The sequence below is a fragment of the Arvicola amphibius genome, chromosome 7, assembly GCF_903992535.2.
Source record: "Arvicola amphibius chromosome 7, mArvAmp1.2, whole genome shotgun sequence".
Lineage (NCBI taxonomy): Eukaryota > Metazoa > Chordata > Mammalia > Rodentia > Cricetidae > Arvicola > Arvicola amphibius.
The window spans coordinates 28,245,420-28,748,189 of record NC_052053.1 but is presented as its reverse complement, the minus strand read 5'-3'; the positions used below and the strand labels follow the sequence as shown (position 1 = coordinate 28,748,189).

The following is a 502,770-nucleotide window of genomic DNA, read 5'->3' as shown; positions in this document are numbered from 1 at the left end:
TTCGAGCTCTTAGTTAATTTATCCATGAAACAAAGACTATGTTCATGATTTTTCATACTCTGGTCTGGGATGATCATAGACACATCATGCATTTTTACATAGTGAATTTATACATCTGTTGTCTTCATATCCTTTAGAGATTGTAAAAGTTGGCCAGCATAGCACAACACATGAATGGCAGAGTTGAATATGAGCTGACATTTCTTCAGCTCACTACCACCCCAATTTTACCAACATTGCAAAGAGGCATAGGGAGGGAATGAGGTAGTGTAATGGCTGTGACAACAATGTTCTCTAGGGACAGAATTGTGCCAGAGCAACACAAAGTACTGCTTTCTCTCCAGCTTCCTCCTCTGCTGTCTTCCCTGTTGACTTTCCCTACTCCAGCTCCTCTGTTCTCTCTATAACTGGAATAGTTTAACCACTCCCCACTTCTAGACTTTTGTACAAACCCCTCCCTTGATTAAGCATCTTCTCTGGCCCCTCAGTCTCCTCCCCAGGGTCTTTGGGTTTCCATGTGCCTGTCTCTATGTCCTAATTGAGATAAGACCCATGTCTGATTTAGCAAGAGTTTCCCCCACCCTGAGGAGAGCCTGACACAAAGGTTTTTGTGTGAGTCTGTGGCAGAAATGAGAGTAAGGGAATGGAAGAGGGAAGGAAGATGAGCCAACCCAAGGATGCACTGCAGAGCTGATCTCTGCTGGTGGCTCTTTGTTTTATCACCCCGGACAGTATGGTAATCTTACAGATGCATCTTGGAGCTCTTTGACCACTTTTAGCCATGTACTCCTGTAAGATTGTCAGAGGTTTGGTTGTCAGTTCAACAAAGCATACAATATAATGCTTTGTAAATATACTCGTGTTTTTATATTATTATACATTATATATAGTATATATAATATATACATATATAGTGCAACCTTGAAAAGAATTGTGTCTGCTGGCTGCTGTGCTCCCTCACCTTTGTACCCCTTCAGTACATCTAAGGTCTATGAAATGAAACTCCACTTTGCATACAATGACCTCGTACTATTCGTTCCTCCCACATTACCTAGTGTAGCAGCTTCTGTTTGAAGTTTCATTCAGTCACCAGAGATGAGAATCTCAGTAACTGATGTCACCGCATGGCAAGGTTTATCAATACCCTGTCTGCTGCCCTCTTACTGATAGCATGTATTAGCAGCTCCAAATTCTTTCTGAGGCTCTGCTTCTTTGAGTCGTATTTGATTATAATGGTCTTAACCTTGGGTAACTTCAGAGCAGAGTCTGAAATAAAGACTTCCATGAAGGCAGGTATGGTGGCAAACGCCTCTAAACCAATCACTGTCAAGGTGGAAGAAGATGAAGATGTCAGTGACTAAGAAGCAGTGGATTAGCAACCAGTTCTCTAGGAAGAATTATACGTGTACAAATGTTTGCCATAAGTTTCACTGAAAACATTATGTGTGGTATGTGATTTCTAAATTATGTGTTATGATTTAGAAATCATAACAAAACAGATTTCCTTACAGCAAATTTCATAGAACTGTCTTAATTTATTGGATATATGTTTCTTTGTGGTATTTTCATTCATGTGTGCCATTGAACTTTGCTCATATTCACACACACACACACACACACACACACACATATGCACACAGTTGTTAAACTTTGATTTTATATGCTTTCATTTGTTTTTGCTTATGTCTTGCACTTGCATTCTCTCTCTCTCTCTCTCTCTCTCTCTCTCTCTCTCTCTCTCTCTCTCTCTCTTTCTCTTTTCAAGACAGGTCTCACTGTGTAGCCCTGGCTGACTTGGAACACTCTATGTAATCAAGATAGTCTTGATTTCCTAGAGATTTGCCTATCTCTGCTTCCCAAGTGCTGAGGTTAAAAGTGAGTACCACTCTGCCAAGTATTAAAATTAATAACCAACTTCTAGTTATGATTCACAATTAAGTAATTGCAATATAAATAAACGCTCGTTCATTTAAAATTGCAGCTAATATGAAAGTAAAGCAAGATGAGGGACAGTGAGACGGGTCAGCAGATAAAAGCCCTTGCTGGGCAAGCCTCCAGAACAGAGTTTGATCCCTGAGTTCAATCCCCAGAACCCACATTAGAAAAGCAGTGGCAGGAGGCTGGAGAGGTGACTCACTAGTTAAGAGCACTTACTGTTCTTCTAGGGGACCCAGGTTCAATTCCCAGTACCCACATGGCAGATCCCAACTGTCGGCAATTCCAGTTCCAAGGGATCCAACACTCCCATACAGACATGCATGCAGGCAAAACACCAATGCACATACAAATAAAATAAATTGTAAAAAGCAGTGACATGCATATGTAATCTCAACACTTCTATGGTGAAATATGTCAGGGGCCATGAGAGATTCAGCAGGCAATAACCAGTGTTCAATAGGGTGACCCACCAGATAAGTGATTCTCTGATAGGGAGTCCCACCTGGAAAGGTCATGGAATTACTGGCTATGGAAACCAGTTGCTCCTGTTGATAATTTCTCTCATGAGTCACTTCATTTCTTCCCTAAGAATAGCATTGGGTGTTTTCCCACTGCGTGTGTATTTATCTCATAAAAATGTTCCATCTGCTGGGCTCATATATCTGTGGGTGGTCAGGGAGATGACTTTTCATTTGTCTGTATAGTTTTGATATGTAGAATATATACTGGGACATGTTTCATAATTGGATTTGTCCCCACAAGGACTGTGGACCCTTTAAAGCCTGCTTTGTCATTTTGCTCAGACTAACTGCACACAATTAGCTCACTTTTACCTCAGGACAAGTTCAAACTGAGCTAAAGGCTTTTTGTAAATAGATCACAAGTTTAAAACTTTACAGTTTGCCCAAGGTCAGAGCTTCAGATGTCTGGCCAGGTCGCCACATAGAGCACCCTAGGAAGGGCCTGCCTGTCCTTCACTTGCCAGTCTATTAACAAAGGATCTATGTCTCTAAGTCACATTGGGTACTGTGCTCCTCCCTCATCTGGCCTTGGTTTTTTTCCCTTGGAACCTTAAGTTGCCTATGGCATGACCAACTCCCTAATCACTTACCCTAGGAATGTGCTTTTGACCAATGAGAGGGTAACTCTTGTAATTTCTTTATCATTTCAAGGCTCCTGCAGGGAAAGTTTTTAGAATAGAAGAAGTTATAGGAAGAAGTTAGGAGGAATCAGAGGTAGGACAAGAGAATTAGAACAATGGAAGAACAATAAAGAAACTGATATGGAAAAGTATGAGGAGAATTCATTTGCTCTCAGATTTTTCCAAGTTTCCCCCTCTTGCCATAGTGTTCTCTCTGAACCCTGATGGGGCATTGAGGCTAGCACTCAATATCCCTTATTAGAAATAGGAGATAAGGACACAAAAAAAATCACCCAGTAACTCACTCCACAGCAGAAGGAACAAAAAGACCCTGTTTCAATGAGGTGGAAGATAGAAGTGACTATTGAAAGTTGTTCCTTGACCTCCATATGTATAGCATATGAATGCCCATGCTCAGACCTCCCGCACTAATGATAACAATAAAATTAAGTTATGAAAAAGGCAGGATAATGTGTGCTGACTTCATTCATTAATTAGTCATGTAGTCTTTTTCATTGAATAATAGTTTGGAATTTAATTTTTATGCTATTCACAATGAACACACAACACTTTTAATTTTAATATACATTATTACAATTTCTCTCCATCATTTTCTTTAAAAAATGATTTATGGTGGTAGTTGTGGCAGTGATGAGGGCTTGTGTGGCATGACATGTGCAGCAATCTTCCTCCACCATGTGGGTTCTGGCCACCAGCCATAAGGGAGAGTGCTGTTATCCACTGAGCCATCTGCCAGCTCTCCATCATTTTCTTATGTCTAGACAATTAATAAAATAATGAAGTTCTAATTTGTGGGTTTTGGTTGTTTCCACCATGAGCAAATCAAGCTTACTCTGCTTGTAGCATAATTCAGAAAGAGCAAACCATTGTGCACTGGTCCCCATATGCCATTTAGTTCCAACATTTCACCACAAGTTGGAGAGGCTCTGAGCGGGCACCTGAACACCCACCTGTGGCACAGACCTGGCAGAGCTGCAGTCAGACTATACCTGCTTAGAATGGGAAAACCCTTCACTAGATTAGTTGCCATAGCAGTCATGGGATCCAATGAACAAGCACACACGCATGTGCACACACACACCAAGACAGGCTAGTCCCTCACATCCTGTCTCACAGCACCTAGACTTTCCCCTATGCTATTTATCATGGTGCTAATTTGTAATTTATATGTCTATTCTCCCACTGACTCTTAGTTGTGATGCTAGAACTCCATTCTTCGTGCCTGGCATTTGTACTCTGCACATAATAGGAGACAGCAATCAAAAATTTTTTTAAATAAATATATGAATAAGAAGTGAGAGTCATTCTTCAATAATCCCCAAACCCCTCTCTCTTTTACTTGTTCTCTGGTCTAATAAGCAAAAGCAGAAATAAAGTGCTTGTGTGTGGTGAGTATGACTGAGGGCAGAGGTGACAGCAAGATCCAGCAACATCCCAGAGGGGATGGGGGTACTGGGAGGAGAGGATGGAGGGGAAACTTTGGTCGAGATGTAATATATAAAAGAAGAGTAAATAAATAAATATTTCCAAGCTATGACATGTAGCATGATTAATTAAAAACTTAGAGACAGATATCAGTGTTCAATCTGAAGACCAGAAAAGCAAAGCAGCCAACCACTGGCTCTTACCTCAACCTCAGTCCAAAGGGTGATCCTGCCTCCAGGAAACCTCAGAATGAGACTGAGAGCTGTCTCCTCCCACTTTACAATCCTCTCTAGTTCTTAGAATAAGGGTATGCACCATTACTGCCTGGTTTCTATGGCAAGCTAGTGTGACTACTGAGATATAAGGTGTGTGTCACTACTGTCTGGTCTGTAAAGCTGGCCAGTGTGGCTGATTTACTTTTCTGATCTTCAGGCAAGCTTTATTTATTAAAATACAAATGAAATGCCACTACAATGGTAGGCATGCATCTATGGATTGATCTGAGACAGTAGAAGTATGCAAACTTGTTCTGTTTGAAGAGGGTCTCACTGCATAACCTTACATGTAGGCAGAGTATTTCCCTCCTGCAGCTGCTCTCAAATATTCACTAAGAGGTTTATATTAGTTACAAATGCTCAGTCAATAGCTCAGGCTTATTACTAAATAGCTCTTACAACTTAACCCATTTCTATTAATCCATGTATTGCCCCGAAGCTCATGGCCTTTACCTCTATCCCATTTTGTATGTCCAACTTGTTCTCTGGCTGACTGTCAACTCCTCTAACTCTGCCCTTCTTCATCCCATCATTATCAGTTTGACTTTCCTGCCTAACTTTATCCCGTTCAGCTATTGACCAGTCAGCTCGTTTATTAAACCAATCACAGCGACAAATCTTCCCAGTGTAAAAAAGGATTTTCTACAGCGTTTCCCCCTTTTGTCTAATTAAAAAGAAGGTTTTAACTTTAACATAGCAAGATTATACATAAGACCAGCTATCAAGTAAGAATTACAGTTATAATATTTATTTGTATTTGGCAATATTAGAGAAAATACTCTATTATCAGTCTTATCTTGGTGAGTCTAAAGTTTTACATTTAATTAAAACTTTTTATCATAACTAAAAAAATCTATAACTATCTAGTCTTCAATTTCATAAAGATGTCATAAGGGCAAAATATTACCTAATGACAGGGCATCAGACCACCTGAACAGTCACCCTAGGTTCCTCTGCAATGCTGGGGCTTCGAACTCTGGCCTAAAGACCTAGAATATCTGACAGACTTTCCTATGAAGCAGGGAATTTTGAATGATTGTCCTACCTTGTCTTGGCAATGTTTGACAGTTGCCTTTTTTAGCATCCCGCTGGTCCAGTTTGAAATAAGGACAGTTTATTTGCCCAAATGGCTAGCCTTTGCACTAAAGACAACAACTCCATATGGAGTTCCTTTGATGCCCATCATCTTCTTTGAAGTAATTGGTGCTGCCAAGAGCACCAATGTCTCCTCTTGAGAAAAGTCTAAATTCTTAAAATATTTCAAATACCATATCCTGTAGGTTTTTGAAGTGTTTAAAGATTGCCTATCTATCTAAATATTTCTCTATATACCTTGAAAACATATCTAACATGACTGTAAGTTTGCTATTATAGATGACTACTAATCTATATTTCTTAATTATATATTACATTTTTAAATGAGCCACATAAACACAATACCCTAAACAAGAGTAGAAACATACATACAGTACAATAAAATTAACTTTAAATGTAAATCAATAAACCAAAATTCATTCTATTGTGAAATATTTTTAAATTAATAATTGTGTTTTGGACTAAAGTAGACTCAATAATCTCTCTTTTTAAACCATCATTTTTATATCATAACACCCCTTTTTATTTAGAAAGATATCTTTGAATTTAACTCCTTTGTTTCATTTTTTTTCCTGACTATGACCAATGGCAATTTGTAACTCCCCTTAAACAAACATTTGTAATCAATATTTTGGAAATGTGGACATAGTTTTCTAGAATACTTCCTGCTGATTGGGGTCACTGGTAATTTTTGAGGAGCCCTGAGAAAATTAGGATAATTGTTAAGTCTTGGCTAGAGTATTCTGTGAAACTGGATCATCCCAATCAGTAACCTGTTTTGAATACTAGATCATTTGGCCATTTTTACTGATGTCTGCTTCCCATGTTCTGAAAATAAACACTTCTAAAGATAACATACATAACCATACTTATACAACTTGTACTTGCATTGTACACAAGTCAATCAAAGATGTTTTTTATGTGTTTGGGCAGGTAAAATACATGTTACATGTTTGTAGTTTTCATAGGTTTATTTTTTTTAATATCTGTAGTCAGGATTTCAGGGGTCTTCCTTGATCAAACCTGATTTTCCTTAACCCAGAATGAATTTATAGGTCTCATTTCCTCAAAAGCACAACCTCTCTCCCAAAGTAACACATCTTTTGACTTAAATTTTGAAATCAAGATAATTTGAAAGTATATAGGTTAGTTTAATCTATAATTTTCCATAATCCAAGTTCTCTTAGCATCCAACAGTTTTAAAGACAACACAATAATATGCATAATCCAAACTCTCTGTGTATTTTCTGTCTTTACATGGGTTATTTCATTTATATTACATACTCCCCTTTTAAGGACTTTATTTTTTATTTTAAATATATGTTTTTAATCTCTGTCCTCTTTCTCTTCTCTTTCCCAAGCCTATATTTTTTTTTAAATACACTGCAACCCATTTAGAGGATTATTTTTGGTCTGAATCTGTCTTTTTTGTGTATCTGTAACCTTGTCTGTATAAGCAAAAATCCTGTTGTGTAACTTAAACCTTGAATTGCTGGTGCTGGCTTCTTCCCCCTTGGTTCCCTGTGAGTGTAGTCCCATGATGGAGACAAGTTTATTGCCAGCTCTAGCAGCCATGTTTACTGTCCTAACTCTGGGAAGTTTCTGGTTTTATGACACTACCCAAGTAGCATGTCACCTACTGCTCATAAACTCCCATTTTTTGCTGCTAGCACCATGCCAGGAAACTGTCTCTTAAAGGAGCCACGTCTCTGCTCACCACCAGCCAACAGAGCCTACCTAAGAAAAACAGGTTATGAAGAAGCTGCGCTTGGCTTACTCTTTGTGTGTTTATGATCCTTTCTTAAGCTTTTTTAGGTCTTATGTGTAAATTCCTACCCCATGTTGGGCTGCCATACATAGATGAGCTTTCCTATCCCAATTGCCTTCTCTCAAATAACTAACACAGAGGCTTAATGCTATTTATAAATACTCAATCAATAACTCAGGCTTGTTACTACCTAACTCTTACATTTAAATTGACCCCTATTTCTTATCTATTCTTTACCCTGTAGCTCAGTACCTTTTCTCAGTACAGCATGCCCATCTTGCTTCTCTCTCGTCTGCTTGCCACTCCAGACTCCATCCTTCATCCCATCATTCTCAGTTTGATTTTCCCACCTAACTTCATCCTCTTCAGCTATTGTCCAGTCAGCTCATTTAATAAACCAATCACAGCAACAAACCTTCACAGTGAACCAAAGGACTTTCCACAGCACTTGTGTGGCATGGAATTCACTATTTAAAGCAGCCTGGCCTTGAACAAGTGGCAATCCTTCTGCCTCAGCCTCCTCAAGGCTGCCATTATAGACATCTTTCACTATGCCTGGCCCCAGTGTGATTTTCTTTAACTTAGAATTGAACTCAGGGTCTTGGACATACAGGGTAAACACTCTACCCAAGAAGTATATCCCCATCCCTTTTCCAAACCTATTTTTAATGGCAATGATTCTAAATCTGTTTTTTAAATCGCCTTCATACCTATAGGACAGGAAAAAACTTCTTTTTAAAATAGATACATCAAAGTAAAAACAGTGAGTTAACTCAAAGAAAACACTAGGAAATAAAGTATGTACAGCTCGCGGCTATCGCGGGCTCCTGAAGTGGATCCCCCACTAAGTGAAACTTGGAAACTTCATCTTGATCTTTCACATTCCTTTGTTGTAAAGCATAAAGTCTAAAGGCACATGTAGTTCTGAAAAACACTGTGAAAAACCCCAGTGAAACAGTGGTCATATGCGATGCAGGCAGGGAGTATTTGTGAACTATCTGTACTTTCTGATCATTTTTGCTGTGACCTAGAACTGTCATAAAGCAGTATTCTGAAAAACAGAAGTAAACAGACAACCACACGAAGCAAGCACAGACAGCAAAGCATTTCTTGTTATTATACATGCACAGAAAACTTGCTAACAAGTCTTTCCTACTGCAAAGAGTTGCCTGGGTGGGAAGACGTGACCTCTGACCACTCTGAGCTTTGACATCTAGTAACACAATCTTCCCCACTTCCTTTGTACTGGGGATTGAAACCCGACTTCTGCACATGCTGAGTCAAGCATTCCGTTACTGACTTCCATTCCCATTCCCTAACTACTCAATCTTAGCTTATTCTCTACAATAGGAAAACTAATTTCACCTTTCAGAGATCAAACTGGTTTAGTTGGCTAATTTATTGATGAGCGGTTGTGTTTACTATAACAATTTTTTTTTCTTTTTTGGTTTTTTTGAGACTGTGTAACAACACTGACTGCCCCAGAACTCACTTTGCATCAAGGCTGGCCTTGAACTCACGTAGATCCACCTACCTCTGCCTCTTGAGTGCTGGGATTAAAGGCATATACCCTCATACCCAGCGTTCTATTGCTGTCTTAGTAAGAGTTTCTGTTGCTGTGATGAAATACCATGACCAAAGCAACTTGGGGATGGAAAGGGTTTACTTTGATTACACTTCCACATCACACTCTTTTATTGAAGGAAGCCAAGGCAAGAAGCTGGAAGCAGGAACTGAAGCAGAGGCCTTATAGGAATGCTGCTGACTGGCTTGCTCCTCAGACTTGCTCAGCTTGCTTCCTTAGAGCACCCAGGACCACCAGCCTAGAAGCAGCACCAACTCATGGACTGGGCCCTCCACATCCATCATTAATCAAGACAATGTCCCACTAGGGCATATTCATGTATTTAATACTAGCACTTGGAGGCAGAGGAGGGCAGGTCTCTGCTGGGAGACCCTGCTGATCAGAGGTTGCAGTCTACCATGGTGTGGCAGCTTTCTCCGAGCTTGGCAACATAGACAACTCCTTCCTCCTGACAGAAGGCATCCTTTTCTCTATCTGACCTTATTTGGGGACTGTCTCTAGGCCCACCGGCCTGATTTCTCTCCTGTATGGATGACTCTGGACACAGTTCCCTGCAGAAACATTCTCCCTGCTGCTCATATGGTAATTGGACATTGTTCTAGGAATATTAGAACAGGACGATGCTTCCACAGATAACTAACACGTGTACTAGGTTTTATGGCAAGAGCACGCTGTTTAATGCAAAGTAGGTAATTATCCTGGCTATCATTTCTAATCCTTTCTTTATATTCCCCATACTCTGGAATAAAGTTGAACAGATTCACCAAAGCTGTCTCTGGGAGAGCTATCTCCATTGTGTTCCCAGGCCGAACAAAGCTCTCTGTCATGCTTCCAACCCTTGTCCTTGTGGACTGGTGGCCAACTGGCCATTAGAAAAAGTAGACCCCCACAGATCCCTGTCAATTAGAATCCTAACTAGGAAGCACTATTAGGGAGAGGTCTGAAAAGTCATCGGCTCCTTTTGGATCCTTTACACCACAAGGAAATGAAGAAATTACAGATGTGAGAAACAGTCTTGGGGCATGCAGAGAATGGAGGCCCAGGCTGACAGCTCATGACAGCCTCTTGCCAGCTGAGGAGATGAGGATGACAACATCAGTTTGCATGTGACCTTAAAGACAAGAGAGTGCCCTAAAGCCTGGACAATTACCAGCAGCAAATAGAGCAGGTTTGCTGTTTATTAGAGTTCTGTTGAGTTTCCTGGTTGAAAGATAAATTCTGTGCTTTTGTAAAAAAAAACCTGCCCTTTTGAGTATGGAGAGGTGACTTAGTGGTTAAGAGCACTGGCTGCTCTTCCAGAGGACCCTCGTTTGATTCTCAGCACTTACATAGTGGTTTACAATTGTCCCAGGAGATCAGACTCCCTCTTCTGGCCTCTTCAGGAGCCAGGCACACATGCATACAAACATGTATACACATGCACACACAGACACACATGCATACAAACATGTATACACATAAAAACAAATTAAACTGTTGTTGTGGAATAATTTTTTTGTATCCTGTGAAGATGTGTCCCTTGGATTGGTTTAATAAAAGGCTGAATAGCCAATAGCTAGGCAGAGAGGACACTGGGAAGAAGAAGGGCAGACACCAGGGTTACAGAGCAAGCAGCATGGACATTATGAAGTAAAAGTGACCGAGCCATGTAAAAGAAAATAGATTAAAAGACATGGGTTAATTTAAGTTATAAGAGCTAAGTAGAAACAAGCCTAAGCTATCAGCCAACCTTTCATAATTAATAATAAGTCTCCATGTCATTATTGGGGAGTTGATGGCCCTGATGCAAAAGTCTGAGTATAAACTCATTTAAACAGGATATGTTAGCATGTTCCTTTATTCCCAGCAACTGTGTGTTGGAGGCAAGAGGATCAGAAGTTCAGGGCTGGCCTTGGCACCAGAGCAATTCTGAGGCCACCCTGGAATTCCAGAGATCTTGATCCACCACCGCCCCCCCCAACAAAAAAGAAAGAGAAAGAAAAGAATAAAAGCCCACCTGTCATTCTATCAAAAGCACCATACAAGAGATAACGAGAGAGGGCGACCAAGCAAGGCTGAGGCTCACATCACTAACAGAGAAACCTGAACTTCCAGCACGTGCTTCTGATTGCTGTTGCACACTTAAAAGGCTTCCGAGTAGACAAGCAGCCAGGCTGAGTCACTGTGAGTGTGTCCGTGTGAACTCTAATTAGTCCATGTGGCACATTTCCCTTCTTTTACAGGAGATGGGTCTGAGTTCTGACCTCGGTCAAGTATAATCCCGCATAGGAACATCTCAGGTGATGGCCACATCTAAACCGGTCCCCAACAGCTTCGCTGCGCTGGTTTAATCCCCCGAGATACGTCCATTTCCACTCTCCACCAAGGAAATAGCAGCCACGATGTCAGCTCTTGTAAGCCTTCAGTTCCAGCCACAGAGCTTTAATTATGCTCGAAGAGGTTAGGGAAACAGTTCCTCCCTTATCTTAGATTCAGGAAAGCAGCCCTGATGTTATCTGACGTATTTATTTATATTTCCTTGTAAAGATTTCATTCCAACAGAGAAAAAACAGGTTGCTCAGCCCTGTGTTATTAAGGGCAAAGCTTTCTATTTAATTCCTTCTATAGGCCATTCTCCTCTGTGTCTACTGGATTAGAGATGGTGGCAGGGAGGACAGGCTAGGGCCCCCTTGGTGGTTCCTGAATGCTGAGAACTGGAAACCATGACACCTGCAGGCAGACACACTGTGTGTAGCTATCATATATGTATTAAATCCAACAAGGGTCATAGTAGCGTTGTCGGGAAGCCTGCTTGCTGAGTCCAGCAATGGCTTCAGGGACCCACCTGACTCGGGCCTGCGAGAGAAAGAATGAATGACAGACAGACAGATGCACAGAGGAAAGCCAGGCTTGGTGACCTAGGACTCTCAGATGCAGCCCCCGCAGCCCCAGGGAAGCTCCTGTGTTTATATAGAGTTAGATAGGGAGGCAGAGTTACTGCCTACAGCTGAACAAGGGAGTGAGATTATTACCTGCAAATTAACAAGGAAAGTAGGGTTTCTGGTGTAGAGCTGGATCAAGGAGACAGGTTTAGCTAAAGTCAGTAAGAACAGGCTACGTAGGGAAGAAATTCAGGCTAGAAATATCCAGGAAGAAAGCTATGGTGGACCCTTTCTGCAGATACTATCCACTCCCACACATGGACCAGAGGAAAGCTGTGCCTTTGGTATCCTTGATATGACTGTGACCATGTCAACAACACACGTTCACTCGGGACCTCACACACCCAGGGCTTCCTCAGTTCCCCACATTTGCTTATGTCTAATTAATTTTTAAAAATGGATTATTAAATAGCAGCGTGAAGGCATTTCTCTTCTTGCTAATGAAATCCCAAGGCTAGTTCTGGGCACCCATGTTCCCAATTCTACCACCACAAATAATGGTTACTTTAAGTCTTGGCCCTGCTACTTCTTAGGTGTATGAGTGCTGATTGAAGCTTGTACCGAGTATCTGAGGGCCACTCAGCCTTAAGTGAGTCAAGAATAGCAAGCAAAAAGGACCTCCAGATATAACTGAATGAGGAAGTAAAAATATTTGGGCTGGAAATGTCACTCAGGGTTAGGAAGAGTTTGTATAAGACCCTGGGTTTCATTCCCGACACTGAAAAAATCAAAATATTAATATTCCTGTCATCTGAATGTGCAAGGGCTATAAATGTTTGTCAAGTTGTCTGTAGCTTAGGATATTAAAAGTTTTAATAGCCCCATAACAGCATTTACTGGGCTTATAATATCATTTTTAGCATTATTTTGATTATAACCAGAAGTTTCCAGCTTACATTAGGAGGTTTAAATTGAAATAAAGAAGTTTTTTTTTAAATTTCATTACAAGCAAGGTGAATTAAAATTACGTTATATCAGGAAAAAGTGCAGTGCAAAAGAGACACAAGGACTGCCGGGCAGTGGTGACGCACGCTTTTATTCCCAGCACTCAGGAGGCAGAGGCAGGCAGATCTCTGTGAGTTCGAGGCCAGCCTGGCCTACAGGAGCTAGTTCCAGGAGAGGCTCCAAAGCTACAGAGAAACCCTGTCTCAACAAAAAGAGACGTAAGGACTTTGACTCCCGGAGGGAGTGTGCACTGTAGTAACTGAAGTTGGTGACAACACGCATTTAGCAAAAACTGCAAACACTTCCATAAAGTAGAACAGATTTCCCCTGACTGGCTTTCTGCTTAAAGTTATGTTTGTTTCTTAATCCAAGAAGCAACTCGTGATAATCTTCTCTGGGCCAGTCCCAGAACCGCAGAGCCAGAGGTAAGTGTGGTATTAAAAAATATTACCATTCCACTCCTATGCATCGTGTCCCCAAGTCTGTATGTGTAAGGACCCTGAGTGACCCCGTAATGTGCAATGTGGGCTCACCATTGAAATTCTGATTCATGCGAGTGAGGGAATCATAATGGAGTCGTCCAGATGATTCAAGGGCAGATGGAATATGAATCACACTGTGAAATGAGTGGTGTCTATAGCGGGCGTCTATAAGCTCCTTGGAGAGATGAAACAGGAGCATGAGCGCGCGCGCGCGCACACACACACGCGCACACACACACACACACACACACACGCACACGCACTCGCGTGCGCAGCACCCCAACGACAGTGCGCTCAAGGATAATGCGATGTAACCTGTTGCTTTACATTCAGAAAGGTAAGAGGAGAAAAGAAGGCCTTACAAAAGCAGCCATCCGTGAAGGGCGTGGGGAGTAGAAGCCTGCAGACTTGCTAAGCGCACTGTCACACCGTGGTGAGGAGACCGCAGTTAATGCGAGGCCTTCCCAGGAATGGAGGGAAGCAGTGGGTGTGATTGCAAGGTGAACTGATGCGATGTTCTAGAGCTTCCATCTGGAATGTTCCCGAAAAGAGAGTCAGAATATGAAGCTATAGCCACAGTTTAGATCAAGGCAGGGTGGCCTCCCGCACACGAGAAGGTAAGAAAGGGATGTTAATGGAGCAGAACTGCAGGGTGAGAACTTCGGTAAATGGGAGGTCAGACATGCTTTTCCAGACTGGAAAAAGTCATAGGTTGGTGATGATACCAGGACCTTATGCGGCAACAGGTAGAAGGTGTAGAATGGCAGATAGGATAAAGGATGCTGTGGCAGAGTGTGCTTCTTTGGATTGCAAATGAACCTGGCTTTTTCTAAGACGCTGCCATCATAGGTAAGTAGGGCCCCAGCCAGGGCCAAGCGATGATTGGAGATGAACTTGAAGCCCAATCAGAACCAACAGCTGAAACAGGACTAGAAAAGAAATCCTGATTTAATGTGGAGTCTCCTGTGCCAAGCTCTTCCCGCGCTTCCTGCGGGAGGGAGAGGCCCTTCGGAGGGTGACTTGCAAGAAGCAACAGGAAGCAATGCAGAGAAGTCGTGGAACATTGAGTGCCAGCTACGGCGGCGAAGCCACATTCAGACAGAGCCGGGAGAAAAGCAGCCTAGCAAAGGGAACTGAGCTTCTTTGCGTGAAGGGGGAAAGGTCTTTAGTGCGCTAATGGCCGTTTCTCTTGCTTGGTAAACGCCTTACAGCAGGGGGAATGAGAAGGATAACGATGCAACTTCTGGGCATCACTGACCAGTTCTTTCAGTGGTACTGACAGCATGGGCTCCCAGAGAACGACCTTCTGGGTGGCAGAGGTCAACATCGTCCATCATTTCCGCATCTGCCAATGAGGATTAAAATAACTCGCAGATATCATGACCAAATCACGCAGCTTCCTGCCTGGCCCACTTGGTGCTCAGGGCCTAGGGTTTTCTTGAGCAAAGCAGTCACTCCTTCCCATGCTTGGGTTTTTCTGACCCTTTGCCAGGGTTCCAGTTACTGTCCATTTAACTTGGAAATATTCTCCCACAGAATATCATGTCCCACTCTTGCTGTGCACAGTGTGCTTGCTCCGGGCCTGAGATAGCAACTGACTGGTCTGTCTCTTTCCACATGCTGAGTCTAGGATTTGTAGCAGTTATGATCATTCCTCAAAAACGCCTTCAGAAGTGAGCACTACGATTGCTTTCATTTTACATACAAGGAGACTGAGACTCAGAAAACTTAAAAACCAGAGCCCACCTTACTAACTGCCTTGTTCTTCCATCAAAAGGCTTTCCAGTGGCAGATTGTGCAAGCCCAGCATGAAGGAGACAGAAACAGGGAGTGGAGGCAAGGCTGAGATCAACCTGGGCTACTCAGCCAGTAACAGGCCATCTGGGGCTACATGGTACACAGGATGATTCCCTGCTCCACCCATCCCCAGTCTTTTCAGGTAGGTCTTCCCCATTTCCTGTTTCTGTGCCTCGTTCTATGCCTTCTACTTTGCTCTTGACTTAGAACCCCACACCCACCCATCACACTTGAATTTTATGGCAAACAGTTTCAGGCACATGAGAGAAGGTAAAAGGATACCTTCAAAGTCCCAAAATGGATACAGGGTGTGCATATGTGGGCAGGTGGGGTCATGCTCTGTGCCATAGGAGGGGTGTGGAGGGCAGAGGACAGCTCTGTGGGGTCTGTCCTCTCCTTTCCCCTTTGCAAGGGTTCCAGGGATTGAACTTCAGTTACTAGGCTTATAAGACAAACACCATTACCCAGTGAACCACATTGCTCACACTTTAAATGGCTCCTTCTCTCTCTCTCTCTCTCTCTCTCTCTCTCTCTCTCTCTCTCTCTCTCTCTCTCTCTCCCCCTTCCTTCCTTCCTTTCTTACTTCCTTCCTGTCTCCTCCTCCTCCTCCTCCTCCTCCTCCTCTTTCTCCTCCTCCTCCTTCTCTTCCTCCTCCTCTTCTTCTTCTTCTTCTTCTTCTTCTTCTTCTTCTTCTTCTTCTTCTTCTTCTTCTTCTTCTTCTTCTTCTTCATTCTTAAAAGAGTTTTAACCAATATCTTCTATTCCCTTAAATTAGCAGAGCAAATGGGCAGAGAGAGACAGAGCTAAGACAGGCTGGCTGGCCCCTTGGTCCGCACTTCTCTCACAAGGATGGCTGAAGTGCATGGAGTGCAGACCCCTGGAAGAAGTCGTGCTCCACAGGTGTTTGTGAGTAGCGACTAGACATGGCAAAGGACTTGTTTCTTTGAAGGAGGGCATTCACTCATGCAAATTAGCTGCCTAACCCTTTCCCCCTTCCTTCACCAGTGAACTTCCCTTTGATCGTAACTGTACAGGAAATGATTACAATGAGAATGTGATAATGCAATGAGCATTTGTTAGTAAAATTAATTTCGCAAAGCCAAAATCGTCTAAGTAACATTCCATAGCTGTGGGTAATTTAATTTCTTCTGTACAGAATATAACTTTTGGCATCTATTCAGGTTTTTTTTTTTTTTTTTTGAAACAGGGTTTCTTGTAGCCCTCCCTGGTCTTGAACTTGCAATATAGCTGAGGATGACCTTTAATTGACGCCTTTGAAGAGATGTCCTCATCTACGGTTTATAGTCATGTGCCATGATGACTGGCTCTAACACTATCTTTTTTAGTAGATATATGAGTTGAGGAGGGAGCTGGAAGAGCCCTGAATAACTAAATTCCCTCTGGTTAAGTTTCCCTGTAGCTGAGGCACATATAACTGGATAATATACCAAATTAAACCCATTATACCAAAAACCAAAATACAAGTGGCTTCATTTTTCTTCAAAAGCTAAAAAAGCAAAGCAAATACAAATGCTAATTAATATCACATGATTACTAAAATTAATATAGAATCAATACAGATGAAAATTTTAAGACTTTACTTTTTTATATATAATTCTATCTTAAGAGGAACAAGTCTCTTGATTGAAATAACAGCTAATTTAGCTTTTAAAGCAGCGTAGATACTATAATTGTTCAATAGCTTTTAAATAACTTGGCGTTGTTCCTTAAGCCAAAGCATTATTACTTAATTGCAGATGAGTCATTTCCCCAATCTCATGCGATTAATCACCGTTTCCTAAACTTGCCTGAAATAGGAACCACTTAAGATGTTGTTATACACACAGCTTTCTGGGGCTCACCCTGGATCTAGGAAGTCAAAATTCCCGAGGGAAGCACATGAGAATGTGTGTTCGGCAGCATCCCAGGTAGATAGCATCATCAGTCAGATTGGACAGTGGTACTTTGGTGCCAGTGAGGTGGCCCAGTGGATAAAGATACCTGTTACCAAGGAGCTCACATGGATTCACAAGGACCGACTCTGGCAAGTCGTTCTCTAGCCTCTAGTGTGTGTGTGTGTGTGTGTGTGTGTGTGTGTGTGCACGCGCACGCGCGTGTGTGTGCCTGACAGAGAGAAAAAAGACAGATACATTAACGAATGAATAAATGAATGAATAAATAGATGGATAGATACTTAAATAATGTGGCCTGCATGGATTACTTTGGCAGTGGTATTGACTCTGACTACTGCCATACAATTGGCAGTGCATAGCATCATCACTGGAATGAGCAGCTAGAGGAAGCACCCAGGAGCTGTACACTGCTGCATGCTCTACTTCATACCAGGTCCCACAGTTGGGCTTCACCTGGTCACACAGGCACTGTAGCACATTTACCGTATTTGGTACCCCACCCGGGATTCAGCTCACTGCCAGTGTGCTGAAGCATCGCTTCCCGAACAGCCACAGGCACATGAGACATGAGCCGAATGCAGGTGCGAATGAACTTCTTTACACCTAGGAATTATCTCATCAGGCAAGTATCTGCTTCAATTGTCTAGGCGCAGAAACTGTAGCTTAAAGAGGTCAATAGGATTTTCCAGGATCCGCTCGGCAGGAGAGTACTCAGTGCTCAGACCCACAAGGTGTGTGTCCTTCCCTTTGAATGCAGAGTAGAAATTATAAGTCAAGGAATTCTTATTCTCTAGTCAGAAGAACTGTAGGCTTGTTTATTTTTTCACTTGTTTGCCGATGCACTCCCAAACACACGAAAAAGCCTATTTCTTATATGCTGTACACAGAGAAGGTTTAGAATGGACTCTGTTAGAATAACAAGCCCCCTTTTCTTGTGTTCAGAAAGAGCCCAATGGTTCCACTGTAAAAACTGACTCTCTCAAAAGATGAATGAGAGAGGAAGATAGATGTAAGTTCAGGAAAGTAGCAGGTATCATAACCGTCCGTGAAACTTTACCATGAAACTTCACTGGACTGAAATGGGTCCTCTGTCTTGTTAGTCCTGTGTGGTTTCTTTTAGCTGAAGTGCTCACGGTCAGAAACAGAAATGACCCCTTGAGTGCCCTTGTTCTAAGAACTCTCTCTCTTTTAAGAATTTGTTTTTGTTAGACTTGGAAACTGTTGCCGGTTGCCAGATGGATAGCCTTGAGAAGGCATTGGTTATCTGCACCGGAGGCCAGGTGCAGATGGGAATCCAGGCTTCCCACGGCCTGATAAGTGACCTCTGAAGTGAAGGCAGACACTACAGTCTGCGGCACGCTCCTTCGTGGTAGGCATTGCTGCTAAGACAGCAGGATGCATGACCCTCCCATGCCGTCATTAGTCAGTTGGAGGTTTTGGGTAGAGGGACTGTTGTCGTGCTGAGATTGAACCCAAGACTTTTCACACCAGACAGATGATCTAAACAGAATTACATGCCAGGCTCCCATCCAGCCATTTGGAAGTAGCTCATTAATGAGCTGGCAAGCCAGATCAGCTGGTCAAGACACCTGCCACCAAGTCTGATAACCCCAGTTGGATTCCTGGGATCCACATGGGGAAGGGGGAAAAAAAGGGATTCCACAACTTTTCCTCTGACATGCACTCTGGGATAGATGTGCGTACCCCAAAATAGAATAAATTGAAGAAAAGAAATAACAGGGCTGGCCAGATGGCTTAGACGGGAAAGGGCTTGCTGAGCGAGTGTGGCGATATGAGCTGAATTGCCTAGCCCACGCTGGGAGGGGAGAACTGACTTCCACACGTGTACTGTGACACACGTGCTGTGATAAGAGTTTATTAAGGAGGATTTCGGGTGTCACGTGTGGTAGCCCAGACCTATAATCCCAGTATTCAGGAGACAGAGGCATGAGGATCTCTCAAGGTTTGAGGCCACCTTGATCTACATAGAGAGGTTAAGGCTGGGGCTACATAGGGAGACCCTGTGTGGAAAAAAAATGGAGAATTTTAGGGAAGGAGTTCACCCCAGGAACGTAGCATGAAGGTGAGAATTGGCATCAATGTTCTCTGGGTTTTGTGACATCTTTGGCTCCTGGTTTTTGCATAAAAGTAGCATCTAGAGCCTGCCAGATTACCTCTAGAGGATATAACGGCATTAGCAAGGAACATATCTAACAGAATAAGTAGACATTTAAGTGGGGGGGTTATTAAATTGGCTTACAATACAACCTGAATATCAACTGTGGCTGTCTTCACACTGTGGCTGCCAATCTGTGGGTGCCTCAGTTGTCACACTGGCACCCAAGGCCTCGAGTCTCGGCTCTAGAGAGGATTCCTGGAGAGCCACTGGGCTCCAGCTCATGTGGGCAGCCTGAAAGAAGCTGGGTTTCCGAGGTCAGTGAAGAATGGCGCCATCAGCGGCAGAAAAGCAACAGGATGCCAAGCCAGTATAAAGCAAAGGTTTTTTTTTTCTTCATACGTCCTTTCGTCTGGCTGCCTCTGGAAGGTATGCTATCTATATTTAAGGATGGGTCTTCCCACTTCAAATAACAGGCTCCAGGAAATCCATACAGGTGTACCCAGGGGCTTATCACTTAGTTGATTCTGGATCCAGTCAAGTTGGCAACCAAGGTTGACCCTTACAGTTGCCAGTGGCTGTCGTCACCAAACTCGGTCACCTTTAAACTGATTGTCTGGCCGGGCGATGGTGGCGCACGCCTTTAATCCCAGCACTCGGGAGGCAGAGGCAGGAGGATCTCTGAGTTCGAGGCCAGCCTGGTCTACAAGAGCTAGTTCCAGGACAGGCTCTAGAAACTACAGGGAAACCCTGTCTCGAAAAAAAAAAAACAAAAACAAAAACAAAAAAAAAAACTGATTGTCTGGAGGGAGAAGGTAAGCCTATCCAGAGGCCCACTTTTCGTCTCTTTCTTCCTTTGCCTTTGATTTATAATTATTAACGTGTTTGGATTCCCGCAGAAACATGCCTATTTGACATCTTAGCTAAGATTTTAAATGACCTTCATGTTTTCCTTCACAATATATTTTAATTTACAAATCTATATTAAACTTATCTAAATAAAACTAAAACTGGACATGGTAGCCCTCCCCTGTGATACCAGCACTTGACTAGGCAGAGGAAGGAGGCTTGTCACAAATTCAGGGTTACCTGGTCCCTATAGCAAGTCGGAGCTACTTAAGTATATGTAGTGAACCATGTCTCATGAAACAATAGTAACAAAACATAAATAAATTAAATTAAGCTGTAGTGTGATTATTGTTAAACGAAAACAAAATGGAAGGGCATGGTTGAATACTTCTTCAGTCTCAGCAGCACTCAGAGTCCAAAGGCAGCTGGACCTCTGTGAGTTCAAAGTCAGCCTGGTTTACATAGTGGGTTCCAGGCCAACCAGGGCTACCTAATGAGACCCTGTATCAAATTATTTTTTCTAAATAATCCGGGAGATGCATTTGTGTAATATGGTATGTTCTGTAGGGCTCAGGCAAACTGATATTTCAGAAGTACAGTTTTTGCTGGAGCTCGAACTTAGGGCCTTGTGTATGCTAAGCAAGCATTCCACCGCTGAGCTACACCTTCAGACTGGACTAAGATGTTTAGATTTTTCAATAGTTAATAACTCTTCAGAACAATGTTAGAGGCCAGAGTCTACACACAGTTTTTACAATAAGAGTAGTACTGCTTAGTTTAAAATATATAATTATAATTCATAATAAGCATGAAAACAAACTAAAGAGCAGCAAATAAATATTCACATGTTTCTCTTCCAAAATCTGTGATTATAGGGAAAATAATCATAAGAAGAACTGTAACCCATAAAAATAGAATGAAGCAGGTAAGAAGAGAGAACGGTGGCTAGGTGGGAGAGGGGTGCTTATAACCTCAGCCCTTGGGAGAAAAAGGCAGAAGAGCTGTGAGTTTGAGGCCCTTCTAGGCTATATGACAAGATGCTGTCTAAAGAAAACATGAGGGAGGAGGAAAAGAAGAGAGAGAGAGAGAGACAGAGAGAGAGAGAGAGAGAGAGAGAGAGAGAGAGAGACAGTGGCTAAGGATGTCTCTGAATTAAAAATCAAAAACAGTAAAAATGTTTGAGTTGAGGAAGCAAGACCAGTGTGGTAGTTTGAATGCAATTGGCCCCATAATCTCACAGGGAGTGGTACCATTAGGAGTGTGACTTTGTTGGAGTAGGGATGGCCTTGTAGGAGAAAGTGTGTCACTGCGCGGGGTGGGGGGTATTGAGGTTTTCTATGCTCAGAAAACCTCCCAGTGTCTCCATTGGTTTCCTCTTGTCTGCAAGATGTAGGACTCTCTACTCCAGCACCATGTCTACCTGCTCACTGCCATGCTCCCTGTCACGACGAGTGATAAAAGACTGAACCTCTGAAACTGTAAAGCCGCCACCTCAATCAAATATTTTCCTTTATAAGAGTTGCTGTGGTCACCGTATCTCTTCACAGAAAAAAGAAACTCAAACTAAGACATCTAGTCCTGAGCAGGGAAAATGATTTATAAGACAAATAGGCACACCAAAGCAAAATTGTGGAAAAATCAAAGACAAAAAAAAAAAAAAAAAAAAAAAAAAAAAAACCGAGTCAGGGTTTCTCCTTGTAGCCCTAGGTGTCCTGGAACTGGCTCTGTAGACCAGGCTGGTCTCAAACTCACAAATATCTACTTTCCTCTGCCTCCCAAGTGCTGGGATTAAAGGCGTGTAACACCACTACTGGGCATAAAGAACAGAGACCTTTAAAGAGAAAGGAGAGAGAAGATTAAACATCTGTACATTCAAAAAGTGACAATTGGCCAGGTGTGGTGGTGCATGCCTTTAATTCCAGTACTTGAAAGACAGAGGCAGGCAGATCTCAATGAGTTTGAGGCCAGCCTGGTTTGCACAGTGGGTTCCAAGCCAGCCAGAGATACAACAGTGAGATCCTATCTCAAAATACAAAATCAGTAACTCAAGAGATGGCCACTGATTAAGAGCACTTGTTGCTCTTGCAGAGGGCCCAGATTCAGTTCCCAGAACCCACAAAGTGGCTTACAACTGTCTGTAACTCCAGTTCTATATAGTGATATTTTATTTGTGTTAAAAGAAAAAACAAAGTTTACCTGAAGATCAGAGTGCAGAGCTAAGCCACTAGAGGCCAGGGAATGGTGGCACACACCTTTAATCTCAGAACTCGGGAGAGAGAGGCAGAGGAATTTCTGTTAGTTCAAGGCCACCATAGGTTACACAAAGACTGAATCTGTCTAAAAGAGAAACAGAGCTCACACAAAGGTGATCCCAGCACTTGGGATCCTACGCCTTTAATCCCAGCTCTAGGGAGGTGGAGACAGGAGTGATATGGCTGGGCAGAGAGAGGAATACAAGGATATAAGGTGGGAGGACAGAAGCTCAGCTGTAGTTTGAGGTTTGGTGGAGACAGAAGCAGTCTGCAGATGCGGTCTGAGGACAGGATTGCCTCATCAGTCTGAGCATTGGTAGAGGTGAAAGGTCTCTCTAGTGGCTGGCTGCACTGCTTCTTTGATCTCCAGCATTAATCCTATATCTGACTCTGGGTTTTTATTATTAACACCAATTAGAATTCATGCTACAGTTCCAAGGCATCCAATGCCCTCTTTTGGCCCCTGTAGGCAGAACATGTGTGCATGTGGTGCACACACGTGCTTGCAGACAAAACACCCGTGTACATAAAATAAAAAATAAACCTTAAAAAATAACAGAAGAACAAAAGTGACTACTGGATCGACGGTAGTTTCCACAGCTTCAAATCACAATTAGTAGAAGACAAAATGACACCTCCAGAATGTAAAGAAAAGCGATTTTTCAACCTAGATTTCTGTAACCAAATAAACTATTTTCAAGGCTGAGGGCCAAAAAAAAAAAATCATAGTTTTGTCATTTATAACTGCTGAAAGAAATACTATTCCAGTTGTGCTGTGTGCATCTGCGTACACACACACAAGGACACAGAGAGACCTGCACACAGAGAGACTCTAGCTTTTCCAATTTAATATCTGATATAATATCTAGTGAAGTTGTCTGGGTCTGTAGTTCCCTCTGTGGGAAAATAATTACATTTTCTATATTCCGAATTAATAATAGAGCTGTTTACATTGCCTGTTGCGTTTTTCCTGTTGTTTCTTTTTAAGAAGTTATTATTACTGTTGGTGTCTGTGGGGTTTGAACTTTATGGTTCCTACTTTTTACCTGCTAAGTCATCTCCTGGGCCAGCCTGCTGCTTCTTGGATCACTGCTGATAGTTGGTATTTTATTTCGTTGCCTAAGCTGGTTTCCAATTCTGCACAACTGAGGATGACCTTGAACTCCTGATCCTTCTGCCTTTACCTCCCCAGTGCTGGGATCATAGGTGTGTGCCATATATCCATCCAATTCACACTTAGGTCGCATTTAGAGAAAGCTGTTTAAAGCGTCCTCCGAGTATCCTCTTCAGTATGTGCAGAATATGGAGCGGCATCCACTTTGCTGTTGGTAATACTAGAGACTTGAGCTTTTTTTTTTTTTTTTTAAGTAGGCAAGCCATAGGGAGGGGTCTAGCAAGAGGGGCTGTTGGCCCCTCCTACCATTCCCTCTCCAGTCTCGCTGGTAGAATTTCAAATGCTCTCCAGATGAGGAATGTTTCTGGCCTGAGTTTCATCTTTCTCCACCAGCGTCTTCTGCGTCTAGGCCTGTCACGTGATCCAGCGTGGGGAATGAGGACTCACAGACACTTTGCTACCTGGTATTTCTGAGTGAACCTCTGCTTTACAGAAGAAAGGAATAACTTAAGTGGTATGGGTAGCTTCTTTCTGGCCTCAGTCTGGGTGGACTGAGTCCACTGCGGTACTCTGATAGTCGTCTTGTAAGCACACTGGAGTTTAGTTCCCAGAAACCTCAGCGGGTGGCTCAAAAACACCTGTAGCTCCAGCTCCAGGGGTTCTGACATCCTCTTTTGGCCTCTGAGGGCACCTGTATACACACACACACACACACACACACACACACACACACAGTCCTTTCTCTTTATGCAATTCTTTTCTGTATCCAATTTTAGTATATATGTGCTACTGAAGCAATCATTCTTTATGCAATTCTTAAACAAAAATTCCTGAGCAGCTGATGGGCATTTCCACACCAACTGTACAAACCCACGGGGTGTTTGGAATTGCTCTTAATACACGTTATAAATAATAAGCCAATGCTAGAGATGGCAAACCTTGAAGCAGCAGAAAGTCCTTTTGGCTCCCGGATGTGCACACTTTGTCCTTGGCTCCTCTCAGAGTTAGAGCTTGTGAGAGAGACTAGATGTGATAAGAACCGAGGAGGAGGGAAAGGTCTTGGGCCCAGGCAGAAATACGGCCAGAGGAAGTCATAAATGAAATAAAAAGGATGTCTTGACTGCAGAAACAAATTCCAGCCTTTCCATCCAGACGGGCAGCTCTCTGGGTGGGCTGAATCTGCATGTCAGTCAGACCGAGGATATATGTCGAGAAATCTCAAATAAAATAAATACGTTTGTGGATGAGAAATGCCTCACCTGGTCTGAACTAACTGCTTCCTTGCTCATTTTATTTAGTGTGGGGTCTGTAGCTATACCTTTGTTTTCTTCTCTTACAGCATGCTTGCCCTTGACTTTGAGACAATATTTCAGAAATACAGATCACATTTGTTGAGACTGTAAAGGCTGATTTATTTATGATCTCTTTTAAAAAGTTAGAAGTTGGGCTGCAGAGTTGGTTTGTTGGTTAAGATCATTTGTCATTCTTGCAGAGGATCTTGGGTTTGCTTCCCAACCTCCACACGATGGATCACCATTTGTAATTCCAGATTCCAGGGGATCTGATACCCTCTGTTACCACCCAGCTCTCCAGGGCTGTGTGGGTGCATATACACATGTGCAGACAAAACACTCATACATATAAAGTAATAATAGTAGGATACAAACAAAAGCAGTGTGTGTGTGTGTTTGGGAAGAGAGGCCATGAGATGAGCTGGAGACAAAGGCGCTTGCCTCTAAGCGTGATGGCTTGACGTCTGTTTCTGGAACCCACTCCTGAAAAGTTGCCCTCTGACCTCTATGTGAATTTGAACACACAGACAGACAAAATAATAAATAAACACATTTTAAAAGATTATTAGAAGTGGTTCATTTAGCTTATTGAATACATTTGTGAGGATTTCTTCCATATGTTTGTGGCAAAAGTTACAGAGGTTACTTTCCAGGTGTTTTTCTCTCTCTTTCTGTGTCTCTCTGTCTCTCTGCCTCTCTCTCTCTCTCTCTCTCTCTCTCTCTCTCTATATATATATATATATATATATGTGTGTGTGTGTGTGTGTGTGTGTATTATATAAACACATATATGGAGATTTGTTGTGAAAGATAGCCTCATGTGACTTTGAAGGCTGAGAAGTCACATGGTCTGCCTCCACAGCTAGAGGTCAGGGAAGCTGGTGATGGGGTTCCAGTTTGAATTAGAAGCCTTGAGACCTCGAAGTATCAATGATCTAAGTCTTGGTTCAGGTCCAAAGGCCCAGAAGGAGGAGCATTAATGCCTGAGAGAGGTGATAGGTGATGCCCCAGACAGCAGAGAACAAACTTCCTGTTCTATGCGTGACCTCAGAAGAAAGGGTGCTGCCCTTCTGCTGTAGCGAAGATGAACTTCTTTACTGAGACGATTGAATGACGTGCACACACCTGGGAATAATGGTTCTTTCCCCCAGCTTCCTGGGCAGCCCTTAGTCCAGTCTATTTAACTAAAATCAACATAATGTTAACCATCCACAAGTATGAAGGCGGAAATAGGAAGCGCTGAGATTAATAGGTGATGAGAATGATGATAATGACAGTAATATATAGCCATACTTACTATTCTGAGTTCTTTATCTGAACAGCACAGCTCTAGTGAGACTACACCTAACCTTGTAAGAGCGGCACAGACCAAAGATGAGACCAAGGCAAAGATAAGCAATTACGCTAAAAGTCACCCCTTTAGCAGGCACAGCACTGTCAAAGCTACTAAGGAAAAGCCGTGACTCTTGACATTTCCTTCAGAATGCTAATAGCCCAAGCTGCATACCAAAGTCACCTGGGAACTAGTACCCACACCTACCCAGGCTCCATCTCTCAGTTTAGGGAGATACTTGGCAGAACTCAAGGTATGGGCAGTTTTAACCCATTTCCCCAAGTGAGACTGATGTAGAGCAGAGATTAAGAAATACTCCTGACTACATATAGCATAAATCACACATTTGTTTAGGAAACATTCAATCACATCAAAGAACATACAACATAGATACCAAAGAACCTGCACCAGGCCTCCACCCTCAGCTCATGAAGTTGGGCATTGCCAGTACCGTGTGTGCGTGTGTGTGTGTCCCCTATTTAGTGATATCTTTTGACAGTGTTATACTCTTCTGAAACTTAAATCATGCATTTCTGATTGACTGGATTCATTCAATCATCTCTCAAAAGTGCTGAAGACTCAGATTTAACGCAGACCAGGCAGATCTTTAAACTGAGGTGAGGTTTAAAGTCAAAATTGAGGGAGGTCAAGTCAAAAGGGACAAAAGCCACTTCACGGCGTCCAGCTGGTCCTTGCTGCAAACAGCCCAACCACAGAGGGGCCCTCCAGGAGCGCGCGCAGTTTCTGCGCGTGGCCGGTTTGGGCCGAAACTACGTGTCCCGGCAGTCCGCGGGGCGTGTGGGAGGAGCCGGGCCGGGGGCGGGGGCCGAGAGGGGGCATTGTGTCGGCTCGCGGTGCGCGATCATCCGCTCGCGGTGGGGCCAGGGCTGAGGTGTTAGAGCGGTTGCGGTCCGGGGAGTGAGGCCGGGGAGCAGGAGCGCGCGAGCGTCCGCGGGCGCCGGCGAGGCCGGCGGAAGCACCATGCGGATCGGCGCCCGGCGCCCTGCAGACCCCTCGCGAGGCACAGAGGCCGGGGCGGCGCCGGGGCGGCGGGGAGCATGAGGGCAGCCGGGGACCGGCTGGGCTCGGACCTCTGCTAGGGAGCGGTGTGAGCGGAACGCTCTCCGGGACGCGGCAGAGGGCGGGAGCCGAGCGCCCGGGGCTGTGGGCATTTCGGACACGGACGCGAGGGGCCGGGAGCCAGCCGGGGCTCCAGCACGCAGCCGACATGGGCAACGCGGGGAGCATGGACTCGCAGCAGACCGATTTCAGGGCGCACAACTTGCCATTGAAGCTGCCGATGCCGGAGCCAGGTGAACTGGAGGAGCGCTTTGCCATCGTGCTGGTGAGTACGCGGCGGGGCCCCAGTGAGGCAGGCGGCGCAGCTGGACCCGCTCCTCCCGTCCCGAGGGCGAGGCTCGCTCTCACCTTCCCCATTGTGGACTCCCTGACTCGCTTCTCTCGGTCCCTCGCCTTGCGCTCTCTTCGGGTCCTGGGATGGGGAGAGGGCCTTGGGCCGGACTACCCCGCCGGCCACGAACCCATTGTCTGGCGGGAGCGGCACCTCGCAGCGCGTGTGCCGGGAGGTGCAGTGTGGGTGTGAAGGGAAGGTGCCTGGCCGGGGACGAATGAGCGATTAGCAGCTAAGGGCTTTTTGTTTAAAGAATGAAAACCAGCCAACAGACCCCGACTCCCTGCGCAGCATCCCCTGGACGCCCAGCTCTGGGCCTGCGGGGTCTGCAGCAGACGCGCGCAGGTGGCTGGCCGCAGGCGCCGCGCCCGCACTTGGTCCGGCGAACTTGAAGGGTGGACATCTCGGCTGGGCAGATGGACAGCTCCCCCGAAAGAGAAAGAGGAGGCCGGCAGCAGAGTGGCGCCGGGTTCCCTCCGCTAGGAGGAGGCATCTGAAACCCAGACGGGGGAGAAGCGGCGCGAGCGGGGGAGAACCTCAAGTGTGTTCCCTTTGGTCTTAAATCTTAAACCACAAAAATGTGCAGTTTGGCTGAGACGTGTTAAGAGCTGTCCTGACTTCTCGGGCGACCCCAGTTCTTCCAGCTGAGTCCACGGCTCCCTCCCGCATTCCCCATCTCTCAGCCTTCCCGTTCCAGCTTCCCAACCAAAGACTGGAATCCTCTCTCTCCATTTCCTTTCGCGACTAAGTTTCTGGGCCCTTCCTAACCGGAGTCTGCCTTCCTGGGAGCTCAAAAGGGTGTGACGCTTCTTCCCTTGCCCCAGCAAGGGTCCCAAGTGCAGTTGGTTCCTGCACTTAAGGTCCCAGCTTCTCTTAAGGGATGTTGGGAAGGAAATGGGGGGTGGGGGTGGGGTGGGCGAACGCCTGGCTCCTATACTTCACATTCTGTTTCCCTTTTTCTAAACCCCTGCAAGACAAGGCAGCCAAAGCCAGAGGAACTTGTGATGGAGGCGGCCAAGCCCCGTGTCTACCTGAGAGAATTTTGGCATGTAACTTAAGAACTTTGGGAAAGGTCTCAAGCCTTGGATCAAAAGTTGGTTTTCTGAGATTTGACCGTTGACTGGGACATTGAAACTGTCTGTCTTCATCCCCTTGAAAAGGGGCTGCTTTGGTACCGAGAACGCGTTCTGGATGGCAGGCTGACTTTGTGCGCTCAGGGAGCACAGAGGCTGCAGCCTTTTTAGGCCCCCCTGGAAATTGCTGCTAACACGGGGGAGAAAGATGTGGTTGCCTGTTTTGCTTTGCATCGTCTGTGATCTCCCACAGCTGCTCCCACGTTATGCAAGATGGGACGCTGTGAAATGAAACAGCCCAAGCTTAATTACTTCTCAAGGCAGTCTGGTGCATACTTGACCTGTCTTTCCAGAGACAAACAGTGTTTCTTGAAAAAACTGTTGGTGACAGACATGGCCTCTCAGGCCTTTCTTTGGGTTTGCTGCTTTTCTCTTCATAGTGTGGTGTTGTCTGTCTTGTCTTTCTGTATGCCAGAGAGAGAGAGAGAGAGAGAGAGAGAGAGAGAGAGAGAGAGAGAGAGAGAGACAGAAGGACAGGCAAACTGAGTACTTGGAGCGGGGGAGTTTGTGACACAGGGAAGGCTGTGCAGCAGTCATGCTAATAACAATAATGCAATTACGGTCTACTCAACTGGGAGAGCATTTTTTGCATGAGCTTTCAGTTACTCTGCTGATTAATAACACATGGTAGGAATTAATCTTTAGGAAAATAATGCCCTTCATTAACATGGTGGATTTGTGCGCCTATTGAGTCCAGCAGGTCACAAAGTGAAGTCTGAAGACTTTTATGATTGTAAATCCCAGGCTCCTTGGGGTGTCAGTGTCTGCAGTTTGTTGTGGCTACTTTTCCTCCACCGTGTGTCACACAGTTAGCTGGATGCAATTCTTTTGTAAGCTGTTTAGAGTAGTCTAGTTTCTCAAACAAAAAAAAACAAAACCAGAAAATATGCTGCCTTTTTTTTTTCTTGAAAGTTAAACGACTTTGGGAATCCTTGTGTTAGGGAAATACTTGGACCGCTGATGTTTACACACTCATCTAAGTTCCCCTTGCTGTTGAGAGACTCGTGGAACAGGCTGAAGGCAGCCCGCCCAGATCGTCCCAGACCGTCCCATCCGCTGTTGATTTCTCGCTGTTCGTCCCTTCTCCCTGAGGTTATTGACTCAGTGTACTCTGCTTTGTTTTTCTTTCAGTTTCCTGAGTTGCTGGAGGCATCAGAAATACTTAATCCTGGACATTAAGCTTGAAGGACACGTTTTAGGAGGGAGATTTTATTAGATAGTACTTTTATGTATGCATGTATTTATGATTTTCCATCCTGGAGTAAGGAGAAACAAATTGGCATTATTGATGTTAGTTCCCTTCCCACCTCTACCTCGCTGTGTACCCAGGCTGGCCACAGGCTTCTGTCTACCTACCTTAGCCCCCTGCGTGCAGGGCTTATGTGTGTGCCATCACACCAGATTGATTTCACTTTCTTATATAATAAAGATCACAAGGGATTTTGGAAGGAAAACTAGATTTAGGAAAGTCTACAAGTGCTTCATTGTAAGCATGGCTTACATCAATAATTAACGAGCTGTTTCAGGTTAGAAAAGCACTTCCTCTCAACCTCCAGCTCTAGAATATTTAAAACCTAAAAATAAAAATTAAAGTGACACAAGTCCATCTTATTTCGGAGATTAGACATCTACTCAGTGATGTTGGCCTTTACCCCAGCAGCTTGTGTGAGTTGAATTGTACATACCTAAAAAAATACCGGCTATGAATAGGAAGAAGAGAGGAGAAAGCACGAATCAACTGCCAGACTAAGATCAGCAGGGGTAATTTAAAAAATGTCCTGTAAACTATTGCTATTAAAATCTGGATCCGCATTTTCAGAATTTTAATTATTCCAAGAAAAGTCTCTCCCTCTCCGAGGTTTTATTCAGGATAACTATAACGGTGGTAACAAACTTACATTTAGGGAAAAAGTTCACTGACTCAATGTTCATTTGACCTTCTGTATCTACCTTTCGGGTAGAGCTATATGTGTCTTCATTGTGCCGCTACATATGATCCCACACGTGTGGTGTTTCCGTTCTACTGGTCAGCGAAAGCGTCTTCAGTTATGAGTTTAGTTATCTCCTTCTGTCTTTGATCGATACATATATATTTACAGGTAACATCAGGCTGCATTATTTGGTCCCTCACATTTATGATCCCGTGTCCATGTGGCTTTCTGTTGCATTGATTAAGCACTGTCTAGTCCTTGGGCTCACACACAAGCAAATCCTTTTTTATTCTTCCTATTCAAGAGGGATGCTGCGAAGGCAGTTTCTCAGTGGGCGTGGCATGCAGTGGTCCATCCAAGAATACCACTTTTCCTGTAGGTGCTCCGTAATACTGTTTATTTTCAGCTGCTAGTCACTGTTTACAAATGTAGAATACAAGTCGCTGCCTTTGTTGAGGAGCTGTTTTAAGGATTCTTTCTTTGAATCTCAGGGAAAAAGGATGACTTGAGTCTAAGCCTTCTGACATAGTCTCCCGAGTCTCTATATATGTGTCACACGGCTCTGTGAGCAGATATAGAAAGAAAGATGCTGAAGTAATGGTTTAGGGCGATCTTGTCCTTGAAATTGGGAACTTCTTTGTTTCAGACTCATCTGAGTCAGTTTCCTTGTCTCCCACCCCACCCCAGAGTGGATTTAGTCACTTAGCCTTAGGGAGGAGTTGGGAACACTCAGGAGCCCTTCGGCGTGCCTACTGTAAATGACGATACCTCGTGCTGACACGCTTTCTGTGTGTGCCTGCTGCCAGGTTGCCTATCCGCAGTGCTAGAGATGTGTAAGTGCTGATTACCCGAATCGCCTGACGTTGTGGTTGTTACTAAACCACCAGCCTGGGATTTTAACCAGATTCGGATGTCTTCTTCCCATCCTCCTGGCTTCCCCCTTATGTCATGATTTCTCAAATCTGAAACTGGGGAGAAAAAGAGCTTGGGAAGAGCAGTAAGACATTCTAGAACCTGGTAAGTGCCAGGTTCAAACTGTATACAGTTGGCAGAAAATCTTCAGAAGTGGCTGTCGTGAGGTGCATTTGAGGCTGCCCTCTAAATGCCGGACTTTGTGGCATCTGCTCGGCTCTCGGGTGTTCAGGCATGGAGATAAAACTTAATGTGGCCCCAAAATGTAGTCTTTAGCTTTTCTTTCCTGGCAGGTTTGAAACATTTTGCATTGGAAAGCTAAAGTGTGTGTGTGTGTGTGTGTGTGAGAGAGAGAGAGAGAGAGAGAGAGAGAGAGAGTGTTTAAGACAGGGTTTCTCTGTGTAAGCCCTAGTTGTCATAGAACTTGCTCTGTAGACCAGGCTGGCCTCGAATTGACAGAGATCCGCCTGCCTCTGCCTCCTGAGTGCTGGGATTAAAGGCCTGTGCCACCATCACCCGGCCAAAGCTTAGGGTTTTGCAAGCCAGAGGGAAGGGCCAATTGTCACTTGAATGCATGCACCTCTGTGAAGGGGACAGAGACAGTCGGGTTGCAACAGTTAGGTTTGTTTCCCATCTTGCCCTACTTTAAGAACAGTGCTTGGGTGAGGTCTGTGGAGAAGATGGTGGTGGCAGTGGAGTGAGGCCACCACACAGTGCTTATTTGTTTTCTCACTTCCCCTGGTGTGAGAGTATGGAAGGGCCAGAGTGTCGTCATTTCGAAACATCAGTTTCACCCTGGGCAGCCGCTCCCTGCAGCTGTGCCCTTCCCCTTGCAGCGGAGATTCTATTCTTACCATCATTGTGAACATGTATGCATTTCCCTAGTGGATATGTGAGGTACCGGTTGACCAAAGGTGTTCTGAGTGTAAATGTTTGGAGCCTAGGATAGATTCTAGGCAATGCAATTTGTGTGGGTGCCTACAAATAAATCCTCAAGGGAGAAGAATTTGTTTTGCCCCTGCCCCAGCCTCTAGGAAAAGCATTGAGCTAGGAAGAGGAGAACTACTTCCCGGAGTTTTTTTTGTTTTGTTTTGTTTTGTTTTGTTTTTTGTTTTTTTTTTTTGGCATAGCCCCTGCTTTTCCTCCTTTGTAAGCAGGGATTAAGTTCGGCCCAGATTTTAGAATAGTTGAGGGGAATTACAGCACTTTGAAGGAGTAGAACATAACACATTGTGATTCTTTCCCGCTTGGTGTTAGTGCTACCCTCTTGTCATAGACAGTTGTTTAGTCTGCCAGGTGTGGTGCCCGAGACCTCTCATCCCTCAATGGGAGAGCTAAGGATGCCAACCAGCCTGAACTGTAGAGATCCCGTGGCAAAAACAAACAACCAAGCCAACAACAACAACAAACCTTTGTAATGGATTCCGTATGGATAGTAAAACTCCGTGAGGTCAGTGACCAACATTCAAGTGAAAATAACGGGGAATGTTTGAATGTTTAGAGTTGTCCAAAAAGTTGAGAGTGATATCTTTACTGACATTGCCCACCCAGCATATGTGGAAGAGGGTGTGGCAGGAAGATCCTTCCCCCCGCCCCACTCACAGCAGGTGGTTTGACATTCCAGCACTTGGCCCTGAGATGCCCTGCTTGAGGCAGATCATCACCTGCAGGCTGTAGGCACACAATCTGGCATCCGAGAGTTGGGCAGGAGCTCCTTGAAGATCCCTCTTGGACTCAAAGAAGGGAAAATGTTTAGACCCATGTTTCCTGTGGAGATTCTTTGGCTTTATAAGAAGGGTTGCCTGAAGGACTAAGAGAGCACAGGTGTCAGGAAGTGACTAAGAAACACAGGGAATTTAGCTCAGTCAGTAGAGTGCTTGCTTAGCACACATGAAACCCTGGGTTTGCTGCCCAAAACTGTCTAAGAACATGATTTTTATGCCTGTAATATCAGCACTGGGGATGGAGACACAGGAGGACCGGAAGTTCAAGATCGTTCTTGGCTGTATATTAAGTTAGAGAGCAGCCTGCGTCACATGAGACCCTGTCTCAAAAAAAAAAAACAAAAAAAACAAAAACAAAAACAAAAACCAGCTTCCTCCCCGAGAAAACCAAACCAAACCAAAGCAAAACGAAGCACAGATTATATAGGTGTTTGTTTCCTTTGTAAGAGGCCACTGGTGACTGGAATTCTTTTAGGAACAGAGTAGCAAGTTGTCAAAGAACATACTGGAAGACCTTAAGAGGGAAGAGGTGGTTGAACTATGCAGTTGCTTGACAGAGGCAGTCTTTTATGTGGAATCCCCCCCCCCCCCAGTCAGCAAGTGTCCCCAGCTTTTGGGCTCATGATCTCTCGAGAGACTTTGTTCATCATTTTGGTCTCCACCTACTTGCACAGTTGAGGTGGAGAGAGCTCATGCCTTTGAGAATCCTTCTTATATTTTAGGGAGATCTTCTGTCCCTACCCACACCCCATGCTCCCGGTCCAGGAACAGAACACCAGGCACCGGTCTGCTTTCTAGGGGTGAGCTGCCAGCTGGAGTGCTTCAAATGGATCCATTCACTTAAGGAATGTAGCTTTTGGTCAGGAAGCCTGGGAATCCTTAAGTATGCAAAGACCAAGTCTGTACGTGGGACTAGCATGGTATGTGATGCTTATAGATTGTATTTTCTCCTTAGATTCACAGGAAAAATTAAAACAATACATAGCCCTCACTGTTCCCAGGTGGACCCCTTAAGTGGCCTGAATTTTATTTTTCTAGGACAAACTGAAGTTTCTATTAATCACATCACAGGTCTTCCTGTGTAGTCTGTCATTGAGTTCATGATTCTAAGTTCCTGTACCCGTTGTTAGAGAAGCAGACAGCCTGCGTGTGTAGCCCCTGCTTTCTCTGGGGCGATGTAGTCAGCTCAAGACTTTCCTGTGCTACCTGAGATCTTGTCTGGGCAATGGAGGAGTGTGGGAGATTGATGGGGCCCATGTCCTGGCTATTCTAAAGCTTATTAGCTTTGAGGAAGATGTTCTACAGCTCACATTTTGGCCATGTGCCTGTTTTGAGAACCCTAAGATATGAATAATATCTGAAAACGGTGACTCTCAGTGGCTTCAGGGCTGTCTACATCTGAAAATGGTGGCTCTCAGATCTATCCACATTGCATGTTTGCTTGGGAACTCACTTCTTTTCCTTGTTTTCTTTAGAAGTTTCATGGAAATATTTAAAGAGGAATCAGTTAGTTGAAGTACTAGCTTACAAACCTGATTGTGTGTTGATACCATGCAGGGATTCACAGGTGCTTCTGTTGGGGCTGGAGAGATGGTTCAGCAGTTAAGAACGTATACTACTCTCACAGAGAATCCAAGTTTGGGTTATAGCTGTTGGTAACTCAAACTCCAGGGGACCAACATCTTCTGGGCTCTGGGCACCTGCACTCACATACAGGCAAACATATATACAAATAATTCAAAGTAAAAAAAAAACACTACTTATTTCTATCATGTATAATTAATGTGCTAATAGAGAGAATTAAAAAGTACTGATGTGACTCTCACTAGTAATCATTTTGGTGAACTTGTGTGTGAGTGGACACTGGGATTTCTAAGAGTCATGTGGGATCTGATAGTACCTAGCTTGAAAGTTACTATGCTCAAGGAGTGTTTCATTTTACTCTTTCGACTCCAGGTCCAAACTTTAAGAATTAAAATCATTGGGGGAAAATGAGTATTTTAGGAAAGCATCAGGCAATGTTAAGAATTAAACAAAACCAACAAATACATATATACGTACACACAAAACAAACAACAATCAAAACTAACCCTGAAGATAGATATTTGATTCAACCCAAAACAGGAAGTTTGGGAAAACAGAAGATCAGAATAAAAACCTGCTGAAAGGTACAGTTATTAACTTCAGAAATGGCTGTGGGGTGACCCAAATGGCCATTTGCAGAGAAGGCTCTCCACGCCATGGTTAGGACTGAGCAGTGGCTCTGAGGGACTTCTGGAGGGGAGGAGGCCGAGATGTGCTCCAGCCTTCCTTGAGCCTCTATTCTCAAGCCTAATTGTTTGTTGGTTCAACGCAGCCCATTTGCTTTGATCTCTGTCTTTCCCACTCACAAAGACTGATGAGCTTGGCTTCCTGGAGTGAAATTCAAATACACTTGTGAAATGTAAACAGCGTTCATTTATTAAGAATCCTATAATCAAGGCAAATTGGCATGCTTATATAAGCAATTAGCTTTGAGAATAGAAAGATAAATAGGATGCTAGGTCAAGAATGAGCTGATTGTTCTCAGTGTTGGAGTCTAGTTATCCCTTTATGAGTTATAGCATAAGCAAATAGACATTCCTCTTACTCGTAATTGGTCACATTTGTGGTTTTAGTTTTGAGGGCAGCATATGTGCTGTTCCTGGAACTGGGAGGACAGAAGTAATTAGTGTCTCATTTTCTTCTAAAAACGTAATTCTTCCAAGGAAATGTATGTAGGTGACTCTTTGATCAGATAAGAGTTTCTAGTAATTGGGAGCAGAGTAAAAGAAGGTCTGGATTTGGACAGGACTATAAAAATAGGATTTTGTTGTTGTTGGGGAAGGTAGAGAAAATGATTTTGACAATGGCAGAAAAACCCAAAAAACAATTTCCATCCCCCTTTCCCTTCTTTCTCAACCCTTCCTTCTTTCAAGATAAGACATTCTGTTGTTCAGGCTAGCCTCAACCTAACCATATATAAACAGCCAATGGTAGCCTTCTCCCACCTCCAGAGTGTGGGGATTTACATCCCTCCATCAGCCAAGCCGCACACCTAGCCCCAACACTTGCATTGAGCTCTGTTGCTTCTTTTCATATAGAAGGAAGTGTTGTGATAACAGGCAGCAGAGGTTGGATGTTAGATGCTCCCATTCACACTGTAGCAGCAGCACTCGGTTTGTCCATTGAGGTCAATCCTGCCAAATCTCGTTATGAAACCTAGGGGACCAGCATCGAAGAGCAGTGAGCAGGGGATCAGCTATATCGGTGAGCTGCAGTTGAGGCTCTTTCGGCTTCTGAGACGGTCCGCACGGGTGATCTCTTGATGGGACTTTGTCCTTTTGGTCACAGGCTCTGGACTAGTTGGTACTTAACTATTCCCATGGACTTCTTTTCTTCCTGGTTGACCCAGGAAGCCAGTGCAGCACTAGTATGTTGGGTCCAAGATGCCAGGAACCTGTCTGCTGCCCACTAGTCAGACCATCCAGGCGTAAACTTAGGCCATTTGTCACCGCATAGCCCCCTGGGTTTGTGAAACATTGAGCTTGCCTTCTAGCACTGTTTCTTCATAGAATGCTTCAGTCTCAGGGGTTGTTTGCTTGGAAAACATTTGTTTGGCTTAGAGATCTCCCATCATCTGCGAATCAGTCTCCAAGCCTCATTTAAAGATGTAGTCCTTTAATAATAGCCACCTGATTTTTAAATTAATGCTAACTACCAGATATCCAGAGGTTGATTTCCTATTTTTTAATGATAATATTAAAAATGATTTTGTGTTGTTCTTTGGATTGACAATGCCTAATCATCTACTGAAAACTGAAAAATCCTTTCTAGATTGAACACACCATTGTATCACAACTCCCAGATCAGGAATTGGATTCTCACCTCCGTCCCCAGTTATTCCTCAAGCCAAGCTAGACTCCTTGCTTCCCAGACAGCCTATCACCTGAGCCAGCTTTCCTGATGGTCACCCTTGAGTGGAGAAAAGCTGACCACAGAGTTGTGCCTTGTGGTGCTTCTAAATGCCTGTAACTATCCCACTTCTGTTGAGAGATCTCTTCAGTCCAGGATGATGTATTAAGCATTAAGCACTGTGGACAGGGGTGCCTTCCTCTTGTTGGGTATTCCATTGTCAGTCACTTTAAAGGTGTGTGCAAGATTTTTGCTTTTTGTGATGCTGAGAAGAGGCCATTTTGATTTGTGCTTTTTGAATAAAGCGTACGAGGGGAGGGATTTACAGAGTGACCGCCAGCAAGTGCAAGCTGGGGCCTTCGGCGCCTAGAGTTGCTACAGCCTTCCATTTCCCAAACTATGTGATAGCCTTTCATTTTTCTTAACCGTCTTTCTTGATAATTCTTGAAACATGAAAAGATGTGACTTTATCGTGTGGGGCTTTTCTCATCAAGGCCCCGGGTACTCCAGGCATCAGGTCCACTCCCAGTGCTCCATGGCTGTTTGGTGGTGGTGGTCAGGCTTCCTTACTGGGCTTTCCAGAACTTGTGTTCTTTCAGGCTTCTCATCCCAGTGACCACAGTTAGGCCCGACCTGTTTTCTCTTGCAGCTTGCTTTCTCTCCATTCGCTTCTCTCTTCCTTATAACTTTCCTCAGCGATTGGTTCTCCAGCGTGGAAGACATTCCCCCAGCTTCTCTGCGTCCTGACACGCATCTAGCCTTCTAGGTGCCCCCGAAATTCTATTCTCTCTGTGTGCCCTTCCAGGCTCATATCAGCTTAGAAAAGGTGGGAACACAGTTCCCTGTGCTTTGATCTCTTTATTGGATGAATCAGCCCTTACGCACAAGGCACTTGGTAAACAGCACCCTTGCGAGGTGTGGCTGCACAATCGGGCTGCCTGTATATGTGGCTTTGTAGTTGCCTTTCATAGTCTCAGCTACCTATTTACATCTTTCTTTTATCAGCTACTTTATACTTGGGGCTCCTGGAAGGCAAGGTCCTGGCAGCTGCTTCCGCAAAGGCCTGATCTGGGAGGGTGGGACCCTCTCATTAGGCAACTCAGTGGGCCGGAAGAAGACAGTGAATTGGAGTAGCTGCCGAGAACCCATTGAACAGACCACATTGAGCTGATGGTTAATTGCACGCACTTGACTTTGTGCTGAAATGTTGTCATGGGCTCTTACTCATCTTGGGATTCCCCATGTTATTGGATGGCAGTTAAGTGCCCAACATGACCTCATCGTCTGCGATAAGAAGCTGGCACCAAGCTCCACTTGACTTAAGAATTAGGAGTAGAAAAGAGGACAGCAGTTGTGGTAGGAGACAACCAGGCGTTTGTCACAGTCTTTAAGCCAGGCTTGGTTTTTGTGTCATAGGGTTGTCAAGTGAGTAGTGAACGGCTTTCTAAGAGTAACAGGTCCTCTGTGTGTGTGTGTGTGTGTGTGTGTATGTGTTTGATTTGAAGTAAAGTATGTTCAATTGAGCAGCATCTGTTTGTAGGACGCTTTCTGATTGCCGCTTGTAGTAGTAAGGGTTTTAAAGAAACAAGGGAAATGGGGCATGAGAGTTTGAGGCTTGAAGTTATATATGGAAGTACTGAAGTTTGCGATCCAATTCTGTTGTGTTAAAACTACAGAGAACACTCTGCTGTAAAGAAAGACGAGGCTTAGGGGACTGCTCACTCATTCTACCTCATTGCAGGTGCCTCTGACGTCCTTCCAGAGAAGCACTATCCTTTCGCTAATGGGACAGGGGGGTTCAGAGCCATAGTGGCCACTACAAAACACTGGAGGCAGGATTTGAACCCAGGCTTGTCTAATAACCGGCTTCTTCCTGTTGTATGGTGCAGATTTTTTTCCCCTGAATTAACCGTAAGGTGTCATTAAATGTATGCTTGCTCATTCTTTGTTCTGTGCAATAACTGTTTTATGTATTTACAGGGTTCATCTTGTATGTCATCTAACCTAGAGATCTTTATAATCAGTATAGTAACTAATTAGACTAAGCTCTGAGAGAAAGCCACACTGGGTTCCCAGTATTTGATCTTGGAAGGAAGCCAGGAGATGCTCCTGAGAGCCCAGCTCCATCTCAGTCACCCTGCACTAAAGCTTTAATTCTATACTGTGCATTTTTGCTTCTTTAGCACTGTGTAAGATAAGTGCATACTTTTAATGGGGCAGTCCAAAGAATTTATTGAGCTCTTACTGGGTGCTAGGCAGTACTGTTGGCACTGGAGGATGCTGAGTGAGGCAGACTCCTGGGGTGCCATCAAGGAGTTTACAGTTAAGTGGGAAGGGGCAGAGGTCAGCTAGGCATGGGAGGGCACACAGACGTGGAAATGAGATAGCCGGGGTGCCGGAAGACAGTAAAATAGCAATGCAAGGCGGTGTCACCTCTGTTAGATAGCTGTGTGGGATATGAAGCAGGTAGCCTCGGTGGGGTGAGGCAAGAGCCCTCAGGCTGAAAGAGATCTGTTTCTTCCCCTGATGGCTCAGAAGGGCCTTGCACAGGCCTTGAAAGTAGCGTAGGAACGAGCCTTGGGATGTACTCAACCTCCCCTGCTCCCTATGGTGGAAGCTCATGATGGAGGCTGAGGAGCTCATGGCTTTGACTGTCCCGGCAGCTGTGGCTTCTAGTCACTGTTCTGCTTGTTAAATCTGTGTGATGTGTAAATGCATGATGATTTCAAGTTTGTGAGTGTTCTAGACCCATGAAATGTCAGGCTTGGAAGTGGAGGACTGGTTAGTGTGTGAAGGCCGATGCTTAGAATGGCATGGTTTAACTTTTTGAAGCCACACGTGGGCCTGGGCATTCCAGGTGGAGATTGCATCTATGATTTCTAGTCTCTGGCCCAGATTCGTAACCTGTTGCATTTTCTTTTCTTTTCTTTCTTTCTTTTTTTTTTTTTTTGGTTTTTCGAGACAGGGTTTCTCTGCGGCTTTAGAGCCTGACCTGGAGCTAGCTCTTGTAGACCAGGCTGGTCTCGAACTCACAGAGATCCACCTGCCTCTGCCTCTGCCTCCCGAGTGCTGGGATTAAAGGCGTGCGCCATCTGTTGCATTTTTAAAAGTTTATTTCAAAAACTAATGTATTGTAAGGGACATATACAAAGTTTATACAGACTTTTGATCCTGAAGTTAAAAATAAAAGTTGTATATAGTTAAAATTATCCCTAAAATCCTCTAAGTTGACCATAAAAGTACAGCATGTGTAATTCTGCATTGAAATAATTCCAGAAAGTAATTCTGTGCATAAAGTTGAGCCCTTGCGATTGGCTAAAGGAGAAGCTTCAAGAGAAATATGTGTATGTATGCCGGGGTAGCACTGACATTCAGCCGTAGAACCTGGAACTCATTCTGTGGCTGAGAAATATGGGTGGAAAATTTGGACACAATCTTACTTGTCATTTTGTAGAAGCTATTTATTATCACAATGCCTTTAAATGTTACTCAGTGGTATAATGTCTTTAAATAGTATTAGTTTTTTTTTCTTGTGAGAATTTTAAGTAACGTTCAAATAAATAATACAGTATAGGTCACTTACTATACATGACTTTTCGCTTTCAGTATTACATTACTTATTTTTGTGTGTGTATGTGTATCTATGTGTGGGGATGTGTGTGATTTGTTTTTGTGTGTATGTGTATCATCTTTGTGTAGGGATGTGTGGCCAGAGCATACCTGGCAGGAGTTGTATGTGTATCTATGTGTGGGGATGTGTGTGATTTATGTTTGTGTGTATGTGTATCATCTTTGTGTAGGGATGTGTGGCCAGAGCATACCTGGCAGGAGTTGTATGTGTATCTATGTGTGGGGATGTGTGTGATTTGTTTTTGTGTGTATGTGTATCATCTTTGTGTAGGGATGTGTGGCCAGAGCATACCTGGCAGGAGTTGTATGTGTATCTATGTGTGGGGATGTGTGTGATTTGTTTTTGTGTGTATGTGTATCATCTTTGTGTAGGGATGTGTGGCCAGAGCATACCTGGCAGGAGTTGATTCTCTCATCCCATCCCATCCCATGGAGTCCCAGGGATTGAACTCAGGGTGTCAGACTTGGTGGCAAGTGCCTTTCTTTACCCACTGACCCATGTCACTGCCCTTTCTTGTCATCCTTTTGAGACAGGGTCTTGCAGTGTAGCCCAGGTTGGCCTGGGATTTAGGACTGGGACTCTGCTGCCTCAGCCTTCTCAAGTGTTCCACATATACATGGTTTGTGGTTTTCTGGGTGCCATTTGGAGTTGAACAAGGATTTCTCCAGTGATAATCACAGACATTGTTAATGAGCTTTCTGACCTGTTTCTCACCCCCATCCGCACCCCCACCCCACCCCCAGATTGTGATAAACTCTTACATATCCCAGGCTGGCCTCACTCTCTGTGTAGCCCAGGATAACCTTGAACTTCTGACCTTTCTGTCTTCCCTCCTGGCTGTAGAGATGACAGGTGGGTATGTCAGTACATGCAGTTTGTGTGGTGCTGGGGACCAAACTTGGGGCTTGATGCTTGCCAGATGGGCACTTTACCAACCGGGCTACATCCGCAGCCCAGCCTATGGCCTTTCTTTGGATATTTTAGCAAATGTGAAAGGTAGCTTGGGAAATTGGGAAGCTTTCAAATGTGAGAAACCCGGGACTAAAGAAGGGGCTGCCTGAGGATGTTATAGCTGAGTGATGATGGAAGTTACAAAATAACCCCACACTAGTTCATAATTACATACAATAAAGGGTTATTTATTTAGGCGAGATTCACAGATCATTGTCCTAGATCACAGTCCTCTGCATGAATGGGGAACAGGAACAGAGTCTAACATCAGGAAGCAAGAGCCAGAAGCAAGAGAGAGAGAGAGAGAGGGAGGGAGGGAGGGAAGGAGGGAGAGAGAGAGAGAGAGAGAGAGAGAGAGAGAGAGAGAGAGAGAGAGAGAGAGAGAGAGAAGCCTGCAGGCTTTACAGCTGCATTTATAGTATGAGACCACACCCACTTGGGCAGGTATCTTAAAGGGTATTAGCTGGAGCCCTCCCTCAGCACCTGAGAATCTAAATTTGTTAAGTAGAAAGCTGTGCTCTTAAGGTGCCACACTGACCTCCAGTTCCAATAAAGACTATATAAAATAAAGTACAGCTCTAACAGATGCTTAGCCGGAGCTAAGTCCCTGTTATTTCAGCATCTTTTCAGCCTATATTCATCTTGTATGTCCTGAAGCTATGGTATGTCCTCTATAAATAGAGATCAAGTAAGGAGCGGATGAATAAGGCGCAGCCCACTGTTGAAATAGGAAAGGCCGGAAAGCTTGTGCTCAAATTGGCTTTCTCTCCAGCAACAGTTGTCCTCTGGCCGTTTCAAAGCTCTCTTTCAGATGACCGTCTCGGAACCTTGTTTTTGTCGCTAGTAAAATGGCTGTGTTGTTACCCTCGTGGGCTGTGTAGCAAGCCTTTTGTTCAGCCCCCAGCGATAACTCATAGACTTGAACTTCCTTGTGGGAAAACAACTCTTATTGTTTAGTATTAGTCACTCTTATGCTGGGCAGTGTGTGTGTATGTGTGGTGTGTGTGTGTGTGTGTGTGTGTGTGTGCCCACGCGCACACACATGTACGTTTCAAAACAGGATTTCTCTGTGTATCCCTAACTGTCCTGGAACTCAACTCTGTGTGTAGACCAGGCTGTCTTGGAACTCAGAGATCCACCTGCTTCTGTCTCCCGTGTGCTGGGACTAACGGCAAGGAGATTGTATATCTTTAACAGCAAATTCTACCAAATAAGCAATCACAAAGAAGCATGGAGGATCTGGAAGGATGGCTTTGTGGTTAAGAACACTGGCTGTTCTTCCAGAGGACCTGGGTTTGATTCCCAGCACCCATGGAATGCCCTCTTCTGGCTTCACAGGCACTAGCGATGCATGTGGTGCACAGACTACATACAGGTAAAACACTCATACACAGAAAATAAAACTAAGTAAAGAAGTTGCAGGGGTATTCAGGTGATTTAAATACCCTCTCCTTAAGGTGTTAGCCACTAGTGGAAGAGAGGCATGGAAGTGGAGATGGTGTGCTCATGGATGTGCTGCGCACCACGCTCAGGTTAAAGGTTCAGAACCACGCCATGCGCGGTCCACAAGTACACGCCCAGGTTAAAGATTCAGAACATTTTTGGTTTATGCTGATGAACGTTCATAACTGATTGAGTTGAGTTCTGCAATACATAATCTTTAGAGAAAGTGAGTTTTGCACTGTACCCGAGCAGTTGAAGCACTAGGGGTGTGTCTCTGTCTGTACCAGTGTCTTGGAAAATGTGGTGGAAAGTATTCACGTCAGGGACAGATTTCATGGGGGCGGAGCTTGGACCCCAGATGGTGATGGACGGGGGTCTTGCTCTTGTGGGTGTCAAGTGTCAGAAGTGGGCAAACAGTCACACCTGCTTTGCTGGAAAGCTTGTAGTCTTAACAGAGCATGTTTGTAAGAATTCGGCATTGGCATTAACCTTCCAAGACAGTTTCTCCCCTACCCGCCTCCGGTAGGGTTTCTTTCTTTCTTTTTTTTTTTTTTTTTTTTTTTTTGGTCTTGTTTCTATGCAGCTTTGGAACTTGTCCTAGAACTAGCTCTTGTAGTCCAGGCTGGCCTTGAACTCAAGAGATCCGCCTGCCTCCACCTCCCGAGTGCTGGAATTAAAGGCGTGCGCCATCACCTCCCAGCCTAGACGGGCTTTTAACTAAACTTGTAAGGCAGGGTTTGTTAGAATGTGGTGTTTGCCTAGCGTGTACACAGAATTTGGTTTGATCCTTAACCCCCTGTAAACCTGGTGTATGCCTGTAACTCCAGCCCTTAGGAAGTGGAGCTGTAGCAGTGATTGGTTGCTAGAGTGAGGTTAGCCTAAAATTCATGAGACCCTGGCATCAAAAAACAAATCCAAACCAGAGCAACTCTCAAACAACCAAACAGCAACAATGTGGCTGGAGGAGAGAGGAGGGAGGCCCCAGAATGCCCAGAAGTGAATGGACGGTAGCTTGTAGCTTGAGCTTGCTGTTCTTGCCTTAAGATTGCATTTACTCATCCATTCTGATATGCAAATAATGTCTTAAGCTGTGGTCTACATAGGTAGCCTGTAATTGGCTGCTTTATCTTGACCCTTTGTGTTTTGTGCTATTAGAAAGAGTGCCAGGAATTTCACTGTCTGTTCACTCAGGGCTTAATGGAAGCGTCAGCGTGTCTCTGTAACTGGAGCGGCGAAGCTCCCGACCCTGTGCAGCTCCCATGCGAAATGTACGCGGCCACAGGCGTCGAGACTGAAGAGACTCTGCGGCTGAGCTTTTGTTTGGTTCCAGCTCTGTATTGAGATGAATGAAGTCATTTGGATTTTTGTGTGACTTGTGTCCACATGGTCTTCTGATTGAGATAAGAGCACCGTTGGCGTGTCTGCCAACCAAGAATATCGAGCCACTGGGCTTGTTCTCCGAAGCAAAGAAGGGCAATGTCCTGGTCACTTCTTGTCTTGTGTCCCCCAGAATGCTCTGCAGTAATCTGTTTGGAAGAACACTTTACCAATCTTGCTGAATCAGGAAGAACTAAGCTTACAAAACAAAGGCTGCTGTCCCAAATCAAATGAAAGCTCCACCAACATCTAGAACTTAGTCTAGACATTTCTGAGAGAGACACACTCCTCATTCTCTCAGGGGAGGCTGCCCTGAGTTTTCTTAATTGAGTTAGTGGGATAAAAGATTATTTGACAACACCGTTAGAATACTGTGAGATAACAATTTGTCCATGTTTTTAGACCCTTGAGGGTTCTTAAAATTGCATGGACGGAATCTTTGTGTAGTGTGTAGTATGTGTGTGTGTGTGTGTAATTTTAAGATTTAGATTCTTGTAATGAAGGTATGAACCCACTCTGTCATGCCCCTTGCACATTACTGAAGCACTTAGTTTAGAATTACATAAAAGGACATAATAGTGCCCCCTCCCCCAGGAGAGTCCAGATGAAAAGGATTATAATATGCTACAAAAATATTAGCCTGCCTGGCCCAGCCCGTGACTCATTCCTCTTGGAGTGTTCATTTTGACAGCTTTTTTGAATCACACATCAGTCGCAATGCTGGTATTTTTGGCGGGGTGCTAGACTTTACCCTAATGCTCAGGGGGGCGGCTGCCAGGACTGAACAAAGAGGACGATTATAAATGAACCGGCGGCGTCACAACCACTTGGGGTTTTGGTTTTGTTTTTTTCCCTTGAGCAGAAACAGCTTTGAGAGCTAAAGGGTGATCTTTCCTCCACCTATCTCTGGATTCCAGCTCCGGTCCAGTGGAAAGCTCCCTCTGGCCATCCCGAGTCCTCTGCTGCAGCGAGGGTCCCAGTGTTGGCTTCCAGAGCTTTTCTCCTACTCTCTTCCTCTATCTCAGGAGCCTCTGGTTCAGCTTCACATTGTTCTCTGTCTCAGGACTGAGCTTCTTTGTGGGTCAGTCCGCTCTCTGCTGTCGCTGCTCTACAAAGAAATTCCCATCCATCTCAAAGGAGACGCGAATGTGTAGGGTGAGCGTGGACAGGAAAATGTGGCCCTTTTTCTCGCCTTTTTGTCTCTTTTTTGCAGGCTTTCTTTCCTTCTATTTATACAGATCTTCATAAGAGTCATAGTTTCTCACAGTGTAGACTGTTATTTTATAAGGAAATCTCCCTTTGTGCTGTTTAATGATTTAAGAACTGTTCTGTGTGTGCTCTGCTGCATATGCCTTCTCTTCCAAGAAGCAATCCTAGTGGACAGATTTTAGTTTCAGGGGTCTCCCCCTGCCCCCGTAGCATAGGCTGGCCTCAAACTTCGCTGAGGATGTCCTTGAACTTCTGATCCTTTTGCCTTGACCTCACATGTGCTAGATCACAAGCACTAGCCTCTGTATCCTAATAGGATATTCTGGATGGTGTATCCCAGTAGGACAGAACAGCAGGGTAAAGTACCACGCAGTATGAGAGATGAAATGATACAGAGACCCTCAAGCTCCCCAGTCTCATTTCTTCCCCTTCCCTTTGGAAGTAAGCAGTTCAGTTGTCACATGCCATTTCTGTGCACACATGTCAGAAATAACTTAGTTTCTGAATTTATAGCTGGGCTCTGGTAATCTATCTGAGAAATGTTTATGGGGTGCGTGTGGCTAGCCCCAGCTCTGTGACTTTTGAATCATGCTCATGGAATGAATGGGCTATATATACATCATTTAGAGTCCATTTTCATTATTTGAGGATTATGGATTTGTCCATTTGCCTATTGAAGGTTTATTTTTATTTTTACTTGTGTGTATATCTTTGTGTCTCTTTGTGGATCTGTGCATGTCTGAGTGTAGGTGCCCACAGAGTCCCAGAAATGGTTGTTGGCTCTTCTGGACCCGAAATTATAGGCAGTTGTGAGCTGTCCAATGTAAGTGTTGGGAACTAAACGTGGCTCCTTTGCAAAAACAGTACTGCTCTTAACTGTTGAGCCAACTCTCCAGTCTGAGTTTGCCCATTTGCAACACCAAATCAATAGTTGTGTATTCATGGACTCTACAGTGAGCAGGTTGAGTCACTAACATGGATTAAAACTGTGACTGACTCTCAGCTGCCTTGTTACAGTTTGCACTTTGTGTACAGTAGGTTTTTCGCTTTTAGTGTTGTTTTTAAAATCATATGTGTGTTTTTTGGTCAGACTATGCTTTTTTTTTTAATGTCTGTTTTTCTTTGGCGTGGGAATATGAGGAAGAGGTTGGAAGACAGCTTGCCGAAGTTGGCTCTCTACTTCCTTATAGGTTCTGGGGATAGAACTCAGATCATTAATCTTGACTGCAAGTGCCCTTGATTTACAGTACTATTGGTCCTGAGTTCATGAACCTACCGTGTGTTGTCTAATAAACAAATACACAAAACAGTCTTATGTAGTGATTCCTATATTGGTCAGTCAATAGAGATGCTATATGGCTGGGGTTTCCTAGTAGATAGTACCCAATACTATATTTTGCTTAGGGGCATTGATCTACTGTTAGATAAGACTGTGTACATGATAACTCTATAGAAAATAACCACTGCAAATGAGCCAAGTAGAGGGAACAATCAAAAACTCTTTAAAGTTATTTATGTGTAACATTACAGTGACGATACTTGTCTAGTTCTCCTGATGCGCATAGGTCAGTTTCCAAGTTATATACTTAGAAATTACATTCTCATCTTCACCTGAAGTAATGGTCACTGAAATGCTTTCGCCCAATGTTGTCAAAGTAAGTGTAGTGTATCTCAGTTCTGCACAGATCGGGGTCACATGTTAATGAATTAACAAATATTTCTTAATGCTTCCTTGGTATTAAAATTGTTTTGACAGTGAGCTATTATGCAGGAACTTATAGTGTATTTTCTATGGTAAAATTTTGAATGTTAAAAAAATTGGTTGCTTTTCTAACATTTAATTATGAACAAGATGAACTTAGGTTGGAAGTGTTAGGGGAAAACACTGTAATTATGGCAGACAATATTCCCTGAGTTTTACCTTTGAGCTGCGGTTGATTGGTGCATCTGTGCTCTTTCTTAGAAACGTCCTAAGCAGGTGGATATTCTGCCTCTAGTTTACTGAAGTGGGAATTGAAGTACAAAGAGGCTAGGCTGCTCTCCCACAGCCATCCAGTTATTAAAGTGATGCACTCAGGAATTGGAACTTAGGCTCCCAGCTCTTGAGCTCTTCTTGGTCTTAATCATTGCGTTATACATAGCTCAGTTTACCACTGAATTTTACGTTGCCAAAGGCTTAAGAGGTAGTTTTCTTTTCTCTTTTCTTTTTTGGAGAAGTATATAGGGGCCTGGAGAGATGGTGTCTTATCGGTTAAGAGCACTTGCTGCTCCTGCAGAGGGCCTAGGTTCAGTTCCCAGCACCCGCACTGTACCTCAGATCCATCTGGAACTCCGGCTCCAGGGCATCTGATGCTCTTTTCTGACCTCCTGGGCATCAAGTATGCACATGGTGCATAGGCATACACGTAGGCAAAATACTCACACGTAAAATAAAATGAATAAATCTAATGAAAAATTAAAAATGTTTATATAATGAAGTAACCTAGGGAACTTGGGAGATCACGCCACAGGAAGTAAGTGTGGAGGTGATTTTATTTACTACCCCTCCCTTCTTTTGGTAAAGCCAAGAATAGTGGTGAGAAAAGACATATAAAAGCCTGTCTTCACCTGGGTCTTAGTTGCCCAGCCAGTCTTTGGTTTGGTTCGGTTGATGCTTGATATCTTGCAGTTTTCTGCAGAGTAGAATCTGGAAGAAACTTCTTTTCTTTGTATTCTGCCTGTCCTTATTTGCTCAAGGAGGAGTTGACTTCTACAGGAGTCGAGTTCATAACCTCTGTCATCTTTTAAGGGCTTTCCCAGTGGGAAGGTTTCATATGTATTTCTCAGGACAGTATGAAGGTATGTATTTTCCCAGTGGGAAGGCTTCATATGTATTTCTCAGGACAGTATGAAGGTATTTTCACAGTGTCCCTTACAGTGCGGTAGAGCGGGGTGTGGGCTCATCCCTGTGACTCTCTAGCACAGTTAATGGCTTTACTACTTACTCTCTCTGTGTTGATACAGGGTGACAGTGAGGGTGGATGCCCGTGGCTGCAGCTTGCGTGAGAGTGAGGGTGGATGTCCATGTCCCTGACTGCAGCTTAGAAGATGACATCTCACTAACACACTTGTAGGTTGTTAACCCCAAAGATCAGACACCGAAATGGAACGCTACTGTTCTATTACCCTTTTCCTGCCAGAGAAGGCAGATGCACCGGAAGCATAACAGGGGCTTCTGAAAGCCACAGGCGGCATCTCTGCTACTCAGATGGATCTTACCCATTCGTAGCAAGATTAATGAGGTGTTCATAGCAGAACAAATGCGAACCATTACTGCCTCATTTCTGAGACTCAGTCATTTTGGTATTACTAACTAATGATCATATGTTATCTTCTGTAGTAAATACTGATGCCCATTCTGAAAGAACTGGGATTACATTTTGAGAGTAACTGATTACAGCCTGCACTAAAATATATTTCCCATTCATGGCCTGATGTATACATACTATATAAGCATACTATATATAAATATATATGTATACATAATATATAAATGTATATTTAATAAATAATAAATAAATAAATGTATACATGATATATAAATCCAAAGGCGGAATTAAAAACAGCAATTCTTGTGTTTGCTAAATGGATGGCATTGCATTTCCTATATCATTCTAGTCTTTTAAAAGCGTGCTGTTCATTTATTTATTTTTTATTTATTTTATTTTATTTATTTTATTTATTTTTTTCTGTGTATGTCGTGGTTATGCATGTGTTTTGGGGCACATGTTGCAGTTAGAGAACAATTTTCAGGAGTTGCTTCTCTCCTGCTGTGAGGGTCCTGGGGTTGGATCTCCCATCATCAGGATTTGGCAGCAGCAAGTGCTCCACCTGCTGTGCCCTCTAGCCAGCCCTGGTCTGTCTTTAGATGGAGAAGACAGAGCACATGATTAACTCCCACAGTTAGTAGCGTGTTGGTTGAAGTGACCTGTGCAGACACCACATCTTTGCTGTGAGCGTTTTCCCCTGTAGATTTGTTCTGAGGAGTACCCTCGTCTCACATTGACATCCCAGTACCTGTGCTTTGTGGTCGTGCAGAGATCGAAAACATTTGCCTTTTACAGTGTTTGACCTCAGAAGAAACAGCGAGGATTTAAGAGGTAAGAGGATGTACAGAAGATGCTAAATTAGAGCAGGCATGTTTCTATAATGAACTTTATTTCATTTCTCAACCTAGAAAAGCTTTTCTCTGAAGGACATTACACTATTAAAGGAAGATTTTTGGGAAAACAAAACAAAACAAACCTCTCTAGTCTAAGTGTTGAGAATCTGCATAATAGTAGTGACAGATTGTTACAAGTTTTGTTTGAAATTTAGCTTGATATCTTCATTTTCATTTTCACTCATTGGAGTGCTTCCACTAAACTAAGAATGAACACTTGAAAGTAAAAGACCACCTTTTTCAGTGTTTAGGTGGTTTGTGGGTAATTTCTGGGCTTTTTGCCTTGTTTGCTATATGTTAACATATGAATATATGTATATGTGTACGTATGAATGAATATATATGTATACATATTTAACATTGATGAGCGCTTATAGATCATTAGCCTGGTGTATTGGATCTGTTTCTAATTACATCTGACCCTCTTGATATGAAATAGTAAAATAGTATCATATGCAAAAGTAGTTTGGTGTTTTAGTCTCAGTGGTGGCACCCTGGCCCTCTGGAGACATCACTGTTCTCCTAGACACATTCATTTCCTGGCCTGATGTTTGTCGTTCCGTGAAGCCGTGAGAGCTGGGGTGATTGACACCCTGGGACTTTAGCTGACACCGCTCTAGCACTGCTCCCCTGTCATCCCACCATCTGCAAAGCAGCGTCTCGTTTACCCCATTGTGAAGCATTGGCCATGGGGTGCATCCTGCAAAGGGCTTTGGTGGGGAAATCGTTCTAGTGATGATATGTGGAAGGAGGTATGCACACATTCACTCTCCTAGTGTAAAGGTACCAGACAGAACCTGCAACAGAGACGAGAAACAGACAGAAACATGACTGGCTCTACTCGTGGAGATAAGCACTGTTAGCATTGTGATATGGTCTTCCAGTATGGTTTTGTTTTGTTTTATGCATGTGCATGAACATGCTTTTTAGATTTTTTTAATTAGTGTTTTTTTTTTCAATGTTTGTGCAGTGTTATACTGGCGGACATTTCAAAATTTAACTAGTTCCATATTTCTGGACTCGCAAGGTTCACAGCAGTCTTGGCAAGCATCGGATCTTTTTCTAAGGTGATGTTAAGTACAGCTCAAAGGCACAGAGCTGAGTGTTGAAACAGGAAAGTAGGTGCTAGGAGAATTAGACTTGACTCAGACTTGTGTCACTACTCATTATTGTAACTTTGTGTCTTTGAGACAGAGTCTCTGAAGCTTAGGCTGGCCTGGAACTTACTGTGTAGAAGACTGACCTCTAAGTCATGGTAATTCTCCTGCCTCAGTTCACGAAGTGCTGGGATTACAGACTTGAGTCACCTTGTGTGGCTCCCGCTTTTACTGTTGTTCATATTGGGATGGGCGGACCGGAGTATTTGTGTTTGCCTGGGTACACTGATGAAGTGCTCGGACACCACTTCCTCATTTGCACACCTCCTCCCCTTTCATGCGCTAATTATGGAGCGGTGAGTTTGCCGGGACCGTAGTAGTGGATAAGAATTGGGTCCCTTGGAAATTCAGGGCATATTTTATGATTTTTGGTGAAAATTGTACTTATTTTAGGAATTTTTACAAAATTAGTAGGCATTAAGCTTAAAAATGAGTAATTTTTGTGTGTACAGAGCTGTCTTAGGTTTCTAATCCTGAGATAAACACCATGACGAAAATCAATGTTGTTTTGGGATATTTGTAAACTGTGTGAAGATGCATTGCTGTGATTGGTATAATAAAAAGCCAAACAGCCAGTTGCTAGGCAGGAAGTACAGGTGGAATTTCCAGGCAGAGAGAGAGAGAGAAAGAGAGAGGAGAGGTGGAGGAGGAATGTAGGCATGTGAGCGAAGCTAGGAGACACGGAAGAAGCCGGATAGGTGGTACATGACAGAATGTAGATTAATAGAAATGGGTTAATTTAAGTTATAAGAACTAGTTAGGAATAAAAACATAAGCTAAAGGCCAAGCTTTCATAATTAAGAAGAAGTCTCCGTGTTGTTATTTGGGAGGGGGCTGGTGGGACAGAGAAAGACTTGTTACATCTGGTACCCCACATGGGGCTCCAAATGTTGTTGTTGGTTTTTTTTTTTTTTTTGGTTTTTCGAGACAGGGTTTCCCTGTAGTTTCTAGAGCCTGTCCTGGAACTAGCTCTTGTAGACCAGGCTGGCCTCGAACTCAGAGATCCGCCTGCTTCTGCCTCCCGAGTGCTGGGATTAAAGGTGTGCGCCACCACCGCCCGGCCCAAATGTTTTATCATGGTGCAGCTGCACTATATTCTACTGCTATTTCAGCCAGCAGTTGCGACTCTGCGTTACTGGCCTGCTTCTCTAGCCACGCAGGCTGCAGTCTGGCAGGAATTCTGTTCCCTCAGTCATCTGTTCTGCTGCCTCCACTAAAGGTAGCTTTAGCTAAATCTCTATGATTCTATTTATAAATCAAACTCGAGATTCAAAGGTTGGGGTGAAAACCTGCTAGCTCAGAGGGGTTGAGTAGCAACTAGCTCCCCTTCTTTCCTTGGTGGAATCTCTTAAGGAGCCTATCTTTCTACTGCTCTGAGGGGAAACAAAACAAAACAAAACAAAACAAAACAGAAAATGCACCACGCAGAATCTCTCCCTACTACTCCTGGTACGTCTCTTTATCTCTGTTAATGCTGTATGGTTACTTTCTGTCAACTAGTTGTTAACTCAGCCACCTTACTTAAGGTTAATTTTATTTAATTCATGAAATTGCTAACTTGGGGTTCCCAGTGTGATCGAATATCCCCCGACACAACTTGGGAAGGAAAAGGGTTTGTTTTAGCTTACAGTTCCACATCATTGTACATCACCTAAGGAAGTTGGCAGGGACTCAGGAAGGAACTGGAGCAGAAGCCATGAACTTCCTTACTGTCTTGTTCCTCAGGGCTTGCTCAATCTGCTTTCTTATACTATCCAGGACAATGGGCCTAGGGTGGCATCATCCCCAGTGCGCTGGGCCCTCTCACAGCATCATTAACCAAGAGAAAGCCCTACAGACTTGTCTACAGGCAATCAGATGGAGACATTGTCTCAGTTGAGGTTCAGTTTTCAGATAACTGTGACTTGTATCAAGTTGACAAAAAGCTAGTTAGGACAAGAACCCAGCATCAAACGCAGGATCTACCATATGCTACAGAGTTGCTCTTCTACTAGGTTCTGTTCTAAGTGATGTACATGCATTCATCTTTAGTTATTTTAAAGAGAGGCCCAAATGCATGGATGTATTAAACAGATGGCTGCAGGGGTAAATCAACGGGGAGTGTTGGCAATCTTGTCCTCTGACTTGCTTGTCTCTCCCTTGCTCATTGTCCTGATGTTAGCCAGAGAGCCAGGGTTTTAAACTAAAACATTCACAAGCCATAAAATATATCTTAAACCAATCTAGTGCAGCAAGAGCAAATTTGGCAGAATCTCTGAGGCCATTCTACAACTAGTATTTCCAATAAATTAATCTATTTAGATACACTGTGGGTTCTTTTCCTGGCCAAATGGTAAATTGTGCAACCAGAGACTAACCCAGATCTTGGGATTAGCCTATGTCTTTGATCTTAAGTAAATGAGTTTCCTCAGTGATGTTTCTGCTTAGTATCCGAAGTCAAGTTAGCTTTGTTAAAGACAGTTTTTAAGAAGTGATCTTTAAAATTTTTCATTTCTATGTATATATGTGTGTATACCACATGTGTATGAGTGCTGCCTGTGGAGGCCAAAAGAGGGTGTTGGATCGATCCCCTGGGGGTGGAATTGCAGGTGATTGTGAGCCACTTGATATGGATGCTACGAACTGAACTCTGGTCTTCTAGAAGAGAAGCAAGTGCGTCTAACCACCGAGCAGTCTCTCTAGCCCCTCAAGAAAGCTTTTATTGAGTTGTTTGCTGTTTCAGTGCTGAGAGTTCAGTATTTTTGCCTATAATGAGGAAAATTTATTAACAAAACCTATTCTTGTCTGCGTCTTTTCTTCCCATTTTCAAATTCCCATTTGAAACCCAAAAACCTGAAGTAATATCTTTTATTATGTCGAGGATTCGTGAAATTGAGATATAAGGTGGAGAAAATGTGTTTTTGAGGACTTTTAAATCTATTTTTGGTATTGTTGACCTAGTCTGTGCCAGATAATCGATATGTGATTTATTCATTCAGTGAGGTTTTAGTGGAGATCATGCAGAACTGGGTCTAGTATTGGAATACACAGAGATGAAGAAACAAGACTCTTGTGTAGTAAGTTGGCAGCAGCAATAGTTACCAAATGTGGAGCCAGAGATGGTGTATGTGCTCTGGGCTCAGAGTATGACAAGGAATTAGAAAAGAAACAAACAAAACACCATCTCTTGGATTGGGGGAAACAAATGTGGTGAGTTGGCACTGGAGAGAGGCGAGAACGGCTTGGGGAAGGAATCTCCAGAGGGGCACAGCATTGTGTCATGGGGCTGACAGTGGATGTGACTAGCAGAATGAGCTGACTAGAAGTGACAAGAGAAAACACGGTCACACTTAGTTTTAGGAATGCTATCTGGAAACAATTGTGGGGTCACTTGCGGTGGATAAAGACAGCGTTGGAAAGCCACATGGTAGGCTGGAGATGTAGACCAGCTGGCGGTGTGCTTGCCTTGTACGTGTGAAGCCCTGGGTTCCATCCTTAGCAGCACGTAGCCTGGTCATGGTAGTGTAAGCCTGCACTCTTAGCACTCTGGAGGTGGTGATGGGAGGTCATCTTTCACTGCATATTCAGTTTGAGGCCAGTATTGACACTCACAGACGTGAAAATTAACACACAGCTTCTGAAATCACTCATAGATTATCAAAGGTTCGGAACCCCTCTCCTGTGTAGTGGTGCAGAAGGAAGGGTAACTCTGGCACCAACCCCGTGTTTCCCGGACCCTAGGAACACGGGGATGAATGATTTAGCCAGTACACTGCTCAGTTAGGCCATGGAGGTTAAGATCAGCCCCATTTTTGGAGGCAGAGGGATTTCTCCATCAGAATAGAGGCAGTGTGTGTCCCTGTTGTGTTTGCTAAACATATACTCTGCTGATGTTGCATTAAACATGGTGATATATTCTTGGGTAGATATACACAAAGATAAATGTTAACCCTGGCAGTTTCACAGGAATGTGTTCTGGTTTAACGTACTTCTAGCATCGTGTTTTTTTGTTTGTTTTTGTTTTTATGTTTATATAGCTCAGATTGTTTTTCTACTCACTATATAGCTGAGGATGGCCTTGAACTTCTGATCCTCCTGTCTTTACCTCCTGAGTCCTGGGATTATAGGAGTGTCACACCAAGTCTAGTTTGTATGGTGCTTGGGGAATGAACCCAGGGCCTGGTGCATTGTAGGCAAGCACTATACTGACCGAGCTACACTTACCCCAGCCCTCTAGCAGTGATTTCATTTTGCTTGTTTAGTGTATGAGGCTACCATCTCTCTTGTGTTTTCAGTCCTGACTTTAGGTCTTTTTATGTTCCTGTTCTTTAAGTGGAAGTGTGATTAACTGCTGCAGATAACTCAGAATGAGGGTGGGAAAAATGTGGATTAAAAGAGGTGTGCTGGCCAGTTTTGCCAGCTCAGCACAAGCTAAGAGATACTCTCAGTTGAGAGAATGCCTTCATAAGGTTGGCATGTTGACAAGCTTGTGTGCATTTTCTTAATGAGGGATGTGGGGGTTCTGGGTGGTGCCAGCCCTGGGCCGGTGGTCCTCGGTGCTAAAAGAAAGCAGATTGAGCAAGCCAGGAAGCGGCCCTTCTCTCTCCTTGGCTTCAGTTCCTGCCTCCAGATCCCTTCCCTGTTTGAGTTCCTGCCCTGACTTCCCTCAGTGAGGGTCTGTGATACGGAACTGTGAGCTGAAAGGACCACTTTCCCCCACGAGTTGTTTATTCCAGGAACAGAAACCCTAAGACAGAAATTGGAACCAGGTTGGGGGAGGTATTGCTGTGATGGACCTGATCCTATTTTGGGGAAGGTTGTGGAAGGACTTGGAACTTTGGTCTGGAAAAGCTATTGTGTGCTCAGAACTCAGCGGGAGGTCCTATGGGAATTTGTTGATAATGTTGAGCACAGAGAAGATCATGAATACCTGGCTTGTGAAGTTTCAGAGGGAAGTTCGAGAGCCCCTCAAAGACTCTATTGGGGGCATTTGATACTTTGATATCAAACATGGTATCTTATTGGCAGAGCAAGCCAATAAGCAGCACTCCTCTGTAGCCTGTGTGTCTGTTCCTGCCTCTGTCCCTGTGCCGAGTTCCTTCTTGACTCTTTGATGATGGGCTGTGGCCTGGGTTTTAAGCTGGAACAAATCCTTTCTTTCCCAAGTTGCATTTGGCCGTGGTATAGTATTACACTAATAGGAATCCTCACTAAGACGAGAGGAGCCAGTTTCTGTGCTCCGAATGCCTCGGTCTGGAAAGGTTCCTTATTCCAGTCGATGCGGTTTTTAGTAGTAACTTGCATCAGAGGACTCACCCGGAGAATTCCATGAATCCCCACTAGCGAAGGAGCGCTGGTAATTTGTAAAACAGGTTGGAAGGGCTTGTGAAATCAGGCTGCCTTCCTGTATGAGGTCATCTCATCTTGCCTCTTCTCACCTGTGTGAAAACCACACCTCAGGGCTCCAGGAAGCTGACTGTTACCTGGTTCAAAGAGATTTTGTTTGAATCTGGTATGAATCAATCATTTCTCAGTTCTTTGTGATTGCATCTCAAGCTCATCAGTGAGGGAACTTGTTAGCATCTGCTTGCTTTGGATAGTTTCCTAATCAATGCAGGTGAGGGCAAGGGGCCTTTGCTGGACTGGTTCACTGGAGCTGGCCCCCTCAATGCACCATCACTTGACTCTGACGGGGGTCTACTTCCTTTTGCAAATGTGGTCTCAGGACAAGGAACCTCGGCACCCCCTTGCTACATGTTAGAACTGCAGATTGTCTTTCTTGCCCTTGGCCTACAGAATCAACCTACATATTAACAAGAACTACTCATAAGTGTTGCATATGTGTGTTGGCGTCTGAGGCTCACTAGTTTCTCGGTTATTGTCAGGTGAGCTCACAAAACCACTTTGCTGAGATCCAGGGGTTTTCACATTTGCTTCCCAATCAGAGGCGTTGGGGAAAAGCTGTCTGCTCAGCACCTGTCATGTGTAGATTCGCACAGAATTGAAGATAATTGTGATGCCCCTTAGCTTCTTTTTTTTTTAAGCTTCAAAACTAAAATTTATAGAATCTCTTTTGTCATAAGAGGTTATCTTTATAGAGATTTAAAGATTTTTTTATTATTTTTGTTTATGTGTTTGTGTGTGCCTGCATGAATGTATGTGCACCATGTACATTTAGGTGCCCATGGAGACCAGATGGTGTTGGCTTTCCTGGAACTGGAATTACAGGCAGCTGTGAGCCTCCTAATGTCAGTGCAGAGAACCTGGGGCCTCTATAAAAGCAGTAAGCACTCTTAACTCCTCAGTCCTCTTTCTAGCCCGTGTGTGTGTGTGTGTGTGTGTGTGTGCGCACGCGCGCGCACGTGTGCTACTGAGAATGGGTAGAGGTCAGAAGACTCAACCATACTGGTTCTGGGGATTGAACGTGTGATATCAGACTTGGCAGCAAGTGTCTGTACCTACTGTGCCGTCTCGTTTACCTGAGATTACATTTTTTAGCCTTTTATTTCATTATGCTCCTTTTCTAGTTGACTTCAAAAATTATAAAATCATTGCTGGGCAAATGCCTGTGTTCTAGTATAGTTCAGAGACTAAGGGAAAATCAAGTTTTGCAAGTTTTTGGACAGAGTGATCTACACAGACCTGATTAAAAACAAAAACAAAAAACAGCAACAACAACAGCAAAAAAACCCATGTCAACGATGTTGTGAGACTCCAGCTCAAAATTTAAAAAAAGAGAAGAAAGGAAGAGAGAAAGAAAGTAGACCTGGGATTATATCTCAGTGATAGAGTGTTCGCCTAGCATGCACAGAGCCCTGGGTTCAGTGCTGAAAAAGACAAAAATCGGAAATGGGCAAAATACACATTTAATTTCTGCTCTTTAAACAAACATCTTACTATGTGTTTTCTATTTCTCTTGAGATATAATTCTGTTTCTCTTTATATATAATTATTTTTGTTTCATTTTGAAAGGCTATATTTTAGGCAGTGAACATAGAAGCTGAATTTTCTCTAGAACTGCACGCACGCAAAGGATCTACTCTTTCTGGCTGTTTCTGAAGGGTCCACACCACAGTGACTGGAGTGGGAAAGGAAGGGATGAGACTGATGGCCCAAGCAAAGGGACCAGAACAGCTGATCGTTTGACCAGAAATCTTTGACTTGGGGGTTTGTAGAAGAGAAGCCGCTGAAGAATTAACATTTTTTTCCTCCTAAATTCCAAGTGTCAGAATTTTTAGCTACCTCTTGTTTATGCAGGAAGTTCATTTTGGTAAGGATGTAGTAACAGCCCCAACATTGCATTTCCTGTGCACGATTTATTCTGGCTATTTGGCAGTTTGGTCTAAGTATTAGTGCTGAATGAGCTGGCCTTAGTTTTTTACATATATATATATATATATATATATATATATATATATATATATGTATATAATTTATATATCCATCCACTTGGAAAAGGGGATGTCTTGGAAAAGGTGGTGTCACTGAAAGGAATTTAAAAGATTTACTACCCCCTCCCCCAAAGAAAGTGTTTCATTTGTGTAGTTTGGAACATTAAGAGTTGGAGAAGCCTTGGGAAGGTCAGCATTTCCTGTGTTCAGTTGCCACAAATAGAGAGGACAATAGGTATTTAATTTCGTAACTCTTACATTAACACGGAATTGAAGGGTCAGCATTACCTGGCCGGGTTGCAATTTAATGAATATGAAGGGTATCTTTATCTTAAATCAAATTATTACTTTTGTAAGCAGTGTGGTTGATTGGCACGAATATCAGGTATGAAATAAATTCCAGTCTACTTACCTGCAACACAGTTTCCATTGTTTCGAAATGAGTGTTTGTTGTCCATTTTTTAAAAAAATATTTCACGTTATTGATTTTCTTTGTATTCCTGTTAGTATTCAAAATGTGTGAGCCGGGTGAGATGTTAGGTGAAGAAGGTGGAGGCTGGTTGTGCAAACATTGCACGCTGATTGTCTGGGCCACCGACACATGCAATCCAGCCCTCCAAGACTGGACATGTAGGCAATTAAAATGAAAGCGTTTCTTTCTTTCCCCAGGCAGGCACTTGGGGCCTGACTTGGTGTGAAAGAATGCACGGATGTGGAAATGAGGGCCTCAGGATTGTTCTGCAAGCTTCTCTTGTCCTCTCTAAGCAGCCATTGCCCCGATTCTTTCTCCTTTTTCCCCCAACTTCAAGCTCATCATTTGAGGAAACAAAAATTATTAATAAATACGTGGCGATGATAAGAGGTTTGTAATGAGTGAATTGCTTGCTTGCTGGCTAAGTACCGCACCTTGGGATTTGATAGTTGTGTTTAGCTTCTTCCTTGAGTATTATGTGCGGTGAACAGAGTGTGGAGGCCAGGGGAGGGAGAAGATGTTAGAAACACAGGAATTTACTGACATTAACAAGGAAAAATTCTGACGAGGAAGGATTGCTTGTGAACACAAGATTAGAGACTCACAGTCCCCGTGGTCCTGGAAACCGAAGTCCACTGTCAGTGCCACCCAGTACACTCTGGCTCTGGGGAGGACCTTCCAAGTTTCTGACCGATTACTTCTTCCGTTACCACATTGGGAAAAAAAAAATCGAAAGGTGGGGTCCTTTTAGCTGGGTGCAGACTCCACTCACAGAGGCTACAGTTTCAAGACTTCGTTTCCCTCCCAAGGCCTCATCTCCCAAATGCATCACATTGGAGACTAGAATTTCCTTCCTTCTTGACACAGGGTTTCCATTATGCCACTCAGATTGGCTTCAAGACTGAAGATCCTCCTGCCTCAGCCTCCCAGTCAGCAGCAGCCTTAGTGGAAGTAGAAAAAGACACCATAGCCCCACACTACTGCCTGTGGCCGCCTGAGTGAGGTAGAGACACCATAGCCCCCCACTACGGCCTGTGGCTGTCTGAGTGAGGTAGGGACACCATAGCCCCACGGTACTGCTCATGACAGCCTGAGTTCTTTTCAGGGCCCTCCAGTCAGGTAGGTGAGGCTTAAAATTTTGGCTACACGGCAGAAAATTTTGGGATGAGTCAGTCTGAAGCAGAGTTAGTGTTTATTAAGAAAAGATTTTAAGGCTGGGTGTGGTGACGTCTGTCTGTAATCGCAGCATTTGGGAGGTAGAAGCCTTGGGGGAGATCAGGTCCAGGTCGTACTTAGTTATATCGGGAGTTCAAGGCCAGTTTAGGCTACTGCAGGCCTTATTTCCAAAATAAGAGCAAAATGAAAAAGAACATCGATGTGAACAGAGATGCAGGGCAGAATACACCTAAAGGGGGCATGGGATTTGCAAGAGAGCTGCAGTTAAGCATTACAGTAGCTGCATATGGGAACTGCAGAGATGGCTCAGCTGTTAAGAGCAGTGGCTGCTCTTCTGGAGAAGATGGTAGCTCACAACTGTTTGTAACTCCAGGGCCATGGGATCCAACTCCCTTTTCTGACCTCCAAGGGCTCCAGGCATGTACACGGTACAGAGACATATGCAGGCAGAACACTCCCATATTTAAAATAAATAAATCTAAAAAATTAATAAAAGAATCGGTCAAGAACTTTTTAAATGGGTATATAAAGTCATAGGGTGATTTTTGAGGTGCACAGACAGGACTAAGGTGGATAAGACAAACTCATAAGTCAGAAGGGTCAAAAGACTAACAGTAGCCACATGTGATAGCAGATGTGGTTGTGACATTGACATCCATGGGAAGGGCGAACCTTATTGAGGAATTGCTTCCATCAGTGGCTTATGAACATGCCTGAGGAGCATTTTCCTGATGGACAATTAGTGGAGGAGGGCCTAGCCTACGCTACTGGGTGGTACAAGAAGCAAGGTGACCAGAAACAAGAGCAAGATAGTAAGCAGCGTTCTTCTTTCAAGCTTCTTGTTTTGAGTTCCTTCCTGCCTTGTTGTCTATTTATGGTGGGACTGCAACCTGTAAGCCATTTCTTTCCTGATTGGTTTTGGCCAGTGTTTTATCACAGTGAAAGCTTTTCTAGTGACGGTTACTATTGCTATGATGAAACACCGTGACCGAGAGTATCCTAGTTAGGGTTCGTGTTGCTGCGAAGAGCCGGCAATTCTTATATAGAGGAAAACATTTCAGCGATTCAGTCCATTATCATCATGGCGGAACACGGCAGCATGCAGGCTGGAGAAGTAGCCGAAAGTTCTACTTCTTGATCTCTAGGCAGCAGAAGGAGACTGTGTGTCACACTTACATGCTTAAATGCTTCTAGGCTATGTACACAGCATATAAGACCTCAAAACTCATCCCCACAGTGACACACTTCCTCCAACAAGGCCACACTTCCTAATAGTGCCACTCCGTGTGGACCAAACATTCACTTGAGTCTGTGGGGGGCCATACCTATTTCAGCCACCACAGGAAGCAAACTGGGAAGGGAAGGGTTTATGTGGCTTACACTTCTACATTGCAGCTCATCACTGAGGGTAATCAGGACAGGAACTATGTCAGGACAGGACAGAGCTCATGCAGAGGCCATGGAGGAATGCTGCTTGCTGGCTTGCTTCCCCTGGCTTGCTCAGCTTGCTGTCTTATAGAACCATGACCACCAGCCCGGGGGATGGAACCACCCACAAATGGGCTGGGAGACGGAACCACCCACAATGGGCAGGGCCCTCCCCTCCCCCACAAATCGCTAATTAAGAAAATGCGCTACAGGCTTGCCTACGGTTCCACGTTACGGAGGCATTTTCTTAATTGAGGTGCCGTCCTCTCAGATGACTTTAGCTGACATAAAACTTTAGCTTGTGTCAAGCTGACATAAAACTAGCCAGCACAAAAGCAATTAGGATACCATGTCATTCTTCTGAAGTAATGTTATTGAGAGGACTTTTTACGTGGGTGTGTGATGGTATTGAGGAATGAATGACTTGACACAGGGTAGACAGGTCTTTAGCACTGAGTTGCATCTTTAGCTCATCATCACCTATTTAAATTGTAATATAGGCTTATCCACAGGCGCTAGGAGAAAGAGAGGTGCTCAGAGGAAAGTCTAATATACCCAAGACTGTGGTATAGGTTTCTCTAAGACAGAGTTGCATCTAAGATTTGCCCAAGTGTGGTTACCTCTTTTTCCTTTTGAGACAGCCGTTTACTGAGTTCCTCAGGCTGCTCTTAGACTCTAGCAGCACAGGCAGACCTTGAACTCGGGAGTCCTCCTTCCGCAGCTCTCCAAATAACCGCGATTTCAAGCTTGCAACACAAGATCTGGCTTTTTTAAAAAAGTCCGCCAGGATAGGGGCTGGAGAGATGGCTCGGTTCAGAGCACTGATCGCTCTGGTAGAGGACTTGGGTTTAATTTCCATCACCCACAGGGTGTTTCAGAACCACCTATAATGGCTGTTCCAGAGGATCCAGTGTCCTCTTCTGACCTCCAAGGGTGCCTGGGGTGCACGTAGTACGCAGACATACATGGAAGCAAAACACTCATGCCTATTAAATAAATTTAAAACTTACAAAGAGCCTATTAAATAGAATTTTGGAAAATAGGTATATGAACTCAGGGTGGTTCCTGAGGCGTGGACATGACTACAGTCGATAAGACAAAAACTGGTAAGTCAGAAGTGTGAAAGGGTTCAAATGCAGGGCATAAGGGGAAGAAGATGTGTGTTTTGACTGTAAACAAGGTTCTTGCTCTTTGTTGTGAGACCGTTGGAAAATTATAGGGTTCCAGTGAGGAGGGAGTTTGGTTAAAATTAAGTCACATACGCTTTGGCCTTAGGCTTCTTCACTAACACAGCCACCTTGTTTGCTACCCCTATAAAAACGAGGGTTGTCTGCGGACAGCAGTTTTCAAAGAATGTTTTGTGAGTTATGGCAACATTCTTAACTCTTAAGTCAGACTCCTGGGTAAGGGGCCCTTTCCCTTGCTCTGTCCCCTTAATTTTCTCTTCCTATCCTGCTTAACCCATGTTGCCGGGGTTATTAGCCGTAGCCAGTGCCGCCATACCAACCAAGACTAGGCCTTTTCAACACAGGAAAGGACAGGTACAGAAATTCAGTCCCTTGCATCCCTTCAAATGATACAAGTTTTTTTCGTATCAGGTTGTACCATATTGACTGAACCATTGGAGTCGGGTTTTCTGAGATAACTTCCAGCCTCTCTTGGCCGAGGTAGCTGATTTAAATGCTAGGGGCTTTGAGGGAAGAGTTGAAGAAGTGATCATCCGCGTCACTTAACCACAGAAAGAACAAAGTTAAAATCATTGGAATAGGAAATGCTGCCCTCATTCTCTGAGGCTTGCACAGGCCAGGCCATGTATACGAGTTATCCACTCATGTGTGACCCAGTGGTCGACACCAGTCACCGTTTCTGTGGGTCAGGAAGTGGGTGGTTTCAGCCGCAGGTCCTGTCATGAGGTTGCAGTTAGTCATGAAGCCTCGACTGCACGGCTTGATTTCTTTCATATGTGTTTTCTGGTCACGATTGGTACGTGGCCACTGCCTGTTGACTGAGGGCCTCACACATGTGTTTCCACAGACTACTTTCATGTTAATATAGCATGGCAGCTGAGTTTCCCTAGAGTGAGCACTCAGAAGCAGCAAGATGGATACTGTCTCCGGTTCCCAGTCTTCCTAATGCTGCGACCCTTTAATACAGTTCCTCATGCTGTGGTGACCTCTAACCATAAGATTATTTTGCTGCTACTTCATAACTGTAATTTTGCTATTGTTGTGAATCATAATGTAAATATCTGATATGTGGATGGTCTTAAGCGACCCTGCGCTCTTGATGTGACGATGCCTTTGGGAAAGTTGATCGCTTGTAGCCACTGTGAGCTGATAGTCATTCTCTTCGTGGTTAATTGGAAATTGTGGGTCATTTGTTTATTCTAGTTTGACTTGGGGCTCTCTGGGAGAGTGCTCATCACTGCGTTTGACACAAGGCTCATGTTGGTAATCTCATCCCACCCAGCTGCTTTTGGATACGTTTTGCACATAAGTAGAGAGCCTTTGATGTGCTTGGCCCACTGTTTTGATGAAGGCCCTGAACTTTCCTTTTGTACTTTAACCTTGGCAAAACTTCCCTGGCCTGAACTTGGACTCCTAACTACTCTGTTTCTCTGGTTGGAGGAAGATGGCCAGTTTAATACCAATTACAGGCAAGTGCCTCTCCCCTCGGTGGATTGCTAATCATTAAGGCCCGCATTCCTGTAATCTGACAACAGTGGCTTCCTCTCATTTCATTGAGACTATTTTAGTGCTTTTCCTCTTTCCGTGGGCTGATAAAATTCGGAGGAAGAAGCCAGTGCTTCTTTGGAAGCAGGGAGGGGCTTAGAACTTCACAGAGATGAACCCTGGAAGACATGGTTCTGTCCTCAAATACTGAGTGTCTTTGGGATAGCTCTAACATAAAAGCTCAAACAGGCCTGGACCCAAGTCGCAGATGAGTGTGCTAGTGCCAGCCTTAAAACAAACAAGTTGTGTGACTGGGAATGTGTGTTGACTTTCTGTATCAATGTGTCCTGACCCATAAAAGATTTAAAGTTTTCTCAGTTGTCCATTGTGTCTCTAAAATTCTTCTAAAGATTTCCATTGCCCTCGTAAATGGTGAGAAATGTCTTGAGATTAGTCAAGGGTGATTCGCTGCCCCCCCTTTCTTCAGGAGAGGGTTTCTCTGAGTAGTCCTGGAACTCACTTTGTAGACCAGGGTGGCCTGGAATGAGATCTGCCTGCTTCTCTTTTGCCTCCCTAGTGCTGGGATTAGAGGAGTATGCTGCCACCGCCCTACATTTAGTGTTTTGAAGGTTCTACCTTAGACGAAGTTGTTTTGGTTGTTTTGTGGCAGTGGAGAAGTGTGGTGATCCCTTATGGATTGTATGGTTACAAAAAAGTTTCTCAGTAAATACTTGGGGAGGGTTTAGTTGGTGTTGGAGTGTGGATAGAAGACTAGAACCGGAAAGAACTGGGTGGGATTGTTCACGTTGGCATTTAGGCAAGACTGATAACTGGCTGCTAGTTTATTTTTGAAGAGGTCCCGATCCCTGTGTGCAGAGTAATCCCTTTGTCCCCAGAACCACACTGCATTTCACTTATAACTGCACCTCTTATATTTGGTAACAAGGAACGAGTGTTACGCTTAATTCAGACAAGGAAGAATTCATGAGGCTTTTGACTGTCCCTCTCCCTCCCCACCGCATTTTAATTTTATGCTCTACTCTGTGGGAATCATCTAGACTCTCATGTATGCCTAAGACTTGACTTCCTTTTCTATGACTTTGAGATGATCTTGACTTTTCTTTTAGTTTTCAATAACAGTCTGTCTGTGAAGCCTTAAGCTGAATTTAGGGAGGGTTCTTGGAAAACCCACCGTTTGGCTTTCTTAGCAGTTGAAATGCACCTCGAATAGGCCGCATCCATTCTGGGCTCCTGCCATTTAATTTGAAATCACAAACGGCATTTGCAGCAAGTACTTCTACCCACTGCGCCATCTCAGACCTGGAATAGAGTTAAATAGTCTAGATTTCGTGACTGTTGGGATTGTGTAATAATTTGGTTGTAAAAACAAGATACGACTATCACTTATTCTGATCTCCAGCACTTGTACTGTTTTGATCAGACAGTAACTTGACAGCGGTAGATAAGTGAATGCTGGTCTTCTGTCGTTTGCAGATAGAGAGTCTGGGAAACACTGTCAGGTGACTTTCCGTGGCGGAAAACACTGCCAGGTGATTTTCCGTGGTGGTCTGTGTAACGAGCAGATAACTGGAATCAAAACTGGAATTTATTTTTTTAAAGTAGATTCTGAGGTGTGTGCTAGGTTTTACGTTTCTTTTATCGTTTGATGGGCATTCTTGAACTCAGCTGAGCGGGGCTGCTGTGAGTAGCCTCCTCATTTTTTTTCTAACAGGGTTTCTCTGTGTAGCCCTGGATGTCCTAGAACTCGCTCTGTAGACCAGGGTTGCCTTGAACTCCAAGATCCACCCACCTGTGCTGCTCCACACCTGGTTTTCTAAGCATTCTTGCAGAGAGGTTTTGCTGAAGTGTGTTTTCTTAGCATCTCACTAGGTGTTTAGCCAAGGCTCCCAGTGCAGAGAACCTTCCAGGAGGACTCGGCCCTCCCTTAGGAGTGAGGAGTGACCCTCTGGAGTCACGAAGCTTCTTTCCTCTCCACTGGATCAGCTGACTCGAGGAACGGAAAAAGGAGGTTGAGTCAGGGTTCTGAGGAAGGAGAAAGTTCAAGGGTGCCCTGAATTGTATGTACTCCCTTGCACTGTGACCTCCAGACGCTAGGGATGACTCAGTGACTGTTGGCTATGCTGAGCTCTGCTTTTGGCTACTGTCGGCATAGAGGCCGCTCTGGTGTTGTAAAGGTAGTGACATCTGTAAGGATGCCGAGGAAGGCAGCTGTCATCACTGTCTTGGAAAGGAGAGGCTGCCTGTGCCTGGTCAGGCTCCAGTGAACTTCCAGTATCCTCGGCTGAGATCACTGGAAGCCGCAAACTTTGAGGCAGGTGGCCGAGCACTTCAGCCAGAGATTGAGGGTGACAGCTCTTAAGAGGGGCTCCACTCAGAGGAGGTGATGTGGCTGCATTGAAGTAGCAGAGCTGTAGAGTTCTGGGCTAGAACTCTGATGTTCTCCTCTCTGCAGAGTTTCTTAGAGCTGAGGTTGGCCTCTGAGTGTCTGTGTAGCTGAGGGTGATCTTGACCTGACACTCTTGCCTCTATTTTGCAAGTGCTGGCCTACCAGGTGCATCGTTCCTCACCTGACCTCAAAGTCACTCAGTAGGGCTCATAGAGATTAATTGTGAGGGTAAACGATGACAGCGGTTATAAAGAACCCTTCACAGAGCCTGACATATTGTAGACTATATTAATTTCCTTTCTCATGTGGCTCACTGCTGATTTTCTTGGCAAATTACCATTTCTGAATGAGATTTGGATACAGAGCCACCTAACTGATAACTAACTTGGTGTTTATTTGATCTTGGTCAGGGAGACTTCATTAGCTCCTGAAGGTCCTTGTTAGTATTAAAATTCTTAGATAAGCATTAAAGAGAGAGAGAGAAGATTTGGCTGTGTAGTCCAGTCTGTCTTTGAAGTTACTTCTGGAAGGACTGTATATCCACACCCTAATGCAGACGCAGAAATCCATTTAGTGTGTAAGTGTAAATGAGGCCAGCCCACACGGTTCGAGTCTCTCCTACCACGAGAGTCCCAGGTATCTAACTCAGCTGTTAAGCTTGGCAGCAAAGCACCTTTCTCCTGCTGAACCATTTTACTTTTTGGCTGGTTCCATTTGGATATAAATAATTGCGTATTTGTGATATGTCTTTTGTTTCGTGTTTAACTTTTGTTCCCTGCATTTTGTACCCAGGGCCCTGTATTAGCGGCCAGGGTATGGGTGGCTTTAACCCATCCCGTATCCACTTCTTGCTTCCTTATTTGTTATGCAGTGTCTGTGTGAGCTGCTGAGCGTGGAGAAGCAATCACAGTGGCTTCTGCCCAGGGGCTCTTGTGTAGTAAACAGGGACAGTAATCTATGGCTTGCTGCCTGGTTGCTTTGTTGGTGGATTTAGTAGACGCTTAGTATGAAATGCTGTGTAGACATGCTTGCTGCCTGAGCACACATTACTGGTGTCCTTTTAACAAGCTAGCAGGAAGTGTGGGCCATGAGCAAGAGCCTTCACGGAATGAGTTTTCCAGAGGGATTCTTCAAGAGTGGTAAAAGGTGTGTCTTAAAGCATGTGATTTAGGAGAAGCCTTCCAGGTGCTGGAAGGGATGGCCATAGAGGGACCGGAATGGCCTTAAAATAACAAGACAACACAAACGGCGGTAGAGAAAAAGGAGAGCCTGTCTCTTTGTCTTTTCAGATGCTCTCATGTAGGACTGATGCCGAGGAGGGGCTGGCATTAGAGACTCATAGTATTTTATAGGTAGATTCAGGGTGTCTAATGTATAAGGTGGGGCCCAAGAGATCAGAAACCAGGGTCCACATTAGGGCAGTATTGGTATGTGGGAACCAGTGAGGCACAGTGACAGCATGGTGTTGGCTTGTTGGTCACTTGGTCACTGAATTGTGCATAATCCATTTGCAGTCCCTTTCAAAACCGGCGGTTGGTGGTGAAGCAAATTTCTTATTTAAATATTTTTGATTGGTTTATGATGAAGCAAATTTTTGATTTAACTTCTTTTGAGTGGGTGTGTGTGTGTGTGCGCGCGTGCGCGTGCGCACAGGCTGGAGAATATCTTGTGGGAATTGGTTCTGTCCTTCCACCATGTGGGGCCCAGGGATGAAATTCCGTTTGTCATCCTTTATGGTAAGAACCCTCACTTGCTGAGCCTTCTTGGGAGCTCCCCAAAGTTCTTTTCATACTGTGTTGTTTCATTTAACAGCTCCCAGAAATCGGGGTTGTCCACATAGTTTAGTTAAGTGAAGTGGCATATCAGAGTGTTGAAATTATTCTGTGTTATTTGCTTATTTAGGCCTTGGTCCTTTAAGTTGTTTTTAAGTTTGGCGGTACTGTATGTTTTTATGAGTGTTTCTGTTATTCCTTCTTAGCCTTTAAGCTGAAGTACATTTTGCGGTAGTGTCTGTAGGATGTTGTGCGTCAGGTGTGCGAATGCTCTTGCGGGCGAGGCAGGGCTGGGTCAGTGCCCTACCACAGGCAGGAGAAAAGCCGCCGGGAACTTAGACACTTGGGAGAATTGCAGGGCTTTCTGACTGGGTAGTTTTCAACTGACTTTCATAAAGAGATAATGAGTCAGAACATGGATGTGGCGAGGCTGTGGAGGTGGGGTGAAGCATCGCTTCAAGGACCCGCTCTTACCTGACCCTGTGACCCTGTTTGTCTTACACGCTGTCGTTCTGCATAATAGCATTAAGATTGAGAGTTAAAAAGGTCGTGGCTGGAAATTTAGTGACTTTATAGAGGTAAATTATAACCGTAGATCCACCAAGATGAAAGATGGGTCTGCACTGGGTATGTAATCCGGTCACTTGAGATGTGGAGGCAGGGGGACCATGAGTCTAAATCCTTTCTGGGCCAAATACTGAGACACTGTCTCCAAAGTAAATAGGTCTAGATAGGCAGATTTGTGAGTGTCCTCCTCGCATGCTTCTATCTGATTAGTAGCATTTACTATCTGCTTTGTTTTGGTTTCACCTTTTTTGAAGCATGGTTTTGTTATGTATCCAAGGCTGGCCTCAAACTCAGGAATCCTGGAGTAGAGGCCTGCACCACCACACCCCGGTCTGTTTCTAATTTTACCATTACTCTACCTGGTTGTAATTGAGGTGGCTATCTATTTCCCGCTGTACTTCAGCATCCAGGAACTCGGTTCATCTTTGTCTCTCTGCCCTGCACAGGATCCAGTACCTAGAAAGCATTCAGTAAATAGTGGCTGCATGGGCAAAGCATTTGTTGTGCAAAGTGGTACAAATGTGTTTGAGTGAAAGCCTGTGGTTTCCTTAGGCAACAGTTGGGAAGCTTTGCCCAGGGAGTGACCTAGCAACAGAAATCCTGAGTAAAAAGTGAGACAACTGTCTCTGATCTTTGTTCAGGACAGTGATAGTGTAACCATACGGGACCAGCCAGATGAAGTGACTTTGTAACTGTAACAAATGCCACAGTCCTGGGGAAGTTATCTTGGGATTGAAGGAGCCACTTGTCCCACACACCTGTGTGCTCAGCCTTGCTGCTCTGCTCATGTTCTCCTCTCTGCAGAGAACATCCTCTGCCTCCTTGCCAGTGACTGTCCTGTCTGTCCTGTCCTGTCCAGTCCTGCCTGTCCTCTGCTGTCCTGTCCTGTCTTTCCCTTTCCCCTTTCCCTTTTCCTTTTTCCCCTTTCCCCTTTCCTTTCCTTTCCTTTTTCTTTTCCTTTCCTTTTCTTTCCCTACTTCCTTTTTTACCTTTCTTTTTTTTCTGTGACCCTCCCTCCTTCCCTCCGTCTCTTCCTGTCTCTTTTTCTTTTGGTCTTTTGAGGCAGGGTTTCTCCGTGTAACAGTCCTAGTTGTTCTGGAACTTGCTTTGTAGACAGGCTGGCCTCAAACTCAAAGATCCTCCTGCCTCTGCCTCCCAATGTTGGGATTAAAGGCATGCACTTTTCCTCACACACCTGTGACTTTCGTAATTGGAGATTTGAGATTATATAACCACTTCTAGCAGATCTCAGGGTATAATTAACACCTGAAGCAGTGGCAGAGCGTTTTTGTTTCTGTTATATACTCCATGCTGTTGATAGGCAGGGACAAGCCCCTTCCCTTGCTGAGCCCTGCCTCAGGCCTGTGACTATGTTTTTGTGTTGTGTGTGTGTTGTGTGTGTATGGGAGGGGCAGTTTCTATGGCAAGCACCTATGCTTTCTGCTTCTGTGGACGTGCAGAACCCAGGGTGGAAGGGGCTGCTTTCCTCCTCTGCATATCCTGAGTAGCCTGGACTTTCTCCTTAGAAGTCTCCAGGGTGGGGAGGACCTTTCTGATCCTCTTCAGTGCTTTGAGGTACACACAGCATGTACAAAGCCCTGGGCTTGATCCCCAGCACTGCGTACAACCGGGAAGCTGTTGCAGAAGAACCGGAAGTAACAGGGTCATCCTCAGAGAGTGTTTGATGCCAGCAAGGCTCACTTCAGACATCAAATCTGACTTTGGTCCTTTGAGTCTGTGTGTCTACTGTTTTTTCAATAGTTCTAGTCCTGAAGATAGCCAGAGTCTTCACATTTTATCAGTCTTAGAAAGTGGATCAATCACTTTCTTCTTGGCTTCTTTCTTGTAGCCTTTTGTCAGGCACTTGCTCTGGGGGACCAGGATGCTCTTGGGTGCCACCAGAGACCTCTTGGGTTCAGCCAAAACAGTGTGCCCGAGAAAAGTCCTGGCAGTTATGAGCACTGGCTGCTTTTCCAGATTCCTGGGGTTCGATTCCCAGCACCCCCACTGAGGCTGACAGTCTCTAACTCAGTTTCCAGAGGGTCCAGTACCCTCTTATGGCCCCCTTGGGAACTGTTTGCATATCTAGCACAGACTTTCAAGCAAGCCAAACACCAGTACACACAAAAATAAATCTTAAATTTAGAAAGCTGAGACAGTTTTAAAAAAATCTTAATCTTGCAATTAATTATTCTACACTTTACATGTATGTGTGTATGCCTGAATTAGCTCCTGTGTATCCCAGGCCATACAGAGGACAGAAGAGGCTGTTAATCTCCTCACACTGGAGTAACAGATTTTTGTGAATTGCTATGTGGGTGCTGGGAAGGAACCTAGGTCCTCTGCAAGAGCTGCGTTTCATAGCTAAGCAATCTCTCTAGGCCTTGGTTTTTATTTTTTTATTTTTTTAAAGCAGGGAACATGGAAGGCTGTGGTCTCTGCATATCTGGGCAACCGGTTCAATGAACACTGTAGTCCAGAGCGAGGGGTGGGATTACTTCTGCTGTGCTCTTTCTGTTCATGTCTCTCTCTTGAAAGAATTGACAGTGACCCTTGGACAAGGAAGCAAGCGTTTGGTGCTAAGAACATGCAGGGCACAAGACACAGTGTCTAAACGGGACTGAGTGATACGCTCTTGACATTAGCTGGCAGGTCTCCTCTCTTCCAGAGCGTGAGCTCATCCACACAGGCCGGGAGGGAGGGAGGGAGGGGTGTATGGGGTGGGGTGAGCTCAGGCCAGAGACCTCTTTTTTCTTCTTCCAGAGATTTCACAAATACGCTTCCAATAAAAGCACTCTGAAAATCAAAAACTACAGAATTCTTTCATTTGGGAGCACCTTGCTGAGATCTGTGGCGGTGGCTGACACTGCCGTAATTAGAACCATGCCTGTGAATGTGAAATACATTGTTAGATCAGATGGTCACAGAATGTTTGCTGTCCTCGTGTGTGTTTCCTTGGGGGGGGGGAATCCTTGGTGGCGGGGGTGGGGATGGGGGAGGGGTAGGGGTGGGGAGAGGGGGAGGCAAAGGCAGATCTTGGTGCAGGAAGAGTTGTGCTCAACTGATTGGCCTCTGCAAAAACCTACCATAGACACTTGAATTTATTGGTTATTACTATTACTTGAGGTTTTAGTTCGTGTGCTTTGTGGTTTTCTTCATGAAGTTTTTATTTAAGCGGCTTACAGGAACTATCTAAATGCTTGTTCTGAATGACTTAAATTGTATTCGTAGGCTGTAGATTGCCTTCAGGTGATTGCTTTCGCCACATGACGGTGCCTTTCTGGGCCGGCTGCCCAACTACAAAGATTGTGGGCAGTGTCTTGACCCCTCTCCCGTCCTCCTGGATGTGGGACCTCGGTCTTGGTGGCATCACCGCCTTGCAGACAGCATCTGTGCTTCCACAGCTCAAAAGCACAGAAGTCCAGGTGTCCAGCTTCCTTTGGGAGATAAATAAGAGTTAAGAAATGTTCTGTTGTTGTGGAAGGCGTGGCCATTGGGAGGGAAGGACCATCACGTCGAGATTATTCCCAGCACTACAGGTACAGATGGCCAGCAGGGTGCCATGGCATTTCCTCATGCCCCAGTGAATGGGAAGGAGGAAGGAGCAGAGACCTGCCCTGTATTCTGATTTTGTGTGTGGGCTTGACTCTGGATGGGTTAGGTTAGAGTGTGGTTTTGACTTTGTTTCCCACAGAGCCTCTCTGAGGACCCTGATGGTTTCCTTGGGTCTCTTAGATGAGCGCCATATATCTGAAGGGAGTATCTGCATTTGCACACCGTAGTTGATGGGTGCATTGCCCTCTTCCCGGGTCAGGCCCTCGTATGTACTGGAGCTCAGTCACTCATTCTCTAATATAGCTGGCGCTTTGGGCTTTGCTTTTCCATCAGATCCTGGTGCTAGTTATTTGATTTGATTTTTATTATTTTATTTTTCTTAGGTTTGTTGGCCATTCCCAGTTCCTCTGTAGGACTTTTAGCACCCTTCCTTTCACCGCCCATTTTATTCAATATCATTCTGCTCAGAGCCAAGGAATTTACTGCTTGTTTTTTTTTTTTTTTTTTTTTTTTAACTGATTCTTTGTGAGTTTCTCATCATGCATCCTGATCCCATTCATCTCCTTGTCCTTTCATATCTGTCCTCGGCCCTTACAACCTCGTTCCCAAAATACGATAAAATTTCAAAGAAAAGCAAAAAAACCTAAAACCAGAAACAACCAAGCTAGCATACAAAAACCAAACAAGCAAACAAAAAACTGGGCCTGGGAGCTGCAGTGTGACACAGTGAGTCACATGGTGTACCTTTTAGTCCATCCATCTTTCCTTGTGATGTTCATTGCCATCAGTTGTCCATTGGTTTGGTTTGAGGCCTCTGGCTTCTGCTACTCCCTCGATGCTAGGGCCTGAATGGAACTCCTCTCGGATATCCTGTTTGTTGCGTTGTGTCATGAGATCCTGCTGCTTTGAATCTGCAGGTCTGGCCACTTCACATGCTCCAGCAGTTCCTAGATGAGGAGGATGCCAACTCATAGCCCTGGTTCTGGGCCTGGGTGGTAGCTGGGTTGGTCAGCCTGCCACCTTTCCCGCATTGACACCACCAGGGCAAGCTCTCCAGCACTGCCCCCGTCAGCTTTACCTACAGCAACAGGAAGCAGGGCGGTTATCCTGCTCTAACACCGTTTGTAGAGCTCACCCACACTCACTCCACTGGGGCCAGCTGTTTGCCCAGGTGAAGTGCAAAGCCTGTGGGACATTTTCTGTTCACCTGGATAACCTCAGAAACAAGTTAACCTAAGTCACCAGTTTTCCTCATTCTCTTCCCCAGTGGAAGCAATTATTCATCATAGTCCGATTAAATAGTCTAAGTCAGGTGAAGTAGATCCTTGGCTGCTTTTGAAGTTTAAGGCGCTCACTCAGTTTCTTATCTTCCCTTCTGCATTCTCCACTGCGCGGTCCCCCGAGCTTGAGAAATGATGGGGGTAGAAGGAGACAGCAAAGAAGACTGATTTAAGAGATGCCCCATGAGAATGGCCTGTCTAGGAGATTCATCGCTTGTCGATGGTAGATGAGTGTTTGCTATAGATGAGAAGGTCTGGGTTAACACAGGTAAGTGTAGTCTTCACTCCCCACCAAGGACACTTCCCTAACAGAGGGAGGCCACTACGGAAAACCATAACCAACCCAAATGCAGAGTCGCAATATGCCAGTCCCAATAGATACATCTGTAAAACAGCTCTTATGCCCACGGCTCAGGGAACACTGTGGAAGAGGGGCCGGAACGATCCTAAGAGCCAGGGAGTCAGGAAGTTTGCTTGAGAACATCCACAAAGTCTCACCCGCGTGACCTCCCGAATGTGAACTGAGCAAGGGTGACCGCAGTGAACATGCTGCCACAGGAACATATATGTATATGCAGATGCATATATACGTGCAATAACAGTTATTGAAAAAAGAGGCGATGAATTCAAAGGAGAGTGGGAAGGGGGTTGGTAGATGAGAAGGTTTTGAGGGAGGGAAGAGAAGGGAGAAATGTAACTAAATTATATTCTCAAATGAATTAAAAAAGAAAGGGTGTGGGTTAAATCCTGAAGTCGGAATGGTACACGTAGTCTGTGCTGTTTGAAAGTGCAGGTGTTCTACTTTGGAGCCCTCACTGGGGCCCAGAGTGGTTTATCTTGTTCTTGCTGGGCGACCGCCCCTCCTAGACTCCTTTGTAATGACAGGTAATAGCCCGTGGTCTTGCTTTGTAGTAGGGTTGTGATAGATGTTTAAGTTTAATTGGTCGGTGACTTAGGAAGTAGTGACGTAGGATTACATTAAGCCTTCTTTGTTGTCATTGAGACCTATTATTCACTGACAGAAGACAAAATTTTTGTGTTTTCTAAAAACCCATGAAGTATAAAAGAGATCGATGGAGCAAGCCTCCGGGAGGATGACCGTGCCTGACGAAAGGCAGCCTGAGTATTCTCTTCCCACCACATGTAGTAGCTGAAGCTTTGACTTTCAACTCCTGTGGTTGCTTTAAAACTTTTTAATGGACGCTATCAAGTGGAGGCTTGGTTAACAGAGCAGGAGGGAACACACTAAAAAGGCTCCTTTGCTCTGGAAGGGGGTGTGGTAGAGCTCCTGCCTAGCCTGAACAAGGAAGGCCTGGGTTTCATTCTCAGCCGCCCCACCCCCCTCCACACACACAAGAAGAGAGGAAAAGTTTCCTGACCCAGTGGCAGCTCACATATTTCTAGGAATACCTTGGTGCAGGTTCCCTCCCAACCTCCCAGCTTTTCATCTTGACAGCATGCGGTTGCCCTCTGTGGCTCGGCTGGCTTTGAACTTACGGTCTTCCTGCGGCAATTCCCTGAAATTGAGATGACATGAATGTTGCCACCATGCCTGGTTCAAAAAGAGATTCTCCGGTATTTGATTTTTATCCGGTGCTTACCTGACTAATAAACTTGGTGTTGTTAACCGTCATAGTAAATTCAGGTGTTATAATTTTTGCTAGCCTTCCCTGTCAGTACCATCCCTTTAAGAGATAATCTCCACTCCCTCCCAGTCTCCCCCTTCCCACCAAGGCCAGCTGGTCTCTGCTCTGTCCCCCTATTCTCTTCTTTTGAAGAGGCAGCTTTCCATCTCTCTCCCGCTTCTCTTTTTCTCTCTCTTCTTTCCTCTCTGTCCATTTTTCTCAAACTCCTCCCCCATACACCTCTTAATCTCCCGTTCCCTCCCAATACCCACCAATACTCTCCATACGCAAGCTCACTCTGCATGGAGTATTTGTCTGTCCCTTACCCGCCACGGCCCCCCACTTGCCCTGGGACCTTCCAGGGTCATTGGTGCCGTAGATCGTAATTACCAGGGGCCTTTAATTTTCTCAATACCTACAGGTGCAGGGACTGTTCGAGGATTCCAGAACCCACCTGGACATTTCATTAAAGACACTCAAGGGTGTGATTTCCTTGTTGTTCTTCAGTTTGAATAGTTGGGACCTTCCCTTCAAAGTCATCTTTGCAATTTGCCCTCAAGCCGCGTTCCTTTTGCAACACTGAGTTTGCACAATTTGTGCTAATGTTTTAGGGCTTTTGGATGAGTGTTGCTTGTCCTGGTGGGAACTAGGCACACGTAAGAATCAGTCAGTACCTGCTTTACCAGCTCTTCCCATGAAGTCCTTAAAGATTATTGTGGGCTTTATCCTCTGCGTCCTGGTTTAGAGATGGAAAAAGTAACGGAGCTGAGAGCTGCAAGGAGAGAAATGCGGTGCTCTTGAGTTTAAGGAAGCCACAGTGGGCAAGATAAGGATCAAAGGAGGCTGAACTAGAAGGCTCTCAAGAATCACAGCTCATTGAGCGCTTTGTCTTTGGAGTGCTGATTTTTTTTTTTTTTTTTTCCGAGACAGGGTTTCTCTGTGGCTTTGGAGCCTGTCCTGGAACTAGCTCTTGTAGACCAGGCTGGTCTCGAACTCACAGAGATCCGCCTGCCTCTGCCTCCCGAGTGCTGGGATTAAAGGCGTGCGCCACCGCCGCCCGGCTTTGGAGTGCTGATTTTTAAAGCCATTCCAAGATCTTCCTATCTGTCTAGAGGTTGGCCCTTCTGTAAAGTAAGGTTTAACTGAAGCTTCCTTAGAACCTGTTTCAAGTGTTGAACAATCCTGGGATGGTCAGATTTGCCCTTCTCTGCTCTAGGCTTCTCATTTCCAGAGCCCATAACTTTTTAAATAAAAAGAAAAGAAAAAAAAAGTTACCCCAGTTCTCACTAAAATCAAAGACTGTTTAAAAAAAGAAGCCAAACTCAAGATGCAGGCATTAGGAGACAGCCAGGGGAGTGACTAAAGATGCTGCTGTCCTTGGCTTGGGATGACTCTCTACCTGTTCACACCCAAGTGGGAACCAGGGGAGTGACTAAAGATGCTGCTGTCCTTGGCTTTGGATGGCTCTCTACCTGTTCACACCCAAGTGGGAACTAGGGGAGTGACTAAAGATGCTGCTGTCCTTGGCTTTGGATGGTTCACCTGTTCACACTGAAGTGGGAATCAGGGGAGTGACTAAAGATTCTGCTGTCCTTGGCTTTGGATGACTCTTCTCCTGTTCACACCTAAGTGGGAACCAGGGGAGTGACTAAAGATGCTGCTGTCCTTGGCTTTGGATGTCTCTTCACCTGTTCACACCGAAGTGGGAATCAGGGGAGTGACTAAAGATTCTGCTGTCCTTGGCTTTGGATGATTCTTCTCCTGTTCACACCGAAGTGGGAACCAGGGGAGTGACTAAAGATGCTACTGTCCTTGGCGTTGGATGACTCTTCACCTGTTTACCACTGAACTGGGACGGTAAAGCGATTGAAGGGGTTTTCTTTCCTATGAAGCCTTTCAGTATGAATGAGGACATCAATCTGGGCTGCTATAAGAGAATGCTATAAGGGAATGCCTGGCCCCCTGTGAACAGCACAAGTTTTAATTCCCACAGATCAAGGCATTGGCAGGTTCATGGTCTGGCTGGGACGTGCTTCCTGGTTTAGGACATATGGGCAGTTTCTCTCCTTGTGCCCTTGAATTGGTACCCCCCCGCCCCCTCCTGCAGGGTCTCTCTGTGTTTCCATTACTGTGTCACCATGACTCAGGGGGTGAGCTTTTAGTGTAAGTCTTTGGGAAACCACTCAATCAGTAGATTGAGATCTTTTGTCTTATAGTGCTTTCATATTTACTGTCCCCCACTCCACCCCCAGGAGAGGGATCTCACTGTGTAACTCTGACTGACCTAGAGTAGACCAGGCTGGCCTTGAACTCAGAGACACCTGACTCTGCTTCACTTGGTAAAATATACACATATTCTTAACTTTGCTATTTCCTGGGTTCATTTGCTAGGCTACTGTCTGGGTCCAGTGCTAGCCCCCATAAATTATTTCTTTTGACCAGACCCCAGCATAAACTGTCTCTCTCTGGACGGGTGTGGACGTGCGGGAATAAAGGCACAACTCACAGGGCTTTATCTGGAGGGAAATTCTCTGTGATCCCTCATGAAGTCCTGAGTTCACATCCTGAAGAATTCCTCGCTTTATTCTCCAAACAGCCTTATATATCAAAACATAAACTGAGGGGGAAATCATTAGCATTCTGTTTTCTAGGTAACCAGGTGAATGGCTTTTAGTCACGTCCTCATCTACCTGTGTCTCCTCTGTCATGTCTTCCTTGTCAGTATGCTAGCTCAGTCACGTAGGCTTGAATTAGCATCTCTATTCAGGTAGCCTCCAAATTACAGAGAAGAAGCAAAACAACATCCTGACCATTTGTTAGGTAGGGACAGCCTGTCTGGAAGGTTACGTGACCACTTCAGGTGTGGCCCATGGCTTTAGAGCCCGGCTACCATACCATATAGAAATATGGGCCTACAGTCTGCCAATTTTCCTACTATCTAAAAGAATGAATTTGTGTGTGTGTGTGTGTATTTTAATTTTATATGTAAGAGTGTTTGCCTGAATGTATGTATTTGTACTGTGTGTATGTAACACCCACTGAGGCCAGAAGAGGAAGTGGGTCACTCAGAAGTGGAGTTGAGACAATTGTGAGCTGCTTTGTGGGTCCTTGGAATGAACTTGGATCCTGAGCAAGAGCACCCAGTTCTCTTAACTGCTGGGCCAGCCCCTGAGAGTTAGTTTTCTACTTTGAACTTACTATATTACCTCCATATGTCTTAAAGGAAGGTCCCTACCTAATCAAAACGGTAGCTTCCCCTAACATCATAATTGTATCCAAACACTATGGAAAATAGTCTCTCTTACTAGAAGTTTGACTTCAGACTCCTGGTCTCTCATCTCCTTTTGTTGGAGTTCTGTTTGCAGCTAACAGAGCCACGCAGGCCCTGACTTATTGGATGATTTGGAGTGGAATTACTTCAGGCTCTGGGTCTCTTTCCCCCTCCGACCACTCTGCACAGTGGGGGAGGTGTTGGGTGATTAGTTTCCCACTCCTGTCTTGGTTTGGCTTGTGCTGCTATAACAGAAACTTGAGCCCAGGTACTATCAAGAGCCAATTATTTCTCTTTTCCTACATATAGAGCTGCGAGAATCCATGATCAAGTCACCGCCCATTTGATCTAGTGAGGTCCTTTGTTGTCTTCGTTGTTGGATTTGTACATGGCAGAAGCAAAGCCCCCCCCCCCCCAACTTTTTGAGACAAAGTTGACCTGTCTGTGTCCTAGACTGATTCTAAATTCTTTGTGTAACCAAGGATGGCCGGAGACCTTGGATCTTCCTGCTTCCACATCCTAAGTTGTTGAGAGGACAGTGAGATCTACCAAATCTGTCTTCTGTGGCCCTGGGAATTGAACCCAGGGCCCGTTGCTTGCTAGGCAAGCACTTTAGCAACTGAGCCACAGCCTCATCTACCAAAAAGGGTTTAATTTGTTTACAGGGCCACCAGAATTTTCTTCCCTGCTGTTTGACAACACCCAGGACAGCACCGAGGGTTGACTACTCCAAATGCTTTTCTCATTTGATAGGCAGAGGAGATTCATTTGGTCTGGAAGTGAATGTTTTCTGCCTTATTAACAGCTGCAGTTCCGTTCTACTTGTTTAAGTCTCTCTCAAACTTTAGTTATTGGGCCTTTCTGCTTTATTTATTTTTCAGACATAGTCTTGCTCTGCCTTAGCCTCCCTCGTGCCAGGAATACCGGAGTTCACTCCAGCACTAGCCTGGCAAAACTGGTATTTGTATGATGCTCAGGATGGAAGAACCCAGGACCTTCTATGTTCTGGTCAAGCACACTGGCTACAGGCCTGTACCCAAGTCCTTCTGTTGCTTTTCATATGTATTACCCATAGGCATTATTGAGTGGGAGTTGGCCAACTTTGTCTGTAGAAAGGCCAAATAGTAAATATTTTAGGCCTTGTATACCATACATACATTTGCAGCCACTTGGCTCCGTTAATTAGGATGAAGTAAGAAAAGGAAGGAGAATGAATTTTATTAAGTTTTTGTATGTCCTGGGATATTATGCTTCTATTTTTTTTGTCAGTCATTTAAGGAATTAGTCTTGGCTGGCTATGGTGGTACATGCTTATGATGCAGATTTCAGTATCCCAAGTTCAGGGTCGGCCAGGCCACATCCTGAGACTCTCTCAGAGTGAGCTAACATGAAGATAGGCCCAGTGTCAGAGACCTGTCGACCTAGCAACTGGGGAGGGTGAGGTAGGAACATCATAAGTTCAACTCAATGAGTTCAAGGCCTGCTTGTGTGACTTAGAGGTTCTGTATGAAGTTGAAAAGTAAAAAGAATTCCAGGGATAGAGTTCAGTGGTAGAGTACCTGCCTACACGTGTAAGTGTAAAAACTCCTGGACTCAATTCCTCTCTCTCTCTCTCTCTCTCTCTCTCTCTCTCTCTCTCTCTCTCTCTCTCTCTGAAGGCAACAGGAAGTGGACTGAGGGTCACATTGAGCAAAACTTGAGCAAGAGAGACCTCAAAGCCTGCCCCCACAGTGACACACTTCCAACAAGGCCACACCTTCTAATAAATAGTACCACTCCATTTGGCGACCAATTTCTTTCAGACCACCAGTGTGAGTGTGTGTGTGTGTGTGTGTGTGTGTGTGTGAGAGAGAGAGAGAGAGAGAGAGAGAGAGAGAGAGAGAGAGGGAGGGAGGGAGGAAGGAGAGGGAGGAGAGGGAGGGAAGGAGGGAGCTTATATGGAGGTCAGAGAACAACATTGTGGAGTCTGTCTCTTTTCATCTTTGCCTGTTTTCTAGGGATTGAACTCAGGTCATCAGGTTTGATGACAAGTACCTTTATCTGCTTAGCTATCTTGCCAGCCCTTACATTTAAAAACTACATTTTGTTTTCAATTTTTAAGTAAAGAATGACAACCAGATTCTGTAGGTAAAGAAACTGTGTGTAGTTAATAATACATTTTACAACATCAGTCAGGCATGGTGGCAGGAAGATCATTGTAAGTTCAAAACTAGCCTGGGCTACAGAGTGAAACTCTAGCTCAGAAATAAACCAATAAGGCCATCAAGACAGTTTATTGCTCGTGCAGAGGACTCCACATCCGTTCACGGCACCTGTGGTACCTTTCACCACACCTGTGATCCCAGTGCCACGAATCTGTCACTGTCTTTGGACGCTGAGATCTCCTGTACGCACATGGTGCATAGTAAGTTCCACAGGCAAACACATATGCAAGTCAATTACAGTCATTTAAAATAGGAACTCTGGAAACAAACAAAAAAAAATTGATCTCCCCCGTTTTTGGAATACCTCAAGTTTATATGCACAATAACTTTTCTATGATAGGTAACTCTGTAACCCTTTGCAAGAATTAATTATTTGTACCAGAGACATGCCAAAGTGATTTAAACTATGATTTGAGGATAAACCTGTTGAACCTTAATCTCCAAAGCTAGGTTTCGAGGGGTGGCCGTCCCATCCGACTTCAGTCACGTCTGCTCTCAGTTCAGCTGATGATAAAGAACACCGGCAGCGCTTTTGTTCTCTGCTATCACCAAAAATTACTCTCGCTGAATTACCATGCAAATATTTTGATTTAAAATCTGCAACCTGTGTCTGTGTAGCTAGACTACAGTGGTATGCTTATTTTGTTTAACATCTCTTCCCAGTATGGAAATTGGAGAAAAGTAGTAATGAGTTAAAAAAAAAAAAAAATCAACCGGCTCACAGGAGATGAGAGGACAATGTGGAATTCTTGAATTCTTCTTTGGAGGCCAAATTTATTTTTATAAGCCTTTACCAGAAAACTGTTTGTTCTTGGGATAATTGGCTTGGGCTTTGTCTTTGTCTTTCAAATAAGCTTCAGCCAAAGACCAGTTAGAGATGAATATGAGAAATGAAATAGGGAAATTAAGAAAATGGATATTTTTTCTTTTAAAATGAGAATAAAAGTCATGTGGGGTCTTTTGTTTTTCAAATAATTTTTTAGTGCCCCTGCCTATTAGCAGAAAGGTTCTGCTTAAGCATTGTCAGTATGGAGAGTGGGTAGGATTCTGAAGTCCTTAATGTGGTTCTACAAATGTCAGTCTTGCCATTTAATCATGGCATTTCTGCAGAAATGAACCTCTGCGCCCACATTTCTCCGCTTTCTCTGATTTCTTTTCATGTCTTAGATGTAGACTAAGCATTTGAACAGCCCTGCTAAGTGTTTCCACATTGGAAAACTGTTAGAACTTGGTTGGATAGAATTATGATTTTTATAGGAGGGAATTACTTTTCCTTAGCTGCATCAGAAGTCATCCACTATATTTGCTATTTGAACCTACATGGCTTGGAAAAACAAAACAAAGAAAAAGAACCCTAACAGGAATGAGAGTAGTTGCTAAGGGAACAGATTTCTTGATCTAATGCATTGAGCAACATTGTCTTTGGTCAGTCATTGTTGCAGGCCCTGCAGACTGAGGAATCCCAGGCTCCTGGCAGGCTCTCTCATTTTGGAAGATAACATGTATCTAGAGGATCACAGGCCCTGGCCATAGGCGGGGCCTGAATAGGGATACATTTCAGTACCCTTGAAACTGTTTTGGAATCTAAACATTTTCTTTTCTTTTCCAGTTAACAAGAATGGCTTCATTTTAGTCTGATGTTAACTCTTTATGTTTTATTGAAAAATTCTAGGCTTCTCTTCAAGGAAGATTAAAAAAAAAAAACCTGGGAAATTACTTTTTGTGTAGACATTCTTGTCTTACATTCCTGCTTGTGACATTTCTACTTGGCATTGGGAATAACAGTTATTCCAAGACTGTTACTTAAATGCATCAGCTAAATACAAAAACCAAATCCCCACAAAAGCCAAAACCTAGAGCAAAACATACCTGTAGTTCATGGGGTGAGCGTGCCCCTTCTCTGTTCTTTAGAAGTTCTTTGAGTGACTATCTTGCTTAATGAATCACAGGACCGCGGAGTGTGACACTTTTGGTACATTCACTATTCTGTGAATTTGTGGCCTAAGCAATAAATATATTGCTCCTTTGGTTCATACAGAACATGTTGCACTCCTTTTAAAATCACAGTTAACGTTATTGTAAAATTGACTAATGGGAAATGACGTAGCAGGGTTATCTGTGTCTTAGAATTACTGTTGCTCCGTTTGAGGATGTTAGAGTTGATCCATACAGGAAGGGAAACCTGAAAGAAACCTTTTTTGTTTCCTCCTCTAATAAATGGAGTAACTTTGATTCGAAGGACTGAAAATCACAAACGCAGATGGTTGGTTTGCGAGGAAACCAGATGGGCAAGATGTTGGAAAATTTAGGGTAAATATCTGGACAAGTCAGATCTTTGTTCCTTTATGTTTTGGATCTTTAGAAAGGAATTGGTTTTGGAATATCACAATTATCTGCTGGAATTGTTTATGAACCTTCCAAAAAATTAAAAGGGAAAACTTTAATTGTCTGCTATGATATAGGAAAATAAAATGAGACGTAGTGAAAGTGGTACTATTGTAGTTGCTGAATGTCGGGGGACTTCTGGTGAAAGCATTGCATGTGTGCTTGCACTGTGGATGAGTATGATGCACGTATGTATTTTAACTTTTGTTCCATTGCTCCGCCTTATTTTGATGCTTCTCTCTGTTAGATCCAGCTCTTCTAAGAAAAGTGGACACAGGCCAATCATAGTGGTGCATGGCTGTAGTTCTAACACTTGGGAACTGTGGCGGAAGGATCTCAAATTCAAGGCCTGTATAGTTGAGCTAATGAGATCCTGTCTCAGTCCAAAAAAAAAAAAAAAAAAAAAAAAAAAACCGGGAAAAAGGCTGAGGATATAGCTGAGAGGTAGAGCACTTGCCTAGAACACACGATCCATGGTTTCATAAAAAGAAAAAAGGAAATGTACACAAGTCTGAGTTCTTGGAGGCTCTTCCCTATGTGCCAACATTGGAATTGGTTTAAAAAATTACAAAAGAGGCATGCTCCTTTATTAACCCACTGTGGTAGGAATCCTCTTGGTTATCTTAATGTCTCATGAACATAAACCCCTCAATTGCAGACGTAGAAAGAAGAGTGTTCTTGGATTTACTCAAGTTATATAGCTTGAGGCAAAATTCTTAGTTACTCTGATCCTCATTTATGAAATAGGAATAAGACCTAGTTCAAGGCAATGGGAGAGTTAAAATGTCCCTGTGTTGAGTGCTGTCTATATTGCTAAACATGGTTGGTAGATCGTCAAGGAATGCAGTTCCAATAATTGTAATTTTTTGTAACGAAACCAATATTTGACCGATACTTTTGGAGCAATTAATGTGTAAGATCTTTCCACATTCTGAGATGTGTAAAAGATGACTGACAGATAGCATTTGAAAGAGGATCAGGAAGTAAAGAATGGCTGTGTAGAACTTCAAGTGGGAAAGGCCTTGTGAATCAGTGTAACATGGGTCAGGGCAGGGGGAGCAGAAGCTTTGAAGGTACTGTGGGGAGAATGGGGTCAACATGACTTGATTCTTACCTGTTTTCTCATGCAGTTTCCAGGTTTCCTTGACAGCTTTAGAATGGCTTTCTCAGGTCAAGTAGCTGATGACCCAAGGGGTGTCCTGTGCGTTGCAGGATGTTTAGGTGGCATCCTTGGGCACTGTGTAATGAATGGGTTCTGGTGAGTAACTTAGGATAGCACTGTTTCCTTGGTGTTGCGACAATCCAAACTGTCTACACATTGCTGAATGCAGTTGTTGCTTTATAGGGACTCCTGGCCTGCAAGGGGCGGGAGTCCCTATAGTTGAAAACCACTGCTCTAGGGATTGTAATTCTCCATGCGTATTTTACCTAGAGAGGAATTAAGGGGCAGATAGTATCAACAAAAGGGTTGATAGTTTATAAGCATTCTGTGACTAGTTTTCAAAGTGACATATAGCAAGATGTTAGAAATTGTACTAGAGGCAGTATGGACTTGGAGGACTTTCAACTCCGTCCCAACATGCTTGGTTGTGTGGTATGACCACACTCATGGGTAGTGGTGTGAAGTGACGTGTGTGTGGAGGGAGGGGAGCAGACTTCAGCTTTGGAAATGAGAGACATTTGCCAGTTTTATAAACGTTATCTTACAGAAGTACCTAAACAATTCTTCAAGGGTTTTTGAAGAGCCATTGATTGAAAAGTATGTGTATTTAACTGAGTGTGTGTGTGTGTGTGTGTGTGTGTGTGTGTGCATACACACATACGCATACATGCTGAAGAGACACTCAGGAGTTGAGTGGGTACTGCTTTTGCAGAGGATCTGAATTTGGTTTTCTGCACCTGTGCTGGGTAGCTCAGCACTGCCTGTACCATCAACTCTAGAGGATAGAGCACCCTTTCTGGGCTCGGTGACACTTGTACTCATGTGCTCATACCAATGCCCACATTCGAACACATAAACACAATTAAAAATGATAAAAATCTCAAAAAATTGATGCATGTTCTGTCTACATTCAGCATCTCAGTCTTACAAATGGACTCCCTCTAGAAACACAGTTCTGGTGATTTCGTACCCTGGCACACTGTAATTCACAGTTGCTCTTTCAAGTTGCTCTTGAATTATTTGAATGGAATTGACATCCTGGCTGTCATTCCTGCTTGAGGAATTTCTCTCCTTTGATCTTGAGAGGGGAAGGAGGAGCAGTGCTCGAAGGCAAGAAGAACCCTTAGCTTACATCTGTGCAAGGTAACAAAGAACAAGGTCACCGCCGTGCCTGCAGCATTCATGTTTCTATTAGAAAGTTCCATTCTGAGGTTGGCAATGGATTTGGTGTGCTCGCTAGGAGAGCAGGGGGAGGATCTTGATGCAGGTCGAGGCTTTGCTGTCTGAGGGACCGTTCTCCAGGTGCCCCCCTCGGCTTTGAACCTCAGGCTGCTTTCTGACAGGTGCTTGGTGAATAATCGGCTATTATCATCTTTACTCAATGCTGTGTTTATAGGTCTTAAGAAACTGGCTGGAAAGAGATGCAAAGAAAAAAGTAGGACTATTTGGAAGTAATTCAGGCATTGTGTTTAAGACTTTGAAAGTCAACGTGTACTTAGAGTTGCTCTCATTTAAAAATAGTAGCAAAACAAGAGCAGTAGTGAATGGAGGGGCCCTCAAGTCAGAGGGTGCCGTGTGTGTGTGTGTGTGTGTGTGTGTGTGTGTGTGTGTGTGTAGAGTTTAGCCTGCTGGAGATGCCTTTTCCCTCAGCAAGCCAGGCAGTTTTTTTTCTTTCCTCTAATCGTATTAATTGGGCAGATGCAGACTGTAAGTATTGTTTCTATCTTCATAAAGAGAACTCTCCAAAAATCTGTCTACTGAATCTGTAGTCTCTATGAGCAGTCCAGCTTTTTTTTTTTCCTTCTGGTTTTTGAGACAGGGTTTCTCTGTGAAACACTCCTGGCTGTCCTGGAGTGCTCCAGCTTTTAACAGGAGCAAACAGTAAGGACCCCAGCTGAGTTACCTTCACGACCTCCTAGTTGCCAAGGATAGTAAGAGGTGGAAGGGTGCTCAGGCAGATGCCAACATGAATTTGGCAGTGTTATCCACTGCAGCCTGGTGTATAGCTCTTACTCCCTTTTGACTTTTCTATTTTTCTTTTCTGTAGTGAACTCTACTGTGGACTAGTAAGATAGGACAGGACCATACAGTCAGTTTATCTGACCAGCATTTTTTGTTAGTGCCATTTGTCACCGTCAGTGATATGTCATTATTAGTGAATGCGTACTTTGTTCGTGCTTCTTCAGGTTTACTTGATGCCCTTTTTTTGTTCCTGCCTCCCATAAGGGATGCTGGTTATTTTTACTTGTTATGTGTTCTGCGTTGGTTTGGGCTGCTTTACTCTTTGACGGCTTTGTCAGGAGTTCTGTTGGGGATTTGCAGTTTGTCTCTCAGTGGGGATATGTCAGGTCTTTCTTCTTAGAGTAAGGTCGTAGGTTTTGAGGACAGTCTCAGAGGTCAAGTCTGCTTTCCCCTCAAGTGCAAGCGCTGAACTCAGGGGGTCACCCCAGTCACTTGCCTGAAGTCATGGTTGACAGGTTTTTCCCACTTAAAAAAGCCATCAAGAGTTGTCCTTCCCTTGTATGCTGTACTCCTTGAGACCGTCTTTGTGCAGCGCGTCCTTAGTGACTGGGGTCTTTGCCCCCTCCTTAGGAGTGAATTTTTCTTCCTGGGACATTTATCTCTTTTCTCCATTCATTTCTTTATTAAATTGGTGTGGTAGCACACACCTGTAGTCTTAGCACCAGGAGATGGACAGGGGAAGGTCAGAAGTTAAGGGTTAGCCTCAGCTAGGTTGTGAGCCCAAGGTTAGCCTGGGCTACACGGATCCTGTCTCCCTTCTCTTCCACTGAGAATTTCTGTTTCTGTGGGCTCATGGATGTTAGTTTTGTACTTTTGCCTATATTATTTCACTCTGGTCAGATTGTTGTTGCTTTGGCCACTAGAAACTGTTTACATGGCTCCATGTCCCATTGGTAACATGTCTGTTTCTGAGATTTTGTTTTCTAAAGCACCATATTATTTTAGGATCCTTCTGTGTCCTTTAACATTCTTTCTGAATGGGAGTAGTGACCCAAAGGCTAATGTTTGGGTTTTAACTTTGTGATCAATAGTTTCCCTGCTGTGGGAATAAATTGTCTCTTACATAATGTGCTGAATAGCTTCATGTCAACTTGACACAAGCTAAAGACACCTCAAAGGAGGGAACCTCAATTAAGAAACTGCCTCTGTAAGATTGGCCATTGTCTTAATTAGTGATGGATGAGGATAGGTCCAGCCTATTGTGGATGGTACCATATCTGGGCTGGTGGTCCTGGGTTTCTGTAAGACAGGCTGAGCAAACCATGCAGAACAAGCCAGTAAGTAGCTCCCCTCCATGGCCTTTCCTCAGCTCCTGCCCCCAGGTTCCTGTCCTGTCCTGACTTCCTTCAGTGATGGGCTACAATGTGGAATTATAAGCCAAATAAACCCTTTCCTCCTCAGCTTGTTTTGGTCATAGTGCTTCATCACAGTAATGATAATCCTAAGACATATGGATATAGCAGAAGTGTTTAGCTAACAGAGTTGTACATAGCTTTATACATGCTGATTCCTAATCCATGCTCGGTATCTGGACATTGAAGCACATTTTCTGACTCCTCTCTTGTGGTCCTTCCATGGCCCTTGTGCACACAGGTTAAACGAATAAGCCAGTTCGGAGGACTCCGGTGGCCACTGTGTACTGTTAGGGAGCTTTATTAGGATGTGCTTCTGTTTTCGTTAACCTGAAGCATTTCAATTAGTGATTCCTCCTAATAACCACAAAGAACTACAAAGTGATATAGTTGAATAAGCACTGAGTTCCTCAATAAAATCTGTCTGCCTAATTAAATGTATCTCAATAGATGAGAATTTCTTTTTCCTAGACATTTTGTTTTCTAATTACCTTACATTATGTCAGCTGAGAACCAAGTATGCGAAGGGAACACCGGGCCAATTACGAGAAAACAGCTAGGTAGTAGAAAAGGTTTGGCTGGGCTGGAGAGATGGCTCAGCGGCTAACAGCACTGGCTGCTCTTCCAGAGGCACCTACGTGGCAGCTCACAACTGTCTTCAACTCCAGTTCTAGGGGATCTGGTGTCTCCACGCATACATGCAGGCAAAACATCAATGTACATAAAAAAAAAGTTTAAAGAAAAAAAAAAGGTTGGCAATCATGTTATTTCTTCTTAAACTATCTCTATTACTTACAGAGGAGTTTTTAATGTTAGATTGCCAGTGGGGATAAATGAATAAGTGGATACATGCTTGTGACTTTATAGAATTATGATTCAGATAATAGATTTAGAAGAATTATCTTTGGCTGCTGGTGGTGGTGGAGGCGGCAGCGGCGCCTTTAATCACAGCACTCCAGAAGCAGAGGCAGGTGGGTCTTTGTGAGTTCCAGGCAAGCCTGGTCTACAGAGTGAGTTTCAGGCCAGCCAGGACTGTTTCACAGAGAAACCCTGTCTCGAACCGCCCCCTCCCCCACTAAAAGAATCATCTTTCACGTAATTTGTCTGCATAGACCTCTGTAGCAAGCTCTCATAGGGAAATGAGACGGTGGCATTAAAAGCCGAGGCAGCGTGGAACCTCACACTTGACCCGATGGGTCAGGGTGCTGGGATATATATTTTTATGCCTATGTTTTTACTTCCTTGTGGAGAAAGTGTCTATGCCTGGGAGTGGAGACAGAGGCTGTAAATGATTGATGTTCTTGTTGTATTGGGAAGCTGTTTTAACCGTAGCATGTGGTTATTTTTATGGATTCTGGGGTTATAGGACTAAGTTTTCTTCATCATTTTTCCAAAGTGAGGCTGGGCATCATCACTAAACAAAGGCCTAGATTAGGATGGGTTTGGGCCGCAGAACTGTTTCTGACACTCAGTATGTTCCCAGCTCTGATCTTTTCTGGAGTGACATTTTCATCTGTCCTCTCTAGGAAGCTGATCTGGTTCCTGTCCTCCAGCTGACCAGTACCTAGGATGTCAACAAAATGACTCATCCCCAGCATCCTGTCCTTTTTCTGGAGAGAGAACTGTTTGTTTTTGGAAAGTTTAGTGCTCACCTCTGTAGGAAAAAACCCAAAGCCAACGTTATTTTAATGTAGGCTTCCTTAGGTGAAACCTTCTGTGTTCTTCTCCTGACTTCTCTTTTCTCTCCCCCCTTTCTTTCTCTTCCCCTTTCTTCTTTTTATTTGGTGGGCGTGTAGGATGGGTTGGCTTAGAGCCTTGGGAAGTCTAAGTAAATGTTCTGTGCAAACGCTTTCCCAGCCCCCTGGCGACTTGTGTTGGTTTTTCCTTTGTCCATTGTGATGCAAAGAGATTGAGGCTGTAGGTGTGGGAGATGCTTGGAGACTCACTGTGCTGCTTTTAGAAACAGCCCTGGGTGCCGAGGAGCGGGATCTGTCAGCTGAGCAGTGGTGGCTAGTGCCGCCTGTTGTGATTCTGAGTTTGCTGGCCTTGACTTCACACTGTAGGAGGGTTTAGAACACTTCATCCAACTCCCGAGCTGTTCCTTCTGCTCTAGACTCCCTCGGAGTGTTGATATGCCTATGATATGCATTGAGTTGCTAATCAGAAGCTCAGGCAATGGAGGAGAGTAGGGATTCTCCTGAGGTGTGGGAGCTCCTGTTGCAATTTAGTATCAAGAAAGGTTTTTTTTTTTGGAGCCAGGTTTGATGACTCGAATCTCCTCAGTGCTTGGGAGGCAGAAGGACGTAGATTTCTGTGAGTTCCAGGCCAGGCTAGGTGACTGGTGTAGTTACTGTTCTATTGCCGTGAAGAGATACAATGACTAGAGTGGCTTATAAAAGAAAACATTTAATTGGGGACTTGCTTACAGTTTCAGAGAGTTAGTCGGTGATCCTCAGAATGGGAAGCCTGGTAGCACATAGGCAGGCGTGGTGCTGGGACAGTAGCTAAGAACCCGCATCTGATCCTCACGTAAGATTGTGCTTGGTGTGGGCTGTTGGAACCCTGGAAGTCCACTCCCCAATGATAGGCCTCCTCCTAGAAAATCACACCTCCTAGTTCTTCCCAAACAGTGTACCAAATGGGAACTAAATATTCATATATATATATATATATATATATATATATATATATATATATATATATACATACATACAGTCTAGGGAAGCCATTCTCATTTAAACCGCCATAGACAGCTACATAGGGAGTCCTAGGCCTAGTGCTGTATAGTGAGGCCATGTCACCAAATGAAAGTGGAAATGAAAAGATTCTGGTGGGCAGCTCAAGATCAGTGACAATGGCCTGCATTGTTTTTGGGAATCTCCGGAGCACCCTTGACTTACAACAGAAGGGGGTGATATGAATGTGATCAAAATATTTTGTATAAAATTCTCAAAGAATAAAATTACTTACACAAAGATTTTTGGCAAGTCTTATTTTGGAACTTTACTCAGAAGGATGGAATACCCTATCCTCCCCTCCCCCATCCCCACACTTCAAATTAATGTGTATGGGTGTTTTGCTGGCATCTTTGCCTTTCCTGTGTGGGTCTGATACCCTTGGAGGCCAGAAGAGATTATTGGATCCCCTGAGACTAGAGTTATGTACTGTTACGAGCCATCATGTGGGCGTTGGGAGTTAAACCCAGGTTGTCTATAAGAGCAGATAGTACTCTTAACTGCTGAGCCATCTCTCCAGCTGTTTTTCCTTGAGTACTTCTCTTCTTCCCCTCCCCTTCCTCTTCCCCTTCCCCCTCCACCACTACCCTACCCTACCCTACCCTACCCAACCCTACCCTACCCTACCCTACCCTACAGGGCCTTCTATAGCTCAGATTGGCCTTGAACTCTGTAGGCGAGGATGGATGGCCTTGAACTCTTTCTGCTTCAAGCTCCGAAGTACAGAATAACAAGTATATAAAGTGTCCTCTACTGGGCTCTGGACTTTTATGATTTCTTTTTTTTTAAATTTTTGGCTTTTTTGAGACAGGGTTTCTCTGCAGCTTTAGAGCCTGTCCTGGAGCTAGCTCTTGTAGACCAGGCTGGTCTCGAACTCACAGAGATCCACCTGCCTCTGCCTCCCGAGTGCTGGGATTAAAGGCGTGCGCCACCACCGCCCGGCACTTATGATTTCTTATTTCAATGAATGTATATTGCATGCTTTCTCCACTGTGACATAGAATGTCTGCAATGAATAGAAATCCTTATCCATTGATTTTAATACTACAGAATTTAGATTTCTTCCTTTCTGCACGGATGTCACTTTGATTTTCAAAGGGGAAAATCCTCTCAATTCTCAAAGCAAGGGACTGTGTCCTAGGAAGGAGAAGCCTAGGGTAAGCTTTCCTTGTGAAGTCATGAGGACTCTTTAAGGTTTGAGTAAGTATTAATGGTAGGGAGGAATGGGGTGGCGGCGGGGGCATAGCATTCAGGGGAGGGGAAGAAAGAAGAGACGCCATGAGTTTTCTTTGTATAGGTGTCTTGGGTGCTGTGGTTGAAAACGTTTATCAGTTTCTGTACATGCTGTAGTCTCGGTTCCTTCCATGGGCCGTGTTCACCTCATTCATTCTGATTTCCATGCTTTGTTGCTGAGCTGTCCTCGGGCTCTGGAGCTCTGCTGCCACATTGCTCTTCCCAGAGCAAGAAATGCTCCATTTATAGAAGTGTGACTTGGGGTTTGCAGTGAAACAGTGCTCTCTTCCAAACATGCTGCTGGTATTGGTGAGCAAGTTTGCTTTCTCTTCCCAGGTACCAAACCTTGATTTCCCTTCCTGGGAGAAATAGATTTTCTCATCAGAGGAATTAGACACAATTGAAAATCAAAATAATCCTGGATGTATTTCTGTTTATAAAGTAACCAATAGATTCTGAATAGTCATGGCAGGTATGTGGCTCTTGGGTCATTTTGTCTCTCAAAACAACCACCGTGTGTGTGTGTGTGTGTGTGTGTGTGTACACATACATGTGCACATGTTTGTGCAGGTTCATACTCCTGTGTGTAAGCATGCAGAGACCAGAGGTCAACATTAGATTTGCTCCTGAGTTGAGGTTCTTCACTGAAGCCAGAGCTCACAGATTTATTAGTCTGGCTGGGGAGAGAATTCCTGGGATCTGCCCCCCTTCACTGCCCCATCTCCGGGACTGGGGTCTCAGATGCCTGCTGCTTTGCATTTACATTGGTGGTGGGGATCCATACTCAGGTTCCTAAAGCTGGTGCAGAAGCACTTTCTTCTATGAGCCATCTCCTGAGCCCTGGATAACTGTTGCTCTTTTTTTTTTTTTTTTTTTAAAAGTCATGTGATTCTGCCTTGTGTTCTTCATTGTAGCCTAAGGTTGCCTTTGTGACTTTGCTGTCATCCACTTAGCAAATGTTAGCAACTGGTTTATGAATCATTTATGGGCTTCAAGCCTCAGGAGTATGAGAACTGAGATGAGAATATCTGGATTTTGCTGTTGTCAGACTGTCGCTTACCATTCCATCTTTTCTTTCTTTTTAAAAAAGGAGGTGTTGACTCTAACAGTCAAATTAAGTGAAATTCGGTAATTATCTTTTGAGTTGTCGCTGCATGTTTTTCTTCCTGAAATGGTCTGACTGAGGATCTGGTTGAAGTGGGCACTCCCTGTGTGTTGATTTCCAAAGCTAAGCCTTAGCAGATGCTTAAACCAACAACAGACAGTGGTTAAGGGGGATGAGGAATGGGAGCTGACTTCTTAGCTTTCTTCCCAAGCCTTTAATGAAGTGCTGGCCTGAGCTTTCTTCTTGTGCCCTGCCCTGCCTCATCTGTACAACAAGGTACTCTGTTGCTGTGAGGACATTGAGCTAGCTGGCTTCTGCCCAGCTCTGGCTGTGTTGTATAATGCTTTAAAATTTTTTCAGGGCTAGGGAAATGGTAGCCGCCAGAACTGCCTTTAGTTTAAAAATGTTTAGGAAATGTTGCTTGTTCATTAATTCTTGATAACATTGCTTTTTGGTTGAGGACATGAAGGAAGATATTAAAATCATAGCCCCTGGTCTATGCTAAAGCCAGAGCTGTTTTAGAACTTTGAAAAAGAGATTGGGGGGGGGAGAGAGTTTTCTGACAGCCAGGGCAAAGTATAATAGGTCCTTAACAGTCTGCTTTTGCTGAGAAACAGCGGCTCCCCACTCGGACACACAGGGAAACTAAAAGAGCATAAAAGCCTGGCACGTTGGCCTTCATTTTTTCTTCTATCTCCTTTACTTTGGGTCAGATTCGTCTTTGACCCTACGTAGGCCTGTGACTCACTCAAGGACTGTCTATGTGCATAATCTCTCTCATCTCCGTTCAAGGCTGAAGGCACACAGAGGAGCCCAGTCTCCTGGGATATTAAGAGCAAAGCAGGGCAGGACAGCGCAGCCCAGATGAAGGCGACAGCATGCTGCTGGAGGCCTCACCTTGGAGCAGGAGCAGGCATCTTCTAGAACCCTTGTCTTTTCAGGATAAACCATTCACTGAACCACCACGTAGGGCCAGGTCGACACCTTGACCAGAATTGAATAATTATGGGTATGTGTTGCCCATGGCCCCAATTCTGCCTCTGTCTAAACCCAAATCTCCTTTCATTACCTTGGAAGAAAAGCTTGGGAGTGCAGATCTCCTCGCTCTGCCTTTCATCCCTTGTATCTTTAATTGACAAAACAGCCTGGCCAGGGCTGGGACTTTTACCCTAAGACCCTGGTTACATAGGGGATGTGATTGAAATTTTGGGAAAAGCCACTGGTGGAGTGGAATGTACCTACTTACAATTTGATGTGCAATACACTTGAATGTCAACATGGCTGCTGTATTGACTCTGGGTACCTGAGGACCGGCGTAGCCGTGAACTGTGCAACGATGGGGGGCTGACTGATGCGGAGGAACAGGTGGTGTTGATGTGCAGCGGGAGCTTCATATATGAGTTTTCACATCCACCTTCCGGAATAACTGTTTTTAAATAGCAGCTTAAAGGAGCAATGGACTTGTCCAGGGTCCTGCTGCTTACGAGTGGAGATGGGGTTTCAAACTATGACATAATATCATACCTGTTAGTTGAAGTCAAAGTTACCGAGATAAGGAAAAATTGAACCAGAAGGAAAGTTTCAGAGGTACAGAAGTCATATCAGCATGATCACAGCAACTAGAGGTGTGAGCTTCAGATGAAATGAATAGGAAAAGGTTGATTTTGAAGGCACAGCCGTGGGAAAGTAGCAGTGGGGGTAACAAGAATACACAGTGGACTCTGCTCATGTGTGCCTTGGGTTCAGCCAGTAGTCCCTGGTCGGTGTCCATTCCATGTTTTGGTCTCTGCAAACAGCTGTTTTCTAGTTGTGAGCACAAGGGTTTGGAGCCAAACCTCTACAACATGAGTGTTGAGCAGTAGCAGCGTAAACCCACACATCTCGAGTCACATTGCCCTCGTGTGCAGTGCAGGTAATGACTGGTTGGCGTTTCATAGCAACGGAATGACAATGGTCACTGATGGGCAGGTCCTCTTTGGGCAATACTACTACTACTACTACTATTATTGTTATTATTATTATTATTATTTTATCAAATTCAGAACATCAGGAAGTGCTAGGACCCCAGCTTCTCTGACTTGGCCATGCAGCAAGGGTGACCAAACTTTGGAGGGAATTAAGATAATTCTTGAATTTCCTTACTTCAGTGGTAGATCAGACGAGGGACCCAACTTCATCTCCTTATTCCTTCTCTGAATTCCTCAATGTCTGACTGTGCCTTTTCGATTTTTAGGCACAGAAAAAGGTGATCCTTTCTCTGGTCACCACATAGGATAACAGCTGACACCCCATAACAAAGGACAGGTTCCAAGAGACAAGCATTAGGATTGTATTCAGAGTGTTTCTTGATGGGAGAATCTTCAGAATGAGGACCTCCAAATGCAGTATCTTTTTAATTTTCTTTTTAAAAATTCACAAAACTCTCTCTCTCTCTCTCTCTAATCATCTACCTACCTACTTACCTACCATGTATTTATCTGTTGTGTGCATTTATGTGTATGTGTGTGGCATGCATGTGCCATGGTGTATGTGTGGAAGTCAGAGGACATCTTTCAGGATTCAATTTTCACTTCCCACTATGTAGGTTCTAGGTATCAGGTTTGGCAGCAACTATATTTACTCAATGAACCATCTTGCCAGCCATATATATACCAACCTAATATGTATTATATATAATACATATTATATATAATACATATTAGGTTGGTATATTATATATAATGATATATTAGGTTTATATATGTTAGTTTAATATATATTAAGTTAACATTAATATTAATATATCAGGTTAATATATTGGGTTAATATATATATTAATATATTGTATATTTCATAATAATATATATTAGCCTATGTTCAGTGAAGCATGGATAGGCGTGTGGAAGTGTGAACGAGTCAAAAGGGTGTAGGATGTGTTCTGGAGGGGTAAAGTCAGCAAGGGTAGTCAGTCTTTTTGGCTTCTCAGTTTTATTGTTTCTTGTCAGGCACAGACGTGATCTTTGGAATGAATGAGGGTCTTAATTTCTTTATGGGAAATTTTTACTCAGAAAAGGTAAAGGTAAGTTAGCATTTTAAGATTTCCTGGTTAGCTGTGGTGAAAGGGGGTTTGGGTTTCTGTGACCCTACCTTGGGAAAGAAGAATTCTAATTTTTCAGGACCTGTCTTTGGGATGGAGGGGTGCGCTAAACAGTACAGTGGTGGTCATAGCAAAACATGGCTTCTGTGACGTCACTTGAGGACAGACCCAGCAGTTTCAGGATGGGTAACCGTTGTTCAGTTCATGGAAGCTTATACTTCTAGTGAAAAGGTGAGCCCTTCTCTCATAGAGGACTTTCTAGGTTAAAACTCTCTCTGTATTTAATGCTGTACAACTTGGGGTGTGTGTGTGTGTGTGTGTGTGTGTGTGTGTGTGTGTAGCTGGGTGGGGGGATGATTCTGTTGACTGTCCTAGCTGTGGGAACCTTTCTAAGTCTCATTGGGTAGAATTATGCCTCCAGTTTCTTGCCTATGGCCACTAATGCAGTGGTAGTGACTGTTCATTACCTTTAGTTAAAGAGCGAACCTCCTGCTCTCTGATTTACTTCGCACACTACTGTGAAAGAAGCATTTAGTTTCCCTCCCTCCCTTGCCCCAGTAAATATTTACTCCTAGAAGAGTCAGCTGCAAGTTTGCCCTCAGGGAACTTACTTGAAGCTGGGGCTTTAGTTAAGTTGGAGGTTGCTAGCCCTAACCTGCATGAAGCCCTGGGTTTAGTCCTGAGCACTGTTCAAAAGCAGATGTGGTACATGTCTGTAATCCCAGCACTCTGGGAAAGTGGAGACAGGAGCATCAGAAGTTCAGGGCATCCTTGCCAGGGCTACGTAGTGAGGTCAGCTAGCCTGTACTATATGAGACCTTGTTTTAAACAAACAAACAAACAAACAAACAAACTAGACAAGAGTTAAGCAAAAGAGACTTTTTAATAGGGAGAGGTGAAGTTATAATTCCTAACAAAAGCCTGAAGAAATAGGAGTGGATGTTGTATTTGGGGAAATATGTGTTAGTGGTGTATATACCACCAGACATGCCGTAGAAAGAGAAGTAGGTGTTCTCTGAAGAAGCATATCACTTTTCTTAAAAATCTGTCCATAGGGGCCGGGTCCACACCTTTAATTCCAGCTCTTGGGAGGCAGAGGCAGGTGGTTCTATGTGAGTTTGAAGCAAGCGTGGTCTACAAGGACAGCCAGCCAGGACTGTTACACAGAGAAACCCTCTCATTCATTATACACGTTTCCTTGACTCTTAGGGAAGGAGAAGTGGTGTGTGAAGTGGATCCTAAAACTCTCTTCCATTCTCTACGAGGATTTTAACCCACGTTGGTCTAGATAAAGAGCCCACCAGTTCTTCTCTCTCATTACTGCAAACAGGGTCCTAGCACTGCTTAGCTCAGTCAATCAAGTTCAACAGAACAACAGAGCACAATAATGACAAATAACCATGAGTTGTAACAACAGTCTGTCTCCCAGGACTACAGGCACCTCATGTCTTCACACTGATGCTGATGTCAAACGCAGCCTGTTTGGTAAAAGTGTAGTACAGACAGCCGTGTGTCCTGAGTACATAATGTTGATCATGAGCGTGGCGGATTGTGTTAGTCTGTGCTGCCGTTACACTATTGTATTAAAATGTGCGTCTTCCAAGACAGGCAAACAATGGCAGCACCAAAACCCTCGCAAAATCAAAAACCCTTTCCATGGCAACCAGCGTGTTGTGTTGGCTGGTGGTAGCTTCATGTATCTTGTTTTTACCAATCTCTTGACTGCTAAGAGGCCATGTCCAGTGTTTGACCCGTATTGTTGAGGTTTGTTTAAGTATCCTCTGTGATGTTGACACAAAAATTGTGTAAGGTATCAGAACATGGTCCCGACTGTATTGGGCATAAGGCCTGGTCATTGGCTCACGGTCTTAGCTTAGGCATGGCGTCATCTGTCTTTTCTGTCTTCTTCTTTCAGCAAATGTCCCTCAGTTTCCACCTCCAACTTCCTCTTCCAGCCACCTTCCACACTCTGACCAAGGCATTTAACTTCGATGACTCTCTGGTGGCCAAATTCCTGGGATGCTGAACACATGGCACCTTAAATTTTTTTTTAATTATTGTTATCATTATTTTATTTTATGTGTCTGGGTATTTTGCCTGAATGTAAGTCTGTGTCTTTGGGGAGTACTGGATCCCCTAGGACTGGAGTTTCAGACCATCGCGTGGTGCTGGGAATTGAACCTGGTCCTCTGCAAGAGCGGCCCGTGAGCTTAACCAGTGAGCCAGCTGTCTAGCCCCACATGGCACCTCTTTATTCGGGTGTCAGATGCCCTTTGTTGTACTTTGTGGTCTTTCAGTGGACGTGTGATGACTAATTTTCCAATGAATATTTTAAGTTAGCAGGCCTCTGTGTTAGCCTGAGGGTGTTGCTTTTGTCATACAGGGGAGGTGATCTCTATTATGATGGTCACATAGCTAGGATAATAAAAGCACCCCAGTGTCACCTGGAAGACAAATGCTAGGTCACATAATTATTTTGGTTCAGTTTCCTCTTCGAAAGATTATGTATTCAAGAGTCCTTAGCTGAGTGCTGAGTGAACGTTTCCTTTATCATGTAACCACTCATTGAAGTCTGTTGCTCTCTAGACCTGGGGGTGTGACTCGCTCCTTCTCAGGGCTACATAAATAAAACTTGTTTTCCTCTCCAGTATTGAACTTTTGGGCAGGTAGCATTTGGAGCCTGCTGAAGGCTGTATTTCTGTATTGTTCCTTATAAGCTTAGTAATGCACAACAGGAATACCGAAAGTTAGACTTTTCCCCAGGGTACAGGTTAGTGGAGTCCTAGGGCGGACAGGGGAACGTGCAGCTCTCGCGGGAATCTCCCTTCACTGACCTTTAGGGTAGAATACTTTCTGATTCTCTTTTTCCTTATTTTTTTTCTCCTACATAAATATAACATGTTATTTTTAAAAGTGTGGAACAAAATTGTGGCCAGTGTTCTGCTGAATTGGTTGATTGTAATTTCAAATTCTCTTGAATTTTTTTTTTCCTTTTAGAGCCCCTGATACTGAGGCATGATTGCTAATGCAGTAAAAGCCAGAAGAGAAAAGAGCAGCCAGTATAAGTCTGCTACAAATTTCTTCTTTGGGTGGATTACTATTTGTTTGAAGAAATTCGATTTCCCCTCAGTCGGGGGAAGTTTGACAGTAGCCATTCCAGTATTGACAAATATGGAAAGAAAGGCTGATGCCTAGCCAGCGTTAGCCTGTGAGTTCCTCCACCAGCTTTCCTTTCTCTTCTCATGCCTGCTGCTTTTCTGTACCAGAAACAAATAATGTTTCTGTTTCCTTTCGCCTTAGTCCCTTTTGTGTGGAAGGCAGAGACAGCTCTTGGTCAGGCTTGGTGCTGAGCCTGAAGGCAGCACCATCAGGGAGGGCATGGGGAATGTTTGGTATTTCTTCATCTATAGGTTAGTGGAACCTTATATTATTAAAAAAAAAAAAACAACACCAAACAACAAAAACAGATACCCCAAACCCTCTACCACCAAGAGATAGTTAGGAAGACCTTGTGGTAGATACAATTGGAGACCCTTGGCTAGGAATGTGGCTCAGTGTCTAGACTAATCGTCTAGCATGCATTTAGCTGTATGTTCAATGAAAACAAATACCGGCTAGTGAAAAAATGTGATACACTTGTATTAACTAAAGATTGAAGGTACCAGAATGTTTCTCTAGCTGGTAACTATATTAGAGATATAATTTGTTACGCTGGGTATGGTAGGTAGTAAATGCCTGTAGTCTGGAGGCAGGATCAGGAGCAGTTCAGTCATTTTTAGCTCCACAGAAAATTGAGTATCCTTTCTCAGCCAAGTGACCAAGTGTTTTGATTTGATTGCAGTGAATTTGGACCACATGAACTTGCTATTATAATCCATCCCAAACCATCAAGTTCACATTTCAACCCACAGTACCTGCTGAGGAAACAGACCCAGGAAGGGTAGCAGCAGCTAGCTCACCTACTTTCTACCCTTGAAACTTGCAGACGGAGAACTATTTTCTCTAACTATGTTTCCCCGCCTCTTTCTTTTCTTTTCTTTTCTTTTTTTTTTTTTTTTGAAACATTAAGAAATTTAAGGATATATAAAGGAGATTGGCAAGTTTGGGTGACTTTTGGGAAGTGGGCAGAGAAGACAACTGAAATGCCTCTCTCAAAACTGGATTTTCACATGAGGGTACAGTGGAGACAATGTTTGTTCACTGGTCGCTTGTTTTGGTTGTCCAGGCTATACTGTGCTGTCCTTGAGGAGCTTGGTTTGTGCTGTTTTTCATTGCAGTCCTGACAAAGCTGCTGTATCTACGGTCCTTGATTGATGCTGCACCCAACAATAGTCCTTCTTCGTGAAACCCACCACTGATACTTCCAGAACTCATTACTGCTAACCAAACAGTAGTGGTTTTATTACTGTACTAATGGAGCCTGGTACTCGGAGGCTGGAGCGTGGGGGAAGGGAGCAGGAGGGGCTGGGAATGTGGGCAGGATAAGTGAGTCCCTTGCCTCAATTACTGATGCTGCCCAGAAGACTACTTAGGCCGATTCCAGTAAGACAGTGCGTTCTAGATACACTTCCGGACCCGATGCGTACATGCAGGGGTGCACTAAATGAATTATTTCTAGCCGGGAGGAACAAGGGCTTTCTCAATAAAGAACCGGCAAGACGGCAGAATTTTCTATGGTCTTTTCCAATGAAGTCATTTGCTCTCCTAACAGTGTGTGGAGTCTAACAAATGAGTTGTGAAAGTCGTGGACTCTGGTGGGCTCAGAATTAGCGTTAGGTTGGCAGACACCCATCACGGGCAGCAAGACAGACTCCAGTGGCCGCTTCTGCCCCCTCTCGTGGTTTTGAAGTGTAACTGGGCTCTTTTCTGCTTTTGTTCTCCATGGCCCCTTTGTACTTTCCCATTTTCTTTAGTGTTTCAGCCAGTGGTCACCTTTAACGTGATGACGGATGTTTCCTGCCACCTCGCAGTGTCTCTCTGGGAGCCTGTCGGTGGAGAGCATGACCACTAGGCTTTCCTAACCCAGATGGAGGACCCATTCAGGTTGGAGTGAGAGCTGGGGAGTTTTTAATTTTGGGTGAATTTGAGTCACCTTCCTATTCTGCAGCGCTTGCCATCTCTTAGGGTTGTCGCTGTTGAATGAGGATTGTTCTTCTCCTGACTTAGGTGTTGCGGATTCACACTTACTGTAGAGACCATCATGGTTACTTGGACACTTACTTGCTCATTGTCACCTCCAATCCTATGTGCAAACCGTTAGCTTTTACTTAGGTAGTAGCTGCCTTTGCTCTTAGGGACCTCCGAGAAACAAGCATGGAAATATCGTGTCCAAGGACCTTGAGGTCCTCTCAGATTTGAACTTCGTGTGTGTGTTAGGCATAGAAAATGTCATAAAATTGAAGTACAAAATAGTGGATTCCTCTGTGGCGAGGATCTTCTGGTCCATTCCTGAAGAAGCCTGTAGTAGGGGTGTGAGCTGCTTTCCCATGTGGCTGTGTGGTCAGTTCTGTTGCCGTGAGTGTGTGTGCAATCCCAGAGATCCTTCATGTAATTCGGACATCCACTTATCCATTATGAAGGATCACTAGTTGTGTAGGTTCTTTTCTTAGAGCTGCAGCTTGGATTTGCATTCAGATCTGGCATACTCTGAGTAGGTTTGGGTGAACAATATCATTTGAAACTGATTTTTGCTGTGGGCACGGTAACACTGGATTTACTTCATAAACTTGTGGGGGCAAAAATCCTAAGCATGTATTTAAAAGTGATTCACTCTACAAATGTGATTTGCATGCTTTTTTTGCTCTTCATGGACGTTCTCATTTGGGTCACGGAGACGGCAAATTTGCTTGCTTATTTTTGAGGTGGATGATACCAACATCAAGTTTAAGAGAGCTCACCTTCTCACCCCAACTTGTTATGATGTTAAGGGTATCCAGTCTGTTTCAAGTGAGCCAGTTTTGAGCTCCATTTTATACAATAGAAGCCAGATGGAGTAATAATGCCACTGCAGAACTTTGGAGACTTCCAGAGAAAAGTTTTCTCAAGATAAATACTAAGATGTTACTTACTTAAACAAAGATGCCCGGTTGTTATGAGTAGATTCTCCAGAGAAATATTTGCCATAGCATTTTATGCTGAAGCGAGTGTGGTCCTCAGGGATGACAGGAACAGCAGGATCCAGGAAATTGCAAGAGCTGAGTGCAGATGCCCTCTTTTTGCTGCCAGCTCCTGTGAAGTCTCGAACGTGGTCAGTATTAGTCTGGCCAGCAATTGGAGAAATCCCCATTCATTGGAACATCTCCTGGCATGGGTGGAATAAGGATTTTTAGGATTGCAACACTACTTAGAGATGGTGAGTGGAAGGGAAGTTTTATATAGACATCCTGCTCACTCCCCAGAGACACTTAGAAATAGTTTCCCCAGTAGCATGAAAGAAGGAAGAACCCTTATCTTTCTGGGGCTCCTCAGAAAGCAGGAGGTGGATGCTGGAGGATGGAAAGAGACCTTCTAGGCTAGAGCAGGGAAGTGTGGAGTGTTTATCACAATCCTAGAATCAGCTTGAGAGGGATGGTCACTTATTTATCAAAGCAAGACTATTTCCTGGTGACAGTAACTAGTGACTAGGTTTGGTCTCCAGCTTTCATGGGGGAATGATTCTATTTGGTAATGTCTGTAAGAAACCATGCTAGACCTCAGCTCTCCCTAGAGAGGGCTGGCTAAATGCTGAGAAGAGCATGTTTGAAGTCTTGGCTTGTGTAACAGTTGAAGGACCAAAGCTAGAGTGAGATCCAACGGGTGTGGATTCGTTGATGTTCCTCTGCTGCAGCCTCTACAAAGGCATCGCAGTTGGGAGTTCCTGAAGCCAGAGTTGTTCTGCTGATTTTTAGTCAAGCTCACGTTGTGATAGCTCTGGGACGTAGAAGCCAGCAATGAGGTTAAATCTGAGCAGGTGTATTTAACATCTAATTATACCTTATTGGGATAAGTTTTAGTTTCCCAAGTGATACAGCCAATGTACAACATGTGGATCGAGTAAGCAAAAAGGATGAAAACTAAACAAGGTAGTAACTCTTTGAATTTACTGATGTGTCTCAGGTAATACACCGGAGCAGGCTGTGCTTTCTCATCTGTGTGAACTCTCGCTGGTCCAGATAGACAGTGTGCCTCTAAGAGGGGCAGGAACAAGATTGCACTTGGATCGAAGATCTTGCAGTTAGGCTTCAATGACTCAGACGTAGATTATCCCCTCCGCATGGCAGTGAACGCTGCTCTTCTGTCACTTGCCGTCCTACACTCACGAGGGAATGCAAAGTTGATGGGGCGAATCTGGCCTGTGTTAAGTATAAAATATGTGAGTTTCATCTGCACTTCTCTTCTGGTCCCTAGAAGGCTCTGTGTCAGTGATGGAGAAGTGACCGTCAAAGGGTTACAGTGAACTTAATGTGTTCAGATACAAACTGCAAGGGTTACAGTGAACTTAATGTGTTCAGATACAAACTGCAAGGGTTACAGTGAACTTAATGTGTTCAGATACAAACTGCAAGGGTTACAGTGAACTTAAGGTGTCCGAATACAAAACTGCAAGGGTGACAGTGAACTCAACGTGTCCAGATACAAACTACAAGGTTCTGGCTCTGTCACAGTAGCTTGAGAGTTTGTGTGGTGACATGCAGAGTGCCCTTGGCTTTCTGCCAGCTGCCTGTTGGGTAAGGAATCAGCCCCACTGTTGGTCAGCATGGCAGGCTGACTCAGGGAGGAGAAGGTGGTAGGGAGTGAAGGTGGCAGGGGTGGTCAAGACTGTTGGAGCTGTGGGTGCTTGTATACGGAGATAGATTTTACTCCCACTCAGGTCTTTGGAGCCTAGGGCTAGGAGCTCAGTAAGCCTGGAAGGCAGAAGATTGGCAGGCACGGCAGCACCTAATGTGCCATCCCTTCAGTTTGTCCGATGCCCGCTATTCTAGCATATAACTTCATTTTCCATGGGCCTCATTTCGTCAGTGCTAAGAAGTTTGTTGACGCTGAACTGTTACTTTGCCCTGCAATGCGTGTTTCATTGAGCATCAGTAAGTGTCATTAGTAAGTGTATCAGTTTTTAAAATTATAGGTGCTCTTCAGGAAGTGTTAATGCAGGGGAAGTCATTCTCAGTTTTCCATTGCTTAATTTGCGGGATTCTGTTTTCCTCCCTTTTTTTCTTTTCTCCTTTCCTTTTATTATTATTATTTTTTTTTGTGGGCCATGTGTAGCGTTTTCTCTTTCTGTGGTGAAAAGTAAGTAAGATAAAGTTCATAGCTCTTCCTAAGTGTGGTTCAGCGGCGTTAAGCCTGTTCATGTTGTTACAGTCACTACCACTATCTATCTGCCTGTGGAATGTTTCCATCTTTCCAAACAGAGGCTCCTCCCCATTGAGCAGCAGCTCCTTACTGTCCCTCTCTTCAAATCCCCCCTCTCTATCACTCTGCTTTTTCTAGAGTGAGCAGAGTAGAGCATTTGTATCTTTTGCATATGAATTTTTACAAGAGTCATCTATGTTGTAGTATGTAAGGGAACTTGGTTCTTTTCCAGTGCTGAAGGCTGTTTCATTTCATGGATAGACCACACTTTGTTCAGACATTCATCTGTTGATGGGTACTTTGGTTGGCTATTCTACACAACACAACTGTGAACGCTAGCATACAAGAATTAGTTTAAATTTCTGTTTTTATTATTTCAAGTATATTCTACAACTGGAATTGCTGGACCACAAAGTAGTTCAATGTCTAGATTTTGGTGCTGGGGTGGGGATGTAGGCCACACTGACTTGAAACTCAAGACCCCTCTTCCCTGGTTCTGGGGTTACAGGTGTGTGTCACTCAGTGGCTTCTGCAGAACTTCTGTTTCCCACAGCAGTGATGACATCTTAACCTCTGAGCCATTTCTTTGCCGCATCCCCTCTTTTTTTTTTTTTTAAAGATTTATTTATTTATTATGCAGACAGCATTCCTTTCATGTATGCCCGAATACCAGAAGAGGGCACCAGATCTCATTATAGATAGCTGTGAGCCACCATGTGGTTGCTGGGAATTGAACTCAGGACCTCTGGAAGAGCAGTCAGTGCTCTCAACCACTGAGCCATTAGGAACCTTGTCAGCACATGGCTAGCTACCATAAATGTCTGGCTAGGAAGTCGGGTGAATGAACTACTTCGGAATTTTAATAACACATCTTTGGTTTATTATGGACCCTGCCCTGATTTGCCTCACTTTCAAGCTGGTCATTTCAAGTACTTGACCAACCACCAATTGTCTTACTGCATCTGTGACCAGTGCTGGCGATGGAGATGTAGCATGAGCTCCACAGCATCGTGATTATGTTTCTGTACAATTACTAACTTGCAGACTCGTGAGGTCATGAAATCAGTGCGCACGTGCCACAAGAAACTAAGCCATAATTCAGAGATGCCAGGAACTGTCCACAGGCCCTGCAAAAGGGTGGGGCTCTCACATTCAGATTTCCCAAATTCTTCAAGTGGCTCGCTTCAAACACCTCTCAGAGAACACCAGACTCCTCTTGGAATGGGAACAAGTATGGGGTGGTTGAATTCTGTCGACTCGTCTTCCTGTTGTTGAGCCGTGGCTACTGCGGTGGAGCTAATTTCCCTTTGCACTGAGTAAACACGGGGAGTGGAGAAGTGGTACCAGGGATTGCTGTCCCAGGAGAGCTGAGAACAGAAATGAATGAAAAGTGTCGGTGGCCTTCCCATTTCGCATGCTGGTCTCTTAGTGTGGCTTTTTAATGTTTGTATTTAATTACAGCATAGAGTAATTGTTGTCACTGCACCTGAACTGGGATGCCTACCATGTACTTAGCAACACTTAGAAAACAGGTAGTTTAATTGAGGAGGAAATAGGTGGCGGAGAGGTGAAAGGAAAAGCTGTTGTTGGCTGTATGGGGCAGATTTGAAACCACTACCACCAACCTCACATGATTTGGGCTCCTCTTGATGGGGGTTACACTCCACTGCTCCCCTCTTCTGAGGAAAGACACTTAGGAAATTCAGGGAAAGTACACTCTTGTTGAGGCATGTCTTCTTAGCTACCACGTTCTTGCATTGTTTTATGGCTGGGTGAAACATCCTTCCCAGGAGCTGCGAGCTTCCTTGGTGCGCTTTTGTCCCCACCCGTTGCTGCTTGCCGAGTCTGGGTGCCCTGTGTGGAAAATCCTCCTGTGTCCCACACCCATGGCCACCACGACCGTGCTGTTACCTGAAGGCACGGCAAGAGCCGCCTTGTGGCTCAGTGGATTCTAACTCCAGCTAAAACTGGAATGTTGATTCCTGTTATTAGGACTAAAAAGCCTGTTTATTTTAGAAACTGCTTTGTTGAAGTATACTTTGTCATAAACTCACTTGTTTTAAAGTATAATTGACTTATAGACTTGCGTCACTACCACCACAATCTTATTTTAGAATGGTTTCATTGCCCCATAGAAACTTTGTGACTATTGTTTTAACCTTCCTTCCTTCCTTCCTTCCTTCCTTCCTTCCTTCCTTCCTTCCTTCCTTCCTTCCTTTTAAGATGGGCTATCGTCTACCCAAGCTGGCCTTAAATTCTCAATATGTAGCCATGGTTGGCCTCAGACTCCTCCTCGTCCTCCCACTTCTACCTACCAAAGGTTGGGATTAAAAGTGTGCATCACCACACCCGGCTTGGCTCTCATTTGTAAACTTGACTTTTATGGTGCCCTATGATTTATTGTCAGAGGAAGAAATCATTTCAAAACTTATCTTTTATTCTAATTAACTATCAAATTACTGACCTAATATCAGGCACTTTTAAAAAATATTTTATGAATATTAACTCATTTAATACATGAACTCAGGTACTCTCTGAAATAGGTATGTTCCATATTCTCACTTACCTAGCTCCCATTTTACTAGATAGAACCCAGGACCTGAGGTATAGGGGTTAAGTCCCCAGACCCCAGCCCTGTTTCACTGAGTAGCCCCCATTTGAGTACACTTATTATTTATTTTGGATATTTTACAGATGAGGAAATACAAAGGCAGGCGAATTAGCTGACTTGGCTACTGCCATAGGCTAGTAATGATGAGTCAGGAAGCAGAACACAGGATTCTGAGTATGCCAGAGCCTCCAAATGAGACCAGAATGAGCGGGGAGAAAGCACAGTGAACCCGGCAGATGGCAGACATCTGGGGAGGAGAGCTGAGCTAGTCTGACAAGGAGGCCTTCTGAGAGCTTGATCAATGATCCAATTAATTCATCCTATCTCATAAAGGTGGTACATAATTGCAGATCGAACTAAATCTCACTGGAAATGGGAATTTGGAAGATGGGAATCATGCTGATAGTTCCTTGCCGCCCTCAGAGGGAAAACTTGCCACACAAGCTTTTGCTTAGTATTCTCGGTCCTTGGGCCATCAGAAGGTTGTAGGAAAACTGCAGTAGCATTTACTGAATATTTGTTCGTATATTCTGGGAAAATTTGACTCTTTGCACTTGATCTATAGGTCTTTGCAATGTATTAATTAATTGCTTCTCACGCCACTTCCTTTTTATTCTGATGGGTTTACTCTTCGTCAGAAAGGAAATCTTAGCTTTAGGCAGATTTCCATCCATTTTAGAGCCTCCTTCATGACAGCCATCTTGCTCAAGTGAGAGCGAGCCTCGTGGGGCCAGGGTCAGACCCGCAGGACTGTATGAGAGATTAGAAAACTGCTAAGTTTGAAATCCCACCGCTGGTTTACTTGTGCAACTTTGTGACTTGGTTTAGGATCACATACTTTTCAAAGTGAAAACCAGACATAAGGTTCTGCAGCATCTGTTTTTATAAAGTCAACAACAACAACAACTGTTTTGGACATCCGTGTCTTGGACTAGGCTGAGCATACCTCATGAGTCAGAGAAGCCTTTCTTTCTTATGGTGTTGCCGGTCAAGCTTTTGTCTCTGCTTGGCTTTTTTCTGTTGGCCCCTGTGGTGTGTGTGCACGTGCCTGTTCATCCAGCTTAGGTGTGTTTCAGTGGCGGACCTTGGCGAGCATCACCACTATTCTCCAACATTGCTGATGGAGAGGTACTTCTTGTTTCTGCAGCAAGCGTGCCCGAGGGACTGTGCTCTGTGGAATAACCCATTGGCAGTGTGACTTTCGAGTCAGGATTTTCCAGTCTCTGAGCTTCTTTATCTGAGGATAAGCATTGGTGTGATTTTCTTGCAGCTTGTATGGTTCACTTCTGTGGAGCTGTACTGGCTCATACGTAACAGCTATGTCCAAGAAATGCTGGGACAGGGCCCTGGAAGCTCTTGAGTCTTAGGGCCGAGATGCCTAGTTGGAGAGATTGTCTTGATATTTGCCCTTTGTAAATAGACAGTTTTAGTAGTACAAAAAGCCACTGTTTAGATAAGTTCTCCACTGTTTCTTCAGGGTGGACATTCCTTATCAGCGCTTTGGACAGCATCGGTCATGTGGCAGTGATGATAGCCTCCTACACTGTGACATTTTAGCCATGAGCTACTAAAGCAGCGGTGGTGTTTCCGGTACTTGACGGGCCTGTAAATAATTCTTCCTGCTGAATTTTGCACACTGACCTTTCTGATCCTAGGTTCTCACCCATCTTCCTTTTCACTTGTGAAATCCATATGGTCCCTAGTCCCTTAACTGGCTTCTTTTGACTTAACCAGTTTATGCACGTGCGTGCGTATTTACAAGTTATCGTTAGCAGTTTGTAGAGATTAAGAATCCAATTGTACCACAAGCACATGTGCTCAGCTATGTTCACAGCAGCATTGTTTGTCATAGCCAGAAACTGGAAACAACCTAAATGCCCCTCCACCGAAGAATGGATAAGGAAAACGTGGTACATTTACACAGTGGAGTATATTGTTTGAAACAATCAATATATAAATATGACAGCACCATCGTCTGGGATAAAAGAAGGCTATTACATATGTCCAGTTTTCTCTTTCTCTTCCCCTCCCCCTCTGGATCATGTCACCAAGGATGGTCTTGAACTCCTGATCCTTTCCTCTTTGCCTCTGGAGTTGTCGCGATGGACATACCGGGGATGCCAGTCCCAGCTGGGATTTGTGTATGTTGACGTATTGTATGACCCTGATAGTGGTCTAGACTGATAGGCAGTAGAAAGAGACATAAAGCCTCGTCCCCCTGGACTAGAGTTGCCGCAGCCCTCAGTGTCTTGCATTGTTTACTTTATTTTGTCCTCCATTAGAGTTTAGCTTCAAGGGAGAAACGTTGCCACTAACTTTTGATGTTCAAAGATTGTGATTCTGCACACGAGTTTGAATTCATCTTTGTCAAGTCGCAGAAAGACGTAAGCACTCAACTTTAATCTGAATCGCTTTCTTTTGAGCCTAGGTGAACAGCACAGTGTTTGTGGTTTAAGTAGTAAGAACCAGATTGGGATGGGCAGCCGAAATTGGAGTGTATTTCTCTTAAACACAAAGAGATCTAAAGAGCAGCATTGTATTTTACTTATTGCACTGTTGGATTGGTTCAGGAAAGTTTTTCATTCCTGTTGTTGAGTTGAGCTACCATAAGGAAGTCTGCCTTACAGTCAAATCCATCCCTGTTCTTTTAGATAATGGTCTCTAAGAAGCCTAGAAGCTGTTTGCGAGAACAGGGCATTTTAAGCACAGCTGATCCATCTGAGGGAAGGAAACATCAGTCACACAGCACACGGGCATGCTTCTTGCCTTGCCTTCCGAACTCTGCCCCTCTAGGTCCCTCATAATAATAGCAAGCCTGTTGCTTTCTATTCCCCCCCTCCCCCCCCCACACACCTGCCTTACTAGGAGAGGAGTGCATCCTCCTGCTTTGGCACTGAGGTGGTGGGGAGCTAGAATTTCTTTCCCCAGTGTTATTGAAGTTATTGAAATACCTCTTGAAGGACTTTCTTTCTTTCTTTCTTTCTTTCTTTTTTTCTTTCTTTCTTTCTTTCTTCCTTCCTTCCTTCCTTCCTTCCTTCCTTCCTTCCTTCCTTCCTTCCTTCCTTCTTTTTCAGTTGTTCGAGAATTTTCTGTGCAGGGTTCATGGCATCATATACGTGGATGATACTTGGGTTACAGTTTGTACAGTATATCCCATTCACTTCCTTGTTGTATATACTTGTCCTGTTTACAGAGTTAACACTGCTTTTGAACAAAACGAGACCACACCCAATGTATGGCTACATCTTCTCCTTTTGTCTTAGACATATATAAGGGAAACGGTTTCTTTTTCTTATGAGGATTATGGATGTTGTTAAATCCCTCCTTTAAGAGTCAATATTAACGCTGGGGGATTGTGGCACACGCCTTTAATCCCAGCACTCGGGAGGCAGAGGCAGGTGGATCTCTGTGAGTTTGAGGCCAGCCTGGTTTACAAGAGCTAGTTCCAGGACAGGCTCCAAAGCTACAGAGAAACGCTATCTCAAAAAACTAAAGGAAAAAAAAGGAGAAGAAATACTGACTTATAACACAGTCTTTGAGAATATTCACATCTCTCCTCTTTGAAGCCAACTTTGCATTTGATCAAATGAGAAGGATGTTTGCTGACTGTAATGACTAACCTTGGCTGTCAAGCTGACACACCTGGGAAGAAGAGACCTCAGCTGAGGGATTGGCCTGTGAGGGCTTTGTCTTGTTGGCTGATTTGCCATGAGAGGCACCATCAGCACCCTCTGTGTAGTGCCCTCCCTCGGCAGGTGGGTCAGGCTGAGAAAGAAGTGACCTGTGCGTGAGCTTGGGAACAAAGTCATCCTTCCATTGGTTTCTACTTCTGTTTCCTGCTTTGAGCTCCTGTCCTGGCATTTCTTGATAATGGACTGTAATCTGTAAGCTTAAGGAACAAAACAGAAAGCAAAAACAAAGCTGAAAACAACAACAGACACTCAACAACCCTACCCTCCCCAAGTTGCTTTAGGTCACAGTGTTTATCACAGCACAGAAAGCAAACTAGACCACTAATAGGTAAAACAGTCACTCCTGGGGCGTTCTAAGCCATGGCTGTGTGTTGGATTCTGTGCTCTGTTTTGGACGGCAATGGTGAATTAGTCATGGCAGTGAAGGACAGACCAGTCAATAGGTCACGATTTATGATTAGTTATGTCCAGGTTTATTGTGGAAACAAAGGGAGCAGCTGTTGTAACGTGTGGGATTTAACTTGAAGGAGAGGACCACAGAGCCGTGTCGAACTGCTTCAGTTCCTGCAAGTTGTCTTCTCTCGAAACATTTTCTGTTTAGTTTCCTCTGTGCCTTGTCTGTAATTTTGTCCCTGTGATTCAGAAACTTTGTTTTGGGAAGGGAGGTGGCTCGCTGGGTAAAGCTGAGCTTGAATCTCCAACATCGACACCAAGAAAGTCAGTTCAGCCTTTTGCAAGAATAGGGAAAATAGCGGTCATTTTAAAGTCCATTTCTATTTCCTGTGTTACATGAAGGAAAAAGAAGTTGCCTTTTGGAACTGCTGTCTTAAAATCTTTTTCCTTGAATGTTAGTCTTTTGTGATTTCCTCCAGAAATGAAGAAAATAACCCTTACTTCACAGGGTTGTCCTTGTGGGGTTCCTTATAAACTGAAAGCATCTTCCATGGGTATCCGATCTTGGTGGCTTCCTGAGTAGATGGTGCTCCTGCCCTGTGGGATGGAGTGCGACCTGTGGAGTTGCTCTAGGATCACCTCTCGACATGCAACCCAAAGTTGAAAATGTGTTTTTGCTGTTGTTGTTATTGTTGTTGTTTTTCTCTTTTTGAGACAGGGTTTGTCTATGTAACAGCCATGTCTGTCCTGGAACTCACTCTGCGGATCAGGCTGGCCTTGTGCTCACAGAGATCCACCTGCCTCTGCTGGGATTAAAGGTGTGTGCCACTACCCTATCGCCTGGTGAAAATGTGTTTTGTCTACCAAGCTGTTGCATGTACACAGGTGACTGGCTGGTGGAGAAAAATGGGTATGTTTTGGATCATCTTATTAGATGCATGTGTCTTCTCCTGCCTTCTACAGCAGATGAACAACAAGTTTTTGGATCCCTTTAATTTTTGAACTTCAGTTATTTAAATATCAAATATACCATTTTCTAATCTGTATTATTATTTTAGGAAACTAAGGGTTAAACATGACAGTGTCCTGAATACTTTGGAGAAAGGATTCACTCTCCTTCTTTGTTACCTATGTGTTTATATGCACGTAACATTTTATGAACTGTGATTTTTTTACCTTGTTACTGGGGTTGGCTAACGTCTGTGCCAAAGGAAATGGCCTCTCTTACAGAATGTATTCTCTTCTCATGAATTGAGACCAAGTGGCTGGGACTTTTTGAAATCTCAGATGACTCAGTTTTCTTTCCAGTTTGCTCTCATTCTGCTCGTCTTCACTGAGCATGTTCAAGCCTGACACCATGATGCAATCATTCTGATTTTGCAATATTTTAAAGTGGAAGGGAAGCATTGCGAGAATTATGGCAGTTTTCTTGAGACCGGACACTCCCATCGTATTTTACAGTATTGTTTGAAAGATCTACCAGAACAGACACACACACACACACACACACACACACTCACAGAAAGAGAGAGAAAGGAGAGAGAGAGGGAGAACGAGCGAGCTGTGCCATTTGGCTGCCTCTTGTTCCTTTCCTGTCTCCTCCCTTTGTCTCCAGATGCTTCAGCAGATGGCTGGGTCCAAAGCTCTAAATTTGTACCTTGTGTGACCTTTAGCCCAGAGAAAGGCAACTCTTTTCTGCGGATAAACTTCCTGGCCATTGCTTGTAGACCTTTTGTCATTTGTTATGAATAAATTTAACTCTGTGGCTGTTCCTCCTGAGGCTTTAATAGCACAGTGGGCTTCCAGCTAGGCGCAGCTTTTCTTGGGACTATAGCAAGTTTTAAGGATGTTGTGCTCCTCAAGAGTGCCAGGGTCCTGCAGCACATGCTAATACAGGAGAATCTGGGGACCCCTCTGCTTAGATTTGGCCTTTAAAGGAGTTTTCAGGCTGCAGAGCAGATGAGGGCACGGGCCTCAGAGGCAGGCAGGTTTGCGGTCTGCCTCTGCTGGGTTGTGCATGGGCAGATCTTCTAGCTGCCGAGCTGCTAGCACTGTATGAGGCCTGATGAAGAGCTCGGTTCAGTCTGTTGTAGTCTGTGATGTAATTTAAATATTACTGTTATTTCCTGTTCTTGGACATTATTAATAGTTGTTCAACAAATGGCTCATTCTTAAATGTCTGTATCCAAGGACAGGGCACAGGGACTCACGAAACAGAGCAAGTATGCCAGCAGACAGTATCAGAAAAAGAACCCCAGGAATAATATGGGGCCATCTTTACAATCCACTGTCTAATTCAGCACTTTCTGTGCTTTTCAGCTATTGCTGGCCAACGGTACCGAGGTTGCCAAGTATATCCTTATTTGTGGCAACTCATTTCACAGAAGATGTCCTAGATTTTCATATATGCATGGTCTGAAATGCTCAAAGGTGGACGAGAGAGATGGGTGCAGCTTTTCTGGGAGGTAGAAAATAAACTCACCGTTCCTTCTCTTTCTACCACGAGGCTGAGTTTGGGACAGGAGGAACCTTGGAGAAAGTAAATGAGAGGAGACAGTAACAGCCTGGGGGTGGGAGGGGTGGTCTCTGAAGACAGCTTGGGTTGCTTCTAGCTGTGCTCTCGAGGCAGAGGTAAACTAGAGTCAGTGTCTAACCCTCTCCCTACTGTCTGCTAGTCCTTCCCCAACAGCTGCCTCCCGCACATCTTAGGAAGAATCACTGTAGACAGCAACGAAGGAGAATTAGTCTGATGTAGTCTGGAGAAAATTTGTGTTCCACCCTATTTTCCATTGGCTTTTGAAAATCTCCAAGGCAAGATCAACAATGCATTCTTCCTAACGTGATCAAGGAAATGGGTACCGTTAATGTCCTGTAAGGGAAAACCCCATTTTGATTAAAAGACAGAAGGGCATTTGTGAGGGGGCACTGGCCGACTACGGACGAGCCGAGGAGTAGGAAACTTATCTGTGATTATGCTATTGAGCTTCTGAGAGGCACTCTTCAAGCTGTTGGAAGTTGGCTGATTAGCACAGACTCCATATAAACACCCTGCTCTAGGGCGACAGAGGAAGGATGCTGGCGCTTCCTATGGTCTGCGTTCTGTAGCAGGGAGGCATGAAAAGGGCAGTGAGCTTCCACAGGAGACCAGGCCAGTCTCAGATGCGCAAATGTCGGTGGGCGTGGGTGGGAGGAGGCACGAGGAGTCTTGCATGATCTGGTGGCCCTTTGAAGAGTGCCAGCTTTGGGGCTCATGTTTCCGCTCGCAGCCAAATCAGAATTTGAGATTTTAATCCCTTTGAACCAAACTAGGTATATTATGAGAATTAGACATTTGATCTCCTGGATTTTATCAGGTAATAGAAACTCTAGTCTTTCCTCAGCTTTGGCATAATCTGGACCCTGGCTGGCCTTAGATTGCATTTTTTTCCCCTGAAACAATTAGGTGTTACCATGCTGACTAGGAGTTGCTTCAGCTTCAGGGTCTTCACAAAGCCCGAAGAGCCCCTGCTGAACGCAACAGTGTGCCCATTAACCAGGCTCCCTCCTACCTGTCCAGAGGGCCCGGCGTTGCCTTTGGAAGATGACTTTTGTTGTTGGCCATCCAGGCAGGCAGGCTGAGCCACTTGAATTATTTATGCTGTTTTGGGTAAGCATAAGCTCCTTATTCAGAATGCTAGGGCCTGGACTTGGGTGGGAATTCTTTGGTCAGCCCAGCTGCAGGCTTAGCATTAATTTGATTCTAATCCCTAGGACGGCCCCTCTGAACACCTGATTGCTTGTTTTCCACATCCACAAACACATGCTCAGTAATGCCCACCAGGCTCTAGCATTCAGCTTCTGGATTGTGCGCCTCAGGACCAGGAGCTTTGGATTAGTTGTCCACACCCAAGGTTCAGAAGATAGACAGCTCAATTCTGGAAGGTGTCCTTATATGTCACACCTCTCTGGAGCGTTGGGGTCACACGGATTACATTTCCTTACCCAACTGTCTGTACATGCATATATTCCCTTAAACTTTCCTCATACACCCTTATAAAGACAAATGGGATAGACTGTTTAAAAAACTTTGGGGATTGAAGTTCTGTATGCACCTGTAATAATAAAAATATTGAAGTTTTTTTTCCTCACTGCTGTAGTTCGGTACCATTGAAGTATTTCTCACTCACTCTTCTGGTTTGGTACCACTTCTGTTCTGCCACTTGTGTTAGGACATGTACCACATAGGACAAATCCCTGAGTGTTATGATTTAAGAGCTGATTTTCTGCATGCTCAGTGGGATGCACACTGTATATAAGCAGAACCAAAGTGAGGCCAAATAAAACCAGCTAAAAATCCCTACTAAGTGATGGTACGTTGTGTGTCAGTAGAAGAGGGACAAGGAAGTGAAGGGTCTTCTCGAGTGTCATGTTGAAGTATGCAGATTCTAACTTGCTTGTTGTTGTTTTGTGAGTAAGGTAGGAATGAGAGACGGTGAGTTTGGTTGTTAGGGGGTGAGCAGTAAAACTATATTAACACACTGCATTGGTAATAAATACCAAGGTGCCCTGACATTTTCTTACCTGAGACTTTATAGGAACTGGAAGAACCCTGTTTTTGGCTTCTAGAAGTACAACAGGATGCAGAGACGTAGGAAGGGGACCATAGAGCTTTTTCTCATGCAAAGATAGGCAGTGTAAGATGTGTATATATCAGTGGCACCCCATTTACCAGAAGATCTGCTTCCCGCCCCCTCCCTTTCCTGGAAGGCACCTCACTCAGGATTTCTGCCCAGTGTTTGATCAGTTTCAACCTTTTCCCACTTCCTCACCTCATTACAAATATTTATGTAAAAACTGAGAATTAAATGCTTTCTACAGTAGCAAATCTCAGAATTTCAGTAGCTTGCTGAGTGTCTCGCTCACATGACCGCTCAGAAGAGTTATTCGTTATGATTTACTTATTTTTAATTTTGTGTCTATTACTGTTTTGTCTGCATCTATGCCTGTATACTACATACATGCCTGGCATCTGCAGAGGCACAGTGGGTAGGTATCAGATCACCTGGAACTGGAGTTATAGACGGTTTGTGAGCCACCACGTGGGTACTGGGAATCAAACTTGGGTCCTCTGCAAGAACAATAGGTGCTCTTAACCACTGAGCCATCTCTAAAGCTCCATCCATAGTGTCTTTTGGTTGGTGGGTAAGAACGATTTCTCTGTCTTATGGGTACATTGGGGTTCTCCGAAGCTACCCTTGTATATATACAGGAGACCACGTATACATTCTTTGTGGTCTGTGGAGGGTGGTGGGGTTATGTACATCAATTCTCCTGGTTTTCGTGGTAGTGATAGTCTTGCTATTGAACCTAGGTCACAAAAGACCTGAATTATGGAGCTGGGCACAGACATGGGTTTATCAGACAGCATTGTGTGCTTGGGGGGGTCAGGCACTGTATATCTGATATGGAGCACATCTCTTGGGGGGCTAGGCATTGTGTAGCCATTGTGTGTCTGATGTGGAGCACACCTCTTGGGGGAGGGGTTAGGCATTGTGTAGCCATTGTGTGTCTGATATGGATCACACCTCTTGGAGTGTGTTTTCCCCCAACCATGCTTGGTTTCATCAGATGCCCTAAATATCAAATAGAGATGACTTAGTCGTTTAAGAAGGAAATTAGCCACTAAGCACTGGTAAAACAAGGGTAACATATGCTTTTGAAGTGAAAAGGATGTTCAAGTTCAGAAATTACACTATTGAGTCTATGAGCTTGATCCTCATCTACACTACCAGGCTATGGATTTAGAGGTGCTGGTTTGGGAAACAGGATTATGCTTGCCCAACCCTGAGAGTCTGTCTGCTTGAAACTAACAGAACTAACAGTGTGCATGACTGCAGTGATTGCCATAGCGAAGATCCAGAGGCCCTTGGAAAGAATGCTAGATTTAAACAACACCGTCAAAAGGAGTTTCTCTGGGGTAATTTTTGAGACAGGGTCTCAGTGTGCTCAGTCAGTATTGCCAGGAACTTGCTGTGTCACACAGGCTGCTGGCCAACTGGTGTGTACCTGTGTTAGCTGCCTGAGAGCTATGATCACAAGCATACTCTGCCATGGCCAGTTCTTGGGAGTTTAGTTTTCCTTTCTGTGACAGGGTCTTGTTCTATATACCAGGCGCCTCCTCAACTGTTACTCTTTTTAGTGGGTAGGAGGTTGTTTTCTTGAATGTGGGTAACCCAAGATGATCCTGAATCTGCCAGGTAGCTCAGTTTGGCTTTGAACTTCACCACTCCATCCAATTTGGAGATTTTAAAAAAAAGATTTCTATGTGTTTGTGTCTGGATATGTGCATCTGAGTGTGGGTACCCCTAGAGGCCAGAAGACGGTGTTGGATCCTGCGGAGTTAGAGTTACAAGCAGTTGTGAGCCTCCTGATGTGGGTGCTGGGGATCCAGCTCAGGTCCTCTGAAAGAGCATGCAATCTCTGAACTGCTGGACCAGCTTGTAGCCTCCAGTTTGTCTATTCTTAAAACACCTCTTACATGATTTGCGTGGCTGATTTTTGGCACATCGCTGACTTTTGGCTGTTTCTTAGAGTTATATTCTCAAAGGCCAGTGTTCAGCTGTTTATTCTGGCCTGCGTCACTCACATTTGTTGTGAAAGAAATTAGAATGTGTGTGGGAATAGAAAACAGCCCCCTTGTGAAATACGCTTGAAGCAAGAGGTGTTTTGTCCTCAATTTGGCCACGATAAATGAAGAGGCACGGAAACTTTGGAAAGTGTTTTTAAGAGAAATGTGCCCTTTAAGGGCTATCTTCTCCTAATGTCAAAATGAGAAAGAAGGCAAATGCCAGCATGTGACATGTAAAGAGAAAGAAATTTGGGATGAAAAGTGGGGAGGGGGGTGCCTTGAAATGAGACCTAAGCAGGCCTATTAGCCCTGGATTTAATAGACCGTATGTAGGAAATGGTGTCCTAGGGATGGTCATTCTGCAATTGAAAGCAGTTGGTCACCTTGCCTTTGTAGACCCCGAAGACTGTGTAGATGGCCATGTGTCTCTGGAGTTTCTGAGCTAGAGGGGCAGATGGACTAATGTGTCCTTGGAGGAAGGGGTGAAACTGATACTTACTCTCTAGACAGACTTGCTGAGCGAGTATTCTTTGGCCTTCAAAAGTGATTTTAGGGCAGTTTTCTTTTGGGATGTGTGCGATTTTTAAGGTTAGCTTCATGTTCGTCTGTGGTATTGCATGGACTAGATTGCCTGCTTGCTTTCCTTCTCCTGGGGACCCCTGGATGTGGTCTATATTTGAATGGCAATAGCAGGCGTATTTGCTTCTAGGAATGGGGTTGACAAAAAGGGCCCTCTGTCTTGGCCGCATGTGCTCTGTCTGACGACTGGATAGACTTTTTGTAGTCTAGAGTCAGGGACCAGTGCCGTTTTCTGTCTCTTACAGTGAAGAGTTATAATGGCCAGATGGAGAGCCTGTGAGTTTTAATACTCTTTCTTAAACTAGAATTTTATTTACTTATAAACATGCTTGAATTTTAAGTTGTCTACACCTGTGTAGTTGATATGTATTTCCAGTTGTTAATATTATAAAACAACAAAAGCAATTCATTTGGGATTGGAAGTATAACCAAATGAGAAATCTCTCATCTACTGAGAAGAAGACTGAAATTCTGAATTTTGACTGTCCTACAGATTGAATGGATCTCTCTCTCTCTCTCCTCCCCCCACCCCCGTGTGTGTGTGTGGCCACGGCACATGAGTGTAGTTTTAATGCCCCTATTTTCCTCAGAAGTTTGGCTTCATGGGTAAAAAGTAGATTAAAGATAACAAGTAACACATGGACCTTGGCAAAGCGGAAATGTAATCAGAGGGAAGGGCTGTTTAAAAGCAATTTATATTTCCAAAAGGCTAGGAGGATTTTGAATGTTGTCACCAGAAAGAAATGATAAATGTTTAAGGAGATAATACGTTCGTCCTGATTTGAACCTGTACAATATATATACATCTATTGAAATCTTCTACGGCTCCCCATAAATACGACACCTTTTCATATCAGTGTAAAATAAGCTGCTGATTGAAAAGCCCGCCTTGTAAGTCAGGGTCTAAGTGCTTTGGTACATTTAACATTGATTTCTGCATGAGAAGAAGCCTGTATTTACTTATTTTTTAAATCAAATTAAACCAAGCTTCTTTTCCTTTTACATAATAAACAGTGGTAATTAAGTAAGACTAGAGCTTTAATGTAATAAAAAACTTTTCTTTAATGTTAAGAAGTCTTTGGAGCCCTAAAATGACCCTTTCATCTGCCTTCCCAGTCCTGAAGGTTGTCCCTTCGCTTAATTGACAATACTGTCTGTGTCTTTGCTGCAGTACCTGCTGGGTGATGGGCACCCATCCTTTCTCCAGCGCCTTGACCTGAGAAGTGTCACGGCACACCCTCCTAAAGAGGCTGCCGTAGTGATCCTAGCTGGTGAGTTCTCACTGGCATCCTGGGGGACAAACTGGCTCTACTGGCCTGTGATGGTGGTGCTTATCAGCATTTGTGTCTTCTGAGCCCCCTGTAAGATGCAGAGAAGTGGCAGGAGGTGACAGTGGGTACACCATCCATCCATTTTGGTCATGGGTTTGTTTGTTGTTTTGAGCTAAGGTCTCCCTGTAGAGTCTAGGTTGTCTTCAGAGCTGTGATCGTCCTTTCCGGGGGACTACAGGTGTGCACCCTCACAGCTGGGGAAGCGTCAGTGATGCCCTTGTGTAATGTGCAAGTATGAGCCTGGGGCTCTTTTTTGTTTTATCTATCTATCTATCTATTGATTGATTGATTGATCGATTGAGGCAGGGTCTCATATAGCCCAGTCTGTCCTCAGACTGGGTCTGAGGCTGGTGTTTTAATCAGGCAGGTGGCCCTTTCTATGGGGCCACATCTACGAAAAGCTACAGAGTGTATGGACTTGAGAGACCTGAGTCAGCCTGCCTTGATCTAAAGTTAAGAGTCGGGACTTTTTTGCTCTTGCGAGCTGCGTGCATGTGGGAAGACACAAGAGAGAACTTTGTTAAAGGAACATGCTGTGACTTCATGCTTGCAACAGATCTTCATTTTCAGTCTGGGCTTTAACTGTGAACTCATCCTGCTTCTTGACAAACAGCTGCTGATAAGGGCAGGGAACAGAGGGCTTTGCTAGATCATAGGCATCAGGAATCCTTCTCTGGGCCTTGGAGGAAAAGTTGTGTTTTCTTGGAATGTGGAATTGAGGTGTCTCGTCAGGGCTCATTCTTGAGGGATGAGTTGGTTTCAGAAGTCGTTCTAGATGTATATCTTGTGGCTTATAAAGCTGACCATGATTACAAAATAAAGCAGGATGAATCCTTAGACATCGTGTTTCTGTACATGCTGTGTGTCTGTACCTAAGAGTCGGTGTCGGAAAACAGGTGAAATCGACAATATTTTCTTCTGAGAGTGTTCATTAACTTGTTGACACTGTAACAACTAGGAGAATGTTAAGAAGAACTTTACTATCAAAAGATTTTAAATTCCTATTTATGCCTGAAATATGACTAAATCTTGTTAGTGTGCACAATGTGGTTAAAGTTCAAACCTGCATGAACTGTAGGAATCTAAGGAAAACTTCCTTCACTCTGACAGTTTTAAGGAGGGAGGTGTAAAGAAGGCAAGATTCTCTTGTATGATTTGGAAATATGAGCTTGGAGCTCTCTTGATTTATCTATCATCTTTTTCTATCTCAGCTATCTATCCATCTCTCTCACTATCTCCCCCCCCCCTCTCTCTGTCTGTCTGTCTGTCTGTCTGTCTGTCTGTCTATTTATCTATGTCTGTCTGTCTATGGTCTTGTATAGTCCAGTCTGGCCTTAGCCTTGAACTGGCTCACAGGCTGGTGTTATAATGAGGAACGTCTATAGATTGCCTAATATATGCAAACCACAAAATGAGATGATAAGCCATAGGGATATTAGAGCTGGAATTGAACTGGTTGTCAGTTTATTTGACCCACTTATTCTGAAAGTAAAGCATCTTAGTCTTAATACTTTTTGAGTCTTATGATGTAGCTGGAGGTTTATGTTTACACATAGCATGCTTAAATATGGGGGCTCTTTTTTTTTTTTTTTTAACAGGATTTTTCTGTGTAACAGCCCTGGCTATCCTGGAACTGACTCTAAACCTGAATGACCTCGAACTCACAGAAATCCACCTGCCTCTGCCTCCCAAGTTTTAGGATTAAAGGCATGCCCCTCCCCCCAACCTGGTGGTAGTGACAGATTTTGAAGCGGAGGTGTGGTTGTAACTGAGTTCGGTAGATGACGAGGGGCTTGTGGCAGTGCAGTTAGACGAGTTCTGCCTCAGCCAGCGGCTCATCATGGAACCTTGCAGGCCAGTTTGAAGCCCGTGTAATCCGTAGGACTAGATACTGAAAGTGAGCCCCTGGGTTTCCTGTGGTGCTTTTATTGTATTACTCCGTAGCTAGGGGTTTTCTGTGTTAAATGTCTGTTGTGGAGGATTTCTGCAAAGGGGTGTATGTGGGATTGTAGGGTAAGCAATGGATGCAGTTTTGGAACCTGAAAGAGGGAAGGAAGAAAGGCTCCTTTGCTTGTATGGTTCCCTCCCTCCCTTCCTCCCTCCCTCCCTCCCTCCCTCCCTCCCTCCCTCCCTCCCTCCCTCCCTCCCTTCCTTCCTTCCTTCCTTCCTTCCTTCCTTCCTTCCTTCCTTTTTTGAGACAGGTTTTGGAGCCTGTCCTGGAACTAGCTCTTGTAGACCAGGCTGACCTCGAACTCACAGAGATCCGCCTGCCTCTGCCTCCCGAGTGCTGGGATTAAAGGCGTGCGCCACCACCGCCCGGCACTTGCTTTATCTCCCCAGTATCATCAGTGTCCCCAGTGAGCCATGGTTCACCTCAGACTGCGATACCTTTTCCATAGCCCACCCAGAGACTGACTGCTCAGCTGTTTGTCTGTACCCTATGGACTCTCTCTAGCATCCTTGCTGGAATCACTGGGTGGCATCTAAGAACTTGACCTTTGTTGTAGGGACAGTGACACATCCGTGAAGCTGGCAGAGATGTGAGCATTTTTAAAAAACCATTGGTTCTCAAACTTCTTTGTGTATCACTGTCTGGAGGGCTTGTTAAGATAAGAACTGAGAGGCAGGGGCTAGATGCCTCCTGCTGTCCCAAAACTAAGGAGGCTAATGGCAGGCAGGAGGATCTTGAGTTTGAAGCCTCTTTGTGCTATATAGCCAGAACTTGTCTCAAACACAAACAGTGGTAATCCCCTTCCTCCCCCAAATAAAAACATCTGACAACGAAAACCCTCAAGTTGCATGGTCTACCCGCAGGGGTTGTGATCCAGTGGGTCTGGCGGGGAGCCTCACAACTTGCCACCGCTACTCTCAGGGGTCATCCGTAGAGAACTTGGTCCTTGGTAGTAATCTCCTAGGCTGCATTTGAAGCGGGCAGAGGGTGAGCACGCAGGAGAAAGAGCTAGGAAGCAGTCAGTGTTTAGGTTGAGAGTGAATTCTTTGAATGGATGGAGACATGCTTAGTGGCAGTCTAAAGTCAGGAGTCTGAAGTTTACAAGTTTAAAGGTCAGTGCTACGTAGTGTGGCCCTGTTTTCAACAAAGCAGCCACAAAAATGATATGGAAGGTAAGGAAAGTGGGTCTCGTCGAGAGCTCCTTAAAGATGGTGTTTGATGGGCTGCGAGAAATGCAGCAGAAGCGACCCTCAGGTGTCTCGCACTGGCAAGCAGGAGGATGTTGGTTCCGGCCACTGGAGTAGGAAGCACCCAAACAATGGTCGGGTTCTCTGTGATGGCCCATGGACCAGGATGCTCATAATATTGTATTGTATGCTTTTGATACGTCTAGCACAGTGGTTGGTATATTGGTTGTATCAGTCAGTTTCCTATTTCCATGCCAAAATATCAGAGAAAATCAACTTAATAGGAAAAGGAAAGTTAATTTAAGCTACTTGTTTCAGAGGTCTCAATTCAGTCTGTGGTAGCTTGACCTCTGTTTTGAGCCCTGTTATAAGGCAGAATGTCATGACTAGATAGAGGAAAACTACCCACCTCAAGGTGTCCAGAAAACAAAATGAGTCAACAAGGGGCCCAGGTCTTAATATTATCTTCAACTGGCCATCCAACTTTCTCCTGAAGGTTCCATCATCTTCCATTAGTACCAGTTTAGCCAAATAAACCTGGGGCTTGGGGGGGGGGCATTCAAGATCCCAGTTATAACACTGGCCTTCAGCAAAGCGGCAAGTGAATCTGTTGATTTTACTTTGCCAGCTATCATCATAGGTTGGGAGGGGCAGCATGGGAAAAGCAGCAGAGTATGCAGTGCCGTCGCAGGGCCCGAATGACTGTCTTTTTACGCTGAGGAAGTTCATCTGTGCTCAGGGTGCGGTCCTGTGTGCTTTTACTCAGTGCTGACTCAGCCTGGTTAGGGCCAGGCTCTGGGCTAGACACTGAGCTCACCCATGGGGGGAGAGTTTTCAGTGGCTTGGAAGAATCAGAAGCCAGACAGGCAGTGGGTTTCGGAGTGACAGGCTAGAAACTATGTGCTGGGGTTGCCAGGGTGTGAGCCACCATCTCCAGCCTTTTACAGTTGCGGGAGTGGGGAGTCCTCATGCTTGTGTGGGAGTGATTTTATCTTTGCCAACCTTATCTTAGGGATCATATGGCTAGGCACTGCATGGCTAGGCAGTGGCTACATTCACTCAAGTGGAGAGTCTCCAAAACTACATTCTAACTACCGTCACATTTTAAGCAAATCATGAAGCTATTTTTAATATTCAGAAAGGCCACCTAATAAGTGTTTCTAGAGTAAGTAGTACTATTTCATTGGCAATTAGTTATAGAAAGCTCTTTCTCAAGTGAAGGTATCAAAATGTCTCCAGGTGAAATGACATGCTGACTGAGATTTTTTTTTTTTTTTTTGACTACTGAGTGATGGAGGGAAGAAGAGGCAAAAGCACAAAGTTCTGGTGATGATTGAAAATGTTTGCAGGTACAGAATACTTGAAAATGCATACAGGTATAGAATACTATTCACTCTGCTTTTGTGCTTGCTAGAAATCTTATGTATTAAAAAAAGCATGCTCTTAGAAAAATTAAATATAGCATTTTGTGAAGTGCCAGGTAGACAGTTGAAGCTGAAAGTGAAAGTCGTTGATTTTTACTCTAGGGAAATCACCAGGAGAGTGATTTTAATTTAACTGTCAATGTAAAATACACGGAGGAATAGCAAATGCTGAGCTGTTGTGGATTATCCACTCAGGAGGAGGAACCTACAGACAGACCAGGAACTTCTGTGTGTGTCGCATTAATGCCAGGGAAATGCCCTGCCAATTTACCTCTCATAGTGATAGCATCTGTCTTCTTCATACAAGCCTTCCCAATATAACCTGTGTCCATCCTGATGTGCCTAAGCACATTTGAATATAAGGATGTCATAAACATTTTGTTAAAAAAACTACAGTAAGAGGTGAAGACGTGGCAAGGCAATGGTGTTCGTGGGCAACTTTGACTCTCCTGGGTACTGAATTTAGTTTTTTGTTTTAAGTGTAGAAATGATAGTCAGCGTGAATGAGATGAAAAGCACATTTTTTCAGTCTTGTGTAGCTACACAAGTAAATGAGATTTTATGTTTTCCCTTTGAGACAGAGTAGTCCAGACTGACCTCAACTTCTCAGCCCTTTCACCACACACTGCTTTGTTTGGCGGCATGATAGAATGTGAGCATTCCTTTAAAATTATTTATGTATGGATCTGTATTTATGAATGCCTGCCATGTGTATGGGCGCCTGTGGAGGCAGAGGAAGGTGGCAGATCTTCTGAGGCTGGAGTTACAGGCAATCGTGAGCGGCCTGACACAAACTCACATCCCCTAGAAGAGCAGTAAGTGCCGCAGTACTTTACTTAGAAGTTGGGTGTTTTAGCCAGATGCGGTGGCTCCCTAGCAAAAGCATAGCACTTGGAGGTAGAAGGAGGAGGACCAGGAAATTCAAGGCCATCCTTGACTACATGGTGAGGGCAGTCTGGGTTACACCAGACCCTGGTTCAACAGTGATAACAAAGCCAACCCCAAACACCTCAAAACAACACACACACACACACACACACACACACACACACACACACACACCCCAGCACCCCATGAAACCAACAAAAGGGTGGCTATTTTAAATTTCTACAGCGTTTAAGGCTATAAGGACTTTCAAATATCTGACTCTTAATGGACTTCATACCAATAGGTAGTTAGACTCACCGTCTCCATGTTTATTTGTTTTTTTAAAAACATTTATTTATTTATTTATTTATTTATTCATTCATTCATTCATTTATTATTTATTTTGTGTACAGTTAGCCAGAAGAGGGCACCAGACCCCATTGCAGATGATTGTGAGCCACCATGTGGTTGCTGGGAATTGAACTCAGGACCTTTGGAAGAGCAGGCAATGCTCTTAACCGCTGAGCCATCTCTCCAGCCCTACTTGTTGTTTTTGAGACACAGTCTGGTTGTGTAGCCCAAGCTGGTGGATTGCTCTGGGTGGCTAGGACTTCAGGTTGGGACCACCATGCTCAGCAACTTCTCTTTGCTCTGGGTCCCTCTCATTTCATCCCCCTCCCCATTACCTCCACTGTCTAAGCTGGATCTGTTTAAACCGGCAGTAAGCAGATTCTGTTACTGGATAAGCACCCTTAAACAGCCCTTCCCCATCTTTTTTATTTCCCCTTTGAGGATTTTGCTTATCACTGAGTGCGTTCTGTACTTGGACCATATGGGTTAATATTAATTTTTTTCCAGCATGTGTTGCCTTTCCTTGGCAACTACATGGAAAATGTGCCAGTGTATTTCTTGGAAGGACTGTTCAGTGTCCAGTTGAAAATATTAGTGAAATATAAGGCCTTTGGTCTCTAGTTTCTGTCACTTATCTTAATTCAATAGGGAATGCAATTTTCAAAGATGGCCTTTTTATCAGAATATTACCCCCATCCTGAAGTCGTATGTTCAAAAACGTGTTACCTTGGCCTTTTGGATGGAGTTTGGGTAACATTCATGCAAAAGTTTTAAAAGAAAGAGAAGAGTCTTGCAGTAGCATGAAGTACCGATTGCCAGGGTAGATGTAAATCATCCCTTCGGGTCAAGCCCCTAAGACTAAGACCTCAGAAGGACAGGTTAGATGTGGGTTTTCTTAATTTTTGGATCGCCAGCATAAGAAGAGACCCCTTGCCTAGCATGCTCATCACAGTGAGCACTGGTGCTTAGCTGGGCTCTGTTGGTCTCTTGAAGCCTTACACCATTCTAGCAATGAATTTTAAAGTAGGCCTGTGACCACACTGAAGCAAGAAAAAAAATACAAGAAGAAAATCACTGGAGAGTATACTTAGATAGGATTTGTAGGGTTTCCTAGGTCACCGACTAACTGGACTCCTGCATCTCCTGCTCTTGGCCCTTGGAGAGCCCCTGCAGCATGGGATTGTTAAATGTTTTTTAGCTACACACACACACACACACACACACACACACACACACACACACACACACACACCAGAATGAGAGACCAAGACAGAGAGACATACTTAAACTGGTAAAAGGCCTGTGGAAGCCTCAGATGTCTTTGGGTAGGATGGTATTCTGTACTCAAAACTAGCACAGTGGAACTCATGAGATCAGAGGAGTCACATGTTTCTCTTGTAAATACTTCTGTGCCTCGTAGCTGCTCGATCTGAAAGGTGAGATTTTTATAGTGTGATAGCCCCTTAGATTAGTGAAATCTAAATTTGGCTTCTGTGTCTTTACATGCAGGACTAGACTCTGAAAGCCTGAGGCTGTAAGATTTTGTTTCGTTCCTTGGGGACTTTCCTCCCATTGAATGAATTTGTGCAGGTATCATTAATAGTGTAAAACCACATTTTTCTCTTGCAAGCCTGTTGCTTCTCTTACAGGGCTGTGGGCCTCCTACCCTAGTGTAGAAGTCAAGGTTTTCACAGTAAATGCCCCTCTAAAAACCCATGCTGCTGACTAGCTCTGAAGTCCATGCTATTGACGCTGAACCCTGGAGTTGAAGAAATGGTTTCCTACTTGGAAGCCTGTTGCCCCTGATTGGTACAAGCAAGTTTATATGGGAGCTGTGACTTTTTAAAAAGAAAGATAGTTACTAAATTATTTAGAAGCTTTTCTTTTAACTTAGAAAAAAAATAAAATGTTTATCTGTTCTGATGCTAGACCTATTTGCTGAAGTACCAGCGTGGTCACTTGTTTGGTGGGTCACATCTTCTTCCCTTGAGTTCCTACAGTGGTGGGGAGAGTTATCGCCGTGTTAGCACATCGTTGCCATGGTGAACTTTTTATTCTAACTGACTGCCAGGGTAGCAGCCACATCCTTCTGCACTCAGTATCCACTGTCCTTCTCTGCTCTCTCCTCTTGTCTGGACCCCATAGTTGTGACTCCCTCTCTGGTAACTACGTAAAAATACTCACATTAAAAAAAAATGCTTCCCAGGAGTTTCTGTTAATAAGTCCTTAAATAATAAAGTGGATTTTTATATTTATATTAGTAAAATCAGTTAAGTAAATACATTCTGGAAAAAAGTACATACACCTCAAAACCAAATGCCTGAAACCTCTATTCATCAGAACTTGTAACTAAGTAACGGTGTTTCGTTTCTTAATGTGACAAGGCAAACACAAAATAGCTGGAATAAAAATCTCAACCAATCAGCACGGCTTGCGTTTTGGATAACACAATGAGGCAAAGGTCCAGGCAGCTAATTACTGCCTTCTGCGGTGCTCCACAGTGGAGTGAGCTGGCAGTACCTGAAAGAGCTATGAACTTTTCATCTGATTTTCATTTATTATAATTACAATAGTTTAAACCTGTTAAACATTTGGGGGTATGTTCAGGAATAAAATTTGAAAGCATTTCTGTATTCAACTAGGTTAATTATTCTAAAAAGTATTCTTACAATTCTTCTATTTAAAAAAGGCATGGGTAGTACCCAGAGTGCCTGACAGCAGACACAGAGGTGAGGTCACCTCTGGCTCACTCTCCTGGTCTCCGGTTGCCTGTCTCTCATTTCATTCTCCCCATTCATTCTTCGCTCTCCCCACTCCCCCAGAAAACTCATCACCACCCTCTGGCTCAACCACTCTGTCTTTCAGATTCACTTGGCTTTGTCTTCTTTAGAGCATGTGTGTGCACTGTGTGCCCGTGGTCCACAGTGCTTGTCTCGGCACTGCTTCCAGAGTGTGGCTGGCCACTCGGCCACCATCTCCTGTCCACGTTTTCACCAGCCCGGATGCTTTCATTCCCTCCTGTAAGCTGTGTCGAACAAAATGTTCCAGGGGCTTGAAAACTAAAACCAAGGACTCCAGCATCTAGACTGCTAAGATGCTGGGCCTCCCGCTGTGTTCTGTTGGAGGTGCTAACTTTGAACTTGTGGCCCTTTGTTTTGCTTAAGGAATTTTAAAAAGTATTGTTCCAACATAGACTGGGTGTGTGGCTGAGCTGGAATCTCTCACAGTCGGGCAGTTTGTTGGCCCATGCTTATTGTATGCTTGCTGTGAGCTAAATCTTTAATGCATGGAAATGTGTTTAATTAGTACCTGATTAAAGCAGGTACTGACCTGAGTAGGCTGGGGCATAGGATTCTGTAGTTTTGAAATGGCGGAGCCAGTGAAGTTCATGGCCTGCCCCAGAGTCCCACACAGCCAGCTGTTGGAACAGGCCAAGTGCAGGAGCAGTTAGGTGGCAAGGCAGACTTACACAGGAGCTCAGCCACCTATCACTTACGTTCACCGGTTCAACTTTTTGATTTTGGGAGGAATGTGACCTTACCATATGGATAACCTAGGACCTTATGGGGAAATTGGGAGTGGGTAAAATGAAGGTTGGAACAGGAGAGAAAGGACCACTAGTGGAGAAAAGAGAGGAGACAGGCCCCCAAGCCCCCAAGCCCCGAAGGACTCTGGCCTGCAGGCTCCCTGGCCTTGACCATCAGTGATTGGATTGATTCATTTGTATGCCTGTGTGGTGTTCCACAATACCCACAGTCACCCTGACCTAATTGTCTGGCTCCGCTCATTCTTCTTTCCAAAGTGACTGCGTTTGTGGCTTTGGTCACTGGAGACCCTCTATCAGACTCCTTCCCGTTCCCTGTTCCAGAACCTCCCCTTGAGGGGCCACAGGACAGATTCTGAGGGACTTCTGGATTGATTGCTTTAGAGTTTCTGGAATATGGCCTACTGAGAGGCTGTGCCAACAGCAAGGCCTATGTGCTGTCCTGTCTTCATTAGCATTTCATAGCAAAGCCTTCCCGCTTCCTGTCACACACAGTTTCCCTCCAGGAATCCCCACTGGAGGGCTAATCAGGGGCTGCCACTTTTTCCTGGCAGAAACCACAGTGGGCTGAAGGAGCAAAATCTTACTAAATTTTATTTATAAATAAATAAATGTGGTTAGCTAGAAATCTGGTGCCCAGCCTCCCATCTTAAAACAAAACAAGAAACCCTCTTGCAATGGGACAAAGGTGGCACTCAGATGATTCCCATAAAGACCTACTGGGATATATTCTTTTCCCCTCCAAGAAGGGCTGGATGGGAAAGACAGCATGTCCCTCCACACAGTGGAGGAGGCTCCCTGGCCTCTCTTTTTCCAAGGCCACAGGAGGAGGTGGCATCCTGCCAGGGGAGCTGCAGAGACCGATTAATCTCATGCAATGATTGGTTCTTCAACATCACAGCCTAAGAGTAAACCAAGTTTAGCCTCAGCATGGTGCTGTGTTAGATAGAAACCTTGGCTGAAAGGTCAGGAGTGGATTGGGGGTGACTGCTGACCCTGCGTGATGATTGGCAGATTCCTTAATCCGGAGCCATGGACTAAGAAATAACTTTTGCCCATATGTTTAAAAGAGCTGGCTGTGGGCGATGGGTGGCGAGGGGGGGGGGGGGGAGCAGAATGCTCAGCCCTGGTGCTGGGGACTGTGGGGGTGGGATGTCCAACCAGTGTGTGGATGGGGGGGTTGTCTTTCTCCTCCCCTGCCCTCCCTTCCATCTCCCCCACTTCTGCTTCTTTTGTTTCTCCCCAGAAGAAACAAAGGGAGTTAAACTTTAACTCCTGGTTTGGCATCTGGGTTAGCAGCTCTCTGGGAAGATTGAGCAGGTGAGTTAGGAGTGGGGAAGCAGAGAGTCGAACTGTTGACTGTGTTAAAGCCTCCATGGAAGCTGTGTTCCAGACTGTCCACCATGCTGGAGGCCTTTCGCGCAGAGTGCTTGAAGGGGACTCAGCTTACCAGAAAGACAGGCCTCGCGGGAAACATGCCCCAAATGTGCCTCTGTGTAGCCGAGAACGTGGTTTCCAAAACAAGAAAAAGCTGAAAGGGTAAATGCTTTATAAAGCCTCAATAGTTTGGATGCCGAAATGCGGAGTAAATAAATGGTATTATGTATGTGTGTATGTATGCATATGTACATTTCTACACGCATGTGCACAGTTGGGAGATGCAGTAATGTGATAATGATGGCCAATTTCCATTCTTTTGTTCATTGCTTTGTCTGCTGTACCATAGCTCAGCCTGTAGACTTAGCAGTAGCTCCCGGAGTGAAAATCTCACACATCAAGCTGGAAATAGCTCTTGTGTGGTGTGATGCTGCAGTTGAGAAAGCTGTTAAACTCCCCAGCTGAATCACTGGTGTCAGATTGGGTATAAAAAGCACAGGATTGGTTCAGCTCCCACTAAGACTCAGGAATGGTGTTGACAGTCTTCCCTTAACCCTCAGCCTCCCTAGAATGGGGCCGTCTGGGGGTAGCAGTGGGAGTGGGGGTTGGTTTCCAGGAGCTCTTTGTTAAGTTCCAGCTTCATTTCTAAGGACCCTGGAGTCACAGGAACCTGGAGGGTCCAGAAGCTGTTCCTGGCATTGAGTGCATTAGAGAGAGGGCCAAGGGCAGTGGGCACAAAGGGAAGGGCACCACATTGGCTGTGTGCAGAAGGAGTCTACAGGGGATGCTGCTTCAGATGTGACAAGAAGCGTGCCCAGGACTTTCTGGACCCACTCCACAGGGAAGTCCCCCAAGGTTTAAAGCCTGTCTCAGAGCTTTTACTGTTCATGGAACCCTGGACTTAGGAGGGTGCTCTCCTGTGTGGAAGGGAGAGAAGGGAGGGCGAGGGGAAGCCCAGCACCAGAGAACAGAGAACGGGAAGCAGAAGAGAAAGTGCTCTCAGGAGCGTGGGGGTGGGAGCTAGCTACCTAAAAGGCCAAGGGAACAGGGCAGGAGGGAGACAGTGAACATGCAAGGAAGTAGACGCAAATCCCATGAAGGCTTTTTAAGAAAGAGAGGGTGCTAACCAAACAAATAAGGAGAGAACCAGGAGAAGGTGTCTGTAGAGGAGCTGGCCTGAGGTGTCCACTTCTGCAGCCTGTGTCTCATACCAGTTTGCGTTCCTGAATGATGGCCGCAGAGCATGCAGAGTGGCGCCTCTGAACGCAAAGGCGAAAGGGAAGCCTGGGGGCAAGAGTGACTTCAAGTTTTTCCTTCCGATCTCCTGAAACTTGTTTTCTGGGCAATTGATCATTGTGATCACATTTTCTTATAACCAATCCTGGGAGTAGTCAGAGAGAAGTTTTGCTAACCTCAGTGCTTACAGTCATGGTTCCTTCCTGGGTGCTGAAGGCTATATTGTTCTGGGGCTGCGCATCTCTGGTTCTCTGGCCATAGTCTGAAAAGATTCCCTACCTAGGAGGCTGCAATACAGTTAGGTTGGGACCAATTGAGTGATTCAAAATAATGTTCCCGGATCAGTGTCTTCTCTTTAACCTGTCTTCCAAGCTGTCTTGTCTTGAAAAGCATCAATCACAGGTTCTGGGAAGAAGGAAGTTGATATGGTTGGGGGTAGACATTTAGAAACCCACCACCACCACCACCACCACTGACAACAAGTAATGAAAAAAGAGGCCATGAATTTGAAATAGCGCAAGGAGGAGTTTATGGGAGAACTTGTATGGAGGAAAGGGAAGGGGGAAATTATATTACTATCTCAACAAACCCCATAATTTAAAAAAGAATAAGTGTCACAGTTTTCTACTGTGTTTATTATCATGTATTCATTATAAAACAATGAATATCAATATGATTTGTCATTCACGTATATCCCATCATATTCTTTATCCATAGTGTTTACTACTCCGATAAGATTGTCTTTCATCTATTGATAGGGAAACATCCTTTTTGAAAGAAGGACTACTCTAAGACAGCCTATACTTGGCCTTTAGTATTAGCTTTGGATTCATTTTAAGCCAGTTCTCAAAGGTCCTGTTAAACATAAGCATCCAGTTAGGTGAACTGCACATCTGTAAAACCAACACACCTGTAGAACCAGCACACCTGCAGAGCCAGCACACCTGTAGAACCAGCACACCTGCAGAAACAGCACACCTGTAGAGCCAGCACACCTGCAGGAACAGCACACCTGCAGGAACAGCACAACTGCAGAGCCAGCACACCTTTAGAGCCAGCACACCTGCAGAGCCAGCACACTTGCTGAGCCAGTACACCTGGTAAAGTTGGGAGGCTCTGGCATTGAAGTCATCCTTAACTACTATGACTCAGAACTAAGTCTCTTTCGTCCCTATCCCTGCCCTAGCCAGTAAGCCTCTGAAAGTTCTGTTCAGTCAGTAAGTTTCTTGTGTTCTTGTGGTATTGTCCCTAAACGTGGTAAGTGCCTGTCTTAACAGATAGAAAAAACCAGAAAAGAGCCAATGGGGGTAGGGTGGGACGGGACATTCTGTATTATGCAGAGCTAAACTGGATTAGAGATAATTAATGTAATTATTTAATTTTGAATGTTTGACTGCTTTTAGCAGTTATTTTGTGATATAATGTCCTGCTGGGGCCACAGTAAAATGAAAAATTGAGGAATGTTTGACTGCCTACCTTGTTCATAGAAACCTTCAATTTGCCACAAAACTCAGTTAACATTTACTACAGTGTAACAAATTTGAGAGCGATCAAGGTATTTTGTGCTATTATATTAAATCTAATCACTGCCCTCAAAAAAAATCAATCATTTAGAACAGTTTCACAATAGAAATATAAGAATGAGTAACTTAAAAATTTCTAGTACCAAGATAAAATATTTTAAAAATATTTTCATAGTATATTTTACTCAGCCCAAGAGAACTAAATATGATCATTTCTATATGTAATCAATATGAAAATGCTAGTGTGGGGAAAAGTCTGAAAAAAAAAAAGAGACTGGGCTTGGTAGCTTATGCCTTTAACACTTGCTGGAAGAAGGAGGCAAAGAGAGGTGAATTTCTGAGAGTTTGAAGCCAGCCTGATTTACATAGAAAGTTCCAAGACAACCAGGGCTGCTTAGTGAGACACTGCCACCAAGCAAGATAAGAACCAGTGAAGTTACTGATGGACAAACATTCTACCATAAGCTGTATCCTAGGCTGCTCTACTAAATGGCTGTTGTCGAAGCTTGCTAGGTGTTTTACCCTAGGCGTGGCTCGAGGAATGTGCTGAAATGTTGTTGGAAGTACGTGGTTTCTATTTAGACCATAAAATGTGAATTTGAAAGAGCTGGTTCAAATACTAGATTTATTCCTAACATATCTGCAAATTTTTTCAGTAAAAATTTTTTAGTAAACCAAGCAGTTTTAAATTTGAATTAAAAATGTAGGCCAGGCCATGGTAGTGCCTGCCTTTATTTTGAGCGCTCAGGAGGCAGAGACAGGTGGATCTCTGTGAATCTGAGGCCAGCCTGGTCTACAGAGCGAGTTCTAGGACAGTTAAGGCTGTTACACAGAGAAACCCTGTCTCGAAACATCCCCCTCCCCCGCCAAAGTAATTAGTTCTGTTAAACAATCCAGTTTCTTTGCCACTCTGGATTTTCCCGTGGCTGCTTGCTAAACAATGAACAGTGTAAGGTTGGATGTTGAAGCAAAACTTTCTATACCTTTGCTATTTAAAGAAGTCAAGGTGGTATACAGTGGTGAAATTCCGCATGCAAGCAGCCCTGTCCATCCAGTTCAACTTCCGGCGATGGAAACGACGCTTGTGAGCACAGTTCCATCAAGCAGGAGATTGCCCCGGGTGACCCTTGAACCTTTAGTTCCGTGCCTAGAAACTAAATTCAGTTTTGTTTGGTTCAAATTAAAGGTGGCCCTTGGCTGAGAAAAGGTAAAGCATTATCACTCAGTGGTGGGCAGCATAGTCCAGGGGTTCTGGATATCAAGTGCCCACTGGAGTTAAAAGTGGGGGTTAAAATAAAAAAGACCTCAGCCTGGTGGCAGCTCGCAGGCTTCATTGGCAGTATTGATGTCATCGGTAGACTTTTACAGAGCAGAGGTGATCATAACAAATTTGGGAACAAATCTGTGATTACATCCATGTATTTGTCAGAGACCCATTCACCTGCTGTTTGTTTCACATACTGGCTAGGAATACATATACTTAAAGAAGGAATAAATGGCACCTTGTTTTCTAGGTTCCTACGACTTACATATACATTATTATTTGACCACACTCCATGAGTTATTAGAGGGAGCAAGAACAACCCATTTGGCTAATAAAAAGAAACTCAAAAGCTAATTGAGTTACTAAAGGTTACGCTACTGGGGGTGTTGGAGGCTTGTCTTGAACCAGAATCTCTTGTTTCTGCCACCACATAAACAGAGAAATAGAGTATCCAGCTTCCTCCAATCTGTGGCTTGTTTTCTCGCTCTTCATAATAGAGCCCTTGTGCTTGGATTTATAAAGAATGTTTCTTTTGATATTTGGGGGGGAAATCTCGTTAACAATCGGACGTTTGTAGTCCAGCAGATTCACGGGCCTCTAAAGAGTGCTGCCCTGGGTAGTGGGGGATCTTTGCTCTTTTCCTGATATAACACATGATCTTGGTGACCGTGCGTTACCACTTTTTGCACATCAGATTCCGACTCAAAGGTTGGCAAACTTGCCTGCCCTGTAAACTCAAGGATTGATGTGTGTGTGTGGGTGGGGGGTGTTGTCATTGTCCAGGGAAACAGAGCAGCATTGATCCCTCTGCAAATTTTCCTTGCCCCTGAGATACTAATGAAAGTATAGCCTTTTTTCCCCCTTGGCCCTCCTTAAATAACAGTTTTCAATATTGAGTACTTCCCATATGTCAGACATGAATTAACCTAACCCTTTCGGCAGTCCTGAGAGATAGGCCTTTCTCACTAAAGAACCAAGGTCAGTGAGTTACTGAAGGCCACACATCCTATTAGATAGAGAATTGTGGTTAGACCCAAGGCCTTTTCCTCCAAGGTCTTGGTAATGCCTGCTTCTGAAACCAAACTGCACAGCAAAGGATTGAGTGTAGTGTGCCTTAATAGGGTGCTTCTTGTAGTTTCTGCTGCTCGTCTCCCACTGAAGTCAGAGGGGCTTTTGCAAGCAGGGGAGTGGGAGTAGTTTAACAACTTTTCCAGCCAGGTGGTGGTGGTGCATGCCTTTAATTCCAGCACTTAGGAAGCAGGGGCAGGCAGATCTCTGTGAGTTTGAGGCCAGCCTGGTCTACCAGGAGAGTCAGAACTGTTATACAGAGAAACCCTGTCTTACAAAAAAACCAAAACCAACCAACCAAACAAACAGAACTTTTCCAATATGGATGGGATGATTTTGAAGACAATACCACCCCGTACAAAGGCATGGAGGTATGAAATGGTATAATGTGGTATAATGTGTTGGGGAATCCATAAAAACAGTGTGTGTGTGTGTGTGTGTGTGTGTGTTGTGGACAACAGATATAGAAGAGCTAAGAGCAGGAAGGTAAAACTAGCCAGAGTTGAGAATACTTTCCTGAGATGTTTTTAGGTCAGTGGGACTTATTGGGCAAAGAAGAAAGATGGCATGGGTATAGGAAGGATCCTATAGAGGTGGGAAAGCTATGGCCCTTTTAGTGTGTGTGTGTGTGTGTGTGTGTGTGTGTGTATGTGTGTGTGTGTGTGTTTTAAATTTTGTATATGTATGCACATGGTATGTGTGGACGCGCTATAGTGTACACATAGTCAGGACAACTTAGTAGAATTGGTTCTCTCCTCCCATCTTTACAAGGGTTCCAAGTATCCAGCTCAGGTCACCAGGTTTGCATGGCAATACCTTTACCCCCTGGGTCATCTTGCCAATCCCTATTTTGGACTCTTATTTTTGAGACCAGGTCTCATACATCCCAGGCTGACCTCCTATCCTCTTGCCTCTACTTTTCAAGTGCTGAAATCAGAGACAACGATGCTCAGCTCCCCTTCAACAGATGTAGCTTTCAGATGTGAGTCCAAGTATGGCGCTGTATTTCAGTTGGCCTTGCTCCTGTTTCTTTAAGAATTTGTTGCTCTTCAACTCCAGGAATGATTCCAGATTGTGCCAGTGGGCCCATTCTCGCCCTGCCCAAGCTAAGCTGTTGGCATGAATGGAGAACAGAAGGCTGAGAATCGCACACAGAAAGCCTTGCTTTTCTCCATGGGAGAATGATATTAACGTACTTGGTTCCCTGGCTGCAGGACACTAGTGGCCCTGTACCCCAGAGCAAGGAGAAGTGTTCCTTCGAGTTTCCTTTCTGTTCGGTGAACACGCCCGTATCACAGTGATATTAGCCCTGATGGAAGCATCAGTTTGTGGTGGAGATAGCAAGCCTGCTGAGTGGAGAGCAGTTTGTTATTTTCGAGAAGTGATTGCATGTTGAGGGGAAAAAAAAGCATTGGACAAGACTTGGGAAATGTGAGGTCTGATTTCTGTTGTACCCTAACTAATGACATGACCACAGCCTTTTCGAAACTCATTTCCTAAACAGGCTGGCAAGGCAAGCGGTGTTGGGACACTCCGAAGAATGTACATGTGGGCTGGTGGACACAGAACATTTCGTGGGGGCTCAGAACCCCATGACCAGGGACTGCTCAGTAGACATGTGAAATCCTTTTATTGGGAGGGCCCAGGCGTCCCTGAAGGAGCTTCCTTTGCCGCTCAGTGAGCCACTGTAATGCAGATCACCGTCTTACCTAGAGGAAAGCATTTCTGCTAGAACCAGACATTCCTCTTTGGTTTATTTCTTCTCTTTAAGGTTCTTCTTAGCTGATTTCTTGCAAGTGTATGGCATTCTCTTCTTGGTCCCTTTACTCCTTCTAGGCACCATTTCAGTGCCCCGATTGATGAATGGGTATACTCTGGGCCACTCTGGGCTTGAGTCATCAGTCAGACGGCCTGACTTGGTGCTTGGCCTGAAGAGGACTTGAGCTGAAGCCATGCCACGCAAATGTGTGACCTCCTTTTCTCGTTCCTAAAATGACTTAGGTTTTCCTCGATGTCGCGGGGAGGGGGAAGGCAGCATTATACATAGCCCCTTAAATGTGGCATTCCGCTTGCTGTCTCCAAAACATTATGGCTCTCCAGGAGTAGATGTCTCTCTAGACTTTGCAGAGTAAGTTTTCTTTGCTCTCTCTGCTCCATTCCAAGAGAAATGGTAGCCTCCTTAATCTCCAAGAAGAACCGTTAAGTCTGAGGCCAGTGATAGTATTCACAAGTGGGGTTTTGGTTGATTCTCCAAGATGCTGCGCCTTTACCAGGATGTCAGGCTTGACAGATATTTCCTTGCTGTTTTGGTGTTATGGGTGTGGGCACACATGCGTGCATGATTGTATGTGGGAGACATCAGAGGACAACCTCAGACATTCTTCTGATATCGTCTGACTTTTTTTAAAAAAAAATTTTTTGACAGCGGGTCTCTCATTGGCTTGGAACATCTTCAAGCAGGGTAGGCTATGGCTGGCCACAGAGCCTTCTGTCTCTGCCTTCTTGGCTTCTCGATTACAGATGCGTGTGTCACCACACCTGGCTTTTTATGTGAGTTCTGGGGAATTCAGACTTCTCTCCTCACTTTACCCATAAGCCATCTCTTCAACGCTGTGTGCTGAAGTTTTGACACGGTGGTGGATGTTCTTCTCGCCTCTCTTTTCCATTGCAGAAGCCTCATTTCAGGCCAGAGGGGCTGGAGGGGCGGGCATTCTACAATAAGGCAAGCCCTGGTGTTCTTGGCTTCATCCTTTTGGACCGATGTAGCTGTTCTTAACCCTCGAGTGAGCCCAGAGCCCAAGCACAGTTCCAGCAAGAATCTCTTTCTTGCTGATCTAAAGGCAAAAAAAAAAAAAAAAAGCCAAACAAAAACCTAATAGAGTCAGAATCACCAATCCTGCTTTGTTCCCCAGAAACTCCTTCTTTTTTTGGAAGTCCAAGCATGTTCCTCTACGTGCTGAACCTGTTTATTAGTAATTCTTGATGAGTTGCCATTCTTTTGGCAAACTGAAATGAAGTAGAGATCTCAAAATAGATGTAACCAGACCCCTAGACTTAATAAATACCATCTGGATGTATACTAGGAATTTGGTTCATCCTGTTTGGTAAGTCGCTGTCTTGCCTCTTCTGAGGTCCCTGCTTTTTAGAGATGAAGGGGAACAGCTTGTCTTCTGGATGCTGCTGCCTCCTCCAGCAACTCAAGGCCCTGGATTCTTTTTTCTTTTTTTTTCTACAGCTGTGTATCCTGCTTGGATAGGAGGTGCTGTTCTTTAGAACCTCACGTGTATGTGTGTGTGTTCTTTTGTGAGGATGTCCATGTGCAGGTGAATTTGCCTGATTTTTACAACGTGTGCAGGGCATGGGCGTGTGGGTGTTTTTTTGGTGAGCAGCACTTCTTCTTGCTTTTCGGAACAGCCTGGTCAGCTGCAGGTACAAGCTAGCTGCTTTGTTTATTCAATGCTTACTGAGTGCCAGCCACCGCATAGTTATACCTGGGTTTACTCACTTCATTAGTGGTTATAATAATCTGGTGTTGTGGGTACCATTATGCAGTTTGTTTGCTTTGAGACTGGTTCTTGCTCCATAGCCCATCTGGCCACATATTTGTGGTGATCCTTCTGCCTCAACTTCTCAAGTGCTGGCATTTGTAGGCGTGAGCTACCATGGCTGGCTGGGTGTTGTAAGGATCACTGTTGGATCTGTGAGGAATCTAGAGCAGAGCAAGGCAGAGTTACTTGGTAATGAGGAGAGAGAGGCTCCAGATTCCTCCCAGGCCCTTGGTCTCCTGATCCTTCAGTTGCCAGGCTAAGTCCCCGTCCTCGGAGTTGAGAAGAACTCTTTCCTCTTACCTCCTGGAAGGTCTGGTTAAGAAGTAGATTCCCTGATACAGGACGAGATTCCCGCCTCTTTTGTTTGTTTGTTTTGTTTTTAAAGACAGGGTTTCTCTATGTAACCAGCCCTAGCTGTCCTGGAAACTAGACTAGCCTTGGATTCACAGAGATCACCTGCTTCTGCGCAACCCTCCCCCTGCCCCCCAGTGCTGGGATTAAAGGTGTGCGCCACATCTGCCTGGTTGAGATCCCCACTCCTTTTTTTTTTTTTTTTTTTTTTTTTTTTTTTTTTTTTAATTGTTGTTTTTTGAGACAGGGTTTCTCTGTGGCTTTGGAGCCTGTCCTGGAACTAGCTCTTGTAGACTAGGCTGGCCTCGAACTCACAGAGATCCACCTGCCTCTGCCTCCTGAGTGCTGGGATTAAAGACATGCACTGCCACGCCTGGCCCTCACTCCTTCTTTAGTAGCAAGAAAGAATGGGTCTAGAGCCACACTGTTGGTTCCAGGAACCACAGCCTTGTGACTGGCAACACTTGGGATATGGCAACTGGAAGGAAATTTTAGTTTTATTTTGTGGCCCTAGTTTAAATAAACAAATCAAAACAGATACTGAGTTCAGTTATTATAGGCCTTTTTTTGTATCCTTGGGATAAGCTGAGAGTATAAACTCATATTTTAGTTATGTATTTTCTGAGATCTAAATATAAATCAAATTCCATTTGACAGAATTTAGCATGTGTTGTGAGTGTAAAATACATTTTTTAAAACTGCATTTTTCCTGTTATTTAATTGATAATTTTAAGTTTGTTACATGTTAAATTATATGCTGTAGTATTGGTTTTGGGGGGGTGTGATGAGACCTGAACCTTGGGTTATGTGCATGCGAGGCAAGCACTCTACCACTGACTTACATCCCAGATAATACCTCATTTAAACAAATGTATCTAACTAGTGGAAATCAGATTTTTCTTAGAACCCCCTCCCCCAACAGGCTTTCTTTGTGTTGCGTTGGCTGGAACTCTCTCTGTAAACTGTTCAGGCTGTTCCCGAACTCACAGAGATCTGCCTGCCTCTGTCTCCTGAGTTCCGGGATGAAAGGCTTGTGTCACTATACTGCCTGGCAGAAAATCTAACTCTTTGTGTGATCCACATTATAATTGTTTTTGGCCGCTCTGGGCTGGAGTGTGGATGTACCCCTCCCCTACAGAACAGCGCGGTGCTAAGGTGCTAATGCCAGGTGGGCCGGCGGTGTCTTGAGAAGCGATTCAGTGGGAAGGCTAATGGGACCTGGTTCATTTTTCTCAATCGGTATTTATTTTACAATCCTGGTGAACTCAGAATCACGATACTATTAAGGCTGGGTATTGCGTACGCAATGTTTCTAAACTCTTTCAACAAATGACCACTTTGGGAATCGTGTGCTAAAGTGAAGGCGGGGGAAATTAACGTCTTGCTTAAGATGAGTTTCCTGTTTCCACCCTGAGTTGGACTCCAGTGAAGCATCTGGCTCATTTTGTCTTCGTTTCGGTGGGACTTGCATGTAGGTGCCTGAAGCGCCTGCGAGGCTGCCTTCTCACCTGGCGCTCACCGTTCTCGTGTTGAGAGAACATGTACATGTTGTCTGGTGGTGCTTGTCATGACGTGTGCTATCTGGATGTATCTGTGTTGCCTCAGAGCACCACGAGCCCAAGGCGTGACACCGACTCTCATTAACCCTTCCCCTCACCCGTCCGTCCTAACCAGTCTTCTCGCTTCATTCGTCTGACTGCTTCAGCCATGTGATGACCCAGCAGACGCTACCAAGGACACTGTCATAGTGTATACGTACTGTACTCTTCTCCTTACGCGCACACAGACGGACCTATCATAAAGTTTGACATGCGTTAGGTCTAGTAAGAGATCAACAACAGCAGCGCTAATAATCTACTGTAATGCAATGCAGCCGTGTTGCTTTGGAACTCTCATTAAGTCAACTCAGTGTGGTCTGAACCTTGGCTCTGCACTGATGCACTGAGCGGACCTAACAGCCTGGAAAGGACCAGGTGACTAATGTAGGGGTCAGGTAGCATACTAAAGAGTGAGAATACTCTGGGCAAACAGATGGCTCCCGTCCTGGGAAGGACAAAGAGGGGACCATATGAGATTTCAGTATTCCGCTCAGAATTTAAACATATGGATTGTTTGTGGGATTTTCACGTCATAATTGACAGTGGGTAGCTGAAACTGTGGGAAGCAAAAGCTTAGAAAAAGTCCCCAGAAGAGTGGGGAGACGTCTTCCTAAACGCAGGTCCCCAGGGCAGCCTTCCCCCTCCTGTCATCCTTGTTGTTGGTGTGCTTCCTGAATTTCATATGGGTTCTCATGGCTTCAGTGCCCTGTTGCCTGAGGTTTGGTGAGACTGGGTGGAAAGGCTGAGACCCGTGTGTCCTGCTCCTCTTGAGAGGCCAGCAGCCCAAACTTTTATGTCTAATCGATCGTGCAAATAAGAACCTGGAAATAAGTGTAGTTTCTCCACTTTGTCTTCCCTCCTGCTCTCGTTTCTTCCCTGTCTCCGTTTGTGAAAGGGCAGTTTTGTTTGGGTCCTGAGAGTATCAATAAGTGTTACTCCATCAGAAACAGACCTCTAGTGTACCATAATTGGTTTTATATCTCACTTTTCTGGTCTTTTACCTGCCATTGCATTTGAAATAATACCATGTACTTGAAACGTTAAGATGAAAATGAACATGTTATTGATGTGCCCTGTTTCCTTCCCCCACCCTTTCTCTCCTGAGTTTTGTGTGCACCATGGGTTGGAATAATGGTTTCATGGTTAAGATATAGATTGCTCTTGCAGAGGACCTGGGTTTGGCTTTCAGCACCTCTGCGGTGGTTCACAACCACCCACCACTCCAATTTTGGGGGGTCCGAGGCCGTCTTCTTGACCTCTGAGGTCACCAGGCACACATGTAGTGTACATATATACATGTAGGCAAAACACACATTCACAAAGAATAAAAATAGCTTAAGAAGTAGCTCTGATTGTCAAGAACAGTCTTCCCCTTCCGCTCGCAGAGGACGGTGTTGTTTGATTTAGAGAAAGATGGTGTCTGAGGCAGAGTATTTAGGGTGTAAAAGATCTGGTTATAGTTCTGTTGATTTCTATTCCGTTCCTGTGTGAATGAGTTAGTTCCTTCCTCTCAGATTACATCTGTGTATTCAGTTTTGGAAGGCAAAGACTTGGCCTCTTACTAGCCACTGACTGTCTTGCTCTGGGTTTCTCTTGGTTGTGACCAAGCCCTGTTCTGTGGAAGTGTTAGGGAATGTTTGGCTTCACATTAGAGGCCTTCTCTTTGTGTCTAAAGAGTCAAGGAATGCAATCTCAAGTTGCTGGGAAGACTTAATTCTCAGAGTTGTGCCACCGAGAAGAGCAGGGAAGTAGTACTACACACAGACTGTTTCTTCGTTTTCTCTGACAAGGGCCTTACATGCGACCTTTGTACTACGTGAACAGCCAAGAGTGTTAACAGAACTCACTTGGCCATTTGGGACCAAGAAGTTACCGTGTGTGTGTGTGTGTGTGTGTGTGTGTGTGTGTGTGTGTGTGTGCGCGTGTTTTCTTTTCCCTCCCCCTTTAAATAAAACACAGGGAGGCTGTTAAGCCCCTGGTTTTTATTCCCTGAGGAGAAACCATTTAGATTGAGCAAGTAAGATATATTTATTCTTCTTGACAAAGAAAGCCAAATTATTTACCAGAAAGCTCTTTCGTTTCCTGTACCTAGCACTTGAATACAGGGTGCCTTAAAAGCAAGGACCAAAAATAAGCCAAAAGAATGAACTCTCAGTCAAACCCAGGCCAAGCTGGGAAGTGCCTGAGTGTTTAGATGGAGCCAACTTCGTTTCCTTGTGGTTACACTGAGAAGTTTTTAGCCAGGCCTGGAGCTTTATGAATAGGAGCCATTTCTCATTAGAGGGCTCCGGGGAGGCTGTCATTGGGTCGGTTCGGGGTTTGGGATTAGGACGGTACTTGGGACAATGGTGTTCTTTGCTTACAGCCTTGTCTTCCTGTGAGCCCGGGGGTCCACCTTACCGTGCCTTTCAGGCCAACTCTCCAAACTTGGCTGCTTTGCAGAGACTTTCTGGGTGCTTTTAAAAGTTCCAAAAGCCAGGCCGCCCCCCACCTCCATGCTGGCAAAATTGGAGCCTGGGGGGTGTTTCCAAGTCCCTCAGAAGAGTCCAGTTTTAGGAGGAACTGAGAAGAGTAACAAGATCTACACTCCTAAACCTGGTGTATGCACCCACCCCCACTTACCCCCAAAGGCGCGGTAGGTAAGAGGCTTTTGTTCACATCCTAAAGTGGTGTGACTGAGTGATGGAGAACTGTTTGCTCTGGCTGGCTGGGACCCCGTGTCCAAGCAGGGCAGTGTTGCTCTGATTAATCTACTCTGTATATTCTAGTAGTCAAGGCTTGGTAAGCCAGGCATTGTCGTGAATTGCCTTGATAGAAATAGCAATCTCTCAGTGGTGGCCTGATGTATCTTCTCTTCACCATTAATAAGTTACCCCAGAGATTTATGGTCTCTAGGTATCCAGTATGCTCTTGTGAAGCCCCTTCCAATATGTTATGTCTCAGTTTGAGTCTTTTGTTTTCACGTCTCAACCCTGCATTCATATTTCTTACGTAAAAAGCTTCTTACTCTCTTTCTCCCCACTCTCCTCTACCCTTCCCTCTCCTCCCCACCTCTTATCAAAAGTACTTGATTTGGTTCCAGAGCCTGGCCACATCTGAACTCCATGGCCTTGGTGAACAGAAAATACTAATTTTGTCTCACTGAACGAGACCAATTTGCTTTACTGCAGAAATCCCCGGGTTTTGAGTTTTGCCTCTGAGATACCTGCTGTAGATGGCACTGTTCAAAAGAACATACCGTAGCGCCATGTCTGTTCCTGGCTCAGATTTGAGAGGAATTGCAAATGTGGAAGGCATCTGGCACAGAGCAGTTCTGATAAGGGATTATGGGCCTTTGCCTTGATTATGCTGGCTTTTCTGTCTCATTTACAGTCATTGCTCCACTTCAGCCACATGGGGCTGGGGGGTCATTACTTTTTTTATCCGTACTTTCCCGTCTATAAAGTCTTGCAAACTGAAAGGTCTAAAAAAAATATAATGTATGCAGCATGCTTACGAAGCTGTGCACAAGACGAAGTTCTTCCTGTGGACCTATAGTGACCCAAGTGTAAATCTGAGAAGAACTGGTGGCTAGGGTAGGCCTTAAGTTTCAGAGGAAGTCTTGGCAATGTTGTGGGCCGAGAGCACTGTTGTCACAAACTTTGTGTGTGTGTGTGTGTGTGTGTGCGCGCGCACATGCGCACACGCACGCAAGTAAGTGTGTTTTCTATATTTCAGTGATACAAGTTTTTATGTTTCTTCTTCAAGGTCAAGTTAATGACCTCTTTACCATGTAAATTATATAATAGGAAAACACTGGTTTACTGTTTCAAGTAAAGGCATCTTAGTTACTTTTCCTATAGCAGGGAAACCCCCCCCCCCCCCACACACACACATGACACAGGCAACTCAGGGAAGCAAGGAAGGGTTTATTCAGCCACAGTTCCAGGGTATGGTTCATCATGGTGGAGTAGTAATGGAGGCAGGAACTTGAGACAGCTAGTCACCTTGCATCCACAGTCTGAGGAAGAAAGCTGTGGGTGTCTGTGCTCAGCCCACTTTCTCATTTTTATACAGGTCAGGATCCAAACCTAGGGAATGGTGCCGCCCACAGTGGCCTGACATTCCCACCTCAATTAACCTCATCAAGATAATCACCTCCAGCCGTGCCTAGAGGTGAAGTTAGTTCCAAGCTGAAGTTCGAACTCCTCCAGGCGAGGGTTGTGACTTCTCCTGAAAAGTTTCTGTATAATTGTACATTTGTTTATGTGTCCCCTGATCATGATCCCTGCTTTGTGGGACGGACTGGCAAACAGAAAGGGATGATGCGTAGGATTTTAGTTGTGAGAAAATGTTTCTGTTCACTCTCTGCAGCAAGCACAGTTGCCACATGTGTGCACCAGTAAATCCGAGAACTGAGAAAGCTCCTCTTCACTACACAATCTGAAAACACACATGTTGTGGAGCAATCTTTTTGTACACTATGAAGATGTGTCTCTCTGATTGGTTTAATAAAAGACTGAATGGCCAATAGTGAGGCAGGATTTCTGGGTAGACACTGGGAAGAAGAAGGTGGAGACATCAGGAGACACAGAGCAAGCCGGATGGGCAGTAGGGAAATGAGGTAAAATAAAGCCATGAGGCAGAAAGTAAATTAATAGACATGGGTCAGTGTTAAGTTGTAAGAGCTAGTTAGAAACAAGCCTAAGCTAAGGCCAAGCTTTCATAATTAATATGTCTCGGTGCCATTTTTTTTTTTTGTGAGCCAGCGCCCCAAAGAAAAAGCCTGACTACAAACAGACTTCTTTTGTCTCTGATGATGAGCCCAGGTGCTTCTGTGACTTTTCTTTTTCTTTTTTTTTTTTTTTTTTTAAGACAGGGTCTCACTACATAGCCCTGGCTGTCTGGAACTTAATATATAGACCATGTTGGACTCTAACTCACAGATCCACCTGCCAATGCCTTTCAAGTTCCTGGATTCAATGCCGGCCGCACCACACCTGGCTGCCGTAACTCTTTCACTTCGCACAAATAGAGGCAGTGCTGAGAGACCCCTGTAGAAAACAGGGCCAACATTTTTTCTGCTAGGAAGCTCTGTACTAAAGGCTTATGCTAAGCTTCTTGAACTCTAGGATATTTGTGTAGCTTATCACATTTTGGATTTCTGTTCCTTGGGCAGTTGGTTTAATCATGGCTCAGGTGGCCTGGCAACCTGACTGAGGAAGTGATAAGGTGAGCTCCATGGACTTGAGCCCTTTTAGTTAACCCTGAGCCCCGTGAGGTCAGTAAAGACCCTTAGCTCTGGGAGTCTCGATTGTGTTGTGACTGTTGGCTGAAGCAGTTTCACCTATAAATGTAGAGCATTTTTATTAAGTGGAAGTGAGGTAAGGTTATGGCATTAAGAGTAGTCAGCAACTTCTCACATACAAATTTAGATTGGGCTTTGTTGTTGGTGATGTAGGTGCCATTTAATTGAGTCTAAATGGCCCCATGGAGCATCATAAGGTGTTGGTGTTCTTTAAATGACCTCTGCTGGTAAACACAGATCCATCAGTAAATTCTGGTGTTTGGAGAGATGAAGGAATAACCCGCAAATTAGAAATGCTTTTTTAAATGGATTGCCATTTTTCTTTACTGATAGTGAGGGATTTGGGTTTAGAGCAGGGCTTCTGTTCTTTGTTTGCTTGATTTTTTTTTTTTTTTTTTGAGACAAGGTTTCTCTGTGTAGGCTTGGCTATCCTGGATCTGTCTCTGTCTCTCTCTGTCTCTCTCTGTCTCTGTCTCTGTCTGTCTCTGTCTCTGTCTCTCTCTGTCTCTCTCTCTGTCTCTCTCTCTGTCTGTCTCTCTCTCTCTCTCTCTCTCTCTCTGGCTGGCCTCAAACTCACAGAGATCTGCCTGTATCTGCTTTCTGAGTGCTGGGATTAGAGGCATGCACCACCACTGCCTGGTTTATTGTGTTAATTTAAAAAATTGCTGCTGGAAGCCCACAGTGGTGGCTCATACTTGTAATCCCAACACTCCTTTAGGGGTGAGAGATCACAAGAACAAGCTCATTCGTGTCTACACAGTTAGTTCAAGGTCAACATGGACTAAATGAGCAAAACTGCATCTCAAATCAGCAACAAAACTGAGTGGTGCTGGCGTATACCTTTAATCCCGGCACTTGGGAAGCAGATGCAGGCAGATCTCTGTGAGTTTGAGGCCAGCCTGGTCTATACAGAGAAAGTTCCAGGACAACCAAAGCTGCATGGAGAAATCCTGTCTCAATAAACAAAAACAACAACAGAATTAACCCAATAAATTAACCCAATAAATATATTTATCAATTTGATACATGCTGATGAGTGTGGCATGACTCAAAGACATTTTTTTCATAATTAAGCCATTGTGCTTTATAAGAGCAGAGAACATTGTATGTACAGTCAAAACACTACAGTTTATAACGTAGCGGTGTCAAATTTGAGCGGGTGTGTTGTAGACAGAGATGTTGTTGACATTGCATGGTGTGTTTTGTAGCATGAAGTGAGTAAGCTGTGCCTTCAGAACCAAGACCATGGTGTGGCCGTGTGCTGCAACACAGTCAAACGCTGCTGGGAACAGCTTGTTCATGCTCTTTTGATTTTGGATAGAGTTTCACGCAGTGTATGTTCAGACATCTCTCCATGTTGGCACATCTTTTGACTCTCTGGGGTTGTAGCCTGCTGTTTAAGAAACTGGGGTTTTTCCAGAATCCATGCACATGCCAGTGCTTGGGAAGTGGAGGCAGGATCCAGGGAGCAAGCTGGCTAGCTAGCTGAGCAGAGTCTGCGAACTCTGTGTTCAAGAGGAGAGCACTCAAAGAAGGTGCCCATTAATTATTCATTGAATGTCATGCTCATGTGCATGTGTGCTACATACACACAAACACACACACATGCATGCACGCACGCACACACATGCATGCACACGACTGTGTATCTGGATTCTGGTCTGGCTTCTTCCTGAACTTATTCCTTCCTTCTCCATTCCTGTAGTCTGCTTGGTGGAGTTCATAGATCATGAAAATGGGTGTCTGAGGATTGGCAGCCATCTAGACAGGAGTCTAAGCAAATGGCTGATGATGATTGTTTAGGTTTTTGTCCATTTGGAGTCTCTTGGGTCCTGGCCAGTCTAAATTGCCGAGGTTCATATATAACTCCACACTAGCAAATTAAAACAACAGAGGAAGTAGAAGATAGACATTGAGTGTAGGTTGGGCAATAGAGGTATAAAAATGTGTTAGAGTCTTTATAATTATGGTCTGACACAGATCTAGTTAAGGTGTCTCTGGTCAAGTGAGGTAAGACATGATGTATATATATATATACACACAAGCACTATACACATGAGCCCAGCAGCTACTAAATATAATCCTGCCCCACACAACACACGCCTCTTTTAATGAGTCAGCGCAGCCTACTGAAGCAAGCATCCAGACACTCGAGTCTTTGCTTAAATTCATCTAAACACCACTGATAATTCACAAATAGTGGTGAACTTTTTTTTAAAATAGAGAATTCTTGTATCCCAAACTAAAACTTGCAGAGAACCACAGTGTATATAACAAAAGCCAAACAGTGCTATTTTCCTGGGCTCCCTTGGGGCCTTCAGGGGACCTGGGGACATGAGTTACATTGCTCAAAAATTTGATAGAAACATAACAAAACATTCAAGTGTTAGGGTCGAAATCTGGTTTTGTTTGTGGTGCAGTGGGACCCAGTTGCGTACTTGAGAATCATCTGTTGTGAACGCTGGTTGACTGCCAACATCTGTTAAATCAAGATTGAGCTGAAAAGCTGAATTATAGGAAAATTGCCACCTGCCTTGTGTTCTGGAAAAGAACATTATAATGTCAAAGGTGTGCTTTACTAAAAATGTTTGTCAGGACCAGTGCTGATAAGAAGCAAAGCTTGTGACTCCCGTGACTTTCATGGCAGCTGCCCGTGTGCCTGAATGGAGATGTATTGGTTACCTGTCTGTTGCCTCCAGAAAACAACGTGGCTAAGGGCAAGCCTAAGAGAGGTTATTTTGATTCACAGTTCCAGAGGGTTAAGAGTACCTGGTAGCTGAACAGAGGCCTGGTCTCCAATTGCAGGCCTACCACAGGAACCGGAAGCTGAGACCAGAAGCAGAAGTAGTTGAGGCTTTTTATTTATTTGTTTGTTTACTATGTAGATAGAGTTTGGCCTTGAACTCACAGAAATCTGCTTGCCTTTGCCTCCCAAGCACTGGGATTAAAGGTGTTCACGACCAGGCTAAGCGTTACTTGTCTTTTTTCTCCTTCCTTCCTTCCTTCCTTCCTTCCTTCCTTCCTTCCTTCCTTCCTTCCTTCCTTCCTTCCTTCCTTCCTTCCTTCCTTCCTTTTCATTTTGACTTTTCAAGACAAAGTTTTTTTTTTGTTGTTGTTGTTACCCTTGTCCTGGAAATTGCTCTGTAAACCAGGCTGACCTTGAATGCAGAGATCCACCTGCCACCTTTGCCTCCCAGAGTTGGGATTTTAATTGCAAAGCCCTCCCCCAAGTAACAGAAAAGCTGCACCACCTTATCCTTACCAAACACCGACAACTAGATCCAAGTGTTCAGGTGTCCAAGACCATGGGGAACATTTCTCCTTCAAGCCACCATATAAAACAATCCCCAAAAGACAGGATTCCAGATTCTGAAGGAGAATATCCAAAAATAAAGTATGCAAGCTTAACCCTCTGAGAACATCGATGAACTGAAAGAATATTGCCATTACATAGAGATAACATCATATTAGAAAGGCCTGATTCCTGCCCTGTTTTCACAATGCATTTTTGTTTAAAACAGTTGTCTTTACCATCGCTTGCTTCCCTGTCACCAGCACTGTCCCCTGGCTTTTCTCCAGTTCTCAGAATGCATGATTAATGAGCATGCTTCCCCTTCTTCTGATGTTTTCATTTTTTGAAGCAGGTTCTTACTATATAGCCTAAGCTGGCTTGAACTTGTGATTCTTCTCCTTCAGCACCCCAGGTGCTGGCATTTCAAGATGGTGGTAAAATGCCCAGTTAAAATTTTTGAAGTTTTTCACCTGGTGTCAAACAGAATCATTTGGAGAGAAAAGTCCATTGGCTTTTTAAGGATGTAAGTAGCAGGTCGTGGATTGATGTGGACGATTTGACCCTTCATATCTTCATTTTTCCTCCTGCAAATTCAGTTGCATGGAGTAAATTTTCTGCTCTACTGATACGGGGCTAAGCATGTAACCTGCATGGCCATATGAGTATCGAATGGAAGAATACAAATGCATATGGTACAAACATAAAGCACTAAACACAGTAAGACTTCAGTGCATCTCTGACTGTCGTGAGAAAAGTAGACCCAAGGTAGCCCGCTGCCTCATCTGCCTGATCTCAGGATGAGTTGGTGCCTAGAGGACTTTAGCCAGCTACAAATCCTTAAGATGCATCGAACAGCAACTCCCGTGGCCTAACAGCTCTAACTTGAGAGATGTCTAGTCGTATTGCTGTTATTTTTCTTTTGTCTGGATTAGCAGAACAAGGGGTTGTATTCAAGACAGGTCAGGTGATTTTTTTAAATGAAAACTGACATTAGAGATAATGACCATGTGTCCCGGGCCATGCCATAACCTGGGATTCTTGACAGTAGGCGTTTTCAGGAATACAGCATACATGAAAACCAGATGCACGCAGTAAAAAATGTATTACCAGCCTTGCGTGCAGTGTTCATTTTTCCATTGAGACCTCCAAAGGCCTATGAATAGAAGCCTGGTGTTCTTTGCCTATGACTCATTTTGAGTGTAACAGAAAAAAAAAGTTCAGGCTTTGTGTTGGGCATAGTTTCAAAGTCTCTCTGTGCACATTCGCTGTATTTTGCAAGCTACATATATGCCACACACTCAATTGCCTCCCCATGCTACTTTGCAAATTTTGCACGCATGTGTGCCCATGTATGTAGTCACTCTGCCGTGGTGTTTTAACTTACTGCATGGACATTTACTGGTCTCTAAAGAAAGTGAACCAGCCTTGAAAATAGTTCAGATTTATATGAAGAATGAGGTAAATATCTCTAGCTGTGTCCGCATCTGTTCTTTGCTTGCCCAGTTTACAAATGAAGTTTAGATCCTAAAGTAGATTATTCCTTTGAAGCTGTCCAGCCTGGTGGCTTCTTAAAATACTTTTGACTGCTCAAGTTCCATCCCACTATCCTTTCGTGACCATTCTTTTCCTTTTACATAATGATGTTGCTCGTGCCTTCCACGAAGGAAGTTTTCAACAGGAAAAAAACAAGTTTCAGGCTTTCTTGAAACTTCTTTCTCCTGGTTTCATGTGGCGCTTCAGAAACCAGTGACTCCTGAGCATCTTCCTAGAGAGTCTGGCATCATCAATGTGGGTATTTAGCTTTTAAAGCTTCTCAGGAGACACTAACTTTCCAGACTCAACAACGATCCATAGTCCTGCAGACTTCCCATGGACCGCACTACCGAGGCTTAGCAATTTAGGTGTCTTCTGTTTCATTTTGTTTTTAAATCTAGTTTGTTTTACTTGTACGGTTGTCCTGGTTGTGGCATTCTCTCAGTGCTGGCTGGTGGTGCCACCATGGTTCTGACCTTCTCACCCACCTCTGCTCCTCCTGATGCTTTGTTTTCCTCCCGGCTCTGGTGCCCAAATTTTCCTCTTGGGTTTTTCACCGGGCCTTCCCCCCCTAGCACTTTCTTTAGAAATTTTCAGGAGGTTTTTATGCCTGATTTCTATTCTTAGCCTTTGCTGTCTGCTTTTTTTCTTGAAATTTGAGAATTGATAGTTTAGAACAAAACACCAGATCAACTGCTCTCCATATACAACCTAGACAGACTAATGAGCTCTCTAGTTTATATTTCCCTTGTTTTCATACATGTAGTTTTCATTATATGTAAGGAGCTTTTGCTTGCAGGCATCTCAAAGTAGCATAGCCTGCAGGGCCAAAAGGTGCCTGAAAACATTGAGTGCCCTGGATATAGAGTTACACATTCCTCTCCTCCATGCTGGGGTGTTTGGGAATTGGACCATGGTCCTCTGGTACACGAACCTCATACATACTAAGACATTGCTGCATGTTCTATACTGCATATTTCCAGAATGGTTCAGTATGTACATTGATGCTCTTTACAGTTTCTGTCTTAGGGTTCAACTGGAAGCAATCCTTTCTGTTTTCTTTTTTATTTAATCTTTTTGAGTCATGGCTTTTGATGAATATCTTGCTATCCTGGATCTTGTTCTAGAAACCGGGCAGTTTTCAAACTTTTGAGATGCATCAGCTCTTCCTCATCAGTCCTGGGATTATTGGAATGTAGGAACTCTAGTGTCAAAACACCAGCGAGACCAAGGTCATTGGTGAATCATTAAGATTAAGGCTCAGCTTTCCTAGCCCCTTTTTAGTCTACTTTGGGGTTTCTATTTTATGATTTTTAAAGGATATCTTGATGGTTACTGGGTCCCTGAAGGCAGGAAGCAATCTCTTTTTATTCACGGAAAGTTCCCTCCATCTTGATGCAAAGTTTTTGGTGTGTTTGCCACCTGTACTGTCTGGAGACATGAGGCTGTTATGTCTGTCAGCTGTACTTTTTTTTTCTTAAATTTTAAACATTTTTTCTCTGTGTGTATGTGTGTGCATCCATGCTTGCCATGATAGGTGTGCGGTGGTCATAGGGTTAGCCTGTGGAGTCAGGTTCTTGTCTTCCACTCCCTATGTTCCTAGGCCTGAAGACATGCTGTCAGGATTGGTGGTGTCTTGACTGCTGAGCCACCTTACTGGCCCTTACTATGAATTTTAATAGAACAATCCTATCACCATAGGAATTCTTGAAGACCAGACATCTTTTTTTTTTTCACAGTACAGTAATTTAAAAAGAAAAAACAAAACAAAACCTAAATTTACTCAAAGATGCTCGCAGTAGCTGAAACTAGAAGCTGAGGTGTCCAAGTTCATGTCTGTGTCACGGACGTCTCTGGCTGGAAAGTCATCATTTCCTTAACCAGAGGAATGTGCCGAAATAGTGGTAGGTGCCGGTTATAATTAGAATCAGAGCGACAGACATTCAAAAAGTGACAGAACTGTACTGGATTGTTCTTGTGGGCTGACAAGGGCTTTCATTTGGTTCCGTGTAATGGGAGATTGCGCTTTCGTTCCCGGCCACCCACACTGAATAATCACAAAGAAACTATATTAATTATAACACTGTCTGGCCGATTGCTTAGGCGTGATCCCACTAGTTACCTCTTACATCTCAAATTAACTCATCTCTATTAATCTTTGTATCACCACAAGGCCATGGCCTACCGGTAAGAGTTCCGGTGTCTTTCTCCTTCAGCTACATGGTGTCTCCCTAACTCTGCCTACTCACTCTCTATATCTCTGTTCCTATTTCCCGCCTGGCTTTATTCTGCCCTGCCACTGGTCCAAACAGCTTTATTCATTAGCCAATAAAATTAACACATCTGCAGGAGGACATCTCACATCGTCTGTGTTTGCAGGTGGCACAGATTGCAGCCTTTCCGGTTCTAGCAATAGAAGCTCAGCCCTCTCCTAGTGGGCAGTTGACCAGCGAGGGGCAACCCGGTACCACTGTCTTCTCATTTTGTCTCTACACTCCCTCCATCGCTCCATCCCTCCATCTCTCCATCCCTCCACTGTCCCAAGAAAAGGCTCCACATTGCCACCCCTTGCCTGTTACTCGACTGTGTGTTACTCATGTTCAACAGCTCCTCTCTGTGTCCATGCTCTCCAACCGTCTTTCCTTGCAGTGAGCTTGCCAAGGCTCCTGTCCCGGAACTGTACACACCTTTGCCGACACTGCTGCAAGAATCTCCTGACTCTTTTTAGCTGCAGCATCTGATGCCTCTTGAGAACCAGAGAAATGTGCGTAGTTTCCACAGAGAGAAGAACGAGACAGCAACAACTGGGATCCCGCGCCTGTAAGGAAGCCGCAGTTTGTGTGGGTAGGATGTGTTTGCCCAGGGTGCAGGTGTTAGGTGGCTGTATTTACAGAGATGGGCCGGATGGGCCTGTTACACTGGTCAGTTGTGTTGATTCAAACTCTTACGAGAAACTTCTGAGAAAGTGTGTTTGGTGCCAATGGCCTTGATCTCTTTGTGGCTTGTTTTGACCTATGCGTCTCCTACAAGGCGGGCTACAGCAGTGCCCCCAGTGTGGGAGTGTGGAGGCCTCTCAGTTTTCCCATCAGATCCCTAACATTTACAAAATGAATTTAAATGTTTGTCCCTAGGTAAGGTCTTAGCACCTGGTGCCTCTTGACTTGCTTGCCTGACTTAAAAAAGTCCACGTTGGCATTTTCTCAGCGAAAGAGCTGAGCTAAAAAAAGACAGATGCCATCTGCGTGGTGGCACAGGCCTATAATCTTAGCTTTCAGGTTGCTGAGGCAGGAGACCGGTCTGAGCGATGTGAAGTAGCACCCGGGGGTGGGGTAAGGCTCCTACCATACAGTAAACACAGAAGAACAGTTCTTTCCTCCAGACAAATAGATGCTGGGGGTGGGGGGATGGCTGTGTCTGCTACATGATATTTCCTGTCTTGACAAAAGCTGGACACACCAGCATGCTGAGGTTTACATAGTAACTCTTATAAATAGCAAAGGGCCATTTCCAAGGTTACTTACTACTGCTTGGAGACTTGGTATTTGATGCTTACTTCACACTTTATTTATTCATATATTTTGAAACTAGCTCTTGATAAATGGCTTCGTCTGAAGCAATCCTCCAGCCTTAGCTTCCTAAGCAGCTGGGATTACAGGTACATGCTGCTGTACCTAGCTTATATTTTAAAAACAATTCTGTGCTTTATAATTTAATATTTAAATACTAATTAAAATATTTGAAAACATGTATGTAGTGTAGGTCGGCAGTCTCAGCACATGAGAATGAAGGCAGGAGGATCAGAAGTTCAAAGTCATCCTTAGCTACATGAAGAGTTTGAGATCGGTCTGAAATGTGTGAGTCCTCATCTAAAATGGGGGGGGGGGTTGTTTGAGTGTTGAAGAGATAATTCGGTGTTATGCAAGCATAAAGTTTGGAGTTTGGATTTTAGCTCCCGTGTAACTAGCAAGACATGGTCCCACACAGTTGCAACCCCAGCAATGAGTGGGGTAGAAATGGGAATTGTTGGGGTTTGCTGGCTTCTGGACTTCTGGGGAAGAAACATGCATGTGTGCACACGCTCACACACACACAGATACACACACACCACACACACCACACATCACACACACACACACACACCTACCTCCTGGTGAGCTCCAGGCTCTGTGAGAGACTATGCCTCAAAGGAGTAGTGTGGAGCAAGAGAGAGGAGGGCATCTGGTGTGTAGCATAGTTCAGTCACGTCATGAAGAGGAAGCTAGTGTCCCTCTTGATGATCCAGATTTATTGTTCTCCTGGAGTTCTTTCACCTAGTGGCTGCGGCGGAAGAGAGACAAGATCCTTGCCTGTTGTGCAGGCAGAGAGAGTAGTTTGAGAGAAAGCTTAGTGGAGTCACTTCCTGCAAGAAGGCTCCCAAGCAAGTATTTATTAAACCACACTCTGATGTGTGGGTACAATGAAGAGGCATGTAATTTTTGAAAATAAAATTGGAAAGAGGGGTTTTATTATCAGAATAAACAAACCGCTCGTCTTTAGAAGAAATTGTTTGATTTTTATGGCAATAACCACAACGCAGATGTCATGCAGTCTAAGATAAATAGATACCAAGGAATCCTTCTGGTCTCTATGGTTACCAGGAGTTGTGCTCAAGTGGATAGTGACCTTCTAACAAGCCTGTGCCAGGGTATTCTTGTCACCCTCCCACTCTGGTTTCTGCTCTTTTTCTTGGGTCATCTAAAGGAAGGACTGTAAAATCAGTGTAAGCTTCAGGATGTTCCCCTACCACACTGCGGGCTGTGTACACAGCCACACGACTCCAGCTTCCTGCCACCCTCTGTTCAAGAACTTTTTATGCTCCCAACAATATTGAATTCTTTCAGAAGCTATTTACATAGCTGGGGCCAGTGAACAGAGCTCAACAGAGCTCAACAGAGCTGAGTGGTTGGCATTTAGACTTCAAAAATAGAATTTTAAGGTTGTTATGAGCTGTCCTATATTACAAAACCTAAATTAACTGGATTAATTGGACAGAGGGATTAATTGGACAAAGGACAGTTTCTGGCTAATTGAATTTTCTCTTGAAGGTTAAACATTTTATCCTTTCCCCAGTTTTCTTGTTACCAGTGTTTCTTTGGGTTTTGGAATTCTGACCAGGACTTTTTTTTTTATTAATAAAAATTAGTTACTGTTTTGTTCTCTCTATGAGACTTTGCTTGCTTGGTATTGTCTAAAAGCAGCAGGAACTTGGCCTTGAGAGGCTTCTGGTGTCTGTGTTAGAAATGGGTATTGTATGTGTTGTAAGGTTTCCAGGCTTTTTATTTTGTCCTGAGTACTTCAAAAATACAGAAATGTCATTTCTAAAGTTAAAATCATGGTTTTTTTCCCCACTAATAACAAACTAAAGCAGTTGCAAATACAGAAAAATTTCTTGATTATCTCTAGGGACCTTTCATGCGTTAATTTCATAAGTTAATTTTAAATATTGACTACCAAATATGACATTAAGAATTTGTTGTCTCTAAGAGTTTATATTATCAGCTTGATGTTAATGAGACCTAAAGTTACTTGGAAGTAAAGAAGACTACCAGTTTCTAGTTCATATTTTGTCTTAAATAATAAGGGTGGGGCCAATTGTTTTTAGTACTTTTTTTCCTTTTGATTTTTTTTCTTGGCCTAGCCAAACTGTAATGGCAAGAAACAAATCTTGAAAAGCACATGAAAAACCTGAAGAAAACGTGGCAAGGGATTTAACAGAAAAAGTAGATCCAGATTATGGAAACTGCCTTAAAGTCTCGATTCGTAGGAGCTTGAAATAGACAACTTTTACATGAATGATTTCTCTTAGAAGTCTATTGTCTGTGTATCTGCAGAAGTGTTTTATTTTAGTTCTGTGAAAGCAATGGCCTCTCCACAACGTTGGGGTTGGTGATTTGGGGATGTGAAAGGAATTTCCCACTTTGGAGATGAAGCCGTCTGCCACGCTCAGGGCTTTATGAAGAGCCTGCTGTGGGATAGCAGCATGCCTTATCTTATTGGCTGACCCGTTATGGGCTGGAGAGAGATCAGGTTGTTGAAGAACCCTGAGAGCTGGCAAGCCAGAAAACATTCTTTTCACTGCTAAAGCCCCGCGTTTTGCTGCCTTTGAAACTCTAGTCACACAGGCGATATTTGCTGTTTTTCCAAGGCATATTAGTTATGCAGGAGATACTAATTATATTAATTATACTGATTATAATCAGATAATCTCATTGATTAGCTCCACTGGGGCCAGGTTGTATATCTGTATCTGAATGCACAAACAGGGATATGTATGCAGTTTTTGCAGCATGTATTTGGCCTCTTACAGTTTGCCTCCTATACTAATAATTGCCTTAAACATGAGGGTTCCATTTGCTTGGCTTGCAATAGTGTGCGATAGCGGCCAATAGGATGGTGGGACTGAGAAGAGGGATCTTGTACACCCGCATCTTTGTGTAGGGTGGGTGTATTTACACAGTGTATTCATTTCCCTCCCTTCCAGTTCAGATACCAAACAGAGAGTAGACTCCTAGCTAATAGGACAGCAGAGGCGATTGCTGGACAGTAATGGCACCTGGGGCAGATTGCTCTTCTCAGGAGAGTCCTTCCCATAGGAGGGGAGGTCACCAGAGAAGAGGCAGGGCCTCTCAGTGGAGCCCAGTGTTTAGTACATCAGCATGTGTGGAGCCTGGCACTAGGATGGAGAAGGCAGAGACACCTGTGGAATTTGGGTGTGGCTTACTTCACCCTTACAGTGTGAAGAACTGCTAGGTGCTTTATGTTCATGGGCTAAAGCCCGGGGAAGAATTTTTCTTAAACTCTTGGAGAAATAGCGGAGTCTTCCCTGTAGTGGAAAGAATTGGGGTTAGAAAGGCACATGAGCAGCCATTATAAAATAACTTCTGGCTGTGGAGACAGAGGGGGGAAGGGTAGTGTATTAAATAGGAAATCCCTTCCTGGCATAGGCATTAGCCTTTGTCACTTACAGCGTGGGGCAATTCTGTCTTTATGTCATTTGAATGCCACTGAGTCTGTATTTCAGGGAGGAGCCCATACTGACAACTGTACCCAGGTTAGCTCAGCTGGTCTTATCTCATCTCTGGGGAGAGGAAGACCAAGGCAAGCAGACAGGTGCTCTGCAGCCTCCGGGATGACGGGTGAGGAAGACACTTGGAAAAAAGGAGGGAATTAGGCGAGCACGGGTGCAGGTAGGGGCCGCAATGGAGAAGGAATTGAAAAGGAGAGAGAGGACTTGTGTGTGGCAGGACAAAGACAATGCCTTTTCAGGTCTGTCCTGGTTACTTTTATGTCAACTTGGCACAAGCTAGAGTCATCTGAGAGATGGGAACCTCAACTGAGAAGTTACTCCCATAAGATCAGGCTGCGGGCAAGCCTGGAGTGCATTTTCTTAATTAGTGATTAGTGTGGGTGGACCCAGCCCATTGTGGGTAGTGTCTCTCCTGGGCTAATTCCATTCAAATACCACCCAATTAATGCGTAGAATGCTAATTTTATCTGAAATATGGGTGACTTAGGAGAAAGAGAAGGCAATGATCATATCAACAGTTTGACTGGCCATCTAGCCAGGCGTCCACATACCACTAGACAGGTTCTGCGGCCGCTGGAGGGGAGAGCCAACCTTCGGAGAACAAAGAGCCCCCTGGAAGCCTCTGCAGACCTCAGCCTTTCTCTCTTCTACTCCCTGGCTCCCTTCATCTCCAATACTTTCAAAGGTCAGAAGGACTGGGTTCATTAAGGTAATTGGTGGGGGGAATATATGCATATAAATAAATGTGCAAAGTGATAACCGAAGCTGAATTTCTGGTGGAAGAGTTGAAAGTCAAGACATTCAGCATAAAGAGGCAAAAACGGATGGAGAAAGAGATGAACCATGAGCTGCATCAATGAATAGAGGGTCCCTGGTGAGGATCTGCCCAGTCAGAAGGCAGTGAGACTTGTTGGCAGTGGCCCGAGGAAAGCAGAACACACACCTGCAAAAAGTAAAGGTTTATTCTGAGTCCACAGACGGGTGAGCATGGTCGAGATTATTCCCACTGCAGCTGACTACCACAAGGGACGGAGAAGACGGTGGAAGGGCCACTGATCTCGACATCTTGCTCAAGATGTCATCGAATCCTCGTCTGTTCTCTGCCAGCTGAGCATCGAAGTCCAAGCATCAGAAGCAATGGCACTCTCTGCATACAGTGACACCTAAAGCCAGCCGAGCATGGTACTCAATGTGCATGGGGCAGGGCTAGAATGCTGCTCCCTCTGTCCTCACTGGCTTGGGACCTTCATCATTTTCAACAGGACAGAAGAAAAGAGAAACTAACGATATACATTGTTATAAGGATTAAGATAAAAACTCATAAAAAGCTCTCCAAACAATGTTAAGTAACAGCCACTGGGAGGCTTTTTTTAAACATCATTGTTCTACTTTGCCTTGTGCAAATATCCTCATACCCAAGAACTGATTCTAACAGCTTTCTCTGGTTTACAAGATGAACACTGTCTAAGTGGATGGTAGAAGCAGATTTTGCCCAACTGTGTAGTCCCTGAATGTAATTTAGAAGCATCGTTGACCTTCTGCTACAGCAAGACCAATAGCACTGTCCAAATACAGGGTGATGAGATCCTGGTAGACTGCTGGAAGTGGGTAAGTCAGTGTCTAGAAAAATGAAGATGCTAAGGGACTATTGTGTTTATGAAAAAGAAAGAAAAGAAAGCAGGTTGAGCAAGCCATGAGGAACAAGCAGCACCCCTCCATGGCCTCTGCATCGTCTGCCTCCAGGCTCCTGCCATTCTTTAGTTCCTGCCCTGACTAACTGTGATGTGGAAGGTTTCCTCTGCAAACCTCTTTTCAGCATGGTATTTCATCACATAGTAATCCTAGCTAAGGCAAGGTGTGTGTGTGTGTGTGTGTGTGTGTGTAGTTTTACTTTTTGTTTTTTTTTTTTAAATTCAAATCTTAGTACACTATGTTCAGGCAGCGTGTGTGAAGATTGGAGTTTCCTGCCACAGTTTATGATATGCCTGGATATAAACTTTCTAGGATGTCTTTGGCCTCAGAACTGACTTTTTGACTGTCGTGTGTGAGCCAAGAATTTTAACAGCTCTGCTACATGTATAACCTGTGTGCCTTTTATTCAGGGTGCATGCGTGTGTGTGTGTGTGTGTGTGTGTGTGTGTGTGTGTCTCTCTCTCTGTGTATATATGTATGTGATAAACTTACCAAGCCTGTTGATGCCGTATCATGGTGATGAGCCGTGGATTGCAGTTGGGATCCGTGTCTACTTTTGTCTTCCATATTGGCTAACAGACAGTCCGTTTTCAGGAAACAGCTCATAGGGCAATAAAAAAAATGTTAACCAACATGAAAATAGTTAGACTCCAAAGAAGTTGTTTATGGACCATTGTGTGAACAGGATGTCTGATTGAAAAAAGGAAAAATATAGATGGGTGGGGACGGAAAAGCAAATCTACTGGGCAGCTGGCCAAGAAACATCTGCTGTATCCAAGTGGAAAGCAGTCGGCCTCAGTGCTCTGTGTTCCTCTCATCTGGACGGCGTTCTCCATCAGCCTCTCAGCACGGCTGCTCTGAATGGAGCCAGCAGAACTGCTCCCTTGCCAGCTCCCCCCACCCCAGCCAGCCTCACCCTCTCGCCTAGTGAGGTTTGCTGTTAGATGTACCTTCCCTTGATGCTCTTGGCGTGGCTGTTTGAGAAATCGTGGGTTTACTTATTGTACCCTGCCCCACTCCACTGTTATGTGGAAAGAAGCCAGTGAAAATGAACATCTGGCTGAGAAAGTTGGTTGGAGGAGGAAGTTTGCTGGGTTTATAGTTGTCCTTTTCATCCTAATATGAACTGGAGAGGAACTGGGCTGTGAAGTCTTACTGCACGGTTAGTTATTCCGGGGCCAGGGGTCCGTGGTGATTGGGGCCATTCGGGTTCCAGCCTGGGTCAGATAAACAGTGTCAGCTGAGCCTGTGGCTTCTTGATGCTGTTATTTCCTGACTCCGTTTTGTGAAGGGACGCGAGTGTGAGTTAGCGAGGAGCGCCTGTTCTCTGTTTACCAGTCAGAGTTAGCCTTCCTGGCCGTGAGAGATTCCAGTCTCCTAAGTCCTGCGTGCTCCTGCCCTCAGTTTTACCTCAGTAACTTGCTTTGCTTGAAGCTAAGTCAGTAGTGTGAGATAAACTTCTGTTTCCCCGTTAAGATGGTTTTAGATTGAATATGGCTAGATACTCATGAGGCTGAGCAACAGGAAGCTTCCTGGGAGTTCGAGGTCAGCCTGGGCTACATAGTGGAGACCAAACCCACTTGACTTCTCCAGGCAGTAACGACGACACCCTGCAAAAGGCAGAACTAAAGAAACCAGAGGGTTGGAAATGTAACTCTGTTGGTAAAACGCTTGCACAAAGCTCTGGTTTGATCCCTAGTGCTGCTTAAACTAGAGGTGTTGGCACACACTTCCTGGTGCTCAGGAGGGAGAGGTGTGTTGTGGTTGTTTTACTCTTTACTCTTTTGGAGGGGTCTGCCACCCAGCTCCCAAATAAATCACACATGGAGGCTTATTCTTAATTATAAACGCCCAGCCTTGGCTTGTTGTTAGCCAGATTTTCTTAACATAAATTATCCTGACTATCTTTTGCCTCTAGGCTTCTTCCTTTTCTTACTTTATGTCTTTTCTTCTTACCCGCGGCTGGCTAGGTGGCTGGCTGGGTGGCCTCTGATGTCCTCCTCTCCTTGTTCTCTTGCTTCTCATTGTCCTCTCTGCCTGCCAGCCCCGCCTGTCCTTGCTTGCTCCTGCCTCACTATTGGCCTGTTCAGCTCTTTATTAGACTATCAGGTGTTTTAGACAGGCAAAGAAACACTGTTTCATAGAGTTAAACAAATGGAACATAAACAAAAGTAACACCTTTTAAAATAATATTCCCCAACAGAGGTGGAAGATCAGTTTTAGGTCATCCTTGGCTACATAGGGAGTTTGAGGCCAGCCTGGGCAACATGAAACTCTGGCTCAAAAGCAAAACAAAATTCTCCAAGCGAACAGTAACAACAAAACAAACTCTGCAGTACGACAAAAGGATGCTAAGCTAAAGTACATCTCTAAACGTTTTTATGAAAAATTTATGTGTGTGTGAGTGTTTTGTGTTCATATGTGGATGTGTACCATGTGCATACCTAGTGCCCATGGAGGTCAGAAAGGACATGAGTTCCCCAGAACTGGAGTTAATAGATGCTTGTGAACTACCATGTTGGTAATGGGAACTGAACCCCAGTCTCCTGCAGGAGCAACAAGTGTTCTCAATTGCCGAACTGCCGCTCCAGCTTCTCAAATACCCCATTGCTTATGGAAAGCAAAAGTTGACCTGTGCAAGCATGGCTGACTTGGTTTTAACATTGTTCTTGTTGAAGGAGTTCATGGGTCACAGAAGTTTGGATACTGAGACCACTTCATTCTGTCCTTTGCCCTTTGCCCCTAGAACGTTTTCCTTATTTTACGTAATTTTATGTTAGAGAAATCCCTATCTCCAAAACTCATTGGGATAGATAAATTGAACCCTGTTTTAAAATAACAACAACAACAGAAATCAGGCACTTCCCTTCATAAGATCATTTTCCCGTTATTCTTGGTGGCACATACCTTTAATTTTAGCACTTGGGAGGCAGAGACAGGCAGAGAGCTCTGTGAGTTCAAGGCCAGTCTGGTCTACAGAGCAAATTCCAGGACAGCTAGGACAGGGCTGTCACACAGAGAAACACTGTCTCAAAACAAAACAAAACAAAACAAAAAAACCCAAAAAACCCCAAAACAAAAACCAAAGAACAACAACAAAAGATCCCTTTCCCAAGCAACATGTACCAGAGCTATTTCACTGATGCTTCCTGGTGAAGGAATGTGCTCAGCATCGGCTTTGTGCCCTCTTCTCAGCAGGAAATGTGCTCTGTTGCCCGCACAACTCTGTCAGCTTCGGCATCTCTTAGGTTAAGTTTGTTGAAGTTAGTTTATTCTTCGTTTTCATCAGCAGCCATGTGTGTCGGATGCTGCAAGGACAGTGGGGACCAGGAGAAGTGTCTATTCGAGTCTTCATCATTTTCTGTATTCTTGTAGAATTAGTTAGCCTAATTCAAAGTAACTTCTTGTTTGTTTGTTTGTATGAAACAGGGTTTCTCTTTGTAACACCCCTAACTGTTCTGGAACTCACTTTGTAGACCAGGCTGACCTCGAACTCAGATCTGCCTGCTCTGTCTCCTGAGTGCTGGGATTAAAGACGTGTGACACCACCCCTGGTTAAGAAGTAATGTTTTAAAAAGGTGTGTGTGTGTGTGTGTGTGTCTATGTGTATGTATGTATGTGTATGTGTGTGTATGTGTGTGTATGGTGTGTGTATGTGTATGTGTGTGTATGTGTGTGTATGAGTATGTATGTGTTGTGTGTGTATGTGTGTGTATGTATGTGTATGGTGTGTGTGTATGTGTGTGTAGAGGGAAGCGGCGGGGCTGCATCCCGGCCGCCGGCTAGCTTTACACCCGAAATAATTACACGGAAACTGTATTCATTTAAAATACTGCCTGGCCCATAGTTTCAGCCTCTTATTGGCTAATTCTCACATCTTCCTTTAACCCATATTTAGTAATCTGTGTAGCACCACGAGGTGTGGCTTACCAGGAGAGATCTTAACCTGCGTCCATCTCGGAGAGGAGAAGCATGGAGACTCACTAGGGCGACTGTCTGAAGCGTCTCCCCAACCCTGCTACCCAACATTCTGTTCTGTCTACTCCGCCTACCTAATTTTCTGTTCTCTTAAAGGGCCAAGGCAGTTTTCTTTATTAACCAATGAAAGTAATATAGACAGATAACTCTCCTCCATCATGTGTGTGTATGTATGTGTATGGTGTGTGTATGTATGTGTTGTGTGTGTATATGTATGTGTATGTGTGTGTGTATATGTATGTGTGTGTGTGTGTGTGTGTGTGTTTGTTCTTTCTGACACTTTTTCACGGGACCAGAGCTGATCGTTGAAGTTCTCTTGAACTTTCGTACTGGAACTTGACGGTTTCATGGATTATGATCACAAGAAAACAGTTGATATGTTTGTAGCTGTTCCTCCCTTTGCTGTATCCCACTGCCTCATTGTTGCAGCAGTTTTTAGGAATACAGTCATAAAAATTTTATACCTACTGCTGTCCAGTTTGGTGCCACCTGCAACCACGGAAAATGCCTATTTGTTTGTGTTAAACACCGTTTAACCTAACCGTGTCCTGACGGGTTTATCTTGAGACACTGGTTGATCAGATCAGTACTGTGAGGAGCACTTCCGGATAGTGTGCTGCAGTCGGTAAGAGCTGTGGCAATTTCAAGAAGCAAGAGTTTCTGCAGTTGCATGAAGTGTCTCTGAGCGGGGAGGTTGAACTGTTTTCATACCAGACTTGTCCCTGTTTAGATTCAGCATTTGATAGGGTTACAATGTAATCTTTGACTCCTTTACAAAATGAACTTCAGAATTCTGAGAATGATAGAAAAGGGAAGATGTGAGAACTTTCAAGAAATAAAAAAACAAAACAAAACATTCACCCCAGCTGGGCATGAAACCCTACCTGTAATCTCAACATCTGAGAGGTTAGAGGAGGGGGCTTGCCACAGGCTCAAGACCAGCCTGGGCTACAGAGTGAGACCTTGTCTCAAAACAAAGCAACAACAATAAAAACCACATAAAAATTCCACCAAAACAAACAAAAGTAAACCAGCCACCCTAACTTTATAGAAAGTGTGAATAAAGAAAGGAACAAACCAAGATGTTGATTAGATACATGGTCTCTGCCATTTTTTTATTTTATAGGTAGGATAGCCAGCCTTTAGGACAGTGTAGAAAACTTTAAACTCAGTCATACATTACCAGTCATTTGCCTTGCATGTCTTAATTAATAACAAAGACATATGCACACGCAGAGTTTGCAAGCAGCATTTCCTGGTGGATTCCTGTCCCTCCCTAGCAGCATGTGTGCATATGTGTGCACGGCAGGATAAAGCCAACCCAGGCGGGAATTCTAGAAGTGAAAGGATACTCGGGGGTCACCCTTCTATTAGGGCAGCCAAAGAAGACCTGTCATCTCCAGGAAGCTGTGAACTCTGCCTTTGTGTGGCCAATGTTTTATGAAAGCCCCTTGACCTTTCGTGTCAGTGTGCTTCATATTTCCATACTCGGGATCTGACACAAAACAGCAAAGATTTAGGAACTGAGGACAAAGCTGCTAGAAAACAATTAAATTTAGAAGGAGCCTGATTGTAAGAGAAAGATGATAAAGTATGAAAAGTTAGACGGGAGCAGAATGTGTAGGGAGGCAGCCTTGAAGGATGCTGCAGTGTTCGCAGAACTCCTGTGCAGTTCTTGGTACTTCATGTGCTTCCAGTGTTTATACACAGCTGCTGCTGTGGCCTAAGAGCAATTCTCACATTTGAATTATTATTATTATTATTATTTTATTTTGAGACAGGGTTTCTCTAAAGCCTTGGCTGTCCTGGAATTCACTATGTAGTCCAGGTTAGCTTTGAACCCATATAATCTGCCTACCTCTGCCGTTTTAGTGCTGGGATTAAAGGCATGAGCCAACATGCCTGACACAAGAGAGGCTTCCATGATGGGGCATCAAAGCCAGGATGTGGCAATGAGAACACCGAATCCCAGCCCCTAGACCAACAGAGAGACTTGTAAAGTTCTATTTAAAGATTTATTTTTATTTTTTAAGTGTGTGTGTGTGTGTGTGTGTGTGTGTGTGTGTGTGTGTGTGTGTGTGTATGCTCCAGAAGAGAGCATTGGATCCCCTGGAACTGGAGTTAAGGTGATTGTGAGCAGCCTGAGGCAGGCGCTGGGAGCTGAATTTGGGGACCGTCTGGAAGAGCCGTATGTACTCTTACCACCCACACATCTCTCTAGTCCCCAGATGGTTTCTTTTTCTTACCACACACAGAACAGATAAATTTGATCAGAGTATTACTTTTATTTAGTTAATGAATGTTTGATCGATATAAAAAAATCATAGTGGGGAATTGCTTTTGCCCAAATAATTGCAAGTTATTCTTTTTTTGTTTTGTTTTTCGAGACAGGGTTTCTTTGGCAAATTATTCTTTAACTTTGATTCCAAGTAGAAAGTCTATGTAGTGGCTCTATGAATGTATACTTTGGCTGTTGGTTGAGAAGATATGACGTCATCAGACTGGTAGGGAAGGGACTACTAGTCTATCTGTGGACTCCTGGCTCTGAAAGTAACAGCATCTAGTTCTGGTTTTGTTCGGCTTACACGCACTTGTTGAAGGGTCTGTGTTGATGTGGTAGTGAGATGTTTTGGGCAGGTAGAGTCAGTCCATAGGCAAGGAAATGGAATTGCCGACAGAAGTGCAACACAGTAAGCCACCCCACAAAAGTCAACTCTTTTGTTTGGGTTCAGTTTTATAAACAGAAGGTGAAAGAAGCAACACCTGGCAGTCCTGCAGGGAAACACCCTGCTTGCTTACCCTGCTTGTCCCCTGCTCCTGTTACTCTGTGTATTACGGAGCCTGGATGCTGGAATTTGAAGACTGGGCCTCCTAGAAAGAACTTTAACTAAAAGTAATACTAACAGGAAGCCGGAGAGTCACTCAGGATGTTTGAGTTCATTCATTCTTATTAGTTCTTTTGAAGTATTAGACACCGCAGGTGTAGTGGCCCATGTCTTTAATCCCAGCACTGGGGAGGTCAAAAACAAACAAACAACAGCAATGAAAAGGGTAACAGGCATATTCTTTCTTAGCTTTACTGTGTTTCAGTTTTCTGTAGGTCACATGACGAGCCAGAGGAAAAGCAGTTAAGATTCACGTACATCCTAAATGAGATAACAGGACACACATATTATGCTATGTATGCTTGTCTCTAAAATGTACATAAGGCTATTACTTGGTATCTGTCAAGAATTGGTACTAAGACACCCTCTTGTAACCCTAGAGGATACCAACATTTGTGACTATCCATGAATCATAAATCCAATGGTGGTTGCAATAGATTATTCCATATACTTTAAAGCATCCCCAGATTACTTATGCCTAATTTAAGTGTTATATGAATACTGTATTGCTTAGGGAAAAACTATGGGTTTTATACAGATGCCAACTGCAAATGCTTCATTCCATGCAGACAGGAGACGCTAGGTAAACGTTCTCAAACGCTGAGTGCTGGAGAGTGGTAAGCTCCTGATATCGTGGGAGGTTCCATGGTGCTCTAGTCAGAGGGATCAGCGGTGATTGGTGCAGGACAATGTCGCTCGCACTTTGGAATGCTTGGCTTCTCTCCGTATTGCTGTATTAATTTAGCTTCAGTTACTGCCAGATCTTGATAGAGGATGTGGTCTCTTCTTTTCCAGACCGTGTGTTGGCATGGTTTTGTTCTTGGTGACTGTAGGATTGAAGCCCCATAGCAGGTGCCTTCCCTTCCTGCCATATGCCCCTTGGAGCTTTTTTTCAAGATCAGCAGAAGTACCTCTGCCACTTAAGTGTTTTCTGAGTATAAACTTTAAAAAAGTTATTTTATTTGTTCTGTTTGCTTGAGAATAAGGGCCCAGTTTTTCTGTAGAGCCTCAACTGGCCTCACATTTGCCATCTCCTTGTGTTACCCTCTCTCTTGCTGAGATTACAGGTCTGTGCCCCCCTGACTGTTGGTAGACTTTCTACAGGGCTTACTTGATAAGGGCACCCCAACCCATAACCTCCAGTCCAGCTAATAACTTCAGCTTTGGGCAAGGTAACTAATGATGGAATGAAGGCCTGCCACACTCACAAGTCCTGGCCACACTTAGGAAGATACCGCGTGGATGCACATCCTGGAGGCTGTGTTAGCTCGCTTGTGCTTTGCTCGTCTTGCAGAGTATCGTGAACACGGTTTCGTGTCTGCTCAGTCTGCTATGAGAAGCTTCTCATCATGGCTCTTTGATTTAGTAAACTTCTATTTATGGTCATTGGAAACGTCTGGATTTCTGTCCTAGCAGTTACTCTTCTTCTTTGTTTTAGAAGATGTCTAAAATGCTTATAACTTTAATTACATCAGTCTTCAGTGAGGAACGGTCCTCACTAAGCCGTTACCATTGCCTGTTCCGGGGTCAGTAAGACAGTAGGCTGTCTGCTTCTACTCAGACACTCCATTAGCCTACATTTTTAGTTGTATTAGTTTTAGTTGTATTAGGTGTATAGTGCCACAGTGAATACCATGCAACATCATTCTTTGAATTTTTTATGTCCCTGACTTCAGCTGTTAGTGAAGGTGTGGCCTTGTGTAAGTTTGAAAGCACATTCTTGCTTTCTTACAGCCGGGGTGTGCCTCCTTCCCCTTTAAAACCTTGGAAATACTGAGTTTTAGAACTCATTAAATATGCCAGGTGCTATGGGCATGGCTTAGTCCTGCCTCCACTTGGGAGGCAGAGATAGGCGGATCTCTGTGAATTTGAGGCCAGCCTGGTCTACACAGTGAGTTCCAGGACAGCCAGGGCTACACAGAGAAACCCTGTCTGGAAACAAACAATGAAAAAGGAAGGGGAGGTAGGGAGGAAGGAAGGAAGAAAAGGAGAGAGAGAGAGAGAGAGAGAGAGAGAGAGAGAGAGAGAGAGAGAGAGAGAGAGAGAGAGAGAGAGAGAGAAAGAGAGAGAGAAGAGAAACCATCAAAGACAAGAGAGTCAAACAAACCAGCTATGGTGGCACACACCTTTAAGCCCAGCACTGGGTGAATCTCTAAGAGTTCTACATAGCTACTTCAGGCTAGTTGAACAGACAGGTAGAGTCAGCTGCATGATCTAAGAGTTAGCATCCATGAAAACAGGACAAGTACCCCTGTTTCAGAAGGAAGGAGTGCATCCTGCACACCCGTGGAGGGATTTGGCATCTTTGTAAACACAAGTGGCCTGTGTGATCAATCAGCTACGTGAAGGGCAAGGGAGGATGTTTGTTTTCAGTAACCGAAGTAGGTTGGGATGAGTGAACGGCATTTTAAAATACAAGTGAGAGATAAGAAGGAACTTTTATTCTCTAGAAACTTGGGAACTGTTTCCTGTGCAGCCTGGTTAGAGAATGCCTGCCAATTGGCAAAGCACTGGTGAGAATGTAAATTCTGGAAGATGGATGTGCAGTCTCTCCTTCTGAACTTATTGGGCTTTGCAGCTGAAGAGCTTTGAGGGTTCAGAAAAACGAGCCTTGTGCGTGAATGAGTAAAGCAGTAGAAATTCGTGTTGATGGTGTCGTAAGGATGGTCAAGCATCGTTAGGTTTGGTGTCTTCCCGTTCCCTAGAGCCTGTGCTCCATCTCTTCGTAGGCCTTTGACTTGTGGTTAGCCGGAGAGCTGAGAATTCGGGCTTCTCATACCAAACGATACCTGGACTTCTCACATTTAGGAGTGGTAGTTACTAACCGTGACGTCACAAACTTTGAATCAAAGGAAGGACCAGCATGACAAAGGGCCTGCCTTTAGAAAGGCTTCCCTGGCTCTGTTACAGGACACCTAGGATCTAGGACAGGTGTCGTGATCAATACGTGCGTGCATGTGTGCCTATGTGTAAGATAGAATCTCATGTAACCCAGGCTGGCCTAGACATTGCCATATATCTAAGAGGACTTTGGACTCCTGATTTTCCTGCCTGTACCTCCCATGTACTTGCAGGCATACTTGCCAACATAGGACAGATTTTTTTTTTTTTTTAAGCATATGCATCTTTTAAAACTGTTTTATTTGGACAAGGTCTCATGTAGCCAAGGTTAGCCTTGAATTTGCTGTGTAGGCTAAGCTGGTCTTAAATGCCAGTCCTCCTCTTACTCTGCCTGTCAAGTGCTGGGGTTACAAATATGAGCCACCATAGCGCCTTCCAGTTGGTTCTTATCCATATGAGACAGCTCGTAAGTCAGTGAGTCTCTCCTGGCAAATTCCTATTACACTTGTAACTCTAAGAGGAGTCTCTTTGGGAGCAGAAGCCTGGAAGCAGTCTGACCCACAGAGGCATGTTGTATATTTCTCGACTGTTAGAATGTGGAGCCTTTTCTTAGTTATGATGGTACTTTGTTGTTTTGGCTTTCTCGATACCGGTTCTGGAGACTAGAGTTGTACAGTGTTACTTACGTAAGACTCACTTCCTGGTGTACTACAGGATCATCCACGCTTTACTGTCATGAGTCCCAGCCTGGTGGACGTCAGCCTAGCCATCTTCCCTTTTGCACAGTGGGGAGACAGCGTGTTGACCTCTGAAGCAATGCTGACTTGATGTTCTCAGAGCTCACCCAATGTCAAGAAAACAGAACAGTGAAGGAGACCGTCCTGACATCAGAGCAGGACAGCTTGGGTGGGGGAATCCCAAAAGAGAACTTGTTGTTATAGGCAACACCCAGAGAAAATCGAGAAAGCATGATAAGATGGGGTGGGGATTTCTGGGCCACCGAGAAAGCACTTAGCTGTCGTTTGCAAACTTTTTCATACGCCTTCCTACTCTGTAGCATACAGCAGAATCCTAACCGTGCCTTAAAATGGAGATCAGAACTCAAGGATTACAAGGGTAACACGAATCTCTTAAACTAGCAAAATGTGCTTGGATTTGAGACAGACGAGATTAGTGGGGTCTTGGCGAGCCAGAGAAAGACTTGTGCGTCAGGCGCCACTCAGCTCTGGGCCATGCTGGCAACGCAGGCCTGCGTGGTGAGGCTTCCAGGATTTCACGATCAGATGAAAATTTGGATTTTTATATGAAACCTTCCCATTTCTCATGCTATTTGACAGTTTTAAATGCTTATGGGCAATTAAAAACAGCCTGCGTTGATGTGTAATTAAACCACATGAGGTCCAGAGTTTGGGCACTTTCTGTAGAGCTATATTTCTTTTCTTTTTTGGGGGGAGGAGGGGGTTTGAGACAGGGTTTCTCTGTGGCTTTGGAGCCTGTCCTCGAACTAGCTCTGTAGACCAGGTTGGTCTCGAACTCACAGAGATCTGCTTGCCTCTGCCTCCCGAGTGCTGGGATTAAAGGCGTGCGCCACCATCACCTGGCTTTAGAGCTATATTTCTTGAAGGACTGTCTTTTTCTGAGAGTTTTGTCCTTTCTGTGTTGTTGGCATATGGATGTATTCAGTTTTACCAAATGACTCCATAGTGGGGTCAGCTTCACACACCACCACCACCCCGCACCCCCAATGAAGAATGATTCTCCTGAAAGATGACTTGGAGACGGATTTCTGACTTTTCTAAAAGACATGTCTTAGAAGCTAAAAATTTGATTCTTTATGAACTGCTGTGGCCAGTGGGGTAGGCCGAGGAAAGGGGAACTGGGGTTTCTTCCACTTGCCATGTTTGTTTGCATTAGGTGGTAGAGCAGAGGCTTCACGTTGAACTGGGCAGCTGGACCTGATGCCTGAGAATCAAAATCCCCCCACATTGAGTTAGGAGTACTGTTCCCAGCATTAGCCAGTAAGAGATTCTGTTTCACTTTGTTTCTTCAAAATTTGAGGGGCTTACTTGCCCCTCCTTCCCATAGGAGGAGGTCAGTGAGCCTGTCTTGGGAATGCATGTGTATACTGTAGTGTCTCTCTGATGGGCTCAGGGTACCCCAGGGTTTAGACACTGACAACAAGACACCATGTATTCTTTGGATGTGATCCAAATGTTCTACTCGTTTAAGTTTTATAAACTACAGTTTTCTGGATGGAAGCTAGTAACAGATTGTATTGTAGCAAGCATGGGAAGGAAAGCAGTTTTTGTTGTTTGACCTACAATGTACAAGTAGGCCTGAAAACAGACTTTAGACCTGCAAAGGCAAGAGAGTCCTGGTGCACAAACCCTCCCATGTGTGTCAGCTGTGGTGTTTTTAAAAGGTTGCATTGTCTGTGTGTAGGGGAAGGTGGCAGCAGCGGGGGTTTTATCTGAAGAGGCTGCTTATCTGACCCTCTTCCCATTCAGGTACAGGAGTGAAGCCTTGTCCTCAGAGTGCTCAGTGGAAACTGCCCATGGGAAATCTTAACAGCGTAGAGAGTGGCTGATAATTGGATCCGTTCTAATGTGCCAGACACCAGGCTTTGCCATACATAGAGCGTAGCTGCTTCCTCAGTGGCTCTGGGATTAGAATACTATAGGGAAGAAGCAAGATTAATGGTCTTAAAATACCATCACATTTGAAGCGTGATTCTCCAGAAACTGAAACATGACACGATACTTTCCTCTGTTACTGAGTTTTGTTGTATTTCTGTCCTGTATATGTTAGAGAAAATCAAAACACAGTTATGCTTCCTCCCTCTTCACCCCCTCCCATGAGAAAGGCTTGCATACCCCTGGTGTATATAGTCTAAAATGAGTCTGGATTGGAGTTCAATATACCAAGGCAAATTGCTTGCTATGTGCTATTTACATAGAACCTCTGTGTGTGTGGTGGTGGTGGGGGATGATCTCATATTTGGGATAAAATTTTATTTATCTAGTTGAAAATGTGTGCGATCACTTATTTTTCTTAAATCAGCCTCATCCAAGTCTTTAAAATAATTTATTTTAGATAACTTGGGATGAAAGTTTTAGTTTTCTAAAGGGCTTTATTTTAGACTGCTTCTAGGAGCCAGTAATACAGAGCATAATTGAACAAAAGGATGGTGGTTTTCATGTAGGTTAGCATCTGAAACCGCTTCAGGTCACAGGACTGTTAATATGTAAATACTTTTATGTAGTTCCTTCTATGCAAACACAACAACCTGTTTCACTTGTTCTAAACACATATGTCCAAACAGTGAGCATTTATTTAAGTAAGCCTGTTTGTTTTGTTTTGGCATGTCTTAATACCTCGGTGATCATTTGAGAAAAATGCATATAGATTATGAGAAAAACACCTTCCTTTTTTCTTTAAAGCAGCTGTTCTCAACCTGTGGGTCTCAACTCCTTTGGGGGTTCAACAATCCTTACACAGGGGTCACATATCCGAGATCCTGCCTGTATATTAGAAGTTTACATTAAGATTCAGAACAGTAGCAAAATTACAGTTATGAAGTAGCCAAGAAAATAATTTTATGGCTGTGGGTGTCAGCACAACTTGAGGAACCGTAATAAAGGGGCGCAGCGATAGGAAGGTTGGGAACCACTGGTCTGAAAGAATTGGTGATTGCCTATGAGAGGTCTGCCTGCTGGTACTGCACAGCTGCAGCCTTCGGTTCCCACTGTACCGATGCCCTCGGTGCGTCTTAGCGTCTGACTTTCAACTGTTACCTGCCTTTTATTTGCTGCAGCTGCTGAGCCCTGCAAAGGCAGTGGTCCAGCTTTGATTCGACTCGCCACCGCCCACTCCTGCATCCTCATAGTCCTGCTTTCTAGAGCTCCTCCTGTAGACTAGGAGTTTTCATGGAGTCAGACAGATTTCCTCACCATTTCCTTCAAAACCCCGGGTTTGACGTCACCCCGGGTTTGACGTCACCCCGGGTTTGACGTCACGGCAGTGCAGTAGGGCCTTTCAGCACTCTGTTTTGGAATCATATTGCAGACATTTGTATTGCATGGCAGGGGTTCTCCAGGGCACAAAGACCAAGGCTCCGTTCTCTCCCCCTCCCTCCCAAATTCTTTGTGTTACAGTCTGTATTCTAGTACTTGTGAACTCCATGAAACACCGTTCAGGTATTCAATCATTTAATTTCTTAACTTTATTTACTTATTTATGTTTAATGTATGAGTGTTCTGCATATATGCTTGCAGGCCAGAAGAGGGCATCAGATCCTATTATAGATGGTTGTGAGCCACCGTGTGGTTTCTGGGAATTGAACTCGGGACCTCCTCAAGAGTAACCAGTGCTCTTAACTGCTGAGCCATCTCTCCAGCCCACTCATTTAATTTTTAATTGTCAAAGTATGTCTGGATTCTTGGGAATTCCTTTGTAGTAACTAGCATTCTTACTATGCAGATGGGGAACCAAGGTTAAAAGGTTATTGGCCAGTCAACATATGACTGGTAGTTATCCTAGGATGTATTAAAAATATGGTGTGTGTGTGTGTGTGCGCGTGTCTGTGCGTGTGTGTCATTTGACTTTATAGTCTGCCTAGAACCTTCATCTTCTGCCATGGCCTCTCCTGCTGGCACCACACCCACATCCGTGTATGTCTGCCATGAGAGATGTTTTCAGTGTTTCACAGGGATCCCGACAGTTTTTCTTTTGCTGGTCTCCATTTGTGGTGGTTGTTATTGTTTGTAGATAACAATATTGCAGACTAGAAATCTGTTACATTCCATAATGAATCACAAGTGATTAGAATCTGAGCTCTGTAGAAAGGATTCTAACTACCACACTGCTGATTAAACTTTTTTGCTCTCATGATAACCAGAAGCCATTCTAAGATCTTACGGTTCTTTCATCATTAAGACAAGATGGAGAGATTAGGACAACGTGCCTTGCGTGGATAAACTTTAATAAATCCTATTTGCTTAGAAACCATGCATGGTATGTATGGCACCTCGCTATCAAATAATGTCCCTATTGCCCACCATGAGAAATAACAGAGGCTATATTGTGCCTACCATTTATAAATATATGCATAGAGGAGAGGGAGAGGATGAATGGGCTGCTTGTCAGTGGCTGGCTGGCCCAGGAAGGACCGTGTGGCAGCACCAGGCTAGCAGACCCTGAGATCAGGGCATGGCAAGATGGCTTGTTTTTAAAGGCTTGTTCGGAAGAGGAGAGGTACTTTGTCAAGTCTCGTGATTCTATTGCTGCTTGTTGAGCCGAATGGCAAACGGGTTCATTTACACTTGGGGATGAATTTCTCCTTTGAAGGGGACAAACCTGGGTCAGGGTACACTTGACTAACTCTTGGGATTCATCATTCAGTTGCTGAATGTTGAGGGGTCGCTGGAATGAGGATAGATTGGTGTGTACGACTTGGGTATGGCTTGTCTTTTGAGTGAGAAGGGCCAGGTTGTTACGTAACGTAAAGATTTCATGGCCTCTGTAGTATCTCGGCATATCTCCAAATACTTACAGTTCTCTTGGAGAAGAATAACACTGCTTTGTAGGAAGCAGAGGAATGTCTGCCTCTGGAGCGCATTGAGTGGGTGGCCTGAGTTCAGCTACTGGAGCTGCCCCTACCACCATGTTGTGGTTTACCCAGCTGAGAATACAGGAGATCAATAGAGGAGGACTGTCCCCCCCCACACACACACTGTATGCACACGATTCCTTTTTCATGTGCAGTTTTTTTTTGTTCCCACATACCTACCCTGGGACCTACTGTTGTGAGATTCCTCTGGGATCTCTTTTATTAGTCTCCCTGAGCACTGCCACTGCTGTTCCGTTTCTTTTTTCACAGTTATTGTAGTTCCTCGTTTACCTTAGACAAACTGCTAGGTTTTCCAGCAGCTCCTTCAAATCCTTCTAAAAAAGGGCCTGGCAAAAATAAAGAGGTTCCTTATCATAGTCAATGTCGGGGTCCCAGTTAGGCTGCATTGACCTACAGTGATCCTCCCGCTGGCAAGCCTGGAACTCACTTTGTAGACCAGGTTGGCCTTGAGCTCGTAGAGATCTCCCTACCTCTGTTTCTGGAGTATGGGTACATTCTTCTGTTATTCCCTGTGCCTGAGAGTGGCAGGAATCTGTACTTTAGCGGAGAGTATGGCCAGAGGGGGCTGTGTGGTTTTGGCACCTGTCGGGTGTTGAATCACTTGAGGTGGTGAAATGAGGAGCAAGGAGAGAGATGGTGTGCAGGAAGGCCGCCCTCGGTACCGCAGGTACAGCAGTGGTCTTCGGTTGGGACCGGCTCTCCCACTCAGTCCATCCAGGATCCCCAGTGTGCGGTGCACCTTTATCATTGTAGCTGGTTGTGTGCACCAGATCCCAAGCTTATCCTGCATCAGAGCTCGTTACTCCCTCAGCTGACCATGACCATTTCCATGGACCTGATGAGTCCCTCTGGCCACTTGTGAAGGGCAGGCGGGACTAGGACCACCAGCTTGTCTTTTCAGCTCTGTACCTCTTTGTTTTATGTTGAGTTGGGGGGGGGGGTCTCACTCTGTAGCTCAGGCTGGTCTAGAACTCATTATCTCCTGCCTTCTCCTCCCCAATGGATAGATTATGGATATACAGACTGAAGCCCAGTTTACCTATGGATTTACTGATCATGTTCATATGATAAGGGATTAGTATATATTTTATTCAACATTGCAGGAAGAAAGCTCTCTCTCTCTCTCTCTCTCTCTCTCTCTCTCTCTCTCTCTCTCTCTCTCTCTCTGTTTTTGTTTTGTTTTCGAGACAGGCTTTCTCTGTAGCTTTGGGGCCTGTCCTGGAACTCACTCTGTAGGCCAGACTGACTGCAAACTCACAGAGGTTACTCTGCCTCTGCCTCCCGAGTACTGGGATTAAAGGCGTGCGCCACCACTGCCTGGCAGAAAGCAAGTGTTCTAAAACAACAGATTACATCTAAGATGGAAATGGGAGGTCAGAGGTATGCCTCATTCCCTACAAAGGACAGTTTTCTGGTCAAGTTTTATTTTATAGATGTAATCAGATTAGGGAGAGACTCATTTCTACCCCTGTGGGCTTCCCTGGCTACCCGGAATGACATCAGTATCCTCAAGGATTAGATAAAGTCACAGTGACAATGAAAGATGACTGGCCGCGGTGATCCGCCTGGCTGCCTGCCTGCGTCGTGTGCCAAGAGAGAAGCTGACTGTTACCAGCCTCCACTGGGTTAGGGAGATTTCACCATTACAGATGCCAGGTAGTCATGAATAGAGGTCACGGAGGCAGACTGCTTTCCAGCTGAACAGAAGCACAGGCCATGTGCTGAGTTGACAGCCACACCCCTGCTGCCCGCATCCACTGCAGTCCTTATATGAGCACTGGAGAGTTTGTTGTGCCTTACTGCCTGGTTTTCCAACAATGGTATAGGGGAAAATGCCAACGTGGAGAGCATAAGAGGAGATTTAGCTGCCTGTTCTGTTCGGAGTACATTGATGGGAGCTTCCTTTTCCTGCATATTCATTTCCTTAGTTGACACTTCTCTCTGCTCTCCCGTAACTTATGAGCTTTGTAGTTTGGAGTCCGTGCTAAGTAATCGTACACTATGTCTCTATTCCCTACTGGTTCATTCTGTGTGTAGTGCAACGCTTGCCTCCTCCTGTAGTCTTGCCTCTGTTCACACTTTGCGTTTGGCTAAAATAGCAATAGTATAAATAATCTCTGGCATAGTTCCCATGTGCTTGACCGCTATTTTGAATGTATTATCACCTGACTGCCTTTTTTTTTTGTGTGTGTGTGTGTGGCGTTATTGCCACCCCAGTTACCTGTAGTGAGGAGCAGGCGGGCTGCATTCCTTCCTGGCTCCCGTCTACCTGGCTAGCTTATGCCCCGAAATAACAACACACAAATTGTATTCTTTTAAATACTGCCTGGCCCATTATTTTCAGCCTCTTACTCACATCTTGATTAACCCATATCTAATAATCTGTGTAGCACCACGAAGTGGTGCCTTACCGTTTAGTTTCTAGCAAACGTCCATCTTGGGCTGGAGCTTCATCGTATCTGGCATCTCTCTCTGAGGAGAGGCACAGCAGTCTGCCTAACTTAGGAGAGGCGTGGCATCTTACTGATCCTTCTACCTCACTTCCTCTTCCTGTTCTGTCTACTCCACCCACCTAAGGGGCAGTCTATCAAATGGGCCAGGCAGTTTCTTTATTAGCCAATGAAATCAACTCAAACAGAAGACTCTCCCACATCAGTTACCACCATCACCGTCATGGTCACACTGTGAACATCTCCATTTCACAAGAGGGGAAACTGAGAGTTAGCTGAAGTAATTTACCCCAGGTCACACAGGCAAAGAGTAGTGGAGTCATGGTTACTTCTGCAGAGTCCGGAGAGCAGCAACTATTTCGTAGCATTCAATGCCCCTCTTTGCCTCTCTCCCTGCATACCAGGCCCCGTCCATAGGAAGAAATGATCTCTTTTCTGAAGGTGTGTTGTTTCAGGGTGCTCTGCCTTATTAGTGTCTTTATCCCCTGCACCCCGTCCCTTGAGATTCCCTCACATTTCCTTCCGCACTTCCATTTTTGGTTATTAAGTATTGGCTGATTTGCCTCGGTTCTTTATTTTCTGTGTCCGTCTCAGTCCCCCTTTTTGTTCTTCTTAGGAGCGTCAGGATTTGGATCCAGCTAGTTATGTTCTACGTACTTACTACACTTTCCCCATCTGCCTCCTCAAGTTCACGCTTGATGCCTAAGCTCCAGGTTGCAGCATCATATTTTCTTTTTTTCTTTTTTTTAGTTTATATCAAAGCATATGACTTTGAGGGTAAGGAAATGGGGAAATGGGGAGTAGTTCAGTGGGTACAGAGTTTTGAAAGATGAAACCTCTAAAGAATTTTCTTTTGCACAGCAAGATGAATATAGTTGCATGGAACTTGAAATTGGCTAGGAGGGTAAATATTATCTTTTCTACTACAACTAAGTTAATCAGTTTTGTTTGTGGTTAGTTGTATGATGTGATATATGCTCTCTCTCTTGGTGTGTGTGTGTGTGTGTGTGTGTGAGAGAGAGAGAGAGAGAGAGAGAGAGAGAGAGAGAGAGAGAGAGAGAGAGACCCGAGAGAGACCTGAGAGAGACAGATTGACCGACCTGAGAGAGACTGACTGACTGACTGACTGACTGACCTGTACACCCACATGTGGAGGTCCCAGGAGAACCTTTTTGTATCCTCCTTTATTGCCCTCTGCCTTATTTATTGCTTTGAGAAGGGTCTCTCACTGAACCGGAAGCTTGCCTTTTTGACTGCGCTGTGTGACTGTTGAGCTCCTGGGATCTGTTTGTCTCTGTCCTCCGACGCTAGGGTCACAGGCATACACAGCCACGCCTGGTTTTTCGTGTGAATGCCGGGGAGTTGACTTCACCCTCATGCTTGCACAGAAAGTGTTTTTAATCTGACTCATCTTTCAGGCCCCACAACTGATTTTTTAAACATTTTGATTTCTTCCGCTGGGTTCCTAGAAAGCCTGCATCCCTGTTAACTGAGGAGCTCCAGGAGGTTGCACGAACCATATGTCTCGTTCACACCTTCCCTTCTCCAGAAGCAAGTGAAGTGTCTGATTCTACATTAGATATCGTCTAATCCCATAGGAATTACTCAGCTGTACTCTGTGCCTGAGCGTTTCAGAGGCCTGACCAAGGGGGGTGGGCAGGTGGTTCAGATGCTTCGTGAACGATTAGCAAGTGTAGTTTTAAGTTTGTCTATTACTTCCTTTGTCTTTTGAGATTATAATTACTTCATTTTCTGTAGTTTTAACTTTGATTTGAAGATGATACCCCTGACAATAACTAGTCCTTGAGGCTGAAAGCAGTCGAGAGGCTCTTTTCGTTCAGGGCAAGGTAGACCTTTTCTCCAACCTCCCAAAACCATGGGTCTCTGTCTGTCTGCTTTGACTATTCTCTTGGCTTTGCTGTAAGTTCTCAGATCTACACAGGGATGTTTAGAAATCTCGTTTTGTTTTTATTATTTTCTCTACACAGACGTTGCCTTCTCTGTGTGCTCCTCCCCTTCTGTGGACTAGCATATACCTTGAGCAAAAGTTAAGGCGCTGCCTCTTGATATCTAAGTCTATCCAGTCAGGTTCCACGGGACTCTTCTCTCAGAACCGCATTTCCCCTCTTTCTGGCTTGTGTGTGTGGTGTGTATATGTTCATCCGTTTTCGAGTGGTTGTGAGATGCTGTGCACATCACACAGTGTGCGTGGTTGTCTGAGGTTGACACCAGTGTCTTCTTTTGATTGCTTTCCTTCTTATAGACTAAGACAGAATCTCTTTAAACTCAGAACTTGGTCTTTGGCTAATTTGACTGGCCAGCTTGCTCTCCGACTCTCCATCCTGTGTGCTGGGATTAAAGGATGCTGACCTACCCGGATGACTTTGACCTGCGTTCTGGAGATCTGAACTGTGGTCCTCACGCTTGTGTACAGAGAGTATTACTTTACCTGCTGTGCTCAGCTGCACAGCTCCCTCGTCAGCCCACTCTTGTTCTCCGGTGATGACCATCACTCCTATGTGCTGCTGCCCTGTCTCTCTGCCTGCATGTTTGCTACTCCTAATCATTTCTTCATGTAGCATTTGCAGCAACTTTGCAAAGCACTTTGCTTGTTTAATCTCTTGTTTAACAGCATTTGAGCAGCTGTAGAGATGGCTCAGCCCTTAAGAACACTACCTGCTCTCCCAGAGGTCCCAGGTTCCATTCCCAGCACCCACAAGGAGACTCACAAACAACTGTAACTTTAGTCCCAGGGGGATCTGATGCCCTCTTCTGACCTCCACGGGAGCTGCATGTATGCAGTTCAAAGACATACATGTAGGCAGTTGTAGGCCTCATATTGTACTTTGCATAGAAGTACAGTTACTGGCTTTGAGTTGCATTTCCGAGAATGGTGTGGCTTTGACCCCCCATCTTTCCTTTCTCCCTTCCCTCTTAGGCTCTCTCTTGCCACGCTGGATACTTCTGAGCATTTTTTGACTATGCCACACATCCTTCTCACAGCCTTCTTTCTGTGTGCTTTGCTCTGCAGGATTCTGCCCACTCTTCACTTGTCTGACCTCTGCTATGTTTAAACTTCCATAAGTTCCCCCTTTCCCAGAGCTGTTTCCCCACTCTTAATCCCAGCCGCCCTCTGATAACCTTTCTTTCTGGAGTGGGAGAAGCTTTTGTCTTCCCAGCAGAACACAAGACTCTCTAGCCTCCATGTGAATTTGGTTTCCCCAGTGCCACCCACCATGTTGTATTGAACTTGTAAAGGGAGCGTACTGCATAAACATTCATCAAACCGAAGACTGTGAATTAAAATAAAAGTTTGCTCAGAGGCAGTGCCTTACCTGTCGTTTTTTTACCGGCAAGGCCTTCCAGGTCTGATCGCTGACCGCTTGCACCAGGGCTGGGCAGAGAGAGCACCGGCACAATGTTTTAAGTAACTTGACATTTTATTTTTCTGCACAATGAACTTAGTTAGAACTGGTAGAACGTATCCTGGAAACTTCACAGGGTTTGTGCCTATGAATCTGTGCAGCCTTAAGCAAATTAGCCAAGTTTGCCCAGGCCATGTAACTGGGGGAATCATATCAAGCTCACATGCTTGTGCCTAGAAGATTGAGATTAGACATACATCATGCCTAATACGCTGCTTTGGACACTGTGGTTCAGGCATTTAAAGAATTCTTTCATCCCTCTGGAGATTAATGAGGGCCTGAGGGGAAAACTCATTTAACTTATCCTGCCATCTTGTGCTGCACATAATCATACCCAGGGGTACCAATCTGAGGGTCAGGAACTGGTTTAAGAGGGAAGTATTTATCTCTAGGGTACAAATAAGCAATGAACGGTTGTTTATTTAACAGTAAATGATCTTGCTCCCCTCCCCCAAAGAGAGATATACTTGGAATTCCTTGCTGTATCCCAGGGTTGGTTGTTTAACTTTGTTTATCTGTTTATGTTTATCAGAGTCATAAGTGCAATTAAATACTTTTTCATTTTATTCTAAGTAGCTTCTCCAAGGAGCTGGGTCACATGAAACTATCACCCCTCCCCCATTTTAGGCATTTCAATATTTAAGAAGCTTTAGTAGTAGCTCCCAAAACTCAGAAATCCTCTATTCTTTGGAATACACTGTCAGCATAAAAGTAGTGAAAGCATTTAAAGAGATGATTTAAAAAATTCTGAAGGCAGGTAACTAGATTTCAAATCTGATGGCTTAGGTTCAAATAGGTAGATGGTAGATATCTATTTAAGGAATATTCTCATGAATGCCAGGCTGAGTTTAAAGGGTTAGACCCATCAAGTCATCACAGGTGATTCTCTGCCATTAAGTCAGTATAGTTCTCCCTCTTTCACTTCTACTAAATTCTGTTTACCCTGCGGCATGAAATACCAGTCCAGACTGCAGTCTATCTGGTCTAGCTATAAACTGAGTCCTGCAGAGAGTTGGGGGTCTGTGCACTGACAGGTCAAGCCTTTTGTATCTGTCTTCCTAAGTGTTGGACTAGACAAGGAGCTGCATGGTTTGAACAGGATACCTCTAATGTGTCAAGCTTGAGACCGGGTAGTCAATAGATATAATACCTTATCGGGTACTTAGCCCAATTGTCTAGATCATGGGAACTTTCGGGAGGACACAGACTGATCTTGATTTCTTCTGGGCTCAGATTTTGCCTCCAAGTCCCATTGCTAAGGATCTTTATCATATGTATGATTGTTTATATGAGACATCAGGGTCATTGCACATGCCTGTATCCAGGCAAGTTCATGTTCTGCTCTGCAGCATGTGTGTTGTGGTGGCCATCGGGACTTGTGTGATGCTGATGCTTAAATGTCTTGTTGACCTTAGTGCCGATTACTCACTGCAAACTCAACTTTGTTTGCAAGCGCAGTTAAAGGTTGAATTAATTGGCAAGTCCGGAAGGAATAGCATCTTTTTACAGAAAGCACAGAAGACAATTATTGTTATTTATTTATCTGCCTTTTATTTTTTTCCTCACCTCACTTTTTTGTGGGTTCTGGGGGGTGAGCTCAGGTTGCCAGGCTTATGTAGAAAGCATCTCTACTGTCACCTGGTGCAAACGACATTTTCTTTTAGTGATTCTGGCCATCAAGTTTTCTTTTGGTGTCTTTGTGTCTGAACTGGAGCCATACTTTCTGAAAAGCCAGTTCTGACCTTTTAATTGATTACAAAGGGAGGCCGCTGTAAAATGAATGGACAGAGTCACTTTTGCTGAAATGCATATCTGGTTGTTTAAAAGCAGGCCACCCCTTCCTTTCACCAACCGAATATGGAAATATATAAATATGTATTATATATTATATTATATATATGCTATTATATATTTACATATATAAATGAAATGCAGAGGGGTGTATGTCTTCTGCAGCTGTCCTGGTTGAATCGTATGCTGGGCACTGCAGTGATTTCGTGGAAGGGCTGTAGTGATTCTTTTCTACCTGGGAGGTACTGTGGTTTGTAACAAGACTTTTTACTTTTTATTTCCACAGAATGCTATGAACCTACCTCCCGACAAAGCCAGATTGCTGCGGCAGTATGACAATGAGAAAAAGTGGGAGCTGATCTGCGATCAGGTAAGAAGCAGCCGTATTCTATGGAGAAAGCAAGTTGCCGCCTGTGTGTTGAGCTTGACTCGGGGATTCCTCTGCTCTGACTCGTTGACCTCTGGCTTTCTTATCTGCAAAGGAAAAGGGACAAAATTTCTACTTTCGTGTTTTCATTCCTTGAAACATTTGACAATTTGGTCTTCTGGGAAAGCTGGTTGAATGGATAACTCAGAACGAGACATCTCTTCCGATTGCCTCCCATAGCAGCTCCTGCTGTGTGCTCTCTTATGTGACACAGGTCCCATGCTTTAATAGGACTGTAGACTGGCGTATGTTCATGTAGGAGGTAAACTGTTTATAAGGAAGTGGGGGTAGCCCGGAACAGTGCTTCTTCCTTTAACTAGTTCCCGGTTGTTACTATTTTGTATTTAACTCATTACAACAAATTCATATCCTACTGAGGGGTATGAAATTAAATGTAAGAGCCTTTGTGGTATTTCATTTAATCTTCAAATTTTACTCTGTGTCTAAAGTATCCATCTGGGCCCTTTCCTTAATAAAGCCAGCTTCTGAGCTATGCACTTCAAATGAGAAAGGGCTTTTTTCCTCTATTTTGCATAAGCCTAGAAATATCTAGCTATTTCCCCTGTTCTGCTTTTAATAATTAAAGTATATTTGTGTGCTCTCCCCCTCTCCACCCTCCCCTCTGCCCCCATTTCTCTCTCTCTCTCTCTCTCTCTCTCTCTCTCTCTCTCTCTCTCTCTCTCTCTCTCTCTCTCTCTCTCACACACACACACACACACACACACACCACTTCTGTGTGTTGATACATTTGCCAGTGACCATTGCTGTACTTTCTTTGTTTAGGGTGGTGGTTTTTTAGCAAGGGGAGATGTTACCTTATAAATAGGGAATAGGTCTTTTTCTGTGAGGATAAAATGTATCAGTGACCTGAATTAGTTTCTGTTCAACACAGGTAAAGGTTTCTGTTTTCCTAAGATGTTTGTTGGAAGCATTTTAAACACCTGATGTAGGTTGCTTTACTCAGGTTCCTAGGAACAAATAAAGTAGACTAGGGGGCACATAGTAAACTCACCTGCTTACTCCATATTATGTATGAACAGGAGAATGGACAGAAACTGAAAAAGAAAAGTTTTTTTTATCAAGAGTTGTGTGTGTGTGTGTTTGTGTGTATGCCAGTGTGTCTGTATCTCTCTCTCTCTCTCTCTCTCTCTCTCTCTCTCTCTCTCTCTCTCTCTCTCTCTCTCTCTCTCTCTCTCTCTCTCTCTCTCTCTGTGTGTGTGTGTGTGTGTGTGTGTGTGTGTGTATGTGTATGCTCCATGTGCATGTCTGGTCCCTGTGGAGGTCAGAATAAAATCATTTGATCCTTTGACTGGAGTCACTCTGTGATGACAGTACTTACAGAATGGACCTCTTTCTATATATATTTATTAGAATGGCTTCCAGGCTTCAGTCCAGCTAATCCAACAATGGCTACCTCTGAATGGAAGGTCCAAGAATCCAGGTGTTGTTCCCTTCACGAGGCTGGATGCCTCAGCTGGTCTTCAGTGTATGCTGGAACCCCTGAAGAAGCAGTCTCCAAGACCAGTGAAGGAATGGATGTGGCTTGCTAGGCCGGTGAAGCAAGCAGGCAAAGAACAAAATGTTTCTTTTCCCATGTAGACTTTCAGTGAAAGATGTGGCCCAGCGTAGGGGTGGTTTCCCCCACTTCAAAAGATCTGGATTGAAGGTGTGTCTTCCTACCTTCAAGTTTCAGATTCGAAGTGGATAAGCAAACATCCCACACCAGAGTGCCCCATTTTTGTGTTTTAGTTAATTTTCAGTTGTAGCCAAGTTGACAACCAAGAATAGCGATCTAAGATAGGAAAATGGGGAAGATCTGGGAGGAGTTGAGAGGGAGAAGAATGTGACCAAAATAGATATATAAAGGCACATGCCTTTAACCCCAGCACGCGGGAGGCAGAAGCAGAAGCAGGCAGGCCTCTGTGAGTTCAAAGTCAGCCTGGCCAACAAAGTAAGTTCCAGGACAGCCGGAGCTGTTACACAGAAAAGCCAACAACAACAGAAAATAAATAAATAAATAAAAATAAAAAGATAATTGAGATGAATAACATAATTAAATTAAGGGCCCATGTAGATGGAGCGGCGGGCTGTGTCCCGCCACTTGGCTAGCTTTACCCAAAATAATTACACAAAAACTGTATTCTTTTAAACACTGCCTGGCCCATTTGTTTCAGCCTCTTATTATCTAATTCTCACATCTTGCTTTAACCCATATTTAGTAATCTATGTAGCATCATGAGGTGGTCGCTTACCAGGAGAGATCTTAACCTGCATCCATCTCGGAGAGGAGAGGCATGGCGACTGCATATGGCGACTGCCTGAAGCGTCTGCCCTCTCTTTCCCAGAATTCTGTTCTGTTTACTCTGCCTACCTAATTTTCTGTTCTATTAAAGGGCCAAGGCAGTTTTTTTTATTAATCAATGAAAGTAACACATAGACACTCCTCCATCAGGCCCAGAGAGGCAGCTCAGCAAGAGCATAAAGAGCATATGCTGCTTTTCTAGAAGCCCCGGGTTCCCGTTCCAGCACCAGCCTGGTGTTTTCACAACTGTCTGTACTGACTTCAGTACTGGGGGATCATCACCCTCTTCTGGCTTCTGCTGGCACTGCTTGCACATGGGGCCTTGGCATATATTCAAGCAGGACACTCACACACATAAAAATAAATAAATCTCTAAATTGACTAAAGGGAGGTAGGGAGTGCCATGTTCTCCAGTGTGCTGCATTATGAGATAAGACATTGGTGAAGACTGTGATTCACATCTGCAATCCCAGCCACTCCAGATGATAAAATAGGAGGATCTCAAGTTCCTGCTCTGTCTGGGGACCGTTTTACAAAATTGACCTAATAAAATGGACGGGGAATATAATTTGGTGGCAGAGTGCTTGCTTAGACTGCCAAGGCCTAGGGTTTAATTACAATGACCCAAGGTGGGGAGGACAGAGAACAGAGACGCAAAGGTAGACTAAATTACTAACATTACAGGGAGCTAGGCCTTTCTTCCTTTGTAAAAATTAGGTTTTTTTTGTTTTTTTTTTTTTTTGTTTGTTTTTAGAGAAACAATAGGTTCTCTAATTTTTTGGCGTTATAATGTAATTTCATCATTTCCCCTTCCCTCGCTCTAGTTCTCCAGTCTGGCTCCTTGTCTTTCTCCTCAAACCCGTGACCTCTTTTCTCACAAATTGTTGGTGCATGCCTGTATGTAGCTGTTTTAGTCGCTGATCTGTGGCTGTGCAGAGACACCATGACCAAGGCAGATCTTCTAAAGGAAAGCATTGCACTGAAGGATGGCTTACGGTTTCAGAGGTTTAGTTCATTATCGGCATGGCAGGGAGCATGGTGGCAGGCTCTTTTATAGCTTTATTTCATGATTGCTTTTAATGCCTCAGATATGTTAGAAAGGGCATGGCCGAAGATTTGTGACAGCCATGGTTTTCTCTCAGACTAAAAGTCTCTTCATAGGGCAGATGTTGGGGAGGTGGGGATCTTGAGACAGGGAGGAGCGTATCAGGTATTAGGTCGCAGTTCTTGTTTTCCTGTCCTCACAGTAAGGTGGCTGCTATTCACTGTGGTGTCTGGGATGCTGAATGCTTAGCACTTCCCCAGTCACTTCACACATGCCCCGTTCCTACAGCAGCTTCCATGGGTGCTGAGGTGCCATGGCTGTCTTGCTGATGCCAGGTTGAGTAATGGTTATTATTGCCGCAAGCCAGCAGAAGCAGTTGCTCTTAATAGTGCCTCTCTGTAATGTAAGGGGAAAGCCCTGTCCCAGAGATGCAGCCCCTGCCACAGGTCCCGTAAGTAGTGGTGAAAAGGTTGGTGTAGGCAGCCTGGCTTTGGGGAAGGTGCAGACTGTCCTTTGTGTCTTAACCAGTGTTCTCTGCTGCTCTCCCCATAGAGTCTATGGATGAGTCAGTGCTCTTAACCACTGAGCCATCTCTCCAGCTTGTTGCTAGTGTTTGGAACTGGGTAACCTATCAGGGTGCTCACCCCCAGAGAAGACCAATTCTTCCTCTCTCAGTCGTCCTTAATTGCCCGTGTATCTCTTCTTCTAGTGGTAGGGTCCTGTGAGGTCTTCCCCATCCATTTGGCATGTCAGCTGGCGGTGGTGTCATGCAGGTCTTGCTTGGGCAACCATATTGTTAAGATCCCATGAGTAGCGCTTCCCTGTCATACACAGACGTCACTATCTCTAACCCTGCAAATCACAGTTTTGTTCTGTCATTTCTCAGGTGACAGCGAGGAACTTGGTTCATAACTGTTCCTCTGCAGATGATGAAATGGCAGTCATTAGAAAATTCAGGCCATTTGAGGTGACTCATGCTGATGATGTCAAGTCTATCCATGTCCGTTGTGGTCCAGAGGTGCCGTGCCTAAGCTGAGCTAGAACGCTTTCCTCTCGGTTTCTGGGCTATTTGTAGTATGGTTGGTTATTTTCTGTGATTTTTTTTTTTTCCTGGCTTGGACTCAAATTTGCCTTTTTAAAGCTGGGTATTGCTTTGCATTGTACCTGGAGGAAGGAGTGGCCACGGGGGGTGGTCAGCAGAGATGGGAGTACCTCTTCCTTGGTACAGAACTGTATGGGAGAAGATTATCAAGAAAGATGAAGGAAAAGGTTACAGGAAATCATACCTACTTAAACTCAGCTTCCTGTGTCAAGCACTTCAGGGAGATCAGATAACAATCCTCAAGGCTTGGCATGAATCCCAACCCAGGGAAGGGGAAGGCTCTGCTGCCGCTCAGTGAAAGATGAACCAGGCCTATGCCACCAGATAGGGCTATTTAACATACTCTACTGCAGTTATCTGGGGGAGCTGAGAATCTGGGTCATTAGTCGCGTGTACCTAGTCCTGGGACTGATTCCTAACACTACCAAAACAAAAACAAACAAAACCCGCAATTATTATAAGCAAACAAGCTTATAGTACGTCTTAAAAATAAAAGCAAGGTGCTCTTGAAAAGCATGTTAACCAGCTTGGGCTGCAGAGGTGGCTCAGTCAGTTAAGCACAGCATGAGGATCTGAGTCTAGAACCTTGGGGAGAGGAGGGTCCCAGCGGTGGATGCTGGGAAAGGGGAGACAGATGGCCAGCCAGTCTCACTGATGTTTTCACCCCCAGGCCAGTGAGAGAGACTATCTCAGTAAACACTGTAGATAGCTCCTGAAAAATGACACTCAAGGTTGTCCCCAGGCCTCCATGTTCACACATATGGATGTGCAGCACCCCCAGCCTCTCACAAACATGCCAGTTAAGCCAATTTGTCACAGGAATACAATCTGAAGAATTTACACGTCTAACTTAAAATATGTTTTAAACTTTTCTGGTCCGTCCCTTACTCTCTCCATCTTGTCCTTCATCTCCCATCCCCTTGCTTCCGTTTCCCCCTCCCCTTCCTTCTTTTTTTGTTTTACTCTGCAAGATCTTACATTGCACCCCAGGCTGACCGAGAACTCACACTGTAGAGTTCAGCCTCTCTGTTGCTTGTGGCAGTCTCCTGCTTTAGCCCTCCCCCCACCCCAAAGAGCTGAGATTACAGGCACGAACCACCCCCTGGCTCATTTTATTTTCTCTCTTTAAAAAAAAAAAATCGTTCATTATTATTGTGAATGTATGTGAGAGCTTGAATGCTATGACACATGTGGAGGTCTGAGGACACTTTAATGGAACCAGTTTTCTTCCTACCCCGTTGCATGGGCTCTGGGGCTTGAACTCAGGTCTCCACACATGTGCAGCTAGTGCCTGGGCCTAGTGAGCCACTCACTGAGCCCTGGTTTTAGTGTTCCGGTGTTCATGTTTAATGGACGACTTGGAGCCTTTGGCAAGTAAGCAAATGCTGGGTGTTGAGCTTTTTTTTCCCCTCTCCTATGGAGTGTCAGATTTTAGGTACCAGGGACTCCCCAGAACACCTGTGGTGATAAGTGAGCAGTGAGTCGGGGCAGGGATAGTGCTTTCTGACCTGGCTCATGGTCAGGGTCTGTTCTAGAAGTCAGTGAAGCCGGAAGTGCAGCGGAGACCGAGGGGGAGGAGGCTGAGACCACTGACAAGAGTGGGTCCATCTCCAGCTGCTCCCAGACTTCAGCTTTAAGCAGTATTTACACGATCCCCAAGTAACCGGCTTTGATTCTACATTTAGCCCCACTTCCCCAGCTGCTGGGAGAGCAACTGTCTGCCTCCAGCCTTCTGTACTTTGCCCCCCCCCCCGACATCTTTACCGTGATATTGTTTGATGCTAAGTTTTTACTATTATTTTTTGTAATGTTGTAGTGTGTCGAAATGCTATTTATTTTTCACTCATTGTTTCTTGGGGGTTTGTTTCTTTTTAATTTGTCTACTAACTTTCATTTTGTCTTTTATTTTGGTCTTCCCTCTATTTAATCAGTCCTTTTTTTAACTGCTGAATTAGTCAGCGTTATTTTCCTTTGATATTTTGTTTTCTAGTTTATTTTTGAAAGGTATATATATATATATATATATATATATATTAAAAATAAGAGTTTTCTCTCATATTCAGATAAAACTATCATGATTTAAAGAAATAACTCCTTAATACTTCCTACCCCTCCCATTTTCCAGGGACCATGTTCAGGAAACGGCAACTACCACATCTGCCGTGATGGCCAGATTTGGTTGGCCCATTTGTTTTAGGCTTAATTCATATCAAAATTCATTTTTTTTTCATGTAGAAGCACTGAATTCCATAGAATTCTGTGGTTATTCATCAGTGATGCGTTTTCCTGAGAAGTTAAAATAAAGCTTGTGGTTGGGTAAGTAAATAAATGTTTCAAAGTTGAGACAACGAAATGACCTTTTGGCATCTGATATTTGACCAAGATGCTAAAAATAAACACTGGAGAGGAGACAGCATCTTCAACAAATGATGCCTGGAAAACTGCATGTTCACATGTAGAAGCAGGAAAGTAGACCCATCTCTCACCTGCACAAAAATCAGTTTCAGATGGCTCAAAGACATTGGCGTGAAACCCAAAACACTGGAACTGCTAGGAAGCACAGGTAGTATGTTGTAAGATATAGGTGCAAGAGAGGACTTTCTGGATCAGACTCCATTTACTAGGGAACTAAGTCCAGCGTTGGCAAAGAGAAATGAAAACCTTCTGTACAACCAAGGGAACAATCAAGTGAAGAGGAAACCCATAGGATGGAGGAGAACCTCTGCCAACTACACATCTGTCAGAGGATTAATGTCTAGGATATACGAAGAACTAAAAAAAATAAAGAAAAATAAAACAAGAGTCAAGTAAACAAATGACGAAATTTGAAAATTAGACCCGAGCAAGAATTTTCAGAAGAAAGACTAAAAGAAGAAGAAGAAAAAAGAAGAAGAAAGAATAAAAATAGCTTGGACAAACAAACAGTGTTGAGCATCTTTAGCAATTAGGGAAATGCCAATTAAAACTACACTGAGATTTTATCTTGCCCTAATCTGAATAGCCAAGATCCAGAAAAGAGCTGGCACTAATTGCTAGTGAGGCTGTGCGGAATGGGAAACACCCATTCACTCAGGGATCGCAACCGCCGTGGAGAATTCTCAAAGGAACCGAAAGTAGGTCCATGATGTGACTCAGCTCTGCCACTCCTTGGCAGATGCCCAATACGACATATGCCTTGACATTCTACTCCACAGAGGCTTGCCCATCCGTGTTGACTGATGCTCTACTCACAATATCTCGGGTTGGAAACCTCTAAATGTCCTGCAGCAGATGAGTGGATAATACAGATGTGGTACATATATACAACTAAATCCTATCCAGCTGTAAAGTGAAATAGTCGTGGAATTTGCAGCTAAATGGATAGAACTGTAAAATAGTCGACTGAGTGAAGTAACCCAACCCAGAACATTGCATTTTTGTTGTTGTTGGTGGTGGTTTTTTTTAAAAAAATTGTGGATTCTAGCTCTGGATCTCTAGATATGAGTATATGACAGGAGCAACCACAGATACGAGCATAATAAAAAGGAATGGGGAAAGGAACTCTGGAGAGGGGGGTCAGGACACAGGTGCTATGAAGGAGAGATGGCAGAATGGGGGGGTGCTCTAATACTGGAGGGGGAAGCGAGAGCAAAAGAGGATAGAGAGATAAATAATGCTAAAGATAATTGAAAATGTCATAGAGAAACATTTATGATTATTTATACAACAAAATCCCCAGTATCAGGTATGGGAAATCTCCCTTTGAATTGCCAGGGGAGTCCAAGAGACTCCCCAAACTCCCCCAAAGTATAGGCTATTATCATGGCTCTTGGTTGCCTTCTGTAGCTTGCAGGTAAGGCCATGTTGTTGAAGGCCCTACATACTGCGAATACAGTGCTTGCAGGAGTCAAGCTGGAACTCACCTGGACACCTTCCACGAGGTCTAGCTGACTCCTATACTATCTGAAGGTGTTATATAAGCTGCAATGGGAGAAAAGCAATCTGACCGTAGGCCTACCAGCCACAGCAGCAAACAGCAGGGCAAGCTATGTCCCCTGTGGTGCGTCTGTGGGGGCAGCAACAGCTGTTGAATTGGATGTATGGCCCACTTCATAAGAGGGAGTTCATGCCTGGGACTGTAAGCCTAGGTAATTAGCCATTGTGTTGGGGTCATGGACCCTGGTGGAGACTCTACTACTGTTGCTTTCCGGAATATCTAATCTCTAGTTGTATTATAAAAATTTATTCTCATCCTACAATGCAGCGCACAACGCCTGCCTGCGCTCTATGCGCTACTATGCAGTTCGTGAGCTTCGGGCAAGGGGCTGGAGGTTGAAACACACACACAGAGGGGGGGGGGGAGAGGAGGAGAGGCAGAGAGGGAGGGAGAGAGAGAGGGGGGGGACCCCTAGTCACTGGTAAGAAGCCCTCTATTCAAAAGCACCATGGAGGCTTATATACCCATCAGTCAAGTGGGCCAACAGGTGAAAACCTTATCCTCTGATCCTCAAGGCCAAGGCAACACGTGCTCGTGAAGCAGAGCTGGTAAACAACTTTGACACAGCTTTCAGTAACTCAGATCAGTAGGAAAGTGAAGATCTCTAGCAGGGAAGAGCAGCTGGAGGCCAGGGCTCCAAATGGTCCCAACACCACAAATAAATGCAACCATTACCCTTTGTCAAAGAAGCTTCTTTTGGAAAAGACAGAGAATATTACAGAAATTCTCAACTGGTCAAAAGAGAGAACTATGATGACTGGTGTGCCCATCCCAACAATGCACCAACAGTACGAGCCCCAGACCTAAGACTTGGGTGATGTCATGGAAGACGGGGTGGAAAGGTTATAAGAGCCAGAGGACTAGGACTTCCGCTGTGAAATAATGTCTTCATAGTACAGGGAATTTACAGTCATGAAATCCCAAAAATACGGTGTACAAAACCAGCACAGTGGGACTCCAGCTGACATACCTGCGTGTTTGGGGGAAATCGCCCAAGGCCCCACCACCAGATGCAGAACTCTAGGCAATTAATGGCTGCTGAGAAAGGGAGCATCCGTCTACCACAGGGATGAGCTCCCCTGTTAGGTTATCCTGTCCCAAGTGGTCAGCCCTGAACACAGGTACATATGAGCAACACAAATGAACTTAGCAGGTTGTATTTATGCATGTGCGCATGTGTGTTTGAGTGCTTTTGTGTGTGTGTGCGTGTGTGGTTTGTGTGAGCGAGAGAGAGGAAGATTAACACAAGAGCTCATGAGTTTGAGGAGTTGGAAGTCAGAGAGGGAGGGGTGGAGATGACGAAGATATTGTGCTCAGATGTGAAATTGTCAAACCCGCCAAAATTTAGACAAACAAATTTAGAAGCTATTAATTCAGCAGGAGGTGAGTTATCAGAGAGCGCAGAGTGAGGTGCACAAGTGTGGATGTGTGCTCTTTGTTGTGATTCACTGGATTGGGAAAATACTTAAAATGGTTGCTGTTATCAGTTTGCCTACACTCTGTTCCTGCAGTGTGCCAGGCAAGAACTGATTATGGAGCATAGTTACTTTTGTGCCAACTCTTTCTGTTTTCTGAGAGATATTTTTATCTTGGGTTATCTTTTGTTTGAGACTTTGAAGGGCCCATCTTTTTTCTTACGGTCTCCCAATCTCAACAAAGTTGAGCAACTGAATCTCATTTAGTTGCGGATGCCAAGAAGACAGGTTTCTTACAGCTTCTTTCCAGAGTCAAGTCCCTGTCCATTGTCTACAGCTGCTTCCTTCTGAAACCCTGGAGAAGTTATCAAAGGAGCAGGTGCCAGCGCCCTGGGGCTTGAGCTCTTTGAGTTTCAGTATTGCTGGAGTCCTGGGAAATGTTATGCTCTCAGAATTGAGTTTGTGTCTTTCCTTTTCTAAAGTGTTCCTTTGTCACAGACTTTTGTAGAGGGGGTGGGGACGGTGCTGCCTTCCACATAGGGCTAGAGTGAGGAGCAAGGAGAGGGAGGAGAAATGGCCTGAAGAGAAAGGAATATATCAATCTCCATCCCTCCATCCCTTCTTCCCTCCCTCCCTCCCTCCCTCCCTCCTTCCCTCCCCCCTCCCTCTTTCCTTCCTTTTCCTGAGAGAGAATCCATTTCAAGCTGGCTTTGCCTAAGCCTCCCCAGTGCTGGGATAACAGGTGAGCGGCCATCTTATTAACACTTTCTGAACTTGTCTTTTGACTCAAATGCTTTGTTAGAAGTACTGTTTGGCATCCATGACTTCCAGTGACTGACTCAAAGCCTTAGGCTTCCTTTTGCCCCAAAGCACATCATATTGATTGCCTTCCTGCCTGGTAACTGGTTATATGAATGGATGGAAGTCTACATTTCTTTTCTCTTTAAAATGAACACGTAGAATCCCAGCGCTTAGGAGGACATTGGCTACTTGGTGAATTTGAGGCCAGGGTCCACTCAGGCTTTTAGGAAAAGAGAGAGCGAGAGAGGGAGGGAGGGGGGGAGGGAGGAACCACAACATTAATTTATTGCCTTAGTCATGTGGCATGAAATAAACTACTTGTTTATGTGGTTTGAAATAAGCTTTATTATAAAAACATATTTTGTAATCCTGGAGACACTGTTATAGGATATGGAAAACATGACAATTGAAGTATTGTATGTTTGAGTGGAAGTGACTTTTCAGCCTAAATTTTATTTTATTGTACTATTTATTTATGTTTGTGGTGGTAGGTACCAAACTCAGCGCCTCATAACATATGCTTGGCAGTCACTATACCACTGAGTTGAGAGCCAAATACACAGTACGTTTTGGGGAATTTAAGTATGTTAGCTAAGAATTTTAGAGGCGTACAAATACTACTTTATATTGGTCTTAACACTTGGATGTGTAATTCATAGTCTTGGTAGTGGAAACCTGTCTTTCTCATCTTTCACAACAACAACAAAAAAAAAAGGAAAAGGGAAACTCAAATAACTTCTGAATGTCTTGCAAATAGTTAAGGTGTTTTGGGTTTTTCCTTCTTCAATGTTTGGATAAAATTGCCAGCAGGTGACCTCAGACCACCTTGTAATTATGGCTTCTGGGCCACCAGTTGATTCGGTTTGTTGTGCTGGCCCCGCGAGAGTGACAGAATAGATGTTGTGCACACGGACTTTCAGAGAAACTCAACTTCACGGAGTCTGCACATAAAACAGCGTTCGCAGTTCTGCGCTCTCTGTCACCTGACATTCAGGAAAACCTGTCAAGGAGAGGGTTGGAGTCCTCGCTGCAACAGTGAAGCAAACTTACTTTGCTTCCATAGAGAAGAGCAGCTTTACTTGAATTAGTTTCTAATGATTCCGCAGATACTGGAGATGCAGTGGGGCAGTAGGAAACACGATAGAAACACGGCTTGGTGTTTTCTAAGACGACACTGATATGAAGGGTAGAGACTTTAAATTCTCCGTCACCATGGCGAATGCTTGCAGTGGACAAGACCAAGGGGTGCAGCAACCATCAGTTACTGGAACACCGTGGGGATGCCCCAGAATACCATGGGGATGCCCCAGAATACCGTGGGGATCCAGGAGTTTCTGTCATGTAAGTAAAATCCAGGTCGGCATCTGCTTAACATCTGCTTAACTTTGGAGACTAAGTGAAGTCAGTTCAGTTCAGGTTACTAAGGTGTCATCTTCAGGTGTTTGCCTGGAAGCCTCTGCTTGTTCCTTCACGGTGACATCACTACCCAGCTCTTGATGGTGCTCTCCTCAGAGGACAACTTTCAAAGTCTGTTACAGTCTCGTAGGATGGACATTGTTCACAGTGGAGGTGCACTTAGCTGGCAAATGTCCTCTGCAGCGAGCCATTTAGTAGGAGCTACTTTCAACCCCTGTTTTACCCGGCCTTCTTAAGTGTTCCCCGAGTACTTGGTTTAATGACTGGTGTTAACTATGTAAGCAAAGAGTGAGGCTGTTAGTTGCCTGATCTTGTGATCTGAAGATAGAAACCCAGACTTGAGGCTGCTTGGGGATGGGGTGGGGAGAATTTTGCATTGCTCTGTCATGTTTTCAGAGGTGTTTGTCCCAGTGATAGGGATGGGGAGGGGTATAGCTTAGAGCAATCCACATGATGGTGGTCAGAAGCGGAGGAAGAGAGGGAATGCGGTTGAGGTGTAGGCACCAAGTGTGCTCCTACAGTGACCTGCTCCCTTTCATCATCTCTGACAGTAACACCGTATTGTGCATCCTTGAAGGATTAATCCACTCATTAGATCTCATCCTCTCTGGAAAGGATATCACAGACATGCCCAGAGGCTCACTTCACTGGCCTAGATGCTTCTTTCCCTTTCCCTCCCTCTCTTCCTCTTCCCCTCCTCCTTCCCTCCACCTTCATGAGAGCTCTGTTCCTGATACCTAGTGTTTTATTGTTATGATACATGATCGCCTCTGGAAGACTCTTAATGATCCCAATGATCCCCAGTCTTTATTCTCACTCTGAATGTATCCTCCAGTAAAGTTCTTGGACTGTGTAATAAACGGGATGGAAGGTTTCATAGCCACACTTTTCAAATGAAGAAACAAGGCCGTAAAACAGACAGTACTGCCTGTCTGTCTGCTCCAGAGCCTCTCATATGCTAGACAAGCACCCTGCTGTTGGCTCCCCATGCCCATAGTATTCCCCAGCCATTTCATAAAGTGTTCACGAATGTCTAGACCATAGTGATAGATCAGCTACATTTCAATATCTTCCTGTATCTTCCTTGGCAAGCACTTGCCCGTTTACTTTGCAGAGCAAATAAAGAGAGGAATTCAGTAATTGGGAATAGAAGTAAGGTGTACAGCTGTGTGGAATAAGCTTTGCTGTCTAGGAGATGTACGTGGAGAACTTAAGTCAATGCAGATTCCTAGGTATTTGATGGATTAGGTGAAGAGAATTTGCCGTTTAATAAAGCACCCCGCTTGTATTAGGTAAAGGGCTTTGGTTGTTTATGTTTTAAGACATATCAATCTAAAAGGAAATCTTTGGCTGTTGAAATAGGAGAGCGAAGAATTTGGAGGTTAATTGAAAGCTTGTTCCAGTGCCAATTTCACTGTTGTTTCTAGTTCCTGGATCCACAGTCACGATAATAAGCATTTAGGATACACACTGCTGTGTTCCAGGCATCGTGGTGGTCGGTGGACCACCTGAAGTCATCACCCCACCTTGTCAGGGTGGCCTTTTTTATCACCACATCAAAAAATTCAGTGGGAACCCTTCAATTGAGAAGAAATGATGAGCAATGAATGGATTAAGCAAGCCTAATTAACCCAACATATTAGGAAATGAGTTATGGAATGTTTGGATCAAGAAAGCCCTGTTGAACTAGATCACCCTAGAAGAAACTTTTGCTAGTCTAAATAACAGATCATTTGGAAAAGCCTCATCAAAGTTGTTTTCCGTCTGAGAGCTGTAATGGAACACTTGAAGGCCCCACCCCCCTTACCCTGACCAGGAAAGTGATTTCATATTGAGCTGAAGAATGCTTCAAAGCTCTCCAAGAAACCATGGCTGTGGAAGGAATCTGGCATGCTGACTTTTCAGTTCTAGTTTTCTGCACAAAAGAACAACTTTTAATGTTGGGAGAAGAGAGAGGAGAGTTACACAGTTTCAGCCAGATGTTTTTGTTTTTCTATTCATTAAGGTTCTGCCTTTGACTCTGTTGACTATTCTCTCTTCGTGAGCTTACTGTCTGGCACCCTCTCTTGTCTGCTCCAATGCTGACCTGAGATCTTTGTGCCATGACTTTTCCCGCACCAAGGTCCTGAGACCCAGCTTTTTAATAGCCCCTGAAGTTACATTCCATGTCCCTCTGCCTTTGTTCCCAGGCCCCCTCATCTGGAGCACTTTCTGTCTCCTGCCTTGCACACACAGACTCAGGATAGCTCTGTGTTGCCTCTCCTTCAATATTCAGTCCAAACCCCTCTTTCTCTAGGGAGATCCCTTTGATCAGCACAGTTGGAAAATGCCTCACCTCTCTTTGAACTGAGGAGGATCGCATATGGCTCTTATCATTGTCGACTTTGTATTATAACTGTGGGCTCTATCACAGAGACAACATTTAACACCCTGGAACTGAAGAATTGAATTGGTTTCTCTCTGGGTCTTAAAATCATAGTGTCTTCTAGTATGTATTCGGAATGAGTGAAGGAATAATATGACCAACAGAAATTGATATTCATGTGAATAAATTCAAATGGGGAGTCTAAATAGGATGGTGAGATTTAAAATATTCTGGGAAGGGGCTTCCTTTACAGAATGCTTTTAAAGTCTAATAGGCCTTAGAGGCTCTTCTGAACAGTTGTAAGACTGGACTGGCTTCTCCTGGAGCATTGCTTCTCAGCCTTCCTAATGCTGTGTCCCTTTAATACAGCTCCTCACGTGGTGGTTATGCTTCCTCATAACTGTAGTTTTGCTACTGTTATGAATTATAAACATAGGAGACCCTCTAAAGTGGTCATGACCCAGTGGTTGAGAACCACTGTCCTCCAGCCCTGACTTCTTCATCAACTGTTAGACCAAGTAGGTGATGGTTTAAGATGTTTGCTACTCAACTTTCCCCATTGTCCTCTCCTGTGTCACCATGCCCTCCATGGTCATATGGCGCTAGGTGGTGCCATATACCAACTTCTCTGACATTTATAACTGTTTTAGGAAATAAAACAAAAATGTTCTCTTGGGGACTTTGGTACTTGTTCATTCCTCGGGAGTTTAGGTCCACTTGTGTGATTTAGCTTGCATTTGCATAAGTTGTCAGCTTTGTGATGGTTCGTGTGTTTCAGTTTACCACAGTTCCTCGGAACTCTGTGCCCGAAGCCAGCCACCCCTGGCCAGTGCACGCTTATACAGTAAATCACATCTGTCTACAATACACTGTTGCAATATTTTCTTCTCATCTTTTGCGTGTTTGCTAATGTCAGAATTTCCCCTTTGAGAGAGTGATGTGATGCTTTATAAGACGTGGAGTATCCCTCTCGCTGTTATCTCTTAGCATCAAGCAGATTAGATTAGAACATCAGCTGCTTCCTTTAGTTTGACCAGTACAATGTAGTTTTATCACTGGCTAGATCAGTGATAAGATGTCATTTTCAATCTGGCAAAGTAACTGTTTAACTTTGAGGAGGGGTGGGGTTTCAAGGCAGGGTTTCCCTGTGTAGTGTTGGAGCTTGTCCTGGCACTCGCGCTGTAGACCAGGTGGCCTCGAACTCAAAGAGATTCACCTGCCTCTGCCTCCCGAGTGCTGGGATAAAAGGCGTGTGTCCACCACAGCCTGGTTTGTTTAACATTTTAAAGCCTGTAACGAAGTAGGATTTGAGTGGATTATGAAGAATTTGGTGGTTCTGTGCTAGAGAAATACAAATTTTCCTCCCTCCCTTCATCCTCCCTCTCATCCTCCCTCCCATTTTCCCTCTTTCACTAAGTATCCCTGGCTGGCCTCTTAACCCAGAAATTTACCTCTCTCTGTTGCTGGAGTACTGGGATTAAAGGCACGTGTCACAGAGTTGAACTCACAGAGATTCGCCTGCCTCTGCCTCCTGAGTGCTGGATTAAAGGCGTGCGCCCCCGCCATCCATCTTAGATATATAAAACACAACATATGTTCAGCTGCTCGGGTCCACACAGTCCCCTTCAGAATTTCTCTTCCTGAGTTTGAACCTTTCCTCTTTCAGTCCTTGACATTAGCTTTGATCATCTTGAGGCACGTGTGCATGCTAGTCTGTGTATGCACATGTATGTGTGTGCATATGTGTTCCTGTGTTTATGTGTGTGTGCATGTGTGTAGTTTGGGATCTTCAATTTGGAGGTCATTTTAGGAACCTAGTAATGATAACATGCATGCATGTTTACATGCTCTCATAATTGTTCCCATATTCCATCCACCCTTTCAGCAATTAACTCGTTACTCATTTTCGACAGAAATTGGTTTTATCCAGTCTTGGCTTAAATATGGCCATTTCTAAGGTGAAGGGTTTGCTAACACTAAAGAGATCTCAAAGAATTCACTAGAAATACACAGAACATCTGAAAAGCAATGGGCAAAGCATGGTCCTTTGGATGACAGCTGCATAGCCTGCAGGGGAAGCAGCCCACCCTCTAGATTTTGGGGGACATGGATTCAGGTTCACTGTGTCACTCCCGAGCTGTGTTATCAAAGAAAATACTTCTTTTATTATTTTCAGCTGTGGGTTCCGCCTGTGCAAAGAGATCACGTGATCTATGAAGACAGGATATTATCAGCCCATGCTAGTCAATTATCAGCAAAGCCACATTCTCACTGAGGTGTTTGGTCACGAGTAATGGCTTGACTGTGGTTCACGAGGCTGACTGAAGTGGTGCTTCATACTGTTTCTTCTGTGTTTCCTGCAGGAGCGATTCCAGGTGAAGAACCCTCCCCATACGTACATCCAGAAGCTCAAAGGCTACCTGGATCCAGCTGTAACCAGGAAGGTAAGGTGGATGTGTTTCCGCTCTCGGCTGTTGCTTTTTCTTGAGTGGGCAGAGTCCTGCATCAGACTTTGTTTTTGCCAGCGCTCTAGGCAAACAAGTGCTGAAGACCATCAACAGGAGAGGACAAAGGGGAAAGAAAGTCTTAAACACGTCCCTCTGGTGGCTACTGATGTTGTCAGTTCCCACTGCTCAGAGTAGTGAGTCCAGGCCTGAGGTGCTTAGGCCTCTAGCAAAGCAGGCCTTGCAAATGCAATGCTTGTCCTTCATGACTTCACTTCTAGAACCCTGAAAAATCACTGTGGCTGACCTCCCCAGCTGCATACTGACATCCTGTGCTGGTGATTCAAACTGCTTTCTCTGCCCCAGACTCAGCCCCAGCTCCAGCCCCAGCTCCAGGCTCCAACTCAGCCTCCCAGCCCCAGCTCCAGCCCCACCCCCATCCCCAGGCTCAGCACCAGCTTCAGGCTCAACCCCAGCCCAGCTCCTGGCCTCAAGAAGGTAAAGAGGGAATAGCTGATTTCATTCTTAACCATCCCTCCTTTTACAAACAAGCCCTGCTTTGTGCAGATGCACAATTGGCCTAAGCTGATGCCTTGTGGTTAAGCATGTCGCCTGGCACAGCCCTGCAGGCTGGGTCAGCTCTGAGCTGGCTCAGGGCAGAGCTGTCCTTGATGACTATGGGTAAAGATACTTTGTAACAGATAGTGCTTGTCTTCCCTTTGACCCGCAACAACTCTGGCTTTCAAGGCTTCTCAAGCTGAATTGCCTGTGTTGTATCAGTGCTGATTCCTGAGAAAAGAAAAGCAGGCTTCTCTTGGTCAGGTGTTTCCAGTGATCTTGGCTCACTTTCTCTTTCCTTTTCTGTTTTGACTGACTCTCTACCCACTCTGCCCTCCTCCTTCTAGCTTTTTTCTCTTTTCTTTGTTTTTCTGTTCTAATTCGTTATTACTCATATTGCCTCTTCCAACCCCCCCCCCCCACACCAAAAAAGAGAAATGTCCCGCAAAAAAGCATAGCTTCTATTTTTTTCTGGAGGTTTCTTGAGTCTGAGTCTTTGTCCTCTGGTTTACTTACAGAAAAGAGGGACTTAAACAATAGAAATTATGCTTGAACTTTGCTATGCTGGCACTAGAGAGATGGCTCAGTAGTTCAGACTTGTTGCTCCTTTTTAGAGGACCTGAGTTCAGTCCCAGCACACACTTGTGACTCATACCTGTCTCTAACTCTAGTTCTAAGACATCCAACACCTCTTCTTACCTCTGGAAGACACTAGGAATGTACGTGGTACACATGCCTTCAAGCAGGCAAAACATTCATATGCATAAGATAAATATTTTTTTTAAAGAAAATAGAACCGCACTTTGGTTCCATGCCATACAATTCTTGAATGTCCTGTGGTTTCCCACATCTTCTGTGAATGTGCCTGCTTGTAATTTGATGGCCATTTGTAAAAAGGTCTGCAACCACCCCCCCCTTCAAAAAGTAATAACTGTCTAATTCTTGTTAGTTTCTCTGATTTATCTCTTGACCTGAGCATAGAGCAGCCTTAATTTTATACGTTGGGGAATGCCTCACACACAAAATATAAATCCCATTTTTTAAAAAGCAGTTTTGGCTATGCTATTTGTTTCTGCGAGGGTTCTACTGGTTCTTTCCAAACCCCCAGACCTGAGATGATGGGTGAGAGCCCTGCTTGTTCTGAGCTGAGGGGGTCTGAAAGGGCAGCGATTATCTCCAGACTGAGGGAGCTCTTCTTTCATGCAGTGTACAGTTCATTCTAGAAATAATCCCTCGTTCTAGAAAGAAAGCATGCGATACACATCTGGAAATGACTGCCTGGGATCCCAGCCCCACACCCTCAGGAGGAGACAAAGCAAACCAAGGAGAAGAAACCAGAGATCCTCTTGTTAAACAGTTCCTCCTTCCTGGATCACTTAATAAAGAGGAATGGGCCTGGTGGTGGTCGTGTGTCCACCTGAATGTCCTTGTTTTGTCTGCATCCTGTTCAGTCTACACAACTGTCACCTGCATGCAGAGGGCCTATTTCAGTCCCTTAGCTATCAGTCCAGAGATGTCTCTGTAGGTTAATCTTCATGATCTTGAGCCCCCTTTGCTCATGTAATTCCTCATCCTTCTCTTCATCTGGACTCTCGGATGTCTGCCCAGTGCTTGGCTGTGCTTCCATCAATTTTGGATGAAGGTTCTATGATGGCATTACGGAAGTCACCAATCTGATTAGAGGTGAAGGCCAGTTCAGGCACCCTCTCCAGTATTGTTAGTAGTCTTAGTTGAGGTCATCGATGTGGGTTCATGGGAATTTCCTTAGCACCAGGTTTCTCCTTTACTGCATAATGGCTCCTTCTGTCAAGATATCTCTTTGGTTTATGTAAACATAAAGCAAAGAAAACCAGCCCACAAATCACAATCCCAGAGAACCTAGACAACAATGAGGACCCTAAGAGAGAAATACATAGATCTAATCTACATGGGAAGTATAAAAAGACAAGATCTCCTGAGTAAATTGGGAGCATGGGGACCTTGGGAGAAGGTTGAAGGGGAGGGGAGAGGCAGGGAGGGGAGCAGAGAAAAATGTAGAGCTCAATAAAAATCAATAAAAAAAAATAACTTTGGGCTAGACGGTGGTGGCGCATGCCTTTAATCCTAGCACTTGGGAGGCAGAGGTAGACAGATCTCTGTGTCTGTGCCCTGTCTTTCAAGGTCTGTTGTTCAGTTCAGGAGAAATGAACTGGGTAGGATTAGCACCCCAACCCCCTGCTGTAGTAAGATTTCTGTCAGGAGCTGGGAGCAGGAAAAGATCTGTTCCACACAACATAATTGCAATGCTTAAGCCCCAGAAAAAAAAGGAGATTTGTTTGGAATAAGGCATGACTTTCAGTTAAAATGAGCTTAAAATTCTCAGCTGTGGTCTGGGGTTGGGGAGTGTTCCAATCAGGCCTTTAAATTTTAGCCAGACTGTCTAGGCTGAGTGGGCTTCCTTTAACTGTGGTCAGGGTCCTCAAATAGTTTATTCATTAATCTTTTGTTCAAATTAAATAGAAGATACTTAATTTGCCCTTAAAAATTAAAAAAAATTTCCAAGCACATTCTGTTTAGAAGTAGCTTTAAATGACACCCCCTAGGGCAGGGAGGGAAGAGTCTCAATTAGATATCTCTGAGCCCAGAGCTCCTTAAACCAGCCTCCTAATTTTATACCAGCTGTTATTAGCCTGTGCCTCGGGGGAGGCTGTGTTCATGTCTGCGTGGAAAAAGGTTACAGATCCTGAAGAAAGGCGTCTGATCCTTTGCTGACTCTACATTCACGAGGAGAAACCTATCGCATGGCTCACCCAGTCTGAGCTGCCTCCCTGGGCTATAACTGGCTGTCCTGTACCTGCAAGGAAAGAAAGAGGATGCAGACCACTTGGTGGTGGATGCTTTGTGGCTCTTGCATTCCTGCTGGGCCCTATAGGTTCAAAGCTTCTCTTGGAAAGTCTTGTAGGATGCATTTCAGACTTGCAGATTATTAACACGCACTGTTTATGTCTCAGCAAAGAGGATGCTAAGGCTTCTCTGCCTTCTAAAATCCAAACAAAAATTGAGCCGCTCCTTGGAGAATGCAACGCGGGTGAAGTCAGCTTCGTTTGTCACAGTGTCAGACATTATTACAGTGCCCAGCATAGCCGATGTCTGAATGCTAGCTGCTGCTGCTCTAGCTCAGCGTTTGACTTACTTGCCTTGTTAGGCTGTGTGTCTGTCTGTATATAGCATCCATAACAGTCCCCTTCTCTCTCTCCCCCTCTCCCTCCCTTTCTCTCTTCCTCTCTCTACCTCTCTCCCTTCCTCCTTTTCTCCTTTCTCATGTCCTTTAGTCAGACATCTTTACTACTGTGCTGTTTTCAGTAGTATGCTTGTGTTCTTTGTAGAAGATCATGGGGAGGTGAGGAAGACTTCAGGGCCAGCAGGGGCCACTGAGAACTGACATGTCTTAACAAGCAGCGTGGACCGTTGGTACCTTTAGTCAGTCCCTCTGTCCCACTCCCTCTTTCCTGCCCAATCCCATGCTTAGTACACTCATTGCAGGGTGATGGTCTAGGATATCCCTCCAAAACATCAGTGACCTTGCTGTTGGTTAGGGCTTTCTTGGCAGCAGAAGCGGAACACCTTTATTTTCTTCTTTATATTTGAAATATTTTTATTTCCTATATCCCATTGTATATTGGTCACAAAACGCCAAGAAGATCTTTTTTTTTTTTTTTATAGTGTTTGGGACAACAGTTATAGCAACTACAAAAAGCCAGGGACTTTAAGAAGAGGAGAAGGGGCAGCAGGAGGCTGCCTGTGCCAAACAGGGTTGCAGATCTCCTTGGGCTACTGATTCTCACACCCGTGGCATAGCTCTCACAACCAACCCCCAGTTGGGAATCATGCTACCAACCTTTCCTTCTGGCCTCTGGGTGTTGTTCCTCTGAAGAATGGCAGCCGTGCTTAGTGGCCTGGAAATGGAGGCCTCTGTTCTTGTTGCACTTGGTGGCAGCAGAGGACAAGGGTCCTTCATATCCTGAGCTGGAATTTACAAAGCTTTTCCCAGGCAGCAAAGAACCTTGGGTGGAGCAGACCACAGCACAGAGAGCCTGGACCTCGTGAAAGAAGGCATTGCACCTCAAATTTCCGTCTTTCACAGATAACTAATGGGCATAGAAGCCCCATCTGAATGTGGAAGACTCCTTAGGTTTAAGAGCATGTATACATTCACCATCATGACAGGAGTCATTAAAGAAAAGACTAGAAATCTAGAAAGACAGGTAGGATCTCGATCGGCAAGAGCGCAGAAGGGTCTCCCGAATGTGTGCGTGTGCACATGAACCTTCATTACTGACCTTCCAAGCGAAGACTAGCTGGAAGGGCTAACTCTGAAGGTTTGTTTTTAAACATGAAATCAGGCTGAGAAGAATCAACTTGAGACTGTTAGGCCCAGGACTGCTGTCTTTAGAAGGGCCAACTTAACAAATTGGCCATCAGAGTCCATTTGTATTCTCTGTAAAAGCTAACTGTGCCTCCATCGTTTATGAAAACAGCATGGTTTATGCTGTGTTTTATTGCTGGAATCTGGAATTGCTGCCTGAGTGAGGCAGAGTGTGTTAATGAGGTCAGCTCCTAATGAAAACCCCGGCCCCCAAGTCTGTGTTGAGTTTCATGTCTGCTTGGGCAAGAGCACTCAGACGCCATGTCTGGTTTCCTGTACACTCACATCATCGTACGTACCTCTTCCTTTTATTGGTTTTACCATTTAATGTTTCATCTCAATATATCATGGTTGTGAGTGTGTCTCACTCAAGTCTCTGTTCACCCTTGTGAATCATTGAAACTGGAGATAGTTTGGGGTTCTTGAACAAGAACAAGAGTTTCTTGAATAATATGGTGAATATTGTTGTACGTATGGGGTAGGGAATACTCTAGGAGATTGCATGAAATAAATAATTCTCCTTGTCCTTGTAAGTTAATTTTTTTCTGATCAAGATTTGTGTGCTTTTGAATAAAACGTGAGAAATACACTTTAGAAGAAAAGGTATTTTCATATCGCATTAAATTTATCATAAACTACAGGAGCACCAGATACTAAAGGTCATATTTTGTTGAATTATAGAAATTCAGAAGGCGTGTTCAAGAATCTACACAAGTGCTAAGAGAACTGGAAATCTCGTTAAGAACCAACCACATTGGGTAAGTGTGCCCCTGCATCACGTTAGCACTCACGTTTTATGTTAGAAAGTGACTGAATCATAGCCAAGAATTGTGCTTCTCTATTTACTGAAAGACCAAGGTTTAGATGAGGGGGTTTAGTCCCCTGATCGCTGATTATAAGGATCAAGAGGGGCAGACAGATAAAGTATTGACTTGGGTATTCGTAGCAACTCTGTATTTACTTGCTTGGATGAAGTAAATATGGACAGTTCTTGGCAAGCGCTTGGCTTTCTGTATGTGTGACCGTGAACATACTTTCTGTCTGTTCTGACAGCTGAGGAACATTTAAGAATGGTGGAAACTGAGATGCTTGAACTCAGTCTTCAGGCTGCTTAGTTGAAACTTCTCTGCCTTTCCTTGATTTCTTTTCATTTACAACAGAATGAAAACCAGAGTGGTGTTGTGCTGTCTTTGCCTTTGAGACAGGTTTTGAGTCTCTCTTTTACTTGTTAAACACTTGAGACCATGCAGTATTCCACCAGGGAAAATGAAGTTCATAGCATCACTGCGATAGACATTTCTGACAGTTCCTTTTCTGCATCAGTGTGGTTGCTTTGCCTCAGGCAAATTCAGTCTGTTTATATTTCCCCTAATTCTTTGGATGGCATAATAAATAGGACCTGAGAGTAATGTAGTTTATCTTCAAGTCTGGATGATACTGGATACCTTATTTTGTAATCTTCGTTCTTCAGAAAGTATCAGTCTTTTTTCATAGGCAAGTCTTTCTCTGGTTGGCCTTGAACTCACTATGTAGCTAGGCTTTGGGCTCAGAGCAATCCTCCTGTATTAGCCTGTCAAGTTCTAGGAATATAGACATGAGCAAAGTATAATCAAACATTGGTAAGTTGTTTATATTTTCTGGATTTTGACTTTGTGGATTTACCATGAGAGAGAGAAGACTGAAGACTATAGGCTTCAATACTTTTCAAATGTTTCCCTATAACGTTTCTTGCAGATCTGTTGAAGTGAAATTATATATCAACAGCATACTCTATTGAGTGTACTGCTCTCCTGAGTAGTCTGTAAAATAGACTTGTGACATACAAAGCAATTTACTTCTGTTTTATACTGAGTGATATAAGCTATTTCGATGTTTAATTAGCATAGTTTCTTCAGATTTTTATTTAAGTAGAAAATGGTAGTGCAGGGTCCTGTTGGGAGACTTGAGGTAGAATGCCCATTTCTTAAAGGCTCCATTGTCATGCTTGTCTCCTTGAGAACGGAGTCTTCACAAAATTAACGGATTCTTGGTTTTGTCTCCCAAAAACGAACTATAGAAAAACACATCATAAAATCATGATTTTGAAACTTGGAAAAAATTGTCGATGCTCATTTTCATGACTCAAAGAATTAAGGCTCGGAGATGGTCGCGTGACTGCAGCGTCTACAGCTATCTGGCCAGTCCGTTGGCTCAACAATACTTCGTTCTTTTTTTTCTGCATTGCTTTTTCTAGCAGCCCTTTCCGAAAGAATCAAGGCAGTCAGGGCTCTGGGGTTAAAGCAGTGAGGCTTGTCTGTCTCAAGATGAAGGCTGTGGTAGTTTAATACAATGGGGCACCTGAACCTAGGAAATTAAATAGCCTCTGCTATTTATGAACCAGGAACCATAGGCTATTTGATAACGGCCCAGTTCTATGCCTTGGCAATTCTAAACTGAAAATGGTGGAATAATTTACAGGCAGGATTTCTACAAACTGGTGAAAAGCATATCTTCAGGCATTGCTGGGATAATGTGAAAGGCCCCCAGGTCCTAAAGCAGGCGTTCATTTCTAATATAAAGTTAGGAGGAATAGATGAGCCTGCGCAGGCTGCGAGCAGCTGGAGGGATTTGTGGACGGTGTTACAATAGGCATGTACTTCTGGACCTTTCGTCCTCACCAGCTGAGATTCCCCACTTGCCCGGTACTTATGTGAGACCCTTGGGAAAATGGCTATAGCTGCAGAAGAATCCAGGGCTGCATTGTCTGTATGCAAACAGCTTAGCGCACATGCTCACATGGAAGGAAACCACTCACAAGGATTTTGACTTTCTCTTGCCTGCCTTGAAGACTCAAATCTGAACCAGTCTTTTCGTTCTTCCAGCTTACTGGCTTGACCTCATTTGATAGGAACAAATTCTGAAGAATTACTAGCTAATGAATTATCATCAATTACTATCATGAGGAATTTTTGTATGCTGTGATGTACAGGTCATTTTTGTACTCTGGGTAAAATAATAGAAAGATAATTGGGCACATGTTTGTACGAGGAAGAGAACTTAGTGCACGCCTTTGCCATGACCCTTTTTTATTAATTTCATCTTTGATAAGTTTAAATTACACAGGCTCTCTGCACATACTATATGACCTTAATTAATCTTTCTTGTTAAATGAGAGTAGCAGTGCTTAATTTGTAGGAATGAAGTGCTTACTATAGCTCTGATGCATGATACTCTCTATACAACAAATACTTCATTTTTTATATTTATTTTCTTAGGCTCGCTGAGGAAAATATCTACAAACTAACAACAGTATATAACATATTCCTAAGGAATTGCAGGTGTAGAATGTGATTTTTGTCTACCTGAAGTGACCTGAGCACTTAGGAGGTTTTGATTTCCAGAAATTAAAAGCTGAAATTACACTTGAAATCCATTTGTTCTGAAAAAAATTATTCTTGGCACCTGCATGGGCTTCAAGGTTAGGGTGGTGAGTGGGCTTTGCTGAGGTAGCGTTCTCAGCTGCAGCTGTCATGAAGGGTTTCTTCTGAGCTCCGAGATAACCTAAAACTCCATAAATGGAGCAATCTTTTGAGAAAGAAAATTAATTTTTGAGCTATGTCGAATAAGACTTTGACTGGGAATAATCCCATTCACTTACTGTTAGGAGCTAGAGCATTGGAGAAGAATTGGATTATGACTTATCCAAACCACTGAAATTACTTGAAATGCCCTTGAAAAAGAACCGAGTATCATTACAGCGCACTGGCAAGCGATCTGAGTGGGCAGAAGCCAAGTTGCGTCAGATGTCTGGGCAGCGGCTGTGGTGGTGAGGGGTCCGCTGGAGAGATTTGCTAGTTTTACTCCACGGAACTGCGGTGTAGGTGATTTATTTTAATACCATCGCCTATAATGATGGAAAATTGCTTTTCAGTCTGAATGCAAGGTCACAGATGTTCTAAAAGATGTTCCCTTCACTTGTGGTTGGTTGAGACGACAGGCATGAAGATTGTAGCAATCTGGCCAGGGGTTGGGGAAGTATGCAGAAAAGAGAAGGCCCCGAGAAACTGCCTTATACTGTCAGGATTTCTGTGGGCCAGTGATGGCTGGAGCTGGACCTGCTCAAAGAGGAAAGAGAAGAGAGTGGCCAGCATTTTTCTAAGATGTTTACAAATTATGTGCACTTGCATGTACGTGTGTGTGTGTGTATGTATGTCTGTATGTGTCTGTGTCTACTTTGTGATCAGTCCATTCTTACATGGTGCTGCTTTGGAATCATCAAAGTCATAGTAATTTTGGCATTTGTTAGCCACTTTGATGGCGTTACTTCACATAAAAATGTTTGTGTTATTGCTCCGTACCCTGAGCCACTGTTATGTATACGGGAAAGTTAAAGGTCAGCTGCCAGTTGTTTTATTCCACTCCATGCCAGTTAGAAACACAGACTTGAACTATGATTTGTCTATATCTAAAGGTTATTGTCCCCACTAAGAATTCCCATGCTTTTTGACATTCTGCACGCCTTCTTTCTAGCTAATTGTTTTTTAAAAATATTTATTTATTATGTATACAATATTCTGTCTGTGTGTATGCCTGCAGGCCAGAAGAGGGCACCAGACCTCATTACAGATGGTTGTGAGCCACCATGTGGTTGCTGGGAATTGAACTCAGGACCTTTGGAAGAACAGGCAATGCTTCTAACTGCTGAGCCATCTCTCCAGCCCTAGCTAATTGTTTTGAACTCCAACAAATTGTTGCTTATATGAATTGAACCAAGTAGCATTTACCATGTTAAAAATTAAAATTGACAAATTTTAAGTTTATTTAATATGTAATATTTAGCAGCAAACTTTAATATTTAAACATATACACTACTGTGAATATTAGCACATGTAACTTTTTATGAACTGTAACTAACAAAACAGCAAAAGCTCCCTGTAATTAATAGCATTATTCCTCATAAAAATTCTTGAGAATCTTCTTTTCTATCTTTGTAATAGAAGGCAGCTGAGTTTTTCTGATCCTGGGTTCAGTTTTTTTATTTTTGTTTGGTGTCCATGAGAACATTTGGAAAACAGGAGTTTCTAAGTGGCCTTTTCAGGTAATTGTTGAGATTCTTCTGGCAGTACACTAAGATTCTCTGAGCGACAATGTCCAGAGGCGCTAACGCCTGCTGTCTTCCGTTCAAATCCATTGTGCTATCTCATGCGCTGAGGGGATGTTTTCACCTGTGACTCCTGGAGCATGAGTCCTGACCTTGATCATTTGTGAAGCCAGCCTACTGAGGTACTCTGCTCTTCCAATGTGTCATTCTATAGTGTTTTTTAAAAATCATTTTTGTTAATAACCATTGCTGTCATCGGGATCCAGTTTTAGTTATCATAAAGCTATCAAATTAATAGAAGCACACTTTTCCTAAATTCTTAATTTTTATTGAAGCTGAAAATTGATCATTAGCGACAAATACTGTCTATTTTCCCCAAGTCAGCAGGCCAGCTTCATGTATTTTTGAGGAAATGTCTTTCAATGCCCAAAATGTTATCATAATTTGTAAGTCATTTATACAAGTGAATTGGCCCGTCCATGGAAAAATGGCACGATCCTTGACCCTCTCGAGACTGTCCAGGTGCATGAGTGGGCAGCAGGTGTTTTTTATGTGGCTGCTGATTTCTCACGAAGAAAACGAGAAAGAGTTGTGTTTGAGCATCAAGCGGTAACAGATCTCCTGACTGTTCTTCCGTGGGAATGCCCTTTGCCCGTCATGGCAGAGCGTGAAGAATGTGGTAAACAGATCTGTGTTTTTTGTTCTAAGCAGTTTTCCCAGGTCTCTTCCACAGGTCAGGTTCTGCAAAGGTTTGGTTTTGTTTAGGTGTTGACAGTTTAAACCCAAGGCTTTCATGCATCAAGTCTAGAAACTTTTAGGAAATTAGATCAACCCTAGAGGTATGCTGAGAGACCTTCAAGGACTCCCGGTAGTGATGGGGTACACTTTGAGAACTGGATGGATCGCTGCGCTGTTCAGTAATGGCTTTGGCTCTGGGTGATGCTGGCTTTTCTCCCCGCACCCCCAAGTTTTCAGCATCTTTTATTCCAGCTCTCCACCCAATGGTCAGACTTTCTCTATAGGAGCCTGGCAAAGGCGTAACACCTGTCCCTTCTTCCTTTCGTGTGTCTTGCCATCTTGCTTGTCCTTGGGACACCAGGAGGGTTTTTAAGACTTAATTTTCTGTGTGAAGAAATTCGGCTCTAAGATTTTGGGAGGCAGGGAGAACAAAACTCTGAAACCACATTGTGAGCAGCCTGCATTTCAGTACTGACTTGTTTGCATTTGCCCGCAAAGCCCTTTCTTTGGATACAACTTTTGTTTTTTTCCAAAACTTTTTCTTATTATCCCTGTCTCTCCAAGCTTCCAAGAATCTGATTTGGAATTTGTCTAAATTCAAATTTATAACATATGGTAATCACATTTGAATTTGCAAGGCACTCAGGAAGTAATCCATGCTGTCAGAGTCAGAAATAATTCTGTTTTCCAAAACTTATAATCACCCGATTTGAAACTGTTTGCCTATTGGCAGCGCATGAAACAGTCCAGAGTACGCACCCAGAGAGGAGGGAGCTCTGCAGCTGTGACATCCTCACTGTGTGATCAGACATGTGTGTTTACAGCATGGAGTGCCCCTCCCCCCCGTTATTTCTATCCTTTGTGTGTGGGGGCAGGGTTGTGTGGGAGACAAGTGTTTTTTAAAGATTTATTAATTTATTATGTATACAGTATTCTCAGTATTCTGTCTGCCTGCAGGCCAGAAGAGGGCATCAGATCTCTTTACAGATGGTTGTGAGTCACCATGGGGTTGCTGGGAATTGAACTCAGGACCTTTGGAAGATCAGGCAATGCTCTTAACCACTGAGCCATCTCTCCAGCCCCGAGACAAGTGTTTCTTTGTTTTATTGTGTGTGTCCCATGCATTGAATTCAGGTTGTCAGGCTTGGGGGCAGTACCTGTTGAGCCAAGTCTCTGGCCCCCATGTTCCTTTCAGTCCCTGAGCTTTGAGACGCTCCCTTAACGTCTGCCTTCTGACATCCTTACCCGTTTTCTTTCCTTAGTCTCGCAGTTCATGGATCATGGATCACTCTGGACTGTTCTCAGCCATGCAGAATTTCCCCGTCAGGGAAGGGTAGTGACTAAGAGGATGGGGAAGAGAGGGCTGACTCTCGACAGGCCATACCCTTTCTATGGGGTGACTTAGCTTAGTGTTGTTGATAGAGGAGGCAAGGCAATCAGTGGTGAATGCCTTATGTCGTTGGAGTGACACCAAACAACCAAGGAGGATCCTGCAACTCTAGGACCAGTATCTGCTTTGTGACATTACATCAGAGGCAAGTCATGCTATTTTAGGATATAAGCAGTGGGTTCCTGACTCACTTTGAAAGTTATCTTTCTGATGCTTTTGATTATAGTTACCAAGTGAGACATCAGTTAGGATGTTGAAGTAAGAAGCAAATTAAACTGTGTTCCTGCATCAGAATCTACTACACACATTACCCACTGAATCAAAAGATGCATAGACCTGCTGTCTTTGGCTATTTCCTGCTTGGCCGAGTTCAAGTTCCTCATGTCTGGGTCAGTTTTCTGCTTGTGCGAGTGGCTGACCTTTTTATCTAAATGAGATGGAGGTGTCGGTGTTTGAGTGGCAGCAGGTACCTCATGACGTCCTGGGGCATCTATGCTCCTTGTGGAGATGTCTGCAGAACTTCAGTAGCTGTGGTTCCGAACTTCCACAGTAGTGAGCACTGAATAGAATGTGAAACTGAGCCTGTCCTGAATAACCTGGAATTTAGTGATTCCTTTTCATGTGAAAAAGACACCAACCGGAGAGGTGGCTCAGCCTCTAAGAGCACTGGTTGCTCTTCCAGAGTACATGGATTCAATTCCCAGCATCCACCTAGCAGCTCACAACTGTGTATATAACTCCAGTTCCAGGGGATCCTACACTCTCCACGGACACACATGGAGGCAAAATCACCAATGTACATAAAACAAAAATAGATCATTAAAAAAAAAAAAAAGACAGCAATCTCTGCAGGACAGTTTGCATTGTGTAGCGGAGGAACGAAGAGGAAGACGCTCAGGTCCTCAGTAAGTAGCAGCTTTGCCAGCATTCACAGGGAGGGCTAGGCATTCCCTTGTTCCCCACCATTTACATTTAAAAACGTTCAGTTGCAAGGCCATGGCAGTGCATGCCTTTAATCCCAGCACTTGGGAGGCAGACCAATCTCTGTGAGTTCGAGGCCAGCCTGGTCTACAGAGTGAGTTGTAGAGTGGCTAGGGCTGTTACACGGAGAAACCCTGTATGTGGATGGGAAGGAGTTCACTGTCTGTGGAGACTTTGTTGCACAGGGAGGAAACAAAGTATCTGGAAGTGGATGTGGTGAGATCACATGTATGACTGTTCTGGAATTTTCTGCCTCCACCAGTCCTGTGAGCTGTGTTTAGGTCTACTAACAAAGCCACTCTGTGAGACCCAACCGATGTATTTTCTATGCCAATGTTGCCACTCCAGGCTCCTCTTAAAAGTTATATTTACACGCAGCTATGGTTAAGTGCATATCTTTGGTGGTAACTGAAGTACTTGGAAGAAGAATATAAGTCAGGGTGTCCGAGTTCCCCAGCTTCTGACTCCTCACACTTCCTGTGACCTGTAATATCAAGATGAAAGGGCCAGAAATGAGGAGACAGGAGAAAAGGCACAAACCAGAAAACAAAACATCAAACAAACAGAAAAGGCATCTGGAGTCTACTAGATTCTTCTTGTTGCACAAACCTCTCAAGGTACATCCTTTGACACACGGGCCATTTTCCCGCTGCTGTTTTCATAGCAACCATGGCTTCCACAGTAGCTGTGGTGCATCCACAGCCAGGCAGCCTTTGACACCATGTTCCCAGAGGGACACAACCGCTTTGGACTGCAGTGTGTGGCTGTGGATCTTGTGTTACCGCAGTGATTTTTGTACCCATCAACAGTTGGGATTTTACACCCAGTGAAGGTTCCTTCTGACGTCCGCAGTCTCTGATGAGGAATGCGTAGGAGGAAGGGTGTGAAGTCAGGTGACAGGATTTTACCCTCAGGCCTTAAAGTACGGATTTATCACCTTGTCTGTTGCAGTCATTATGGAAGGCAAATACAATGTGTGCCTATTCTTGGTGAACCAGTACATATAGCACTCCAAAGTGAGCTAAAGAGAATGGTTTAAGAATGGATCTTTAAAACTACTTGTCACGTGTTAGTCCTGCTGATGGTCTGTGGTACCTGCAGTCTTTTAAAGGTTTTCATACTCGTGGAAAAAAATTAAGCAAGTCATTATCCTTACTGAATTTCCAGAGGCCCATAAACATTGGCCTCCCATTGGTGGTTTAGTGGTTTCTTTGGCTGGGTGTGCCAAGAGGAATTGAGCGTGGATTTGGAGTCATGCCTGATTCGCAATGGCTATGGCACCATGTTCCCAGTTTGCCTGATTCTTTGTCTAGTCTTGGCTCTTCCAGCAGCCAGGCCAGGGGTGATGTGCGGTTGAAAGGATATTAGGACAAATTCCTTTTCTTAGAAACCTTTTTGAAATTCACCGTCTCAAGTCTTCAGACAGTCAAATGCAAGGATGACATGCAAGTACTTTCTGCTCCGTATCCTTACACAGCGACCTGTGATTTTCATGCCCACCCAGAAGTGTCTAGTCCCTACAAAAATAGTCGGTGCCATCTTCTGTATTTCCGTTTAGACTTCGAATGTTTCAGGGAAAAACCAAAGCTACCCACCATGTCCTGTACATAAGCCATATGATCGCTGTCGCCAACCATTCTTCCTTCCTTCCCCAGATGGGTCAGAGAGTTTTTGAATGAAGACAACAAGGGCCTCGATGTTCTCGTGGAGTACCTGTCCTTTGCACAGTACGCAGTCACGTAAGTAAAACTTGGCCTGCTTGTCTGGCAGCTTCACGTGGTCCCAGCAGATGCAGCCCAGGGGTAGAATCACATACCTCACTGAAAGCACATACCCACAAGCAGATGAGGGGGGACATTTTAGAGATTGTTTAGCTAAAAACATATCCCGTAAATGGTATTAGAAACAAAACAGGTGAGTTAAAAATCACCTTGAAGACCTTCTAGCTGTGCTAGGAATCAAACCCAGGACCTGGCCTTGCTACTGAGCAATATCCACAATGCAAAAGAATGGCTTTTCTGGGGGGCTTAAGTTCTATTAGTCTATGTCGTAGAAAACTAGAGTGATATATGGTACATTGCTGAATAAATAAAAGAAGTAGCAAAAAAAAAATCCTTTAACATTTTATTAAATTTTGGTACGCTGGGGATTGAAGCAGGGCCTTGTGCAAGCTAAGCCTGTATTCTACCACCAACCCACACCCCAACCCTGTGTGACAGCTGGGGTGGAGGTCGGTAGGAAAGTGTTTGTTTACCTATCGTGTGTGAGGTCATGGATTCAATCCCAGCACTGATTGGGGAAATGCTGTAGATGTGTTTTTATATGCTTTGGCAAGTGAACAGATAAGGATGCAGTTCTAGACAACAACATAGTGGCCCAGGAGGAAGGAACATTATCCCCCCCCCCTCCCTCCCTCCCTCCCTCTCTCTCTCTCTCTCTTAAATTGTCTATACATTTGCAGTCTTTGGTTTTCTGCCACATGCAGGAAAAGAACCTGGCGCAGGGCAGGAGAAAATTAAGTTGCTTAGCTATGTTACTCCTCGCGGTTCTCCGTTTTCAGGGCTTCTGGAATGGTTTATAACAGGGCTGCAAAGTGTACATTTGAATGAGACGTTCTCTTTTCAGCGTTTCTCCTTTAATCAGGAAATAGTCCAGCCTCCACAGGTCGCCTCACATATGCCGAGTGAGGCAGAGTGATGCTGTTTCTAATTAGACAGGGAAGATGCTTCAACTTCAGTGGTATTTGATTTTCTCTTTGCTGTGGTTGTGTGTGTGAGTGTGCAGGTGAGTGTGTGAGTGTGCGTGAATGTATGTATATGTGTGAGTGGGGGGGTGTGAGTGTAGGTGAGTGGTGAGTATGGGTGAGTGGGTGAGTGTATGTGAGTGGGTGTGTGTGAATGTGTGTGTGTGAGTGTGTGTGTGTGTGTGTGTGTGTGTGTTAAGACAGGCTCTCAGGCCATACACAATGCTAGTTTTAAACTTGTGATAATCTTCCTGCGTCCACTTTTTGAATGCATCCCACTCTGTGTTTTCCAAGGCAGGCATATTTAGTTTGATCTTACATATATAGGCATTTGCCTGCATGAATATATGTGTACTACCTGTTCACTTAGTGCCCATGCTATGGTAGCCAGAAAAGGGCATCGGATCCTTTGGAACTGGTGCTACAGACAGTTGTGAGCTGCGTTGTGGATACTAGGAACCAAAGTAAGGTCCTCTCTAAGAGCATCAGGCTCTCTTAAACCCTGAGCCCTCTCTCCAGCTCCGCAAGTCTTCTTTTTAACAGTAACTACTTTTTTATTTTCTCACTCCGAAGAGTCTGAATGTGCAGCTGGATAGTTTTCTCTAGTCTCTATCCCTTCACCCAATACTTATGTAGAGGAAACTACAATTATTCTTGCCTTACAGATTCATGTATATTAACCAAGTCTGGTATGATGGTTCAATTTTGATACCTCTCATATAGTATAAGAAATTGTTTTCTGAAATATAATTCATAGTGATTATACCATGTTCCATCACAATGATATTTCTTACCTGTTTCTGTTACTTCAGGTCAGCCAATCCCGTGATGCATCATATATTAAGACAAAAAGAATATTTCCTCTTGCAAATTTTAAAATCTATAGATATATTTATAGTATTTGAGGAAGACTAAGAAAAATCAGGAACAATGAAAAAGAAAAATAATATAATTGTTTACTGTGTGTAAGAATTCTTTACTTACTTGACAGTAGGACTTGGAAGCCAGATTTCTCAAATATGGCCTTCTGTCAGCTCATTGGAGGCAAGCCGTCAGTACTTTGCAGGAATTCTGCAGGCTACAGTGTAAGGGAAGAACCAACTAAACACCTCGTCTCTGAGTTGGTGTTCCCCGTTCTTGAGCGTTTGGGTTTGTTTGGAGTCATTAGCTTTAAACACTTTATTTGTTAGTTTTCTTTTTGTTTTGCTGTATCTGGATGATAAGTTATATAATTTGTCTTTTATTTTTTTACTATACCCCGGCATTAGTAATTCTCCAGCGCATGGAATGGAATACAACAAGTTCTGAATCTGTCTGAACTAGAGGCATCCACCAGTTTGCTAAAGTTTGTGTTTCTTGTGTTTTGGTCCTGTGCACGCGGGAAGGAGTAAGACGGACGAACGTGTGTGTGACGTGAGCTTTCGCTGAGTGACTTGTGACATGTCCATACCACGAATGCTCTTCCTGTGTCCCTGGAAGTCCCTTTCATGTTGACGAGAGCCTTTGGTTTTAGTGCTTCAGGCTTTCTTAGACTGCTCCATTCTGCCTCTCTCCTCCTCAGCATGGCTCCTGCATCCAAGGGCGTGACAGAAAAGTCTGTCATCAACCCCCGTGCAGACTCTGTGCGCCTGTCCCTGCTAGGCAGCTAACCGGAAAAGTAAGAGAATATGCCCCAGTTTAGGTGGCCATTCTGATGTTTTTGTCCCCCCCGCCCCCCCCCCCCCCCCCCCGGCAGCCATGCTTTCTAAGCATCTGGAGATGATTTCCAACATGCATTATTTTTTTTTTTTCTTCAAGATCTTTTATAGTCTTTCAGAGAATATTAACCGTAGCTGCCGTCTCATTTGTCCTGCTGTCTGATCAGGCAGAACCAGGGGTGGGAACACTGCAGTGTTCTGATGAGAAAGCGGAGTAACACACTGCGTGAGTAAGGAAGTGAGTGGGATACAAAGGCCTGCTTGTTTAGAGACTCGGTTCCTAAGGCTACCCGGGAATGAGCAGCTCAACTTGCCACTTATTCCAACATGGTTAACATGAGTAATAGCCTCAAAAAATGTCAGAGGAACAACAGCCTTACTTTAAAGAGCACCACACTGGGGAGAGAGTCCAAAATCAAAGCAAATCCATAGCCTCGCTAGTAATGCATCACACATGGTTGGAAAAGTACTTGCTAACACACTTGGAGAAAACGCTCAGTGAAAAATTGATGGATAGGAATGAATTGGTATAAGCCTAACATTCCGGCTTGTTAAAGCAAATGAAGACAGCTATACGGTCTCCTTCCTCCTTCCGGCATAGCAGTGGTAGTGATTGGTCAGCCACCAAGTAAGATGCAGCAATGTACAGCGACCCGGTTTTAACTGTTTGTTGTTAATGATTCTTTGGCCAGACCCTGTGTTTGTAATCCTCATGTTTTTCAAACTAACACCAGGACCCCGACCCCAGAGATTCTTTTGCATTTCCTTCGGCTGCAAAGACTTCTCGCGTTGTGGTGATGAGAAGAGGTTAAGGAATAGCAGGTCACAAATGTCCACATGTGTGGTCTGAAAGTTAGTTTCTAAGTTTTAAGTAGCATTCCTTTTTTGTTTTAGTTTTGACTTTGAAAGTGTGGAAAGTCCCGTGGAGAGTACTGTGGACAAATCAAAGCCCTGGAGCAGGTCCATCGAGGACCTGCACAGAGGGAACAACCTGCCCTCCCCTGTGGGCAACAGTGTGTCCCGTTCAGGAAGACATTCTGCACTTCGGTAAGTGCCTTAACGAGAGAGATGCTCTGGCACCGCAGGCTCCTCCCTGCCTCTTCTCGTCCTGGGTGGACATCGTTGTGTCTTTCTGCATGCACCTTTCTTCTCCAGTGAATCTAACTAACATTTCATAGGTGTTCATGGTCTGTTTCCTTGGCTAGTACTCTAGAGCTTTACATAACACGTCTTAGAAACACTACGTTGCGATTCAGCAGAGAAGGTGAGACGCTTGGACCAAGTAACAGTGAAATAGTCTCTAGCAGGTAAGTTCTTAACCTGGATGCATGTTGGTGCAGTGACCTCAATCAATACCGTTTTCAGGGTAGAGGCTACACTTTACCATATAAGCATCGAAGGAGCCCTGTAACTCCATGTCTATCAATCTGTGCTGCCTGGTTCCTCCATGGGTAGCTCAGGTGTGTGACTGTGTAGAGTGTGTCCTTACTCATAGGTCACAGGGTTAGAGAGATACATTTTTATAATGAAGTGCCACTAGGCATGTTCCTTTGGCTAGGTATGCTTCTTGTCAGCTTGACATTTTCTACTAATGACTCCATCTTTCAGTGCCTGCTGATGTGCCAGGATGCTACCGCCTGCATCCCCGGTGGGTGGAATCTCAGGTCGTTCATTCAGGCCGACCTGCAATCACTCACTGAATGGAGAACTAGCTTTGATCATTTTCAAAGCACTGTACTTAGAGCTGACTGATAAGGAAGTTACCCCTTCCACTAATAAAGATAGAAGCCTTGTCTAAATCAAGTTGTTGAAGTTTTCGCAGACTCATGATCCGAGTAGACTTCTGTGGTTAAAATTTTCATTCCCGAGTGTTGCTTGCTTTCTGTAGCTTACTAAAACCTTCTCATCTGTTTCTGACATGACCTGCGGGGCAGTATCATCTAAGTGTTTCGGGTCACCATGGGTTTTAGATCACAGAGTGCGCCTGTCAGGTTGGAACCCGTGGGGATGTGGTTTCCAGGCAGTGCACATTTGGTCGCCTATTTATTACCTTTTATTCCTTCAACTTGGGTTTTAGTTGTCGAATGTTTAAGAGAATCTCCTTCTCTGCAATGAAGATCATCAGTTCTGCTGAAGGATTTGATGTTTGACTATTATGTTGCCAATAAGCCATTCATATTTTCCTTGTTAGCAAACAACAAAAAAAATGTTTGCTGACTTCGGATGAATTGATTCAGAAATAATAAGGAACAGTGTTGCAGTTCACTTCACTCACGGTATTTGCAGTAGGCTAGTGGCTAAATAACATGCTAGTGTGTGTCAGCTTCACACGTGGGCAGAGGAATACGTGTACTTACTTAGTAGCTAAAATTCTGTAAGCATTGATACTTCAAAATGCTTTCTACTATTTGACTATAATTACATATGAGAGTTTTAATTTATACAGTACAGTTTAATTTGGTTTTTAATCTTTGTTTTTGTAAAAGGTATACACTGGTCAGCTGTCACTTTAACACAGATTCATTTTTTTTTTTTTTGAGTAATTCATTGCATGCTCTGAACCTTAGTAGGCAGGGTCCAAGGACATCAGAACGACACTAAACTGCTTCATAAGTGGCTCAAGGTAGATCTTGCCTGGCTACATTCTTAGTTAGAAAGCCACACTAAAAGTATCATGGTAGGCATAATAGGAGTGTTATTTGGAGAGACATGGGAGCCCTTTGACCTCTCTGGCGGGTGTGCTCAAAGATGACTAGGAAACTAATGTCATGTTTTTCCATTTTGTGTGTCAACAGTTTGAAAGCCCAAGGAAGGGGACACTTGAATGTCATTAGAGAGTCAGCACGGTGGTGACTTGCATGCTGCTTACTGAGTTGAATCTTATTGTTTATTCATTCATTCATAATTATTGGTTCTAGACAATTTATATCAATAGTAGTTTAGCTTTTGTGATTCAGCAGTAGCCGGGGCACAGCTGTCTGGTTCTGTTACTTTTCATATACCCAAGGGTTGTTTACATTTTTTTTTCTCTCTTCCTCTCCCCTTTCTTCCTCTGGTGTCAACAGCCCTTTGATTTCTGGCTTTTATTTTCTCATGCTGCCACCTCTCTTCTGATCGTCTTCTCTGCTTTGTCCTTTCTTGTCCCGCTGTCCCTTGTTCCGGTTTTGTCCATTTCTTACATCACCACCAGACTGGCCTCCCTGGCCAGGTCTCTTCAGTTCCATTGCCACCCGAGCTGCTTCTCCTTCTGCTGCTCTGGAGCAGCTTCAGTTTACACACTGACGATGAGGCTTCCTTCGGGAACATCTTGTAAGTCACTGGAGAAAGCACCCAAGAGATCTGGCAGCGCATGGTGACCTGGTCTCATGACCATTCTCCATGTTATGACATGGTGGCCTCTGTGTCATCTGCTGCCTTGTATACTCTGATGTGTTGCCGTATTATAGCTCCTCATCTTAAGAACCAGATTCTCTACAGTAGGGTGCATTATTAATAATATTAAAACTTTTCTGAAAGTATTATTGGTTTTCCGATTGTTTTGCTTAGTGAATAAGTATCTTTTTAACAAACACAGACTTGTTTCCTCTGCCTCAGCTACACATAATACCGTAGGTACGTACTCTTACAAGTCCCCTTGCCAAAAAGTATAGGTGAAACTTGGAGAAAATGAGATTTCAGGGAATTCTAACACATTTTATAAATACAGTTTGATGAAAGAAACTTGTGTTATTAAATGCAAGGTCTTTGAGCAAAGCCCCGACGCTAGCACAGTTTCTTTCTTGAATCCCAACCTGATATTTTTAAACTACTTCATGCTGATTGGCAAGCACGCGTGGCACAGCACCCGCCCTGCATCAGACCTTTGGCTACGTTCTAAACCATCACACATCTGCAGCTTGGCCACGGGAGACGTGTTGAAGTCAGTGCAGCAGAAACCTGGCTTGTGCCTTCTTAAGAACGTGTGGTCTCTCTCCAGTGGAGAGGGATTCCACCAAGGTGCCTGCAGATCCGGCTTCATTAACTGATGGAGTCCTGCACATCTGTGCACCTCATGGCTTGAGGACCATGTGGTGTTTAAGAAGCATGAAAAAAGGAAAGACAGTCAAAATTAAGCTATTAAGACTTGAATAAGATACAGGAGTGACAAAATATTGAGGGTTTTAAGGAAATGAATGGAGAACTACCTTGGACCTAGAAGAAGGGCCAGGTTTATACTGGGTTTGTTGGTGATGGGTAGGGTTGGTTCTCAGGTTAAGAAAAGGCTACTGTGCCGGATGATGGCAGTACACGCCTTTAATCCCAGGCAGAGGCAGGTGGATTTCTGTGAGTTCGAGGCCAGCCTGGTCTACAAGAACTAGTTCCAGGACAGGCTCCAAAGCTACAGCGAAACCCCACTTGAAAAACAAAAACAAAAACAAACAAAAAAAGCTACTGCACACAGAGGGGAGGTAAAAAGGCATGAGATGAATAGACCCTTGTGTTGAGAATCAGGCATGTTTGAGAAGGGAGGAGGAGAAGTCTGTCCTTTCAGGGACAAGCCATGTGGTGTGGCAGAGGTAGTTTTGGCGTAGAGAGAGGTCAGAGTTCAAAGGTGGAAATGCTGTGGACATCAACCCAGCTGACTTCTCACTTGGGTGAAGGTATAGTGATCCATATTGCTTTTAGGGTAGAAACCACTAACCAACATTCCTTCTGAAATGAATATTCTGCCTCAGTGAGATCTCGTTGTTACCCCTCCGGCTGCCGTTTTCGTGGAACAGCAGTTCACAGAAGTTATGAGCTGACAGAGTCTACCTGCTACCTATGCACTCAGAAGTGAGCTGAGTTTAGGCCCAGCTCATGGTTTACCCTTCTGACCCAGTCATCCCATTCCTCACATTGTTCAAGAAGAAGTGTAAAGCACAGACATAATAGATGGCATCATCATGGCTTTTACTACGGAGAAAGTGTTTTCTAAATGAGCACTGTGTGCTGGCCCTGTGCTGAGACCATCCTGTGTTCTGTAGGGAATGTTGGGAGTGTCACCAGTGTGATCTCTAAGGGCTAAGCATCTCTGCCTATGATCAGAGAAGGAGGAAGGGCTGGCCGTGAGGTGGTCTGACCCTAACCCTCCCGCTGTGCTGTCCTGCCTCTTTATTTACATGGAATGTAATTTCTTCTGCCCAGTAAATGTCCTGTCTGCTTATCGGTGTCCACAGAAGCTTTTTGTCATCCTTCTCAGACAGTTGGTCACTCTAAAGCCGCATGACCTAGAGGGACCCTCAGCTTACACTGGGTGTTTCATGCTACTTGGAAATTAGTGCGTGGGAACACCAGCTCAGCGCCATCCCACTTACAAGACAGGGCTGTTTGAGAGTTAAGTTCTTCCCCTTTGTTAAAATTTTAGCAAGTAATGTTTTAATTAGAATTAGAATTCGTTGTGGGGGAAATTGCCACATTTTTAGCTTCAACTAGTAGAGTCTCAGTTTCTCTCTGAATCCCTCTGTGTCTGTCTCTCTCTCTCTCTCTCTCTCTCTCTCTCTCTCTCTCTCTCTCTCTCTCTCTCTCTCACACACACACACACACACACACACACACACGAGGTTGAACTCAGCTGCTTGTCTCCATCTTACTGAGGAGAGAATGTCCCCTGAAGTGCTCATCTTCCCCTCGTCCTCTCCTTCCCTTTGTCCCCCACCCACATTTTAGGCCATCGTTCTGATTTTTTTCTTTACTGTCACCTGAATTTTATTCTGTTTCTGTTTCTTCTCCTTATTACCCACCATTTGTTTAAGTTTTCCATCTGAAAGGCTACTTAGTGAAGAACTTGACTCACTGTTGGCCTAGAAGATCACTTAAAAGAGGAACATTACCAAGAAAAATACTTTCAAAATCTGCTCCTCTAACCTTGGATTTTATCTGCCCCCAAATGAGGTGGCAGATGGTGATTAAGAATTTTTGTCACCTGCTTTAGAAAGGGAAAAAAAAAACACTGTAAATGAGTTGAGAAAGTGCCCGCCTTGTCACCGCAGTACTTATGGTCCATTCGGGGAACGGTAAGTTTAGAGGACGGGCAGATGTACTCTCGAACACACATCATATTTTGAAGGCCAGGCTGTGCTTGTCAGTGGTGATTTATTGGAAGCGTGTGAGAATGGGGTAGTTTAGGATGAGTGGACACACTTTGACTTTCCTGTCACAAGTGAGACTGTTTCCTTGGACCCTCTCCTCTCGACCGTGTGCCGCTTAGCTAGCTGTCCCACAACAAATGCCTTCAAAGGAAACACGGTGGGAAGTCAGACATTGCAGGTTAACCAAGACTTGTCATTCTGACCCTGAGCTGACGCCTTCCTTGCTATCCCATTGGAAAGCAGTTCTAGCTGTTGTCTGGGTCTCCAGTGGAAATATAGAATACACTGAACATTCCAATCCTTATTAAGAACAAACGACATTTCCACTTCTCCCTCCTTCCCTCCCTCATTGTCTCTGACTCCGTTTCTCTCTTCCTACCTCTTTTTTCTATACTTTGAACTGCCTGCATGGAGCTATATCAGCTTTGTTTCTTTTGGCTTTGGAGCCAGCTAGCAATGTACTTGGCTCATTTTTAAGCATCATATATTTTATGTTTAATTTAAAAAATGCCCAAGTGACGTCATGTCTAAGGGGTAAGAGTGGAAACCTTAAACCCCAAATTTTGGTTAAAGTGCTGTTGGCCCAGACCTTGGAATGGCTGTTGCTCTAGTCCTGTCACATGAGTGACATCCTGGTGGAGGCTGTGCTCCTGCTGGGTTGAACCTTTAGTGTCCAAGGCAGTTCTAGTTCCTGCACTTCAGATAGGTGCTAGTTTGATGTCTAAGGCTGAAAGTGCCTTTATAACAGAAAAAAAAATATGCATATCTTCCCCCTACCCTTCCCCCCCCCCCCCCCCCCCCCCCCCGGTCAATAGGAGCTGGATTTAAGAATCCCAGAGTTGTTGACAATGAAGTTGCCTAGAATGTTTTTGAAAAAATCTTTCTCTAGACCTTAGGACTTCCTGATTCAAGAGTCAGCTAGTGTTCTAATTTGTATTTAGTCCTGAGACAATGGAAGTACAGAAGAAAGGAAGAGTTTACACATCATACAAACTAGTTTTTTAATTTTATTTTCTTTGCGTTGGTGTTTGGCCTGCATGTGCGTCTGTGTGAGGGTGTCAGGTCTTGGACTTAAAGACAGTTGTTAGCAATTGTGTGGGTGCTGGGATTTGAACCTATGTCCTCTAGAAAAGCAATCAGTGCTCTTAAGCGCGGAGCCATCTCTTCAACCCCATACAAACTGACTTTTACATATGTGTGCTAGAGACCAAACCCAGGGCCCTGGGCGTGTTGAGCAACCCCCTGGAGTAACTTCACGTGTATACAAATACATGTATGCATTGTGACAATCCATGGGCCATGACTTACCTGAAGACACCACTGGGTGAACAGTGGCTAGACTCCTGATGTTCACTAAGTGTCGGGGGCTTTGTAAATACACCTGTCTGAACTAATGCAATGTCATCAAGCTTTGGCTCAGGAGTGGAGGCTGTCTCTTGTACTCAGGATTCCCATAGACATGCTGCTTGTCACTTATTCTCAAGTTTATTACCTACCATTCTTTTCTAAATGTGTGTATTCCTGCCACAAGAACCAACTGTGCAGGTTGAGGTACTTGCTGTGTGCCCTTTAAGAGATTCTTTTTCATGGGTGAGGTAGGTGGCACAGGTGGCGAGTATCACCGTGGTCCTAAACAAGACACGTTCTGCATCGGTCTTGCAAAGCACATTTGCAGATGCTACTTAGATTTTGGTCCCTTGCCCTAAATTGTTAGCATTGTTGTAGGACTTCTCACACATGTATAGCTACAGATGCTTGGTGAGGTGTGCATGCAGAGATGCCAGTGTCAGGAATAGAGCTGAAAAGTCCTTTGTGTGTGTGTGTGCGTGTGCGTGTGTGTGTGTGTGTGTGTGTGTGTAGGTAGAGAACAACTTGTGATATCCTTCCCTTTTATCTTTACTTGAGTTCTGGGGAATTGAGCTCAAGTTGTCAGACTTGTGTAGCAGGCATTTTTTACCCCATGAACTTTAAACCGAGCCTGCCCAGGTTGCCGTGTGAGTGTGTGTGTTGTTTTGTTGAGACAGGATTTCATGTAGCCTTGGATGACAGGCTAATTCCTAATCCTTCAGCATCCACTCTCTTTCTGCTGTGATTATGACTCCAAGCCCCGATCTACCTTTTGTTTGGTTCTGAATTAAGTCAGTTTTAATCTGTTTCTATGTTCATGAGTTTGTCCGTGACTTCTCATTGGCAGCCCTCTGAAAACAGAATCTCCTCCTTATCGCTAGGGTAGCATCCACAGTTGCAGTTCACTGCTTGGGAAGATGGCAAAGCGGTCCTCAGAAGTGATGCGTGAGAAACATGATGCTTCTTATCGCTATAGAATTATCTCTAACCTCTCTAGTGTTTCCCCGCAAATGGCAGGAACTCCAAAGAAAACAGCCAGGCTGTTCTTCTGGGCTACTCTTGTTTTTACATATGGGCATCTTGAGACTGTCAGGGTGGCAGTTAGATGCCAACCTTGTGGTCCAGGTACATTGTCCAGGGTACATTCCTGTTCTTCCCTTTGCTGTTCCAGTAATTTCTCTCCAGTTTGTACATCTCAGGACTACATCCTACTTCTGTTTTCCACAGACAGACAGACAGGCAGGCAGGCAGACAGACAGACAGGCAGGCGAGCAGGCAGGCGAGCAGGTAGGCAGACATACAGTGATCTCTAAATGCCTGTTGACATTGCCCATGAAGATGCTCCCACCAGAGAAAGGCAAAAATGGACAGAATGAAGCTGTTCAGTAAAATTTCGAGGCAATCTGGGAAACCCCTGTGCAGAAATGACAATGGAATCTCTAAGCAGGACGTTTGTGCCATTTCTTTTTCCTGCCAGACACCAGTGTCTCCCTCTCTTCATCCACCACAGCTTTTCAGAGTGAAACCTGCAGCCTGGTAGTCCCTAGAGGGTGCAAAATAGGCCAGGAAATCCTTCCCTTTCTCCCCTCCCCTTCTTCCCTCTGTTGTCTCCTTTAAACTCAGTTTGTGTGCTGATGAGAAGGGACATGTCAGCCTGTCCTAACTGCTGTGAAGAGCTGTAGGGGCAGAATGTCACCTGATGACACCGCTGTTGAGAAGCATCTGGTAGAGAAGAGCACGGTGTCCCTGAATCTGGGAAGAGCCCCGGGTCTGGTCTCCTGTCTGCTACTTGCCATGTGATTAACTTCCTTGAGTTTCAGTCCTCGTATGAAGGAAGTTTTAGTGTTAATGATACAATTTGCTCTGAGTCATCATTAATATGATTAGTTATCATTGGCTATTCTGTTGGGTTTTACAATTTTGTAATGTTAGGATTTTAAACACACAAATTCTATTGTTCTCTCTCATTCCTACTTCAGCTTTGCATAAATATTAGGGAAAGGAATGTTTAAACCAGGTACTATGCATTTTGAAAAAAATAGATTTGTTGCTCTAGAGCATATAGAATCATTAATAAATACAATATTTAACATACTGAAATCTTATATAATCTTACTATACTTTTGAGTTTTTTGGTTGTTTAGGTTTTTTTTTTTTTTTTTTTTTTTTTTGATACTGGAAATTGATTCCAAGGCTTGGTTATGCTAAGCAAGTACTCTGTCATCGAGTAGAATTTCCATATCTCTTTAAACATTAGTGAGATGCATATGATATGCCATAATAAGTGTATTTTAAAAGTTAATTCATCAAAATATATTCAGAGTTCGTCCTTGCTTCTACATATACAGTTCTTTGTGTTAATCCTTGCTGTACAGCAGGGAAGAACTTCAGTGTAGACTGAGGCGATCGTGTGTGCTTAGGTCAGCCTGGCTGTGCGACAGTTCTCTGGACTGACCCCCAGGAAGTGTGTCAACAGCCATACACTAGCTGGAGTTACGGCAAAGTTACATGGTTGTAAGTTGCACTGGACACACTGAAATCGGGCTTGCAGATTCTAAGTAGAAAGGGTGTTCTCAAGGAGCTGATAAAGGGCAGTAACTTATTTCCATCGTTAAAGCAGGTACAGTTGCAGCTGGATAGAGGTTGGGGTCCTAGGCTGCTACGTGTATCATTCCCCGACCTGGGGTCAATGCGCAGCCTAATCATGTAGGGTTCTGGGTTGCTAGGTTAATCCCTATTCTTCTTGCCTCACACGTATGGACCTTTCGTCAGACATCCTTAGTTTGGGTTGACCTCGACTCTCGATTGTATTTTTCCTTTCTCAGTATCCCCACGTCTACCTTCATCCTCCTTCCTAGCTCCACGTAGTTACAGATGTGAAGTGTGTTTTATATAGGCTTGAGGTTACAGAGGTTGCCTGTCCTGAGTTCCTGCCGAGGCAAAACTTAAACTGACTCTTTTAGCATTATGTGTTCTATATGCCTGGTATTCCGTTGTCTGCCCTGTACTGTTTGTAAGCTAACATGAAACTCCAACAATGGAGCACTGAGAAAATTAATCATAACACAGAAGCAGTCAAATGCTGGTATTTAGCATATTTCCCCCTGAGTTTTAGCTGCTGTATCAGACTTAGGGAGAGGGATCAGTCACATTTTGGGGACATTTGTAAAGAACTGAGGCTTCAGGATCTAGTATGCCAAGGTGAAGCCACAGTTACTAATGTGTGACTTTGGCTAGGTTTAAACTCCTAAAGCAGAGACTTGAGGACAGCAGCGGGAAGAAATGGTTCAAATCTGGTCATGTGACTGGAGGGCAAGGTCTGAGCTAAAGTCCAGTCCCTCACGTGCTGTTCTATTTGCCAGTACAGTCTGCATTCAGGTGTTTCAGCACACCTGGCCTCCTGACAACTTCTCATGCCCCCTCTCTTTTATTATGTGTTGTAAGTAGGGTTGAATTTCATTGAGTGGGGATATAGCCTGAAGGGTTGGTGATGGGATCACAGAACCACTGGGTCTTGCGCTCCTCAGTGGCTGGTGTTGGTAGTGCTAGCCTGCAGCTCTTTCCTCTGTGTCTATGAGAGCAGAAAACAATGTGCACCTGTTTAACCCAGTATGCTTTGTGCTCGCTGGAGCTTGTCATTTCATGAAAGTGCTCCTTTTTCCCTCCCTGTTTTTAGATATAATACTTTGCCAAGCAGAAGAACCCTGAAAAATTCAAGATTAGTGAGTAAGAAAGATGACGTTCATGTCTGTATCATGTGTTTACGAGCCATCATGAATTATCAGGTATGTGTTGAATTGTCAAGTATGTGTTGTGTCAATGCCTTAAAAGAGTCTGGTGATATTGGGTTTAGATTTCTCTCTCTCTGGTGCATGTGTATGTGTTTTGGTCTTTGTATAATTCTTTGAAGAACATGATTTAGTGAGATTCCAATCAGAAAATTCTGATTCATTTTAATGCTCAATATTTAGGTGTTTGGCTTCATATTTTAGTATTTACAATTTATCATGTATTGATACATTATCCTACATCAGTGAAAGCACCACGAGAAGCAAGCCTCTGCTTGTCAATAATAATGGACAGCTTTGGCCAGGCAGTGGTGGCACACACCTTTAATCCCAACACTCAGGAGGCAGAGGCAGGTGGATTTCTGTGAGTTCGAGGCCAGCCTGGTCTACAAGAGCTAGTTCTAGGACAGGCTCTAAAACTACAGCGAAACCCTGTCTGGGGAAGGGGGGATAATGGACAGCTTTAGAACATCAGTAGTGAGAGACCTGGGACACTCGCTTCTGTGGTAATTGATCAAGAAGTTATAGTTATGTGTTAGCACCTGTGGTTCCTAATCTTATAAGGAGCATGTGGAACAATGTCAAAAGTGCACATTCCTGCTTTGGCTGGTTATGCTGTGGGTTGACATAGTCTGGCAAATAGTGTAGCATTATGCATTCTGTTAATCCCGCAGCCTCGTGGAAAATGAGTGCCCGAAGGGTCTAGGGAAAACGAACAGGGCCATAAGCCTGGTAGGGTAAGAATTCTAAAAAGTGGATTTGGTTTAAAACTCACATTCCCAGGTTGGAGATCTAGACACTTGAGGGTCGATGTTAGCATTCAAACCCCAAATTGGAATGTGAGTGGGATGTATGGAGGGGAGCATGCTTTGGTCTTCCCCACCAACTGAAGCGTTTTAGTGCTTCATCAGACAGAGGCCGTCTTCCGGGTTCGGAGAATGCTGCAGTCCGTGAAAATGCGTCAAGAGCTTGCCTTCCAGAGAGGCTCAAACAGGGCAGGACTGCACTGCAAGAGTGTATAGCATTTCAGATCCCAGTGAGGACGAATAGAACCAAAGCCAGCTACCTACACGCTACACTCAGGTGTTTCGTGCCTGCAGCCACACATCCCCAGGAGGGTGGTAGTGCCCCCTCCCATTTGTACTCAGTTTGAGAACACTGAGAATGTAAGCCATATCCTCCACAGTACATGGCTAATAAGTTGTACCAAGTTCAAATCCAGGTAGGCTTTGAACTCCGGGAATTATTATTGGTAAATACCAAAGAAAAAAAGTTATCAGGAATAAGGATAGACGTGCCAAAAATGTATACGCAGTTTTGGATTGGCTACTAGCAAAGTGTCACTGGGGAGGCAGCAATTATGAAAAATAAGTAAACCCAGTGAATAAAGAAAGGGCTGTTGGAGAAAGAAGGGTCTAGGCAGAAGGAAGAGCAAGTGCCAGCACCCTGGAGCAGGAAAGGAAGTCTGGTTGGCTGGCGCAGAGGTGTAAGAAAAGAAAAGATGAAAGCAGGGATAACAGGGATTATGTAGACTCTTCTAGGCCAGTGAAAAACACGGCTGTGTTGCAGTCAGAAACTCTCAAGGCATTCTGAGAGCATAGCGTGACGTTTGCTTTAAAGGGATCATCATGACTTCTGTGTTTAGCACTGGCCTGTAGGTGCAGGGGCAAGAGGAGGTAAACTATACAGAGGTTACTGGAGGTAAATGGGTGAGTGGTGGTGGTGATATGGCTTAGAATTATAGGAGGAGAGATGACAGCAGTGGCCATGTTCTGGAACCCTTTGGTAAGGGCCACAACATCTGGTGTGTATTTCGGAAAAGGTGAGTAAACGAGGTGCTACCAAAAGGCCATCCTGGGGCTTGTACGATGAAGTTGCCATCTGCTGGACTGCAGGACGGGCAGGTTTGAGAGAGATCATTAGGAAGTCCATTTGGTAGACTTTAATTGAGACGTCTATAGTGACTCAAGTGGGCACTTGGATAAGCCAGTCTGAATACTGAGGTGGAGGTGTGGGCAGGATATAGGTATTTGAACATAATTAACATAAAGTGGTACTGGAAACCATGATAGTGGGCTAGTAGGTAGAGAGGAGGTCCTTAATATGAGCCCTACGGCACTCCATTTAACTTTTGGAGAGAGAAAAGCCAAGAAGAAAGTCCAGCAGGTCGCTAAGAAGGCAGAGGCCAGAGGAAGTGCTGCAAGCTGTGTCTAATGCTACTGATAAGTCCTGCGAGATGAATGAGCCCCGGACAGTGCTTTCTTTAGCTAAGTGCATAGCCACGGTGCTCTTGGCAGGAGCCGTTTCAGGGTGGGACGTGAAAGGCCTAATAGGAGTGGCTTTCAGAGCACACAGTAAGATAAAAACTCTGGAGTCCGTGGTTCTCGATCTTCCCAAGTACGCCCCTTTAATACAGCTCCTCATGTTGTGGTGAGCCCCTTGACCATAAAATTTATTTTCATTGCTACTTCATAACTGCCATTTTGCTACTGTTATGAATCATAAAGTTATCTGATAGGTGGCCCCGAAAGGGGCCGAAACTCACAGGTGGAAAACCACTGCTGGACTTTGATTCTTTGAAGGATAGCTAGAAGGGAAATGGGAAGGTGTAGCTGAAGACAGGCTGTGGGGGTCAAGCGAGGGTTCTGTTATATATATTTGAATGGTAATGAATTAGTAGAGAAAGACAAGCAGGCAGATCTTTTAGAACATCTTATGGTTTTTGTCTTTTTGAGATATGATTTCAGGTTGTTCAGGCTGGCTTTGAATTCCTGATCCTCTTGCCTGCACCACCTTCAGTGCTAGGGTTACAGCCGTGTGCCTCCATGCTGGCTCATAGAATGTTCTTGAGTAGGTGAGAGGGAGTGAGGTCAGGGATTCCAGCTGAGGGGCTGGCCTCAGACTGGAGCATAGACCTGTTTATCTCTGAGAGGAGGTGGATTAGCTTTTGCTTTTTGGAGCTATGCCCTGCCGTGTGGTCCATGCTGACCTCTAGCATGTCATTTTCCAGCCTCAGTCTCAAAAGTCTTTTTTTTTTCTCTTATTTTTCTCTTGTCTGTTGATTGCAGATATTTTCTCAGCATGAGATAAGAGGATGATCAAAGCTGTGTGGGTGGTTAAAATACCCAGTAGTTGCTCACTTAGTGGTGTCCGGATTCTTGATGTGGACTGGCTTGTTTGTATGAGTGACGGGGGAAGTGTGCATCAGAATAGCCATTGTGGGGGGGTGGGGTAGGGGGTGTGTTAGGGAGATGGACTACAAGCTGGAAGAGTCAACCCTTGGTGCGTGGTAGAGTCATCCTGAATGCTTGAAAAATTCACATTTTAGGGCTTTGACTTTGACATGCAGAGTAAACGGATCTAGGGTGCTCTTGGGAATTCAACCAGGACTCGGTTTTGTTTGGTCTTCATAGTGATTTAATGAGTATATGATTTTCCAATCACTAGAGCCTTTCACTGGTTTAAAAAAAAGAAAAACACATTGTTCATTCATAAATAGCAGAAGGATGCCCATGAGCAAAGTACCCTTTAAAGTGGATGGCATCATTTGAGAATTTGAGAGAAGTCTGTTCTCACACTGATGTGCTAAGAGCTCAGCTGCCTTCTGAGGGGATAAGTGTTACATGAAACAGAAATGTCCCTGAGTTTTGGCAGTATTGGGGACTGGATCTCGGGGCTCACTCATAGGAGGCAGACTCTTCTACTGAGCTATACCACCAGCCCAAGTGTCTGTTTTTTAATCAACATTGAAACTTAGCTTGTAATGATTTCTTTCCCCCCCCCCTCTCCATTTCAGTATGGTTTCAACATGGTCATGTCTCACCCCCACGCCGTCAATGAGATCGCACTAAGTTTGAACAACAAGAATCCCAGGTAAACATCGTTTGTGATGTTCAAGTCTAAATCTTACCAGGAAAGCAGAGGATTGAAAATCATCCAAGAGTGGCTCCCCCAAGCACGACTGGCTGTAAACTCCTTGCCTTTGTAGAATGTCCCTTTGACCTGGTTAAACTCCTGTAGGGAGCAGAGTTCAGCACTGTGACAGCGCTTGCTCTTTTCTCTACTTGACCTTGCATTCCCCGGGTAGCCTGGTTCTTTGTGTGTCTACTGAAAACATTGATGGGCAGTTCACCCAGGCATGGAGTCCAGAGAGTATTGCTAAGGGTTGGGCTGCACCAGCTAACAGGAAACCTAAGCAGCCCACTGTACCCTTATGTCTCTTGTTACTTTCACACATGTAGCTTAGTTAAAAACTGAAAAAGAAACATGCATGAATAAGGGTGTGTGCATCGTTTCCTTTGTTACGTGTGCTGTCAAGGCCAGCGCCGCCTGTTGTAGACATTTTACTTGCCGTTTGCTTTCTGGTTGTTGTATTTTGTCTTACGGTGATTTCTGCATTTCAGTTGTGAACACTCTCTCTTCAGATGCCCTTTTAGGGACTGAAGAATTATCTAGAAACTGTTAATTGCTCTCAAAAAAAAAAAAAAAAAAACCACCCATAAACAAACTCTGCTTCTAAATTGTCTCTTTAATTTCAAAGGGAATACAAATTGTTAAGTCCCATATGCATATTGGATATTTTAGTTTTGTGACTGCTTTTGTAGTTTACTAAAATACAAAATAGTCTTGCTTCCTTGTTCCTGACTTCGGCCACAGGGACGTTGTCATTCATTTTTCTTAAGACAATCAACATTGTGGAGTCTCAGAGCAGTCTTTGTCAAGAGGCTGGCAGTAGCTTTTATTCTGGAACAAAGATGAAATGCGAAAGTAGTCTTATGATGAGAAACAATGCTGTTTCTTTCTTCTTGTTTTATTTGCAGACTTTGAATTCATCTCTCACTTCTGCCAAATGATTGCAAATGCAACTTTATTTTCTTGAGTCAGAGAAAATTTTTTTTTCTATTAATGCAGCTGTAATTGGGCACTTTCCTGGTTCCGGACTTAAGAAGAAATACTAGAGGGGCTGGAGAGATGGCTCAGAGGTTAAGAGCACTGACTGCTCTTCCAGAGGTCCTGAGTTCAATTCCCAGCAACCACATGGTGGCTCACAACCATCTATAATGAGATCTGGTGCCCTCTTCTGGCATGCAAGCATACAGGAAAGGAATGTTCTATACATAATAAATAAATAAATCTTTAAAAAAAAAAAAAGAAAGAAATACTAGAAACTTGTGTGGGATTTTCAATGGCTCCAGTTCCAAAAGTGAAAGGCAGAACATTAATTCCCTCTGATTTTGAATTTTGTCATGTTATGCTATTGACTGTTAAAGCTGACCACCCATACACAGTCCACATTTACTGCAGAGTGCATACTTAGGAAGGTCTCAGAATGCGCTTGGTGCCCTGTAGTTTCTGAAGGTTTAATGAGTGTGCGGGCCAGTGCTCAGTTCCCTAGGTGTTCATTCTGGAAGGAGCAGCTGACTCATTATGTCTCCTTCAGTGATTTATGTTTTTCTCTCCTCTTGTTTTGACAGAACAAAGGCTCTTGTCTTGGAGCTGTTGGCAGCCGTTTGTCTCGTCAGAGGCGGGCATGAAATAATTTTATCAGCTTTTGATAACTTCAAGGAGGTAGGACGCATAGTTTTGATAAGAGTACACAAATGTCTCCCATCTTTGAATAGAGCGATTTACCTTTTTATTGACTCTAGGACTAAGGAAGCATAGATAGCTAGTTTTCTTGAGGCATGCCTGAGTTTCAGTTGAAGTGTCTTATGTGGCTGAATGAAGATTCCTTTGGATATCTCATTTTCATCACGTTACCACTGTGTGCCATATTCATTTTCCTTTGGAGCATGGGGAACATCATTTAGCAAGCAGGCTTTGATACACATCATTGAATTAAGGTTTATAGTCTAAATTCCAGTAAATTTTATGAATTCTTTCATCATAATTATTTCTCCCACGTCCTGTTTATTTTCATTGTTTTGCTGGATGCTAAGTATGTAAAACTCACCAACCCTGTCAAATAGGAACACCCGGGGGGCTGGAGAGATGGCTCAGTGGTTAAGAGCATTGCCTGCTCTTCCAAAGGTCCTGAGTTCAATTCCCAGCAACCACATGGTGGCTCATAACCATCTCTAATGAGTTCTGGTACCCTCTTCTGGCATGCAAGCATACACACAGACGGAATATTGTATACATAATAAATAAGTAAATACATAAATACATAAATAAATATTTTTTAAAAAATGGGGGCTGGAGAAATGGCTCAGAGGTTAAGAGCACTGGCTGCTCTTCCAAAGATCCTGAGTTCAATTCACAGCAACCATATAGAGTCTCATAACCATCTGTAATGAGATCTGGTGCCCTCTTCTGGCTTGCAGTCATACATGCAGGCAGAACACTGTATATATAATAAATAAATAAATCTTAAAAAAAAAAGAAAAAAATAGGAACACCCGTTGTAAGATTTTATAATTCTAACTGAGAGATGGTATTATACACACACATGAATGCATGCTCTAACACTCTCCCCACAGAACTACTCCCCCACTCTCCACACCCCCCAACACACACACACAAAAGTTAAAAGTGGTTGTGGAGGTGCATAGTCCTGCAATTCCGAGCATTGGGGCAGAGCAGAAAAGATGTAAAAGGATGATTTGGCTACATAGTGAGTTCCAGGTCAGCCTGGGCTGCAGGAGACTCTGTTGCCACCCCACCCGCCCAAAAAGAAAAATCCCCAACAACAACAAAAGATGGATATATTTGGTTGAAACAGAGACTGATCACTGGAGATACGGTTCAGTGCATCCATTGTAGGTGGTATGGCATTTGTCTCTCGGATACAAAAGCCTTGGTTCAGGTTCTTGCACTAGTGGGAGGGAAGACTGATCTTAAAAACAGAGGCCACTAAACATAGGTGCTAGTGAGTCTGCTATGAAAATATCAAGACATCTCTACTGAGGAAGTAGCGAGTTTTCCTTTGGTGTAGTTGGCAGTGCTGTGGCCAAGCAGACTGACTAACTGCTTCTATATATTCCTCCTGTCTATGCCACACCTCAGGCCACTTTGGAGAAAATTCCAAACTGCCCTGGGAGAATGTTGAAGGCACTCAGAGCCCTAGGGGTGGTAGGGTTCTTAGCCAAGGTATTCCTTGGCCTGGCAATACTATTTAATTCCAAATATTTCTGCATCAAGACTCAGGCTTACCAGGCATAGTGGTACATGCCTTTATTCCCAGCACTCAGGAGACAGAAACAGGTGGATCTCTGTGAGTTCCAGGGCAGTCTAGTCTATACAGTGAGTTCCAGGACAGCCAGGGTAGTGTAGAGAGATCAGGTCCCAATCAATGAATCAATAAATGTTCACACCAAGCTGGTTTAAATATGGTTCCTTGAGGGAATTCCAGAGGACTGTCACCTTTGCTGGATGTCTCTAGAAAAGGTTGTGAACATGTTTCTTGAGCACCAATCATACACCAGTGCATTTATCAACTCCAGTGCAAACCATCTTCAGTGGTTTAATTTTCGTAGAAGAATTTCGGGTAGCTGGTACAACCACAGCAACATGGGCAGGTTAGTCAGTGGCCATGCTAGGTTCAACACTCATTCTGATTCTGAACTTCTAAGATGCCTGTGACTCTTCTGAGGGGAATAAAGGAAATACTGAATTTGACAGGACTTCAGAGCTGTCTTCTGACTGCCTTGAGAGGGGAGATGGTGCTGTTAATGCCAATCAGGGGGACCCATCAAATAATGACATTAAAAATAAATATATACAGCCTCAGTGGTAGAGAAATCATACCTGAGTTCTAAGAGGAGAATGAAAAATAGGGAATCTTTATGTTCACATCTAGCTTCTAAAACAAATGAACTTCAGGGGTAAGAATGTATAAATGTTTGTCTATGAGTCTATATATGATGTATAAAAATATATACATTTCACATCTACAAATAAGTGCATTTGGGAGATGAATTTAAAATACAAGCTAAATAGCATATATTGCTGATATAATCCCAAAATCCTTACCATGAGGCCACACTTGAAAAATATCAATGCTATATTTCATTGCCATATGCCAAATCTTGTTTACACTGGAAACATTTACTGCACATTTATTCATGACCATATTTATAATAGATCTCATACCCTGTAATATAAGTTTAATAACCATTTGATTATACTGTAAGCAAAATTGTATATTAAAATTGTAAAAATTTTAATTAAAGCTCTCCATTTAGGAGATACTTTTGTTTTCTCATACTTATTTGTAGAAGAAACACAGATACATGCAATCAAGTCATATCTTCCTATGTCAAGGATTTCTCTGTCAAAATTGTGCATGTTCTAGCTATTTAGGGGATGGCACATGCTTAGTTGAAGAAAAAGGAATTCCTATACCCAGTCGCTGGCAGGCAATATGAAGGTGAAATTATGACTTGTATCAAAAGCAATAGTTTCTGGAATCCTTTATTTTTTGGTGGATTAGATTCTGTTTCTCTTGGCTTCCACCTTTGCATCTGAGAGGCCATGCCATTTGGCTGAACACCCCACACATTTGTGTGTTCTTTGCCTGCATTTACCTGGAGTTGAGGGACAAAATACAATGCCATTCAGCTCGATGCTCATCAAATTCCTTTCTCTCTTTTTTTCCTCTGTCTTTAGGTAAGTGGACTGTTTTCTTATGTATCACAACAAAGGGTATTTTCTTTACTCTTTTTATCCAGAAATGTCTTTTGAGCCTTCTGGCTTCAGGGAAGCTTGAAGGTAATGCTTTCTGAAACATCATCGCCTGGCACAGGATGCCGGGACAGGGTTTTGGTCAGTGGATGGCAGGCATGGAGCCATCTGTGGCAGAAAGTACCATATCACACCAGAGACTGCTCACCTTTAATATGTAGCAGGAATGATTCCCTCTCTTTCTTGAGCTGACATATTTATTTTATCTAATTTGAACAGCTGTAGAAGTTAACACAAGTGTAAAATGAAGCAGAAATGTTTTTGGTTCTTGATACTTATAATCACTTATTTCTTATGGTCCAGTGAATGTTAAAGATACCAACAATATCATTCTTTTAAAAAAATTTTTTAATTATTGTGAGTGTGTCTATGTGAGAGCCAGATCAGGAGAATGGGAGGGTGGGTATGGTAGATGTTAAAGCAGTGCTTGCATAATGGTGGACACATAATGTCAGAGATTCTTTCCTTCCGGCTATTGACCTCCCTTACCAGACTAGCAGTGCAGGTACTGTTACCCACCATCTTGCTGGTCCTCATTTTGTTTGCAAAGAAGTCTTGCCCCGAGTGTCCTCACCTCTCTCTCTCTCTCTCTCTCTCTCTCTCTCTCTCTCTCTCTCTCTCTCTCTCTCTCTCTCTCTCTCTCTCTCTCTCGACAGGAGTTCTCCCTGTATCCTTGGCTATCCTGGAACCTAACCTGTAGACCAGGCTGGCCTCAAGGTCATAGAGATCTGCTGCCTCTGCCTCCCGGGTACTGGGATTAAAGGTGTGCATCACTGCCCGGCTGTGCTCTTACATTTGAAGTGTGTGTTTAGGAATAATAGTGCACACACAGCTTAATGGAAACTGAAGGATATTAACCCAATTATAGGATATTGCTTATTGTGGTGAGGTTGGGTCTACGGCCGACATTGCTAAACAGGGACATGCGTTCCCTCAATGTGTATGATGGTGAGTGTGTTTTAGTGATATAACCTTAGCTAGTAGCTTGTACTTTAACCAGAGTGTGAATGGTGGAAGGCCAGAGCGTTAATAGGCAACCACTGTTCTCCTCCATTTTTTTCTCTAGGAACAATTAAATAAAAAGAATTAACTCATCTGGTTTTGGTGTTGAAGTGTCTCCTCATGAAAATTTATGCCCCCGAAATGAGGACCAGGGTGAGAACAAGAGGCCATCTGGTTTTCCTTATTGGTTCATTTAGCCATAAGAAAAGACAGCCATCTTCTCGAAGTTCATTCTTAGTTGCATGACTGGATGCATTTTTGACATTGAGTCTGTGAGACAGAAAGAGACACTTTTGGAATTCCAGGAGCATTTTTGCTGTTTTAGTTGAGGGTCTTATTTGTAAAAAGCAGAATCTCAGTCTAACATGCCGAAGAGTGGGGAGATGAAGGAGGTCAAGAAACAAGAGACACGAGAAAGAGCCTTAGAGAGCGACAGACATTGCTGATGTGACTAGCCTGTGGACAGCCTGCGGATGCTTCCTTGAGTGAGCCTCCCTCAGCACTGTTTGGAGTTCTGGTCAGGCTCCTTCTTTTTCCCAAGCAGCATGTACCTTGCCTAGAAATCCATGGGCTCATAAACCCCTGCCTACTGTGTAGGGTCTTGACCAATCCTACTGTAGATTCAGAAAGTCTCTAGTTCACTTCCCCGCAAGTTTTCACCCTGGACCGTGTTCCCATCCTTTCCCTTTAACCATCCTCCTTTCGTTATGTTCTTAGGGATAGTTGAGAAAATGTTCTAATTAATAGGCACTTTGAAAACACGGCGAAGAAAGCGTTCACTGGGTTACAGGAAAAGAACTGAGTCCCAGAAGACTCCATAGAAGAGCTTGTTGTTAACACTGTTGATAAGACCTGAGGGTTTTGAGCCGCCAGTTCTCCCAGGCTGCTGGCACGTATCTCTGGACGTTTTCAGGATTCAGATCAGTTGTAACTATTTTCAGCTGCTTCTGTAATGACAACATCTGGCTTGAGCATAAAAGCCCCCTTGGTTAGCAAAGGTCCTACCCCCACCCCCTCCGCTTCTGAACTTCCAGTGTAGACACACAGAGCCCTCTAAAATAAGTCAGTCAAGGCCACCAGCTCTCTTGTATGCAAGACTTTTGTCGGTACCCATTAGCCTCCTCTAGTTGCTAGAAGACTTCCCAAGAAGACTTAGGCCTAGCTTACTGGGCGTCTGAAAGCACTCGTACTATGCATTATTAAGTTGATTTTTTTTTTTAAAGAAAGCCTGTCATCTTGGGATTTCTATTGCTGTGAAGAGACACCATGACCACAGCAACTCTTATAAAGGGGAACATTTAATCGGGGCTGGTTTACAGATTTAGAGAATTAGTCCCTTATCATCATGGCAGGAAACATGGCAGTGTGCAGGCAGACATGGTGCTGGAGCGGTTGCTGAGAGTTCTGCATCTTTATCCACAGGCAGCAAAAGGATACCTTATGCCACACTGGATGTAGCTTTAGCAAATGAGACCTCAAAGCCTGCCCCCATAGTGATAGACTTCCTCCAACAAGGCCACACCTACTCCAAAAAGGCCACGCCTCCTAACAGTGCCACTTCCTATGGGGCAAGCATTCAAACCCAGGAGTCTCTGGGGGGCCATCCGTGTTAAAAACAACCATACCTGTCAATTGGTCCAAACTGGAAAGGAAGAAAAACAGATGGTTTGGGTGTTTCCAGATTTCCTCTGAGTTTAATTTCATTGACTTCCTCAGTGTTTGTGGGCATGGGGTTACAAATCCAGCATGGACCATGCAGCTATTAAACATTTTAAACACAGGAGGAAGAATTCAACGCTCAAGCTTGAGATCCATAGTTGTAGAGTGTGTATAACCTGCATTATACCCACCTTGAACTAGATTATTGAGTTTACCAGGACACCTCTAGCTACTATGTTTTCTTGAATGTGGGAAGCAAAGTCGTGTGCCCTGTTAACATGCTACTTGTTTTTGCTCATTGATGTTATGTATCGTTACTGTAGCACCCCAGCAGTAGGTTCGCCAAGTAACGGGCTATCTGCTGAAGACAGAGAATCTGATAGTTGTCAGTCTGTGAAACCAGATGGCCCAGGAATTGCAAACTGCTGCTGGAGTCTGGCGCTTCCTAGAGCTCTGCTTGTGTTGCGTCCACACTGAAAAACTGGAGACGCTGGAGTTTAATGTCTGTGGATGGTGGCAGCAGCTGTATTCATACTTACTCAGAAAGAACGGTGCCTGCACGCACACGTTTCCTCTTCTAACTCCTTTGCTTCCAGCCTATTGGATGGTGCCCCCACATTAAGGGTGGGTCTTTCCCCCTCAGTGGCCCCCACGTGTTAGCCTCCCCCCGCCCCTGGAAACACTTCCACGATAACACATCCAATGTCAGAGCTTCTTTGCCTAGACATCTTTCTGTGCAGGCAAGTTGACACTCAGTACCAAGCATCGCATTGGCCTTAGTAGCTGGAGGAGAATTCTCTATAGATTTATAGTTGTTTCTCATCCTCCTTTCTCCTCTTTGTTCAAGGCAATGATTGATTCCACCTCATAATAAAAAGTTTGATAAACTTTTTTGTTGTTTTTGTTTTCAAGACAAGGTTTCTCTATGTAGCCTTGTCTGTTCCAGAATTCACTCTGTAGACCAGGCTGGCCTCAAGCTCGTAGAGATCCGCCTGTCTCTGCCTCTCAAGTGCTGGAAATAAATGCATGCACCACCACTGCCCGTTTTAATAAACTTTTTGATTGACAGTAGGAAGGTTGGTGACTGCTTCTTTCAAGTGAGTGGTTTTGAGAGTCTTTCTAGTGGGGAAAGGAAACATTGCCCAGGGTTTCCCAGTGTATTTCCTGGTGATGGCCATGTTGTGATCATTGGTGCCTTAATCCTCCCATAAGGAAGTGGACACCGCTGTCCTGCTGTCTGAAGGACTGAAGAACTCGCACTACGTGAACTCTGTCAGGAACCCATGTAAGCTACATTGTCACAGTAGCAGGTGTGAGGACATGATTACCCTGGTGCAACACAGCAGATAAAGAGAATTTAGGCAGTCATTTTTCATCAAGGTAGTCTTTTAATGAAGTTTTAGAACGTGTATTTTTCCCCGTCTCCACTTGTAAGGTACCCCATGCGTGAGAATAAAGTGGGGAGTGTTCACAAAGTGGGCCGTGGCTAATAACACAGTCTTCATGTTTCCAAAGCCTCAAGGCAAGGGGCAGTGGAGGAACTGTGGTTTCCAGTCTCTGGCTGTTTAAACAGCTTCTATTCATAAAGACTTTCTTCTTGGGTTTTAGACTGAAAGCCCCTTGTCACGGAGCCAGTATGATATCGCTCTGATGGGGCAAGGTGTGGGCTGGCCTATGTGGCCTGTGTCAGAATTTGCCATTGATGTTTTAGACTCCTTGGACTTCTTCCTATACTGACAGCCAGCTGCTGTTTGAATTTACTTCTAAAGTCAGCGGGACCTTCTTTCTCTATGAGCCTGGGGGAGTGAAAATAAAAATAGAGAAGAGAAAGCAAGATAGAATTAAGGTGCTCAGAGGCACCCAGTTATCCAGTGTCCCGGCTAGCAGTGATGGGGGCACACCCGGTTATCTGGTGATCCAGGTAGCAGTGATGGAGGCACACCCGGTTATCTGGTGACCTGGCTAGCAGTGATGGAGGCACACCTGGATATCCAGTGACCCAGCTAGCAGTGATGGAGGCACCTGGTTATCCAGTGACCCAGCTAGCAGTGATGGAGGCACCCGGTTATCCGGTGACCTGGCTAGCAATAATGGAAGCACTTTGCTCATGCTGACTTTAATGCAGAACCCTTCTCAGCAGTACAATACTACACAAAGAGGAGCTTCATTTTCTTAATGGAGCAGCCTCTTAAAAACCAGGGCGTTGCTTCCTTTGTATTTTTGTTCACATACAATACCTTCTAAGCCATGCTCTCTGGCAGCTGTAAAGCAGTTGGCACGTGTGTCCTCATCTCGTGTTCTTGGATGAAAAGAATGCCCTGAGAGCAGCAGCAAGAGCTGCATGCTGCTGGAGACATGCAGTGTGCCCAGGCTTGGGTGCTAGTCTCCAAGCCTACAACCTTCCTTCAGAACTAGTTCTCTGATGTGTGTGTTCTGTGGTTGTACAGGACATGAGAACAGGGTGAAGCGCAGTGCGTGGATTATGACATAAATCCAAGCTGTGGACAGCTTTGGTAGTATCAACTCCAGGAAACATTAGCACGGAGGTTTCAGCTCCTCGTCAGAATTTGGCAGTCAAGTCCAGTATTGATTTCTGCAGAGCCATGTTCAATTTCTGTTTTAGGGCCACCTTGCTTTCTTCTGAATCTATCCTACCCTCCCTTTCTCCTTCCCTCCTTCTCCCTTCTCCCTCCCGCCCTCTCCTTCATTTTATACAGATGTGTGTGGTAAAGATGCATTAAAAATACCCTTGTCTTGTTGCTGGGTGTGGCAGTGCATGCCTACAGTTCTAGCACTGGGAACCAGAAGCTTCAGAGTGACCTTGAAGCTAGTCTAGACCTATTACCTCAAAAGAAACAGTCTCTCTTGGGCTGGAGAGATGGCTCAGCGGTTAAGAGCACTGACTGCTCTTCCAGAGGACCCGGGTTCAATTCCCAGCACCCACATGGCAGCTCACAACTGTCTGAAAATGCAGTCCACAGGATCTGACACCTTCACACCAATGTACATAGTTAAATAAATCATTAAAAAATTTTTAAAAAATTTTTTAAAAAAGAAACAGTCTCGAGATTTTGCGTTTCAGATTTGGTCTAGCTACTTTTAAAGGTAATTTCTATCATATGAAAATAGAAAAAAATTAAGTGTCATTAAACTGTAAGTTGCCAGTTGTTTTCATGGTTTGAGAGTCTAATGCCAAGTGCTCCATTGGCTGGTGAGGTTCAGTCGTAGCTCTGAGAGGCTAGACATGCTCTCTGGGAAGAAGGGTAAGATAAGTCATATTTGTGTATACTTATGTATGTGTTAATATACACATAATTTCATCAAGATGCTGTACAAACAACAGTTAGACCCTAAAAAAAGCAAGTGACAAGATTGGCCACGCTGTCCTGCTACCACTGGGGTGTGTTGGTTTCTGTTTTAGGACTAGTCAGTCCCCTACTTAATTTTTATACATCTAGTTTTCTTTCCTAGAGACGTTTGCTTCTTCTTTGTTTAACATCTGTGCTCACCACCCTTTCCTTGAGAACTACTAAGCAAACTCGGAGGTCAGGAAATGTCTAGGGAGTTGTTGAGCCAGTATATGTATTTCTTAGCATGGAGAAGTTTTTTGTAGGAACAGTAAGAGGCCTGGTAGGTATCCCACACAGTATCTTTGCCTTGGTAAAGGCAAGACTGACTGTAATAGAGATTTAGGTAAAGAGGAGATGTCCCCCAAGATCAACTGGAAGATAGACACTTTCCAAACTTAAAAAATTTTGCTTATTTTCAGTTTAACCCAGAATGCCAGTAAGTATGTAATGACCTTGACCTCCTGTGAGTTGAGCTGCAATTTTGTTTAGAATTGAAACATTTATGAAACACAAGCATGTTTTTATGTAACTATCGAAGGGTTTTGTTTCCTGGTTTCTTTCATAATCATGAGTAGTAATTTGGAACAAAGACTTGAACACAGTTGTTGATTCTGTTTCATCCTCACATAGTTCAAAATAGAGAAATTACTAGAAAGTTTTCTATCATTAGAATTTGAGTATATATTGTTTACCTAATCACCAGAGTAATGCATATTGTTAATTCCTGGGTATATCCTGGGAGTAAGGAATAAAGAGGGAGGGGTTCGGTGTAAGTGGACCTGCCCTCATTCTACTAAGCTTTCCCTCTAGGATGGTCACCAATCAACTCTTGGTTTGGATACAGCCTTACAATGACATGCTACCATAATCTAAGCACTTTCTAAACATGTTTGTACATTTTTTCTTTAATTTTTTCGTAAAAAACAAACTTGATAGAGATGGTTACAGATAAGGTAGATTCTTGGTGTGGTTTTAAATTACTAGTACAATTTTTAAAAGGGGGAACAGGATTTAGCTGGGTGGTGGCTGCACACCCCTTTAATCCCAGCATTCATCTTCTATTGTTCAACCAATTCCATAACTTAGGATTCTATATGAAATTTCTTTGTGCCTGCTATATGATAATTCCAAAGAGTTAAGTGCTGCTTTGACTTCAGACATAATAATTAGCCAAGATAATGGAAATAATAGGTGCCTTTATTTACAGACAACAGGAGTCACATGGCCCAGGCTAGGTGTGAGCCTTTTGACAGTTTAAAGTAGATCACGTGTCTTTACACTGATTTTACTCAGCTTCATGTTCTGACAATGGGAGATGAGACACAATCATAAAGAGAAACAGATTGCTTTTTATTCATGCCTCTGGAAATTTTAGTCCAAGATCAGGTGACTATTGCTTTGTGTTCATGTTGAGTCCCGTGCATCATGGTGGGAGCACATAGGATAGCAAACTGTTTGTGCTGTGAACTCAGTGAGGACTGGGATGGGCCAGCTTCCTGCATTCATCTTTGGGGCTACCCACAATGAGCTGAGAGCAACCCTTTGGAAGTCCACAGTACCTCCTAATCCTACCATCTGGGCACCAGGCCTTTAGCACACATGCCTTTGGGGGCCCACCACATCCCTCCTCCAGCAGAGTATACCAATGAACTTTCCTGGTTCCCTTTTCTATCCACCCTGGTGTGGGTACAGTGAGGAACAACGAGTCACATTTACAATCTTTGCTCTCTGTCCCAGCAACCATGAGCTGGGCCTGCTGGCTGTGCCTCTCTGTGATGGAAGTATTGCGGGCTTGTGTCACTGTTGAATGACTGAGCCTTGCGGACACTGCTGCCCTGCCCCCAGCTATACTCCAGACTCTGCGCTGCCCATGGTAGTTCAGCATCCATTTATCTTTCCCCAACAATGGGACCTGAGTCCTCCCTCTCTCATTTGGTACATCGCTCTGCCAAGGGTCTAGTCACATTTAGTTTTCATTCATAATTGAGACATTCAGCAGAAGAAAATGGCCCAGCAGCTCCTGACTGAGCTCCAACAGTCGCTGGTCTTGATTGAGGTGGAAGTCTTTTACAGATCTTACCCCGGACTCTACGTCACTGAGGGTGGGAATAGCCAATCGTGGTAACAGGAGCTGCAGGCTCTGTTTTGTTTGGCTGTGGAATACGAGCGCTCCTTCCTCGCCAGTCCTTTACCAGCTGCTCCTGTGGTTTCCCAGGTTTGCTGGTCCATCTCCAAGAGCAGCGCTGCCCTTCCATTCCGAGGTTGTTTCCAGGAATAGGTGGAAGGCGAGTAAGTGGTGCTTCCTTCGTGCAGGTGGCGGGGATGCAGTTAGCGCGTCGGGCAAGATGAGTTCCTTTGCATATTTGGTTTTGACTCTTAACATATAACATGTCAAGCCTCTCAGGACAAAGCAAACTGCTTGTCAGTTGACCGAGTCCGATTCTCCAAACTGGGAATGCGAGTCCTGCGTCTCCCATTGGGGGAGAGCTGTTTCTACATGGACTCATTTTCCTGTTTGGAAATCCAAACTTTTGCTAGAGACTATACACTCTTGCAATGAGCCTCCATGTGATATGGGTGGACACCTCTCAAACAACCAGGGATTGTGGGGTTGTACTTGGTCTTGGTAAACATTCGAGCTGTGCACAGGAGGGTTCCTTTCTGCAGAAGGAAGCTCTAGCAACCTCTGAGTGATGTGGCTTCATCTTCATGGGGGTATAACAGGACCCCAAAGGACTTTATCTTTCAAATAATTTTTAAGATTTATTTATTATATATATAGTATTCTATCTGCATATATGCCTGCAGGCCAGAAGAGGGCACCAGGTGTCATTACAGATGGTTGTGAGCCACTGTGTGTTTACTGGGAATAGAACTCAGGACCTCTAGGAGAAGAGCCTATGCTCTTAAGCTCTGAGCCATCTCTCCAGCTCCCCAAAGGACTTTTTTTGTTTTGTTTTGTTTTTGAGACAGGGTCTCTCTGAGTAGCTTTGAAGCCTCTTGTAGGCCAGGCTGGCCTCAAACTCATGGCGATCCTCCTGCCTCTGCCTCCCGAGTGCTGAGATTAAAGGGGTGTGCCACCACCACCTGGCTCAAAGGACTTTTTAAATGAAGACAGTTCATGTATTGGTATTTACCATACTACAAATTACAAAAAAAGTTTTGATACATTTATCTCATGAAAAATAGCAAAATAGGGGCTGGAGATGTGGCTTAGTGGTTAAGGACACTGGCTACCCTTCCAGAGGATCTAGGTTTGAGTTCTTACATAGATGCTCACAATGGTCTGTAGCCCACAGTTCCAGGGGATCCAACACTCTCTTCTGACACCCTCCAGCACCACGCACATACATGGTACATAGACTTGCATACAGGCAAAGTACTCATATACATAGAAAAGAAAAATAGCAAAATAAGAATTATATGGTAATGTTAGACTGCATAGAATTGTTTAATACCTGTGAAAATGGGCTATTTTAGCTATCTCCAGCTGCTTTACAAATGCTGTAGCCTGGGTGTCTAAGAAAACAAAAATAATTTCCCCATTACTCCGTAGACTGGAGACCTGAGACCAGGGTGCCTGCATATAGTTGCTTGGGTTTTGAGCTTATTCACTTTCTGGCCATCTCACCTTCCCTTGTGACCTCATGAAGAAGATTCCCCTGGGATTAAAACACTGCACCGAAGGCTTCGTTCAGCTGCACCCACAACGTGCCTGCTCCGAAGTAGCCTTGTGAACTCTTTATCCACAGTCACACTGAGCGTCAGCCTGCACACTTGGGCAAGGGGCAGTTCAGCTCCTAACAGTCACACTGTTCGGTATGCTTCTGTATCTTTTAAAGTCTAGTTTAGTAAACCAGGTGTTGATGGCACTCACCTTTAATCCCAGCTTTTAGGAGGCCGAGTTAGGTGGTTCTCTGTGAGTTTGAGGCCACATGATCTACAAAGCGAGTTTACAGAGATACTCTGTCTTAAGAAACAAAACAAAAAACAAAAAGTGTAGCTTAATAAAAGGTGCAGTTTTTTTTTGGTTTTTGAGACAGGGTTTCTTTGTGTATTCCTGACTGCACTGGAACTCACTCTTTAGACCATGCTGGCTGTGAACTCACAGAGATCCGTCTACTTCTGCTGAGATTAAAGGCGTGTACGAATACTGCCTTGCCAAAAGGTGCAGTTCTTAAATCTACTTTTGCACATAGTCCCTTGGGTTTCTGTTGAAGTAGGGGAAGGAAATCTAGTTTTGCACCCGTGCAGAGGTAGAGCATGAAGTATTTCAGCAGCATCATGTGGTCGTAGTCAGTATTTTTTAGTAACAGGACCAGGAATGCCTTCTAAATGCTGGTAACAAATGGATCTGAAGCCATGTTAATGACCTTGCACAGTGTGTCTGAACCCCTTTGCCTGTTTTGTACCTGAATTTATAATTTTGCTAGTTGATTTTCAAGAATATGTCTATCAAGAATATAAGTCTGAGTAATTACAGTTTGTTACGTTTTGGGGTGGTAGGGTAGGGGCCAGGATCTCGCTGTGTACCCTGGCTATCCTGGAACTCACTGTGTAGATCAGGCTGGCCTTAAAGTCACAGGTTCATCCTCCTCTGTCTCTCCGTTGCTGGGATCAAAGGCATGCGCCAGCATGGCCAGCCCTCCCCTTTTCTCTCTCTCGTCCTCACTTGGAAACATGAGTAGCTGGCCTTGCGACAGGAAGGGGCCAGGATGTTTTCCTTACTGGACCTGTGTATACAGTGGGACTATTTTAAGCAGACCTCATTTTATCATATAAAATTCTCATTTTTGTCTATATAAAATGTGTAATAAAATTAAGACTATTACTGCATACACACACACACACACACACACACACACATACACAGGTTTTTGAGGCAGGGTTTCTCCGTTTCTCTGTGTAACTTTGGAGTCCGTCCAGGAATTCTCTCTGTAGATCAGGTTGGCCTCGAACTTACAGAGATCTGCCTGCCTCTGCCAACTCTATTCTTAAGTGAAGCTGGCTTTTGAAACAGCAAGGCAGAGACTGTGTGACTGCTGTGAGCTCAGGGATGAACAGTGAAATTTTGCACCGCCCCTTTGATTCCTGCCCGGCTAGCACAGTTTATTCCTTCACCATTTCATCTCTGGATTTTCTTTCCAGGGCACACGCCAGCTAGAAAAGACAAGGAGCATCTGTGGAGTCTTATTGTTATCAAAACACTCACAGACGCTCTGAAAGGGCCACAGGAGTCCTTGATGCTCTCAACCCATTTTGAAGAACTTTTGCCCAGATCCGCTCTCGATTGGTAGAAGGGGCTTCATTTGGCTAAGAGCAAGATTCCCTGATTTCAGTCGGATGGATGTGGGGAAGGGTGTGGGAGAAAGAGGAGGTGGGAGCCGGTGTTGACTCACCTTCAGGCATTGCCCTCTTGTTGGTCTGAGATGTTTGGCCAATCCAACATCAGGTCTTGGTGGATGGGCTCTGAATCCATGGTGGACATCTGTTGGGTGTAATTTGTAGGGAATCGAGTGTGGGAGAGCATGCTGTCACCGTAGCAGTCCCCAGGGTCAGTGGTCAGGGTGCGGCTCCAGACTTGTGACGTTCTGTTGCTGTGGCTGAGAAGGCACTCAGCAACCATTAAAGGATTGTCGTGTGTTCCCTGCTGACCCTGGCTGACCTAACTGGAGTGCGCTCAGAGGGTGTCCCTGATGAGAGCATAACTAATAAAGAGAGGACACCATTTAGGCCTCATTGAAACCAGACAGATCCAAGCTGGACACTGGGAGTGTTTCTAAAGTAAACCACAGAGGATGTGTTACTTGTCTGTGCACCCTTGTGCACTCTCTGTAGGGGAGTGGAGACATCCCTTTCTCATGTAAGTTGGGGCGTCTTCAGAAATGTCATTAGCCCTTCTTCTGTCAAGATATTTTAATGCAGCCCAGTAAAATACACACGTAGACATTAAGTCTGGGTGCTTTAGGTGTCTGCCTCTGAACATCTGGATGTTTGGCAACATCTGGAAATGACTGAAGTTTTCACAGGAGTGTTTAGTATTGGTGAAACATCAGCTGCTCAGTCCAGCACCTCTGCAGCCAAGACGGACCTACGCTTCATTATGAAGGCTGACAACACTGTAGACTTCATTTTTGTTTTGTTGGAGTAAAGCAGTTCCATTTTAAAGTGTTCCAGTATGAACTTCTCTTTCTTAAATGCTAAGGAGCCTCCAGCAGGTCCAGCAAGGGGTCTGCTTCTATCATGACAGCTACTTGGAGTCTGTGTCTGAAGTAAAAGGTCCAGGCAGCTGCAGAAACCCTAGAACAACGGTTCTGTTGGGCACTGAGGTCCAGTAACCATCAGACTGTGGATGTTTGCAGGAGAAAATGCTTTTCAACTAAAAATAACTATAAGATAATTATTTGCTTCATGAGACCTTGAGAAAGAAAATGGAACTTTCGTTCTCTGGCAGACCCTAAACGGGATCCAATCAGAGGCAACAGAGGTAGCCTCTCAATGGTGCTTTCCTGCAGGGAGTCTGTGGGTCCCGGGGTCTTCCTGTGGCAAGAGAAAAAGTAAGTATTGAGGCAACAGAGCAAGAAGGAATCCCTAAAGCAGGGGCCCTTCATTTATGTAACTATCTCAGAAGTATTTACAGTCAGGCCTCTGGCAGGCTGGAGGGTGTGTCTGTCTTGGGGGTGGGGCAGAACACACGGGGAGTGGCTAAAGGGGAAGCACAGACAGTTGGTGACCTTGGTGGGGTTGAAGGCTAGAAGTCCTCTACCGCTAGGGAAGAAAATACTGTTTATTACAAGCTGAGGTGATGGATGCCGCCTTATCTCCATTATGAGCTTCTAGGGAAATCATCCCAGACCCCTCCCCACCTCTAGAGATACTTTAAACCCTGGTCCTGGGCATCCAGGTCCCTGGGTTTATCCAGATGTTTCTGAGTCTTTCAGAACAGGCCTTTAATAGATGATAAAGAACAGAGTGTAGATTTGGTCAAGGATTATGCTTTTGCTTGCCACTCAGGAGTAAGGACTTCTGACTTCCTGTGAGAGAGACTGCCTATCTGGGCAAGGCAGGATTTATCTGCTTCCCCAGTGGGAGTGAACCAGCTGGGCTGAGCCAGAGCTGGGCCTTAATGCTTAAGTGCGAGTCAGAAGATGTTTTTACCCCGTTCCAAGGTCCTACCGCGCTGCCCAGGATAACCCAGTAGGCCCCTGTGAGAGAAAGCCTCAAAGCCTTGCTCATGGGTGCTTAATTTCCACCCCTCCCCTTAGTTTCGGAATCCTCTGTAGCCTGTAATTGTTATGGCTTCATTACTATTAATTCTATGCTCTAGAATTCTTATTTCCTTTATTTTTGTATTTTATAAACACCCCCCATTTTGTGTGTGTGTGTGTGTGTGTGTGTGTGCGCGCGCGCACGCGCACCCCTGTGCCTGCACATGTGTATGTGCATGTGTAGGTTGGAGGACAACTTGTAAGAGTTGGTTTTCTCCACAATGTAGGTTCTGGGAATTGAGCTCAGGTAGTGAGCCTTGGCAGCATGCACCTTACACACTGAATCATCTTGCTGCCCTTCCCCATATGTCTTCGTGAAGTGTGGCCTGACAGCCAGCAGTACAATCTACAGCTTCAAAGAAGTGAAAATGAGTTGCCTGAACCAGCGGCTTGGTTCTGGCAGAGCTACAGCCGTATAGCCTAGGCTTAGCCATCTCATGTGACAAAGAGGCACCATTTCTGTCCTTGGAGCACCTCGTTTCCAGCAGTATTAGAGTTTAAAGGTACAAAGAGGAGCAGCTCTCTTGGGCAAGGGCGGAAGCAGGGTTTATAAGCACAAAAATCACAAACGTTTGTTGCCAAGTTATAGTTACAATTTTCACCAATTAGAAGTCAAAGATTAGGGACTTTCCTTGTGTGTTCCATCAGTGTTAACCGACATACAATGCAAGCCTTTTTCTCCAATCAATCAGGTTCATTTATTCTTTTTGTTGTTGGGAACAGCCATAATGTTTTTAGAGAACTAAAGATGCATAGCAACTGTTTCTATGGTTTAGGGAGAAGGTGGGTCAGCCATTGGAAAGTTCTCAGCTCCCTAGAGCTTGGGAGCCTGAACTTTATTTCACCCTACAGGTAAAATGAAGTCTGAAGTCAATATGGCAGTACTTAGGCCGAAGTGCTTTTGCCTGCTCCCTTCAGTGTGTGTGAAGAGACACTGACCATGGCAACTCTTAGAAAGGAAAGCGTATGATTGAGGTGGCTACTTATAGTTCAGAGGTTCAGTCCATTATCATCATGGTGGAACATGGTGGCATGCAGGCAGGCATGGTACTGGAGAGGTAGCTCTCTACCATGGTACACGGTAGCTGAGAATTCTGCTGGCAACATGAAATGGTCTCAGACACTGGATGGTATCTTGGGCACATATGAGACCTCAAAGCCCATCTCCACAGTGACACACTTAGCCCAACAAGACCACACCTACTCCAACAAAGCCACACCTCCTAATAGTGCTGCTCCCTTTGGGGCGTTTTCTTTCAAACCACCAACAGGCAGTTACAGGTGATGTTGAGTAGTGATCAGGATCCTGTAAACTCTGGTCTGAAGCTTTGTGAACATTAGTCTTGTTAGGATGTGAAGGTCTTTGAAGGTGACGGCTGTTTCCCTGCACCTCCCAGCATCCCTGCAGGCCCAGCAGCCGCCACTAGAGATTCCCTTCAGACTCTTGTTGGCTGTCATGTGATGGTTCTTTCCTTGTAAAATGCGACGGCAAGTAGAAGTCCTTATCACCATCCTTTGGGAAGGACGTTTTGATAAAATTAGTTGTATTACCTTCTATTCAGTGCAACTCAACAAATATTGAGACTTTATAATATGCTAAATATCATTCTAGATGCTGAAGATGTAAGAGAGATAAAACAGGGGATTCCTATCTTCGTGGGACTTTCTCGTTCTCAATTGTCTATATGTCCATTTGACATGACTGGATTAAATGGCTACATTATTGCATTATGAAATGCCATTTTAGGAGAATTCTTGAGGATTGGCCTAGGTATTCCTGAGACCACAAATGAAATCTGAGTATGTGGTCATTAACATGTGTAGCCTAATTTAACATATAGTTTGTAGTACAAGTACATACTTTCTATAGGCAGAATGAACTAACTAGTGGGTATAGGGTTTGGTTTCAGTAAAACCACCCAGGGACAATGTGAGAATTAAGATTTATCCTTGACTTTGTGAGCCTTCAGAAGTATTATTTTGATATAAATGTTTGACTGTTTTTTTACTCCCTGTCTTTAACTTTCATGTAGATGAACCACACCCTTGGACCCTGGAGTTTTAAGCATTCTGCCAATTTCTTTCACATGTTCAATGGAAACATTAATTTGAGCTAAAATGTGTATAATTCAGGTCGCTGGGGAGCAACTTCATTGATCACTGAAAATTTCTATCTACCTTTAATGGGTGAAGAAGAATCGTTCCCCGAGTTTGTAACATAATCACTGTGTTGTAATGATGCAAGAGTGTCACGTGCTCAGATTATTTATGACAGACATGAGAGTGTGGTCAGTCTTCTTTATACGGAGTTTAAAGACTTTGGTGACATAGGAGCTCTGTAGCCAGCCTTTGGCTGTGAACTGAGTTGTGGAAGCACACATCTGAGATCATCAAAACCACAGGGAAAAGAAGCCAAGGGCCTGCATCTAGTCTGCGTCAGACCTCCCTTTGGTAGCTAACCAGCTTTGAAGAGAAGGAAGGAGTGTGTAAGGGAGATAGAAAAACGTATTCTGCAAATAATTGTTAGTGCTAAAATTTCTGTCACTAATTTTGGTATGCTTATGTTTGTGACGTCATAAACACAATAACAATGTGTGTTTCAGGTCTGCGGAGAAAAGCAGCGCTTTGAGAAGTTGATGGAGCATTTCAGAAATGAAGATAATAACATAGATTTTATGGTGAGTTCAGTTGATACTACATTCAACAATGCAAACTCAATTTCAGCTCTTCCCCCTCCCCCAATCTCGGCTGCAAAACAAATTCCACACTCAAATTGACCACTACAGAGAGCAGGAAAATGAGTTCAGTGCTCTTCTAGTGGATGTTTTTCTTTATCTGTGTGCTCCCTTTGTGGTGCTCTTTCAAGTTTTACTCATTTGAGTAAAGGACAGAATGCTAATAATTCATAGCAAATGAAAGGAAAAGTCAAGTAGTTGAATAAAAGAAGTTAGGACCTGGTGTGAATGGCCATAGCCACCAAGCTGAGTTGCCAGCAGTGCTACATAGAATCCTAAGGTAGATGGAACCTTGACCTTTGCTCTTGACCTCTGTCAGTGCCCACTCTAGACCACATGCTCAGAAACTATAGAGTGCTTGGCTCTGCTGACCATTGGCTTGCCCTAGAAGGACAGCGCTGATGGCCCTGCCTCTGCAGGAGCCCTGTAGTCTTAGGAAGGCACTCAGGGTGTTTCGGCACTTCTGAATTCCACCTCCTTCTTCGATCAGGGCTCAAGCAGAATTTCTCATGAGGTATCCTGAGCCATTGCTTTCCAGTGCCCCCTTGTCTACAGGTTTGACCTAGTCAGTCTTCCTAGGAAACTTCTGAACCCAGGGGTTCCTTCTCCAGATCACTTTGTCTCTAGAAGAGGCGTCTTAACAGTTCTCACATGCAATGCCTGTGGTTTGGATGCTAAGTCATGTTTTCATTGAACCACTGCAGTGGCTGTAGTCTAGTGTGTGGAGACATGTTAGGTCTGTTGTGTGAAAAGTCCCTCTGATTTGTGCTCATCTGAGCCTCAGCCCCTTCTAAAATCAGGAAGGTAAAATCCTTTCTAGAGCTTTTCTCTTCCGGTAGATGTGATACTTGCTTTTCCAACGTGAATACTTCATTTTTAAGATGTGAAGTGGTAAAACACATGTCCCCTTTACCTTGACTTTCATTCTTGTTATTAGAATTTGGGGATGTGTTAGAGCAATCAGATGTTGATGGGTGTGTCACGAGCCCTGGACACTGGCTCATTGCCAGCTTTTCTCCCATGACTTCTCAAGAGGAGCTTTCTTGTTCAGGTAGAGCTGAGGAACAGGCCAGCCTACAGCAAGGGTGTGCACCTATTCATACACTCATTTCTACTGTGAACATCTTTAGGTATGGTACATGAAAATAGATGTCTCCTCTTTTTTTTTTTCTTTTTTCTTTTTTTGGTTTTTCGAGACAGGGTTTCTCTGCAGCTTTTTTTTAGAGCCTGTCCTGGAGCTAGCTCTTGTAGACCAGGCTGGCCTCGAACTCAGAGATCCGCCTGCCTCTGCCTCCCGAGTGCTGGGATTAAAGGCGTGCGCCACCACCGCCCGGCTGTCTCCTCTTTTTTTTAAAATTAAAAGTACCCAACTATATAATATTTACTATATGTAGTACCTCTCTATTGGCTATTAGCTGCCTCCTCTCTGCTGGAGTGTTAGCTACTACAGCCACGGAGCCCGTGCCCCTTCGTTTATTTAAAAAGATAAGTTCTCTCTCTGCAATTTGTTGTGCCGTGGATTGCCCACCTCACTCGTTTATGATGCCTACTGACCTGGTCATTTGACTTTCTGCTGGAATTAGCGTAAGTCCCTTAAAACACTTGTGCCATTTGCATACAGACTGGAAGGCATTTCCTGTCGTTTCATTTCCTCCGGTGTCCAGGTTCTAAGGGCCTTGTTCACAGCCCACAGTAGCGTCCTTGTGCCCTCCTTGGCTCGTCGGCTCTCATGGAGCTCAGGAGAGCATGTAGACTTCTGCACAGAAGCAACATGGGAAGATGTAACCGTCTAACTCCATTTCGCTCCAGAAAATGAGGCTTTTGATAAACTTCCTTGGGAATGCCATTGAATTTTTCAACTTCCCAAACAATATATTCCCCCATATTAAATGGTATAAATCCCTTTAATGTAGCATGAAATTTTTTTTCTGTGGGTGTTTTTTTTAATTAATTTATAATTTATTTATTATGTGTACTGTGTTCTGCCTGAAGACCAGAAGAGGGCACCAGGTCTACTACAGGTGGTTCTGAGCTACCATGTGGTTGCTGGGAGTTAAACTCAGGACCTCTGGGAGAGCAGCCAGTGCTCTTAACCACTGAGCCATCTCTCCAGCCCCAGGTGGTTTTTTGTTTGTTTGTTTGTGTTTGTTTTTTTACATAGGTGAAAAGAACTGAAAAAAAAACTGGCAAGATTTTTTTTTTTTATAGTTTACTTAACTAGAGAACCTAAACTGCTTTTTCAGATGATTTTAGAAGTGTCCCCTTTCCACTAAGAGGACTCATGCATCTTCCAAAGCTATCCAGCACGTAACTTTTCTAGATCCCTGTGTTGCTGTGATGGAATTGATCTGACGAAAAGCAACCAGGTCTGTGAGTTCAAGGCCACCCTGGCCTACAGCGTGAGTTCCAGGACAGAAAGTGGTTTTGGTGATTTGCAATTCTAGTCATAAGCTGTCAGTGTAGAAAAGTCTCCACAGCAGGATCCTTAGCCGGTTGGCCGTCACATCATCACATAGCAATAGCTGGTCAGCAATGGACGGTGGCCTTCTCATTTGCTTGCTTGTTTTCTTACTGATTTCTCCACTCATCCACAGGGTGTGTGTGTATATATATGAATGAAGATTTAATGACGCTAAAGAAAAAGGAATTGGTGTAACCTGAGACTTGTGAAATCAAATGTTCTGGATATGCTTAAACTGGGATAAAGCACTGATTTAACTGATTTAACCCCTTGGACATTTCATTTCAGGTGGCTTCTATGCAGTTTATTAACATTGTAGTTCATTCGGTAGAAGACATGAACTTCAGAGTTCACCTCCAATATGAATTTACCAAATTAGGCCTGGATGAATACCTGGACGTGAGTATAACTGTCTCTTTTGGTGTCTTTTAAAGAATGGATTTGTTGCCCGTTCTCAGAGGTTCTCTTCCGTAGTAACTGCAAAATACCTAAAGCATTGTGTGGTTAACAATTGCCGTGCTAGGGCTGGAGAGATGGCTCAGTGGTTAAGAGCATTGCCTGCTCTTCCAAAGGTCCTGAGTTCAATTCCCGGCAACCACATGGTGGCTGACAACCATCTGTAATGAGGTCTGGTGCCCTCTTCTGGCCTGCAGACATATACACAGACAGGATATTGTATACATAATAAATAAAGAAATAAATATTTTTTTTTTAAAAAAATTGCCGTGCTAGTTAAAGGGAGCCAATTTGAATGGCGTGGTTTGCCAGCAGAGCTGGATTATTACAGAATTCCCAGGACATCTGTGGGTCCGTTGCCTGCAGCCTTTCGTTCTGGAGTCAGACAGCCTCTGGGAGCATTGCTGCAACTTTACTTTGCTTTTGAGCTCTGTCTGGGTCAAGTCTCATTGCATCCTTCATCAAAACTAGAAAAAAAATTCTTTTGGGGTACTCTTGGGATCCCATTCAAGCAGGCAAGATCAAGCCAAGAGTGCAGTAGAATGAGTTAGTGCTTAGAGCATAAAAATGTACTGGGGAAACGGACACTGGAGCCTTTCTCTTGGAGCTTTCCCTGGGAGGAAGGAGTTGTTTCTTTCTCTTGCTGCCTCACAGACATGCCGGCCACTTCCCTGAAGTTCCTCAATAAGAAGCAGAAAGCATATGTGGTATTCATAGATGACCTCCAGGACCTTGGCGTCCACTAGGTGTACCCCTCTTTGTTAGATAGCTTTGGTTTTCCTTTTCCCATGAGAACGGTTCAGTTGGATTCAGAAGTGCACTGGTGGCAGGGCAGGGCCTGCTGACCTAAATCTCCAGGCTGTCTCCTGATATGGAGATGATGGGGATGCCTTCCCTTGGCTGTGTCCAGTGTTTAGCTGCTCATCCTTGTTAGGTGTGAAGCCAGGGAACTACCTACTTCCACCCACTTTATTGGGGGGCAGAATGTGTTGACCCCTCCACACCCCTGGCATGCTTCAAGATTAGTTTATCCTCTCTCCTCACAGACTCCACAAGTTGCAGGATTTGAACAAAAATCAGGACTCTGAATTGCTATCAGTTTTGCAGGTTCAGTTTTGTGAGATTTTTGCCTTGGGCTCTAGGTTGTCATGGCAGTGAATGACATTGGTGCACATCCATTATTTACCGTGAATCTTGGGAAAGTCACATGTAGCTGCTTCTCTGTTGCTCACTGTTTGCTCTAGATTTGTATTTCTTTTTTCATGTCTGACTTTTAAACTAAGATGGAATGTATTCTCATTAAAACAAGTTAAACTGTAGTATTTCAATTTAAATTTCTCCTAAAAGCACCAACCCCTCCAACCCTGTACTTCTTTAACTGTGTTCTGTTGGTGCTGGACCCTGATGGGTAGAGATCATTAGAAAAACAGTATTATATGCCTCTGATATATAAAATTTTGTTTACTAAAGCAGCCTTCTTTGCCAGTGGTCATTGATATGTTTATTAACGTACTGGCATCATCTATATGCCAGGTTTTATTCTGGCTCCATGGTTTCCCAGAGAACATCATAATGCATGGTTCTCATGGGGCGAATGCTCTGATTTCTTCAGCCTCTAGTGTCACTTGAGAAATAGCTAGCAGAGTTGCTTCAGGATCCCTCATCTGGGATACAGTGAACTGGAAGATACTTTCTGATTCATGCTTTGGGGAGCCCTGAGCTATTCATGCAAGGTGCTGTCTTAGGAAAGGAATCCTGCAGGGTGAGCTCTAGTAATGTGTGCTAAAATAACCCAAAGGCAAGCGTGACTACAGCTGGTAGCTCCTAGCTTACTGTCCTCTGCCCTAGGTCAGTAGTCTCCATCCTGGTACATGTCCCCCACAGCGGTCTTCTCTGTGGACACCCCTTGATTTTCACAGGACTTGTAACTATTCCATTTCAGATCCTCCTCCAATGTCTCTGTGGCCTTGACTTTACCTGTATGAGAGTGTTTTAGGCTAGAGTAGGAAGGATCTGAGGTAAGTCTAGTCTATATCTACATGTATCATGTAGCTTGTATGTGTATGTGTGTGTGTGCATCTGGGAAATAGTCTGGTCACACCTTCTTCATTAGGAACATGCTGTAATTCTCTTCTGGATGATGTGTTAAACTCTGGTGCGGAAGGGTAGGCTCCTTGCAGTGGAGTGAGAAGGTCAGGTAATTGCATTCTGTGTCCACAGATAAATTAATACTATCTGTTCTGGCATTTTGTTTTTCAGAAGCTGAAACACACCGAGAGTGACAAGCTGCAAGTACAAATTCAGGCTTACCTAGACAACGTGTTTGACGTGGGAGCTCTGCTGGAAGATGCAGAAACCAAGAACGCAGCCTTGGAACGGGTGGAAGAACTGGAAGAAAACATCTCTCATGTAAGGACAGCTGAGAGAGGAAAGTGCCCTGGGGTCCAGGGTGAGCCAGTGCTCACTTCTGTGGTAGGAAGTTAAGGGATTTGGAGTGTAAGAACGAGCAGCTTCTGGGCCAGAGCGCCCTCAGATTCCCTCTGGGTTCTTTAAAGAAGGAAGGTATGCTGCTTACAGGAGAAACCCTTCCTTGTTCCCACTTACCTTCCTGCTCCATCTCTCCCATGTCACACGCGCCGGCATTCCTAGTTGCCAACACAGGAGTAGGGTGGCTGACGGTGTAAGGGTGTGGTAGCTATGAAAAAAGGAATCTGGCCTGAATGGAGTCTTGAGATGACACGCTTTCTCGAAGTGCCGTCAAAGCCCGAGGGACAGCACTGTCTCATGTCTCTGATACAGAACTCCTCTTTCCTTCTTTAGGAATGCCTCAGGTTCTAGTCAGGTTCATTTTAACTGCAGACATTTTACAGGAGAGCGCTCACCTTTGTCAACTGGGCTCGTCTTTGAAGAAGCAAGTTCTCCTGGTGTAATGTCAACTGCACAGCGGAACAGGGTCCCGATTTTCTTTCACAGAAATTTATTAACCACAAGTTAATATGAAACAAAAAGCTCTGAGATGTTAACGTATTTAATATTCAAGAACAAATAGAAAGCAGTATTCCTCAAAAACCCAGACATTGTGAGGGCTAAATTCTTGTTCCCTCACCCAGTACTGCACCTTGGGCCTCATCCACATGAGGAAGTATTGTACCGCTCTGAGCTCTTGAAAACAAAATTCTTGTCATGAGTTTATTGGAATTGTTCTTTATTATTAGGTGCATTGTTTCTATTAGTAAGGATATTATTTTTTACTGGGCCGTGGTGGCACATGCATTTAATCCCAGCATTTGGGAAGCAGAGGCAGGTGGATCTCCATGAGTCCACAGAGAAATCTGTGATACTCAGACATGGAGGGGGGCTGTTGCATGGGTTTTATGGAGGCTACGTACACATTATTCATTTTGATAGAAACAAATGGCTTCAGAACCATGCTATAAAAATTAGTGTTTTCCAATAAAAAAAAATGCTGCTGAGAAAAACACCGTTGCTTGCTCTCAGTCCTTGCCTGATCCAGAGGCAGCCCCCTAATTCCATGATTGCCCCTCTGGGTCAATAAATCTCTTTTTGTGCTGTAAAAAATAAAATACAAGGATCAGACACGACAATTGAAATAGATAATTCTTTGGCCTGTTCCTACTTCAAAAATATTGATGTTAGTGATATTTTTCACTCAGATTTCAATTAATGAGTCATGTTAAACTTACTTTCATTACATCTCGGTATTTGGACTATGATCAGTTATGAGTTACTTTAGGATTTTCTGTCTGAAGGCATAGCAGTTAGGTGTGCTGGTAAACTCCTGTAATCCCACACGTGGGATACCGGGAAAAGGAGAATCATGAGTTGGGGGCCAGCCTGGGTTATCCAACAAGATCCTGTGTCAAACGACAAGATTTTCTTCTGAGGACTTAAAAATGAACATGAATCTAAGCATCAGGATAAAATATGCAGCTGCTTTTCTTTCTTTTCTCCTCTTTAAGGGGACTCTAGATACTAAGTCTTCTTCATCCCAGTTCCTTTACCCTGGGAGAAGCTGCACTCTGCAGCACAGGCAGAGGACTGCATTCTCTAGGGTTTCCTCTATGCAAATAGTTGTAAATGTGATCGTATCAAAGCATTCATATTGGTTTTTAAAAATTTGCTGGGCGGTGGTGGCGCATACCATTAATCCCAGCATTCGGGAGGCAGAGGCAGGTGGAACCCTGTGAGTTCGACGCCAGCCTGATCTATGAGAGCTACTTCTAGGATAGGCTCCAAAGCTACAGAGAAACCCTGTCTCAAAATACCAAAATAAATAAATAAGTAAATAAAAATAGAATAACAAATTAATGTTCTCAGAAAATAATCCGTAGAATATATGCAAGACTGTGGTGGCCCCCATTGGCCAGGATGTGTGCTTCCGAAGGCCGAAGGACTGGCTTAGAATGTTTCTGCTTCTTTGTCACAACTTCACAGCTGTCTGAAAAGCTGCAGGACACGGAGAATGAAGCCATGTCCAAGATTGTTGAACTGGAAAAGCAACTCATGCAAAGGAATAAGGAACTGGATGTTGTCCGGGTAAGTGTGCTTGGCAGCAGCTACTCAGATGGGGCATGGCGCTCCAGCTGTAGGCTGGCCCAATGTGGACTATGTTCATTCCAGAGGAATGCGTTGATGCAGTATATTTATTGCAACCTTTTCAGAGGCGACACTCAAAAGTACACATCTGGTATGTGTACACGTGTGTGTGAAATCAAAAGCTCCAGCTTCAGTACTTCCTGATTACAAATTTGGGAGCAACAGTGGTTTCCCGTCTTGGGGAGGATGAGTTGATTCTCTAGGTCCTCCATGCAGTTGTAAATAAAAACAAAAGCATGGATTCATTCATTCCACTTACTTATTTTTATTAGGACTGTAGACTTCATTGTATTTATTTACTTTGCTTTTACTCAAAACCAGATTTGTTGGTTACTATGGAAACAATTCACCACACAGGGTAGACCTAAAGGTACCAAAAGCCAAAATCCAGTGCAGTTTATTATCAGATAATCCTAGCTATTTGATTTTGCATTGCTGTCATTTTAAGTGTCTGGCATTTATGGAGTACCATCCATGTGTTTGAAACTGTGTGGAACATACAACCGACATGCCTGGAGGCCTTTCAGGCACATGGCTTGCCGTCACACCATGGTTAAAGTGATGGGACATCCTATGTGATGGTTATCATGGCTGTGTGTGCTGTTGGTATTCCGACACATCCTACAGTTAGCTTTGCATATTTATTTTCTGGCATACTATCAAGACCAAGTTTTGATATGGCATATGGGCTCCACTCACGTTCAGACGCTTAGATTATTAATGATAGACAGGCGTGGAGAATGTTTCCAGGTCTGTTGGAGGTCGGTGGTAAGAGATAACACGTGCGAGGCCCAGCAAGAAAGTTCAGATCCACAGAGCCACTCACTCCAGAATATGCGTGGATGCTTAATAGAAACAGCCGGGGCAGCCTTTGAATTGAATTGAACTTTGTTTTATTCTCTAAACTTTGAGAAAGATAAGTAATTAGTTGTGGGAAGCTTTGGGTTGTTTGTTAAAGGTATCACCAAAGCAAAAATATTCTAGCCATCGCTGTCGTGAACTTAGTCAAAGAGCTTTTATCAGGGTGAGAGAAATCCAGCCATGCCTCTAGGTCCTGATCACTCATGACTGGATCACGGCAGGCTTTGCAGAGTTTGTCTGCTTGCTTATTTATTATTTGTCTTCTTGGGACAGGGTCTCATTATGTAGCACTGGTTGATCTGAAAAGCCACTGCATAGACCAGGCTGGGCCTCAAACTCAACAGAGATCGCCTGCCTCTGCTTCCACAGTGCTTGGGTTGAAGGCGTGCACCATCACAGCCAGCCTTTATAGAGGTTTTTTTTTTTTTTTTTTTTTTTTAATGTATACAATATTCTGTCTGTGTGTATGTCTGCAGGCCAGAAGAGGGCACCAGACCCCACTACAGATGGTTGTGAGCCACCATGTGGTTGCTGGGAATTGAACTCAGGACCTTTGGAAGAGCAGGCAATGTTCTTAACCTCTGAGCCGTCTCTCCAGCCCCTTTGCAGAGGTTTTAATCCGAGTCTTATTTCTGCCAAAGTCTGATTTAGGGCCCTTTGTCTCTTGTTAGTTAATGTGTATCCAGGAGTTATAAATAGATTTTATAATAGTGAAATAGCATGCCGAACTGCCAGGATACCCGTGGGATGTTCCAAATCCAATTTGGGGGGATAAAGTCATCTCTGCTCTGTCCTTTTCTGCCTATGAAGTTAGCTCCACTTAGGAAATGGAAAGGACTTCATTAATAATAGCAATGCTAGGATATATTGCATGCATTATTAGTTGAGTTGGTAATTACTGGGACTCCACGTGTTCTGGCTAAATTCTAGAGATTTCCCCAAATGTCAGAGTGTAGCCGCTCTCCCTACCTCTTTTCCTCAGTTGGTGTACCTGGGAATGTCCTATGAAGTCAGAATCCTGACCATGGTCAGCCTGGTCTACAAGCGCTAGTTCCAGGACAGGCTCCAAAGTTACAGAGAAACCCTGTCTCGGGGAAAAAAAAAACCAAAGGGGGAAAATCCTGACCGTGATCTCTTTTGCAGGAAATCTACAAAGATGCAAATACCCAAGTTCACACATTAAGGAAAATGGTCAAAGAAAAGGAAGAAGCCATTCAGAGACAGTCTACCCTGGAAAAAAAGATTCATGAACTGGAGAAACAAGGGACCATTAAAATTCAGAAGAAAGGGGATGGGGACATTGCCATACTGCCAGTTGTGGCCTCTGGCACATTGCCCGTGGGGTCAGAACTAGCAGCGGGTAACTATGGAGGACCCGTTACAGGGACCACCTCCTCAGGAGCCTCACTCCCCCCTCCCCCACCACTACCTCCATCAGCAGACACGCCCGAAGCAGGTGAGCCGTCCTGGGGGCGGGGTAGAGATTTACCTCCCTGTGTGCTTTTACTTATCTTAAGAAATACTAAATTTTGAGGGGCTGGAAAAATGGTTAGTGGTTAAGATGGCACCGCTCTTCTCAACAACCCAAGTTTGCCTCAGCCCCAACTCCAGAGGATCTGCTGTTGCCTCTGGCCTATGCAGGCACTGCCCTCGCGTGCCCATTCATAAGGAAGATGCAATAAGTTAGAACAAAGGTTTACGATTGGAGATTAAGGTTGTGAATCTTCATGTCACTCGTGTGATAATGTTTTCCCATTTGTCAGTAAGGAAATGTTTACCATTTTAAGTGTTTTTTTTTTCCTTCCATATGCTTTATTTTATTTAAAAATTTTTTTTTTTTAAGATTTTTATTTATTTATATATACAGTATCCTGCCTGCAGGCCCGAAGAAGGCACCAGATCTCATTACAGATGGTTGTGAGCCACCATGTGGTTGCTGGGAATTGAACTCAGGACCTCTGAAAGAGCAGTCAGGGCTCTTAATTGCTGAGCCATCTCTCCAGCCCTTTATTTTAAAATTTTAATCGCTTATTAGCGTTATGTATGAGTGATGTCTATGTGTGCGTGTATAGCACACTATGCTTGCAGAAATCAGAAGCCACCTGGGTAGAGTCAGTAGTCACCCCACTTCTATGTGGGCTCCCAGGATCTAACTGGCATTCCCGTCTGAAGAATTTGGAGCCCCATTTTCTCATGCTTTATATGAACACGACATTTTGTTCTTTTCTCCAGCACAAAACGGACCAGCGTCGCCACCTATGTCACCGCCTCCTCCCCCACCCCCTCCACCCCCTCCTCCTCCACCACCACCCCCTCCACTCCCGGGTCCTGCGACGGAGACTGTGCCAGCTCCACCTCTGCCACCACCACCCCCACCTCCCTCTGCACCCCCGCTGCCTGGGACTTCTTCACCCACCGTAGTTTTCAACTCAGGATTAGCAGGTGAGAACACAGGGTGAAAGCAGGGACTTGTTTGAGAAGTCCTGATTTCTCCCTCTGGAGAACTAAAGCCGTTCTTTCAGCCATTAGATCCTTTTCTATCTGTGCACATCCCTTAGGAAGACATCCCTGCTAACATAGCCAGTGAAGGGGAGATTGTCATACACGAGCTAGCGACGCTGTCCTCTGCATAGCCTTTGCCACACTTCCTCGTAGGCGCTCTGACTGCGTCACCCAGCCTTCCACTGTCTTTCCCTACAGTGGCGAAAGCTCAGTCAGGCGCGTGTATTGAGTGTTGTTCCTTTGTAAGGTATTTGGAGTGCCGTCTGTAAAGGAAAACAGGCCAGCCGTTATGAGTAAATGCCCGACAGAGGCTTGTAGGCATGCCTTCTGAACATTTGTAGGTGTCAGAAATTGCTAGAAGTCTTCCAGTGGAAGTGGCACTAACAGCCGTTTCTTTAGGATTTGAAAAGCTTCCAAGTAATTCATCTCTTCCTGCTCACGAGGACATAAAGATGTGCCTGCTTTACCAGAAATAAAAGGGAGACAGGTCTGAGAGGGGAAGAGGATTGCTCCAATGCCTTGAAATAAGTTACTACTTTTGACCCTTGGAACTGAAATTTTACTCTTTACTACTGAGCCATTTCAGTTAGAGTGTCGCCGAGAGTTTTGAGTTGTTCTGAGGTGGCTGTCCCTATGAGAGTGGGCAGCGCCGTGCTGACGTAGCTGCCCTGTGCTGTGAGGATCTCTGCTCTGAGCTGGCTGGCCTGTGGTGCTGAGAACTGCTTTGAGTTTGTCATCTTTTGATCCTGGGTAGCTTTCTCTGTAATAATGAGTAACCCTGGTTGGAAGTGGCTATCTCCGTGATGCTAAGTAATTCCCCTCGGAAGTGGCTGTCCTTGTGATACTAATTCCCCTCTGAGGTAGCTGTCCCCCTGATACTAAATAATTCCCTTCTGAGGTGACTGTCCCTGTTGAGGACCTGCTCTGAGGTCATCACCTGGTGCCACCAGGCAGCTCTTCTCTTGGGCGGACTATGTAACTGTCTTGGTTTGCATTTGTTTATTGCTGTGATAAACACCATCACCAATTAAACTTGGGGAGGAAATGGTTCATTTTAGCTTACAGTTTATTGTGGAGGCAAATCCAGGCAGGGATACAAAGCAGGAAGCTAGAGGCAGGAACTGATGCAGAGGCCATGAGGAATTACTGGCTTGCTCAGCCTGCTTTCTTATATGATGATCTAGGGGTGGCACAGCTCGCAGTAGGCTGGGTCCTCTTACATCAGTCATTACTCAGTAAAACGCCCCACATCTTGCCTATGGGTCAATGTAATGAAGACATTTTCTCAACCGATGCTCATTCTTCCAAGATGACTCTTAATTTGTGTTAAGTTGATAAAAATGATCCAACACACTAATACTGCTCTGAAGTTGCCACCTTGGGCTACTAGGTATTTTAAGGTGGCTGGCTCTGTGACATTGTGTACTACTGCTACAGGATAGCTGTCCCTGTGGTACTGGTCCCTCTGCTCTAGGTGGCTGTCCCTGTGGTACTGGTCCCTCTGCTCTAGGTGGCTGTCCCTATGTTACTGGTCCCTCTGCTCTGAGGTGGCTGTCTCTGTGGTACTGGTCCCTCTGCTCTAGGTGACTGTCCCTGTGGTACTGGTACCTCTGCTCTAGGTGGCTGTCCCTGTGGTACTGGTACCTCTGCTCTGAGGTGGCTGTCCCTGTGGTACTGGTACCTCTGCTCTGAGGTGGCTGTCCCTGTGGTACTGGTCCCTCTGCTCTGAGGTGGCTGTCCCTGTGGTACTGGCACCTCTGCTCTGAGGTGGATGGCTGTCCCTGTGGTACGCAGTCAACTTCCACCCTTTTTTGAACTCTCTCAGTTACTGTGAGTCCCTCCCCTCCTAGCCTTAAGTTCCAAGGCTGTGATGGTTTCTGAAGTATCGAAATGCAGCATTTAGTATAAAAATTTCTTCTTCTCAATCAAAGAAGGTTTTGTCAGTAGCTTTATCTGTACCCCTGCCTCCCCCAAGAATTCTTCAAGTGTCCGCAGCCCTTTCAGATTTGCCCACGTCAGATCTGTGATTCTGCCAGCACCCTGACATCTAGAAAATATCAAGGACACCAATCTGATGCCTGTTCTATTTCATGGTAAATTTGTGGCTGATTCTTCTCCTTCAAGGTCTTCCCTGTTACTACTTTCTTCTAGAGCTTTTAGTGCCTCTGAAGAGGAGAGGTGGAGGAGAGTCACCGCGGAGCTGGTAGACTGTGGAAGTAAATGACAAACCTCACACTATCTCTGGGTGTCTGTCCTGTTACCAGGCTGTTCTGGGTGACTGACTGTGGATGCCACTGCTGTCCTGTGCACCTGGGCTGCTGGTTAAGCTTTCCCTGTAGCTCTGGATGAGCGTTATCTGTGAGATGTGTCTACTGTACCTCACCTGGAGCTGCTGCTTCCTCCATTGCAAAAGCTAACATGTGGCTCAGCGTCCGCTTGCATTGCCATGAGCTAAAACAGAATTCAGATGTTGTTGGCAGGGGAATGAGCTGCAGGCAGAGGCAGCTTCCTTCTAAAGGGCCATGCCCCCTCTTATTGTTTTGTTTTGTCTTAAGCCTTTGCCATTCCTTCATTTCTAAAATTGATTGACTCTGAAGTGTCTTAAATTTATGGTACAGAGCTCTATGCTCGGTTTATGACTGCAGCTCTCAGGACATTTCTAGGTAGAAGTCTCTACTGTTCTTGAGCAAAGTAGAGTTCTATAGATGGGATTGAAGAAGTCCTCTTTATCTCGTTAAATGGCTACAAGATATATTTTCTTTCATAAGATTATAAAGTCCTCCTAGGTGTTTACTAATTTGGGATTTGGCATTTTCTGCAGGCTCCCTGATCTCCCTAATATTTATCCTTAATTTGGCTTTCAATGCATAGTAACTGAAGCTTATTTTGTAAGTTATTCTTGTCATACGTTCAGTGATTTCTCTCTCTCTGAAATGCATAGTCTCAGGAAAACTAAGAACTGAGCTGATATGACCATTACTTCTCAAAAAGTCCTTGAGCCAGCAGGTCAACAGTGGCAGAATACCCTACTCTGTACTGTGCAGGAGTGGTCCCGCGGGGGGATCGCAGTGGGGTCACACTGGAGGAAGTCCCAGTAGAGCAGCTCTAGTTGAGAGAATTCTTTGGATTTTAGTCACTTGAAATATTCACTTGAAGTGTAAGACATCTCCAAGTCTAATGGGACAGTCTAATTCCGTTTCCTGAGCTGGTCACCTGGGACAGGCCAGCTGTGCACTGGGTGACCTTTGCTCTCCGGTAGGCTCGAATCAGTCCCTGTCCACTGTGACTGGTCCTGTGTTATTAGGAACTTGTTTATAGCCTCTAGACTAGCCAGTACAGTTCATTATGGCTGCTTTGGACCATTACGATGAAATGTTTTGTTTTGTTTTTCTTTCTCCCAGAGAGGGGGAAATACAGAAATATAAACAAACCCACAGAGTGAGTCTTCAAAGGCAGGAGAATGAGTCTTTGCTTTGTGCTGCTGAAGTGTGTCCACGAAGCATGACCTTCTGTGCGATGAGTGTGTGAGCTGCTGGGCCCCTTGACTCTAACCGGATCTAATACATATATATCTATTTTCTATTTTCTGTTCTTTCCGCTTCCACAAAAGATGGGCCAATCAAGCTTTTCTGTAGGTCGCTCCTCACCAAGTGTGTTGAGTATTTGCTGTGTGTTCTGTTGGTCACCCTGTGCCTTGACATCTCTCCACTCCATCCTCCTCTGAGCCATTGCCTTTGACATTGTGTCTCTAGCAGTCTGGCTGGCTGTGACTCCAGGTTTGCCCCCGTGTTTCAGCTGAATCTGTAGCTCCTCCTCTAGGCAGGGCCTAGATTCACAGGCCGAGGCCGTGATCCATTCCTTCCCTTTGAGAGAAGGAATGTTTCTCTCTTAGTGTTCAGATTCTTAGTCAGTTCTAGCCCTCCCACTCGAAGAGAATTGTGCTCTAAGGAAATAAGGAGAATAAGGGAAAACCATTGACTGTGCCTTTCCAGGAGCCCCCTTCCCCCCCACTGTCTGTGGCTCACTGCATGGAACACCTTCCCATTTAAAGCCACTTTCTTTAGTTTGCGTCCTGGGGTCACAGTGTATGTCATGGTCACCTGTAGGCCCCTGCTGTCTACTATACCCTATGCCTAGCTGAAAATGTCCTTACCTGGGTTGAAGAGATAACCTCTCCCGTCATCTGTCTCCCTTACTGCCACCCTCCACCCATTGTGGATGAAGGGCCAATTAGAGAAAGCCTTTGTCTGTTGACGACATTGGTTCCCCTGGGCAGTGGAGACAAAAAGTAAGTATGACCAGGAATCTGACCCTGTTGATAATAGGGGTGAGGGTGCCACGTTTGGTGACAGAAAGCCTCTTTTGGCAAAAGCTATGTCTCTGTGTTTCTGCATGCTTCTGTGTGGATTTATCTGATGACATTCCTTCTCTTTAATGGCCATGTAACTCTGGAGGAATGAGAGGCACCGTCTGTCTCCCCTTTCGGTAATATCAATGGGGGCAGGTAGCTGCCAAATGACAGCTTACGTGCTTTCACCTTTGTTTTCTGCTATTCTCCCCTTTCCTGATCAAAATGGTGAATAGTGAGGCTCACACTGGGCAGGCGAGGGACCCAGAACAGCCTGATGTAGGGACATATACATACACACATATATGTTTGAAAGCCTTGTTTATGATGTATAATTAATACATAGAATTTGTAAACCATTATCTTTTAAAACTTGTTTTCCAAAAAATGAGAGGTGTTGGCATTCTTTTTAGCCTGTAATTATTAGATCCCATAAATCTCTCTGTTTCAGTACATTTAACCATTTCCCTGACAAGGTCTAGATAAAGATGGCTGACTTCTTTAAAAAGGGGAGAAGGGGGAGACTGGAGAGATGGTTCAGTGGTTAAGAGCACTCATTGATTTTCCAAAGGTCCTGAGTTCAGTTCCCAGAACCCATATGGCAGCTCAAAATGTCTGATACCCTCTTCTGGTATGTAGATGTACACACAGACAAAGTATGTATTTACACATTTTATGTGTATGGGTACTTTGTCTGTGTGTACATCTTCTTTTATAATAGTCCAGTGTCACACAACCAAATGGGGGGCCCTTGAATGGCTGTGGCCAAGACCGGGTGCTCTCCATAGTTAGCATCACCTGGGTCCCGCTTGCCGTCTTCCTCCAGTGTTAAAGGGTCATTTGCAGGACTGTTGTCTGATTGTACCTGAAGCTTATGAGGTTCTAAATGGGACTCATTTCATTATCTCTGACATCTTCAGCTGTGAAAATTAAGAAGCCGATCAAGACGAAGTTCCGAATGCCAGTGTTTAACTGGGTTGCTCTGAAGCCCAATCAGATCAATGGCACAGTCTTCAACGAAATCGATGACGAGCGGATCCTGGAGGTACCTTTCTCCTTGCTTATAAACCAGAGGTGCACATCTGCTGCAGAGCAAAGGAGGCTGTCCTGTTCGCCTGTTTGCCACAAAATAAATGCCTGACACAGACCCGCCCGCCCTTGTATTTATAGACAGCCTTTACTGAGCTATGCTGGTTAAGGACTCAGTATTGACCATCAGCTTTCATGGCTTTAGCCTATGGCAGATGTCTGTGTAAACCAGCTATCGAGAGTAGCAGCTGAGCTGGATTGTTAGGATCAGTATTCTCTGGACATTCACCTCTGGCTATGTGATAGGATGTGATGGGGTATCCCCAACAGAAACAGGAGAAGTACAGCCAGCCCCACAGGAATAAGCTCCCAACAGAAGGAAAGCCTTTGCTTAAGAGAATGCTAACTGGGAAATGACTTAATTTTACCACATGATCCAATTTGCCAATGCCATCCTTCTCCACCTTAGGATTTAAATGTGGATGAATTTGAGGAAATATTCAAAACAAAAGCCCAAGGTCCGGCCATTGATCTGTCTTCAAGCAAGCAGAAAATAACACAGAAGGGATCAAGTAAAGTGACATTATTAGAAGCAAACAGAGCCAAAAATCTTGCCATCACCTTAAGGAAAGCTGGGAAGACAGCTGATGAGATATGCAGAGCTATTCACGTGTAAGTTCCTGTGAGGGGCGTAGATCCCGGAGAGCTCGGTCTACGGAGTAAAATAAGGTGCAAATCAGCAGATAATGGGAATGGTGGGGCAAGAGCTAAGTGCAAAAATGAAGGAATTCTGGGTACCCACACTTCGGAGCGCCCCTTGTTCCTCAGAGCAGAGAGGACAACAGAAAGCATTGCAGCAGCTGGTACCCAGGGAAGTGCCATAACCACATACCATTGCCAGTTTAGAAGAGCAGTTGTAACCTGTGGGCTGTCACCTCTTTGGGGATCGGACCACCCTTTCAGAGGTCACATGTCAGATATCCAGATATATCAGATGTTCACATTTCTATTCCTAACAGTACCAAAATTACAGTTATGAAGTAGCAATGAAAATAATTTTATGGTTGGGGTCACCATAACATTAGTAAGGTTGAGAACCACTGGTCTAGAAGAACATCTAGCGTGGGACAGCATTTATCATTTCGGCTCTGCTCTTATCTGTAGGTCTATATATATGGAGCTCATAAAGGGGAGCAGATCCCGAGGAAAGGGAGAGGTAGCAATTTTCTCTGGAGGATCTGGATGGTCTCCAATGACACAGTCCAGAGCTGGCTGCAGATACAATACAGATGCGTGTTTTAATTCACTACAACAGGAATGCAAATTCCTTTGCTCTTAGTTCTTCCTGGTCATTTTAAACAAGGCTTTTTCTTCCTCTCTCTCTTTTTAAATTTTTTTTTAAAATATTTGTTTATTTATTATGTATACAATATTCTGTCTGTGTGTATGCCTGAAGGCCAGAAGAGGGCACCAGACCTCATTACAGATGGTTGTGAGCCACCATGTGGTTGCTGGGAATTGAACTCAGGACCTTTGGAAGAGCAGGCAATGCTCTTAACCGCTGAGCCATCTCTCCAGCCCCCTCTCTTTTTAAAATTTATAAATTGCACAGAAGGTAATGATTTTATCTACCAGAAAAATATCTTCCCACTCTACTTATAGCCAGTGATACTATATTCTCAGAAACCACTTTCTATAATTTTATACTTTATAATTTTTTTACCTAACCCTAAGAGATTATTTGTTCTAATTTTGTGTCTTTGGCCAGGGTCATAATATAATACAGTCTTTTGCAATCTTTCCTATTTTCCAACATTGAAACATGGCGTGCAATCTGGGTTTTAATCTCCTATAGCTTGTTTGCCATACTAATGTATGGCTGATTCCATTGTTTTGTTGACTAAGGATTGTCTGGAGTATAAAATAAGTATAAAGAATTAAGCAAATCCTTGTTCAAACTAAGCAAATGTCTACCAAGAACTGATATTCCTTCAAGGAATGTATGAACCTGCCTGCCTCAAAATATCTGAATAGAATGGGAATTCAACTGAGTTTTGTCTCCAGAAATAGCAAATGACAGAACTATCTTACAAAACTCATCAGATGTTCCCCAAGTCTAAATCCCTGTCTATGGACTGCATTACCGGCCTGTGCTCCAGTCTAAGGCTGCATGCTGCTTTTTACTCTTGATTTCTAACGCCCATAGCCACCTGGAGCCCTAAGATAATCTCACTCCTACTTGAGCATGGTCTAGGTTATCAGTTAGGATAACTGGTGCTCAGTGTGGTCCAGCTCTAAGGTGGGGCTTAGCGGTCCAGCTGTCTGAATCCAAGGCCAGTGACGTGGTGGTAGATGAGCTGTGTTGGATGGGGGTGGAACACTGACCTGTTGGCGCTGGTTTCAGGTTTGACTTGAAGACACTCCCGGTTGACTTTGTTGAGTGTTTGATGAGGTTCTTGCCCACTGAGAATGAGGTGAAGGTGCTCCGGCTCTATGAGAGAGAGAGAAAGCCCGTGGAGAACTTGTCAGATGAAGACCGCTTCATGATGCAGTTCAGTAAGATTGAGCGGCTCATGCAGAAGATGACCATCATGGCCTTCATTGGGAACTTTGCAGAAAGCATCCAGATGCTGACTCCTGTGAGTTGTCAGGACAGGGTACAAGAAGATAGTCATTCATTTGTGTACATCTCTCTGTATTATGCTCGATCTAGTATGGATTCTAACGAGTCCTTCCAGAACTTGAGAGATTACATTTGGGTTTTAGCTCCCATTTTCACAGTGTGAATCCAGATCTCTGTATGTGACCGTTCTCCCCCAAAATACCGTTTTCGTGTTTAGAAGAATCCTCTGCTTTTCAGATGAGTACAGAGTACTCGACAACCCAGTTCCTTGTTGGCAACACTAGAAATGTGATTCTCATTTCTAAAAATAACCCTGTATTCTTAGTGAGCAGCAGGCTCAAGAGATTCCTGGGAGCACTGACTTTACCAGAGGATGTTTCTTCTTAGGACTTTCCTGAAGTAGATTGTGGGGATGTAAGAAATAAACATTTGCCAGCCATCTCTTTCCTCGTCTTAGTCTGGCAGAAACGTAGGGATGTCAGAAACATCAGTTTGTCCTTGGTTCTGTTTCTCAAAAAAAAAACAAAACAAAACAAAAAAAAAACCAACCCATGCTTACAGTAGCATATTTGTTCAAAACGTGTTTTGAGAACTTGTAGAGAATGTTATATTGCTGCTCCCCGTGCCCCACTCTTTGCATTCTTGGGCATCTCTGGTGATTTAGAAGTCTCAATTGTGTGTGATTAGAGGTGGCGCCCTGGGAACTCCTGTCTTGATATCTTACCTGGCTTCTGGGTTGGCTACAGACCAAGGGTTCCCGCATTCCTTGTCACCGTGAGTAGCTTCTCAGATGAGCATATGTGATGCTAGGGTTACCCAAGGCATAGTTAGTTCTTAGCTTCCAATTAGTTTGCCATTCTTAACAGTCTTCTCCCTGTTTTTCCTTCTTCTGATTGGAATCCAGCAACTTCACGCAATTATAGCAGCATCTGTTTCTATCAAGTCATCTCAAAAGCTCAAGAAAATTCTGGAGGCAAGTGCAGTTTTCTTGTTATGTTCTTGGAGAGCAGACTTGGCCAGTACCTGGGATGCTTTCCTAACAAACACTTCTTTTCTCTCTTGCTTTTCCAGATCATCTTGGCCCTTGGAAACTATATGAATAGCAGCAAACGAGGAGCGGTTTATGGATTTAAACTGCAGAGTTTAGATCTGGTGTGTGAACCAAAGGAATATGGATGGGGCATACAGCTGCAGAGGCTGAGATGTGGGCGGAGGTCTATTCTCAGGGGTAGGGTGGGGGTTGGAGGAGGATCCTCTTAGTGCAGGAAGGTGCGCTGGTATAAATTTTCTGAAACACTATTTGACAGGAAGGATCAGATACTTACAGCCTTTCACTCAGCATCCCCTTATCCACGACTCTTTCCTCAAGAGGCTGAATTCTGAGTACTGCAGTTTATAGCAATACTCTCAAGTTCCAGTATGGTGGAAAACGACTTAAGATAACAGTTACTACAGGGAACTGTTTAGTTTTTTAAATACCTGGAAAGACTTCAGACGAATAGATATTTTTGTTTAGAAAATTATAGTTGCACATATATTTAATTTCTTTTTTTTCTGTATGGGCAAAGTGAAGTCCTTTGTAAAGTCATCTTCAATGGCATCCTCTTCAGACTGTGCAGATCTATTGTGGCTTCCAAGTCAAGGAAGACAAGGTTAATTGATAGTGTCATGTCAGTATTTATTTAATGATTTAATACACCCCATCATAATCTGATCAATGTGTGGGATTTGTCCCAGGACCTTCTAGGATACCAAACATCTTAGATACTCAAGTCCTTTCTATAAAATAGTGTAATGTATGGATTTAACCTAAACATGTCCCCCTACCTTTTAAATTATACTGAGTTTATTTATAATGCCTAGTGCTCTGGTTGCAGGCAGTTGTTTCGTGGTATGATGTATCAAATAATTACATAAAACAAAAATCAAATCAGTGCAGAGGCAGGTCTTTCATTAACATTTTCTGTCTGAGGTTGGTAAGGTCACAGATTCAGAATACCCAGACACAGCCAGCTCTATCTCTTTGGGTCCTCAGAGCTGGGGAAGAAGGGAGAAGCTGCTGCCTCTGGACCCACCGACACAGCTGCTGGCTCCACTTTTCATCTCTGTTCTGCTTTTCATGTTGGGGGGCAGTAAGACCTGGTCGAGTCTTTTCCCACTGAGCAAAGGGAGGCAGATGGATGGTGGATGGAGGGCTTTGGAGAATTCTTGGAAGAAAGATGAAGCTCAGAGTCTACCCTAGCACCTAGCACATACTTGGTCAGGACATTCGCAGGCTATCTGAGCACAAAATCCATTGAATCTTGAGGCTCCTCTGGGAATGCTTTTTGCAGTTTTACTGGGTTATTTATTATGGTCACCTGCACCTTGTTCTCACACCTAACCCATGACTCCTTTTGTTTCCAGCTCTTGGATACAAAATCAACAGACCGGAAACAAACGCTGTTGCACTATATATCAAATGTGGTAAAAGAAAAATACCAGCAAGTTACTCTATTTTATAATGAGCTTCATTATGTGGAAAAGGCTGCTGCAGGTACTCTTAATTTCAGCTGTCAGTGTTACCTTGAGATGTTTAATATCATAGTTATGAGGGAGTCAGTCCCTGATAAAAACACTTCAGTACCCACTGCAGGAAGCAGGGTCAGTATGGCAGCCCTCCTGGGCTGGAATGTGTTGTAAGGGTGCCACCCACTCCTGAGCAGGTGAATGTAGGCCAGTAGGTAATTTCTGAATCTCTAAAGATCCAGGTCTTCGAGACAGGCCTTACCCATTGCCTGCCCATCGCTCCTTCTATTCCCTTGCTATTGGATAAGATATGATAACGAGCTATTGAGTCTGGACTGCAGGAAGAAAAGGTTTTGTGGCTGCCAACAGGCTGGAGTAGACAAGACACGGCATGGGCTTACTTATGCAGCTAGCAGAATGGGATGGGTTTCCTTTGCCTAAATCATAATTTCAACTAAGAAAACCTTCTTAAGTAGTAGCACAGATGGTTTGTCCAGGAAATTTTCCTTTGACAAAAAGCCTGTGGTAAATACAGGAGACCAATATGCTCACTGGATGAATTGGTGCCTATGGTGCCCAGGCCGATTGACACATGCTCTTAATGTAGGTAGGACTGCTCCTTTGCTTATCAGGAATCTTGAGTACTCTCTCTGTACTTGGTACTGTCAGAAGTACTATGGGATCGAACCTGGGGGAAGCCCTGGGAATAAAACAGTACAGTTCTAATAAGGGGGGAACATACCGCATTGATTTGTAATCCATCCATGAGCAGAGATGAATAACAAGCAAAACAAAACGGGGACCAACTTCTCTGGGGAGAGTGGCTCATCAGAGTCCAGGGGTGTGCCTGCTCTGGGTGGTGGCACCATTGCAAGGTTCACCCCAAATTCTTTGACGCAAGAAAGGCTTAACAAAAAGCTAAGGTTGCCTTAGTTCTTAGTGGACCATACAACTGCAGTTCAGCAGGTAGAATTCTGCCCTCTGCTGGAAAGTTACAGGAGTGCAAAAACACCCAGAGTAAGAGGCTAGGAAAAAAAAAAAGTCTTGGGCTTATTTGAACCTACAACTAAACCAATAGGCTGGATGCAGTGGAACCTTGGTCTCCAGCGCAAGAAATGGACGCTGGGATTGTTTTCTCATCCCGTCTGCTGTCTCTGAACCGTGTGACTCATGGCAGACCACAGAACCTCTTTATGTTGCCTTTCCTCATTGGCAAAGTATGTTACCAGAAGAGTAGGATTAGTGCATATGAAGAATTTATTGTAGTATTTGATAGTGGCATGTCATGAATTATTGATATTAAAGGCTATCTGTGACTCAAGGTGGGAATTAGCTTTAAGGGTCCTGGGAAAAACAAGAGTCCTGAGACCTTGGCTTAGCAGCTGAACTGCCTCTCCTGATGTGATCCTGATGTGATGCTTTCTCTCCATCAGTCTCCCTGGAAAATGTCCTGCTGGATGTCAGGGAGCTGCAGAGAGGAATGGATTTAACCAAGAGGGAGTATACCATGCACGACCATAACACGCTACTGAAAGAGTTCATTTTTCACAACGAGGGCAAGCTGAAGAAGCTGCAGGACGATGCTAAGATTGCTCAGGTAGCTCATGAGAGCGAACTCCTTCAGTCTACCTGGGGCATAGACTCTGGGCTGGGAGAATAATGTTACTAGGTCAATTTCTTATGTAGCTACTGTTTAGTTTTTCCCGTTGTCTTTGAAAGTACCTTTTCCAAGTGCACCCTTTTGTGCTATTCTGTAGAACCCCTCTTTGTCCCTTCTCGTGTGTTCCCAAATTCCTTCCAGCATAAATCTGTTTGCACTCAGTTCTGTAACATGTCAGGCCTGGGCTCCCAAAGAAAGGTCCCTGGAATATAAGGTTTCTGTAGGTCTTAGACTTCATACTGCTCTTTCACCCCAGGACCTCTGATATATGAGCAAACCTAGAAGAGTACAGTTCATGTTAGCAAAGAAAAGGAGGTGGCGTGTGGGGAACTGGAGGCAGATCATGATAGATCTGGGCTGCGGTAGGTCACAGAAGAGACTGTCCTTTTTTGTGAAGATATTGCAAGGAGAACCAAAGCTTTTGAATTTAGAGCCAGAGTTGCTTCCAAGATCCTTCCTGCCCTTGTAGTTTAAGGAGTTGAGTCTTGACCATAGGAAACTCATAAAAGAAATAGTTCTTGTGTGTGTGTGTGTGTGTGCGCGTGTGCGTGTGCGTGTGTGTGTGTAGGGCGGGAGGAGTTAATGGAGTTAGGGAAGAAACAGAATCTTAGAGATGAGTTTCTATGTCCAGCTATTGTACTTTTCTTATTGCCTTTAGTGAAGTATTGAAGTGATGTTTTCTGTGCCCACGGGCGCACAGAGACTCCAAGGCAAGCATCTTTGGTTTACTTTTCCACCCCAGAGCTTCTAGTCCTGGAAGCAGAACTAATGTCCTGATTCAAGGAAAATGTTTCTTTCTAGGATGCCTTTGATGATGTGGTGAAGTATTTTGGGGAAAACCCCAAGACAACACCACCCTCCGTGTTCTTCCCTGTCTTCGTTCGGTTTGTGAAAGCCTACAAGGTAAGTTGGAGAGCACCCATAGCCTTGTCCCATTTCCTCCTCCAGAAATGTTTGTAGCCTGCAGAGGCCTCTTTGGCCTTGGGCGGCAGAGCTGGGTGATCACTCTGGCCCTGCTTAGGCTGAGAGCTTTTAGGGCCCTTATCCCATGATGGTTCATTTTTCCATGAAGCCATGTCTGGTTCTCAGCAAAAAAGACAAGGCAACTGGCTACCTGCTTGGGGCAAGGGAGATGTCCCATTCATCCATGTTGCCCATTATTGACTGTTGACCCATACAGACAAGGTGAAGGGCATAGAGAATTCAAACAACTTCTATATGAACCAGGGCATGTCAGTAGGACATGCTGTAACTAAAGTCAGGGAGATCCCACGTGCTGTTTATAGACCTGATTTGAATGGAGGGGTTTCTTAGACTAGCATTCAATATTATGGAGTAAAAGATGGTGCTCTACAGGACTGCAGCTTTGGATTTTTTCATCTGGACCCATTCTCGGACATGATGTTGGGAAAATCACGTGACTAAAAAGTTTGTTTCCCAAGATTTTACCTTTTGGGAAAGAATGGCAAGGAAGACTTTAGAAATTCATGACTTAGGAAGCACTATGGTTTTTTAGTACCTGTGGGTTTGGTTTCAGCAGCTTGGTGATACCTGCTTCCGATATTTAGTTCCCTCAGATAAAATGATGCAGGGCTTTTTTGCATGTAACCTGTGCATATCTTCCTGTATATTTTAAGTCTCTAAATTTATAATATGTGCACCAATATATTAGTTTCTTTTCTATTGCCGTGATAAAACACCATGACCAAGGAGACTTATACAAGAGTTTAATTGGTCTTATTGTTCCGGAGTTTATGATGGCAGAGAGAAGGCATGGTGGTGGGAGGCTCAAGCACCAGCTGAGAGCTCCTATCTAGATACACAAAACAATAGGCAGAGAGCACACTGGGAGTGATCTTTAGAAACCTCAAAGCCCAGTGACATACCTCCTCCAGCAAGGCCACATCTCCCAATCCTTCCAATGTTGGTTTGAATAGCGTAGCCCCCATGGGCGCATGTATTTATATGCTTGGTCGCCAATTGGTTAAGCTGTCAGGAAGAAACTAGGAGGTGGGAACTTGATGGAGGAAGTGTGTCAATGTGGGCTGGCTTTGAGCTTTCAAAAGCCCATACTAGGCCCAGATTTTCTTTCTCTCTCTGCTTCTGCTTCAGGATAAAAAGGCCTCAAACACTACTCTGACATTTGTCTGTGTGCTGCCTTATTCCTCACCATAAGGAAATTGGACTAAACCTCTGAAAGTCCCCAATTAAATGCTTTCTTTTATGAGTTGCCTTGCTCATAGTGTCTCTTCACAGCAACCAAACAATAAACTCTGAATGTGGAACCCAGATATTGAGAATAGTCCCTATTCCCTGGAGTTCTCTGTGTTTAACACTGGTCATGTTGGTAGGATTAAGAAAAATATTTCAAAGAAAGGATTTGAGCAGTTTATATATACCTTTGTGGGAAAAAAAAAACCTATGGGAGATGTGAGAAGTATTTTTTGTAAAATGAGTGGAGGCTAATTAATGGCTTTGGAGATCCCCTACCCCTAGGCCTGCCGCTCTAAGATTATTTAGTTATCCTTTACTCATGGTCAGTCTGGCAGCTGAGAATGTAAGGAAAGTCTCTTTAGCATAAGGATGCACAAGGCATGGGATGGAAGGAAGGCCACTGCCCTCTAGCTGCTCTTAACTGGTACTCTGTGGACCCCCTGAGGGTCTGGCCATATGGAAGAGGTGCAGAGATGTCCCTGGAGGCTCCTGTGAGGTGTTAGAAACACATTTCTTCACATAGAAATTTCTAAGCCTAAGGTCGGAAGAGAAATCGTATGTAAAAATTATAAAACACCATGGGAAGTTGCTGGAATTGCTCTCAAAGGCTTCATTTGGGACATGTATGGAACAGAGGCACAAAGAAGCTGCTCTCTCCTCAGTGATCTTTGGGATGTTGTGGTCAAGCTTGTTTCCATGTGTGTTCCTCTGCCTTACAGTTTCTCCTTGCAATCACTTAGCTGCTGAGCTAAGGATGGATAGTCATGTTACAGAATACTTTCCTTGCTCTACAGACATTGAACAACATTCTCACCTGGTGCTCACCATGGTACAACTATGGAAAATTCAGTGAGACTGGGAAGTTAATACACTGCCCTTTTTTCCCCCTTCCTATGAGCCAAAAGGAAGCATAACAGACAGACAGACAGAAGGACACACACACACACACACACACATCAAAGAATAGATAAGACTTTGTTTTAAAAGAGAGAAATAGACATCAAAATGCAAACCTTACTGATAGAATGGAACTTGTCAATTATACTCGATCCCTAAACCAAACAGATGACCTTTTTGTCAGTTTATAGCTCAACAGAAGTCTTTTGGGCAGGAAGACTTCAAGAGAGCTGAATACATTCTCTTTCCTCTTCACATCAGTCATTCTGACTCATCTGGAGAGTTGTAGTGAGAAGCCAAGAATCCCATTGTGATATGGCCCTTATGGGAGTGTAAGTCCATCAAAATGTTTTTTTTTTTTCCCCCAGCAAAAAACAGACCAGTCTTGGATCCTTCTTTTAGAGAAGCTGTTACTAAGTAGGCAGATTCTAGAAGAAATTGAGACTCACTTGAAAATCATTGAATGCAGTGTCAGAGGGATAGGGCTCAGAAACTATTTGTGCAGGACAGGGAACATCAAGAAAGTTCTTCTAGTTGAGGGGCAACTCAGCTGTCAGTCTGAAGACTTGTCATATGCAGACGGTGAAACACAGGATTGGAGTAGAATGTGGTCATGAAGGATCTCTCCGTTCCTAACGCACTATGGATTGTTCAAATGGCTTTAAGAAACCTTAACTATCATTATTTCCAATTTTGTAACTTTCGGTCTCTATTTTAAATTTGTATTTCCCCAGCAAGCAGAAGAAGAAAATGAGCTGAGGAAAAAGCAAGAACAAGCTCTCATGGAGAAACTGTTGGAGCAAGAAGCCTTGATGGAACAGCAGGACCCAAAGGTAAGAAGTGTCTGCTTCTAAGATGGGCCCGAATGAAGCAAAAGTAGAGAGGGGTATGATGAGCTTGCCTCTGTAAGGTCCTGATCACCACTTTGTGCTGGCATGTAGAATTTTTTTTTCATTACTTTGTTCAACCACTTCTGGAATGAAAGGGGTATCTGTGAAGCATCTCCAAGTTTATAGAGATCAAGAATTTAGTTATATATTCAGAGAAGCCATACAGGTTATCTGATAATCAGGGCTTTAAACTAGGAAATGCCCCGTGGTGTCCATGGGTACTGACCTTCATTAATGCCGTCTTTGCCAGGAGCATTGGAAGGAAGTATTCCATAAAGGAAGGCAGGTTTTTGCCGCAAAGTTTGAGAAGTCTGTGACTATTATCAGCTATCTCTGTGGCCACAGAACCTAGCCTACATCAAACCGAGGAGAGAGCTCAGGCAATAAAAAACTTGCCTTGCATGCATCAGGACCTGAGTTTTATCCCTAACACTGATATATAAATGGATGCCTGTAATTCCAAAACTATTGGTGTTCAATATAAAACTCAAGGACACTCTTGAGTTTTCTTGAAGTCTAGCTGGGTATTGGAGTCATCAGTCTCTGCTTTTCTTCTCAGTCTCCTTCCCATAAATCAAAGAGGCAGCAGCAAGAGTTAATTGCGGAATTAAGAAGGCGACAAGTTAAAGATAACCGACATGTATATGAGGGAAAAGATGGCGCCATTGAAGACATTATCACAGGTAAAGGGTATTTCGTCTTTGTGGTCTGTAGTGATCACACTGCTCACATAAGTGGAGCCATGTACATAGATTGCAGCTCCTTTTGTTCACAGTTGGCAAGCTTTTTAGTTGGGTTAATGAGGTTTCGAGTTATGCAGCAAGATGTAAATTAGAGTTTGATATACATTTTTATTTGCCATCCAACACTCTGAACCATCTTGGCTCTTCTGTACCTGTGGGACCCGTAAGTCATCTTCGAGACTTTGAGAGAAATCATTTGCACATGAAGGCTGTTTATCAGCTAAGATACTTAAAGCATTTTGCTCATATGGTAAGGTTTAAAAATATGTTGAAGTGTAGACAGTCGTGTGATGTATGTCCAGGTGGTGCGCACACACCTCAGCAGTAAAACTGATCCATCAGTCTTGTTGCATGTACATGCGATCCTTAGGATCCAATCGCTGGGTCTTTTTCAGGCATTTCCCATAACTATAACTTCATTTGGAAATATTACACCTTTTAAAAACAAAGCCAAAATATAACCACATTGCATTTTAATCATACACTCATAACTAAACGATTTCTTAATATTAAATGTGTTTCCCAAATTCTAGTTTTTCCAGAAATATAATCCCTTGAACTTTCTCTTTGCTTACTCAGCATTGTGAATAGGCATGTCAAGTTTCTAAAAACCAACCACAGATTTTTTTTTTTCGAGACAGGGTTTCTCTGTGTAACAGTTCTGACTGTCCTAGAACTAGCTCTTTTGGACCAGGCTGGCCTTGAACTCACAGAGATCCACCTGCCTCTGCCTGGGATTAAAGGCGTGTGCCACCACCACCCAGCCAAACCACAGAATTTTGACCATCTTAAACATAGGGAAATCAAGTAGATATGTAGATTAGATTTTTAAAGTCAATAAAGAATTCCTTGCCTGTTGTTAAAGCACACGAGTGACTAGTAGAAATGGTAATGTTCTCACAGTGTACATACACATGTATTTGTGTCAGCATGCAGTACTTAGTCGCTTGCTGAATATCCCTTGTAGGGCATTTCTCTGCCTCCTTTGCAATGGGGGAGGCTCTACTCCGCAAGAGTAGGAGTGGATGTCCAATCAAGGTAAATACCCGAGTGCCACAGCAAGCTTAATTAAGACTAGGGAAGCATCCAACTTTACACAGTAAGAACTCAGGACATAGGCTGGCCATAGTGTCACATGCCTGCAATCATAGTACTTAGGGGGCTGGAGGAAGGAAGATTAGGAGGCCAAGGCCATCCTTGACTAGAATGAGTTTCAAATCCTGCCTCAAGAACAAAAAGAACCAAAATGTCCCCTGCCTTACCTAAAAAGGAGCAACATATCTGGTATTTGTCTGTATCCCAGAAGAGTTTTTCATTTCCTGCTTCCTCACCCTTTAGGTTCCAGATTTCCGTTTAGACTTTAATGAACTGGAATACATATTGCTTTCTCGCTTATCTTTCCTCTCACACTAACCATGTACTAATGCAACAAACCCTGGCCTTTTACTCTGATTTCTTGTCTGGCTGTTATTCTCAATGCAGTGCTGAAGACTGTGCCCTTTACTGCTCGCACCGCCAAGCGTGGGTCTCGGTTTTTCTGCGAACCTGTTCTCACTGAGGAATACCATTACTAAACTATTGCTCTTTGTCAACTGACGCTATTAAAAGGTTGCTATAGATTTTTTTTAAACCTTTTATTCCACCCCAAGCCCGTGTCTTAGGACCAACCAAATGCTAGCATGGAATGCCATCGTCTTCATCTTACATGTGTGTTGTCTTCATGCTGCATGGTTTGTGTTTGTCATTACTAAACACTCACTGCCACTTACAGTATATGTATATAACCACATTCTTGCAATGATATGGATGTGGGTGACAGTTAATAGAACCACTTGCTGAGGTTAATATCTTGGGATGCAAAATGACAAGCAGTAACTACTAAGGCCAGTGTTTACTGAGTATTTACTGAGCCCTAACAAGCTTACAGATACCAAAACCCTTATGCTGAGCTAACATGGTAATGAAATATTCCATAAAGAAGTGGTCAGAAAAATGAGAGGAAGGGAACAATGAGATGGCATTATGAGTTATGATGCCTGCCACAAAGCCTGACGACTAAGACTGAGCCCCAGTACACACGTGATGAAAGAAAAGAACCAATTCTGGCAAATTGTCCACTGACCTCCATACCTAAACCATGGCACATATTGCTCCCCCCGCACTAAGATAATCAAATCATTCATACTATGTATGAAAACGAGAAAGGTTCTAAAGCTACATTTACGTAGCTTCAAATTAGGCCTTTCTCGTGTGTTTTATATAATCCTAGGTATGCTGGAACTCAATATGAGCTTTACGATGGGGAGCTTTTCGGCATAAAATCTTCTAAACACTGACATCAGCAATTCACAAGCTAACAACTCTGACCTGGGCAGGTGGCCTCTATTTACTGTCATGCCCTATTGCAGCTATCTGCAACAGTTATATTGCAGCAGATGCAAAGCAGGAGGTATAAACAGAGTAAATAGCTCCCTACTGTCTTTCTCATGTCCCTTCATTGATAACTCCGTTCCATGTCAAATCAGAGTACTTTTTTGTGAGGAGGCCACAGCTAGACCTGCTGGTTAGGAGAGTGGCGGCAGAGAGACAGCACACTCACTACTGGGAAACTTGTCATAGCACTTGAAAATGGGAAAGGTGGAAGATTTGTCCAAGTAATTTCCTGAGCTTAGTGTTTACATTTAAAAAGAAGCAAAGATATGTCTAAGCATAGTTGCTTACATAGTACATTGTCAGTAGTCACTGTCTTCTGCGCTGAGATTGACATGGAACTGGGTATGTGTTTTGTGAATTGTATTTGCTAGATGTGCCTGTTTTGAATCAAAAGATGTCACCGTCGTTGCCTTGCTCTCCTGGACTTACCCACCAGTGCTAATTAACAAACCTAAAACTGTCATCTGCTTGGCTGTTTGCTGCTGGACTACATATCTTTCTGGAGCCAATCTTCAAAGCAGCTTGAAACTAGGTGGTCAGGGCTGGGTAGAAAGACTCATTCTTCCCTGTTTTACCTAACACAACCTGTAGTAAAACCCATGCCCTCTGTTAGCTAACATGCCCAGCAATGTTAAGCACTAAGTTGAGTTGCTTTCTGTTTTCATCCCATTTTTACTTAACCATCATTTTGTGTTTTTTGTTTTCTGTTTAGCCTTAAAGAAGAATAATATCACTAAATTTCCAAATGTTCACTCGAGGGTAAGGATTTCTTCTAGCACACCGGTGGTGGAGGATACACAGAGCTGGCAAGCATCACTTTTTACTTAGCTTCCTCCTTTCTATATGCAGTCAATGGTTTTTATGTATGGTTAAGGGTAATACTGGTGAGACTCTGACCAGTCTTTGTGCCTCACATTAATATCATGTGGCTTTCTCATTCTTTTGTGATGGCTTGGCAAAATAGTTGATTGCTTCTCTTAATCCTCTTTTTGGTCTTCAAGTTAGTAATTCTAGTTTTATCTGAATGGGTACAGTGGGCTATTGGCCAGGGAAGATTATCTACAGATTTTGAAAGATTAGGAATTTTACAAATAATTGATCTGAGGATCCCCAAACCACAGGGCCTTGAAAGGGACTAGATGTACTGGTTAGAGTGAAAAGGAATAGGGAAGGGCCACAATTTGCAGTGACTTAGGAGTTAGAAGTTAACAAGCCTGTTGGGGACAAACCCAAGAGGATAGGTCTGTCCCACTGATTTTTGCCTTGTAGAAATGTTCGAGTATTGATTGTTGATACATCAATATATTAAACCATTATTAAGATTTATTTTTAAAAGTTGATTATTTTAAAAGATTGATAAGTATAGAATGTGGTCTAGTGTGTCTACAATGTTAATTCTCCCTTTAATTATTAAAAACCCGCTTTTTGTTTTGTCATGTCTTCACATCATCAAAGGCTACATGCTAGACTAGTCTTATTCATTAAAGCATGCCTTCATACTAAGAGTGCTTACCTAAAATTCATGTTACTTCATTTCATCCCACTAAAGCAATGTCTCTTTCAACCAGAATGCACTAGTTTGATTTACTCATTCATAGCTATCTTTTTAAATGTCAAGCATTCTGCCTTGCATTAGCAATAGACTTGGTCTAGGGCCCATTTTCCCTGTTGATTGGAGCACAGACATAATAGGTGGCAGGAAAGACTAATAAAGGAGTGAGATATTATTTTTAATTCATAAAAAACTGTTCTCAGCTACCAAGCAAACAACGGAACCCGTTTCTGCTGTTCTTCCTGGCGTATTCGTCAAAACTACAAATTCAAGCCAGTCCTATTTGTGAGTTTTCCAGTAGTCATTGCAATCATTCTTGATATTTAAGATCTTCATGACAGCTGAGGGGAGTTGCTTCTGATCGGAGAAACACTTCAACCAGCGGAGATATTGACCGTGATAGAAAAATCTCTAAATCTCAGAATCCTACCAGTATTACATCTTATTTAAATTGTAAATACTAAAGGCAAATGTCTTTGGTTCAATGCTCAATGGGTTTGAAGGGCCCATTAGTTGACTCTTCACAAGCTGCTTTGACTGGCTGCCAACTGGCTTTGTCTTGCTATTGAGGCTGCTGTTCTTTCATTGGCATTTTTCCTCTTTTCAGATCTTAGAAACCAACCATACAGACGAGCCGATGCGGTGAGACGAAGTGTGAGGCGGCGCTTTGATGATCAGAACCTGCGTTCCATTAATGGTGCAGAAATAACAATGTGACCCCGGGAACAGCCTTCATGAGAGGGTGTCCATGAAACTGCCGATGTGAACTTTATGTGCTACCATTTAGCTGCAGCCTTCAATACAGCTGAAATTTCCTTAAGGGCTCAGATTTAGTAAACACATTGGAATTTCCTTTTAACCCCTGTTAACAAGTGCCTAAAATTGGAAATAACTTGCTCAGATTAATCAAAGCAATAGAATTTGACTTAAATCTTTTTACATCAGTATGTTACTGTTTTTTAACCAAAATGTAAATTTCATATTAAATTATTTGCTATTGTGATTGTTCCTTATGACCCACCCTGGTTTCTTGGTAATTTGTAAATAACAGGGATGTGTTTGCTATAGGCTTCCTTTGCTGAGAAGTCTAAGAAATTCTGTGTTCGAGCCATACTCATCAACTGTATTTTTAAGGACTTGTAACACGGGAGAAGGAAACTGTCACAGGATAATGTCCTATCATTTGGCCCCAACAAAGTACAGACCGGATGCAACTGTAGTGTCACTAGAAGTCTGTCTTGTCTCATGTTGTTTCTGTGCAAGGGTACCGTGCACAATGGCATTCACTTGTATGACTGCGAGACGGCATAAACATTGTATACAAGACTTAATTGCAGAAACTGTTCTTGAGCTAGAGTCAGCTTTTAGTAACACATATTTATTAAGTAGCACTAAAATTACCATTATGGGTCAATCCTTAAAATAGAAATTGGTGCCTTGTTAGTCAGGGAGAATTACCACAAGCTCTAAACATTCAAGATTACATATGTTAGTGTAATGTTTGAACCTGGCCTTATTCTCTCTTCTGACAATCGAAGGGTCTTTTTCCTTTTGTAAACTCAAGGCTGAATTGCTTTGTGTATTTCTCACATATGAGAATTTCCAATTAGACTATAGAAAATTCATTGTTTAGATTATATTGATAGGGTTAAATGGTTAAGTCACTTATTTTTACTTCCTCACTGGCAAGGCATTTTGATCCATTCCAAAGTTGAAGACTGGACTGAAGCTAAATTTGTACTTCCCATAATACATATTCTGCTTCTGGCTTACCTTGTTGGTACATCAGTATATTAATTGTAAAAATTATTGTATAGTATTTAACCACTGAATTTGTGTTCATGTGAACCCCTTGGTGAAGGTCCCCTTTTTCATGGATGTGTACTTATGATCTTTTAAAATGTACAGATATTTTGCTATAAGATTGGTGCAGTTTTTTATGGTTTTTACACTTCTCTTTAATTCCTACCTAAGCCCCTGGGTAATATTGTAAATATTGTTTAAAAATGCTCATCAGCCTATGCTACACAATCTGAATGTTACTTTTAACTTATAGTTTTTTTTAAATATATATATATATTTAACTACAAGGACAATTTAAGAGTCAGCTACCACATTTCATAGTAGTATGCCTATTTACAGACCCCTTTAAACTGTCACCCACCAGCATTCATAAATGTAGTTTTAAAAGAACATGCCAAAATTGTTGTCTTTTTGTTGAGTCAACATTCATTTTGATGCCTATTAATTTGATCGTAAGAATATTGGACATTTTATCAAATAAATCAGCTGTTTTCCAAAGGTGTGCATTTGCTTAAAAATTTCTCATTTCCCAGTGCAAGATGGACAGTAATGTTGGCATATTCTCATGTCTATTAATGGTCCTGCTTCTTAGCAATACTAGAAATGTTTTATGAAAGCAATTCATGTTACTTTTCTGGTCTTTTCATGCCATTTGAGCAAATAAACTATTTACACTACTATTCTGTCATATGCATTAATCCTTGAATTGTGCTTCTGATGTTTTTTGACTTTAATTATCTTTAAAAACTGATTGTTTTATATTTAGAAAAACTGCTCCTTCATATGCTTTATTAATTTAATACAATGTTGTACATCCAGGCTGAGAACATGAGCCTCTCATGCCTCAGTTTCCCACATGCTGTGGTCAAAGGACTGTGGGATACTGTTAATATATTTAAAATATCTTAACCATTCTACACATTTTGAATGTTTTCACATCCTAACTATGGCAGTAAAGTTCAAAGAAGGATTTGGTTAGATTCAGAGCATTTTATTATTAGTGGTTTTTGTTGGGGATGTAACCAAGGCCCATACGCTAGGCAAATGCTCTACTTCCAACTAACTCAGAATTAAGTATGCTTTCACCCAGTGTTCATGAACAAATACACACAAATCAATGTGATGCCGTGACCCATTTGAGTCAATTTCTACTGGACACAAATGTAACCAAGTATCTGGTCGCTAACTCTGCTTTTGGTGTTCAACAAAGATTTTGTAAAATTGGGTAATTCCTGCAGAATTATCAAAATTTACAATAGCAGATGAATGCTTTTAGAATGCTAGTCTATTAAGTATATGACAAAATTCTGTTCTGTTTTTGGTCTTGTCTACCCCCCAAGACAGGGTTTCTCAGTGTAGATCTGGCTGTCCTGGGACTTGCTTTGTAGACCAGGTTGACCTCAAACTTGGGAGATCTGCCTGGCTCTGCCTCCTGAGTGCTGGGATTAAAGGTGTTGGCCACCACACCTAGCTTTCACTCTAGTTTTTATTAGATATACAAATGTAAAATACAGGATTCATTTTCCATCTCTTCAAAGTTGTTGGAATCCATTTTCACGATGTGAAGATTTAAAGAAAGACTTGAAGAAAGAACAAGCATGAGGTTGTGTTGATAGACTTTTGGGGAGAGTAAGGTTTAACTTTTTATGTAAAGTGAGTATTGCACTAAGAGTTGTGGGCACTTTAACCCACAGCAAAGAACTGCTGTGGGCAGACTTAAAAGAAAAACGGCAACACAAATCCAACTTTTAATAAAATATGCCATTTTTCTATTTACAAAAGGTCTACTATTAAAGCTATGAGGCTCTTTACATCAAGAAAATATATAAACAGAAGTAAAAATCTGTGATTACATAGGAAAGAGAAACTTTTTCCCAATTACTCACCTTTTTGAGTAAGTCCTCTGTTCAGCTGTAGAGGAAGGCAAGAAGACTAACACCTACCCAAAATGTTAATAGTCAGGACCAAAAAAACAAACAGAAGATATCAGTAACAGATATTCTAGTAACAATCACAGCATAGTATCAAAAAATGGCTTAGCTTGATTGTGATCCGCTCCATACCCCAGACAGAAGAGCAGAGCTGTGGGCTGGCCTGTTTCTCTGAAATGTAAACATTAATTGCACTAGGGTAATCACTGCCAAAGATCAATTACAGAAGATGACCTTGAATTACAATCCACTCAATTGCAGCTGTGAGTATAGCAGGGTTAAGGATACATCTTATTAAGGAAATTAGAGCAGAAAAACAAGCTAAAATGGAGGACAGCTAAGCAAAGAATGTGGCACCTTTTATTATTAATCTGAAGTGAGCTCCTGTAAATGGAGTGCTATGTTACCAGGACTCATCTAGACACCCTTAATAGTCAGCATTTTATGTTCTCATGAAGCTTTTGGCACTTCCTAAGTCATAGTCACTAGGCTTATTTTGTAAGTTTTGAATGAGGCATCAATTCTGAGTTGTATGGTCTAACTGCAATGCTGCCTGTTTAAGCCTTTTAATATGAGTACATGTGTCACATTTGTTAAGTATCTACTATGTGCCAGGTACAGTCCTTATTAAGAGATATATCCCAGGTAAGGAATTTGTGTGACTACCAGTAATATCAGAATAAATGGTGAACTAAACAGAATAACCATTGTTAGCTTGGATCATCAGAAAAAATAAGCCTCTCATAGTTCCATGAAAAAAAAAAATCACATTATTTTTCTTTCCCTTTTTGTAAATAATCAAGTATAGTTTAACCTAGAGGAGGAAGGCGCGTTCAATTAAAAATCTATCTGGTACTGAGAGATTCCTCAAAAGAAAATATATTTAATATTATATATAATTAATGTTTGTTTTGATTTCTAGATTGTTTTTAAAACTTCAAAAATTAAGTTTGTTAAAATTCTATAATCTTAAAGTCATTCTTCATAACTCTTCCCTAAGTATTATCTGATTAGAATGCTTATATAAAATGTGAATTCAAATTTTCTCTTCTGGATGCAAAATGTCTAATGAATCCATATCAACTTTTAAGCATTCAGCAAATGCTTAGTAAAGCATAGAAATGAATCAAAGCAGTGCACTACAGTCTGAGACCACACAGTTCACGGAAAACCACATACAGACTTGTTAGTTGCTATTACCACTCTAAATGGATTACCTTACTCTAGGACCATCCTCTTTCATTTCACAGCTATTCAACATCAGACCTCACTTAAGAAAAATCGAAAAGATGAAGTAATTGTGACTAGTCATTTATCAAACTTACCAGAAGGCACAGAAACTTTTACATGTTGAAAAAAATAGTAACACTGCAAGAAAATGAAATCCATAGTTCTGTCATATATTTAAATTCATTTGGGAAGACTGCAATGATCCCCATGCTGAACTGGTCATACTAACTTCTCTTACAAATCTTCCCAACATAAAATTGATGGAATAGGAGAAAATCTGAGACAACGACTTTGCCCAATATTAATTTTTAAGCAAGCTTAATTATAGTAATGCTGAGAATAAGGTCCTAGTCATAACTGAAATGGATAAAAAATTAAATCTTTCCCGTTTGAGTAAGTCAGACTCAATTCTAGAAGAACAAGTATTCAAAGATATATCATGTCTTACCAAACTGAAGATTTAGAAACATGATCTACTGGATTAAAATATCCAAAGATTTAGTACCTTCACACTAAGTTTCTAACAACTAAAGTTGTTTAATGGGACAATTAAAAGAAGACAATGGAATAGACTTGATTTACATGTTTTATAGCAATGATATTACATTTCCAGTTTCCTACAGTAAAAATTCAGTACACTGATATAAAACTTCTATTTAAATCAATAGGGTTCTGTTATGATATTGATCTGTTCACAGTAATATTTACAAGAACTGCCTTTAAAAATCTGTTTAATTAAGATAATCACATTTTTTTTTTTTTTTGCTATGTCTGGTTTGCATAGGTTAACTGCAGGGATATTTTGTAATTTATGTTTTATAGGGACCTGAAAATTTGAAGAAACTATAAATACAGAAATCTATTTTGAGGACATGCTAAAACACATCAAAAGCTTTTTATTCAAATGTATCAAAAATTTAAGGTTGTACTTTAAAAGCAAGTTTTACAGATTCTAATTTCGCTTGTGAAACATTACAGGTTTACCTCCCAATATAATATGCATGATTTAAAGACTACCTCCGACCTCCACATCAGGTGCTCAGACTCATTAGCAATCTTGACTATTGCTAATCTGGGGCCTCTGAAAATTAAATCCAAGGAAATTCTGTTGCCAAACTTAGGTATTTTGAGTAACATACAATGGAGGAAGAACTAAATTCAAGCAAGAAATTTGATTATTTAGATCTTACTAATAAGTAGATCTTATAAGTCATGTCTTATTTCACAACAGAACATGACATGGCAAGGAGAAGGTTAGAAACAAAGTATTTCCCTTTTCTGTGTTTTTTAAGAGTCGCCACTAGATTTAATTAAAACACTGGACAGGATGGAAAGATAGTTGTACTGATCTGTCTCAACTCACTTAAAGGGTAACGAAAAAATTTGTCTTATCTAAATCTCAGCTTGAAAGAGACAATCTCAGCGAGATCAAATAAAAGAACAAAGATAAAACCTAAGATGAAAGAGAAGACTAAGTGCTAAATTATACTTAAACAAACAAAAATCCATATATACACACAAAAATACCCTCTTGCACTGAAGGAAAATAGTATAAATCACATTATTAACCTTCAAAAGTTAGCACATACAGAGTAGTCTATCTTTAAGCCATTGCCTTTCTAAAATATTCCATAGGAAATTTATAGATGAAAACACATTTAAGGACCTGAAATGCACTAATTTTTGTTTATAAATATTAAAAAAGGAAAGTAATATTGCTACCATGGGAAGGATGAAACAAAATTTCAGGGATTTATTATCTTGTAAATGATCATACAATTTCCTTAGTGCTGAGTAATTTATGTAGAAATAAACACTAGTGCACACTATAAGAGAAGGTTTAATAATAGATAAAAATGTACAAAAATATTGAAATCAGAAATGTTTTAGACTGTGTACCATGGATTCAATACTTCTCAGTGAATAAAGAAGGCAATTTACAACCTCCTCAATGAAATTTAAAAAAAATGAAAGAGAAAGATTGGATTAAAAATTCAAAGAAAATGTTTCAGTCAACATTGATTTTTCTTCCCCCCCACAAGGATATTTCAACTATCACTCAAAAGTTCGGTGGCACATTCTTTAGTAGGTCCTTAAGGCAATATATTTAAAGTAATTTTACAATTTGATTTGATGTTAGCTATTTTAAAACATCACCTCAAAATAGATGCTCAAAATAATGCCCTCATAGCCTTTTTAAAATGTACTCAGGTGTTTCATAAAAATAATGGTGGCTTTATCACAGCAGTGCTCATCAGCACCACCAGTAAAGGTCTACCAAGTTTCCAGCAAAAACACCCATTTCTTAAAGAGCTCACCATAAAAGATAACGTTGGCTTTAACCAGTTTAGTAGTGCACAAAAAAGCAGTCTAATCATGGGTTGCTGGTGCTTTTTTTTGTACTACATTATCAAAAAAAAATGTTCATTATATCGTCAAAATCCAACTTTTATAAAGTAAATCAAATCACCTCATGACTTAGAACAAAGTAGAGACATCTGCAGCTATCAGTAAATTGCCACTTTTAATCCATCCTGCAGTGCCCTAGGAAAGGGTCACAGAAAGACAGTTATGACTGTAGGAAAATATGATTCTTGATACAGAATCAAGTTATTTTCAATTTCCTTTGCTTTTATAAAGTCCACAATAACAATACATAAATGCACTTTTTTCCTGTGACACAATTAAAACCCAGTGTTATTTTGTAAATTGAACTTAAAATAATCCCTGGTCTGAATTAGACTTTAAATCATACTATAAACATATATTTGGTATAATTTATTGATCATCATCCAGTTGCTCCAGAAGTGTTCTTCTGCGCTTTTCTAATTCCCCTTCACTCAGTTCGCTGCCAGAAGTATCCCAGTTACCCTGCAAAGACATTCAGCATAATTACAGTTAAAGTTAACCCTGAAAATATGAAGAAAAAAATTACAAACATTTCAAAGCAGAGATGGACTTTCATTCACTTAGACACATTTCACAGGGTTTTAAAACTGATGCTTTGCTCCAAAGCCCAACAATGGGTTATTAAGTATTCCTTGGATCTCATTAGAGAACAATTCAAAGACTGGGATTATATATGGTACTACCTTCAGTTTATGCTAAAATTTGAAATTAAGGAAAAATTGTATATACTAGTTTCTTCCCTTATACACAATTAAATATGAAACAATCTTACTTAACGGAAGCCAGATGCTCACTTCCTAGGCAGTATGTTCTTTGATAATTTTAAAGAGATTTTTGGGTAAACATTTGCAATCTTATGCTCAAATAAGCAGAAAAGATTTAAATAAACAAGATTAATTAATACTGTATCACTTCTGAGATACGCCCTTTGAAAAGTGGAGCGCACCTGTAAGATGTTTTGTTTAAACCACTGCTACACAATAAGTACAGAGAATAAGTCACTCTTTATAGAGGTCGTGACAGAATCATTCAAAAGATTAAAAAAAACGGGGTAGATCTGGGAAGAGTTGATGAAAAGTGTTGGATATAATCAAATTACATTGTAGAAAATTATCGAGTTATGAACAAGATGACTTTGGACCCTTCTAATTCTTACAGGGAGAAGGCAAGGCACAGTTGCACACATCTTCAATCCCAGCACTCAGCAGGCAGAGGCAAGTAGATCTGAGCCAAGATAGCCAGGGCTACACAGAGAAACCCGGATAATTTGAAAACCTAAGACAAAGTGCACAATGTACTTCTTAGTGGTATTGCACCATTCAGACCACATCTTTCTTTCCAGGTTAACTTTCTTTTTTAAGGAATATAAATCTAAAAGACTCAAATAGATGGTCACTCATGAGGAGCAGTGAAGAGAATTTCATCCTTTCTTTAATGTTAGCAGACCCAAGACGAAAAGCCTATTCTTTAAACACAATTCTGTTTTAAACAGGACATTCCTCTTTCATTTTTGTGCACCCAGGAAAGACATAATTCAAAGTACTTACAGAATCCTTTCCAGTCTTTTTCTTAGGTGATTTGTGTTTTGATTCTGATCTCTGTCTACTTCTGTCTTTTTCACTTTCCCGATCTTTATCTTTTTTATCCTTCTCTCGTTCAGTATCTGATTCTGGAGAATCCTATGTAAATAAAAATGAACGGGTCAGAATTTTGATAATAACACTCTGTTAAAAATAGATTAGGATAAAAAAATAGATTTATGTAGGCAATATTTGAGAATATCACATTTATTAGGTTAGGTATATTTAGAGAGGTAAAATGTAATTTGTTAACACCAGAGTTTTATTTGTTTTTAAGGCTTTTTGAGACAGGGTTTCTTTGTGTAGCTGTGGCTGTCCTCAAACTCAGAGAGATCTGCCTCGATTTGCCTGAGTGCTGGGATTAAAGGTGGGTGCCATCATATCGCACTTTGAACCAAGATTTGATAGAATTTCTCCATTGTCACTGGAGAGAGTTAGAAGCAGTGTTTCCTGTAGGAAGGATTACATTCAGATAGGGTAAACACCATGAAAAGCCTCACTAGCAGATCATATCATAGTGTAACTACAGGGAAATATTATTTATTCTTCAGAATCCAGGCACACCCCTGTCCCCTAAAGCAACAACCCAATAAGCTGCACCCTCAACTCATGTGCATTTTCCATCAAGCAAATGTAACTATGGTTTATGTATAAAGCTATGTATAAGGCTAACAAAGCTGCTCACTAGGTCATGTACGAGTTTGACAGGGGAGTAATTCTTCATTAAAATTATCATGAAAAGACAAGTTATTTAAAACATTAGTGCTTAAATAAAATAAAAAGTTCTGTGTTAGATTGGGGCAAGTATTAGTGAGCAGCAGGAAAAACAAAAACAACCAATCTAATTGAATACACCTGTGGTAGGACTCAAGCACTAACATTTTTGAAAGACTCCTGTGTAAACCTAGTATACATCTACAGCTGGTATATGTCTTTTGAATGAAGCTTGTGATTTTAATGAAAGATTAAGGCAAAAGACCTATACATTCTGTTCTTGTGTGCCAAGCTAAATGGTTACACAGAATTAGATTATGAGAAGGCCCTATGAATCCTTTTCTAGATCAAAGCCTAGGAATATGTTAATAGAAACTTTCTTACAGATTTATGTCTCCTCTTTTTGCTTTTCTTCTTATGCTTTTTTGATTTCTTATAACTTCTCTCTGTAGAGCATAGAAGGAAAAAAAAGGTAAGAATGAGGAAATCAAAATGTCATGGTTTAGTTAAAAAAACAAAACAAAACAAAGTACCCAAAAAAACTCACCAGACTCAGCACTAGAAGAATGTTCTGAAGCAGAATGGGACTCTGATCGCTGTCTTTTTTTCTTTGAATGGCTGTCATCATCATCTGATTCTGATCCCTAAACAATACACATAAATTCATTCATAATAATGCTCACAAATATTTTGGTAAAATGTTACAGTCAATTTACATCCTTACCGATCGAGAACGTGAGCGTTTCCTATGATGTTTTTTGGATTTCTTAGAATGTTTCTTGTTCTTTGAATGATGATGTTGGCATTCATGCTAGAGTGGCAAAAGAAAACTTTAAAGAACTGCACTTGTTTTACATAGCCAATCACACAAAAATGTTACAAGTTCAACACATGAGATCTTAAAAAAAATATTACCTTGTTAGGACAAGGCGCCCAATGACTATATAAGAAATCATTGTTTTCCTATTCTTATTAGCTATTCTACACCTTAGATATTTAAACGTTTTACAAAACGAGATACTTTTTGTCAAAGGTTGGTACGGAAAAGTATTATATCCTAGAAAGGTATAACTTCTTTCCATAATGATTAGATGTAATAATACATTTAGGCATTTTGCTGGCTAATCTGATTAGCTGTTTAGTAAGCTAAGCATTGATATAAGGTAAAAACCTCACAGGCATCCTTAAACTGAGATTTACAAAACCTATTTCTTTCTCTTTTATCCCAAGAAGCATTGCCTACTTATTCAGACAGGGAATACTTGTGTCACAGCAGATTGTGTTCGTGACACCGAACAACTTACTGTGGGCACGGGGACAGTTACACAACGGCTCATTATGTGAAGGTGCTTGCCACTAAGACCAAGACCCACGTTCTAGCTCTTGCACCCTGATGGTAGCAGGAGAGAACTTCTGACTTCCAAATGCACATTGTGACTTACACATGTGCATACACAATCATAAAATATTTATGAGGTTACTTAGAAAAGAGAGGTGCTGCAGTAAAAGCTGCTTATTCCTAATCTTATACCCATGTATTGGAAAACACCACCTTTGGTCAAATAAACAGAAATGGAAAATATGATTAAGAAGGAATCCATCTTTATCTCACTGAATGCTGTCTCAAGGCCTAATTTAACTGGTCTCAAAATCTGGAAGTGTTCAGCTCTTTTCTACATTATCATCTTTAGCTTCATTTACCACCTCACTACATTAGCTCTAGTTCATAATCACCAAAATCACACAGCTGAAGATCCTATGTGTGTGACTGTGTGTGATGTATGCATGAGAATGTGAGGATGTGGACTCATGCAGAGGACAGATGAGGACACAGGCATCTTCTTTAACTTTTCTCCAGAGACATGTTTCTCACTATTATCAGAAATTCCTTGTTTTTACTAAGGTGGCTGGCTGCGAAGCACCTAAGATTTACTTTTGGCCATCCCCTGTGCTTGGGTTACAGGCACACACAGCCATGCATGCTTTACTTTTTAGTGGGTGCTGGGGACTTAAACTGTTTTTAATACTTCGACAGCAAGCACTCTTACCCACCGAACCATCTCTTCAGCACCTGGAAGTTTCCTGAATTAAGAAAAGATAGGTAATACACTCTCTAGTGCACACCATCTCAAAATTCCAAATACAGTCAAATGTTTCAGAATCTGGGCATGATTAAAAGTGATGCAAGATTTATGTGAATTGAGCCTGAGGTTCTACATTTCTGTGAGGAGCCTATAAAATACAAATGCTATCAGTCTAAGGTAGTATAAACAACTGAAGGCCAACAAGGATCAGTCATAGAGGCAGCTGGAAATCAGTACAGAAGCCCATATGAGTTCATGATTAACATTGATGTTAATCAAGAACAAAGTCCAAAATAGATAATAATTGTATTGCTCATGTGCTATCATACCAATAATACAATAAATGCATGCTATCTTTTGGCTTAAAAGTCATTAGTTGTCTAGAACTGACTCTATAGTGAACTTTAAAAAAAACGTGCATATTTGTATGTGGTATATACCTATGTGTGTGGTCTCGGTTTGTGTGGGTGCACGTGTGTGCAAACAGACATGCAACTATACATGGAATTCATAAGTTTACACTGAGTGCTCTCCACCTTATACTGAGGCAAGGTATATAGCTCACTGGAACCCAGAAACAGAAGATTTTGATATTATAGCTAGCCATACCACTGGGATAATAGGCATTCTACCATGTCCTCCCTGCATTTATGCATGTTGGAGAATATGAACTCCAGTCCTCACACTTGCAGGGAAAGAGTTTGCCTGTTCAATTGTCTCCTTAACTCCATGTTGAACTTTTTGAAAGCACTAAGTGAGTCAAAAAGCACAGCCAGAAGAAAACCCTTTCCTGCAATTTACTTCAAGTTGTCACAGCTGGCTTATTTGTAACATCACTGACTCGTTGTGAGAACTTAGTTCACACATCTAATAAGAGTAAAGCTTCTGAAACAGTTTTATTTTTAGTTGTTTTCCAAGAAAACTTTAGGATATTCTGAGGCTTACTGTTAGCTACTAACTTATTATGTGGCTGACAAATGGCTGAACTTCTACAGCTATGAAACAAACAGCAAATCTCTGATGCTAGCTTTAATATAGCCCATGCAAACCTGTTTTTCACTTGAAACAATTCTATAGAAAGAAAACTCACTCTCCTTGATCACAATTCTAAAGCAGCAGTGCACGTTAAGAAATATACTTGACCATTTTAAATTCACGGTTTCACCTTTTATGTCACCGCAAACTAAGAATTACCTCAAGCACATGCATGAAATCTTTAAATATTCTTTTTCTTTCAGATTCTAGAGTTATGTCCTCAAATGCTGGTTCTTTTACAAATCTCTCTCGGATCTGAAAAGCAATGACATGGAATGAATATACGATCACGCCAAAAAAATCTTATCATGACTAAAAGGTATCTGAGCTATAGGTAAAACTGTGATAAACACTAAAGTGCGTTATTTTTTTCAAAAAAATTCTAGCAGGTCATGGTAGTGCATGTCTGGAGGCAGAATCAGGAAGACATCTGAGTTCAAGGCCATCCTGACCTACAGAGTCCCAAGACAGCAGGTGCCACCCCAAAGAATCCCTGACCCCAAGTGGTGGTGGTGGTTGTTCAAACTATTTTTAACCCTCTCTAAAATTCAAATCACAGAAGACTTTTGACATATATAGTATGGTTTATGAATAATTTTAGTGAATTTCAACTGTAAAGCACAGTCCCCATTACAGACAATTTACGAGCGTACATACATCTTCCCAGACAGCATCCAGCTCTATCGGAGGAGCAGCCTGTTTCAACATACTCTTAAATGCAGACTCTTTTCTTTTCATTTTCCGTGCTTCCTCTTTTTCTCTTTCACGCTCACGGGCTTCTGCCTTTTCTAGTAACTATCAAAAAATCATATCTAATAAGTTATGATAGTGTAAGTTCTGTTTCAAATATTCATTGTTCTGAAAAGCAGTATCGCAGTATCATTTATAAATGTTTCAACTTGACCTATAATAAAAGGTAAGACAGCCATCATTTTTATAAATTTGTTTGACTTTACCTTATACATCCACTCACAGTATCTTATCCCACTAGCCTACAACTTTAAGTAATTTTTAGATGAATAATAATCTAGATGTGATAATCAAACTTACACTATTGAAAGCCAACTTGATATTTCCTGCATCCAAAGTAGTTGATCTTTTTGTTGAACTGATTATTGCCACAAAATCTTCAAAAGTAGTATTTACTTCAACTACAAATCCTTTATCCTAAAAACCAGAAATCTTATTATAAGTAACACAAAACTACAAGGAATGAATCGATGTTTTCAAACAGGTAAGAACATGTGTCTTATTTACCTTAAGAATGTCTTTTATTATCTTTTTTTCATCATGATAACGTGCTTTAAGATCTTCAACATAAAACTTGAAAAGATCAAGTGCAGTTGATCCTAATGAAAAAACTAAAGAAGTCAAAAAGCTAGCTCTAACCAAGAGCTGCAATTACTTTTTGTTTGTAAAACAAACATAAAATAAGGCACACACCTACCCTACCAACCGCTGCCCCTCACCCTCCACTCCACTCCAACTACCAGCTTAGCCATGGAAAGAAAATAATCTCACCCGGTTGACCAAGCATATTAGTGAATCTAATGTCAGAACTAATAGTTGGATACAGTTCCATCCAAGAGGACATAGAATGTAGTTGTCCATGCTCGTGTAATTCATCTAAAAATATCTGTAGAAGAGGAAACAAATACATTTGAAAAATCATTAGAAATATAATATAGAAACAAGTTAAAACCTGTTAACAATATCACAAATGCTTCTATTAGTGTTATCCAACATTTTTAGGTACAAAGAATATTTGCTATTTGATGGGAGTAAAAATGTTTTTAGATCACAAATGAGCATCAACAAATCATCCAAAGGAAGGGTTAGGGGCAGATGCAGCTCTTGCAGAGGACCTAGGTTCTGTTTTTAACACCTACACTTCAAAATCACTTCTAACTCCAGTCCCAGGGGACCTGAACATCAGGTAAGTACATGGTACATACACACATGCAGGAAATATACTCATATATGTGTGTGTGTGTGTGTGTGTGTGTAATAAATCTAAAATTAGACATGAAAATACATTACTTTCAAAGTATTTAAACTTCCATAAGAGCTTAATTGTTATACTCCTAAAACTATACTACAGCATGTTCTTTAGAAATCATATGTTCATTACTCATCTTTTTTCCTCATGCTATTTTTCTCAGCTAAAATCTTATGTTCAAGATGAATAATGTTTGCTGCAGCCTGCTATATTCCCTTGCCTCAAATATCCAAGAACAATTTCTAAAATATAGAAATTCAAGAGTTTGACAAATATGGTCCAAAACAAAGCCTATGCAGTGAACTGGAAACAAGGATTTCAAAGATGTTTTGATCCTTGTTGAAATTCAAATACTATATTACAGAACGAAACCCGAAAAGGCATTTTTCTATTACCTGGAAAGATTCCCTATTTTTACGCTGCCGCCTCCTTTCTCTCAATAAAGTCTTCTGTTTTTCTTCTTCTTCTTCCTTTTCTAAAGCCCGGATATGTTCCTCAAAGCATATTAATGCATCTTCTTTATCCATGTCTGAAGTATTTTCATATAAAAAAAGAAATAAATTTGAAATATTAACAAAGATAGCAGTTTAATTATTTGCATTAAACTCTCTACAAGAAGTTCAAATTCAGTGCTCAAAAATACTTGCATCTGAACTTAGACATGATCTTGTAATGACACAAATATTAAGAAAGACTTCAAATACTACAAAGAATAAAGGGAAGTGCACATGCACATGACAAAATGATCTAACAGAACAATGTTATACTTAATCCCAAATAGATTTATTATTTTATTGATACAAATTTTTATTAGTTCTGAGAGTTTTGTATGTATTCTGATATATTCATCCCCCCACCTCTTCACAGATAAACTCTCCACTTACTCAGCTAACTTTGTGGTCCCTACCTCTTCACACTTATTTAAATCCATCAAGAATAAAGTCTTGGGATAGAGGGTCTTCCACTTGAGGGTGGTCAATTTATCAGGAGCTTTATTTCAGAAAAAAAAACCTGCCTTCCTCTCCAGCAGCCATCAATAGTTGCTAACAGTCTACAGCTAAGCAAAGGAAAGAAATTGAAGCCAACACCCATCTCCATGCTGCGATTTGTCTTATGCAGGTGTGATTGCTGTCACAGTCACTGCTGAGTTCCTAAGTGCAGCTGCTTTGTTTAGAAGATACCAGTAACCTACAAATGGTTGACTTATTACATATTTCAAGAATTATCTGTTAAAGGTAACTTGGATCTCTAGAAAAGTATTTTTTCCTAAAGCAAAATTCAAATAGAAACAACCAAAAATACAAATCCTTGTGTAAAATTGAGCTGGCAACTAACAGCATAAAAAGTCAGAGCAATTCCACTGAGGGGTACTGCTTCTCACTATTTTCCTTATGTAGGCATTGTTCTTACTCTGTAACTCTTCATCCTCTGCAAACGTTGGGTTATCCATCAGATACTGCTGGGCTTCAGACCAAGTAGTAGAGTACGTAACATTAGCCATATTGTCAAGTATGTTTTTTAAGGCTTCCCAATTTCTCTTTCGTAACTGCTTCGCTTGTTCCTACAAACAAATGTTTGAATAACCCCTTTAACATTCAAACAAGGTATCTGAATTATAATTACTTAAGATATTCTAACATAAATGTAACATGCTTCATTTTCTTATTGTTCTTTCTTATGTGTAGCAGAGTCCTTACCTTTAGTTTTCATCACTCTTTGAAGTTGGAATTCAAAAACCTGTATTGCTTTTCTATCCTCATTCCATAAACACATGTCCTTATGAGGGCTACGGTGTACATTCACAACATGTAAATACCCAAGTTTTCACTGAAATTCAACTCTGCTTAACTTTTAGTAATACTTACACTTTCATCTATACATCCTTCAATACTATATGCAAAACAATTTAACAGATAAATATTGGAATAAATCAGTAGCACCATGATTCAATCACTTATTAGTATGTGTGACTAAGAAGGAAAAGAGTTAAGAGTTACTCATTTATCTCTTAACATGGCTTCTAATGAACCGATGATATACAACATAAGAAATTTAAAAAACTGCTGTTATAACTTTTACTAATTTAAATAAAGAAAAAAATCTTACTCGGAATGCTGAAATACTGGTAATTTAAAACGCACCTTTTCTTTTTTTGAAAGGAAGAACAAAACGTCTTCATAGATTTCAAGCCGATCACGCTCTGATATAGCATTCCAAACTTCCATCTCCCCAAACATTTGCTCGGCTTTTCTAAAGATTATGAAATCAAGTGTTATTAGCTTTTACTGTATCACTATAATTTTAGATCTTTTTTTCCCCCCAAAGACAGTTAGTGGACACTCTCCACTATAAGCTCACGAATGCAGTACTCAGGAAAACTTTATAACACTCAATAAAATATTAAAAGAAGAGCAAAAGCCTCTATTTTCTCTTAGAACAATTCACATTAGATAAGGCTTTGTAATGTAAATAGCCCTTATCCCCAACACCACTTTCTGCAGACTATAAAACATGCAACCATTAATGTACTATGTTCATTCCCTAATTAATACTTTCAGTAAGCCTGTAAATTAATGATTTTTTGGTATTTTATAAAGCTGCCACATCCTCATTTACACAGCTGTTTTCATTAGCATCTATTTTGGATGAGTTAGGAAGAAGTATGACAGGAACAACAGGGCTTACATCATTAAAAACCTTACTTGTATCTGGTTGTGGAAGTCATTTTCTCATGATTTTCTAGGAAACGCTGAAAAGATTCCTTAGCTTCTTTGTATTTTGATCTTGCTTCTTCTTTTTCCTCTTTCTCCGTCTGAACTTTATAGGCATTAAAAGCCTGCTTTTTTTCACTCAGCTTTGCTAATGCACTAAATAATAGAAATATCATTCAGGAATAAACATAAAGACTGGAGAATCAAATGTTAGTGCTTTAGAAAAAAGTGATGCATATATTAAGAAAGTGTCTGTAATTTATCAAAGATATAAAATTATTCTAAAGAGCAAATTCTAGTGTTAAAATATTCTAATTTCATTTGGAACAAGGTGCTATAATTGTAGGATAAGCCTTTTGGACTTTAGGCCATAACACACGTAAAATACTTCTATTTATGCTAAATACATAGCTATGAACAGCTGTTTATTACGAAGTTATACTCTCTTACACAATTTTAAATGTCGTAAGATTAATGTAAAGTTAATTTAAAAATTGCTTTATTACCTGTACCGAGGATCATTAATGATCATTTTCATAGCTTGTTCCCATGAAGCATTGGAGGGTACCCGCTGAAAATTATTTAAAAAAAAATTAAAATTTTACAGAGAATGGTATCGTAGGATAGCAAGTTTAACACCCACTGCAAACATCAAGCACCTCCCTTTGCAGATTTTTTATAGTCTAAAATTTAATGAAGCAAATTTGTGATAGTTATTGACTGAAAAAGTTCACACTGAGATTGAAACAGTATTTTTTGCATTACCACCAACTAAAAGATAAGCAATAATTTAAATAAAGTCTTATTTATCAAGGCAAAAAATACGACTGTGAAATAATACCTTGTTGAGTTTCCAAAAGCATTCTTCAATAAAAACACAACAAATTTAGTTTGTTTTCAGTTACAAAAGTTCAGAGATTAGTATTTTAAATAAAGGCACCAAAATGAACATTTATTAGGAATTATTAAGTGTTATTTAAAAAGTCTATAATACCTTTTCTTTCAATAATTCTTTAAATGCTTGCTTTGCCTCCTCCTTTGTATTCCAAGTATATGTTTTTTTTGCAGGTTGGCTCTCTTCCTCTTCTTTTTTAGGAGTAAAACTAGAGAGAGAGAAATTTAAACATGCTATTCATAATTTCAGTAGCTATTTTCTTAGAAAATCATTTAACTGTTTGATTGTGACCTAAAACTTGCCAATTTTTGGAAGAAAGTCTCTTCTATGAACCCTGAGAATACAACTACCTGAAGAAAGGACACAGTCACAGATTCCCCGCAAAGGCAGAATACAGCACAGAATACAGCACAGAACTGCACTGTTGACTTGTGTCACCAGTCTACAGGGTAATGAATGGCTCATTATATTTATTCACGTTTCACATTAGTGCTCTAATAAACCTGTTATTTTTGCATGTACACAGAAAGCTAAAAAGGGTATACAAAACAATCTAAGTGATCAATTAGCAAAAGTCAGCTTAGTTAAGTTTTTAAACATAGTACTAAGAGAATATAGCAATTAGCAATAATCCCGTCTTCTTTTTGGCTGATTTTGTACTATGGCACAAGCACCAAGTCATTGTTTAAACCAGAAGACCTTAAGTATTATTTGACAAGTTGTGCAGAAGACTGCTAAATTCTGATTTCAGAAAGAATTAATGTAATACAGAATTAGCAATGACTTGTTTGGGGTCCACTGAACTGAAAATAATTTAGTTTAAACAATGGAAATGACACTGCAATAAATATGGATATAAGAATGTAATATGTATGTACTATATCATCCTGTAAGTGTCCTTTACATAGAAATTAATTAAAATTATTAAAAGATTATAGTTCAAGAGTTAGATTGGAATGTTTATTGGAAAGTTATATTGGAATTAGGAAATAAACCTTTTAAAACCATGAAAAACATCAATTAACCTGCCTTCCATATTCATAAAAAATAATGAAAATAATCATATAAAACATCTGTGAAGATCACAAAAATCTCTCATCTTTGGAAGCAACTTGATTATTCAACAAACAACAGATTATGCATTAAAAGTAACTCATATATGTATACATACATACATACATACATATATATATGAGGATTTGAAGTAATTACATGTAATTATCATACCAAGTTGCACAAGGTATTTTGAGCATCTGACTATTTTGGTGCTCAAAAAGTTCAATAATAAAATGTAGAACCATATTTCCAAAGATTACATCCTATCATTCGACCTTTATGGATACAGAAAATATCTTATATACATGTGAATAAATGTACACACCCACACAAAATGCTTCAAATTTATGCATAGTTAAGGTAAAAAGAGTAAAAGAAAATGTTGCCTCTCTTAATTGCCTCCTAATGTACCATTTCAATTCCTTTTTAATTATCTCAGTATTAAAACATTATATAGCTATTTGTGAAATTAACAGGAGAGAAAGAACATGGACAGGAGTAAAGATGGAAGCAATATGACTAAGTATTAACTGGATAATAGCGTTTGGTCAGATTATTCATCCATTTTTACCTTTTTTGTATATCTTGACTCATATGGTAGTAAAAGGCAGTTTTGCAATCGTTACAAGGAGTGTCTTTTTGTGACATCTCTATAAAGTGCCTTCTCTTATCTGAGGCATTTTTCAACAAAGCTGTTTGTAATTTTCAATTTATTTACAATAAGCTTAAATCCAAACACCACTAATAACCAAAAAGGAATGAAATCAAGTTTAATTCTATTCTATTTGGCAGAGCTTCTCACCTTCCAAAACTCATCTGTGCTCAACATAAATGTATACTATTTTTTTAGCACTGGGGACAGAACACATAAATCAGAGAAGGAAAAAAGACACATTCTTTTAAAGAACAAACTAACCAGGGCTGATGCCAAGCCTTTATTTAAAATACTGTAAGTTTGTAAACTGATTTTTTTTTCCATTTTTGCCTTGATTTTTATTTCATTGACTAAATTAACAAGTTCTTATAGTTAAGTCAGGCACTGACTTTCAGAAGTCTTGAGTTATAAGACTTACTCGGTTACAGTTTCTTGTTTAGAAGGTTCTTCTCCAGCATTACTGGACATGTCACCACTTAGATCTTGAATAGCCGTGGTATTAGCAATTTGTGCTTGTTCTTCATTGGATATAGTTACTGAATTTTCATTATCGACAACAGTAGCAACAATGGAAGTAACTTCAGGCTCAGGAGCAACTGGAACACTTCCGACAGTATTAGTCGGTGTGGTGGAAGTACTGGCATTAGCAGCTGCTTCTGCGGCAGCCATGGTGCTCATAGTGGTGGGAATTTCTGTTGTAGGAACTGGGGCTATGGATGTTGCAGTACATTCTTCTTGCTTGCTACACAGTAAAATAGAGAAACAGCAAAAGAGTGAATATAAGGTATGGAAGTGGGGAGGGAGAGAGAAATGGTCATTTAAATACTGTAACAGTAAAACTAACTAAAGCCAATTTTAAAATAATAACAATAAAGGAATAATAAAGGGCTAAACAAATTCATTAACAATAAACAAAAAAATAACCCCAAAAATATCACAAAAATGATAATATTAATTATTTAATATTAATTAATTTTATGTTTGTTTTAGCGACTGTTGCCATGATACCTATGCTGGGCTCAGATGCACGGGGCTCAGGCAATACTGTGGCCTTAGCCTTCTTGAGTAGAGCTAGGATTAGTATTATGTGTTATCACTTCCAGCTTCTACCATTATTTGATTCAGCAAACCTGTACAGTAACATGAAATAAGTGCCAATACAAATGGTTTTAATTTCCTAACATCCAATTATTTCATGAAAATCTCAATCTGTTCTTTTGCATAATATCTTCTTTGGCATATATCAAAAATAAGAACTTTAGATCTACATTTAAAAATTAAAGGAAAACTTTGTGGGCTGGGGTTGTATAGCTCAGTATTTGAGGGCAAACATGTACAAAACCTTGGATCTATTCCTCAAGACCATACACACATTTATATTATTCCACTCATAATCTTCCAAGCACATCAAAGACATCAAACCATTAGCCCAATCCTGTTAAGTGGACAACTAAAACAAGAATGTCATGGAAATGGCCCAAATTTATAAACCCTACTGTTTTTCAAAATCACTTACCTGCTTTCTTCAGCTTTGATCATTGCTATTAAAGAAAAAAGAAGAGTCATAAACTAGTTTTTAAATAAAACCACTGAAAACAAACTCTAAAAGGAGAAAGTACCATAATTTCATAGAATTTATCACCTGAAAAACAATTTAAAACTCACTTTGAAGAGCAAGGTTTGCTTTAGTCTCGTCAAGGCCTCATGACAACAATGAAAACTTGCCAATAGCAACAGTGCAGCAATCTTTCCTAATGCTGATACGTCAAAGGCTGCTGGCCTTTCAATCACTCTGAAAATACTCAACATTTTGGAATACAATAGTACTGCCTCCAGAAATAAGATTATTTTTTAAAAGATAAAAATGTAAATTGGTATCATACTCATGAAACTCCAGCCCATTTTTCATACTAGCACTTACAAGCAGATTAGCAGCTATGCAAACCAACAACTTGTAGTCATATCAGAAATGAGCTTGACACTAAGTGAGCAATTTGGGATACTATTGATAACACTATTAGCTCATGCTCAGACACTTTAGATAGAGCTTTAAAGATTTAAGTACTCAATATCTGTTTTCATTTTAGGCTCTGGTAAACTTTAAATTTGGTGATAAGATGCATACTTTAATTTCTTATCACTAGGAATGAGGCGCTCCATGTAACCAATGATAAGCTTAAATTTATAAACATAATTAAAAAAGTTATCACTCAATAAAAATATTTCTGAAAATTTAACTAAATGCAAAAAACTCCCACATAACCTTCTGCTTAGCTAATCTAGAACAGTTTATGATAAAAGATCGTATTTCAAGAAGAATTCTTAATCACAATGTCCGCTATTTTTTTCCCTGAGTATTATACTAGATAACAATCTTTTCTAAATTTTCAAAGGTAGTGAATAGTTCACAATGTTTAAAACTATTCTTCCCTAAATGAAATATTTATTTACCCTTTTAGATAAAAAACATATTAATATTACATTTCATAATTAAAACAAAATCAGTATTTTATACACAAACACACACACACATACTGATGATGTATGAACAAAATAATTGCTATTAAAGATCAACTACTACCCACTATCATTAAGCTTAATCACATGTTCCATGTATGCACCAACATTTAAAAGGATATTGAGTTTGTATGTTCATTTGTTCAACACAAAGTGTAACTTTAAAGCTCATTTATAATATAACTCTTAAATAAAAGTGATTCTTTGAATTAATGTCTTTCACTGCAGATTCATCCATTCAAGGTTAGTGAAAATTAGTGACATACTTTAAATGTTAAATATAACAGAAAATGAATTATCAAAGCAGCTCACCATGCAGGTTTGATTTTGTAATAAGACCTCCAGCAACAATGGTATTCTGGTATCCTAGTTTCAATGGAATCAAATCAAATAAAGTCTATTTAAAATCTATAGAACTGAGATCTAGAGCAACAAGAAAATAAAGAGCCCATAAAACTGTTACATCATTTAAAATGTGCAAATTTTTTTTTCCAATTTGAATAAGGCCTTAGTTTAAATAACCCTATTCAGGAAGGGCTGTTTCTAGGTGACTGGCATATAGGCAACACTCCCAAAAGAGTTGTTTTCCCATCTTACCTTCAAGATCCTCAAGTTCCTTGGGTTTGGCCCAGCGGGACTCTTTCGTCTGAGAATTATAGTAATAAGGCTTCCCAGAATCAGATTTGTACTCTTTCCATGGGCATTTAGACAAGAGTTGCTAAAGAAAAGGAAAACATTCAGCAAAGAATAATATGTTCAGCATTGCTGACTACACACTCATTTTCACTAAATATTGTCTACCTGTGTAACTAACTCTAAATACCAAAGTTGTCAATTATTAATATAACTTTTAACCTTTATAGTAACACTACAGAATTTAGATTCTTCTCTATTAATCAATATTACCTGAAGAGAAAGTAACTTTTCAAAGGTAATAAACTTATTAAGGAGTACAGTGATGCTTCAAATCCAGGTAGATCTACCTGAAATTCAAATGTGTGTGCTTTTCCTTCACCATAGTGAAATGCCATCCCTAGCAGAATGTTCACATATTAATACAAGAATAAGACACATTGTGAGCATGTGTGCATATGAACAAGAAATAAACAGGGAAGAAATGCTCTCTAACAACCTTCCTTCTCAAGCACTGTGTACATTAGATGACTTAGGGGTGCAGGGAAAATACAGTTCCTGTCGTAAGTTCTTTATTTAAGTTAAAAATGGAATACCACTGGCTGGGTAAAACTTACACTCTTCAGTGAAAAACATTATATGTTCCTAAGCACAATGACTACTAAACATGCAATACTGCTTGCTTTAGTGCTTCAACCTTAACTTCATCATATTTTATCTATTTTGAATGGTAAAATGTATAACACAAAATAAATACCCTTTCATAGGCATTTTCACAAAGAGAAAATATTCTCTCTAAAACAACAGTATTTTATAGGCAGTTTCATTGCATTACATCAAACCCCATGGTTAACTGGAACTGTTCACATAATTTTTAAACCAAACACGTTTCCATTGAGAAAAACTGCTTTCCCCTTCAAATCATTCTTCAAGACATATTTGAACATAAGACAATAGTAAACCAAAAGTTTTTGATTAACTCTTGGTGACATGTAAGAACTGCTCTTCGGATAGCTTAATTTAAAATTCTATGGACTATACTCAAGCTACTTAACAATCCTGACTCTCAGTCTTCAATTTACCTCAGCAGGTGTTTTAAGATCATCTGGTTTTTCCCAGGTAGACTGTTTTGTTTCAGTATTGTAATAATAAGTCCTTCCATCGGGTGATTTATGTTCTGTCCACATTGATTTCTAAAGGAAAAAAAATTATTGAAGCATAAAATATCCAACAGTGGATATTCATATGAGTTACCAGGCAGCAAGCATACGAAACACCACATTTAAGTATAAAATGATATTTTTTTAACAGTTCAAATCACCTGAAATATCTTGTTAATGGAAGTAGAGACAGAACATTTTAAAAATCATTCAAAGGTAGCGTTATACATATGACTGCCCCCAGAAGAATAGTAGCTTTGTATTTTCTGCATAATAAGATAACCCTCTAGCAACAGAAACCTGCCCCTGTGGACAACATACACAAACTAAATATAGACATAATAAATATATAAAGGTGTATAAATAATGCATCTAGTCTAATTTTAAAAAAGCAAAAAAAGTACTCAGACAATTTTCTAAATCAATCCCCTATAAAGACACCATTTGTAATGGGGAAAAGCAAAGATGGTTTATTGCAAAAAACACTAACAAGATGAAAATGGAGGGAAGATTCTTGTGTGATACTAAATATAAATCTATTCCCAATCAAGGATCTACCCAAACAATTCAATAGTCTATTGAATTTGAAAATGAGTCCTCAGGTATGATATTTTAGTTGTTTGAGTTTTATAGGTTCTTCTTTTTTTGGCATCAGCTTTTCAAATAATAAATTTAGCCATGTTCTATGTAGAGATGCGAGATGCTAAAGATCATCTACACTCTATTTTTTCAAATGGATTACTATACACATCACTTAAGTAGAAATAAAACACAATTGGTATCACCTACTTGTTCAGACAAACCATGCCTCAAAAAACAACAAACAAGCAAACAACAACCAAGGGGGAGAGTGGGGATCCTTGTCTGTTTCTGATTTTTCTTTCATTCTTCTGTTGTTTTTATCTGATTTTGGTATCAAAATAATACTGGCTTTATGGAATAAATTTCTATGTAGTGTTCCTTCCCTTTTTATCGCATGGCACAAATGAAGAATGGGAATGAGCACTTTCTAGAGAGTCTGACAGAATTCACAGTAAATCAGCCTGGTCCTATCTAGGCTTTTCTTCAAGGTAAGACTTGTAATCACAGCTTTAATATCATTGCTTGTAATGGGTTGGTTTAAGTTACTCATATTTTTGGAATTTAATTTTAGGAGGTGATGCAGATTATGAAATTGTTCCGTTTCTTCTAGGTTACCCTGTTTTTCAGAGTATTCATTTTCACAGTAATGTCTAATAGTGTTTTCTTTTTAAAACTGTGGCTTCTTTTTGGTCCTACTTCCTTCCTTTTTTTTTTTTTTTTTTTTCTGCTGTTTTGAGTCAGTCTGTTAATGTAGGTAGGCCTCGTTGTCCTAGATTTCCTTTCTGTGTATACCAGGTTGGCCTCAAAGTCAGAGATCATCCTGCCTCTGCCACCACACTGGGCTCCCTTTTTCCTTATGTCAAACTGGCTAAAGGTTTATCAATCTTAGTAACTTTTTCAAAGATGCAGCTTAGCTTCCTCATTTTTGAATATTTTTCTTTTGATTTCTATTCCTTAATTACTATTTGGAGTCTGTGTTTTGGATGAGCCAATTGTTTTAGCTAGCAAAGATAAAAAAAATTTAGTATCAAAAGTGAAAAACTACCATGTAAATAAGCACGCAGAGTTATCCTTGTATCAAACAAAATAAACTTCAAGCCAAAGCTAATTAGAAGTGATAAAAAGGGAATATATTAGTCTGGGTTCTTGAAAGTTACAGAACAAATAGGGGGACAGAATAGAGTGGCTTTTAGATTTGTGATCCAGCTAGTTAACAATGGCTGTCTATCAACAGAAAGTCCAAGAATCAAGCAGCTGTTCAGTCCAGGAGGCTGGACGTCACCATTGGTCCAAAGTATACGCCAGCATCAAAAAGTAAGCTCTAGTATCAGTGAAAGAGGAACCTGTCAGTCAGGATGAGGGCAAATAGGCAAAGAATAAGAACATCTTTCTTCCATATCCTTTATGTAGGCTACCTCCGAAGGTGTGAGCCAGATTTAAGATAGATCTTCCCACCCTAAGATCTGGATTTAGGGTAGTTCTTCCCATTTCAAAAGATTTAATTAATTCCTACCAAGTGATTTAATTCCTACCAAGTACACCTAGCTGCTTAGGTTTTAGTTTAGTTTTTTTTTTTTTGTTTCTTTATCCAGATATAGGTAACAACCAAGAATTTTCATATTAGGGCACTACATATTAATAGAGAAAATAATTCAAAGAATAACAACTGTATGCTATAGGAAGTATTATGGCCAGTGGTTACCCACACAATGGGGCGTGGCCTCATACTATATAAGCCCATGTAGAGCATGTATCTGCTCTCTCTTTCAGGTTACTGAATTCGGTTTCTATTCTCCGTTCAAGCAGAGGATTCTGATTTGTGAGTTTATGCCTAAATAAATAACCATCTATCTCTCAATTCTGAGCTACTGTGGGACCAATACTGGAGTAGAGCCCAATACCATGAAACAAACACCAAAAGATATAGAAGACCACACAGATCCTGACAACAATAGTGGGGGTCTTCAATACTATGCTCCTACATTTTGATAGGACTTCCAAATTATGAACAAACAATGAAACCTCATAGCTAAAATGTATTATGGATAAACTACTACTCCAATCAAGAGACTGAGAAGCATCAGCATGCAGAGAGAGAGAGAGAGAGAGAGAGAGAGAGAGAGAGAGAGAGAGAGAGAGAGAGAGAGAGAGAGAGAGAAACAAATATTTGGAGACTACACAATGCTTTCTTAAATGAATAATCAGTCATCCAAATAACCAGAGAGAAAAAAACAAAATTCAGACAAATGATAATGAAAATACATCAAATCAGAACCTTTAAAGCACAGCCAAGGCAGCCTAGAAAAGTTTAAGTGATGTTTTACAAAAAGAGAAAACTTCATTACGCACAAGGATCTCAAATACATTCATAACACAAGTGATTGATGTTTTAATACATATCTCTCATTTTTTGCTAATATTACTCATACTTTATACTATGGAAACGTTAGACAAAATGTAAATTTTCTTAATTGAGTTTCAAGTGTTGATAAAGCAGCAAACAGAACTCTAGTAAACATCAACATTGCATTTGTTCTAGGAACTGCTAAAAAATATACAAATAATACAGGGGAGAATTGAGAAGTCTGCAAAGGAGAGGAGAGTCTTGAAGATGAGAAGCTAGTGGGCTTGGATATCCAAAGCTAATAATAAGGATCAAGTGAGAGCAAGCATCCATGATGATCATTTGTTAAAAAGTGCCAAAGAATTCAGTATGGAATATTCAGTAGTCATTTGGTGTTTGAAGAAAATTGGAATTGATTTTTTTTTGGATTTCGAGAGGGTTTTTCTCGGTAGCTCTGGAGCTTGTAAAACTAGCTCTTGTAGACCAGGCTGGGCTCAAACTCAGAGATCCACCTGCCTCTGCCTCCCAAGTGCTGGGATTAAAGGTGTGTGCCACCACCACCTGGCCTGAAAAAGTTTGATTTTTAAGTGAGTGGGGTACCTCATGAACTAACCAAAAATTAAAAATGAAAAAAAAAAAAAAACCCAGAATCTCTATTCCCTCCTATTCTATGCAACAACAAAGAAACCATTTCTTGAATAGATTATGATGTGCTATGACAAATGGGCTTATATATGACAGTCAGCAATAACCAGCTCAGTGGTTGGAGTCAGAAGTTCCAATGTACTTTTGAATGTCAACTTTCCATCAAAAAATGGTCCTGGTCACTGTTTGGTAGATCTGATCTACTACAGCTTTATGAATGCCACTGTATCTGAGAGTTATGATCACTATATTGATGAGCAGTTTTTATAGCTGCACTCAAAAGCCTGCAGCCAGATATGATTAACAGAAAGGTCTCAACCCTTCCCCAAAATGTTTAACAACACATGATATAACCAACACTTCGAAAACTGAATGAAGAGCTGTTTAAGTTCATTATCTAATATCTGATCATTTGGCCAACTTAACTACTTCAAACATTCTGACAGCTTTTTTTGCAGGGAATACACTTCTACAATCAGCAACACGAAGAAAATGCATTCCAAGAGTTCTACTGAATCTGGAAGGACCTTTCACACAATGGGAATAAATATTTTCAGTTTTTTGAGACAGGGTTTCACCATGTATCCCTGGCTGTCCTAAAACACAGTTTGTCAGCCAGGCTAGGCTCAAACTCAAGAGACCCTCCTGCCTCACCCAGACACCCCCAGAAATACACCTCACCGATCTCCCTACATGAGTCTCCATAAAGCTCAGTTTACAACGAGAATCACAACCAAGGGAACAGGTTACAGAAAAAAAAAAAAAGAAAAAGAAACCAACAAAGAAACCCTTATGAGTATACAAGCATTTTGATTCACAAGAAGGCCTAACGAAATAAATTGTAAATTGACAGCTTTGATAAACTATGCCTGGAAAACGAGGTGGGTAGTGAGTCACTGAGAATGAAACTGGGTCTTTTTTTCTTCATAAAAGTCCTCAAACTGAACTTACTGCAAGACCTGAACTACTGAAATTAATAAAAGAAACACTTCAGGATAGTGACAATTACTTTCTGAATAGGACTTTACTTCAGAAAAATCATACAAAAACTGACAAGCAGGAATTTATCAGATTAAAAACTTACGCACAACAAAAGAAGCAACAGGGTAGAGAGACTAAGAATTGTAGAAAATCTTTGCCAGCTGTTCATCTCACAGATGAGAAATACCCAAAATTAAGCACCAAAAGCATAGTACCAACAACAGGTGGATAAGTGAACTGAGTAAACATTTTGCTGCTTTTTGAAACTGGGTCTCTCTGGCTGTCCTAGAACTAGCTATGTAGACCAGGCTAGCCTAGCTTCTACCTCAGAGATCCACCTGCCTTGGCCTCCCAAGTGCTTGTATGTGCATGTGGCCAACGTACCCAGAAAGCAGACAATTCTTAATAACAAAAGACTCATAAATATACGAGAAAATAACTCAATGCCCTAAACGAGGAGCGAAATGCAAAACTGGAATTATTAAGAAAAGAAAAAAGCCATTAAACTACAAATGCTGTCAAGGTTGTAGACAGGAGTCCTCATCTACTGCTGTTCGGAATGGACACTAGCACAGTCACTTCAGAAACATTCTCTTCAAAAAACTAAACTAGGACTCACTATCCCACTTCTCAGTATTATTTCTGAAGGAATCAAGTCAAAGCATAAACGAGTGTTGCACACTCACATTTAACAATGACACCCTCCAAGACAGACAAGTTTTGCATCATCCTGGGTTCCTATAAATATTGGAGAACTTTTATAAAATATAGGGACAAACCAAAGGAGGATAAATATATTCTAAGTTTATTATATGCATACCTAAATATATAATGAAACCCATTATTTAATGAAAAGAAAAATACATTTTCTTAATTTTGTCCAATCTAGTATTTTAAGGAGAAAGTCTTAATATTCTGTCTGTTTAGAGTAAGATGAATAGTTTAAATCAGTGTGTAAGTCAAATACTCTGACAGTTGAAGCTTTCTTCACAAGATAAAACAAGTTAAGTAGTTACTAAACTTGCTACATTAATGTCTACTAATAAAAACATGAAAACAAATTAAAAGCAATTTTCCTAGAAGTCACGCAACTTTTAAAAAGTATGAGACTCCTAAAAGGACTTAGAATATGTACAATTCAACAAGTTTATTTTTTGGAAAATCTAACAAAGATTTGTATGAACACGTCTAGGAAAGTATGTGAGCTTCTGAGATAGGAGTTACATAACATTCTGCCTAAAACAGTAAAAATTCTACTCAACTTTCCTTTGCTTCACCTATTTCTTACTCCCTGGCCATGTTGACTTTTCTTGCATGTACACCAATGTAATGTCTTTGGTCATGCTGTTAAAATAGCTCAGTGGCACTAACCACAGGTCAAATAATCATCAGACCTTATATTATCCAGCCTTCAAAACTGTATGAAATATACATTTCTTTTCTTGTCTTTGGTAGGTGGGGGTTGGAGCATGTTATGAACACATTGTTTTTGCAAATGCAGATATTCTCTGCTTTATTCTCATAGGGAAACTGTTTTGTTTAGTTCAGCTAGCCAGTTAGCTCTTGGGACTCTCTTGTCATGGCCCCCAATGCTGCGATTATAGGAATGTACATTGAAAATAAAGATTTAAAATTAGGTTCTTATGCTTGTAGAGCAAACACTCTTACCTACAGAGCCACCTCTCCAGCTCCAAACATTTGTTTTTTGCCCTCCAGCCCCCAATTCCTGTCTTTTTATTAACTCACGCACAACTCCTTGTCTTCTGGGTTGTTGAAGAAGTTAAGTCAGACACGACTTGCCACAGTAATGTTTGTCAAAGTGACTGGCCATGCAATCTCCAGCACCGCATGCTGTGGGACAATGGTTTTACCCTGTAAACATTTGTTTCTTGTACTTGTTTAATAAAATGCTGATTGGCCAGTAGCCAGGTAGGAAGTACAGGCAGGGCGACCATGCAGGAAGTAGAGGCAGGGCAATGAGAAAAGGAAAATTCTGGGAAGAGGTGTCTGGCAGTCATGATCCAGCCACAGAAGAAGCAAGATGTGACTGCCTTGCTGAATAAGGTACGAGCCACATGGCTAATATAGAGAAGAATAATGGGCTAAGATAAGTTATAAGAGTTAATAAGAAGTCTCAGCTACTAAGCCCATCAGTTTATAACTAATGTAGACCTCTGTATGATTTCTTTGGGACTTAATGACTGCGGGAACCAGGTAGCACAGAAACCTCAGACAACAACCGCATTCTTCAGGACAATCCTGACAAAGGCAGCTCATTTTGCATTTTCATCCATCTTATTTTCTCACAATATTTCAATGTGTGTTTCAGCACAGCCAACTTAACCTTCTCCTCTGCTTAAGTCTCCTTGGGAATGCTGTAAAACTTCTTCCTTTTCTTGGCATCACCATGAAGTCTCAACACAGGATGAAGGGTAGACTCCTTTTGAATGTTGTAGTCAAAGTATGGCATCTTCCAGCTGCTTACCAGCAAGAAGCAGCCTTAGCCAATCAGGAGGAATTCCCTCCTAAACCTGGATCTTGGTTTTTACATTTTTCTATAGCATCTGAGGGTTCAACCTCAAGGGTGATGGTCTTCCCCATAAGGGTCTTTATGAAAATCTGTATGTTGGTAGTGTTCCACCATAAGTGGCCAACTGGAAAGCCAAAACCCTGTTTTCTTTATAAAAGTAATTGGCCTTGGTATTTTGAGATAGTGACATAACACACAAATAATATCTCCCAACTCTCTAAAATAAAGTTTCAACATTTGGCATGAAAAACTGAAGACTGGTTTAGCACATAATCTTTAGAAAACAAGGATCAATGTAACATGTTTAAAAAACGTAAGGAACAAGTAACAGGTTTCAATAGTACTTACTGCACCAGATGCGGCACCTAAAAGACAAAATATTTACAGCAGTAAATGACATGCTCCTCAGTAGGTCCAATACTTATTATTTCTTCCTTTCTATTCTTATTAAAGCTCGTGAGTTGTTCCTTATTACCTGTTTACTTGCTTCCCATTCAACAAAGAAAACAACTGAAACATCTATCTATAGCATAAAGCATTTTCAAAACTTGAGTTTTCAATCTCCAAAGTTAACTGTCAGCTGCCAAAATGAGAACCATTCATCTTGCTCTTTGGTGTTTCTGTCAATCTACTTAAATTCCTTTCTTTCTTATATATGTTATTAAAATACAATAATGCCTCTCTATTCTAATTTTTGTGAAACTCAGTTACTTTAATCTTAATATATGCTGACATATAGCACTATACTCATGAGATATCACACATACCTGCTTAAAATTTAAATTACAAATAAATAACTTTTAAAAAGTGGTTCTTCAATTGTACCACCACATTTCAAACTCAATTACATGTAGCTAGTAACAACTGTATGACAATAATTATGTTATAGTAGATTTCTACTATTGCAGAAAGTTTTGTTAGTGTCCTACACTACCTCCCCCCAAAGCCTTTATGGCGTAAGGAATTTTCAGGTGTTTGTTAGTGACAAAGCTCATATAATTTCTAAGTTTAGAAACTAGGCAACTTAAAATTTTAAATAAAAGAGAAAGCAAAGACTGTAAAACAAAGGTTCACATATATGGAAAGCATTCAACTGACTTGAAATATCAACAATAGAGCCAAAGCATTGGAAAAGTAGGTTGACTACAAAGACCAATGAGGTAACAGTCATTTTTGTTGTTATGACTTAAGAATGCAATTATAAATGCCATCTGTCTATCGTCAAATACCGCAAAAATACGAACCAATCATAAAGATCGTTTTAAAAATTAATTTTATATGCATGTGGTTTTTCAGAATATATGTATGTACAGCACATGTATGCCTGGTGCCCAAGGAGACCAGAAGAAGGCATCAGATTCCCTTGGAACAAAAATTTCAAATGGTTGTTAACCATGTGAGAACGGGGAAGGGATGCCAAGTCCTCTGAAAAGATAGCAAGTGCTGAACCCTTCAGCCCCAGATAACCACTTTCATTTGTTGTTCTAATATGAAGTCCACCATACACTGTAGACATACCTGCTGCTACATCCATACTGTTTACTCCAGGCTGCAAGAAGAGAAATTAAATTATCACCATTCAAATCATTTAGACTACATTTTATAGAAATAAGGTACAATGAATCAATTCCATGTGTAATTTATAAGCCACTAACTCAACAACCATAAAATTTCCAGTGGTCAACTCTCAGGCTTGCTATACATTTCAAAGCATTTTAAGACACTACATGGTTATCAATTGTACGGAGAACCACAGACCTTCCCTTTCAATTCTGAAATCTACAAAGCTCTGAAAACCAAGTCTTATTAATTAGTCAATGAAACTTACCAATACTAATATATCAGAAATAGGGGCTAAGACTCCACAGGATAATTTTGTAATGTAAATATATGCAGATGTTAATAAAATGTCAATAATTTGATTAAAACACCAAAATCTTACCATTCCAATTAAGTAAGTATGTCATACCTGTTTATTAAAACCAGTAAGCACTCGGAAATAAGCACACTTACACTAATATCATTTATATACCACCAAAGTATTACCTAAGTATAACAACTAAGTCTATTGAAGAACATACCAAGTTAAATTGTAATAGCTGAAGTTTCAATAAAAGGGGATTTCAAATTAAGTCTTCTCATTTTTAGGTTGAATATCATTTTTTACTAGCATTTAATAAATGTCACCTTTGAAAATAGAGACTACCACAATGGTTTTCTCTCACTATTTAAGTGACTTGTTTCTTACAGAATTAATATAATCATTGAACATGTACGTATGTTGCATTGTAATGCTAAATTATGATTTCCATGTTAGATTTTAGTTTTGAGGTGTCCTGTAACCTACATGCACATTATTACTCACATAGGAAAGCAATCAAAACTCAGAAAATAATTATTTTCACAAGATTACCAACCGGTAAGGCAGGTTGCATGGAAGCCTGAGACATATGAGACATCATCATTCCCGACATTACTGAAGACATCATTCCAGGCATCTAAAATAAAAGTTAAAAAATGGTTACCATGTAAGAACAAAACACTTTACAGGATTGCAAGTATAATTTAAGAAACAATATAACCACTGAAACTATGCTATTTTATTAAACGAATAATATGCTTGCTTAGTAACTGCTTGTTGAATGAATGAAGAATTCTATACTGATACTGTTCCAATACTTACGTCATAATTCATTTGAATGGTAACAATATTTATTTAATTTAATTTACTTAGTTAATTTAAGTTATTAAGAAGAATAGACTATATTCATTTCAATTGAACAGTGATTCTCCTTTCTTTGAAACAAGAGACTATAAAATAAAAATTTTTCATAATTTTCACCTCTTATTCTTATCTGCACTAAACAAATTTGATAGTAATCTGGTCCTTTTCATAATCTTAGATCTTTGGCGCTTAAAATTTAAACACCTATCTAAATAATATATAAATACCCTTTAATCCTAAGTACAGAAAAGTACATAAATACCTGATCATATACTAGTTTGTGAGAATTTAATCTACTAATGATTGTAACTAAAATCTGAATACCAAGCATGAATAAAAATCAGATTGTTTCTTTTCTAAACAATTTGACTCAGTATTCATCTATATTACAAAAAATAAAATATATAGTCCTATGTTAGATTTTTGACATTGATATATAAAGAGTATCAAAAGAATCAAAGAAACTTGTAGGAGGACAAAAAGTGTAATAACAATAGGTATTGGACAAGGAAACTGGTTATTCAAGCTTCAAATTAAATGAATAAATTATAATATAGAAAAAGTATAAGCACATTCGTCAATCTAAAAATATAAAATTAGGAAAGAATTTCTATGTGCAGTTTTAATACTTGTTAAAATTCAAAGTGAAACAGGTTGTAACACCTGTAGGCTTGCATGGGGTTAACTGATTAAAAAGAGATAAAAATTATCTACTGGACAGAAATTATAATTAGAAGAATGTAATGATTTTTGGAACATATGGTCAAAATAATATCTTATAAAAAGCATAGAATTTGAAAACAAGCACGGACATCTTCAAAACCTAAGAGATTACAGAAATAACATATCTTATGAAAAAAGCAGCAGCAAACATGGAAGAGCTACGCTTGCTTCCAAAACCATCTACCCTTCAGAGATACTGCTCACCACCATGCTTTAGAAAACAGTGAACTCAACAGATAACTTGGCATGAGAAAGCACTTCAAAAGCACAGCAGAAAAGTTTAAAATGGCAAATACATAAAAAACAAATAAAAAACTACATTCTGAATTAAAACTCTAAGATAATTTCAGAAGTGGAAGTTTAAAAACCTACAAAGAAAAATAGTAATTTCTAAGGAGCAAAAAGTACTTTAAAAAGCAGGGTAAGAAAAATCTCCACTAACTTAAGAGACCATTCATAATATCAATAGACCGAGTAAACTAATATAACTTCAGTTAACTATTGATTATAACATAAAGACAAAAATCACACTGTCCTTCCTATTTCTCACAATTTAAAACATTATTCTTGAATGTGGAAATCAGTTATGGCTAGAAAATAAGACTGATAGGAAATACAGAGCTACAGTCCCGCAGTTCTTAAGTCCTGTCAGGCAGAGTCTAGTTACACTTGTTTACCTGACAAAGCTATCTGTGAGCTTTTATTTTATGTAAATAAATATCCTAAAAGTGATGGTATGAATATGAATCTGAAGAACATCAATATGTAAAATACTGTATTTCATATGAAAAGGACTATAGAAATGTGATGTACTTAAGTTCTCAGAGTTTTGAGCATGGTAGAAAGAAAGACCTAGTTTCCTAAGCCCAATTATCTACTTAGGAAATGTTACAAAGATTCCTGTTTCTATTATTCCAAACACAGAACAAAGAGGTACATTTTACATTTGCTGTCTCTGAAGTTAAACTTTTGAATCAGTTATACTAGCTTCTTGACAGAATCCCTAATTTGAGACTAATGAAATATCTATTACATATTCCTTTTGCTGTTTTGACATCATAATGTTAATGAAAGTGAATCCAGGCTGTAAAGTGGCTTGTGTTTTAAATCCTCAGGAGTGTTTTATCTTCTCTTCCCAAACCAAAACTGCTATAGACAAGTTTCTTTTTTGTCTTTGGCATGGTAAGTTAAAAGTTTTTTGCTTCACATGGAGGGTTTACCTAGCTCTAACTGTAAAGTCTTTTAGATTTCCTATTTGGGACCACCACCTCCCATTGTTAATGTTTACTAAAAAGGAAAAACTCTTGGTTTTAGTTGCTATGATAGTGCCATAACAATTTCAGGAAACACATCACTTTCTAAGTACAAATGGCCATTCACATTAGCTTAACATGAAATGCATTATAAAATCAAAACATGTTGCTTTTTCCATCGCTAGTACTTTGGCCAATATATAAAGTACTATAATAACCATAAGTTTTAGTTATTAAGACCAGAGAGTGTTTGAGGAAGGTGAACACCAAGAAGTAACAGCCAATGCTCTTAACTATCTCTCCAGCCCTGGAGTGGAGGGAGTTTTAAAGCCAATTATCAGGATGTATTCAAGCCAGGCATTGTGGATAACCCTCTTAATAAATTTCTGTTACTACACTGCTGGCCGAGGAAGGAAAACCAAAAGTTCATAATCAGTATGGGCAATCTCCCCAACAGGATAAGGCCTAAAATAAAAGTACGACTGCAGATGTGAGATTAATAGCAGAGCACTTGTCTAGTATGCATAAGGCCTTGTAATCAGTGACCAGTACTAGGAAAATAAGATATTCAGAAGAAGCACGAATTTGAGGACAATAAACAAATCAGTAAAAACAAAGGCCCACCACACAACCTACTCAATTGCTCTTAGCATCCCAGATAGTTTCTCGTTGTAGATATAAATGAATGAATGTTTTATTTACCACTTTACATACTTTAAAAAAAAAGAACAATAATAAAAGCAGTATAAATGCTACAGAAATTGAACAGGGTCTGGAGAGATGGCTCAGCAGTTAAGAGCACTGACCACTCTTCCAGAACCCTGGTTTAATAACCAGCACTGACATGGAGCTCACAATCATCTGTAACTACAGACACAGGGGATCTGATGTCCCCATATCAAAATAACAAAAACAAATTAGAAACAGTACAATAAAGGCAGCACATTTCTGTTAAATACCTAAATAAAAGGTAAATGGTGTTTTTATAATTTGTTAACGCAGAGAAAACATTTACTAAGACAACTTCCCATGCCTAGTTTTGTTTATTAAATACAACCTATGGAACTTAGAAATTCTAAAGTAAATAAAGTAGTTCTTTCCATCTCTTATCTGTGTTTCACATCCCATATTCAGTAACCTATGGTCAATGTAGGTCTGAAAATATTACATGAAACTTTAGGCTTAGCAACACTGTGTGTGTACAACTTCAAGTAAACCTCATTTTACTTAATAATGTCCCTAAACCATAAGTAGTGACAATGCAAAGGAGTTATCAGGGCACAAAATTCCCAAGGTCAGATAAACTCTAGTGTTACCTGACAACAAGCAGGGCATTTAAGAAAAAACAAAACAAACAAACAAACAAAAACCAGTTAACTTATGTATACGGTTCAGTTTCAGGAGTCCACAGAAAATCTTGGAACACATATACCTAATAAGAGGAACACTTTATAGCTACCCTTCATGCTCTGAGAATAACTGAATTGATCACATCTTACAACTTTACATAGAGAAGCAGCCTTGCACAGCTATTAAGTCAGACTAGCAAAATTCCTATCCTAGTTTGACTACTTAACAGCTTTGAGAACTTGGACCACCTTGACACTGACCTCTCTGGACCTTAATTTTTCATCAACAGCAAAAATATTACCTGATAGGATTTATTGTAAGCCATCAATTGCAAAAATGAATGTAAGGCAATTAAAAATAGCGCTCAACCTAAGATATGACAGCTACTAGGGTTTCCTGACAGTATTCATGGTTCTAGTACTACCTAACAAAGTCTCCAAATGTTTATCTCATATAAAATGGCACCGTATTTATATATAATCTATGCATAATCCTGGTAAATTTTAAATATCTAGATTTCTTATATTACCTAATAAATATCAAATGCTACAGTTTATATATTGTAAAAATGCCAGAATACATTCAGTATAGACACAAATCTTTCTCTAAATATTTTCGAATACACCAGCACCTAAAAACATGAAAAATCAACCAACAATGTTTTATTATAACTGTTCTTAACCTTTCACAATGAAAGAACTTATCTAACTTTTTCCTCAGCCATTCCTTCTCTATTTCTCATTTGCTTTGTTCATTTTCTTCATTAAAGGTATCTAGCAAACTGCCTGTACTTTTATAACCTTGAATAGAAATCAATTAATACATGTAATAAGAAGTCATTCCAGATTTAGTATCAAATTTAATGCTGGCTCTGCAATGTTAGTGTACAATTCATTTAACTCTCTAGACCATCCAGTTACCAAATGTACCCTGGACTAATAGAGTCAATTCAGTTTTCAGAAAGGGAGGTTAAAGTCAATAAGGATTATGAATTTTTCAAAGCTTATATAGACATGAAGACAGAAATATAATCCTTTACAACAGGCAACATAAATTCAGAAATGTAGTTGAATAAAAATGAATACCACTGTATTTTTTTAAAGACAGTTCTAAATTCAATTAGAGGAACAGAAAATAGTGGTGCTTAAGTCTTACAAAATTAAGGGTTTTAAATTTTATACTAAAAAAATGTAATCTAAAGCCTGTGGGACAAAAGATCATTATAACCTCCTTTTCATGTTCTTCAAGCTATAATCAATATTACACCTATCTGCATCTTTATACTTTGTTAGTATCAAAGGGTAATCTATTAACATTAAATACATCATGTAGAGACAGATTCACTGATAAATACAACACATAATTTTGCTATTATGCAATCCTAGCTGATATTTGTTTTTGTAAGTGAAGCACATTCTAAACCAATAAAAAAGGTATCACAGTAAACACATAAATCAGCAAGTCTATCAATATCATTACTAACTCAAGTATCATGTATTACAGATGACTTGTCTTTATTATGACTGGTACCATAAAATATTACCATAAACACACGAGCAGTGTTTTCTCCTACGACCACAAAACAGCTATCTCACTGGGCCATTACTGTACCGAATACTACAGGAAACTGTAATACAAGTATTTGCTTATCTAAATAAAGGAAAGTACTAAGTAAAAAAAAATATAGTAAACCATAAATTTTCAGGTCCACTCTAATCTTATGAGACTACTATCAGGCATGCAGTCAGCTATAAGCTAACTGAAACATTATTATGTAGCACACAGAAATTAATGAAGTCTCATTTACAGAGACAGCAACTTTTCTAGACTACATGATAAAATACACCATTCCAAACCCGTTGTCAAAAGGAGCTTAAGGTTCTGAAGATCAGGACCTAATGAATATGATCCTATTTTTACAGTAATAATTCTTACTTGAAAAAAAATCAAAGTTTAAGACAAACCATATAAAATTTTGTTTAAATGAAAAATGAGAGCCTTGGATACAACAAACTGTATTTCAACCCCAAACAGTTCTGAATTTATGGCATTATAGAATTTTAAGAAGTCAGTTTCTACTTTGAGCACACTAAGAAACAATGGATTTAAGCCCACCAAAGCAAATGACCATGTCTTTATTAACTACTAATTAGAATTAGCCACTGCTTGAAATAGATGAAAAGTAACAGATGCTAAGTTGACTAATGAAAGAAAATCAAAGACGTATCTATAACCTTTCTAGGAATAGTCCCGCACGCTCAGTACTGCCAGCCACTCCACACGATGGAGGCTTTTAAAAGCCATCTACACATCACACATTTATATTAACATTCATAAGAGACGTAAATGTCTGACAAAAAATATGGAGATATAAGGTAACCAAACGAAAAACTATGAACAGCGTCAACGAGGGGAGCAATCCTCTTGTGTATTAGAATGTTCACCAAGTGCTAGTAATATTTCTTATGAATAAGAAGCTCCTAGTGGAAAGTGGTGGAAAAAGACAGACACTTAGCATCTATTTTAAAAGGTTCCTGCCTGCAAGACTTCCCAATAACAGCATTGTGTGCATCTCAAAGAGGGAGAGAGCCATTCTTTCGAAATGAGATAGTTTTCTTGGATCACTTTAAACATTAAACACATCAAAATATTACTGTATTTCAAGCTTTGAATGCATTTACATTTAAATGTTATCATTTAAATGTAGCTGAAATAAGCACATCTGTAGTCTTAGTAAAAACTGTCAAAATCTAACCACAGTATAAAAGTGAGGATAACATTTGTTCTAGGCTAATATTCTTTATAAAGGAAAGTATTTGCTTGAGAAACTTAAATACACAGATATTACCTAGATTTGAGAATTTATTATGTGCCGTTTTTAAGACTGGCTAAAATTAAAAATAAAAAAGTATTTCAGTAAGGTATCTCAGGAAAACTCTATTACCAATTACCTTTTATGTTATAAAGTCGTATATGTTAAAATTTCATTCTCAAGGACATGACACAGCTTGAAATAAGTACTCAGATTCCTTTACTTGAAAATAAAAGGAAAGAAGGAAATGAAACCCCATATCTACTTGATTTTATCTGTTTTTGCTAAATGAAAAAGCAATGATTCAGATACTAACACAGTAACAATGTAAAGTCACAAGTAACCTGGAGACACAAATGGATGAGTTACTTTCTACCTTACATTGTAGCAAATAATATCTATTTATTTCATTCATTCAACAAGTATTACTGAGCACCCACAATGCACCAAGAACTGTGCTCAGCACCTACAGAATTATTAACAAGAACAACTTGGTTCTTGCTCTGTAAGAGCTTATAATCTTTTACTTGTTCGGAAAGTAGGAAATCAGAAAACAATAAGGAAAAAATAAAGAAAATGTCATTAAGTGCCAAAATAAAACAGTAATAATGCCAAGCATATGAAATAGGTGTTAAATTACTTAGGAAGTCAACATTGTTCAAAATTATTTCTGAGGAAATAATTTAGGCAAGCAAAGATGTCATGGTGACAGTGATGAAATCAAGAGGTCAAAGACAGCAGCATAAGCTTAAAGAACTAATATAACCATTTAAGGTGCCATGAAAGATTAGTAAGAAAGCATGCATCACTTATTGTTTGGGCATGTATTAGAGATGATCTTTCAAACTTAAGCTGTGGAACTTAAATACCAGACCATAGATACAGAAACATAAAGATTATTGAGCAAAGAAATGTATTTTACTTTTCATTTTTTGATAGGAGATTGCAGTCTTGAAGTAAGAAAACCAGTTCAAAAACATGAGCTTCCTAGATGGGAACAGCACAACCTGGGCTGTTACAGATCTGTGAGTCTGTCTTAGTCAGTATTAAAATAAAATAATTAAATTCAGCTATAAAATGTAATCACTCACTGATGTACTATCAAAAATCCACCCCCCAAATCGGAGTAATTAATTAGGAAGAATTTTATTTCTGTATCAATCAAAGAAAGAAGATATCATAAGTTGTTAAACCTGGAAGGGAGCTTATAATTTATTAAATATTATTTTTTTATTAAAATAAGAGTAAAATAAACACTGAAGAATGAGCCAGCTAATAGAACTCTGTTGGGCAAAGGCAATCCTCAGTTGATAAAGACGGCAGAATTTAATGTTCTTGGTGATTAAAAAGCACATACAAAAAGAAAAAGAACAAGAAAATATCTTAAAGACAGAATATGTTTTATTCTGAATGGATATGGAGGAAGGCAGCCTTATACACGATCATATTGACAGAAATTTCTGCTGGAAAGTATTTAATAGTTACTAAGCAAAAATAAAATTTAGTAAATACTTTTTTTTTAAAAAAAGAGAGAGACACCTCCAAAAACCTGCATACTATTTAAAGTTCATTTATTACTAAGGCCCTTCCAGTAATACGATCTTCGAATTTTATAACTGAGAAGTATGACTTTCCCAAAAAGTTGGGTGCATTATGAGATAATTTAATCCACATGATAGGCAACTGAGATAAAATTTAAAAGACATTACCATTAAGTTACATTTGCTATTTCTAGGTATTCACTAATAGCCTGAAATGGAGAAAATGGCATTCTGGCTTATCTTATAAACTAAGCAGAGAAAACCCGGAACAAATCACTTCTTGAAGTGACTAGCTTGCATTTCATTTTTGTTTTGTTTTTCGAGACATGGTTTTTCTGTAGCTTTGGAGCCTGTCCTGGAACTAGCTCTTGTGGACCAGGCTGGCCTTGAACTCAGAGATCCGCCTGCCTCTGCCTCCCGAGTCCTGGGATTAAAGGCGTGCGCCACTACTGCTCAGCTGCATTTCAATTTTGCAAGCCCTGTTTTTACCCTAGATCACTACTGTCTAGTCTGCATACTATTTTATAGACAAAATTTAAATCTGTCATATTGAGTAACATTCAAAGACCACAATCATTCAGCAATACAGACTGCTTCCTATTTTAGTCTTTGGTTGGTCTAAGAAAAGATAACTTAGACGTGGTCAACAAAGCAGATCTCTTGACAGACGACTGACCTGTTCCAGGACCTTGGTGCATATCAGAATGCAGATGCTAAGTCCCTTGCATAAAAAGTCACAATACATGCATATAATCTATGGACATCTTGTATAATTGAAATTATCTCTAGATTACTTGTAATACCAAATGCGATATACACGCTCTATACATAGGTAACTATGTAGTTGTTTTATGTCTTAAATAGGGAATACAACAAAGTCTGTGCTCTGAAAAAAATGTATTTTTCGTGTTCTATAGTTAGTTCAAACAATGGACACAGAACCCTGTAGCTACAGTCAACTATTTTTGAAGATTATATAGCCTTCATTCCCAAAATCTAAAAAGTTTTAAATAAACTTTTAAAAAGATGGATGGCAAGATCATATATTCACCACCATGAACCATACAGACATCCTACTTCTCAAATATCTGCATTGTGACTACTACTCATTAATAATTCTGAGCATATGCAAACAGAAGAAACGATATAAGAAAATGATCAGTTCATCATTAGGAGAAAGTTCCCAGAGCTTTGAGAAAGAATCCTAGAGTCCTTGAGGATTCATTCAGCTTACCATGCTTTCCCAGTATCATAAAGCTGAAAAAAGTTAGCTTCACCAAAAGTTAGAACCCAAATTTGTTGGGGGGGGGGGGGGGGTGAGTACTAGAAAATGATCTAACTTTGAGAAAATAATGGCTATTCTCTTGAGCCTTTCAGAGCTAATATCCTAAAGTATTCATTATCTTCACAGGGAACCAACAGAGGGAGAAAGAATTCTAAACATTTAAATAGTCAGGTGTACTTAATGGCGCATAAACATACTGGACTAGAAAAAAAAGGAGTATAAAATCATGAAGCAAACTTCAGGATATCTGAAGTATCTGAGTAGCAAGTAAACTTGTTAGGAAGGCAGTCACTGGCACAGCTAAAGAGAAGGGGCCATAAAACAAACTGTGACCAGCTTATGCCAATTACTTCAAAAATAAAGTCTGCATTGTAGTGAAAATGACTAGCTGGCATCTCAGGTTTGCTAGTGCAACAGCACCATTACAGCAAGGGTAAGCAGGTCAACCCCTTGCAAAACTTACCTTGACTGGCCCAATGGAAACAGAAGGCCCCAGAAAAGAGAGAAGCATCTGGCAGTAGCAAATTGTTTTATTTTATCTTTCTGTGGAAAGAAACTAATTTTAAATAAGAACCAGAGCATTTAAAGAATAAATATCTTTTAAAAGCTCATTATCTAGCTAGAGCAGCTCTACCAAGAAAACAAGAAGGGCTTTGTGCTGCTTAGAGATGGAAAGGTACAGAAGAGGATCAGAGCTGTCTCTGCATCTCCTAGGGCGCTTTAGGTGCTGATATTCTAGAGTAACAGAGCAAAGGAATCTTTTACATAAGGAACTCCTGCAGGCAGAACCTTTTTAGTCTGGTGCCTCCGAATAAGAAATTTATACAAAATTAAGGGCTATACTCCAAATATAAAAAAAAAATACACTTGACACTGAGCCATTCTACTTTTAAAGTCAAATAAAAACAGAAAACACAAGCTCCTGTTTCCACTGCAATTTCACCAATAATTTTAGTCTTCATTGCTTAGACCAATATCAAAGTCAACAGCACTCATTAGCAAAAGAAAATATACAACTGGTTTTCCATAATATTTTGTTAACCGAAATTTTTCATGACTTATCAAGACATTCAAATGGGATGACCCAGCCTGCCCAAGGATGTGTGTACTATAGAACCTTCCATAGGACACAACTGCGCATGGAACTGAAGCTCTGGCCTTTCTTCAACACTTCTAAATGAGAAATAGAAATTCTGTCTACCAGTGTCACTGACTCAGCTACAATCTTTTGATTCAAATCACTCCCACAGAATGTCCATTTTCAATTTGTGCTAGAGATACAAGGGGCAACTCACAAGTAGGAGTGCAGAAGCAGTATCATTTTTAAAAAAATCAAGTAGAAAATGAGCTACCTATTTAGCACTGTCCAGGGAAGAATTAGTAATAGAGCATAAAATCCCTCCACACCCAACAAAAGGAAGGTATTCCAAGAATAAAATTCATTCTAAATGAAAACCCCGAGTAATTGCTATTTTTCTGATGCTACGCATTTACATGGTTCACCAAAATTACTTGATATATGTATTTACTCCTAGACCATTAACAATCAACATGCCTAGAAAGTCACTAAATCAAGGAGCCTACACATATAATGTCCCTTTAAAGATTTTAATTTTCAAGACAGGGTTTCTCTGTGTCTCCTTGGCTGTCCTGGAACTCACTCTGTAGACCAGTCTGGCCTTGAACACAGAGACCCTGCTGCCTCTGCCTCCCAAAGTGCTGGGATTAAAGGCGTGTGCCACCACACCCAATTTAAGATTCTTTAGATCTTAATTTTGTTGAGGAAATAAGTAATTTTTTTGTACAGTATTACTATATTCAAAATTCGGTTACAGTGATACTCAACATGTCTTGTCTGAAAACATGTGCCTATAAACTAACCCTTTAATAGCTGGAAGTACAGCACCGAGCTACATTTTAAAATCTTGACACAATAAAACAGAAATAAACAAAACGAAGTAAAAAACATATTCTTACTTGTCCCATTGGAGGTCCTCCCATAGGGGGCATCATCTGCGGCATCATTCCATGAGGTACTGGAGGCATGTTTGCTCTCTGACCCATAGGGTGCATTCCCATTGGTGCATAATGCATACCAGGATGCCCCATCTGAAAAATATGAAAAGAGACTAAATGTTTTTTTTAAAATCAATGACCTATATGGCACAATATCAAGTTAAATTATTAAATTAGCATATACTAATATTAATCTTAAAATAAACTATAGTGGTTATTTTAAGGAATCTGAAAGTTAACAAAGTTAAATCCATTATCCGATTACAGCCCCCTCATCTGCTCAATGCTAAATGACTGCCTAGCCTTGGTGGCTATTGAATTCCAACTTAAGAACACAACTTTGTCCCCTTTATACATATAACCACCTTATATTACTTAAAATTACATTAATTTGGATGAGGTTTTGACATAAAACAGAATGTGGGTACCCAAGAGTACTTCACTGAGAAATAGATATACTAGTTCCTAAGTCACATATGTTAATACAGGTAAAATATCAAAGACTGTCATTCTGTCCCAGCAGCTAAATGCAAATAACAAACCGATCTGTTTCGTGAACTTAAAATGATATATATATGTACGTACACATACATACACATGTCCATTGTTCTTAGCCTGAGACTTAAGTATCCGCTGTCAATTCTCCCAACAGAATCCCCCACCACTACTCCCGACGTAAAGAAACTACGGCAGCTTCCTCTCAAGTCCCAGGGACTTAAGGCACCCGACGGCGAAACAGGCCTAGGGCTCTGCGCTGCAAGCCCGCCGGGGACCCGGCTCCTTCCGGAGGTGTCTGTGTAGGCCCAGACCACTGGAACGTCCCGGGTCCCACGTCCGTCTTTGTGCATTCCCGCCCTCCAGCCCTCTCTCCTGGGACGCAGCCCACCATCTGCAGCTCTTCCTGGTACACTCTCCTCCTTTCGGAGGAAGCTTCCTGTTTCTCTGACTCGGTTTTTCATTGTGCCGCTTTCCCCTACCCAGCCGATCCCTTACCGAGGGCCGTCTCCTCAGGAAGCCGTCAGCAGAGACCCAAGAACTGGAGCACAGGTTTGAGCCGGACAATCTCCGCTCCCCGTCCCCGGGACCCCGCGAGGGAGGTTGGCTCTCCATTTCACTCACCATGAGGCCTCCACGCTCGGCTCCAGTCCCCGGCCTCATCGTCGGGCTCAGACTGCTCCGTCGGCGGCCACTGCCGCTGCACATACCAACAAGCAGCGATCTGAGTGGCTGGCGCCCGCCGGGGCCAAAGGGTAAAGGCTGCCCTGAGCTACGGGGCGGGATCAGCGGGGCCAATAAACTGACAGGCTTCCCTGCTGTCCAATCAGAGCGCGCGGCCGACACGCAGCTCTGCGGCGATTCGCCCTCGGCCTCGGCCTCGCTCGGCGTCGCCTGCATGGAGAGGGGGGAGGGGGACGGAGGAAGTTTCTGCGTCGAGGGCTGAGCCGGGAAAACTCCACCAACTTCCCCCAGGAAAGGGGACACGGCCGGGACCCGGCTTCCGGGGCTCGAACCACCGCACCCCCAGCGGGGTGCGGCAGTGGCGTCCTGCCACCTTCGCCACCCCCCCCGCCCTAGTTACGTTCGCCCCACAAACCTGAGGCCACCGAGGGTGGGGTGGGGGCAGGGGAAGCGGCACCCAGCGTTATCGGCCTGGTGCACGCGCGCGCGTGGGGCAGGCGTGGGGAGGGGTCCTGTGCCCGGAGTGGACGGGGGGGGGGGGTAGCTCGAGCTCTGCGCGCGCCCGCCCGCCCGCCTGCCCGCGGCTGAGCGCGCGCCCGGGCGGAGGGAGGTGGCGCGCGCAGCGTCGCTGGCGGGGAGCTCTAGGGGCGGAGATGGCTAGCTGGAGAGAGAAAGCGATTGGCAGTTAGGACGCGGCCGAGCCGAGCCCAGCCCGGGGAGCTGCTGTTCTGGGGGACGGGCGGTGCCCGCCGACGGGACCTGAAAGGGCCGAGGAAGTTCGGCTGTGTATTGGAGCGGGGCCGCGGGCGCGCGCTCCATAGCAGCGCCTCCGGAAGAGGCGCCAGCCGCGTTTGCGGGCGGCCGCTCGCGCGCCCCCGCGGCCGCGCTCGCGTTGGTTTCGCCCGACCGCAGCCGTCGCTGATTGGCCGTTGCCGGGGCGGGGCGGGGCTGCGGCGGACGTTCGACCTCCGCGGTTCTCTCCGTCTTTCCCGCCATGTCGTTTATGGAGCGTGCGGGGTCCGCGTCCGCGCGACGGCGCCGCCAGGTCACCCCCGGCCCCGTGACTCGGCGGGTGTATTCCAACTTCACTCGGGGGGATGGCTGGGGTGAGGGCGATGTCGACGAGGACGAAGGCTGCGACCAAGTGGCCCGCGACTTGCGGGCAGAGTTCTCTGCCGGGGCGTTGTCGGAGCCCAGGAGGGCCCCGCCTCTCCCGCGGCTCGCGGACGGGTCTCCCGTCCTGCCAGAGAAGCGCAATGGCATCTTCCCGGCGACTGCGGCCGCCAGAAGCCAGCCTCGGCGGTGGCCCGTCCAGGTCCTTTCCATTCTCTGTTCGCTGCTCTTCGCCGGCCTCCTTGCTTTCCTTCTCGCCATCGCCTACCTGATCGTTAAAGGTACTCACCGAAGGCCAGGCCTTGGAAGTCTGTTCAGGGTCAAGTCGAGACAGTACAGCACTCGCCCCCATTCAACACTTTTTCCCCCAAAGCTTTCCCTCGAAACTACCTTTCTTCCCCCTTTTCTCCTTTTGTCTTCTCTCCCTAGCTGGAGATCCCTATTCCATAATGAGAGCCATTTAGAAAGGATTTCATTCGCTAAATCCACACTCTAAAGAAATGTAGAGGCATTGAACACTTGAGTTGAAACATTAGCACGGCTATTTTATCAGAGTCCCTGCTTTTTTTTTTTTTATGAAAAAATAGACGGTATGTGTTCTAAGGCTGATTCACAAATGACCGTAGAGAAATCGAAGGAAAAGTCTTTCTTCTCTGCATCCCAAATGTCTACTTTTATAGACAATAGCTTTTCTGTGTTTGTAACAAGGTAGAGTAGTTGCAGGGCAGAGTCTGTTCTGCCGTGTTAGAAATTGACATACTGGCCAAATAGGAATGCTCCCAAAGACACTCTTTAGCCCTTCCCCTATTTGGGTTTGTTGTATGGCTAGTGTCCATTATACTGGAAAGAGATTTGAATTTAGAGCTGATGATAGTCTTGACTTTGCCAATTTATTGCTAAATAGAAACCTCAAAACAGTCTCTTGTATTGAAAGGATTCAACACTTTGTCACATTTACTGCTGAAAATTAAATCTATTTAATCCCAGTTTTGCTTTATTTTCTCCCAGTCCCTAACGGGATGCAGGTAGCCCTTTAACAGGTTACCATTGTTTGATGGGATTTTTGTTAGGAAGACAGACAGATGACTTCTTCACAATATATTATTGGGCTGTTAACTGTGGGTCTTAAAAGTTTGACTGCCATTGCTTCAAATCTCTGTCACACCTTTGACCGTTTTTTTCACTTCAACCCTGAAGTGCCCACATTTTGTCTTTTGCAGTATAAAATTATATGCTCATAAGTACAAGTTTATCACAGAGGACATTGGTATTTTGGAGACTGGAGCAAGGAACTAAAGTCAGAATCTACTATGCTCTTAAGTTTCTTTTGTACAAACGGTCTTCAACACAAGCCAGGGGATAAACGATATTCTTGTAAATAAACCATGATTCTTGTAAAGGTATTTGCTTGCTGAAGGTGGTAAACCCAAAGTCGAAGCTCACTCTGACTTCAGGCTACCTTTGACAGTTGAACAGTGTCTTCAGAGCCTTTGGGTATTCGTGTCTTGAAGAAGTACTGCTATGCTACTTAAACGTCTTTTTGTATTTACAGAACTGCATGCAGAAAATTCGAAAAATGAAGATTATGTAGATACTGGGCTGTTAGGTATGAACTGTTCATTCTATTCATCCGATCACCTATTTTTTGTTTTTCTAAATTATATTTAAGTTATACATGCTTTGTGATAAAATCGTTTATATATACCATGTGGAAGTGATTCATTAGCGGTTTTTCATATATGTATCATTGTTATAAATGTTATTAGACTTCCTTTTTGGATAGACATTTAGATACTTTCCATAATTTTATAATGGGTCACTAATGTGTGTTTGTGTGTGAGTGAGATAAGGAGAGCCAGGTCGCTTATTCGGCCCAGCCCGGTTAGCTTAGCCCCGAAATAACCACACCACACAGAAACTGTATTAATTAAATCACTGCTTGGCCCATTAGCTCTAGTTTCTTACTGGCTAACTCATGTTAATTTCACCCATTTCTATTAATCTGTGTATCGCCACATGGCAGTGGCTTACCAGGTAAAATTCCCAGCATCTGTCTCCAGTGAATCCATGGCGTCTCTCTGACTCCGCCCTTCTTTCTCCCCGCATTCAGTCCAGTCCCTCTGCCTACCAAAGTTCTGTCCTATCAATAGGCCAAGACAGTTTCAGTATTCATTAATGTTAATCACAGCACACAGAACGGACTCCCACATCATGTGTGTGTACAGTATTCAACATTACTGTGCATTACATGGATCTGGCAAATCATTAAGAAGTTTCTAAATATGCTTTGGGAGAGGCTTCCTATACTCCTTCAGGAATTTAGAACTAGAAACTTGATCACAAATTTAGCCAACATAAATAGTATCTAAAACAGACTTCAGAAGAATTTAATGTTCACATGTTTTTGTAAGCAGTTTCTCTTGAGATAAAAATTTTAAAGTAAGAATTATTTGCCATTAATGTCCAGGTAAGTTTCTAGTGTCCAAAATATCATACACTATGTAGTTAATGGCTTTCCAGTGGAGAGGGCTATTGATGATACCTGTCTCTCTCACAGATGGCTTTGAGGAGTTTACCTTTTTTGCGTATTTTATTATTAAAAATTAGGACTGAGGAAAACAATTATTTTTACAGCAGAAACAACTATGCCAAGACAGATACCTGAGCCTCTGATCAAGAGGAGAGTAAATACAGTATCAAGTACTTGATAGGTTAATTCTGTCAGATTCATTGGGACCAAGTAGGCATAGTTTGACTTGTAGAAAGTATATCTAGGGCAGTGGTGGCGCACGCCTTTAATCCCAGGACTCGGGAGGCAGAGGCAGGCGGATCTTTGTGAGTTTGAGGCCAGCCTGGTCCACAAGAGTGAGTTCCAGGACAGGCTCCAAAGCTACAGAGAAACCCTGTCTTGAAAAATCAAAAAGAAAGAAAGGAAGGAAGGAAGAATCTGATACACATTTTTTTCTTACTGCCTTTGGATTATGATTCAGCCTAAGGTTGGATCCAAAGATTTTTTAGCAGATACTCAAAGGACCATGTCATGTGTCCCCCTCCCCCACTTTTCTTTCTAATCTCATTTTTTAAAAAAGTGATTAAACCTTGAAAGTAGGGGCTAGAGGTTCAGTGATTTAAAAAGCGCTTGCTTGGGCTGGAGAGATGGCTCAGTGGTTAAGAGCACCGCCTGCTCTTCCAAAGGTCACAACATCTGTAATGAGATCTGTGCCCTCTTCTGGCCTGCAGACAGAGTACTAAGAATACTGTGTAAATAATAATAAATAAACCTAAAGAAAAAGCGCTTGCTATAGTTCTGTTCCTAGCACCCATATCGTGACTCAAAATCGTCCATTACTCTAGTGTCAAGGAATGTAACCTGACCTCTGTTTGCTTCAGGCACACAACTGGTAGACATACACACATGGTAACAACACTAATACACTGGGTGATCTAGAGAAATGGCTCAGTAGTTCTTTCAGAGGAACTAGATTCAATTCTCAGCATCCACATAGGGGCTCACAGCAATCCATAACTCAGTTCCAGAGCATCCACTGCTTTCTTACTGACCTAAAGACACTAGGCATGCACATGGTACATGACATATATTCAGACAAATAATGAAAACAATGTAAAGACCTGAAAAAAGTTCTGAAAGGTAACTTATAACAGATTAATGAGCAGTGTAAGCCCTAATACCTGTTAGGAAATCTTACTTCTGAAGTTGATTTAGTCATCTTTTTTTATCTGAAAAAATTCTTCATGGCAAGCCTGTATACAGATTTGTGTTTTGTTATTGTGATTGTATGTCTGTTTTGTTTTTTAATGAAAAGGTTTGTTAGAACATAGTTTTTGTTTGGTTTGGTTTTTGAGACAGTTTCCTTGTGTAGCCCTGGCTGTCCTAGAAATCTTTGTAGACCAGGCTGGCCTCAAATTCAGAGGCAAGCATTTGGGAGAGTTAGTTGATCTGATTGACTAACATCATAGCATTAACATAGCACAGCTATATTACAGACGTAATCAGGCAGGGTATTGGATGGTATTGATCACACTGCAGACTTTATAGATGTTGGGCTCTCCTATTAATAGTTCTGCAAATCATCCCTTTGAACTTGCTTTTCCAGGGAGGTTAATAAACTTACTTATTTAATACGCATTCCACTCGATCCTCTTTTAAGTTTGTTCTCAGGCCAGGTTGATTGTGCTAAACACATACATTTTGTTATCTAATTTTGCTTGTTAGTTTTCCACATTTTCTCATATTTGACAACTTAGTCCTGTTTCTAACATTGCGGTATTTCCAGCAGTCTTTAATGTTTCCCAGCATGTAGCGTGAAAACCTTTCAGTTTATGCAAACTTGGAAAAATACTTAAGTACTTGGAATTGCCTTTAGCAGAAAATACTTCATCTAAAATATGTAGGGCTAGTATTTTTATATGCATGGCATAGCTTATACTATACAGAAATTTTATTGTGAGACTCGATGGGCAGCTTTTAGTGACTGAAGAAGCTTCTGGATTGGGTTGTTATGTTCCTTATAACTGCTTCAGCTGCTTAGGCAGCTGAAGATGATGGCTTGCTTGAGTTCAGGAGATCGAGACCAGCCTGGGCAACATAGGAAGAGTCCTAGAACAGAATAAAACAAATCAACATACACATACATACATACATACATACATACATACATACATACACACACACACACACACACACACACACAGCTTCTAAACATGATTTTATGTGTTTGTATGCATGTGTGTGTATGCATGCCCATCATTCCTTAACATTTGGTATCTAACATTAATTTCCGCGTGTGGCCAAGACCAGATTGACTTTTCAGTAACAAAATATTCTTGTTTTTGGGTTACTTGTATAGTTTGTATACATAACAAATTTCCACATCCTTGCCCATGTTCAGGGAAGGAATAATTGACAAATACTGGGTTCAGTCTTAAGTGAAATCACTGAAAATTTCAACTTTCTTTTTCAGAGGAATAAATGAGGCTCCTTCCATCATGACTTTATGATGCAAAATTTTAGAAATACGGTTAAAGTTTTAAAGAAAAGCCAAAGTTCTGGAGCTGACATGGAGTAAAATGGATATTAGGAAAAGCTCAGTTTTTCCTTAGAGTGAAAAATTACCTAAACTCAGAATTTGATATTTCCAGTGTATTTTAATTAAACCCACAAACTGTTATGGAAAAATACAGTTACTTGCACCTGTGCAGGGTAACGCAAATGATCTCACATAAATATCACTAATAAGTTATATCTGTCATAGTACCCTCTTTGAAAACTTGTATAGCCTCATTAAAGAATAACTAGGGAAAAGAGAAGAGTAAACAGACTGGAAGGATGGAGCAAAAATGACAGTTAATCTGGGTTTTGGATTATGGATTGTTTTTCTATTTTTTAATAATATTCGTATCAAATGTAACTGTCAAGCCGAAAAAGACTTTAAAAAGAACAAACTTTAGCCAGGCCCGGTAATGCATGCTGGGAGGCAGAGACAGGAGAATCATAAGTTCAAGGTTATCATCAGCTACATAGTAATATCAAGGCCAACCTTTCTCTAAAAGTAGCTATAAGAGAAAAAAAGTACAATTCAAATTTACTTAAAATTGTGTATTTCACAGTATACATTTTTAAGTTTTAACCTTCATACCGTGAATATGCCAAAAATACTAATTTATTTAAACCACTTTATGTCCATCAAAATGTTAGTTCCCCAAAAATGAATGAGACTGTTTGCTTTCGTATATTGAAGGAGCAGGTGCAAAGAACATAGAGTGAACAGAGTTGGCCATTAGTTGTTTGATAACATACATATGAGTTCATCATACATATGAACTCATACGTATGTGTATGAGTTCATCATACTTTCCTCTTAACTTTTTAATGCAAAAAGTTTATAGAAATACAGACAGTTGCTAATATTTATTTGAAAAGTAACCATACCCTGAAACTAATGTATTTTGAAAAATGCACTAACAAAAGATTTGAGTAGGAAATGTGCGCTCTCCCCCGCCATTGCGTTAGTTGAAAACATTGAGTCCACCAAGTTTCGGTTGATGGAAAAGATGAAGTTTCATCATTATATCAACTAATAAGTTGAGCTTAAGAGAAGACAGGTGTGTGCACTTAGTTCAGTCTGTACTTTTGATAGCAGTTCACACTGAAAGTCTTGAACATATGTCTGTGTATTGTGCTATGTCATTTGCAACATTGTTGAAGTAGTGAAAAGGCTGAAAGCCACGTGGTAAGACTGTAACTGTGTGCTTTGATAAGAGCCTTCAGCAAAGACTGCTCTGTGAAAAAAGCAAAGTGAGAATCTTATTTCTGGGCAATACACTGAGAAATAACATCAGCTGAGGACTTTGTGTGTTTCCTGTATCTGTTTCTTGCACTGAGATCCCAGCAGGCTCTGAGTTGACAGCTGTAAGGACTGCACACATGATGTTAACTGAGCTTTCGTTTTGGAGCTCCTGACAAAGCTGTTGTTTACTCTTCTGCTTTTCCCTACTTATTTGTAGATGAGTTTATAATTTTCAGAACCATAGTCCCTGACAGACCACAATAGCAGTGCAGCCTTAGCCTTATTATTATGACATGACTTCCTCATCATGCAGCTTTTTATTATTTCAGAATGAATATAAAAATAATTTAAATGTCTAATGATGAGATTGTACAATAATAATCAGAATGGGCAATGTCAAGAATATTTTTTGCATGTGTGAATAACAGCTCTATTTATGAAAAAGTCACTTAAAAATAATAGGTAGAGAAAAATGAGATGGCTACTCACAAGAATAGTGTTAGTCAGTTTGACAGGTTTACTCTGAAAGCTCTGATAGAAAAGCCTGGTTGATTTAAGTGGCAAGATGCTGAGTTTTAAATGATATTTCCTTCCTTACCTTTTTTAGATATGTAGAAGTTTCATCATGTCATAACAGTTTGTAATAATTGATTTTCTTTACATTTATTTTAGAGACTTTATATAAATTATACTAATCTTGAAGTAAACTTTCTTGTTATGTTTACCTCTCTTTGGAGATATTTAAGTAGCAGGTGACACTTGCTTGCCAGTAGAAACATTACAAAATTGAAGTTCACAAATTTTGTGATTTTTGCCATGTTCTCACTAGGTAACAAGAAGGTTGAATCTCAGCCTTTATTGTGATTCTTGGTCCCAGGTTGGGCTAAGATCCTAGAGCCTGGGTGTTGTGCCAGAGTTTTGAAATTGAGGTGAATTCTGACGACATTTGCTGAAGTGAGTTAGTGTTGCAACATCTTGCATTCTGTTTAGGATGTCCTTTTAGATGTAGCACTTAAATCATAGGACCATTGCTATTTCTGTGCCCCACTTAGAGGTATCTGAGAGTGATCTTTGGGCCATCTGCCAAGAGGTACAAAACCACCTTCCTTTCTAGTGTGTAGTTTTTTCTGGATGGCTGTGTCAGGAAGCCCAACAGCACTCTTCCGTCTTTATATCTAAGGTTCGGTGCAAACATAAGCACATTTATTCCAAGTAGGAACATCTTTCTGTGTGCGCCACATAACAATTCAGCTGTATTCCAAAAGTTCGTTATTTTTTTCTCTTCTCGAAGTTTTTTTACCCTTCCATCCCTGATTATATCTGTATACTAGCTTTGTAATTTTACAACATAAAAGTCAGAGACAAGGTATTTCTCCTTTCTGCCTTGCCACAGACTTCTTGTGTGGTAACTTTAAAAAGGGGGGTAGGGTGGGGTAGGAAAAGAGGAACCATCAGCATTTACGTTAATCTTTTTCTTTTTGTATTTGTTTTTAATGGCAGGGTTTCTTTGTGTAGCCTTGGCTGTCCTGGAACTAACTCTGTAAACCAGGACTCACAGAGATCTGCCTGTCTCTGCCTCCCCAGTGCTATAATTAAAGGTGTGTCCCACCACTGCTAGGCCAGTCTTTTAAAACTCTTCTACACTTTCTTACTGTTTAATTTCTTTACTCTCTACATGTCAGCATTGTTCTCAGTGTTATTAAGCTTCATATGATACATAAACAGCTCAGCGCACATATTTCTTACCTGCTTTTTGGTAAAATATTCTGTAAGTCATTTTTGGGTAGCCAGGAAATTGTTAAATCTTGTTATCTTTTGATGATCTTTGTCTTTCTTTCCGGGACTCTGAAAGCATCTCATAAGCTTTTAGTAAGAGTATACCTTCGTGAACTTCTCTTATCAAGAAGCAGTCAAAGCTGGGCATGCGGGTGAATCTCTGTGAGTTGAACATCATCCTGGTCTATAGAGAGTGTTTCAGAACAGCCAAAGCTACACAGAGAACCCTGTCTCGAAAACAAACAAATAAATAAATAGCTGGGTGTGGTAGCACATGAATCACAGTACTCAGGAGGCACTGGTCTCTGAGTTTGAGGCCAGCCTGATCTAGAGAGTTCTAGGACAGCCAGAGCTGCAGGGAAAAACCCTGTCTCAAAAGACAAACGAACAAAAAAGCAGTCAGAATAGGTTGAAACATGCATTATTGAATAATTTCTCTGCCCTTCTTCTGTTTAGAAAAGACTGTCTTGTAGTGGGGGAGCTGCGGGCTGTGTTCCTGCTGCCCAGCTCCTGGCTGCCTGGCTAGCTTATGCCCCGAAATAACAACACACAAACTATATTCATTTAATACCTGGCCCATTCGTTTCAGCCTCTTATTAGTTAATTCTCACATCTTGCTTTAACCCATATTTAGTAGTCTGTGTAACACAACGAGTGGTGTCTTACCGGGAAAGATTCAGCATGTCTGACCTGAATGGCTCCATTGCATCTGTCTCAGAGAGGAGAGGCATGGTGATTGCCCGAGGCATCTGCCTCACTCCCAGCATCCTGTTCTGTCTACTCCACCCACCTAAGGGCTGGCCTATCAAATGGGCCAAGGCAGTTTCTTTATTAACCAGTGAAATCAACTCAAACAGAAGACCCTCCCACATCATTTCCCCTTTTTCTGTTTAAACAGAAAAAGGAAGGTTTTAACTTTAACATAGCAAAATTACATATAACAAAACAGTTATCAAGTAAGAATTACAGTTACAATACTTATATCTATTTTATCATAACAAAGGAAAACAACTATAACTATCTATCTATTCTTCAACTATATCAAAGACTCCAGAAGGATATAATATTACCTAAGTAAATGAGAAGTAAGCAACTTACAATACTCTAGAAATCACAGAGACATCTCGCTGCCTGGACAGTCACCCAAAGTTCCTCTGTACTGTTGGGGCATCCATCTTTGGCCTATAGGCCCATAGTATCCAGCAGACATTTTCGTGAAGCAGGAAATTTCAAAGGCAGTTGAGTCACTATCTGCTGTGTCCTGCAGAATGTCTCGTAGACATTTTTATAAATCAGGAACCCCAAAAGACCATCTCACCTTGAGGCAAGTTCAGCAGTCATCTCTCTGAGGGTTCTCTGTGTCCAGTTTATGCAACAGTCCAGGCAAGAGCAGTTTCTTGCCCAAATGGCCATCAAACTCCATAAGGAGCCTCTTCGATGCCCATCTTCCTTTTGAAGTAGCTGGTGCTGCCAGGAGCAGATATGTCTCATTGTCATGAAAAGCCCTAAGTTATTAAAACATTAAATGTCATATTCTGTGGTCTTTGAAAGATATGAAGAATGGCTATCTAAAATATATCTATGCACATCTAGAAAATCTAACATGACTACAAGTTTGACTATTATTGATGACTATCCATTAACAGCCTATATTCATTACATTTTTAAATGAACTACAGAATCAATCCCTTAATCAGTATCGGAAGTATACATCTACATATAATAAAATTGACCTTAAATTTAGATCACTAAAGCAAAATCCATATCAATGCAAATTATTTATACCTATATCATATCCTCCTTTAAATGTAAAAGAACATTTGTAAACAATATTTGGGAATATGGACACAGTTATTTCTCTCCAAACTGCTTCCTACTGAATGGGGACGCTGTTAATCATGGTGTAACCTGTGTGCCAGGTTCATCTCAGTCATCAGCTGGGTGAAGAAAAGATTTAAATAAAGATTAATTAATACTGTATCATTTCTGAGATACGCCCTTTGAAAAAAGTGTTTCGTGGCAGAACCTTTTAAAAGAGCTGCAAGATTTGCAGCTAAAGCTGAATCAGGAAGCCTTTCTTAAATGAGAGTAATTGCTTGACTCTAGCAAGTAGAGCAGACCCGAGAGATTGCTGCCACCAAGAAGCCATGCTTTACTCTGTTCTTTCCCAAGCTTTCTCAAGCTTTCTGTGGATTCAGTTATCCACATGTGGGCGCCACTCTGTAAGGGCTAACCTATCAAATGGGCCAAGGCAGTTTCTTTATTAACCAGTGAAATCAACTCAAACAGAAGACCCTCCCACATCACTGTCTTACTAGAGAAATAATTTTGGAACCTGGGTTTACTTTTTAAATTTTTGAGATAGGGTTTCATATAATAGCCCAGGCTGACCCTGAACTCCCCGAATATGGAAGAATGACCTTGAACTTCAAATTCTTCTGTTTTTGTCTCCCCAGTGCTAGGATTACAGGCACCCCCATCACTGTGGATGGACCCATGTATGATACACAGGCAATGTGCTAACTAAACTATATTCCCAGCGCTATTTCTTTTCAAAAAATTTTTTAATAGATTAAAAGAATCACATGAGCCCAGGCATGGTGGGACATGCCTTTAATCCTAGTACTAGAGATACAGAGGCACATGGATGTCTGAGTTCTAAACCAGCCTGGTCTTTGTAGTGAGTTTCAGGACAGCGAGAGCTATAATGATAAGACGCTGTCTAACCACTCCCCCAAATCACATGAATCAAAATTTAAAATAGTTATGAAGTGTACTCATAATAGTCTTCTCCTTCAACATTTCTTCTCCCTACGGACGGCCAGTGATAAATTCTCAATCTTCCCTGGGATTTTTTATTTATCAATATCTAAATATATATTATATAGTGCACATACTGTGAACATAGATTTACTATTTGGATATGCCCTTATATAGTACATGCATCTCCATATTCGATTTAATTTGTAAGCGGGTTATCCTGTGTAGCTCAGGTGAAGACTGCCTCAGGCTCATGATCCTGTTGACTCAGTCTCTGAAAGCCTGAAGTCACAGGTCTATATCACAGTACCCTTTTTTGCCTTGTTCATTGATGTGTTTTAGAACTTACTGTGTATAGTGTGGAATATGATTTAACCAGTTTTCCTTATTCTAGATAGTGTTGAAATATTTTATAGCTGGGGGAATTGCTAGTGATTAAAGTTAGGGCCCTCTGCTATGCAAGGATTTTACCAATGGACTACACTCCTAGCCTGTATTAACATTTTTATGTATTTGACTTTTACTATGAGATCTTGCTCTGTTGCAAGCTAACTTACTTGGCTTTTCTTCTAAATGTTGTATTTCATTCCTCTGGGTCCATATGTTCATACCAATTGTTAAATACAAGGTCCTGTAGCATTCAGTATTTGGTAGTTGTCTGCTGTTGAACATTATTGTCTAATATATAAATCTTAGAATTAACATCTTTCAAGAATCACAGCCTCGATCAGATTCTGATGTTATCTCCCCAGAGATCTTAGGTTATGTAAAATTTATTCAAAAACAGGTTTTCTCAATCTATAGCTACTAATTTACTTGTACTCTTATTTTCTTCTCACCAGAATTACTCAGTGAAGACAATGTATTTTCTGTTTTGTTCCCATTGCTTAGTACTGTACCAAATACAGGTATTTTGCTGAGTAGATGTAATGAATTAAATTTATAAAAGACTTATTCAAAACTTGAACTTAAGCCACATGGTGGTCGTATGTACCTTTAATCCCAGCACTCGGAAGTCAGAGACAGTTAAATTGCTGTTAGTTTGAGGCCAACCTGGTCTGCAGAGCTGGTTTCAGTACAGGCACCAAAGCTACACAGAAATACTCTGTCTTGAAAAACCAAAATGAATAAAAAAAAAAAACACCTTGAAGTCAAAATAAAACTGAGAACTGGAGAGATGGCCCAGTAGTTAGAAGCACTTTCTATGCTGCTCTTGCAAAGGAGTGAGGTGGTAAAATTTGTTTCCCAACACCCATGTGGCGGTTTACAACTGTTTATCACTCCAGTTCCAGAGGAGCTGACACCTCTTCTGACCTTTGCAGGCACCAGACACACATATGATATGCATAAATATATGCAGGTAAAACATTCATATTCATGAAATAAAAAAAATAAAATTTTAAGAAATGTAACTGTACTACTAAAGAGACTGAGATTAAAAACAGTTCATTATTCCTTTAATATCCTTAATGAGTTGAATAGAATCCAAAAATCTTCAGATCAGTTTATTCCTGTGTTCTGTCACTTTTCTTTATGCCTAGAATTTCTAGTGCTTCCTAACCCTTATCCCTCAACTGTGGTTCACTATAATACCACACTTTTGATTTGATTCCTGTGAGAAAAAAAGTTCTCACTTGACCAGTTTGAGTTCCCAACTCCTTGGTAAGCTGGGAGTCAACTTTAGTTTATATACTGAATAAGGGTAAAGAATCAGTATTTCATTTTCATAGGAAGGTTTTAAAGAGGTATTGTACAATTGATTGATGTAAAAAGTTCTTGTCTTGGAATGAAAGAAGGCACTTAGTAGAAAACAATAGCAAATGCCAGCTACTGCTCATGAATTTAAATGAGAACTGGTAAAGACGTGCTAAGAGTAAATTGCTTTGACTATTTTTGTTGTAGTTGAATGTCATAAACCAATTTTTTTTTCTAATTTTAGGTAGAATTTGTCTTTGCTTGCATATATAATAACTTCATTAAAATATTTAATAAAATAACCTCTAACTGCATTCTCATTTTTCTTTATGTGAGTTAGCATGTGCTAAACACAATGAAATTTACATCAGCATCTGGACATGAAGAACCTAGTTTAAATTATTTTAATAATTTTTTTCCTTTCTTCCCATTAAGGGTTCTGGTCTCTGCTGACACTATCTCTAACTGCTGGATTCTCCTGCTGCAGCTTCTCTTGGACAGTGACTTACTTTGATTCTTTTGAACCAGGAATGTTTCCACCTACTCCTCTTTCACCTGCTAGATTCAAGTAAGTACTTCTCAGTTGGTTTGTTTGTTTGTTTGTTTGAGATGTTGGGTGGGTGTGTAAATCTGAGTTTTGTTAAACACAAAAAGGTAAGGATCAATAAACTGTTATATTTTGAAGCTCTAGGTTTCTGTATTAAAACAAAAATGACAAGCTTTTTCAGCATCTGGGTCTCACCTTTAGATAACTGGAGAATAATATTTTAAATTCCATATCTAAATAATGTAATTTTAAAAAATATTGAAAATCATATTTGTATGCCTACAGATTTACATTTGATATGGATAGATATCTTAGTTATGTTGACAAGGGTTTCTGTCCCATCTGGTCCTGTAGCCATTCCGTCCCAAAGACATACTCAGAGGTCTACAGTAATTATAAACTGGTTGGCCTATTAGCTCAGGCTTCTTATTAACTAATTCTTACATCTTAAATTAGCCCATAATTCTTGTCTGGTAGCCATGTGGCTTGGTAGCTTTTATCAGTGAGACATTCTCATCTTGCTTCCTCTGTGTCTGGACTGCAAACTGAGTCATTCCTCTTCCCAGAATTCTGCTGTTCTCATTGCCCTGCCTATACTTTCTGCCTGGTAACCCTGCCTATTCTTCCTGCCTGGCTACTGGCCAATCAGCATTTTATTAAATCCCCCCCTTTTTTTCAAAACAATAACTCTGAATCCAATTTCCTTTATTTAGCTTTATCCCTGACCATTGTTCATAACAATTTGTAACTAACACTCTAAACAAAGACAAACAATCTATAATCCATTTTTTTGGGAATGTGGGCGTAGTTTTCTAGACTACTCCTGATAAGGGGTACTGATAATCTTATGGGGACCTAAAGAAAAATGAGAATTATGATCAAGTCCTGACTAGAGTATTCTCTGAGGCTTGATCATCTCAGCCAGCGTCTTGAAACTATTCTGGATATAGAACTTATACATCTGGGCCATCTGCTTCTATCAGAATTTTCTCAGGGGGTCTTCTTTGTTCAAACCTGATTTTTCTTAACCCAGAATGAATCCACAGCCTCTCATTTCCTGTGGAAACAAAAAGCAAAACCTTTTTTCTGAAGTAACATATCTTTTGACTTAAATTATGAAGTCAGGGCATTTTCAAAATATATATGTTGTATTAATCCAGCAGCATTTATAATTAGATGTCTTTTAGCAGCTGTTGTTCTTTCCTCAGCCATCAAGCCATTCAAAGACAGCACACTAAAATACAGTACCCAGATTCTCTATGTATTTTCTATCTTTATGTGGCTTTGCATTAAACTCTGTTTCTTTTATTTTTAATTTTTGGTTTTTTTTTTTTTTTTTTTTTTTTTTTTTTTTTTTTTTTTTTTTTTTTTTTTTTACAGAACATTTCTTTATTTTCACTAAGACTTTCCCAGAGGACATAACTAAGCTTGTCACCACCCCACCCCCGACAAGGGGTTAGTGCACTCGCTGCTGTAAAGCAGACACCAACAGTTTCAAGGACTGGAACCAACCTTAAATGGCAAAGAACACTTTCTCTCTGAATTATCATAAAAATGTTTAAGTAAAAAAAAAAAGAAAGAAAGAAAAAGAGTAAAGGGGCAATAATGGTAGTTTTCAGAATGAAAATATCATTCATGTTCCATGTCATACATTCAATCTTGGCTCTAGCGTAACAAAATGGAAACAGGATTACTATCATACAAAATGTTCACTACAGCACGCTGTATGCACCTGTTCCAAGCCCACCCCCAGCCCCTAATGCTTCCGACTCAACTACTTCCCAGCTTGTTGGGCCTGTCGACGAAGGAGCACGTAGATCTTCTCTTTGATCCAGTCTTTGTTATAAGGCTGGTATGTCTGTGTATCAGCTCGGTAAACAAGACAGCTGAGATCTGCCAGATCATCAATAAAATCAAACAACTGACTGATATCGTATGTGATGGAGGGGCTGTTGGGATTCATTCTTTTCAGATGTTCTTCGTACATCTTACAAACACCTTCCATGCACTCATTCACAGACTCATAGTCTGCATAAGTCCTGCCTTCTGGCCTCTTGGTAGGCTGTACCAGCAAAATGGTGTGAGACATCTCGTCAGACGCTTTGCTGCAGCCGCCGCTAACACCACCGCCGCCGCCGCCGCCGCCGCACACGAGCTCAGCCGCAACGCCGCCAACCAATTTTTGGTTTTTTGAGACTAGGCTTCTCTGTGTATCTTTGGCTGCCCTGACATTCATGCTATAGACCAGGTTGTCCTTGAACTCACAGAGATTCGCCTGCTTCTGCCTCCCAAGTGTTGGAATTAAAGGTATGTGCCACCACACCCAGCTACTCTCTTTCATTTTAAGGACTTTATCCTTTTTCTTTTCTCTCCCAAGCCTACATACATTTTAAAACACATTGTCAACCATTAGAGGTTTTCTTCATCTGAATCTATCTTTACTGTATATCTGTTTTTCTGACCACATGAATCTTCAGTTTGGTAAGTGATATGGCTAGAATAAAGCTGAGGCTTTAAAAGCTGGATCCTTAGCTTTCTGAGAGTCTAGTGTCATGGCAGAGTTACTGGTGGGAGCCGTGTTTATTGCCACAACTCTATGGAGTTTCAAAGTCCCTGGCACCACCAAGAATCATACTGTCGGCAATTCAAAAATACCATTTAAGTGTTTGGTGGCAGGGCCTCTTAAAAGAGCTGCAAGGTTTCGTGCTAAAGCTGAGTCAGGAAGCCTCTCTTAAATGAGAGTATTTGCCTCTAACAAACAGAGCACACCTGAGAAAGTGCTGCTATCAATAAGCCATGCTTAACTTTGCTCTTTTGTTTCTAAAATTAGTTCTCAAGCTCACTCATGTTTTATGGTGGATGCAGTTATCCACATTGGTGCCATTTGTTGACATTGGTTTCTGTCTCACCTGGTCCCGCAGCCATTCAGTTCCAAAGAAATACACAGAGGTCTATGGTAATTATAAACTGGTTGGCCTATTAGCTCAGGCTTCTTATTAACTAATTCTTACACCTTAAATTAGCTTATAATTCTTGTCTGTTAGCCACGTGGCTTGGTAGCTTTTATCAGTAAGACGTTCTCATCTTGCTTCCTGTAGTGATGAGGCGAGTGGGCCACGTCCCGCCACCCGGCTAGCTTTACCAGAAATAATTACATGGAAACTATATTCTTTTAAACACTGCCTGGCCCATTAGTTTCAGCCTCTTATTGGCTGTCTCTCACATCTTGACTAACCCATATCTAATAATCTGTATGCCACCACGAGATCATGGCTTACCGCGAAAGATTCAGCGTGTCTGACATGGTGGCTGGCTTCATGGTGACTGTCCCAGAGAAGAGAGGCATGGCGATTACCTGAAACATCTGCCTCACTTTCCTTCTTCCCAACATTCTGTTCTGTCTATTCCACCCACTTAAGGGCTGGCCTATCCAATGGGCCAAGGCAGTTTCTTTATTAACCAATGAAATCAACACAAACCAGAAGACCCTCCCACATCAGCTTCCTCTGTGTCTGGACTGCAAACTGAGTCATTCTTCTTCCCAGAATTCTGTCCCTGTTTCCCTGCCTATACTTCCTGCCTGGTTGCCCTGCCTATACTTCATGCCTGGCTACTGGCCAATTAGCATTTTATTAAACCAATACAAGATCATTGTCCCACAGCATAGTTATATTTAATTTAATTCATAATTAAATATTCTAAGAGTTATATCTAAGAGTTAAATACCATACTAAATACTTTGTAATATTTAGTCAGAAAACTTGTTTGGCTAAGACATTAAAAAGAGTTCAAATTTATATTATTTTGCTGCCTGTTAACACCAGTATCTTTAAACAGAGACTGTAAATTTTGTGTAATGTGTTCATTTTTCTTTCACTTATATTTGATTTCTTCCCTGATTGCTAGTTTTGAATTTCTAGCTGTTTTGGCAACTAAGAGTTTTGAGGATAAAAGAGTTTTAGTGTTCTCCTAAAGATCTCTTAACTAAGTATATTGTATTGCTTTAATATATTAATCTTTTTATTAGATTGTAAGTAGAAATAAGGAACCTTTATTGTTGAATGTTTGTTATTAAAATGATAGTTTTCAGTCACATACTTTGTATACTTGGTGGTCTAATTTTAAAAAAATTTTAAAGCACTTCTAAAATATATTTTAATATTCTGTATTCATACAAAATTTAAAATACAAAATTGTATGTTTATTCAAGTGAAATTTAAGAATACATTCAAGTATACACATAAAACATGCAGTGATATTTAGTTTAGAAATGAAAATATCGCCCTCTAGTGTTCATTAAAATAATTACTTCACATTGTCTAAGAATATATTCTCTGTGTAACCAGTAGAGTGAGTCCTTGCACAGGAAAATAGACTCTTTCTTATGAAAATGTTGAACTCTTCAGACTGTTTTCTTAGAAATCAGATACATTTCCTTAATGTATAATATAATGATTTAATAAAAATAACTTTATAATAATGTTATATGTTACATGCTACCTAAAATAAGTTAATAGAAGCATTTTTCTTGCTTGCTTAATTCTGTTTCTTTGTTGAAAGATTCTAAAATGGCCTTATAAATGTACCTCGGTTGCTAGCGTGCTTGCTTAGTGTGCATGTGGCCCTGGGTTTCATGCCTGGCACTGGACAGTATGTAGTGGTGCGTGTTTGTAATCCCAGCTAGTTCAAGGCCATTCAAGTTTGAAGCCAGCCTGAGATACATGAGACCTTGTCACAAGATAGAATAAATAATTTCAAGGGGAAAAAAGTCAAGACTATTTTATGACTTGCATTTTACTGAAACAAAATTCTCAATGAAATAAAGTAATGTTTCTTGCTATTTAGTAAATATGAGGTGAAACATTTAATGAAATTAGCAATCTGACTGACTGGTTTAGATTGATACTAAAAAAGAAATAATTTTCTTGTCACTTATTTTTATTTAACAAAATTTTTATTACATTTTATTTAATTGTATGTAAATGCTGCTCCTGCATGTACACATGTCATAGCACATATGTGAAGGTCGGAGGACAACTTAGAGGAGGCAGTTCTGGCCTTCCACCATGTGGGTTCTAGGATTGAATTCAGGACTTCCAAGCTTGAACAAAAGTATGTTTACCTGCTAAACTAGCTTGCCTTCTACCAACATATCTTTTAATTTAGCTAAGTATACAAATACATGGAGCCATCTTCCTGTCAAATTCCATTAAGTATCTTTTTGAAAATGTACCTTTAAGCCTTGTGGTGGTGGCACATGCCTTTAGTCCCAGCACTTGAGAAGCAGAGACAGGCAGATATCAGTGAGTTCGAGGCCAGCCTGATCTAAAAATTGAATTCCAGGACAGCCAGAACTATTACACAGAGAAACCCTGTCACGAACAAACAAACAAAAAGGGGGGGGAGGAAAAGAAACGTATCTTTATCTTTTATTTCTAGCAGTACTTATGTAAAAGTGAAAATTTTGCTCTAATAAACTTCTAAAATAGTTACATGGAGAACTATGTCTTAGCTACTTGGAATTTGCATTGTTAAAAACAAAGCAGAAGTTTGGATTTTGTAAAATATCAACAGCATTCCTTAGTTGCCATCAGGTTATAATTTCTGATAACAATCTGTGTAGCTCACTGTTCTCCCCTCAGTGTTCCATCAGTCTCTCAGCTCAGAGACCTGACTAGAGAAGGAGTTAGGAGAATAGCTAGCTTCAAGTTGAATTTTTCCTAAAAGTACCTTTAAACTAGTACCTTGGTGCAAGAGATGTCTTAGGAGTTCCAAATAAAGATCATAGAGAAGCCAAGTCTCTAGGCACCCATAGGTGTTAGCTTTAGTGTTGTTCTTCCATTTTATAACCTGAAGAAACCGAGTCCCAAGAACTGAAGCAACTTGCCCACTCATTCCATGTAACATAGTGCATATGACTGCTTTCAGTTTGCCCTATGAACTCCCTGACTTCTGCATTATAAAATAAACCAGTAGAAGTTTTACTAATTGTTACTTTGTTGACTAGGAACTCTGAGCTTTTATAATATAGCAGTTTTGTTCTGCAGTGTTACTAAGTAGAGTAACAACTTTTTTTTAAACATCTATCCTCATCCTCTGTGTTTTCTCTAAGTCAGTGACACTTTCTCATTTAAACTGCACACATTTTATTTTAGCTCTGTACAGGCACCATCTAGTTGTAAATGGTCTGTTTATAGGTTTGCAGATGTTTCACGTGCTAAAGATAAAACCACTTAATTACCAAAAATTTCACCTATAATACAAACATTACTTTGTAGAGAAAAAATGTACATTGTTTAGGTCAGAAATCAAATTTAACAGCTTTTATTCCTATAACCTTTGTAGGGTTATAAAGCCAAAATAACCAATTTGTATAGCCTAAACAGGTCTGGTGGACTATCATAGTTAATTAGCTCAAAACATTGTTACGAGTTGTACCAAAAAACCTTTTTTTTTTTTTAATTCTTCAGTGCTGGGCGTTCAGTCTAGGGCTTTCACTTGCTTAGCAAGCATTCTACCATTTGAGCTCTATTCCCAGCTATGAGGAAGTATCTTATGTCAGAAAGATGAATTATTATTTTATACTATGATTATACATCAAGATTTTTTTCCAAGGGAATTACAATAGGAGAGCTCTACTGTGGAAATCAAGTGCTGCTAGAGATTTCTAAATTTCAAGCTTAAGCTGATCAAAGATTATTTATCTTTAGCTAGCAAGGTGGCTCAGCATGTAAATGTGCTTGCTGCCAAACTTGGTGACCCGAGTTTGATCCCCTAGAAGGAGAGAATCCGCTCTCACAGGTTGTCCTCTATCTTCAGTTTTATTCCATGGTATACTTCTCCCCAGCCAAATAAACATAGTTTAAAAGGTTTAAGATTTCTGATGTATTGTGTAATTGAATCTAAAGCTTAGATTGTTGAATAACTTAAGAAAGTGATTTTAAATAGATTTCTGCTTCTGTTGAGTAACACTGAAGAAATGACATGCTGTAGCCAAAAGCATTTCAGGTGTGGAGATTACTTCAACTCTAAGAAATAAATCTTTAGTCACCTTTTGTAATAATAGCTCAACGAGTTTCACAACTAACAATTAACCTATTTGCAAGGCTAAGGCAGGAGGCCTGCCAATGAGAGTTCAAAGTTAACCTGGGTTACATAGTAAATTCTAGGGGAATCTGGAACTAGAGATCCTGATGCTAAAAACAAATTATCTCTTCCTTATGCTGTTTAATAACCTTGAATATCTTTGTTTACAATATGTACATTTGTTAAAAGAAAAAGAATTACAGTGGGAACAGGGATTGTCTTCACTCTTTTTACTGGCTTTTGTGACTCTACTCCTTATACTGAGTAGCATTGCCCAGCCTTAGTAAATGGGGAGATGCTTAGTCTTACTGCAGTTTGAACAGAGGTGGGTGGTTGGGGAGACTGGGGGAAAAAGAGGGAGGGGAAACTATGGCTGGGATGTAAAATAAATAAATAAATTTGTTTTTTTAGAAAAAGAAAGGCTTACTTTAAATGTTCCTAGATTGCATTTAAGTTTGTGCTAATGCCATCCCTCAAATTTTGAAGCTATTTGGAGTTATCTAAACCAAGAAAACATATTGCCTTCTTATAACTTGACTCGCTTAAATCACAGTAATTGTGCCTCAGATGCATCTTGAATATGAATATATTTATTTCCCAAAATAATACAGGCCAGTTCAGGCATCTTCTCCACTATTGCTTAGGGTCTTAGCTGGGGTCATCCTTGTGGAATCCTGGGAATTTCCCTAGTACCAGGTTTCTCACTAACTCCATAGTGGTTCCCTCTATCAAGATATCTCTTTCCTTGTTCTCCTCCTTCTCTTTCCTTCCACCCAGTTCAACCACCCATTCCCTCATGTTCTTTCCTTTCCCTTCTCCCTTCTAGCCTCCTTTGCCACCCTCCCCTGTCCCCCCCCCCACTCCCAATTTACAGAGGAGAGCATGTCTATTTCACCTTCCCAGGGGGATCCATGTGTTTCTCTCTTAGGGGCCTGCTTGTTACCTAGCTTCTCAGGGGTTGTCAATAACTTGTTAGCTAGTTATTCTTTGCTTTACATCTAATATCCACTTCTGAGTGAGTACATACCATGTTTGTCTTTCTGGGTCTGGTTTACCTCACTCAGGATGTTTTTTTTTTTTTTTCTAGTTACATCCATTTCCCTGCAAATTTTGGGGTGTCATTTTTTTTTACCGCTGAGTAGTACTCCATTGGGTAAATGTACCACCATTCTTCGGTTGAGGGGCATCTAGGTTGTTTCCAGGTTCTGGTTGTTACAAATAATGCTGTGAAACATAGTTAAGCAAATGTCCTTGTGGTATGAGTGTGCATCCTTTGGGTTTATGCCCAAGAGTGGTATTGCTGGGTGTTGAGGTAGATTGATTCACAGTATTCTGAAAAACTGCCATACTGATTTTCAGAGTACAAGTTTGCACTTCCACCAGCAATGCAGGAGTGTTCCCCTTACTCCAGCCACATCCTCTCCAGCATAAGCTGTCATCAGTGTTTTTGATCTTAGCCATTCTAACAGGTATAAGATGATATCTCAGAGTTGTTTTGTTTTGCATTTCCCTGGCTGCTAAAGATGGTGAGCAATTCCTTAAGTGTCATTGGTCATTTGAAATTCTTCTGTTGAGAATTCTCTGTTTAAATCTGTACCCCATTTTTTTCATATAACACAGCCTTTATTTTTGTTTCAAAACAAAATTCCAGGAAACAAAATACTTAACAAAAGTTGGGTAAAAATTAAAATAAACATCACAGTTTTGAGAATAAAAACCAGACAACTGCTGAAAGGTAGATCACTTGGCTTACCAAAAAAAAAAAAAAAAAAAAGGAAAAAAGAAAAAGACCTAAAATTAAATTGAACAACATTCTATATAATGCTACATTCCCGAATTAAGAGAGTTCACATACATAACTAAATGTTAAGTATTGAGAATTGGCTGAAATTCTGTACCCCATTTTTAAATTGGATTATTTGGTATTGTGATGTTTAGCTTCTTAAGTTTTTTTATTTTGGAAATCAGTCCTCTATCGGATGTTGGGTTGGTGAGGATTTTTTAATTTCAGAAAGTACATTTTAATACATCTTGGATGTTACTTATAATCTACACAATTGGGAGTTTGAAAAGAGTAGGTTTTTATAAGGTTGTGTTTGTTTTTTTAATCACTTAACTATTTTGATAATTTTTGTAATCATGTAATGTTTTACATGTTTTACTTCTTTTAGAAAGCATTCTGTATGTAAATAGATGCTGAGACAGTTGAATTTTCATGACATTTGTGGATCAGTGGTATTTTACTTTTTGTTATAGGGTGCAATAGAAAAAATAAAATACTGAAAATAAATTTACTGGAGAATTTTGGATTTTAGGGTTGGCATTACTTTGTTATGGTACTTTCTATATTGCTTTGACACCTTGTTTTAAATGTGTTACTAGGATTATTCTGAAGCTTCTCATTGTTCTTTACATTGTAGTTAAGAAAATACAGGTTGAGTAGAGTAGTACAGCATTGTAGGAACATGCTATGGATTATCTTGGGCATTAATATAAACCTTGTAGATCAAGAAAAGTTGATGTAATATTTAAATTAGAACTTTCTTTTCCAAGTACACTAGATGTAACATTGATCACAATGAATTAACTCTTTCATACAGATTTTGGAAAGCTTCCTCTTGTTGAATCAGATTCATTATTATCATGAACTAATGAAACAGATGTCAGATGGCTAATTGCAGTAGTAGAGAAAAGCTACTGACAAAAGAAATAGATCATGGACTTGGCTTTGATATTTGAGTGTCATGAGGATTCATTAACTAGGGACGGTTTGGAGCCATCACTTGGAATGAATATATTAACAACTATATTGGTGGTAGCACAATGTGGCTTCTAGAAGACTAGGGCTAAAATACATGTGTGCCTTATAAAATATATTCCATTACTCCTGAGTGAAAGATATGTATAGATGAAACAAAATCCTGTAAGAAATTATTTCAGCGTTCATTCTTGGTTTTCTTGTTTTCATAACATGGTTTCATAGCCGATTGCTTGCTTTGCACTTGTTTGCTGTTATACTTTCGTGCTGCTAATGTGTTATTTGTGAGTTGTTTAAAATAGTACAGACAGCACGACGTCATTCGAACCCCCTTTTGTATGTTCAGCAGTTGTCTTAGTCAGGGTTTCTATGTTGTGAAGAGACACCATGACCACTCTAACTTATAAAGGAAAGCATTTAATTGGGGCTGGCTTTTAGATCAGAGGTTTGATCAGTTATCATGGTGGGAAGCAATGTGGCACACAGATATGGTGCTGGAAAAGTAACTGAGAGTTCTGCGTCTGGATAGCAGGTAGCAGGAAGACAGTAACACTGGGCCTGGCTTGAATTTCTGAAGCCTTAAGGCCACCACCAGTGACAGACTTCCTCCAACGAAGTCACACTTCCTCCAAGGCTGCACCTCCAATAATGTGACTCCCTATTAGTCTCTGGGGGCCCATTTCCATTCAAATTATCACAACAATATTTATAAATTATGAGAAGCAGTCTATTATATTAGAAAGTGTTTTGAAGTCAGAGAGGTGCTTTTAAATCCAGCCTATACTGTTTACCCCAGAAGAATTCTTGATCAAGTCAGTTAACAACTGATATAAGTTGACTGGTTAAATCAACAGATAAGAACTAAGGAAGTAAAGTAAACTGCTTTTGCTGTTCTTTCAAAGGATCAGTGGTCCATTCCCAGCACTCAGCTCTCAGAGCTCACAACTGCCTATAACTCCAGCTGTAGATGATCCAGTCCCCTTTTCTGAACTATGCAGGCACCTGCACACATGTGTGTACATTCCCCTCCTCCTGCAAGACACACAAACATAATAAATCTTTTTTTTTTAAGAAACAGATAACGTCATGGGCAAAACATGAATGGTGCCTCAGCCCAGCTTAGCTCCTCTTTTCTCTCCTTCCTTATATATTTATATAGTATATGTAGTATAGTTAAAATATATATTCAAAAATTGTATGTAACTATATAGGAAATTATGGTAAACAGTTTAAGTTTTTTAGTGCTTTATTCTCAAGATAGTTCAACTCTATTTGATACAAATACAAATATACATATTTTATGCATATGCAGTGCACTAATTGAATGCTTGAGAACAGTGTATGTATGTAACATTGGGGAATGTTTTTATCCTGCCTGATTTCTTATTTGAGTTACCCATTATATAAATTTTTTAAAAGTATATAGCATCAGTTTTAGGATTATTCAGTAAAACAGATAAGTTTTTAAAGTATTTCTTCAATGGTTTTGCTTAAAACTACAATAATTTTAAAGTTTGCACATAGAAAACAATAGGCATATCTTACTGAAGAAATTATCTACTGATAATTTATTGCCAAATAGTAAACCTCATTATTTACTCTTGAAGTAATTTTGCTTGTAGATGTAGCTAAATTTTCAGGTACTGAATTAGTGTTCTTGTGATAAAATCTTGGTTTTGATTCTGAATTTTAAAGAAATGTCCAAGCTGGTGTAGTGCAGCACACCTTTAAATCCTAGCAGTCTGGAGGCAGAGGCAGGTGGGTATCTGTGTCAGAGTACAGCCTGGTCTACAGAGTGAGTTCCAGGACAGCCAGAGCTACACAGTGAAACCCTGTCTTCAAAGATAAAAAGAAAGATCCAGGTAATAGTTATGATTGCAGCTCTACAGATCTGATTGAATAGAGAGACTTTAGAAATTTAGAATTCATAAACTTTTCCTGTAAAGAACCAGATGACTGGGGCTGGAGAGATGGCTAAGTGGTTAAGAGCATTGCCTGATCTTCCAGAGGTCCTGAGTTCAATTCCCAGCAACCACATGGTGGCTCACAGCCATCTGTAATGAGGTCTGGTGCCCTCTTCTGGCCTGCAGGCATACATACAGATAGAATACTGTATACATAATGAATAAATAAATATTTTTTAAAAAAAGAACCTGATGATTAGTCTGCAGTCCACATGACCGTAGTCACAACTCCTTGTAGTGATGAGCTGTGGGCCGGATTCCTGCCACCCTGCTCCCGCATGCTTAGCTTTACACGTGAAATAACAACACACAAACTGTATTCATTTAAATACTGCCTGGCCCATTATTTTCTGCCTCTTACTCACATCTTGACTAACCCATATCTAATAATCTGTGTAACACCACGAATGGTGTCTTACCGGGAAAGATTCAGCATGTCTGACCTGGTGGCTAGCTTCATCGCATCTCTTTTCCTAGGAGAGGCACGGCAGTCTGCCTAACTTAGGAGAGGTGTGGCATCTGACTGAGCCATCTACCTCACTTCCTTCTTCCTGTTCTGTCTACTCCACCCACCAATGTTCTAACCTATTAGGCCAAGCAGTTTTCTTTATTAATTAACCAATGAAATCAACAGATTGGCCGGGCGGCGGTGGCGCACGCCTTTAATCCCAGCACTCGGGAGGCAGAGGCAGGCGGATCTCTGTGAGTTCGAGACCAGCCTGGTCTACAAGAGCTAGTTCCAGGACAGGCTCCAAAGCTACAAAGAAACCCTGTCTCGAAAAACCAAAAAAAAAAAAAAAAAAAAAAGAAAAAGAAATCAACAGATTGATAGAAGACCCGCCTCCATCAACTCCTCATCTGTCATTGTAGCACCCAAGCTACAATGATGATGTAAGGCTGTTCTAATATGCCTTTATTTACAGAAAAGGGTGAGAGGACAGATGGGTCTTAATTTGCTTTTGAAGATTTCTCTGAAGTTACGTATTGTTTTCAAAATTTTTCTAAGTTTTAGACCCATCCCCCCAAAATAATTAAATTAGCCAAAGGATGAATGGGTGTTCTCATTTGTTATGGTGCCATTGTGTCTGGCAAATTATATAGTTTATGGATAAGGCAGATTTATTTAAATTGCATATTAAAAAGCAATAATTCATGTGGATCTCTGAGTTCAAAGCCAGTCTGGTCTAAAGATTGAGTTCCAGGACAATCCCCAAAGAACAAGCACGCCTTACTGATACAACTACTAACATTTTCTGAATATTTGTGCTTTAATGAATAGTAAGAACCAGGAAAGTTTAGAGTATGTTTACAGCTTTGTTACACATTTATTTTTATCCATTTTTCTCCTTTTAGATTGTAATAGTATAAAAATTCCTTCTGTGCCAATCTGCAGTATTTTTTTCAGGCTAGGTTTATAGAATAGGGTATATAAATTAGTGACCAGGAAAATAATTGAAATTTAAGAATCAGAAAGCCAAAGTAAATACATCAAAATTGGTCACAACTATTATGAATGCTAAGAAAATTAATAATCCTTTTATCAGGTCTTTATGAACATAAAGGTATATGAAGTTCCTGTAAAATTACAAAGCTTTAGATAGGGCAAAAAGAAGGTCAAGGAGGAGCAAATAGATCTCAAATTTATTTAAAATAGGCTGAATTTTATAGCATTTTATCGATATAAAGAGGGTAGATAATTGTATTACTCAAAATAGTTCCAAATATCTAAAATGTACAAATGCATATTCTGAACTAGAATTTAAGTGTGATTATCCACCTATATATCCGTTTCTTTTTACCACTGTTTTGTGCCTTTTTAAAATACTAACCACAATGAACTCTTGAATAGACTTCACTGCCAGTTTCACTTAAAGGTCACTTATTTATTGTAAGGGGACTTCTTCCATTCAGTCTCTTCTTTCTTCTTGTCATGACATATGTATCTCAGTTTGAAAAGTGCTTGCTTATTCCTCACGCGGAGGACCTAGGTTAGATCTCCAGCTTTGGAGAGAAAATGCCTTCCTCCTTAACTCTTAATAATGCACCTTATATCCCTTGTTCTCCCAGAGAAGATAAGGCAGGCCCTGCCTACCTATCCCTACTTCCTTTCACTTGTGCTTCAGATCCCAGCACCTCCCTCTCCTTTGTTCCCTTCTTAGTGTCTTCTCTTGCTTTGTATCCACACTTCTTGTCAGGATACTTTAAAGATAATTGTTTTTCTGTCAAAATACATGGTAATGCCTTGCTCTCCTCTTCACATACAGATGTCTTAGAGTCCTGGGAGATTGTTCTGTCTTCAGAGGGACTGGAATGGAAAGCACAGTGCCAGTAGTCATCTCAACACTAAATTTCTCCATCTTAAACCACTACAGACTTCCTAAATATGCACATTCTTGTTTTCTAATCTGTGCTGTGAAAGTGTTTGCCATTTCTTCCTCTTTGAAATGCTTTCTCTTTTAAACTTCTCTGGTATCGCTGCTGCCTGCTTTTATTTTTAGTAATTATTTGTTGACTCTTTTCTGAGGACCTCTCTTGATTTTATTAGCCTTTTTTGTATTTTCCTGTTGCTCATTGAGAATTTTTAATTCAGTGTCTTATATATATAGTTTAGCATGTCTCAAATTGATTTCATTGGCTGTCTTTGCCCATCAACATGCCTCTATTTATGAGTTCCCTAACCTAGTAAGTAAAGGATAGTTTATTTGGCTAGTAACTCAAGTGGGAAAAATGACATTTTCCCTTAAAGTACTGTTTATCAGCAATTCCTGTCAATCAAATTACCAACGATAATGGTTGATACTTTTACTTTCTTCTTGAGTCTACTAATTCTAGGTGCTGCACAAAGCATGTTCTCCTTTATAGTTTAAATCAACTTTAGGTTACGTAGAATGCATGTTGAAATTTAAATGCTATTTTGTTTAAGGAATGATGATAAGAGAAAAATGTCTATTTGTCAAATAGAGACACTTCCCTCCCATCAGATATTTTGATCTGAAGATCAATAAACATGAAAGGATGATGTGGGGATATAAAAGACCTATTATAATTGAAATGTTATTCAGTGTTTTCTTTTAAATTTTAAGTCTTTGAAGTAGGAATTTGTACTTCTTGTAGTTACTCCAGCCAAAACTCAAATAGCATAAATATTCAGGGCCCTGATTTCTGGTTCAGAAGTAAGAAAACAATCCAGCTACTGAATTTTAAATGTTTTCCATTTGTGGACAATAACAAAGATAATTCTATATTTACTTTACACATTATTATTAAACATTAATAGAAATGTTTTACTAGAAATTGCTTTCAATATAAAATTTGAGTGGAAATATATGCTCACTAGTAAATTTATTATATTTCATTTGTGTGTATGCCTGCATGTATGTGTATGTAATTGTAGGTCCACAGACACTTGGAGAAATCTGTTCTCTCCCCACTTCATGTAGGACTGATTTGAATTTGAGTTGTCAGGCTTGGGGGCAGTCCATGCCACTAGCTCTGTAGTATATTTTAATGAGAAAAGTGATATTGAACAAGCAGGACCAGAATGCTAAGCAGAATCACATATATGTTCATAGGCTAATGACTCCAGTGTACTCTAGTCTACCTCCTGGGTTTATTTATATGATATCTAGGTTGAGGTGCTTTAGGTTTAGGTGTTTGCTTAAAAGGAAGGAAGAAGTAAAGTTGTCAGAAAAAAACCTCTTTATAAGTGTCCTAGCTAGGTTTCTATTGCTGTGACAAAACACTGTGACTAAATACTTATTTGGGGAGGAAAGGGCTTATTTGGTTTACACTTCAACATTGCTGTTTATCACTGAAAGAAGTCAGAACAGGAATTTAAAGCAGGGCAGGATCCTTGGAGGCAGGAGCTGATGCAGAGACCTTGGAGGGTAGCTGTTTACTGGTTCACTTCCCATGGCTTATTTAGCTTGTTTTCTTATAGAACTCAGGACCAGCAGCCCAGGGAAGGCACCACCCACCAAGGGCTGGGCCCTCCCCCAATGATCACTAAAGAGAAAATGCCTTACAACTGGATTTCAAGGAGGCATTTCCTCAACTGAGGCTCCTTCCTCTCTGATGACTCTAACTTGGGTCAAGCTGACACACAAAATCAGCCAGTACAGTAAATAACTTTTTTCCTCCCAAGCTATATAACTAACATTTATTTGTTATGCAACAATGTAGTCCTCACAGTAACTTTATAAGGGTAAATTTGTCATCAATTATGAAATTAAAGGCCAAAGAGATCAAACAACTTTTCTATCTTTATACCCCTTGTAAGAGTTGCTCAAACCCATGTCTAACCCTAGAGCTTGACTCATACCACTGGTGGGAATCGCATGAGCACTTCATTGTATTTGTCTGTATTGTTGGAGAACGTTTTGAAACTAGACTAAGATGGCTTCTCTTCTACAACTCGTCCTCTAACATGGAAGTTGTCCTATTATAATAAACCTTTCTTTGTAACTAACTATTTTCAGTCATTTTATTCTTATTGAACAGCATTTCCCACTTATTTCCATTTTTATTTCAGAAATCTAGTGGAAAATATGTTTAAGCCTGATAGAATTCACATTTTGGATCCTAACTTTAGAAACAATCTGCTTCTGTCATTAAATTTCCTATTCTGTCTCATTATATAGTCAAATGAACCATCATGTGAAGATTTTTAACTAGTAAATTAACTTATTCAGTAATTTTTATTATTGAATTTCCTTGATTGACTTTTTGCAAATAAATTATGTAGTTAACTGTCCCTATAACATTGTTTCATTTTAAGTACAGATATTAGTAAGTAACCTCTTAATTGGTAGGGAAAAAACTGTACACAAGTATGTAACTTTGAAGGATTTTCTTATTCTGTCTGAGTCATAGAAATTTACAATTAGAAGGGATCCTAAATTCATAAAATTTCTAAGATATGTCTTCTACTTGATAACTAGTCTTTTTAAAAATTTTATCTGAAAATTTTTTCATGCAGTGTATTTGGATTTTTTTCTTTCTCCTCCCCAAACAACTCTAGATCCTTCCCTGTACCCTACCACCCATCTTCTTAAAACTCTTTATCTCTCTCTGTCTCTAAAGAAAAACAAACAAAACTTAAAAAAAAAAGACCAAAAGCATACAAAGTAAAGGGAAAACGTGGAATCCATTTTGTGTTGCCCAACTATTCCTCATCATGGGGTCTGTCCGAGAGTGTGGTTATTACACCCAGTATCTTAGTTACTTTTTTACTGCTATAATGGAATACCATGACTAACAGCAACTTAGGGAGTTGTGATGACTATTTTTGACTGTCAATATGACTACATCTAAAACTGACTAAAACCCAAGTGGATGGGTTCACCTGTAGGAGTTTTTTTCTTTTCCTTTTTTTTTAAATTAAATCACCTGAAATGGGAAGAGCCACCTTTAATATGGACTACACCTGTTGGCAGCCTATATAAAGGACATGGAAGAAGGACGCTTGCTTTCTATTTGCCTGTTTGCTCGCCCTGGTAAATCCATTCCTTCACTGGCATTAGCACTTACTGCTTTGGAATTCTAGCATAAACTGAAGACCAACTGAGATATCCATCCTCGTGGAATGAACACCTTTTCTTGACAGAAAGCCATTGTTGAACTAGCTGGACCACAGTCTGTAAACCATTGTAGGTGTGTGTGTGTGTGTATGTGTGTGTGTGTGTGTGTGTGAGAGAGAGAGAGAGAGAGAGAGAGAGAGAGAGAGAGAGAGAGAGAGAGAGAGAGAGAGAATAATATAAGTTGTTTCTCTAAAGAACCCTAAGTAATACAGGAGTAAAGTAGGTTTTTTTTGTTTGTTTGTTTTTTGGCTTACATATCCTGAATCACAGGTCATTGACAGAAGCCAAGGCAAGAACTCAAACCTAACAGTAACCTGGAGGCAGGAACTGATGCAGATGCCTTGGAGGAATGCTACTTAATTATTTGTTCAGTTTACCTAGGACGACCAGCCTAATTGTGGCACCACCTGCAATGGGCTGCACTTTCCCCCATCAATCACAAATGAAGAAAATGCCCTGCAGGCTTACCTCCAGCCTGATCTTAGAAGGTATTTTCTCAGTTGAGGTTCCTTCGTATCAGATGACTATCGTGTCAAGTTCACATAAAACTAGCCAGCATATCCAGTGATGGTATTGAAGGAAACAGATTTTTCTCTTTGTTAGCAGTATCAGTAATATCTTTTAATTAGGGGTGGAACTTTGTATCCATTTTTTCTCAGTGCTGAAATTTTGTGTGGTTTGAACATGTGCATGTCTTGAGTGTGTGCTTTCACAGTCTCTGAGTTCATATGTGTATCAGTCCTATTGTGTCTGTATGTAAGATGTAAGATGTAAGATGCTGTTTCCATAGAGTTATCTATTAAAATCTTAATGCCTTCTCTTCTCTGTAGATCCATAAGCTTTGAGGGTTTTGGTAAAGATAACCCATTTAAGGATGAGTGCTCCAATGTCTCTCTGTTAAAGTGGTCAAGAATTTGAGTCTAGATAAGTCAAGAGCAAAACCACGGCTGCTTTACCTCTGAACTTCCCAGCTGAAATGAGACTAAGGTCCTGTTTTCTCCCAGCTTATCCTTTCCTCTCTCCACCCAGCCATATCACTTCCTGTCTGTCTGTACAGACCTCCAGACCTCTATGGTCAGCTAGTGGCTAGCTCTGCCCTCTGATCTTCAAGCAAGCTTTATTTGTACAAACTAGATACCCACCAGCAAATCAGAACAGTTTTGTTTATTTGTTTGTTGTTTTTAATTTTTTAAAAAAATATTCCTCTATATATCTCTCTCTCCCTGTGTGTGTGTTTGTGTGTGTGTGTGTGTGTGTGTGTGTGTGCGCGCGCGCGCGTGCCATTTGTGCCTTTTGTTCTGGTGCCCATGGGTGCAAGGGTATAGGTTCCCCTGGAGCTGGTGTTACAGGCAATAATGAGCCACCCAATATGGGTGCTGGGTAGTTCACTGGAAGAGCAGGCAGTATTTTTAACCACTTAGCCATTTCTTGAGTCTTTTAGGAGGACTTTTGAAAAAGCATTTAAAACTGATGATGCTGTACTAGCCCTACAAGTGCCCAATATTTTTTTATCTTATATATTAATTTGTAAAACCTCAAGAAAACTCATTGTGATGTCTTATGCATTTTTAGTTAAGATCTTACTAGTTTATCATACCAAATTACATGTTATTTATTTGATTTGTGTTTCTGTTTTTTTCTCTAGGAAACTGACTGGACATTCTTTCCACATGGGCTATAGCATGGCAATTTTGAATGGCATTGTAGCTGCTCTTACTGTGGCATGGTGCCTCATGTAAACCCACAATAGAGCAATATGTTTGGTAAAAGGCCTGATTGTTTGAAAATAACAGAAACGAATATTACCTACTCAGAAGACTATGGAATGTGGTTCAGATACATACCGTTATCATCATTATTATGGAAGACCTTATAGAGCATCATTTCAGAAACTAGCCAATGGGAATATTTGAGTACTTTCAGATGCTTTCTTAAAAGGAAAAGATGTTTACCTCATCTTTTTACTTTTGCTTATGTAGTTTTATCTTTTCCAAAAAATATTTTAATGGAAATCAAACTTGGAAACTTGAATACAGGACAATGTCTACCTTTCTATGTATAATCCATTTTTTTTTGCTAACAAATGTTGATATTACTGATTGAGATGGAAGTGTTTCTTATTTATATATTACATTAAGAAAACAATGCTGACCTGCTAAACCAGGTTCCATGGTTTGGAAGCCAGCCTCTAGCTACACAGTGAGACCGTTCAAAAAAAAGAAGAAAGAAAACAATGCCTTTTATCTTTAACATTTTATAGCAACTACATCAGAGTTTTTGATAACCAGTAGAATGCAAATGTACATTTATAATTTTTATGGAATATAGGAGTTTTATATATTTACATAATATTAAATTTGTTTTTTAAATGGTTACATTTTATACCTATATGACTGTAAATTTTGTTTTTTAGTTCGTGCCAACCTGTCCTTTACTATTTTTTTAATGTGTTAAAACACATTGATTTAATTTTAAGGTTAAATAAATTTATTTTTCTTAAAAAAAGATGCTGAAAATTCAGGGTAAACTATTTGTCATAATGTTAAGAATTTTGAGACTGTTGGCCATTTCTATTTTCCACGATTAAAAGTATTTATTTTGATGTATATATTAAGGCAGCAAAACTTGTACTATTTTGTTTTTAGTAATTGAAACTAGAATGTTTTTTATGTAGAAATGTTTGAACTGTTTTATTTTTAATCTCAAGAATATAGTTGGCAAATTACAAAAGGTATTTTGATATTCTGTACATGTATGTATAATTAAAATTTAATATGTATATTGTAATATAGATACTTTTATAACTTTTTTCTGCTTAAGTATTTTGTCATGTCAAGATTTTTGTTGTTGTTTTCATAGTCACATTCTCCCTGTATTCTCAAGAGGAAAAAAATAGGAAAAGTCATTTCCATTTCATTAGAAATGACTCATAATGTCCCAGTTTAAAATGAGCCAGGTGGTGGTGATGCACCCCTTTAATCCCAGCACCCGGGAAGCAGACAGGCGGATCTCTGTGAGTTCAAGGCCAGCCTGGTCTACAAAAGCAAGTTCCAGCACAGGCTCCAAAGCTAGAGAAACCTTGTCTCAAGATAGATAGATAGATAGATAGATAGATAGATAGATAGATAGATAGATAGATAGATAGATAGATAGGTAGGGAGAGAGAGAGAGAGAGAGAGAGAGAGAGAGAGAGAGAGAGAGAGAGAGAGAGAGAGAGAGATAAAATGGATGAATAAAAATAAAATGAGAGGTAAGGGGGAACCTAGGGTCTTACTAAGTCCCAATCCCTTGACTTAAGTGTTCCATCAGTTATGGCTATTACAATGATTCTGTTGCTTATTGGCTCTTTCTTGTACAATATATTTTTGCCTTTTTCTGAAGTTGTAGACAGCCTCTATGAGAGGCCATGCTGGATCTAGGTACTCTAGGCACCCCAAATCCCAGGGAGAACACCCTACTGGGCTTGAAGACTCAGTCACCAGAACCCTTGTCCATTTAGTGCAGAACACCAGAGAGGAGAGAAACCAAAGGACAAAACACAAATCCCTAAAAGAAAAATGCAGTAATCAACACCTGAACCTATAATTATCCCAAATCCAGATATAAGAACACAATAACAGAAAGTGCAAAATGGCACCACCAAAACCCAGTTATCCTATGACAGGAGACCCAAACAATCTCAGCTGAAGCATGAAAAAACAACATTAAATATGACTTTATGAACATGATAGAAATTCTTAAAGAGGAAATGAAAACTTTAAGTAGAGGGGAAAAATTTAAAAATTTTGTTGAAGCCAAATCCTAAAAGAATGCCAAGAAAAACAAACAGGTGAAGGAAAATACAAGACCCGAAAATGGAAATAGAAGCAACAATGAAAACAAACAGGGAATCCTGGATATGGAAAATCTGTGTAAGCAAAGAACTACAGATGCAAACATCACCAACACATTACAAGAGATGGAAGAGAGAATCTTAGGCATTGATGACATGATAGAGGAAATAGATCCATCAGTCAAAGAAAATGATGATTAATAAATTCCTAATGCAAAACATCCAGGAAATCTGGTACACTATGAAAAGACTAAATATGATAATAGAAATAGAAAAAGAAACACAACTCAAAAAAACTAGAGAATGTATTTAACAAAATCAAGAAAAGTTTCCTAACCACCAAGAGTACCAAGAGGTGTTTGAGTGGCCCCCTCAGCAAGACAGCCCAGTCTATAAGCCCTAGGTCCCAAGACAAAACCCAAGGCCCCTCCCCCACCCATCTCATCCATGCTAGCCCATCAGCAGGTAAAGCTTCTGTGGGCAGTCTGCTCCACCAGTCCTCCTTTGGACCCTGTAATCTACAAGTCCCACTCTGTCCCCAAACCCACCCATCCACCCCATGGCCTCAGTGGCTCCTTGAGACACAATAACTCCATTGAGAGGACAAGGAGATAAGTGACTGGAACCCCAGGAGTAGCCCAGTCTGTAAACCCTAGGCCCCAAGGCAAAGTCCTGGGTGCCTCCCCTACCCATCTCAGCCATACCAGCCAGTCGGCAGACAAGGCTCCTGTTGGTAGGCTGCTCTACCAATCCCTCATTGGACCTTGTAATCTACAAATCCCACTCTGCTCCCAAACCCACCCATCCCCCAAGACCTCAGCAGCTTCCTGAGATTCAGGGACTGACTGCCCCAATTGGACCAAGAGGCACAGACACCTCCATTAATAAAAGTAAGATGGATAGATGGCAATGCAAGAATACTTCAACAACCTAAAGAGCAATATGGCACCACCAGAACCTAGTGGTTCTACAGTAGCAAGACTTGAACATCACAATGCAGGAGAAGCAGAAGAAAATAACCTTCAAAATAACTTTATGGAGATGATATTTTTAAACAATGAAAAATTCCCTTAAAGAAAGGAAAAAGACAACATTCATCTGTCAAAAAAAAATTAAAGGCAACAAAATTTTAACACAACCTCCAGGAAATCTTGGAAACCATGAAAAGACCAGACCTAAGAAAAATAGGAATAGAGGAAGGAAAATACCAGTTCAAAGAGAGAACATATTCAACAAAAACATAGAAGAAAGCTTTCCTAACCTAAAGAAGGAAATACCTATGAAGATACAAGAAGCTTACAGAATACCAAATAGACTGGACCAAAAAAAAAATGTCTTCTTGCCACATAATAAAACACAAAATATATAAAATAAAGAAAGAAGTCTAAGAACTGCAAAGGAAAAAGGTCAAGTAACATATAAACACAGCCTCACCTAACTTCTCAATGGAAACTATGAAAGCCAGGAAGTCCTGGACAAATCTTAGCAGACACCAAGAGACCATGGATGCCAACCCAGACCATTATACCCAACCAAACTTGGTCACCATAGATGGAGAAAGCAGGATATTTTATGGCAAAACCAGAATTAAACAATCCATCCCTACAGAAAGCTCTAGATGGCAAACTCCAACCCAAAGAAATTAGTTGCACCCACGAAACCAAAGGCGCACACACAAAAAAAAATAGCAATCACTGGTTATTACTATCCCTTAATATTAATGGACTCATTCTCCTATAAAATGACATAGGCTACCCCAGTGGATAAGAAAACAGGATCCATTATGCTCTATATAAAAGAAACACACCTCAACTTCAAAGACATTACGTCAGAGTAAAGGGTTCACAAAAGACTTCCCAAGCAAATGAACATAAGAAGCAAGCTGGTGTAGCTATCTTAATATCTAACAAAATATACTTCAAACTAAAGATAGACATGAATGACATTTCATATTCATCACAGGAAAAATCCATCAAGATGAAATCTCAATTCTGAACATTCCCCAAATACAAGGGCACCCACATTTGTAAAAAGAACATTACTAAAACTTAAAATGCACATCAAACCACACACACTAATAGTGAGAGACTCCAACATCTCAATTTCACCAATGAATATTCTGCCAGACAGAAACTTAACAGAAATAAGGGAACTAGCAGATGTTATGACTCAAATGGGCTTAACAGACATCTATAGAACATTCCACCCATGTGGACCATTCCTCAGCACTTCTTAAAACCTCTAAAATTAAGCACATGCTCGGTAACAAAGCAAAACACAACAGATCCCGTGAAAATTGAAATAACCCCCTGTATTTTACTGGATCACTATAGATTAAAGTTAAAATTGAACAATGCAAATTACAGAAAGCCTACAAACTCCTGAAATCTGAATAATGCTCAACTGAATTGCCACTGGGGCAAGGAAGAAATAAAAACTTCCTAGAATCCAATGAAAATGAATGTATAACATACTCAAACTTATGGGATACTATGAAAGCAGTACTAAGAGAAGTAAGTACTTAGTTCATAGCACTAAATGTCTACATGTAAAGAACTTGAAGAAATCTCACACTAGGGAGTTAACAGCACACCTGAGAGCTCTAGAACAAAAAGAAGCAAACTCACCCAGCAGAAGTAGATGGCAGGAAATAATCAAATTTAGGGCTAAAGTAAGAGCTGAAGCAAAAAGAACAATACAAAGAATCAATGTAACAAAGAGTTGGCTCTTTGAGAAAATTAAGATAGTCAAACCCTTATCCAAACTAACCAAAAGATAGCATGCCCAAATTAGAAAAATTAAAAGGAGGACATAAGAGACACTGGGAAAACCCAGAGAATCATCAGGTCATACTTCAAACACATGTACTCCAAAAAAATTGGAAAATTTAAAAGAAACTGACAATTTTCTGGATAGGTACCACATACCAAAATTAAATCAAAACCAAATAAACAATTTAAATAGATCTATAACACTTACTGAAATAGAAGCAGTCATTAAAAGTCTCTCAACTGAGGAGTGAGAATATGAGCAAAGAGGTCAAGACCATGATGGGGACATCCACTGAAACAGCTTACCTGAGCCAATGGGAGCTCACCAACTCCAGTCAGACAGGGAAGGAACCAGTACAGGACCAAGCTAGACCCTTTGAATGTGGGTGACAGTTGTATAGCTGGGGCAGATTGTAGGGCCAGTAGTGGTGGCATCAGGATTTGTCCCCGCTGCTTGTACTGGCTTTTTGGAACCCATTCTCTTTGTATGGATACCTTGCTCAACCTGGATATAGTGGGGAGGGCATTTGTCCTTTCTTGGAGCGATTTGCCTTGCCTTCTCTGGGAATGGATGGGGGTGGGGTGAGAAAGAAGGTAGAAGGAATGGGAGGAGGAGAGGGAATGGAAACTGGATTGGAGAGGAGGGAAGGGAAACTGGTTGGTTTATAAAATAAATGAAAAACTTATTTAAATAAAAATAAATGAATAAAATAAAATAAACCTAAAAATACAGAAAGGTAAAGGTAATGTGTAATAAGTATGCATTTTAAACAAAACCTACTTTTATGATTAGATCTGACCATTTGCAGTGCCATTGTACTGAGCAGATCAGTGAAAAGAGAATGTGATTTTTTTCTATACTTATAAATTAATATTTTAGAACAAGTATCCATAATAAAAGCATTTTAGTTTTATTTAGAATTTATACAAAGATGTAAAGACATAAATTATACAAAACAAAAAGTCACTTCTCTGTATAAAGAAGAATCCAACAGTGTGAGAAATTTCATCAAAATCCAGATGAAATGCCATTAAACTCTCCTAGATATTGGGATTTGAAAATAATTTATAATAATGTCACAGAAACCCATAGAGTTGGTAGAAAAAATATCGGATGTTTGACAGTACAAAGATGATAACACGAGAAAAATCCAACATATGTACATAGGACCACTAAAAACAGATTCAAATCTAGGTCACAGTTTCATATAAAGTCCTGAGCACTCCTTACAAAAAAGAAACACTCTAAACTCATGCTAAAAAGTTAAACTTCTATTGAGTACAAATTCTTGGTTTGAAAATGTAAGAGAAGGCACTGGTGTGAAATCCTCATAGAAGTAATAAAAACATTATTGTTGTAAGGAGACCGCTTGTTTGTTTTTCGGCCACCCAGACTCCAGAAATAATCACTCAGAAACTGTATTTATTTGCAATACTGTTTGGCCAATAACTTAAGCATATTTCTGGCTAATGCTTACATCTTAATTTAACCTATCTCCATTAATCTGTGCATCACCATGAAGTTCTGGCCTACTAGCAAAGTTTCAGCGTGTCTGTCTCTGGTGGTTCCATGGCTTCTCTCTGTCTCTGCCTCCGTTCCTCCAGCATTCAGTTTAGTTTTCCCTACCTAGCTAAGTTCTACCCTATCAGGCCAAGTCAGTTTCTTTATTAACCAATGGTATTCACAGCATACAGAGGGGAATCCCACGTCATATTTTATTGCAGGAAGTATGCATCAAATAAAGGGAACGTAGTCACTCTGGTTTAAGAAAGAGCAAAGAAAATGAATAGGATTAAAATGTCTTGTGCTAGTTCTCGCATAAGAATAATAAAGGTTCCTTATAGTGAAATGGTGGTCTTAGACTTAAAACTTCTCAGTAAGTTACAAATTTATGCGATAGGGCTTCTACCTGAAGCTACTCTGTGCTAAAAGTCTAAAGCATTGATGAAAGTTTGTATTGCCATGAAAGACAGATGCTGCAGTCTTAAAGGGGTGATGCTTCAGAGAGACAATTAATCTTAGGCAGACAGAGCCGTGGAAAGTAATGAAGATTTGTTTTGTATTACTGGTGAAGGAACTGGACGAACTATTTAGCTTTCAGTGTTCTTCCCTGGCAGCCTTTTCTGTCCGATGAAACTTAATAACACCATTTCCGTGGCACCTCGACCAGCACAGCACTCTTTCCTCTCCCATTCTCGGAAAGCATCTTTGTTTTACGCTTGTTAATGTAGACATAAGTGCTGAGATGATCCCACTGTAGACTCAAACCACTCTCAGCTTTTGTCCCAAAAGAAGTTGGAGGCTTGGGGTGAGCTCCAAAGTGGATGCGACAGTCAATCCATTGTGATAGGCCAGAGGAAAGAGAACTTTCTGAAAACACTGAAATTATAAACAGGATTCTGGCCAACTGGACTCGCATAGGTGTTGACTCTGCTAGAATTTTAATCTCTTAGAAAGCTACGTGTTAAAAACCTGTCAGCACAGCCGGGTGGTGGTGGCGCTCGCCTTTAATCTCAGCACTCCGGAGGCAGAGACAGGCAGATCTCTGTGAGTTCGAGGCCAGCCTGGTCTACAAGAGCTAGTTCCAGGACAGGCTCCAAAGCTACAGAGAAACCCTGTCTCGAAAAAACAAAACCAAACAAACAAACAAAAAAAAAACCTGTCAGCACAACTCACATTGTAAAAATGTAAGACTTTGTATATTTGTATTAAATACTGAGAAAGTTATTGCTGCCTCTAGGCAAGTTATAACCCATGATATTTCTTAATGCTGAATAAATCTGCCTAAGGTGAAAGTCAATATGTGGAATTTGAAACCATAATGACAGTATCATTTTCCATTTTGCATTACATTTTGTTAGTGCCCGCAGTGTTGGATTTTATAAGTTTCATATTGATATAAAATATATAGAGCATGGCATTTATTCTACATCAATTTTACATGAAATCATTCTTTCAGATTGAACAAATTTCCATTCATATTCAAGTTGGAAGAGACAGAGTGAGTGAGTATCATAAAGGCCACCAATAAGAAATTTATATAATTGATGCAAGAAATTTCTTTAAATTCAAAGACCAAGGAGGAATCTCAGAAAGAGTTTTCTAAAAGGTTTTATTGAAATCAAAGTTTTATACTCCATGTCATGGCAAAGGACTGAAGGACAGCTTTGGAAGTTCATTTTATAAACTGAGATCATTGATAGTTCCTGTTTATCTGTTTGCCAGTAAGAGCTGGAATTCTGTTTTGTATATATATACAATATATGTATATATATATATATATATATATTTGTGTGTGTGTATATACACACACATTTGTCATTTTGTATTTAAGTTATAATTCATTGTAATTATAATATATAATGTATCAATATATTACATAGAATACATTCCTATATTAACATTCCATCTCCATAATGTTATATTAATGATACACATTAATTTATCTTAAATATTCTCCCAACTGAATATGAACAGAAAAACAAAAGGTCAATTTAAAAGTAATTATAGCAAACTTTTTGTATAATTGTCTTTACTCATACAGTCCTGACTTTTTAAAAAAAATAAAAAACATGTTTTTATTTCTTCGATAGCTTTTAAAATGTGAACATTCTGTGGTTTATTCAGTCTTTACTTCCAGTTATTTCTTTCTCGGACCTCAGTTCCCTTTGAAAGAGCACACTCTTATTCCAGAAGGCAGCTGGCTGTTCATCATCCTTCCTGTCTGGACAGCATCCAATGAGCAAACCCACAGGGACAAGTATATGAACACAGGAGTTACCTATGAGCTGAAGTAAGTTTACCTTAATTACAGCCAGGTGCCAAGCAGGACCCTGCAACTAAGGGCAGTGCCAGGGAGCTTGTCCCTTAGACCTGTCTTTAAAAAAAATTCTCTGAGCTAAGTTGTGGCCAGAAACTGCTTGTTTGTTTCCCAGCTTCCCAGATCTGAATAATCACACAGAAACTAAATTAAATGCAGCATTGTTTGGCCAATAGTCCAGGCACTTTTCTAGCTAGTTCTTATATCTTAAATTAACCCATTTTTTAAATCAATCTGTGTATCACCACGAGGCTATAGCCTACCAGTAAGGTTCCAGAATCTGTCTCCTTTGGCAGCTACGTGGCATCTCTTTGACTCCACTTACTCTCTCTATATATCTCTGTTCAAATTTCCCATCTGGCTTTACTCTGCTAAGCCATTAGCTGAAACAGCTTTATTCATTATCCAATAAAAGCAACACATATACAGAAGGACATCCTACATCACTAGGTGTAGTGATATGTTTGTTGTTGTTGTTGTTTGTTGTTGTTGTTTTGGGACAGGGTTTCTCTGTATAATCCTGGGTGTTCTGAAACTTGCTTTGTAGACCAAGCTGGTCTTGAATCCAGAGATCCTCCTGCCTCTGCCTCTCAAGGGCTGGGATTAAAGCCATGAGCCACCACTGCCACCACCATTCCAATATTTGTTGGAATGACTTATAGGCTACAGTCCAACTATACTGGCTGGTTTTGTGTGTCACCTTGACAGAAGTTAGAGTCATCAGAGGAAGGAGTCTCAGTTGAGGAAATGCCTCCTTGAGATCAAGCTGTAAGGCATTTTCTCATTTAGTGATCAATGGGGGAAGGCCCAGCCCATGGTGGGTGGCACCATTCCTGGGCTGCTGTTCCTGGGTTCTTTAAGAAGGTGGGTTGAGCAAACCATGGGAAACAAGCAAGTAAGCAGCTCCCCTCCAGGGCCTCTGCATTGGCTCCTGCCTCTGTGATCCTGCCCTGTTTGAGTTCCTGTCCTGACTTCCTTCAGTAATGAACAACAATGCTGAAGTGTAAGCCTAATAAACCCTTTCCTCCCCAACTTGCTTTTTCATCACGGTGTTTTTTTCACAACAACAGAAACCCTAACTAAGACACCAACAATGGTAAACTGTGAATAGAAAGTCCAAGAATCCAGTAATTCCTCAGCCCCATGAGGTTGGTTGTCTCAGCTGGTCTTCTGTACCTGCTGGAATTCTGAAGAAGTAGGCTCCAATGTCAGTGCAGAAACGCGTGTGCTGAAAAGGTGGGGGTAAGCAGGCAAAGGACGAACACATCCTCTTCCTGATTCCATTGCCTTTCAGTAGATGGTGTGGCCCATAGTAGAGAGCGTCTTCCTGCATCAAAGTCTAGATTAAAGGCACATTGTTGTCTTGCCTCAAGATCCAAATCACAAGTGTGCCCTTCATTTCTGGATTATAGTTCATTCCAGATATAGTCAAGTTGACAACCAAAAATAGCCGTCACACTGGTCTACATGGTGCATTCTAGCACAGTCCAAGCTGCATAGTGAGATTCTGTCTAGAAAAAAAAAAAAAGAAAAATTCTGATAATATATGAAAAGGAAAACTTCCATAGTAATTTGACGTCACCACTATCAGACTAAAGAACTTAGAGTGTATTAAGATAATAGTTTAGAATATGGAGTTTCTTGACCCAGCAGCTGATGGCCCAACAGAAGTTCAGGAAGTCACTAATGGAATTCAGTTTCTTGACCTCCTTTGTTGACTTCTTTGGATGTATCCTAAAGAAGTAACATAAAACAAAGCTTCTCAACCTATGGGTCACTGCCCCATAAGTAAATGTAGGGGTAGAAAATAAAAGAAGGAACAAGCTTCTGAACACTTAACCCCAAATTAATTCAAATAAGATGTGTGACAAATCTAAGGAGTGGATGGATCTCATGTTACATCAAGCAATTTCTGCTCTGAATGCACAGCACACACATTCTGTACTGTGCATATGCCTTCATGCTATGCTGCGCTAACAGCCACCCAAAGCCTCTTGACTCAAATTTGAAGGTATGTTGTACGTTATGAACTGCGGTGTTTTTACTGTGTACACTGTGTACATAGCTTTCTACGGCTACAGAGACGTTGGTTTAATTGTGGAAAACCAAGACTTAATATTTATTTTCCTAGCATCATTTCTCAACAAGTAAGTATTAATGCATCTTTGGGTTTTGTTGTGTTGGGATGTTTGATTTAAAAAACAGCCAAGCACTCATTTGTTGACTTGCATTTCATGAAAAACAAAAGAATGTTGGCTTGGGTTTCAAACAGCATTTCAACAATTCTGGAATGGCCATATTTCTGTCATTTTGTACTATGTGTTTAGGCAGAATAGTTTTGTCACAACTGATCAGAATATTAACCGACTATGACAAACATTGAACCTTCTTAATATCAAATATTCAGACGATCTAATTCTTATGTGGAAAAAAATCAGGAGTATCCATTTCATTTTTGTGCAAATTGGCTTTCATCTCTAGTAAATAGTAAAATTGTATGTACACCAAAGAATTCTTTTACATTTATTTTTGTGATTTATTATCAGAAAATGTTTGGTTTTTATATTGGTTTTATAATACTTACATACTATGGTCTATAAATTTCTCGGGCAAAAAGAGATCACAAGTGCAACATGTGTAATAAGAAGCCCTGATACCAAGTACACAAGATCTCTGTACCTTTTAATGCACAGTTGTAGTAGGAAATAATGACAGCAAACCAAAAGAACAATGGCATGGTACAAGCTGCAAAGGCCTATTATGCAAAATTTTAGGGAGTGGTTATCTGGAGGGAGAACAGAAGGGATAGAATAGAATATTAAATATAAAACAGAGCTGATGACTCATGCTTATCATTTCATCAGTGGGAGGCTGAGATAGGATTTAGACTGTAAGGACAGTCTTGGCTACTTGGCAAGTTCAAGGCTAGCCTGAGCTGTGAAGCAAGAACCGGTCTCGAAAAAAACTTAAATAAAAAGCTAGTTTAAAGAACTGTAAAATAGCTGCATAGAAAGAAGTCATTAAGGCAAATTGTTAAAATAGAAGTTTTCTCTGAGCAGTTAAATTTTAAGTGTTATCTATTGATTCTCACATTTTTAAAATTTTCCATAAATGCACATTTTTCTTAAATATAAAATATATGTTTAAAGAAAATAGAAATAATAGTTGGCTATATCACAGATATTGTGAGAGTTACATAAAAATTCTGTAGCATTCACTAGATTTTTTTATAAATAATTAAGAGATATTTGGTTTGCATCTAGCAATCCGAGTTGCTTTCATTGTTGTTATACAATAGTAACAAAAATTGTTGCATGATGCATAGAGTCAAGTCCTCTTCCTATCCATGCTTCCAGGGATATTCACTGAACAATTATCTTAATAGCAAGGAGCATGCTAGTATGACAAACTGAGGATTAAGTAGACACATTTTGTTCATTTACACAATAGAATTATTAGGTGATCATTAAAGAGAGTGAGTTAAGTCTGAAAGCTATTAAAAATGAAAATACTAGGGTGTAGCTTTAAGCGAAGGTGTGGTTGTTAAGTAATGCATTGTTTAATTCTGGCTTTGTCAAAACAAAGGTAGGATAAAATACCATCCTGCACGAAAATAACTCTGAAGCATGATTAATTGGGATTCAACCTGAAGACCCTAAAAGTAAAGCAGCCAGCCACTAGCTCTTACCTCAACCCCAGTTCGAAAATGTATACCTGATTCTGCCTTAGGAATCTCAGAATGAGACTGTGTTTGAGAGCTGTTTCCTCCCGTTTTATAATCCTCTCTAGGGCTGGGATTGAAGGCGTCCACCACTGTGCCAGTTTCTATGGCAAACTAGTGTGGCTGCTAGGATTAAAGGTATTACCTGGTCTGTAAGGCTGACCAGTTTTACTCTGAGCTCTTCAGGCAAGCTTTATTTATTAAAATACTATTGAAATGCCACTATATATCTCCAAGTGGATCAAAGACTTTGTTTTAGGATTATTGCTGTGAAGAGACACCATGACCACAGCAACTCTTATAAAGGAAAAACTTTAAGGGGTGACTTACAGTTTTAGTCTGTTATCACCATGGTGTGACTAGGTGGTGTGCAGGAAGGTTCTTGAGCATATATGAGACATTAAAGCCCTCCCTTCTCCAGTGATATACTCCCTCCAACAAGACCACGCCTCCTAATAGTGCCACTCCCTTTGGGGGCCATTTTATTTCAAACCATTACAGACCTCAAGGTGTGTCCTGAATCTCTGAAACTGACAGAAGAAAACATAAACAGAACCCTACAAGATACAGGTATAGTAGAGAACTTCTGAGTAAGACTCCATCGACTCAGGAATCAAGGCTAATAACTGATGAATGGAATCTTATAAAGTTAAAACACTCTGTACAACAAAGGAAAGAGAAGAGGAAGTTGTACTCGGGGAGTCCTTGCCAGGGACACATCCAATAGGAGATTAGTATCTAGAATATATAAAGGAAAAAAAAGGAAAAAAGAACCAAGAAAAAAAGATCCAATTTAAAAAATAAAGCTACATCTCAGAACAGAGTTCTCAAAAAAGAAGAAATAAAAATAGCTAAGAAATGTCTTAGAAAGTGTTCGACATCTTTAGCAATTAGGGAAGTGCAAAGTAAAAGTGCTTTGAGATTTCATCAGAATAGCTAAGATCAAGAAAATTGCAACAAATGCTGGATGCTGGGATGAGCTAGAACTGGAACTGACCTTGAAACTTCCTCCCTGAAAATTAGTTCTCATAGCTGCCCAAGGTGCTGTGCCAGCTGCCAAGAGAGAAAAGAAATTAAAAATCCTACCCAGTTGTAAAGTCTACAAATCACAATGACCAGCATGGCAAGTTATGCCCATGGGTGTAATAATGACACTTATATCATAGGGATAACCAACAGCCACGGAGGTGGATTTAAGACATACTGAATAGGAGGGAATTCATGCCTTGTACTGTACTGTAAACTTAGCCAGTTACCTGAGGCTGGTGAGACCTAGAGGAAAACCTACTCCTGCCACCTTCCTAAATCAGAATAACTTCTAAGTGTATTCTACTTATCCTTATATCTGCAGGTAAGTATAGCCCAACCTTCACCAAAGAAATTTCTTTTTACAACGATCCACACCTGTGGTCTGCAAACTGCAAAAAATACAGTGAATAAGTGACTATCGAACGCCTAGCATGCCATGCAAGCATTTATGAGGAGAATTCTTCTTGAATTTCTATAGGACACATCATTGCAACCTATGCCTGTTACTACAATATGTTCTTTGTGTGTCTCCCTGCCTCAATTTATTTTATTCTTACATGTTTGTTTGTTTGTGTTTGTTGTCTATGAGTATATGCCATGTGTTTATGGGTATATGTGGACTACAAAACAGGGTACCAGATTACCTGGAGCTAGAATTGTTGACAGTCATGAGCATCTGACATCATTACTGGGAGCTGAATTCCAGTTCTCTGGAAGAACAATATACTCTCTTAACTGCTGGGTCATTTATCCACCCCTCCTGTTTCTTATAAGGATATTTTCATTGAAGTTAGAGTTATCTCTAATCTGATGTGCTCTCTATTTTTTTTTTTTTACTACATCTGGAAAAACATTTCCAAATAAGGTCAGATTCTGAGGTTCCAGGGGGACACAAATTTGGGTTGCTTCCCCAAGACTGAGCTATCTTGCCAATTTTTTATTGTTTTGCATTCTGAAGATGAAGTACACATATCCCTAGTGATTGAGGGATGGCCTGAAATTTCAGCTGGATGGTCCTAGCCTATTCCTTTGTTTTCTTACTCTTGCTGCTGCTTGTACTCTTCACCTGGGAAAAAATCTGTGAAACTTGTTAGTCAAAGCTACTAGTCCCATCCTGTCTCCAAACTTGCCTCTCCTCCTGCAACCTCGATGAAACTCTGAAACACAGCTTGCTAAAATACTGAGGGGACCAAGAAGTGAGTGACCAGCCATGTGTCAGGACACCCCACTCCCTAGGACTTCCATAGTGATACAAAACCCCGGGCCCCTCCTCCAACTGCCTCAGCTTCTCTAGCCAGCCAGCAGGAGAGTTTCCTGAAAGTAGACTGCCCCAATACCCATCCCATCCACCAGACCCTGCAAGCTACTAGCCCCATCCTGCCCTCGAACTGGCCTATCCTCCTGCAACCTCGGTGGAACTCTGAAACACAGCTCAGCTTGATAAAATACTGAGGGGAACAAGAGGTGAGTAATAAAGAGCTTGCTATAACACTGAGGGGACCAAGAGAGAAAACCAGAAGAGAAGACCAAGAGAGCAGGTTTTGAGAGACCTCAGTGGCTCCCTGAAACACAGACATTGGCAGTACAGAGCAGACCAAGAATAATTCCCAGACTCAGACAGCCACTGCAAAGATTGGACCAAGATGTAAAGACACCACTGGCCTCATTTGAAAGACGAGATGGGTAGGTGCCAATGTAAGAATTCATTCAACAACCTAAAAAGCAACATGGTAACACCAGAACCTAGTTGTCACACAGCAGAAAGACTTGACCATCCTACCCAGAAGAAGCAGAAGAAATTGATTTTAAATGTAACTTTATGAAGATGATGGAGACCTTTAAAGAGGAAATGAAAAACTCCCTTAAAGAAATGGAGGAAAAGACAAAAAAATTAAAATTAATAAATCCCTCAAAGAAACCCAAGAAAACCAAGAAAAAAAATCAAACAGGTGAAACAAACAGTTTAAGATTTGAAGACTGAAACAGAGGTAATAAGAAAAACACAAACCAAGGGAATTCTGGATATGGAAAGTCTGGGTAAATGAACAGGAACTTCAGAGGCAAGTATAGCCAACAGAATACAAGAACTAGAAGAAAGAATCTCAGGTGTTGAAAATACCTGAGGAAATAGATTCATTGGTCAAATAAAACATTAAATCCAACAAATTCTTAAAATATCCAGGAAACCTGGGATATCATAAAAAGACCATAATAGGGATGGGGATGGAAGAAAAATAGAGATAGAAGGAGGAGGAGAACTCCAGCTCAAAGGTACAGAAATTATATTCAGCAAAATCATAGAAGAAAACTTTCCCTAGACTAAAGAAGGATATCTCTATGAAGGTACAAAAAGGTACAAGAATACCAAATAGACTGGGTCAAAAAAAGTCTCCTCATCATATAATAAGCAAAATGCAAAACACACAGAATAAAGAAAAATATTAAGAGCTGCAAAGGAAAAAGATCAAGTAACATTTAAAGGATCAGAATTACACCCGACTTCTCAATGGAAACCATGAAGGTCCTGGGTAGATGTGCTGCAGACACTAAGAGACCACGGATGCAAGCACAGACTACTAGACTCAGAAAAGCTTTCAATCTCCATCAATAGAGAAAATGGGATATTCCATTTAACCAATACATATCCACAAACCCAGCCCTATAGAAAGTACTAGAAGGAAAACCACAACCCAAGAAAGCTAACTGCACCCACAAAAACATAGGCAACAGATAACCTCCCACAGTAAAATTCAAAGAAGGGAAACACACAAACACTACTACTGAAAAATAATATCAATGAATTCAATTCACCTATAAAAAGACACAGTTTAACAGAATGGATCCAGCCTTCTGTTGTATACAAGAAATACACCTCACCCTCAAAGATATTACCTCAGAGTTAAAGGGTTGGGTAAAAGTTTTCCAATAAAATGGACCTAAGAAACAAGTGGCTATAGCTATCCTAATATCTAACCAAGTAAACTTCAAACTAAAATCAATCATAAGAGATGGGGAAGGACACTTTATATTCATAAAAGAACAATCCATCAAGATGAAGTCTCAGTTCTGAACATCTATGCCCCTAATACAAGAGCATCCACATATGTAAAAGTAGTAATAATAAAGCTTAAATCGCAATCAAACCCCACACACAGAGTGTAGGAGACTTCAACATTCCACTTATGCCAATGGACAGGTCAACCAGACAGAAATTTAACACAGAGAAACAGATATCATGAATCAAATGTACTTAACAGACATCTATAGAACATTCCACTGAAACACAAAAGAATATACCTTCTTAGCACCTCATGGAACTTTCTCTAAAATTGATCACATACTCAGTAACAAAGCAAACCTCCACAGATACAAAAAAAAAATTGGAGTAACCCCCTGTATCTTATCAGATCACCATGGTTTAAAGTTAGAATTTAACAACACTACTCTCAGAAAGTCTATAAACTCATGGAAATTGAACAGTGAACTATTGAACCACCCTTTGGTCAAGGAAGAAATAAGAAATTAAAGACTTCCTAGAATTCAGCGGAAATAAAGGCACAACATACCCAAACCTATGGAACACTATGAAAGCAGTGCTAAGAGGAAAGTTCATAGCACTAAGTGCCCAAATAAAGAAAACAGAGAAAGTTCACATTAGAGACTTAACAGCACACCTGAAAGCTCTACAATAAAAAGAAGCAGACTCACCCATGGGAAGTAGAAGACAGGAAATAATCAAATTGAGGGCTGAAATCAACAAAATAGAAACGACGAAAACAACACAAAGAATCAATAAGACGCAGATCTGGTTCTTTGAGAAAATAAAAAAGATAGAAAAATTCTTATTCAAACTAATCAAAAGGCAGAGAGAGAACATCCAAATTAACAAAATCAGAAATGAAAAGGAGGACATAACAACAGACCCTGAGGAAATTCAGAGAATCATTAGGTCATACTACAAAAACCTGTACTCCACAAATTTGGAAAACATAAAAGAAATGGACAAATTTCTAGATAGTTACCATATACCAAATTAAATCAAGACCAGGTGAACAATTTAAATAGACCTATAAACTGCAAGGAAACAGAAGTTGCCATCAAAACCCTCCCAACCAAAAAGAGCCCAGGGCCAAATGGTTTTAGTGAAGAATTCTACCAGAACTTCCAAGAAGAGCTGATACCTATACTCTTCAAAGTGTTCCACCTAATAGGAACAGAAGGAACATTTCCAAACTCTTTCTATGAGGCTTCAGTTACCCTGATACTCAAACCACTAAAGACTCAACCAAGGAAGAGAATTACAGCCCAATCTCACTCATGAACATGGATGCAAAAATACTCAAAAAATACTGGCAAACTGAATCCAAGAACACATTAAAAAAATCACCCACTATAATTAAGTTGGCTTCATCCCAGAGATGCAAGGTTGGCTCAACACATAAAAAACTATCAATGTAATCCATCATATAATTAAACTGAAAGAAAAAACCATATAATCATCTTCTTAGATGCTGAAAAAGCATTTGACAAAATTCAATACCCCTTCATGATAAAGGTCTTGGAGAGATCAATGATACAAGAAGCATCTAAACATAATAAAATCAATATACAACAAGCCAATAGCCAACATCAAATTAAATGGAGAGTAATGTGACAGGATCCAAGGTCAACTTAAAAAATCAGTAGCCCTTCTATATACAAATGATATAGAAGCTAAGAAAGAAATCAGAGAAACAGCATGTTTCACAATAGCCACAAATAGCATAAAATATCTTGGGTTAACACTAACCAAAGAAGTGAAAGACATGTTGGACAAGAACTTTAAGTCTTTGAAGAAAGAAATCAAGAAGATACCAGAAAATGGAAAGTTCTTTCATGCTCTTGGATAGGTAGGATCAACATAATGAAAATGGCAATCCTACCAAAAGCAATCTATAGATTCAATGCATCCTGTGTGAGGTAACCCAGACCCAAAAAGATGAATATGGTTTGTATTCACTCATAAGTGGATACTACCCATAAACAAAGGATACTGTGCCTATAGTTCATAATCCTAGAGAAGTAAGTACCAAGGTGAACCCTAAGAAAAACTTATATAGATCTACCTGAAAAGTTGAAATAGACAAGATCACCTGACAAAATTGGGACTATAGGGGTGAGGAGATAAGGGAGTGTAGAAGGGGAAAAGGAGGGGAAAGGGGAGGGGAACTTGAGGGAATGGGATAGTTGGGATGGAGGAAAGACAGAAATGACAGCAAGGAAAGAGATATCTTGATTGAGGGAGCCATCATGGGGTTAACAAGAAACCTGGCTCTAGAGAAATTACCAGGAATCCACAAGGATAACCCCGGCTAAGACCCTCAGCAATAGAGGAAAGGGTGCCTGAACTGGCCTTCCCCTGTGGTCAGACTGTTGAATATCTTAAATATCACCAGAGAACCTTCATTCAGCAACTGATGGAAACAGAGGCAGAGACCCACATCGGAGCACTGGACTGAGCTCCAAAAGTCCAGTTGAAGAGTAAGAGGAATGAGAATATGAGCAAAGAGGTCAAGACCATGATGTGGGGGGCCTTGGACCTTCCACAAAGCAACATGCTTTATGCTCTCTGAAGAGTGGACAGGGGTGCAGTGAAGGGGATAGGAGGAGGGGAGGGAGTGGGAACTTGGATTGGTATGTATAATGAGAAAAGGTAGTTTGTTTTCTTTTAAAAAAAATTAAAGAAACTCATTCGTCTTTTCAGTGCTCTTACCCAGTACAATTTACATAAATTATTATTATTATTATTATTATTATTATTATTATTATTAACTTGTTCTTAGTTTTTAAAAATGTTTTCATTAATTCCTTGAAAATTTCATGCTATGTATTTTGGTCATATTAAGTTTTTTGTTTTCTAATGAAGCCATCTTTATTTGGAATCTTTTCTGTATGAGTAGGAAAAGCATCAGGTTATGGATTGTGAAAGCTCTTGCTAATCCTGACCTCTCACTTCTTGCCATGTGACATTCAGTAAATCATTTCAACATTAGCTTTTCAAGCTAAGATGAGATTTATTTGAGACTAGGTGGTTCTTTGAAATCCCATCTGGGTTCATCCTGAGAAGCAGAAGATAACACCGACTTTGAAGTTAAAAAAAAAAAAGGTAGGAGAAATGCATTTGAAAGGTAAAGCCATGATTAAAGGACATCGAGCCTATAAGTTTGGGATCCTTGAGAAGATAATAAGAAGGTGAACTCCCAAAAAAGATATAGTAATCCTCCTGGATATTGGAAGTAGACACGATCGCCAGGCAAAATTGGGAACTTGAGGGTTGGGCAAGACTGGGCCAAGGGAAGATGGGGAGAGAAAAGTGTGAAGGGGAGAGCGGGGGGAGCTCGGAGGAATGGGGTGCTTGGGATATAGGAAGGGTGGATATGAGAGCAGGGAAGCATATATCTGAATTTAAGGAGCTACCTGAGGGTTGTCAAGAGACTTGACCCTAGAGGGGTTCCCAGGTTTCCAGGGAGACGCCCCCAGTTAGTTCCTTGGGCAGCTGAGGAGAGGGAGCCTGAAAAGGCCAGTTCCTATAGCCATACTGATGAATTTCTTGCATATCACCATAGAACCTCCACCTGACGATAGATGAAGAAAATGACAGAGCCCCACCTTGGAGCACCGGACTGAGCTCCCAAGGTCCTGATGAGGAGCAGAAGGAGAGAGAACATGAGAAAGAAAGTCAGGACCGTGAGGGAACCTCCAGCTGGCGACAGATGGGGAAGGTGACTGAGCCCCACATTGGAGCACTGGACTGAGCTCCCAAGGTCCCGATGAGGAGCAGAAGGAGCGAGAACATGAGGGAGAAAGTCAGGAACGAGAGGGGTGCGTTCACTCATGGAGACGGTGGGACAGAACTAATGGGAGATCACCAACTCCAGTTGGAATGGGACTGATGGATCATGCGACCAAACCCGTCTCTCTGAGTGTGGCCAACAGCGGGGGCTGACTGAGAAGCAAAGGACAATGGCTCTGGGCTCTGATTGTTCTTCATGGACGGGCTCTGTGGGAGCCTTCTCAGCTTGGTCGATCACCTTCCTGGACCTGGGGGGAGTTGGGAGGACCTTGGTCTTAGCATAGAGTGGGGAACCCTGATGGCTCCTTGGCCTTGAGAGGGAGGGAGGGGAGGTATGGGTGGAGGGGAGGGGAGGGAAGGGGGAGAAGGAGGGGAGAGAAAGGGGAGAAGGAGGGGAGGGAGGGGGGAGGAGGAGGGAAGGAGATGGAAATTTTTAAATATAAAAAAAAAATAAACCATGAGGAAAAAAAAAAAAAAAAAAAAAAAAAAAAAAAAAAAAGAAAGGTAAAGGTGAGGGGGCAGAGCTAAAAAGTCAAAGACTGTGAGACCTGTGAGAGGTAAGGTGTGTGGAGAATCAGGCTAACAAAAGCCTCAACACTGGGACAGTCCTGAGCAAAGATGAGTTCCTGGAGAGTCCTGTATAGGGCAGCCATGGTCTGGATTAAATACACAGTATGTCATTACTCGGGAGCAGCCCAGATAGTGTAGCCTGGTTATGAGGTCTGCTGGAGATCTCAAGGTTGTCTGGTGAAAATCAGGTGCCTGAGAAAAAATGACATAGTTTTAGGACAGGTTGGGATTCTAAGATTCACAGTTATAAGTACTTATTCTCATTGCAGAGAGAGACGATTGGGTTGGGGAAAGAGAGAGAGTGGGTAGAAAATGAAGGGGAGGGGAAGGCATAGGAGGAAGGAGTAGAGAAGGAGAAGAAAGTATTAATCCCACCAGGCAAGAATAAGACCACCACCAAAGTGTTGAGCCAAATTTGAAACAAGCTTTATTAAATAGTGGTCAAGAGGATGGACACTGGCCAGGTCTGTACCCAGGACTACCGGAGAATGGCTGCGAGTTGGTCAGGTACTTATAAAGGAAAAACCCACAAGGCTACATACTTCCTTTCTTCATCTAATGAGCTCAATTACATATCCTGACATACTTCCTGCCTATGTACCTCCTGTCTACATGTGATCAAGCACATCTCGTGGAATTGGGACAAACAACCATGTGGTTAAGAGTACTGCCAAAGGTCCTGAGTTCAATTCCCAGCAACCACATGGTGGCTCACAACCATCTGTAAAGAGATCTGGCGCCCTCTTCTGGCCTGCAGGCAAAGCGCAGACAGAATACTGAGACTATTGAAAACATAATAAATAAATAAATCTTTAAAAAGAAGAAGAGAGGAGAGGAAGGGAAGAGAACTTTTTTAATTCAGTCAAATTCATCCTCAGTTGAGCCTGAGAAATGATCCAGGTCTGGAGGAAAGCAATAGCTTTCTTCCATTTGCTCCCTCCTACATTAGATTTACATGTATGTTTGTAAGTACGCATGTATGCATGCATGATATATAATTTCATGCTCCTTCTAGCTGTCCCTTTGAAAGTTCATCTGACTCCCACCTTTCCTGAAGGTAGGCAGGCAACCCTCCAAGATCTGGCAGTGCAGTTTCATCTTCTCTTTGTGAAGAAGGGTCTCTCAGCCTTGGCTTTAGATTCAAACCCTCGGGGGAGCTTCAAAAGAGTTCAAGACGTAGGGTATGCTCCAGACCAGTGGAATCGAAATCTCTGTGGAGGGATGGAAGACTAGGCAGATGTGTTTTAAGGCCCTTCAGCTGCTCCAGCGGGCAGGCAAGGTTAACACTGCTGCAGAGAGTCATAGCCCAAGGGAGAGAAGATGCATAGAGAAAGCTAATCAAAACATCTCAACTGCAGTATATATATAATTTTTTTCCTGAAGTTTTGTTTTTCAAAAGAGACATAGCATTTCTCTTGCTAAGGGACACTCATTTTATTCAATAAGGGAACCACATAAAAGGAAAATTATCACAAACTGTCTCCTACTGTTTGTCATTTGGAGTCCTATTCATAACTAAGCTCTTCTATTATCTTTGGAATGACTATTTTCTCATCTTTTGTGGGTAAAGGGAAATTACTTTCCAGGAGCAATGAAATCTTTGGACTCCTTTGGAAGTGCTGGGACAGAATTGATTTCTTAACCCTTGTGTGGCGCTGGAGTGTCAGCACGGTCTGAGAGACAGGAAGTGGTCTTCAGGCAGCGTTGGACAGTGTGAGATAGAACGGGTTTGTCCCGTTTGTGGCACCGCACCCAAGGCCAGTGCCGTGAAACAAGAGGCACACGTTCATTAACTTTCTTTCAGGCATCAGGTCCTGTTAGTGGTTAGTCAAAGAGGACTAAAAAAGATGTGTCCGTCACTGTGGAGATGGTTAATTAGTGGAGCATCTTTGAGATGGCTATGACTTTGATTTCCAGATAGTAGATTAAAACAGCATTAAAAAACTGTAGAGTTTATCATTAGAATGCTTACAAAGTCTTTGCAACTTATTACATTTTTAAACTGTGTAAGTGGTGTGAATGTGCGTGCTATATTTAAAAACTTAGCACTTCGCACAGAACAGTGAGTATAAACGTAGAAACAACTGCATCCCTAGGGCTTTTTTATACTTTTATCCAATAAAAGGCAATAAGATCTTAAGTAATTAGGCATTTAATATCTTCTTTTATACCTAATACTTTTAGTCTGGCTGAGGAACGCTCATGGGGCTAGGAGGTAAGTACTTTGCTACTGGATTACCAGAGCAGCAGTGAATCATAAACTTCCACTTAAACCCTCAACTCTGGGATCCATGACTCTTGATTGTAGGAGAACCATATTTGTAGACACTGACTTGGAGCTCACGTCGGTGTCTTTGGAAACTGCGTCATTATACCTTCAAGGAATGATTTCCAAGCTTGTGTTACAAGTGTCTTCAACTAACCGTTCCATCACTTTGTCAACCCAGCTGCTTCCCATTGATAGGCAACGATGTAAGAAGGGGGAATTCTACGAACACAGCCCCGCTGTCACACTTCCTTGTTTTCTTTCCGTGAAATGAATTCCTTGATACCAAACAATGCTGTGTGGCATACCACAATGATGAGTAAGGTGTACCGGAAGCCCAGGGAGAATAGCTTTGATAGAAGCCAAACTCTGTGCTGGGAAGGTAAATCCAAAGTGAATGTCTATTCCAAATAGAACAGAACACTGTCCCTTCAATGATGGAAGTAACCCAATGTGTCGTTCTGCCACTCTAGGGCTGGCTGATCACAGCAGGGAATGGTATCCTCTATTAAAAGGACTTAGTACTAGTCTCTACTGCTTGGTGATTGAGCACTCAGTAATTGCTATAGCCAGGTCAGCCTTGTTGAATGGAAGCCCCTGTTAGCTAATCCCTATCCCGAACAGAATGGACACTGTTCATGATCTAATTGGGCGATAGCTCTAGTGAATGGGAAAGTGACTGGTTGGTAACTATGATTTATTTTACCCTCTGAGTTATTAAAATTCTCCTCTGCATATTCACAGTCTTGGTGAGCAGGTCTTACAAGACAAATACACTCTAATATCTTACCCTTATTAAGCCTTTTGATGTCGTTCACTACAACTTACCAATTCTGGCATTTCAGCCTGTTTAGTATAAGAAATGGTGTCCACATTTCAGTCAATAAAATAAACTGTTAGGTATTTTGCTACTCAAACTACTGGGTCTGAAGTTTCTTCCTGCAAATCAGTATCAACGAATTTGGGGTAATCTAACTTTTCAACTTTATATTCTCCTACAATTATCGTGTGTGTGTTTTCAGACATGTCATGGGAGTAGAATATCCATATGTATGTGCAGGTCAGAGATCAACACTGGATGTCTTCCTCTGTTATCCTCCACTTGCTTTTTGAGACATGATCGCTCACTGATCCAGGATCTCACTGACGGGCTAGGTTGGCTGGCTATCAAGCCCTGGCCATCCTTTCAGTGCTACTATTACAGGTGCATGCCTGCCACACCTTCTTCTTACTTGGTTGCTGGGACTCTGAATGCAGGTCCTCATGCTTGCACGGCAGGCATTACCCACCAAGCAATCTCCCCAGACTTTTACTGTTTCACGTTTACTACCCATTCTTGCACATGCTCTTGAGATTTGTGTCTTCATAAGTTGGAAAATCAGAAGATAATAGAAAATTGGAGAAGAGTATTTGATTCTTTTACCGAACAGAATAGCCATTGTTTAGGCCCCTCACATCACCGGGGCAGCACAGTAGAGATGACTCTGGTAGCATGGTCACTGTTTGAGCCAGCCCCAAGAGTGTGGGCACAGGAGAACTGGCCCCTTCCCTTGTCTGAGCAGTGTGGGAGAACTGGCCCCGCCCTTCACCTGAACAAAGTGGGAGAGCTGGTCCTGGTGGCATAGGCATATGAGAGCAGGCAGACGGACCAACTCATCTGCCAGCCAGGCCCATATCCAGGGCTTTGAGTTGGTCCACCCCAACATCCACACTAACATCCACCCCAGCATCCACCCCATCTAAGAACTGCTGGACCATGTGCAGGCACTGGCATTGAAGAACCAAAACTGCAGGCTCTCCATGACACAGGGCACCAACAAGATATCTGAGAGGAGTGCCAGTGTGACTCCTGTATTGATAGTGTTGCAGAAGACAGCAACATTTGCAATTAAAGCTGTTTGGGCGAAAGGGTAAGCTGGGTGACACACTGAAGCTTCCACTGTGAGATTTTTTTCTTTAATTTGTATTTTTATTTTTTAAATTTTAATTTATTATTTTTATTTTTGTTTGTTTTAGAGGAAGTTGTAAGGGCCGAAGCAGATATAGAGGGATGGGGGAAATGAATGGAATTGGGGTGCATTGCTATGGAATTCATAAAGAATCCATGAAAAGTAAAAAAAAAAAAAAAACACACTCTGAGTTGCTCTTCAGGCTACTTGTTAAAGCTTAAAGCTTTCTGAGACTTGAATTTAAATTTAAGTCTAAAAGTCAATGCATGGTAGCTCCCAAAGTGAATCAGCAAACTGTTGAAAGGCAACTACTTCAGGAATATATTATAGGAACATCAGACAAAGCAGGATTGATTTCTACAAGTCAAGAGATAGATAGCATGCTTTGATTGCTTAACCTGGGAATTCAAAGTCTTTAACCTCACTGTGATCTCCCCAAATGTCCTCATTCTATTAGAATCCCATTTCTGCCCTGTGGGGTTAGAATTCAGTTTTTTTTTTAATTCAGGAGAATGGAACCTAGGGTTCTATTTTCAAACATCTCATCCTGAGGTATAGAGTATAGGTATAGGTATAGGTATAGGTATAGGTATAGGTATAGGTAGACTAAAGATTTCTTTCAACTATAAATTGAGACTTTCAGGCCACTTGTGCTGAACTTAAACTGGGAATTTGAACCAGAACTCATCCTTTTCTTTTTTTTATATTTATTATAAGCTTTATTTTTTTTAATGTTTTTATTTATTTATTTATTTGGTTTATTTTTTTATATTTAAAAATTTCCATCTCCTCCCCTCTTCCTCCCCCTTCCCTCCCCTCCCCTCAACCCATACCCCCCTCCCTCTTCAGGCCAAGGAGCCATCGGGGTTCCCTACTTTATGTTAAGACCAAGGTCCTCCCAACTCCCCCCAGGTCCAGGAAGGTGATCAACCAAGCTGACAAGGCTCCCACAGAGCCTGTCCATGCAGAAGAGTCTGATAACCTTTGCTGGAGAGGTTGTGGGGTAAGGGGTACACTCATCCATTGCTGGTGGGAATGCACACTTGTGCAACCACTTTGGAAAGCAGTGTGGCGGTTTCTCAGGAAATTCGGGATCAACCTACCCCAGGACCCAGCAATTCCACTATTGGGAATCTACCCAAGAGATGCCAAATCATACTACAAAAGCATTTGCTCAACTATGTTCATAGCAGCATTATTTGTAATAGCCAGATCCCAGAACTCATTCTTTTCATTCCATGCTTTCTTAGGTGAATTTAGGAACAATCTCATGAAATATTTTAGTTTAACTGAAATGTTCAAGGTATTGAATACATAGCTATCAAGAACTCCGCACTCTATAGGCATTTGATTAAGAATATTAAATGGTGGTATTTACATATATCTCTTTATTGCCACTTCACACTATGGGCCACAAGTACACTGTTATCACTGAAAACTTCTTTAGTGTTTTAAGTCAAATCAGATTAAAGAATCAATTCTAGAAAACGCTGAACCAATTCAGGAAACTCGTCCCTAAGGTTCTATTTATGTAGAATTATTACAGTCAGAATCAGAATTTCACCAGTGAAACTGTATTATTTACTTATATATTTGTTTATTGTAAATAATTCCCTTATGTGATTAGTCTCCACAGAATTACTCTTCTATCTTATAAAGCATTTATGGGACTATCAATACTGATATTTGGAGAGACAAGAATAGGGGTAGATGAAAAACATTGAAAAATACTGAAGTACCAGTGTTGTCAGAGGTTTCTGTCCTGCCCAGTTCCCACATTCATTAAGTCCCAAAGAAATCACACAGAGGTCTACGTTAACCATAAACTGATTGGCCCATTAGCTCAGGCTTCTTATTAACTCTTATAACTTATATTAGCCCATTATTCTTGTCTGTGTTAGCTACGTGGCTTGGTACCTTATTCAGCAAGGCAGTCACATCTTGTTTCTTCTGTGGCTGGGTCAGGACAACAGAGGAATGGGCTTTCCTCTTTGCAGAATTCTCCTGTTCTCATTGGCCCACCTCTACTTCCTGTCTGGTTGTCCCACCTATACTTTCTGCCTGGCTACTGGCCAATCAGCATTTTATTAAAATACAGTTGACAGAATACAGACCGTTGTTCCACAACATACCAGCAATGATTTTTTTCTTATTTTTTTTTGTTTTTGAGACAGGGTTTCCCAGTGTAACCCTAACTGTCCTAAAACTCATTCTGTAGAGCAGGCTGGCCTCAAACTCATAGACGTCTTGAGAGACTCAGGCCCTAGAAAATCCCTGTTCCATAGTCCCCACAGAGACCCCAAATGGCTAGGATCCAAGCCCCAACCCATGGAAAGAAACACAACCTGAAAATGTGACAGAAGCCTTGGGAATTGACATTTTGTCCCCAAACCTGGAGCATGAGAAAAGCCCTGAACCCTGAAACTAGGACCAAAAGAAGGTACTAAGTCCCTAGATTCAGGATATACCAAGATATTTGCCTTGGCCCCAAAATTAGGGTTAAAAAGGTAGAAAGAACTAGTTAAAGAAACACAATTTGGCCCCAGAAATGAAGTCATTTCTGATCCTGACCTAAAACCAGCCAATCCCCAGGCAGGGAAGATGGACCAATCAGAGCCCCAAGTAGTTACTGGAATTTTGGGTTTCTCTCAGGCCTGGAAAGCCTTTTTACCTCATCAGAGGGTAATCTAACCCAAGCCCAGGAGTCTAGACTTCCCCCTTATGCCACTAGGGGCCAGCCAATCACAAGCCTTGAGGCATGGAATTCCCTGAGCCTCTGCCCCTATATAAGCCCCTATTTTTTTTGCTGCTCAGGGCCCCTCTCTTGTTGCTGCTGCTATCAACATTGCTGCTGCTGTTGCTGCTGCTGCCACTTCAGACAAACAGAGGGACCTCAGTTAACTTGCAAATAAACACTTTGTTTTCGCGTCTGAGTTGGTCTCGTGGTGGTGATTTGGGTTCCATAATTTGGGCATAACAATTTGCCTGAGGGGTTACGTACAGGAACAGAAATGACTCAAAGAAAGTCATATCACTAAAGCCCACCCCAGCATGGGTGACAGGCTACAAAGCTGGGACCCTGGATCACAGCCTGCAAGAGGCGTCTCAACAGGTTGCATCCTTTCCAAATGCCTCAGTTGGTTTAAACCTCTTCCAGGCAGCTCTGCTGCTTTCTGCTTCTTCTAGACTGCTGGTTTTGTCTCAAAGTCTTCTTTGCAGCCTGACATGACTGAATCTTATTTGCTGCATTTATTGCCATGGGTCGAATGAGCTTTCACAGAGGTCCCATATCATGTATCCTGTATATCAGATATTTACATTATGATTCATAATAGTGGCAAATTATGAAACTGACCAGATTTGTTAGGCCACTCTCTGCAAGTTTAAGTAATAAAACAGTAGTTCTCAACCTTTCTAATGCTGTGATCCTGTAATACAGTTTCTCATGTTGTAGTGACTCCCATATTAGGTATTGATGAAGACAAGCATCCTTGTGTATAGCTGAAAGTTTTCTCTGTCCCACTGGCCCCTCTGCACTTTTTCTCTCTGCCTGTCTGTTCTTGAAGACGTTTATGAAATAGTCACTCTGAGGTTTAATATCAGTTACAAATGTTTGGTCAATGTCTTAGGCTGATGGCTTTAGGAAAAGAATATTCTCTCACATGTTCTTTGTCTTTGTGTGCTCTTTATTTTTTCTGTTTATTCTACTGTCTCTGTCATAATTCTTTTGCCTTAATTGTTTATAGTTTCTTTGCTTTAATTCTCTATCCCAATTCTAATTCCAGTTCTCTTTTACAATATGGTGTAGGAGGTCCTTCTGTATTTGTGGTGCTTTCATTGGTTAATAAAGAAACTGCTTGGCCTGATAGGGCAGAACTTAGGTAGGTGGAGAAGACAGAACTGAATTCTGGGAGGAAGTAAGCAGAGTCAGAGAGAGAGCCACCATGGAGCTGCCAGAACAGACATGCTGAATCTTTCCTGGTAAGCCACGACCTTGTGGTGAACACAGATAAATAGAAAAAGTTAAATCAAGATGTGAGAGTTAGAGCTAATGGCCAAGCAGTGTTTTAATTAATACAGTTTCTGTGTGATTATTTTGGGTGTAAGCTAGCCAGGTGGCTGGGACAGAACAAAGGACCCATGCTCCTGTTACAACAATACTCTGTTCTAATTTATTCTTGTCTTAATTACTCTACATTCTTTTTTCTTCTTTTACTTCTCCATCTTTTTTTCTCAATCTATTCCTTCTACATTTTTATTTCTATCTTTATAATCTTATTCTGCTTCTTCTGTCATTACAAATTCCCAAACATATACACATATCTATTCATTTGCACATTCTATTTAGTAATTCATATACACATATCTATTTAGTAATAACAAAAGCTACAAAGAAAATTCTTAGGGACACAGGCATTCTGTGAAGATATGTGGCAAAACTTAGTGGCTAGTGAGTAGCTAACCACAGCTGCATCTGTGAGGAGGTCCTGGCAGCCTTTTAAAGGGGACACTACAGGTTACAAAGGGAGAAAACTGAATCATTGAGAGATCTAAGGATAAGGTAAAGAATAATACATTATTTTACATTTTAAAGTGTAATTAATATCTGGACATAGCCAGTTAGGTGCTGTTGGTCTCTTGAAGGACTAATTTAGAACAAGAACAGACACCTGCATTACCACCCTAACTCATCATAAATCCTCCATAGGGCTTAGATCCTACAAGATCAGATGTCTTCAATTTTATAAGTAAAATTTGTGAAAGTTCCATTTATGATCTGTTCAGAAGGATACATGTCTGCTCAACTTGCTCTGTCAGTAAGGCTAATGATAGAGGGAAGGCTTCTAAGTGTCTCACCATAATGTGGAGAACATAGTATAGAGTGAAGTCATCCTTTTGACCACCTACAAATATGTGTGTCCATAAGATTGAGATGTAATCATGAGATTACATGTACATATTACATGAAAATGCATGGTAATGGGGAGATATCATAGCTATTATTGCACAAGCAAAATTATAGATGAAAGCAACAATTTTCAGAGTCAGTGTCCCTGCTGGTTTTGCCAGGTAGGGTTCCTCCATCTGAATAATTTTTTGTGTGGGTTGACATCTGAATTTTCAATTGCTATAAGCTGTAATTGTGTCATGGTCCACAATAGCTCATAGTAAATGCTCCTGACAGAAAGTTTTGAAGAATACCTATCCATCTGAAATATATCTCTGGATATCTAGAAAACCTAACAGCATAAATACAAGTTTAACTATTACAAATGACTCTATTAATCTGTAATTTTTAATTATATGTTATATTTTAAATAAACTGTATAAACATAATACTTTAAACAAGAGTAGAAATATATACAGTATAAACATTTTAAATTTGTATTAATAAACAAAAATCCATTTCTATATCATATCTCTTTTTTTCTTGAGAAAGAAATTGACTATGACCATTAACCACTTATAACCAATGTCTTTTAAATGAAAACAAACATTCATAAACAATATTTGGGAATTTGGACATAGTTCTTTAGACTACTTCCTGCTGACTGGGAGTGCTGTCAATCCCATGGGAATACTGAGAAAACTCAGAAAATGATCAAATCCTGGTGGTAGTAGTCTGAGAGGCTGTATCATCTCAGCTGTGCTGGATTTGTATTACCTGGGCCTTTGCTTCAGGGGTCTTGTTTGATCAAAACACATTAGCCTGGAAGGAATCCACAGCTTTCCATCCTCTACAGAAACAAAAACAGGACCTCTTTTTTAAAATTTTTATTTATTTATTTATTTATATTATGTATACAATATTCTGTCTGTGTGTGTGCCTGCTGGCCAGAAGAGGGCACCATACCCCATTACAGATGGTTGTGAGCCACCGCTGGGAATTGAACTCAGGACCTTTGGAAGAGCAATGCTCTTAACCTCTGAGCCATCTCTCCAGCACCAAGGACCTCTTTTCTAAAGTAACATATCCTTAGACTCAAATTTTTAAGTCAAGATATCTTTAAAATATATATTTTGGTTTAGTTTATCAGTTCCCAGAATCAAATGCCTCTCTGCAGTCAAAAAATTAAAAGAAAACACAATAGTATACATAACCCATACTCTCTGTGTATTTTCCATCTTAATGTAGCTTTTAAAATCTATTATGTTTTAATATTTATTTTATTATCTTTATTCTTTTAATGTATGAATGTTTGTACTCTTTCTTCTTTCTCTCTCTCTCTTGTAAGCCTACATACAGTTTTAAACACACCGTGACGTTTAGAGGTTTCTTTTTCATCTGAATCTGTCTTAACTGTGTATCTATAATTCTTTTCTGATCAGGATTGCCTTTTTAAAAAGAAATGGTAAGTGGGCATAGTTAAGACTAATGCTGTAGCTTTGCCGGTAAACTCTGCCTCCTCCAACAATGCAGAGGTATGTTTACCACCAACTCTGTGAGCTATGCTCACTGTCCCAGCTCCAGGGATGCTGCGAGTCCTTGTCACCATTAAGCAACTTGAGGCACACTGTTCTCAAATCCATTTAAGTGTTCTATAGCAGGACCTTCTGAAAGATCCAGAACTGTTAGTGCCACTAGCACAAACTAGGAATCCATCTCTTAAAGGAGCCGTGCCTCATGCTTGCTGCCAGCAAAGAGAGCCTATCTGAAAAAAAATGTGGCTACCAAGAAGTTGCAATTGATTTCCGTTTTTGTGGGTCTAGAAGCCCCCCTTTTCAAAAAACTTTCTTAGGTTTTATGTGGATGTATGTTGCTCTATGTTGGGTGCCATTTGTGGCTTAAAGTTTTCTCTGTCCTTCTGGTCCCCCTGGACTGGTTTCTCTCCACTTGCCTGTTCCCAAAGCCACTTATGAAATAAGCACTCTGAGACTTAATATCATTTATGATTGTTTGGCCAATGTCTTAGGCTTTTTACTGGCTAGCTCTAATTATAAATTTACCCATTTGTATAGTTTATATTTTATGATGAGGCTTGTATCTTGTTACCTCACATCTTGTTTCCTGGGCAACTACATTGCATCTCCTCCACTCTCCCCTCTCTCTCTCTCTCTCTCTCTCTCTCTCTCTCTCTCTCTCTCTCTCTCTCTCTCTGTGTCTTTGAACTTCCCACCTGACTTTACTCTGTTAAGCCATTGGCTGAAACAGCTTTATTCATCCACCAATAAAAGCAACATGCATACAGAAGGACATCCCCATCACTTGTATAAGTCTGACATTAATATTTCAACATTTTATCATTTATGTGGTATTCATGGTGGCTTTTCAGAGGACCCTTTCCAAGTTTTGGGAAGCATCCTTTTCCAGCTGTGTGAATGTAAATGTTTTTGATGAACAGAAATCAAGAATTATCAAATGATTCTATGTATTCCCCAAGATGCTTTCATTCAATCAATTTGTGTTATAAAATGTACTAACAGATTAAATTTATCTAGCATTTAAAAAAAAACTTCACTTAGTTCTAAGAAAGACATACTTCTCTCCTCAGAAGATTATTTTCTGAGGAAGTCCACACGGCTGAGAATTCTAAATGACCCAACTGACTGCTAAGCCAGGTTTTTTTCCTCTCATAAAATTTTGTCTTAAATTTCTCACTGTAGAAGGTCTCGAGAATTCTCAGTAGGTAAAGACTGCTGCCAAGCCTAAGGACCTGAGTTCATCCCTGGGACTCACAGAGTGGAGAAATTCCTACGATTCATCCCTTGACCAGCACTCATGGAAATACAAACTCCTATCCATCTGATAGAGACAAAATAACACTACTAGTGGAGGTGTAAAGTGTTTTGAACACTACAGGAAGAAGTATGGAGGTTTCTCAAAAGCTAAAGATGTATCTGCCGCATGACCCAGATGTACCACTCCCTCCAATCCTAAAAGAGGGCAAGGTACCCTCCCCTGTGGAAAATCCCAGCCCCCCCCTACTACATCCAGGCCAAGCAAGGTATACATCCAAAGAGAATAGGATCCCCCCCCCCCCCCAAAAAAAAGTATATGCAGTAGAGATAAATCCCAGTGCCACTGCCAGTGGTTCCTCAGTCTGCCCCAGCCATACCACTGTCAGCCACATTCAGAGGGACTAGTCTTGTCCTATGCTCATTCCTCCCCAGCCCAGCTGGAGTTGGCGAGCTCTCGTTAGCTCAGGTAAACCGTTTCAGTCGATGAACCCTTCATGGTCTTGACCTCGTTGTTCATATTCTCATTCCTTCTACCCTTCAACTGGGCCTTGGGAGTTCAGTCCAGTGCTCTGATGTGGGTCTCTGCCTCTGTTTCCATCTGTCTTGAGTTTCTTTTCTTTTGTCTTGGGCAGTATGGTTTCATGAAAACTGCTTTGAACTTTGCTTGTTCCTGCCCTTATCTGTTAGAGCCTTTCCCCCATAGTGAGTAAAAGTGTTTTCCTCTTCATATCAAATAATAAGGCAGTATATATCACAAAAGAAAGAAAATGTAACTAAAAAGCTACCTAGAGTATATGATCAAGAAAAAGGAAAATGTAAATCCACGCAAAGACATCTACACAGATGTTCAGTGTTATTAGTAATAAGCAAAACAGAGAAACAACTCAGCTGTCTATCAGCTGATTCATGGGTAAACACCACACCGCGCACCTACATAACAGAATATGAAGAGCCTCAACCATACACAAAAAACTACAGGGAAGTAAGAAATGTTGAGACTAGGAGGAATAGTCCTCCCCAGGGGAAAGTAGACCAATCAGTTATCTAATATCAAAATGTCAGCCTTGAAAATATTCATACAAGTGACACTATGCAGACTGAGCAGATTACATTCAGGAATGTATATGTATACTTACATGCATGCAATAACAATGAATGAAAAGAGCATAAAATTGAGAGAGAGCAAGGGTGAGTATTTGATGGAGTTTGGGAGAGTTTGGAGGGAAGCAAATAAAGTGGGAAATGTTATAAAATTTAATCTGAAAAACCATTAAAAGGAGGAGTAGTATTTGTATATACTACAACATCTATTGCCTTAAAAATGTTCATCTTAAATAAAAGAAGCCACGCGGAATAGGGCATGACTGCTTAAAAAATTGTACACATCCAGACTAGGCAAATCCAGAGACACAGAGTAGATCATTAGTTCCAAGAGAACACGGAAGCATGATGGCTAGTACGTACAGGTTTATTTTCACAGTGAAGCAAATTCCTTAGATTGGAATTTTCTGGCAGGAGTGGTACAACATTGTAAATGGTGTGTGTTTGTGTGTTGTTAATTGTAAGTTCACTATAGTGTAATTTGCCTGGACTAGTTCTTTAGAAAAATCCCAATATAAATGATATAAGTATTTTTTGATCTCTGCCAATTAGTCAAGTTAAATATAAGAATCCTAATTTACACATCTTTGCACTTTTCAGAGTGGTAAACACTACATTGGATAGATACCTGTAATGTGTAAGTATTTTAACTAATTTAACAAATCTCTACCATCTTCATAATTTCTAATAAATTTATCAAGGATTCTGGTTAGTTAATCTTTCATAATGGAAATATCACTGTACATTAAATGTCTTAAAATTGTTCCTCAATTTTACATTAGGCCTCTTGAGTTTTTAACCACTTAGTCTTAATGACTATCTCAGGCCACTCATAACAGTAATGGCCCATTCATTTATTTAATCTGTTTCAATAATTGGTACAGTTCATTGAACCCAATAGCTCAAATGTTGTGCAAGTAAATGCATCTGCAGTAAGTGTGACAGCCATTCAAGAAGTAGTTTGTCTGCGGCAATGCTGCCATCTCCAGGATAATGGCTAATGAGAAGCCTGCTGGTAGCCAGGGGAATATGGAGAGGTAAGGATGAAACAGTGGAACAATAATTTGAACACTTAAAATATCATGCACAGATCACGAAACCATTTCCCCTTGTAAGGGAATTTTGTTGAGTTCTGTCTGGCTTCTAAAAAAAATGATGTTGGTCAGTTTTCAGGAGCAAGTAGGGAGCCAACTTCAGATGAAGGCTTCTAGATCTGGAACTCATTAGACTGAATTCATATAAGATAAAGGGGCTGTCGTCTCAAAGGTTCCATACTTAGGTAAGGCCAGAGGCAGGAGCAGAAACCACAACTCATCCCTAATTCCATATGCCAGCTTTAGCCACTGCCCTGACTTAAGGTGTGGAACTTTGGGGTTTTTCAGATCTCTTGGGTTCCTGACTCCTAGGCATAGAAGCTGTATTTATCACCAACCAGTTCAGAAAATTTTCAGCCAGTATCTTCGCATGATAATTAAAAGGATCTATTCTGGTTAAAGGTTAGGCTTTATGAGAATGACATGAAAATCTGTCTCCAGCTATAAAATGCTTTTTTCCCAGTGGACTGAAAAGTATGGGATATGGATGCTTTGCAAATTTGCATGTCATCCTTGAGCAAGCACCATGCTAACCTTTTTTTTTTTTTTATCATTCCCTCTTTAATACATGTATTGCTGAAGCCAACACTGTGCCATGATTTCTGAGAGGAAGAAGCAATTGATTATTCAAGAGTGCTGAATTGCTGGATAGTAAGGTCAGTTAAGCTCTGGTGACTCTCCTTAACCTGGGCAGCAAATCAAAATATTAACAGCCAAAACTTAGGAGTGGAGATAGGAGAAATCATCTAATTAAAAAAAAGCAAGAGTTTCTTCTCTCCCTGGACTAAAATCTGAGTTTGTCCTCCCATCTTTAAATTGCCTTTGGTTTTCAGAGCCAATCAGCTAAATCTAAGATCTGATAAATAACAGCACAAAGAAAAATTATAAAAAACATGTGTCTTAGGGTTTCTATTGCTCTGAAGAGACACCTTATAATGAAAGGCAACCCTTATACAGAAAACATATTTAATTGGGGTGGCTTACATTTTCAGAGGTTTGGTCCATTATCACTATGGCAGGACATGGTGGCATATAGGCAGACATGGTGCTGTCTACATCTTGATTCAAAGGTGACAGGAAATGAACTGAGGCACTGGGTATGGCTTGAGCATATATGAGACCTCAAAGTCAGCCTCCACAGTGACACACTTCCCAACAACACCGTATCTACTTCAACAAAGCCACACCTACTAGTGACATTGCCTATGAACTTATAGGGGTAATTACATTCAAACTACCATACTTGCTAGGTTTCTGTATCTTTCAGTTTTTCCCTATAGACAGTTTTAGTTTCTAAATTTTATGAAGAGTTATATTTAAAATAGTGCAATTGAATGACAATGGAAACTGAATGGATGGAACATTAAAAGTGTATCCTAGAACTGGGACTATAAACTTACAAAATAGAATATAAACATTTGTCTAAGAACAGAAAACCTAAAAAAAAGTGACATTTCAACATTATCATAAGGAAGCAGGCTAAACTTAACATCGCGAGGGATTTTATTAGAATATAAAACATTTAAAGACATAATAAAACAGAAGAGAAAGTTTATTAATTTGGGGAACTGGGTTTCACGGTCACTTGAAGTTTATCATGTTTACAGTGTAAGTAAAATACAAAATGCAAAGAGAGTGCAATAGGAAATGCCATAAAGTGGGCCAAAACAAGCGCTAAGAAAATATTCATAGCGATAACTCATCAAATGATCTAATTGTCAACATTTGAGATGGACATAAATCAAATGGGTTATAAGTATGCAAGAGTTTAGTATGAGACAATTATGAGATATTGTAACCAGTAGGCTCTCTGGGAAGAGAGCCAGCACTTCCACAGGTGTTGCTGCAGTCCCCAGTGGCCTGTAATGTGTAACGGACAGAAGGGGAAGCGCCGGTTGGCTTTACTGTTACCTTGTCACAAATTAGAATCACCTGGGTTGGGATCCTTACCAGCTGACCCCAGCTCTTCAGAACTGTCCTGACTGCTTGACTGATGGGGGAAGATCCACCGAGCGTGGGGAGCGCTTTCTGGTAGCAGCCCAGATTTGAAGACCATGGCAGAGGGAAGAATACTCACTTTTTGCTTGCTTGGCCTTTCCTCTTGTCTGCTTGGCCTCTACCTTTGCTGCCGAGCGCCTTCCCTGGCTCCTGAAATGATGGACTCTAACCTGTGGGACGGAATAATCCCTTGCCTTTCTAAGTGCCTTTCTTGCCTTTCTGGTATGGTTTCTTTTTAATCACAGTAACAGAAAAGTCAACGAGGAAAAGAAGTCAGGAATAAGTGGCCAGCCATGACAAGACAATTGGCACTTTGGGCAGGATAATCCTTGTAAATTGTCGGGAGTTTATAACATTGTCAATTCTGAGATGATGGGAGCCATTTTACAACTCTGAATGGATGAGTGACTGGCATCAGTCTAATAATGCTTGTCCCGCAGACACATTTCTGCTTGAGAGACTCCATGGACTGTCTTCCCCTTGACAAACTCAGTTATCTTTGACTCCATTTTTAAGGTTGTTCTTAGATGCCTTATCTATAACCATATTTGTTCTTCTGTATTCTTTGAACGATGGTAAAATCTTTCTCTTATCTCAATAATGAGCTAAAAATAATGGATAGTTTTTTCTTTTGCTGTGTTGAGGATCAAATCCAAGACTTTGTATATACTGGACAAGTGCACAATCTCTGACCTACACTCTTAGCTCCAAAGAAAATCTTTACTATGAGGTCGCCTTTTAATCTGTGTAAAGTCACAATTAGAGTGATTTCTTTTGAAATGTGTCCTTTAACTTCACTTAGGAAACAAAATTTACTCTATACCCAATTAGTTAGAATGAGAGACTGGTCAGACATCTATTTCAATGGCATGCTAAATCTTCTCACCCTAATTAAACATATTCTTTGCTTGGTGAGCATGTTAAAGAAGCTTCTCCTCTAATTAGTTCCTTACTAATCAATCATTTTCAGTCTGGTTGTCTTCTCTGCAGGGAGGTCGGGAAGTAGGGCTTTTGCCTGTGTTTGCACTGAGGATTTGGTCCGCATGGCTGCTGCTTTTTTCTATTCTCACATGGCTGATTGCATTATAAGAAGTACAGAACTGTCTGTTTACTCTCCCTGAGAGATCACATTTTATGTAGAATTATGAAGGTCCCCTTCCTTCTTGGATAATGGGAAGATTTTATGGTATACCTTCAGTCAACCAAGCAAATCATCAGGCAATTGCTGAGTTCTTGGAAAGATGCCACAAGCTGTAAGATAATACACCCTTGCCTCGATGACTTTGCAGTCCATGCGCCAAGACAAATTAAAAGTGCAAGTCAATACAAATCAATAAAAGACTAAATTGGTGAACATTTGGTATGCAGTAGAAAGTCAGAGCAAGGAACAATCAGCATGGGTTGGCATAGCCAGAAAAAGATTTCCTGAAAGAGATGGTCTGCTTGTATGTGTACTCTAAAATTTGTACACTGAAGTCTAACTTAATGTGACGGTGTTCAGAAGATTGTTGGGTTGTGAGGGCCTCAAGCAATCATGGATTGTGTTAGTACTTTTGTAAAAGAGGGTCTCTGCGGTGCTTTGAAAGAAAATGGCCCCCAAAGGGCATGGCACTATTACGAGCTACGGTCTTGACAGAGAAAGTGTGTCACTGTAGGGGACAGACTTTGAGGTCTATTTTGCTCAAGCTTCCCTCAGTGCATCAGTCAGTTGCTTTCCCAATGCCTGCAAGATGTAGCACTCTCATCTCTGGTACCTCATCTGCCTGGAGGCCATCATGCTCCCCATCCTGATGATAATGGACTGAACCTCTGAAACTGTAAGTAAACCATCTCAATTAAAAATTAAAAAAAAAAACTTCTTCTGCGGGGAAACATAACTGGTAGGGTATCTTGAGTGCAAGGGCCAGGTCAGATCTAGAGGACACCATGTCACAACACTCCCCCCATATCCCTTCCCTGGAAATTCCTCGCTGCATTATTCTGGGGGCAAAGTGTATATCTAGCTGAAATTCTCACAAGTAGTCAGTGGCAACGACTCACATGAGGAAGTGCATCTTGGGTGTACTGTCCCACTAGGCCTTTCAAGTGTAGAGCAAGAAAATACTTTTATCCTGAGATAGAAAGTGGAACTCTGTAGTACAAGTTCCCTCAGTTAATTAAATCTATTTCCAGAGCAGCGGTCCTTTTATTTGGATTATTCACATGATTGTGAAATGGGTTTATTAAATTTCTTTCACTCCTTACTATAAAGCAAGGAGCTTACAGATGGCTGCAGACCATGTACTGGGTAATCTAACATATATTCAGAGGCAGCATGGGGCATTGTGAGGGAGTTTGAAGTTATAGGTCTCCTACAACCTCTCACCTTATTTTGGCGTAGGGGGAGAAATTAGGTTGAAATAAGAGTTGAGACTTCTTACTGTGTTTATATTAGCATGGAAATTTAGAAAGGCTAACTTTTCTTTAGTGAGAAATATTTGAGGATGACTGCTGCCTGCCCATCCCCACCACCTAAAAAACTGCTGCATTTGCTAGGTGATCCACATCTCACTAAACTGGACACTTACTTTACACTCCATCCCTGCCTGCAGTCCCTCTCATTCCCATCCTTGGGGACCCATATAATATACCTGGGCAGCCATATTAAAGAAACCAGCAACAATAAACCATGCTGTCCAAGTTTCTTTGTTAAGCGTTTCTGTTTTAGATGAAAGCAATTGCTCTTATGGATAGAACTTAAAATTTGATTTCCCACTCCATACATTTCTTACTATTAAACTGACATCTTTATAAGAACTTAGTTTTTCATAAAGCAAAGAAAATCAGCCTCCAAACCACAATCCCAGAGAACTTAGACAACAATGAGGACACTAAGAGAGAGTTACATAGATCTAATCTACATGGGAAGTAGAAAGTTGAAAAAGACAAGATCTCCTGAGTAAATTGGGAGCATGGGGACCTTGGGGGAGGGTTGAAGGGGGTAGGAGAGAGGCAGGGAGGGGAGCAGAGAAAAATGTAGAGCTCAATAAAAAATCAATAAAAAACAAAGAACTTAGTTTTTCTAGTTAGGCAAGTGTAGGTTTGGTTGTCTTTGATATTGCACATGTGGGGCTGACCACCATATTAACTGTCTCAAGATGGTTAATAGTATATTCATCAAGGAAATGAGTAGATTACTAACAGTGTTAAGAATAATTTTAAGAGTAAATGAAACTAAAGGTGTATAGGTCAATACCTGAATCATTATAAGTAATTAATCAATGTTAGTTATCACTAGTTTAGTGACAATTCCTGAATGTCTTTCCTGAATAGGTATGTTGAATAGCTTATGTAAGTTCTTTGTGCCAGCATTTCATCACATGAGAAATGTATTTGTTGTTTGCTTTAAAAAAAAGACAAACTATCTTAGGATGTATTTTCTGTGTTTTAGTGAGTTGCCTTCATATATATCTGCACCGTGTGCATGCAGTACCTGAGGAGGCCAGAAGGGGATTTCAGATTCTCTGGAACTGGCCTTAGAGATGGTTATTAGATACCATCTGGGTGCAAGCAACCAAACCTGGGGCCTCTGCAAAAGCAGCAAGTGCTTTTAAACACTGAACCATCTCTCCAGCCCCTTAAGACATCCCTTTAAACAGCTCTGGATGGTATTATTCAGTGTTTAAAGAGGCAATCCAGAGAGATGGAGCTTCTCGCTTCAGATCTTGGTCTGACTCACTGGTTAATAGGGATTTGAATACAAGTTTTCCTATGTGAGATCCTGATTCTTTCATCCAAATATCGCAGTACTTCTTCAATGACATAGTTAAATGTATGACCTATATAGCTCTTTCTATCACTAAAATGTTTCAGTCTAATGAAGCTGAACACCCAGCTCAAACATACAGATGGAAAGTAGTTAGAATAACAACAGTAGCAGAGGAGCCTGAGGCTAGAGAGACTAAGGGCAATGTTGGAGACTGTATAAGGAAACTGGCTAGACTATTGAGATGCACCTGTGATGGTCTCAGTTGCCCTTACAGATGGGATTAAACCCCATGACCCAGCTGCCTCTGTGAACCTGTTCCTCATACCACTACCACCACAGGTAAGATACATAAAGAATATGTGCCAAGGCCTGCATTTTCCCCACCACACTTTGATCAGGCTATCTACTGTTTAAAGTAAGAGGACATGACACTCACCCCCAATGAGTGAGAAGAAGTGAGTTTGTAAACCTGCATTTTAACAATGTTTTGGAGAGATATTCTTCATCCCTCTAAAGAATTATTCTTTGGGAGCAGGTACAAGGAATCCAGAAATAAAATAAGGGTGCAGTCTACTGAGTTGGAACGCCTGCTTGAAATTTGGAGGCTAAAGTGTTTGCAAGCCAATTTGGAAACTAAATAGCATCCAATTTCTGTTTTCCCAGTGTTCTGGGAAAGCGTGGGCAGGAGCTGATGAAAGGCAGACTGCCTAGGTGGCCAGCCGTCCGGGTGAGTCTCCTGACAGTCCTGCTTCAAGGAGCTGTACACAGAATCAGCAGAAACCTGGCAGATCCTTCCATGTAGTTCAATCAGGGCACAAGGGACCAAGGTATGTGGTTTTAGAAAACTGCTTTCCTTCTGAGAGGGCAGTGATCTTTCACCTCTGAGCCAGTAGATAGGTCTCCAAGAGAATCCCTTGTGCTAGCTGAGGCTAGCCTCTATGCATCAGAGGCTGGGTGTCATTTTACTCTCCACAGAGTGGGTGATGAACCATACAGTAACGATTTAATGTCTTCTGAATTGTATGGAGACCGACTGCGAACATAGAGTGGTCTATAGGATGTTTGCAGTTTTTTTCTCAAACTGGGATACTAGGAGAGTGAAGGGGGGCACTGTAAGTAGGACTGTCTCAGGTTGCTGCTGTAGGAATTCTGCCCACTAGGGCATGACCTCTTATACTATATATGCCGATATAAAGCACACATTTTCCCCTTGTTCTAGTGGCTTGATTCCGTTCCTGTTCCCTGATCGTGCAGAGGATTGTGATCTGTGAGTCTACCCCTAAATAAATAACCCTTTATTATACTCAATTCTGAGGTAGTGTGGGATTTTTTTTAGCATCCTTCTTCAGGTTGCTATAGTTTGGATCTAGAATATCCCTCAAGGTCCATGTATTGAAAACCCTTCACAACTTTGGTTCTATTGAGAGAAAAGAAACTTCGAAAGGCGGAACACATTAGGAAATCTTCTGGTCATTTGGAAAGTGACCTTGAAGGGGACTTGCTTACTACATCGTCTCCCTTTCCTCATTGTTTATGGCAGCTTGCCCACCACACAATATCTACTGTTGATGTGGGAGGGTCTTCTGTTTGAGTTGATTTCATTGGTTAATAAAGAAACTGCCTGGCTTATTTGATAGGCTGGCCCTTAGGTGGGTGGAGTAGACAGAACAGAATGCTGGGAAGTTAGTCAGACCGCCGTGCCTCTCCTCAGGGAGACAGTCGCCATGAAGCCAGCCACCAGTTTAGACATACTGAATCTTTCCCGGTAAGACACCACTTTGTGGTGCTACACAGATTATTAGAAATGGGTTAATCAAGAAGTGAGAGATAGCCAGCAAGAGGCTAGAGCTAATGGGCCAGGCAGTGTTTAAATGAATACAGTTTGTGTGTTGTTATTTTGGGGCATAAGCTAGCCAGGTGGCTGGGAACCAGGTGGCAGGAATGCAGCCCGTCGTCCCATCACTACATGCTGTGATGCACTACCTCAAAGCATTTGTGTCACCTGACCACAAACAAACTTGCAAAGTCATTAACGTAAATAAGCCTTCACTCTTAGTATGGTGATTATCTCAGTTATTTATTATAGTAATGGAAAGCTGACTAACTTGTCTGATTACTCTATGTCTGATTACTCTATGTGAAAATTAATTTAATATTCTTCTTGACAGAGTATGATATATGCTTATTAATTAGTTTTAATGCACAGACATTATGAGTGGCTAGTTAATATTTGAAGTACCTTCCTGGGAGTTCATATTTCTAAAGCAGTTAACATTTGAATGACTAATGAGTTTTTCACTCCCCTAGGGCAACATTGACTTCAGTTGTCTTTGTTAATTAGCATTATGAACATGAGAAAATTTCCAAATGTTGCTCAAGATGTATAGATAGGCCAGAAATACTCAGGGATTACCTTTTATGTATGAACAGTGCATACATAAACTGGATGCTCAAAAGCTTTCACTGTTTGGAATGGCCTGTTAGGCTTACAAGGCCAAGGAAGTTGAGTGGCTCCTTTCAGCTTCCTAGAGGAAGATTGCACTTCCTGCCTCTGAACAGAAAGGCAATGGAATATTGTCCCATCTGTTTCAGGACAGTCCTTTAAGCATATTGTACACAGAGTTAGGATTATGTATACATATGATAAATTGTTACCCTGTTTTCCTGCCTTCTGAACATGACATTGAGGGGAAGGGGCTGTGTGGTGCTTATGTATCTCTAATTGCAGGGGTCTATGAATATCTTTCCATCATAGCCAAGTTGACAGCCAGTGGATGGAACATCATTTTTAGCCTCCTTCCTACTATGGAGAAGAGGGTATGCTTGACATTAATCTGCAATTTAAAGATATGTATGAGCAAGAGATTGGTGTCCACTTGGGGTCTGATAATTTCTGACATAGTAAAATCACTGGAGTCACAAATTTTCCTGTGTATGAAGAAACTGCAGCAATGTGTCTGTTTTGGAAGATGGGGTTGCTAAACCATCAGGCATTTTTTTTCAGAGTATATGTACAGGACTCAAGATGATGAAATGCAGCATTTATTGTAAGGGCTGCCCAGAGAAGTGGTTGGGCAGTGTGTAGCTAGAAGGCCTTCATTCACTGTCACCTTTCCAAAAGATGTGCTTATGATCAAGGTGAATAGAGTGGAGGCTGTGTGTGTGTGTGTGTGTGTGTATAACTGCCAGCAAACTTGATTCCTGGTCTGAATGTGGAGGTCAGAGGAAAAACTCAGGCATTGATTTTTGCCTTCTACTTTTGAGACAGGGTTTCTTTTTGTTGTTCATAGCTGCATGTGTCAGGGTAGCTTCTCGGTGTCTCTTACCTCTGGGGGGAGCAGTAAGATCATGTATATGTTCTATGTTGTCTAGCTTTACTTGGGTTCTTGCAGTTCAAATTCAGATGCTTACATTTGCAAGAAAGTATACTATACCCTCTAAACCATCTTCTCAGCTCCCCAGAGTGAGTTATATTATTCTGAGAGGCACATGCTCAACGTTTATTCAGGAACCATTGTGTCTGAAGAAGCAACCAGCACTCATTGGTAGAACCCAAGCAAGATAGGGAACCCTTTCCTAAAGATCTTAGTCTGGTTAGCAGGTGAGATGGCTCTATGGGTAAAGGCTCTTTCATTAATGTTGCTTCCCAGATTCCCATCTGCCTTTACTACATGGTTTGAAATAGGAATATAGCTCTAATTCTAGCGACTTTAATGTTTGATTAGAATTGCTTCTAAACAGTCTTTCAAAGTAGCGCACCTTACCGGGAACAAAGATTGAATTATGGTATGATTTGATTTCAGACCTATCTCAAGACCATGGGCTTCAGAAGCCTCCAGCTATGCGTCCCAGGGTTCAGGCTACATCACTAATTTACGAAGGGCAGAAAACTGTAGGATAAATAAACAAAAATGTAATAAAATCAGTAAGAGAAGGAAAGGCAGCTTATCTGGTTTATTCTGATATAATTGCAGTTGCTGGAGCCAGGAAGGTCTTCAGCTCTGCAGTCAGACACATAATTCCCCTGCTTAGAACTCTTTAGGGACTGTTGACGGAACTCAGATGAATGCCCGAATTTTTCTGAGAGCCGCATCTGACCTGTTGTCTGCTCCACTCTCCAGCCGCATCTCGAGTGGATGTGCCAGCTCGTCTGTGTTCTCAGGTCCCCGTTCTTTGGCTCCTGCCTGAAGGATTTGGACAGATCGCTCCTTCTTCTTAAGACTTTCAGACTGCCCTCTAACACATAGCTTGGATTGTCGTAAAAACACCCTTCACCAATAAAGATGTCCCACTTTTCCAGACCTAATGTTAGGGACCTCATTCTATGCTTCATTGCACCGCATTTGGCTAATTTGAAACTATTTGATTTAATGTATGCACTTGCTTGTTTAACTTGACTTAGAACAGCATACAACATGTGTCATTCTGCCCACTCTGCATTCTGAAGGAGACAGGACTACGGCGTTAGTCTTCTGGGCTTAGGTATGTTTGAACTTAAAACTCTTGAATATCTATCCTCCCCACACATGTTATTAGGTGAGAGACCCTACCTAATGTTCTTCACCGTTACATAAGGACTGATAGAATAAGTGCTTAGTGTAGGACTTTTGACTAACACTCATGTTGTCATTTTGTGATTATCTAATAATATGCATATTTCTTGCATGGATTAGAAAGATAGAATGAGGCTGTGAGTTCCTTATTCGCTACTGGTGGAAATACAAATTGTTGCAGTCACCCCAGAAATTAGTGTGGAGACGTCTCAAAAGACAAAAAGGAAATCTACTATACTGCTCTACCAGTCATACCGCTTCTTGGTGTATGCCCGACAGATTTGACATCATATTTCACAGATACTCGCTCATCCATGTTCATTGCTGCCCCATTCACAATAGTTAGGAAATGTAAACAACCAAAATGCCCTTTAACAGATGCATGGATAATGAAAATGTGGTACATTGTGGTACATTTCCACTATGGAATGCTATTCAGCTGTAAAGAAAAATGAAATCATGAACTTTGCTGGTGAATGGATGGATCTAGTATCATCTTTACTAGGTCCATCCATTCACCAAGTGAGGTGACCCAGGCTTAGAAAGACAAAACACTGCTTTTCCTCACTAATCTGTATTGTGTCTTGTTCTTAATATTTGTATTTCAGGCTTGGGACCAGATTCACTGAATCAAACTCTTGAAACTATGCATCATTGCATATTTGATATTGGGCTAAGATTCTTTTCTTGTCCTCAGGCTACTTAACCTCCCAAATACCTTTAATGTAGACCTAGTTCTGTCTTTCTGCATGACAGGGGCCGAGGATAAAAGTTGTGCAGGTACAGGTGGGACCAGCAATCAGCATCTCTACAAGCTGCGCATATGCGTTATGTACACCCCAGAATGGAAATTATTAAAATTTAATATGATTTTCTGCTCATTGGCCCCTTTCGTTTTTTTTTTTTTAAAATAACCTCACTGGAAATTGTTATGTCAAAGAAAAATTACCTTCTTGCCCTTCAGCATGCACAACAGCTGTGAGAGCTCATCAGCAGGAGGCAGAAGCACATTAAAGGGCTCTGGCTTAGCATTTAGGTTATTTTCATCATTTCTTTCTTACTATATAGCAGTCATTGTCTGGACGATCATAGAACAGTAGCTGTCCTCTGTTATTTCATGATATTTGTTTAAGTATAATAAATGCGGATGGAGTGCAATTTTAAAAGTTTGAGTATAATTAAGGTTGGCAGAAGCTAATTAAGTAGGACATAGGCAGAAAGGTTCTTAATTACCCTTTAAGAAATTGTCACTTATCTTGTGACTTGCACTCTTAAAGAACAAAAGAGCCAGAAGAAGCAGCACAGAACATGTGTGGCGAAGAAGGCCGTAACTCAGACCATCTGGGCACAGAGGCAGTTGGAACACACAGGAGGAAAGACAGAACGGCTCTGACCTTGTGCTGCCGAACAGTTGTCTACCTAAATAGAGGAGAAAGTTAATATAATCATTTCCTCTGTTGGGATTAGCCACACTCATCTCAGGACATTGGGAAATAGTTTGAAGAGAGAAAGCAAGGCAGGTGGTGTCCAAGAACTGGATGATGCCACAAAATGTGGCTGTGTGTATACACTCACACAATACATGTATGAATATATATATATATATATATATATTTATCTACACAAAAGCTAAAGATCATCATCAGATCTATATACTATCTTAGGCCTATATGAAGCTTCCCCCACCTTGCTGCACTACTCCTCTGATGGACCCACCGTTGAATTTTAAACTTGTCTTGATTTATAACTGTCCTTGCTCTGTAAAATTATAACCCTTCCTGTCTTAGTTAGGGGTACTATTGCTGTGATGAAACCATCATGACCAAAGCACTTAGGGAGGAGAGAGTTTATTCATTCACAGCTCTATATAACAATGCATTATCAAAAACAGTGAGGGCAGGAACACAGGCAGGGCAGGTGCCTGGAGGGAGGAGCTGATACAGAGGTCCTGCAGGGTGCTGCTTACTGACTTGCTCAGCCTGCTTTCTTATAGAATTTAGGTCCGCCTGCCCAGGGATGTCCCCACCCACAATGGGCTGGGCCTTCCCCCATCAATCATCAATTAAGAAAATGACATACAAGTACACCTACGTCTTCTTAATTGACTTCTCTCCTCACTAAAGATTTCAGCCTGTGTCAAGTTGACATAAAACAAACACACTTCATGAAGCTGTTTTCAGGTTGAAACATGGAATTTAGGGTAACCTAAAATTGCATTGCATGGCCATGACCACTCAAAATGGCTCCAGGATAAGCTATCTTTCACTTTGTTTAAGATGAGAGCTGGGGACAAGTCCTTTATATTCTGCACAGTAAGCTCTTCTTTTTAATTTATTTTTTTTTAAAAAGAAAACAAACCATTGTTTTTTTCATTTTACACCCCAATCCCAGTTCCCATTCCCTCTCCTCCTTCCATTTCCTCCACCTCTTTCCACCCCTCACTCCTCAGAGAGGGTAAGGCACTTTGCTTTGGGGAAGGACCAAGGTCCTCCCTACTATATCCAGGCTGAGAGAGGTATCCATCCAAAGAGAATGGGTTCCCAGGAAGTCAGTACAAGCAGTAGGGATAAATCGTGGTGCCACTTCTAGTGGCCTGGCAGTTTGCCCTAGTCATACAACTGTCACCCACATTCAGAGGGACTAGTCTGGACCTATGCCATTTCCTTCCCTGTCCTGCTGGAGTTGGTGAGCTACCATTAGCTCAGGTAAATTGTTTCAGTGGGTGTCCCCACTATGGTCTTGACCTCTTTGCTCATGTTCTCACTCCTCCCCCTCTTCAACTGGACTTTGGGAGCTCTGATGTGGATTTCTACCTCTTTTCCATCAGTTGCTGGATGAAGGTTCTATGGTGACATTTAAGATAGTCATCAATCTGACTACAGGGCGAGGCCAGTTTGGGCACCCTTTCCTTTATTGTTTAGGGTCTTAGCAGGGGTCATCCTTGTGGATTCCTGGAAATTTCTCTAGTGTCAGGTTTCTTGCTAGCCCCATAATGGCTATCTCAATGAAAATGTCTCTTTCCTTGCTCTCATCTCTGTCCTTCCTTTATCTCGACTTTCCTGTTCCCTCAAGTTCTCCTCCCCTGCATCTCCCCTCCTCTTCCCCTTCTACCCTCCCTTCTCTCCCCAGCCCCATGCTCTCAATTTTGTTAGGTGATCTTGTCTATTTCTCCTTTCCAGGTGGATCTATATGTTTTCTTAGGGTTCCCCTTGTTGCACAGTAGGCTCTTATGAGACATACTATTTGTAAATATTGTCTCTCATTTGGTGGTTGTAGTTTCATTTCCTATGTTTTAGTATCACTGAATGAATATTTTAAATTTTATCAAAGCTACATTATCTATATTTGGTTCTTATGCCTGTGCTTTTGGTGTCTAGACATGAATCCATTGTCAAATCTAACATGAATATTTTTCTGTATATTTTCCTCTTGAAGAGACTATTTTTTCCAGTTGTATGTGTTGTAATTTAGAGAAAGCAGTGCGAGAAAGATGCCATGAGACAGAACTCAGATGGAAGGTTTTTTATTGGGGGAAAGTGAATGGGAAAAGGGGAGGAGGAGAGGGGAAACCGGCCTCTGGGGACGAAGAGAAGAGAGGAGAGAGGAGAGAGGAGAGAGGAGAGAGGAGAGAGGAGAGAGGAGAGAGGAGAGAGGAGAGAGAGAGAGAGAGAGAGAGAGAGAGAGAGAGAGAGAGAGAGAGAGAGAGAGAGAGAGAGAGAGAGAGAGAGAGATGGGAGGTGGGCAGGGCACTTTTAAAAGGGAACTTAGTGAATGCTCTTGGTGGCTATGGCTGAGGACATTTACACCAAGGTCAGGACAGTATGTTCTTGACATTGCTGTTGAAAAATCAATTCACCACTGTTGTATAAGATTATTTATGGATGTTAATCCAGTGATATACATGTCCACAGTTATGTCAGCATCATGCTGCTTTGAGTGTTTCATATTTGTAATGTTTTAAAATCCAAAAGCATGAGTCTCCAAATTTATTGTTTTTATTATTTAAGAATTGCTCAAAACTCCATATGCATTTAAGGATCTACTTTTACAAAACGGGTCAATAGATTTTCATAGAGATTACAGGGGATTGTTAATTACCTTTAGGAGTATTATTATCTCAACAATGTTTAGATCTTCAACCTATGAAGAATAATGTTTTTCCATTTGTTTCTCTCACTGAATTACGCTCAGTGATATTTTGAAAGTATACAAACACTGTAATTTTTTGGACAAATTCATTGAAAGCATTATTTCTTTTTTGATATTATTACAAATTTAATTGAAAATTTCTTCATAAGTTAGTCTCTGATTATAGAGCATATAAAAACTGGAAAAGAAAATAATGATGTGCAAGTCTAAATAATAGGACACAGTAAAATATATGTGAATTTAATGATATTTGGTATTAAAAAAGAAATACTAGAGGACAAGAAACTTAATATTCACTTTAAAGAATTATAAAATGATAAAAGGAAAGAGAACATACTAACTGCTACCATCAACAACAAATCAAAAATAAACAAACACATTAAAAACCCAGAAAGCAAAAGCACTAAACTCAAATCTAACTCAGTAACACCAAAAGTAAAACAAAAGAATACAAGAAAAGCTTAATAATGCTCCAAGCCTTCAATAACACATAACAACCAGTAAACAATAGTTTTCTCACTTGAATAATCCAATTAAGAAGGCAACCTCTATGCAAGAATAAAGGAAAAACATAGACGATGACTAATGAGGTTGGTGGTGTAATTATTAGACAAGAAGAACTTCCAAAAAATTTACCTAGGCTTGGTGGTTCACGCCTTTAATCCCAGCACTAGGAATGCACAGGCAGGTGGATCTCTGTGAGTTTGAGGGCAGTCTGGTCTAAATAATGAGTTCCAGGACAGCCAGAGCTATATAGAGATCCCATCTTTAAAAAGTTAGAAAAAAAATAAATGATTTATGTATTAGGGTTTCTATTGCTGTGACAAAACACCATGACCCAAAGCAAGCTGTGGAGGAAAGGGTTTATTTGACTTGCTCTTCTCTGTCACAGTTCATCAATGAAGGAAGTTGGGGAGGTGACTCAAGCACGGCAGGATCCTGGAGGTCATTGGCCAAACAATTATAATTAATATTAAGCCTCCGAATGATTATTTCATAAGTGGCTGCGGGGACTGGAAGGTGGGAGAGAAACGGGTCCAGTGGGGCTGGATGGGACAGAGAAAGGACTTCCAGCTACACTCTCTCAGAGATGTAGATCACACACATTTTGTTCCAGTTTACCAGCTGCCTTTTAATTTAATGATTTCCTTTGCTACAAAATAGCTCTTTAGTTTGACACAATCTTTTTCATTTCATGATCTGTGTTTTGGAGTTCTGTCTAAACTCATCATCACAAAGAACAATGGCAAAGATCCTTTACTCCATTTTCTTCTAGTAGTTCTATGGCTTCCTGTCTTATGTTTCTGCTTTTAATTCAATTTTAGTTGCTTTGCATGTGAGGTACAAGTTCAATTTCATTACATTCAGATATCCAATTCCCCTCAAGACTACGTACTAAAGATCATCCTTCTTCCATTGTTTCTTCTTGGTGCTTTTTGTTGGTCTATGTTTGAACTGATGTATAGGTTCTCTCTTCTGCTCCATTGGTCAAAACGTATGCTGTTATTCTGGTACCACATTGTTTTGATTACTATAGCTTTGTAGTATTATTGTTTTTGTCTGTTTCTTCCCACCTCAGGATTGCTCTGCCTCTCCGTTACATGTTTCAAAATTGCTAATTTTGTTTTCTGGTAAAGTGGTCATTAACATTTTGACAGGGATTATACTGAGTGTATGTATTATGTTGGGTAGAATGGATTCCTTAATAACGTTGATTCTTCTAATTCATGAACATAAGACGTCTTTTCACCTATTCTGTCTTCTTCAGTTTCTTTCATTTAGATGCATTTTGCTTTCCGTGATCTTTCACTTCTCTAATAAGTTTATTCTTAAGTATTGTGTTTATGCTTCATTACCGTTGTAAATGAGACCATTTGCTTCAGGGAGGTAATTCCTGGTGTTAAAATTGCAATTTATTTTTGTATGTTGTAGCTTTTTATTTAATCCTGTAACTTTACTGAATTCAATCACTAGTTCAGATGGTTTTTCTGTTTTTGAATTTGTTCTGTTTGGGGGAGTATTTAGGGTTTTCAGTGGATTTGGGTGCCTTCTTTTTCCTTTTCTTGTGTGAATTCTCTTGCACGCTTCAAGTTCTAGGCTGATTCGAAGTGGAAGAATGGCAACCTTGTCTTGGGCCCTAGGTCACAGGAAAAGCATGTAGTTAGTTCTCTCCTTCAATGTAATGTTAATTGTGAGTTCTAAATACTTAGATTTTCATGGCGTGGAAGAAATTTCCTTCAACACCTGGTTTGTTAAAAGATTTCTTTTCTTCTCTGTGTGTGTGTGTAGTCCGGGTGGGGGAGTATGAGAGTAGTGAGTGTGTGTGTGTGTGTGTGTGTGTAAGGTCCATGCACTTAAGTATGTGAGTATGTGAGCCCTTTGTGTGCATACCTGGAGGCCATAGCATCATACTAAGGGTGTTTTCCTCTGCTGGGTGGTGGTGGCACAAGCCTTTAATCCCAGAACTTGGGAGGCAGAGGCAGGTGGTTCTCGGTGAGTTCAAGGTCAGCCTGGTCTACAAGAGCTAGGTCCAGGACAGGCATCAAAGCTACACAGAGAAACCTTGTCTCAAAAAACAAAAAACAAAACCAAACAAACAGAGCAAACAAACAAACAAACAAACAAACAAACAAAAAAGTGTTTTTCTTTAAGTTTGCTGCCTTGATGCCTTGGGACAGGATCCCTCACCATTTTGACTAGGCTGACTGACCAACAAGCTCCTGAATCTACTTGTTTGTGCCCCACAATGTTGGTGTTACAAGGCATCTATAGTCATGCCTGCCTTTTATGCAGATGCTGGGGATTTGAACTCAGGTCCTCATGCTTACACAGAAAGTGCTCTTGTTCATTGAGATCCCACCTAGTCATCTCACTAGGTTCTTTTCTCTTTTTAAATCATAAACATGTGTTCCACTTTGACAAACGCTTTGCTGCAGATGTTGAGGTGATTATGTCAAAGTTCTTTTTTGCTCACCCTGTTAACGTTGTGTAATTCACTAACTGATTTGTAAATATAAAATCAACCTTTTATCTCGGGAACAAATCTTGTGGGTTGTGATAGATCAGCTTTTCCTGTGTTGTTGAATTTGATATAGTAGTACTTTACTGAGGATTTTTTGCGTCAACATCAGAAATACTGGCCTGTGGTTTTCAATTGTGTTGTGTCGTTGTCTGGCTTTGGTATTAGACTGTTATTCGCCACTACAGCAAACTGCACATATTCTTTATAATTCTATTTTTTTGTAAGTGTTTTAAAAGGATTGGCTGGTATTAATTCCACAAAGGCACCTGGTACTGACATTTTGTTAGTCAAAAGATTTTTAATTACTACCTCAGTGTCTTTATTTGCTATTGATCTATTCAGCCTTTCTAGCCTTCCCAATTCCATCTTTGTAGATTCTGTGCTTCTGCGGTTTACTCATTTCCTGTGGGTGATCCAATTTGTTGGCGTATAATTGTTTGTAACAGCCCCTTATGATAGATAGTGTTCTTTTCTGAGGCATCCATTGTAATGGCTTCACTTTTATTTCTGAGTTCATTTGTTTGGAACCTTTCTCTTAGTTCACATAGCTAAAGGTTTGTCCATTTTGTTCATTTTATATAAAGACCCAATTGTTAGTTTTGCTGCTTAAAAATAACTTTATTCTCTCTTTGTTATGTTTCTGCTCTTATCACTATATTACCTTCCTTCTGGTAATTTTAAGTTTAGTGTGTTCTTTTTATTTCTTGAGGAGTAATTTTCGGTTGTTCATTTGAGATCTTTCTTCCTTTTTGAAAGTAAGCATTTGTCACCATAAACCATCTCTTAGAGCTCCTTCTTGTAACATCCCAAAGGTTCGGGTATATTGTGTTTCCATTTCTGTTTGGTCTCAGGGGTTTAGTGGCATCGAGTAGCTTAAGAAATAGTGGTGCAGCCGGGATTTAATGCTCGAGTAGCTTCTTGAAATTCTTAAACTGTAAAGTTTGAGGTCGTGTTTTGTAAGTGAAGGTTTAGAAGACAAGAAAACATGCTCTAAGGACAGGTGCCTTAGCCCGTGGCAAACCACACTTCTCACTTCTTCCCTCCCTCTTTGGTTGGCTAGTTTTATGCCAAGGTGACATGTGGCACAAGTTACTGGGGAGGAAGGAGCCCAAATAGAGAAAATGCCTCCATGTGGGTCTCATTCGAGCCTTAGAGCATTTTCTTAATTAATTGTGATTGCTGGGGGAGGGGCCATCCTATCGTGGGTGGTGCCTTCCCTGGGCTGGTAGTCCTGGGTTCTAAAAAAAAAGCAGGCTGGGGAAGCCAGGGGAAATCAGTCACTAAAAAGCACTCCTCAATGGCCCTTCCATCAGCTCCTGCCTTTGGGTTCCTTCCCGTTTGAGTTCCTGTCCTGATTTCCTTGGATGATGAACAGCGATATGGAAGTGTGAGCTAAATCAACCCTTTCCTCCTTAAGTTGCTTTTGGTCATGGTGTTTCATCATAGCCTTGAAATCCTAACGACAACACTTTTATAGATTCTTGCTAAAAACTCTCTATCACCCAATAGCTATCACTACCTTTGCCACTCAGGTGTTTAAGCAGGGGCAAGAAGAAGCGGGATCAGGGCCTTTTGTTGTTGTGCATCCCAGCAGGTTCCTGTGTGCTGGTTTTGAAGAGTATTTTGGGTAAGCGAAGCTATTGGACTCTGTTTCTTGGGTTGGCAATATTCTAGAGGTTTGGCTGGGCTCTTTAATGAAGGCCTTTCAGCTACCTTTGATCTGGATTAATTGCTTTTTGATGTGTAGGCTGCAAACCATTGAGGGTAATCTTTTCACCAGATGCTGGGAAAATGGGCACAAAGGGAAGGGAGACTTCCATGGGGAAACGGACTGGCCTTTCATTTTGCTCTGGGCCTTGTTGATTAGCTAGCCAGCAAACTAGCTTCTTTGGAATACTCATTCAATGCTGTCTGAATCGATATTTTCCTGAATTGCAATTATCAGGCCACAGATAAAATTCTTTGCATTTGTAGTTTCTGAGTTTGGATTTACTGATAAAGAGACTTGAAGCCAAGGGTCTGATGGCTCCAACTATGAGGAGAGTGCCTATAGATACTGGGCACCAGGCAGAGTCTGATGACGTGACTCATCTCTTTGGATCAATCCATCTCCCTTATGGCTTTCCCAAACCATGAAAATGTCACCAGATTCAAGAGACATTAAGTATCATTAGCTGTAATGAGACTGTATACCAATAAGACTTTATTGCTGGCCATAAACTATATACTTTGCTATCATGCCACAAAACACTCTGTCCTACATAAGAGGAATCCAACTTTGCCTGACAGAATAATTGAATGCGATACATTTTGTAAAAAAGCAACCCTCATTTTTTATATTGTTTGTTGACACTCTCATTTTCTGAATTCCACAGCACATCATTAGCGTGGATTTGGGGTAATTTTCATAATGTAGCAAGAGCATCAATGGGACTAATTGATCCAGATTTATCTTCTCGGTGTCCCCGTTAAGCAGCTGTAGCTGTTCTGAAGGACACCAGTGACTTGGAAGGAAGAGAGAGGACTGTGTGACTCAGCATGTAGTTGTCGCATGAGCTCTACAGTGTTCCAGTATTCCTCCTGGAGTTAGTGTTGGTTTTATCAGCCTACCTATGCTTTTTCATTTGTTCTCTGTTGAATATTCTCTTAGGCTGTTTTGGGTAATGGAGGCTTAATGAGGGAATGGGACGGTTGAGCTGGGGGAGGGATGGAGTGGGAGAGCAATGAATGAGGTAGCTTGACAGAGGGAGCTATTATGGGTTAAGGGAAAAACCTGGTGACTCAGGGAAACTCCCAGGAATCCACAAGGATGACTCCAGCTAAGACGCCAAGTCATAGTGGTGAGGATGCCTGGGCGAGCCTTCCCCTGTAACCGGACTGGTGACGACCCTGACTGTCATCACAGAACCTTCATCCAGGAACTGATGGAAGCAAAGCAGAGATCCACAGCAGAGCTCTGAGAGTTCAGCTGAAGAGAAGGAGTAGGGATGATATGAGCAAGGGAAGTCAACATCATGATGAGGAAGCCCACCGAGTTAGGTGACCGGAATTCCTGGGAGCTCATTGACTCTAGACTGACAGCCAGGGATCCTGGATGGGGCGAACCAGGCCCTCTGCGTGTGGGTGACAGTTGTGTGGCTTAGTCTGTTTGTGGGGCACCTGGCAGTGGGACCAGGATCTATCCCTGGTGCATGAGTTGGCTTTTTGGAGCCTATTCCCTATGGTGGGATGCCTTGCTCAGCCTTGATGCAGGGAGAAGGGACTTGGTTCTGCCTCAACCTGATGTGCCAGGGTTTGTTGACAACCCAACAGGTGCCCTTATCCTTTATGAAGAGTGAAAGGAGAGGGAGGGAGGAAGGGGGAAGGGAGGTGATTGGTATGTAAAATGAATAAAAAAATAAAACAACCCTCCTAAAGAAAATAGCTTCATTAGTTCTAACTAAAAAATTCACCTCACTAAAGAATATAGTAAAATCACAAGACACTGGTTTTAGTGATGTATATTTAATAAGATATTCGATCAAAAATTTTAGTAAATACTATGTTTTCCACTGAAAGTAAACCGTACCAAATATATGAGATAACGTTTGTGAGATATGTCGTCGGGCACGACAGAGCAGAATTCCTGAAGGGTGGAAATGGAGGCCATGAAGTTGCCTGAATTGGCTCTGCTGATTTTCCAGTCTGTAGGCCAGAGAGGGAGAAGCCAGGTAGAGCTTGCCAGACACCACAAGGTGAGGAAATAGAGCTAAGAGTCCCAGAGAACCAGCGCAGTGAACATCCCCAGGAGTACTTCCCACCACCACCACCACCCTCATTCTTCAGCAGTGTGTGTATAGATCATGGATGCTGTTGGGGAAATGCTGGAAAGGACTACGGGAGCCGCGCTCCTGGCCCAATACACCCTGGGACAGAAAACTACTCAGAATATGGTTGTTTTCCTACCCTTGCTCTCTAAGGTCACTCGTCTCTATGGAAGAGAAAGTCTAGATGTAGAAACCAAGTTGATTTAATTGTAGAACCAGAAGAGAATATTTCCTACAGTTCCTCCCGGATAATATTTACTTAGTTGAGCTTTCATCTACAAGAATTTTGGGAAATATAATTAAGATGCCTTTAGCCATATGATACAAGTAGGCAGCTTTATTTGGTAGGATTTGAGGGCACTTTGTCAGAGTTTAGGGAATAGGCTGCACCCAAGTCAGTCTACTCCTGAAGAGAATAAATCACCTTCCTAACTCTGTTTGTTAAAAAAAATATGAAACAGAGCTGGAGAGATGGCTCAGTCAGTAAAGTGTCTGTTATACTACCAGGAGGAACTCAATTTTTATCTCTAGAACTCATTGAAACTGGGGATGGATGCGTGCTGGGGTGGGGCTAGGGACAGGTCGGCAGCTGAAACTCATCGGTCAATAGACATAGCAATCAATGAGCTCCAGCTTCAGTGAGAGACTTTAGTTCAGAAAATATAATGTGGAGGGTGACTGAGAGAGACATCCATTGTCTGCCCCTTGTTTCTGCATGCACCCTTACAAGTACACACACCCATATAAACACACATATGCTCCATACATCGAAAAATAAAATCTATAACCATGGTGTCTTCCTTTATAATATAGAATGCTAACCCTCATGAAATCCAGGGTCTGCCACATGAATGGGGAGAGCCTTGAGTCCCTGCCAGTGCCCATATGTGCCCCAGACAGACTTCAGTGTCAGCTATAGTTTGCAGCTTGGCTAGGGCTTCTTTTTATGTCCCCTTTGACCTGGGCATGCAGAAAGTTAGTAGCAATGGAAAGAACCAGGATGGAAAGCAGAGTCAGGACCTGTGTCTTACATAGTTAAAGTGACTCTAAATGCTCATTTCTTTTTTGTGCTGTGCTGTTAGCCTTTCTAGAAGGGACAGTTGAAGATTTTCTTAAGAATCTCTTGGTAGGTCAGGTACTTATGAAGTACACAGACTCAATATCTCATAATTTGCTCCAATCATCCTCCGTGGCTGATTACGCTGGGTAATTATGCTCCTTTGTGCCTTGTTCCTTCTAAGAAATCCCTTTAATCATCGTGGATATCCTGTACCACTTTCATATCTGGAAAAACTGTAGATTCCTGAGTATAATGCTACAAATACATAAACCATCTAAAGCTTCCTTGAAAAGTACTTTTTTTTATCAAAAGTTAGGTAAAAAAATGAAAAGTTATAATTTATATCTCCATTAGCACATTGAATAATAAGATGTGGTAGAAAACCTAGTATGTTCCTTAATTTGAAGCAGTATTACATGCAAATAACACTTCTAGATAGTCACAGTAACTCAAGGTACTATAAAATAGCTGTGAGTTTTGTTCTGATAATTCCTGCTGTTGACAAAGTTCTATTTTTGTGAAAATTTGTGTCCTACATAGTAGAGGCACATGCTAAATAATTTATCAGACATCCATGCAAATAAAGATGTAACTCCTCCCGTCCCCAGGCAAGGTCATGAGCTGTGCACTTTTGAAGGTGAAGTGCTTTTCCTCCCATCATAGTGCGGAAGTGGAGTCCTTTTCTTCTGCGCAGGAATCCACAGTTCAAACCCTGACCACCTTCATGGACTCTTCATCATTGCCTCAGTTCCAGATGTGCTGCAAGGCATATTAAACAGGAGATGTTTGACCGAGAGCAGTGCGTGTTGAAACAGGCGTTAGGTACACAGTGAGGAATTGGAGAATCTCTGAGGTGCCAGGTGTGTCAGGGAGTGCCTGGACCTTGGAGAATGATCTTCACTTCTGTTTTTAATCCAGGGGACAGAAGTGTGAGAAGCCACGTTAGCTGGTGGCTTTGTCACGGCCCTTCCTTTTGAGGAGCTGTGCAGACACAGGGCTCTCTGTAAGTCTCCCCATGCCTGTGCCTGTGCCTGTGCGAGTTGTTTCCTGAAGCCCAAGTTCTGATGCATATGTGGGTTTGTAAGCATGAGGGCTAGTAGCTTCTCTAATTAATTTAGAGCAGGGGCTTTCAAACTTATATAAAATCAGGCCCAAGAAATCCTCTTTACGCTCTTCCCCAACACCCACATCCCCATATACTGACACGGCCACCGACTTCATTCAGATATGCATACTTAAAATGGAAACAACGTGCACAAATGAAATCGTGCCACGTGCCGATGCTTCCTGAGCATTTCTGTTTTATTCTATTGTGTTTTCATTAACATATGCTAAATTGATTTCACGACTCACTAATGGGTTGAAATCTTCAGTTTGAAAAGCCTAAGTACTGGGGATCGGGAATAAAATGTATTCCATTTCAGAAGTACAGTGGAGCTCTCTCCAAAATGGAAATGACTCGTGCCGGGTGGGGGAAGGGACTGAAGGAGAATCCAGTCAACTGCTTCCCTGCCCTCAGAACGCAGGCTCTCTTCCTCGCAGCCCATCTCAACTCAGCATTTAGAAGGTGACCTTGGCTTCTTCTACACAAAGCCAGCTAATTTTCCTTCTAAGAAGCACTTTAAACAGGACGTTTCGTTCCTCTCATTTACCTCTCACAAGTAAGCAGTTATGGAGACACTTAGTTTTGTTTTGGCGTCACTGTGGTCTCCTTCAGTCTTTTGTTCCCATGCTGTTCTGTGTCGTTCTGCCCACTTCAGTGAAGAAGGAAAGAGAAACACTTGTCTTGGAGTGCCATGACTTTCTAGTTAATAACTTTGGATACAAACTTGCTAGGTTGTATCAATTTTTAAACTTTCTCTTTTTTGTTTGTTTTGTTTTTCAAGACAGAGTTTCTCTATAGCTTTGGAGCCTGTGCTGGAACTAGTTCCTATAGCTCTTGTAGACCAGGCTTGTTTTAAACTCACAGAGATTCACCTGCCTCTGCCTCTCAAGTGCTGGGATTAAAGGCGAGTGCACCACCACCGCCCGGCTAATTTTTAAAAATTTTTAACCTTTATTTTATGTGAATGAGTTTTCTGTCTGCGTGTGTCTGTACACCATATATGTGTTGGATCACCTGGAAGTGGAGTTACAGACAGTTGTGGGATGCCAGGTGGGTGCTGGGAATCAAACCCAGGTCCTGTGGAGGAGCAGCCAGTGCTCTTAACCACTGAGCCATCTCTCCATCATCTCAGATTGTTTCCAAAAGGCAGGTTTTTGGTCTCAGGGACAGAAGTAGGCAAGGGAAGATCCCATGAAACAGTAATGACAACATCAAGGGAACACGATTCTGCTCACAAATGTCAACAGATTAATTGTTATTGGAGAGTTCCTCACTGGGCACAGAGGCTATCTGCCCTTGAACATTGAGACAAGAAGCTGTTCCCAGCTTCTTATTCATAGGATATTTAACATCATGGCTAACCCAATGAGAGGTTTTGGAAACTTACTAATGGTAGCTCAAGGGACTCTGTAGAGCTGGGGGATATAGTATTTATTCATAGCTAATTTGGAACCCCTTTTGTTCTATTTTTTTTTTCAAAACTGTGCATAGGTATTCGAATGCTCAGGTACACGTATGGAGGTCAGAGGACAATCTTGGTAGCTGGTCTTTGCCTCCCAAATTACTCAAGTCAGGGTTCTGCAGGTTCCCAGGGGATCCTTCTGCCTCTATCTCCCATCTCCCAGCTGGAGGGCTGGAATTACACATAATGTGTACTGCAGTTCTTGTGATTTTTACAGGAGGAGCAGAAATCTGAACTCAGGTCTTCAGGTAAGTGCTTTTACCCTTCGTCTATCTGCCTGAAGTCCCATTTCCATTGTGAGGCCCATTTGTTTGGACCCTTGTGGTTTATTCAGATCCTTTCTCCACTTACGGCCAAGAGAACAGCCATAACCTTCCACTGACCCATCTATCTGCAGAGCATCAGTCACACCACCTGACTTCAATTAAAAAAGCATGCTTCCTTTTTTTTTTTTGTTTTTTTTTTTTGTTTTTTCGAGACAGGGTTTCCCTGTAGTTTCTAGAGCCTGAAAGTATTTTTTATATGATATATTCTGATCACAGTTTTTCCTCCCTCATCTACTATCTTGTTCTTTTCTGCTTGGTGCACATATTGTAAAGTCTAAACTATGCCCTGTCTTTTCTTCTTTCTTTCGTGCCGTGTTTGGAAATAACATCTTGCTGTGTAGCCCAGGCTAGCCTTGAATGTGTGGTCATATCTCAACCACTCAAGAGCTGTGATTACAGGTGTACACCAATATAGCCAATGAAAGATACTCTTTTTTTTCTTTTTTTTTTTTTTTTGGTTTTTTGAGACAGGGTTTCTCTGCAGCTTTTTTTTTTAGAGCCTGTCCTGGAGCTAGCTCTTGTAGACCAGGCTGGCCTCGAACTCACAGAGATCCGCCTACCTCTGCCTCCCGAGAAAGATACTCTTTTTATAATGCATTTTTTCCATGATAAGATTCATTAATTGCATATTAAGTTTCTTAGCTTAGGGCTCTTGGCTGAACCTGTTTGAACTTAGTCCTGAATATGTGTTTCTCTCATCAATTCTTTGCTTCCTAGGATAGCTAACTAAAGGAAATAAACACCGCACTATAGCAACCCGTTGCCTATCTCATTCTTAATGGCTGAGACCTACTGGAAAGTAATGGTTAGTTGCTGTAACAATAATTATTAATTCCACATAGTGTATTTAAAGCATCCTGAATCAGACTCCGAACTTTAGTGATAAAGTCATGAGGGCACCTCTGGTGATTATACGTTGAAGGGTGACATTATGAATAAGAGCAAGCATTTTCATCCAGTGTGAGGTGAACGAGAACGAAGATAGAGACCAGGAGGACAATGACCCCATATTTCACTGCGGTGACAGCAAAACTATGCCAATCAGGCAGACCTCGGGATCCCGTGAGACCTTATCTCAGGAGGATAACTCTAGGGCTCAGGCTAAATACAGATTTGCTGGAGTTTGTAAATTGCCCGGGAGGCACAAATTGCTCCTGGACTCACCGCTAGTAACAAGCTGTGTCCTAATGTTTAGGGGAAAGATGAAGCCTAGGAAAGTTAGAGTTTTGGTTGAGGTTGAAGGTTAGACCAATTTCTACTAGCATCGCAGGGTGGTTCTTTCACGACTCTCAGGAGGGAATTTCATGTACAAAGTACTTATAGGCGAATTAGTTATTAACATTGGTGGAGAAGAGGAGTCAAGAAGCAGGCTAGATTGGGCTGAGAGAACGAAAAGGTGGAATTTATTATAAGCACTATTGGACTACAATAACAGCAGGGGGAGCTCTAGAGCGATTTACATCACTGTCAGGTAGGGCTGTATTCGCAGCGCCTTTAGGCGGCTGCCTCAGTCAGTCTTGGCTTTCAGCTACCTTTTCAGATCCTCAAGTGACTCTGCAGCTGGGACAGACTCTGAGTAGGTGACAGTTGGGGCAGCATGTCACTCCCTGAAGAGGCTCTGGCGACGCATCTCCGTGTCTATTTCAGCTAGTAAGTGACAGGAGAAAGTGAACTCAGGGTCAGCTGATTCCAAGGATGACGACTTCCCTCCCTCCCTCCCTCTCTTTATTTCTTGAACAAATAAATATTTATTATTATCTTCTTATGGGAAGGTCCTGTTTCAGATATTAAAGATTCAGTATTAAAAGGATAAGAGAACCTTGAGGGACGCCCCTGCCCCCGCTTTTAGGGGAGTCTCTTGTAATTTCAGGTGGAGGGAAGAAGATATCTTATAAACAGAGACGTGAGAGATAAATTGCACGACGGTTAAATGATGTGATGAAACTCACACAGGGAAGACAGGAAGAGCTGTGCTTGTGTAGGAGGGAGACAGGACAGGCGGTGTCACTTTGGGAAACAGGATTGTCTGAGGCCTGGAAAAGAAAGGCAGTTAAGCAAGTATTGACCAGGGAAAGGTGCGAGTCTTGTGGGTATGTGAAGAATCATGCCAAGCAGAGAAAGCAGCTTGTGCAAAGGCCCGAGGAGGAGTATGGGCATTGCGTTCATTCTCTCACCGAGTTTCCTTCAAGTTCCTGGGCCTAGCTCAACAGTTAGCACAGGCCCGGTGCAGAATGCAACATTTGCAAACTGCACTTATTTGTGTATCACTGGGATAATTTTTATAACATCCCTCCTACCATTTATACTATTATTTAGTTATATTTATATTAGTTAATTTCCCCTTTCATTTAAATGCATGTATTTTTAATTAAAAATACATTTTCCATACAATATATTCTGTATAGCGTCTCTCTCTCCCAATTCATCCCAGATCCTCCTCACCCACCCAGAGATATACCCTGTCTTTCTCTCTCCGAGTAGAATACAAACAGGCATCTAAAAATAATAGAATAAAATAATATAAAATAAAAAAACAAACCAGAAGCTCATGCATTTGATAATGAGTTTTGTTTTGTGGAAACCAATGACTGTTTCTTTGATTTGAGTATGACTTCCGTGTCCCCAGTACTTCATGATTTTAATTTAATGCTTCACTGTGAAGTATTAAGAGGGTAGGGACTCGGTATGACTATGCAGTTAGAACTGGAGCATTTGAGAGCAGCCTAGGATTGTGCAACACCAACAGAGTGGAGCCCCATGGCTGGATCCTGATGGCTTTATAAAGGGGTGAGTGCTCAGAGGAGAAACAATGGCACACACCTGTGCTCCCTGCCTTTGGGTAAGTTATGTCTGTATTACCTCAGGACTCTGTCATCAGGCAGGCAATTATTCGATGCAGTTTTTGATTGTCAGCCTCCGGAACTGTGTGAAAATAGGTTTCTTTTCTTTGAGGCTTCCCCAATTTATGCTATTATGTCATTGACTCACCCACCCCAGAATAAACTGGTATTGAAAATATGGAAGGTAGGCTGCCGATATAGCTTAGTGGTAGAATGCCTGCCTTCCATGTGCACGGTTCTGGGCTCAAGTCTTATCACTGAAGACAAAACTAAAAACAAGGAAAGCTTCAGATGCTACTGAGAAGAGACTACTGGCAATGGAGAAAGTGGAGGCTGACCAAATAGAGGAGAACCCCATGTGATTGCTTAGGGGAGTATACCATCAAGCCAAATTTGGTTCAACTTTGGTCTCAAGCTGGAAGTAAGTACAAAAATTGGAGAAACTGTTAGATATTGTCTTAGGGTTTCTGTTGCTGTTAAGAGACACCATGACCATGGCAACTCTTATAAAGGAAAACATTTAATTGGGGTGACTTACATTTTCAGAGCTTTAGTCTATTAATATCATGGTGGGACATGGTGGCATGCAGGCAGACACAGCACTGGAGAGATAGCTGAGAGTTCTACATCTTGCTCAGGTAACAGGAAGTGCTCTGAGACACTGGATGGTATCTTGTGCATAAATGAGACCTCAGGGCCATCCTCCACAGTGACACACTTCCTCCAACAAAGCCACACCTCCTAATAATGACATTTTCTTTCAAGCTACCCCAGATATTAATCAAGTCCCTGCAGTTTTGTTTACAAAAGCTGAATGGAACAACGGATAGAGGCAATGGTCCAGCTTCCTGTAAGTCTGACTGGAGATAGTGGGTTGCTTTACATCGTAAGTAACCTGAAATAGTGGGTTGGTGCCAGAGCTGGCAATGTGGGTCAGAGGTTTTGTTCCCATATGTGGTCAGACACTGTCCACTTATATATTCAGTTGCTCATACTTATTTTCCTAAGGCACAAAGCTAGCACTACATTCAACATAGAAGTAGCTGCAGAAGCAAGCACATACATGTGAACAGGCAACTAGAAATTTTCTACGTGAAACTGGAAATTGTTGTATGAAATATTGAGCATATATCTATAAAAGTGTGTCATACTTTGAGAAAAGATGAATGATAGTCATCTGATACATGTTTTATTTTAAGCTCTTACTATAGGTGACTAGATGAAGTAACCTTGAATATATCCGTAGTGAGTATCTGAATGCATGAGCTTCTGCTGTAGGTTCCTCATAGTGATACGAACAGGCCATATCGCTAACTTACCCTGTGACGAGGGCTGATCTAAGATTTGTCCTAATAGATATCAATTTCCCTAAGACCATGGGAATTTAAAAGCAATATTTGAATTTAGTGGGTTAATGCCTTGGAAAGCCAGAGAAATTATCTTACAGCATTGCACATTTGATGTGAAGTACAAAGGGTAACTGTGAAGATGAATTAATAACAGAGAAGGGTGTTTCACAGATTGTTGGACGTCAAATCCATATATGTTGGGATATGATACTCAAAATAACGAAGCCATTATGACTTGTTTCTAGGCTGTTTGGCTTGCATGTCAAAGGTATCCTTTGTGCCGGTACACATGCGGTTATGTATTTCATTTAATGTCATTTTGCATTTATCTTCCCTAATTGACTGTGGAATCCTCAAGCTAGAATGAGCTAGAATTAGTCTTACAAATGTTTGAGCTACGACCTATTAGTCTTGACTTTGCCAAATAGCATATGCTCAATAAATGTTAATTAAATAAGCCAGCAAACAAATCTTCAGAGCACTGGCATTTTTGCACAAAACATTCTGACTGTGCCGCCTGAGCCCTGAGAAAGGAATGGCCGCCAGTGCCAGTGCCGATCTCCCGGGGAGAGATCCATACTTAATGTTTGATGACCAGCGAAAGAGCGCGCGGAGGACCAGCTGTCTGGCTCCCTGGCACCCAAGCTCATAATTTAACATTATGATTTGTGAACATTTGTCCCAAACAAACCACATTCTGTCCTCTAAGCTTGATGGATAACAGCATTCTCCACTTGCGGAGGGTTGCTTTTGGAAAAGATAGCAAATGAGGCATTTGATGGAGAATTTTGGCAAAAACTGCCAAAATCCACTACAGACTAGCTTTGTTTTTCTCCTTTTCATATTAAAACATGGGAGAAAGACACCTTCATACTTCTTACCTTCTCTCTAGATGGCTATATTTTTATGACCCTTCACCATCATGTTAACCACATGTTTGGAGCAATTTTCCTGACGACTCTGAGAGACCTAGTTTAATAGGTTCTATTTTCCTGTATGAAAACTATCTTAAGGGTTTCTTTCTCTAAAAATGTCTAAATTAGATTCTTACAAGTCTTAGTAACAAAATGGCAGCCTGAACTTGTTTAGGCTGGTTCATGTGATACCCATACTTAGTCAGCTAAGGTCCCAATGTAGTAATTTTCCTCTTTAAAAAAATGTCAATATAGGCTTAACCAAATATGCCAGTTTTCAGGCTATTGGTGGGTTTTACAGTCTGAAACACAATTGAAACATGTTTGAGAACCATGTTTGAGGACCAGGGACACATCACTAATCTGAAATATCATTGTAGAACCATGCTCGGGGACCAGGGGCATATCACTAATCTGTTTGAACCTTGATAGCTCAGGAAACCTTATTTACAATGCTTGCCTCACAAGTTTCTTTGCCACCAGCAGGACAGCACTGAGGGGGTTATTAGTTGGTGTTCTGCTCTAGGGTAGGTGTGGTGAGAATGGCCACTCTCCAGTGGTGGCTACTGCTAGTCTTGCATGCCACTAAACAGCATTATGATGCTTAGAAGTCAGTTTTCGTAGGGTAAATGAAGAGGGGACCAGTGTGGTCGTTTGGGTGACCACTGTCCCGCATGAGTCCTGGTCAATTGAATATTTGGCCCCCAGTTGGTGTGGTGGTTGTTTGGAAGGATTAGCATGAGAGGAAGTATGTCACGGTGGGTGGACTTTGGGGGTCTCAAAAGTCCTTTGGAATTAGCTTTCTCTGCCTCCTGGTTGAGGCTGGAAATTTGTACTCTCAGCTGCTCCTTCAGCCTCTTGCCACCATGCCTTTGCTCTGTCATCACCAGCTCCAACCCTCTGGAACTGTAAGCCCAGTTGAATTTTTTCTTTTATTAGTTGCCTTGGTCACGTGGTTTTATCAGCCATTGAAAACAGGTGGATTTAACAATTAGTTCCTCATTGCTGAAATTAGTGGCGTTTAGGTTGTGTAGCTTGGGTGAAATAGTTCAGAGACAAGTGCCACTGCCATAAGAGAAAGCAATTGTAAACTTCCAAGCCCTGAATCCTTGGGCACAGCTCATAAACAGTCTATGTCCAGGCATCGCCTCAGGGTCAACAGAAGCCTCTCACTAGAGTGTTACCACAGGGTCTCTGAAGAACTCTCATGCAGGCTGATGACTGAAGGAGCCGAGGCTTCATCATCCAAACAGCATAGTCAGGAAAAATGCTGTATACCTGTGTACTCATCAGGGTTGTATAAGTAAAACTTACCACGTGACAATTTTTGGCCCGACATTGACTTTTAATCCATTGGGCATTATGGCGTAACGACACTTGGCCATGTAGACTCTTTGAAGAATCTCTTCTTTACATGTCACAAAGGGCTTAAGAGTTATGGATGAACAAATAAGTGATTTCTTTAAAACATAATTTCTGTTTATGTGCAAGTCTGCTGTTTCCTAATTTCCAGCTTTCTTGTGTACTCAAGGTACAGAGAAGTAGACCAGTAGCCCTCCTCTTTCTTATATAGCTTTCTATATCTGTCTATATCCCTATATTGGAGATTACTTGTAGGAAGCTATTTTGTGTGTTTGTGGAATCTTCCCAGTCTGAGTTTGTGGGACAGGTGCTTAGGAAACCACAGGCTGGCACTCCCTAGCACAGGCTGAAGTGACTGTTTACTAGTACAACTCAGGGAAGCCACAGTACTGCTGAAATAACTTTTCAAGTGATTAAATCAGGCCCACTCAAATTATCAAGGATAATCTCTCCTGCTTAAGTTAATTATGGACTTTAATCATCTTTGCAGAACTTCTTCCCAGCAATCCCCAGGTCAGTCTTTGATGGTTAAACAGGGCTGGAATCTACCCGAACTGACACTTCACGAAAACACACACAAAGAATTCAGTTTTGGTTTTTCAGGCAGCCAAGGTACCAACTCTTTCTGCCCATGCTTCCTGTATATCTACTATAAAAGGTCGTTGATTTTGTTCAGTCTCATGGGATTTTTTTCTGATTTTATTATTGTTTTGTCCATTTTCTAGAAATACAAGGTAGTGTTTCTAAGGAGAGTTTGGCAAAGAGTTTACCTTAACGCCACTGCTTTTTCCTTCTTAAATTCTTGTTTGGATTTGCAACATGGGCTTCTCCAGCTCAATTCTTTGATTAAAAGGGATTCTCTCTCAAAAGTAATTGTGGAGGAGACATCACATTCTCCTGCACCCCATGCAGAGCAGTGACAGTATCCCAGAGGGCTGTGTCAGGGACAAGCACAGTGTAACAGTGTAGCATTAAAAGCACTGAGCCCCAAGCTTTACTCTGATTCCCAGGACTTAATCTGACTGAAATTTGACACCTTTAGCGTGGAGGAAGTGACGGTATTTCCTTTTAAGTGATCCAAAATAGTATTGGAAAAGCATATCTAGATTCTTGGTATATGAGTGTCATTATCACTGAGCCATCATCAGCTATACCCTTTGCTTTACCAATGTTCTGGTCACTTCCCTTCCCTGAACGGAATCCAAAAGGCCAGAGCGTGAACACTAAGGAATTCCTGGTTTTAACTGAACCGTAAATACAGTCACCGTGTGACAAGGTCAAAAGTATAACACTGATAAAAACCAAAGGTTATTTATTATACAATTAACAAATTAAGTATTAATAAATCCTCCATATTATTTCTACATTCTGTTGAGTTGAGGAATGGATAGTTATTATATTTTCTGTCCTTTAGTAGTAGTCTTAAAAGTTGCCAGAAAAAGTTTTCCTTAAGGCCCAGTGATCACTGCAGAAGATGAGGTAAGAAGATTTTAAGAGCCAGAGACAGGGATGACTAAGGAAACAGAATCTTCTGGACACAGCAGGATAGTTGCACATACAAGTTCACGGTAGTAGAGGCAGCATGCAAAAGACTTGTACAAGCTAATTCCAGATAAAATCCCAACATAGGGTCATCTTTACCTAAGGAACTACTGCATTTGATAGCTGGTTGGAGAGGAAGAGTTAGTTGTCTTTTTTAAAATTTCTGTTTGTTTGTTTGTTTGAGATAAGAATTCTCTGTGTAATAGCCCTAGCTGTCCTGGAACTTGCTTTGTAGACCAAGCTGGCCTCAAACTCAGAGATCTGCTTACCTCTGCCTTCCAGTGCTGGGATTAAAGGCATGTGCCACCATGGCCAGCAAAAGTGAGTTGTGTTTAACGGTGGGGCCCCTAGGAAGGATGACCACACTTCAGTGGAAGACCATATATCTAATAGTATATGAGCACCATCAATTATAATTGATATGCTAAAGGAAAAAGAGGACACAAAGTTGGCTGGATGGGAGGGGTGGTGTCTGGGAGGAACTGGGGGAAGTGGTGAATCTTATCAAATACATTGTACAAAATTCTCAAAGAATGAAGAAAAAAATTTTTCTGTATTTATCAGTTATACATAAATTGTCCTTTATTCACTCGATAATACAAGACTTATGCTGTTATGTACATTCTGTTTTGTCTCAACCTTTCAGACCTACAAATAGAAGACAGTACAATAGGTCAGGACTTTCATTTACTTTATCTTAGTCAAAAGGCCAAGAAGAAATCAAGCCTTTTAGAATTGGAAAAATTTAGTGCCTCGTCCCTAGAACCAGAGAGTGTAGACATTTTACATTTATGTCTTTTTAAAAATCTAATAAATTTTACACTTCAGGCCCAAAGAAATTAGTTCTTGAGCTGTTGACTAGTAACAGGAGAAGATATTAACAAGTCAACATCAGTTTAGCGATAGGCATCATTTTATAACTCAAAATACTTGAATTTCTAAAGAAACTTACAAAACAAATGAACTTAGTGATTTCATAAGAGTTGACATACTATTTGGCTAGGAGATAAATCATTTAGATAAATCATTTACCGGATATAGGTAAAACATTTATTAATGAAATTTTGCTTTGATGTTACTTCCCTGCTTAGACTTTCTCCTCCCTTATTACCATACCCACATAGTAGATGTTAGGCAAAGCCCACGACTTCCTTATCCTTGCCTCAAAGAACAACTTGCAATCACAGAGCATACCATAAAATCTTCTTAACTACCTAAATACCCTCTCTTATTTTCTTCCTGATCTGGTTGTCATCAAGTATTGTTTTGATTAGGTTAAATAGTCACAGAAACAGCAAAGTACTGGGTACAAAGGTGAAAAAAAACCATGGTTTTTGTCTTTAGCAAGCTCTGGTAGCCCATTTTCTATTGCTATAACAGAATGCCACAGATGGACAATTTTAATATAGAATGTCAGTGTCTGATAGGAGCATTCACATTGTAAAAATAGCTTATAAGAGAGCAAAAGGGAGTGAGTCCAGGAAGGTAAAGATGCTCCGTAACCATCCACTCCTGTGAAAGTGCCTGCTTCATAGATAATAGTATTAGTGCACTGTGAAGGAAGAGCACACAGAGTCTAACTATCTGATAAAGACCCTCCTTTCAATGGTACTGGTACCGTTACTTTGACAATTCAATTTCAATTGCTGGATGTGGCACATCTTTACTCTGAGAACTTGTGAGATGGAGGTGGAAGCAGACATCATGGAGTGGTAGCAAGGTAGACGGGGAGATTGGTAAAAGGGTGGTTTCTGTGGTGGAGCACAAGTGCTGGGTTCTTCAGTGCAATTCCATGGCTCCAGTATGCACTGCCTGAGATGATTCTCCATCCAGAACAGGTGTTTGCTGGGAAATGTAGGGGAGGAGGAGAGGGGTATGTGTGTGTGTGTGTGTGTGTGTGTGCGTTTCTATGTATTTCTGCCTGAGATGGAGAAATAAAGACTTCATGGTGGAGGGATTGAATACACAAATAACCAAAGGGTTAACTCTGTTATTCTTGGGAAGCTGTCAGTCAATCATACTTCCTTAGCAATTCAACAAAGCACTGGAGGGGGAAGGACCAGATTTTAAGGACAAATGAGGAAAGAGAAATTTACATTTTATCCTTGATTGGGGATGACTGGGCAAGTGTAAAGAAATAGTGTCAAATTGACCAGTTAATAGGCTATGAAAGCTTGATTAGCGGTGACCAAGAGCAGGAGAAAAAGGCCACAGTGAATGCTTTGGTAGTAATATAAGTACAGGATAGAAAAGAGAGGTGGACATTAATTAATAAATTCATTCATCCTCCAACAAGTTCTAGTTGAATACTGAGGATGTGTGAGCATGTGGGATATGGAGGTGAACGCATAACGGTTCATTCATGCACATTGTTAGGAGGAAACTCGGGGCAAACTCCTCCCATGCTAAGCTTCTGAGATTTTCCCACTGGGATTTATTATGGTACCCATGAAGAGCCTTAGACTCAGTTACAAACCTGCCTCTGTGGTTTTCTAGCTGAGGGCCCTTGGGCAAGTTACTGAATTTGTTAGTATATCTGTAGCAGAGATGACTGTCTATATAACAAGACTTTTTCTGTGGGACAATGATCTTGTACCCTGTAAAGATCTGTTACTTGTATTTTAATAAAACACTGATTGGTCAGTAGCCAGGCAGGAAGTAGAGGCGGGGCAATGAGAATTAGAGAATTCTGGGAAGGGAAGGGTTCAATCTGCAGTCATCACCCAGACGCAAAGAAAGCAAGATGAAAATGCCTCGCTGATAAAAGGTACCAAGCCACGTGGCTAACACAGAGAAGAATTATGGGCTAATTCAAGATGTAAGAATTACTTAATAAGAAAGCCTGAGCTACTAGGCCAACCAACCAGTTTATAATTAATGTAAGCCTCTGTATATTTCTTTAGGATGAATGGCTGTGGGACCAGGAGGGACAGAAACCTCTGTGAACAGACTTTCATGAAAATGAGTGAGTGGAAAAAATGTACACAAAGAACTCAGAATGCTGGCTATGTTACTAATATCTCTTGCCTGCCAGTTTAGAGCTAAGGGGACAATGAGAAGCCAGAGCAGGAGTAAAACAGGCAGTGGGACATAGGCTCACCATGTGTGACATGAGTGATTTTTAACTGTTAGAGGAGGTCAACACAAAACCAAGGCTGCAGTAGATCATCTCCTGATCTTTAAATAGCACCCGTGAAGGAAGGGTAAGCGACATGCAGTACAGAAGATGCTGTGGCTGTCTTTCAGGACCTGGGTTGTCACCTCTTCTTGATTTCTCCGACTCCCAGTGCTGATTGATGATCTTTGGCTTCAGTGTTTCCCGTCCTTTTCACTGTATGAGGTGTGCTCAATTTGGGAGCAGATGGATGAATTCAGGTCAGAGTTGAATACAGGAAGATGTGAGCCTATTATTAAGAAGATATATAAGTGGGAGACATAAGACAGAGAGGAATCAGCCGTCAGAGAGAAGGGACTTGAAGGAAGGACCATCTATTTAGAGGGAAGGGCTTTGATGGCTTCTCTACTATTGCTTTAGACATCCAAAGCTTCTAGCTGATGACTGTCAAAACTCACATTTCAGGCCGGAGGACAAGCCTAGAATTAGCACAAGATGCACTTGAGTGCAAATTACTCTGGAGGTAAATAGTGACCACCTAAAATTGCTGATAGTTTTGGGACTAACTATCATCATTCTCCTTTAAATGTATATCTCACATTATAGGAAGAAATTCTATATAAAACAATATGAGATCTCACACCTGAGGATAGATAATATCTTAGATCTTTCTGAGATTGCAGCCTGGGAAGTCAGGAATGTCTGTTTCTGTGTTGCCATGGCAACTTCTCCCTCTTAATGATAGGAAGGAAGATAGAGGTCATGTTGGTGGGCTGTTTAAATGTTGCTCTGATCATGCTTTTTATTTCCATGGGGGAAAGAGAAAAAGGCAATAGGCAGGAAGAAAAAAAAAACAAGGATAGAAAATAAAATATAAGAGATAAAGGGATTCTTGTGAGTGATTTTTAAAATAGATTTTGTTATTGAAGGATTTGTATTAATTCAATTGGATTTAGCATCTAATAAGAGAATTGAAGATGAAATCTCTAACACTTGAAGGTGTAATGAGTGTTCAAGTACCAAATGATGCAACAGCCTCTTTTTTATTGTGGAGAGGGACTTTAAAGTAGATTTCAGGGAAGACAGAAAGAGGCTATAAAAGCTGTCACTTAAGATTTAGAACAAGGGGCAGGACAGCTTTTCTTTAAATTAATGTGGCTTCTTTTGGTGATTTTTATTCCCTTTTGGAACTCACAGTTTAGAACTGAGTAAATCCTCAGTTAAGTTAGAGGATAGGGTACCATGAGTCAGCGACATTCAGAATTATAGAGCCAAAGAGGTATTGGAAAAGCTAAAGAATGAGGATTTGGTTATATTTTGCCTATTTTAAATGGGCAGGGGGGAGGAGGAGAGAAAAAAGGGGAGAAGGAGAGGAGAGAGAGGAGGGATGATGGACAGAAAGACAACTTGGAGATTAGGGAGAACTGAAATTGCACCCTCCTTGCCTTATGGCTGGCTGTAGGACAAGGGGAGGGATAGTGGCATGGGACTTCAGGGACTGGACAGCCTGGTGGGAGCTGTGACCATGGAAAAGGTCATCTGTTAGGAGGAGACAAGCAGCTATTGCAAATGCCATCTAAATCTGTGTGTGTGTGTGTGTGTGTGTGTGTGTGTGTGTATTCTTCTTTCCACTCTTCAAAATTTTTATTTTCCAATCTCTCTTATTGCTTCCCATTGACCAAACCTAACAAGAAGTTAATCACTGAAGGACCCTGGGAAACAGATGCTGTGGACCAGCCTTCTGTCATGCAGAACAGATGAAGGGAGATTGTCTTAAATACAAGTAATAAGCAAAAGGCTCAAGGGAATGTGGGGTAACTAAAGACCAGGAAAAAAGCTGAGCTGTAAAAGATTTCAAAAAGAATGTGGACTTATTATTTCAAAATGCATGCCAGGCCAAATATATTCAGAACCCTTCTTCCTCCAGTGCATAGTCAATGGCAATGAATGTATCCTTCTACTTGGGACAGTCCCTTTTAGTATCAGAATGTGATTTCCCTCACAATACTTTTGTAGAATAACATGGAATTTTTTTCTGAAAAGCTAAGTCTATAAGTTCCATGTGAGTTTAAAAAAATCAATCAGAAGTGGTCAAAGTTGAGCTATAAAATCCTCCAAACAAAATTCACACACCAAAAACTAGGCCCAAAGTCTTTGCAACTCAATGAACTCCTATACAGTCAGAGTAGGCATGGAGTTTCACATTAAATATTACACTCTCAACATCAAATATCTTTTATGCACCTTTATATAAATTATTGTACAGTTCTAATGTGTGATGGTGTTTTTATTTATTTGTAAATTTTTAAATAATGAAGCCTATAAAATACAACCCTCCAAACCACAAAAATCCTCAAAACAATAAACCACTCCCCTAAAATGAACTCCTAGCAGGATGCTAGCTTAGAACCCCAGAATGTTGGAGTCAGAACCCAGATCAGCATTGTTGCACAGGCTGCCTGACTACCATGCTTACCCAGCCTCTTGTTGAACTAACTTTTGGGGATGTTGCCTTCTTGAATCAACCTGTGCCATTTTCAGACTTTTAGCAAAAAGCTCATTTTTTTTTTTAAAACAATCTGCCTTCTGCAAATCTCCAACCGGGGCTGTGTTTTGCTGTCTAGGGTCAAACACAAGGACTAACCCCTTTGCTCTATGACATTCCTTCAAATGTTAAAAGATGGAAATCATGTGCCCCTGACTGTGAACTTTTTCAGGCAAAACCTCTCCAAGTTCTTCAGAGATTTCTTCTCTTGTGGTTAATTTTTCTGTTCTTGTTATTATTATCATATTTTTTACTTTCACATTTTGTGGTGGTTTGAATAATATTGACCCCCATGGACTCACAGATTTGAATGCTTGATCAACAGGAAGTGGCACTATTAGGAGATGTGGCATTATTGGAGTAAATGTGGCTTTGTTGGAGGAAGTTTGTCACTGGGGGTAGGCTTTCATGTTTCCGATGCTCAAGACAGGCCCGGTGTCTCTCTTTCTTCCTACTTCCCACTGATCCAGATATAGAACGCTCAGCTCCTTCTCCAACACCGTATTTGCCTGCATGCCACCATGCTTCCTATCATGATGATAATGGACTGAACCTCTGAATTTGTAAGCTCCAAAGAAATGATTTCCTTTGTAAGACTTGCTGTGGTCATGGTGTCTCTTCACAGCAACAGAACCCTATTGATTTTCTCCTCCCAACTTGTGTGCTCTGGGAATCAAACTCAGGGTTGTCAGGTTTGGTAGTAAGTGCATTTACCCACTGAGCATCTTCTCACCCAGGGTCATACCTTTGACACAAACCATAGGCTCACCTCTTTTGTCAGCCCTAATGAATGAGTAGGTCAATCCCTGAGTCCTCCCTTGCCTGGAAGTTTTGCCCTTTTATCTTCGTGGGGAACTCTTTCTTAATATCCAGCTCAAAGAGCAAGCATTTCTCTCTAGCTTTCCTCCACTTTCCCAACCCTGAGTCTCTGCCCCTCCAAAATCAGAATATATTCTCTTTGTATTCCTATGGTGCACATTAATTCTCATGTTTTCTACACACCTTGGCTTGGTAGACATGTAGACTTATATTTTAAACTAGTCCACTGTTGGGGTTCAGATTTTTTCCATATGAAATTTCAAGTGATTGTTATTTTTGGGTAACCTTTGACAGGTTAAGTAAAATGCAAATGTCGAGAACTTTGTTGAAGGCCTGGTACATTGCAGGGACTCAATTAATTTTTATCTATAATTATGACATTTATATCTGTGTATTGTATTTTATGGGTGTCCTGTCTACATGCTAAAGTTTAGTTCAATCTTTTTTTTTAATTGAAAATAGATTCTTCTCTCATACAATACATCCTGACCCCAACTTCCCCTCCCTAGACACACTTCCCCTCTTTCTTCCTTCAGAAAAGAGCAGATCTCCAAGAGACTATAATCAAATACAACAAAACAAAATACAGTTAGCAAGGTGGAAGCCCTCACAATGAGTCTGGACAAAGCAACCCAACAAGAGGAAAAGAGTCCCAAGAGCAGGCAAATGAGTCAAAAACACATCCTCTCCCATAGTTTAGAAGTCCCACAAAACACCAAGCTATATATGCAAACAGCCACAGTGTATATGCAGAGGATGGGTGAAGACCGTGCAGGCCCCATGGTTGCCTTTTCAGTCTCTGTGAGCCTATATGTGCCTTGCATAGATGACTCAGTGGGTCATGTTCTTCTGGTATCCTCCATCGCCTCTGACTCCTATAATCCTTCCACCCCCTCTTCCAAGGGCTTCTCCAAGCTAGAGAATTAGCTAGGGGAGGAAGGGACCAATATAGAGATATCCAATTTAGACTCTCTGCATAATGTCTGGCTGTGGATCACCGCATCTACTCTAGAGGAAGCTTCCTTTCTGCTGCTGGAAGAAGTGTCTCTGATGAAGACTAGTCAAGACTCTAATATCTAAGTATAGCAGAATATCATTAAGAATAATTCATTGATTTTTTAAAAGACCAATTATATTGGCTTCTATCCTAAGTCTCTGGGCCTCTGGTCTCTGGTTCCTGACAACCTAAGCAGTGTCAGGCATGAACTCCCTCTCCTGGAGTATGCCTCAAGTAAAATCAGACATTGCTTGACCACTCCCCCAAATTCTGCATGGCCGTTGTCCCAGCACTTCTTATAGGCAGGACAGATCGTAGGTCATGGGTTTTGTGACTGGGTTAGTGATCAGGTTTCTCTTTCAATAGCCCCAGAGTACCTTCTTGCACGAAGAGACTAGAGCATAAGGGGTGAAGGCTCTATGCAGGCACTAGATCCTCCTCACTACATTCAATGAACTGTATGGATATTGTCCTTAGCAATGGAGCTCTTCTGTCAGTTTTTGGAAGGCAACCCTCTGTCCTAGGATCAGTCTGGGTTGCTTGGGGAATCTCCAAGGGAACCCCTTGGTCAACAACTCAACCAAATGTGCCACAGTTCCACCACTGAGAACCTTGCCTGTTTACAAGAGATGGCCGGTTCAGACTCCAATATCCCACATTACTAGAAGTCCCTATGAGGCATACCCTCATAGATTCCAGGAAGTTTTCCCTTCAGTAGGTTTCTACACTGCCCTCCAAATACCCCCCAATTCCAGCCATATCTGTCTACACGCACTCACCTTCCATCCCATCTCCCTTACCTCACCCGACCCCTCCTACTCCCATTCTCCCCTGCCCCCAGTTCTCCAGCAAAATCTATTCTATTTCCCCTTCTCAGGAAAATCCATATGTTGCCCAGTAGAGTCCTCCTATTTACCTAATTTCTCTGGGTCTACAGACTGTAGCTTACTTATCATTTACTTAATAGCTAATATTCACTTATACATGAATATATGCCATATTTATCTTTCAGGTTCTGAGTTATCTCACTCAGAATTTTTTTCCTGGTTCCATCCATTTGCCTGAGAATTTCATGATGTCATTTTTTTTTAGCAGCTGAGTAATACTCCATCCTATAAATGTATCACATTTTCTTTATCCATTCTTTGGTTGAGGGACATCTAGGTTGTTTCCAGTTTTTGGCTATTATTAACAAAACTACAGTGAACATAGATGAGCAAGTGTCCTTGCAGTAGGATGGTGTGTCCTTTGGGTATATTCCCAACGGTGGTATATCTGGGTCTTGAGGTAGATTGATTCTCAATTTTCTGAGGAACTGGCATACTGATTTCCATAGTGGCTGCTTGCAATCCCACCAGAAATGGAAAAGTGTTCCCTTGCTCCACTTCCTTGTCAGTATGAGCTATCACTTGTGTTATTGATCTTAACCATTCTGACAGGTATGAAATGGAATCTCAAAGTGGTTTTGATTTGGATATCCCTGATGGTTAAGGATGCTGGACATTTCTTTAAGTGTTCCTCAGCCATTTGAGAATCCTTTATTGAGAATTCTATTTAGATTTGTACTCCATTTTTAATTGAATTATTTTATTGGATTATTTTGGTTTTTTGGTATCTAGTATCTTGAGTCTTTTATATTTACTTTTGAAATTTTTAACTTTAATTTTTCTTAATTAATTAATTTCCAGCCCAGACACAGTTTCCCCTCCTTCCGTCCTCTCCTCCTAGTCCTCTCCCCAACCTTCCTTCTCTCTCCCATCCACTCCTCCTTCTTTATCTCCAGAAAAGGGCAGGCCTCCCATGTATATCAGCCAGCCATGGCATATTACGTTGCTGTAAGACTAGGCATTTCCACTCCTATTAAGACTGGATGAAGCAACCCAGTAGGAGGAAAGGGTCCTAAAAAGGAAGATAACAGAGTCAGAGATAACCCCTACTCCTCCCACTCTTAGGAGTCCAACAAGAAGAACAAGCTATATCACATGTGCAGAGGGCCTAGGTCAGTCTCACACTAGCTGTCTTGTTGGTGGTTCAGTCTCTGTGAACCCCTATGAACCCAGGTTAGTTGGTTCTGTGAATTTTCTTGTGGTGTCCTTGGACCTTGGAACTTCTGACTCCCATAATCCTTCTTTCCCATCTCCCACAGTATTCCCTGAGGTCTGCTTAATGTTTGACTGTGGGTCTCTGCATCTGTTTCCATCAGTTGCTAGGTGAAGCCTCTCTGATGACAATTAGGATAGGCAACAGTCTATGATTATAGCAGAATATCATTTGGAACCATTTCTTTGACTTTTTTTCCCAGTCATGTTTGGTTCATAAGTCTCTGGGATGTCCAGTCTTTGTGTCCTGGCCCTGCAGGCAGTATAAGGGATGGGCTCCCTATCATGGTATAAGTCTCAGTCTGGACCAGTCATTGGTTAGCCACACCCATAATTTCTGTGACACATTTACCCCACCATATTTTGTAGACAGGGCAAGTTGTAAGTCAAGGATTATGTGGTTGGGTTGGTGTTCTACTCCCTCTACTGGAAGTCTTGTCTGGTTATAGGAGATGGCTGTTTCAGGCACCATATCCTGTAGTAGGAGGCTGCTTGTTCATTCCTGGCTACCCAGACCATGAAATAACCACTTAGAAACTATATTATTTGCAGTACTGTTTGGCCAATAGCCTCAGTGTATTTCTGGCTAACTCTTATATTTTTAATTAACCCATTTCTAGTAATCTATGTATTACCACGTGGCTGTGGCTTACTGGCAAGGTTCTGGCACCTCTGTCTCTGGTGGAGGCTCCATGGCTTCTCTCTGACTCTGCCTACTCTCTCTCTATATCTCTTTCAGCCTGGCTTTTTCCTGCTAAGCCATTGGCTGAAAGCAGCTTCTTTATTAACCAATGGCTGTAAAACATATTCACAGCACATATCCAACATCAATATCCCTCATTGCTAGGAGTCTTAGCAAGGGTTCACTTTTATATTCCTGGGAGTTTTCACTGTACTAGGCTTCTAGCTCCTCACAAAGATGACCCCAATTCCAGCTTCTCACTAACTGATCCCTCCTGTTCCATGTCCCCATCACCCACCCACCTGTACCATCTATTGTATTTACCCTTAACAATGGGGTTCATGCATCCACTTGAGCCTTCATTGTTACTTAGCATTTTTGGGTCTGTGTGGGTTGTATCACAGTTATCCTTTACTGCTAATATAACAGCTAAGATCCACATATAGATGAGTACATACCATGTTTGTCTTTCTGGGTTTGGGTTCAGGATGATCTCTTCTAGTTACATCTATTTGCTGGCAAATTTCAGGTTGTAATTATTCTTAACAGCTGAATAATACTCCATTGTATAAATGTATCACATTTTCTTTATTGATTCTTTGGTTGGTGGACAGTTATGTTGTTTCAAGTTTTTGGCTATCATGAGTAAAGCTGCTATGAGCATAGCTGAGCAAGTGTCCTTGTGATATGATTGAGGATCCTTTGGGCATACACCCAGGTGTGGTATAGCTGGGTTTGCAGGTAGTTTGATTCCCAGTTTTCTGAGAAGCTGTCATATTGATTTTCATAGAGACTATACAAGTTTCCACTCCCACCAGCAATGGAGGAGTGTTTCCTTTGCTCCATGGCCTATCTAGCATGAACTATGACTTGTGTTTTTGATTGTAGCCATTCTTAAAGGTATAAGATGGAATCTTAGAGTTATTTTATGTTTCCCTGATGGCTAAGGCTGTTTTACATTTCTTTAAGTACTCATTCTGCCATTTGAGACTTCTCTGTTGAAAGTTCTGTTTAGATATATAGCCCATTTTTTAATTGGGTTGCTTGGTTTTTTTGATATCTAGTTTCCTGAGTTCCTTATATATTTTGGAAATCAATCCTGTCAGATTTGGAGTTGGTGAAGATGTTTTCCCATTCTGTATGCTTTTTAAATTGATTTTAATTGAGCTCTACATTTTTCTCTGCTTCCCTCCCTGCTTCCCCCGTCTTCTTTAACCCTCTTCCAAGGTACCCATGCTCCCAATTTACTCAGGAGATCTTGTCTTTTTCTACTTCCCATATATATTAAATCCATGTATGTCTCTCTTAAAGTCCTCATTGTTGTCTAGGTTCTCTGGGATTGTGATTTGTGGGTTGGCTTTTGTTGCTTTATGTTTAAAGGCTGTCATTTTGTCCTATTGATGGTGTTCTTTGCCTTACAGAAGCTTTGTAATTTCATGAGGTCCCATTATTGGTTCTTTATTTTAGTGCCTGTGCTATTGGTGTTCTGTTCAGGAAGTTGTCTCCCATGTCAACATATTCAAGGCTATTCCCCACTTTCTCTTCTATAAGGTTCAGTGTGTTTGGTTTTATGTTGAGGTCTTTGGTCCACTTGAACTTGAGCTTTGTGCAGGTTGGTAGGTTGTCTCAGCATCTAGCTTCCTCCCTCTGTCATTCGGCATCCTATATTTCAAGCAGTTTGGTCTTGGTTCACTTTTGGCCGTCAAACCATACAATTGATTCATGGAGAACCTGTGAGCAATTAAATGGCACAGCAAGTTTAATATTTTTTCTAGACACTTTCATAATCTTGTAAAAGTATAATGACATTAAGGGTTTCCAACGTTTTTGTGTCAAGACACAGGCACTACACCTGCAAGGCTTTGAGACTAGGGAGTCCCTATTGTAGTTCCTCAGTGCAGACATTGTGGTGTGGAAGCAGCTGTAGTCACTGTGGTAAGGGGACGCTGTGACTTTTCTGTTAACAGAACAATGTGTAGGGAGTATTTCATGATGCCTGGTACCCTGTTCTGTCTGGATTCTAGAGCAAAATGCAATACACTGGGTAGCTTAATGTGTCCAGGGCACTTTTGTGGATTTTCTTCCTGTTTGGAGCTGTGAACTCCCTAGATCCTGAATTTCTGGTAAACAACTTGTAATACCTGCAGCTGCTCTGAGCACAAGACCCTCAGGAGTTCCTGATGGCAGGGGAGTGATTTCTGGTGCCTTTGGCTGGGGTGTGGCTATCCCTATATAAGCTGCCCGTGAACACAATAAAGGGGGAATTCTTGGGGCATTCCTGTTTCAAGGATGATCCGTGTCTCTGTGTGTTTCGTGTGTTTCAATCCAGTCCCTTTCCTGGCTCACGAACTATATGGTAGCGCACAGAGTGCAGACGGGCGTCTTGTGTTACACTTCCTCCTTCTCTTCCTTCTCCTTCTCCTTCTCCTCCACCTCTTCTTCCTTTTATTCATCTCCCTCCTCCTCCTTTTTTTCAGAAAAGGGCTATGGTGTAGCTCTGCTTGTCCTGGGATTCGCTACATAGGCCAAGCTGGCTTTGAACTCACAGACATCTGTTTGCCCTTGCCTCCCATGTCCTTGACTTTCCCACTCCCTGGAGCTGGCTGGTCTTGAATTCTCTATGTAGCTGAAAATAGTCTTGAACTTCTGATCATTTTCACATTTCAGGAGGCTAGAAAGTCTATAATTAAGGCAGATTTGGTGTCTATTGAGGGTCTATGGGCTTGTTGAGTCTTCACATGGCAGAGATGGCTAAGCAGCTCCATGGACCACTTTATACAGGCACTTTGTCCATTCACAGGGACCCCTTCCTTATAACTCATGAGCTTGGGAAGGACCACAGGATGGTTTGAGCCTGTGGTGGAGAATAGCCGGTCACTTCATGACTGACTAGAAATCAGAGGTGAAAGAGAAAGTGGCTCGGAGTGACATACCCCCAAGGGACTACCCCAATTACCTAGTTCTTCCAGCTAGGTCGTACTTCTAAAGTTTCCACAACCTTCCCAAACAGTGTTAGTCATTCAAAGCATGAACCTGTAGGGGATATTTCATATGCAAACTGTTAACTTCTGCCTTTGACCCCCACAGGCTCATGGTATTTAGTACAAAAGTCCCCAAAGTATCAGCAGTTTCAATGTTTAAAAGTCAAAGTTCAGTTTCTTGTGAAACTTAAGAAAAACTCTTTGCTGTAAGATCCTAGAGGATAAAATTAAAGTCACACCCTTCAAATACAGTGGCAGAGAATAAACATTCCCTTTTTTTTCAGTGGAGGAATTGGGGGGTATTGAACAGAGGGCTAGGATCAAGGCAAGACCAGAACTTAGCACAGCAAACGTTTTCTTGAAGTTCTGTGTTCAGAATCCAGGCATGTGTTTTTGTGATGTGACCTCCACTGGCATATGTGGCTCTGGGTCAATGGCATTGCCATTTTCAGTCCACATGACCTCTCTCTTGGGTTGGCTCCACTTGTTGCCAACAGCTTTTTTGGACAGTTGTTCCATATTCTTGGCACCTCAAGCTTCCGGGAGTCTGCACTGTAGCGTAGGTTTCTCTCTCACAATATCCATGTGGTAAATTTTCAGGGCTCCGTGTGGGAATCCTGCTACATATTGCCTGGCCTTGAGCCTTCCCTAAAAGTTAGGGTGGAAGCCTCCCTAACCAGTGACTTACATGTTATAGTGTTACATGGACAATGTCAAGGCTTGCTGCCAGTTCAAGTTGGGCCTTACTTGGCAATTCTTAGGCAGTTTAACTAAGGAAAGCACTGCCCTTAGCACCTTAGGGGTTCTTTCTTCTTAAGGGAAAGTCTTTCAAATGAGTTTACATCTTTATACTCTTGAGCCTGTGATGGTATGGTTAGGGCCTGCCAATTCCTGCAATGTTCATGCCATCCTTCCTATTGCCTCAGTGAAAAGTTCCTTATCCCCCCACCCCCACTCTTTGTCCCCAGGCTGGTCTAAGCTCTGTGTAGCTAAACTCAATGGTGAACTTCTGGTACTCTTGCTTACACTTGCTGATTGCTAAGTCTGTGTGGTGCTGGGAATCTAACCCAAGGCTATAATGTATATTAGGCAAGTATTCCTCGAATTGAACTACTTTCACAGTGTTCCCTGCCAGACAAGTAATTAAAAGTCAGGGCAAATCTTAAGCACAACAAGTAGCATCAATGGAAATATTGGACATAGTGGACAGTAGCAGACAGACTCAATGGGTAAAGAAAATTTCTTATTAGTTGTGAGGAAACACATACAGCAAATACACAGAGAGGAAGGTCCTCTGCAGAGCAGAAGAGGGCCTTGGGAAGATGACAATCCTTCTTTACAGGATGGAAGGGGATGTTAAGGGTCTTTGATGGGCCTTCCTAAATTTAGGGTTGGTTCGTTTGAACAAAGACAGGGGAGCTGATAGTTCCACAGGTTTCTAATCTGGCTTTCAACTTGTCCACAGGCAAGGGGACCCTACTGGTAGAAGAAAAAGCCTATCAGGAGTTTAAGTGTCAGGTTTTTGTCTCGGGTAAGGATGAGGAAGAAGCTGTCCATCTTGAAAATTCACCATCTTTATTATCTAGAAATAACCCATCTCCTTATCTGTCTGCCTATGAGGGAATTTGTCTAGCTTCTGTAGGCTAACCTCAATAGGCTATCTCTCTCTCCCTTCATACATTCCCATCTCAAATCTTAGAATATTTTCATAAAGTCTTGTAAAAGGCAAGGAAAGTATATTTCTTCTAGTGTTGAATAAATCTACTTTTTTTTGGTAAATTCCTGGACACACATTATTTGTCTGTCCAGCACCTTTTGACACTGTTGAATTTCTGAGGCTGCTTAAAGGGATGCAAGACAGAAACGGACCATTTGGACCTCAGTAGACACTCAGGAAAGGGGTGTCTGTGAAAGGGGAAGGGGATACTTGGGGGCTCATATAAGAGAATTTGGAAATAGGAAGTTAAATGCAACTTCTAGAACTACATACAAGTCTATACTTTCTGGAATTGTTTGTCCAGACAAGACCATTTTATCTTTAGAAATATCCTTATCCCACCTATCCAGATATGGGTAATAGTGGGCAACTGAGTTCAGCAATGGCAGTGAGGAGGAAGGAGCTGAAGTTTTAACAAAGGGTTAGGGTCTGGCAGAGTTTGTTCAAAGTTCTTTCTAATAGACACGAGGGCTATTTCCTTCTTGATCGTCTCTTCTGGCTCCAGGGGTGCCTGGGTACCCATGCTTTGCTTTCATCTCTTCTCTCAGGACAGGTTGTCTTGTTATTTACTTATTTGTCTGTTTTAGTTTTTATTTCATGTGTGTGTGTATGCGAATGTGCATGTTTGTGTGTGTCCATGTGGAGCTCCAGAGATCCACAGGTCATCATTGGCTATCTTCTTTTCTCCACATTACGTTTTGAGACAGGGTCTCTTCTTAGATCTGGAGCCCGTCAGGCAAGACTTTCTGTCTCTACCTCCCCAGTACTGGGACTATAGTTAACTACCACCAGGCCTGCCTTTTACATGGGTGCTGGGGACTGGACTCAGGTTCTCGTTGAGTTTTTGGTCTTTGTTCTCTAAAGATGAATTCTTACTCAGACTTTCCTTTCTGCTTACTCCATCCACTCTGGGTGACCTTTATCAGGCCTAGCACGGAGCTACTATTTACCAATGACTTTCTTTCTTTCATTGCCTCAGGCCTACTCTAGCTCCAATTTAGTAACTAATTAAGCTACTTGCCCCCTAGATGTCTTATGAACACACAGCTCAATAACTGAACTGAAGTAAATTATTTTTTTCCACTTAGATGTACTGGTTTTTTTTTTTTTTTATTTCCTTCCTCTTTGAATAGATTTCCAAGCTAGACATCCGCTTCCTCCTCTGACAGCCCCACCAATTACCAAGTCCTGGAAATGTCTAAATATGTTGGGATTCACTTTTAAATCCTCCCACTTTCTGCTAGTTTCTGCCACTTGCCTGCTTGACTGAATTTCTGCAACTGTCTTATCATTGCCCATCCAGAAAGTAGTTGTCAGGATGTAACCTGAGTGCTCTTCCACCAACCACGTTGTTCTCTTGCATAAAGTTCATCAGTAGTTTCAGGATATTCAGTGTCAATGCCTTTGGGTGGTCAGCAAGGTCCTTCCCAATCGGTAACCTCTCAAAGCTTGACACGTCACCGAGTGTTCTTCATCATGAACCCTGACTCATCTGACTCACCCACACTAAAAATATTTTATTTTTGATGAGTTTGTAGCAATTGCATGTATCAGAAAGGTTGAGGGAGATGTGTGCAGTATGTGCTGATCAAATTCAGTGCTTATTCACACCCCCTTTATAGTTTTTAGGCATCACTATTCTACGTTAAGGTTACATCTTACAGTCTCCAAATGTAAGAGAGAATGCTTAATGCTTGCCTTCTTCTGTCTTTCTTTTTTTTCTTCTGTTTTTCTTATTCTTATCCATCAAAGTATCTTTCAGTTCCATTGACTCACCGCAGATGACAGAGCTTTATTCTTCTCTATGGCTAAATTGTATCTTTTTTTTTTTCTCATGGTTTATTTTTTTTATATTTAAAAATTTCCATCTCCTTCCCTCCTCCTCCCCCCTCCCTCCCCTCCTCCTTCCCCTTCCCTCCCCTCCTTCTCCCCCTTCCCTCCCCTCCCCTCCACCCATACCTCCCCTCCCTCCCTCTCAAGGCCAAGGAGCCATCAGGGTTCCCCACTCTATGCTAAGACCAAGGTCCTCCCAACTCCCCCCAGGTCCAGGAAGGTGATCGACCAAGCTGAGAAGGCTCCCACAGAGCCCGTCCATGAAGAACAATCAGAGCCCAGCGCCATTGTCCTTTGCTTCTCAGTCAGCCCCCGCTGTTGGCCACAGTCAGAGAGACGGGTTTGGTCGCATGATCCATCAGTCCCATTCCAACTGGAGTTGGTGATCTCCCATTAGTTCTGTCCCACCGTTTCCATGAGTGAACGCACCCCTCTCGTTCCTGACTTTCTCCCTCATGTTCTCGCTCCTTCTGCTCCTCATCGGTATTGTGCATATTTGCCACAATTTCTTTACTCACTCCTGCATTGATGGTTACGAGCACTGGAATCTTTGCGCATGCCCTTTCTTCAGTGTGAAACAATTTCCCCTTCTTAGTTCATCGGGGCTAGAGCTCTGTGGTTAGACTTTGCTTCTCTACAAAGCTTCCTGTGACTTCTGTAAGACTTCTTTAGCACTCCAAATTGTGTCAGGAGCCTTCCATCTGTGCTTGTGGCATTCCATACCCAGTCTGGAAGTACCTATTATACTATGTTGCAATTGCCAGGAGTTGCTCATCTCCTACATTTTGTCATTTGTTTTTTCACCCCTATTTTATTTCCATAACATTTTCACCGTGCTTGGTAGAAATGGTTTGGGGCTGGGTGGCCTGTGCTTCATGTAGCATCAACTTCATGATTCTAGAGCAACAGACGTAGAGACAGCTGGTGTTCAAATCTGAGACGCTCTTGCTAATCATGGAGACCCCTCTAGTGTAGGAGATGTTGGTTATCTCTGACCTATGTACCACATGATGGTGGCCAACCCCAGGTAGAGGATAAAGTGGAACAGAACCTGGACATGAGGGATACATATTCCACAACTTTAATGAATCATAATGGTGGAATGCCTTATAACCTAGCCACGACGGAGATTACAGAGTCTGGCCAAACCGGAGTCATTTGAGAAGCAATAATGCCCTTTGCAGTGTGTACAGAGACACCCAGGAGCCTGTGTTTGGTGCTGTCTAGGAACAATTTAGCAACAGTTCCTTCTAGATGATGATGAATGAACTTCTCTATGGGAGAGTCCCTAGTTACAGAAGTAGCTCTGTCTGCAGCTGCCCATTTTTCCTACCAATAATTCAGAACCTGGACTCACTGTCAACCCTTGGCTAGTTTTGCAAGGTCTCTTTTTTGATCAAGAACTAGAGACCTTGGAAACCAAGGATCTCATCTGGTATCTAGCTTTGGCTCCTATTGGATGTTCGGGACCCCAGAACTTTCCAGAGGCTGCAGTGCCGGCTCCTCATTAGAGAGGCTCCTACTTCCTGAAAGCCAGGCTAGCTACATCTCTGATGAGGGGTCCAATGCCTAGCAGCAATTTGTATGGATTGCCCAGTTGTTGACTGGAAAAATCATAGGTGTGAGTGCCAGAAAAGATATTTTTTTTTAAAACCAGCAACCACACTTTAGTAGCAAGTAGGCTCTGGCTACTTTAGGGGGTTGGGAGACTCCTGAGAACCTAGGTGTCCTAGTCCCTCTTTCAGCCTCTACCCCCAGTAGCCTGCCATCCCTTTTGTCTACTCCCTTGTCTTCTCTAAATAGCAGGGTGACGTTAGAGGCACGGCCCCACTCCATAAGATGTTTCGTTTCATTACTGTTATCTTTTATAGAATCAGAATCTTTTCTTATAGTCCTCCTTGCACAGAGCTATTTAAGCCATTTTCACTGGTCTGTTGATTGGCACCACCTTTTGGTGCCACGTGACCCTTTGCCGTGTACAGATCTGTATGTGACACTGTTGAGTCAGAGAATGAGCCACCCTAGAGAGGCTCCTGGAGCAGTGTCTTCCACCCACATCCTTAGAGGTCAATAGTCGTATTGTGTGCTGTTGGTAAGTGCCTTGTTCTTTCTCTTCTTCTACCTCTTATTACCCCAACCCAGCTAATGCGAGGATTTCACATTCTGGAGAAGGACAAATGAGCCAGGCTATGATGCACCCCCCCCCCTCTACCCAGTTCCTGTTATGGTCACTTCAGCCAGCACTTTTCCATGTGCTCTTTGGGGGACCTTCATGGTGAGGGGAAGGCATCTGCTCTCTCTGCCTGAAAGAGAAGAGGAAAAGCCTTCTGGACAGGAATCAGGAAGCATGGGCCAGTTCAAAAGAGGCCAGTATCCTAGAGGATGGAATATTTGTGGAAGCAGGGCATGGAGAAGGCAGGCTGAGTCAAAAGTTTGGAGAGTGGAACTATCAGAAGTGGGAACACTGGTACAGTTTTTAGGCAGGGGATGTCGACCCTTGCCTGGCAGAGGAGACTCAGAGGTGGTATCGGAATTCAAAAGACTCAATGAAACTAAACATCATGACTCACTAACACTGATTCCATTTCCTTCAGGACACACACACACACACACACACACACACACACACACACACACACACACACACAGAGAGAGAGAGAGAGAGAGAGAGAGAGAGAGAGAGAGGCACATATGCATATGCACACACATATTCACACATACTTACAAGAACTGAGAATATGTATATGTCTTCCAGGCATAGTCTTAAGTAATATAGACTTTTCTCAAGACAGAAAGGATATGTGGGTCTGTCTCAGAACTGGGGCAGTGTGTTGCATATGTGTGTGTGCAAACACTTACATTTGGACTGGGTGGAGAGATGAATTCATTAAAACTTTCTAACTCAGAGCTCTCTCCCTTCAGAGAGGAATGGCTAAGAGGATCAGTTTCAGTCAGGAATACATATGTCCTCGAGCCTCTAGATCAGTGGTTCTCAATCTGTGAGTTGCAACCCGTTTGGGGATCAAATGGTCCTTTCACAAATGTGGTCTAAGACCATCGGAAAACACAGATATTTGCATTATGATTCTAAATAGTAGAAAATAATAGTTATGAAGTAGCAATGAAAATACTTCATGGTTAGGGGTCACCACACATGAGAAACTGTAATAAAGGGTCGCAGCATTAGGAAAGTTGAGAACCATGGCTTTAGATGATGGTTGACCCAAGGATAACATGGGACCAGTGTTAAAACTGTCAGAGCTGCAACTCCTTCATTACCCTACTGCTCCTAATGGCTTTTGAGGAAGAGTAGAAGAATTTCTCCTTTCAGAGCCTCTATCCATTCATTTCTCCATTGTCCTACCTCCTCTTCCTTTCCCTCCTTTCTCTTCCTCCTCCTTCTCCTTCTACCCACCTCTCTCACAGTGCCTTGCTGCTTGATTTTTGGATTGCCACTGTTCCCCCGAGTCACAGAGGAACAAGCTATCATGTTCTCACCCTGCTACTTGGTTAAGTTGCCAAAGGACCCATGAACGAAAACGTGGAGACAAGAGAAAGAGAATTGTGTTTCGAGTGGGAATGGTCTTAGGCAGAAGTGCAGCTATCCTCACTTCCTATGAAGCCCACACTCATCTTTGTACATATCACCTTAGTTATGAGAAGCAACTTTCAGCTTTGTGGTGACAGCTGTGTGACTTCTACCACTTACTAGGAAAATGATCCATGCCGACCTCTTGAGGGCTTAGTTTTTTAGTCTGAAATAGGGCAACAGCAGGGTTGTTTTCAGGTCTCAATTAGGCAAAGTACAGCAAACCATTATCCCAGTGATTAGAATTGTATATGTATTCAACAAATGTCGGTCTTATTAGGATTGTCCTTGCAAAGCACAGACAGATTAGGACCAGTCTGAATTCAGACCCTAAGTTCAGTTCTACTAGCTGTGGGGTCTTAGGCACATTGGTTTACCTCCCTGCCTCAGTTTATACATCATTATTTATGTGTATGCATGTATATTTATATAAATGTATGTTGCATGTGAATAGGCTCTTTCAAAGGTTAAACAGGGTATCTAATCTAGAGCTGGAGTTACAGGCAGTTGTTGGATGCCTGGCCTGGCTTCTGGGAACTGAACTTGAGTCCTCTGGAAGAGCAGTTCATTCTCTTAATCATTGAGCTATCTCTCCAAGGCCCTTTATAGAATTTTAAAACAGGAAACTAATTGGATATAGCTTCAGGGATTATTGAAAGGTGGGTCGAATGCATCCAAAGTGCTTAGAGCATTGTCCAGCACCTGGTTAGTGCAGTAGGCAGGAGCCATTAGTATTGTCTTGCATTAGAAGGAGATTTCCCTTACCTCAAGGGGAGAGAGAAGCTTACTTTTCATTCTTACCTTCTCTCCAAAGGGCAGAAGAGATAATAGGAGTTGAGAGTGTCTTTTTAGATGAGAAGTGTGGTTGCTCCTCTATAGTTAAGAAAACTGTATTGAATAATTTAAAATCACTGAGAATAGATTGCAGATTTTTTCAAAGCATGCACAAAACGTTGCATTCTGCGAGGTGATAAATATTGAATTAGCTTGATAGTGGAAATTACTTTACAATATGTGATTGTATTAAAACTTCATTCATTATATACCTTAACATTATCCATATAACTCTTATTTGTCGATTATGTATCAGCAAAACTGAGTAGGCACAAATGTACAAATCCACTGTTATTATTTTAGATACTAGGACTATTTAGTTCTTTGGCCCAGAAGCTCATAAACATCCAAACATTTTCACGAGGCACATTAAATATGGATTTGAGACTCAACTTTTACTTTAGGGATTATCTTGTGTTGTGCTTCTGTGGCCTGTAAAGTTATGATCTTATTTGAGAACACCTATTAAAAGTAAATTTAGTTGCTGTGAATAACTTTTAATGACTTGTGTGATCAAAGCTGCTAGGAGGCTTTATATTTTTTTTTTTCAATTTTATAATAACGCTTTCTCTTTGTGAATCTCATCAGCTCTATCAATTTTTTTAGTCGCTCAGTGCATGAAGAAATCACATACATAACTCAGCTCCAGTCCTTTATTTTAATTCTCAGAGAAACAGAATCTCATGTGAGTTTTGGGTTTCCAGGAAATGAGTCTTCCCAGAGAAAAAGAACACAGTTAGGGGGTTATTTAATATACAAATGAACAGATAGCAGAAGGGAGTCCTATGACTGCCAGGATTCTGGAAGGAGCGAGCAACTTTTCTATAGTCAGAAAGTGCATGCTCTACAACTGTAAAGAAAGAGGAAATAAACAGGAGGCCTGCAAAAGCCTGGACCTTATAGGTAAGGGTGAATGTCGGAACCAAGGAGGCAGAACCTACCGGAAGCTGGAGAAGCCCGAAGCCCTAACTTTCTGGTCTAGAGAAAAAAAAAAACTGCAGCAGAAGGAAATATGATTTAAGCAAGGTTCAGCTTGTATGCAATGTGGTAGCCATGTTTTGATCTCTTTGCATGAACAGAGTTTCCCTCCTCCTCCCCATTTCCTTTCTTTACTAGGAGATATATTTCCAAGGCTTTACTGTGGTTCTTAAGTCTAAAGATCATAGGTCCTAACTTGGTTTTGGACTTTCTTCCAAGCATGTTTGCATAGCAAAGAACTATAGAAGATACTTGTGTCTCTCCACCTAGGAATAGTTGGGGATAGTGCAGATTCTCTTTCTTTCCAGAGCAAGAATCAGGCATGATATTGACCTGATGACTCCATACTAAGTTTTCCGTAGGGAGATAGAATGGCAATTACTTTTCCTAGGATGTATGATCAATGGAAGCTTGATATTTTATTTTTTTTACTGAAAGATGTAATATCAGATTCAAACATAAAATACCATTGGTTTTAGTCTGCTATTGGCCTGAACCATAAAAACAGAATAACTCTTTTTATAAGGTTCCCACCAAACATTCTCATGTCTATAGTAAAAGTCTAAACATATACATATATATATATTATAGTTATGACTATAGGTAATATTTTATGGGACATATTTCCAAGGCAATGGGATTGACAGCTAAGCTTGTTACAGCTTCACACATCTGATAACAGGAGGCCTCTTCCACAGGCTCATTCCTGGCTGTACATTAGAAATATGCTTTCCCACCACCTCATTCTTCAGTATAGACATCTAAGGGAACATTCACAATGAGACCTCAGCAGCGGTCCTGACATTGTGCCATTGCTAAGTTAACCAACACAGGGAGCGGTGTGAATCTCTGATGCCACTTTTACCTTTGAGCTTGGCATGCTGACATGATTCTGAGTCTCAGACATGGATCTGGTGAATTTAAACCACTGATCTAGACAGATTATTTATTCAGTTTCGCATAGCTGATCCCACAGACACAGTCTCCAGGCCTACCCTATGTGAAGAGATCTGTGGTGACAGCGAATCAGAGAGGAGACAACAGTCTTAACTAAATACAGCAGGTTTTTCCCTTGCAGTGTTGCCAGGACTGTGAGTTCTGGAGACTGTATTTGCAGACTCCCTCCGGGGTTTAGGGAAGGGGCTGTGGTCCTAAAGCCTCACAGCCTCCATGTGTAGAGACCATGAAAGCAGGACAGGGCTGAGCTTCTCAAGCTTTCACCCACCCAGCACTGTGCGCACCCTTCTTTTTTTTTATTATATCCTGATAAACAACATGAAAGATGAACTACCAGATGCAACACAACAGGATTCATTCTTCCTGTCATCTGGCCGGCCTGACTTTCCTGTATATGGGCTTTTTGAGGGCTTAGCTCCCTGCATTCTGTTCCTTTTATGGCATGTGCATGTGTATGCGTGTGCTTGCATGTATCTAGTGAGTGCACTTACCTGTGTGATCATGTGCGGAAGACAGACACTGATATTGAATTGCCTCTCTCAACAACTTTCTACTTTATTATTATTTAAAGACAAACTAGGTGTGCCTGTGTTTTGTGGGTGTTTAGAAGTGTGCTCACCAGTGCTGGCACCTGAGGAGGCCTGAGGTTGAAGCCAGGATGTCTTCCTTGATCACATCTCCACTTTATGCATTGAGAGAGGATGTCTCACTGAAGAGAACTATTTTGACTGGACTGTCTTGGCCGGCCATCCCCAGGATCAGCCTGTCTTTGCCTCTTGTGCCAGGTGTGTGCCAGCACATCTGACTTTTACATGGGTGCAGGTGATCCAAATTCAGCTCCTCACGCTTGCACAGCAAGCCTTTGCTGATAGAGCCATATCCAGCTTTCTGGACTCCCCGACCCTTTAATTCTAAAGTCTATCTTTAGCTAGTATACTTTATCTAATTGTATTTATAATATATTTATAAAATACTATTGGGCAAATATTTCCTCCTTTTGTTATTAAATAAATTCAGGTTTTAGAATGACTTTTCAAAGATTTATTTTTTACTTTTATTTATGTGTATGGATGTATGCTTTTTATTTCTTTGTGAGTGTATGTAACATGTGTGCACATGTCCTAAGAAGCCAAAAGAGGGCATAAGATCTTCTGGAGTTGGTGTTACAGGGTGTTGTGAGCAACCCAATATGGGGTACTGGGAACTGAATTCAGGCAAGTTCTCTTAACTGCCAAGCCAACTCTCCAGCCCCTAAGTGAGTTTTTTTTTTATTTGTGCTCATTTTCTAAGAAAGTTTCAAGCTTAATCTTTTACCCCCCATTTTGCTTTTTATATTGTACCAATATATAACTAACTGCATTATCATCTACATCTTTACCATCTTCATGACAAGACACCTCTGTGTTTATAGTGCCAGAGCTTTGTTTTTTTTAATAGAATTTGGGAATTTCTACCTACTAACCTGAAAGTTGTCATCTAACTGTCTTACTCTCCCAAGTAGCTCCAGTCTTTATAATCACATGACACACGATCATTTAAAAATGTCAAGTAGACTGTGAAGCTTTAGTGTTTTTCCCAGCACCAGGTTTTCATCATGTCTGATGTAGCTTTGAGCAGTCAAGAAAGGGCCCATGTTACTCTCCAACTTTTCTATTTCTTGTATCCAATAACAGCATCAACATGCAGCATGCAGGACTTGTTTTATTTGTTTGCTTGTTTTTAAATAGTATAACCCTAGGTGTTTAGTATGAATTTCCACTTTGCTGCTGTAAAATGTTATCTGAGTGTCCCACTGGAAAGTTAAACTTCAATCTGTAACAAACTACACACATGTATTTTTTTTTTCAAGCAAGCATCTACTCCTGACTTGTCCCTCTTTCTCTCTCTCTGTGTGTGTAAGTGCTTGTGAGTGTGTGGGAGTGTGGGTGTGTGGGAGTATGTGGAGGGTATGTAGGTGTATGTAATATGTGGGCATGTGAGAGTATGGGTATGAAAGTGTGTAGGTGTGTGGGTATGTGCGTGTGCAGGTGTGTGGGTGTATGGGTGTGTGGGTGTGTGGGGTTCTGTACCGCAGTTTCTGTGGATCAGTCTCTTGAACATTTCCCTTTTTTTTCAGCCGGAGCCAACCTGATTATTTTCAGCATTGTAGAAATTCTTTTCTATTGTGCCCAGAGATTTTGTCACTTCCCTTCAACTGATGCCTGAGGTGTTTGGCTCTGACAGTGCAAACCACAAACTGACATAAGAAAGGCTTCACCATGGTGATGCTGCTTGTTTTCGCATTCTGTATTCCCATGGTCACATGTTAGTTTACATCTCTATCACACATTCTGCTTTGTTATGATAGGAGAAGCTCCTCAAGGGTGGAGGCCATGCTGCTCGATTTCTTCCTATCTAGAACATTCTCCAACCTTCACATCTCTGTTTGCTTTTTCAGAAGTAAATCCACCAATGGTGCTTCTTCCCATTGAGTTTTGCACTGGATTTGATAAAGTGTGGGGACTTTTACCCTTCTGGTGTCCTGTTCTAGTCTGCATCCACTGAATGGAAAATGTTCCTGAAACTCCAATAGTGACACTCGTGCTCAAGATACACACTCGTGCTCAAGATACACACGGTTTCCTGTTCAACCTGCATACAGTGCTTTCCTTGGGATCAGGCCCCAAACACGATTGGGATATACCATATTTCTAGTCTGTTTACACCCAATGCCATTCCCCATCTGCTAGACAACATGTGTTACTCGTATTCTTCACACGTCTTGATATGTATGTTAAGTCCCTAATTGTTTTTAGCTTCTGTAGATTATTTCTACCTTTATCATCTCTGCCGACATGTCCATTTGATAAATTTATAACCATTTTCTATTTTATATCAAACCTTCCCATAATATAAATAAAACACTAAGATGGTGTTTTCTGCTCGTTGGGACTTTATCTTGCTGCCTATTAGATCACAAACTCCTTTTTAGCGATATAAACTCTGTCATCTTTATACATAGTTTGTAATGACATTCATAAGGTATGGACTTTGCCATCTTGGGGTGGGGGGTTAGAGACAGGGATTTTCTTTTTGTGTAGCCCTGGTTGTCTAGGAACTCTCTTTGTAGACTAGGCTGGCCTTGAACTCACAGAGATCCATCTGCCTCTGTCTCCCAAGTGTGGGGATTAAAGGCATGCGTCGCCACCACCCAGATTTAGAGTTTGCCATTTTAAATATAGCTTTATTGTTTTTTGAGAATGTCCTCATGAGCAATACCCACATCTCTACCATTTCTGTCTATCCCTCTCTCTCTAATTATTATTACATATATATATATATACATACATGGAAACACACATACACATACACATGAGAGAGAGACAGAGAGAGACAGAGAGAGAGACAGAGAGAGCTACTGAGTCCATTTAGGTTTGCTCATCTGTACATATGTACATATGTCCAGGGCTTACCAATTGAGTTTGGAGAATCTATATGGGAGCGTGCCCCTTGGAAGCAACAGAGCCTCCTTTTCACAGCATGCAGTGACCTCCTGTGGCTCTTCATCTAGGGTTGGACCATGTAGAAGTCTTCTGTTTACATCAGCATGTACTGGTATTTCATTGTACTGGTCTTGTTCGTGCAATCATATTGTTGCATGTTCATGAGTGCGTTCTCCCTGTCATACATAGGGGATACAATCTAACAGCAGTATTAGACCCTGGTCCACCTTCTGCTTCATCTCCTGTGGATTTCCCTGAGCCTTAGTTATAAGGGTTGCATTGCATATTTATCAGTTGAAGTTGGACTCCCCACAGTCATTTATTCTCTGTATTTTGATGAGTTGTGGTTCTCTGTAATAGTCTTGCCCTACTGAAAAAATAAATGTCTTTGATGAGGTGTGATAGCCACATTTCTCTGTAGGTAAAAGAATACATCTTTCAAAAATAGAAGCCATGTTGATTTAGGAAAATGTCAGTAGTAGATTCTCTTTGTGGGCCTTTGACTTCTCTAGGAATGGGTCATTGACTGGTGTTACAGTATCAGACACGAGTTCCCTCTTGTCGACTGGGCCTTATGTTCAAGGTATGGCTATTTAGAAATTAAGTATTGGTATTTTCTATTTTTAATGCAATTAAACAGGTAATCTGTGGAAGAGGGGACGGAAGTGATTAGATTCTGCCCCTGCCTTTCCCGTGCCCTGCTTGCAGCATTGAGGATTGAATCCAGGGCCTTGTGCCTGCTAAACTGGCATGCCACCACTGAACAACATTTACAGTTGGGCCCAGTAATCTGTTTCTAGAAGGACAACAGCAAACAGTAGAAATTGACTTAATTACTTTAGGAACTTTTATTTACTTACTGTGTATATATTGGATAGAAACTCCAAGAGGTGACTAGGATGTGAGAAACACAATCCAGTAACTCTTTGAGAAAGAGGGCTGCGAGGAGGTACTGCAGGGTGGGATCAGGTTAGTAAATTATTTTGCCTAAAAGGTGATTTTTTTTTACTAGCATATTTAAATGAGGACTGGAGAGATGCTGTAACAGGTGGGGAAACTGGATAGCATCCTGTGAAGATAGACCCCAAACTCTGGATTCTGGAGCAGAGAGGCCTGTGAAAACACCCTGACATTAAAAGATGGAAATTTAGTGTTCTAAGATGATGAGCAAAGTGAGCCGTTGGTTTCTTTGCTTTCTCATCACAGAAGATAAAGGGCTTTGGATGGAACAAAACCAATCCCTAAGTATTTTTAAATTATATATTTATATAAAATTTATATAAAATTCATACAATATGTTTTAGTCATATTCTTTCCGTTCCCTCAACTCCTAGATGCCTCCCTTCCTATCCACTCAACTTCATATTCTTTCCTGAAAATGCATTTTTTATAGCAGATGCTTTCATGAGACTCAGGGGATGAAGTTCACATGTCCCTGAGAATATTTTGCAAACTTGATGAGGTTATATTTGTCCTTTCAGAAACAAGGATTTTCTTTGAGATTAGCACCAGATAAAGAAGGTTTCTGAGGAGCCATCTCATCATCTAAGAGAATGGCGAGTGGGCTTGTATACTATTTTTATAAAAAAAAAATCTTGCCCATGAAAGAGCATTTAGTTATGGCCTAGGGTAAATATGTTCACAAGGAAATGATGCACAGATTGCTGTATCTATGACACATCAGGAGAAATAAAGTATTTTGGTAAGAAGGTTAGAGAAAGGCATTATGTGTTTAGTCTGAAATGAGTCTGAGAACTGTACGGATGTTCCTATGTTGATTTCAAGGGATATTTTATTTATCTACTCCCTACACAAACTCTTTCTCCCAACCGCGTGCATTTTATATTTGTGACTAATGGGCTTTTCATACATAAGCTTCATAATCAAATTGGTTCAAGAATAAATTGCTGAAAGTGGAACTTTCTTATTCTCTGTGACAGCTAATGAAGATGGATGTGGGAGAGGAACTGCGCTTTGGGGAGGAGGAGCTCTCATCTCGCTCCCTACTGTGTTGGCTAAAGGCAAATTTGTTGCAAGGAAAAAATAGAATCATCTAATTGCTTAATTCCTGCTGAAAGCCGCTGGCAGCCAGCCTATTCAAACACACAGACTTTGTTTAGCGAGGCCACTGTAAAGCTCGTGTATGAGCATCCAACAGAAGTCTTGATTTTTTTTCTCTCCAGTGAACATTTGCTGTTACAAAAAATGTTAATATTTGATTTAAAAAAAAGAGTTCTTTGAATCTCATTGATGTTTAGAATAACTGTCTGAACATTTCTCGTTGTTTTAATTCTGGGAAACAAAGACAGTAATCGGACTTGAGGAATGGCCCCAAATTTACATACAGGACACTGGCAAATTTGAGAAAAGTCTTTGTTTCAAGCCGGTCATAAAATCAATAAGGTGGTCAAATGTATGATGCAACTGGAACTCATATGTTGCTGGTAAGATTCTGATTGGTGTAGACACACAGGGGAACCGTTTGGCAGGATATTCTGTCATTGAACACATTCCTGTGTGGTAGCTCATCCATCCCCTTCCCATTGATTACTTAACGAAGACGTATACGATGTTGCCGCAGAGGAAGAAAAGGGAGTAAACATGGGTGAATCTTAAACAGTGCTGAGTAAAAGAAAACAGACACACAAAAAATATACGCCATGTGTACAATAGCTCTACTTTTCATATGTATATGTCTGCACATGTTTGTGTGTGTATGAGTGTGTGTGTGAGAGAGTACATGTGTGCATATTTGTTTGTGCCATGTATACATGGAGGCCAGTGGTTGACATTGGGTGTCTTTCCTCAATTTTTCTTCACATGGTCATCATTATTATTTAAAAAGACTGTATCCAGACATGTTGCTTTAGAAGTGGTGGGGTCATTACGTGAGCATTGCAGTTGGGGACAGTGATCTCTAAGACACATCCCTTACTGAGGATCTATTGGTAGTGGATAGTTTCTGAGGAAGAAAAAACAATTCTTCATGGAGGATGTGGTCCCTGGTAAGTGTTCCATGTTCCATTGGATGGTCCCACACCCACATATGGGCACATATGGGCAGTACTAACTGCACTTACTGGACTATAAGAAAAAAGATATAACACTTTTTTTTAAACCTTATCATCTACAGAGAATGAAAAGGCTTGTCTCGTCTCCTTGATCATGACTTTGTGAACTCCTCATGTTTCAAGGTAAATGAGACCAAGTGAGACACCCGCATTACACTGAGTAATTGGTTTTCAGCTAAGAAGTAACACTGTGACAATTGAATATTTATTGGATTTAAAGTATTTATTAAAGATACATCTGGTTCACAGTGTCACAGAAGCTTTGATAATGTTCTGTAAACAATCCTTCTAAAATTTTTATATTCATGGATCAGGAGTCACAGACCTTTGACCTTGGCCACAACTATGACCCTTGGCTCACTCTCTTGGGACCCATGGGCATATCTAACTTTTTTGAAGCTTTCCTACAGGTCCTTATACGGGCTCTGTTAATGGCCAGGTTTTGCCTTATAGTTTGACTCATGGGCTTTGAAAACTCACAAGGAGATACAGATACCTTATAAAATATAAGAAAATCAAAATACCTGTGTTTTTAGAAGATGTTTAGGATAGGACCCAGTTTGCACAGTGGTGGTCTATTATTACTTTTAATAGATTTTGAAACTTGCATGAGTAGGCTCTCTGTTTCTGACTTGGTGGAAGGAATTGATTTATTTTTTAAATAGCAAACGCTTGGAATGAACAACAGGAAGAGTTTGGGAACAAGCAAGGGCTGCAGAGATCACTGAAACTTCATGCTTCTTAGAGAAAACACACAACTTAATTTATGTAAAATGTAAAGTTTAAGCAACTTAAGATATTTAGACAACTTGTTTCTCAGGTTGATACAGAGACTGAGTCATTGAAAAGCAGAGAGTTCGTGCCCCAGCATTGCTGGAAGGAGACTTACTTTTTGACTTGGTTGAATTTTAACTTTTAACCATAAAATCTTACAGATTTATGATATTGAAGATGATAGACTTTAGTTGGAACAGGGAGTCTAGGGTCTGTTGTTTTTTAGTTTTGAGGTTCTTGAGAAGTTAGTTAATTGCTCTAAACTCCAACTTCTCTAAGGTGTAGTTTACTGTTTTCTCTGACTCATTAAAATGCTGGAGTCTAATGAGATCGAGTCAGCATCCCACACTGAGTAGAACAAATCCTGGCAGCTCTGTAATTGCTACCCATTACCACCATCAAATAAGAATACTAATAGAATAGTAACAACCATGTGTTACCTTATTTTTATGCAGCTAATCTGGTAAATATGTCTCTATGTGGGTCTGCCTGCCAGCGTGGGGAAGCACCAAGCTCTCTTTTTGGTTTTCCTCTTTAGCTTGTTAACTGCTCTAATCCTCCACGCAGAATTGAACAAATTTATGTGATAGTTTTAGAAGTGAGGTAAATAGGATGGGATTCATTAGCAATGGACTGATTTGTGCCTAACAACCCCACGGGAAATTTCTTGACGGACAAGCTGCCTAGTTCCCATGGTACCAGTTAATAGCAAAATGCTTCCTCTATAATGAGTTATTTGTTGTCCTAGTGAGAACGTTGAGTTTCCTAGTTTTATTTTTGTTTCATTTTTGTTTTTATTCACAACTAGCTTAAGCTCAGAGTTTTCCTCTAACGGTATTGCTTACATACTATGTGAAAAAGGAACAGAAGTATCTTCCCGAGTGTGAGGCAATGATCAGTGATGTGGGAGAGTCTTCTGTTTGAGTTGATTTCATTGGCTAATAAAGAAACTGCCTGGCCCATTTGATAGACCGCCCCTTAGGTGGGTGGAGTAGACAGAACAGGAAGAGGAAGTGAAGTAGAAGGATCAGTAAGATGCCACGCCTCTCCTAAGTTAGGCAGACTGCCGTGCCTCTCCTGAGAGAGAAGCCAGACGCGATGAAGCTCCAGCTCAAGGTGGACGTAAGCTAGAAACTTCCCGGTAAGACACTGCTCATGGTGTTACACAGATTATTACATATGGGTTAGTAAAGATGTGAATAAGAGGCTGAAAATAATGGGCCAGGCAGTATTTAAAAGAATACAATTTGTGTGTTGTTATTTCGGGGCATAAGCTAGACAGTGGCTGGGAGCCGGGTGGCGGGAAGCCGCCTGCACCTCTTCACTACAGAATGGCGCCCACGTGGATAACTGGATCCACAGAAAGCCTGAGAAAGCTTGGGAAAGAATAGAGTAAAGCATGTTTTCTCCGTAGCAGCACTTTCTCGGGTTTGGCTTTGCTTGCTAGAGGCTTCCTGACTCAGCTTTAGCTACAAAACCCTCCATCTCTTAAGAGGTCCTGCCTACAAAACACTTAAATGGCGTTGATAAAAGCTGACTGCATGCTTGTTTGTTTTCAGTGGTAGCAGGAAAAAAGCTGTGCTGTTTTAAAATGCTGGCGTTCTGGTCCGTCTTGCCATGGCAAACTCTGACTCTTTCAAGCAGGCAGTCCTAACTATGGAGCTTTTGATTGTTGTTTAATACTGTTGCAGCTTGCTTGCTGGCAGGGACCTTGAACCGCCACAGAGCTGTGGTGATAAACATGGCTACAACCAGTGCCTCTGCCATGAGGCTGGAAAGCTAAGGAATGGGCTGGATCCAGCTGCCAAAGTCACGGCTTTATTCCTACCGATATTGTTTGGTAAATTAAAGACTCATGTCGTCAGAAAAAGAGAGATATACAGTAAAAGAAAGATTCAAAGTCGAAGAAAATGTCTAAATGATTTATGATGTGTTAAAATATATGCAGGCTAAAGGTTAAAGTTCTTTAAAAAAAAAGGAAGCAGTTTGTTGTGGTGGTACACACCTTTAATCCCAACACTTGGGAGGCAGAGGTAGATTGACCTCTGTGACTTCAAGGTGTGGCAGCACACACCTTTAATCCCAATGCCTGGGAGGCAGAGACAGACAGATCTCTGTGAGTTCAAGGTGTGGTAGCATATACCTTTAATCCCAGCACTTGGGATGCAAAGGCAAGTGGTTCTCTGAGAGTTCAAGGACAGCCTGGTCAACAGAGTTATTCCAGGACAAAGATATACAGAGAACCTGTCTTAAAAAAAAAGTAAAAATAAACGAAATAGAGGTTAAAATAAAGCTGCACAGAGATGGAAAATACACAGAGAATCTTGGTACTGTATGCTACTATGCTCTCTTTGAATTGTTTAAATGCTGAGGAAGGAACAACAGCTGCTAAAAGATATTTGTTTACAAATGCTGCTAAACTATTCCAGAATAGATATTTTGAAAATACCTTGACTTCAGAATTTGGATCTAAGGATATAATACTTTGGAAAAGAGATTCTTCTTTTGTTTTTACAGAAAATAAGACCCTATGGATTGCATCTATCCCAATATGGTATGATAGACCCCGCCCTCCTGAAAGGTTGCAGTGAACACCTTAAGAAAATTACTTCACCCAACTGATGACTGAGATGAACCTGGCACAAGTTACACCATGAAGATCTGATTAACAGCGCCCCCATTCAGCAGGAAGCAGTTTGGAGAGAAATAACTGCGCCCATGTTCCCAAATATTGTTTATGTTTTTTTTTTACATTTAAAGGGGGATATGATATGGAGATGAATAATTTGCATTGGTATGGATTTTGCTTTAATGATTTAAATTTAAGGTAAATTTTGTTATATGTATGTGTATTTCTGATACTGATTAATGTATTGTGATTGTGTAGTTCATTTAAAAATGTAATGTATATAGGTTGTTAATGGATAGTTATCAATAATATTAAACCTGTAGTTATGTTAGTTAGATTTTCTAGCTATATAGAGATATTTTAAGTTACATAGGCATTCTTCATATCTTTCAAAGACTACAGAATATCGCATTTTAGAAGTTTTAATAACTTAGGACTGTTCATGACAATGAGACATATCTGCTCCTGGCAGCACTAGCTACTTCAAGAGGAAAATGGGCATCAAAGAGGATCCTTATGGAGTTTGACAGCCATTTGGGCAAGAAACTGCTCTTGCCTGGACTGTTGCAGAAACTGGACACAAAGAACCCTAAGAGAGAGGACTGCTGAACTTGCCTATAGGTGAGAAGATCTTTCGGGGTTTCTGATTCATGAAAGAGTCTCCAAGACATTCTGCAGGACACAGCAGATACTGACTGAACTGACTTTGAAATTTCCTGCTTCATGGAAATGTCTGCTGGAAACTATGGGCCTGAAGGCTGAAGATGGATGCCCCAATGGTACAGAGGAACTTTGGGTGACTGTCCAGGCAGCGAGATGTCTCTGTCATTTCTAGAGTTTTGTAAGTTGCTTACTTCTTGTTTACCTAGGTAATATTATATCCTTCTGGAGTCTTTGATGGAGTTGAAGAATGGATAGATAGTTATAGTTTTCTTTAGTTATGATAAAAGATAAAGTAGATATAAATATTGTAACTATAATTCTGCTTGATAACTGTTTTGTTATATGTAATTTTGCTATGTTAAAGTTAAAGCCTTCTTTTTATTGTTTAACAGAAAAAGGGGAAATGATGTGGGAGAGTCTTCTGTTTGAGTTGATTTCATTGGCTAATAAAGAAAACTGCCTGGCCCATTTGATAGACCGCCCCTTAGGTGGGTGGAGTAGACAGAACAGGAAGAGGAAGTGAAGTAGAAGGATCAGTAAGATGCCACGCCTCTCCTAAGTTAGGCAGACTGCCGTGCCTCTCCTGAGAGAGAAGCCAGACGCGATGAAGCTCCAGCTCAAGGTGGACGTAAGCTAGAAACTTCCCGGTAAGACACTGCTCATGGTGTTACACAGATTATTACATATGGGTTAGTAAAGATGTGAATAAGAGGCTGAAAATAATGGGCCAGGCAGTATTTAAAAGAATACAATTTGTGTGTTGTTATTTCGGGGCATAAGCTAGACAGTGGCTGGGAGCCGGGTGGCGGGAAGCCGCCTGCACCTCTTCACTACAGATCAGTGATGTGGGAGAGTCTTCTGTTTGAGTTGATTTCATTGGCTAATAAAGAAACTGCCTGGCCCATTTGATAGACCGCCCCTTAGGTGGGTGGAGTAGACAGAACAGGAAGAGGAAGTGAAGTAGAAGGATCAGTAAGATGCCACGCCTCTCCTAAGTTAGGCAGACTGCCGTGCCTCTCCTGAGAGAGAAGCCAGACGCGATGAAGCTCCAGCTCAAGGTGGACGTAAGCTAGAAACTTCCCGGTAAGACACTGCTCATGGTGTTACACAGATTATTACATATGGGTTAGTAAAGATGTGAATAAGAGGCTGAAAATAATGGGCCAGGCAGTATTTAAAAGAATACAATTTGTGTGTTGTTATTTCGGGGCATAAGCTAGACAGTGGCTGGGAGCCGGGTGGCGGGAAGCCGCCTGCACCTCTTCACTACAGAATGGCGCCCACGTGGATAACTGGATCCACAGAAAGCCTGAGAAAGCTTGGGAAAGAATAGAGTAAAGCATGTTTTCTCCGTAGCAGCACTTTCTCGGGTTTGGCTTTGCTTGCTAGAGGCTTCCTGACTCAGCTTTAGCTACAAAACCCTCCATCTCTTAAGAGGTCCTGCTACAAAACACTTAAATGGCGTTGATAAAAGCTGACTGCATGCTTGTTTGTTTTCAGTGGTAGCAGGAAAAAAGCTGTGCTGTTTTAAAATGCTGGCGTTCTGGTCCGTCTTGCCATGGCAAACTCTGACTCTTTCAAGCAGGCAGTCCTAACTATGGAGCTTTTGATTGTTGTTTAATACTGTTGCAGCTTGCTTGCTGGCAGGGACCTTGAACCGCCACAGAGCTGTGGTGATAAACATGGCTACAACCAGTGCCTCTGCCATGAGGCTGGAAAGCTAAGGAATGGGCTGGATCCAGCTGCCAAAGTCACGGCTTTATTCCTACCGATATTGTTTGGTAAATTAAAGACTCATGTCGTCAGAAAAAGAGAGATATACAGTAAAAGAAAGATTCAAAGTCGAAGAAAATGTCTAAATGATTTATGATGTGTTAAAAATATATGCAGGCTAAAGGTTAAAGTTCTTTAAAAAAAAAGGAAGCAGTTTGTTGTGGTGGTACACACCTTTAATCCCAACACTTGGGAGGCAGAGGTAGATTGACCTCTGTGACTTCAAGGTGTGGCAGCACACACCTTTAATCCCAATGCCTGGGAGGCAGAGACAGACAGATCTCTGTGAGTTCAAGGTGTGGTAGCATATACCTTTAATCCCAGCACTTGGGATGCAAAGGCAAGTGGTTCTCTGAGAGTTCAAGGACAGCCTGGTCAACAGAGTTATTCCAGGACAAAGATATACAGAGAACCTGTCTTAAAAAAAAAGTAAAAATAAACGAAATAGAGGTTAAAATAAAGCTGCACAGAGATGGAAAATACACAGAGAATCTTGGTACTGTATGCTACTATGCTCTCTTTGAATTGTTTAAATGCTGAGGAAGGAACAACAGCTGCTAAAAGATATTTGTTTACAAATGCTGCTAAACTATTCCAGAATAGATATTTTGAAAATACCTTGACTTCAGAATTTGGATCTAAGGATATAATACTTTGGAAAAGAGATTCTTCTTTTGTTTTTACAGAAAATAAGACCCTATGGATTGCATCTATCCCAATATGGTATGATAGACCCCGCCCTCCTGAAAGGTTGCAGTGAACACCTTAAGAAAATTACTTCACCCAACTGATGACTGAGATGAACCTGGCACAAGTTACACCATGAAGATCTGATTAACAGCGCCCCCATTCAGCAGGAAGCAGTTTGGAGAGAAATAACTGCGCCCATGTTCCCAAATATTGTTTATGTTTTTTTTTTACATTTAAAGGGGGATATGATATGGAGATGAATAATTTGCATTGGTATGGATTTTGCTTTAATGATTTAAATTTAAGGTAAATTTTGTTATATGTATGTGTATTTCTGATACTGATTAATGTATTGTGATTGTGTAGTTCATTTAAAAATGTAATGTATATAGGTTGTTAATGGATAGTTATCAATAATATTAAAACCTGTAGTTATGTTAGTTAGATTTTCTAGCTATATAGAGATATTTTAAGTTACATAGGCATTCTTCATATCTTTCAAAGACTACAGAATATCGCATTTTAGAAGTTTTAATAACTTAGGACTGTTCATGACAATGAGACATATCTGCTCCTGGCAGCACTAGCTACTTCAAGAGGAAAATGGGCATCAAAGAGGATCCTTATGGAGTTTGACAGCCATTTGGGCAAGAAACTGCTCTTGCCTGGACTGTTGCAGAAACTGGACACAAAGAACCCTAAGAGAGAGGACTGCTGAACTTGCCTATAGGTGAGAAGATCTTTCGGGGTTTCTGATTCATGAAAGAGTCTCCAAGACATTCTGCAGGACACAGCAGATACTGACTGAACTGACTTTGAAATTTCCTGCTTCATGGAAATGTCTGCTGGAAACTATGGGCCTGAAGGCTGAAGATGGATGCCCCAATGGTACAGAGGAACTTTGGGTGACTGTCCAGGCAGCGAGATGTCTCTGTCATTTCTAGAGTTTTGTAAGTTGCTTACTTCTTGTTTACCTAGGTAATATTATATCCTTCTGGAGTCTTTGATGGAGTTGAAGAATGGATAGATAGTTATAGTTTTCTTTAGTTATGATAAAAGATAAAGTAGATATAAATATTGTAACTATAATTCTTGCTTGATAACTGTTTTGTTATATGTAATTTTGCTATGTTAAAGTTAAAGCCTTCTTTTTATTGTTTAAACAGAAAAAGGGGAAATGATGTGGGAGAGTCTTCTGTTTGAGTTGATTTCATTGGCTAATAAAGAAACTGCCTGGCCCATTTGATAGACCGCCCCTTAGGTGGGTGGAGTAGACAGAACAGGAAGAGGAAGTGAAGTAGAAGGATCAGTAAGATGCCACGCCTCTCCTAAGTTAGGCAGACTGCCGTGCCTCTCCTGAGAGAGAAGCCAGACGCGATGAAGCTCCAGCTCAAGGTGGACGTAAGCTAGAAACTTCCCGGTAAGACACTGCTCATGGTGTTACACAGATTATTACATATGGGTTAGTAAAGATGTGAATAAGAGGCTGAAAATAATGGGCCAGGCAGTATTTAAAAGAATACAATTTGTGTGTTGTTATTTCGGGGCATAAGCTAGACAGTGGCTGGGAGCCGGGTGGCGGGAAGCCGCCTGCACCTCTTCACTACAGATCAGGGCAACAACTTTATAGCGCCATTAAAATCTGACAACTTTGTAGCTGTGTGAGTTGGAGGGTAGGAAAACCCTGCTGATTTCAAATAGCGTGCCATGTACTTGAACTTTTGGATATCAGTAAAATAGAAATAGTCATCGGTTTTAAATTGGGCATCCTAATCACTGACTCAAATCCTTCAGTGAAGTTGGATGCATGGTCAACAGCAGCAAGATGCTCAGTTGGTCCAGGTACTTGCTGCCAAGCCTGATGGTCCGAGTTGGATCCCTGGAACCCGTGTAAAGGTGGAAGGACAGAACCAATTCTCCTGTAAGGTGTCCTCTTACCTCCACACATGTGCTGTGATGTACACTGTGCACACATACGGGTGAGTGCACACACAAAATAAATCTAGAAACAATAAAAAAAAATGTCATGCCGAAGTACCCCTCACTGACATGTAACTTGAGTGCTTAGTCCACAGAGGACAGCACTATTTGGGGAGGTTCTGGGAAGTTTTGGAGGAAGGGTATAGATGGAGGAATGTCACTCAGGGGAATGACTGGGGGCTGTGTTACGCATGGCCACTGTCTGTCACTCCGTGTGCTACAGTGTAAACAACTGTCCCCTTACACGTGCCCCTGCCACTGAGATGTTCTGCTCAAGTGCATGTACTCATGCAATCATGAACCAAGCCCTCTGAAACTAGAAACTAAAATAAATCCTGATTTATTATTTTCTTTCTACTTCTATTTTAGTTACAGCGTGCCCATGGTTTTATTTTGTTCACAGCAAGGCACGAATAACTAATTTAGGGGAGTTTAGTAAAAGCTTCAGTAAAAGTGGCCAGGCAACATTTTCCTGAAGCTGAAATTTGAAAGATAAAATGTAAAATATCTCAGATGTGAATGAATTTGGTACTTTCTAGAAATAGAACTTTAAAAAGCCAGATGAAGGCAAGCTAGTCAGATACGGAAATAGTTTACACCATGATATAACTAAGTAGCTAACTCCTAATTCTCATCATCCTTCCACTGTCCTTGGGGTTAGAGAAGCAACAAGCTGCACCATCATGGCACGCACACCTCTAATTTATTCTATAAAGGGATTAATTTGTAACTGTAGGGATTTTGATAGGACATGAAATTTACGTTCCTAGAAAACATCTCTCTTTTAAAAATTATGTACTAAAAATAACAAGTCTCGGGAGAAAACAGAAGTTAGGGAGAATATTCAAAACCAATGTAATTCTGTAACCAGGGCATTAACAGAAGCAGTAATGGTGTCTGCAGACACAGCAGCTGGGGACTGTCTTATGGGAGAGTCAAAACTCTCAAGCAAAATAGGAGGGAAGTGCTGATTTGCTTGTGTGGGCACAGCACAACTGAGATCAGAGCTCTGACCAAAGGCAGGGGAGCATTTTCACGGCTGGAGGTCACTTCATAGGGAAAGAAGTCCCAGGTGCAGACACTTGTGTGAACTAATAGACGACAGTGCTTCCACCTGTGAAGTTACCAAGATGAGATGCTTTTTCTCTCCGGCGCACTTTTCCTCCACGCTTACAGCTGCTTCTGCCTGGAACAAATGGGATCAAACAACACAATTTCTGAATTCATAACCTCCTGACGGAATCCCTCTTCTTACTATTTCCTATGAACCAAATTGGCAGTAGAATGGCTCACCTGCTTTTAGAATTTGTCACAATAAGCATACTGTTAGAATTCAATCTATTTCAATTCAGTTAGTATTTGTTATCTCTTTTTTTGACAACTCCATCATCCTTAAGAGTTGTTTCAGTCTGATAAAACTCCTATAACAAAATATCTTAGGCTGGTGGCTTATTTTATTTTTATTATTGATTTATTTTTTTGAGTGGATGAAGTAAACTGATTCCTGAAATATGTATATAAGATCTCCTGTCCTTGCTATTAAAAACCTATTCAAACTGAGTTGCTATGTAAATAAATTAGCAACAAACCCCCAAAAGAATCTGTTCAATCTTAAAAAAAAATACTATTCTGGAGTGAAGAGGTTGTACAAGTTAAGATTTCTCAATTAATTTCAGAGTTCCCAGAAATGCCAGCAGTCACCCTCATGGGAAGTAGATGGTTCTAGAAGTTGAGAAACCCATGGCCTTAGGATCGGAGCTACCAGATCTTGCACTTAGTTCAGGTGATGGGGTCAGTCCCTAGCTGGTGAAGGCCTGACTGCCATCTATCATCTGGTTCATCTGATACCAGAATCCTGATCTTCCCAAGGTTTCCGCACCGTCCTCCCGTTTTCTTCTGCACTGCCCCCAAGTGCTCCCTCCACATGCTCCCTCCCACTGCACTGTGGCAGGCTGACTCCTCAGTTGGGACTGTTCTTTGTTATTAGGAATGCAGTGTGTTCCAGGCTTAGCGAGAGTTTCTGTTAAGACTGGAGCAGTGAGAGTGAATAATGGACTTCCTCATTACTGCTGAGCTGTCACTCATGGTAGACACTGTCCCACTAAAATCTCCAAGTGGATTTGAGGCCTTGAGGACAATGAGCTTGTCTTTTGGGAGGGTCTGACAGGTGCCTTACACCAGAGTTACTTGGATAACCACTTGGGCAAAGCTTCTGGTCTCCTCTTGTCCCTAAGGGGCCACAGCTGGAGCTGTTGCCTTTGCTGGGTTGCTCTTTTTCTTCTTCCTTTGTTCCCTGTTTTGTTGAAAAATGGATGTTTTTCGCACACAATCTATCTTGATTATGGTTTCCCCTCCCTCTACTTCTCCTAGTTCCTCCCCATCTACCCTACCACCTGAATCAAACCCCCTTTGTTGTCTCTCATTAGAAAACAAGAGGCTTCGAAGGGCTAATAATAAGGAAAGCAGAACCCATGAAATCAGAATAGAACTTCCACCCAAAATGAACGCCCCAAAAAATAAGAAGGAAAAGAGCCCAAGAAAAGGCACAAGAAACAGATACGGAAACAGGTACTCTTTTGCACACTCATGTATCACATAAAAACATTAAACTGGAAATCATAAGATATATACAAAGGACCTGTAGGGTAAAAAGAGAGATGAAAAATGTGTGTGTGTGTGTGTGTGTGTGTGTGTGTGTGTGTGTGTGTGTGTGAGATAAAATTTAAAAAGAGATAAAAATCCCTGACAACATTATGAGACAAGGAACCTCCAAAGATGTGGTTGAGTTCTTTTTCTATTGGCCGTCTTTTGCTGGGCATGCAGCCTGCCCTTAAGAGTAGTTTGTTTCCTTAGGGAGATTCCCTTGGAAAAAACTAAATTGTTGTTTGCAAGTGGTTATCAGTTGGAGGTAACTTGTGGGTTAGGGATGGGGACATGTGTCCACTTCTCTTTTCAGCTCTAGGATCCATCTGGTCTACCTGGTGCTGGCCCTGTGTGTGCTGCCTCAGTCCTTGTGAGTTGTTATGTGCATCAGTCCTGTCGATTTAGAGAGCCTTGTTTATTTGGTGTCCTTCATCCTCTCTGTCTCTTACACTGTTTCTGCCTCCTCTTCTTGCAGGGTTCCCTGAGCCCTGGGAAGGGGGGGTAGATTTGGCTGGAGATATCATGTTTATGGCTGAGTGCTCCAAGATTTTTCACTCTCTGCATATTGTCTGGCAGTGGATCTCTGTATCTGTCCCCATCTGCTGTGGGAAGAAACTTCTCTGATGATGATTGAACATGGCACTGGTCTGTGAGTATAGAATATCATTAGAAGTCATTTTATTATTATGTTCTTTTAGTTGAATAGTAGTATTTGGTTTTAACCCAGGTCCTTGAGCTGTCTAGTCTCAGGTCCTTTGTCACCTATGCAGTGTTGGGTATGAATTCCATCTTGTGGGATAGGCTTTAAGTCAAATCAGATCCTGGTAGTGACTCCCACAAGCTTTGTGTCACCATTGCATTAGTGTATCTTGCCAGCAGCTCAGCATTGTAGGTCAGATTGCTTGTGACTGGGTTGATGTTTACGTTGCTCCTTTGGTAGCATGCAAAGTATCTTCCTGTACCAAAGACACTGTCAAGTAGGAGTGAAGGCTCTATGTATGGACCAGTTTTCATTTTCTGTTCAATGAGTTGTGCAATCAATGGAGCCTTGCCTGCATTTGTGAAGAACCACCTATTGTCTTGGCAACAGCGTGGGTTGTTTGGGGATTCTCATAAGATCCATTTGGCCAACAACTCAATTAGATGTAACTCATTCCTGGTAAGCTATATTTGGTGATAAGAGATATTCACCTGCGGTTTTGTCTCCCTCATTATTTTAATGATAGCCATGGAGTTTTCTTTGATGCAACATTGATGATGTGCTCTGAAAAAAGCAGTCCTTCTTGATACTACCAATAAACCTTAAACAAAGTGAGCTTTATACTAAAGTAATTCTAGAATGAAGTATTTCACAGAATGAGGCAGGAGTGTCTCCTGTTAGACTTGAAAGGGTTTTGAAGTTTAATGTTTTTTTGTGAATCTCTAAGACAATGGTGTGCTATGCATCATTACTAAAATTGTTTATGAACTCTTCGTAAGACTGGTCTTTTCAGATCTGGAGATTCATATTAGGAAAATCTATTTTTTAAGATCGGGAATAAGTAAACTATCCTGTCTTCTTTCCCCATAAGAACAGGCAGAAACAAAGCATTGGGTTGACAATTCTACTTTTAAACTGTAGAATCATATTTATATTATCGACTTGGCATTTTGAGAACATTATATGCATAATTGAACCTGGAGTGTTCTGAATACAGATTTAGGGTGTGGTGATGTTTATGCCAGGACTGAGATGGCATTTGTCAATTTTGTATTTAATGTTGTAACTGAAAATCAAATTTGACACTGAATACGTCATTTTATTTCTTTCAGTTTTATCAATGATAAAATGGATTCATCATGCCAAAACTCCCTTCACTTACTTTTCGGCTTGTTTCAATTTCATGTGTAAATGGTTCACTGAGTGATAAGAACGCTTTTGGCAACCTATCATATTTTATACAAGATTCTCATGCATATTATTCAAGATATTTTTAATCTCAACCTAAGCATGAAATCACCCATTTTCGTGAGATTTAAATTGTTGTAAATTTAACCAATTTATTTTTATCTCTTTAGATTTTTGCCTTACTGTCACCTCTTTGAAAATACACCCAAAGTTAACATCAACCTAAGAGAAAAGAATGTGAAATTAACAAACTGATATGGCCCCCCCAAAACCCTCAAGAATATTTTGGCTTGTCCAAATTATAATATCCATAACTTTGTTCTATATCCCTGTGTACTAATTCTAATATTTCTTAGTCTATGTAGCCCATTTGCTATGTAGACAAGGCTGACCTTGAACTTGCAGAGATCTGTCTGTCTCTGTCTCCTAAGTGATAGGATTAAAGGTGTGAGATCACCATACCTGACATGTATGCGGCTACTTAAAATTTTTAAGTGTGTGTGTGTGTGTGTGTTTATGTGAATGCATGTATGTATATGTAGAAGCCAGAAGTTGAGCATCTGGTGTCTTTTGAGACAAAGTCTCTTAGTGGATCTGACACGCATCAGTTGACCAGATGGCTAGTCAGCAAGCTCTGATTCTAAGGACTGGCTGCCTTTCTCTATCATCCCCTCCCCTCTCCTCACTAGGGTTACAGACCTGCGAGACAACACACACTCAGCTACTTACACAAGTGTAGGGTATCTGCATTCAGCTCCTCATGCTTGGGTAGCCCTTTACCTATGGATGTACCTCCCTAGTCTCTATAATAGAGCCTTTTAAAATGAAAACTCAAGTCCTCAGCTGTGTTTATATGTGTTTGCCTGTACCCACCCTCATTTTTTTAAAATTTGACCTTTTGACACATTTTCTTTAGAAAGAGGACACTTCCCTGTCTGGTGTGCTGATATATACTCAGGTCACTCAGTTTTGTTTACCTGCGGAGGATTTTCTCTTTCACTTTTGGAGGCTGATGCCACAGTCGCAGCATCCCAAGTTGCTTTCTAGCTCAATACTTAAACTGCCCACTGTATTCTGTTCCTGCTCCCATGGTTTCGTAGTAGTGGGATGTAATGCTTGTCTTTGATGCTCTGTAGATAGCACTCCAAGACACCTATTTTCTTTCAGGACTTTGATTTTTCTGTTCTTTGATACTGATAGGCCTTGGTGTAGTTTTCTGGCATTTATCCACTCTGTGTTCTGGATCTGTGTTCTCATATCTAACATTAATTTTGGGATAACGACAGTCATTATCATTTCAAATGCTTCTTCCATTCTATATTCTCTCTCTTTTATCTTCTGATAGTCCCATTATAAGAGCACCACACTTCTCTAGCTGTCCCATAGCTCTTCGGTGCTCTTTTCTTCTTTTCATTGCTTTAAAATTTGGTAAGTTTCTATCTAAACACCACTGTAATGGTTGCTCTTCTCATCTACACCATGTCCACTAGTAAGCCCATCCAAAGAATTCATTCTTCATTTCTGTTTTGCTGCCTTTACTCTCCAGTCTTTTCCAGACTTCAAGCTTCATCTCCTAAAGCCAAAGTCAGATGAACTGACTAGGATGTTTGACATTGCTACTTTTTGTTTCTCAAGTCTGAAACTCATTGTTTCAGTGTCTTTTTTGATTCAAAAGACATGGCATATATTTTGCAAATTTGAAAGGTGATTAGAATGTCTTCAGTAAAGTCAGTCGTTTAACAGAGCACATAATTTTCTTATTTACAACAAAGTATTTTATTTTTAAGAAGAATGTGTAGAGGAGGTGGGGTGATCAGTTCCTTTGAGCACATTGTTGTTCTTGTCTTAACATGCACTAGGAAGTTGAGCCTGGAAAATGTTGTATAAACACTATTTGGGTCAAGTATTCTGCAACATATCTTCATAGCCACCAGTGTGAAACACTGTGGCATTTCTGTTTCCCAGGGTTCCACAAAATTATACTTTTCAAAAAAATATAGGTTTTATATAATTATTTTCTGTTTTGAAAATCTAGTTCATGTTGCATATTTTTGCTTTTCAGGTTTTATTTGCTTTAAGAATGAATTTGTTCCTTGACAGATCCGTACAGTGCTAGAATGCGTTCTAGCTCTACTCACCCCTCTACCCTATCTTGTCATCTTCTCATTCTCCCCTGTTCACCTCATTCCACTTCCATGTCATTGTAATGCACTGGGTTTAACCAGGGCCATTTGTAGGGCACATGGGTGTGGAGTTATCCACAAGAATATTTATAACTAACCACGGCTGTAATATGTAAGACAATGACTTCTTTTTCTCTGAACTCAGTTTCATTGGGTGGGACCGCATGACCCCCTCTCACGTCTATAGCTGAATATGAGCTCAGGTTGTGCAGGACCTATCCAGGCAACCATGGCTGTGGTGAGTTCATGTATATCACAGTCACATAATGTCCATAAGATGTAGATTCTCTGCATATGAGTCCTGTGTTCTTTCTTCCTGCTTTACTGTGGTTTTCTTTAAGTCTTGTAGGGGGTAATATAGGTGTCCCATTTAGTGCTGAGCACTCAAAAATTATTTGTTCTCAGCTCCTTAATCTGCTATGAATCTCTGATACAACCATTGCTGCAAAGAGCTTATTTGATCATGTCCATTTAGGAAAAGAAAACTAGCAGATTGAGCCCAATACCTATGACTTTTGTCATAGGCCTTTGATTGGGTCCATAGTACAATACACAAACTCCTGGCCTCAGATTCAAAGAGAAATCAACTGGTTACTATAGCAGTTATACCATTATTGCCACTTCCAGATCCTTACAGACATTTGGGGTTAAATAAATCTAAATAGCAAAAGTTATGACCCATGTATGAGAGACAAGAGGTGACATTTGACTTCTGGGCCTCTGTATGTTTTCCAGTTTTATCCATTTCTTGAAAATTTCATAATTACAAATTATATAGCAGAGTAAATTATCATTGTGTATATGTACCCATATCAAATAACTTTTATTATCTTATCTTCAGTTAATAGATAGCCATGGTGATTTCATTTCCCAGCTACTGTGAATAAAGAAGCAATAAATATGGATGTACAAGTGTCTCTGTAGGGGGATGTAGAGTCCTTTTGGTATATGCCTTTGAGTAGTATACCTGGGCCATATGAGAGTTCTAGTTCTAGCTCATCGATAAACCTCCATTGAGTCCAGTGTGACTGGGCTGGTTTTTACTCTCACTAACAATATGCAAAAGTTCTCTTCTCTCCATCCATATCCACATCAACATTCATTGCCATTTATATTCTTAGTGATGATCATTCTGTCTTGGGTGAAGTATAATATTAATTTGCATTTAAAATGCAAATAACTTATTTGCATTTCCTTGGTAGATAAGAACGATGAACGATAGACACTTAAAAAGTTCCTTATCTATTTGTAGTTCTTCTGAGAACTCGCTATATGGCCTCCATAATTTTCAACTGTTTTCTTGAGTTTTAGTTTTTCAGTTCTTTATATATACTGAATACTAATACTTTGTTAGACGTACAGCTGACAGTGACTTCTCTCCCATTCTGTAGACTGCCTCTTCATTAAGTTGACATTTTCTTTTGCTGTAAAAAGGCTTTTTTTAAAATTCACAAGGCACATTTATTGATTGCTGGTTTTATTTCTTGAGTTATTTGAGTTCTGTTCTAAAAGTTTTTATTAATGCTTATAAACTGAAGTATTACTCTCTATATTTTCTGTAACTGGTGATTTTTTTCCTGCCTGCCAGTTCCTAGTTCCTGAATAATCACTCCGAGACTTAATATTAATGAAAAACTGTTTGGTCTATTATCTCAGGCTTATTATTAGGTAGCTCTTACAGCTTAAATTAACCAAGTTACAGTATTCTGAATTTTACCATGAGTCTTGTGGCTTGCTACCTCACATCTTGCTTCTCCGGTAGCTCCTGGCCTTTTTGCCCCACTTTCTTTGCTTGGATTTCCTGCCTGGCTCTATTCTGCCTGGCTATTGGTCAAATCAGCTTCTATATTAACTAATGGTAATTAACCATTCACATCATACAGAGGAGTATCCCACATCATGTTTCCTCCAGTAGTTTTAGAATATCAGGTCTTATGTTGACATTATAGACCCATTTGGTTTGGGTTTTATGCAGAGTGCGAGATAAGAATATAAGAATATAGTTAATTCTTCTAAACTTGATATCAAGTTTCCCTAGCTCCATTTGCTGAAAATGGTATCTTTTCTCCAGTTTGCATTTTATTTTTGGAATCTTTGGAAAGAAATTAAAGTGGTGGAAGTTTTATGGACTTATAGCCAGAGCCTCTATTTTATTGCATTGATTTTTCGTGCCTGTCTTTGTGCCAGTATCAAGCTATTTTTATTACAATGACTCTGGGACACAGTGTAAAATAAGTTACACTGATGATCCTTCACAGTGTTTTTGCTGTTATTGTTCAGGATTGCCTTAGTTTTCCTCATCTTTTCTGTTGTCGTATACATTTTAAGATTCTTTTTTTTCCTATTTAACTGAAGAATAGTCCTGGAATTTTAATTGGGATGCCAGTGAATTTGTGAATTGTTTTAGGTAGGATGGGCGCTTTTGAAGTAATAATTCTTCTGATCCATGGATATTGGAGGTCTTCTCATCTAGTATGTTTCTCAATTTCTCTCTTCAGTGTCTTAAAGTTTACATTGTAGAGTTCTTTTATTTATTTACTTAGGTTAGTCCCGTGTATTTTTTTGTGGTAATTGTGAATAGATTTGTTTCCCTGACTTCATTTTTTTTTCAGTATGTTTTTCAGGGGTAAATATGAAAGATTTAGTGATTTTTGTGTGTTAATTTTGTATCCTGCCACTTGGCTGAAAGCATTTGTCAGCTGTAAGTTGTTTTTTTTTTTTTGTTTTGTTGGAGTCTTTAGGGTATTTTATGTACAGAAAATCTGCAAACAGGATTACTTTAGCTTCTTTGTCTATTTGTATCCCTTTTATTTTCTTCTTCTGTATTATTGTTGCAGCTAAGACTACAAACACTATCTTCAGTAGGAGTTGAAATCTTAGACATCCTTGTTCTGTTCCTGCTCTTAGGAATTCTTTTAGGTTTTCCTCCTTTAGCCTTATTTGTCCACTGGCTTGGCATAGACAGCCTTTGTTATGTTGTGGCACAGTCTCTTTATTCCTGCCCCTGGAGTCTATTTCATTTAGTTCATAAATTGACCCATATATTTCTTCTTCTCTATTTTCTCCCCATTTTCATCTTATCATCCCTTCATCATTTCTTCTGTCATATTAAAAAGCAGATCATGAATATTTTGCTGTATAGTCACGATTTTTACTGCATTTTTGTGTTGTTGAATGGTTCTCAGAAACTGACTGGACATTATTTGAGGACCTTTAGGCTGACTGCAGCCTCGAACCATCATTTCTATGGTAGACCCATTTTATTTTATTTTTCTTTTGTATCAGTTTCTTAGGTTTTCTTTTGCATCTTCTTTATCACCCTCATCCTAGGTGTTATGGTCAATCCTGATCATGACTTGTCTTTAAAGATGTTTCAGAATTTGGACACAAGGGACTTGCTACCCTACCCTTGCTGGAACTGGTGAAAAGAACTTTGGGGTTTTCTGCTAGGGCTCCTGGCTAGGTAGGATGGAGCTAGAGCTTCTGGTACCTTTTTTTTTCTACCACTCTGGAAGTTTCCATTTGAGTATGAAGCCAGATAAATCAGAGCAGGTACGAGAAGTGGAAGGTCAGATTCCTCCTACTGTTTTGTTGGACTTGTGTACCAGTCATGCCAGAAACTTTCTCTTATGAGTCAAACTGGACCTTTCCTCCTCTACAACTTTGAAATAGGTTTCTGCAGCCCACCATTTCCAGATGCCTGAATAATGTAGCACCAGAGAAACATCTAACGTTCCAAAAGTTGTAGAAAGATAATACCATAGGATTACTACATAAAATGCATATTCCTGCAGGAGCCGGAGAATGACAGTGGCCTGGCATTTTTAGAGATGGGGTTGGGAGTTGCCAGGATGCGTCAGCATCTCTCTGCGGTTGTAGCTTCCCTCCTTGTGTACAAACTTCTCATGTCTCTTTTCAGACTTATTGGGATTTAATAGTTTTAGCTTGCTTGGGTGAGACCCATTTTGAGATGCACGACCACACTGCAAGTGTTTGGATTGACTGTATATTAGCAGGAACTGTGCTAATAAACACAATGCCTGAAGTCAACCAATCCAGATTGTCTTACTATATTTATGCTTCTGGAGGAGCCGAAGGGATGGAGAAATGAAAGCCCTTCCACATTTTCCTCCTTCTTCTAAGAGACCTGTTTTAGGAAGTCTGGCAGGGATATACCATCTTCTAGTCTGCATACCTGAGTACTTCAAGGATACAGGCTCAGCTGCAAAGTTATAGAGAATACAATGCTAATCTGTGCCTCAGTAATATGGCCAGGCAGAAGAGAGACGTGGAGATTCTGATGGGATTCTTGACTCATTAAAGGTAAAGGTGTTACAACACATTTACTGGCTGCAAACTCTTAGAAAGCATGGCCTTTTCAGAGACTCATGAAGTACCTTAGAACCACTCTTCAGAGTGTTGCATGTGGAGGATGGATGCCCCACCACCATCTTCCAATCATTGCCAACCAGTAGCAACGGGCATTTCAAAATTAAACCTGTAAGAATCATTGACCTTACTCATAGCCACGTCAAAAGGACTTGTATTATAATTGAGATTTTTTTCATGCACAGGTCCAGCCTCTCACACACATTGTGCTGTCACATTGCTTTATTTAAACTTATCAGCAGTGCATATTCTGTGGCTACATGATGTTAATGGTAATGTTTCAGGCATACACCCTTAGTCATTAAACTCTCTTGGGTGCTGACTCTCATGGAACATTATGTTTAGCATGACACAATGTTTCAATAGATTTATTTTATGTGCCAGGTACCCAGAATGGATTTAATTGTAATTTGGGGTTTATGACACATTTTGATTGCCCGTCCATGAGAGAATGTCTTAATTTGTTTAGTTGGTAGAGATGTCTATCATCAAGCATTTCTGTGTTTTGGCCTTCTGTGTATATGACTGAGATTCCCTTCATTTCACCCTTGGAAATTTGGTGTAGTCACATGACTTAGTCTGACTAAAAATATGTGATACTAATGTCACATATTTTTCATTTCCTTTGGAAATCTTGATTTTTTTTTTAATTTTAGGATTTTTGAGAAGTCCATGCATGAGGATGGAATCTGCATCATTCCTGTTCCTCCCTTCTCTCCAGTTTCTATTCTTGAAAGAGTGTGAAAGAGTGGCAGTTTGTCCTCGATCTTTGAAGTAGTCAGGTTTGTAGCAGGATGTGTCATGTATGAGCAAACATGTTGAAAAGCAGCTGTGTTATTTGGCAATACCCTTTCTCCTGCTCTGGCGATGGTAGGAATGTCGCCGTCTTGCTTCTCGTTGACATGATAAAAAGACCCCAACACAAGCGATTTAGCTTAGAAAGGGGTTATTTTGGCTACAAGTCCAGGGTAGTGTACGTCATCGCAGGGAAGTCAAGGCAGTGGAAACGTGAAGCAGCTTGTTACACTTACATCAAAAGCAGAGAAAGAGTAAGTGTAGGCATGCTTGCCTGTGCTCAGCTCTCTTCTAATTTTTAAAAATATTTTTAGATGTTTTAGAATGTAATACAATATATAGAGCATATTCTTTTCCCTCTCCTAATTCCTCTCAGATCTACCTCTCTACCCCAAAACTTTGTGTTCTGTCTGTTTCCTAAAAACAAAATTTCATGATCTTGATGCTCCTTGCTCATGTGATCCCTCCTCTCTCTCTTCAACTGGAAGCAGATGCAGTGACTCACTGCCAAGCACTGGGCTGAGTTCCTGGAGTTCAGCTGAAGAGAGGGAGGAGGGATCATATGAGCAAGGGAGGTTCAAGATCATGATGGGGAAAGCTCCAGAGACAGCTGACCCGAACAAGTGGGAGCTCACAGACTCTGGACTACAGCTGGGGAACCTGCATGGGACCAAATAGACCCTCTGAATGTGGGTGTATGGCTTGATTTGTTGGGTGGGGTGGGAGGAGACTGGCAGCGAGACCAGAGCGTATCCCAACTGATTTTTTGGAGCCCATTCCCTGTGATAGAATACCTCGCTCAGCCTTGATACAGGCAGAAGGAGCTTGGTCTTGCCTCAACTTGGTATGGTAGAATTTTATTGACTCTCGAAGGAAGGCCTTACCTCTTCTGAGGAGTGGTTGGGGGAGTGGGAAAAGGTGAGGGATGGGGAACTGGGATTGGTGTGTAAAATGAAAATAAAATGATAAAACTAACAAAATACACATACATGTATATACACACACACGTATACACACATGCACACACACTATGAAGTCCAACTTGTGTTGACCAAGTACTCCTGAGCATGTGGCATTTCCTGGAGGATAGTTGATAAGCTCAATGTCGCTCCATTGAAGACAATTGGTTTCCCCAACCCCTGGAAGCTGTCAATTGCAAATAGCTCCTTGGCTAGGGATGGGACTTTGCATCCACTTAGCCTCCTCTATGAGGGATTTTGTTTGGCTTCACCTTGTGCAGGTCTTGTACATGCTGCCAGCAGTGTCTGTACATTCATACGTGCATTTGCATATGTCTGGAAAATGCTATTTTCTTGAAGTTTTGCACCACTTTGGACTCTTATAATCTTTCTTCCCCCTCTTCCACAGAGATTCCCAATCCTTGACAGAAAGGATGCAATTAAAGACATCTCATTTAGAGTGCTGTAAAGTCTCTCATTCTCCATATATGGTGCAGCTGTGGGGGTCTGTGTTAATTACTGTCTGCGAAAGAAGAAACTTCTCTGGTGAGGGTTGACTGGTGCACTGATCTGTGAGTATAGCAATTTGTCATTAGGAATCATCGCTGCTATGTTCATTTGGCAGATTAGTCATAGTAGGCTTCCCTTAGGCCCATGACTTATCTCATCTCAGTTTCTTGGCCACTTTAACAGTGTCAGGTATGGGTTGCATCTCATGGAGTGGTCAGTTACTCCTTTGACATTCATGCTACTACTGTATCAAGTGGGCGCATCTTGCAGGAAGGTTGTTATTGTAGCCTGTAAACTTCCCAGCTAAGCAAGATTGGTGATTAGTTTTCTCCTTTGGTAACATGTGTAGAACCTTCCAGCCCTGTGAATATTATTTTCTAGGGGTAAAGTTTCCAACTGAGTAGCAGCTAGGTCAAGCTAGTGCTTGACCCATAGGGAGTGGCATTATTAGGAGGTGTGGCTTTGTTGGAGTAGGTGTGTTCTTGTTGGAGGAAGAGTGTCACTGTGGAGGTGGGCTTTGAGTTCTCACATATGCTACATCCAGTATGACACATAGTCTCCTTCTGCTGCCTGAGGTTTAAGATGTAGAACTCTCAGCTTCTTCTCCAGCACCATGCCTGCCTGCACACACCATGTCCCACCGTGATGATAATGGACTAAACCTGTGAAACTGTAAGCCAGCCTCAATTACATGTTTTCCTTTAGTTACTATGGTCATGGTGTCTCTTCACAGCAAAAGAAACCCTAACTAAGACAGGTAGAGTCTCCCACTTGAACCCAGAGCTCACTGAGTTGACTAGCCAGAAATAGCCAGCATGTTCTGGGTATTCTCTGCCATGTTTCAAGTGTTGGGATTGCATGTGGGTGGCCACATCTGTGTGGAATTTATGAAAGGGCTGTACCACAAGCACTTTACCTGTTGAAGCATCTCTCCAGTCTCCCTCTGCTTTTTTTTCTGAATTTATTCTGGCAGATATCTGGACTGATATAGTTATTTTAAATTTTGTTGTAATGTAAGAAGCATCTATACAGTTATCCTCTGACCTCCCCCTCCCCGCCCCATGGCAATAACCTCTACCTAATAATATAGTCTCTCCTTCCTATTCCATCTTCAAGCTCCTTCTCATAAATGGTTGTTAGCAGCCTTGAGTCTATGTTTGGCCCCTTTTGTGTAGTTTTTACTATATCTGCTTATATGACCAATTCTAAAAATGACATATCGTAGTTACAGTTGTTTTAGTTTTATATAAAGATGTGGTATATAATATTCAAGATTTACTTTCTAACTCATTTTTTATGTTATTAGGATTTACCTACAGAGTTGCCTAGTCTTAAGTTTTTTATTTATATATAATGTTCCACTGAGTGATAGGTTAAAGTATAGGATTTGCAGTAAGTTCAAAAAAGAAAACCTTTTTTGCTTACTCTTCCTCCCCTTCAAACTCCCCTTCAGTAATGAAAAGGAAAAAACAATGCCAAGCTCTGTAGAATATGAAAGCTAAGGGTTTATATTTAAAAGGGGTTCTATAGAATAATGTTGTTGGGAATAAATTTGGCTGTAATCTATGCAGTGGCCCATGAATGAATGCACATCCCACCGAGCATTTCCGTGTGGTAAACAAGCAGGGCTTCATCTCAGAAGCTTCTAGATGACATGGAGTTTTGAGTTTATATAATTTAACTTTTTCATCTAATTAAAAGCAACTCCACACGTGCAAAGAGAGTCAACACAAAAGCAAGATTACATGGACCAGATAATTAGGGTTTCAGAATTCTCAAAGTTTTCTCTGTGAAACAACATTGTGCTTAAAAAAGAATTTAAATGAAGTATGAGGACAAAGCATGCTAAATTACAAAGCATAAAAATTATCACTAATTACTATGAACAATAGTTAGAAAAATAACAAATGAACTGAAAGGTGGCTATTGCCAGAATAATCCTAGGAGCATCTCGGTTTGTCTGAAGTACTTCTGCTCTAAAGCATTTTGCCTAGGATCTGCCAGTGGATTTCAGTGCTGTGAATGAAAACTGGCTTTCGCTGCTAAGACTGTTCCCCAGGTTGGTGCCATTAATGCTTGTCAGAACCAGTAGGAGGCCAGGTCCAGTGGGAGATCTTTAGGTTATTGGGTGCATGATCTTGAGAGGATAGGGGGATTCCAGTTCCTTCAGCTCCTTTTTTAATATTCCTGGCCACGCAGTAAGTAATTTGGCACCTCTATTAACTCCTGCCACAGTGTATACTACCATACCACCCGCCAACGCAATGAGGTCAGGAGATGGAAGCAAGAAGTTGGCAAGCTGAGACTAGTGAGACTGTTTGGTCAGGTCAGGGCCAGTTTGAGCATTACAGTGACCATGTTTCAAATAACCCAGGGCAGCTGGGGGTAAAGTGCTTGCCTACGGTGAATAAAGTCCTGAGTTCAGCCTCTAGCACATGTACGCTGTGCATATACTTGCATCCTCCCCATGCACGCACAGAGCCATCGAAAGTGAAGATGAAGAGGAAGTGGAGTGGAGAATGACTTTCAGATTCCTGGTGGGGATATATAGCAAATAGCAGGATCAGTTACTGAGGTGGAGGATGCAAAGGGAACTTTGATTATAGGAGGAAGTTGATGAGTTTACAGTGTTGAGTTCTAGGATGCTAAATCCACCCAGAGGTTAATGTTCATCAGACAGGAGGCCATATGGTCTCTTGTATGGGCAGTCACGTCTGTCTGCACATTAGCACTGATGCAGTGTTTTCCTGGGGATAAAATATTTCATTTAGAAGGTACTGGAAGAGCTTCAATAATTTTGAAGATGCAATTGAAAGGGGATTGTGAAAATATGAAAGGCAGGAATCCTAGCAAGAAATGTTAGGGAGACTGAAGGTCAAGTGGATTTCTTAATAATGAATCCTTATGCTGGGCCCCATCTGAAGTTTGCCTTGTGTTCTGAACTCTTTTCTTACCTCTTCATTTCTAGCATTCATGAGTGACTTTTGAATACATCCACCTGTTTGTGTTTCATATCTATTTATTCTTATTCTATAATCCCATACCTATAATTGAAGGATTTTCCTTTCCACAGTTTGAGGAGATTAAAATGTTTACTTTACAAACCTTACAGGCTGCTTTCTTGTGTTATTTTCGTAGGGATCAGTTTCCCCCACTCTTGATGTTGTTACTTTTACAAAATAAACTGCCTTCCTTTGTAAAGTTTTAAATCTTGACTTCTAAGATCATCTCCAGTAATTTTATTCTCGTCCTTCGGGTGTCTTTTTGGAAGTCAATTCCTTTGTGGTGTTAGAAGTCTCAGGACAGAGCAAGCCTTACATTATCTTGGGAATGTTACACCGTTGGTCCTGGACGTCTTTGTTCTTTTCCTTCAAGACTTTTATTTAAGTATGTGTTCACAGGTAGAAGTAACTTTGCCCCAACTCACACATTTGCTGTTTTATGTCAATGAAAATTGAACCCAGGGTCTTGTGCATGCTGGGTAAGTGCTACACTACTGGGTTACATCCCATGCCAACTCATATAAGCATGGAATCTCACTCTAGGCTTCTTGAGCATTGCTATTGTCCTTGCTCTCCTGTAAACCATCAACCTTCCCATCACCACCACTTGGGTTTTATTTTCAATCACAGAATGCTTAGTGTTATAATCATTTTAATTATTGCAGATTTATTTTTTTTACATGAACCATAATGTTTTAAAAATTGTAGCCCTACTTATTTATTTATTTATTTATTTATTTATTTATTTATTTATTTATTTATTTTTGGTTTTTTGAGACAGGGTTTCACTGTAATTTTAGAGCCTGGCCTGGAACTAGCTCTTGTAGACCAGGCTGGCCTCAAACTCATAGAACGCCACCTGCCTCTGCCTCCCAAGTGCTGGGATTAAAGGCGTGCACCACTACTGCCTGGCTTGTAGCCCTATTTTTCAAAGACATTGAAAACAATGCTGTGATGACCAGATCTGGGGATTTGAACATAGTACATGGTGGCACTGTGCTATGCCCTAGCCCTCTAAAATTTCAATTCATGGTCAACATGTTCTGGACTGAAGGAGGGCAGGGATTTCCAAGTGAACTCAATGTTTATTGAATTTGAACTTTTTCCATTTTTCAAAATAAGAAAGCAGAGACTTAAATATTTACAAATGCACAGATATTCTAGCTAAGGAAAAGCAAAAATTTGCCTCCAGGATTCTGAAGATGAGGTAGTGCTGGTAATTACTAGGAACTCTTCATGTGTGAATTTGTTCTAACAAGTTTCCCCAAAAATTTGGTTGATAAATATAGGTTTGGCAAGAAGAAGAAATACATTAGAAATTCTGGGCTTAGCAAAAAGTTTTGTCTTTCTGCAAACTGACATAGCACAGAGGTGAGACCAATGTTCCTGTAAGAGTTGGAGAGGAGCAGGAGTGGAGAGAAGATGGGGAGGCGGATTAGTTAGGGTTGAAAAATCTATGCTTTTCGTCTGTTATAAATTTATTTCTTTTGGCTGATCTTCTCCCAGTAGAAAACTTACTTCCTGAATCAAAATGTTATTTCTTCCAATCTTAAAAAAAATTTCCCTGAACTTTTAGAATCTATTCTGTGATGTTGTTGTCCTAATAGAAGTACAGTCTTGTTTTCTTAATCTAAATGCAATCTTCTGGTACATTTTCACTAATCTCTATGATGGTACCTGGTGCCTTTGATTATAACATAATACATTTTCTATGCAACCTAAAATATGCTGATTGGCTTTTGGTAGGCATTAAATTGAATCACCTGTCTATTCTTTTTGTTTTTTTTTTTTTTTGAGTCAGGGTCTTGTGTAGAGATCAGGCTGGTCTGGAACATGTTATTTAGCCAAGAATGACCTTGAATTTTTGATCCTTCAGCCCTTACCTCCCAAATGCTGAGATTATTTTTGGGCATCATCCCTGAGAACTAACTTTCAGGGTATTCAAACGTGTTATTATGCAAGCTCTCAACAGAGTAAAGCAATCAACAGTCTTACTCAATTGTGATATTTATTAACCATGACAATGGCCATCAAGATACCACCAAGGATGCAATAGTGACACTTATGTCTTTGGGACAGTCAACAGCTTTCTAATTGGACTTAAGGCCCACTCACTAGGAGGGAATTCATACCTGGTACTGTGAACCCAGCCAACTGCCTGTGAGTGATCAGGTAATGGATGTTAGAGGAGAAACTACTACTTTCCTAAACCATTATGATTCCTAATTCCATTATAAATACATATCTTTATACCCACAGATAAATATAGTTCTCATCCCTCATCAAAGAAACTTCTTTTTGCAATAGATAGAGACCATCACAGAAAACTTCAATTGGTCAAAATGTGGGAAAAAACTCGCTATGGGGTGTCCAATCCCAAATGATATGCCTATGACACAAACTCTACACCTTAGGTTCAGGAAATAGTGATGAAGAGGGCACAGAAAGATTGTAAGAGCCAGAGAACTAGGGCATGTGCTGTGAGATGGTGTCTTCTGTACCTGACAGGGGAGCTGCATCTATGCATTTCCAACAACATGGCTGCTTAAACAAGACTTGCACAATCACAATACCAACTGACATACCAACATGGAAGGGGGAAATATTACCAGGCTTTACCACTAGATGAAGAACTATGCAATTAGTGGATGCTGATAGAGAATCTGTCTTCTTTAGGGATAAACCCCATGATAGATTAACCAGTCCCAAACAGTTATCTCTAAACACAAACACATATGAGCAACACTAAATGGACTCAGCAGGCTCTATCTCTCTCTCTTTCTCCCTTCTTCCTGCTCCTCCCCCTCTCCTGCTCTCTCTTGCTCTACAAAACAATAATTCAGGAAGAAGTCATGAATTTGAAATGGAGGTAGAGAGAGGGACATGAATGGTGTGCGAGGGTTGGAAATACATACACACACAACACACACACACACACACACACACACACACACCCGCTATAGTTTGCATTTGTTGCTTATTTTGGCTTTTCAGTGAGTCAGGAAGAGGATGCCAGTGTGACACCTTCATGAGATTCCACAACCGAGATGACTGGTGATTATTTATCAGGATGGAGCCATGTCCTGTGGATGATGCTGAACTCCCTTTGTAACCAGGCTTTGGGTAATGGAACTTGTCCCATAGGGCCAAAGAACTCAGCTTGTGTCTAGTGACTGGAGGTAGAACCTTGCTTGTCCCATTGTACCTGACTCATCTTTGGGATTTGTGAGTAGACAAAGTCACTGTTTTTCATTTCTTTTTCTAAAATATTCATTACAACTAAAATATTTCTCATCATTACCATTTTGATGAAATTCCATATTATTGAATGTACTGTACTTTTGTTACAATTAGTTAAAATATTTCTAAATTCCCTCTTAGATATTTCTATGATTTGTATTTTGCTTAGTCCTTATAGTTGGATATTGAAAAATACTTTTTGGTTACCAGTTTCTACGTAATATTTCCTGAGTTATTTTCATGTTTTGGAATTTACTGAGATTTACTTTATGATCCATCACATGGCTATTTTTGGTAAGTATTTCACTGTATTTAAATGTTCATATTGCTGTGTTCAGTATACTTATTTATGGAAATCAAGTAAGTCAATTTTATTATGTAAAATTCTAATGCTTAGTTTACCTACTACTGAGATAAGTGTACTAAAATCTCCCAATATGATCATTAATATGTACATTTCTCTACATTGTTAACTTTTGTTTTATATATTTTAAATCTATAAATGCAATTAAGAAAATGCAATATAAAGCTGTATGCTTCCTTTTTACTACTCTAAGAATATTGCTTCTATTTTACTATTGTGAAGATCCTTTTCACTTGTTTTTTAAAATCATGATACACTTTTATGATACTTGTGTGACAAGTCTAACTCTCTCTTTCCACATTATATTAGTTTATTATATTTCACTTATACTTTTATAGTTGTGCTCATTATAATAAGCAATGTATAATTTTCTATAATGTTAACAGTCTTTTACTTTCAATTGAATATTAAATCTTTGTAGTATTTAATCAGTGCATGCTTAATATGGTGATTAATATGCTATAATATATATTGATACATGTATTTATTTATTGATTTATTTGAGACAGGGTCTCACTATATAGCTCTAGCTGCCCTGAAACTCACTATGAAGACCAGACTGGTTTCAAACACACAGAGATCCTTCTGCCTCTGCCTCCTAAGGGCTGGAAGTAAAGATGTGTGCCGCCATGCCCAGCCTGATATATTTAAACATCATTATACTGGTTGCTAGTCACTTGTCTTGTTTGTTTTGTATTTCTTAATGATTGATGGTCTTTTAAAAAATTGACAATAGACACAAATAGATATTTCTCAAAGAATATATACAAATGCTCAACAAGTGTTTGAAAGAATATTCATAATCATTAATCATTTGGAAAGACAAATACTGCAAAAACTCACTCATGTGCACAATCTAATTAAATTGATATCAAGAAATTTGAAAGTATAATGGTGTTTACTAGAGACTGGGGAGCTTGGTGGTAGATAAGAAATGTTGGGTACTAAATCACAGGAGCAAGATATTCTGATGTGCCATTGCCGAGTTAATTGGCTGCTTTTAAACTATACAATGAAAACATCTGAGAGATAAGATTTTGAAAAATTTCACTATAAAGAGATAAAATGCTTTGATTTTATTTATGTGTGTTTAAGTTGATTTAAAAGTTATACAATGTACACATTTATTAAAACATTACATAGTACAACATTATATCCATAATTTATATTTGTTGATATATTGATTAATTAAGTGAAAGCACTAGGTCTATTCTGTGAGTTATTTGTGGAGGTATTTCTGCATTACAATGGCTTGTGAAGTATGTTGTATTCCAAGAGTCTGAAGCAACTTTCTGAATGGGAAGGTGGCATTTGATACACACTCATTGACTGCAGAATCTCCAAGGAGTAAACTTGGGATAGCTGGAGAGCATCTGTCCTTTGAAGTAGGTAATGACAGAAAAGCACTGAACATCCAATGATAAAGGATAAGGGAGGAAAGATGCAAGAGGGTAGAGGGAGGACAAGGTAGATGGGTTAGACTATTCAGGTAACAATACAGATAAAATAAGAAAGTATGGGCAGAACATATGAAATATACATCATGCCATTGAAAGATCAAATTTATGAATCCAGACACAGAAGAAGTAAAAGTATAAGCTAAAGACATAGAAAAAAAACTTCAATAGAATTATGTTTAAACCCCATGGGGTCAATAATGGCATAAATGTTTTGGGGGTAACCAATCAACCTATTTCTATTTGGATTGATGGCCACATAACAGGAAGAAACATAAGCCTGATAATCTAAATCTGGCCATGAACCTATGGTTGGGAGTTTACAATCTCTATGGGTGAATACAATGTTACTATGCTAAATGGATGTAGTATTGAGTTGTTCTCTAAATTTGTATCTCTATATTCACTGAAAAATGCCCATAGACTTCATCAGAGAAATTTCTTTGTGCAATGGACAGTGGTTACTACAGAAACTCAAACCTTGTCGAAGTGCAGGGAGTAAACTTCAGTAGTGTGTTCAATCAAAATGGGATGTCTCTATCACCCATTTCTCTCCACAGTTTGGAGACTTTTGTATAAATGAAGTTGTAGGATCCAGAGGTCTGAGAGGAATGGAGTGAAACACTGTTTCTGGACATACGACTCCTGCATTTATGTTTTCACAGCCAACTGTGCTCGTCTGAACAAGATCTTTACAAGATCAAGCTAGTAAACATTCCTTCATGGAGGAGGGAGGGTGTCATAGGATCCTAGTAAGCTATTGATAGTTGATGGCTTTGAGGGAAGGGAAAATTGGCTTCTTCTCACCACTCTTCTGCCAAACCAATCCAAACCTAACCGTTTTATAGAGTGCTTCGTTTCTTTTAATTAAATTTATTTTATACATATATTTATTTTATCTGTATGTATGTCTGTGTACTACATGTGTGTCTAGTAAATGGAGGCCAGAGGAGGGCTTTAGGTTTCCTGGAAGTGGAGTTACAGTCAGTTTTGAGTCACTATGTCAGAGCTGGGAATCAAAGCTGGGTCTTTTGGAAGAGGAGCAAGTGCTCTTAATCAAAGGACCATCTCCTGAGTCCCCCTTTGTTACTCTGATGGGAGTCATTATATATATATATATATATATATATATATATATATATATCTTATTACTGTTTTATTTTTGTAAAGAGACATCATGACCAAGGCAACTCTTATAAAAATTATTTAATTGGCTTGCTTACAGTTTCAGAGGGTTGCTCCATTATCATCATCATGGTGGGATGCAGGGATGCAGAAAGGCATGGTGCTGAAGCAGTAGCTGAGAGCTTTACATCCTGATCCACAGGAGGAGACCGAGTCTCTGGGTATGGCATGGGCTTTTGATTTTGAAACTTCAAATCACACCCCCAGTGGTACATGTCCTTCAATAAAGACACACCTACTCCAACATGACCACACTTCTCAAACCTTTCCAAACAGTTTATCAACTGGAGACTATGGAGAGAGAGAGAGAGAGAGAGAAAGAGAGAGAGAGAGAGAGAGAGAGAGAGAGAGAGAGAGAGAGAGAGAGAGAGAGAGAGAGAGAGAGAGAGAGAATGGAAGGAGCGTGACACTGGGCTGGATAGGGGTTTTTGAAACTTCAAAGCCCACCCTGAGTGACACACCTCCTCCAACAAGAACACACCTTCTCTTACATGGCCACACCTTCTAATCAACTGTGGACTGAGCATGCAAATATTTAACCCTATAAGGGCATCCTTATTCAAACTGCCATAGTAAACTAAAAACTATTCTAGTGCTAAATAAATATTCTATATTTATTTAGAAATAAATTTCCAAATTTATTTTGATATTTTAATTATTTTGATATAACTACTTTCAAAGCTACTGTCTTTAAGTGTTCATAATATACTCACTGATAAACATTTAAGTGTTCGCAATACATTTCATTGAACAGCATTTAAAATCACTGATTGTTCAAAACTATTTTTTTTTCAGGATTGACATTGTTTTTATTACAATGTAAGCTCCCCCCCCAATAAACATTTAGCCTCTTCACCTCCTGCTGGGCAAATAGAATTGAAACTGTTTGTGATAGAGAGGTTTCTTCTCCCCTGACATTTGTCAGACTGAAGTTTCCTCTTCATACTGAATATTGTTCTCTGGCTATAAGCTGACTACTCAACAATACCAACATCCACCTCAGCACGTGTCCTGGATGAAACTGACTGTCAGGAACAATGATGGTAACTGATAGCTGGAGGGACAGGAAGGAGGGTTAGAAACCACTGGTGCCTTTGTGGAGAGCATCCAATCTGCAGCCACATGGACAAGGTAAGGGAAAGAGACGTAGTCACAATATAAGGGTTTCTGTAGTTTGAAAACTGCCACACTTTTTTCCTCCTTTGTTATCTGAAGTAAATAACAAGTAACTACCTTAAAAGTGGCTCTGTCTGCTTTGAGCCAAAGTAATAGCTCACTTTACTTTCAAGGCCCCTTCCTACTCAGTTTCTGTGTTACTGCTCAGCAGAAGTGGAAGTTAATGTGTTTTAAGACAGAAGTGGACAACAGTAAAACTCGAGTAGCAAAACAGACTTTTCTGGATAAAGAGGGAACTAGACCAAAGAAATAGAAACTTTGAAAAAAGGCAATAATATTCATCTCGTGAGTTTTTCTTTGAGACCTAACTTAGAACTCAACATCTTAAAGATGCCATGGCAGCTTTCTCTACCGTGCCACCTATTCCTTCACTCACCCACTGCTTCTACCAGCACCCACATAAGCACAATATTTGAATGGCCACACTTAATCATGAAACACAGCCAGAGAGGTTTCCATTTGGAAAGTACAGAACTGTGTTTTAGAGAATTCAAAAACTGCTCAATCACATGATTAGTGAATAGTTTGTTTTCTTAAATCTCAAACTGCCTGTTTCTATTATATATTAACTCCTGATTATTATTGCTCACCTGTAATTTTATGCAACCTTTATATAATCTATTATTACCCCCATCCATGTTTAGTCAAAGACTTCTCCAAACTGTTTGAATTTTCTTTGATGAAACTCTTATTTGTTATTTTCGTGGAGTTAAAGGCCGAACCTAGAGCTTCACGCATGTGAAAGAAATGTTCTGCCACTGAATATATCTGTAGCCCTTATTATTTTTTTGTTGCTATTTGTTTTAGAGACAGGATATCACTAAGTTTCTCATGCTGGCCATAAGCTGATTCTGTGCCCAGGCAGACCATGAGCTTGTGATGGTTCTGCTCCAGGGCCCTGAGTAGCTGGGAGCACAGGCCTCCCTCACCAGGCTGAGCTTTAAATGAGCACACTGAAGCATGAAGAATAATTGTTGTGTAAAAAGACCGAGAAATTATATTCACTCTTCTTCAATTCGAATATATAGAAGTAGTAAGATATTTTGTCATTTAGTAAATGCTGGAGATATATAACTTAAAAATGATTCAAGCCAAAATACTTATGAGAAAGGATTAAAATTGAGTAGACTTTTGATAATTATGAGGAATATTTCTGTGGACCTATATATTTTTTTAAATTTATGAACTCTTTCACTTACTTAGAACTCCTCTTTCTTCTTCTTTTTTTCTTTTTTTGGTTTTTCGAGATAGGGTTTCTCTGCAGCTTTTTTAGAGCCTATCCTGGAACTAGCTCTTGTAGACCAGGCTGGCCTCGAACTTACAGAGATCCGCCTGCCTCTGCCTCCCGAGTGCTGGGATTAAAGGCGTGCGCCACCACCGCCCGGCTCCCTCTTTCTTCTTTTTATTAAAAATTATGTATTCTATTTTTGATATAATATAATTAGATCATTTCCCCTTTCCTTTTCTCTTTCCAAAACTTCCTATATACCCCTCTTTGCTCTCTTTAAATTCATGGCTTTAATTTTTTATTATTGTCACATACATGTGATATATATATATATATATATATACACACACACACATATCACATGTATGTGTGTGTGTATGTAATTGACCCCCCATAATCTCATAGGAGTGGCACTATTAGGAGTAGGTGTGGCTCTTTTTGGAATAGGTATGGCCTTATTGGAGGAAGTGTCACTGTGGTGGTGGGCTTTGAGATTTTCTATGCTCAAGGTACTGCCCAGTGTCACAGATCATCTCCTGTAGCCTTCTGTTCAAGATGTAGCCAGCACCATGTCTGCATTCACACCGCCATGATGATAATGGACTAAACCCATGAAACTATAAGCGATGACCTAAATTAAATGTCTTTCTTTATAAGAGTTTCTGTGGTCACGGTGTCTCTTCACAGCAATAGAAACCTTAATTAAGATACCCCTGGAAGATTCTTTCTCCTGCTCTCAACATTTCTTAGTTGTCTGTAGTTCTTTGTGTAGAACTGAAGTCCTTTGGACTTTTCCCCATCCACGTTAGCATGTCTATTGCTCTTGTTCTACTCATATTTAGGTGGTCATGTTAGTGAGGTTTCATGGGTGGAGTTTCTGACATTACTGACACAATCTCACAGCAAACTCCTGTTCCTCTGGCTCTTGCAATCTTCTGCCCCACTCCCCCTTCCTTGAAATGCCCCCTGAGCTTTAGGGACAGTAATCATTTTATAGATGTATTCACTGGAACTGGGCTCTACAACTCTTCATTTTTATTGGATGTAGTTCTCTGTAATGGTCTTTATATGTTTCAAAGAGAAGTTTCCTCACTGAGGGGTAAGGACTACACTTACCACTGGGTATAGTAACAAATATTTGGAATGTAGTTAGGGACTATGATGGTTAGTAAAGTGGTGTGTCGTGGAATCTCTTTGTACACTCTGAAGATGTGTCCTTCTGATTGCTTTAATAAAGAGCTGAATGGTTAGACAGGATTTCTAGGCACAGAAGTTGCTATAGAGAAGGACAGAGTTGTGAGGAAACACAGAGGAGATGAGGTAACAAACCATGAGCCATTGAACAGCAAACTAATAAAATGGGTTCATTTCAGTTATAAGAACTAGTTAGATAAAAGCCTAAGGTACAGGGTAAGCTTTCATAATTAATAATAAGTCTCTGTGTGGTTATTTGAGAGCTAGCTGATAGGATAGAGAAAGACTCACTACAGTGGTGCTTGTAAGTTATCTTCCAAGACCTATAACTTTATTAACCCTGGGTAACTGGCTAGATTTCCAGTACCTGGCATGATTTTCCTCTTGTTGAGTTTGTGTTAAATCCAATTAGAGATATGTTTTTTGTTTTATTTTGTTTTTGTATTTTTAAAACAATCTTTTCTTATTTTATGTACCAATCTAAGTTTCCTCTCCCTCCTCTTCTTTTGATACCCCCACCTTCCACCCACCCCACCCCCATCCACTCCTCAGAGAGGGTGAGGCTTCTCATGGGAAGTCAACAAAGTCTGGGACATCACTTTGAGGCAGGACCAAGACCCCCTCGTATCTAGGCTAAGCAAGGTATCCCTCTAAGGAGAATGGGCTTCAAAAACCCAGATCAAGCACAAAGATAAATCCTGGTTCCACTGTCAGTGGTACCATAGACTGTCCCAGCCACACAACTGTCACCCACATTCAGAGGTTCTAGTTTGGTCCTATACAGGTTCCCCTGCTGTCAGTCCAGAGTCAGTAAGTTCCCACTAGCTCAGGCCAGCTCTCTCTGTAAGTATCCCCATCATGGTCTTGACCCTTTCATTCATATTATCTCTCTTTTCTCTCTTCAACTGGACTGTGGGAGCTTGGCCCATTGCTAGCTGAGGATGTCTGCGTCTGCTTCCATCAGATGCTGGATGAAATTTCTGTGGTGACAATTAAGGTAGTCATCAATCTGATTACAGTGGAAAGCCAGTTCAGGTACCATCTCCACTATTGCTTAGGGTCTTAGCTGGGGTCATTCTTGTGGATTCCTGGGAATTTCCCTAGTGCCAGGTTTTTTTTGCTAGCCCCATAATGGCCTCCTCAATCAAGAGATCTCTTTCTTTGCTCTCCCTCTCTTTCCTTCCCCCATTTTGGCCATCCCATTCCTTCATATTCTCCTCCATTCCATTCTCCCCTCCACATCCCCTTCTGCCATCCTTTCTCCACTCCCCATGTTCCCAATTTTCTCAGGAGTTTTTGTATCTTTCCCCTTCTCAGGGGGATCTTTGTATGCCTCTCTTAGAATTCTCCATGTTACCTAGCTTCTCTGGGGTCATGGATTATAGGATGGTTATCCTTTGCTTTATATCTAATATCCACTTATGAGGGAGTTCATACTGTATTTGTCTTTCAGTGTCTGGGTTACCTCACTCAGGATGCCTTTTTCTAGTTCCTTCCATTTGCATGCAAATTCCAAGATGTCATTGGCTTTTACTACTGAGTAGTACTTCATGGTAGAAACGTACCATGTTTTCTTTATCCATTCTTTGGTTGAGGGGCATCTAAGTTGTTTCCAGGTTCTGGCTATTGCAAATAATGCTGCTATGAACATAGTTGAGCAAGTGTTCTTGTGGTATGATTGCACATCCTTTGGGTATACACCCAAGAGTGGTATTGCTGGGTCTTGAAGTAGATTGATTATCAATTTTCTGAGAAGCTAAAGTAGGGATTTCCAAAGTGGCTGTACAAGTTTGCACTCTCACCAACAATAAAGGAGTGGTACCCTTACTCTGCTTTCTCTCCAGCATAAGCTCTTATTGATGTTTTTGATCTTAGCTATTCTGACTGGTGTAAGATGGTATCTCAGAGTCATTTTGATTTGAATTTCCCTGATGACTAAGTGTGTTAAGCAACTCCTTAAGTGTCTTTCAGTCATTTTTGAAATTCTTCTGCTGAGAATTCTCCATTTAGATATGTACCCTATTTTTAATTGGATTATATGGTATTTTGATATTTTGTTTTTTGAGTTCTTTATATATTTTGGAGATCAGTCCTCTGTCTAATGTGGGGTTGAAGAAGATCTTTTTCCATTCATTTGACTGTCATTTTGTCTTATTGACTGTGTTCTTTGCCTTATAGAAGCTTCTCAGAGGTTCCAATTATTCACTGTTGCTCTCAGTGTCTGTGGTACTGAGGTTATATTTAGGAAGTGGCCTCCTGTGCCCAATGAGTTCAAGGTTACTTCCCACTTTCTGTTCTATGAGGTTCAGCATGGCTGAAATTATGTTGAGGTCTTTGACCCATGTGGACTTAAGTTTTGGGCATGAAGATGGATATATGTATATTTACATTCTTCTACATGTTAATATCAAGTTATGCCAGCACCAGTTTTGAAGATGCTTTCTTTTTTCCATTGTATAATTTTAGCTTCTTTGTCAAAAATCAGGAGTTCATAGGTATATGGATTAATATTGGGTTCTTCGATTTGATTCCATTGATCTCCCAGTCTGTTTTTATGCCAATATTTTCATTATCCATTTGTCAATTGAAGGACATTTAGGTTGCTTCTATTTCCTTGCTATTGTGAGTTGGGCAGCGATGAACATGACTGAGCAAGTATCTATGGAGTAGGATGCTGAGCCCTTTGGGATATGCCAATGAGTAGTATAGCTTGGTCATATGGTAGATTTATTTTTAGCTTTTTGAGAACGCCTTCTGCTGATTTACATAGTGGCTTACCAGTTTGCAATCCTACCAACAGTGAATGGGGTTTTCCCCCGTTACCCACTCCAGCCTTTGTTGTTTATTGTTTTGTTTATCCTTGCCATTCTAACTGAGGTCATTTCAAAGCTGGTTGATACTCATTTTCCTAATTGTTAGGTAGGTTCATTGTTTTTGGAGATATATATTAGCCATTTTTTAATTCAGTTGAGAACTCTCTTTCAAGGTTGCTAGCCTATATTTTGAACTGAAACCTTTCTTTATTGACTCTTTGATTTTTTGAGTTCTTCATATAAATCCTCTGTCAGATAAATAGCGGTCTAAGCTTCTCTCCCATTCTGTGGTCTTCCTCTTCACACAGTTTATTGACTCATTAACTGTGCAGAAGATTTTCACTTTTAAGGAGTCTTATTTGTTGATTGCTGGCCTTAGTTCTTGGGCAAATGGAGCTGTTTCAGAAAGCTTTTTCCTATACCTACATCGCATTCATTTTCTTCCAGCATTGTCAGATTTAATATGTAGGTCCCTGATCTATTTGGAGTTTCGTTTTTTGCACAAGGTGTTCAGTTCAGGTCTAATTTCATTCTTTGGCATGTGGACATCAACTTTCCTTGCAACATTTCTTGAAAGTGCTCTCTTTTTTTCCCCAGAATATGTTTTTTTTTTGGCATTGTTGTCAAAAATTAAGTGGCTGAAGTTGCATGTACTCATCTTTGTGTCTTTGATTTTGTTTTACATGCCTGTTTTTGTACTAGTACCATATTATTTCTATTACTATGTTTCTAAAGTATATCTTAAGATATACATTAACATTTTTAGAATTATCTATACTGGTAATCTCTCTGGCATTGCTCTGTTTACTCAGGATTGTTTTGACTGTCTGTGGTTTTTGTGGTTCAATATGAATTTTAGAATAGGGCTTTATTTTCTGTGAAGAATGAGATGGGGATTTTTCAATGAGAGTTCATTGAATTCGTAAATAACTCTTTAACAACATTAATTCTATCAATATATGAGCATGGGTGTATTTCCATTTTCTAATGTCTCTGTCTCTAGATTCGGGGGTTTAATTTTTATGGTGTGGAGCTCACCCACTCCCTTGGTTAGGTTTATTTCCTGGCATTTTATTTTCCTTGAGCTTTGTATGAATGGTAGTGTGTTCATGGGCTCTTCCTCTGTTTGTTTGCTATTGGTGTTTATAAATCATTGATTTGTGCAAGATTATTCTGTATCCTATTACCTTACTGGATTGCTTTATTGTCTCTAGAAGTTTTCTGGTAAACTTTTTGGAAACTCTAATGTATAATATTGTATCATCTGTAATCAGGGATAGTCTGATTTCTTTCTTCTTTGTATCCCTTTAATTTCCTTCTCTCGAGTTATTGCTCCAGCTAGTACTGTGAGTATATTATGAAAAAGGAAATGGGGATAGTGGACACCCTTGTGATTTTCCTGACTTCGTTGGGATTGCTTTAAGATCTTCACCTAGGATGACATCTATGCATTTCTCATATATAGCTTTTATTGTCTTGAGATATTTTCCCTCTGGGACTTTAATATTGAAATTTTTTGGATTTTTTTTCAAAGAATTATTTTTGCATTTCTATGATTTTTTAAGGCTATTTATGTGATTTATTACATTTATTGACTTGCATAGTAGGTGTATTATTTGCCATGTTATCTTACGAGAGTTAAGGACATAAAATTCGTCTGAAAAATGTATGCCCACCTAATAATTTGAAATTTTCTTTAAAGAGAACGTAAGTATCTGAGAATTGCTATTAGCCACAAATAAGCTTTTGACCATTTTTAAAGTAACTAATATGAAAGTATTCTCACTAAATAATGCAGCATTTGTGCTGACAAGATGCCTTATGTGGAAAGAGCCTGCTGCACAATTTAGGTGACCTGAATTCAATGTCTGAAACCCACAGTGGAAGAAAATAAAGCAACTTCTGAAAGTTGTCTGCTCACCCACATGTGGTATGGCTCCTATACTCACACAAATGACACACACACAACACACACACATAGCTAAAATAAATATGTAGTGTTATACAAATAAAATAAAAAAATGTAGTGTTATACAAATAAAATAAAAAAATGTAGTGTTATGGATTATTTAGTGCTTGCACCAACCCTGGGAGGAAAAAAATTCAGTTTGGAGAATGTAGAAGATAACAGTATAGATCAATCATCAGAATCAAGGCATCTCAGATAATTCAGAGTAAATTTACAGTGAAGTTATAGCATTCAA

The 502,770-nt window shown here is 41.7% G+C and overlaps 4 protein-coding genes across 15 annotated transcripts; 2 read left to right on the top strand and 2 right to left on the bottom strand.

The window, feature by feature from the left end:
* The first annotated feature begins 27,156 nt into the window (after positions 1-27,156).
* Fmnl2 (formin like 2) lies at positions 27,157-287,949 on the top strand. 4 transcript variants are annotated; one of them, XM_038337245.2, is made up of 27 exons: positions 27,157-27,607; positions 183,133-183,216; positions 200,059-200,139; positions 205,784-205,860; positions 214,947-215,030; positions 218,626-218,778; positions 228,865-228,973; positions 232,773-232,849; positions 234,451-234,544; positions 253,541-253,615; positions 256,422-256,532; positions 258,849-258,998; positions 261,045-261,146; positions 263,211-263,523; positions 264,300-264,509; positions 269,838-269,962; positions 270,416-270,618; positions 272,351-272,585; positions 273,474-273,542; positions 273,641-273,721; positions 274,976-275,105; positions 276,511-276,674; positions 277,539-277,640; positions 280,583-280,681; positions 281,298-281,421; positions 284,627-284,673; positions 286,074-287,949. In XM_038337245.2, exons 1-27 carry the CDS (start codon positions 27,491-27,493, stop codon positions 286,110-286,112), a joined length of 3,255 nt encoding a protein of 1,084 aa, XP_038193173.1. In that variant the 5' UTR covers positions 27,157-27,490; the 3' UTR covers positions 286,113-287,949. The 4 variants fall into 4 exon arrangements, with proteins under 4 accessions (XP_038193173.1, XP_038193172.1, XP_038193171.1 ...); XM_038337244.2 differs by having other exon boundaries at positions 284,627-284,720; XM_038337243.2 differs by lacking the exon at positions 284,627-284,673.
* A 3,049-nt stretch (positions 287,950-290,998) lies between these two features.
* Positions 290,999-332,261, bottom strand: Prpf40a (pre-mRNA processing factor 40 homolog A). 9 transcript variants are annotated; one of them, XM_038337247.2, is made up of 26 exons: positions 331,659-332,259; positions 330,627-330,758; positions 319,378-319,458; positions 318,479-318,509; positions 317,309-317,325; positions 309,801-309,911; positions 308,683-308,803; positions 308,398-308,451; positions 307,085-307,109; positions 305,987-306,310; positions 303,957-304,065; positions 303,469-303,533; positions 302,954-303,118; positions 302,393-302,501; positions 301,662-301,812; positions 300,647-300,780; positions 299,774-299,888; positions 299,510-299,613; positions 299,303-299,419; positions 298,910-299,047; positions 298,412-298,507; positions 295,858-295,944; positions 295,681-295,777; positions 295,518-295,579; positions 294,387-294,518; positions 290,999-293,301 (listed from the first exon to the last, which is right to left on the bottom strand). In XM_038337247.2, exons 1-26 carry the CDS (start codon positions 332,058-332,060, stop codon positions 293,209-293,211), a joined length of 3,072 nt encoding a protein of 1,023 aa, XP_038193175.1. In that variant the 5' UTR covers positions 332,061-332,259; the 3' UTR covers positions 290,999-293,208. The 9 variants fall into 9 exon arrangements, with proteins under 9 accessions (XP_038193175.1, XP_038193176.1, XP_038193179.1 ...); XM_038337248.2 differs by having other exon boundaries at positions 299,510-299,601; positions 331,659-332,249; XM_038337251.2 differs by having other exon boundaries at positions 331,785-332,249.
* A 543-nt stretch (positions 332,262-332,804) lies between these two features.
* Positions 332,805-366,211, top strand: Arl6ip6 (ADP ribosylation factor like GTPase 6 interacting protein 6). Its single transcript, XM_038336746.1, has 4 exons — positions 332,805-333,238; positions 334,510-334,563; positions 345,932-346,064; positions 365,076-366,211. Exons 1-4 carry the CDS (start codon positions 332,839-332,841, stop codon positions 365,167-365,169), a joined length of 681 nt encoding a protein of 226 aa, XP_038192674.1. The 5' UTR covers positions 332,805-332,838; the 3' UTR covers positions 365,170-366,211.
* On the bottom strand, positions 347,640-348,204 carry LOC119818896 (enhancer of rudimentary homolog). The gene has a single exon (XM_038336747.1). The coding sequence runs from the start codon at positions 348,130-348,132 to the stop codon at positions 347,818-347,820; it is 315 nt and encodes a 104-aa protein (XP_038192675.1). The 5' UTR covers positions 348,133-348,204; the 3' UTR covers positions 347,640-347,817.
* Positions 366,212-502,770: the final 136,559 nt, after the last annotated feature.

Bases quoted from the DNA above. Each gene is read 5' to 3' on its own strand.
- Prpf40a (XM_038337247.2), bottom strand. From the start codon at position 332,060: ATGCAGGCGACGCCGAGCGAGGCCGAGGCCGAGGGCGAATCGCCGCAG. The intron at 303,534-303,956 runs GTATTATAGACT...AATAATTTTCAG, and splicing joins AAGAATTATTGAAAGAAAAG to CGGGTACCCTCCAATGCTTC. The intron at 295,778-295,857 runs GTAAGGATGTAA...TGTATTGTTTAG, and splicing joins AACGCTCACGTTCTCGATCG to GGATCAGAATCAGATGATGA.
- Fmnl2 (XM_038337243.2), top strand. From the start codon at position 27,491: ATGGGCAACGCGGGGAGCATGGACTCGCAGCAGACCGATTTCAGGGCG. The intron at 258,999-261,044 runs GTAAGGACAGCT...ACAACTTCACAG, and splicing joins TGGAAGAAAACATCTCTCAT to CTGTCTGAAAAGCTGCAGGA. The intron at 272,586-273,473 runs GTGAGTTGTCAG...ATTGGAATCCAG, and splicing joins GCATCCAGATGCTGACTCCT to CAACTTCACGCAATTATAGC.
- LOC119818896 (XM_038336747.1), bottom strand. From the start codon at position 348,132: ATGTCTCACACCATTTTGCTGGTACAGCCTACCAAGAGGCCAGAAGGC.
- Arl6ip6 (XM_038336746.1), top strand. From the start codon at position 332,839: ATGTCGTTTATGGAGCGTGCGGGGTCCGCGTCCGCGCGACGGCGCCGC. The intron at 333,239-334,509 runs GTACTCACCGAA...TTGTATTTACAG, and splicing joins CGCCTACCTGATCGTTAAAG to AACTGCATGCAGAAAATTCG. The intron at 334,564-345,931 runs GTATGAACTGTT...CTTCCCATTAAG, and splicing joins TGTAGATACTGGGCTGTTAG to GGTTCTGGTCTCTGCTGACA.